Raw genomic sequence first — 487,587 nt, forward strand, 5'->3', positions numbered from 1 at the left:
AGCCCATCTCTGCTTGGGAGAACTATCCATAGATGGTTGCCTGGATTACTCCTTTCTCATTCATCTCATTCTCATTATTCTCATCTCTCACATTTAGGTGTGAAATATGAACTCGCTTTTTTTGATAAACTGCATCTACTAATAATAAGAGTCTATAATAAGGATTTCCTAAGTTTCAGGTGCTGTGTCAATTTTTTTTATATGCGTGATCAAATTTAATCCTTAGAACTACCCTATAAGTTAGACCTTATCTCCACTTTACAAATGGAGAAACGGAGACTTGGTGAAGTGTGCTGACTCACCCAAGTTACAAGCTATTAATAGGCTGCAGACCTGTGTGAACCAAACACTGTCCTAGTTTAGAGTTTTTGTTTTTACTTTTCAAAAAAAATCTTCAATTTGTGTTGTACTTTGTTCAGAACACTCAAGTTCAAGGGAGAGAAGGACTGTGACCTCCCTTCCAGGCACCATACTGGGATGGTAACTTCATTAATATAAGCATTCAGGGACTGCCTTTAAGCAGTTCTCATTAGGGACCTAATTAAGTGTTTGATCAGTCCCTGTAGTTGACAGTGCTGTCCCTTATTCAATAGTGTAATTGATGGTGGCTGGGCTCAGATGAATCAGCCTTCCTCATTGCTCCTACAAGTTTACTATAAGCTCATTAGTGTCCAGTTTCATGTGGGTTTAAACAATGCCTCATCCTCCACTACAATGCCACAGAGAGGAAATGGACTTCAAGGAAGTGTGCCCTTCAGAAGAGTTTTGCAGAGCAGGATGACAACCAGGGCCTCTCTCATGACAGTGTGGAGGTGCACACTCCTTGGTGGCTGCGGGGAAAGCACACTGAATACTTGGCTGTGATCAAAAGAGTGACTTTCAAAGCAGAGAAACAATAAATTTCAGAATGAATTTGTAGGGTGGCAATTAGAGGAGGCCACACTGTGGCCATCAAGTTAGGAAGTACAGAGGTAATATAAAAGTGTAGAGGTAGAAAAGAAAATACTGAAAAAAGGAAAGCCTTTGGTATGCATTAGGATTTAGTCTTGTTTTCAAATCCAAAGAATATGTTTATTTTTGAACACTTAAGTAATGGAAGGAATGGCAAGGATATGAGTAGAATAAGGGTGCTTAGTATAAAGGTTGAGAACGAAAAGTATTTGAAGCAGAATCCTATGGTAAGTAAATGGGTTTTGTCAATAATATCAGACTATAGGACTGGGCTATCTCTAGCATGCAAGATTCTCTCTCAGTCCATCTTTCAGATAAGGAAGGGCAAAAAAATCTTAGCCCCATTTTAAATGGAAAATGAAAAAATGAAGAGACTGGGACTGAGGTGGGGTAGAATGATTTGCCTTAGGTCATATGTCTATTCTTATAATACTTCTTAAGACACTGTGGTTCAGTATTTCATTTTTTCCCCCAAATATCCAAGGAATTTTATTTTCTGTTGCTGTTAATGGAGTCCACCTCCCTTCACCAATGCAAATCCACACAGATAACTGGGAACCTAAACAGAACAAGGAGAGAGTTAAAGTCTGTGATCAAATGTGAAAGCAAAGATTAGCTGGACTGGGAATTTAAATACTCAAAACCCATAATCTAAAGTAACATGCTCAACATAGTTTCTTCCACACTGTGGTGAAATAACATATACAAGTGTCAGCTTGGCTAAATTTGTTTAATACAGGAGGTCATTAACTAGTTCACAAAAATGCCTTTTCGTTTTGTTGTAAAAATGTTAGATTGTAATGAGATTGCAATTCTTTAGGTTTTTCTATGTGGAAGTACAATCTAAAACTTATTAAATAGCACCCCCACCTTTTTTTTTCTCCTGGGCAAGACGTTTTATTGTCCTTTGTATCTTTGGGCATATCCATTAAAGGGGAACAGCAAGCTTCCTTTACAACCTGGCTAGAGATTGTGGCAGTAAGTAGAGTTGGGACAGAGTCAAGTCTAACCAGGGCTCCTCAGGACTCCAACTGGGGAGCCAGGCTTACAGGCAGCCTGTGGAAGTTCAGATGCTCACAGTCATGTTTACCTGCTGTGTACCTCCCTCCCCAAAGGTTTAGTGTGTCCTGTGTCCTAGAGGCTACTGTAGTGAGTAATTCCCAGGTGATATGAATTACTTCAAAGTAAAATGCTGGGCTCTGACAGGACTCTTCTGTCCTCAAAATTGTCTTGAAGTTTCCAGAAGCAAGAAGGGGTATTGAGAGATAAAGAGAGAATGCAGGAGGATCTAGAGGGAGGGACTGAATGGTAGGATTTAGAGCTAAGTCCTGGCCATGAGATGGGGCTGCAATCTGCCTAAGAAACTCTTAACGTGACAACATCTGCCATGCCTTTGGGTAAATGACATCTTTTTTTCCCCTGTTAATGTTGAACTCAAGGCAAGGAAAATAACAAATCAAAGTCTGACTGATATGATATTTCTGGTAGTGCTTATCAATGTTGCCCTGTCTTCACATATTTAAAGGGAATTCATGCAAGCCATTTCCAAAGCAGGAGTGACTCAACTTAACAGAACCTCTAGAAATCTCTGCCTCATCACGGAATGTTTTTTTTTTCCCTACAGAGGACATTACTATTTTGGCTTCATGTCTCTGTCTTAGCATTTTAATTCTGATCCTGATTCCATTTGGCAGGTCCTGAGTCCAGTTCTATGTTCTGTTTTGTGTCCTGAATATGTTTGACACTTGCTGGTGTTGTTATTGTTAATGAAAAACATGATGGAGATGTGTTTGGACAGAGAGTCTCAGCTATCTTCTACCCAGAATCATCCAATTAATGAGCTAAGGAACTGGAGTGCAGGAGATGGTGGGGGTGACAGACACAGTGGTTGAAGGGGAAAATATGTAAATGTGCCTGAGGGGAGGCGAAAGAGCCCTACCTGAGATGTTCCTTATGCAGGCAGTTATAAGAGCAGCCTGGGATTTCGCCAAGTTAGAGCTGGAATTGCTACGGTGTTTTTATTTCAAATTGGAAAATTTTACACGTGCAAGTTCAAAAGTGGTCTATCTGGTTCAGTTTTTTCTTACCAATACAGATGACAGCATTTTAAAATGACAAAAGTGGAAGGGGGTGTTTCATCATCAAGAGCAAGATCTCAGTCCTCTTTAGGTCAGTTAGCTTCTGCGGCAATTGCACGTGATTTTTGTCATGTTGGTTCAAAACACCAACAGATGTGACGAGGTCAGAGATGCTCTACGTGGGTATCTCATTGTCGTGGTTGGAGGTTGCATGGCAGTCTTTCAAGAGCTCTTTGATAACTAAAGTGGCTCTATTCTTGTTTCTTCTTCGTTTGCAATTTCCATTAACCTGAAGCCCTTGTGGAACTGTCCGTGGTCCTGATGAAGGGTTATTTATGCAGAAAGTGCTCAGTGGAGTCCCCTCTTCCCACCCTGTCCCCTCCCCCCACCATCACACACACAGTGAAGGAGTATGTTAAAGGGACATGGAGGCCACCTAAAAAATCTCCCAGTGGTCAAATTGGGAAAATTTGAACAACAACGGAAAGTAGTATTAGAATATATAACCCAAGTATAAAATATCCATGAGTTCATACTGATATCAACAAATGATTGAATAAATAAACAAATAGGGGAGAATAGGCAAAGCTCTCCTGCAGAAGACTTATGAATAATTTATGTACATGCTTTGCCCTCAAGGACATAACTCCCTGCTCCTTAGGTATTGACTCTACAGTCTTCCAAAGAATACAGTGTAGAAAGGGAGAAAAAGAATAAGTCTGCAGTAGAGAAACCTGATAAATACCAGCTTAGCTACATGAACAAGGTTCATATCAACAATAACATGTCATGCTGATAGTATGTTCCCTTGATATGATGTAATGAGAATGGCACTATACTGCTGGGGTCCTGCTTTCAAAAACCCAGTCTAATCATGAGGGAAACATCAGAGAAATCCCAAATGTGGGAAATTATACAAAAGACTGACCAGTACTAATCAAAACTATTAAAGTCATCTAAAATAAGAACTACTAGATGATCCAGCCATTCCATTCCTGGATTAATATCCCAAGAAAATGAAAGCACTAATTCAAAAAGAGACACGCACCCCAATGTTCACAGCAGCATTTTTTTTTTTTTGCAATAGCCAAGATATTGGAAGCATATCCATCAGCAAACAAATGGATAAAGAAGATATGGCATTTAAATATAATAGATTACTTCACAGCCATAGAAGAGAATGAAATTTTTCCATTGCAACAATGTGGATAGGCCTGGAGGTATTCTGCTTGATGAAATAAGTCAGACAGAGAAAGATAAATACTGTTATGTATCACTTATATATGGAATCGGAAAGAAAACAAACAAATGAATACATCATAACAGAAACAGGCTCACAGATATAGAGAACTAATTACTGATTACCAGTGGGAAGAGAGAAAAGGAGAGGAGCAAGATAGAGGTAGGGCATTAAGAGGTACAATAATATACAGGGAATATAGCCAATATTTTACAACAAGTTTTAAAAAGTATATCCATAAAATATTGAATCACTATGTTGTACACCTGAAACTAATAGAATACTGTTAACCAACTATACTCCAATTAAAAAAAAAGTAAAATAAAAAAAAGAAAGTTTCAGTAACTTAGGTGGGCTGCTGTAAATTAAAATATTTTACACAGAGGTGAATTGTTTCATTTTTATTGTCTTATTTCTAAGACACATGGTTTTAAAGGACTCTACAGATAACAACTATTAGAATTAAAAACTATCTATATACCTTCCACATACCTGAAGATAAGAGCAAGTAAATAATAATCCACATAGCAAAAGTGGAAAAGAAAATGACCATCAAGTTTTAAAGAGAGTAACAGAGCGACAACATAACTGTGGAAGTTTAACTATCAGTTATACCAGCTATCACTTGCAACAATGAATGAAAATGATTTTGGTTATGACATAAAAATTTTGAAGTTAATTATTCCAAATGATATCTGAAATACATATACAATAAAAGCAGGAGAAAAACTTCATTTGTGCAGTACGCTCACATTTTATTGTAGTACTCTTTCTCTTTGTTAAAAGATCTCCCACGAAATGTAACCTGGCTAACTGGAGAATAAGACTGTAAGCAATTATTTTCTTTATATTTTCCTATGGTGACTATTTTTATAAATATGAAAGACAACAAGAACTGTGGTGATATTAAATGCACTTCCTTTTTGCAAAGGACAGCACTGTAGCAAATATGGAAATGCATTTTCACATCTGAGATATAAACAATTTCGCCACATAGAAATAGAATTTTTTCTTTTGCATATAAAAAAGAAAGAACTTTCAAATTTGGAATTTAAAGCATTATCAAAATTTGTTTTTCTAGTGTTAAATGTCAGGAAGAACAATTTAGAAAACCCTGCCTCTATAGTTGTGAAAGAACCCAGGAACCTAGCTGCGCTAAATAAGTTACCCTATGTTTGCTATACGTGCTTCTGATTCTCATACCTCCTTCATCTCTTCTTCCCTGTTGGAAGTCAAATACCTTTTTCTAAAAGTACTTTGCCACCACAGCTTCTTATCACAGGAAGAGGTCTGTTTTAAAATGTAGAGTAGCTTCATAGCAGCAAAGAAAGGTAGAGGTCTTCCTGAAATTAAGCAGTAACTCTATTTCATTAAAGGATAGTAGTAGGCAGTTAATTTCTCTTTAGGAATGCACTAAACCCATTAAGAGAGCTTCTCTCATTGTGGGAATTGATTAGAATGCTTTTGAGCATTCTGGATACATTGATAGTCAGAAGGCAGCAGGATAAAGGTTAAATGTGAAGCTGATACACATTTATGCCTATAGCTAAAGGAAAGATGTTCCATGGTCATATTTAAATATTATGATTTTATAGATAGTTATATTAATATCTTAAAGCTCTATTCCCCCCGCATCAACACATTAAGTGTGATAGGAACTTTCCTGTATTAAAGGCAGAAAATTAACTCTACTTTCCTTCTCCTGATGTTTAAAATTATTTACTAACATTCCCCCTTTTGATGTTTCAACTTTTTAAATGTGGTAATAGAAAGAGGGGAAAAGAAAAGAAAGACTTGAACAGAAATGGTACAAAGATCACCAGAGGTTTAAAGTTCAAGATAGCTTGCTTAGAACACTCTTTATCTTCCCAAAAAACTACTAAAATGGCAAAAGGAATATAAGCAATAAAAATAAAATCCTACCATTTCAGAAAGCTAATATAGTGGTACCACTGCCAAACAGATCATAATATTACAAATTGCAGGAAGGTATAACAAAGATAAAGAAAAAAATGATAATGTAAAACCACAGGGCTGGGGAGAAAAGCCCATAACCCGTGTCAAAAGAGAACAACAACAAAAAGAAAAGTTCAGGCATAATCCTAGAGTAAGTACAAGCCCAGAAACATCTGCCCCAAGCACTGTTAACCCACACCTGCAGGAGGACAAGTCACATAAGGGTGCACCAACATCCACTTTTCTCTAATGAATCATCAGGTGAATCTCCCATCACACCTTACATTCCTATCTGCCTCATCACATCCAAAAATCTCCTTTACCCAGGTCGTCCGCTAACTCTAACCCCACACTGCAGCGTCAGTGTCCATGCCCTAAAGGGCTGACTCAACAACAACCTAGAGTCCCTCCAACTTCTCACTGTGTCTCTTGCTGTTCCTGATCTAAAATAAGCAAACTCTCCCATTACCCATGGACACAAAAATGAAAAATATGAAAGAACAGATAACAGAAGATAAATACAGAAATTCCAATAATTATTATCTTTCCATAAGTCAACCACAGGAAAAACAAGGGAAAGAAGTAACATAAGAAAACATCTCTAAGCTAAACTAAAAGTCACATATTCAGATTTAAAGGGACTATTAACAGATATTCGTGAACAATGGAAGGTATGAAAGTTAGAAACACCCCAGCAAAATGTCAGCATTCCAAATATAAAAAGAAGATACTAAACTCACCTAGAGAAAAACTGTTTACCCATACAGGAACAAAAATCAGATTGATGTTAAGTCACGTAAAAATTAATAAACAGAAATATTAATTAAATACAGTCAGGAGACAAGAAATGGAATCTCTTACTTCCTATGATAATAGTAGATCCTGATAGGAAGAAGAGAGTCTCCTTTTCTGTGGCAAGGACTCAGCCAGTGAAAATACATGAACCCTGTGTTTACTACAGCCCTCCCAACTTCTTCTTCCCCGCAATAAAAGTGTTCTCCTTCCCTTTCTGGGGAGGAACTTGCATGTGGTCCACCATGATTGAAGACCCTGAATTGCAATTCTCCCTTGATACTGAATAAACTCATCATTTCTAGAGAAATATATAGCAGTCTATTTGTTTCAGGTCAATAGTCATCTTATTTGGAGAAAAAAAAATGCTGGAAGACAATGAGCCAATGTCTTCCAAATACTGAGATAAAATAGTAGGAGGCAGCCCATAAGATGGCCCCCAATGATCCCCACCTGCTGGTAGGCGTGCCCCTCTGCAATTCCCCTTTCGTTGACTGTGAACTGGACTTAGTGAGTAACTTCAAACACATAGAATACAAAAGTGACAGGATGTCACTTCTAAGATTATGTTAAAGACTTTGCCTTCTGTTTTAGGGATAGACTCTTTCCTTCTCACGTTCCCTAGCTCTTAGAGAAGCCAGCTTTCATGCTAAGAGATGCCCTATGGAAAAGCTCACTTAGCAAGGGGAAAAAGGAGGCCTCCAGCCAAGAGCCAGTACTGAACTGAGTCCTGCCAACAATCACATCATTGAGCTTGGAGTTGGATTGCTTCCTTAGTGATGTCTTTAGATGTAACCACAGCCCAAGCTGCCAGTTTCATTACAGCCTCTTGAGTGACTCTGAGCCAGAGGCAACCAGTAAAATTGCACCCAGATTCCTAACTCACAGAAATTGTGAAAAGCAAACATTTGTGTTTTAAGCCATTAAGTTTAGTGGTGGTTTGTTATGGAACAATAAATAACTAATAAGCATTCAAGTGTATTTGCAAAATGAAAACATTTTAGAAACAAGAATTCAAAACCACAAATCTTTCTGAAAGAATTACTGAGGTTGTGTTCCAGTCAAATAAAAAATTAATCTAAGGAAGACATAAGAAACTAATATATATAATAATGAATATAATAATGAATTTTTAAACAATAAAAGATATATAATTCTAAACAACTGTCTAAAACACAGTTATGAAACCTAATTGTTAAGAAATGATTAAGCAGAAATACATAACAGGAAAAAGATCAATTATATCAGGTATTGCAAGTGATTATAGTAAATGAGTAGTATTCAAAGGCAGTAATTCTTGGATTGGATTTTTTACATTATCTATATGGTTTTTACAAAAAATACCCCAAAGTGATATGAAACAAAAACATCTTTGTGGGTGAGAATGGGTGATGGTCAAAGACGTACCTGTCAAAGGGTAACAAAAATAATCGAGTGGCAATATAAAAAAACAGATATAGTTTGAAGTAAAAAGTCTTTATACAGACAAAAAGGGTTATTTCACACAGATAAAGAAGATGTGCCACTAAACAGTATGCATCTAATAGCATAGCATTGACATACACAAAGCAAAATCTGTTACAAACGCAAAGAGAAATGAAAAATCCACAAGCATAGTGGAAGACTTAAATGAACCTCAATCAATACTACTAAAATTTTGGATTTTCTTGTCTAAAAAACAGAGATTACACATTTTTTTCTAAAATGGTCTTAACATTTACTGAAATTAGCTATGCATTAGTCCAGAAAGAATAACAGTATTTTTCTCACTGCAAAATAAGAATATATTAAATTAACAAAAAAATTGAACACAAAAATCTACCCAATGGGAAACTGAAAGGTGAAATCAGTATAGAAATTATACACTATAGAAAAATTAAAGATAATATGTTATCCATAGGTTAAAATCTAGGTTGCACCTTAGTGCAAAAGAAATTATACAGACAATGTAATTGTTAGAAATTAAGAAAGATCAAAAGTAAATAAAATTTTCAATTAAAAAACCTGGAATATGGACAACTAAATACGTGTTAATAAGTAGAAGGAAGTAACAAAAATAAAAGCAGAAATTGATCATATTCAATGTTGACCAGGGTAGGAAGAAATAGGATTATACAATTTCAAGGCTTCAGATTGTTAGACTTTTGGGAGGCCAACTTAGAAAAATCTATTAAAATTTCCAATTTATATACTTATGATTTTTGGAAATCATCCTATATTCTTAGGCATCTCTGTCCCCACATATATAATGGAAGTCTTCTCATTCCAACATTATTTTTAATAAGAACGTTTAGAAAAGATTAATACCCATCAATAGCAGCCTGATTAAATAAACTGTTATATTCATGTATAAAATATTCTATAACAATCAAAAGAATGATTGCTCTCTGATCTAACAGAAATATCAGGAATTTATTATTAAATGAAAAAAACAAGATTCAACAAAACAGTATTTGCAATATGCTGCCATTTTAAATGTTTTAAATTACATCTCTGATAAGCATTTCAAAGTATCTTCATATAAAAATCTAGACGAATATCTACCAAACTGTAAATAGGTGTTACTCGTGAGATACGGAATTAGGAGACGTACAGGCATACCTCGGAGATACTGAGGGACTGGTTCCAGGACTTTGCAATGAAGTGAATATTACAATAAAGCAAGCCACATAAATTCTGGGTTTCCCAGTGCATATAGAAGCTATGTTGACACTATCCTGTAGTCTATTAACTGCACAATAGCATTATGTCTATAAAAACAATGTACATACCCTAATTTTAAAAAATGATGCTATTAGAAAAATGACACTGATAGACTTGCTTGATGCAGGGTGGCCACAAACCTTCAATTTGTTAAAAACGCAATGTCTGTGAAGCACAATAAAGCAAAACACAATAGGAGAGGTAGGCCTATATTGAAGTAAATGAATCGTTCAACCACAAACTATACTTAGTTTTTATAATTAAAAAAAAAATCATCAGTGTTAGCTCTTTCTTGATATTCAAAAGGTCTGGGCTCCTGTCCCATCTCTACTGATTTCTTAGCATGTAACGTTTAGTGTCTCAAACTCTGAATCTCAAGTTTCTCATTCGTTAAATAGGGATAATGTGAGCTCTCCTATCTACCAAGCAGAGTCATTGGGAAGGATAAATGGAATAACGAATGGTAACATGCTTTCAAAAGCCACAAAACACTGTACAAACTCCAGGAATACAGGACAGTAAAGTAAAAACAGACATGAAATGCCTTCCGAAGAAATGGAAAATACTACAGCATGCCTTCTACAATTTTCTCCTTGGAGATGGAGACACTGATGCTTCTGACAACTGGAAGCATCATAAAGAAATGTCTCAGACAAGAGGTTGAAGAAGCTGTCAACCCTGAGAAGCAGGCTGAAGGAGGAGAAGGCCAGGACGCAGTCTTAGGGAGGCCACCGGGAAGGAGACTGGAGGATTTAACTCCTGCAGAAGTCAACCAATCAACCCTTTTTTAAGAGCCAGTCCCTCTCGAGTAAGAGTACTGTTTTAAGTCACAAAACTACCTTTGCAAGTGTTTGTCTTCACTCTTAAAATGCTTTGGTCTTAAGAGGTTAAAAGAGGACACCAAATAGCAATTCATTGGCCTATTTGATATTTGTTGGTGAGATTAAATTCATTTTTGCAGAGTAATCAGATTCCAGAAAACAACAAAGAAATGAATTGTATAAAGATTACTCAATTTATGTGCAAATTTTCCTTAAAACTTCTACCTTAGAGAAATACTCCACGAGTGTCTCGCTAGCTCACAGCAATACGTACATACAGAAGATAAATATCCTGAGCAAGAGTAAGTAATTTTAAAGCTATATATGTTGATTAATACTTCTGTTTTAAAATGACCTTGTTATACTTGGCTTTAGGGCATTAAACTTTCAGGAACAAAGAGAGACAATAACATTTAATAGAATGCAAGCCTACAAGGCAAAAACTATGATCATTTTCCATTCACTGTATCACCTCCAGGCCAGTGGTGCTAAAGCAATGTTAAATTATTATAAAACTTGGTTTTAAAGGAAAGGCCTGTGAAAGGGAGAATAGATCATCCTGTAACCTTCACAGGAGCATTTACAAGTCTTCTGGTGGTTAGTGCAAGCATTTGAATAAAATGAAAACGCAAAAGCTTCCCTGGTGGTAAGACTGACCCCAGTTCTTGAGCCAAAGTTTTAGATCTCCAGTTGTGGGGGCTATGCCCATGTCTTTATTGTGCCCTGCTGGATCTCCCAGGGCTCGTGTAATATCTGGCACATGACTGGCTCTCAATAAATACTTGTTAAATTAATGTATAAAGAATTCCAAAGGGCATGGATTTTTCCCTCTTCTCACTATTGATATCAGGGTGTGAATTCATTCTCATAGCTTACTAAAACTCTGATCTTTCTTTTTTAACTGATTATTTATTCCCAATGTGAAGGTGACAGCCAGGAAATGAATTAAATGATGGAAAAGATGCATGAAAATTGATAACTGGTTGTTTTCATCTCTGATAATGCCTTGGGATGTTAGTGGTGAGCCATCACTACCTAATATCTTATTTAGATGATAATTTTTACAAGCAAAAGTTTTCAGGTGTTAGACACTGGCTAAGCAGGTCAGAGGAGAATGGGGCATCCAAAGGAAGGAGAACGGAAGTTACGAGAGAGGTGAGGAAGGACCAAACATAGGCTCTGTCACAGAGTTCAACATATCTAAAATGAATTCATCAGTGGTCACTTGTAGTTGAGCAAACTCTTCAGACAACTCCAACTTCATTCCTTCGCTACTTGTCTTCATGTCTCCATTATGTTCCCCTTCACCCTGACTCACTGAGACATCAGCATTATCTTTGACTTTGACTTTCCCTTTCCTTGTGCTTATTCAGTCCTTCATCTTTTGAGCATCTGCCATCAGCCAGGCTTCATGTTGTGTTTTAGAGAGTGCGCAAACATGCCCTGTATGCTCAAAAAACTCACAGTCTAGCCCCCAACATATTCTTCACCTGAAGCCCTAACAATTGCAGTGGTCTCATGGCTATATTTTCTCATTCTGATATATCTGCATCTAACCCATTATTCACCAATAGCAGAGTTATCCTTCCCTTCACAGGATTATGTGCATGTATATACACTTTATATTTCATGATCTAGATATTTATAGCAGGCAGGCAATACTAGATATCCATCCGTTATGCATTATTAATGGAACCTCGACTTTGTTTTCAGCAGCTAGCCTCACACGATTCCTAGCTTTCACTGCAGCTGAAGTAGCCATGGAACACTTTCTGACCAAGGATGTACGAGCAGAAGTGACTGGGTAGGACTTCCATGAGAGCTCTTTAAAAAGGAGAAGACTCTGCTGAAGTACGTGTTTTACCCTTTATCCCTCCTCCATCTTACCATCTGGAATGTGGACCTGATGTTATAGGTATTTCTTGATATAACCATGAGACAAGAAGGCTATGAACTAAACACACGTCCCAGGGATAGCTAAGCAGAAATACAGAACAAGCTTCAGTCCCTGATGGCACTGTGAGGAGGCTACACCAGTCCCAGGCAGCCGATCTCCAGATTCCTCATGCACATGTCTTTACTCTAAACCACTGTTTAGTCAGATTTCTGTTACTCCCAGCCAAACACAATCCTAACTGACACACACATCCTCCTTCCCAACCACCACTTCTGTTTCCCTCCTGCAGTAGCCCCTTCCACTGCCAAGCTCATCTACTTACTGTCACCAGAATGAACCAAGAATTTCATGCCTTTGATTCTTTTTTCCCTCCTACTGGATATAAGCTCTCTCCCCTTCCTTTCTAGACATCCAACTCCTACCCTCTTGCGTAAGGGTAAGGTTACAAGTAGAAAAAACCAGGCTGGCCTAGGTTTAAGTCTTATCTCCCCTGCTAACAAACATGATGATCCTGGATCTTAACCTCCATTCCCCTCAGTCTCTTCCTCTGTAAGATGGAGATGACAATGTTTTGCCTCAGAGGGTAGCTTTGAGCAAGGGTCGGCAAGCCACAGGCTATGTGCCAAATCTGGTCCATGGCCTGTTTCGTAAATAAATTTTTACCTGAATACAGAAATGTCCATTTATTTATGTATTGTCTATAACTACCTTCATGATACAATAGTAGACTTGAATAGTTATAATAGAGACTCTGGCCTGGAGAGCCAACAACATTCACACTCTGACCTTCAGTGTTGAGTTCAAAGGACAAAATAAATATTGAGAGCCTAGCACAGCACTGGATGGAGAGGCATACTCAGTAAATGGCAATGGTGAGGCCATGGATGTGGGGGGCATGTGGCGGGAAAAGTGCTGTCTGGAAGACTGATGGACTATCTCCTGCTAGGTCTTCCAGGAAGTCACTACAAATCGGGAGTCAGGTTCGGAGCTTTCCAGGTCCAGAGACAATTTGGCCAGTGCCTGAAAATAGGATCTTACGGCAGATAAAAAAAAAAAAAACAGCAAAGCTGACAAGAGACTAATGGGTAAAACAGTGTAAACTTACTACAGGAAACACTTGGAATTCTGGGAAAGATTTTTTTTTTTAACCAATTGGAAGTTACTCCACTTAAGAGATAGTAACATATCATTGTTTTTGTTAAGAAGTGAATTTGCACCCCCTGAGTGTACAGAAATGAGATACTCAGCTAGTGAAGAAGCCTACGAAGCACCTGCGCACGTCTCAGCGAGGCGTGCATCCCCCTACTTGCCACCACCTAGTTGGTAAATCCTGGCTTGTAATGCGGTAGAGACTTCATTTCTAAGTGAAAAAAATGTTCCTGCTCCCCTAAAATAAACATAAAAACAAACAGAAACCCCAACTGATCATGCTGAGAAAGAAGTAAAAAGAAAGTGAATGAGAAATCAAGTAAAGGGGGAGTTTCTTAGTCAAAATAAGAAAGTTTTCAGTGACCTGAAGAGTGGAACTTTCTCATATGTGGACTCATCCTACTTTTTCTAGTGGGGAAAACTATAAAGTATACATAAGGGAAAAGTACTATATTTTATAAGAAATAACAATGTGCTATAAGGTTATTTACAAATTTGAGAACTCAGGAAGGGAAGGAAGAGAGAGAAGGGAGGGGGTCAAGGAGGAGGATAAAGAGAGAGTGGTGAGAGCGAGGGGGAGAGAGAAGAAAAGAAGGGGAGAGGAAGGAAGAAAGGAAAGAAGGGTGGCATGGAGGGGAGAGAAAGCAAGAAGGGGGAGGGAGGGAGGGAAGAACTCCTAACAAATACCTGGAGGGCAGGTTCTGGTGAAGTGTCTCCCAAAATCATTTCATTAAATCGTAATCTTAAAATACGGCCCACCAAACACAAACGGACAAACAGAAAGATCTCATGGTCAAATACATTTGGGAAATACTTAATATTCATCCTCTCTTGGAGAATCACCATAAATATCAGCATTTCTAATGCTCTGAAAGGCCTGTAGGAAAAGGAAAACTCACACACTTGATTTGACCTATCATTTTTTCCAAACTTACTTCATGTCAACTGAAAAAAGCTCACACAGCATAAAAGCTGTGAGTTTGTTCAGTGTCTTACCAAGAACCATAGCCTGGAAACAGCCTCTCAGAGGGCTGAGAAACCGTTCCAAAGAGGCGCTGTGGGGGAGGTCTGTACACAGGTATGGGTCTGGTGAAGGGGGAGGCATGCCGCCAAGCACACACCTCAGCAGAAGTTTGCTGCTCGCCACAATACAGTCGCTGCTAGCAGATGTCTCCATTAATGACTTTAGTGCTTTTCTAGGTATGAGAAAAGGCAAGAAATTGGTTTTACAAAATTTTCTCCTGAAAATATCTGACTATCTGAAGGCTGGTTCCAGCAGTTTTTCCCAGAACACAGAGTGCCTCATTCCTGATCTCCACCTGGCATTCCTCACGGGGCATGCTGGAGGTCAGCAGCTGCAGTGACTAGTGACCGGGTCCTTGGCGAGCCTGCAGGCAAGCCACAGTCTTTGGCTGGCTTTCACCACAACGGCCTTTTAAACCAACCAACACCCAAAGCAAGGTTCATCTGAGTGCTTTTAATTAAAATATACCAACAACAGAATCTGAAACAAAATGTATCCAGAATTCCATGTGCTTTTAAAACCTGTGTTCTTGTCCACAAGTGATCAGGCTTGAGTCCCATGAACAGCCAGTGGAGGCTTGAGTTTTGCCATCATCAGCCAATACACTTAACACATCACAACCCAGTCTCAACTAAATAAAGTTTTTAAAACTATGCTTGTCATTTTTGTCTTTCCATTTCTTCTCATTTTTCATGAAGTGGTAAGAACAGATGAAACAAAATAGTCAAACCTTGCTCAAACATTTCTAGGCTGAAACAGTACCATTTCATAAATTGAAATGTTAGCAGTACACATTGGCCTATTTGTTTGTAACTGATGAAAATGTGTCTCTCAAAAGTCAAACATGCCAACATGGAGAACCTCTTATGTAAGGTAAAGGAGGAACTCAATTAAGATGTGGTCAGTGCTTCCTGGATATCAGAAGAGACTCCAGTGAAAAGATACACCTTGGTCTAGTATTGAAAGACAAGCCACTAATTCCCAGAGGAACAGGGAGATGAGAGGAGGGATTGGAGGCAGTACGAATAAAGGCAAGGGTCACAAAGCAGCTGGATGCTTTTAAGAAACTGCTCGATCAGTACAAAGTATAGCTCATATTAATTGTTCCATATTGAGATTATTAAGTTAACACTTGATGTCAGAACATTTGATGGCCCTTATGCACAATTAAAACCTAGCATAGGCAATGTGACATTGTGATTTTGTAACAAAAAAAATAGGAGCTCCCTCCCATTTCTGGCACAGAGCTCCTAAAACCCTTGAAATTTCCTCCGTGATGAAAGCCATAAAATTGTCTTTTGTTATGTTAATGAGGTGACTTTTGAATGGCACCTAAGGATGGGGGCTAGTTGCCAAGGAGTCAACTAGAGGTTGGAACTTTCAGTTTTACCCCCTGACCTCCCAGGAGGGAAGAGGGGCTGGAGGTTGAATCCATATCCAATGACAAATGATTTAACTAATCACGCCTATATAATGAAGCCTCCATAAAAACACAGAAAGGACAGGGTTCGGAGAGCTTCCAGGTGGTGAACACACGGTGGTGCTGGGAGAGTGGCATGTTCAAGAAGACATGGAAAGGTCCTTTCCTCAGACCTTGTCCAGCATCTCTTCCATCTGACTATTTCAGTTATATCCTCCTATAACACACCTGTGATCTAGTAAGTAGAATCTTTCTCTGAGTTCTGTGAGCCCCACTCTAACAAATCAGTTGAACCCAAGGAGGATATTTGGTGACCTCTGACTTATAGCCAGATGGTTAGAAATATAGGTAAGTACCTGGTTTGTGATTGGCATCTTGAGTTGGAGGGGGTTCCTGGTTAGAAGCACAGTTGACAACCTGGGCTTGTGACTGGCATCTGAAATGGGGTTGGGGGGGGCAGTCTTGTAGAACTGAGCCCTTTACCTGTGGAATCTGATGCTACCCCTGGATAGACAGTGTCAGAATTGATTTGAATTGTAGGACACCCAGATGGTGTCTGAAAATTGCTTATTGTACATATGGGGACTCACTTCCCAAAATGTTGAAATTGGGTCCAGGAACCCACATACCAGACATACATTTTGCATCTCAGATAAGTTCACATTCATGTTTCATGCTGAAACTGCCCCTCTCCCAGGCTTTTAAACCCTGAGTCACTGCTGTGTTAGATCTACTCCTAAATCTCCTGAAACGGACTCCATCCCTTCTGGGCACACCGCCCTGCGGCCACCTGCCTTAGAGCTGCTGTCCTAAATGTCCCTGGCTCTCTGCACAGAAGGTTCCCCAAGGCCCAGACTGGTCATCTCATGTGGGAACAGAGCGTTTACATTTTCCAGGTCTTATCATCTGCCCAGTATAACCAGGGTTTCCCAAGTCACTAAGTGGGATAAAAATTAAGAGTATACATAGTCAATACATTTGCTGTAGCTCTGCTTGCAGAACTGTAATTGGACTTTGACTTCCATTCCAAACCTCCACTCACCTTTCCTTATTCCTCAACGAGTGGCTCTTCCCAGTTCTCTAAGGAGCCCCTCCTACTGCCCTGAAACAGTCCCTTCAAATAGCACATGGGATATGCTCTTCCCCCTGTTACCCCATCTCCCCATGGTAAAGCCCATTCCTGGCAAGGCACTAGGAAGGCCGTGTCAAAGTGACTTCCTGCTGCAGACAAAGCACTCACGTCAGTGCCAAAGCCTCTATCTCCAAAGCAGTGCCATTTGCCTGTGTTGGGGAATCTTTCCATATCCAAGAATTCAAACAATATTTTTCTAGGTATTACTGCCCTGATGGTAATACATTAAATTCAGTATCATCCCGTTATTTCCTCCAAATCTGGGGCATTATTCATGAATAGAGTGACCATGCATTCTGGCTTGCCCCAAACAGTTGTTTATGCCTGTTCTTTTTGCTTAATTACACATAGTGGCTCATTCTTAGAAGTGCCTTGGTTTGGGTGAGAAATTACACAGTTACTCTATCTACTCACCAGTCCTGTGCATCTCATTCTCTCACCCTCCTAGCTCCCTCATTTAAATGGGCCCAAGCTAAAGTACTTCTGTATTCTGCATGTAACTTCTATAAATGTACGTCAGGGTGCAAAACTGGGCACCAGTTACATTAATGTTACAGAAACATTACTATTAGCTATTTAAATGCCAGTATTAAATTATTTAATTTATTTAGGCTTATATATTCTTAATTCAAATAATTTGGGTGGTCTAAAAATGGCAATATAAAATAATATTCAACTACGCAGTATGACTGACTTATTTTATTCAAATTTTCAGAGTAGGTAAAGAGTAAAATTCTAGCAATGACACTCGAATGACTGGTTTTCCCATGAGGTTTTCTCAAATCTGCACTCCACTCTTTCACACATCACAGTAGCAGTCATAAAATCGTAATTAAAAGGTAGTAATAATCTAAGATTGTATAAGTATACATGGCTTTGATGGCTGTGTTGACTTCCTATGAAATCAACCACCAATGCAAAACACACATTGAAAATACCTTTGAAATATCCCACTGGATTAAATATGTCTATAGGGTTTAGTGAGATATTTGCCTAAGACATAGTTTCTCAATCTGGGCACTACTGACATTTTGAGCCGGATAATACACTGTTGCTGGAGGCTGTCCTGCACACTCTAGGATATTTACAGCATTCCTGGCCTCTAACAATGTACCAGTCTCACACTTCCCACCACATCCCTGAGTTGTGGCAATCACATATATCTCCAGCTATAGCCAAAAATCTTCTGGAAGACTAAATGGTTCCCAGTTGACGGCCACAGGGATAGGTAGCTGCAGGGCAGAACTGAGCCCTGACTCGTCATTCAAAGAGCTGCAGAATTCTGTTAAATCTATAATATCTCCTTAGGTAAGAATTAATGTATTTCAAATCAGCAGATGTCCACCAAGCACCTATTGTGTACAAGGTGCTTTTCTAATACTGCAAGGGATTAAAAAAAAAAATCTGAAATACGGTTCCTCTCATCAAAAACCTCAAAAGATGAGATACCTCTGAAGGAATCAACATATTTCTATGTTTATTTAAGATCTTTGGCGGAATTTGGCAACATATATACTAAACACCTAAGCCTATCTAGGGAGCAATATGTTAGCAAACACTCTAAACAGAATGATCTGAAAGAACACAGCAACAGCCCAGAAGTGACACACAGCAGTCCATTAGCAAAGACTGGGCGAATGAATAGAGAAACCCATACAAACTACTAAAAGGAAGGCTTCAGAAGTGTTTCAGAGGAGATGAATTTTCTTCTGGGATAAATAAAACACATGGCAGAGAAATGCTGGTCCTCTTCTGGGGATCATGAAAGGGCTTACTGAAAAGCTTGCACTTCGGCTTGGAATTTATGATATTTGTCTTTGGAGCTTGGGATATTAAACTTGCAAAAGTTGGAGAGATCTGACGCAAAGCCTGAGGATAACTATGTGGATTGGTTGAAATCTGGTCTTTGAGCCCAAGGGCCAGAGAAGTACCGTTCTGGGCCCAGCACGGATAACACATCTAACAGAAGAGAACTGGCCCGGAAGGCAGGAGACCTTGGTTCTAAAGTGATACTGAGACTAATCTGCAGTCTGTTTTTTTTTTTTTTTTTTTTAAGGTTATCTGAAATCTAAATGCACCCTCTCTGTATAAAATGAGAATCATTTCTTCTCAGTCTGTCTCAAATTAAATTCTTTAAATAAAAATAGGAACCAAAATTGGCTATATAAGCGGAAGCTGTTAATGATCTATAAAATTGAATGATTGTACTGAATGTCTTCTCAGGTTTTTATTCCAGCTCTAAAAAATCTATAGTGTTACCATACAGCTTGCTCAAATCTCCAAAATATATGTGTATTTATGAAAGAATAACACATAGGTATTAGCTTCCTAAGATTCACTCATCAATTTCCCTAAGCAAATAGACTGAGATCTAAATAAAATTGTCAGATGACTGGTATCTTTTTAAAGGACAAAAGGAACATATATCAGCTGACCCAGGGAAAATCCCCACTTGAATTTCAACATTTAGGAGGAAAATGCATCCCTAAATTTATTTTTACTCTAACTTCTCAACATTAATTGTTTGTAAAGAATCATAAACCCAGACCTCGATGCCCTGAGTTTAGAACGGACCACAAAGTGCATTTCATCTCTTCTAACTAAACTCTACCTTCATCTAATGGAGAAACTTAGATTTTCCCACTGAGATCCAACTAGCCAAAACACTCCAGAGTCTGACTTTCCACTGGTGCTGTCCATGCCCACCAAACATCCCAACATTTCTTCTTCAGGTAGTAAAAGATTTCTTGTTTAGGGAAGAGGAAGCCACTAGTCCTAGGCCTAAATAGAGCAAAGACAGCATATTTACAGAACAAAACGGTCAAGATGTGATTGACTTCACATTCTCAGGAAACATACTAATGGTAGCAATAGTATCACTGTCATCTGTGTCGTAATTTACAGTATCCTGACATACTTCACGTTCATCATCATTTCCAATAAATGATTGAACTCACTTGGAAAAACTGATTTTTACTTAATATATACATTGCTATTCATTAAAAGGAGCCCCTCACCTTTGTGATTTTCTCTTTCAGTTTCTCCTGAGAGAAGACAGTCTACTCAAACAAAAACATCAGAAGCTGGTGAAATATCGATAAGAGACTTTAAAAATTATTCCCAAGGCTGGATTCCATCTCAGTCAAAATCAGTTCCCCATGGCCATCTGTTCTTCAAGATTCATGGGAAGCAGGGATGCCAGTTGGATTAGAAAGTTCTAGTGTAAAATGAAATTTTCTTCCTAAAAACCCAGACTGCGTAGCCTGTCTGCAAACATAAGGTTTAGATATTTTGTGCAAATATTCCCTCAAAATAGCCCGTGCTATGCTGCTTGGGAAATGTTTAAGGAGGCAGAATTCAGTCAGAGAAGTCTGTGATCATGGAAGACAAGATGCTCTTTAGAAGTTTCTGATTTGCCAGACCTCGTTCCCATCACGAGCATTTCCTCTCTCCTTTCCGATGCAGCAGCTCTTTGTGGGGGAGCATCTATATTTAGTATTTCTTTTGTATAAATGGGGAACCTGTAATCTCCTCTTACTTGGCAGGGATGATTCACTTCGTTGTTTTCTTACTGTTGTTGCTAATTGGAGAATCACCTCACTGCAGCTCTGTGCACAAACTGTGCTTCCCCTCCAGGCTGAATTTTCATTAGGTAAGGAAGATGGTAATAAAGACCATTCCAATGCCACAATATTTTAACTCAAAATACTCAATGGTGAAACTCTACCATTTGATGATTTTTATGGAAGTTTTTCAAAACACAATAATGAACAACTAAAGAAAAACATTAAGCCCAAGCTTATTTTTAAGTATGGTTATTATGTGCCCATTTGGGCAGTAATTTTACAGATGGGTGAAAAGCAACACCACCAAATATTTATTGAGTTCCCATTTGCCAAAGAAGTGTTTGCTGGGGGATGAAGTAGTATCTGTCCACAAAGTGCTACCTGGTAATGGAGTGAGTCATACAGCCTGAAGAGTTTAATATAAATGCAAGAATTGAATAGTAAATTAATCAAAATGATTAGAGTGCCTAAAACATTAATTGAGGAATTTCCACAGTTGAGTTCAGGAAAAGATGAATTCATTAGGGCCAAATGTCTGTATGGAACATAGAACAGCTTCATAAAAGATAGATTAAAACCTGAGGCTTAAAGTTGGCTAGACTTTGTCCTGGTAGAGGAGAAAGACAGCCCCATCTGAGAAGGGTTTTCCTATCAGTCTAATTCCAATGAATCAGTACTGTACTCTGTGCCACATCCTCCTTTAGGGCACAGGCCCACAACGATGGGCAGAACAGATATGATCCCTGCCCTGGGGGAGTTGGTCGTCTGGTCCCATAAAGCATAGCCAAGGCAAGAGCTGGGAACAGTGAACAGATCAGCAAAAAAAAGTAGAAAAGTCCTGTAAGGACAGGGTAGGGACTGAAAATTAATGAGTGTAATGGGATGAGATGGGAGAAAGTCTGGTGAAAAAATGTTCCCAAGGGTCATAGGGTCAAGCAAAACTCTATACATGCCAATCCTGCTTTCATCCTGACCCCTCAAGCATGTCACACAGATGAAAGCAAGTGAAAATGAACAAGAACAGGTAAGAAGTTGGGAAGGAATTATAAAAGCGCACTCCAACTGGGGCAGGGAGGTACAGAGTTGGCACAATTTCCAAACTCTGGTTTAAACATCGTTTAACCTCAGCCAGCAGTCCTTTTCTTACTTTTCTTACTTTCTTACTCCCAGCTGTCCTTCCGCTCCACACTGAAGTGGAATCAAGTTGATCACCCTGGAATCCCTGTTCCTACTAGCTGTGTCAACACACTGTGTTCACTGAGCCTCAGTTCCTCCTTTGTAAATTGACATAAAGATACAGCAGTTGAAAGAATGAAATAAGACAATGGATGTAATGAGCACCCGCAGAAGCACAGGGCTCTGTGAGTGTTTGCTCCTCTCCTTCCCCTCCCTCCACCTCTAAGGACGATCTGGCCCCACCATGCTGATGCCAGAATAACTGTCCAGGTTCACAAAGCCCTACAAAATATTCCAGCTCTGACAGCCGAACTGCTGCACTTGAACTACTGCTTTACAGACGAGAGAGAGCAATCACACACTTGTGAGCACAGGTCTGATTTACTTCCCCTCGTTCCCATTTGGGCATTTCTAATATAGCTGTTCCATCAGAGGGTGCAGAGCACAAGGAAGGGATGGTAAAGACAGTTCTGAACCTCCTGAGCCAATCTGTTGGTGTCATGGGTATGAGGTGTAGGCAGTTAAACAGCAGGTCCTACTGTAAAAGTGGGGTCAGAATTCAGAACCACAGTCAACTGGTTTTGAGGCTCCCCGACTCTGCCCACCGCCGATGCCATACCACTTGCTTGAAAACGGATCTCCAAGTATGCCTTAAATCTGTCACTGTCTTACCATTCTCAGACTATCTGCACTTAGGACACTATCTTTAACTATAAAATGAGTTTGTTTGTGAAAAAAAAATTCAAGGGTTATGAGAAATATGGAGGTATTTTTTGATAAGTGAGAGAAACTATACAGAGTCGCCCTGAAGTCAGAGTTTATTTGGGCAAGGGGGTAGTGTGAGCAGGGAGTTCCCGGGCCAAGGGTAACGACTGCCCTGGAGGCACGCCGGAGCATACAGGTTTTGTGTACAACATTCCTGGGAAGTCCGCTCCCCAGTCTCCAGCAGTACTATCCTCAAGCAGTGTAGACCACTGAGAATTGCTGCGGAAAATAACTCCTTATCCTGAATCGATGAAAAGCACATCAGTAGATTAGACAGTAACTGGGGGAAAAAAAAAGCTATCATTTTCATAAAATCTAGTGATAGCTTTTGTTGACTTCAGGTACAACGCACACAAGTGGCCACAAATCTCAAAGTAGCCACCCCTGCTGATCCTGAACTTGGAACAGACCCCAGGGATAAGATAAGCTTGGAATCTTGTCCGTTTTTTCCTTAGAAATCAACCAAAAATGATTAACTAAGTAGTTGTGATACATTTGAAGCATAAAAAAAATACTACAATCTAATGCTATTCTCTATACTTCCTGCTCTTTATTAAGTTTCAACAGACTGTAAGAAATAATCAAGAAATTTCAATGAAGTAGGATCAGGAAAGCAGAAGGGGCAGCTCCCGGCTCTCGTGCCCTGTGGCCAAAGTGGAGCCCAGCTGGAGGAAGACAGACTCCTTTCCTGGTGGCAGAGACTGAGCCAATGAAAAGCCGTGGGCTCTTAGTTTGCCTTAGCCCGCCCAGCTTCCTTCTCCCCGCTGTAAAAGGGTTCTCTCTCCTTGCTGTGTGGGGGACTGCATGTAGCTGGCCAGGGTTACAGACTTCAAGTTGTGATTCTTTGCTGATCCTGAATAAACCCATTTTGCTGGGAGAAATAGCTGACAGTCTGCTTGTTTTAGGTCAACAAGACAATAAGTACTTTTTAAAAATGAAGACATGTACGTATATATTTATTTATTTATCTCAGAATTGTAGGACATAAAGTAAAAAAAAAAAGTTTAAGTAAAAATATAACAGTGCTTCAGATTTTTAAAAATTAAGATATTAATGTCTATTAGTCCTAAACCATGGTTAAAAGAGCCATGTGTAAGTCACAGGCCAGGTACTGTAAAAATTTCTTCTGGGGCACATTTGCATTATGACTTAAACTGTGGTTGTTGTTCATTATCACATCCCAATGGAGGGGAAGGAAGAGGTTCTTTTTTGCCACCCACATAATGAAATTTATTAAAAAAAATTAAAGCTAAAGTAGAGCTAGACTAGTGGTGGTCTTTATGTTAAGACGCTGGCAAAACTGTCTTATGCAGCAAAACTCAACTAAAGACACACAGCCACCCAGCCTGCCGCCAGGGAGCAGCCACTTAATATTACTTGTGAAGTACTTTTGAAGAAGCCCTTGGCCACAAATTATCTGTAGGTTTCAGTGAGGTGGAGGAGGACGGGGGGCAGGGAGCAGAGTGGTGGGAAGAAAAGTACACTGTGGACTCACTGGATCTGGACCAAAGCCCCTATCTGATTGAGTGTCCTATCTGTGTGACCTTGGGTGAGTCATTCAGCTTCTCTGAAACTGGTGTCTCCTCTCTGACATGGGAGGACTGGATAAGAGCTGATGGCCCCCAGAGCTGTGTGAGTCTGTGGGCTTCGGAGGGACAAGGCAGAGAATCCTGCTGACTGGCATGTGGGAGGAGAGGGTACGTACCACCAGGATGCACTTGCTATCGTGCAGGCACCAGGCTCCCCTGTGCTAACTGCCATGGAAGCACCTTGAATCTGACAGGCACGGTCCCCACCATCAGAGAACTCAGTCTAGAAGGGAAGACCCAGAAACATCGGCAGGCAGGATGAACACCAGCAGAAGGGTGTTTTAATCAATGCTGTGGGACACAGAGGTGAAGTACGTATCCTGGGAAATAAAAGCAGACCATTGAGAAGTGACTATGAAGCTGAGCCTGGAGTATGTGTGGTCAAAGGTCCACCAACTTTCAATAAAACAGAATTTCTGGGGGGACAAGTGATCTCTGTATCAAGAGGGTGAGAATTTGTAGTAAGCAGAGCCAACAAACCATATTATAAGAAAATAAGTGTGTTCAGGTTAAAAACAAATATAAAACTTAAAAACAAAATCTAGGCATTCTAGTATTATTTTGGCTTCTCTCCTTTTTTTTATCTTCACTCTCCAGAGTCCCTACGTGGTGGTGGGGATGAGGAGGCAGGGCTTTGAGGGAGGATGGAGGATGGGACACGGGGCAGAGGGATTTGAGGACCACAGCAGATTAGGAGAAAGCCAGCAATGGAATGTCAGTTTCTTACAGATGTGGCTCCTCCTGTTTCAGGTTTGGGAAAGCATCAATTTATCATCAAGGGTTTGAGGGTGTTTAATTAACATTGCTTAGTAATTAATGGGGCTTTTGAATGTACCTTTTCAATGTAGGGACTGCATTTAGAAAGAGTAGAACCTAAAAATCCCCATGCTCCTCAGGAGAGATGTGAAAACGCGGGACAGTATTGTTTTTCCACATGTGAGCAAAGAGGACAGAGGGTGTGATGGAAAGAATGGAAGGAACTGATGGTTTAAGGAGTGTCATGGAGGATGCTTTGCTAATACAGACATACAGAATGGCCCTTAAAGATCACCCCATTCACTGATTTTTTAACCTGTGCTCAAACAAAGGTTTAATAAGAGCCCCCAAATCCAAATCCAATTCAATAAGAAGAGTTGTAGGATGGACCTGGAATTGTCCAAAATCCAACCTCCCACCTCCACCATCCAAGCTTCCCCTGAGACATGACCCCAGAATTCTAGGGCTCAGCAGAATTCAATTTGATAAACAATCACCTCATTTATCTCTCCTTTTGAACAAAGCTCTGTATCACCTTTATTTTTAAATTTAATTTATACACTTCATTTCATTTTTAAGAAGTTGAGCTTTAGTTTTCCTAAAAATCAACTATACTAGTGAAATTTAATATGGCTATAAAAATATCAACATTTCTGAAACAATGAGCACATTGTCAAATTCTTCCTCTTTACCCAGAGAAGTAATCTGACTAAGATAATGAGAGAGACAGGCATGGAATCTAGGTCTCCTGGCTCAGGCCACTCTGCTCTGTTGCTTCTGCCAAGAACATAAACCAACTATGCATTGTACATAGTCTAATCTTTTTTTTCCTACCTTGTAGATTCTTTGAATTGAGAATTAGAGGGTTTCAGGCAAGATTTATTCACCTTTTCTAGTTGCAGTTCAAGACTCAGGGGGGAAAATGAATAAGCAGTAAACAATGACACACTGCTCACATATACTTCTGAGAAGAGAGCTCATTCTCCTGAAAGAAGACAGGGCATTATATCAAGTGGTATCTTTTTCTACTGCATCTGTCAGGAACAGAGACCTCAGATCCCTACAGTTAGAGTTCTTGACTGGTCAGTTTGTGCTTGTATGTAAAAGAAAGAACTCTACTGTCTAAATCTAAAAAAGGTATTTACTAAAAAAAAAGTGGATATAAGATTCAGGATGACCCAGCTTAGAAACAAGCAGGAACCAGAGATAAGTCAAGATGGGGATGTTCACCACTGCTGGATGCTTCCCAAATTCTAGTCTTCCCTAGCCCTTCTCCTTGTGCTACCCACTCAAGATTCATGCTTCCAAGTTAGAAACATCTAATTGGCTAAGCTTCGTGCATATGCCCATCCTTGCCGCCATGAAACAAGGAGAGGTTTCCTGGCCTCTCACTCATAGCTACACAACGGGGGATTCCCCAGAGTCAATAAGGAGATTCAGATGCGAGGCATCCAAGAGAATGGCAATTGTCCACCCTCACATTCTCCAAATGATACAAGTCAAAATTTTGCATTATAGTCATCTAAAGTATAGATGAAGGTAAGAAAGAGGAGTAGAACTTTCATTTCCAGAGTGAAAATTCTCAGACCATAGAGAACAAGAGGAAGGATGTTTTAAGGCTTTAGTACATTCATTCTGTAGAACAATTTTATCCAAAGGGTGCCCTATAAAATACACTCTGTTCCATGAGATATGTATCATGTATCTCCATTTTGGAGACTCAAAATGCCAGCTAGCATATTAAAGATTCTAAAGGCTTATTTCATTTTGCATTTCCCAAACTTCTCCACTGAGCCCTCCGCATTCACAGAATCAGTTTTCCAAGGAGTGCACTTTAAGAAATGCTGCTTCTGATGACCCTTCCATTCTATGAACCATTTAAGGTCATTTCATGAGTGTCAAGACTTTTCTGGCTATGGAGAGGATACTCAGTCCTTGAAATAACTGATGATCATTCTCCAGTCTTTGAAACCATGGACATGATAGCTTCTTGGCCTAAATCAGATTACAGAGCTCTCCCAAATGTAAGGGCAGGTCAGAACTTTGATTCTACTTTGAGGGCCATCTCTAATGGCCAGTGGGTAAGTGGTGACTCTTCTCCCCCAACTCAATTAGCAGAACTTGATAGAACAACAGATGCCCCATTGAAAAGGAGATGGAAATTACAAGGGGGCTTTTGGCTGGATGTGAAAGTCCTATTCTTCATTCCCTTGTCTGTAGGAGCCCTGGGTCCTTCTTTCAATAGCCCACAGCCCATGTGCCCTACATCCAAACAGTTCTGCCAAACTTCATGCCATCTATTTTTTTGTAATCAAGAACATGACAGCTGAGAGCATAAGACACCACTGAAATCACTTCCTTTCATTTTTACCCCCTTTAATTAATTGGAGATGAAAAAAAAAATCCTTAGCAAGGACAGAGTCTGAGAGTAAGGAGTATCAAGTGTTTTATCATCCTACCCTGCCGGCGACTCTGTACTTGGCTTTGTATCCAGGCAGCAGATTATTGCAGCTTACCCGACAAACATGATTAATAACTCAGCCAGAGCTTTTGTACTAGACGCAGTGTTTGCCAAAAATGGCCGAACTCAATGGTGAAGGGGGCACTGCAGTGACAGTTACTTCCCTGCCACATGGCACTTCTTTGTAATTAAAAACCAAACTCAATTATGTAGCAAACGTTCAATGACATAAGTCTTCTCCTCCCTTTAAGGGATGGTTGCTGACGCTGAGATTATTTTCACAGCTCTAAAATAAAGGCAAAGGACACATGATGATCTCTCAAAATGTAGTTTCCACATTCAGTGTTTTCAGTCTCAGAGCCCTGTCAGGCTAGGGACCTTTATCGCTGTGCACGGGAGATGCAGGACTCTAAGTACCTTTGTTGGGAAGCGGAGAAGACGTGAATCTGTGCTCTGTGTCCCCTTTACCTGATACCATTTGAAAACTTGCTGTGGCAGCAGTTAAAGAAAACCCTGAAGTCACGCTAGCCCAGACGCTCTCCAGATGAGGAGGCTTGTCAGAGGCACAGTCCAGGTTCAGTAGCTGTGTCTGCTGCTGAACAGTTTGGCCTGCTGTACCGTTTTTTCCCACTTCGGCGCAGTTTGTTCCTTACTGTTTAGTGTGGTTTCTTCCCTGCTGTGGCGGCTTCCAAACAGCAGCTGGGATGCCACCCCCCAGCATCCCAACAATGTCAACCAACCAAGTAAACAGGTTGTGCGAGCTCACCCCTCCCACACACATGTGCAGGGACATGCTCAGGACATGCCCGAGGATGCAGATTTCAGCCGGAGGATGCGTTGGAGGGAGCAGCAGATCCATAAGAGGGAGGCTAAATCCTGCTTGGTTTGATTTTGAGGGAATAATCACTTTGTTTATAAAGTTCCCCTCCTACCGTTGCCCTGGAAAGCAGTCACAATGGTGACTAGATAAGAACGTTAATTAAGACATCATAAGCCCCCCTGAAGACAGCTTAAGCATAAAAATAAAGGAGGAATTTGCAAAAGTGGGGTTTCAAAAGGGTTGCTTACAGAGAAATAAAACAAAAGAGAGAGAGATACTTGGAGAGCAGAGGGCCTCAATTCCAGAGAAAGCACCAAGGCAACAGCACTGCAGCCCCCAGGATGTCCACCAGCAAGGTGGGAGCTGGAAAAAGAAGCCCAGACTGGTGTTGTATCGCACATGTGACTGTCCTGCTACGCCTGCCGTGTCTCTTGAAAGAGTGAATCAATAGCACATTGACACGGATGGGTCTGAATGCGCCATTATTTCCTCTAAAAGTCAGTTGGATTAACCAGGAGAATCCATTTCATTATTTGCATGACTCTGCGTAAAAAAGAAATTAGTGTCTAATTTACACTCTAAAATCTCAAGCTGTGGTTTTTTAATTCTAAGCTTGTAATCATCCCTTCCATTCTTCAAGGATTGTGGTGATTTCCCAGCAGAAAGATAAAATCAGTCAAATCTATAATGAGGTCTACAGTAGAAAATATTTAATAAAACTATGAATTCATATGTACCTACAAACATATGCAATTTAGTTTTTTCTTGTCCTGACTCATTAATATCAGATCCCTTAAAACATGATCCATTATGTAAGGAAGTGATAAAAAGTAAAACATCCTAGAACAAATTGCCATCCATCACTGCCCCTTAACTTTTACTTCCCTCAAATAAAGCAATGAATCGTGTTTCAAGTTCTTCTGAAAATAAGAAATTATGCCACAATTTTACTTAAGATAGCTACAGATTTTCAGAGTTATTATGCATCGCATCATGCATTGGGGGCAGTTCACCAAGAGTAATGGTTAGAAGAAAAGTAAACAAAAATCTTAATAATGATTTTTATGAATTTGTAGCATACACAGAAAAATGGGCTTCATTAAGACATATGAATGCACAACAGCCTCTTCATATTTGACCTATTCTAGGCACCTATATCTTGGTGCTAATTATCATATTAGAGCTACCTTGTCTATACAAAGAAACTAGAGCGATTTTAACAGGGATTTAATGAGAAATGTAAGGCTAATTATATGCACTTTACATACAGTGACCTAAAACACTTCAGAATAGACTCAAATATCAGAGCGTAGCTCATCTTCACTCAGAGACTGTGGCCAGGGTGACCGTCTCTAAATTGATCCAACTTGTGTGTTTCTCACTATTCTTGTCCCAAGTGAGCTCTGATCTTTGTTGAGACGCCAGTTTCTTATGTTAGAGCACCCATAACTACATGCACATCTCTGCTTATGTGCTGACTTGGTGGACAATCCTGAATGACTGAGTGATTAAGACTGAAAACGCCTGTGTAGAACTGGGCTTGTGCCTTTTGTCTGCAATCCCTCTGCTTGGGTGGAGATCAGCATCTTGTGATTCTGGTGGCTGCCACTGCTCCAAGTGCCCTGCCTGAGAAGGAACTTGGAAGGAAGGAAGAACCTGTGTAGAGGCCTCAGTGAAGAGGTACCCTCTCACTAACCCCACAGGCGTGCCCTTCATGACCATGTTGTGAAAGTGAATCATGACCAGTGTGACCAAGACTGGGTGTGATTAAATGAGAACCATGAGGCTGTTTTTGCTACTACTTAAACAGAGAGGACTTAGTCTTAGAGAAAATAGACCTCAATGAGGCAAACTTGATCAAAGAAAGCAAACCCAAAATGTGGCTCACATTTTTTATTTTTAATTGAAGTATAGTCAGTTTACAATGTTGTATTAATTTGGGGGGTACAGCATAGTGATTTAGTTATGTATATATTCCTTTTTATATTCTTTCATTATTGGCTACTGTAAGGTACTGAATATAGTTCCTTGTGCATACAGTAGGACCTTGCTGTTTAGCCATTTTATATATAGTAGTTAGTATCTGCAAGTTCCAAACTCCCTCATCCCCTTTCCCACCTGGTAACCATGTTTGTTCTCTGTGTCTGTGAGTCTGTGAGTCTGTTTCTATTTTGTAAACAAGTTCACTTGTGTCATTTTTTTTTTTTTCAGATTCCACATATAAGTGATACTATACAGTATTTTCTTTCCCTTTCTGGCCCACTTCGCTTAGTATGACAATCTCCAGGTCCATCCATGTTGCTCCAAATGGCATTATTTCACTCTTTTTATGGCTCACGGTTTTGTATCATGTATATGTGTATTACCAACAAGCAAACAGAAAAGGCATTCATTTATTTAGGATTTCTTTTGGTGGAGAAGGGGCCTGTGATCAACACCCTACATAAAGTTAAAAATTAAGTTCATTCGAAGTTTTCCCCTAATACCTGAATTTACTGACTTCAGAAAAGAAGGTAATTTTTAATATAAAAGCCTAATCTTGTCTTTTTTTAACTTACTGTGATTTCTGCCAATATTCACTATTAGACTCAACAGTGATAGGTTTTATATAAAACTGTGAGGCTAATAACAAAAACTACATCTAAAAATCAACCTCATGATTTTAAATTCATATCTTATTGCAATGGATCATTCTTAGCTACTTGAAAGTTATGGGTTTTATGGATATAAGTATAATATTAATAATATAGTTATGATAATCAGCAAAGAGAATATTGCCTTTTGTAGTACTACTCCAAATCTCATAGATGCAAAAAAAGCTATTTTGAGCTCCTACTCTGTGCTAGCACACTTGCTCAGTGCTGAGAAAACCAGTGAGCAAGACACAGTCCTTTATCTCAAAATACTCACACACTAGTCATAGAACCAAAGAATGAGCAGTGATGAAAAACACAACAATGGGAACATTACTGATCAGAAAGGTATTTGGCAACAAGTAACCTAAAACTCAATTCACAGTGGCTTCAAGAGGAAGGAATTTAGTTGCCAACTTTAACAAGAAATCTGAGAACAGTCAACCCAGGGCTGATTCCGCGGCTTAATCATGGGATAAGGGACCTGGGGTCTTTCTATCTTTTCACAACATCTTCCTTTGGATGTGAGTTTCAATCTCATGGTTATGAAACGGCATAATTAGCACCATACATTATATTCACACTTCAAGAAAAAGAAGGAAGCAACAAAGGACAAAGAGAAGCATACAGTGGATCTGCCCCTTTTATAAAGGTTTCCCAGAAGTTTTACCTAGAAATTTCTACATTTCAGTGGCCAGAAATGGTTCGGTCACATATCAGTGAGACTGTATGGGAAGATAAGTACCTTAGTTGTGCCATGTTTTCTAATAAACGAGGAAGAAGTGCAGAGGTGCCACTGCGGAGACAACTAGCAGTGTCTATCACAGGCACCATGGAAATGCCAAAGGATTGGCTGGCATAGACCAGGGAAGTTTTCCCAAAGGAAAGGACAATTAAGTGTAGTACTGAACTTCTTTCAAGAGCAAGTGAGGGGTGCACACTGAGAGGAAGTCTTGGAAGAAAGGGGCGCGGGGGTAGGAAGGGCATTCCAAGCAAAGGACACAGAGGTATTCCTAGTGCTGCAAGAGGTTCAGTATGACTGGAACACAGAGTTCACGTCGGGGAGTGGACAAAGTGAGACTGGAGGTGCGTAAAAAGACTAGAGACGGCTAGATATGTGCAGCGTTTTAAAGAGCCTTGTGGGCTATGCCATACTAAGCCATTCCGGCTTCAAGGTGAAGTCTTAAAAGATGCCATCACAGCTGCCTTGTAGCTGTTGTCATGAGCCTCACCTCATCTCATCCTGCGGAGGGGCCTCTGGTAGGAAAACATTCCTCGTTCACATTCTCTCTCTCTCTCTCTCTTCTGAGCCAGCCTGCTCCTCCATGTGGCACTTTTACAGAGGCAAGCTCTGCCTTCGTGAAGGAGACCTGAAGTCATCCAGCACTGCCCATGACCAGGACAGTAAATCTAATTCTAAGGCACAGTGAGAGGAAGCTCATTACAGCCTCATATCAAAGCCAACTTCTTCAGTCCTGTTCTACCAGTAGTAGTGGTGATATTTTAGTTTTTTGCTGTCTGATGCTTCTGACAGTTGGTTCTGAAGCTGATCCTCTAAAACCTCAACAGTCAGTGACTTCCTATTTCCCAGCCCAGTGTCTCTCAGTCATGCGAGCTCATACCCTTACTCTAGGGTTTGTCCTCAGCCACTCTGCTCTTCCCCGCCTCAGTGAGCACACAGGTGCAGGGAGACCTGAAACCTCTCCAGCATGATGGATGAATTCTGCAATGCTCTGCCTGATGGTTACATGGCAGGCACTCCTCTGGGGAGCACTTTGTATGCCTGGTTGTTGTTTTTCATTAGAAATAAATTTGGTTGGGAACTCTGTGCCTGGCACTCTCGTCCTGCAGAATTTTGGCCAGAGCTCTCTAATGTTTCCAAAACAAAGCTCTGCCTTAATTGCCTCTGGCAAAATATTTGAAAATAAAATCCAAAAAGCAAGGGAAGTATATTGCTGACACTGACAGTACCCAAATTGACACATTTGCCTGGTTAAAGAACTTACGTCAAAAAATAATGAAAACAGAAATTCAAGCCAACGAGCCTTACCTGGGCATGTTCTCTGGATTTGTGCAGAAAGCTCATTAGTATATTCCCTGTCCTCTCTCGATTGGAAAACACAGGGTACAGCTGTACAAATATTGCTCAAACAGCTTCCAAGAATATCAGCAGAGAATGGCGATGTCAAATAGTAGCTTTAATAAAAGCATTGCTGCTCAGAGATAGGAAACTTGCAAATGTTGGGTATGGGGTAGAAAATCACATAGAGTCACATAGAAGTGAATGCTGAAGAATCAAGACAAAGGTTGAGATGGACCTATTTCACCCCCGGGATAGAAAACAAGTAGAACCACCTCTTCACCTCACCCTGTGCATAAATAAAGAACATATAGATATTCTTGGAAAATTTTCCAACCAATGAATTACAATTTAACTATAAATTATTTTTTAACATCAGAATCATGAGCGTTCCTATTAATTGGAATGATAAATGAGCTTGCAAATCGGCTGCAGCTCTGGTATTCTCATTTGTTCCTTTGTCATGCCATGCAGGCATTTTACTGTCATGATAGACAGCTAGAGAGAAGTATTTCCTCGTCATCTCTGATTCTTATAGAAGACAGGATACATAAGCGGAGGATACTAGAAAAGGAAACCTAATGGAGGTGCCTAATTATTTCTATTGAATTTGCTATGCCATTTGCTCATTCACATGAATACAGTAATCCCCCCCCCCCTTACCCACGGTTTCATGTTCCATGGTTTCAGTTACCTGCAGTCAACTGGGTCCGAAAATATTAAATGGAAAATCTGAGACATAAACAATTCATAAGTTTAAAACTGCACACTGTTCTGAATAGTGTGATGAAATCTTGCACCATCTGGTCAAGATGTGAGTCATCCTTTTGTCCAGTGTATCCTGTCTGTTAGTCACTGAGTAGCCGTCTAGGTTGTCAGATGGACTGTTGCAGTATCACAGCGCTGTGTTCAAGGAACTTTCATTTTACTTAATAATGGCCCCAAAGCACAAGAGTAGTGATGCTGGCAATTTGGATATGCCAAAGAGAAGCCGAAAAGTGCTCCCTGTAAGTCAATAGGTAAAAGTTCTCAGCATAAGAAAAAAAATAAAATATGCTGAGATTGCCAAGATCTATGATAATAACAATTCTATCCATGAAATTATAAAGAAAGAAAGAGAAATTCATGCTAGTTTTGCTGTCACATCTCAAAATGCAAAAGTTGTGGCCACAGTGTGTGACAAGTGCTTAAGCTGGAAAGGCATTCAATTTATACAATAAGATATTGTGAGAGAAAGAGAGGGACCACATTTGCTTAACTTTCATTACAATATATTGTTTTAATTGTTGTATTTTATTAATTATTCATATTATGGTACTTTGTTCACAGTACTTGCATTGTAAACCTTATTTTGTATTGGAATGAAGAAAAGATTAGGCAGAGAAATATTTGGTGGGGGTGAGAAAGTAGGCTATGCTACTTAAATATAAAGCTAAATTAAAATATCAAATAAGACCTATGCTAAACCAATGTTTTGGAGTTTGTGATGAATATAGCTGGGAAAGATTTTCGAAAGGCATGGAGCACATTTTAGGTCCAAGCAATACTCTGTGACTTGACCACCTGCCGGGTTTTCCAGGGTGCCTTAAGATGCCCACAAAGACCACAGTAAATTAGGTCCTATATGTTTATTTTGCTTTATTTATTTTGCCTTGGGAGACAGATTATTTTAAATGTTGCTATGATTTATGTCAAAGAGTGTTCTGCTTACAGCTTCTTCAAGGTTTTATGGTTTCAGGTCTTACATTTAGGTTTTAATCCATTTTGAGTTTATTTTTGTATATGGTGTAAAAAACTTCTAATCTTATTCTTTTACATGGAGAAGTCCAACTTTCCAGCACCTAATTAAACTTAAAAGCTTTTGCACAGCAAATTAAACCATCAACAAAATGAAAAACAACCTACCAAATGGGAGAAAATATTTGCAAATGATATGACCAATGAGGGGTCAGTATGTAAAATTTATAAACAGCTCATACAAGACAGTATCAAAAAAGAACCCAATTTAAAAATGAGTAGAAGACCCAAATAGACACTTTTCCAAACAAGATATACAGACGGCCAACAGGCACATGAAAAGATGCTCAACATCACTAATCAGAGAAATGCAAATTAAAATCACAGTGAGATGTCACCTCATACCAGTCAGAGCAGCTATCATCAAAAAGAACACAAATAACAAATGTTGTCAATGATGTGGAGAAAAGGGAACCCTCATACACTACTGATGGGATTTAAAATTGGTGCAGCTACCATGGAAAACAGTAAGCAGTTTCCTTAAAAAACTAAAAATGAACCATCATATGACCCAGCAATTTCACTCCTGGGCATATATCCTAAGAAAACAAAAATACTAATTAGTAAAGATACATGCACCCCAATGTTCATAGCAGCACTATTTGCAATAGCCAAAACATGGAAACAACATAAATGTCCATTGAAAAATGACTGGATAAAGGAGATGTGGTATACTTATACAATGGAATACTACTCAGCCATAAAGAATAATAAAATAATACCATTTGCAGCAGTAGGCATGGACCTAGAGACTGTCATTCTAAGTGAAATAAGACAGAAATAGAAAGAAAAATACCATATGGTATCACTCATACGTGGAATCTAAAAAAAGAAAGACAAATGAATTTATTTATAAAACAGAAACAGACTCACAGACATAGAAAACAAACTTATGGTTACCAGGCGGGAAGCAGGTAGGAGTGGATAAATTGGGAGTTCAAGATTTGCTGACAATAACTACTATATATAAAATAGATAAACAACAAGTTTCTGTTGTATAGGATTGGGAACTATATTCAATATCTTGTAGTAACTTATGGTGAAAAAGAATATAAAAATGAATATATGTATGTTCACTTATGACTGAAGCATTATACTGTACACCAGAAATTGACACAACATTGTAAACTGACTATACTTCGATAAAAAATATATATATCTATATACAAAAAAAAAGAAATGATAGAAAAAAGGCAAAAACAAAACCAAGCAATAAAAGATATGGTATATACATACAATGGGATTTTAATCACCATAAAAAAGATTGAGCTTCTGCCATTTGCCACAACGCAGGTGGACCTAGAGGATATTATGCTTAGTGAAATAAGTCAGACAGAGAAAGGCAAATACTCTATATTATCACATGCATATACGTGGAATTTAAAAAGTAAAAACAAACAAATGAATATAACGTAACAGACTCACAGATATAGAGAAGAAACTAGCGGTTACCAGTGGGAAGAGGGGAGGGGGTAGGGGAGACAGGAGTATGGGATTAAGAGACACTAAGTACTATGTATAAAACAAATAAGCAACAAGGATAGACTGTATAGCACTGGGAAACATAGCCATTATTTTATAGTAACTTTAAATGGAGTTTAAGCTATAAAAATATTCAATCACTATATTATGCACCTGAAACTAATATAATATTGTACATCAACTGTACTTCAAAAACAAGGCCAGGGTTAAAAGGCAAACATCCCAAAGTCTGGCCACACTTTAGCTGGCTCTAAAGCTGTCAAGTCAGTGTAATACATTTTTCACAATTATTTAAAAGATTTCTTTAAAAAAATTTAAGAAATAATACTTACTGAGACCATCGCCCTGCACACAGTAGGTGCTCAGTAAATGTAGAAGGGAGTCCGTTCTGATTGATGCCTTCCAAGTCAGAAATGAAAACTAAGGGCCTTGGAAAAGAGTCAACACCTTAATGAAAAAGATTTCAGGGATTTTTTTTTTTTAACTAGAAAAATATCATGAACATTGGTTTTTGACTGCAAAAAAAAAAAAAAATTGAGATGTTTAGGTTCTGTAGAAACAGTAAGCTTTGCCTTTGGCAAACTCACAAAATTTCGTAATTCCACCAGAGGCAAAGTGTCAGAGTTTTCCTCATAGGAGCTACATTCCCAGTTGGAAAGGTGAAATCTTAGCTCAGAAAGATATCTGGGCATGTTTTGCAAAGAGCTAAAACTGATTGTCTTATTTTGATTCTGGGTGAGGCCAAACCATCTCATGTGGGTAAGTAATGATGAAGGACGAGGAGGAGATAAGGTCTGGAGTCAGAAGCGGAAGAAGGGATGGGGAATGGAAAGAGCAGGCCAGAGATCCTGAGAAAGATCAGAAAGGACAGGAGATGATGATAGATGTGCTGTAATCTTATAGAATTTAGGAGCTTAGCGAATTGTTTAAAGACCAGGTTCAGTGTATCAAATCCCCTAACCAAGACCCTAAGACCAGGACTTCTTTTCATGGACTCTCTTTCTACCAAGTTCAACCTTTTCTCTCTGTGCTTGCCTTTGGTATTTTCCTTTGATGAAAACGGTGCCAGGTTTTATTATATAATTTCAAAGAGAAAGGATTTTCTATTGTATTTGGACTGAATTTTCAAGATGTAATTTCCTAAAACAAGCTTTGGAGAAGAGCATGAAAGTAAAACTTTAAGATGTTTCACAAACATCTGATCCTTTTCCTAAAGGACTGCAAAGCCTCATAAATCTTCAGCTTTGTTCTGTGGACTCCAGCTCTTTGCCTACAGAATTCTCAATCTATATGGTGTATAAGACACAGAAACTGAACTGGGAAGGGTTGTGAAATGTGGAAATTTAAATATACGGTTTTAACTCCATTAATTAAGTTCTGTTATTGCATGTGGGCTGGAGACCATAAAATAAAGCACAAAAAAAAATGATTTCTTCATTAAATAAGCTAGGTCTTCCACTACCCCTGCAGACCCTTTGTATCTTCATTCATTTTCTAACCCAGCCAGTGTTGTCTATTTCATTCTTCAGACAGAAGACATAATGCAAAGACTTTTAAACATCAGAAGATTCAAAGGTTTACTTTGAGTACGTGTAACCTTTTCTGGCAACAGATCAAAATAAGAACCCACAATAATTACGGCTTCTCTTGTTAGAATTGAACTACCCCTGATATCAGGAAGACTGGGCTCATTCAGTTTACCTCCACCATCAAACGCAAACTACCCATCCTAAACCAATAGGAAGCAAATCTGTGTATATAGGACATATAGTGGCATATGGCATATAGTTCTGGCATGTGGGACATTTCAGGATGCAGAGAGAATGCATGCACATGAAGACAGAAGATCATTCACTCAGAGTCAGGCAATGGGGAAACATTCACCTGGAGGTCAAAAATTAAGACATTGTCCCATCTCACAGTCCCATAAAGCTATCAGATAAATGCTCAACTACTTGGAACAATAAATCATTCAAGAAACACTGATGGTGCAGGTACCATATTCCACATCCTGAATTAGACGAAAAGGAATGAGAACTTAAACAGGAATGTCAAGCTCTGCTCCAGTTTGTAAGTAATTGTTTAAAAAATTCCTCGTAGTGGAGAACCTTGGGTTATTTCTTCCTTAGGAGGCATTTCATTAATGAGGAAGAGTTGACCATAGAGTTTGAGGAAATGGAAACTTTTACATACATGGTATGTAGTAAACGGAAAGGGAGATCCTCACATTATTCAATGTCATTAGCAACACTCAGAGAAATCGAACATGCGGCAAGATAGAGTAACGTGAGACTGGGTGACTAGGAAGTCCTGTAATCCAGAGGGTACTCATCTAAAGGACTTTTTCAAGAGCAACTGAGCACAGATTTACTAGTAAGTCACTGAGGAAATTGGATAAAAGAAAGTGAGCTAATGAGTGAGAAATGCCAGGGACAGATCTACTGAAAACAGGAGACCATGGAGAACTGACAATGAGCAAAGAGAGGTGAGTCTTCTGAAGAACGGGTTCGGTAGATATTAATTCAGCCCTCTGGCCACCTGACATTATCCTCAGTGTTTCTCAAGCTTAATTGCGCATATGAATCACCTGAAGAATCTTGCTAAAATGCAGATTCTGATTCAGGACTTCAGGGGAGATGTCAGAGATTTTGCTTCCAGGCGATGCTGATGCCACTAATCCCTGGACCACACATTGGATATCAAAGTACCTACAGCTGAATCTCACCAGATCAGTGAAATCACCCCCAACCAATATATGTAATACCTGCAGATACTTGAAGATAACGGGACAGCCTGGTCTCTGGAGCATCTGGCTCACTTTCTGTCTACACGACTTGCTTCTCTTCTTGCAGGGTATACAACTGAAAGAGTGTGATGAAGGTGGCATCCAAATTTTCATTTGAACTGCATCCCCTCCATTTTCTTTACTTTCATAGACTTCACAATCTAAGACAAATTGTCTGAGCCTGAGTCCTCTAAAATGGTAATGATTATGCAATCCTCAATCATGCTATTTTAAGGATCAAAAATGAATTATGTAAGTAAAGCATAAAACAAGAACTCAACAAATATCAGTCCTTTCTTATTAGGTTAAATAAAAAGCAGTGCTATTACCACTGATACAGCTGACAATGGACAAAGCACTTTCACTGACACCTCTGTCCTTTCAAAATCCATCAACAAGATCTATATTATCACTAAGATGAGGAAACTGAAGCTTAGAGAGATTTAGTGGAGTAACCAGGAGCCTAAGGTTTCAATTCAGCACACCTCAGCTTACATTCTTAATCTATCTTAGCCTTGATAGAAACCTTATCATTTATAGAGTGGTACCTACCTTAAGTAAAATAATACATGTGAAATGCCTATCAGAACTTCCTGTTAAATACAGGTTTGCTCTGCTCCTTCCTGAAAGGCTACTGTAATGATGGAAAATAATTTGTCATTGCAGTAGCATACTAGCACTGCCATAACCAAGTACCACAGACTAGGGATGCTTAAACAGGAGAAATTATGTCATCTCACAGTTTCAGAGGCTACAAGCCCAAAACGGAGGTGTCACCAGGTTAGCCCCTTTTGATGACTGTGAGTGAAGGGCCCATTCTAGGCTTCTTTCCTTGGCTTGTAGGTGCCGTCTTCTCCCTCTGTGTCTTCATGCTGTACTGCTTGTAAGTGTGTGCCTGTGCCCAGATTTCTTCTTTTTATGAGGACACTAGTCATATTGTCCACCCTGATGACCTCATTTTAAATAATTGCCTCTGATCTCCAAATAAGGTCACATTTTGAGGTACTGGTTTATGACTTCAACATATGAATTTTAGGGAGACACAATTCCACCCATAAATCCAACCCACAAAGACAATCCATTGGAAACAAAAGTCAGAGCTTTGCAAGATGAAAATATGAACAGAAGAATAGAAGATCTAAGAAATCTGAATGCCAAGTGCACATGGGCTAGCGGTGGGGGGCAAGAGATACAAACAAGAAATGAGGCATTTCATAACACTGAACACCAGGAAATCTCTGGAAATGGTGGTAATTCATTCTCCCAAAGCGGGATCAGAAGCAAAGGGTTGAAACAAGATATTTATTTGAAAATGCATATTAGGAGTAGTTATATCCCCAGGTGTTCTCTGGTGCAGAAACAGGAGGTGACTTGGTGGAGAAGTTGAACCATGAATATTCTAACCACAGGGAGAATTGAGGTAGAGGAGGTATCCTATTGAAAATAGGCAGATTAAGTTAAAGTTGGCATACTGAATGACAAAACCTCCGACTCTTCGCTATATCGTGTTGTAGGAATACTGACAGCCAGGCAAATACTGCCTCATGTGGGTAATTAGTAGTTTGTCCTCTGGAATAATTGAATAGATCCAGGAGGGAAAAATGATTAATAAATATTAACATGCAGGGTCCCCTTAGGAAACTTCTAGATCCCTGCCCATTAGATCTTCCGTGAAGGCTACAAGTTGTCCAGTTTTGACAATGAACATATAATTTCCAAATGTTTTGGTTTTTTTTTTTTAGTTCTTCATTCTTTTTTAAAGCTGTTTTCTTGTAAAATATACAGAACGGTGCCTAAAACATAAGTTAAATGTACTCAGTGAAGTATCACATAGTAAACACCTATGTATCCAACAGACAAGCTAAGAAATAAAAACACTTGCAGCAACCTGGAAACCCCCACCCACCCACAGTCTTCCCAAGGACGATTCCTGCCCCTCCTCTCAAAGATAACTACTATTCTGTATTCTAATACCATGGTTTAGTTTGGGAACTTTACCTAAATGGATGTATTTAACACATATATTCTTTTTCTGTCTGGCTTCTTTCCCCCAATATTATGCTTGAGTGATTGATTCATGAATTTGGAAGCATCTAGAATTCGGATTTTTTACTGCCATATAATATTCTTGAATGACAATGCTACAATTTAATATCCATTCTACTCTCATCTCTTATATCCTTTTTCAGCATTCTACTTGTGAAATTTATCCATCTTGTTGCAGTAACTATAGTTCATTATCCATATTGTTGCAGTTAACTAGCCCAGATTTTTCAATGCTGTATAACGTTCCACTGTAAAAACAAAATTTTATCAAGTCTACTAAGAGACATGCCATTTTTTCCCATTTTCTACATATGAAGAATATTGATTCATATCATATCATAAGAATGTCATATTTGGACCCTCTTGCATGTATGTCTTTATGCACATGTTCAAGGATCTCTGTGGGATTTTTTACCTAAGGGTGAAAGCACTGGGTCATAAGGTTTGCATATTTTCAACTTTACGTGGAAGTGATTTTTCCTAGTTATTTTGTATCAATTTACGTACCCCAAAATAGTGTAGTAAACCTCTTGTTCCTTATTCTTACCAACACTTGGCAATTACAATCTTTTGAAATTTAGAGTGTTTTACTCTTAAATCAGAGAGTAGAACCAAGATCAACAGCTATCTGAGGGAAATCTCCAATGACAAAAGATAATGACAGAGAAAAGCAAAAATGAAAACAGAGATTTTAAAATGAATAGACAATAAACAGATAAAAACATTTAAAAAAATTTCAGTAGCCTTTAGAGAGATGAAACACTATTAATTCCATATAAAAATAATTTTTACTGATTTAGAGAATAAGAAAATACTAAAACTCAATAGAAGGATTAAAAGATAAATTTAAGGATTTCTCCCAAAAGAAATGAAAAAAATTTTAAAAACCCCAAGATGTCCCACTACAATTTTACAGGGATTCTAGGAAGAAAATAAAACAAAACAAAAAATCAGAAAACAGATGGGGGGGGAAATTATCAAAGAACAGTTATAGGAAAAATTCGTAGCGCTAAAGAACAGGCGTTTCCAGATTAAAGGGGCTCACCAAGTGCTCAGTACGTGAAATGACACAAACCACACCAAGCCACATTGTCAATTAATTTCAGAACACCAGGGATGAAAGGAGATCCTAAAAGATTCAGAACATAAATCACAGACTGTATACAAAGGAAGTGGAATTTTATAATGTCAGTAGGGCTCCACAAGAACAATATCGGAGTAAGAAGATAATAGCAGAAAAAAACCTTCAAAGTTGGTAGGTGAATGAGCCAGCTATCTAAGCAAAAAGGAAGAGATCAAAAGCTCACACAGTAAAAAGCACATGTGGTTTTATCACACTGATCCACTGAGGTAAAAGTATGTAGGTGGGTGTGTGACTTTAAGAATGTATGTGTGCTTGTGTGTGTGTTATGAAATATGTAATAAAATATTTTAAAATATTCTGAGAATAATTATTTTCAACTGAGAATTTTCTCCTTGGCCAAGAGATTTATTACACATAAAGAGATTTACGTGTGAGGGTAGAACAAAGAGCTTTTCAGATGGCCAGCATCTCAAACGGCGTCCCACGTACACTTTCTCAGGCAGTTACATCAGGAAAGGCTCAAACCAAAGAGGAAGACAGTGAACCCAAGAAACCAAAAAAATGGAGGTCCTGAGAGAATGCATGTGCTCTAGGTCAAGACGACAATCAGTCAAGGATTAAAGAAGACAGAAAATTCTAGAAGTATATTCCTAAGAAGAAAACAAAACCTGATCCATTAGCTGGTTTGTTGATTTTGTAGGGAACATAATTCCATGAGGTTTTACAATTCTGTTAGGGAATTTGTGAAAAATTAATGATAGGTACATAGAAAACAAGGTATACCAACGTAAGAGAGATATACAAAGGAGAGAAAACCACTTTATAGCTTCAGGGGGAAAAGTTGTTAAAAAAAAAAAAAGAAGGCATAATCAGAGTCACCTATTTGAGCAGACAACTATCTGTGTATAGTAATGATATTGATATAATTATCCATGGATAATTGGATAATTATATCAATAACTGGGATAGATCCACATTGGGTGGCAAGGAAGTGCTAGAGGAAGAGAGGAGAGGAGGAAAAGTAGATGCACCAAAATAAAAGTCTCCAACTAATGTATCCAGTGTATAAATCAAATATTTAGACATATAATAATAGAAACCAGAAGAAACAACTTAAGTTGAAAGCTTTTGCCTCTAAGGAGTAGAATGGAGTTTGGTGGGATGCAGGCAAGAGATTTTTGCTGCTGTCGAATGTCTTACTGTATTTTGACTTTTTAAACTACATAAATAAATTACTCGGATAGATTTTTAGTAAAGAGAAGTAAGAATTAAAGTTAAATGCTTAGCACAGTACATCAAACAAAGCAAGCATCGATGATGTCGATAACATCCATCATTAGCCAGATACTGCACCCTATGCATTTCTTGAATTATCTAATTTAATGCTTTCAACATCTTGCCATTTTATAGGTAAGAAAACAGGGCCACTGAAAGGTTTTGTTACTTTACTCAGATGACACATCTAGTAAATGGAAGAACCAAGAGTTCTTAACTGTCAAGCTATAATGCACACAAAAATGACAGTGCCCATCATGGCAGAACTAAAAGTCTTACTAAGAAGTGACACAGTAAAGTCTTCTAATTCTAAATCCTAAGCTCATGCCAGAATACCCTATTTTATTAGGAAGCTCACATTTTATTTTCAAATCAGCTCAAGTCAATTTGGAAATGAAACATATCATTTTCAACAGAAATATTTGCTAGAACCGAGCTAGACACAAAAAATGTTTTGCATTTGACAACTGGAAATTTCTTCTCAGGAAATCCTTACTCGTTTGCTATACCTAGAATGTCTCTGTCAGCTTCCTTCAATCAGAAATCTTCATCACCCAACCGAGATAACTTAGCTGTCCAACGCAGCACCAGACAACCTGCTACTGCTGGTTAGCCTCCCCCTCACCCCCAAAACAGAAAGGGAAAGAGGAGTACTTAGAATGCTGGTACCAGAATTTAAAGCAGGCTTTTTCTCTCGAAGCATCCACTAAGACTGAGCACCATTTAGGAACTGAAGCAGGTAATTAAGCAGGTTGTACAAATAAAAAAAATGAAAAATAATTCAGTCCTTTCAACTACCACAATTTTGACTGACATTATGATTTAAAGGAATTCACTAATTTACAAAGTTCATGTGATCTGGCCTCTGCTACGTCTGCCCTCACCAGATAATGCCCCTCCCCCAGCTTGTTTTTCCTCAGGTGCAGCAGAATGGCTCCCACCTCATAGCCTTCACACTTGACTTTCCTTTTGCCTGGAACACACATCCCTCAGATCCTTGTGTGACTCACTCATCACCCAGTGGTCAGCTCAGATACCACCTCTTCAAGTAAGACTTCCTGGACCATTATCTATCAATGAGACCACTTGAGATCAGTACATGTCTCTCACGGTACCCTGCTCTATTTTCTTCAGAATATTTAACGCTATTTTAAACTTTGTTTCTCTGCTCAGTTTTTCATTGTTTCTGTCCTCCCCTAGAATATAAGGTTCATAATTTTGTCCACCCTGTTCTCTCAAGAATCTGCAGAGCCTGGCATAGAGTAAGTGGTAAATACTTTTATTTGAAGAAAGGAGGAAAGGAACAAGCAGGGAGGGAGGGAAAGGAAGGTATCTACCCTTTTCAGTATTTCCCAAGGCGGGACCCAGCCAGTTCATACCTGAGGGCATTTGCCCATGTCACAGCGAGCACGTTCCAGACCTGCCCTGACATCCATGTGGCCGGAAGTGAGACTTAGACCTGCAAAACACCCAGTGAGAAGAGGGGGCCCAGAGACCTATTAGCAACAGAGAAGCAAATGAAAATGGTGCTCATTATGTGTTGGTACTGAGCACAAAAGATATTTAAAGAAGGAACATCTCGTGTCTTCTAAAACAAATCAAGAGAACTTAGAAAGTAGAAAAATAGTAGTTAGAAACCAGCGACCATTTGGAAACTAGAATTTGAGGCTCAGCTTTCTGATGCTAGTGCCTAGAAATAGAGCTGATGTCTATTTTAAGAAGTAGAACTGTCAGTGAAGGGATCCAGAGCAGTAATTTAATAATAGTAGTTTGGATGAGAGGAGCTATAAAATCACAAATTTCTCTGAAGAATTCCAAGGCTTGATTTATATACGGCACCTTAAAAGGTCTAAGTCCAAATTAGAAAGGCCTACAGTAACTCCTTCCAAAACGAAGGCAAGTTTTCCTAAGTGAAGAAGTTAATTCATTTCAGCCCAGCCGAGAATACTTGGATTCAGCAGAGACCGGCAAAATCCTTTAAACTTCAACTCAAGCACTAAGTGGCAGTGAAATTTGGAGGCAGTCTGTTAAAGGTGGGGCTAGGAGAAGAGTTGCATGTCCCTCAGCTCCTATGACAGGCAGAGGATGCTCTGCCTTCTCACTGTCCCCCAAAGCTCAGTAATATCCCCACTGATGCAAACAAGACCACGTAGACTAAGAACTCTATGAGGACTGTACATAAACTTCCTTCTTCTCTCAGGGGACTGGAAGAGCCAAATGAAAGCTGGGGAAATTAGAAAAAACCAGATGCTAGCATTGGTTAAATCATCCCTCCAAAGTTAAGCTTAATGAATGTCAGTTCTCCCTTCTATGTGCATTTTTGTACTTAAGCTGGAACAGTGCAACATTAGGTAAAATCATCCAATGCAGCAGTACTAAATGGTCCCCGGCAGGGCTAAGTTGGCTTACTTTTAATTTCACATTTTTGGTTTGGTGATATATCCTTTGAGGCCGTGAGCTTTCCCACTCTCCCATGGACATGTTATTAGTCAGTGCAGTGGTTTTTACACAGTGTGGTCCCCATAACAGCAATAACAGTGTCACTAGGAATTTTTTTCAAAGTGAAAATTTTCAAAATCTGCCGCCCCAAGACCTGCAGAACTTCAAACTCTAAATGTGTTTCTTGCAAATAGGATGATACTTATAATTCCATCTAAAACCCTTATTATGTGTCACGAAAATATATTAAGTTGTAAGTGTTTATAATCTTATCACCATCTTCTTTGGTGGGAAAGGAAAATTCTTTGTTTTTGTAATTATCGGACTTTCACTGTCTTGAGTGGGCTGAGAGATGAAGAGGAGAAATAAGGGAGCTAAAAAAGCTAAATTATTCTACCTGAGGGAAAAACAACCTGATACCAGGATGGGGGGGGGGGGGGAATAAAGGTTAGAAGACAGAGGCTGGGGGGCCTGGAAAGGTGACAGTAGAGAGAAGCAAAGAAAGAAGGTGGGGAAAGGGTGAGAGATGTGAGAACAGCCTTAGAGAATGGGATTTGGGGCAGGTTTGAAAGGGTTTACTGGGAAGCATTGCTCTGTGAAACTTAACCTCCATCTTTAGAAAAAAAATCTGTTCAGGAAATATGCATCATTCTTTGGGAGTTTCTTTGAGGTGACTCCTTTTGTTTACTTTTATTAAACTTTATGAAATCACTGCTTTTTTGATAAAAAAAAACGTTTAATCATCAGCAGTTTCATGTGAGCTAATATTTTTAGTTAACTATAATTGTTGCAATTCAATTTCATGGCAAGAGAAAGAGGGTTCCCAATATTTGAGATACATCTAGCACCTAAGAATCTAAGGAAAGCTAGGTGGGAACATGCGTCCTAAGACAAGGGCCCAGAGGTCTTCTCACCCGCCAGCTGAAATCCAAATTCTATCCTATGCCAGGTGCACAGAAGGAACAAACTAGAAATAAGGGTCCTAGGTCGGCTTCAAGAGCCAACATACCCTTGTTCCTCCTGACACACATAAGAGGGACATGGAGAGAGTGTCCCACTATGTTACTCTGGTAACATGGGATAAAGGAAGGAGAAATGAGCATGCTCACGTGCTGTCTAACACCTAGGGGATTCAGTGGAATCTGAGGGAGCAGATGAATGAATTTTTCTTCCATTTGAGGATGTGAACAATGAAGACGCAGCTAGAAGATGGCCTCCTTTGGTGGCCCTGGCCTGCAAATGCTCCTATGCATTGAGCAGAAGTACCAGGCAGTATGCTAAGCACTCTACATATGTCCATTCATTCATGTATCCACTCAGATAATGTTTCGAGCACCCATTTCATAGTATGTTCCACACTCCATCATCACATCTCATCTTCACAAAATCCCTATAAAGAAGGAAGGAATTATTCCCCCATTTATTGACAAAAACCTGGGCCATAGGGCAGTGAGTGAATTGTTCTCAGTTAGTAAGGAGCTTAGTTGGGATCTGAAATTACATCTGCTGTAAACCCCGTTCTCATCACCACAGCAAAGCAGTGCATGTTTTAACGTTTTCCAACTTAAGTCTACGACGTGCCCGCTCCTCTGCCAGCTCGCACTGTGTTCCGCGTCACGGGGTAGCTGGAAGAACGACACCGTGATGGCTGAGATGCTGCCAGAACACACTCGGGAGGAGACACTGCTGTTCTCCCCTCCGAGCCCGTGATGGTTCAAAGCTCCAGGATCTTGCTTCATTAATGCAGAACCACGGGAGTTAACAAATCCCAATTTCTATTCATTGTCCTTCTCTAGCTCCCTAGATTGACACCAGGGGTGGGAATAAGACTGAATAATGAATTTAAATAATAGGTCAGAGGACATCATCTAATCCAAGTCTTCAAGTGGAAGAGAGAGAGCCAAAAACCACAGGAGAGGCAAGGAGGATGAACAGCAAAAACTACACAAGGAGAGATGCTTAACTCTCCCTCCATGGCCTCTTATCCTCCCTAAGGAAGTTTCAAAACCCTCCATTAATAGACCTACAGATCCTTCTAGAAGCGTATCTATCTGGTGAGCAAACCAAAAATAAATAGAGCCTCACAATGAGAGGTATGAAAAATAATAGCATTATTTCTGCAGCTAATCCTTTTATAATAAAGTTTCCCTCATCCCTGTGGCTCTTCCTTAGAGCCTTGGTTGTACAGGAATCTTTCTGCTAGTTTCCAGTCAGTTTTCAGTGAGAATTGGTCTGCATGCAGATGTATTTTTGATGTGTTCATTGGGGGAGGTGAGTTCCACATCCTCTTACTCCACCATCATGATCTTCTATCCTGGACTTCTTTTTTTTTCTTTAAAATGTGTAAGGCCTGCACTATTGGGCAATATTTTGACATGGCAACATCAAATTGGCTGTGGTTCCACAGCAAATGCCCCGTTTCAACGGGACATGGAAATCTAGCTTCACGTAGTCGTCACAGCTCGCCACTGTCTCTCACTCCTGTTACGGGGCTGTGTCCTGAAGCATTTGAGATGATAGCTATTACCTTAGAGATTGGCCTCCAATAAAGGCACATGCAGTTTCAACAGCTAAAGAATCAATCAAAACAAATGATTGTCTAACTTCCCTTCAGGTGCTTGTAATTTAAAACAGATGATATATATACAAGATCTTGTGGTAGCTCACAGCGAAAAACAAAGTGACAATGAATATATGTATGTTCGTGGATAACTGAAAAATTGTGTCCTACACTGGAATTTGACACAACGTTGTAAAATGACTATAATTCAATAAAAAGATGTTAAAAAAAAAAACAAACAGATGAGACTCTCACTGTCTAAATTCACCTATTACTTGCTCCCATCTCATACAACTTCTCCTCAGTACTATACTTAGGGTGATCTTAAATCATCATCCAAACCAAAATATTATGAGCATAAACAGAAACACTATCAATAATTTATTAGGACTACAATTGGACAGTAAGACTGTCCTGCTCAGACCATAACCTATGGTCATGCTGGTTATATCCTTCGACAGGATCCTCATCAGTGAGCTTACAAAACTATCTCTAACTCCATCTTATCACCTAAATTTCCAACTACCTGTAGCTTCTACTCAAAATGTTTATTCACTTATTCTTTTAAGAAGTATTTTGCCCTTGGTTTTATCCTAGTTTCTGATGAGATAGGAAACACAACAAAAAATTCCCTACCCTTATAGAACTTATATCTTGTTTACAGATTTTTTTTAAAAAAAGATGCAATGCAAAGCAATACCATAAGAATAAGATCTATGAATGAAAATGAAAGAAGTTAAAGAATGGAAAGTAATATACGGTTCTATTTTACATAAGGTTGTTAAATAAAACCTTGCTAAGGAGGTGTTACTGGGACAGAGTCCTGAAAAAAAACGGGAAAGTGAAGCCTTCCAATGTCTGGGGGAGCACTTGACATCTTCAAAGAACAGCTAGTAGCCCAGTGAGGCTACCACAGACATCAGGGGGATGAATATTAGAGAATGAGGCCAAAGATACGATGTATCAAATCAAACAAAGAGACCAGAGGAATGGATGTTGGGCTACCTCTGCCATTTGAGCTTCCCCCTGTCTCGACAGAGTAGGAAGACAGCACCAACAGGGCTTACGCTGAAACACTGCTGCCTCCGGACCACGCAGTTCTCTGGGCATTGCTGCCCTAATTCAGGCTTTCTGGGTCTGAATTTTAGACCTCATGTTTCCTCTGGCCTCCTCTGTGCTCCAGGCAACTGACTGGCTCCCAGACCTCTGGCCCTTTCCCAACAACTCGTTACAACAGACTGCCTCCTTGATCTCTAAAATTTAGTCCTCAACCTTCCAGTTCTTAAATGGACCCTATTATCTGGACTTTGCATATGGTTGTGTTTTGTCCTGGTTTCCCAGCTGCTTCGATCTCTGGTTGAAGATGGCCTCCTGTGACTGCTCAGGCTGTTCAGCTTCAGCGTCTTCTCTTTACTACCTGCCTTTCTCAATCCTTAGTTTGACATAACAGCTCCATACCTGCTCTTTGGCCCTGATCCTGATACCGGAGTTCAGTCTCTGGTGCCGTGAACCCCTATCGTATAATTGACTTTATTAAAGTGGATAATTGATTTAAGAACACATAACACTTGAAAGACAACTACTCCCAGGGTCATGCCTGAACTTGATGCCTACTGAGGTCACGCTGGTTTCTTGCCAACAAAAACCACGTATTATACTGTCAATAAAAACAAATAGCACAGAAGATTTTTAAAGTTTCTCTTCACATACAAATGGATAATAATTTTTTTCTTCATAACGTTTTGCTATTCATAAGAAAATGATTCAAGTCAACAGCATGACTTACTCCTATGCCACAAAGGAATGCTTCTCAACCATTCTCACATTTTGGCCCATGTAGGAAATATTTGTAGATTACATTGAGGTGACTGGATGTGACTACATGATGGCCCCAAGAAGTCAACTCCTCAGCACATCTGTTAAGCGTATTTGTATCCAGATCTGCATCCAGAGAGTTATTTTGTGCAGGTGTTTTTTTTTTCTTTTTTCTTCCCCTCAGAATTAGCCTAACTATGTCTAAAATTCAATTAGTCACAGATATTTCTACTTATAATAAACTGATGCCCCCAGCTACATTTCACATACATTCCTAAAAAACTTGAGGCCAAAAAGAGAGTAGAAAACATACTACTCATATTTTAAAACTCCTTTTCACCTACCTGAAACACTTATTTAAGTGAGACTGATATGAATAGTAATATATTTCAGGATCATTTTTTATGAGCTTTGAAAATGTATTATATTCCTATCTGCTTTATTTTTCTCAAATGTTATCTAGTTTAAGCTTTTCATAATGTAAGTTTCCTTCCAGAACACTATCATTTTCAGTTTTATACTTCCAAAATAAGAGTATGCATTTCAGTTTTAGTTTCAATAAACACATGCTTACCACCTATGGCATGCTATGGTCTGTGTTCTGGGGAAGAAGAGAAAGACATAGCACCTTGTCCGGGCTATTCGTGGTCTAGAGGGCATAAACTGAAAAGGAAACATTGGTTCTAGTATGTCTGCTACTTACAGTATCAGATGTGTATGTGTAAAGAGACAGAGTAGTAAATAAGAAGGGATCCACTTTACTCACATGGTAGGAGATAAGGCAAGCGAGGCCTGAGATCCACAGACTGAAAGAGGCAAAACATTGAAGTAAGCTGCCTAGAGTCACTGCAAATTCTATGACTTTCAAAAGTAATGTCAAATCTTTATTGTGCAAAGTACATCAAACTTGGCATTAATAATCCTAGATGTGTTCCTGAATCTACCTTAAACAAGATTATTGTGGTTTTTAAATCTCATTTTTTCCCCCACTATAGAAGGTAATTCTCCATGCAGAATGGATGACACGTGTATCTGTGGCTGTAAAGAAAATGCTGATCATTCTTGTTGTCCTGAGCGGCCAGTTTACCTAAAGGCATTGATGTGCTGTCACGGATGATGGAGCTCTTCTTAATGACTTTATAAGGAGGATGAAGCCAATGCTACTGGGGCACCAGCATCTTTTGAGAAGAACATCCATTACATGCCTGGCCAAAAATGTATTCAAACCTGTCAGGTGGTCTCCTCTGCATTTAACTTACGCCCTTTCCTCACTGCAGGTGTCATGAGTGGGTTTATAGGTAGTCATACTGCCTACCCTGAAGACGCCTAAATTAGTTTGCTGATTTTGCCTCTGCTGAAACTGAAGCTTCATCTAAATCCCTGGAAACAAGAGGAACATTAACACCAGTGGCCTGTAAAATTCCAAACCAGGTAATTCTAATTTAATTTTTGCCTATCAAACATCCCTTAGCAACTTAAACTACTGTATGTAAATTTCTCACTTCATTTCTCTTTCAAACTACTGAGTATGACTGTAAGAGACTGCTAAAAGAGATGCTACATCTGATTCTGATATAAATAATTTTAATACCTATTGTAAATGTTACAATACGTGCAAAGGTTAAATTATCTTAATTCATTTTCTTAATCATTTGTTTATAATTTGGGATATTTTGAATATAGATAATTGCAACACATTCAAATCAATCAGATATAAAAAAATCAACTAGATAATTATTATAAATGAATAGGAAGACAAGTCTGTGTTGGATTTCCTATCCATAATCTTTTCCTCTCTTTATCTTCCATGACCATGATTTCAACCTAAGCCAAGAATTACCTATCCTGGATTTCAGGCCCCTGTATTCTATTCCTTAACAGATATTGTCACCTGTATATCCTGAAGACATCCCAGTCCCCCATTCCAGAAACGGTCTTGTTATCTGTCCTATATTCCTGTATCTTTCTTTCTCCTTCTATTCCCTACACCCATTCAGGCTGCCAAGTCAGAAAGTGTCAGTTATCATAGGCTCATTCTCCTTCCTCTCCATTTCTTCCATATCCAAGAATTTTCAAAATCCTAAGATTTTAATTTTAAGGCTATTTCTTGCATCCGTATCCTCCTTTCCATTCTTACTTCTGTTGCCCTGGTTCTGGAGCAGACTGTGTCTGCCTAGACCACTGGGATGCCTCCCAGCTGAAGTCTTGCACTCTGAGTTTTAGACTGCTTTATTCTCGTGTTTGCAGTGGCCAAGGGATATTCACGTTTAGCAGATGGTCTGAAGTTAGGGGTGTAAGGTGAATTTCAGGACAGATTTTAGAGATTTAGTAATTTGAAATTCTAAGGGTAAATTAGATCCAACCAGCCAATATTTTATGAGAGAAGATGGCCCAGTAAACATTAATATTTAAGAGAGATCGTCAAAACAATAGAAGAAAATAATGACACTGAAAACGTTAGAAAAGCAGACTTTCAATCCCATTAAAGTGTGTGATTACAGTTAGCCCTATTCTGGACAATAAAGAGAGATTTTCTCCCCCAATAAGTACTTGTGTGTACCGGTCCAAGAAAGGTCATCTATCCTTCAAGTTAGCCACATGCTACAAAGCACACCAAAACTCCTTAGGATGGAGTGTGAAGCATTTGACCGTGTGTTCCTAGAAGTCTCTTGTAACTGCCGCCTGCCTTTTGTCAGTTGTTTCATCTGATAATTTAACGTCACAATTCACATTAGACGGACCTTCAACTGAGATGTGGAATGGGAAAAACAGTATAATGCCAGGTACAGGTGTTCACTTGATGAGTATTTGAAAGAGAAACCATCTGTGCTGTGTAGTCTCAAATCTCATGAGAAAACTGTGAAATTGATACTCTTAACATTGTTATAGGGCAAAACAGAAATACAAGTCATTTGAGGTACTTAAGTTAGACATCTTTCTTTTTAAGATCATAGGGAGGGTTGTTAAATGGAACATCCACATTACAGTCTGCAAAGGATCAGAAAAGTGACTGTTGTTACAATCAGTTGAAACAAACTTCTGAGTTCCTTTAGTGTTTATGAGCTACATATTATACTGTACTGTTCCAGCCTTATCACACTTGATTTGGAAAGGTAGTTAAACTGAACAGCAACTCCTAATCGGCATTATTAGGAGTTATAAGAGCGGGACCCTCTCTCATCTCCCTTAGATGATACATACTTTAATAAGAGAAGCCAATAGTGCATGGAACACATTGTTTTGCAAGGAACCTGATACTCCAGGCAGCAATAAGCAATGTGTTGTTTGACTCTAATGCCTGTTCCACAGTAAAGGTGTCTGGCTAAAATGAAAAGCTTATTCAAAACAATCACTTGTAATATTGCTAAACCTTTATCCCTAGATAGATAAAAGAAGAAACGCTTAATGATGTTGAAATGATACAAGGGTGTGGAGAAAGGTGTTCTCCATCCATTTTTCTTTTTTAAAGTCAGTACCAATCTTTGCAATCTTTGCAAAACTCAGTAAGATCTTTGCAATCACATGGACCTAAGCACTTAGGGAAGTCAATTAAATTTTCAGCTAAATGCATGTGTGGAGTTACTGTAAGTCAAAAGTCTTCATATTTGACTTGACTGATTTATTCAAGTTAAAACATTCCTAGAGTTGTGTTGATTGAATTGTTTGACTTACAGGAGTACAAACAATTTTCAAGACAGGTCGACCAACTTCATTTTACAAATCATTTGGTTTTCAAATTATTTCAATAACAGCCACACTAGTACTGTTAGCTTTCATGCTGTGTTTAGCCGCAGTGGTTTCACAACATCCTAGTAAGTTTCGTTAGTACCTAACTGCTTTACTCCTGTTTTAGCTCTATTCATGTAATTTCAATTATAAACCCAAAGGACATTCATTTGGGCCTTGGATATTACTCTCAAAAGGCACAAAGAAGCACAAAGACAACTCTTCAAAATAAGTTTGAAAACAGTTGAACCCTGACTGGTGTCAAATACCAAGATATTTTCCTACCTAAACTGGTACTCATTTGATGTCCTCAGCTTCAGGCGTGACTCGGTATGTGGCTGCTCACACAGACACTGAGATTCCTGTCCTGTTCTCCCTTTTTGGCTTGTGAAGGTTTGTCCCAGCTGATCTCTGTATTCCGAGAGATGCCCGGACGTTTGTTTCGAGGCTGCAGCTAGAGGACTGTCTTACTGCTTCTAGGCCACTGGTCAGCTCCACGAATTTAAGAGAGCCCCCATGCAATAAATAAGGTACCTCAGAAATCCTCAGAGCCACAATTTCACTATCCGCATCTCTTTATTCAAGCGAGAAAGTGCAAGGCGCTTATTGTGAAACCTACGTTTGTAATCCTAACTAGACTTTGGAGTACTTTTGTAAACAGACAAACCTACTTTAAAGTCTGAGTAAATTTTTCAACTGAGGATTTACTCCTTGAAGTACAGAATTGGAAATCCTATGGGGTAGTTCACACAGCTTATTTTCCTTAGATATTGAAGGATACACTACTGACAACAAAATGAACGAACCGCCTATGTTTTAGACATTCAGACTCCTTTTTAGCCCCCTTTAACCTCTAGGAGGATCAGAGACGCTGCTTTAAGACAGTGGCCTTGGGACAGTGTGTTAACACAGGGAGAGACAAGAGACGACACTCTCCGTTAACACACCTCTTCATACCTGCTAGAATCAGGCATTAGTGAGCAGCTAGGCGGCTAGAGATTAAGACAGAGGGGTGCTTTATGAGTTACCCGAAGTGTCCAAAGTATGAAAGAATGAGGTCTATTTTGTGTTGGGTTCAGTCTTTAGGCTATCAGTAAGCAATGCTTTGGCTAGACTGGCCTTCGTGGTTCTTATTATGACTTCAAGATGCACTCTGCAATAACCGCAAGGAAACTTGAAAAAGGAAACAAAAACAGTTTATCACTTACAAGTGCTGGAAATTACACGGCAGTCCTGGGGCCACACAGCAAAGTTGTGCGCCGAGTGAGAGAGAGAGAGTGTTTGGGGCTGGAGGAGGTCCTATTTTTATTGGTTTTATTGGGGTCAAGTGTTGAGGCCTAGGGTTTCACGTGCTCACTCTTTGTTGGTGAATTTAAAACACATGAGTGGGAATTTAAAGCCCAGGAAAAGAACAGGTGGCTCAAATGGTCATTATTGAAATCAACCAAGATACTTAAAGGAGCCTTGGGAGGCAGGGAGGGGTGGCCTGGCTCTTTACCTAGTCCTGTGGCTGTGTTTATTCAGGATAACCATCTTTGAATTACATACTTGGATAATCAAAGCTTAAATAAGACACTTTCATTACCAAAGAAAGAAAAAAAGAGAAAGAAAAGAAAACCCAACTCTCAGGTCTTACACCACAAGGTCAAAGTCAAAGCTAAAACGAGAAGAGTTGAAACTTATAGGGCAAGGCTCAAGAAGAAAGAGTAAATCAAATTTAGACACAGAGGTTCTAGTGCACTAATTCAGAACCCAGAAAGAGAGAGGCAAATCTTCTCAGAATATATTCTGAATCTAACTGAGAATGTTTAATTTAGTTCCAGGCTCATCAAATGCCTCTACCTTCTTTATGAAAGTGATCGTTAAAGGAAGTTGGCCCTGTTTTGACAGCATGCATTTTCATGGAGGTGGGATTATAGGTTCTATTTCAACCGAAATTGTTGGTCTTTGTTCCCATCCATGTCCTAAGAAATCAAAAATGTAAATCAAGAAAGCTCGCGTTATGGGGAGATAGTCTGTCCCACTCACTAGCAGCTCATGTCGTGGGACATTTCTCCTCGTCCTGAACTAGACACCCAGCTAAGACTAGAACCCTGACAATTCCTCTATTAAACATGTATGAAGTAGCCATGTGATGGAAGGTCCACATCTATTGCTCAGAACGTTTCTGTCACTACTTGTCATACCTTGACCTCAGGGGAAGTTAAGTTTGCCTCAGTACAGAACTTCAATGGACAGCCATGGTGAGTACTCAAAGAACATGCCTGGAGGACAGAAAATGGGCAACGCATTGCAAGGAATGTAAATTATAGACGTGCAGGGAGCATTGTGTGCCTAAAGGTTTTCAGCGGCAAATGATTGAGATGTGGAGGAGAGATGCAAGGTGAGTGTCATTATGGGTTGCTCTGACATGTTAAAATTTTGGAAAATAATTGAAACAGCCACCAAAGCACTAGTACAGCCTTGGTCTTGGTGTACAGGCGAGGCACGTCAGTTCTCCTGAATTCACAGTAAGACTAGCCTGCAAGGTAGGCAGACTCTGCTTTCAGACAGAGGCTTACAGATACAGAGGCATCCATCTAGAAGGGACTGCTCCTTTTGAGCAAGGTTTTAAGTGGACTGGGTTTGAAAGTACGCAAGTCATAACAGGCAATGAGTACTGCCAAGAAACAAAGGCATGTGCAAGTCAAATGGGAAGATTGGTAGTAAAATAGAAGGAGAGGAAAAACAAAAGGAGGTATTTGCATCTGCCCTGTTGAGCTGCACCCTGCAGGCCTGCGAGCCCTGTATTTGCCCAGCCTTAAGACCGAAATAAAAACCCAGTCAGCGACAGGGACATCATTGGTATAATAGACAGGGCATCTCACACATCTGAAGCAGGATCCTGGAGTGAGCGACACCCTACCATGTGTGGCAGACAGTCTTCCCTGGGGGAAGAGGGGATTATAGAGGGTACTGACATCAGGCTGGCTTATTGGTTACCAGGGAAACCAGCAGAGGAGCTGGGATAAACTGTTATACTGGAGATAGTTCTGGTCTAATGATTAGAACAATCACTAGCCAGGGTGGGGGCAAGTATATAGGCATCTATGTTAGGCCCAACGATTAAGAGGGAAGGTCAGTCAGGTAAGTGAAGGTGAAGCAGGGACTGGTCCAGCACGGGATGTACACAAAGCAAGACAACAGCCATCTTGCCCCTTTTCCACTTTCTCTTAAGGACCTGACATTTCATTCTCTCCTTAAAGCCTAAAGGCCGTCTTATGACACAGGGACATACTGTTCCTTTTGTTTCCGAGCTAATCACTTCAGAATGAATGCCTCTCTGTGGGTCTGAATTATATGCTCTTAGAGTCAGTTACATGCATGCAAATGTATAGACAAAAGGGAAGAATGTAGGTTTCTCCTTCCTAATATACAAAATTTCAGTGAGTTGGGATTTTAAATTCATGGACTGGGAGACTCAGTAATCTCACCATAGTTTATTTCACAAAGTTATAATTATTAAAGGATGTAAAAGCCCTTAGGGTAGAGAAGTACCAGAAACCGCTTTTGTCTCTTTTGTTATCTAGGTTTCCAAGGTGATAGGAGTTGAGAAAGAATTAGGAAGAGAAAATTTATACTGTGCCTAATCACTTTTGTAAATTTTTTTCAGGCCATTACCCTATACTCACAGCATCAGGAATTTCCTAGCCCAGGCTGTCATCTCTCTTAAATTATGCTATGGCTTTAAAAAAAAATTTAAGAAGATCCAACTGCTTGGAAGATAAATTCTAATACCTGTAACAAAATTGTTAAATAGTAAAACATTCTGGAGGTACAAATTTGACAGTTTTATATCCCAGCTTCTACCACTGTTTGATCCTGGGGAGGTGATATAAGAAATAATTAAGAAATAGATGGAATGATTATAAGGCAAATAACTTTAAAAAAAATGCTTGAAAGTGGGTAACTCTCTTCTTGAGAACTCTGAAGCCAGTATCTTTCCCGTTTCTGTCAAGAACTAGGGAGGATTATGAATTCCTCCCAATGCTTAACTAGAAAAAGAAAAAAGATATATTGTAGCAAGTGAAAGAAAGTCTTGCAACCTGAAGTTGTTGCACTTGTTCAAATCTGTACATTATCAACAGAAACAAATAGACCTTTTAAAATAATTTGTCCTTAGAAAGTCTAAACTGTAAGCACTTGTAACAGAAACTAATCAACCTTAGAACTGATGTCTACTTTCTAATGCAAGGAAGTAATGAATCTGATTTGGACTTCCGTGGATACAGTGAAAGATAAATGGGTAATAGGATAAGGATAATGAGGACAAAAGTAATTTCCCTTATGCAGTCAACACAGGGCTTCATCGGCGCAGCAGGGAAGGGAGATTTGCGGCTCAGTCGGAATTCCCACACTACCTGTTTACTGCAGTTGTATTAGTGTGCCCGTTTACATGCAGATGCAGAAATTTGCTTAAGTTCTCTATGTTTCTACCATGAGTTTAGTTTTTCTTAATAACACATTCTCTTTATAAAGTCCTAAGTTAAAACATAGTCCTTTTAAGTAAAGTCTTAACTGTATAGACCCAAAGAAAATTAGTATTCAAAATTCTATTGCTCAGAATTGACAGACAAAATAAACATGTCCACTTGGAAAGTGATAGAACTCACACACACTCACAGGGAGGGTGTGAGGATTAGCGAGCTAACACTCAGGCACAAAGAATTACCGTGATCCTATGGGAACCTTGAACTGTAATAAAAGCCACAATTCCTCGAGGAACAGCATCACTTCAAGGCATGAACTAAAACAAGTTCCATGTGCTTATAAAATGAACGGGTGGGGTATGTTTACAAAGCATTAGCCTCCATGTACTAGCCTCTCTTTCATATTTCTGTGTTACTTGAGTAAGCTCCTGAGTATGGGATGGGAGGGTATAAATAAATGTAAAAGTTTACACTGTAAAAATCATACATTTATATAGAAAAAAATCTCTTTCTTTACTATGAAACTTACTTAAATCGTGGAAATGAGCAGAAATGCATATTGTTCAACTTTTAGAGCTTTATCTCTCTCTTTTTTTTTTAGCATTTAAATAAGGATGCCCACCGAGGCTTCAATCCTGCTAAGGTCTCTCTCTTAATCTTGCCTGAATATTTTTCCCAGCCCTGATAATCAATCTTTCGGAAAACAAATGCCTGTGTTTTCTTCCAGCAGATCAGTCCTGATATCAGGGCAATGTTTACAGTGACGTGCAGCCTCAAGGCTTATTCTGAGTGATTGTTACTGATAGGTAAGCAGGTACAGTGGAGAGTCATCCAAAACTCACTTTGTATTTTGGGAGACTAGCATATAATAGAAAAACATTAACTATGACTAGATCCAATAGAGAGGCTAAAATCTCTGCATACTGCATCGTGTTTGAGGAAAGACTGAGATTGTGACCTTGAGCAGTGACCTCGGCCAGAGTAGGCACTAAGTCCAGATAGGACTGAAAGTGGAGTCTTGTTGCTCCTTTCGCTCAAGCCTAAAAGCCTGAGCCAGCATCATTCACGCCTTACACTTACTTCTCAGATACCTAAAGGAGAGTGACAGGTCTAATTTTATTATCCTTACTCTAGCAAAATACCCACTGTCATCTTGTAAGGACAAAATGATCAAGTCCCTTGGCTGAAGAATGCATTTCCTCAGCCATAATGTCCCTAAATAAAATGGAAATTCAAACTTTACTTTTAGAAAAAAAAATCACTATGTTGCATTTCTAAAAATAAGTTTTGTTCAGAAAGAGCTCTCTGTAATTCTAGAGGGAGGCATTCTAGCTGACGTTTATAGAATGTGGCAATGGAGTCTCTTAATTGATGTGCAGTCAACAGTCTGGCATTAACTCCAGTCGTGGGTAAAATAAAGGTAAGGGATAGATGATCTGCGACCCAGTGAGGGAAAACAGAGAGCAGCCGTGATGAAGGTTTAAGGGTCTTCTGGGCCAGACTCAAATGCCTTGAGGGACCAGACAGGCAATGCTAGTGTGCAGAGCAGCGGGTGTACTAGAACACGGAATGTTAGAAACTCTCATACAGCAAATGCGTGCCTCTGGGGGCTGGCGCTGGCTTGTGACTTACCAGTTTGTGATCCTCTATTTCCAGTCTGGAGCAAAGTAGTCTCACTTACTGGGATTGTTTCCTTCCCAGAGGATGGACTGGGAACTAGAAAGAGACAAACATTCATATTACAAATCTCGACAATTCTCCTTTTTTTTTTTTTTTTACCTGATGTAATTCCTTAAGTCTTGCTGAGGCAAAGTCAAAGAGTTTTGTAAGTATTTCCCCAATTTTCACCAAAGCAAAGGATCATAATGTTGATGAACAACAGAAGCCTGAGAGGTGGACTGCAATTCATTAACGAGACCCTGACATCTCCTGCTATGTTCTGATCCTCCCTTTGCTTACTCCTTCTGCATATCATACACCAGGAAAACATGTTCCCTAACCACTTGTAAAGAGCAGGGACTAATTACTTAGCCTTTGGAGAATCACTTTTCTTAGCTAAATTGTTTTCTTATCAGTACAATAGGAATAATGATATCTTTTGCTAGCCTCCTTACAAGATTTAGATGGAGAGAAAATTCAGTGTTAAATGAAAATAGGGTTTCTAAAAGGAAAATAATTCCATATTAAAGTGGCATTTACTTATGTTATAATTATGAGATTATAAATGATGATTCCTTACAATGAACTAAATTTTAATTTTAATCAGCCTCTTCCTAAATTGTGAGACCTAAATTGAAAGAATATTTTTGGAGATAAAAGGAATAAATCATGTTGATGGGGCTGTTTTCTGATAAAGTGAAACATCCTCTTCTGCTTGAAACCAAGTTGGAAAAATGTATGATTTTTTTGTATCATTGAACTACTGTCATCATGTGCTTAGGTGAGTAACTCTTTTGGAAGGAATTGGACCATTTTGCTGTAATCACAACATTAGAAAACAGCTGAAAATAATATCTCTTTCTTCATCCCTGGAAACTTAAAGATCAAACTTTACTCAGTTGAAAGCAGCTTTTTTCCTTTCCTTAGAATTGAGAAGAAAGTCCTGTACAATGATTCTTTGAATTGATTTATATCCTTTGATGCTCCAACAAACAATAAAAGACTTTTACACATAGGCTTAACTAACCAATATCCTTCAAGAATTCTTGAGAGAGTCTCAGAAGAATCCTGTTACATTCAACATGAAACATTACCTGGTAATCAGGGCTCACTCTGTGTCAGCTACATCGTTTAATGTCCTAGATTAGAAATGTCCATAACCATAGAGTTTCACTCAGTCATTTATTTACCCAACAAACACCTATTGAATATTTTCTGTATGGCAGTTCTAGGCATGTCTCTGCAAACAACATCCCTGCTCTCTTGGAATCATCCAGTGCAAGAAGCGTGTCAGATAGTGTTATGTGCTATGAAGAAAAATGTAATAAAATCATTAAGGGAGATGACAGGGACTGTGTTGGAGAATGTGCTTTCATATTGGATGGTCAGGGAAGACCCTCTGGTAGGGTGACACTGGAGCCAAGACCAAAGGAAATATGGAGTAAGCCCCCCATCTCAGAGGAGAGCAGGGTAGGCAGAAGGAAGAGTAAGTTACAGTGGTCAGACCTGAAGGCAGGAGTGTGCTATCCACATTTGAAGAAAATAAGGAGGTCATTGTAGATGGAGTAGAGAAAAAGGAAGGATGACAGCCCTTGTAATATTCGGTTAGGCCATATAGTCCCTTGAAGGTCACAGGGAGGACTGTAACTCAGTATGAGTGATCTGGGCAGCACTGCAGCATTTTAAGCAGAGGAGTGACACAATCCAGTTCCCATTTTGAAATTAATACTTTGGAAGCCACATGAAGTCTATACACAGGGATGTGAGCAGAGAGACCAGCAAGGAGACTCTTGCAATAACGCAGGTGAGAGATGATGATGAGTTGAATAGGATGGAAGCAGGTAAAGATAGTGAGAAGATGTAACTGCCTAGATTTGCTGATGGATTAGAAGTGTGAAAAAAGCAGTCAATGATGATGGCAAGACTTTGGCCTAAGCAATCAGAAGAACAGAGTTTCTGTTCACTAAGAAGAAGATGGATCTGAAAGTAACAGGTTCAGGGACTGGGGGGAATTCAGAGTTCAGTTTTGGAAATAATAAGTTTGAGATGCCTTTTCCGTGTGTAAATTTTGAGTGGGCACTTGAGTACTCAAGTTTGGAAGGCTAGAGATATAAATTAGGAGTCTGTGTCCAAAGACAAATAAAACTGTGAGACCTGATAAGATCTCCTGGGGAATGAGTGTAGACAGAGATGGAGATGTCCTAGGATTAAGCCCCAGGCCACTATAACATTTACAGGTTGGGAACATGAGGATGATTCAGCAAAGGAGACTAAGAAGGAGTAACTTGTTAAAAGAAAACCAAGAGAATTGTATCCTGGTTGCCAAGTAAAAAGGCTGTTTCAAAGAAAATCAATAATCAGCTGTTAACTACAGCTGATTGGTTAAGTAAAGTGAAACCTGAAAACTGTTTGATTTTTGCAGCATGCAGCCCATTGGTGACTTTTGATTAGAATACTTTCAGGGAAAAGATGAGGAAGAAAACCCAACAGAGTGAAATCAAGAGAGAATGAGTTTCATTTCCAGCCAAAATGGAAGATTTACTATCCCATTTGAAACAATAAAAGAAGAAAAGAAAAACAGACAAAATATGAGACTCTCTCCTAAGACACTGGCTATCAGGCAATGCAGGACAATGACCCCCAAAACACTGGAAAAAAGAGGTTCTCACTTTAGATGCTCCAGTTTATTGTCTTGAGAGAGTCTGCATGCTGTAGCACCATAGGAAGGAAAACAGATGAGAGCCTGGTCATAGGGTGACCAACTTGTTCCAGTTTGCCTGAGACCTTCCCAATTTTCAGTGTGAAAGTTCTGTATCCCACAATCCCCTTGCACCGAAATCCTGGGATTTCTGGGACAGTTGGTCACTTTACCTAAAGAACCCAAATTGAAATGGAGCTGAGAGTCCAGGAAACTAGGGAAACTACAGTCCACAAAAAAAGACCAAAGAGGAGAGAGCAGCACAGAGAAAGAGCTCCAAAAATCTGCACAAGGTCAGTCCTCAGTTTTTCAGCCTAGAGTCTTGATTAGAATATGCATATGAGGAAATTGCTCGAGGCTGGAGAAGGAATTAACTGAAAGGATTAGAAGGAACAGTATGTGTCACTCATATAGGTCCATGAATAGTGTCTGTTCCCATCTGCCAGATTGGAAAATATCTCACTTCATAGGGTGTTGGGTAAAGTAGTCAGAAGTATCTTGCCTCAGTGCGGGGGACTGATTAGTTCTAGACTAAACAACGCTGTGATTCCAACTTAACAAGTCTTAAAAAGAGAACCTAAAAAGGTCAACATTTTCCCAATAATTTAACTGTATTCCAGAACAAAGCTCAAGAAGATTTATAGGAACATAATAATATGCAACATCCACTGAGGTAAAATCCATAATAAATGTCATCTGATCAAATTACCAGGCATGGGAAAAAAGCACATAAATTCAAACAATATTGAGGAGGAAAATATCAAAACAGATCTAGAACTGATCCCCTAATCACTAAAATTAGCAGATAAAGACATTTTTAAAGACAACATAATTCAATTCTGTATGATTTCAGGAAAGAAACAATGGGTACAAATGATAAGCAGGTTCAAACACAGAATAATGAGAATCTTTTGTTAAGTATCAAAATAGGCTGATTGTAACCAAAACATAGAGATTATGACAAGCTTGTGATCTGGTAAAACTGCTTTTCAGTACTCTCATGGGAGCTTTATTAGACTTACTCAACAAGCTACCGTATTGGCTAATACAAATGACAAATTAGGTCCCGAATCAAGTTCCACTTCCAAGGAAACAGCATCAGCCATCTTGGTTTTGTTGAATACAACAGTTATTTCTGTGGTCACCGCAGTTTTTGAAGCACATTCACTCTTTAGGATAATACTTCTCCATATACGAAGTCCCTTGCTGTCAAAAGCTCCACACCACTTTTGTCTCATGAACTGCACTGCATCTTCATATTTCATTGCACCTTCAGTTAATACCAGGATGACAAGGACTGAAGCTCTGCTAAGACCCTCAATTTAGTAGCAACACAACAACCATGTATATCACAAAATTTAATTTTTTACAAGACTTAACCAGTCATCAACCCTCTGGATAGATGGTGGTGTACCACCATCAAAAGACCACTTGCGAACATGGCTGCCTTCTTTCTCTCCAAGGGCAGTGCTATCCTGTTAAGATAACTCCTTACTTCTTTAATTCCTTTATAAATGTGTTTAAGGTTGCATTGGTTAGATTGGATGTAATAGGCAATCTCATGCCTTTGTGTGTGATTTCCACAGAGTCTGGAAGTTTTATTCAAGCCATGTTAGTTCAGGGTTATAAAATTTTTTTTAAAAGACGAATACAGAAATGATATAAAGTATATTTCTATATACTCCACTTGAAATTCTCAGCGCTCTGAGTATGAAGCTGGAATAATAGGAAATGAACTTCTTAACAAGAAGCAGCCCTCCTTCAACCCAGTAATGCTGAAGCACCAGATAGGAAGCACACTGCGTGTTGTCCCAGATAGGTCAGAACTGCTGGAAAATACTCTGCAGACTTCAATTCAACAGTCTGTGTCCAGGTTAACTGCTCTTATGGGGGCTTCTTTGTGAAATAGTGATGGATTTCTGTATTTCATTTGTCTCCAGAGAGGCTATCCTGTGCCTGGCAGTTATCTCCACATTTCTTTGGAAACTCCATAAACGTGGTCAAGAAAGGGGGTCATGAGGACCATGGTCTACTCATACAGCTGGAGACACTGGTGGTGGCAGGACACCAGGTTCTACCATGCAATGGGTGGCTTTGAGGAGAGCATGGCACCAAGCTGGCCCATAGCAGAGGGAGCCAACATGCATGACCAAATCCAAAGATTAGCTTTTATTCAAAGAAGGAAAAGCTAGGAATTCAAAACCACATTAATGAACTGAACCTATTTAGCCAAGAGAAGAGACTAAATGGATGGAGGCAGGATGTCTATGTATATTTTGCATGGAGAAGCCGTAAGGGTATACATGGGGCTGGGCAGGGGTGTCTCTTGGCTGTTTTTCAGCGTTGCTATAGTCTCTGTTTGCAAGGGGTAAACCAGAACTTCCTGATGGAAACGCTTCACTCATCTCCTTTACTTCAGAATAAAATTCAGAATTTTCATGGTCCCATATATTGTCTGACCACTGTCTACCTTTCCATCTTCAACTACCACTAATCCTCTCCACATTCGCCCTGTGCTCTAGCAATTTAGGTCCCTTGGTATAACTTCAAGATGTGTGCTTCCCACTTCTGTCCCTTTTTAAAAAGGACTAGTAAGAGTTAAAGTCTAGATCCTCACAAAGGTCCAAACTCTTTCTAACACATCTAGCTTCCTTCTTGCGAATTAGAATCCGACTGTAGTATATAGCTAGCTTTAGCGGATATCCTCACAGTGCTGTCCACTTCCTTGTACCATCAGTGCAGAAATACGGGGCATAATATGCCTTTAACTCTGGAGCCATCTGCCTCACCTACCAACTCCCCAGAGAGAGTGTCAGTTCCCATGCTACTGTGTGGCTTTTCCATTCAGTTCCTGCTGATGATTCTGCTCCAAAGGCTGCTTTCAGCAATGCAGAGGGCTCTAGTCGATGGAATCCTTACTTTTAGAAATGCTGCATTCCCTCTGTTCTAAAAATAGTCCCTGACAGTTCTCAACATCTAAAAGCCCCTTGGGTAATATGTACCCAAATATGCATCTTTGAATTTATAGGTCTGACTAGGAAATATTCACATGGGTATAAATTTCCAGGGATTAAAGATAAATGAGATGGCTTATATAATATTTTGAGCTCTGTGGACATAAATTGCAATATACATCTAAGGCACAGTAGAATAATAGTAGGAAAAAAAATAAGGGTAACATAAAATAACTACCCATCAAACAGGAAGGCAAGTCTCTTCACTAACTTTCAGTTACTTTGATAAGGGGCAACTGTGAATTTGATGTTAAAAGACCTGTGATCTGGGTGGATGGTTTCCCAAACTTTTCCCTTTATTTTTCCCATGGACTTTCTGTCCATTTCTCTAGTTCAATTAAGAAAGGAAGAAGGAAAAACATTTGTTTTCTCTATGTGTTAGTGTCATGGCATTTCTTAAACCAACAAGAAAGTCAAGGGGTTGTAAGTATTCCCTCTTCTTGTTTTCTTCCTCCTCATCGTCCTCCTGGTCTCTTCAAGGGACATTGAGATTCACTGGTAGAACTCTAGGGCCCCGCCTTCACTCTCATCCCACCCTAGACACTCTTTCTGCTCGATGGCAGGCAGCTAAGGCGGGAAGGGTTTCAGAAATCCTTCCTTTCCCCTCTGCTTCATGCTAACCTCACAGACATCACACTTACCCTAGTTCTGTGGACTGTACCCCCAACCGCATTACTCTTCTCACTGCTGCTGCTCACACTTTTCTGTTACATTCACACGCTGGCTCTTCAGAGTCTCTGCTGAAGGAGCACCAGCAGGAATGTCCTTCTCTTGCCTTTTCCCACTTGTCCCTCAGGGAGACAGACCAACATCACCTGCTCTCACACCATTTCAAAATGGGGCAGATACACTTTAAGAAACACAGTTACTGTACCATATAAGCCTGAAAGCAAATATATCCCACTTCTCCAGGGAGAGTGTAGCTACCCCATACTCCCTCCAGAGCTGCATCTCCTTTCATCCCTGCATGCCTCTGAGACACTCATCTCATAGCTGTTCCCTCTTTTGCTCAGGAGAAAAAGGTAGATAGATGGGGGTTTTTGAAGTTATTGAGGTTCAAGGATCCTAGTTCTTCACAATTTATAGAGATAAACTCTGGAAACTTTGTTATTAGCCATGGTTCATCAGTCCCTTTGCAACCTTGGATTTCTCTTTTTCAAAAATCTAGCTTATGCAAAAAACAAACAAATAAACAAAACTTCTGCATAACTGTCTCTCATTTCCCAGGATTTTAGTTCTAGTATTCTTGAAATTCAGGACTCTTCTGTTGGGATACTACTTGTAAAAAATCTTAATGTATTTTCTATTAACAACCTCTAAATTACTGTCTCTGAGACCTGGAAACTGAGTCAGTCATTAACATATCCAAATGAGGAAATCAGAAAGAAATGCACTAAGTGTTTGCATGGAGAACTACATGCATTAAAATATATCTATGGTTTGCATATTTCTACAAAGGTACAAAAAGGATTTACAGCATCACACTGAAAAATAGTTTCTGTGAGCAATGTATGATAAAAATAATTGGATGATAATTAGCATTGCTAATTTAAGATATGTGTAATTGGTAGTCTATTAATTAAACAAGCTGTTATTGTGTCGATCTAAATGCCAAGGGCATTTTTCAAAGAACTAGAACAAATCACTTTAAAGTTTCTATGGAAACACAAAAGACCTTCAATAGCCAAAACAATCTTGAGAAAAAGGAATGAAGCTGGAGGAATCACACTCCTTGACTTCAGACTATAATATAAAGCTACAGTCATCAAAACAATATGGTACTAGCACAAAATAGACACATAGATCAATGGAAGAGAAGAGAGAACCCAGAAATAAACCCACACACTTATGGTCAATTTACCCATGACAAAGAGGCAACACTATGCAATGGAGAAAAGATTGTCTCTTCAATAAGTGGTGCTTGGAAAACTGGACAGCTATCTGTAAAAGAATGAAATTAAGTCATACCAAGTGAAGTAAGTCAGAGAAAGAGAGATATCATATGATATATGTGGAATCTAAAAAAATGATACAGATGAACTTATTTACATTACAGAAACAGACACACAGACATTGAAAACAAATCTGTGGTTACCAAAGGGGAAAGGGGGGAAGGGTTGGTTAAATCAGGAGTTTGGAATTAACAGATACACACTACTATATATAAAATAGATTAAGCAACAAGTTCCTACTGTATAGCACAGGGAACTATATTCAATATCTTGTAAAACCTATAATGGAAAAGAATCTAAAAAAGAATATATATATGTGTGCGTGTGTGTGTGTGTATATATATATATAACTGAATCATTTTGCTGTACACCTGAAACTAACACAACATTGTAAATCAAATATACTTCAATTAGAAAAAAACATTCTCTAACACCATATACAGAAATAAACCCAAAATTGATTAAAGACCTAAATGTAAAACCAGAAACCATAAAACTCCTAGAATAAAACATAGACAGAACACTTTGACATAAATTGTAGCAATATTTTTTGGATTTGTCTCCTAAAGCAAAGGAAATAAAAGCAAAAATAAACAAATAAGACATAATTAGACTTAAAAGCTTTTGCACATCAAAGGAAACCATGAGCAAAATAAAAATAGAACCTACTGAATGGTAGAAAATATTTGCAAATGATATGATTGATAAGGGGTTAATACCAAAAATATATAAACAACTCATGTAACTCAACATCAAAAACACTAATTAAAAAATGGACAGAAGAACTTACTAGATATTTTTCCAAAGAAGATATACAGATGTCAATATGCACATGAAAAGATGTTCATCATTAATCATCGGAGAAATGCAAATTAATACCACAATGAGATATCACCTTCCACATGTCAGAGTAGCTATCATCAACAAGAACACAAAAAATGCTGGCCAGGATGTGGAGACAAGGAAATCTTAGTACACTGTTGGTAGGAATATAAATTGGTGCAGCCACTATGGAAAACAGTATGGAGGTTTCTCAAAAATATTAAAAATAGAACTACTACATGACCCAGCATTTCCACTCCTGGGTATATATTCAAAACACAAAAACACTAATTTGAAAAGACACATGCACCCCAATGTTCATAGCAGAATTATTTATAACTGCCAAGGTATGGAAGCATCAACAGATGATTGGACAAAGAAGATGTAATAAATATATAAAACATGCACACATAGTGAAATACTACTCAGCCATAAAAAGAATGAAATTTTGCTGTTTGCAACAACATGGATGGACTTGGAGGGTATTATGCTGAGTGAAATAAGTCAGATAGAGAAAGACAAATACTGTATGATATCACTTATATGTAGAATCTAAAAAATAAAACAAACTAGTGAATATAACCAAAAAGAAACAAACTCACAGATACAGAGAACAAACTAGTGGTTACCAGTGGGGAGAGGGAAAAGGGGAAGGGCAAATTAGGAGTAGGGGATTAAGAGGTATAAACTACTATGTATAAAATAAATAAGCTACAATGATATACTGTACAACACAGGGAATATAGCCAATATTTTATAATAGCTATGAATGGAATACAACCTTTAAATATTATAAATTACTATGTTGTACACCTGAAACTTGTAATAATATTGTATATCAAATATACCTCAATAAAAAATAGGCTGTTACTCTGCATTTAAGGGAACAACAAATAAAAAGGCATTATTTGATCTATCCATGGCCACTCTGGTTGTTTATTGCTGTGTAACAAATCATCCCAAGACTTAGTGGTCCAAAACATCAGCAGTCATGTTGTTATCATCTCTCATGGTTTCTGTGGTTAGAACTTTGGAAGAGACTGGGCAGAGCAGACTTAGCCCGGGGTCTCTTATGACAGCCATCGGACAATGATTGGATCTAGAACAGTGGAGAGCTGGAACATCCAGGACTGGCAAGGTTGCTCTCTCTTTCTCTCACTCTTATCATGTGGTCCCAGAGCTTCTCCATTGTGTCTGGTTGTGTGAGATAATTTCAGCTTCCTCCCAGGTCTGATGAGCTCAAGACAGTTGAACCGTTTATATGGCAGCTCAAGACTCCAGCATGAAACTACTAGAGAATAAGCAGAAGCCTTTTACTAACTCCCCTTGGTAGTCATATAACGTTATTTCTGCCCTAATTATGTGGCTTCCAATATTAAAAGGGAAGGAATACAGACCCCACTTCTCAGCGGGAGGAGTGTCAAATAACATGGGGTCATATTTTAAAATCTCTGCATTCTGCACTGCGGCCCCCAATTTTTTGCATTATCCCCACATTCAAATGCAGTCACTCTCTCCGGGTAGTCTTCACAAGCTTGATCTCATGACAGTGTCGGGCTCAGGCTTAAGGTCCAGCGTCTCATTATAGAGGAGCACGAAGGTCGCTGGGTTAGTTTCCTTGGACACATTTCTTCAGGTGTGCTCTCAATTTTAAGATGCATGAATTAAAACAAAAAGTTATTTTTGCCCTACGCATCCAGTACACAATGACTGGGCAGGCACGGGATGAATGCTACAGGCACAACCATTCAAAAGAGAAGGGGAGGTGGAAGTGGGACACAAAGTTACTGACACACAGCAACTTCGAACTCCAGCCAGACACATGTTTCCAGCTCCTTGATGAGGGGCCAATTCTGCTCTCCGGGACTGATTCTCCAGAGTTCTTGGTTCCATCTTGTGGGATTGTGGTTCTGCTACTTGAGTTATCCTTCCTTTCCTATGAAAATAAGGCTGCATATGCAACTAAGTCACTTTCTTAGGCTGTCTCCTGCCTGTAGAGATTCAAAAATCTAAATGCTGTTTTGCATTCTGGATTGTCTTTGTCCCATTCCGGCTACACTGACACAATTACTTTAAAAATAACACAGGCTTTCCATGTACCAACTTTTATAACTGATTGCATGAGACAGAGACCAAAGCCACAAATTTTTTTGAGGTAAACTCTTTTCTACCTTGAGTTTCCTGTGAGGCTTCTATAGGAAAACACTCCTAAGATTCTTGAGGACCTATTGTTTAAAAACAGCGGTGGGGGGCGGGGCACTGCCAGGGATGCTCTTTAAATATTCAGAAGGCTTTTTTGTCTGTTTGAAAGGATTTATATGACACAAAGTCAAATTTTTCTGAGGCCTAGGAAGAAATCTTATAAGCCCACCCTGGATTTGGTCTTTGCCCTGAAGCTATTTCTTAAATTAAACATTGAATTATTTTATTTATTTTTGCCTTTGGGAGAGACTGGGACTGAGAAATGATTTGCTCTTAAAGTTCAGAAAGCCCGAATGCTTTATATTTCTTCCCAATTTTGCTTGAAACATGAGTAATTCATTTTTGTGGTTTATCTGTCTATACCTGTAACTTATCACACACGGCTAAGAGACCTTACACTTCAAATATTCTGTCCAAAGACCTTAACTAGATACATTAGTTCATGAGATACATTTTCTATTTTTAATATTTACATAATTAAGGGTTTTGCTAAAAAGCCTGTCACTACACAAAGTGAGTCTCCTTTCCCCCAGCTTCAGATAACATTCTTCTCCATTTCCTTTAAGCCCTTGAGGCTGGTCTAGCTTCCGCTTACAGTCTCCTCAAGTCCACTCAACCTGTGCCTGCCACTGGAGTCCAAAGCCAGTGTAAGCTGTTTTGGGTTTGTGCTACAGAAACAGTCCAATTCCAGATTCCAGGTTTTGCTCTGGTTCTCTGTTGCTGTGTGAAAAATTAACTCAAAACTTAATGGCCTAATACAGCAATCCTTTGTTATGTCTCAGTTTCTGCAGGTCAGGAATTTCCAAGGGGCATGGCAGTACAGCTCCGTCCTGGTGCTTGGCATGAGGCTGCGCCCGCATGGGGGCTGGAACTGGAAGAGCTGGGGCTGGAGCAGCTAGCACCGGTGAGTCTCTCTCTCACAGTCTCGGAGATTGTCCCTGTGATTTCTGCATGGCCATGTGGACTGCTCACAGCATAGCCACCTCAGGGCTCTGTTGCACAAGTGCTCCAGTGAGCAAGGCAGTAGCTTCATTTCCTTTTGGGACCAAGCTTAAGAAGTCACGTACCATGATTTCCCTTGTAGTCTCTAGTTCTCCTAAATTCACGGGGGGGGGGGGGGGGCGCTGTGCGGATAGAGATGCACCCCACCTCTCAGTGAACTGAGGCTATGTTTTAAAATTGCCACAATGAATTTGGCTTATTTTATTCATACTCGTTAAATAAGATTTTAAGTTTCTTAACCATGAAGTCTAAGTCTCCTAAAAAGTTCAGGAATCCAGTTCTCACCTTGGGATGAAAGTACCACAGTATTAATTTGAATAGCTATATCATGGGCTTTTAAGCACCAAATAACACAGCACTAGGGTATCTTAACCATCTTGTCTTTGTCTTTTATGCTTTCCTAAAACAACAGTTTGGATCAAACTCTAATGACCCAGCTTCCCTATATGTGGAGTCTACTCTCTGTTCTGCTCAGTAATTCCCTGTTTCTGAACATTGCCTATTAAAACAAGGGATATTTTTAATCAATTACACTAAATGGCACGACCTATGAGTGAAAAACCTGAGAGTCTGCTCTGAAGACTTTTTTCATTATACAATTAACTTCTTTGCCCCGATAAACCACTTGAAATTGAAGGCATTTCATTATATCTATCACTCAATACAAATATCTCATTGGAGTAACGTGTTCATTATAACAGGTAAAAGGGGACATTGTTGTTGCTTAATATTAACAGGCTATAACTGCAATCCTGATGGCTATTCAATTTCCACAATCTTGATCTTACGTCTGCCTAGGGGAATACAAAACATCAACATGCAAATAAAAAGGTTTTAACAGTACTAGGTCATTCAGATTAAATGTTGGAGTTTTTTTCCCTCTAGTCATTTTTAATTGAAAAGCTGACCAGAGTTTCAGTATTATAAAGCCCTTAAGTAGTTAAAGGACTGTTCAGTCCTTAAGAACAGTCTTTAAATGTTATGTCATTATGTAAAACTCATGGGTTACATGTACATTGCAAGCTGATTTCACTGCCCATTGTTCACCACAACTATCTTGATATCACAACAGGAGCACAGAGTACGGATTTAAAGTGAAGACTCTTAATCTATCTTGCCTTAAATTTTGCTCTTTTAATGAGAACACACTTTCATTTCCAGTTGGTGGCCCACTGCGATTGGTCAGCACCAGATCTACCTATATGTTTAATTAAGGGTGACCGAATTCTTCCATGACTCTAACCTTCTCACATTGTATAAAATAAGAAAAAATCAGGTAGTTAGATCAGAGGAATTGGCATTTTGGAAGATCTTTGTCTTTTTCATTCCAGTTACCTGATTCTAAAATACTCTTAGCTCATACTCATGAAACTCTCCAGCTCTTCAGATGTACATGGTTGTGCAGTCTGGACTCCCATTTCATATAATTTTGTATTATCGAACAGAAGCCATTGATGATTCTTAGTAGGTGTAATTAATTACATAAAGAAAAAACCCAAAAGAAAAATACATTCCCATTATCAACTGCTCTTAACCTTATGGCCTACTCTGTTAACCAGGCTACTGTTTGGCACAGTTACCTCTAGTTTCTACCCTAGACCAGGGTAACTGAAGCAAGACTGAAAAGAGGCAAAGCTTCTACCTAGAAAATGAGGGAAGAATTCATCAGAAGTTAGATGCTTTTTCTTCTTCCACAATGTAAGAAGAGACCAATATGTGCAGATTGATCTGATTGATTGATTGATTCATTCATTAATTTATTTACTTAACAAACATGTACAGTAAATCATGAGCCATGCAGAGAGGACCATCTATAGGTGCTCATTCTGACTTTGAACAAGTACAGATATTTCATTTCTTTCATTCAGGGTAGATGAGAATTCAGACCAACTGGATTTTGGTTGTCTTCCAGAAAGTCCTGGAAGAAACACTCAGGAAGAATGGCTGGCTTTTAATGTCAGAAATCAAAACCTGAATACAATTAGTTTGCAGAGTCAAATATGATAGGAAAAGAAAAAAAAATCTTTCAATTGAATACTTTTTTACATTTCCAGATCCTCATTATCTTCCATGATTATCTTCAATATTATTTTGCATGTGTCAAGGAAATTGCCCAGGGCACTTGTTTGGAGGTCTTGAGATTAATTTGAGCCTTTAAAAGCTTTAATTAAGGTAATAATTATGTTATTCCTAGAGAAAGCCAAACTCACCGACAATACATTAATTAGTATATAAAAATGTGTACACGTGTCTGTTCATACACATATATAGTATCTTTCATCTGGATGCTATATACTCTTCAAAATTTTTATTATGATATTTCTCTGTTGAATCTCACAGAATAATTGGGATGAACATAAACTAACTATGTATCCTTATTTTAGAAATTAAGATAAAACTAAGTTTACTTAATAACAGACTATCCCAATCAGGGTTGTATTATGGAAGTAGCACTGCTACGAGTGACGTAGAATGAAGAATTTATTTTTGGAGTTGGATATTATACAATTTGGGGGGCTGTTGGGGTAGCCTTTTTTTTTTTTCTTCTGTGTCTAATGTTGAGCCTTAAGTCGCTACAGGTTAGCTAGAGGGACAGACAGAAAACTTGATGTGAATGAGAACAAGGACAAACCAGAACTTGCAAAGACAGGAGGCAAAGAATGGCAACTGGAACCTATGAAGACAAACTGGAACTCATGTCTGTCTCTTACCATATCCAATGTCAGTGCCATTGGGATTCCAGGAGAAGCTGGTGTCTTCACAGAGTTGCACAGGCATTTGTGCATGAGCCAAATTGCCTGGTGCCCTGCACCAACCTTCCCAACTCCCTCATTTCCATCTTCCAAATTTTGTGCAGTGTCTCCTGTGGACCATGCAAACCCAGAATCATGTAGAAGGGCTGTAGAAAAGCATGGCTTAGCTTAGCTAAGTTGACCTGATGCAGAGCCAGTGTAGAGAGATGTATGATAGAACCTGGGTCCCCTCACTTAAATCTTTCCCCAGTACATTTGCCAAGGCTAATAACCAACAGCAAGCTGATGTCTAGCATTTGGCCATAGAGGAAGTAGAGCCTGGAAGACAAACCACAAGGGAAAAAAAATCCAATTCATCTGAAATGTGATGATTTCTACAATGGTATGGTAAAAGCAACTTGCTTAACAAGGAGGAAGAAGAATCTTGTATGTTGGCACCAGGCACATTTTAAAAGAAAATTAACCTTTGCTTTGATCCTCACTGTCTTTCATCATTTAGGCTAAAGTTTGTGGGTTCCACTGCCACCTGGCTGCAGTACATGGAACCCAGAGGAGCTGTGCAAGACAGAATGTCCTGGGGAAAACAGAAAACCAGTCAGTTTGATGAATCTGAGGGGCGAGAGAGAAAGGGACACAGGCACACAGAAATAAGGCAAAAAACAAGAAGAATCGGGATAAAGGTAGAAATGAACATTATGTGCCAAACCCCTTCAGGCAACCTTTGTTTTCAAATGTGCACAAAGAGAGCCCCAGGACCTTTTGGAAGAATTGTTAGGAAGAAACAAGACTCAAACCCAAGAGAGGACCGCAGGGTACAAATGGTAGTCATTTCCATACAGAGCCTAGAGGTTGGAGTTAAGAAGAGGGAGGGTCAGAATAAAGTGCTGTCGGGACTAAAACAAAGGATCAAAGCCTTGGAGCTTCCCCCAGGACACATAGACATTTTCAGACCTATTTCAGAGTTACCCACCACAACTACACAGAATCTATCCTTCCCAACTGCTACTTGCCAAGATGGAGTTGTTAAAATTATAAAGGACTTCATCAGCACAGGACTTAATCTCTTTAGGCTCTTTTCCATCATGTCTAGGACTACCTGATAAGAGAACAAATGAGCAAGACTGACGACTACACAGGAAGTATTTCCTGGGCAGCAGCGTAGCTTTCCTGCTCGCTGCGGAGGAGTGGAGGAGCAGCGGAGGTGAGCGAGAGGGTGTCAGCACCTGAGCTGGTAGCTGGGGTAGCATTTGCTGTTATAATAATGGCTTTTTTTTTTTTTAATGTAAGAGCTGACCTACTTTTTTTCCTCTTCAATCAGATCCCCAACACCCCAACCCTGGGAAAAAGAGGAGGTAAAAAAAAAACCTTTCACAATTTTATATCTGAACCTCTACAGAATCTCATGAGAGGCGAAAGCATGGAAAATAGAGAGTTCTAGAAAATATTTTCTTTTGAGGAAAGGAAAAGTTAAATTTACTCTAGAATCACCCAGACATTCAGTGGGGATTTCCTCTCATTCATCCACGGTTGGAATTTGCACAGACCTGAACTGGCAGGTGAGCTGACCAAGATCTACTTGCTAGAAGACTGAAAACCCAAAGGGAGCTCATCCCAAGAGAAGGATGATGGGCTGACCCAGGTTCAATTCCTTAACCGACGGAGAAGGCAGTAATAGGTTCCATGTGATGGGTATTCCTTGAATTTCCCATTTTCTTTGTAGCCCCTTGCCTCATGAGGGAGAGAGAATGGCATACGTAGACATTTAAAGAGCTACTTTACTAAATTAGTAATGTTTTAGAACCCCTTTATCTCAGTGTAACACAGAAAGATTTGAGAGGATTACCTCCCTCCTTGATCACAGACCCCCCTGAAAATTTGGCATCTTGTATTCTTCAGTTTTTCAGTGACAGTTCCAGGCAAAGGATGATATGCACAGGGGCCATAAAAAGGTCTACCAGGGGTAGACATTTGTGCATATGTGAGAAACTCCCTAGCGATGCCCAGAAATATAGGGTTTTGATTGCAAGGAGGGGAAGTCTTTTCAAAGGGCCTGGGTATCTTGCATCAGAAACTGTGAGCAAGTCCCAGTTAATTATTACTACACGTGTGACTCTACCTACCCAGATGTTAATGGGGCTTGGGGAATTCTAGTTATAAAAATAATTGGGAAGCATATTAATTTTATAGGGCTTCCATAGCTAATGACTACAGATTGGGTGGCTCAAAGCAACCGAAATCTATTCTCTCGCAGATCTGGAGGCTTGAAGTCTAAAATTAACATGTCAGTAGGATTGGTTTCCTCTGGAGGTTCTGAGGGAGAATTGTCCCAGGCCTCCCTCCCAGCTTCCTGTGGTTGCCAGCAGCTCTTGGTGTTCTTTGGCTTGTGAAGCCACCACTCCAGTCTCTGCCTCAGTCTTCACATGGTGGTCTCCCCCATGTAAATCTCTGTGTCCTCTCTTGTTATTATATGGACACTAATCATTGGATCTAGGGCCCACTCTAATCCTGTGTGACCTCATTTTATCTAACTACTTCTGCCAAAACCCTATTTCCTCATAAGGTTGAATTTGGAGTCAGTCATCTGTGCACTATGGACAATGACTTGCATTTTTTGTCAGAATGTTTTGATATTGAAAGTCCTAACTTAAGCAATAACCACTGAGTCCTCAGAGGAAATAAGTGTCTGCAGAAAGTCACAGTGGAAACAAAAGCCAGCAAAAGGCTTCTCCAGACTTCAGCTACAACATAGATTTATTATAGGAAGTTCTACTTTTAGTCAATTACTTCAAATGACATTCTCCTTGGTGTCCATTCAGAAACTGAGAATACTTTTATGTAAAATTCCACTGTTATTATGCTTAATTTAGAATGACTCCTGAGAAATCAATTCACTAAAATATGAGAAATAAAGGTCACATCAGATTTCAGAAGAAGGGTCAAGGGCTGGGAAGAACAATGGCCAGTGAAAGTCAAACATGACAAAATCAGGTAAAAGGTAACAGTCTGATTCTAAAGCCCGCTTTCGGTTGGTGGAATTTTTCTTTCATCCAATCAGAGAATGAAAGGGAGAAATCTATACGCAAGCAATTTATACTTCCAGCACTTAAAATCATCTTGTTCTCTCTAGCTCTAAAGGAAATGGCAAGAGACCAAAGCTGTCTTTGCTAGCAGTCCCATCTGAAGTCGGAATAATCTGCTCCGTTTCCATCTCCTTGAGTTCCTTTGTATTATTCACGTCTCTGCTTCATACTGTTTTCTATCAATTTCCTTTTGCATAATTGATCAGGAACTAAAATTACCTAGGTTTGTTAGGGGCAAAGGAGAGACTGCTAGCTCCGTTGTAAGTATGCCTTTAACATTTTTTCCTCTCTAGCACAGTCCCATGAATCCTCCCATGAACGTAAAAACAATAGGACAAAGAGAAAAGACTTTCAATGAATGACGGCTGACAAAGTCACTTGGGATACCATAAACATGCATTTCTGCTTTTTTCAAACGTGGTCACCACTTTGCTTTATAGTTAGTGCTACAGGTTTCATCTCCCATAACTGACTAAATTCTTTAGGCTCAAGAATTGTGCCTTCATATGTGAGGCTCAGGTTTGGGACCTAACAAATGTGCCTGACATAGAATAGTACTTCACTGAGGATTGAGCTGAGTTGAAAATCATGTTAAGACCATGTACTATGTTCAAAAACAAGATCTGTCTTTATGTTTTTGTTCCAAGGAGAAAGCTTGGACTATCTCCCAGGCCTCTTCAGGAGAACAAAGGTGGGGAGAAAATGCTCTGAGGAAGGTTTTTCCTCTTTTTTTTCCTGAGTCTCTTTTTTTGTAGTAACCCGCTTTGGGGTCTGGCTCTATCTAATTAAAAGCATCTCACATCATTTACCCTTTAGATGAGGGCTCAGAGATCTGTTCTACAAAGATAGAGAAAGTTTAGGTTTTAAATTCCATCATTCTCATTTTAGTTAGAGCTTTGACATGATTATAAATATAGCTTCTTAGGTTATTTTATTTCTACTGTATTTAGCTTGTATCAATGCTATTGTTATTATATGTTTAAGCACATGGCAGCTTGAAAAAAATCCAGCTGCTTGCCATCATTTAAAGGCTCATCATCAGTTGACTGTCATATCACTAGTTTTAGCACAGGTTGATAGGAACGTGGGTTTGCTGCATAGGAAAGAAGGCTTAAGCTAGTAATTTCCTCGCTTTCATGACAGAAACCTAGAATACATCACTTAACTCACTTTCTGGCATTCAAAACAAAATAAATAAGAAGTGGAAGAAATCCTGTAAACAATGTTCTTCAATTACTGATGAGAAAAACTCTGCCTTTATTCATGCTGAAAACCAAAGTTGGCAGGGGGAGAAACTGAAGCTCCTGGCAGGTGAAGGAAGTGTCAGTTTTAGGACTTAGTGGAGGCTGCTTTTCACGTCTTCCTCTCACAGCCTCCAGCACTTTCTGAAGCCAAGTCTTAGGCTGTGTGCCAGACTAAAATCTTGACATAAAATCTGCTGCTTTAATTTAAATCCTTCTAAGAAACCATGCTCTAACCATAAGAAGTTTACTTGTATATATTAAAAATAAAATGTTATATTTTAGAATGCTTTAGAATTTGCAATATCCCTGGAAGGTCCTTGAGATGACAGCATTTTAAAGCCATAGCATTGCCACTGCAAGTTTCTGTTCAGTTATACTTTGTATATTGCAAACTTGATTCTCCCCAAAGCAAAGTAATAATAATAATAATATAGCTACACCTACAATCTAGTATTTATTACTCATGATTTATCAGATGGTTGGGTTCAGCATGTTAACTATAATGTAACAATTATCAGAGGTTATAGCAGTTTCCATTACAATTATTAGCAGTGTTATAATGTTAGCAGTGCAATAATGGTTCAAGTTAAGCTCATTCTTCTAAAAACTGCATGGTTCATAAGAATGAAGAATTGACTAGAAGCTTCTCTTTTAATGGGAATGTTATGGAAAGTTAAATTTTCAGATCATCTAACACAGTATTATTACCATTAATGAGATCTAGTTCTATGAAAGAACAAAAAAATGTAAAACATAATGAACAAGAAAGAACTTTCAGGGACAGCCCACACTTGCCTTCAACTTGCTAGTGGCACATTCAGAGGGTAAAATTTACTAGTAACACATTTAGAGGGTAAAATTGTGTTTCACGTACCAAATTTTGATAGTTATTTCAAGTATTTACTCATGATTCAGTTTCTGATTGGGACTTGAAGGTGATGTATATTACCAGAGCAGCTAAATGTAATGTCAAGAAATAGATCAGTTCTTGAAATATTTTCCCATGGACTTTATAGTGTGCTATTTAGTCTTAAGTGACACTCTGACAACGGATCTCTGCATTGATGCTTCAGAGTGTAAAAATAATCTGCTGAATTGTATCTAGGGGTGAAGTTGAAATTCTGGTTATCTCAACAAGTATTTTTGAGGATTGGAAACAGAAAAAAATATGCTTAAGAAGCTCCGAGCTAAAATGTCCTTCCTGAGACCATCTAGCCAGTCCCAAAGCAGGAGGTAGCATCGCAGCTAAATAACTGCCCTATTCGAGAGACTGAAGATTCTAATGAGTTCTTTATTATCCCAACAAAGCATTCGATGGCTTTTAGATCTAGGAAATGTTTTCATCTAATCAGTAACCTATAGGCCTAAGTAAAAGTTATTTTTCACTGCTGTTCAGTATAATAAAGAGAGGCTATTACAGATACTAACTACCATATATGAAATAGGTAAACAAGGTCCTACTGTAGAGCACAGGGAACTATATTCAATACCTTGTAATAACCTATAAGGAAAAAGAATATGAAAAGGAATATATGTGTATATGTGTATAATTGAATCACTATTGTAACACTGTAAATTAACTATACTTCAATTTTAAAAAGAAAGAGAGAGAATTTTGACATAGATGGACTGTGAGCAGCATGTGGCTTTTCCATCTCCAAAAGAAAATTAACACATGAAGCATATTTGAAAAAGGCTCTGGAGGAAATAGCTCCTGAGTTCAGGGCTCCTCAGTCTTTCGTTGGACAAACCCACCCTCCATGTCCAATCACTTTTCCTCTTCCAAACTAGGACCGCACTTTCATCAGTATTAGCAACAAAATTGCCAAGTAGATAAGGTGATCTAGTTCAGGATAGAAGGATCATCCACACAAATCTCAGAGGCAAACGCTCGTCTCTCTTAGCATACATCCTTTTAAAAATAGTCACAATTTTCTTCCCAGACCATTTTTGATGGAATGAGATTAACAGACATTTTTCTCATCGAAAGCTTAGTAGCACATTGTCCTTTTGACCTCAGCTTATCTCAAGGAGTTTAAACAGGAACTTCAAACCCATTTTCCTAGCATTTGAAAATTAAATGTTTTAAAATTTAATTCTAGTTTTGTTTTCCTTTGGAAATAAAATTTACATATGGTGAAATGCGACTATCTTAAGTGTAAAAATCTAGGGGTTTTGAAGAAGGCACACGTCAGGGTAACTCTCACCCCCATGTCAAAATATAAAACATTCTCCTTCTCTCAGAAGATTCTTTCATGCACTTCTCATCCGATTTCCCTCATCAAAAGCAACTACTTTTCCAATTTGTTTTGCCTGTTCTAGGGTCTCATATAAATGGAATCACACAGTATACAGTCTTTAGATTTGGCTTGTTTCCTTTGCAATAATGTTTATGACATTCTTGCATGTTGTTGTGTGTATCTTTTAATTGTTGTTAAGCAGTAGTCCATTGCGTGATTAAATGAGAATTTGATTATCTTTACTATTGATACATATTTATATGGTTTCCAGTTTTATTACTACTGTGAATAAAGCTGCTGGAACATTCTTGTACAAGTATCTATGTGGACAGGTTTTTATTTCTCTTGGGTAAATGCCTACGGCTGAAATTATTGGATCATAGAGTAGGAGTATGTTTAACTTTATAAGAACTTTCAAACTCTTTTCCCATTTTCTTTATTACTTTATTCTCCCACTAAAAATACATAGGAGTTTCAGCTGTTATACAATCTCCCCAAAGTCTGGTACCTACAGCCTTTTTAAATTTTAGACATTCTAGTGATTTTAAGTGGCATATTATTATGGTTTTGATATCTGATGTCCTGAAAACTAACAGTGCTAAGAATGCTTGAATGTGCTCATTGGGCATTCATGTATCATCTTTTGTGATGTGTCTATTCAAGTCCTTTGTATGTTTATAAAACTGAGTTGTTATTTATTCCTGAGTTGTAGAGGGGTTCTTAGTATATTCTGCGTATAAATCTTCAGATCTATGTTATGTATATATTTGCTTGTTTATTTTCTTAAAGTTGTATTTTTATGAGTAGAAATTTAAATTCTGATTAAACATACAATAACAGTTTTTCTTTTACAGTTGTGTTCTGTGTCTGCCTAAGAAATGTTTACCTAGCCCCGGGTCATGAAGATATGCTCATGTTTTCTTCCAGAAGGAATACAGCAATAGCTTTTATTTTCAGGTCTATAATATTTCCCCAGTCTTTCTGTATATGGTGAGACATAGGAGTTGAGGTGTACTTTTTTTCATATGTATATTCAGTAATTAAGAACCATATTCAAAACCATTCACTGAAAATGGTTGACTTTGTATTGAGTTGCTCCATTGAATTGGTGTGATTACTGTATCAAATATCAGTTGGGGCAACTGAGAAGCCCTGGACAGGATAACACAGCAAGCAAAGACAGACCAAAAGGTGAAAACAGGAAGTAGACAGCTGAGGCGTCAGGAACTTCGGGAACAACAGTGATAGGTTCCCCGGTTTCCTCACTGGCTTCCATAGCTCTCTGGACAGCAAGAAGCCTTCAGCTCTGAATGCCAACAGGCACAGTTGAAAAAAAAAAAAAAAAAAAAAAAAGGCTTCAGTAAAGCCTTCCCTCTAGCCTAAGGGCCAGCAAAATGGTGTCCCAACAAGAGCAACCTTATTGGCAGCTCCTAACCTGTTCCAATCAAATACCAATGGGAAAAGTTCACTCCCACCCACAGTAATTTCAGGAGGGCCAAGTGGAATCAACCTTTACCCACTCCCCAGTCCAACAAAAGTGGACAGCACGCTAACATCCCTGCCAGGTGTTGTGGTGAGCCACATAGGGAGCTGATGTAAAACCTCAACATGAAGACTGCCTACTAATAAAAGAAGGTAAAAAAAAGAATCCATAGTTGCTTAACATATCATCCAAAATATCCAGGAGACAGTTAAAAAAAAAATCACATGCCAAGACCCAGGAGATGATTTAATTGTTGGAATTATCTGACTAAGTTTCAAAGCTGGCTAGCCATTGTTAAAATGTTTTAATAAGCACTTACACATTCTTTTGAAATAAATTTGAAAAAAGAAAATCTCAGCAAAGAAATAGAAACTATAAAAAAGAATCAATATAATTACTGAAATTATAAATCTTGATAAATTGTGGAATGGGGGTGACAGAGGATACAATCAGTGAACTTAAGCATAGAACAACAGAATTTACCCAATTTGAACAACAGAGAGAAAATGTATTTTCTAAAAATGAACAGAGTCTCAGGGACCTTTGAAACAATAACAAAAGATTTAATGTTCATTTCATTGAATCTAGAAGGAGAAGAGAGAAAGTTGAACTGAAAAATTATTCAAAGAAATAATGGCTGAAAACTTACCAAATTTGGCTAAAGACATAAATCTTCAGAGTCAAGAAGTCAAACTAATTTCAAACAGGATAAACTCAAAGAATCCATACCAAGATAACACCATCATTAAATTTCAGAGAGCTAAAGACAAAGAAAACCAACCTGAAAAAAGCCAACATGATTTATAGGGGAACGCCAATTTAAATGGAGACCAGGAGGAAGTGCCACAACATTTTTAAAGTACTGAAAAAGAAAGAATTACCAATGGCACATTTTATGTCTAGGGAAATAACATTCAGGAAGGAGGGGATAAAGACTTTTTCAGATGAATCCATAGCTCAAGTGTGATCATGATACAAAAATCAGACAAATCTCAATTGAGGGACATTCTGCAAAATACCTAACCAGTACTCCTCAAAGCTATCAAGGTTATCAAAAACAAGGAAATTCTGAGAAATTGTCACAGTCAAGAAGAACCTAAGAGACACATGATCACGAAATGTAATGTGGAAACCTCAAATGGACTTGAAACAGAAAAAAGACTTGAAACAGAAAAAGGACGTTAAGAAAAACTAAGGAAAAAGGAATAAAGTACATACTTTAGTTAATATGTCAGTTCTAAAAGTAAGATGTTAACTAATGGCAGAAGCTAGGTGAGGGATATATGGGAACTCTCCGTATTTTCTTTGCAACTTTTCTGTAAATCCAAAACTATTATAAAGTAATTTTATTTTTTAAACATGTTCTTAAAAGATAGTCTTACAACTGAGAAGACAGCAATCCAAAACAAATGGGCAAAATATCTGAACAGACCTTCTGAAAAAAAAATTGCTGGCAAATAAGTACATAAAAAGATTCCCAACATTATTCACTATTAGGGAAATGTGAATTAAGGAGACAATGAAATATCACTAGACATTCACTAGAATGGCTGTAATCAAAGAGACTGACAATGCCAAGGGTTGGCAAGAATGTTGAACAAATGTTACTGGAGATGCAAAATGGTATAGCTACTTCCCAAAACAATTTGGCAGTTTCTTGTGAAGTTAAATATACACTCATGGGAGCCAGGAATCCCATACCTAGATATTTGCCCAAGAGCAATTAAAACATAGCTCAACCAAAACACTTGTACAAAAAAATTTGAGGCCATTTTATTTGTTTAAAATTGAAAAGGCCCCTAATATCTGTCAATGGGCTAGTGGAAGAGCAAATTGTGGTATATCCAGATTATAGAATACTACTTAGCAGTTGTGATGGCTTAGTAATGTGCCGACTTGACTGTGCTGAACTACATTTCCCAGAATTCCTTTTTCATCTATGTTTCTAGTTAGCATGTGCTACTTTTGATGTTTTTGTTTTCCATTGGTATATTCTCTTGGATAAAGCATCTTTTCAAGCCTTCTACCCATTTGTTAGTTGGATTGTTTTCTTTCTGTTGAGATTTGAGAGTTCTTTATATATTCTTTATATATTCTGGATACACATGTTTTGTTGGATATGTGATTTGCAAATATTTTTCCCAGTCTGCAGCTTGTCTTTTTATTCTCTCAGCAGTATTTTATTGTGTATTCACAGAAGTGTATTCACTAGAAAAGTGTTAATTGTGATGAAGTTCAACTTGACAATCTTCTTTTCTTTGATGGATTGTTCTTTTGAAATCATGTCTGTGCACTTTTAGCCTAAATTCCAGTAATGAAGATTTCCTCCTATGTTAAAAATTGTATTATAGTTTTATGTTTTGAATTTATTTGTATGGTTAATTTTGATCTTTTTGTACAAGGGATGAGGTTTGAGTCAAGATTTATTTTTGCATGTTAAATTATCCCAACACCATTTGTCAAAAAGATGGTCTGTTTTCTACAGAAACTGCATTTGCACCTTTGTCAAAAATCAATTGGCAAATGAACTGAATTCTTCTAAATTATACACTTTAAAAGTGTAAACATGATTAGTTTTATGTGTATTTTACCACAATAAAATATCAGTTAGTCATATTTATGAGGATCTATTTATGGATTCTATGTTCAATGAAACATCTGTCTGCTCTGTTGATATCTGTATCTGCTCACTCACCAGGACCACACTGCCATGATTATTAAGCTTTTTGTAAATGTTCAAATTGGGTAATGTGATTCATTTAACTTTTTCTTTTTCAAAAAAATTTTTTACCTTTCCCTGTAAATTTTAGAATCAACGTGTCTAGTATATATCTACAAAAATTCCTGTTGAGACTTTTCTTCAATCTGTAAGTTAGTCTCGGGAAAATTGACATCTTAACTATTTTTTCAGGTTTATTGAGGTATAATTGACGAAGAAAATTGTAAAATCATCTTAACTATTTTGAGTGTTTGAATCCAAGGCAGTATGCCTTCTAATATACTTAGGTCATCCTTGAATTGTTTCATTAGTGATTTGTGGTATTATGCATAGAGAGCCTGTTCATGTTTTGTTAAATTTATACCTAAAATTTTCAGGTTTTGGTGCTATTGTAAATTATATTATTTTTCAAAATTTTAGTTTCTTGTTGTTCATTGCTAGTTCAGAGAAATAAGATTGGTATTTGTGTGCTGACCTTATGCCCTGCTACCTTCTAAAATGTTTATTAGTTCTAGAAACATATTGGTAGATTCCATGAGCATTTTCACTTAGAATCGTGTAAGCTGTGAATAGGGTCAGTTACATTTCTTTATTTCTGATCTATATGCCTTTTATTTCTTTTGTCTGCTTTATTGCACTGACTATGACTTTTAGTATAACGTTGACTAGTAGTGGGGAGGGTAGATGGTTGGCTTTATTTATGATATTGGAGTGAACACATTCAGTTTCTTACGATTAGCTAATATCTGTGGTAGGTTTTTGTAGCTGTTGTCTATCAGGTTAAGGAAGTACCTTTATATTCCTAGTTTGATTAGTGTTTATGAGGAATGAATTGATGTTGAATTTTGCGAAGTTCTTTTTCTGGATCAATTGATATGATTATGTGTATTTTTCATTATGTTAATATGGTGGATTACATTAACTGACTTTCAAATACTGAATGCACCTTTCACTCCTGGAATAAACATCATTCAGTTATGTTGTGCTATTTTTTCTGTATGTTATTAGATTAGGTCTGATAGTATATTATTGAAGATATTTTGTGTCTGTATTTAAGAGAAATACTTGTCTATGGTCTACTTGTATGTCTTGACAGAAGTTATCAATAATTTGTTACTTTATTATTATTATTGATGTTTTTCAAAGTGAAACTTCTGGGTTTCATTGATTTTCTCTCTTGATATTTTCAAAGATTCATACCTGGGTCACTGATTTTCTGTTTTTTTCTGTTTTCAATTTTATTGATTAGATTCAGTCTTTATTATTTCCTTCTTCTACTTACTCTAGGTTATTTTGTATTTTTCCGTTTTTAAGGTGAAAAAATAGATTAGTCAATTGAGATCCTTCTTCTCTTCTAATATAAGCATTCAAGGGTATAAATTTACCTCTAAGCTCTGCCATAGTTACATCCTACAAACTTCCATTTATTTGGACTTTAATTTTCATTCAGTTCCAAATATTTTCTAATTTCCCTTGTTACTTCCTTTTTAATTGATGTATTATTTAGATATGTTGTTTAATTTTTAGATATTTGAAGAATTTTCTTGATATCTTTCTGTTTTGAGCTCTTTTTGAATTCCATTATGGTCAGAGAACATAATTTGTATGATTTGGTTAATGTTTGGTTTATAATATGGTAGCTTTGTTTTAAGATATAGTTTGTCTATTTTTCTGTATTTTGGTGAATAATCCATAGGATTTGAAAATAACATGTATTCCACTGTTGGGTGGGGGTATTTTCAAAATGCCACATTTGTTAGTTTGTTACTGGTGTTACCTGATTCTTATTCTATATCCTGGTGACTTTCTATGGATTACTGAGAATAGGCTTTTGAATCTCCCAACAATAACTGTGGATTTGTTCATTTTTCCTTTCAGTACTATCACTTTTTGTTTCTTCTAGTTTGAAATTCTATTGGTATGTATTATATGCAAACACTGGATTTAGATTGTTGTGTCTTTTTGCTGACTTGAACTTTTGATTATTAGTATGGTTGACTCTTGAACAACAGGGATTTGAACTGCATGGATCAATTTATATGCATTTTTCCCAATAACTGCATATTCCACAATTCACAGTTGGTTAAATCTGGATATGGGGCCACAGATATGGAGGGCCAACTGTAAAGTTACAGTGGATTTTTGACTGGGTGGGGGTTGGTGTCCCTATTCCCCTGTTGTTCAAGGGTTTACTGCAATTTCCCTCTCTACCTCTGGTAATTTTACTTATCTGACATAATTTTTTTGATAGAATATATCCACTCTAGCTTTCTACTGATTGGTGTATATATGGAATATCTTTTTGCATCCTCTGCCTTAAAAGACATTTTATTGTAGTAAAATACACATAAAATAAAACTTACCATTTTAACCAAGTTAAAGGGTACAATTCAGTGGCATTAAGTACATTCACAGTGTCGTGCAACTATCACCACCATCTATCTCTATAACTTTTTCATTATCCCAGACAGGATCTCTGTACCCATTAAACAATGACTCCATTCTCCCACCCTGCAGCCCCTGGTAACATCTGTTTTACTTTCTGTCTCTAAGAATTTGCCTGTTCTAGGTATCCCATATACATGGAATCATACAATATTTGTCCTTTTGTGTCTGGCCCCATTTCACTTAGCAGAATATTCTCAAGGGTCATCCAAGTTGTAGCATGTATCAGAATTTCATTCCTTTTAAGCTTTGCATTCTAACGTATGCATGTACATTTTGTTTACCCATCAGTCTGTTGTAGATGTTTAGGTTGTCTTCAACCTTTGGGCTATTGTGAATACTGCTGCTATGAACATATGATTGAAGTATCTGTTTGGATAAAGCTTTTAGGTATCTAATGAGGAGTGGAACTGTTGTATCATGTAGTAATTCTGTATTTAGCTTTATGAGGACTAAACTGTTCTGCACAGTGGCTAGCCATTTTATATCCCACCAAGAATGCACAAGATTTCCAATATCTTCAACATCTTCACCCATATTTATTTTCCTGTTTTTTATATTAGCCATCCTAATAGGTGTAAAGTGGCAGATCACTGTGATTTTTTTAAATTTACCTAGTGGCTAATGATGTTGAGATATTTGCATGCGCTCACTGGTCATTTGCATACATTCCTTGGAGAAATGTCTACTCAAGTCCTTATGAATTTTTTAAATTGAATTGTTTATATTTCAGTGATTGCTGAGTTATATATTCTGAATATTAATACCTTATCAGATATATGCTTTACAAATTATTTTCTCATTCAGAGGGGTGCCTTTTCGCTCTCTTGATAGTGTCCTTTAATGGACAAAATTTTTAAATTTTAATGAAGTCCAGTTAATCTACTTTTCTTTTTGTTACTTATACTTTGGTGTCATATTCAAATTACTGACAAATCATGTGTCATTAATATCTTCTTCTAGGTGTTTTTTTTTTTTCCCTAAAACTGTTAGGGTTTTAGTTCTTACATTGAGATTTTTAATCTATTTGGAGTTTATCTTTGTATATGGTCTAAGGTAACAGTATAATTTCATCCTTTTGCATGTAGGTATCTAGTTTTCCCAGCACCTTTGGTGAAAAATTATCCTTTTTCTGTTAACGGTGTTGACACCCTTATCAAAAATCAAATGACCATATATACAATAGTTTATTTCTGGACTCTATTTAATTCCATTTCTCTATGTATCTGTTTCTCATGCTGGTACCACACTGTTTTCTATTGCAGCTTTGTAGCAAGTTCTGAAATCAAGAAGTGTGAGTCCACCAACTTTGTTTATCTTTTCAAGACTGTTTTGGCTATTTGGGGTCCCTTGAAATTACATATGAACTTAATTATTAAGCATATATTTTTCTATCTATGCAAAAAACATCACTGAGATTTTGATAGGAATTACATTGACTCTGTAGATGGCTTTGGGTGTATCACTATCTAAACAATATTAAGTCTTCCAATCCATGTCTTTTTTTATTTATTTTTAGGTTTTCTTTAATATATTACAGGAATGTTTTATAGTTTGCAGTGTATAAGTCTTTTCGACCCTGGTTAAATTTATTTCTAAGTACTTTATTCTTTTTAATGCTATTTTTATGAAACTGTTTTCTTAATTTCCTTGTTGGATTGCTCATTGTTAATGTATAAAAATGCAACTGATTTCTACATGTTGATTTTATGTCCTACAACTTTTCTGAATTTAATTGCTCTAACTTTTTTGTGGTATATTTAGGACTTCTACATAAAAGATCATTTCATCTGTGAACAGAAATCATTTTACATCTTCTTTTCCAATTTGGATAACTTTTATGTCATTCACTTCTCTAATTGCTCTGGCTATAACTTCTAATAGAATGTTGAATTGATATTATATGAAAGGCGAGAAGGTTAGCACTCCCCTTGACAAGGATGGAAGAGGCCCTCAGGCCTGACAACATGCATATGGTTAAGGCATTGCCACCTACTTCTTGGCATCTAACCATTGTTTTTATTTGCAAATGATGTGACTGAAAAAGGCATAATTTCCAGAATATATAAACAGCTGATACAACTTAATAACAAAAAACCAAACAACCCAATCCAAAAATGGGCAGAAGACTTAACAAGCAATTCTCCAATGAAGACATACAGATGGCCAATAGGCACATGAAAAAATGCTCAATATCACTAATTATCAGAGAAATGCAAATCAAAACTACAATGAGGTATCACCTCACACCAGTCAGAATGGCCATCATTCAAAAGTCCACAAATGACAAATGCTGGAGAGGCTGTGGAGAAAAGGCAACCCTCCTACACTGCTGGTGGGAATGCAGTTTGGTGCAGCCACTGTGGAAAACAGTATGGAGATTCTTCAAAAGACTAGGAATAGACTTACCATGTGACCCAGTCATCCTGCTCCAGGGCATATATCCAGAAGGAACCCTACTTCAAAATGACACCTGCACCCCAGTGTTCATAGCAGCAATATTTACAATAGCCAAGACATGGAAACGGCCTAAATGTCCATCAACAGATGACTGGATAAAGAAGCTGTGGTATATTTATACAATGGAATACTATTCAGCCACAAAAAACAACAACATAACACCATTTGCAGCAACATGGATGTTCCTGGAAAATGTCATTCTAAGTGAAGTAAGCCAGAAAGAGAAAGAAAAATACCATAAGAAATCACTCATATGTGGAATCTAAAATAAATAAATACAAAATAGAAATAGACTCATAGACATAGAATACAAACTTGTGGTTGCCAGTGGGACAGAGGGTGGGAAGTGACAGACTGGGATTTCAAAATGTAGAATAGATAAACAAGATTATACTGTATAGCACAGGGAAATATATACAAGATCTTGTGGTAGCTCACAGTGAAAAAAAAATGTGACAATGAATATATGTATGTTCATGTGTAACTGAAAAAATTGTACTTTAAACTGGGATTTGACACAACACTGTAAAATGACTATAACTCAATAAAAAATTTAAAAAAATAAAAAGAAGCAAAGAAAAAAAGTCAACAAATAATAAATGCTGGAGAGGGTGTAGAGAAAAGAGAACCCTCTTACACTGCTGGTGGGAATGTAGTTTGGTGCAGCCACTACGGAAAACAGTATGGAAATTCCTCAAAAAACTAAAAATAGACCTACCATGTGATCCAGCAATCCCACTTCTGGGTATATATCTGGAGGGAACTCCAATCAAAAAGATACGTGCATCCCAATGTTCATAGCAGCACTATATACAACAGCCAAGACATGGAACCAACCTAAATGTTCATCAACAGATGACTGGATAAAGAAGCTGTGGTATATTTATACAATGGAATACTACTTAGCCGTAAAAAGAATAAAATAATGTCATTTGCGGCAACATGGATGGACCTAGAGATCATCATTCTAAGTGAAGTAAGCCAGAAAGTAAAAGAAAAATATCATATGATATCACTCATGTGTGGGATCTAAAAAGAAAAAAGAAAAAAAGGACACAATGAACTCATCTACAAAACAGAAACAGACTTGCAGACATAGTAAACAAACTTATAGTTACTGAGGGAAAGGGGGTGGGAAGGGATAAATTTGAGAGTTTGAGATTTACAAATGTTAGCCACTATCTATAGAAATAGACTTTTAAAAATTTTCTTCTGTATAGCACAGGGAACTATATTCAATATCTTGTAATACCTTTAGTGAAAAGGAATATGAAAATATATGTATATATATGCATGACTGGGACATTATGCTGTATACCAGAAATTGACACATTATAACTGACTGTACTTCAATAGAAAAAAAAAAGAATGTTCAATTGAAGGGAAACCATATTTGACATTAGTGATAATGATTAAGCAGCTCATATACATGTTTCCATTCAATTCTCATTACAATGCTAAAAGATAGATATTATCATCCCCATGTTAGAGATAAAGAGAAAGAAGCAGAGGCTAAATAAATTGCATGAGATCACACATCTAGAACGTGACAGACCTGGAGTTTGAATCAGGTGGGAGCGAGTCAAAAACTATACTGTGCTATACGCTTTGCCTTTATGTCAATTACACAAGCAATGTCATTAGTGCACTTTCCAAATTACGTATTTCTTATTTGCTATGTAATATTCATTTAGGTATCCTTTTTTCCTCACTGATTTCTTTCAAAGGAAATAGAGCTAACAAAAATTCACATTTTGTGGCTATTTGAAATTTTAAGTATTCGCTAGGAGGAAAAAATCTGAGTGTAAAATCTTTAATTAGAGCAGGTACATTCTACATTCTTCAAAAACTGTGATAAAACACATCAAGAGAAGTCATGAGTGACTGCTGGAGTCTGCACCATAAATGGCAATTCAGAACAGAAAATCCAAAAGATTCTTTAAGCTTTATTTGTTTCTTATCTGAATCACTAATTAAAATCAGATTGAGTGCTTCTATTTGTGTGTGTAATGATGCATGAAAAGTGAAGATAAGTAATTTTGCATTTGTCTTTTAACAGCAAATAGACCATTATAGGCAAATGCATAGATTAGCATCCTTCTTGGCATATTCCAAAAATGATCCTATTTATATTAAAGAACTGTAATTGTACAAGATGTACAGAGCATTAGTTTGGCAAAGAGATCAGTCCTGTGCTCTGGTGCATGGCTGTGATGCAATCTTCCTTATTGTTTCCATAGTTTGTAATCACTCTTTCACTTAATATTCTTTTCTGAAACACTTGCTTTTTAAAAATTCTTTTTCAGTACTCCCAAGAAATTATTAACATCAGAAAGGAGCTTGCTTCTAGAAGAATTATTAACTAGCCCAAGAGTTAGCTGATGAAAAAGTCAATAGTAGTAGTCTCAGTCTTGCTTACAGTCAGGTTTCTTAAAGTTTTAAAAAATAAACAGTTCTATTCTACTAGATTCAGTACAAATTTCTAATTAGTATATACATATGTATATATCTGATTATATTATATTATATTATATATACAATATTTAGTATAGACTAAGGATATAGCATGCTTCCTTGCACATCCTATGTAGAGACAGACCCTACAATTAGAAGTTTCTCTATAAGCACTGGGTGATACAATCTTGTACAAGCAATGGAGCCTTCCACCTATAGTTTAAGAGAAGATGAAACATAGAACTAGCTCTGCAACATAAGGGCTATCTGAATAATTCTGAATTCTATAGAAAGAAAAAATTAAACATTTTTTGTCCCACATTGTGAGATGGCTACACAGCACTGTAGCAACTAGTAGGATAAAGTCATCAATAAAGTGAATTAAAAAGTGGCCCAAAGCCAGATAGTTCAGTTAGAGAATTAGGAAAGGCATCGTGAAAAGGGGAGAGAGAACCTGCAAGAGACCTAAAAAGAAAATCAGTTCTTTATATAAGAAGAAAGTTGAGAAAACTGTCTATTAATGAATGAATAAGGAATATTAGAATTGCACCTAACATTGAAAATATGGGGGCTTAAATATTACTAGGGTCATAGGTAGAAATTTTGATCTTTTGACCAAAAATAAGTAATGTAAAACTTTTAAAAAGAGCGTCATCTCTCTGCATCCATCTCACCAGACAAATATTGTGAAGTTTGCAAGTTTAGACCAAGAGATGGAGAGGAGATTGGGTCTCAAAGCAAAAGCTTTTGGCACAACCCAAGAAATGGCTGATAATAAACAAACAGTGGTAATATAAGTTTACTAATATAAATAATAGTGAATTCTATATTACTGAAAGCATTCAAGCAGAACTTAAGTAACTATCGGTCCAGGGTGTTGTAGAGGTGGTTGCTTTTTGAGAGTGAAAAATTAGAATAAGTGGATGACTTTTAAGCTTCATTTCAAATCTGAGATATTATTTTTCTATCATGTTTAATTTCCTTGATTTATATTGCCTTCTGATCCTATTTCTTTTAGTTATAAAAATTTCACTTACTTCCCTTTGTTTGTTGTAAATATTAATTGCAAACTCCATCACTTCCTCTGGATCTACTACTGCATGTTATTTACAGCAGTAAAAATTGTGACCAAGGAAATGAAGAGTGGAAAACATTTTTTCAGGAGATAACATTAAATATGCAACTTATGTAAAAAAAAAAAGTCATGCTATTATAATATTTTTCTTATTATAGAATTAAAATATGTTCATTGTAAAAAAGTTTAGAAGATTCATATGAAATGGACATCATCCTGAGGGCCAAGAAAGGGAAACATTTTTTCTCTCCTCGCTTCCTCCTCTTTCACTTTCTGGAACAGAGGATTAACATTATAGGCTATAAATTCAAAAAGATACATGCACTCCAATGTTCACAGCAGCATTATTTACAACAGCTAAGACATGGAAGCAGCCTAAATGTTCATTGACAGATGACTAGATAAAGAAGATGTGGTATATATATACACAATGAAATATTACTCAGCCATAAAAAAGAATAAAATAATCCCATTTGCAGCAACATGGATAAATCTAGAGATTATCAGACTAAGTGAAGTAAGTCAGACAGAGAAAGACAAATATCATATATCACTTATATGTGGAATGTAAAAAAAAAAGACACAAATGAACTTATCTATAAAACAGAAACAGACTTGCAGACATAGTAAACAAACTTATGGTTACTGAGGGAAAGGTGGTGGAAAGGGTTAAACTTGGGAGTTTGAGATTTACAAATGTTAGCCACTATATATAAAAATAGATTTTAAAAAGTTTTTTCTCTATATAGCACAGGGAACTATGTTCAATATCTTATAATAACCTATGATGAAAAAGAATATGAAAACCAATATATGTATGTATATGCATGACTGGGACATAGTGCTTTACATCCTAAATTGACACTTTGTAACTGATGGTGCTTCAAAAAATTTTTTAAAAAAACAGAAGTGGGGAAAAAATTTTCAAGAGAAAACTGAGGGTCCATGAAGTTTGGAAAACATAAACAATACACACAGAATGTCATAAAGAACATCTCTCTGTAAAGGCATGCATACATAAAAAAACCCATCCCAGTTTCTAGACTTATGTAATCTGATAGAATAATCAACTGACAATGCTGTTTGAGTTTCAGAGTTTAAGCACTTTGTTCAGCATGGGCAGGGAGTCATTCCACAGCACAGCATTGCTCTGTGGCTAATGTGCTGTCCCCTAAGACTGTCACAGGAGAGCTTGAAGTATAACTGTCCCTGGAAATCTATCCTCAGACACTTAGGGCTGACTTTCTAAACTTAAAAGTCCCCACTGTCCCATCTTCTCAGCCTGCCTTCCCTGGTAAAGGTCATCCCAAAGAGTGATAAAGCCAAACATCAGCAGTAACAGGCTTAGTGCAGTGAAATGGTGGGGAAACAGACGGCAGGCTGATTACTCCAATATAGCTCAGATTAATGACAGAGCAGAACCCCATTATCAGGTTAGTTAACGGGGAGGTGAAAGAAAGGTCGAAGGTACAGAATGTCCTTTGGCGAAGTTTTAATTTCTTGATTTCTGTATGATAGCTCCCTTTGACACATCTGTTCTTCTGTGTACCCCACTGTGATTATTCCTAATAACAAAATTTATATGCTAAGATATACTTAAAGCAAAGGTCTGGGCCATCAAATGTTATTTCCCTTAATAAACAGTTTATTTCCAGCTTTCTCTAGGTTAGTTAGCAGTAGGAATGCATGGCATTTAAAAATATCTATTCACTCTAATAAGGATAACCAGTTCATTGCTACCATTGTTGACTGCTCTCTCCAGTAAAATGGGCCTGTTTACTTCTAGCTGCATGTTCAATCTGTATGCCATATACATGGACCATGAGACCATAAACATGGTCTTTGACCTTGAAATATTTACACATTTATTTTTTAGGGAGTACAAGAACATAAAGAGAGTTAACTGGAATGTGTACACAGGGAGAATACCAGGTAAAGATTGGAGTTTGCTGCCACAAGCCACTTTCAGTTTGGGCTTCTGGCCACCAGAACTGTGAGGCAATAATACATTTCTGTTTTCCTTAGCCACCCAGTTTTTGGTACTTTGTAAAAGCAGCCCTATGGAACTAATACAACTATGTTTTCCATCATACTTCTCACCATCTGCAAGTTACCTCATTCGTTTGCCTATTTACATCGTATCTCCACCACAGAATATGTTTCAAGAGAGTGAGGACCACAGCAGCTGGAGATTCACAGATGGATGAACTATAATATTTATCTTTGAGGGACATAGGGAAGTGTTATTAATGAATACATAAAAATCTTTACACACACAAATGTTTAATTTAAGCAGTGTGTGTTTCAGACACTGCTACAAATGCTAAGGTCACAGTTGGGTAACAAGAGCTTATATCCTGCAAGTAAGAAAAGTTAAATAAAAAGGTATAAACAAGATGAAGAATTAAAAAGAATAATATGTTAGAGACTGAAATTGTGAGAGAAATTTAAATGGATATCCAAGAAAGATCAGTCAAATGAGTAGGTCTGTTTAAAGAGCAGGAAGAAGGTGAATGTTTAGGTCAGGTGGATGAAGCACAGGACAGGACAAGTGAGGACAAGGGAGACAGGTGTTTGAACTCACAGGACTTGGTAAGCTATGGTAACAGTATGGGTTTTATTCTAAGTACCATGGAAAGTTATTAGGAGGTTGCAATCCAGAGTTGGCCATGTTCTGAATTATTTTCTAAAAATAGCACTGTGGCTGCTGTGTGGTAAATAGACCACAGGGAGGGAAAACTAGAAGCAGAGATGTTAGTTAGGGGCTCGCTGCAGGAGCCCAGATGAGAGATGGCTGTGGCTTTGTCCAGGGTGGTAGCAGTAGAAGTGACGAGAAGGACACGGGTTATCAATGCCCTTTGGAGGATAGCTAACAGGACATGCTGTTGGATGGAAGATAGAGTTGCTGGAAAAGAAGAAATCAGGACAAATTTCTTAGTTTTTTCCATAATCTTTTACAAAATAAAACCAAGCTATGTTGATTGAATGACAATTCTTCAATTGAGAAAAGCTTACTTACTGTTACAGAGGAGAGGGTAGACAGGTGACTGGGCTAGAGGATCTTTCAGCTCGTGGACAACTTGACTGTCTATGACCCTAATGCTCAGAGCAGAGCGGCTACTCTGCTATTGGTCAATCAGTCCCAGGAAGGGAGGAGCCCGCACAGCAAGAAGCTGGTTGGGACTAGGATGGAGACTTCATCTCTACTGGATGCACACTGTTCATGAACTTTTCCAATCTCATGTCACAACACTTTGATTAATTACAGTCATTATCACTTCTCGCTACCCCTGTGTTCTAGACTTGATGTTAAATGCTTTATGTATGTTACCATATAATGCTCATAAAAATGCCATGCAGTAAGTAAAATTATCCTTCTCTTAAAGATCAAACAACTGATTTTGAGGTGGCAGTAAAATGACCAAGACCTTAAAGTTAGGCAGTGACATAATCAGAGTTTTAACCTAGATCTGTCTGATTTCCAAGACTGTTCTTAACTCCTAGTTGGTAGTGCCTCATCTCTGATTTGTAAAGATCTTCACTGAATAATGAATAAGGGCTGTGAGAAGAATTAAAAATAGGCTGGATCAGATAAATATTTTGTCCTATTTTAATGTGCTATTTGAAATCTGTCTTAATATGAAACAGTGTGAATTTATTTTAGTGTGCGAGTATATACACGCATATATGCCCACCTGTAAAACACACACACATATATATCGACTCTTGATAGGAAAAAAAATCTATTAGTAGTAAAACAGGTAAAATCCATTTGCAATGTGTAACCTGGATTTCAGATCTACCCAAAAGATCAATACTTTGCTTATTGGAGAAGTGTCCTTGAGCCAAAATGAGAGTGGTCTTTAAAAAGAAAAAGTGGGGTACCATTTTTATTGCCTGCTCTAAGTTCCCACTCACTGAGTACTTAGAAAAATAAATCAAAGTGACAATGAGTTGAAATGAAAATCAAGTTTTGCTAGCCTTTTCATTTAAAGAATTCTTCAAAAAGCTGAAAGTGGAGGAAAAAATGAAAGTCATTCTTACTGCTAATGAAATGTTTCCTTGCTGCCAAGCAGTATGTGGCTGGGAGAAAAATGACTTGGACTTAACCAGAAACTCAAAATACGGTGCATTTCCAACCTAGTAATTAAGCAGATGTGAGATGTCACAAACAGTGATGGTTACAATGGACTGGCTCTGAAATGCACAGTCTGGATTAAATGGTACCTGAGTGCTGAGGGCCACTCTGTAGTCTTGGCTAATAATCCATGTGAAATGATGGCATTAGGGAAGTCACTCCTGCTGGCTCCCACTAAAGCCTGTCCCCATGCACCTGCTGGAAAAGCAGGTGGTTTTTTTTCCATAGATCTGATTTTTTAAAATAAGGTTAAAAGATGACAGCTGCGAGAAAATGAAGCCATTCTCTGGAGAGCAGCTGCCCTGTGGGAAAAGGAAAACACTTCTTGGAAGCCAGCCCCACGGCACTTTATAAGTCAGGTGTGAAAGGAGCTGCCTCCTCCAGAACTTGGGGTGAAAGTTTCCTTTTAAGCCTCTCTTAGGCAATGTAATTTTTCACTTTCCAAGAAATAAAGGAAGTGATCCTCCATACCAATATACTCATTTGACATTTGTCCCACAAATATTTATTGAGCAAATCACTAAAATAATATTAATGTAAATGCTAACATGCATCTGAAAAACTGAAGAAATTTGTAAGTTAAGGAAATTTTGATGCCTCATGACCAAAAGGGTTTTAATTTAGCATTGAGCATTTCTACACACATACAGTTACTTAATTACTGTTCATTAAGGTCACATGATTATACTGCTTAGGGATATGAAGATCTTTCCATGAGTAACACTTCAAACCCAAATATATTTACCAAATTCCTAATTTGTGTTTGGAGGAATTTAATGATGAATAAGATATTCTTCTCACTTTAAGGGGGCTGAGGATCTGGTGAAGAAAGCAGACATATAGACAAGTAAAATTCAAGTCACAATTATGCTTATGTGCTGAAAGTGTCCTGTAAGCACAGAACAGGGAAATAAAACCCAAATGGAGCAATTAGGGACCATCTAAAGGGATCATAGTTGAACCTGGATCTGTGTACAAACAATAAGTTAGGGTGGCCAATTCTGGCAGAAGGATTCATAGAAATAATGAAGGTCCAGAGACCATAGCATGTGGGGGATGACCACTAGTATTCTGGTTTGAGGGTAGAAGTGTGGATGGGGGAAGGGGAGATTTTAACAGAAGATAAAAATGAACTGAGTGGCCTCCAGCATCCTGCTAAAGAATGTGGGCTTTATTTTCATAGAAAATCAGGAAACATTAACAGTCTTTGAGCAGGAATGGGTCATGATCACAGTGCTTTAGGAGGATAAAGCTTGTGGCTATATTGGGGATAGAGAGAGAGGGTTTGTTTAAAGGCTGTCACAATACTCCAGGCAAAAAATAGATGCAGCCTCATATGAGTGCCATGTCAGTAGGGATGAGAGAGGAAACAGATGTCAGCAACACCAAAGAAACAGAATTAGTATTGGTTGCTAGTAATTTGAGTTTTAGTTCAGATGTGAAGATATCCTGATAATTGTTGGAAATTCTGATCTCAGGTCAAGAGAAGCCAAGGTTGGTAATGTAGATTTGGGTGTCCTCTGAACCAGATTTAAACATTGGGTTTACAGGAGTGGATGAAGATGTCCAGAGGAAGAAAATACAGCGACCACTAAGGAGAAGACCTTGTGAGATTCTAGTGCTTAACAGTCGGCTTCAGAAGTGGAACCATCAAGGGAGGATGCACAGCGAGGTAGAAGGGTAGAGAGAGGCAGGTGTGGTCCAGGCTGTAGGGAAGCCAAGTCGGATAGATTATAAAAATCAAGAGTTGGTCCTGGTAATTTGTAAGCATTGGTGATCACTGGCAAGCAGATTCAGAGACAGTGTGATGGCCAAACCCAAACCTCTGTGGGCCAGGAGTAAAGAACAAAGAAGGGAGAGGTAATGGGCAGAGATGAGTTTTTGTGACATTAGGAGTTTAGGATGAGAGAGTATATTGAATGGGAATCAGAGTCAAAGGGATGTTTTTAGGCATGTGGAAACAAGAAAATGTCCATGAAAGTCAAGGAAACCTGGAGAAGGAACCTGAAGAATAAAGTTGTGAGAGGGATGATCTAAACAGAGTAAGGGGAGCACATAAGTGGACTGACTATATGGTTTGCCTTGGCAGGTAGAGAGAAGGTTTCAAAATGCAGAAGAGGCCAAGGTGGGTAGAAAGAAAGCCTTCAAAGTTCCTTGGGTGAGTTCAGCAGTTTGAAGTGATGGTTGAGCACAAGCCTAACCCAGGGGGAAGCAGGAAGAAAGGATGGGGGATGAAGCCGAATGAAGTTTACGTGAGGAGACCTGGTTGTTTAGGTCTAAAGATGAGGGTAGGAGCAGATGGGAACAAGAGAAAAATCTAACAACTAAATGGGTGTTTCCATCTGTGATGGTTAATTTTCTGTATCAGCTCGACTGGGCCCTGAGGAGCCCAGATTAAACATGATTTCTGGGTGTGTCTGTGAGGCTGTTTGCCCTCCCCAGTGTGGGTGGGCATCATCCAATCTGTTGAGGGCATGAGTAGAAGAAAAAGCAGAGGAAGTGGGGATTTGTTCCCTTTCTGCCTGTCCACTCGATTTGGGATGTCAGTCTCCACCTGTGTTGGATTAGGGTTTACACCATTGACTCCTCAGGGTCTCAGGTTGTTGGACTTGGACTGGAATCACACCTCCCGCTTTCCTGGGTCTCCAGCGAGCAGGCAGAAGATCAAGAGATTTCTCAGCCTCATTATCTACCTACCTACCTACCTACCTATCTCCTGTCTATCTCCCATTGATTGTTTTTGTTCTCTGGAGAACTTGACTAATACTCTTCTCTACCAGTATACATGTAGTGTGGTTTTGTGTGTACACACATATATACAATACATATACACATATATATATTTTCCACCTATAAAAATGTATTGTTAACTTCTGTCCCTGTTTATTGGTTCAGAAATGAGATTACATTTGAAGAAATGCCTTCAGGTCACTAAAATCAAGTTATAATGAAAATTAATTTTATGGATGAGGGCAAAATTTAAGGCATAAAAATAAAGAGAAATCTCTAAAAGTTCACATGTATGTAGTGGTTTTGCAATAGCCAAAGCCCTTTTACACTCTATATGATCTTCTTTGAGCCAAACAGTTAAACTCTGGAATCACTCTGGCAGGAATCATTTTCCCTATTTTGCCAATGAAGAAACCTGCTTTGACCACAAACATCCTCATTTTTTAATTCCCGATACAGAGCACTTCCTGTTGCAATCCTCACATCATGTTGTCCTTCTGTTCAGATAAAGATTTTAAATAGTTTCACTTTTAAAAGAAGCAAAAATATGGAAGAGATATAATCTTCTCAACGCTCAAGTTTTTTAAATGGTTAAGTTTAATGTCTAATATTTGTACATTAATTCACTGTCTATAAGGAGTTTTAATAAAAGCTCAATATCCATCACATGTTCCCTTGAATTCCAAGGCAAACTTTTACTGCGTGAGTATTAACATTATCAGTGATCACCTTCCAGCTTCCTCAAAGCTGTACGCTGTGAAAAGTGCTTCAGTCTGGCAAAAAATCAGACTTCAGAGGAATTACTGGAGAGAAAGAAAAAACTCACATTTTGAGAGTATTAATTATTTAGTTGAAACTTGCAGTCTGGATAGTCAAGAAGCTTTGACACATCCCACGTTACAGCCTGACACTAGAGAGAGCAGCACACAAAAATGTTCTTGTTGCCTGAGGCAAGCTTTAATTTGGGGCTTAATGATTCAGTCCTATAAAGGGCAACTAAAATACAAACTTTTCTTTTGGAAGTTGTTTGTGGGGACTTTGGGGTTAACATCTCTGAAGAGCGTTAAGTAACATCTGCCGGAGTAGGCTTGTTGTTTTATTTGGTTTAGAATTGTTTATAGGTAGAGAAAGACAAACTTTTATTAAACTTTGACATGTTTTCTTTCTTATTTTATAGGAAAGAAGATTTATCCTAGGCTGGGCAGCAATAAAAACAGCATTCTTCCAGAGAGTATGTTAAAGTCATTAACCTAAAGTTTCATCCTGGCTTCTTTCAGCAGGACCAGTAACAAGGGAGAGTTTCTGTTGAGTCTCACCTGAAATTTATTTTTTTACCAAGTTGTTTAAGATCTGAAAAATGGTGAAGCTGAGTGCCTCAGTGCTTTCTGCAGCTTCAAGGGGCCCATTTTCTGAGGCTGGTTCTTTCCCCACGGTTCTGTCTCAGGCATGTAATTTTAGAAGGCCGCCATATTATTTTGGAGGTTAAGCTGAGAACTTCCTTGGGTAATTGAGGTCACTTTCATGTGGGCAGGAGCTGGTCTGAGGTAATTTCATTTTTAAAAACCTTTCCTTTTCCTTTTCTCTGAAGATATCTTCAGAGATGGCAGTGAAAAAGTCAGAACACAATGCTCTATTTTGTAGCTGGTGGTAAGTTCATGAATATTCAGTTTTTAAATTCTTTGTACCATGTATGTTAAATATCTTTTATATGACAAAATAGTTCTTTTCAAAATTTTTTGAATACTTTTTTAAAAACGTTTTTTAAGTAACACGCTCTTAGAAATTAGATTCTTCCTATACTATATCCCCTGTGTTTTTCTCCCACTTCAGCACTTGTGAGGAGAAAAGCAAAATTAAATAGTCTTCTAAAATCAACTCAAAGCCTAAGAATTATGGACTGGAGAGCTCAGTGGTAGCCAATTAATTACCTTTAACATCTTAGAACTTAAAAGAGCATTTTATATAATTTTTTATGGTTTTTTTCCTCTTTTTTCCCTCTTACTTTCCCTGTGTCGTTGCAGAATTTTTAAGAGTTGCTTTTAAAATGCTGCAGAGCTGTTGCACTGCAGAAACTGGATGTTAAGCACAAGATGACCTAATGTTTAAAGTGAATTTGATTGAAATAAGATGAGAAAATATTTGAGTCTTCCTCCCTGTCCCTCTTGTCTACTAAGACATTATCTCCTTAAATTAAAGTAACCTTCCAAAAATCACAATTTACACAATGACTTCTTATTGTTTCTTTTAGGAGTGAGAAAATAAGAAAATGACCATGAAGAGCAAATAAAACTAGAAAAGGAGAGAATAAAGGTGTGTGACAGGGAAAAAAAGAGCAAGACTAGACATGCAGAAGGAATGTCCATGCAGTAACCAGCTTAGAATGTCTTTGCTGATGTCTGAAGGCTTCTGAGCCATGGGAGGGACGATCCCAGTGAGTAAGGCAAGTGTATTACAAAGAGAAGAATGAGGCATATTCTTCTCTCATTCACTGGATAGATGCAATTTAGGACGATGATCATGATAATGGTGATTTTGTAACATAAGGAAGAGAATGTTAAGGAGAATGGTTTTGACTTAGTGTGTGGAGGGTATACCACAGTCTGTCAGAGAATAAGACCAGTCCTCTGCTAAGAGGGTCTCAAAACAGGGAAGTTGGCTTTTTTTTTTTTTAAAGTCACAATAATCATCTCAAATAAATGCTTATAATGTCATGCAATCCTACTATGCCATCCTGATCAACTCATTGTTTCACTCTCTGCAATGGCACAATTCTCTACTCTTTTCAGAATTATATCCTCCTTCCTCAATCTTGATGGAAAGCTTCAATTCATACTTCACTTGGAACATAGAAGCTAACAACGGAAAGTTCACCAGCTCACTGCCCCCAAACCAACAAACCTACCTACACCTGTACTCATCATCTCTTACTTTCTTCCTGTTTCATCAGATGAGTGTCCCTCCTCCTGTTTAAATCCACTTCTTCCACTGGTGCCTTGGATATGATCTTTTCTGCCCTTCTCAGGAGCTTCACTCCACTATCCCTTCTCACTTTTATATTCATCCTTCTGATGGTTACATTAAACGTGTTCATGTCTCACAGATAAAGCTTCCTTCAACCACAAATCCTTCTCCTATTGCCTCGTTTGCTAATCGTCTCCCCTTCATAGACTCTTTAAAAGAGATAGATGTACATATTTTCTGTCCCATTTTCTCATTTTATACTTATTCCTCAGTCCATCCCCCCACCAATTCACCCAAATCAGTTCTCTTGAAGGTTACTGATGACCTCTGTCTTCCTCAAAAGGTCAGGTTAAAGAGTTACTTATTGGATCCGGTTTGTTAAAAGTACTTGATACAGTTGATTGCTCTCTCCTTTTTGAAATTCTATCTTCCCTTGATTTTAATGATCCCACATTCTCCTAGATTTCCTTCTTTCTTTCACTACTCACCTAGTTTCTTTTGCTGGCTTGTCCTCCTGTACTCAGGCATCAGATGCAGGAGTTCCTCAAGGAAGGGTCTTTGGCTGCCTTCTCCTCTCCCTTGATGCAGTCTTCTTAGGCAGTTTCTCTTAAACCATGATTCCAAGCGCTCCCCTTACACTAATGGCTCCCAAAGTATATCTTTGGCTCAGGACCATATATCTGATATCTACTTAATTTCTCTTATTGGATGTCATATAAGTACTTCAAATTCAAAATACTCAGGGTGGGAGTCTTGATTTTCCTCCACCCCAAATCTAATAAGACCTTTTTTGATGTTATTTGTATTAGTGAAGGGCTCCACCGGTCATCCAAGTGAAAATCAGGACTCTGGATGGCATTTGTAATATTGTTGTCTCCCTCATTGGCTATAGTCCATTTATTCCTAATACTTGTCAAATTTAATCTCCCAACTAGCTCCCAACCCATTCCACTTGGCTCCTTCTACTGCCCCCTAGTTCTGGACATCATCTTCTCTTTCTGCGACTTTTACAGAGCCTAACCCCTAGTATTTTATTTTTCATTTTGATAACCCTCCCCACCATAACGCATTCTCTGAATCACAGCAGGTATGATCTTTTTAAAACAGAAATCAAAATCAGGTTGCATCCACTAACTATTTAAAACATTTCAAGGGCCACCCATTGATCTCAGGACAAAGACCTAAATCCTTAGCAAGGTCAAAATGGTCTGATGGTATAGCTATTGGCTACTTTTCCATCCTGTGCCAGTACTTCTTTACATCTTTTTTCCAACAACCCTGGTCTTTCTCAGTTCCTCAACGAACCATGTTCTCTCCAGCTACAAAGCTTTAATATCTTTTGCTAAAAACTCACCACCCCCCCAGCCTTCACCTAATTAATTCTTCTCAATCCTCAGATCTCACCTATACTCACCTATCTAGTCTCTTATACTACCATGGTCTAAAGCAGGTTGCATGTAATTCAGTGTCATAGAATAATGTCCTTTCCTTTGGACAATCTAAATTTGTAATTATTTATTAGTGAGATTTTATTGTTACTCTCTCTCCCTCTCCCTGCAAGCTCCACAAAAGCATGGATCGAGGATCGAGCTGCTTTTTTGCTCACAATCATGTCTCCAACACTTAATCAAGTGCATGGTGAATAGAAGTATATAACAATTTTTAAATAAATAAAACTCTGGAGAAGATCATCGTTATCTTCTTGTCCCCATGTGAATGTTAAATCCACAGAAATATGAGGTGATAGGGAATAGGTAGGAGATTGAGAAATGAAAGTATTACTGAGCTTGTAACATCTTTGTGAAAGTTTCCCAGGTTGAGGGTGGGCTGAGACCAGTGGTCTCTGACTCCTCTGTATTGTGCTGGGAACCTAAGTACCTCTGACTTCTTGGGGGACAGCTTATAGGACAACAGCAGTCACTTTCTCATGCAGTTCCCCCACTGGATCTTTGTTAGCCTATTTCACAGAATTCAGACACCTCATCCTGGATTGTAAAGGTTTTTTTTTTGGAGCTTGAGTTTATGTACCTCACTAAGGAGAAGCCCTCCGTTGCCTGCTCCTAATCTTTGTTCACTTTGCCTCATATGTTGTCTTTTCCTTTCCACTGTGCGTCACTCCCTCCCTCCCATGAGTTGGTTCCCTTCCGGTATAACTAATCCCAGGGAGACCAGGCGGGGTGAAATCTTTCATTTTAAGTTATTCCTTGCCAGTGGCCTTCTCTATAGCCCCCTTAGCACCAAACCAGGGCAGGGGAGAGAAAAGAAAAATATAAATAAAAAAAAAAATCAATGTCAACCTATTTTCCGGCACAGATTTATATTTACGTACATCGCTGTGAATGTGCTTTGTTGCTCGTTCAGGCACCGTGGCAAGTTTCTACAACATACACCCTATCTTGCAGCAAAAACGCAGAAGTATTGAGAGACATCTTTGAAAACCTTCATCACTTTATGCAACAGGCTTAGGTTTCCCTGAAGACAAAAGCATCCCTTAAGTCAAGTTTTTTGTTTTAAAGCTTTGTGATCAATCGTAATACAGGTAGTAGATGTCATTACGTTGTAGAACATAAGATAGTCTTGGAAGGATGAATTTATAAAGTGAATCAGTAGAGAACCCAGAAATTCTGCCTTCTACAAATTAGTTCCCCCTCTCCTCTTCTCACTTTTAAGTGGGAGAGACGACTATAAACTTCTGAAAGCTTGTTAATGTATTATTCATGAAAGTATCCTAAAAAAGAGTTGTTTGGTGTATGCCTTTGAGGATGAAGGTGCATGTCCTTACATCTAAGAAAGAAAGCAGTGAATAGAAAGACTGTCAATAAGCACAAGGAGATATGTCATTATCAATTTGAGTATTCGCTTCTTTTCTGGAAGGTTGCAAATATATCCTTCTAAAACTGCTGATCCAATAAGGCACTGTTTATAAACTATTTTCACTTGATCCTAAATTCAAGTATTACGGATGATTGCAATATAATGTATAAAATTTAAAAAGGTGTTATCTTATTCAATTATTTCTTATTTTATGATATATGGGCATTGAATTAAAAGAATTTTAGATGAAATGTCTATACCTAAATAAAATCTTTAAGTTACATACATAAATTTGTGCCCTTCTTGTAAAACTCTTCAGAAACTCTGAATTTTTAAAAATGAGCAAATGGAAGTTGATTTTTTCGTCAAATTTATAAAAAGGTATTGTTCTGAACCAGTGGTATTAAGTTTGTGGAAATAAAAATTCTTGCCTAGTGGTACAAAAGCATGCAAGTGAGTGTGAATGCTTTATGGTGCCTTCCTAGCTGCCTTACTCTAGCTCCCCTATGTGGGCTGCCATGCTGCTGCACCAGGTCTCCCCTTGAATTGTGCAATGTAGCAATACTGGTTAATACTTCCCCATACTAGAGAAATGTCTTCCCTGACAGGTGTCCTAACAATTCCCTCAGAACTTAGTTCTTCTTTTGGAATGCAGTTACATTGTCTCATAAAACTTGATCAATAGCATTTCCTCCAATAGTTAATATTAAATGTTCAAGTGTTAAAAAATAGTTTAAAGAATATTAAAGTGCAATCTCACTCCTGGGCATATATCCAGAGGGAACTATAATTTGAAAAGATACACACACCCCAATGTTCATAGCAGCACTATATACAATAGCCAAGACATGGAAGCAACCTAAATGTTTATCAACAGATGCCTGGATAAAGAAGTTGTGATATATGTATATGGAATGGAATACTACTCAGCCATAAAAAAGAATAAAATAATGCCATCTGCAGCAACACTGATGGACCTGGAGATTATCATTCTAAGTGAAGCAAGCCAGAAAGAGAAAGAAAAATACCATATGATATCACTCATATGTGGAATCTGAAAAAAAAAAAGAAAGAAAAAAAGAGGATACTAATAAATTTATCTATAAAACAGCAACAGATTCGCAGACATAGTAAACAATTTTATAGTTACCAGGGGAAAGGGGGTGGGAAGGGATAAATTTGGGAGTTTGAGATTTGCAAATGTTAGCCACCATATATAAAAATAGATTTAAAAAACTCAGATTTCTTCTGTACAGCACAGGGAACTATATTCAATATCTTGTAATAACCTTTAATGAAAAAGAAATATATGTGTGTATATGCATGACTGGGACATTGTGCTGTATACCAGAAATTGACACATTGTAACTGACTATGCTTCAATAAAATTTTTAAAAAAGTATTAATGCCAGTTTACTCAAACTCTTCCGAAGAACTGAGGAGGAGGGAATACTTCCAAACTTTTTAAAAATCAATGCTAGATAGTATTATAAGAAAAGAAAACTGTAAGCCTATATTCCTGATGAATATAGATATACTAATTCTCAACAAAATACTAGCAAACTAATTCAATATGTACTGGAAATCCTAGCCAGATTGATCAGGCAAGAAAAAAAGGCATCCAAACTGAAAAGAAAGAAATAATATAGTCTCTGCTGGTGACATGATCTTGTACATAGAAAATCCTAAACTCCACCAAAAAAAAAAAAATTATTAGAACTAATCAGTAAATTCAGTGAAGTCACAGGATACCAAGTCAACATACAAAAATCATTTGCATTACTATGCACTAATGATGAGCCATCTGAAAAAGAAATTAAGATGTCACTTACAAGGACATCAAAAACAATAAAGTATTTAGGAATAAATTTAACCAAAGAAGTGGAGACTTAGACACTGAAAATTTTAAGACATTGATGAAAGAAACCAAAGAAGACACAAATAAATGGAAAGATAACCCATGTTCATGGGTCAGAAGGGCTAATGTTGCTATAATGTTTATACTACCCAAAGCTATCTATCTATTCAGTGCAATCTCTATGAAAATTCCAATGACATTTTTACAGAAATAGAACAGACAACCCTAAAATTCACACGGAACTGCAAAAGATCCCAAATTGCCAAGCAATGTTGAGGAAGAACAAAGCTGGAAGTACTGTACTTCTTGATTTAAAAGTATATCACAAAGCTATAGATATCAAAACAGTATAGTATTGGCTTAAAAACAGGCCAAGATAACATAATTTAGAGTCTAAAAATAAACACTCAGATATATAATCTACTAATATTTGCCAAGTGAGCCAAGAAATATACAATGGATAAAGGATAATTTCTTCAATAAATGGTGTTGGTAAAACTGGAAATCACATGCAGAAGAATAAAATTGGATCATAATCTTACACTATTTACAAAAAATTAACTCAAAATGGATTAAAAATTTGAAGACAGTCTCTTCAGCAAGTGCTGCTGGGAAAACTGGACAGCAGCTTGTCAATCAATGAAGTTAGAAGACTCCCTCACACCATACATAAAAATAAAGTCAGAATGGCTTAAAGACTCAAACACAAGGCAACACATGATAAACCTCCTAGAAGAAAACACAGGCATTAATTCTTTTTTAAATATTTAGTAGAACTTGCCATCTGGTCCTGGGCTTTTCTTTGTTGGGAAGTATTTGATTGCTGATTCAGTATCCTTACTCTTTACTGATCTGTTAAAATTTTTTATTTCTTTGTGATTTTGTAGTGATTTAGGTTTCTAGGAGTTTATCCATTTCTTCTAGGTTGTCCAATTTGTTGGTATCTCATTATTCATAGTGGTCTCTTTGCACTTTGGTGGTGTCAGTTGTAATGTCTTCTCTTTTATTCCTAATTTTACTTGAGTCCTCACTCTCCTTTTTGGTAAGTCTAGCTAAAGGTTTGTCAGGTTTTGTTTCTCTTTCAAAAACCAACTTTTAGTTTTATTGATCTTTTCTATATTTTTTCCTATTCTCTGTTTTACTTATTTCTCCTCTGAGTCTATGTTATAGCCTTTCTTCTAGCTTTGGATTTAGTTTGTTCTTCTTAGTTCCTCGATATATAAAGTTAGGTTGTTTGAGATTTTTTAATGTGCTTATTTATCACTATCAGCTTCCCTCTTACCACTGCTTTTGCTGTATCCCGTAAGTTTTGGTATTTTGTGTTTCCTTTGTTATTTGTTTCAAGATAATTCTACTTTCCCTTTTGAGTTCATCTTTGACAATTTGGTTGTTCAGAAATGTGTTGTTTAATTTCCACATGGTTGTAAATTTTCTAGTTTTTCTCCTGTTATTGACTTCTATATTTTTCATATATTTGTTTCATATATTTGTGTTTGGAAAAGATATTTGAAATGATTTCAATCTTCTTAAAATTTTTAATGTATTTTTAATTTCTTCTCTTTGTTCTTTCAGTTTTTATGTATATTACATAAATACATGTGCTTTTTGTATTTTAAAGATCTTTGTTTGGTACATAATCATTTAGAATTATTTTCTCTTCTTGGTAAACTGCCAGGTTCAGCCCTGATAATTTTCTTTGCCCTGAAGTCCACTAACCTGATATTAATAAAACTACTGAAGATTGTTTTGACTAGTACTTACGTATTACATTTTTATAATTCTTTCCATTTAACCTATCTGTAGCATTATTTTTAAAGATGAATTTCATGATTAGCAAGGATCTGTTCCACAGTCTCTGAACTCAGTCCCACTGGTGAGAGGGAGGTGCAACTCCTTCTGTAGTGCTTGCCTGTAATAGGTCTGATAGTCAAAAGGATACTGTTCTGTAGGTCAGTCCTATTCTCAGCCCTTCGCTAGAGTGTGGGCTTTCCTTGGGGCTGATTTTGTCTACACCTGTTATTTCTGCATTGCAAGCTGCTTTATTTACCAGGAGAAAAATACAGGTATATCCCAAGGAAATTCACTGAAAGGTCGTCCACTGAGTCTCAGTGTCCCAGCCAATTTGACTCCCTTTTCCCAATTTCAAAGTCTTCTGATAATTTCTGTATTTTTTTTTCAGGATTTTAGTTGCAATTTGTTGAATGAATAGGGTGCATTGTAGTTATTTTATCTTGTCTAACACTAGGTTCCCTGCCTTTTTTATTTATATGTAAGTCAAATTTTTCTGTTCTTTCGCATATTTAGTCATTTTTTTAAATGTGGATACTGAAGACTATGACAGATACATCGTAGAGACTCTGAATTTAGTTATCTTTATCTGAAGATTAGCTCTTATTTTGCCATACAGTTAACTCAGCTAGGCCAAATTTTTAACTCAGATTTCCTGTTTATATCAGCAGTTTAAATCTCTACCCAGTTCCTTCCATTTCAAGTTACTGCTGACCTGCTGTCTCCTCTGTAATTGCACAGTGCAGCCATTGACCAAAGAGTGCAGTGGTATTACATTTTACATGCAGATTTTGGAGCTTCTATCCTTGTGAATTCTTCTTTCCTAGACTCTCTGCCACCTGACTTTTATTTGCTTTACCAGTCTCAAATGTTGTCTTCTGACACATAAAGCCAGCCAAGCTGAAGTTTCTGATACTCTGAACAGATTTCTGATGCCTTGAACCATAGGAAGATTGGGGGATGAGGGTGAGTCACACAAAAAAGCTTTAAATTTACAAATATCACCAGGATCTTATCTTTTCTGTCTCCCAAAGGAAGACTCCCCTCTAGTTTCTGCCTGGTTTTGATCACTATCCAGAGCCTTCATACAGTTGGGTGATTTTATATATTTGTCCTAGATTTTATATCTAGCGTCTCTGTTTCTGCTGTATCTGCTGGAGGTTTAGTCTGGTCATGCCACATTGCTGTTACTGGTATTTGTAAGGCCCCTTCACTGTGTGTGTGTGTGTGTGTGTGTGTGTGTGTAACGTTATTATAGTAAAAGTCAGAGAAACTATCATTCAGGCCATGGATCTGCCTTTTGACATTCTATGCTTAGTTTTGCTAACAAGGATTACAACCCCATCCTCCTCTTTAAAATTGTTGTTTAGTTCCAACTCTTGAGCCAATAAGATTATGTGCCCCAGTCTCACCCTTGAGAGAGGTATTTGCAGATGGAAGCAGCTGGCAGTCTCCAGGGGTGCTGAGATTCCCTTTTTAGGTCAAGATGGGCCACCACTTATGTCAGAGACTCACAAGCGAAAGAGCGCCAGTGTATCTGGACAGAACACACCTCTCTTGCCTTAAAAAAGAATGTAAGAGTGTTTCCTTTAGGGTGTTTGCATAGAATCCTGACCTGTTGAGGAAAATTCTAGTTATCGCCTGACAATATTCCTTTATCAAGTCAAATTAAGACATCCACATTCAAAGCTTCCATTATATCTGCTGGCTTCCTGTCCTACTCTTTTGGGGTGGGGCAGGGGGAATACCTACACTCATCAGTGTTAGTAAAGGAGAGAGAATATAAGAGAGTTATAATGGCCTGATGCTCAAACTGTGACATATGGACCAGCAGCATGAGCATCATCTGGAAACTTTAGAAATGCAGAATACCAGGTCTTACGGATCTACTGAATCAGAACGCTCATTCAGTGAGAACCTCAAGTGATTCTTAACGTGCAGTAAAGTCTGAGAAACACTGAGCTAAAATATAGGCTGCCTTGAGAAGAGCTTCTTAAAGTATCTGTGGACATTTTTAATTGTTTATTTGTTTGTGGTTCTAATCCATTGCAGACCAATACATCTTAGCATACAATAAAATGTATTAATATTAAAATAAAACATACAAAACCCTGATTTTATTATATTCAAGAGACATAAAATGATACTCCAAAAATATAATTAGAACATAAAATATAAAAACTGATATTTGTTCATTGAAAGAGTGCATTTTAGATTACCAGTATTCACATATAGCATAATAAACACCTTCTGTTGACTTTATAATTCAATATTCTTTCTTTCAAATTATTATTTTTGTGTGAATTTAGTTGTAATGGTTTGTTTGAAAATTCCACTTAGGTTTTAATGGTTTCATTGCTTCATTAGCCAGTATATCTCTGCAAATAATACATTGTGGTTTTCTCACTTCATCATCAAATATGTTTACAAACCCAAATTAAATATAATTCAGATAAACTTTTTGTCTTTATTTTTTCAGAATCACTTCCACTTTTATCATTTGTTTCACTACTATTGCCATGTTAGGAAAAAGGGTGTCTTTGCTTGACAAAGAGTAGGATGAAGTCCGTTTAGCCACAATAAATAATTCAAAATTGGTTTCCTTAATTTAGGTAAGAGTTATAAACACTAAATTTAGAAAAAAAATTAACGGATCAAAAATTAAGTATAAAATATTGTTATATAAATATAACATCTCTATTTCGAAAGATTTAAGAATATGAGAAAATATAAGCATTACACTTACATTTTCTCATATTCTTAAATCTTTCGAAATAGAGATGACAGACACCTTAAAATATCACATCTCACATTGTTTTATAAGATATATGCCTAATAAGATTATATGCCGTATAAGGCATACCAGTATGCAGTCTGCAGCACATGAAAATCATACCATGAATTCAATAACTGAACTACTCTAGATCTTTTTCAAAAAGACAAATCCATTGGCCATGCCCTTGGATGTCACAGTAATGTCAAATTACTACAAAGATGTCTGAATGCTTACACTTAGTTACAGTACTTCTCTTTTTGCAGATCTGTAACAGAGCTGGTGGCCATTATCAACTCACAGACTGTACGTTGAGTAGCGCTTGTCTAGATTACTAAGACTGAAGACTAACTGACACAGCGCACCAAGAAAGTGAACGTTTTTCATTTTCAAATCCACCATTTCTTTCATGCAACAATGCTGAATAACAAAATAAACAAGGCATTGTGGATATAGCAACTTCACAATTTATGTCCTATGTCTACCTAACAGGTCTACTTGAAAAATGACAAGTAGGTTGTACCTTCAAAATTCTAAGACATATTGATTGGATTTGCACACTAAAGTTTGGATCAAAAGCCCCCTCTTCCTCTGTTGTTCATCTACTGCACCCAGGTTCTTTACCAAAACCTCACTTCCCATGGTTATGCAGTGCTGTCTGTCCTACAGCAGTGCTTGGCCTGTGCTTGTGGTTTCTTCCATTTTCACTTCACTGCATTACAGAGACTATATATTCCCTCTACGTTGTACCTCGTTAATAATATTTTGTGTTTAAAAATATCTGTATGTATTTGCAGTTTTACTCTACTTCTTAGGTAAAGTTGGCTTTTCTTAAATACTGTTTTACTTACGTGTTTATTTCTAAACACTCTGGCACCTTCTTCAATGTTGTATTTTAACCACCATCAACATCATCATAACAAGATTGAAAATTTTATGAGTTTAGAGCATAGTCTGTTCAGGCATAATTTGGAGATACTGCAGAGTTGGTTCGAGACTACCACAATAAAGTGAATATCACTATAAAGTGAGTCACACACATTTTTTAGCTTTCCAATGTATATAAAAGCTATGCCTACACTATACTGTAGTCTATTAAGATGCAATAGTGTTCTGCCTAAAAAAATGTACATACCTGAATCAAAAAATAATTTTGTGCTAAAAAAGGCTAACCATCATCTGAACCTTCAGTGAGTCAGAATCATTTTGCTGGTGGAGGGTCTGGCCTCAATACTGATGGCTACTGATAGTTCAGGGTGTTGGTTGCTAAAGGCTGGGGTACTTTGGCAATTTCTTAAAATAAGACAACAATGAAGTTGCCATATCAATTGACTCTTCCTTTCAGGAATGATTTCTCTGTAGCATGCAATGGTGTTTAATAGCATTTTTCCCACAGTAGAACTTTTTCTTCAAAATTGGACTCTCACTGCTTTGTCAACTAAGTTCATATAATATTCTAAATCCTTTGTTGTCATTGCAACAATCTTCACAGCATCTTCACCAGTAAATTCCATCTCAAGAAACCACTTTCTTTGCTCATCCATAAGAAGCAACTTCTCATCCATTCAAGTTTTATCATGAGATTGCAGCAATTCAGTCACATTATCAGGCTCCACTTCTAATTCTAATTCTCTTGCTATTTCTACCACATCTGCAAGGACTTCCTCCAGTGAAGTCTCGAACCCCTCAAAGTCATCTGTGAGCATTGGAATCAACTTCTTCCAAACTCTTGTTAATGTTGGTATTTTGACCTCTTTTTATGAATCAGGGATGTTCCTCAAGGCATATAAAATGGTGAAGCCTTTCCAGAAGTTTTTTCAATTTACTTTACCTAGATCCATCAGAGCGATAACTATCTATGGCAGCTATAGTCTTATGAAATGTATTTCTTAAGTAATAGAACTTGAAAGTCAAAATTACTTCTTGATCCATGGGCTATAGAATGGATGTTGTGTTAGCAGGCATGAAAATAACATCAATCTCTTTGTACATCTCCATCAGAGTGCTTGGGTGACAAGGTGGACTACCAATGAGCAGTACTATTTTGAAAGGAATCTTTTTTTTTTTTTCCTGAGCAGTAGTTCTCCACAGTGGGCTTAAAATATTAAACCATTCTGCAAACAAACATGCTATCATCCAGGCTTTGTTATTCTTCTAGAACACAGGAAGAGTAGATTAAGCAAGATCCTTAAGGGCCCTAGGGTTTCAGAATGGTAAATTAACACTGGCTTCAACTTTTAAGTCACTAGCTGCATTAGCCTCTAACACGAGAGTCAGCCTGTTCTTTAAAACTTTGAAGCCAGACATTGACTTCTCCTCTCTAGCTATGAAAGTCCTAGGTAGCATCTTCTTCCAAAACCTTTTTGTCTACATTGAATATCTGTTGTTTAGTGCAGCAACCTTCATTAATTATCTCAGCTAGATCTGTAGGATAGCTTGCTTTAGCTTCTACATAAGCACTTGCTGCTTCACTTTATACTTTTATATTATAAAGATGGCTTCTTTTCTTAAACCGTATGAACCAACCTCTGATAGCTTTGAACTTTTCTCCTGCAGCTTCCTCACTTCTCTCTACCTTCAGAGAATTGAAGACAGTTAGGGCTTTTCTCTGGACTAGGCTTTGGTTTAAGGGAATATTATGGCTGCTTTGATCTTCTATCCAGATTACTAAATCTTTCTCCATGTCAGCAATAAGACTGTTTCCTTTCTTTCTTTCTTATCATTTATGTGATCAATGGAGTAGCACATTTCATTTCCTTCAAGAACTTTTCCTTTGCATTCACAAATTGACTATCAGTTTGACACAAGAATCTTAGCTTTAGGCCTCTCTCAATTTTTGATATACTTTCCTCACTAAGCTTAGTCATTTGTAGATTTTGATTTAAAGTGAGAGACATGTGACTCTTCCTTTCACTTGAACACTTAGAGACCGTGTAGGGTTATTATTTGGCCTAATTTCAATATTGTTGTGTCTCAGAAAATAGAGAGGCTTCAAGGAGAGGGAGAGAGTTGGGGGAATTGCTGGTGGACAGAGTAGTCAGAGCACACACGTTTGTCAGTTAAATTCAGCAACTCATATTAATGCAATTCACTGCACCCCAAAATAATTACCACAGCATCATCAAAGATCATTGATCTCAGATCACAATAACAAATATAATAATTCTGCGAAAGTCTGAAATATTGTGAGAATTACCAAAATGTGACACAAAGACAAAAGTGAGCAAATGCCGCTGGAAAAATGGTACTGTTAGAATTGCTTGATGCAGGGCTGCCACAAACTTTCAATCTGTAAAACAATGCCACATCTATGAAGCACAATAAAGTAAAACCAGGTGTGCCTGTAATCATTAGAAGACAGTTCCATTAAATGAAGACTGGTGGTGGGGAAGAGGATAACCCTAAATATTCACCACTTAAAAATCCACATCAAGACAGATCTCACTGCTGCCTAACTACCAGCACACTTACTGGGGAGCTTAGTTTCCATATCCACTAGGGCGTTGTCTATTTGTTGTTTCTAAGCCTTCAAAATCTTTCAATTGACCAAATGACAAAACATTCCCTGAATGCTAGAGCCATACCATGTACCTTGGAGAAAGGGGAATGGCCTCTCTCTACTATATATCACACACAGTTAAATGGATTCCAAATGACAGTATCTACAACACCCAGTCTCAAAGGATACCTAGTGAAAGGCTGTCACCTCCTTTAACGATTAAGGCATTAGGAGGGTGAATCCTGAAAAAAAGAAATAAACCAGTATGAAAATTAATAGATTGGAAGTAATGCCATTATGATACTTAGGGTTCCAATAAAAAGTAATGGGGCCTGAATTAATGTAATGGGACAAGAAAGGACAGACCAATTTTGAGGGACATTACAGAGACTGATTAGATATAGGATGATAGGGAATGTGTGGATTTCAGAGAGAGAGTGATGTGTAAAGAAGAGTAAATTTATACAATTTTGAGTAAATAAAATCTGAAGAGCCAATGGGATTCAAGTGCAGTCATAAATGTAGAGATCTGTGTGATAAAGTTACCCCCCAAAGATTTAAAATAATAGCAAGTACAAGCATTTAGATAAAACTATAGGTAAATTATAAAAACAGCAATTCTAAGTAATGACTAGATGATGAGTCAAGTAATAAATGGATGTTTGTTATCATGACCAAAGGACACTGAATACAAAATATACTTTTAAAAAAGTACTGTTGGAGGGTTCAGATGTAGGTGGCAGAGGAAGAGGACATGGAGCTCACCTGCCACCACGAACACATCAAAAATACATCTATATGTGGAACAATTCTCACTGAAAACTGGAAACTGTCAGAAGGACTCCTCTGTAACCAAGGCTGTACGAAAGATCCACAGGTAATTGGGTTGGAAGGGAAGAAAAGCAATCCATATGGGACCTGTGCCCCTGGGAGGGGACTCACAGGAAAAGGGAGATTACATGGGTGGACACCTAACCTGGGCAGTAAGGATTCAAGCCACAGATTGGGTGCCCCAATCCTGGGGTCCTGTGTCGGGGAGACAGGGCTCCTTGGCTGGTTGGAGGGCCACTGGGACTAACAGAAGGGATGTGAGAAGCCTGCACTGAACTGGAGCTCACTGGTTTACGCCCAGGAAGGGTGGAGAGAGGTCTGCTCTAGAAGCTGCAGGGTTTCCTGCAACTGCCTCACTGAGCACCCCAGACTGTGCCAAGCGAACAGTCTGACTCTGCTCACTCCACGCCACAATATGGCACTGGATCTGGGGTGGCCATGACTGGGAAAAAGACTTGACCACGGGACGTAGAGGTGACCCAGTTCTGGGGCAGAGCCTGGCTGGGCAGCTGTGGCCACTGTTGGTGCTTATTCAGTCAGTGCCTCTGTAGCAGCCCAGATCTCTGGCATCAGTCACTCTGCCACAGCCTACCCCTCAATACATGCAGAGTCCACGTGGGCCCCACTTGCCCTGCAGAGCAGGTCTGCCACAGGCAGAGGTAGCAGAGGGTGAGGGCGGTGACTGAGCGTGAGGGATGGAGGAGACTCTCGCCAGAGGGCGGTGACTGAGCGTGAGGGATGCAGGAGACTCTCGCCAGAGGCTGCACAGGCAGTGCCTCAGACTTCTGTCTGTGGCTAAGCCCAGCCAGCAGCCCACACAGGCCCCACTGCTCCGGCACTTCCCACCCTCCCCCCGGGGCAAGGGTCCCAGGTCTGGGAGAAGGAAAAACACACACTTAAACGGAACAAAACCAGTTCGGGCCCAACTCTCAGGGCTCCTGCTCCAGCAGCTTGGGGTCAGACCCTACCACCAACAGGGGGGTGATGGCCACTGAGCAGAGGGGAAGTCCTGCCCCACACCAGGTGCCAGCTCTCGCCCCTCCATGTCCAGCCCCACTCCCTACCAAGGCGATAGCCAGTACACTCAGAGCAACAACATACATTTTTCCCCGTACTCCTTTAAACATCTTTGCCTTTCTTTGAACATGCTTATTTATAATAGCTGATTTAAAATCTTTGATCAATGCAACATCTGATTCATAATGGGTCAGCTTCTATTGACTACTGTCTATTTTGTTGACGGTAAATCATAGTTTTTTTTTTCCTAAAAGTCTACTGATATTTTATTTCGCACTGGACATTGTCAATAATACATTTTAGAAGCTCTGAATTCTGCTGCCTTCCCCGGGAAAGTGTTTACTATTGTTCTAGTTCGATTCAGTTCCAGCTGAGCACCATGAACTTGTGTCTGCTCCCGTTTTACATTGTGTTAGAAGCTTGCTACAATTCCCAAGCCCTTCAGGCTTGATAGGACTTGACATTTAAACTCTGTCTTCCCTGTATATGTGGCCAGAGCATGGTTTTAGACTTCATTAGAGCAAATCTAGAGTAGGTCTTTTTGTTGTTGTTTTTGTTGGCTTGTTTTTAATATGGAGGTTTTCCGATGTTTCAGCTGAATGCCCACCACGTTAAAAGAACATTTACAAGTTTCCTACACTCTGGCTGGGCTCAGTTCCACAGCAGCTGCAGTCTGGTGAGCCTAGCGCCGTCTTGCTGGTCCATGCACAGTCCACCCACTGCAAAGAGCCCACTGGGAAACCCTCTGTGCAATTGCCTTATCTCCAGTGTCTTTCCCTATATATTCCAACGCCTTAAGCTGGCAGGAGTTCTTGACATCTGACTCCTCAACTCAGCGTGACTTCCTTGCTCTACTTGGACTCTGGATCACTGTGCTGTGGTTAGACTATCGTCCAGGTAGGTAATTGATCTGATCGTAGATCTCCCCTTCAGTTTCTCAGCTCTCCTGGATTGCACTCTTGAATTGCTTATTGGGCAATGCCTGACTGCTGTTGCTTCATAGATTTTGTTCAGTTTTATGATTATTTATAAGACGAGGACTAGTCTAGTAGAGTTTTTTCTTTATAGCTATTTAGATTTGGTAATAGCATCAATTCACGTTCGTAGGTCAATGCTACCTAACAAAACTTGCTGCAATGATGGAAAAGTTTTACACCCGTGCTACCCAATAAAGGAGCTACTAGCTGCATACAGTTACTGAGCACTTACTATGTGGCTAGTGAAACTGAGTAACTTGACTTTTAAATATTCTTTAAATTATTACACCACTAGTAGTTTCCATACTGGACAATGCAGTTCTAAGTAGTAGGGATAAAAGCACTTAACTTGAGCCAGAACAACTGCCTTATTTGAGTATCTAATCTTGATATTGTTACTTGAGTCTGTTTTCTGGCTAACTTTTTTTTCTTACTTAGAATTTATTTGGTTCTCAGAAAATTGCTCCCCCAGTCACCATGACTCATTCTTTCTAATATGTGTGTTTTTCTGATATTTCTGTTTCTGCATTGTAACTGACGATGCTGGTCTGGACACCCACTCTTCTTACCTTTCCTGATTTAGCCTGTTTCCTTGACTCTGGCCCAGAGTTTTGCTCCAAAATTTCAGTGTAAGTACTAGATCTCTAATAAATAGAAACTGTGTCCCAGTCATATTTAAAATCACAACAGCACAGTGTGCTGTGCCTCAGCATCTGCTTGTCTCTCTGTTTTGATAGTTTGACTCCAAGAGTAAACTGGAGGCTTGCATTTAACAGGAGGTCAGAACTTAGAGAAAGATTGATGGAATCATCTGGATTTATCAATAAATACAGATAATCAGACCAAAGCCTGTTTTACTCCTATTGGCCTAAATTTACACCATTAGAAATACTATGTTAAAATTAGATCACTTTTATTCCTAGCTATTTTTTTTTGAAATCAGAATTCATTGTGCAAATAAAAACATAACTAAGCACATATTTTGATCTACTTGGCCAGCCTAATGTAAAGACAGGGGTATTTGTCCATTAGATTTGAAAATCTGCCTACTGAAAAGTAACAGAAATATAAAGGCATAAAACCTAAATATTGAAGTGCATGGATTATGGGAGAATTAGGTATGTCTATCTAAAAAGATAAAACAGCAGCAAACTTCTCATGGTCACTAGCTCTTGATGTTCTGCTTTCAATTTTGTGTGTGTGTGTGTGTGTGTGTGTGTGTGTTAGCGCACACACAAAAGAGAGAACAATATATAGGGGAACCTGATTGCTTAACTAACAATTTGGTCACATGAAAGAAATACAGATTTGCCATTTACATAGACTATTGACCATCTGTATTTTTGCATTTGTAGTACGCTCATTGTACATCATTAAATATATACGAACTATATTTATCTAATCTTATTTCATTATAGTGCTATTTACAATTCACATTCTTACCCTTCAAAGTTTATTGTTTTGTAACAGTACTTAATGCCTTTAGAAGTTAAAAACGTTAAAGAAAGATGACATGGCTAATTAATGCATTTCAACTGTCTACTATTATTTGTTACCATGGAAATAAACTGATAAACTACATCTATAGATGAAAATAATGAGAATAAAAGTAATGAAGCTATTATCTAAAACACAGGACTGAAAGGAATCATGAAATAGTATTTTCCAATTTCTACAATGAAAGCAGAGCCACAGATACTTTGTTTAAGAAAAAGTCACCATCTTTTGTTCATGTCATACTCCTTATAATCAAACTTACTGGATTAAATTTATGTCCATTTTTTTCTTATTCCATAGTCAGCGGAGATTTATAAAACTTACTATTCAGATAAAAGTCTGTTCTTACTAAAACCATAGGAAATTAGTAGTATTTTGTTTGACATTTTCTTTTATATTGCATTATACCATCTGACTAAATGTCTCCATGTTTCAACTAGATGACTTTTCTTGTCCTCCATGGAACCTAGTTTGGTGTTTTTTATAAAGGCACTCTAGTTAATTGAAATGACACAGACATGCTAGCTCACATATTTAAAAGGTGGAAATCTGGACCTATCTCCCTAACAGCCTGAAACACTATGGGTGCCCCCAACCTATGCTCTATCCCATTACAGATCTGAATGTAAGCTTCTTATGCTTCTTAACCTGCCTGCTAACTATTCCCAAGTGGAGATCCTGGATTACTTCAGATCCCTCTAGTATGATTAGTCAGTACAATAAGGACCAACTATGAAACACTTAAGACAGTAAAAGATTTTGGTTTCTGTGGGTTAGTAGTCCAATTTTCGGTCTTTCCAATGGTGACATGGGTGCTATGCTATTTAACTAGGAACAGACAACATAAGCAAATGTGTTAGATTGGAAAGAAGTGGAGGGAATGGGAAGAGGAGAAGACATGGTGGGAAATCAGCTTGGTGTCCATGGCATTCGAAAGACTTAAAGAACAAAGCAAAGTAGAGAATTAAAAGACTTGAGGAGGTGATTTATGCTTTCTGATTTTTGCTTCAGAATGAAATAAACACTTAATTTATAAACTTAACTTGCTGACATTGTGATAGTCTGTATTTACTTGATTTCATTTAACATAACTTGTCAGGGAAGGAAAATGAGGAAGGGTCATGGACGAGGACATTCAGGATAGAGAGGTGAAGATTTATAGAAAAGACTGAAAGGAGGGACCTTGTTGGCCAGCAGCCAGGCTTCTTGCAGGGAAAACCAGCATCCTAGGCTTGACGAGATTACTCCCAGCAGCTACCTGGTTTATAGCTTCATGCTATGTAGATCGTGTATTTTAACTTCCCTTCTCCACGGAATTAAAGTAAGAAAAAGCAAGTTTCTTTTAATAAACAACATTCCAAATATCTATGTTTATGTTTCAAGGATAATTGTAAGGACTGTTGCTTCCTTACAAACGTATAGTCAACCTGACATATATTTGGCATTGATGCAAGATAGAAAGCCAAATGAGAACATCCTTTAAAACAAAAATAACTCTATAATTTGGATCAATAGAATTAAGGGAGTACATGACTGCCACTCTTTCTAGAATAGCTCAGCACTTGAAAATCCCAAAAAGAAAGAAAGTAACATTTTAGAATTCAGCCATATTGTTTTCACAACAGTGGTGAGAAAATTGTTGAATAAAGGCACCACTTAAACATTGTTTATCATTTTCAAACTTTTGGCTTACAAAAAAACTTATGAAAAATAACATCTTTGTAGATTGGGAATCAGCAATAACTAAGATTGGACAAAAATACATGAGTGCCCTGAGCTGTAATTTGAAGGAAAAACATGTTGACTAAAAGGTATCTTGGATGTATAAAATGCTAGATGATAATGATGATTATCTGAGACATTTTGATGATTTAAGCTCATTACTATGAATCATAAAATGTAACTATCAGTCATACTTAACATAACAGACATTCTTAGACCAATCACCCTAAAGAAACAAAGTCTGTTCTAGTTTATGAGCTTGTGTCTATAGTAGCTCAACTGATTTGATTTAGTGTAAACATCGGCCTGGTGTTAACCATTTATCAGTGTTTTGTTTTTATAATTTAATTTTATGCAAAGCAAACTTTCCATGCTCAATAATTTGGTCCAGGCAATCAAACTCACTTATTGCTTCTATTGTCAAACTTCAAACAATTATTTATGAATAGACTGACTCTAATTTTGTAATTGTATCATATACAAGCAAAATTTTCAGTTCTGCTATTCAATTTTACTTTTAAAAACTTACTCATCAAAGTATAGGCAATTAAATGAAAGTTAATCTGAATTACTGACTCATGATGCAGCAATGCTTGTCAAGGTTAGGTTAAATACTAGCTTCTTTACCTTTGTTTTAAATGGATTCTAATCCTTTCCTAGTGCTAATTAAATATTAAAAGACTTCTCTTTCTGACCAGGACCATGGAATTAGAAATAGCTCAAAGAATGCATAGCTAGGAAATTATAACATAACCCCGGATTTAAGGAGAAAATCTAGGTATTCATAATACTTTGCAATGTGTTGCCCTTTATTTACCAAAATGGTACTTTGGGCAACCAAGAGAGCTTTGTGGTTATTTTCACAATAATGAAGACAATAATCTTCTACACTGAGCTGAGCTGAGCACGAAATCTCTCTCCTGTTGTGACCGTTTTGTCATATTTGCAAGGTGCTTGGCAACAACAGAATGCTGAAATAAACCACAGAACAGTTCATCTGCACTTTTTAATCCCGTATGTTGAATTTACCTTCCCAGTATTTTAATTTCAAAACTCTTTGCTTTGTTTTGTTTTGTTTTCTGATAAGTTCTTTTTCAGATCAGTGAGCTTTTACATTAAGAATGCAGTAACCTTTCAAATACCTCTGAGGAAACCAACTAGAGTTCTTTTTCTTCCTCAGAGTTATCACTAATTTTTTCAGGGGCATTTGTTTTGTTATTACTTCCTATTGGACTCCTTCTGTTTTATTTGTTTACCTCAAATATTTGGTGATCTTTGGTTTTGTATTTATTAATGAAATGTAACTGCATGTGAACCTAATACAAAATATCATTAATAAATAAATAGAACTATATTTATGAGTAGACATAGAAATTACTTCCAGCTTACACAACATGTTTTGCTTTCTTTCATATTTTACCACCCAGTATGAATTAAAAATTAAACACATAGCTTGGGGAAAGAATTTAAAATGGAAACATATAGTAATAAGAGTAATAAGGGGATTTCTGTATGTCTTCTTTGGAAAGATGTCTATTCAAAACTCCTGCCCATTTTTAATTGGGTTGTTTGGTTTTTGTTGTTGAGATGTATGAGTTCTTTATATATTTTGATATCAACCCCTTATCGATTATTTACAAATATTTTATCTCATTCAATAGGCTGCCTTTTCATTTTGATAATGGTTTCCTTCAGTGTGCTGAAACTTTGTAGTTTGATGTGTCCCATTTGTTTTTTTGTTTTTTGTTTTTTTCATTTTTGTTTCCCTTGCCTTCGGAGTCAGATATGCAATAGCATTGCTAACACTGATGTCAATAAGGTTACCAGCTATGTTTTCTTCTAGGAATTTTATGGTTTCAGGTCTTATAGTCAAGGCTCTCATCTATTTTGAGTTAGTTTTTTGTGTATGATATAAGATAGTGGTCTAGTTTTATTCTTTGCAGGTGACTGCCCAGTTTTCCCAACATCATTTATTGAAGAGACTGCCCATTCTCCATTGTATTTTCTTTGCTTATTTGTTCTAAATTGTCCATACATGTGTAGGATTTTTAATTTCTTTTTTTTTTTTTTTTTGTATATACTAACAGTGAACAATTGAAAAAATGGAACGAAAAGAGAAACTAGTTGAAATCCATGTATCTGACAAAGGATATTTTCCCACAATATATAAGGAACTCTTTTACTCAATAAGGAGGCAAATTACTAAGTAAAAAAATGGGTCACAAGAGAACTTACATTTTCCAAGCTGATATGCAAAGACCTTAGAAATTGTCATTTCTATGCCCGCACAGTAAAAACTGAACAAACTGAAGATCAACAACTCTTTTTAGGTCTGTCAGAGGACTGAGGTCACAGGTCAATCTACTGCTCTGAAATTCAAGGAGACAGACGGGTAGATGCAGAGAATCACAGCATGCAGAGAACAGAAGCCTGCAGCGGTAGCCCCTATCAGTGGGGCATTTCAAACTGTAACCGAGGGACTGCTGGAAACTCAATGTAGCCTGAGGGTTAACATTTCCAAGGGCGCCCAGTCTTAAGAGGATCCTCACCCTTTCGTGAGATTTATCTCCAGGAACCCCACCAGGTTCTCACTGTGAAAAATCAGAAAAAGATTCCCTTGTGCTCCCAGAAGGGCTCTTATATAATGGAAGGGGATTCAGCAATAAAAAGAAACAAACTACTCTGCACACAAGAACATGAATCAGGACCAGAAACGTTATGCTGAATAATGAGCTAGAAACAAGACTCCATATAGTAGGATTCCATCTATATGCAACTCTAATCTATAGAGATAGGAAGCAGGTCAGTGGTTGCTTGGGGCCAGGGTAGGAGAATTGCTGCAAAGAAGCATTAGGGAAATGGGTCGGGTAAAGGAAAGGCAGTTATACAGACATCAAAACTTAGCAAAGCTTACTGACATGTTTACTTAAAATGAGTGCAATTTATGTAAGTTATCTTTCAATAAAACTGACTCTAAATAACACTAGCATAAATTTTGTGGGTGGAGAGAGAAGACTGATGAAGTATTTTATATAATTCACATGGAAAAAAATAAGCAAGAATATCCAGAAAAACTCTGAAATATAAGGATAAGAATAACTTGGCAAAGCAGTTGTCTCCAAATTGAAATAAATGGAAGTCTATGCCTTACAATTTTATTATATCATCTTAAACCAAAATTACATTATATTTCTGAGGAAACAGGTTTGATAAAGCTTCAATATAAAATATGTTAAATGAAATACTTAATATATGAATATTCCTCCCATTAAACTATTAGCAGTGTATATCTTCTGCTTGACTTGCCAATATAGCAAAACATTGCAGTAACACAATTACACAAATGTGTTTAAGTTGAATTTGAAACATTTTCCTAGATTATAGAAGGTATGGAAGACAAGTGAATGTAAAAATTCCTGGTCAGCCATGAGTCAAATGAGCAGAAATCTGGAATGATTTTTAAATGAGCTGTAAGCTTAGTGAAGTTCAGAGTTATTAAACTAACAGTTTGAATTAGGTTTTAAAACTCTTACAATGGCTTGTTACAAAGTGTGCCCTAAAATATGTCATATACCTCATTTCACATGGAAATGAGAAAATATCTCAGTCTCAACATAGAATTTGATTGGACTTTCTTTCATTAAGTCTTGGTACAGAATAGATCTGACTGAGCTCTTAGAAAAACTGGAAACTTTTCAGAATAAAAAAGAGAATTCTTCAGGATCTTCCATCCTTTGACTCTCTTGTCCTTGTTTGCTCTCTCTATCATACATACATGCAATCACTTATTTATCAATTTATCTATGAATATATATATACATTCACACATGACTATGTAAAGAATATGCATATAAATTACATATGAATTGCATGTACATATAAAGAAAACCTTCACATCTAGCTAGAAAAACATTTTGTCCCTTACCAAAACATGTTCATTAAAATATGCTCTAGTGGGATTGTTGGGCTGTACCCTGAAGTCCTGCTGCAAACCTTGTAATTGCCGCAAGGCCAAAGAAAGAGCCCGGAGACAGTGACAGAGACACCCATAATTTAATGGATACAGAACCTTACACATCTGAAGGAAAAGTCCAGACCACAGGCAGGACATAGCAGCAATCTTTACTACTATGGTGGGGGGCGGAGAAGGAGGCTACCAATTACAGTGTGAATTGATAGTCAGATTGGCTCATCAGTTACCAGAGAAACAAATGTCTAGGTCCAGGTGCAAGCATGTAGGTAGGTAGTATTGATAAATTCCTATAATTAAAAGGATTGGGTACTCATGTGAGCAGGGTGTAGGTGAAGCAGGGACTGGTCGAGCAGGGAATGTAAAGAGAGAAAGACAAATGCCATTTTGAGTGGCTTGACCATTCAGGATGTTAGTGAGTTCACTGTGAACTCAGTAAATTGCCTATCCTGGAATATCCACATTGATAAATTCATATAGCCAGTAAGAATGAGAAAAGAGACTGTAGTTTGGCTTACTAAATTATTTGAAAGGAAAAAAAATTAAACTAGGACTATTACACTATTTAATAAATATTCTTATGGATAGAGCAGTTGAATTTAACCTGTGAAATATACTAATTGTCAAGAAATATTTAAATTAATGGACACTAAATGCAAAAACACAAACACTGTGTCTTTATTTGGACAAAATTTGTTTCCTAAGGATAATAATTCAGAGGCTTTCAATGCACTTTGGAAGTGCATGATTTCCCAATCATTTCTTAAATAACAGAATTGCAAATCACCAGTTCTCCACTTCGGTGGAATAAAGAATGATTTCTGACCGGTGATTATGGAAGATCTGGGTTTGAATTCTGGTCTCTTCCCCTACCTCTGACCTTCAAGTCACTTACTCCTCCTGCTTCAGGTTCTTCATCTATAAAATGGGGATGGTAACCCTTACCTTGAAAGGGTCGGTAGTGGTGCCACAAAGCAATAAGTATGAAAGAACTTTTCAATGTGATTTTGTTTGAAAATAAGATGATTCTTTTTAACTATATTTTTGCTTTAATTTGAGTTTATTTCTTGGAGGAAGATTTGTAGGTTTCTTTCCTTCTATTTTTCAAGGGCTCACTATTTCATTTTTAATGCATATCTGGACAATGCTGCTTTTTATTATAGGTAAAGTGTATATCAAAGTGTTTATATCCAGAAACAAGTATAAATAAGTACTTTACTTCTTCACAGAATCAGGCAGGAATAATTTATTTTTTAATCAACACTGGGTCTGACCTGAGCGAGGTCACTTTAGGCCCCTCAGCTGCATACAATAAATAGGTGATACCCATAAATTCATCTTGGTGATTGCCATTTTAAAGATGATCGCCAATGCCACTGAAAGTGGGAATATAGGCATCCAATCAAGCGCCAAAGCTGAGAAGCAAAGTAGACTTTTATATTGTCAAAATATCCAAGTTAATTAGAGGAAGAGCATTATAAAAACAGACTCTCAGAAAATCAATTTAAAGGAAAGCTGTAAAAAAAAAAAAAAAAAAAAAACCTAACCTCTGGGGTGATGATGGAAATCTTACTGCTCATGTGGTGCCCATCACCACCCCAGGCACGGCTGAAACAAATCTCAATATCTCCTTTGCAAGGAGTACACTTTTTCAAAGATACATAAAGTTTAAATCCTCCTACATTTTATGTCATCTTAGGATTTCCTCCTCTTAGGCTCCATCTACTCCAACCCCATCACCATCGCAACACATATCTCAAAGCGGTGGAAGCTTTATCCGGGAAGACAGGAGTGAGATGCAATTGTACTCGGATTCCCAAATGGGAGATATTTTTCTTTGGGGCTTTCTTATCATGATGTTTTCATCTAACAGGTACATTTTGATGCCATTTGCACTGGGAAAATGTACAATTCTGGTATGTTTGATTTATGATTTGGGAATGCTGGATATTGGAGGCAATAAATAAACTAAGCAATATCCTTAGAGCCAAGATGTTGACCATCCTTTGTTTACCGCAGTGCCCCGCCGTTAGCAGATATAATATACACTAGATGCTCACCTTTTTCTTACTTCTTTCCCTATTTATTCAGCTTCTTATTTTAGACAAGCTACTCAGAGGACCTTTTCTCTTTCCTCGGCTGATTATTCAAGGTTCTGTCGCAGGCTCTCCTCTCTCTCCATGATCTCATCTCATCTCTATGCTACGATTACACGTTGTACAAGCCAATGACTCTCAGAGTTACATCATTAGTCTAGTGCTCTCTTATGAGCTGTAGTCCACATACCTAAATATTCAACAACCTACTGGGTATCTCCGTTTGAATTTCCCAGACCCTCAAGCTCATCACATAAATAAGAGGACTACTACTATCTACCTCCGCCAAATCTCTCCTTTCACTGTTAACCACTTCAGTCAATGAATGGCGTTATGTTTCTCCCAGGTGCCCAAGACAGAACCCTGAGCATTTTTCTCAACACCTTTTTCCCTGTCACCTCTGCATATAATCACCAGGTTTGCCAGTTCTACCTCCTACATATCTCTCAAATTAGTCCACATATCTCCCTCCTCAACAGCCACTGCCATTTATCAAGTCCCCATCAATTTTTGTCTAGATCATTTCAAAGCCTCTCCATCACACTCTGCCTACAATTTTACTGCCCCTGTAAGTGATCCTCCATAAAGCTATCACAGTGGTCTTTTAACTCTATAAATCCAGTCACATCAGTTTCCTGGTTAAAATGCTTCAATGGTTTTTCAATAGACTTAAGGTTAAAATTGAAACTCATTAGCATGACATTCTCCAAGATCTGGTCCTTGTAGCCTGTCCAGCCCCATGTCTAACTATTCTTTACCACTCACCTTGTCCTGCAGATAGAACAAATTCTGTTCTGCAATTCTAGGACACTGTCCCACTCTCAGTCACTCCCCTTTCTTGCACAAACTTTTCCCACTGCCTAGAATGTTCTTCTTTTCATTGAAGTGTAGCCAGTTTACAATGTTGTGTTCATTTCTGGTGTACAGCACAGTGATTCAGCTATACATATTCTTTTTCATTATAGGCCATTACAAGGTATTGAATATAGTTCCCTGTGCTGTACACTAGGACCTTGTTCTTATCTATTCTGTATGTAGTAGTTAGTATCTGCAAATCTTGAACTCCCAATTTATCCCTTCCTACACTCACTCCCCCAGCAACCATGTTTGTTTTCTGTGTCTGTGAGTCTCTTTCTGTTTTGTAAATAAGTTCATTTCTCTCATTTTTTTAGATTCCACATATAAATAATATCATATGGTATTTTTCTTTCTCTTTCTGGCTTACTTCACTTAGTATGACAATCTCCAGGTCCATCCATGTTGCTTCAAATTGCATTATTTTATTTTTTATGGCTGAGTAGTATTCCATTGTGTGTATATATACCAACTTTTTTATCCAATCATCTGTCACTGGACATTTAGTTTGCTTCCTTGTCTTGGCTATTGTAAATAGTGCTGCTATGAACATTGGGGGTGTGTGTGTTTTTGAATTAGAGATTCCTCCAGATATATGCACAGGAGTGGGATTGCTGGATCATATGGTAAGTCTATTTTCAGTTTTTAAAGGAACCTCCATACTGTTCCTTATAATGGCTACACCAAACTATATTCCCACCAACAATGTAGGAGAGTTCCATTTTCTCCACACCCTCTCCAGCATTGATCATTTGTGGATTTTTGAATGATGGTCATTCTGACTGGTGTGAGGTGATACCCCATTGTAGGTTTTATATTTCATTTCTCCAATAATTAGCGATATTGCACATTAGAATGTTCTTGATCTCTTTCATTGCTTGTTTATCCTCTACTTGTCATTAACAATGCTGTTCAGATGTCACTTCCTCTGGAAAGTTGAATTCCTGGATTATGAAGCTCCACAATTGCATCTCAGTGCTCACCAATTTCAGTATTTGTTAAGAACAGAATGCCTGTGCCAGGCAGTGTGGGCTAAGAGCTAAAGGTACACAAAGAAGAAGGTACACCTCTTTCACGAAGCCCTTGGTCTAGGCTAGCTCCCTTTGCACACACTGCAGTGTTCATTTACATCCTCTTTCTTTATACTCTGAGCTTTTTAGGGCCAGGAAATTTCAGTCTTCAGTGCCTATCACAGTATCTGGCATTCTCCGTGTGCTCAATACACGTGTGAATGAATCACTTCAGCTTTTCCCATGTGTGGAAGATGATTTATGGGCCTTAAAAATCTGTGTAGCATTTAAAAGATAAGCATACTTATCTCCAAGTGAGCAGAGTTACTATCTGCATACCTGTGGTAAAAGTCCTTCCTGACATGCTACTCTATCTCCCATCTCCTCACCTCTGCTCACATTTTGGCAGGAGCCCACGCTGTGTTGGGGCATTATTTATGAAATGCCTCCTTTCAGTACATGCCATGGCTGAGTGTCATGAAAGCCCCAACTTTTCCATTAAATCAGGTCCTTATCTCTGACAGAATACTCAACTTGGTTTTCTTATTTTGCATTTCAGTTGCTTTAATAGACATCCTAGAGCGTTTCTTATTAATCCCCCGCTGGAGTGCCATGACAGCTGTAAACCATTAGTTACCAGGCTTGCCGGGGGCCTATAAAGCACTGTGCCATGATCGGATGATTCATCCAATTCATGCAACAACCATAATTCTGAATTTCTGATGGGTTCTTAATAGGGATTGTTGGGGAAGAATGTATTCCAGAGCTACTAAAATCCATTTTTCCTCCCAATCAATGCCAGAATGAATTGGAGAAAGCATTTTTTTTCACTCTTAACAACCAAAAAGAAAAGAAAATCCATCCTTCTTGCCTGATGAGGTAAATTGGAGATAGTTTCTGGACACGTTTTGCAGGAAACAGCTCTCCAAAATGCATGTCTATCATTAGCTGCATGCATTGTCTGTACATGGAAAAAGGAGAAGTGAGTTGGGCGATGTCCATGCACGCCCCATAAATGGCTCCCAGCTGTTTCTATGCTGGTCTCTCCTCTCACTAAGGGGGTGCATGTTGTTCTTGTACTTATGCAATAGTGTCCCCGAGATTCTGGGGTCTCGTCTAAAAGGACAGTGTTCCCAAAGGATCTCTGAAGACTAAAGCAAAGATTGAACACTTCATTGCTATAATCAGCTTTAGAAATTAAAAAGGAGATTCAAGAAGAAAAAACAAAATACATTTTTCATACATTATCTCAGTCAATAGTAGCTACTCAAATAATTGATTAAATATGAAATAGAGAAAAATACTGTTCCCACAGAACCTTGTATGCGCATCAATTCTTAATTCCCTCTCCTTTGATTCCACTTTTATAGGATGCTGAAATGAAAGGAAATATTCTTACACAAGATGACAGTTACTGTGGTACTACACTTGATTACTAAATTTCCCAAGAATACTTTATCATTCATAAATTGATTCACTAACTTCTTCTTAAGTGATTACTCTGTGACAGATACTTTGGTGCTGAGAACCCAAAAGTGCTAAAAATAGACCTCTTCTATGTCTTCAGTTAACTTTTAATGTAGAATTAGAGACTAGCATTAAACGCCTTTTCATGTGAATAAAAATGGTTATATTTTGTGATAAAGGGACTGAAGTAAAGAGTAGAATGTAAGGACATGAATTATTAAGCAGTCATCTCTTTCGCATCTCCAACCCCCGCTCAGATGTGTAAGAAATGCTCCCAGAAATGGCGAGCTAACAATTTCAGAGCAGCCTACTGCTTTGTATGAGTCGAGATGCATTGGTGTGTTGGCCAGGAACTAGCTGGGGGAGCACCCTGCTCTCTGACAGCGGGTGATGACCCCTGCGCTGGCCCAGAACAGGCTATGATAGGCCACTGCCTGGGAAGGTCTGTCAAAAGAAAATTAGATGTTTGTTGCAAGACAGGAAGGCTTGAAACTTCCGAGACTGCTTCCAGACTGCCCACAGTAACAAAAATAGCATCATTTATATATCCTGTACCAGTTCCCAGCCCATCTATACACATTATGCAGCTTGAACTTCACATCCACCCAGGGAAGCACAATTTAATACTTTCATTTACAAGGAAATCAAGGCCCAGAAAGGATACATGACTTGCCTGAGGTCATGCAGTTTATACATTATGGTTCTGGGCTTGAGACTTAGCTCTCCTGAACCCCAAAACAGGAACTCTTTTCTACCATATCACAGTGTTCACCCCTCCAGGGCATTCATCACTCCAATTCCTGGGATGGTTGTGTAGATCCCCGTTTTAGTTGCCATCTGATTTTTGAGCACCTCAAGAACAATTCCAGTCTTTCTGGAAATCACCTGTGGTGAGCAGAGTGGGAGCCATGTGAAACAGATGTTGCAAAAGTGTCTTTTAGAAGGAGAGGGAAAGTTAAATGGTCAGTATCACTCTCCTTACGAGATAAACATCCAGGCAACTAAGAACTAGAAACTGACAAATAGGATCTTGGATGAAAAATCTATAAGGAGCAATATGTTAAGTGAAAGAGATGAGGAATCTTTCTATTAAGCATGCAGGTCACTGTCCTACTGGCAGATCTCATTTTAGAAAATTAGCAATTAGTCTAAACACTTCAGGAAGTGAGATTATTGTAGTGATGTAAAAAATAAAATCCCAGAGAAAGTCATACTCTTTTGAGAAAAGCAGCAGCTTTTGTTTTGTTTTGTTTTGTTTTGTTTTGTTTTGTTTTGTTTTGTTTTGTTGTTGTTTTGGTAGCTTATACAAGGACCAGAGTTGAGGTATTAAAGCAACAGTCACAGCTGGCTTCTGCTCCTGCCTAACAGGGGACAGAAAGAAAGGCTTTTTGCTAGACCCAAGAAAAGCTGCTTACCAGCAAGTGTGCTTTACCTTAAAATATCCCAGTGCAGCTGGGCTCAGCATTTTTTTTTTTTTTCCTTTCTGGCTTTGCATCAAGTGTACAGATCCATACTTTCTCTAAGGAAGAGAGGTAGTGCTCAAATCAAACCAGTATGCAGTTATGGACTCAGTCTGAAATGCTAGAGTCTAGGAAGCAAGGTGATCTTGGAAAAGCAGAAATTTGTATTTTCACCAGAAGTAGAGTCCATTTCAAGAAACGATTTTCTTTGTTCATCTGTAAGAAGCAACTTCTCATCTGTCAAGTTTTATCATGAGATTATAGCAGTTCAGTCACATCTTCATGCTCCACTTCTAATTCTATTCTAATTCTCTATTTCCACCACATCTGCAATGACTTCCTGCACTGAAGTCTTGAACCCTCAAAGTCATCTGTGAGGGTTTCAATCAACTTCTTCCAAACTCCCATTAGCATTGATATTTTGACTTCTTTCCATGAATCATGAATGTCTTGATGGGATCTAAAATGGTAAATCCTTTTCAGGTTTTCAATTTACTTCACCCAGATCCATCAGAAGAATACCTATCTGTGGCAGCTATAGCCTTACAAAATATTTCTTAAATATGACTTGAAAGTCAAAATTACTCTTTGATCCATGGGTTGTAGAAAGGATGTTGCGTTAGGAGGCATGAAAACATTCATCTTATTGTAGATCTCTATCAGAGCTCTTGGTTGACCAAGTGCATTGTCAGCAACCGATAATATTTTGAAAGGGATATTTTTTTTCTAAGCAGTAGGTCTCCAAAGCAGGTTTAAATTACTCAGTAAACCATGTCATAAACAGACTTGTTATCCAGATTTGTTGTTCCACTTATGGAACAAAGAAAGAGTAGATTTAGCATAATTCTCAAGAGCCTTAGGATTTTCTGAATGGAAAATGAGAATTGGCTTCAAAATTAAGTCACCAGCAGCATCAGCCTCTCACAGAAGACTCAGCCTGTTCTTTGAAGCCAGGTTTTGACTTGTCCTCTCTAGCTATGAAAGTTCTAGGTGACATCTTCTAACAGGAGGTTGTTTGGTCTACATTGAGTACCTGTTTACTGCAGTCACCTTCGTTACTGACCTTGGCCAGATCTTCCGGATGACTTGCTGCAGCTTCTGCATCAGCACTTGCCGCTTCACCTCGCACTTTTTTGTTACAGAGACAGTTTCTTTCCTTAAACCACATGAACCATCCTCTACCTTCTTCAAACTTTTTCCCTGCAGTTTCCTCACCTCTCTCAGCCTTCAGAGAACTGAAGGGAGTTAGCGCCTTGCTCTGGACTAGGCTTTGCTTAGGGGATGTTGTGACTGGTTTGATCTTCAATCCAGACCATTAACACTTTCTCCATATCAGCAGCAAGGCTGCTCTGCTTTCTTATCACTTGCATGTTCGCTGGAGTAGCATTTTTAATTTCCTTTAAGAACTTTCCTTTGCATTTACTGTTTGGCTCACTGTTTGGTGCAAGACGCCTAGCTTTTGACCTATCCTAGCTTTCCACATGCCTTCCTCACTAAGCTTAACTATTTCTAGCTTTTGATTTAAAGTGAGAAACATGCAAGTCTTCTTTTCACTAAACACTTAGAGCTTATTGCAGGGTTATTAACTGGGCTAATTTCAATAGCATTGTGTTTCATAAAGAGATGGAAAGAGATTGGGGAACAGTGGATTGGTCAGTGGAACAGTCAGAAGACACAAAACATTTATCAATTAAGTTCGCCATCTTACTTTGGATGGGGTTTGTGGTTCCCCAAAATAATGACTACAGTACCATCAAACATAACTGATGACAGATCACAGTAACAAATATAATAATAATAAAAAGTTTGAAATATGTGAGAATTACCAAAATGTGACACAGAGACACAAAGTGAGGAAATGCTGTTGGAAAAATGGAGCCAATGATCTTGCTCAATGCAGGATTACCACAAACCTCCCATTTGTAAAACATGCAGTGTCTGTGAAGAGCAGTAAAGAGGAGCACAATAAACTGAGTTCTGCCTGAATTTGGAGATGAGATCTTTAAAAGTGTAACTGAGGTTAACGGAGGTCATTACGGTGGGCCCTAATTCAGTTTGACTGATGTCTCCATCATAAGAGGAAATCAGATACATAGGCAGGAAAGACCAAGGGAAGACACAGGGAGGAAAAGGCTGTCTCCAAGCCAAGAAGAGAGGCCTCAGGAAGAACCAGTCATGACCACAGTTTGATCTTGGACTTCTGATCTCCAGAATCATGAGGAAATAAACTTCTGCTGGGTCCCACCCCACCTGTGGTACCTTGTTACTGCGGCCCTAGCAAACTAATACAGATGTGGCTAAGAAGGCAAGTGAGAGACTGATTAGGCAGGTCCTTCTATGCCATGTTTAGGAGTTTATGCTCTTATTCGGAAGACAATGGGGAGCTACCAAAAGATTTAAATCCAGAAGAGATATAATAAAATTCAGGCTTTAGCAATGTTTAACCTTTGTACTCAGTCATTCTATTTCTATCCCCATCTAGTTCTTTCATGATGAAAGCAAATGGGGCTGAGGGGAAATGGAAAGAATTATTCAGTGACTGGTTCCTAATCTAATCAGGCTTCAGGCTGTATTTTCTGACAATCCCAACTCTGCCTTGTCCTTGTTTTCAACTTTTTTTTTTTTTCCCTAGAGTAATCCCTGAGTCCACAATTCAGACTCTTCTTCCAAGACATGATTGCTGCCTGACTCACCAAATCTCATCCCTACTTGTAACCCAGCACAACATTTAGGGAATAGTGCAAAGACTTCAAAATAATTACAAAATGGAGTATTTGTAATAGAGGCCCAATACTGAGCCTATACTGGGATTCTCACTCATCTAGGCATAGCTGCAAACGTGGGTGATGCCTGTGGAGTGTCACTGGGAATGAATCACCTGGAAGCACCGGTCTCTGCCATCAATCTCTAGTCCACCCCTGTGGATGTGTGCCAGGATAGTGAAAGGGGAAACTGAAGAGATTGGTTTCCTGGGGTTCTAGTGAGAGGTCAAGGGGCTGCACGGGATGGGGTGGTCAGGAAGTAAGTAGGCCATGGAAGAAGAGCCTATAAATACAGGAAGCATCCTCCCCTCCCGCTCTCACTCATGGGCTCGCCCATGACACTCAGGGTAGAGATGGAACAGGGGTAAGTCATATGGGGCAGGTTACCAAGAGCCAATAAGCTAGCGAGGCCCAGGGAAACTCGGCGTTACCAGGTCAAGGGATTTCTCAGGTAATCATTGAGTGTCATTCATCAGTTCCACTTCTGTTCCATCCCTGTTCCTTGTTTAGTGTGTCATTGCTCAGGTGGCATGTCACATATCAAACTACTTCTTCTTCAGCTTCTGGGAGAAAATAAGACATGTGGTATGACTGGCTTTTACCCTCTCTGTATAACATGACTTCCTCATATATTTGCTCCTTAACTTTTCTGCCTGTATAAAATGGTTTGGTGATTAATAATGGCTTTATTTATAAAATTATGACAGAGTGGGAACAAGGTGCTGCTATTTCCTCATAAAAAATTATCTTTGTGACATTTGGTATTATCCCAGTCAAAGAAGGCAGTAAAGATTCACTGCTGTGCTCAGAGACACTTGCTCAGAATACTCAACAGACATGATAAATTGAGTAGAGTGGGCTTTTTTTTTTAATAGTTGAGGAGAGAGTGGATAGTGAGTTGGGAAGAAATTTCTTAAAGCTAAAAATATAGAGGCCTAATATCGTTTCCAAGTTATAAGCATTTAACTCATCTTCTTAGCTTCCTGTAGCTGCATGCACCATGGATCCCACCCATGGGCTTAAGACCACCATACTGCCTGTATCCCAATACATTTTGGCTCTGCTCAATGAGCCTCACTAATAATGTAGCCGATTCTATTTTCCAGAAATGGCCATAGCAGTATCTCCAGCCTCACATGTTTTAGAAACTTGCTACCCTTCACCCAGAGGTAGAGTCTATTCCCTTTGCTCTTGAAACCAGGACAGCCTTTATGGGGTAGATGGAATGCAGTGGGCATAGTCATCCCTCGGTATCTGTGGGGGATTGTTTCCAGGACCCCTGTGGATACCCAACTCTGTGGATGACACAGTATTTTCCCTTGTATAAGATGGCATAGTATTTTCATATAACCCACACATATCCTCTCTGTACTTTACATCACCTCTACGTTACTCATAATACTTACTACAATGTAAATGCTATGTAAATAGTTGCCAGCATGAGAAAAATTCAAGTTTTGCTTCTTGGGATTTTCTGGAATATTTTTTATTTTAAATTTTAAAACAGCCATCACTGTTTTAGGGTGGCTATTCTGCAGCAACAGTAACTAGAACAAATGGGCTTATTGCCAACAAGACATGGTTTCCACTGTACTAGGGATGAGTATTCAGTGTTCTTGTACTGAGGACATAGAGGTGCAGCATTTTGCAGTTATCTTTGAGGCTAAAATTATACAGTAGGAAAGAGCAAAGGCTTTGGGAGCCGAAGAACCTACATTCAGATCCCAGCCCAGCCACCTGCTACCGGCTGGGTGACTTCTGGCTGGTTAGCAAACCTCACTGTAAGAAGGGGACTTCTTTACTCACCTCACTAAGCTGTTGTGGGGACTAATTGAGAGCCTTTAAAACACCTGAACTAGCATACACTCTCTTAGGAACCAAGATCTCTGAATGAGCAGAGCTCAATTTTTAGGGACAGAAAGCAACACTTTGGGCAATGGGTAATTAAAAGTAATAATGGAAGGAACCTCCTCCACTTCATTTACCCTTTGATTCCTGAATGTGTAGCATTTGGGGATTAAAAAGTGCCATACTCTAGTCATTTGTTCATTATGTATATACCACTTCCACTTAATAAGAGTGCTGTTGACCGCAGACTTCATTATGGTTTGGTGGACTGGATTCTATTCAGTCCATGATGGGTAACTCAGGTTGTGTGACCAGCTGGTACTCCATGGTCAGTCATGAAGTCATTTTATCTGGGCTCAGTAGCAAGCAGGAGCCAGAAGGGTTTACACAACATTCCTGTTTGCCATGAACTTCAGCACGATGACATCAGCTGGGTCAAAATTAGTGACAAAGTAGCTTGGGCAGGGGCTTCTGCGGATCTTGCTTTGCTCCAGGCCTCACCCAACTGTCAGTTACTAAGGAAATGAGTGAGAACAGCACCCTCATATTGGTGTATACTGTTTCTAACATTCAAAGAGAGAGTTGTGCCTCTTCCTTAATGGCAGGGAAGTTATCCTTCACTTTGGAAGGAATATCCCAACCAACAAGCCAGCCCCAGATGTCTGAACTCTTAGAAACTTCTCTAAAGAAACAGACCCCTGAATTTTCATGGTGTTCATTCCCCACCCTTTGGACACATTTGTCCTATTTAGGCCTCAAGGATTTCTCTTGTGAACTGCTCCTGAGTTCCAGTCAATATAATGAATGATCTATGGGATGTCAGAAGGGTCAAGATTCTCCACACTCTATTATGACTGAGAGGAGGAGGGTTGATGGGACCCTCTCCCCTCTGGGTTAAACAGATTGCTTCTAGTGGTCCTTGCTGTTAATATGGCAAAAAAGAAATATGATCAAAATGCATATCAGCTGTCAAGGGCTGTTTAATTTGCTTCAGTAAATATACCACATCTAGAATGGCAGCTGTAAAATGAAGTCACCATCTAAATGGACTTATGATACTCCACAGTCATTCTCTACAACCCAACTGCCAAATAGGGCAGTTAAGTGAGGATGTGACAGGAATCCTCAGCCCTGCAACTCTCGAGTCTTTGCTGAGAGCGCTGATCTCTGTAGTACTCCCATATACAAAGCCTTGGCTCTGCTCTACTCACTGAAGAGGAGAGTTCCTGAACCAATGGGATGATTTTGCCATTTGCTGAGTGTGTTTATTCCAGTTCTGTCTTTTGGAACTGCGGAAATAACCACATGATGGTAAGATCTGAGGGCCCACTGTGAGGTAGATTCCAAACTCCATTCAACAGCTGATCTCCATAAACCCTCACTAAGACCTTAGAATCCATTTCAACACATAATTTCCAAGTTTCCACTGTTATAAGTTAATTCTGTTCTATTGTTTAGTTCAAATTCAACTCTGTCATGGTTAGAGGTTTTACATTTCCTTCTAGAACTTCCTGTACTAAGGCTCTAGCTATGGGTCTATGATTAGGAGTAGCAGAATGGGTCTAGCGGAGAACGAGTACCTTCCTGCAAGACACCTGCTCCACAGGATCGCTGAGTGTTCTATTGGCTCCCCGTGCCCTGTTTTCCACAGACATTCTTTCTCCAGTTCAAACAGATGATACTTAAAGTAACTGTGAAAATTAACTATGCCGTGGGATATCAGTAATATATTTTCAACCGGTAGTGAGGTCATCACTTTGTTCAAGTCCAATTGAGTTCTCATTTTTGATTATATTTTCCTGAGATCAAGTATCAGTCATGATCTTCTCAGGAAAACAAAACAAAAAAATAGATTTGTCAAGCAGAGGAAATTAAATACAGGAAAACAGTTCACCTGCATGAAAAAGACTAGAGGACCAAAAAGAAGAAAGCATATTAACCCGAAATCAGGAAACCCCTATCATATCTCTACAACAGAGCCAATTTACACGCACTTTCTAGCATGTGGGGGCTAGAACTTCCAAAGGGAGCTACCCCTGCCAGGGCTGGAGTCTGGGAAGAGCTGGCATGCTGGAATAAGTGCACGGCCATCTGGTCTCCACTACTCTTAAAAACCACCAGCTACTAGAGCAACTGCTGATGCCTTCAGAGCCAGAATCACAATTGTTCTTCTTTCCTCCTGCTTTAAAATCTCCCATCAGTGGCTTCTTTTTGGCAGAATTTAACAAGAAGTCAGTTGCCAAGAGTCTGGGAAATATAGTTTGCAGAGTCCCATTGCCAGTAGTTCAGACCACAGTAGAGAAGAACAGGGATAAAGCTGGTTTAAAAAAAAAAAAAAAAAACATAAATAGCCAAAGAAGACTAGGTAGAAAGACAGACTCTGGGATACTGGTGGCATCGAGGAGTTGCTTTAACAGCCTTGGGCTGTTCTGTTACATGAAAAATAAGATAAATTCCTGTCTTTTAAAGCAGCTATTATTTGTATTCTCTGCTGCATTTGGCTGATTACTATCCCTGCCTTAAACAGAACTTGGTAAGGGGAAGTAAGAGGCTACAATATGGAACTGCCTTAGCAGGACCTTGAGAGGGATGGCACACATACTGTAGACTGGAGAACTGTTGACCTTTGTTATGTGGTGGGGAAATATTTGGCCAATTTTTCACCTGCTGTAACTTGAAACACAAGCCATGTGCCTATTAAGGCTGTAGTGTTAGAGGAAATGGCAGGAAATTCAATTCTTTGGTGTATGCTGATTGTTTCTTGTCATTTTCAGCAAGATTATCTTGATAGAGAAATATGACCTAAACCAGACCTCACCAGTCAGAAAGCTAAGATGGAAAGAAATACGGCACTGCTAAGGGAGCTATTCTCTGCCCCTGCCTACAGTCTAATTGAATGAGAGTCCCATATTTCAGAGCCTAATAGAGTTGAAAAGGTTGAATGCTTTTTGTTTCCCAAACAGAGGAGTTATAAACTATAGCAGCAAATCAGCATCTGTAGTAACAGATGAGGCCGATGTCCAGGTCTTCACCAAGCAAGTCCCTTAAACAAGACGACTGCAGAGAGTTTTTGACCAGGACCCAGATTTTTAAAGTATTGCAACCCAGCACATGCATGTACATAACTAAAGCAAGTGTTTCATGAGGCAATATTCACACATATTGCTTGTGATGCTACCTGGTGCTTTGTATTTTACTCCATCCCATTTCACTCTGTTTGTTCTTAACAGTTTTGACTATTACCCACTAAATTTCCTTCATCATCCAGTTGTAAAGCATTCTTCAAACTACTGGTCTACATTTTCACAAATACTATTATATTTTCATTCATGAATCCCTTGCCTTCACTCCTCTCTTTGCCCAGTTTAGATTATATAGTATATCTTTCTAATCATCCTCTGGCATCCCCTCCACTCTGTTTCTTCTCCTTCTTGCTATTATGTAGTTGCCATGACTGCTCAAATCCAGCTCTTCACTAACTCCAGACCTGCACTCAAGTAGATGAACGTGACAGGAGAAATCACACAACCAAGCTAAACGATCTACGGAGCAAGCTTCAAGTGCTACCTAGATATCTTCCTAAATTCCTCTGTCTATTCATTCCCCTACACTTCTAATAGGTGATCTTATGTTTTCTCCCCTTTTCTATTTCATTTTGGTGATAGTTTCCTTTACTGTGGAAAAGCTTTGTAGTTTGATGTAGTCCCATTTGTTTATTTTTGCTTTTGTTTCCCTTGCATGAAGAGGCATATCCCAAAATATATTTCAAGTCCAGTGTTAAAGAACTTACTATGATTACTTCCAGAAGTTTTATGGTTTCTAGTCTTACATTTAAGTCTTTAATTCATTTTGAATTTATTTTTGTGCATGGCGTGAGAAAGCAGTACAGTTTGATTCTTTTGTATGTGATTGTCCAGTTTTCCCAACACCATTTATTCAAAAAGGCTGTCTTTTCCCTACTGTATCTTCTTGCCTACTTTGTGGTAGGTTAATTACCCATATAAGTGTGGGTTCACTTCTTAGCTCTCTGTTCTGTTTCATTGATCTGTGTGTCTGTTTTTGTACCAGTAAAATACTATTTTGATGACTGTAGTTTTGTAGTTTAATTTGAAATCCAGGAGAATAATGTCTCAAGCTTTGTTCTCTCTCAAGATTGTTCTGGCTATTTGGGGTCTTTTGTGTTTCCATACAAATTTTAAAAGTATTTGTTGCAGTTCTGTGAAAGATGCCTTCGGTATTTTGATAGAGATTGCATTCAATCTGTAGATTGCCTTAGGTAGTATGATCTTTCTAACAAAATTAACTCTTCCAATCCATGAATACAGTATATCTTTCCATTTGTTTGTGCTGTCTTCAGTTACTTTTATCCATGTCTTACAGTTTTCCAAGTACAAGTCTTTCACCTCCTTAGAGTTATTCCTAGGTGTTTTATCCTTCTTGATGTGGTTGTAAATGAGATTGTTTTCTTAATTTCTCTTTCTGATAGTTCATCATTAGTTTATAGAAATGCAACTCATTTCTGTATTTCAATTTTCTATCCTGCAATTTTACCAAATTCATCAATGAGTTCTAGTAGTTTCTTGGTGGCATCTTTAGAATCTGTCCTAAAGTAATTATCATGTCATCTGCACAGAGTGACAGTTTTACTTCTTCCTTTCCAACCTGGAATCCTTTTATTATTTTTCTTGTCTGTTTGCTGTGGCTAGGACTTCCAATACTATGTTAAATGAAAGTGGCAAGAGTGGGCATTCTTGTCTTGTTCCTAATCTTAGAGGAAATGTTTTCAGCTTTTCACCATCGAGTATGATGTTAGCTGTGGGCTTATATATGGTCTTTTTTATGTTAAAGTATGTTCCCTCTATACCTACTTTATTGAGAGTTTTTATCACAAGTGGATATTGAATTTTGTCTAAAGCTTTTTCTGTATCTATTGAGATGATCATATGATCTTTTTCTTCGATTTGTTAATGCCATGTATCACACTGATTTGTAGATATTGAACCATCCTTATCCCTGGGGTAAATCCCACATGATCATTGTCTATGATCTTTGTAATGTATTATGGAATTCAGTTTGCTAATATTTTGTTGAGGATTTTTGCATGTATGTTCATCAGTGATATAGACCTGTAATTTGTGTGTGTGTGTGTGTGTGTGTGTGTGTGATATTTTAGTCTGGTTTTGGTATCAGGGTGATGCTGGCCTTGGGAGCATTCCTTCCTCTGCAATTTTTTGGAATAGTTTGAGATGGATAAGTGTTAACTTTTCTCTAAATTTTTGATAAAATTCAACTGTGATGAATGGCTTTATTCCTCTGTTGAAATCATTAGATATTGGTGAAAAAATAGATACACAAATCAATGGAATAGAACAGTTTCCAGAAATGGACCCACATAGTCAATTAATTTTCTGTAAAGGTGCTAAAACAAGTCAATGGAAAACAGATAATAACTTCAATAAACAGTACTGAAATAACTGGACATCTATACACAACAAAAACAGTAACAACAAATACAAAGTTCAATCTAGACCTCCACTTGATATTAAAATTAACTTAAAATAGATCACAGATTCCCAATGTAAATGTGAAACTATAAAACTTCCAGAAGAAAACATAGAAGAAAAAGTTTGTAGCCTCAGATTAGGCAGAGTTCTTAGACATGACAACAAAAGCATGATCCACAAAAAAAAAAAAAACCAACAGTATTTTTTTTACTTTATCAAAATTTTAAAGTATTGTTATGCAAAAGACACTTCAAGAAAATGAAAAAAATAAGCTACCACAGAGGGAAAATATTTGCAAATCACATATTTTGAGAAAGAATTTGTATCTAGAGAATACAAAGTACTCTTAAAATTTAAGAATACGGTAAAAAAATAATAAAAATGGGCAGATGCGTTTAAAGGGCATTTCCCAAATCTTAACTCTAAATTTTTAACTTTAATCTCTTTGACTGGATCACATGCTCTCATAGCTACAGGGGAATATGGGAAGGAAATGACTTTAATTAATCACCTTGCAACCCTGAAACTGCATAAGATTAGTGTTTTCTTGATGCATAAAACTAGTATTATATTCATAAACAATAGGAATGCCCTTGACCATACTTCCATTTATTCCTGCCTCAAATATAAAAATCATGCTAGAACTGAAGCTGGTATTTTCCAACCTTGATACAAGATCACGTAGACAAAAACATGTTAATCCACTGGACTGTGAGTCATAATGAGTTCATACACATAAAAGTGCTAAGCACACAATAAATACTCAAGAATATTAGTGGTATTATTATTGTTGTTACTACAGTTATTTATCTTTGCATTCTCAGTACCTACAGTCATTCCTGAAATGAACTTGGTATTCAATGAATTCTGGTTGAGTATTCGAATGAATAAATATGTAGTGCTGTTTTGTCATGATGATGACTTTACTGCCACCAGATTGACCTTTCCAGTAACCAGTCTCCTGGTTCTGATCTTGCAACCCCACTTGCTTAGATGGGCCTCTATAACCTAACTAGGCTGCCCTATTGATAAACCACCACCACCACCGTTGCTCTCTATTGAGTGCTTTTTACATGTGCGCTAAACTGTTCTAGATTTTGTTTATTTAGGTATTAGGCTTCAATGGTTGCCAAAGCAGTAAAATACACTTTACACAGCTATGCAGGACCAAGGGAAAGAGTTGGATAATGGATATATAATATATTAAACCTCATCCACTAATTATCTTGTGATTTTGGTTTTAATTCTTAAGATGTTAATCCTGCTTAGAATGTGGTAAGTATACAGATACGGATGATTATGTAGGCAGTATCCCTATATGCTTTTAATGAGTGAAGTATTTCCACATGTCTATGTATTTGTTTTCAAAATCCTCTCTTTATAGCATGAGTTTTTGAAAAGTAATTATTTTCCCATCTATTATTTAATCATCAAATTGATCATTTACCTTGGTAGGTTTTTTCCAAATATATATGTCAGGCAATATGAAACTAACAGCCACTTCTCCTCACAGAAATGATTTTAAAAATTGAAACCTTTACTGTCTAATTTTTTTAAATGCATAATTCTTCTTTAACTTCATAATTATATCAGACATTGTCATGAGATTTCTAACAAACTTCTAAGAAATGCAAAGGATTCTCCTAGTTATTCTTCATCTTATATAAGCATTTTAAAGATTCTGATGAGTTGAAATGTCTTTGTACTTTTTAATTATAAAACTTTACAGACACATATAATTCATAAATAAATTGAGAGATATATTCTTCTATGGGAAATCAAATCTAGTCTTTCACATTAATTTTTACTCAAAATGCTATCCCAATAAAAATCAACTTTTTTGTTATCTCATAAAATTACCCATGCCACCTGATGAGAGGGGATAAATAGGAAAGAATAAACAAAATTTTGGAAAAAAGTGATTTAAAAAACCCCATTAGCCCTACTGTATAGCCCTATTGCTATAATATTATGAAATATTTACAATAACTAAAAGCAGTGCAGGTCTGCTACAGCAGTTGAGAGAGAGCAGTTTAAACAGCACTGATCACAAACAGAAGTACCTGGTAGATGATAAGTTTACTATTTCATACTAGTGAGGAGAGAATGGAACAGTCTTTGTATTTGCAAATTAACCTCATCCATGATACTCCCTGGCTTTAACCCTATTGCTAAAATACATTGTCTGTGAAGTATGTAATAAATGAATTTCACATGTAGTGCTACCTCTGGAGTCTTGTTCTGGAATCCTCATTCCATCAAATAAACTGCTCCATAATGTTTACTTTCACACACTTCTCATTCTTAAAATTATGTTTATTAAATGTGGAAAACATTACTAGTAGCCATCATCATTCAGTTCTCCCCGACTTTCTGGGCACACAGGAAACCATACTTCCCAACATTTTGTCATAAATGGAGCCATCAAATCTAAATCTAGCCAACAGAACATAAGTGGATGTGGCCTGTGTCATCTCCTGCCCAAGGCAATGTAAAGCCCGTGCATGGAGATCCAGCCCTCTCTTTCCTTGCTCCAGTGACCTGGCAGCCTTGTGCTGAGATGATAGAGCACAAAAGTGGAAGCACACTGGACCTCTAGGTCATTGCTTGAAAGACAGCTCCCTTGGGAAGAAGCTATTAGAACCAGAGAAGACCTAGTATAAGCAAGAAATAAACTTTTGATATATTAAGCCCTTGTAATTTTAAGTTAATTTGTTACCAAATTAGACTACAGCCTCTCATGATGAATAAATTAGATAATTCATTTTATGGTGACACTATAATCTCTGGGACATTTTCTTTTAGTGGTTCACAAAGATGCAGTTATTTGTACAGTCATGATTGAAAAAGAATCTTTTAAAAAAGCTGAGAGATATGCTAAAAATACTTTTACCCAACTCTATAATTATTCTCCCACACTGGATAATTTACTCAAATATAGTACTATCTTCTCCGAATCTGCAGGAGCAATGTTTCCCCTCCCCCACATGAGTCTTCCAGTTATGTTTGCTGACAGAGAAATGAATTTTCATTTATCACCATCCATATTATTTTCAATGTATTATTGCAGCCAACTTTGCTGTGACAAAGAAATAAGTGTTTCCCTATTAATGTCTCTCTGTCTTTTCCTATTAGGTGAGAAAACTTCAGGAGAAGGCCCTAAATATTTACCAAATTCACTGAAAAATTTAAAGTAATGGACTGAGAACCACATAAAGTTAAACACTGCTTTAAAAAGCTGAAGAGTTTGCTTTCACATTCTGCATGCTTGGTGTGCGTATGTTTTAAATTCTGAGTGGTTTTTTTAGACAAATCACAATGGTTTCACGCATATGGGATGCCAAGATCCCCAACACACTTTAGGTGAAGTTTATGCATAAGACTTCTGGGCAATTTCAACCTTTTTATGCCTGATTTCTAATCTGATCTGTTTGGATTGTGATCATTTTAGCCATAGAAAGTGTGTGATAATGACCTCATATTGTAGTTTGGGTTTCTTTCATTATTATTAGTGCCTTCATATCATGGTTTCCTTGCAAGAATCACTTTTAAGACACTCATCTTTTACGTGAAGTTTCATTCAGTTATAATTAGATAATATAACCCACCAATCCACCTAAGCAAGAGTATATAAATTTACATACACGACAATACACTGAAATTGAACAAATGAATAAAGACGCCATATCAAGCCCTCCTATTGGTGGAACTCCCACATGTCAAAGAGTGAAGGGCGAGCGTTATTACAAGCTGCTTCTTTCTCAAGCCCTCAGTTTCCTCTAATATAGACACAGTGAACAAAATAAACCAATTTCTAGTCTTTATTAATCTAGAAGTGGCCGTGTGGCACTGTTCTAACCAATCAGATAGAGTCAAAAATCCTCAGAGAGAACATCCCTTCCAAGATAACACCCTGCTGGAAGAAAGACTTTCGCTCTTGGTTTTTCCTTTCCTTTACACTGGGAACATGAAAGCAATGCTCAAAGCAGCAGCAAACACCTTGCCTGAGGATGAGGGGGCCTCAAGTACTAACTAGTACGTGTCATTGTGTGAAGTAAGACCCAGAAATGTCTGATTCCAAAACCGAAACACTCTTAACCTCTTTGGTATACCACCTCACCATAGCTGACAGGAAATGAGCGTCCTGGGAGGGAGAGGTTTCAGAGGAAAGAAGAAAGCAATAGCCATGGGGAGTCAATCATGATAAACTGGGTGGGACAAGAAGATTTTAGGTGAATAAGGAGTTTCCACAACACCAGGCAAAAAATTAACTCATGTCCTCAGAACACTTGTGGAAGCAGGGTATTTTGATGAAGCACATTTAGTATGAAATATGACACATATAAATCAACTTTGTAGCACTGAGTCTAATCGTTGGTGATGTTGTAATAAAAACGGAGATTGTTAAATGCTTCATGTACTGCAGGATTTGTTGAAAGCCCATAGAGCAGGTGAAGAAAAGAGTGGTTAACATATTTCGACATTTTGGAAAGCTTTTTTCTACTTGTTTAAAAGACAAGATTTCACGTGTTCTAGCAGCAGAGGCCTAGATAGGAATCTATTATATATGCTGGGTTTTTTTCTTGAATAAAGCTCAATTTTGTTCTCATTTTTTTCCATTTTATGCAATTTTCTTACATAAAAAATTAACATGATAATACTGCCCATGAAAAATAATTAAAACTATTAGAACTCATTGTATAGAATTTACATGTTCAGAAGGTTTTTTTTCTATTGTACAAGTCTTGTATTTCAGAGAGACTTGTGAGAACAGCCCATTTCTGAAACTTTAATTATATTAGTTTGAATACAGCAGGGGTTCACAGGCAAAATTACTGAGAAATAAATCTTGAAGGTCATTTGGAGTCAGGCTGTGATCTAATGGAATAGATTGTGGAATTAAAGAGGACCATGGAGTTCAGGGTAGGGATTTGATCATTTCAATCTATGGAATTGTAATGGAAAGATGGTAGCCTATTCAACAAATATTTGTTGAAAATCTAGAACTGTGTATAGGACATTTGCAAATTTTATATCAGGAACTAAGCTTAAGTTTCCTGCACTTTACTGTGCATTTTTCAGATATTCCATTTAATAAAATCCTGCTTTTAATAAGTCTGCAACCAACTGCTTATAAAATCCCTCTATGCCTGAGCAATGATGACCAGAAAGTTGAACTTCCGTTCTTCCAAATCAAGGCATAAATGAGGAAAATGGGGAGAATGAGGCTCTCTGTTGGAAATTCCCTGTCATTAGTTTCACGAAGCTGGGTTTGGAGAACTGCTAACAGAAACACCGCTGCCGACGCGAATATCAGACACATGAGTAGGTTTTGAAAGGCATCCAGCCTGAAAAGCTCGTAGGAATTTCTAGCTGGTAGTTAGCACCTGGTGTTACATTCTGACACACACGCGGAGCCTGGTCACCATGCGCTCTCGGCTACATTGACCATTTTGTGTACGCCAGATGCCAAAGTAGAAAATAAACATGGAATCAATGCTTCCATAACCCAATTACGGCAGTTTAAACCAGGTGGACCCAGGTGGATTTTGAACCACAGAAAATTCCAAAAATTCCCTTCCCCTTTGGCTCTGTCTAAAGATTTCTCAGCCTCGGCACTGTTAACATTTGGACTGGGTAATACTTGGCTATGGGGGCTGTCTGTGCATTGCAAGACATTTAGCAGCATTCCTGGCCTCCACTCACTGGAGGCCAGTGGCTTTCTTCCCTAATGATGTCAAAGAAATGTCTGAAGACACTTCCAAATGTCCCCTGAGGACCAAATTTCCCTCCCTTGACCTCTGCCCAGTCGAGAACCACTGCTCTATTTAGAGAGTTGATCTATGCTGAAATATTCCAAATGACTCTGGTCCACAGAACCAAACAGAACACAGGGGTCATACAGAACAAGAACTCAGAGAGGCCATTCTACCTGACAGTGTGGACAGCACAGGGGATGGAAAGACATAATTCTTGCAGAATGAGAGGAATGAAGACTACAGTCAGGGTTTGGGAGAAAGAGAGATGTGATTTTTAAAGTGGAAATTGGCTGCTTTTCTGCAAGTTGGCATGAAGGGAGAGAAGTGGGATGATATTTGGCAGGGCTCAGGGCTCCCTGAAAGGTGTACTGAACAAATAGATATGTGTTTATTTGTTTGTTTAACTTAGGACTTTTTTCCCCTTCAAAGGAGAGACAGCTGAGCAGGTCTGGTGTCAGGAAGTTCACAGAAAAGAGAATGGAGGCAGACATAGAAGAGGAAACAGAAGGTGGAAGCAAGAGCCAAGAGGGAACTGGAGGATGCCCAGAAGGAAGATCAGGACCAAACAGACAGAGTCACACCGCTGGAGGACTTTAGAATCCAGAACTGGGCTGTGTGGCTTTAAATCCTAGGTTCATCATTTATGAGATGTGTGAACTTGAAGATTTTTTTACTTGTTTGAAGTTTCTGTTTCTCATCTGCAAAATGGGGATGATAATAATTCCCAGGCTTGAAGGTTCCTGGGATGTGAAAATGTGATGATGCCTGTAAGGCATATAACACAGGACCTGCCTTAAACAGAAATGCCGTAGAACAGTGCTGAGGGTGTCATGGGGCTCTGAAGACCACACAGGCCCTGCGCATGGTGGCTTCCATAGTGACTGTGAGGGTCCTTTGCAGTCCAGATGCAGTGAAGGTCAACAGCAAGATGTGATCATGGCCCAACAGGCACAGTAGAAATGAGAGGGGAAGATTTAAAAGACCTAGCTGGACTACAGACCCAGACGGGGCCAGTAGGTACCAGCTTTCTTAATGAATATCCGAAATGGGGGAACAGAGGAGGAATGCAGTGGCTAATCTGCCAGGAGCATTGGCAAGCAAGAGAGATGACAGGTAGAGAGCTGCGGGGAGTATGGGGATGCAGACAGCTTATCAGGAGAGCGGGGAGGAGTGTCAGGTGGTCCTGTGGCCTAGTGCTGTTCATACTGCCAGAGCATTCATTCCATATAGGGGTGAGGCTTTGTGCCAAACCCTCAGCCTTTAAAAGAGCATCTCTCCTGTGCAAATGCTCAATAAATATCAGATGAGTGAGCAACAGAATTGAGGAATAGATTAGGGAAGTCAGTAGCTTCTTTTCTGAAAGGGACTCTTCTTTCAAACCTCTTAAATCTTTAGAGCAATTAAATTTTACTCTTTACGATGAGTTACAAATTGTGTTGGTAGATTTTATGTATCACCTTGACTGGGACTTGGAGTGTGCAGATATTTGGTCAAACATTATTTTGGCTGTCTGGGAGGATGTTTTCGGATGAGATTATCATTTGCATCACTAGACTCAGTAGAAGAGATTGTCCTCTTTAATGTGGGAGGCCCTCATCCAATCGGCTGAAGGCCTCAACAGAACCAAAAGGCTGACCCTCCTCCCATGAGTAAGAGGGAATTCCTCCTGCCTGACTGAGCTGGGAGATGGGTTCTTTCCCACTGTTTGAACTTGAACTGAAACATCAGCTCTTCATGGGTCTCGAGCTTGCCATTTTGGACTGGAACTTACACCATCAGCTGTCCTGACTCTCAGGGCTGCGTACTCCAACTGCACCTATACCCCTGACTCTCTCAGGTCTGGCCAGATGCAGATCTCCATGAGCCAGTTCCTTATAATAAATCTCTTTCCATGTACATATGCTGTAGGTTCTGTGCCTCTGGAGAGCTGTGACTAACACACATACTTCTCCTAGTGTCATAATTACTCTGTATTTGTCTTAGTTCTTTCATTAAACCAAAAATTCTTCAAAGTGATGACTCTAAATTCTTTTCTTTATAATTGAAGAATAACCAGTTTACAATGTTGTGTCAATTTCTGGTGTACAGCATAATAGTTGAGTCATACAGATCCTCGTTTTCATATTCTTTTTCATTATAGGTTACTACAAGACATTGAATATAGTTCCCCATGCTATACAGTAGAAACTTGTTATTTATCTATTTTAGATACAGTAGTATCTGCAAATCTTGAACCCCAATTTGTCCTTTCCCATCCCCTTCCCCCCAGTAACCATAAGTTTGTTTTTTATGTCTGTGACAACTCTAACTTCTTAATTTTTATATTCATTGTCTCATTGTACCTTGTTTTCAGTATCCAAGTACTACAGACATTTGCAGAATTAAAATCAATTTGAAGGCAATGATCATGTAGAAAAGACATAAATCTGTGATATCAGATTGGCTGGAAGTACATAACTGTGTGCAGTGTTTCTTCACCCAGAATCCGTGCTTACATTCTCAAGAATTTTTGAGAAAAGGAGTTTTCTTTTAATCTGTAGTTTTCATTTTGATGATCATCTAAATTATTACTCTATCAGTTACAAAGACAAACTTATTTTTGAGGTGAAACGTGCACAATGGAAAGGTATTTCGATAGACTTTGAGCTGTTAAGTCAGTGCTTCTCTGTCAGACTTCCCATTCTTATCTACCATTCAAATTTAAGAAAATCTTGTTGGGGGAAGAATCCTGGTCTGAATATCGGAACAACAGAGCCTAGCCCTGGCTCTCCTAACAACATTTGGCAAATCACTCAAGACGTCAGTTTTGTGATTCATAAAACAAGAATTTTGAATTTTATTGATTTCTAAGTTTCCCCTATGGCTCTAAATTTCTGTTTCTAAGGATATTGAAGTTAGCTGGGGAAGAGGGAGAGAATAAAAATGTGAACATGATTGCACAAATTTAAAGAAAGGTGAAGACAGCACCTATAAAATCATTAAAACAATCATTTATCAAGTATTTACTTTAAAAAAAATTATATTTACCACATAACTACTATGTATCAGGCATGGTTCCAGGCTATTGATATTCATCAGTGTACAAATCGAAACCCCTGCCCTCAGGAAGCTTGCAATGAGGATATACTTCAGTAAATGTGTACGTTGGTGGGATAGAAAAAAAGCAAGTAAACAAATACATGAATTAATATACAGGATAGAAACATTTCTGCTTTAATGGAAAACTGTGCGCTGTTAGGAGGATATCCCTCCAGTTTATCTGGTTTAGCCATTCATCATCTTTGAGCGATTCTTCAGTTCCTTAAGCAGTAGACAACTGAGAGCAAAGCAGAATAATTCTTGTAGAGTTGCAAATTCTGTCCTGTCTAGTAGAGGAACAAGTGGCTTCTGCTTCCCATCTCTCCCCAGTCTTCCCCCACAAAAAGCCAGTTTTGTCTCCATTTGTACATTCACCTCAATATTCCTGATCTACCAGTTTGTCTGACCTACAGATTATCTTTTGAACTGGTTATATCATCTGTATGGATGTTAATGAAGGAATAGAATAGAATCTTTAAAACATTCATTTTTATGTCTGCATGAGGGCTGTGATTTTACCTTTTCCTGAAAGGTACCTTTTAACAATGGCTAAAGTCTATGAAGGAAGTAAGCCAGGTTAATGAGGCAGAGAGGGATGAGGCTGGAGGAGCGGCTGGACAGCTTCAGATCTACTGAGCAGGAAAGACCTGTTGAAGGATGGAGCCATTGAGTTGAGACCCGATTGATGAGGGACCGTTTCTCAAAGGCCTAGAGGATGATCATTCCAGGAAGAGGTGCCAAGAAAGGCAAGGGTCCTGGACTGAGAATTTCTCTGGAGTGTTCAAGCCTCCAGAAGAGGCCAGCACGTGTGGCTGACACAGACCGAGGAAAGGGGACATGTTACAAGATAGGGAGAGATAGGTAGGCAAGTGTCAGATGTTTAGGGCCGAAAAGGCCTTGATTGTGTGTTTAGATTTTATTCTCAGTGCAACTAGGAAGACATAGGAGAGAAGTGATTTGGATTCTGTTTTCCAAGAACTTTCTATGGCCAAGACACTTGACTTGCTGCTTTACGTGTATAACTTCAGTCAGTCCTCACATTAAGTTTACGGAACAGGGATTACTACTTTATTCACTTTACAGATGAGGAAAATGAGGCTCGGAGGGTAAGTGCAGAATTGGTATCTATAAGGTAATGATCGTTACTCATCAATGTAAATCACAGGTGTTTCTACTGTCTACTGTTCGTACAACGACTGGGATAAAGTTGTGAATATGTTCAATCATAATCAACAATACATCTCTGAACAATTACATTGAAATAAGTTTTGCAGATTTACGTCACAGAGTTTCTTATCCTCTCTTTTCAGATTACTTTCTAACTCTGCTTTCTAGAATTATTTGAAAGGCAAATTTTGATTGTGAGTTTGAGTTACTAGCATTGAATCAATGCTGGCTGTGAAGGCCTCGGTAAACTTATCTAGCTTCGACACTGTGTCTATGGGGTTTTATTTGTGCACATAATGAAGCATACAGTAGCTTGCAATATTGTCTTAAACACAGCAGATGATTACTGTAATCACATAATTCACTTAAACTGACATGTTTCTCAGACTTACTATGTCAACAGCCAACAAAAATACAGTAAGTCTCATATTGCGTTTGTGATAGTTTTTAGGTTGCATTTGTAATTTGATCACTATAATAATGACCTGGTCTTTTTTTTTTTTAATTTAGTGAATCTATGAAAAATCTTAATGATTCGCATCGATACTTCACTGTTTAAAGCTTGCAATAGTCTCATTGTTGGAGTAAGGAAACAGCATTTGGGGGAGAAGGATGAGTGAAATGGCGGGTAAAAGCCTGCCGAAGAGTGATGAGACTTGTCAGGATCTGTAATCTCTTTAGCTTGATACCTTAACTTTTCAGTAATTGTAATTCCCTTCTCATGATATTCTCATGCTTTTACCATCATGTTCTGCTTTGCTTTCTTTTCTTAGCTGGACTAGGTTACTGTGTACCCAACTTGGATGCTTTTCTACTTCAAAATACAGATGATTTTGACAAGCAGGACAACAGCAACTTGGACACACACTGAAATGAACCACCAGGGGTTTCTCTGAAGAAGCAGAATTATTATTTTGTGTGGAGAACATTTCTCCCTGAGTCCCCTGAATCATCGAGCTTGGCCGTGTCTCAATTCTTCTTTCAGCAAAAATGGAGAAAAGGAAAAAAACTGGGATGACTAGCTAAGCAAAACACAAGCTGCTTCAAGACTGAAGAAGCACAAAGGATATTTCAGGAGGGGCAGTCAACTGAAAGTTTGGAGTCAAAAGCTGTACAATGAGGGGGATTAAGTTATGAATAAGTTCACTCATAATCAGCAATACTTTTTTGGACCATTACATCGAATTAAGCTTGTTGGATCAGAAAGGTTTGGGAATTTCCAAGAGAAAATAAAATTACACCAGTCTTCCCCTTTGTGTGTGTGTGTGTGTCTCTATGTTGATATGCACACAGTCACTGCTTTTTACCTTTATTTTAAATAGATTTTCCAAGCAGATGGTCATGTTTGAGCAGATACCTTCTACACCCACAGTTGTACTGTGAGAAACAAAAATAAAACACGAAGCATATTAAAATGTGTAAATATTTTCTCCTACTGATTTTGGTAGCTGAGCACCTCAGGTGTGGGCTGCTCCTACGTCAGCCCAGTAGTTCGATTTTCTTGACTCTGCATTTCACTCAGGCTGGGCAGGATGCCTCCGAGGTGAAGACAGCTGATCTCCCCAGATTCACAAGCCGTCCCAGTGAAGGAATGCTTTTATTGCTTGCTCAAGCTTAAAAAAGGCTGCTTGTTAAGCCTCAGAGATCAGAACACTGCCCTAAAAAGCCCTGAAATAGGGTGCCCCACATCACATGTGCTCTGCTAATCTCCCTTGAAGGAAAAAAAAAAAATCAAACTGAATGGTTTTCTTTTCTTGCAAATCAAGCAGAGTACACTTAAGGAAAAAAAGTGACTGCTCTTCGGACCAGACCTTGAAGGCTTTTATCGACTACCTTATTCTACCCATAGGAGTTACTGTAGAAATTGAAGTATCCATATATTAGGGATCACTTTTTAGGAAAAAAGAGCCTACTTGGGATTTAGGTACCATTTGACATTAGAATATAAGAAGTCCCACTTAACACATCCAATAATGGTAGAAAAACATAGACTGAGTCAGAACAGTTGCTCTAACTAGGTTAGCAGTTCACTTTGTAATATCAGATCAATAAATATATTGGTTATTTTCAAGGTGGCAGTAAGAGTTGTAACCGTCATTTCCTTTATATACTGAACAGTTAACATCACTAATTACTACCAGTCCTTTTTAAAGTGTTTAATGCATTGATGAATTGTTAACATATTTTATGTGCTTGTTAATTACTTAATGCATCTTTGTAGGGCCCTGGCATTGCCTGAGGCAGGCACCTGCTATATAGCTTCTGTGAAGGTTAATGGAGCAGAAGGATGGAATTCAATTACATGGAGAGAAATACAATGAAGGGAGAAGAAAGGAGAAATTACTAGCCTTTCAGAAGCACCTACTGGAAAAGCATCTTATGGTCTTTCATCGTTTTGACATATATTTTAAGATTTTCTTTAAAAAAAATCATTAGATTTTCAATCATCATAAGTTACACAACTCTTACCTGTTCCAGGCTTCCAAATATGTTTTACCTGTGACTTTAAATATAGCTTAGAACTACAGTCCAACAATTCACTGAAACTGCTTTTTACCCTAAACTCTGCTACAAATTAATCAGGACCCACACTGGGTAACCAAGCAAAAAACCTGAAGGCAATGAGATGGGACACAAAGACACGTGAGGGTCACATTGCCTTGGGTCCTCTGAATGGCCAGGAAAGCTATCCACGGCTTCTCGCTCTGTTAATGAACCCTGATGGGTCTCTAGGGTGGAAAATCAGGACAATTCCTTACCCTAAAACTACCAATTGTCCACTAAATGGCTTTCTCTGCTTCTCTTCAAAGTGATAAAATGCCCCACTTTAAATTTTAAAAATTAATAATAAAATGACCGTATAAATCCAGCTACTCCACTTTTGGGTATTTATCCAAAGAGTACAAAAACCTTAACTTGAAAAATATATGCATCCCTATGTTCAACACAGCATTATTTACAATAGCTAAGATGTGTAAACAATCTAAGTGTCTATTAACAGATATCTGGATAAAGAAGATGTGGTATATATGTATAATGGAATATTACTCAGCCATAAAAAAGAATGAAATCTTGCCATTTGGAAGAATATGGGTAGATCTTGAGAGTATTATGCTAAGTGAAATAAGTCAGCCAGAGAAAGACAACTACCATACAATTTCACTCATATATAGAACATAAAAAAACAAACAAATAAAAAAAATGAATGAATAAAGAAAGCCAAACCAAATGAATATGTAGTTACAGAGTTCAGAGTGATGGTTTCAGAGGGGAAGGAGTGGAGGGGAAGGTGAAATAGACAAAGGGGATCAAGACTGTGATAATGAACAGAAACTAATTTTTGGTGGTGAGCACACTATAATGTGTACAGAAGTAGAAATATATTGTTGTATACATGAAACTTACATAATGTTATAAGCCAAAGTTACTTCAATAAAAAGATAAAACAAAAGAAGCTACTTAGGCAGCTTCCACAATGCTCTGTTTATAAATCTATTTACTAGCAAAACTCTTGTAGATTGATCAAGTAGAAATATCAAGACTGAACTTAAAAACTCAAACTGCTTACAGTGAGCCAACGGAACTTCGAGCCTATTTTATAAATAACAGGAAGCATCTCTCCTAGAAATGATAGCTTATGTTTACATGGGTTTTGAACTTTTCCAAGTAATTTCACATTTTATTCAACTTGATTCTTATACCTGTCAGGATAGGATAGCTTTCACTGCAATGACAAACCCTCCAGAATATCACTGGCTTAAAACAAGGCATATTTCTCACTCATACAACTTGTTTATCATGAGTCATCTGGGGAGGGAGCCTTGCCCTATATCATCCACACTCAGGTATCCGAGCTAAGGGGCTCTCTGTGCTTCCAAGATTGCGAAGGTGGGAAAGGGGGAGCATGATGACTGGTGTGCTTCCTCTCAAGATGTCTGCTTGAAAGTGACTCACGACACTTCTGCTCATAGTTTATGGGCCAAAGCAAGTCCCACAATCCCTCCTGACTTCAAAGGAAGGGTGAATGCTTACTCTTACTCTGTGTCTAGAAAGAAAAGAAGCTGAATGTTTGAAAGAGACCCATGACTACCATGCTCCTCTTCAAAGCTCTATGAAGAAATAGAGCCAGTAAGGCAAGCCATGGAAACCCGGCAGACATTCTAAAGATAGTATTTAGAGAAAGGATGGAAAGTTACCCACATGTGGCAGTCCTTTTCCTTTATGTTCATACATATCTTCCTCTTAACATACCACCATGCCTAAAATTTCATTCTTTACTTCTTTAGATCGATGACACCTTGCTGAAAAAGCCAACACCTTTCCTCACATCCTGGTGTGCTAGTTCTTTAGAAGTGATGAGAGGATGGTCTTCAAGAGGGACAGGATGCACATTCCTAACATGTGAATCGATTCTGTGCGCGCCCCTGGGCTGATTCCTCCAGCAGGGTTTTCTGGAATACAGCATGGGAGGTGTTGAGGTCTCCTTGATTCTTGCCATATTGTGAGATGAGGAGGATGGGGGTTAGATGCTCTCTTTACTGAAAGACATGACAGTCTATATATATATATTTCCTGGGATAGGAACTCTGTAGACATTTTTACAGATAATACACTATGTGGGAGTTAAGTTATACATCCTCCTGAAGTTATAATATTTCTCAGAACTGTGTAGAACAAACTAAAGACAAAATAAGAATTAAACAGATGATGCATTTAGATTGTGAACTTTATGAAAATGCAAAGAGAGACAGAATTTCCTTGAAATTGCTGTGTTAGTGCTGTCCAAGTAATTGACCTTTCCAGCCAAGGTCATGTGGAACACTGACACTCAGAATTAGAACCATGGAAGAGAAAACTGATGAGATTGGGAGATATACTTCCAAATACACTGAAGTAGCCTTTAGCAGAAAGAACTGGAAGTTGATACCAAAATCATTCTCTGTATTATTTTCTTGACATATGTATGTGCTTTCTCATGTTAACAAAGTGTTTTGCTGTTTTTGATCATGAAATTTTTTTTGAAGCCTTCATGAAGTCTCATATCAACTTCTGATTTTTTTCTTCTAGTGTTCTCATTAAATACTAGCATATATTTAATCCATAGTTTCTATTCATTCCTTTGGCTTAAAAGCTCAAGAGCTCCAATGGAAAGATACAAGTGGCTTTAGGCAAGTCATCTATTATGGTGATAATGTTCTTTGCTTAAACTAAAAAGTACTGGAATATACCATAATTTTAAAATAGTAAGGATTTTGTTCAAGCTTTTCATGAATTGTTGGCTTCAGGCTGATATTTTTACATTTAGGTATTTCAAACAATTGAAATTTTAAATTGTTGGAAACAAATTTAAAAAGTTACCATGAAGTTTTTAAAATATTGACTGCAGTATTGGCTTCTAAAATATATGATAATAAAATGAATGTTTTCTTCCTTGTTTATTTTATTTTTTCCCATTTAAGAATTAAAACTTAAACCGATCTATCTTATTAAAACTTACTGTTCAATTCCTTAACATGAATTCATTATACACCTTTTAGTCATTAAGCTTTTATCTTGATTTCTAGGTCCTAAATTTGCAAAGCATTTTGTAATAAAGTTTGAAAAGAAATTGCCTAACATTATTGTTTTACTATTCATACTGTATTTTTATTTTCAGAAACACTATTTACAAGGATATATTGTATTTACAAGAATGTATTGTAATATGGGAAAGATAGCCACTATTTTATAATAACTGTAAGTGAAAAATAATTTTTAAATTGCATAAAATTTTTTAACTATTTACTATTTTACAAAGTATTTTACAAAAGTTAGACTATATAGAAAGATCCATTGCTGAAATAAACATGTACATTTTTACACTAATAGTGGCCTTACTCTGAATTCTTACGTAAAAATCAGGAGACTCCGTGTACTCTTTTGGCACACTGCTTACTGAAGTCAGAAGACCACCAGTATTCAAGTTTTGGCTTTGCTTCTTACTAGCTGTCAGACTCAAGCCTAACCATTTACCAGCTCAGCAATAACATGCATCAAAAGAAAATAATATCTGCCCTGCCTGTCCTAGTTTTTGGGTGGTGAAGATTAAGTTAGTTTAAAATCATAAAAAAAAAAAAAACACTTTGACAATTGTAAAGTGCTGAAGAAGCTTAAATTATTAATATCACTGTTTAACTATTGGATATGTCTCCTCACCCTTTGGAGTAAAGAATTGACTTTAATTATAATGAAAGAGATTACTAATGAAGATTCAGTTTACTTTTGCGGCAGTTGAAAGCCTTCAAGATTACAAGTGTCAGCATTCTGCATAGATTGCTTGCTATCTTGTTTTTATTACATGTTCTTACTGAGTTTATGACTTAGTTAACTGTGGTAAGGGAAACAAAACCAAATTTCTTCTTTCGTATGCAATTTGGGACCTAAAACTACACATACCTCAATAACAATCTCTTCTCCATCCTAAAGTAAAATTTATTTCTTTATGCGGAGCTAAAGAAATAGCAAGACAAGCTGGCAAAAAGGATACAGAAAGTGCTTTTAAACTGGAATGAGGGAGCCCAGGTGGATTCATACCACTTCTCCAAGACGTCCGGGTGTGACTGGTTCATCCAAACTCTTCAGAAAAATCTAATCCTAAATCTAATCCTGGAAGGAATGTAACTGAATCCGAATAGATACGACAAAAATTTCTCAGGGATCAAAAAGGTAAATTGAATATAAACAAAGAATTTGTTCTCAGACAGACATTTTTAAAATCCAACTCTCAGAAATATATGAAATTCTACATGAACTGATGGGGGATTGATTTAAATTTAAAAGATACTAGACTTTCTCCCTAAATCTTATTATTGGATTAACAGACTCTGCCACTTTAACACTAAATGCCCCCTGGATAATGACGGTGCTCCCAAATGTGGTTTGAGTCTTTGGTTCTTGTTCTGTAAAATAACAATAGTGTTTCTCCTGCCTTTTTCCTCCTATAGTTTCTAGCCTATGGGTAAGGCTTTCTCCTTCACTAAAGCAGCAAAACAATCATGATGTTCTTTATCTGTTGTGGAAAGAAATCAAATTACGGCTCTTTGGTTTCCAGTATCATTAAGAACGTTAGGCTTCCCATTTCAAAGGAAAAGCAGGCTGCACTTTTTTCAAACAGCCTTCTCCATTTCCTGAAAATCTTACTTGGGCCAGTCTAGTAATACAGCCACCATATGGGTACTTCCAGCAAAAAACGGAAAGGTGGAGAGCAGGAGCTGTGTTTACACGAACGTACGGGAGCTATAAGATAAGAGGACCAAACTCTACCTGGGCAGGACGTCCAGAGAAAACTGCGGTAGGTCGTATTGAAAGATGAGGCTTATGATCACACTCAGACTACGAACATATTTAGTGTCAGCTGGACTTGAAAGCAGAATCAGCCTCCCCTCAGACATTCTCATGTCCAGCTGTGATCAGTTCTCTTTGGATTCTTCTTCCTCAGTGATTCCAAGGCCAGTTTCCTCCTTCCCATCTCCAGGTTAGACCTCTGTAAGTCCAAGGTCAGTCCCTTCCCATTTCCCTTGCTCATGCTGTTTCCTTCCTCTAGAATCCCTCTTGGCATATCAGGTCAAATCTTACCTACGTCCCTTTAAGATGTATTTTAAAATTCTCCTGCCCTCCTGCACCACTGACATCCCACATGCTATACCCCCAGCCTCCACCCCCTCACTCAGATGGTAGATATCCCTCTGCTTTACTCAGCTAATGACTTTTTTGGAGCATCCAGCCCAGTACATTCTGACATCACTTCTATTAAATCATTTACCTTACAAGCCTTCTCCACTTTCTATTCCTGAACTACAGGCTTTATATTTCTCTCATTGAGCTACCATCAAGTTACCGTTCCCTTCAACCTGGATTGAAATTTCCAACATTCTTTTAACAAATATTTATTATAAGTATTCCAGCTGCAAAATCTTATGTGATTACTGACTCCCGTGGGAGAGACAGCCGATAAGGTGCCTTACATAGGGGAGGTTCTGTCAAATACTCGGGTATCACTCAAGATGGAAGGGTTACTTGGGGTGTTTCCTTCAGCTCTCACATATTAGTTACAGAGCAGCTTGTCTCTGTATTGCTCTTAGATGACTCTTTATTGCTTTAGATGACTTGACTATGGGGATAAAAACCAGGACAGTGGTTTTAATGGAAGAATAGAGTTTGAGGAATGTGATAGCCAAATTCTGAGTGCCTGGGGTCACAGAAAGCAGATGGCATTAGAAGAAAGCACCAGATAATAGATTGTATGGAAAACAGGGAGGGAAGTGGTTAAGAAGTACCTGCCAAATGAATTGGGAAGGGAGGGGACTGGGCAGGAAAGAAGGCTCTGCATATAAATATGTACTTCTTCACAGTCTGATAAGAATTAACCCTGGTCCTAGGGAGGATATTTAAGAGGAAAGAGACATTATCAGTGACTGATACTAGAGACTACAGCATCGCAGACAGATGTGCAGACAAATTCCATGGGGGTCCTAATGCAAGTGTGTAGGGTGGTGCCAAGGAATCTAAACTTTCAATAAGCTCCCGGAGTGACTCGGATGCATGCAGTCAAAGGCCCATCCTTTGGGAAACACTGAAAAAGACTATAAGGTTTCAATGGCAGAACATGGCTAAGATGCCACCATCTCCTCATTAATTTATGGCCTGGCCTGTCCATGAATCTGGTGTCTGAACAGGAGGAAAATATCTGGATGGCTTCACGCAGATGGCTCACTTTTCTGGTAGCCACCAGAGGTCCAATTTAAGAGAAAGGAAAGAATCTATAGTTTTGACATATTCAAATCTTGAGGCCCCACATCTGCCCCATTTAGTGCTACATGTTTTCAGCTGAGCAGGATGTAGTTTTCCTTTCATACATTTTAAGTTGCTGAAAGTCTAACAGCATGAATGCATAGTTTTCATGAGTCAAGGCTCTACAGATGTCCCAGTGATAATGCATAAAACTTCTCACAAAAGCCAAACATGCAAGTACAAACAATCCTTCAGCTTTTCAACTTTCAAACTATACCCAAAGAGCACAATTAAGTCTCTGTACAGTAATTTTCTCATGAAAAATGGCCAGTAAATGCTTCCCATAGATAATTTATTTTTGCATTATTGATTTTTTTTCCCTCTTAAAAAGCTGTATTAAAACAACAGCCATTAAGGCTTATAGAGCTTTGCAACATCTGGTTATGACTGCAGACAATTGCTCTATTCCTTATTCTTGAGACTGCTTATAATACCACTGAGAACACCTTCATCAGCTGCCGACCATTCCCCTTTCAGACGGCACCTGGGGAAAGGCACGCAAAAGAGACAAAGAAGTATCTGAAGGCAAAGCAATGTTTATTGTCCATAAATTACTTATGTCATTTACCCACAGAGTCTGCTCCCTGGTGTTGTGTTAGAAGAACATTTTGCTTCTGAATTCATTACTTGGGATATCTGTGCCCAATGTATTTAGTGAATTAAACACATCCGTTTTAAATTGGAGGCATATTAGCACATATCCTTCCAGTTAAACAATTTTGCATAAGTAAAATTTGTTAATAGTTATTAAATTTTGTTAGCAGAATGAAACAAAAATTGGCTGGTCAACTGAAGCAGAAGGATTTTTATCAAAAAGTTTGGACTAACTCAGGAAACTCCTCAGAAGTCTAGAGAACGAAGTGAAAATGAGCAGGAACAAGGCCAGGCAGGTGCCAGGCCTGCAGGAACTGTGGTTCTGTGACGATACTGTTTCCTCTGTCCCCAGAGAGGAAACAGACATGGCGGCCGATCCCCAACCTGGGGAATGGGTGTGGCTTCTGCACACATGAATGCAGCCTGCTGTCTCTGATTTCTGTGTTACTCCCTCAAATTTAAAATGCCATTAGGACCTTGGTCTTGTAAGCTAAGCCTAGATTTCATTTATGAGAGAAGCATGAGTGTGAATTATCTGCACTTCCTGGAACTTTGATAGGATTCAGGCCTTGCCACCCACCAAGACATATAGCAGAAACATAGGAAGGGGATTCAGATACTGGGCAGTCAAAAAATCCTTGTGTTCACTATACTTAGTGGTAAAACCCAACATGAAGTTTGAATTATGCTTCCTCCAGAGCCTTTAGATTCAAAATGGCTAATTTTTTAACATGGACTATACATCTGAAAGAGTAAAATTAATTATCAAATCCATATCACAGGATCAGTCACTTTAAGAGGGGGTAAACTGGTAGAGATTCTTCAGAAAATCAGCTTCTAATGCCCCCCAAAAGTTTGTAAACATACAAATATGTAATTGAGTAACATTAAATAAATAGGAAATTTTTCATCATTCATCCATCCCATCTGTCAATAAACAGTGATTTCTATTAACTAGGCTCTCTGTTAGGTATCAGGAGCTCAGAGGTGACTTTAACTTTGTTATTGTCTTTGATGAACATATTATAGTTGAAGAACACACATGTGCAGACAGACAGCGCAGTAGCGTAGCTTGGGTGCTTTATGACACTTCGTACACACACAGTGGAGCAACAAATATGTGAGAAGTCAAATCTGTGTAAGCAGAAGGAAAGACTGCAGGAAGAAAAATTAAAAAGAATGAACTAAGTCTTAGAAAATGAAGGTGTGTTCTCTTGGGAAAGTGGAAGAACGGGTTCCCAAGCCTGAGAAAAGACAGGGAAGCAGCGCATTGGATTTAGAAATGGGTGAGTGCATGTATGTTGGTGGGGGTGGGATGTGAAAGGAGGGAGAGGTGGAGTCATGAAATAAGGCTGGAGAAGTAGACAGAACCAAACTTTGGAGAGCCTGTCCCAAATGGGGAATTTATCAATTTAGGCAACAGAGACTCATTAAAGGTTTTTCATCAGAGGAAAATTATAGTTTACTTTTGTGTTTTATGTTTTATAAACTAGTTTCTGAAGGTTGTTCTGGTGTGAACAATGAGTTAGAGAAGGCAAGAGGAGGCAAAAAGATCTGGTAGCTTGTGATAATATCCCAGGGAAGGGAACAAGAGAGCCACAACTAGTGAAATTGAAGTATTAATGGAAAATGAGAGAAGAAAAGAATTTAAGAAATGAAAAACAAAAAAGAATTGGCAGGGCTTTATGACTCACTGCGTATAGGGAGCAGGTGAAGGATCGTGCTGGGCTAACAGCCAGATTTTGGTTGAGGTACAGGGTGCCAATGGAAGATGAGTTAAAGATTTGGTGGTTTGGTGCAGCCACTATGGAAAACAGTATGGAGATTCCTCAAAAAACTGAAAATAGAACTACCATATGATCCAGCAATCCCACTCCTGGGCATATATCTGGAGGGAACTCTAATTTGAAGATACATGCACTTCAATATTCATAGCAGCACTATATACAATAGCCAAGACATGGAAACAACCTAAATGTCCCTTGACAGAGGACTGGGTAAAAAAGTTGTGGTATGTTTATCCAATGCAATATTCCTCAGCAATAAATAAGAATAAAATAATGCTATTTGCAGCAACATGGACCTGGAGATTGTCACTCTAAGTGAAGTAAGCCAGGAAAAGAAAGAAAAATACCATATGATATAATTCATATGTGGAATCTAAAAACAAAGAAGAAAAACAAACACTAATGAACTCATCTACAAAGCAGAAACAGACTCTCAGACACACAATCTTATGGTTACTAGGGGAAAGGGGATGGGAAGGGAAAAATTTGGGAGTTTGAGATTTGTAAATGTTAATCACTATATATAAAAATAGATTAAAAAATAAATTTCTTCTGTATAGCACAGAGAACTATATTCAATACCTTGTAATAACCTTTAATGAAAAAGAATATGAAAATGAATATATGTACACAATGCATGACTGAGATATGCTGTACACCAGAAATTGACACATCATAACTGACTATACTTCAACAACAAAAAATTTTTTTTAAGATTTGGTGGAAAAAGAAAGGATGCCCAGTAAATCGTATACATACGAGTTTGGAGTGCAAGAAAGATATTTTAGCTAGAAGTACCACTATTAATCACCAGGATGGAGTACGTGAGATCACTGGGAGAATATGTACAGCAAAGAGACAGGAAGACAAAATATGAATCATGGGAGCATACCCACGTTTGAAGAATTAATGGGAAAAGAGGAGCCTGAGGTGGGAACAAAAGAGGAATGATCAGAGAGGTTAGAGGAAACTGGGGACTATTCTCACACAGAATGGTAGAATGGAGAGATACTGAAGAAAAATGGCATGACCAATACCATATTAAACAAATTATTTTCATTGTCTGTAAGGCCCTCAAAAGAAGGGACAGTGACTTTTTAAACCCCTAACTATTCAGCATCTAACAAAATATCTGGCACATGGTAGGTACTTAGAATGCTCTTTGGGTTAAATATAAAACATGCTTGCTGCAGAGAAGGAGTTGGGATACCATTCAAAATTTTCCTCTAAGGGCAACCTACCAATTAGTGAGTTCACAGGAACACCCTGAGCTGAAACAGTCATGGTGATGCCATGATGTTTGTATTTCTACCTTCTATCTAATAAGTGGGAAAAACTGTTCTTGTCCACTGAGTATAATCGAGAAAGTTGTTCTTCTGGCCTAGAGGAGCATCTCTTATCTGCCAACCAGAAAAGAAAATACAGCTACAGAAAACAAGGGTGGAACAAAGAAGCAAGTGGCCAAAGACCTCCAAGAGTTTGGATCAACATTGGTTCCAGTGAGGCACACACAGAGCAGTCATTCCCAGAGTAATCGTGATCAGCGGTGGGCATTTTGCAGAGCATCTTACAGAGATGCTTCATTACGAGTTGATGAAGGTGTGAAAATGAACTTGGAGTATTTGTTGATTTATCAGTTAATACCTAGCAAGGGCCCTGATAGAATTACTGAGCATCTCAGGATAGACTTAAGTGGGACAAACGCAGCATGGAACACTCAGAGAGGATCTGTACAATTTATATAAGAAGAGAAGAAGCTAGACACGGCCAGAAGCAGAGGAGACTCTTGGTTAAAGGTTTTCACTGACTCCTTCATTGGAGTATTAGCTTCTTTAATAAGGAAGCAAACTAATATGAGAAGCCTATTGTGGAAGAGATATCATTTACAGTAGCTAATTATGCTTGTGATCAATGAATAGCAGAATGTGAAGTCTCCTCATTCCACATCATGGGTTCAGTGTGTTCCAATCTTTTGCTTGTGAATCCCTCCCGGTATATAGACAGATACAGACATACAAACATGATATAGAGATAGAGATACAGTTACCGATTCAAATATACTTATTTATAGGTATAGATATATAGATGCAAATGGAGATATACAGGAAGATGCATGTGAATACAGACACAGATACAGATAGGTCATAGGTATGGTTATGACTCTGAGGGTAGAAATAGCTGTTGGATTGGGTAGGTACCTCCTGACTATTGCAGGGCAGATTCCGGTGCCTAGGGCAATTAAAAACAGGCAAGCAGTGCTGTCAGAAAGTTTATTTCACATTATAAATATTTACAACTAAAATGCAATGATTTCTGAGATTTATTCTGAAGCATTAAGGGAGGGAGAAGAGGTGGTGCGTAGGTCAAACAAGACTAGCTATGAGTTGATCCTCTTTGGAGCCAAGCAACTGGATATATAAATGCTTATTTTACTAAACTGTCTGCTTTTGCACTTGTTGAAATGTTTTTTTCCACAACTGAAGGCTTTTAAACAGTGAAAGTTTACTTATGCCTCAGAGTGCTATGTATTAAAATAACTTTAATTAGATACTAAACTGCATGGTAGAGATTATGAAGTCAGAAGATGTTCTGGGGTTGGGGGGTATCAAAGAGGGGATGGGACTGGAAGCCAGATGCAGAAGGGTGGGTACAGTGTGGATAGTCAGAGTTGTTGAGAGGGCATTTTAAGCAAGGGAAAGTGATGGGGGAAGGAAAGAGGGACATGTCATTGAACAATAAAAATACCAGTTTATGAGTAACTGATGAATAATACAGATATTGAATTAGGGAGATGGTTCTGAATTGTGAAAATCTTTGAGTGCTAAAAGGTCCAATTTTGTATCTGCATAGTAAGAAAAAGGAACCCCAGACAGTTTTCAAAAGGAGAAATAATATGAAGAAATTATTTTAAAGAAGATTAAGCTAGTATAAGACAATGAAGAGTGAATAGACTAGTAACAGGAAGTCCTGCTAAAAGTCTTCTGGAAATTTCAGAGATGATGTGATAAAGACCTTCATGGTGCAGGGGTCATAAAAGGAACAGATGGATAAGAGAGAGGACTTGAAGGAAGAATTAAATGATGTAGGCTGTCCAGGGCTGAAGCAAAGGGATGCTCATAGTACCAAAGTAAAGAGAACATTGAAGATAAGTAAATCCAATTTTATTTATACTAAGATAACTTTGGCAAGAACTGGGAGTTGACTTAAGGTTTTAAAAGATGCCATGTCCAGGTATTTTTAAAGATACACATCCATTTAATTTTTCCAAACTGATGTTTTAGAAAGCCTGATTTTCCTTCTCGCTCCATTTTCCTCCAAATAGAAACATCTATAACCAATATTCTGAACGCATGCCGTATGTAGGCAAGCATTCTGAATAATGTAAAAGTAAGAATGCAAGGACAGGGCCACACTATTAAAAGTTGTGGTTTTCCTGTGTAGACAGGAAAAAAAATTTAATGCACATTATAACACACCCACACAATAAGTCAATATTCATGAAATCACATTCTCTACTCATTTCATAAGAACATATAGAATATCTCAATTGTCACTAAATGCAGCTGTGCATCTGAGTTTATTAAGATTGAGCATAAAACCCAGCATAAAAATACCCAAGTGAATTTAGTTCAGTATTTATGGAACTGAGAATATTTTATTCTAATAAGGAGCAGCTTAATGCAATTCAGAGTCTGAACAAACACAATCCTACGCAGAGGATAAAGTGTAAGAGTGACAAGATGCCAACACATTATGACAGCTACTGTGCCACCTGACCTGGAACACTTACACATTTTCTAAAAGTGCATAAAAAACAAATTTCATCATTGCTTCCAGCACATCTCAACCTTAGAGTTTTAGTTTTCATCACCCATAATCCCACGGGTTCTGGTAAAACATCAGACTGAAGTTCATTAGTTAACATTTTAAAAGGGCAGGATTTTAAGATGCTCCCCCAGGTTCCCTGATTCCAGCAATTTTGCTTCCTATGTCAAGTAGCAGACAAATCACTAGTCCTGAAAACAGCCAACATCACTATTATTATCAACAATGAAATCCACTCCCAAATCGAACCAGTGCCAACCAACCACTCTGAAATGCTGACAGCATCACGGGGCTTTCCAACCGTGGGGACGTGGAAAGCAGCTGCGACTCTCCCCAATAAGTGCAGATGGTAAGAAGTTAGACTGTTTCTGCTGAGAAGGATAGATACCAATGGGAAAGCCACTAAGAACTGCCACAGATGCACCCAGTGGAATGTGCGGCATTTAGTTCCAGATATTAGTTACAAACTGATCTTTTCACCTCCTGCCTGCTCCTCTTCCTCCATTTTCTTTCTCAGATCATTGCATTGCAATGTACCCAATGGCCCAAGCTAGAAACCTCCAAATAGGCTTTTTTCTACATTCCCCAACCACCAAAGTCAGGAGAACTCACGTCCACCTCCTTCTGCCTGGCCCCACTGCCACCCTGCCACCCTTCAGGTCCTCTTAATTCCCTCTGGACCATTCCTAGAGGTCTTAATTGGGCTTGTGTTTGGACATAATTAATTGCTTATATAGTATTCTAGCTTTAATAAATGATTAGATAACACATTAGAGATTTGTTGCTAGAAGATTTAGAAACCATTAATTTACAAACTAGAAATAAAATTAGCAATCATTTTCATGTGGTGCTTAAACATGAATTCATTATTCATAGGGATGACAGATGAATTTTTTAATTAGACATTCCAAATATTCTAAAAAATGCTACTTTTTTTTTTTTTTTTTTTTTTTTTTCAGAAAAACAGATACTGAGATACGTAAGTGGCTAAAGTAGGACTTAAAAATTCTGTCCTCCTGCTGTTTAGAGGTTGGTCAAGAATGTGTTTCCCAGATTCTTCACCCCTCCCCCCACTTGTAAATGTTGCAAATCTGAGTTCTTAAGAGACTATTTTTTAGAAAATAATGTATCATCTTTGATATTAAATTTCAACGTTGGTACAGGCAGTGGGCTATTTCCTTTTCTGCCACTGAACTCAATGCTTTGAGGAATTTAGTCACATCTAGACTATGAGTGACAGCTTTGAAGGGGGTTATATTGATTATTCTGTCCCTCTCCACCAAGGCCACTGTTACCAGCCTTGTCAGGGGGCCAGGCCCATTGCTATGTGACAGTCACCTTGGAGACACAGCAAGAGTGGCTTCATCTGGTGCTCTTTTCTTTAGTTCCTCAATTTGAAAGCCACTTACACTTGAATGTATTATTTAACATGGTGAAAAATGCATGCTCTTGCAGACTTTCAGAGCTCAAACAGGTTTAAAAAGCTTTAGAGACCTTTCTAAAACTAAAATAACCCTGTGCCCTTGGAAGAATGATGCATGGTGTCCATATCAGGATTAGTAGCACTGGGCCTGGATGAGTAAAAACAATTAAATGAACAGTTTCATGAAGTTTAGTGATGTTATTCCCCCACTGCCCCTGCTCACTCAAGAAACTTAAAAGGGCTTCATATGTCATAAACCAATTATCCTCCACTGATGCTTGAAAGAAGTACAAAATTGCTGTAGTCAGCCTCAGAGGTAGTGTTAAATCCTAAACACACAATAACCATGGCAAAGAGAAGTGAAATAACTTGATCCAGCTTAAAGAACAAAGACTAAACTACGGTTGACCAGATGTCCAATTTCCTGACAAATGGAATAAACGGACCTTGCTGATTGAATCAGAGCTTGCCAATTCAATTAGGTCATTTAAACAAGACTTAAAGAGTTTACATATGATTTTTTTTTATCATACTTTCTGAGCTATATAGACTTGAAGCACAGATGGGGAAGAAAGGAATTTGGACACTCTGTACTATGCCAGCTTAGCTAAGCTTGAAATACATTTCCTAAAATTCTCTTCTCTGTATGATTCTCGGTGATGGCTGACCACAGGGGAAATCTGTGAAAGGAGTGGACTCTAGAGGTGAATCAGGAGTCTGGTTTAGCTTGGCCGGTCAGTGTAGCGTCAGATGCTACCGCAGCTCATATAGGTTGTTAACATGCTGGGTCACCATGCTGGCTTCTGTCTGATCTGCTCCCTGGGCTTCTCCAATGCCTGAGCCAGGTGCATTTTTAGGATTCTGAAAGAATGTCAGCCTCTCCTGCAGGTTACCTGCCTCATCTAAATTACAGGATAGGAGATGGTGACAGATTAACTCAATGTTCAGCTTATCCTTGTGGGTCCTAGCTTATCCTCCAGGATTATAACTTGTCCTGATTCTTGTCCACTTAACAGCCATCTCTCCTTTTCAAATCCCTGCTCACAGCCATACATAAATTGTTTACCCAGCCCCTATCCTTGCAAAATGTCAAGCCCCTCTAATAAATCCCTTATTCTATCTCATTCCTGATGGTTTTGCTGCTCTGACCAAATCCTGGATGACAGAGAAGGTATGTCAGGGCCTATAACAGGTGCGTTAATTGTCCAATTAAAACCACACGAAGCTTCATTTTTAAGTAAATTGGGGGAAAAAATAGATGAAATTACTGAAGCCACGCAAGTGTCTGTGGCACCAAATTCAAGCTTTATACTATTTTCCCTGTGTCATTTAACTTGATGAAGGCTCCTTCTCCCCATCAAAGCACATTAAACATCAATTTTAGGAGTGTTGATGACAGGGTAAAGAATGCAGAGCAAAGAGCTAGACTAGAATGATAGGGCCAGAGGGAAACTGATTAGAACAGGACAGAGATGAGAAGCAGATGGTCAAGGTAAAATTTAGGGCCAGGAAATATGTTCTCAATCATTGGCTACTAAAGATTCTTCGTAAGATTTTCCAGGGAGATAAACCCTCACAAACATGGAGGAAGCATTAAGATTGGTACAAGTGACACCCTGGGAAAGGACCAGAAGATGCCAAGTCCAGAGGGTAAGCAAATGCAGAAGGGCTTGAGTTTTGGAAACCAGGTGATCAAACATTTTATGAGCACCTACTTTATGTAAAGTAAGTTTGGATGCCATGTAATTCAAAGAACAGTGTAAAGTGAAAAAACAAACTCATATCTGAGAACAAGATCTCAAGGATTGAAGGAGCAAGAAGGGCACTGGACATTCAGAAGGACAAATTCAGGGAATGGTCTTTCTGCCTGGGGGTCTGGGCTTTTTGTTGAGTTAAGAATGCTTCTCACTGGAGTTCGATCTAAGTCCATGTCTGATCTTGAAATTTAGATTACAAGGGAGCAAGATGAAGATCTAGTCAGTCGTGCAGACTCAAGCTTAGAGCCAGATTAGAGGCAAACCAGAATGCCTTGATATTGAACCATAAAGCATTTTCTTGAGATTCTGTCACTCTTGCTGGAATTCAGATTTGGTCTCATCAGTGCTGTGCACTGAGGTCAAGTGATTCCTGCAGCCAAAAAGAGCCAGAGAACCAGAAGAGGTGAGAAGCTGTGAGGCTTGAAAAATAAACTGTATATGAATAGGTGTATAAACTACACATAAATCCTAAAACTCAAAATGTTGATTATTTAGTGACTTATCTGTAATATATATAAATATATTCCATATATATTTGTATATATGATACATGAAGTCCTTAATAGAGAGAGCTCATATACACTCTATTTATGTAAATAAGGTATGCTGACCCCATTTTCATGACCATTATATTTAATAGAGTAATATATATATATATAACTATAAATATATATATGACTGTTTAATAGTTAGCTGAAGTTCCTGAATTCAAAGAATTATGTTTTTCCTAAACTACTTACACAAGAGTAAAATAATTTTACAGCTATTATTTACACAAGTATTATTTTCCTCTTCTGTAATTATGGAGATCCGTTATCCCACATTGTTATGTTTTTCCAGTTTCTCAAGCCTTTTTTTGTCACAAACATGTAGATAACCAATTTTACTAATTAAACTTGGCTTTGGGGTTCTAATACTTCTGGAACTCACAAAATAGGATTTTAAAGTTAATGAGTTCACAGATGTGTATCCTGCCACAACTCCCTCCTTACACACACACACACACACACACACACACACACACACACTTGAAAGAAGTACAAGAAGATTCTAACACAATTATCTGCTATTTATAGCCAGGAGGGAAATGGTGTAAAAGCACGCAGTTATGGCAGCTTTCTGGCTTTTTGGATTATTAGATCCTGTGCTTAACAATAACATTTTCTGTAAATACAGATCTTCAAGACTCAGCAAATAAAAACTCCCACTGCCAAGACATGATAAAGCTTGCAAAAGAAGTCTGTTGGCTTTGGCCCCATTGTGATAATGATTCGTTTTAATATCCTCTGTCTTGCTGAATTATTACACTTACTTTTATTTGCTCACTATGTCCTAACCAGCAAGAAAGCTATTGACATAATATTCACGCATGTTCCTTTCTTTAGAGGTTCTATTTTCTGTTCCCTTTCACTGGAGATAACAGCAGTAAAATGAATATTAGATCATTATACTTTCAATTATGTGTAATTTTAATGCATTTAATTTGGACCAGGAAAATCTGTCCTCTAGTTGAGCTATGAGCAAAGAGAAATTTCTAGGTCTCTTGGTCCTAAAGCTTGGTGTGCATTAGAGAATTGGGATAAGCTGATTTCTAAAGGAAACACAGGGATAGATCACATCATGGTCAGTATTATCTATTACCCTCAGGCTGGCTGTTAGATCAGACAGAACTATAGTTCTCACAGGGAGTTTCAGAAAGAAACATTTATAGTAAAAGTTCTGATCCCATGAAGATCATTTATACTGCTGTCTGAAAGAGAGGTGTGTGGGCAAGAGGGGAGAAAGACAGGCTGCTACACACCAGAAAGTACTCACTTGACCTAGAGTGCTTCCAGTTATGTGGAAGGGCGCAGGGCATGGTCTTTGAACTACTGGGAATCTCCTACAAGCCAATGGTACCAAGGCCAGTGTTGGGAGAGGTCTGTCCTAGTGCAGCAATGAGAGGATAAGGGGATCCTTTGACTCTGCAGAATTGAAAAATAATAATAAAACCAACTAAAAGAAGGTCTACATTTTATTAGCACCATTGGTTGGCAATTCTTAACATCAGTGATAAATATATCTTTCAAAAACTATTTTGTTTATCTAAATTCCAAACAAATTCCTACAGTTAGTGTTGAGTTATATATGTATGTTTTATATATATATATATAAAATTAAATATATAATTTGTTTTTATTTGTGTTTGCAGCTTATGACAGTGAAACAAAGTGTGAAATATGAGTATATTTCTCTTTGTTAAGTGCAAGTTTGGGTTACATAGGTAAAGCATTTTACTGACTTTGAATAGTTTCTTTGAGTTAATTTTTATCTTTCACTTTTTAATTGTTCATTTTTGCTATAAAACTGAAGAATCTGAAAATGACTATTTTTGATTATTACATCTTTACCATAAATATTTTTGTCCTACAGAGGAAGAAGGTGTTAAAAATGCTCTGCTCTAGAAAGTAAACACTCTAAGCACACCACTGTCTAAAATAAGCAAGGCTCTAAACCTACAGTTTACACAGTGTGTCAGGCGCTCACTCCAGAGAAATAAAATTAAACCAACTTGGAAAGGGCCCTGAGGCACAGATGTGATCAGTTCTGCATATGCCATGAGTAAGTTATCATTTTTAGTAGCTAGTCTATCCCCAATGCTCAATAATTTGATTTGTGTATAGGGCAGATCTGAGACTTCTTAAAATAATAGTCTTCATTCCCTGCATTTCGGTGCAGGGAACAAATTAGAACTACACAACTCCTAGAAGCTCTGGCTAGCTTTCTGTATTGAAGGCTGTTTGCACAGCTCCTTTCTGAAAACCGTCCAGTATGGTTCAAAGATACTCTGAATCCAGGCAGAAAAGGTGGAGAGCTGCCGGCTTGCCGAAAGCCTTGTTTGAACACTGACTGTGGGGTACCAAGGGATCCAAATGATTTATGCATCTGTTATTTTCATCTCCATCTCTTTCATCACCAACTTAGCTTGATGTATGTTCACTGTTTTCTGGTATGGTAATATGTACTTAATAAATAATAGGAACTAATCTTTGAAAATCAGCTATTTTCTTTTTTTTAAACATTTTTTATTGAGTAATAGTCATTTTACAATGTTGTGTCAAATTCCAGTGTAGAGCACAATTTTTCAGTTATACATGAACATACATATATTCATTGTCACATTTTTTTTTGCTGTGAGCTACCACAAGATCTCGTATATATTTCCCTGTGCTATATAGTATAATCTTGTTTACCTAGTCTACATTTTAAAATCCCAGTCTGTCTCTTCCCACCCACCACCCCCTTGGCAACCACAAGTTTGTATTCTATGTCTATGAGTCTGTTTCTGTTTTGTATTTATGTTTTTTTTGTTTTTTGTTTTAGATTCCACATATGAGTGATCTCATACGGTATTTTTCTTTCTCTTTCTGGCTTACTTCACTTAGAATGACATTCTCCAGGGACATCCATGTTGCTGCAAATGGCATTATGTTGTTGGTTTTTATGGCTGAATAGTATTCCATTGTATAAATATACCACATCTTCTTTATCCAGTCATCTGTCGATGGACATTTAAGCTGTGAAAATCAGCTATTTTCTTTTGCTAAAAATTAATCACCAGCCTTGAATAAGGAGATAAGGATGTTGGACATACCTGCTACCCAAAGGATACGTAAGTAGAGCAAATGCAGGACATAAGTAGAGCAAATGCAGGATTTGGGAGTTTTTTGTTGTTGCTGTTGATTTATTTAATGATAGGGAATCAGTAAATAGAGCCACTGTCAGTTCCCCCACAGACAAGCATGGCTATTAAGACAATCCAAAAGCATTTCATTCTCTACTTCACATGTGTATTTGTATACAGCTGTGGGTGATACCCTAGGAAAAAAATAAAGTTAAACTGGAAGTCATGATCATAGCTGAGTAAAGCAAAGCTTTCGTTTACTTGTTCTTCTTTCATGTTCTATGCTTTTAATCACCATGCTTTTACATACGAATACAGGAAGTGGAGAGATGATTAAAAGGCGTCTTAAAAAGGATCTTTCTTCATGTCCCATCCAAAGTTCAGAAAGGGTTTCGAGCCAATATTTATAATCTCAAGTTTGGAGTCGCAAGACAATGTTTATAATAAATGCCATCTTTAACCCTCACTTTTTACTAATCAAATAAGTCAATAGGAGGTAAAGCAGTACATCAGCAAAGGTGACACAGCAAAGCCCTGGTGGATATTATGCCATGGAGATCATATTTTCAGATATTAAAAACACAGCAAGGAGAATGACACTTTTGACCCACAGTTAGCATATTTTTTTAATAGTCGCTATTTTTAGAGTAATGTTTCTCTCCTGGTGACAACGGAAAGAGTTTCACATATTAATCTGTCTTTAGACCAAATATGGATAAACAATTCAACTGAAACTTTGTTCGAGTTTCAACCCTGACACACTGAATCATCACATGAGTGAATACTGTCAGAAATTTTGAGATTACTTAAGATTTTTTCCCCTAGAAATGCATTTCTCTATTTCTTCCCATCTCTTGACAGTGTACCAACTCAACAGGACATGCATCCTACTAAGTTATATATGATTCCTTATAAAAGGCTAATGTCATCAATACTAGTGGCATTTGCATGGCAAAAGGACAAATGCAGGGTTTATAGCTTACAATCCATTGTTTTCCTCTGAATAAGCTGAAATAATCCTTCACTCCGCTCCTCCTTTCCTCTCTTCTTACTGCCTTTCCTTGTCTTTGACCTCAGGTGCCTTCTCTCTGCTTCTTCATATAAAACACATCTAAAATACTGCACTTACTTTTAAGGCCCTCTGGTATTTCATAGCTGCCTCTAACATTCTTAACTCTATTTTCTCTTTCTTGAAGACTCATTACTTCAAGATGGCATATCTTGAACAATTAGATTTTAGTAATAACTTACCTAGATTAAATGCAAAAATCATTAATATAACTAATATCCAAAGAAACTTCATCTCTTCTGATACTGAGAAAACAAACCTGTTAAAATAACTTTTAGTATTCAAAATGGAAAGTTTCTTTAAAGTAGGAAGTAAGCCTGGATTATTCTTTCCTCCTTATGAATAATTTGTTGACTATTTATGAATATCCTTGAAGAGGAGATAATAATTAATCTTAATCAGAGAGGTTGTGAAAGGCTCTGAAGTTAGACTGCTTGGGTCAAATTATGACTCTGTCATTGTTCTAGCTAGATAACCTTGGACACTTGACAACATCTCTATGCCTCAGTTTTTTCATCTGTAAAAGTAGAATAAGGTTGTTATAAGCACTAAATGAGTTAATGTTTGTCAATCTCCTAGACTAGCACTACACATACATATGAAGATTGCTGGGATACAGTGTGATTCTAACTCTCATAGAGACACTAGGTAGATAGCAAAGGAAAATGGACTACTTCTTTCAGGGATGATCATGGTTGTGCTCACAGAAGAATGGACTCAGACCAACTGGAAGGAGAGACCATCAGTGTTAATAAGGCCAATTGTATTTAACATTTCATATAAGAGATAATGGTAGTCTGAATCCGAGTAATAGCCATGGGATAAGTTAGGGACAGCTTCAAGAGACAGTGAACAAAGTATCTACACAATGTGGCTACTGGCTGAATAGGTGAAGTGAGGAGGCAAGGAGAATTGAAAGTAACAAGATATTGGCTTCAGCCTCCAGGAGGATGAGTGTCTTTTAAAAGCACAAAGGCACAGAGCACTATGAGGTTTTGGATTGGATAAGGGGACACTGGGACATTTGTCAGCAGATAGCAGGACCACGGCAGTAGCCTGGAGCTTGAGGGCAAGAATGCATGACTGTTAGGAGAGTGGCAAGATCAAGGCAGGGATGAAGGCAGGAGACCAAGTCCAAGACTCACATTTAAGGAATGAGAAAACTGAAACAGGGATGGACCTAGTCTGGGAGCGTGAATTAGGACACAAGGTCAGAGAAGAACCTGAGGTGACCTCCATCTATCTTCCAGGGCATTAAATTAGAGCTTTCCAAATCTCTCTTGCCAAAAGCCAAGGTTTATCCTAGAGACCAGGGAGTCCTCATCATATTATGGGAGTTCAACTAAGGGAGAAAGAAGGATGAAGAGTCCAGAAAATATGAGAAGTTTACCTCCCTACAATTCTGGAGAGGAATTGAGGACTTTAAGAGAAAGAGGTTTCTTCATATTTTGATGCTCCAACATGGGGGGTGGTTTCCAAGTAAAAATGGAAAGTGAGAAGCAAAATTACCAATCACATCTTTTAAAATAACTACTTTGCAGTGTGCAGAGGTCATCAATGAAGGAAATATAGGAAAGGGGTCAGAAGATATTCAGATGTAACTATACTAAGGCACAGAAATTTGGTGAGTTGAATTTAGGCCTCTCAGCTTAAGAAGAAATACAGTAACTCATGTATATCACCAAGACACAGCAACAAATATATAGCTATGGAAAAGTACAGCCTGCTCAAAATACGCATAGTTTTTTCACTTTATTTGGTTTGATTTGGTTTGGTTTAGTTTTCAGAAGGGATATGAAAGATGTTCTCTGTTAAGAAGGCACATGTCTCTGTATAGTGTCAAGAATTTCTGTGTGGAAACTAAGCCTTTGGCTAATGATACCAAAGAGAGGATATGAAGAGGAGAAGGAACTTCTGGGAGAACCAAGGACATAATTTGCTTAATTAAAAGTCATTTCTGGGCTCAGTTCTGGTCAAGAGGCTGCACTGAGCAGACAGAGGTGAGGTATGGCCTTACTTTTGGGCCTCGAGCAAGCCTGTAGGAATTCTGATGGTATGAAATCATGTTGTCAGTAAGAGTGCTTTCTAATGGCCCCACTGCTCAATAAAGTGTAAGGAACATTTAACAACAGACTGTTTTGGTTACAACCTGGCTTCTTCAGCCTAAATATTGAGAACACAGATTCAGAGTAAGAGATATCAGTAGCCCTAAACCACAAAAGCATGTCTGCAATTTATCTGATGCAACATTATAGTGGACAATGGTTTCAACCACAAATCAAAGCTCTGTGCAGCACTGGTGCTGTGTGGTGAGGCTCGCCACTTGGTATCGATCCTCTGAGCCACAGCCTCACACAGATGATAATTCCCATCAGTCGTGCCTACAAAGATCGGACCACAGCATTTCTCTTCCACATGTCACCATGCAGCAAGACAACATCTCTTAGGTTAATTCCACATTTGTAGCTCTGTAACTCAGCCATAAACTATTGTGAGGTAACTAATAATTGTAAAGTCACATTTTAAAATGGGGACTGATGTGTTATCTACTTATCAACGTTATTAGCAGTTTTGCAATCACAATAGTTATTTGAAAATAAAAGAGTATCATTTAAAAAATATTCTATAATTCTGAAAGAGCATTTCCCAAATGAGTCACATTATAGAAGTGGGTATGTGTGTGTCTGTAGCACTGTTAAATTTTTTGGAATAAATTAATCAAAGATAAAACATCACTGAAACAATTTAAAAGCTTTAAGCAAACAACATGAACTTGCCACTAACATAAAAAAAACATGAATTATGCTTTTTTTTAAAAAAAATAGAGGTATATTTCTTTAGTGTTTTAGGAAGTGCGTTTAAATTACCCAGATTCCAACTGTCTCATATACACAAGGAAACAGAAATCCTTTATTTCTTGGTTTCCCACTGCACCAACACTGCCTACACAGAGTAAAGGATCAACAAACATGTATTTGTTGATGAATGAAAACAGCTATGGAAAAAGAACACTCACTGCTAGATTATCATCTACATGTTGTTGAAAATAAAGATTTAGCAACCATCAAGCAAACAAAAACTTCACAAGATTATCACAAGTCTCCATTCGTGAAAGATATCCGTGTCTTTCATCTAAATGGTGATACAGCTATGAATCATTAAAAAAAAAAAAAACAAGAAAGAAAAAAACAAACGCAAAACCTCTGTGTGTACATCCAGGTTCTCTTGTAAAGTGTTTTCCTGGAAAGTCTTGGAAAAAAGCACTAAGGATAATATAACCTCTGAACAAGTGACACTTTTTCCAACAAAAACAAACCAATCAAATACGTTTCTCTCTTCTGCTGTCAGTTTTGGCTACTTAACCACATTCCTTTCCTTTCCTTAAGTACCAACTGTTTTTAAATGAGTAGGATAAATTGACTTGCCTCTACTTTGCCACTGTCTTCTTATCTCTCAACCCCTTGCAGTCTGGATTCTGCCATTACTCCTCTACTGATTCCGCTGTCTCAAAGTTCTACTTTCCAAATCTATTGACATTTCCTCTGTCTTCTTACTCTAGGAAGGTTATGACCCTAGAAACAAGTTTCCTTCTGCTTGTGGACTCCAGGCCATTGGCCCACCTCTGTCGTCCTTCTTTCTCTGTCTTCTCCAGCCTCTTATCTTCTAGACCCCGACAATCACCATGAGAATTACTGACAAATAATGATGGTTATCATTATAGTAATGACTGACACAAATTACTTACCACCAGCCAGGGGCTGGTATCCAATCATTTTACCTTCATATCAACCCAGTGAGGCAGGTGCTATTGTCATGGGCATGATGAATCTGAGACATGATGAGGTTAATTCACTTGTCCATGTTGATACCATCTGTAACTGGCCAAGGAGGACTGTAACCCACAGAGTTTGGCCCTGTAACTATCTGTAAACCTGGTCTGGATTATCATTTCCAGCACCTTTCCTGACCCTCTCATCCAAGTCCTCTTCATTTCTCATCTCTACATTTCTATTAGGGTAACTGTATACTTACTTTCTTTGTCACCATTTCTCATGATCTCTAATTCACTTTATACACTATAGTGAAGTTCATTGTCCTATGACAACTTTAATCATGTCACTCTCTTGCACCTTCAGTGACTATTTTCTTAATGAATTCAGACATTTGCCATTTAACACGGCATGTAAGCCCCTCTTTATTCTAGCCTCCCCAAGCTGTATGTCTTTCTAATAAGCACATGGTATAGTCAAGTCATTCCTCTCAAATCATGCCATCATGTCCTACATCCATAACTTTGTTTATCCTATATCATTTATGTCCTATAGTACCACCCTTCACCATCATAGCCACTGGAATTCTATTTTATTCTAATCTATCCATCACATTCCAGGGTCATGTCTCTTTCCCTTAAGCTCCAAACCTTCTTCGTAGATCCTTTATATCACTACCATATCATTCCTTAAACAATGGTTAGTTATTTTACCCACCATCTCAATAAAAATGGTGAGTATATCTTACTATTACAGCCCTAGAAGCATTAAGCTTAGTATTTCACAAATAATAAACTTGGAAAAAAATTATCTTTGAAATTTAGGGTAGATTTAAGGGGGGGAGTTGACAAAAATTTTTATCTTCTGATCTTTATCTAACAATTTAATGAAGCCCTTCTTTTCTTTGGCACAGTGCTATAAACCCATTAAGTGAATTAACTATGTGTCTTTGTACAGTGAGGAAAAGATGGTTTTACCAAATACTTTCCTAATTGAAGCATTCAGTTATTTCACACACTATTTTGGGATATCAAGTGTAAAGCAGCATCACAAAAATTTTACTAGGAATTCGTGTTGGAAATTATCTCCCAAAATCCATTCTGCTGTTTCTTTTTAGCAAAAGTAACCTAGTATATTTGGCCAACTGAACTGCCACCCTTCTAAAACTCAACAAGTCCCAGTCATTCTTACAGCTAAGTAGGGTTTGTAACTAAGTCTTGGCCAATGAGATGAAATCAGAAGTGTTATGTAGTAGTTCTATGAAATCTCCTTAAAAGTTTGGGGCACCTGTCTTCTCCCTTCTTTCCCCTACATTTACTGCTTGGAATGCAGATGAAATGGGACATGGTAACCATCTTTGATAATGAGAACTAAAGTCCCACCTTGGAATAATGAATCAGAAAACTAAAGGGAACATGAGTCCCTGAAGGCTCTAGAATAGTCATACTAGCCCTGTTTGGGATAAAAGGAAACAAGATGCTTACAAGTGAGAAGACTTGCCTAAAACTGCACCCTCCTTAACAATAGAGCTAGGCCAGCACCCAGAGAGGCTCACCCAGAGTGAGTGAGCAGTCTTAGCCACCAAGCTATGTGATCTTCACAAGTTCTAGCTGACATTTATTATATATTGCATGTAATATTCTAATTGACTAGCTAAAATGATCACAAAAATTAATCTTTTCAGAATATTAGTATTTTTATTAAGATAGAATGGAGACACATCTGGAGTCAGAAAAAGCATTCTTAAAGTCACTTGAAGAAGAAAATAAAAGCACTAAAATTTGGGCCTGGTTAAGCTGCTATGATAAAGTCATACTCTTGGTTCAAATAATGATTTGTAATTCTTCAAGAAATCTGAATATTAAGGAAATGCTTTTTAAGAGCACAAAATATTGATTTTTAACCTCTTGTTTATTTATAAATAAGATGATAATGAACATTCCAAGATACAACTTTGTGTTGATTATTTTGAATCTGATTATCTGTTAATGCATATCTGCAAAACACTATATATATATGAAATTAACACAAAGAAGGACTTTCCATTTATCTTGAAGTTATTTGCAAAAGAGAAACAAGACAACCAGCGAGGTTTCTTTTTCTTTCTTTCTTTCTTTTTTTTTTTACATTAATGAGATTTTCAAGTAAAATAAAATAGTATGCCCAGTGGAGATTACCATCACATTCTTAACAGTATTCTCATGTTCAGCCCATATTTTCAACTATATTGGCTTACTTGTACTCATCAGAATTCATCTCTACAAGAAATAGAATGTAACTTCAAAGTCCTTTCACATATTAGATGTCATCATGTCTTATTCATTATAAATTACCTTTCAATTCAGTAGCACTTAAACAGAAAAATTTGGAGCCTTTTAAACTCATTTTCTCAGGGAAAAAAAAAGTCCTTTCTTTGAAAAGGGAAGTATCACATTTTTAAATTTTTCAAGAATATGGCTGTGATAAAGCAGGGGGCTTTTATTTAGACGTAGTAACTAAGGCTCACCTGTATTCATTGTATCAAACTCTTTTTTAATGTAATTCTACCTATAGAAGCTGAAAATGCTCTTGCAAAACTTGTTGTCATGACAACAAATTCCCCAAAGAAATGATGCAGGTCTGCATGTAAAGGAAGTATTCACATGATTTAACAGAAAGGTGCTTCTTCAACCACCCACTACAATCCCACTTTTCAGCTTGTCTATTGTTTGTTTATATTTTTAAACATTTAACAAAATTTCCACCCTAAGTAGCTCTTTAATAAACATGCTAAAAGTAGCAGTCATTTTCAGCTTTCTTCTGCCAGTTGTGACTTACAGTGAGTAAGAAAGAGGGTACTAAAACTTGTCCATCTTTATACGTTGTTTGAAAATATTTTTCTTGGTCACTTATCCTTGACTTGGTTTGAAGAAGCTCCTTCAAACATCCTCTAATAGATTTCTCTATAACAGAAACATTAGATAACTCTGGGCAAGGAGAATTTATAAGAAGGTAAGAATTTATTGTTTAACAAAGATGAGAATACAAAAAGTGAAAAAAATTAAAACAGTAATTTTAAATAGCAAAGCATGCTTGATTTTGCCTTGAAAAAACACAAAAAATCAAAACCACTGCCAAAAAGAAAACTTTCTGCTATCTTACTTTTTTAAAATCTTAGAATAAACTTGTAAATGGGAATAAAATTCTAATAAATCTCAAAATATAAAATATGGATGATACCTTCCAATTTGAGGGAAAAAAGTAAGAAAAAGGCATTATGAAAAGCTTTAGTGTATAGCATTCATATGCTATGTATCATATTAATTTCTTTATTTCCTTCTTAAATAAGACCCTAGCATTTATTCTGGCATTGGAGTCGTTCTCGTTGCAACTGTAAACCACCTCTCCAGTTCCTTCCTCCACTTCTGTCAAGAATTTAATATAAGAGTATGATAATCTAGATGTACCCTTTGGTCTTACCAAGTTAAACTTCTTGTTGCTCCCTGAAGAAAGTCTTAACCACCCAATGTGTTCCTTCAGCCCTCGTCAACTATTTTAGGCAGTATACAATAAGGCAAGGAAAGGAATAACGGCATTTAGATCACAAAGGAGGAAGTAAAGCTGTCTGTATTTGTAGATGATGTAATAGTCTACATAGAAAATCCCTAGGACATTCTAAAAACACTGGATTAATGAGGATTAATGAGTAAGTTCAGCAAAGTCACAGAATACAAGATAAACATGCAAAAATACATATTTCTGTACAAAGGCAGCAAACTTGTAGAAGCCAAATTAAGAATACTAAATTAACCACACACACACACAAATATTTAGATGTATATCCAATAAAACTTGTACAGGACTTGTAGCCCCAAAACTGCAAAACGCTAATTAAAGATATTCAAAAACAAGTCTAAATAACTAGAGAGATACATACCACAGTGATGGGTTGGGAGTCTCAAAATAGCAAAGATGTTATTTCTCCCCAAGTTTATATACAGGTTTAATGCAATTTTTATAAAAATCTCAATGAAATTTTCTATAGACATAGACAAGATTATTCTATAATTTAAATAGAAAGCAAAGGAACTAGAATAGTTGAAAATAATTTTGAAAAATGAGAATAAATTTGGAGGAACTACTCTACCCAATTTTAAGACTTATGCTACAGCTCCAGTAAGCAAGGTCATGCAGTATTGGCAGAGCAATGGACACATAAGTAAATGGAACAGACGGGTAAGGCCAGCTGATGTTTTACAAAAGTGCAAATACAACTTAATGGAAGAAGAGTAAACTTTTCTACAAACGTTCTAGAATAATTGAATCTCTATAGGCAAAAAAGATGTGAATCTCCCACCTTTTACAAAAACTAACTTGAAAACAAATCATAGATTTTAGTATAAAACATGAAAGTCTACAACTTTCAGAAAATAGCATAGAAGAAAATCTTCAGGACCCAGGATTTGGTGAAGAGTTCTTAGATATCATTTGAAAAGCATTATCTATTAAAAAAAATCTACAAATTGAACTTAATAACAATTAAATACTTCAGCTTTACTAAGAAACTGTTAAAAGGATGAAAAGACATGCTATATAGACTGTGAGAAAATATTTGTAAATCACACATCTGACAAAAGACTCACATTTACAATACATAACTAATTCACAGAACTCAACATTAAAAAAACAAACAATTCCGCTTAAAAAGTGTCAAAAAACCTGAAATGATACTTCCCTGAAAAGGAAATACTGATGGCAAATAAGCACATGAAAAGATGTTCAATATCACTAGCCATTAGGGAAATGCAAAGTAAGGCGATGATAAGATATCATTATACACCCATTAGAACAACGCAAGTAGAAAATAGTAACAATACCAAATTCGGCCAAGGATGGGCAGATGCTGGATCTCTCAGACATTGCCGGTAGCAATGTAAAATGGTACAGTCTCTCCAAAGACATTTTGGTTTTGGCAGTTTCTTAAAGTATTAAACATACACCTACCATACAACCCAACAACTTGCACTCCTGAACATTAATCTCGGACAAACAAAACTAATGTTCTCAAGAAAGCCTATACAATTGTCCAGAGCAGCCTTGTGTGTCATAGGCTAAAACGGAAACAACAAAAAAGACCCTCAATGGTGAAACAAACTATGATGCTCTCATGCTGTGGAACACTCTGCAGAAATGAAAAGGAATAAGCTATTGATACACATAACGAGTTGGGTGGATCTCAAGGGCATTATGCTGAATGAGAAATGCCGGTCTCCTAAGGTCTCCTACTGTAAGATTTTATTTACAAAACATTTGGAAATGACACAGAATAAATATAGAGAGCGAATTAGTGGTTGCCAGGGTTGGGGATGGTAGGAGATGACAGGGTGGAGGTTGTGACTAACAGGAAGAAGTACCACAAGGGAGAGCTTTGTGGTGAGAGCATGGCTCTGTATTCAGTGGTGGTTACACCAAACTACTCAAGTGGTAAAGGACTTAGAACTATAATCACACATTGTGCCAATATCAATACTCAGTTTTGACATTGTACTATAATCAGGTAAGGTGTAACAATTAGGGAAAACTGGGTACACGGGACCTTTCCATACTACCTTACGACTGCCTGTGGATCTATATTTCAAAATTAAAAGTTTAATTAAAAAATAGGAGTGCTAGAATGTATTGTAGAGAATTTAACACGCATATTGAATTGAAAAGGTGTCAGCAGCCTTTGTAGCCCCATGCCCAAAGAGCAGTATGACATGGTGGTGAATTTCATTCACTAACAGACAATAAAGATGGGGGGAGGGTGTCTTCTGCAATACTGGTGAACTGCTGGAACAGCATAACCCTCTTCCAAGTCAGAAAATACAACGTTACATCCTCATTTCTACAGGCCACACATTTTCAATCTGATGTCTAGCCAATAAAATAACTTGGTTTCCATAAACTTCAAATCTCAACTCATAATAGACTCTGGAAAATACTTAGGTAATATGGTAAATTAATACACCTGTGCTCAGAAAACTTACTATGACAGGTCTGTGAGACTGTATAGGTTATTCTCACATCCTTCAGCTCCCTCGAACTGAGGCAAGATGCACTGAGTATTAGATACACCACTGGGACTCAAAAGCAGTGCCTTCTGTCCATCTGCTTTCCTGCTCACAGCCCTGCATCCCTAGAAGTACAAACTAAGGCAGATCCTATCACTGATCAGCATTTTCTCTGCTCCCTTCCCCATTCCTTCAGTCCTTTGTATTATTTGTTTACCTCTGTGCCTCCCTCCTCAATGCTAAGCTTTTTTGAAAGAAGTTCTCTCTCTGAATTATTCCTATAACTCTCTCTTTCTCTGCATGAGTTTTATGTAGTATACGAATCTAATGCATGTTTGTAAAAGAAACTACATTAGCATAATTACAGGAGAATTACAGTGGCACAGTTACGTATTGGCAATTCCATGTGTTCTGTAATGTTGTTAGCACCATATCAGAATACACAATGTTGATTTCTTCATTTTAACCATATTGCACCAAAAGGAACACATTTAAAGAAACCTGAAAACACTGAGCTAGAAGATAGTGTCTCTGGGAGTGAGCCAGTGAGGTGTTGAGATATTCACTCAATATTTCACAGTTTTAACATTTAACAATGTCAAAGTAACATTCAATGTTTGTTTAGTCAACAGATAATTGCTGAATCTATTCTGTATGCATGGCTGTCTGCCAGGTTCTGGAGAAACAAGGGTGGGTGTCCAGGAGACGTGGTCTCAGTCCTTACAGAATCAGGTCACAGAATCAGTCCAATGGAAATGGGATTTATTTTTGTAAATTAGTGGGAACCTAGTCTGCACTTCATAAGCACAGAACAAATATATTTAGAAGTGGCACAGTCTGGGGTCCCAGGATTGTGAAGCAGCTTTCAATGGGCATCTTCCTTCAAAGCTTCACTTGTTGGCTTGAGATGGGGCAGAGAAAAGTGAGCCAAAACCCTTGCTTTGGAGCAATACTGAATCGCTCTAACCACGAGCAAGTCTATTCTGCTCAGAATAGCTCAAGCTCTTTCTCATTAGGTTATTCGGGAAAAATGAACTGTAGCTAACATGTCAAAAGGAAAAAAAAAAACTTTTCTTCATAAATTCTCAGGAATGAGTTTGCACTACAAACAGTATTATAAATAACAATGGTAGGCCAGTAAATTCCGTATTACTGCATTTCATAAGCTTGTGAACTAAAGTAAGACTTTTCTAAACAGAATATTGTTATATAGCCATATCTCCTGGTTTACAGAGCAAGGAGAATCTATTTTTCTTTAACTTAAAAAAAAAAAAAACCAAACCAGACAAATGTACCAATAGAAAGTACAGGCTGCTGAAGAATCTAGTGGATGGAACCAACTAAGTGACTTTCTACAAAATAAAGGATTTGACAAAGCGAGTTTGAAAAGTAAACAGGAGTTGGTTCAGACCCTAAGTTGCTTGCATTGGAAGGAACAGATCTTAACTAGATATGCAACTTTAATTTTTTAATACCTTTATTTTTAGAGCAGTTTTAGGTTCACAGTGCAGGTGAGCAGAAGGCATTGAGGTTTCCCATTACCCACTGCCCCTCACATGCACAGCCTCACCATTATCAACACCCCCACCAGAGTGGTACATTGTTTTCAACTGATGAATCTATATTGAGACATCATTATCACAAAGTCTATAGTTTACATTAGGGTCCACTCTTGGAGTTGTATATTCTGTGGGTTTGGACAAATGTATGACATGTATCCACCATTACAGAATCATACAGAGTAGCTTCATTGCCCTGAAAATTCTCTGTACCCCACCTATTTATCTCTCCCTGCCCCTAACCCCTGATAACCACTGATACTTTTTACTGTCTCTATAATTTTGCCTCTTCCAGAATGTCGTGTAGTTGGAATCATATAGTAGGTAGTCTTTTGAAGCTGACATCTTTCAGGTAGTAATATGCATTTACGTTTTCTCCATGTCATTTTATGGCTAGATAGTTCATTTCTTCTTAGTGCTGAGTAACATTCCACTGTCTGGATCACTCCATCTTTAACTTTTGAAGTGCTTCATCTTTGAGATTTCTTATATTTTAATCTAGAGTCCATTCAGATAAATTCCTTCTGAATTCCTTTTCAAAATGCTCTTTTGAGATAAATAAAATTTTTTGAGATTTAAATCTTTGGCACCATAATTGTTTTATAGAGCCTCTCAGCTGCATTTAGGAAATTGTCTAGGTGGGTTCCTTGAAATATTCAAACATATTAAGCACTAAGATAGCTTTGTAACTTCAAGTTGGTACTTCCCAAAACTGTTAGTGTCTATTACCTCCCCTCAATTCACTTAAATATCTCCAAAGGGTATACTCTTACAGCCCATAAGTTAATTAATTTCATCCTATGAGGCTGGAAAATAGCAGCATTAAGAGACAAAGGAAAAGATAAGAGATTTGAATGTTTTTTTAATGCAATATATTCAAATAGATATTTCACCAAAGAAGGTCTAGGAAGGGTGAATTACAAATGCTTAACATCATTAGTTGTTAGAGAAATATACATTTAAACCACAAAGAGAGACCACTGTAGACACATTAGACTGGCTAGAATCAAAAAAGACTGATCATACTAGGTGTTGGAAAGCATGTGGTGAAACTGGAATCATCATATACCTTGTTGATGGGAATGTAAAATGGTATAGTCACTTTGGAAAATATTTTGGTATTTTCTTAAAAAGTTACATGTACACCTACCGTATAACCCAGTAATTCCACCACTAGGCATTTACCCACAACAAATGAAAGTGTATATCCACATGAAGACTTGCATGCAAATATTTAGAGCAGCATTGTTCATAAAAACCAAAAAACAGAAATAACCCAAATGTCTATAAAGTGGTAAATGGATAAACAAATTGAGTGTACACTGAAATACTACTCAGCAATAAAAATGAACTACTGACACATAGAACAGCATGGATCAACTTGAAAAACATTTTGTCAGTGAAAGAAGTTAGACATAAAAGCCTACGTATTGCATGATTCTATCTAAATAAAATTTCTAATAAAAGCAAATCTATAGAAATGGCAGATCAGTGATTGCCCAAGGCTTGGGATGATAGTAAGGACTGACTATTAAATGGGCACAAAAAATGTTTTTAGGTGGGTGGAAATGTTTTAGATCTGGATTCTGCTTTGTTCAGACAAGTGGGAAGGGATTGTTGGGTGTAGAGATTATATACAGACTGAAAGCGTTCAAAACTTTGGATGGGCTATCCCTAGGCTCCAGCCTTTATTGTGGTGTTTGGGACTATTTTCAAAATATTCTCAAGGGCTGCTTTCTGAATAAACCAATTTCTGACCCCGTCGTGGGTCAAATTATTCACATCATGGTTTTTGCAAGCAACACACCTCATGGTCTAAATCAGGGTTACTCAATAAGATCCCCAATTACTATGTGAGAGGGTGTGTGTGTGTGTGTGTCTTTAGTGGGGTGTGGCTTCTCCACACAGGCAACAATTGTTTGAAACCAGCTGGGCGTCCTACAATTCAGCTCAGTTCTGACGCTGCCCACCCGGGGAGGGCGTCAGAGCCCACGGGTTCCAGCCCAGCCCCACAAGGCTGCCCTCTGCCTCAGGGGCCAACCACAAGTCCTGGCTGTGACTTGTGCTCCTGACTGAAGAACTATGAATTAGAGGTTCCCATGACCTCCTCCTTGAGTTTGATTAGTTTGTTATGATGGCTCACAGAACTCAGAGGAACATTTTACTTCCTCCCCTGCAGGTTTATTATAAAAGGCTGTAACTCTGGAACAGCCAGATGGACGCGTAGGGAAAGGTATGTGGAAATAGTATGCGAGTTCCACACACGCCACTCTCCTCAAACCTCCACGTGTTTGCCAACCCAGAAGCTCTCTGAACCTAGTGCTTTTGGGGTTTTATGCAGGCTTCATTACTTAGGCAGGATTGATTAAATCTTTGTCCATTGCTGATTGAATTCAATCTCCAGCCCCTCTCCCCTCATCAGAAGTCGCTGGGGTAGGACTGAAGGTTCCAACCCTCTAATCACATGGCTGATTCCACTGGCAACCAGACCCCCTTCTTAGATGCTACACCAAAGTCACCTCTTTGATATAACAAAAGACACCTTGATCACTCTCATCACTTAGAAAATGCTGAGTTTTAGGACCTCTGGTGCCATAAATGGGGACAAAGACCAAATATATATTTCTTATTATAAATCACAATATCCCACTCAAGCTCAGCATTATGGATATATTGGGCTGGGTAATGTGCTATGTGGGGGCTATTCTATGCAATGCAGGATGCATTGCAGTATCCGTGGTCTCTACCCAGTAAACACCCACAGCACTCCTGCCCCAGTTAGACAACCAAAAAAAACCCCAAAAAACAAAAAACAGAAACTGATGAATTACCCCAGGAACAAAACTGCCCACAGTTGAGAACTAGCAGTCTAAATGATCAGTCCAAACTCTTTAGAGTAGTCAAAAGATTGCATAAGAAACTTTGAAAAAGTGTAATATCTCACTATCAAACTGTCCAGATAAACTATAAATTTGTCAGTACGTAGAAAATGCAAAGTGAGCGTCTTGGAAAGTGACGACAAGTGAAGACGTTTGCAAAAGGGAAAGTATCATTACTCCTGTTTTCTTGCATCAGCAAACTCCAGCATCAAGAACAGTGAATGAGGAAAACGAATTTGCTCTAAACATTCAAACTACATAAAAAGAGACTGGTTTTTACTACAGGGCTGACCCCCCCAAAACAAATTGTCTTCATTATGAAATATTAGTAACATGTCAAAAGACAAAATCCAAAATTTATACCCAAATTTTATCACCATATTTGACTACAAAGCCCCACCGCATACAGAGATTGTCATTTAATTAAACCATCAAAGTGAAAAGAGACATACTGTGCTTACTTTTTGTGAGCAGTGTTAGTTGATAGACATTAAAATTCTCCTCAGTAAACTGAATTAACACTCTGTACTAGCTGCGTCCTAATCACCCTGCTGATGAGGGAATAAGCTACCATTCAAATGGTACAAGATGGTCAAATGTACAACGCCAAACACAGGACAGATGAAACAGACAGCAGTTTTAGTTACAAATACTCACAGTCTGGAGGAGAAGGACACTGCACACCATGTCGGGCCGCACTGGAGTTGCATCCAGGAACGGAACAAGCTGGCACTGTGGGGGGAAGTCTTTGCAGTAATAAGAGGGTGGGAGTGACCCTTGGCTCCCACGTGAGGATGTGATTGGCTTGTTCGAAAAAAACCTCATGGGCTGACCTGGAAGTAAAATGTGTTTAATTGAGGACTGAGTGAAACTCAGCTGTTCTGGCTGATAGAGAACCAGCATGGGGTAGGGGGCGGGGAGGGAGCTTTTCATGCTAAGTGGGGCTGGGAGGTTTGCACCTGTGGCAAGAACGGGGCACTCATGTTTAGTTCTTTGGAGCCCCACGAGGCGCAAGATATGAAGGCAGCACATAGAACTGCAGGTCTTACAACACATTCTCAGACAGGTGAAGGGGATTTCTGATGCCTAACTTATCTTGAATGCAAAGACAACACCAAGTGACCGGTATATCTTTCCTGCATGAGATAGCTGTGTTAAAGCTTTTCAAAATAAAAGTGAGTCTAAAAAGAGCAGACCTGAACGACTTCCAGCATCCTTTCAGTTAATTGTAGTAACTGCACTGGGTACAGGGCACACTTCTAAGCACTGTGGGAAGCTATAAAGAAAGTAGAAAATATGGATTTTTTTTTTTCTTTAAGTAGCTCCTGTCTACCTCCTGGGAGTGTTCTGCACTGATCTCAGTGCTCCTGAGGGGACTTTCCACATGGATCACCATGCAAAGGAGAAACTAAGGCGGTGCTGTGAATTACAATATTCTACACCTGTGGTTAGGCAGCCCACACACCATGGGGAACTGAAGCATGTCTTCTGCCTTAGGAACTGCACGAGGCCAGACCCTGAAATTCTATCATCACTTAGTAACTTTCTGTGAAGACCACAGACCACTAAGGATCCCTCCCAAAATAACTTTAACATTTATTTCATTTTTACAAGTGCTGACATGAAAACCAGGTATCTAGTGCATATCTGAGAGACACTTTGAGACAAATAAAACTTGATTTGCAGTCAGCTCTGGCTTTGAAAGTTTTCTCTGATACCTTCTAGTTATGTGAGCTTGGAAAAGGCTCTTAATCACCTAAAGTCTGTGGCCTTCACGCTCTAACAGGGTCACTGGGGGCATTAGACGTTGAAAGTAACTAGGACTCTGACAAAGTGGTCGATAATTTTTCTTACCCATCTATCCATCCATTCATCCATATACAACATACAAAACAGTAAGAATCTTAGTTCTGTGTCAAAGTCAAGTAAAACAAAGCAAGAGCAAAAACACAGGAGATGCATCCTGTATAAATCACAGGGACCCTGTCAGGCTACGGGAGGGAGGCTTAGCAGGGAGGACGAAATTGTTGGTACTGAAATTTGACTCCTGTGTCATGTTCAGTATAAACACTTTAAATTGCCAGCTCCAGCATTACTTCCTCACTTGTATCTAAATAAGCTGGATAAGAGTCCTAAATTAACTCGACATCTGGGGGTCTCTCTACTGCTTTAACATGAACTTCAGGATTTTATCTTATAGCTCTGAATCAAAAACCAGAAACAATCCTGAAACGGTGTTTAATTTCCAGTTGGTGTAGCAGAGAGCTCGTATTTTCACTGAAAGTGAAAACTTCAAATAGTATGGCTTTCTTGAGAATTTCGGATTAATTAAGTTAGGACAATTATATATAGCCCGTAAGTTAGTGAGGTTTTTAAAAAATACATTTTCTTTCCTGGAGTGGGAGGTGGGGCAGGAGAGGGTGTGTGAGGTGTGTGTTTGCCTTTATGGTTGATGGGGAAGTAAACTCACTCTCGCTGCTCGCCATGCCTGAACGAACTTTGGTCTTGTCCAATTTTCTCTATAAATAAGTGAAAAAGCCCTGGAACTTCACTAGAAGCTGGCTGTCCATGTAGGTTACTGATGTTTACGGTTCCTTCTCAATAAGTTCTGGAATCTACCCTTGACTATTAGGAAAATTAATGGCAAATAGAAAAACCTCCAAGTTTTGTATAACCCATTATTTTCTTCAAAGCTCTTTCACTGCTACTATCTTATTTGATCCTGTCCCAACCTACTCTAGGCTGTACAAAGAACGAAGTGCCCAGGAGCAGAGGAAAGGAAGAGGAGGGAGGCCCCTGGCCGCTCCACCAGCACAGACGTGTCTCATTTGCTGCTGATGGGACTAAAGGTAGCGCCCCTCCCCGCCCTCCCCGCTCTCCGACTCCCCCATTCAGAGGGTTTAATGGTGATTGTTGGATGTCTTGCTTTCGTCCTCCCTTTTTTCCTTAGGCAGCCAGGGAGTCACAAAGCCTCCAGCTCAAGGTCACCTAAAGAATGATTCTCTTCTCTCCTCCCCCTGCTTGGAGCCCAGTGGAAAACTACAGGGAACAGAAGATAGTATGTGTGGGCAGCAGTGAAAGAACCAGGATTCTGAAAATCTCCTCTCCTCTCTCCTTGCCCGAGTTGTTAAGATTTGGGGTAATGTGAAGAGTGGAGAGCATGGGGATTTAAGAAGGTATAAGAAAGCTGAAATTCTTCCCTCTCCCTAACCTGGGTATTGTTCCCGGCACTCTTGCCAATCAGTCAATTAAATAGCACAAAGTCATTAGCCTGAAGCATTTCAATAGAATCTTCCTGTTGGTGTTAGAACAGGGCATTCACCATCGTGGAAGACAACCAACTCGAAGTTCTGTACTTTGGGTGTAGCTGTGTTTGGTCAGCATAGTCATCACGTCATACATGGGAGCAATGCTTGTCGATGGGCTGAATGAGTCCAGGTGACAAAATGCTAGCACTTCGCCACCAGCCACTGACATATTAAACACTGTTATTCAGAAGCAGTGACATAGATACGTATTTTCTTTTTATTGGAATAGTCCCAGTGAATTTTAAGACCCAAAGAGAATGTCCTCCCCAAACAATGCCCCCACCCTCCACACACACACACATACCTAAAGACTTAAGTTTGGCACCAGAAGACAGTAGAATCACGCAAGGAGGAAAGTAGTGTTTCATGCAGCCGCAGGGACTCACCGGGGACAAGAGACCCAGAAATTCTCGTCTCTCTGCTCCTCATACAGTGATCTGGCCTGGTCAGCATCCAGCCGGTCTTTTCCCAGTCTTCTGGAACTCCTTTCCACCGTGTAGCTTTAGCCAGATACAGAAACTTGATCTATTTAGTTCTGATTCTAAAACTCTTAGGTATACAAAGTATCATGATTGTAGGACCCTAAGTGACATTCAAAATCAGAGGGAGAGTACACCTTTCATGACATACCTGCTTTTAGCATAAGAAAATTGAAATAAAGGGCACACACCTTTTTGTAAATAGCACCGTTGGACAACTGTCCTTTCAGCAACACTCAGGGATGAGACTCGCAACATTTTTAGTAGCATTAGCTGAAATGTGTGTGCGTGTGTGCATTTGTTACGCTGCGGAAAACCCATACAGCAACATAACATAGTGGTCAAAACACTGGACTTTGAATCCAAACAGCTGAATTTTGATCCCAGCTTGTATTTAATCCCAATAACCATACATGCAACTTTGGAGAAGTGCTTACCCTCTCCAACTCTTGGTTTCTTCATTTCTCAAAGTAGGTGTGGTGCCGATTCATCTGCAGAGTTTCTTTCAGCTGTAAACTGTCGGTTCTGGTTTGCTCACATTGGGTACATCTTCATTTCAACTAATTAAAGCACATTATGCTTACTTACCTACATCAAACAAAACGGGTCTGACTTGATATAGGCACACTGGGTGTTTTCAACCATCTTACAGGAAGCAAAACCCTCCTTGCTGGTTGGGAGTAGAAATATATGAACAGATGATTGAGAATTGAAGGTTCACCCAAGTTCCGTTCTTCACCACACTCTCAGGAGAAAGTATCCTATGGGACAGACATTTCTGTCTCGTTCTACTCTTAATCTTAGTATTTAGCACTTGAGACATTCACTCATAAAAATCCATAATGTGTTTTATCATGTTTTGAAAATTGGTATCTTTCTCAACTGAGTTATTACCACTGAACTTACAAGGAAAGATTGTAATATATTGTTGAATGTGTTTATGTGTGTGTGTGTGTGTGTGCTTGTGTGTGTGTGTTTGTAAGGAAAGAAGGAAAAAAGGCGCAAAGAGTGGAGGAGGTATTAATTACTGATAATTTGTGTAGAAGGTATACCACCACTTTGATATTCATTTAGTTCTGTGTGATCATCATATCCTTGACTCCTGTATAAACGAGAGCTGACCCTACTCTCTATCCTCTATAAATACACCCTAATACACCCATAGCAAAGACAAAGCTTTATTTAGTTGTCTCTCAATCAAAATGTTACACTGCACACAAAACAATAGATATGAATAACTCTTCAGTGATGTCCCAAAATACACCTCTTCAACGGGTGTTTCTTCAAATAGAAAAAACTTGCAGATCTCATATAAAAGTATTCCTGTGTTACAGATTCTGCTCTTGCCTTTCAGAGCCTCAAGAGCTACTGGCAAAACCATTTATAAACTCTTCCAAAAAATGAAAGTACTCTACTGTCTCAGGTACATTCTACCTTTAAGCTTCTAAATTTCACAGACCAGGATAGACCCATAATGTTAGGAAAATAATAACATTCTTGATAGATTAATAGAACTAAGAAAGATTCAAGAAATCTCATTTTAAAATAAAATTTTCTCCAAAATTCTATCCAGATTTTATTTTCTATCTTTCATAAGAATTTTCTAATTCTAATTGTATAGCTGGGGTTTAAAATTTCAACTTCAGATACGACTCCACTTTAATCTTGCTACTTATGCCATCAGTACAGTTTATCAGAGAAGTACTACAGGAATTTAAAATAACTCCATCAAAGCTAAAATATCAAAAGACTGTTTTCTCAAAACACATTGCTTCATCTGTTTGTAATAAGGAGATTTTTTCACTTGCTAAACCAAATTCAAAACAATAATTTTCAACAAAGACTCAATTCAAACAAGTTCCATAAAATGCACATTTTTATTCTGTATCATGAAAAAATATTCACATTTAAATAAAGTGTGGGAAAAAAAAAAACCAAAGTTAATCCTCCCTGATGAAATACAGTTTATTGTGCTGAAACCCAGAATTCTTTTGGGTTAGAAACTTCCACCTGCCAATTCACTTTTTAAAATGACTATTTCTTGAAAACAAATCTTAAATAAACTGATAATCACCACAAATTTCCCAGAAGCAATCAAATTTTGATCATAAGTATTCCAGAATTGACCCTAAAGTCACAAAGTTAAAAACATTTTCACACATTTTTCTCAGCAATCAGGTGATAGGTCAATAGTACATACAAAACTTCTATTTTACACACTGCAATGCCTTTGTTTAAGTAGAAAAAAATGGTCTGCTAAACATGAAGCAGATTATGAAAAGAGCAAACTAGTACTGCTTAGCAAAGATATTAAAAACATCACATGAAGTTTCTGCATTATTGTCTTGGACGATACATAAATCTATGGTTTCTGGTGAATTAACCCTTATAGACAGAGGCATTTTTAATACCCCCTGAGTCCCACCAGTATGGTTGCAGTGGCAAAAACACTTACAAATTTGCAAAAATAAATTCCCACAGTACCCTCAATGTTATAATCAGGAATTTGCATTATAGTATACAAAATGCTACAACTAATGTAAACAAAGTCACTAGAACATAGAATAAAAAGAAATCTATGGTTTTCAATGTATCATAAATATGCACATTTTAGTTTGTGTTGTTTGAGTACCAAGCACTTTGAGGAATCATTGCTTTTCCCATAAACTACAGTGGATATTTAGGGTAGAATCGGTTCTAAATTGGTTTCCGATTTCAGTGTGGTAACAATCACATTGTTCCTAATATGAAATGCCTGTTCTGTTTCGCTTTAACTGTGAATGGGATCTAAGGAGGAAGATGACTGCTCAGTGGAAGATGCCAGCACTCTCAACAAGATGTAAGTAATTTATAGCCTCTCTGAAAAAGAATACTGAGAACCACAACATGAAAACATTCCTGCACACATTAAAAACCACTCCTTGTCATTATTTTTCTAAATATGAAATATTTTATAAATCATCTTGATGTTAAATGAAAGTGCATTTGGCTTTTGTATAAACTGACAATGCATGGCTGTGACATAATATGCCAATATTAAAGACTCAGGTCTATCACAATGTCTGATATGAAATGCAAAATGAATCATTTTTATGATTTTGCATAGTTTCCTAACTATTCTTCTTGTTTGCTCAGTCTTGGCCTCATCAGGAATCTCTCCCATCAGACTTCAGTTGGAAAAAAATTGAAGAGCAAAGGACACCAACACCTCTGTGATCTACAGTTATCTTTACGGTGCTTTAGTCACAAAGTTCCACTTCCCTAACTCAGTAGAGAATCTGACCATGGGAGGAAGAGAGTAAACTTCATGCCATCAAAAATGATTTAGTAGAGAAGGAGGATAAAATATTTGACCATAAATTACTTAATTTGGTTACTATGAATACTCAATCTGGTTTAATCAGGCATCGACGTAGATATTTTGGCCTTGATCCTGTGCTGGTCATTCAACAGTCAGTAAATATACATGAAAGAGAGAGTGGTCAGATCCTCTTGGCTTTAATCCGTGAAGATAGAGCCCAACCAGCCAAGTGCTCATGGACCAGGGCTTCCAGGTTAGAACTAGAGATTCTCAACTTGGTCAATTGGGAAGCACTCGTCTATGTACGTATTAAAGCCCCAGCATTTGACAAGCTGTCATATTGCTTCCTAATGTTTTATTAGAGTCTTAACAATGTTTGCGACAATGTGTTATCTCTAAATAAATAAATAAATAAATAAATAAATAAATAAATAAATAAATAAATAAATAAATATTTAAAAGCATCAGACAGGGAAAACACACTTAAGAGGAAGCAACTACTATCCCTACCTGTCTCTATCCTTTTCCTTAGTGATAACTCTGGACCAAAGCTGTACTCTTAGGTCAACTGTTCCTTGAGCAAGTGCATTTAGATGTAGCACAAGTTGTGACCGCATTTAAATAGTACTGCAGTGATGATGTAAAATCCAAGGATGAAAGTGAGCTAACTATAAAAACCTTTATGCAGTGTCACTGAGGTCCTCCCCAGTCGTCATGAAAAAGGTAGAATGGTCTTTTCCATGGTTACCTTTGGCTATGCCATCATCAAAGTGAAAACAAGATGGTTTGGGCTGAGAATCCCAGAGCATAATGTTGTAATACTTTGTTTTTCCTCCTTATCTCAAAACATTAACTTAAAAAAAAAATCTCAAAGGGTAGAACAAATAAATTACATTGAGAAAATTACCATTTTTTTCATTAGAGAAAATTAATTTAAGCTCTCTGAAGTAAATATACATACAAGAGGCTCATTAAATTCAGAAATAACACAAATTGCCATTCTAAACCAAAATAGTTCATTTGGATAATGCATTTAATTGTGGTTTGGCCAAGAAGTCAACATTGGTGTGATAAAAAAAAAAAAAAAAGAGATCTGCATAATCTACTTAAAATTCAGTGGGTCAAAAAATAAATTTTAAAAATAAAATCTTCCCATAGTCTCAACCAAACTCCAACATTAAAAATTAAGAGAGATTAAAGAAAAAATTCTGAATGTCTCTTGCTTTGCTTGACTATCATGCATTATCTCTTTAAGTTAAAATTCAATTGGAAAAGGAAATATTAATACCCGTGACCACAACTTGCCTCTTACTTATAACCACATTTGGCAACTTACCTCTGCAGATGCCTTTCAATTGTTGGTAAAAGTGAAGGAAGATTTCATTATTGGGATGGGGCACCTTGTGCTCCCAACAGTTATGACTTCAACGTTTGTCATTTACTCTAACCTACCATGAAAAATCAAGAATGTACATTTATATTATACAGTGAAATATTAAAAATTATTTTAATTTTAGGAAACTTTAAAAGTACATCTCTTGAGATATTTGAAATTTGTAGTTGGACTAGATAGCCCTTGCAATGTCAGTATTTTATAAGGTGAAGTTTTCTCTCCAGGGTCTGTCTGCCTGTGTTAGAATCTCAATAGCTATGCTATCCTGACAAGTTCTTTTCGTCTATTCCTTCATAGGGTTTTCACAAAAATTAAATCTGATCATCTAAAGGGTTTAGCATAGTATAAATAGAAAGTGAGCACTCAATAAATATAAGCCTAATTAACTTTTTAAACTTCTAAGCCTGAAGGTAAAGAAGCAAATAGATTCCACTCAGCCTTCTCTCAGCCTTTGCCTCCATCATTTTCCTGGTTCCCAGTCCAATTCCTCAATTGTCTTTTCCCTCATAAAGCATGCAAACACACTGGTCTCATCATAAAAATCAAGAGATAGAACATCTCAAGTTAGAATACAGATCGATATTCTTACAACATCTGGCATACAGTAGGCATCAAACAATTCTAACTCATATCCTGCTTCCCTACATAACATGACTCAGAATTCTAATTAGAAGTCAGACCAACTACAAATTCTACTACCGTCTAAACAAGTAAGTCAATGTTGTGTTCATCTATTTTCTCTTACATAATCTTATGTAATTTCTCCACTGAACAAATTCCATCATGCAGTTTAATAAATTTAAATACTCTACAAAGAATGAAAACATTAACTATCCTCCTCTCTGTAGAATAAGCTGATCCTTTTGGTTGTGTGTGTGTGCGTATGCCCCTAAGTGTCTTGAGAGGTGGAGAAAGGAAATAAAGACATGGTGGTGGAACTCCACAATGTTTCATGGTCCTTGGACTTGGGTAAGAGATGTATATTTTCTGCCCTCACTGGATGGCTGAAAATCAATTATTTTACATAAAATGCTTTGAAGATTAAACGTATTAATAATAATTAGTGTGGGTCCTGTTTAACAAATTGATTTGTTTGATATAATTAGAAATTATAATTCTATTAATTACTTCATTAGTGAAGAATTTTTTTTAGCACTTCTCATCTTCATATCTTTATGGCCCCAAACTGAGTTGCAGTATAACATCTGGAAATACCAGTACATATTTTCAAAGTTCTGAGAATTATAAATTGTCTTTATCTTGAAAACCAAAGAAGATAAAATTTGTAATTTTCATAGATGTTTTTCTTCATTATTTCCAATGTAGAAAGGATGAAGAAAATTTTTTATTTTTAAGTCTCTTTTTTAAGTGGTTTTGTGGGAAAAAAAGAATCAAGAATATAAAATAAAACCACTGAAACTAAAAGCAATTTATCCTAATATAAGACAAGCCTATTGATTTTTAAATGTTAAACATACTGAATAGCTCATATTTTCAGAAAGTGAATTACTAGAAAAGTCATTATTTTTAGTATCTAAATCTCTAGTTCTGGAAATATTCTGAATGAGAAAAATTGGATAAAATCCAGAAGAAAAAAAAGACTTGTAATTTGTGAAAAATTAATAGACATCTTTGCTTAAGAAAAAAAAAAGTGAATGGTAATGACAAAAAGAAGTAATACATATGAATATTAATTGATATTAAGGTTATGGGTGATAATTCTGTGAAAATATAGTTTGAGAAAAATATAGAAAATCTGAATTTCACAGGAAAGAAGAATGGAAAGCCTGAACATATTATCTCTTTTCATTGTTAAAACTTCATTTTTCACAATTCATATGGGACTAGAAACATCTGACAGAAGCCCTCTTTTATTTAAGAATGAGAAAACCGATACTGAAGAGTAATATATGCAACATAGATTTATTTGAACTTACTACTTGCTCAAGTCCTAAGATAGCATTAAGTTTAGCCATCTGCATTATTTAACTTTTAAAGTTTTTTTTTTTTTTTTTTTTGGATACTTGGAAATGCATCTGAGTCTGTCCCTTTGTTTTGCCTGGTGATGTGCCAGTGAGAAGAATAAGTTATAACTACAGAATGGATGGGAGGTTTTGTTTCTTTCAAACATCCCTCCCTGTTAGTGTTACCCCAGGTGTTTTTTTTTTTTTTTTTTCTTTTGATGACTAATGGAAGACCCAGACTTAGCCACTCCTTCTCATTGAGAAGGCTGCACATCCTTACGCAGAGAAGTCAATAAAAGTAATGTAAAGCAATGCACACCAGGAAAGCTAAGGGAAGTCAATAGAACAAAAATTCTGCAAAAACTCACCAAAGTTGATCTGATTGCACCGTAAGGACTGCCAACGACCATGCTTCATTCTCTATGCACTAAACAGTGACCTATGTCATGCTCTTCTTTGTATATTCGCTCCAGACATGAAAATGCAAATCCTGATTCGGACTCCTGTGAACTCATGTAGTCTGGCACCACAGTCCTACTTAAAGCCTGACTCTGTTTTTGTTCTGATCGTGTAGTCCCACGTGTATCACCTCTTGGTACATTTTCCTAGTCCAAGATAAGAAGAGTATTTCCTGTAGTGTCAAATTGATCTGTTTCAACCCTCTAAAAAATAATAAATGCCATGTCATAGTTGTAAGAGTTTTTATTATCTAAGCTGCTAACACCATTTAGGCTGTTGAGTACAAAGTTTACACTGAGAGCAAGTTGACTGAAAATAATTTATTTGCATATGCAAATACATATGTAGTGCAGCTGTGAGTTGGAATGCCATGAACCTATCAGTGTGGATAAGAATATAAATGTTACTGACCATTTAGCAAATAAACCATAAAGATTACAATGCATAGTAAAAAGTCATGGTCAATCATGGCCGATCCCCTTAAACTTCCTCTAATACTTCTCAAATGTTTCAGGCATTTATAATGAGTCCTCTTTTAACATGAGAAATTGTGTCTATTTTCAAAATAATGCCTACTCGCTAACTTGTAATAATAGTTTTTAAGTTCTGATTTGATGGAATGATTAGAAACCCCAATGAGACATGTAAATATCTCTTGCAGTGTATAAAAATTTCCTCTTTGTTTCTATACACTCTTGTTATTTTCTTTACCCAAAGGGTCATGGCAAATGTAGTGACTGCAGGTCAGAGAACGTCTCTTAAGATATAAGACTATCTCTGCAGAATGAACAATTGTTAACAGAAAGAATCTCATTTTCAAAAATAATTTTTACATGCTGTAAGTGGCTTTCTTGAGTTATTAGTATTACTAATTACATACAACTTTTCAAAACTAAAATACTCATTAGGATACAATAATATGAGTGATTTTCTAATGTAATTCAAATGGTTTTTGTTTTTTGAAACTATCCTTTTCCCAGTTCAAGATACACACTGAAAAACTAATTGGTCATTGGAAAGGAGTCTTTCACGGTTAAGAATTTTGTTATGTAGAGCCGTTATCTTGAATAAGTCATGATTATTTTCATACAAAAAGTTGAAGATGAACTGCTCTATGCTTTGAATACTCACCAATTTGTGTATTTTCTCATAAAATTGAGAATTTCTGCTGAGCAGTATGATTAAGTAGAATAAGAAAAGTCATAATATATACATGTCTTTTTCTCTTCTTTCTCTTCCCAAAAGTCCTTCATGCTTTCCATGTTTATTTGATTAGTAGTTCTATATTCCCACATAATTTTCAAGTCTTATGCTCACATGCCATTGGCCGTTTAACCACTTATGCCTTTCCCCACCAACCTCTGACCAGAGACGTCTTTTCTAAAACCTAGAAGAATATTTATAGAGTGCATCTTGGTTGGTCTCCTATGAAAGAAAAAAAAAATGATAATTTGTCTTAATGCGATTTCCTTCTGAGAGGAAGATGATTTTCCACTGACATATCACCTTGATATAAGAAGGGAGCCGTTCTTATCTTCATTTTATTATTTATTAGTGGGGAAACTGAAGCCCCAGATACATCAAAAAACAGTTAACTTGCCCAGAGTTACACTGTGATTGTGCAAAGCTAGATGCAGAATCCAAGACAGAGCTCAGATATTCATCCTAGGGGCTGGATCCTAGTTTTCCAAAAAATTATGCCTTCTCCTCTCCCTTTCCAGCAAGACCACAAGAGAAATACTCTTCTATGGAACAAAGTATGAAACACAACATTGACATAATGACAAAATATTCATATTTTAGAGCTATCCATGTATGATATGTACATCCTAGACAAATTTTCTCATTACCTACATAAAATTTTGGAAAAGAGACAAAGTAGCTTAAAAGATAAAAATTATACAAGATAGTAGAATTCATTAGGAATATGACAAATAATTTCACTAGCATCAGCCATTGCACACTTCAAAAACAGTCATTGCTCTGAGGACAAATTAAAAAAAAAAAGTTTCCTAAAAGAATTTAGTTATTTAAAATAGAACAGTAAATGGGTCAGATCTCACAAGTCAACAAAATTTCCTTAAATTTAAGGAAGGAAAGTTGTGGTTTTTTTGAGGGGCTCCAATAAGATTAATTTTCAAAATGGCATGTTAGTTAGTGGTCATAATTAATATTCCCATTAAAGTGCTGGGTACTCCAGGAGCAGACATCTATTCTTAGGAGAAATCAGAACCCCAAACTTTCTAATTCTCTTGCTCTGATCTATATAATTTTTTTAAACTGAATACTTGGGACATTTGTACTTCCATACTTAATGTGAGATGAAACCAGTGTCATAATAAGTTTTCCATTTTAACAATGAGGTATGTGTCTCTTTTCAACGTCTACGCCTGGAACCATTCCAAGGACTATTTATGTCAATGTGGGACACTAGCAGCTTCGGCACTGTCATCTGCCGTTTGCGTTCCTATTTGCTGTTTATCATAAGCTCCTCTGTCTACTAGGTCACATTTCGTGCAATCATGTCCTAACACAGCCTGACGAAACTTGCTGTTGTGATACTCAGCTCACATTTCCGTTTCTGTTTGATTTCTGCTATCGCATTACAACCACCTGTCCAGGGTCCAGCATCTAAACTTACATGTTACCATAGAAACATATCAAAGGTGTGTAAGTTGCTTTGGAAAACGTTCAAATTTTAAACACATATCTATCTACTCCTATTATTACATTGTTCAGAAAGATAATAATAAAAAATTTTATTCTGGATGCACCGGGAGCATCTACACTGTGTAAGAATAAAACATGCAGTCATCTGGTCCCCTCAAAGAGGATCGACTGTCTTTGTGCTGGTTGAGGCAACACAGAATGTGGCTGTATCATTAGTGCACATATTCAAGCAAGTGGCCACCCTTCATTCAAATCTGTGTAAGTTCGACTAGTAAGAGTTGTGGCATCTGGGAACCTAAAAGACTACTCTATATACAGTGTTTGCTGAACACATGCATTCCTGCTGAAAACAGCAGAGTGCATTCAGCACCTCATCATATCATGCACACAGGAACAGAGGTGGCTGGAAAAGAATACTGTGATAACTGCACCATAAACAAGCAAGATACTTTTCCCTCCTTCGTGACAACCGGAAGCAGTTCAAAACCATATGTTCCTTCCCCATATATATGATCAATAACATGGCAGGTCAATTAGATGAAGCTCTGAGTCAATGTCAGAACACAGCAAATATTAGCAACGCTAAAAAGCAAAGGCGTGGATTGCAACTTCAAACTGTCCTGCTGTTTCACGGTCACCCTTAGACCTTCACACCAACTGTTATTTTTGAAGCACGCGGCTAAAGTTAAATAGACCATGTCTGTGCTCAGATTACTTTTACCACTCACTCACTTTTAAAAGCTTAGTCAAGCTTGCTTCATACATGGTTAAATAGAAAATACCCTGAAATTCAATAAATGTCAGAGGTCAAGAGAAAGGTACGATCCTCACTGCAAAAGCAACGGAGTCCCAACTTCAAGGCTGATTCCTTACACCGTGGTTACCTCGTTGCCTTGTGCCTAAGGTAGGTAGATACTGTAGCACAGCACGGAGACTTGCTTCCCTGAAAACTGCCATGACGAGTCACAGGAGTTATGGGCACAAAGAAAGGAAAATGGAACCCGTGGCACATAACATCTGTTCTGAGACTCCTGAATTCAAGAGGCACGTCTTGTGGGCACGTGAAGAAGCGCTAATAGAAATTGTAAAATAGCAACTGTTTTTATAATTCATTCTGTTTTGCACTTCTCCAGTCTGATTGTGGTAACTTGTCTTTCGGTTCTGCTGGCTTTGTTTGGGGATGCTCGGAGATAGTTTAAAAAGCTCATACAAACGGGTACAATACAACAAAGTATCTCCTTTGACTTTCTGTCATCTTGTGTATGTTGTTAACATCTATGTACAGGTGGTCCAATAATATACAAATGGCTGCTATATACTTTCAACTTGATGGAAACATTAACTGCCCTGCTCCCACTATGAAATGTCATGCACGTACCAATTTAAAAGTATGCCTTTCTGATCGACTTCATAAACTTTAGTTAAAAGAAATAAATTTTTTTCTGGGTTCTTACTAATGAATGTGCATTTTATTCTCAATGGATTTAAAGGTCTAGCTATATACAACCTTGTTTACTTTTTTTTTTTTTTTTTAGTTGATAATAGGCACTTTCTAAAAAGAGGATTTGTGGCCCAGAAGACTCTGGAATTCCGTCTTTAGTACCCTCCTTTCACAAGTGGATCTGCCTGAGCTGCAGCAGTCTATTGTCTCAGCCCAGCAGAAGTCCAGCAGTAGAACTGTGTGCAAAAAAGCTTTAGAAAATTGTAACCAGAATAAAAGTACAGAAAAGCGGTTATCTGAGTTGAGCAACTTAACATCTACTTTTTAGTTTTTTTAAACCACATTTCATGTGTTACCTCTATAAGCAGTAAGAATCAGGTGTGAACAATTCCGTACCTGTGTTTCATTCTTTCTAAGTCACAGATACACTATAAGAACTTCTCTGTTTACTTCTGTTTTATTTTACATCATTATAGTTAAATGTTTTAAATGATTACTTAAATTTTTTTTGTTTGCTTGTTTCTTTGCTAAGCGCCTTTCAACTTCACCCTTGAACAAGTCTAAAAAACACAAATTTAGGACATTCATCACCTTTGGAAAATCAGCATCTCTAACATGAATTGTTAAGACGCCCTTTTACCCTGTGGTGCAGTATTTCTATAATAATATACACTACATTAATAGTTCAGTATTTATGGGGTTGATAAAATCAGCTTACAAGATGGTGGCCAGTCTCCAAGACGGAGGGAGTAGGGATATCCTTACAGAAGAGTTAATGATTACTATCTAAGTATAATGTTAAAAAAGGAGAGGTATAGTTGAGCGAAAATGCAATTCATGCACGAACCCCACAGCAATTAGTTCTCAATATCCCACACTGCTATCTGACAGAGGCAACAAAACAGTCCTTTAAATGGAGCACACACTGCCTGTTGGGGAAAATAACCTAACACTAAGTTACGGAAAAATATCCTATGGAAAGAGATCATAAAATGGCACTAACAGTTTAAAAGGTTGAATGCTTCCTTGGCATTAATTTATAATTTTAACTTAACAGAACAGTGAGGAAATGACAGCTCAATATACTCAGCCTGAGATCAGATTTGTCATGGCAACATTGGCAGGTTGGACCCTGATTCTTTAACTATTACATTGCCTTGGTTAACAAAAGTCATACTTTTTAAAATTATAGAATAGAGATTATAAACAAATGTGAAGTGTGCATGCAGTCAACTGCATAATATACAAGCAATATCTAGGTTCTTAATAATTATCTTCTTTGGCAGGCCAGAATCCAGCTGGACATGCAATATTTACATATCAAAATCCATAGTGTTCATCATATTGAAAGCAAGTGAAAATATATATATATATATATGTATATACTGTATATACACACATATGTATATAGATGTATATACCGTTTTTAATATATTAACAAATATATATGTATATATGTATATTAAAAGTGAATTTCATCTTTGTCTGATTCAGGTGACTCAGGCCTTGAAACACTAAAAATATCCTGACATGGTATTTGGGGAGGTACTTGGAGCGGCATTTGGGATTTGGGAGAAGAGGTCTGGGGCATGCTTTTTTCTGAGAGTATTTTTAAAATTTCTGCCACCTGCTTCTCCAGGGCAGTCATTCTGCAGCTGAGCAGCTGGATGTCCTCTTTGAGTTCGTGTTTGACTTCCTGCAGCGTGGTCTGTAAGGCTTGCTCGGGGATGGGATAAAAGGGGTGCTTGGCATCAGCCTGGATGGGGCTGTGCTCCAGCGGGCTTCGCGCCTCTCCAGCCTTATCCAAACGAAGGTCACTTTTTGTAATGCCACTGTCACAAGAGTCCGTTTTCCTCAGCGGGTTTTTGGTCACGCTGTTCTCTGAATCGCTGCCCTTGGGGTCCTCGGACAGCAGCCCCATTGACTCAGCTTTGGTGACGTTATTCCAGTCTTCTTTTTTCTCCTCATGGGCTCCCATGTTATTCTTGAGTCGCAGCCACCCTTTCCCGTTTCCATTCTTCATTCTTATGGGGCTGTTGACTTTGAGACATTTGGGGTCAGCACCGCCACTGGGCTTGAGCTCCATGGCATCGCGGTTGTTTTGCTTGAGGGACTCGCTGGTTTTCACGTAGGCCAGAGATGTCTGAATGGGTGTGATCTGTGACACGGTGACCACACTGGTACCGGTGATGGAGGCTCCGTTCTGTAAAGAGCGGCTCTCCACCTGCAGCTGGTTCCGCTCAGGGTCACTCTGTGTTGACCCCTGATTCCGCAGCTCTTTCTGCTGCTTGAACTTCTGGAAGAGCTTCCTGACCGGGTGGTCCACAGGGATGCTGAGGGTGACCTCATTCTTCTGCCTGAGGCGCTCCTCCTCTTCTTTCTTCACATCACTGATTTTGCGGAAAATGATCTGTGGAGGGGGAGAGAAATTCAAAATGTGATTATAAAAACAGATGACCTTATAATTGTGTGACAGGATTCCAGATGTACTTTGTTTCACAAAGGAAACCCTTGCAGAAGAGTAAGACTGTTTCCAAAGGGAAAAAATACTCCAGTGCCAGTTAACAGATACAATGTCCTTAACGTCCAATGCAGAAATGCTGACAAAGCTTGCCTACTTTACTTGGTTCTACCCTGGTGCGTAGCACAGGGGCTGTGCAGTAAGGAGACAACCGAATAGAGGTATTTACTTTCTTGTTGCTGTTCCCATTTCATAGAAAATATACAAATAGGTAAAGATATACATATGTGTTAGTGTATGTACAGGTGTGTATACATACATGTATAAGAAAACATATTTATCTCTTAAGCAAGGCATCACTATTTTTTATAAGATTTTCTTTTGAATCATATAACTATGATTCAAACCCACTTTTAATGTCATCATCTGTTTAGTGGTCAAATAGTAAGAGTTCTGGGCTATAAAATCACTGAAAAGTTAGACAGTTTACCAACAGAGCACCTGGGTTTGGTGAGAGCAGGGATTAAATTTATTTGTATGACTTCAGAGGGCAGAACAAGGATCTATACACAGAAGTCTCTGGAAGATAAATACCAAGTCAGTACACAAACTTCATTTCAAACTGCTACCTATTAACTGAATAAACTGCCTTGAAAAGTCATGAAACTCATACTACTAAAATATTCAGACCGAAGTAAGCTTGTTGTCTGTGTAATACTTTCACTGGGTAGGAAGCTGGACTTTTCAAATTCCAATATTCTTTGAAATTCAAATATAAAATTAAATACATAGTATATGGAGTGTTAGATGAGGATCCACAAATAAGTAAGCGTCAATTTTACTAAAAATACATTTTGAAAATCGTATTGGGAAAAAGTTACAATTCCATCAAGATAAGTAAGAAAGGTTGACTATGTAAGAAATTACCACTTTTTCGAGTTAGAATTGAATTTGGTAAGCATGAGATTTTTGCTCAGAGTCTCGTTAAGAACAAAATAACTGCAGATACTCAAAAGGGAGTTACATTAATGTGCTTTCAGAATCCAACAATTTTATGATGCTAGTAAAATTACTTACCTCCGTTACCGTTTCTCATTAAGTTGTTGGTTAGATTAGAAGTACAAACAAAGTACATGGCCTTGAGCACATAATAGACACTCAAAATATGTTTGTTGTCTCCCTTGAATTCTCATAAACACTTTTTGTTTGAAAGCATTTCCATCACCTCTTGAAGATTCAGCAGCTTCCAGGGAAAACATATACTCATTGATCTTATACTGGAGACCAATACTGACAGTAATCACTGTTTACACATGTCAGGGAGAAGCAACGCTCCATCAAAGAGCACACTTTCTAAATTGAGATCGATGCACTAAATATTACTTATCAAGTGGTAATAATTTGTATTTTAAAATAAATACTCTCTAAATTCAGCAACTGTCTATAAAGACGAGCATAGTTTTCCTTCTCTACTGGCACATGAAATTGGATCTTTTTAAAAATGTGCTACTAATCTCTAAGGCTGACATCAAAGCTCCAGCAGTTTAATTAGAAGTCTCTCGAAGTGTTGACATGTTTCTTATGCTTCCTAAGTAAATGAGGCTTGTGCTAAACCTTCAAGATATTAACACTCTTTGGGACCAGACAAATCCAAACATGGAAAAAACACAGATACTATCTTCTTATATCATCCCGTTTCATTAGAAAGCCACTTACTTGATTCCAGGAACCCACCTGAGGGGACTGATGTAAATGATTGGCCGCACCCTCCTTCCCACTCAACTGACCTTGTTTGTTTTTTCAAAGGTAGTTACTTAGCCTTGGAAAGATACAGCCTTGAACAAATAACTGAACAAGCAAGTTGAAGCAAGTTGAAGCAAGTTGAACAAACAACCGAAGCTCTGTGCTTGCTGGACAAGTGGAGAATTAACAAATGCCTGCGAGTAGAATCAGGTTCAGATCTTTGACTCACAAATCAAACTGTAAAGAACTCGAATCAGAATCCTTCAGTTGTAATAGAATAATATCCAGTAAGAACTCATTTTCTAGCTGATGACAAAGCAAAGCTTTCTTAATGCGAGGAAAGAGAATATTGGCCCTGAAATTAAAAACAAAGAAACAAAACAAACAAAACAAAATGAAGAGCTGACTTTATCATATTTCCAAGGTTTAAAGGCTAATAATCTACTGAGATGCCATACCTGGCTGGTCTATGTCTTACGTGAAAGCACGACAGCTTTTTGTTCTGTCTTAAGTTAGAGATGCATTATGTAACAAATAAGAAAATAAAGCAACAGGAATGCCTAATGTAAGTAACTCACTGTATTTCAAAAACATTAAATGTAACAAGCCTTCAAGCCTCCTCATAGTCTTGAAGATAACTTTATGACCCTAAACTCTAAGTTTAATAACAATGTATTTTTGTTTTTCTGAGACTACATTTCATCATAAAAATAGCATGAAAATTATTCTACATTACCATTACAAATATAAATATTCTCAAACAAAATATGCTGAATCTTTTCTTCTAAGAAGTGCTTTATAGCTTTAACTTTTTATTCAGGTATAATAAAATGGTTCAACTTAATAAGGACTGGAAAGATTGATACCTTTTACTTAGTTAAGCCTTCAAAAATAGTGTATTTTTATTTTAGTCAAAAAAACCTACATGCTACTTTTTGGCAATTGAAAGAATCTTCAAACAGTAAAAGTTTTCATAATCCAATTGATTCTTATATTGGCAATGTGTCATACAGAAAGTAAAGCATTTTCTGCTAATTCAAAAATTCAATACATAAACTATATAGATTAATTCTACTTAATTATATGACACGGAAATGATGATGATTTCTCTCTCGAAGACAAAGATTAGAAAACAAAATCCCCCCAAAATCACTTTAGAAAATGTTAAAGGATCTGCGTGAAGTTGAAAGAAGATCAACTTATGTGAATTAAACTGTATAAAGGAAAAAAATACAGACCCATGATTATCAACCTGGTGTTAAAAGAAATCAGCTTTTAAGAACGCAACATTTGGTTTTTTCTCAGTGTTAATAATACAGAACCTCTTACACTTGATGCATTCTGGGTCAATCTTTTGCCCAATGGCAAATCAAATCGCTGATGAACACCAAAAAACTAAGGGCATAATTAAAAAAGAAAAATCATGAATCAGGCCATGAGCCCAGCCACACATTTATTGGTAGGATGCCCAATAGCCTGTGCTGTTTCTATCAGCAAAGAGGTTTATTTCACTTAAGCTTTTCTTCTCCTTGCTTCATTATGTACTGTGGAGCCCATGCTGGAAGGTTTAATTTATTTAAATGATAAAAGCTTCTTAAACTTAACAGGGAACATGGCCAACTGAGCTTTCCATTTCAAAAGTAGGACATTTGATCATAAAAGGGATATCAAAATTGAATAATTTGAATGTGTACTGAACTTTGAAATCCAATAAAGGCAAGGGGGAAAAAAAGGGTTAGAATCATTTATTTAATGACATGGATTTAGTGTTATGTAATTTGGAGGCTAGAGGTGCGCGCTCTGAAGCAGCCCATCACTTCCCAGATTTGCGAGCCTACAGAATTGACAAGGAGTTTATAGCTTTATGTGATCAAGCAGCAGCTCGAGTTATCTGACTCTTTAGGATCTAGTTGGTTTGGTTCTTTGGTTCTTTTTACTGTTTTTATAAACTTAGTCACGAATTCTAACTCTAGTCCTTTCAAACCATTCCACACTGAACTAATACAACAAAGCAGTGCTTATTAAACACTACCATGTTTGTATCAGAGGTTATGAACTTCTCTTAACAAAGGCCACAGTGACAGACCTGTGGCAGAGGGCCAGTCAACAAATTTTGATGCATGCCTGAAGGGGAACAAGGAGGCATCACACTCTGTTGCCAGATATGGCTGCCTTGCTTCGTTTCAGCCGCTCAGATCTACAGGCTCTTCAAGGGCAAGGGATGTGTTGTAGGTCTAGTTTAGCCTCTTAGGTCCTAAATAAACTTTGAGGAATTAATAATTGATTAATGTAAAGAAAAAGGAAGGAAGGAAGGTGAGTAGAAAGGAAAAAGGAAGGAAGTGAGAAAAGGAATATCTTTTGACTTTGTTAATGTGTTGGGAGGTGCCTGATGTGAATAAGGGTGCAGATGCAGAATGTTCTAAAATTACTGATACAATTACCAAATTTACTAATGAAATGTTCTAGGCCCCATTTTTCTTTACCATGTAGAAGATCATCCATCTTAATTCTCCTGGCTATCATAAATACAAGTTTTTTTTTCCATAGGGAACAAAACATAGACTGTAAACTCCATTACTGACATTAGTATAACTCTGAAATACAGTTGTTCAATACATGTTTTTATTACTAAAGTTTTTTAATAAAAGAAGGAAATCAAAGTCTTCAAAATCAAGAATATAGCTACTCGAAGGCAAAGCTAGACAGCTAGAAAGCTAGATTCACTGTCTCAAATGCTGCAGTAAGCCATGATTTGTCCTCCCTGCCTCAATTTCTAGCCTCATTTCCCTTCATATCATTCTTTGCTGTTATGTATCAAATGAGAGTGTCCCAGGTTAAAAAAAAAAATCACAGAGGAAAATCAAAGTTCTTTTTTATAAAGTCAGCAAGCCTGCAGTGGTTAGGTTCAACCTGCCTCACCCATCTGTTCCCCTCACTCTCACTTGGCCTTCCCACACCAGCCACACTGAATTTCTCTGGAATCCAGAATCGATCTGTGATACTGTACATGTTGTTCTCTCTCCTCCTCCTCACCTGGTGGGGAGCCCCTACTTATTCTCTAATCCTCGGCTTAACTGTGCTCTTCTTCATGAGGCAGAACCAGCTCCACAATATGCAGGGCCAAATACAACCTAAAAATTCAGGGCCGCTAATAGCATGCTTAATGGTAAAATACTGAAAGCTCTCCCCTGAGTTCAGGAAAGAGACAAGCATGTACCATCTTGCCACTTCTACTCATCACTGTGCTGAAGCATCTAGCCAGGAAAATTATCAAGAAAATGAAATAAAATACATCCAGAATGAAATGGAAGAATTCAAAGTAACTGCATTTGGAGAGGACATGACTAGGTATATAGAAAATCCTAAGGAATCCACACATACACTTGTGCACAAAAAAAAACCTCAGAAAAATAACTATTAGAGCTAATAAAGAAGTTCAGCAAGAATGCAGGATATGGAATCAATATAAAAATCAGTTGTATTTCTATACACTATTAATGAGCCATCTGAAAATAAAACTGAGGAAATAATGACATTAACAGTCATATCAAAGAGAATAGAATACTTTGGAAAAAACTTAACAAGAGACGTGCAGGACTTCTACACAAAACTACAAAATATTGCTGAAATAAATCAAAGAAGACCTAAACAAAATAGAAAGACATTTCATATTTGTGGATTGGAAGACTTAATAGTGTTAACATGACAGCATTCCTCAAATTGATTTGTAGATTTAATTCAATTCCTATCAAAATTCTAACTGCTTATTTTTCAGAAATTGACAAGCAGACCCTAAAATTCAGGTGGAAATGCAAGGGACGTAGAATAGCCAAAACAATATCAAAAAATAAGGATGTAACTGGAGGATTCCTACTTCCCAGTTTTAAAACTTATTATAAAGCTATAGTAATCAAGACACTGTGGTACTGGCATAAGAACAGACACATACAGCAATGGAATCACTCTAAGAGTCCAAAAATAAACCTCTGCATTTAGGGTCAATTTGCTTTATGACAAGGATGCCAAGGGAATTCAGTGAGGAAAGATGGAGCTTTTCAACAAATGGCGCTAGAACAACTGCATGTTCACAAATATAAACACATGTGAGGCCCCTGCGCCCCAGCAGTGGGGTAAGCTCCTCTCTCAGCCTCTCAGCCTGCTGTCTGGGATGAGCTCTCCCATCCATTCCTCTCTGTGGCTCCTGAGTCCATCTCTTTGGAGGTTCTTCTTTGTCCGTATTTCTCATAGTTCAAACCTAATATGGGGATTAGAGAATTTGTCCTGTTTCAGGGCTGTAGAGCTTCCTTGCCTTCTTGTTTGTGCAAATTTGGAGGCTTAAGATTTGGGTTTGGGCTCACATACCAAAGTCATTTTTTTAAGGCCAAGTTTATGGTTTCTTTGGCAATACAATTCTCTAAAAAAAAAAAAAAATTCAGTAAGTTTCTGATCTGTTGATAGTCAATTCCATGCTCCTACAACCTCAAAAAAAAAAAAAAATCTTCCCTAGATATAATTCTCAAGCCTGGTTTCATCCTTTGCTTTCTTGGCACCTTGCCTCTCGGTCTCTGTCTCGTTCTCTCCAGGATGGTAGCAAAACTGAGGGCATCAGGCTTGGTGGGAGGTCACATCTATCATCTGATCTTTGCCACAAAACTCAGCCTCAATAGGTTTTTTTTTTTGGTACAATGACTTTTCAGTCTTATTTCCACTTTTCCTGCTCTCAATTTCTTTCCATATTTGCTTACAGGCCAGCCGAATCTTGCCTGTGATCACCTCTTTCTTCTCATGCCTTGCTAAATGTAACTAGACACAACCCCCAACTCACTACTAATATTCTGCTTTCCAATCTGTTCCAAAAGAGCTACAGCATTGGAAGGCAATCTCAGGTAGCCCACTTTACCAAGTTTTGTCACTGGAAAATATCTGTCTCCATCTTCTCAAGTGTCAAATATCAATGTCCTTACTTATTTTCATTCCTGCTAAGTTAATGCCACATATTTTTAGAATTAATGGTCAGGATCTCACTATTGGTACCAATTTATGCCAATGCCCAGTGGAATGGCAATTGCCATCTATTAGTTAGCATTTGAAAATTCAGAAGAATAAAATTATTTTATTTCTAAGTTCTTAGCATAGAATTGTAGCACACTCAAGTTCAAAGGAAAAAAAAAAAAAAAAGAAAAACCATCACCATTATGCTCTGCTGTGAATATAAGAATCAGCCCCTACTATTTATTGCCCAAGACCCATAAGTGAGCCATTAGACCACACTGTTTTGAGGACAAAATTATTCTGGTCACAGTAGTGACTGATTCCATATGTTTTCACCTTGGAATTACTGCAATAAAAATACCAGGATTAGGGGAATTGTACCAAGTTATTCCCCATGGATTATTTGCTCATTTTAATTTCACAATAATCTATTTTACAGATTAAAAAATGAGGCTTCAAGAGATTTAAAACTCTTCTCCAAGTCTATACAGCTAATGAGTGACAAAGCAGGGTTTCCAACCCGGTTCTATTGGACTCAAAAACTAGACAACTTTGACTTAAGAATGCCTGATCTAAATTTAGGAGAACTACAAAAGATCCAAAGGATTGAAGGCCTGGGGAGAAGGAAATTCCATGATAAAAGGGGCGGAAGCACTTTTATAACAGCATATACCAAAACTCATGACTCTAGGCTGGAAGTTTTAACACACAGAAGGAGATGCATTCATGGGAACGTGTAATGGGACTCTTCAGTACGTAATTAGAAAATAACATTGTTTAGCATTTGTCATATGTGATGCATTTTTTAACACACTTTAGCAAATGTTACCTCGTCTCCCCTCCACCGTTCACAACTCTAAATATCAGGCAGGGCAATTATCATTCCCTATTTAACAGAGGAAGGTCAGAGAAGTTATGTGACTTGCCTAAACTCATGCAGCTAGTAAACGGCCAAGCTGAGACTGAGATCTATCTCCTAACGCCAACTCCAGTGTTCCTGCCACTCTTCCATGCTGAGGTTCCTAATGCTATGCATAGTTTTGTTTAGTAGTTCACAGTGCACTCTCAGCTATATTACCCTGCTAGATCTCATTTGATACGATTCCTTTGTCCCCAGGAACACATCTAATATGTGGCTTTAGCTTTTGCCTTGTAAGATAATTACTGTGCCTCAGGGAGAAAATTACTGAGCAAAGGCAGTTATAATACCTTAAGAAATATTTTCATAATGAAAGAAAATTTCTATGGCTTTTGTCTGGAAAAGCAGCTCTACTAATTTTGTTTAAGTATGTGTTACTTTTTGCATTTGATTTCCAAAAGAAGGATGCAGCTTTCAGTTAATAACACACACATAAACTCTTCACTTTGGGGAAATACAGATTAAATAGGTAAATGATTACCTCTATTGGAATATAACTTTCTAGAAAGATTTACAAATGTGTTTCTAGTCTAGACGATATATTACTGTTTCAATCTTTTACAGTTGGACTCAAATTTACATAAAATAAAATTATTCTTGGGTATTTCTTTGTTTTGTGTAATTTGGCTGCTGAAACTCAGGAGAGTCAAGTGATTAGGTCGGATAGAGGGCCAGTCATTCACAGCTGAATTCAGAACTCACTTTTTCTGGTTTCTAAGTCCACTCTCCATTTCCCCCATTGGCATCTCTTATTTCTAGATTAAGACTGTGCTGCAAAAAATTTTTTTTAAACAATATCTCTGAGAGTCAGGAGGCAAGGGTTCGTGTACTACCTCTGATACTATTTACCTGTACAAACTTGACCAAGACAGTAAGCCCTTCTAAACATCAGATGCGCTTAAAGATCTATTTAAAGTAAAGAATTCTCTATTTTATCAGAATGATGTAGTCATTCAACGTCAAACAGACATCAATTGCTTATGTTAAATCTAACGCATGGCATGAGTATGTCACATGTTCACCCATGTGAATCTAGAATGGAATCTATATAAGTATTTGCTGATTGCAAAACAACCACATTCCGGTGTAATCTCTCCTCTTTCATTTACCCCTTGGATTTCTGAACTTCCCATAAAAGCAAAATTAGATACACAGGAGGTTTGAAGAATTTGTTCAACACATTGAGATAATGCAAAGGAGACAGTCTTTCTCTGCCTTTCACAGAGAGTAGTGTACCATAAACATACACTATTTTATGTTTCATTTAGTCAAAGGCTACTAGGAATAGAATTGGTGATTAATGCCCCCTTCCAACTTGAAAACTTCCTTTGCAGGAGACTTATGTTTAGGGGGTCTAGTGGAAAGAGAAATGATGGAGTCATTTGAAGACTGGAGTTCCAGTCCTAGCCAGGCATCTAATTAGCTATGTGACCTTGTGTGCAAGTCCCATAATCTTTTTGGGCTTTGTTTTTTTATTTAAACAGTGGTGACAGTGTTGGACTTAGTTCTTTTCAGCTTTATCTTCAAATATACGAAATAAAAGATCACTACCTGATGGTAAAACAAACAAACCACTTTGAAATAAGACAAATCTTCGTCCTCTGATGATTCAAACCTGTGCTGCCCTTCTCTTTTCTCCCTCTTCCCACACACTTGCATCAGCAGACTCCTTGTGTGACACCTTGAAGCAACTGAAAACTACGAGTAGACCTGAGCAGACAGACCCACTCTGTGCAGCACTGGCCTTCGCACCCCAGCAAGGGAAACTCTAGGGCAGAATGGCCTCCCCTCCGCACCTTTCCCTTCAGCAAAGCACCGGCCCTCAAGGCTGCTGCCAACTTGCATTCATTCACACCCTTCGGGGATGCTGGCTGAGCCTACTTTCTGAAAGAGGCCTCCTGGTGAGACAGATCTGGGCTCTATGCCAGAAAAGGCACAAAGAAATTAGAATGGTGTCTGGCCCTCATGCCCGAGTGAAGCTTAACTGTCAAGCCAGACTGTCCCAAGAAAACGCACCATCAGAAGACTTTTCATGGTTCTGAAATTACTCTCCTAGTGGACTGTGTTGCTGTTAGTCTTAGTTTCAGTGGCTAAGTCCGGCTTATTATCTCACTGGCATTTAGTAGACTCCACAGTTGATCTTTCACTAAACAAATTTCAGGTTCTCTGTATCTCATGTATTATGTAAGAAAATGGCAAGTAATTGGGAACTCTATCTATGGCACGAAAATAAACACCTGGTGGCTTGATTCTAAAAACAAAAACAAAACAAAACAACAATAACAACAACAACAAAAAACTCTTTAAATTATTCCTAACATAACTTCTTGCTAGAAGATAGCACACTTGCCCCATTCTCGAAGTGTCAAAATTCCTTGCATCAAACCCTGCCCTGAGGAGGCTGCTGTGACCCTCAGAAACAATTAACAGACCTAGGATTCATGCATGTGCTGCTTTTATTTGTGTTATGATTCTGCTTCTTCCGGAGGCAACTGCTCACATGCTGTGCTGAGAGAAGATGAAAATTTGCTGCTAATTGCCAAGGCTTGTGCTTCTAAACATTGCGGGCCAGTAATTGAATCGCAGTGTCTAGAGTTGGGTATTAGCTAATAACTTTGTCCCTACAGTGCTGAACTGTAATTAGTTATTCTAGTCAAAGAGATGTACGAGAAGTTACATGGCTGTTTTTTCAGTGCTGCAATTGTCAGGAGTTGGAACCTACAGTTTTAAAAAGAATAGAGCTGTTTGTTGATTGAATGATTGAGATACGCCAGTACACTGGCCCACCAACATACATGCCTATTAACACACAGCAAAGTCAGCAGAGGCCCGTGGAAGTCTGAGCTGTCATCATTGGAAAGACTGGTTAAAGAGATCTCTACATTACCGGGGTACAAATTGTGAAAAATTATCTATAAGTATTAGACAGCATTAGAATATATGATAACTTCACTTAAAGCTTCCTATATAAATATATTTATATATTGGTACCAAATCTAATATTTGTTAATTAAAGTGTGATTTATTCTGTTTGGAAGTATCTCTACACAGTCAACACAGATCTCTCACTATTATATTCTGTTTATTATTAACTGGTTGTGTTATCCTTTGGTGGAAGACCCTCATATTCCATATATTATTGAGATTGGACATACCATCTCCTACTAACACAGGTAATGTAATGTAGGTAACCTGAGAAGAGTCTGTGCCCTGTTTTCTTAGAAAGCTCAGATTATATAGCCCAGTTGATACTTCAAAGAGTTTTGGATGTGAGTGAAAGATAACCTCTGAGAAGAAAACAGAGTATTTTTAGTTGAGGATCACATGGTATAAAAGGGGAAATTATGAGAGACCATAGTTGATTGAAGATGTAAGAGTGGAAGGAGAGGGTATACGAAAGTTTATATATCGAGGGTCAGCTGAGTTCTAGGCACATACAATACACAGAGAATACAAAACTAAGTGACTTGAATAAATGCAGGGATATATCATGTGTATGATTTGGAACACTGACTATTGTTAAGATGGAAGAAATTCTTCCCTTGATTCACAGATTTATTATAATCCAAATCAAAGTCTTTAGCAGGAGATGTTGAGGAAATTAATAAGCTAATCCTACAATTTATATGGAAATGTAAAATGCACACAATAGCCAGAGCAATATTAATTGAAAGGAAATATACTAGATAACTTATACTGCCCATATTTTCCTATTAAAAACTATAGTAATTAAGAGAGTGTGGTACAGCATATATCTTATTCCGTTCAGGCCTCCATAATAGCATACCATAGACTAGGTGGCTTATAGAAATCAGAAATTTATTTCTCACAGTTCTGAAGGCTGGGAGGTCCAAGATCAAGACGTTGGCAGATTTGGTATCTGGTGAGGGCCCACTTCCTGGTTCATAAGGTCTTTCTTTTCACTGAAGAGGGAAGGAAGCTCTCTGGGGCCTCTTTACGAGGGCTCTTATCCCATTCACAAGGGCCCCACCCACATGACTTAATGACTTTCCAAAGACCTCTCTTTCAAATACCATCATATTGGGGATTAAGTTTCAACATATTAACTTTGAGGGAACACAATTATTCAGTCTATAGCAGCACATGAATAGACAAATGAGCAAATGAAGAGAATAGACTCACACATATTTGGAAACTAAATTATGATGAAGGTAATAGTGCAGTATGCTGGGGAAAATGATCTTTTCAATATGGGTATATGATAGACTGAATATCTGAAAAATATATATCTTTCCCTTTATTTCACATTATACACAAAAATCAACTCAAAATAGATTGCAGATCCAAATGAGGAGAGCAAAAACCATAAAGCTATTAAAATAAAATACAGGAGGAAATCTCTAATATCTTGGGATAAGAAAAGATTTCCTAAACTGGAAACAAAAAGTAGGAATCATAAAGGGCAAAAAAGAATAAGTGAAACTAACTATATTAACATTAAAGCTTTTTGTTCTTTGAGAAATACCATAAAGAGAATCAAAAGACAGAATGAAAGGAGACAAATTCAACACTTACACCCAATAGATGACTCATATGCAGAATATATAAAGAATTGTAACAAATCATTAAGAATAAAGACTGACAACTCCAATAGAAAAATGAGCATTTTATCAAAAAAAGTTACATAAGTGGCTATAAATTATACAGAACAGTGCTCATTTTAAACAGGCATCAAAGCAATGCAATTTAAAACTATAAATTACACACTCACCAGAATGGCTAAAATGAGAAAGAAAATAACAAGTGTTGGTGAGGATGCAGCAAAACTGAATTCTCATAAACTGCTGTTAGGTGTACAAATTCATACAATCATTTGTAAAAATTGCTTGATGACTGTCAACTAAAGCTAAAGATAAACATACTCTAGACTCAGAAATTTCACTCCTAAGTATACCTCTCCAAAAAGAAGTGTATAAATGCAAATAAAAAGGCATGCACAAGGATGGTCACAGCAGTACAGTTCATAATGGTCCCAACTGGAAGCCCAAATGTCCATCAAGACTAAAACTGATAAGTTCAAGTATATCCATTTAGTAGAAAACTCTACAATGAATAGTAATGAGCCACAACTATGGGCAACATGAATGACTTCTACAAAACAATACTGAGTAAAAGAAGCCAGATACAAATGAGTACATGAGGTGTAATTCCACTTATATAACTCTAAAAATCCAAAAGACTTGAAACTAATCTAAAGCGTTAAAAGTCAGAAATCTTGAGATTTAATTTGAAAAGTTACAATTGATACCACAGAAACACAAAGGATCATAAGAAATTACTATGAACAACTATATGACAATAAAGTGGACAATCTAGAAGAAATGGACAAGTTCTTAGAAAGGTACAATCTCCCAAGACTGAACCTGGAAGAAATAAAAAATATTAATAGACCAATTACCAGTAATGAAATTGAATCAGAAATTTAAAAACTCCCAACAAATGAAAGTTCAGGATCAGATGGGTTCACAAGTGAGTTCTACAAAACATTTAGAGAAGAGTTGACACCTATCCTTCTCAAACCATTCCAAAAAATTGCAGAGGAAGAAATGCTTCAGAACTCATGCTATGAGGTCAGTATCACCCTGATACCAAAACCAAAGATATCACAAAAAAAGAAAATTATAGGCCAGTTATCACTGATAAACACAGATGCAAAAATCCACAACAAAATACTAGCAAATTAATCCAATAATACATCAAAAGGATCATACACTATGATCAAGGGGGATTTATCAGAGGGATGCAAGGATTTTTTAAATATCTGCTGAACAATGAATGTGACATGCCACATTAACAAACTGAAGAATAAAAAACACAAGATCATCTCAAGAGATGCAGATAAAGCTTTTGATAAAGTTCAACATTCATTTATGAAAAAAAAAAATCTCCAGAAAGTGGGCATAGGGCTCCACAACATACCTTAACATAATAAAGACCATATATGACAAACCCACAGCTAACATCATACTCAATGGTGAAAAACCAACGGCATTTTGTCTAATCAGGAACAAGACAAGGATGTCCACTCCTGCCATTTTTATTCAATATAGTATTGGAAGTCCTAGCCACAATAATCAGACAAGAAAGAGAAATAAAGGAATCCAAATTGTAAAGAAAGAAGTAAAACTGTCACTGTTTGCAGATGACATGATAGTATACATACAAAAATAGTATACATAGAAAATCCTAAATTTGCCACCAGAAAACTACTAGAGCTGACCAATGAATTCAGTAAAGTTGCAGGATACAAAATTAATGCACATAAATCTGTTGCAACAAACTATCAGAAAGAGAAATTAATGAAACAATCCCATTTACCATAGCATCAGAAAAAATAAAATACCTAGAAATAAACTTACCTAAAGAGGTCAAAGACCTATACTTGGCAAATTATAAGACACTGATGAAAGAAATTGAAATAATACAAACAGATAGAAAGATATATTAAGTTCTTGGATTGGAAGAATTAATATTGTTAAACTGACAATCTACAGACTCAATGCAATCCCTATCAAAATATCAATGGTATTTTTCACAGAACTATAACAAACAATTTTAAAATATATATGGAAACACAGAAGACCCTGAATAGCTGGAACAATCTTGAGAAAGAATAGTAGAGCTGGAGAAATCATGCTCCCTGACCTCAGACTATACTACAAAGCCACAATAATCAAAACAGTATGGTACTGGTACAAAAACAGACACATAGATCAATGAAACAGGATAGACAGCCCAGAAATAAACCCATGCACTTACAGTCAATTAACCTATGACAAAGGAGGCAAGAATATAAAATGGTGAAAAGACAGTCTTTTCTATAAGTTGTGCTGGAAAACTGGACAGCTACATGTAAAAGAATGAATTTAGAACATTCTCTAATACCATATACAAAAATGAACTCAAAATTGATTAAAGAACTGGATACTATAAAACTCCTAGAAGAAAACACAGGCAGCAAGCTCTTTTACATAAATCACAGCAATATTTTTTTTGGATCTGTCTCCTAAAGCAAAGGGAATAAAAGCAAAAATAAACAAATGGGACCTAATTAAACTTAAAAGCTTTTGAATAGCAAAGGAAATCATAAATAAAACAAAAAGACAACTTACTGAATGGGAGAAGATATTTGCAAATGATATGACTGATAAGGGGTTAATATCCAACATATATAAACAGCTCATACAACTCAACACCAAAAAAAAAAAAAAAACTGGTTAAAAATAGGCAGAAGAACTAAATACACATTTTATTAAAGAGGCAAGGCAGATGGCCAACAGGCACATAAAAGATACTCAACGTTGCTAATCATCAGGGAAATGAAAATTAAAACTACATTGAGATATCTCCTCACACCTGTCAGAATGGCTATCATCAAAAAGACTAGAAATAAGAAATGTTGGTGAGGCTGTGTAGTAAAAGGAACCCTTGTGCACTGTTGATGGGAATGTAAGTTTGTGCAGCCATGGTGGAAAACAATGTGGATGTTTCTTAAAAAAACAAAAATTAGAACTACAATATGACCCAGCAATTCCACTTCTAGTATACATCCAAAAAAACCCAAAAACACTAATTTGAAAAGATACATGCACCCCCATGCTCATAGCAGCATTATTTACAATGGGAAGGTTGGAAGTAACCTAAGTGTCCATCAACAGATGAATGGATAAAGATGTTGTGTGTGTGTGTGTGTGTGTGTGTGTGTGTGTGTGTGTGTGTGTGTGTGTGTATACATACACATACATACATATTACATATAATGGAATACTATTTAGCCATAAAAAGAATGAAATTTTGCCACTTGCAGCAACATGGATGGATTGGAGAGAATTATGCCAAGTGAAATAAGTCAGACAGAAAAAGACAAATACTGTATGATATCACTTATATGTAGAATCTAGAAAATACAACAAACCAGTGAATAATGCAAAAAAGAAGCAGACTCATAGATATACAGCACAAGTTAGTGGTTACCAGTGGGGAGAAGGTAGAGAGGAGGGGCAATATAAGGGTAGGGGGAAAAAAGGGGTTATTATGGGACTATAATGAAACCATGTGTGTGAAACTCTTAAAAATTGTAAAGTACTGTAGAATTTAAAGAACATTCATTCAAATAAACAAATTAAGTATTAAAAATCAGGAGAGTAGTTAAATCTTGGGTGGGGTTGTCATGAATGCAATAGACCAAGAAATGTTCTGACAAGTTTCATATTCTGTTTCTCAGGCTATGTGTTGGTTATGTGAATGTGTCCAGTTCGTAAAAATCTACTAAGCCATACACTTAAGGTTTATACATCTATACATTTTTCTATATATGAGTTATTTATTAATTAAAAGTTTACTTGAGTAATAAATAAGAGCTTTGTCCCATCCCCAAGGATTCTCAGTGTAGTAGGAGTAGACGCTTTCATTAGCATGTTACTACAATGCAGCGGGTATCTTATAATTCATCAAAGATTGATAGGAGTCCTTATCATGTGTGTGATAGGCTGGCAGGTGGTGATGATATAATGATGAATAAAATAACCTGGTATGAATCTTGGGAGAAAGGAGTGACTAATGATAGTCAATTCTGTGAAGTCACTAATATTGCTTAGTATGGGGATTTGGGGAAAGCTTCACAAACTTTTGAGGAGGGTCCTGAATCATGAGTAGGAATTCACCAAAGGTATAAGGGATGGAAGGAAGCGTAGGCAGAGAGGCACGGCTGGTAGAACAGTACAGAAAATGAAGATGGTGGTGCATTTAAAGAACATTGGTTCTGTTCCATTGGTCTGTATGTCTGTTTTGGTACCAATACCATGCTGTCTTGATGACTGTAGCTATATAGTATTGTTTGAAGTCTGGGTGAGTTTTTCCTCCAGCCTCTTTCTTTCTCTTTAGTAATGCTTTGAAAATTCTAGGTCTTTGATGGTTCCATATAAATTTTACTATGATTTGTTCTAGTTCTGTGAAATATGTCCTGGGTAATTTGATAGGGATTGCATTAAATCTGTAGATTGTCTTGGGCAGTGTGACCATTTTAACAATATTGATTCTTCCAATCCAAGAGCATGGGATATCTTTCCACTTTTTAAAGTCTTCTTTAATTTCCTTCATCAATGGTTTATAGTTTTCTGTGTATAATTCTTTCACCTCCTCGGTTAGATTTATTCCTAGGTATTTTATTACTTTGGGTGCTATTTTAAAGGGGATTGTTTCTTTACTTTCTTTTTCTGTTGATTCATCGTTAGTGTAAAGAAATGCAACTGATTTTTTAACGTTAATTTTGTAACCTGCTACCTTGCTGAATTCTTCAATCAGCTCTAGTAGCTTTTGTGTGGACCTTTTAGGGTTTTCTATATATAGTAACATGTCGATTGGTACAAAAACAGACATCTAGACCAATGCAACAGAATAGAGAGCCCAGAAATGAACCCACAAACTTTTGGTCAACTCATCTTTGACAAAGGGGGCAAGAATATACAGTGGAATAAAGACACTCTCTTCAGCAAATGGTGTTGGGAAAACTGGACAGCAGCATGCAAATCAGCAAAGCTAGAACACTCCCTTATGCCATACACAAAATAAACTCAAAATGGATCAAAGACTTAAACATAAGACAAGATACAATAAACCTCCTAGAAGAAAATATAGGCAAAACATTATCTGACATACATCTCAAAAATGTTCTCCTAGAACAGTCTAGCCAAGCAAAAGAAATAAAAGCAAGAATAAACAAATGGGACCTAATGAAACTTACAAGCTTCTGCACAGCAAAGGAAACCATAAGTAAAGCAAAAAGACAACCTACGGAATGGAAGAAACTTTTTGCAAATGAAACCAACACAGGCTTCATCTCTAGAATACATAAGCAGCTCATATGACTTAATAAGAAAAAACCAAAAAACCCAATCCAAAAATGGGCAGAAGACCTAAACAAGCAATTCTCCAAAGAAGAAATGCAAATGATCAATAGGCACATGAAAAAATGTTCAATATCACTAATTATCAGAGAAATGCAAATCAAAACTACAATGAGGTATCACCTCACACCAGTCAGAATGGCCATCATGCAAAAATCCACAAATGACAAATGCTGGAGAGGCTGTGGAGAAAAGGGAACCCTCCTCCACTGCTGGTGGGAATGCAGTTTGGTATAGCCACTGTGGAAAACAGTATGGAGATTTCTCAAAAGACTAGGAATAGACTTACCATATGACCCAGGAATCCCACTCCTAGGCATATATCCAGAAGGAACCCTACTCTAAAATGACACCTGCACCCCAATGTTCATAGCAGCACTATTTACAATAGCCAAGACATGGAAACAGTCTACATGTCCATCAATAGATAACTGGATAAAGAAGAGGTGGTATATTTATACAATGGAATACTATTCAGCCATAAGAACCAACAACATAACGCCATCTGCAGCAACATGGGTGCTCCTGGAGAACGTCATTCTACGTGAAGTAAGCCAGAAAGAGAAAGAAAAATACCATATGAGATCGCTCACATGTGGAATCTCAAAAAACAAACAAACAAACAAAACATGAATACAAAACAGAAACAGACTCATAGACATGGAATACAAACTTGTGGTTACCAAGGAGGCAGGGGGTGGGAAGGGACAGACTGGGATTTCAAAATGTAGATTAGATAAACAAGATTATACTGTATAGCACAGGGAAATATACACAAGATCTTATGTTAGCTCACAGAGAAAAAAAATGTGACAATGAATATATATATATATGTTCATGTATAGCTGAAAAATTGCGCTCTACACTGGAATTTGACACAACATTGTAAAATGATTATAAATCAATTTTAAAAAGTTAAAAAAAAAAATAAAGAACAGTGAGTTATTCTATATTCTTGGCATCAAAGTTTCCTGGGACGAAGAGATGAAAGGTTAATCTAGAAATGTAATTTAATTTACTTAGAAAATTTTTCATTCTTTTTCAAAAGACTGTGAGTTCCATGAGAGCAGGCATCATTTCTACTTTTTCTGCAGATTATGTGAACTTCACACTCTCCTGGTTCACTTCCTAGCCACTGGCCAGTGACCAGCCTTAGTCACCTTATCTGGATCCTCCTCTTCTTCCTAATTTCTAAATGTCAGAGTACCTGAGGGTCCTCATTTCAAATGACAGCTATACCCCCCAAAAATAACTAAAACTGTTCTGTAGTCACATTCGGTTCCTTAAACTTCAGGCTTTTATATCCATAGAATGTATCATCTAAACTAAATACATTTTTAGAGAGGAGGTTCAACTAACAGTTATTCCAAGACAACAGGCATAAATCAGGACTGTTCTGTGGAAATGGGGACATATGATACCACATATATCCAGCTACTTACTCAGAAACTCCACTTAGATAGCCAACAGCCACCTCAGCCTTAACATGGCTCAAAACAAACTCTGAACTTTCAAACCTGAGAAAGAGGACTACATATTGCCTGGAGATCCCAAACTTTGAACCAAATACAGGGCCTAGATGAGACTTGCTATGGATAAGACATACAGTCAGTTTCTATGACAGATACTAACTTATCACCAAACTGTTTCCTCTTCTTCCCTTGCACGAGGCTGGATGACATTTTCTTGCCATATGACATATGCAGAAATGATGTGCATCATGTCCAGGCCTAGTCTAGTATAATTTCCCTGCAGCTGGAAGTGCATCTAGAAGATGATGGAGTCAAAAGATGGAGAAATTATGGGTCCCTGAATCACCCAATGGAAGACTGCCCACCAAACATTTCTTTGGATTGTTACATAAAGGACAATTATCATTTTATGAAGATACTGAAATTTGGGAGGTTACTGATTTTAGTAGCTGGCATTTCCTTTACGAAGAAACTAATAGATTTTCTGTGAATTTTCAGTTTTATTTAAATACTGTCACATAAACACTATTTCGTTGAAGTCAAAGAGTAAGTTAAAATAATCTACATTTTACATGCAAACCAGGCTTTTACTTTTTCTTTTCAGACTTTGCAAGAATACAAAGCTATTCTAGGAATCTACTTTTATAGTCTGAAATTAAAATATAGTTTTTGGACTTAATGGATTGCATGCAAGAACAAGAAATATGTGGATAAAGCGCTATCTTCTTATCCTTATTTTATTAAAGCCAAAACAAAAGAACTGCTAGAGTATCATTATTTAATTCCAAGCATTGCCTTAGAATTAGTGATTCCCGCAGATAAGATTATCTTACCTCCTTTGATAGTTACAGGGAAATGGCTGCAAGAGAGCAAAATCAATAACTTTACAGCAGTGATGTCCACCATGGATCAATTACTACAATCAATGGCACGGTAATCAATTTACGTGACACATCCCCCTTCTCTTTTTTTCTTTTGGAAAAAAAGAGAAATCTTTGGATTTCTCTTTTTTTGGAAGGAAATCTCTCCAAGTTGTTTTATCTTGTTTAACACTAACAGCATCAGGAAACATCTTTCCACATCTAATGAAGAACAATAACATGGAAATGTTTATTTGTTAAATGAATCTGAGAATGTAACAGACTCACAGACATCTTAATTTCTACTGGGATGCCATTATATACAATTAAAATCTGTCTTTATTGCTGGGCAGATTTCATCCCTGACACAAGGATACACATATCAAAAGCTGGTAGAGTAAAACTACAAAGGCACATTTTCCCAAGTTGGGTGAAATTAATTACATTCCAAACAATAAGTATAGATATGGGGTGAGGTAGCTGTAGCATGTGACACTTTTCTAACAATACCATTTTTCCATGCTCCAATAGCATGAACTTTTTTTTTTTTTAATTGATTTTTTAACCTCAACTTTTTAGCTCCCTCCCATCCTGGTACAGTGGGGAAAATCTTCACAAAACTCAACCCCTTCCTTTGACTTTGCAGCTACTTTAACTAATATTGTATCTTCTTACTGCTCTACTCAGACCAGTTTTGAACTAAATATATTCCATTTACCCCTCCAGATCCACTCTCCACTCCTCTGTGCACTGCATACTGCCTGTGTGACCACATCAATGGGCCTATTTTCTGCCTTGCTTCCAACTGGGCTTGGCTGATGGGAAGCACTAGAAGGAGATTTAATGAAGGAAGCAGAGTTAGAATTGGGTTTTTTATTACCCCAGCTCCTTCTTGGAGTGTCCCTGTGGCCTGCCTGAATTCCTTGGCTAAAGGTCACAGCTCCTGTCAGGCAGCTTTCTTGAAGAAGTCTCTCTCTCTCTCTCTCTCTCTCCTTTTCTTCTCTCTCCTTTCTCCTTTCTCATTAGGTCAACGGATGGCAATGCGCTGTAACTAGCCCACGGATAGCACTAACCCTTACGTAGAGAAACCATAGTTCAGTCCTGGGCCCAATGCCCTTTTAACATTAAATGTGTTTCCTAAGTTAAGCCCTCCACTGTCAAGACATTAAGGATATCCAACACGATCCAAACCTCGCTATCCACGTGGTAGACACAACTCCCTACCCATTCCGACGTCACTTCTGGGACAGCACAGCCAATACTGTCATCCTTACAGTATGTGCCTCAGAACTGCTCCTACCTCTGTTTCCCTCTAGGTTCATGGCTCTATCTATTCAAAGGACGTCTGAGTCACCCTAGCTGCCTCTCTTCCCTGCTCCCCACCATATCAGCTTCCAGTCACGAGTCATTGAAAATTACTGTTCACCATTCCACCAGAGAGAAATTTCTGACGCGAAAAATCTGACCATGGAACTCCACTGCTTAAAAGCCTTAAATGGGTGTAGCTGGAGCTCTCTAAAGGCAAACAAGCGCCTTCTTCCTGCCCTGACCCTTACTTAGATCCTTAGTCTCGGCAGCTGGAATTATCATGCCTCGTGCTTTATGTGTTATTAATATCAAACTGCTTATAGTTTCTGGTTCAAGTCATACTGTTTTATGTCTCTATGCTTTTTGAAATCTGTCACTCTTGCCAAAGTGCTGTTGACCACGTTGTTTGATGGTGTCAGTGTTTTAGCCTAAGTACCGTTCCTTTCCAGGAAGCCCCTCCTCTTGCCCATATTTACCCAGCCCCTCCTCTACTGGCATTAATTACGCCCTCCCCACTGTCCTCCTGCTGGTAAGTGTCTACAGTTGGGCTGCCAGGACACCATAAAATCTCTCAAGAATTTAAAATAGTATATTGAAATTATCTTTTAGCATCATCTCTCTCTCCCTCATTAAACTTGAAGTGCTCTAAGGCAGGGAACATGACTTGGTCATCTTTTAATACTGGATAGCAGTTATCTAAATTAAAGCAAATGTTTATCATAATTTTTTATAAGTTAAGTCATTATTAATAATAGCAAGCCTTTTGTTACTCCTTAACATCAATATCACTACTTAAGAAATGAATATTGAAACATTTTGGATATCCATGAAGAAATTACTATTCTGATATACTATAGGGAAATTTTTCTGAGTGATAAATTGATGTATTATATGCAGCAGCCACGTACCAGTGTAAGGCCTCCACTGTGTATTCACTCGAAATCAAGACAAGTGCGGACAAGTCCTCGGGGCAGGCCCGGCTGGATTTATATGCCTCAGGACCGAGGAAGGTGTCACACCCACATGTGTGAGAGCTGATATCCAATCCCTACACCTGAGACCCTGTTAGAGCTCTTGCAGGAAACAAAGCTTAATGATGTTCAGTTTGGAAAATGGGAGAAGGATTTTGTAGCACAAAGACTTGTAGGGTCAAAAGAAAGAGTTGATGCAATCAATGTCGGTGATATAAAGAGGTGACAAGAATGATGGAGCTGCAGGCAGTTAGGAAGTGACTTGGGTGGGCTCAGGAATGACAGTGATCCCAATTACAGGGCAGAGCAGGCGGTGACGAACAGTGAGGCAAGACTACTTAGGATCACATGAGCTACCCCAGAGACCCCTTGAACTGAAGAGAGGGACTTGATGCCTGAGGTTCCTCAATTTCACAGACAGTGTTTCCCTCATGCATCAGCTAAGGCTTCTTACCATTCAGACAAGTATTGTTGCTACCGTGATCATAGTAATAATTTAATAACAAAAATAACCGTACATACAATTAGCAATTATAATTATCACTATGCTATTATGTATATAATCTATACATATATGTGTGTGTAGGTATATATTTACATATCTTTCAATTAGTCAGTAATTGAAATATCCATGTATTAATATTTTATATCATCCATCAAAAGTATTTATATATACTTTTGAAACAGGTTTATGGTTATTGAATATATATATATATTTCAATTAGTCAGTAAATATTGCTGCTTATTATTTCTACTGATACCAATACCATTCTAGTCTAAGCCACTGTTACAGGTTGAATTGTGTCACTCAAAAAAGATACATTGAAGCTTTAACCTCTAGTATCTCAGAACGAGACTTCATTTGGAAATAGTCTTTACAGAAACAATCAAGTTAAAATGAGATCATTAGGATGAACTCTAAACCTATATGACTGGTACCCTTATTCTCATTCTCTGTTTCTACACCTTCCCCTCCCCCACCCCAGTAACCTATTCTCAATGTGTAAGGTGGAAGCAAGAGTGAATCTTTTAAAATGTACCTCAGTCATTCTACGCTTCAACTCAAAGTCCTCTGAGGGCTTCCCATCTTATTCAGAGTAGAGCCCAAAGTCCTTACAGTGCACTCCAAAACTCTACGCCTTTGACACCTGCCACTATTCTCTCTTTGGCTCACCACCATCCAGCCTCACTGGCCTCCTTTCTACCCACCAGACATGCTAAGAAAACTCCTGTTTCAGGCCTTTGCACTTGCTGTTTCCTCTGCTTATACCCCCTGGATACCCATAAGCCTCTCTCCTTCATCTTCTGTAGATGTTTGCTCAAGTGTTACTTCTTTTATGAGACCTAATTACTGTCTATACAATTGCAACCCTCTGAAAATGCTCTAACCCCTCTCCCTGATTCATCTTCCTTCATATGAATCGTCACCATCTAATATACTGTGTATTTCACTTATTTTCTCTGTCATTTTTTCCAACATGAATTAATCTCAACCAAGACTTGATATTTGTTTGTTTTGGTCACTGATGTACACTGAGTGCCTACAACATCCAGAATCTGGTACATTAAAAATGTATAAGATGTATCTATTGAGTGAATCAGTAGGTTATCTCCAGTTCCTTACAGGTAGTACAAAGTAATAGAACAAATGCAGACTGCCACTGGAGTTAGAATTTCTGGGTTCTATACCCCATGCAACCACTTACCAGGGGTAAGCGGACTGGTGTAAGTAGTCTCTGAGTCTGCTTATTCATCTGTGAAAATGAGAATAAAATCCACTCTACCTGCTTCACAGTGTTCTGAGGATCAACTTGTATGACACATAAAAGTACATATGTAATGTGTACAGTGTCATATAAATACAAGCCATTATTAAAATAAACCCATTCAGAGCTTTCTAGAATGAAAGTGATTCTGTTAAGACGTAAGTAACAAAAGATGGCACTCTTTAATTATTGAGAAGTCAGGCTTCCTGAAAACAGGTTCTAAAAAAGAAAAAGTAAGAGAAATCCCTGTCAAGCACAATTTAAAGAATTTTTAAAGTGGGAACTGCGAAATGCAATATTCAGTATTAACTGCTATTATTCGCCCACAGTTAGTGAACATACTTAGATATGTAGCAAAAACTTAAGAACTAAGGACATTTAAGCTTTCTTGGTGCCAGAGAGAACTCATTGTGAGTGAATGGGGCTTAGCATTATTGTCTAAAAGTGTATCACTTCACAAAAAAGGAAAGAGAAAATGTTTTAAAATATCACACTGTGGTTTCTTTAATTTACCTTGCCCACTATGATCTGCATATGCTAACATATTCCTGTCATGTAAGTATTCCATGGATAATGTATAGTTTGTGTTCATCTCCCTATCAGATCCCGCAATCATACTTAGGACATCTGGTACCAACTTAACATTCATCCAACCATCCCTCGAGGGCTAGGCATTGTGCCTGATGGAGGGAGCAATGATGAATAAAACATGGTCTCTCTCTTGCAGTCTACTTAGGAATGTACAGCCATATACAACCTTAATACAAATCAATCTATAAAAGGCTCTTTAATAGAAGGAATTCACACACACACACACACACACACACACACACACACGGGCATTATGAAAGAGGGAAACTGACTGTGGTGTTCTGCAAGAGTTCTTAGAGATGGTGCTATTTTAGATGGGTCTTAAAGGACTTCAAAGGAAGAGATGTGAGGAGAATGTAGGGCATGCCAACCAGTGGGAGTAACCCGACCAGGAGGAGTGCCAAGCTTCCAGAAGAATTTAGACAGATTTGTGGTGACTTCATCTGTAAGCAGCTTTTAAGGGCAACATGCATATTTGCCCTTAAAAGCTCGTAGTATGGTGCTACAGTATGGTGCCAGAGTCAAAGACAGTGGTATGTGGCCTGTATTATAAACTAAATCAGAAAAAGCCTTCTATCTCTTGTGAGGTCACATACTTTTATGGGAATCTAATAAAACCTCCCTCAAGAGTACATGTTGCTCAAGACATGAAACATTTTAAATCTTATTTCAAAACTTTAATAGATTTCTCTGAAGCCTGCATTTGGACCCAAGGCTATTCATAAACCTCTAGTCAAAATTATGAGGCTATATGTGAGGAATTTTTGTTTCCTTCTTCATGCCTGAGTATTTAAGAATTCTTAGAGGGGAAATTTTTGAGGGCAGTGCTAAAGTAACACATTATTTGAAAAACAAGAAATTATATGTCAATGTACTGATGGACGTCTAAGATGTCATCTACTAAACATCAACATTTAGCATCTAAACAGAGAGAACTTTTGATAGGGAGTTCTGTGACCCACTGAAGCTATAAATCCCAAAGGACTGCCAGCTTCAATCACACCACCATCCTGGAAGTTGAAATACTTCGATGAGAAAGTTCCGCACCAACATTATAAGTGGACAAAGATTCATGTTCTTATAGACCCAGGGCATGGGATCTGAGTGTTACTTCTTGTCATACAAACCTGCAGGGAGCTGGAAGGACTGAAGGAGGAGTTTGCTGCATACATAGCTCATGGATTGCCAGTAGGACACTATCTTTGATTTGCAATAGCAGTTTAATGGTATTTTATGGATAGACCATAAACATAAAACATAATCAAATGTAAACCTTTAAGCAAAGTAACATGGTGTTTTGGTGGGAATGTTTTAACATCTGAATCGGCCCTGCTAAGAATCCTTTCTTTGGACAAAAAGATCATATAAATAGCTAAGCTGCTTTCCAGTCCTAGAAATCACATATTTAAATAAGTCAGGTCTGGTGAAACCAACAGAAGAAGAAAGACAACCAAGTAGGAGTCAGTCTGTGATAGAATCATTACATGACTAAAATACCAGCGTTATGTCTTTCACACTGCAACATGGCTACAATATACAGAAAGGTGCATATACGGGCATTTGTGAGAATGCATTTGACTACAGAAGACGCATCTCTTGTCATTATCTCCCATTATCTCCCGTCTGCCCATTGCCCATCCTCGGGGGGTGTATGCGTGTATTTGTCTTATCTAATCTAAGTGACCATCATTTGTCTGCCTGGTGGTCAGACAGAGGTGGCCCTGTTCTAGCTACTATTTAATCTACTGCTCTCCGCTGGCTCCCCAGCTCCCTATTCCATTTTGCTCCCCTGTTGATTTTCTAACATTATACCTAAGCTTGGCCCTTGCTTTCATCTCATTCTGAAAAAGTCTTCCCATTCTGTGAATCTAGTTCAGAGAGGAACATGACATTTAAGAGATGAAACCCCAACAGGAAAACATCCCTATGCTTTAATCTCATTCTGATTTTCCTCCTTTGTTTATTTTTATTAAGCATGTCTCGCTATTCATATATTTTGACAAGCTATGCATAAAATAAGACGTATTTAAAATGGTAGTGGAAATGAAATTTAGTCAACTCTACATGACACAGCTGATTGTTCAGTGTCAAGAAATCACTTTTGGATAATCCTTAGTAAGGATGAAATTAATATCCACTAATATAAGCCTTCCCTTTGTCTCTTCAGAGCAATACAGACTGAGTTCTGTGCAGCAATTTAAAACAAAGAATTCACGAGAAGCCTTTAACAGTCTCATTTCTGGTTTCCATTTCTTGTTTAACTAAACTTGATCTGTTAATTTCCAGACATGTCTCATTTTCAAGTAGAAATCACTTAAACATATGCCTTGATCTCATTGAGTATGAAAAAAAAAAAAGGAAAATGCTTATAAACGTACCAGATATCCCCCTCACAACTCCATTGATCACTATGTGAAGAAGGCTCATTGTTATGGAAATGACAGGCCAGCCAAGAAACAAGCACCACTCGGAGGGTTGGAGTACTCAGATGTATTACGCCGGCGGGCTCAGAGGGGCTTCTGCTCCGAAGCTCTGAGCACCTCCAAGACGTGCACATGAGGTTTTATAGGGTAAAGTACAAGCTTGGGGTATTCGGCCAATAGGCATGGAACAGCTTTAGCAGCAGCAGCAGCATCACAAAAGTGGAGGCGGGGAGGCAGCAAACCAACATTCCAAAGCCAGATATGTATCTTTGAAAACCCAGCTGGCTAGCAAAAAAACATGAACAGCAAACCAACACTAATTAACCTAGATTTACAAGTTAGTCTAGCAGAACTCAGATCAGTATTCCAATACTTAGATTTGTGAGTTATCTTGTTAGCCAGCCCAGCCTCTCCTTCACATTCCTATACTTGTGAGTTATCTTGTTAGACCAGCCCGGTTTTTCCTTCACATCATAATGGAATTTTCCCAGCAAAACAAGTGTACTTATTGATGAAGTGGCTTGTACTTATTGATGAAGTGGCTTAAGGAATAGGTATTCCTTAAGAACTTTTCTAAGGTACTTAATGCTTCAGATGTAGGGGAGAAAAGACTGTATTTTTCAGATGAGAGGATGATTGATAATGCCCTGTCAATAGGCTAGGTTGGGATGGGAGAAAAGCACCCAGGGAAAGTTCATGACACTGAGGAGGGGTGGCCTTCCAACTCTGTACTGCAGGCTGTCCAACAGTCATCCAGCAGCACACCATGGCTCATTCCTTTAATGAAATGAACATGCCAGCCCAACCTTCAGTTATGATTGATTGAGTTATCAGGATTTCAGGTGGTGAAAGCTCCTGCATCTCTTCTGGTATCTTGTAGGACCGCTGAGCCCCCTCCCCCGACCTGATGATAACACGAGGCACGGAGAGGAGGATCCACCCACATGAGTGATATTTGCAGCTTACTTAGAATAATTTTTTAAAATGCATTGCCGGAGAGAGAGAAAGAGAATATGAGAAGAAACTTCTGGCTAAAAGAAGTTGATATTATTTTCTCAAAATTCCATTATCTATCTAATCCTTCTTCCTTGGTGATATGCAGCAATATAGTTTTGATTTCTACTTTTATTTTACAAGAGTCCACATTTGTGTTTTAATACAGATCTGTGCAAAAAAAAAATTATGAATTTGGATTTAAATGAAAAGCACTGTAAATTGTTAGTTCTACAAATATCATCCATTATTTTTCTGTAGCTAAAGACAGTTTAGCATAAGAAAAGACCACTAGCATCAAAGTGAGATCCTGGGATTTAAATTGCACCTCTGCTGCTTATCAGGGTTATAACCTTTGGGATCTGCTTTGTTTCAGCCTTTATGGATCTCAATTTTCCAGATCATACATACAATGGAATGGTAATATCTTCCTCAAAGTCCCAATAGGATTAAGTGAAATAACATCTGGAAACCAGTGGTGCATGAAGAGCATACAACGTATTTAGAAACTTTAAGATAGCTAATATCAAAAGTAGCAAAAGAATATAAGGAGCCTATAATATATAACTCAGCTTATCTTAGATTCCTGAAAGATCTTCATTTCTTGTAGGTCTTATTATCAGACTGTAATTAAAATAAGCTAACATAACTGTATTTTAATAAGTAAAAATCTGAAATAAAGTGAATAAAAATAATTGAGTTAAATTTTTTTTACAAAAACTGAAAGCAGAAACTCTTAAAGCTTTTATAGACTGAGTCTATGTCCAAAAGGAGAGAAGCACAGAAAACATCCAATTTTATAGATGAGTGGAAAGGGGAAGAAATTTCTAAATGATTAAGGAAGAAATAGCTACATTCTCCTATCTGAGAAAGTTGATGTTAGATGTTCATTTTGGTGAATTAAAATAGCTAGTCTGGTTCCCAAAAGACAACCAATCAGATTACAAATGCTTGAAGCTCAAAAGTGGTGTTTCTCAAAGTGTTTTCCAAGGAACTTCCAGATTATAATCATTTAGGGTAGATTCCTGGGTCCTACTTCAGATCAGCCAAATCAGGATCTTTGAGGGCAGGCCCCAAGGAATCTAAATTTTAATCACTATCCCTCAAGTGATTCTTGGGCCCAGTTTTAATTTAAATCACTGACCTAAAACTGTGGTTTTCAACTCTGGCTGCACATTAGAATCACTCAGGGGACATAAAAAAGGAAATTAAAAGAAAAAGATATCTATGTCTTGTTCCAAACCAATTTAAACTAGAATCTGCAGGGATGAGGCCCAGCGTCATACTTTTTTTTCCCCAAAGCTCACAGGGTTATCATGACTCTAGAGTGCAGCCTGGGTGGAAAACCACTGCATAAAAGCACTCCAAGATCTCCTGCTTCCTCTGTCAAGGCCAAGGTCAGAAATCTGTATCCGAATATAAACTTGCCTTCATATGCAGACCCCCAGCAGGGCCTCACTGCTGAGGCCAGGATGGTCCTTTCCCACCCAAATCACTATGTTGCTTTTACCCAGGGAGGAGCAAATCTCTGGAAATGTTCTGCTAGACTCCACCCCCAACCTGGTTGGCTGAATTAACCAAATTAATTCCTGGATTAAAACTGATGCTCCAAGGAGTTTTTTTTTTTTTTTTTTTCTTCACTTCATTATTTATAATTCCCTTGTAACATTTTGTCACACAGTAGTCACTCACACAACACATATTTGTTGATTGGATGTGGATCTCTGTCTTGGTCTGTTCAGGCTGTTATAGCAAAAATACCCTAAACTGAATGGCTTATACACAACACAACAGTCGTTTAGTTCTCACAGTTCTGGGGGGCTGAGGAGTCCAAGATCAAGGTGCTGGCAGATTCTGTGTCTAGTGAGGACCTGCTTTCTGTTTCACAGACAGTGCCCTCTCTCTGTGCCTCTACACACATGGCAGCGAGGGAGATTTCTTGGGCCTCTTTTATAAGGGAACTAATCCCATTCATGAGGGCTCCACCCTTATGACCTAATTATCTCCCAAAGGTCCCACCTTGGGAATTAGGATTTCAACATATGCATTTGGTGGGAACACAAACATTCAATCTGTAATAGTCTCTGTCTCTATAAGAGTAGAGGAAGACAGCTCTATGTTCCAATGCAAAGTCACAGAGGCAGCTGAAGCACCACCACACAGCCTAAGGTGAACTTGTAACTTACAAACTTGCTAAGAGTTTTATTTTTCCAAATCTACATAAATAAAATGATGTTGCCCGTGTGTTTACCTGTACAGCATGCAAAAATAATTAGACTAATTTTCCCCAGAACTGGAGGGTATATTTAAGATGTACACTAAGTCTGGGGTATACCTGCAATCCACATGCTGGGGAGCATCATGGAGAGATGCAGCCACCCTCCAGCATAGCCGAGATGAAACGGAAAGCCCAGGAAGAACAGTGCATACGCAGGGTATACACAGTGGGACACTGCAGTCCAAGGAAGCAGAGTGGTTCAAATGTGAGGTCAAAACCAAAGTCAGAAGGGCAGACGCTTTGAACGGCAGAGCTCAATTTGCAAGGAAATTGTTTCCTCACAGTGACCATTCTGCATGGCTTCAGGGGGAGCACTGTGGGGCATTTATTTATCTTAATAATGGCTAGTGTTTCTCCTCAGCACAGGTGTGAAAGGCCCTAGAAATGTGCTGAATGACAAGGGTTTTCAAAGAGAAAGCTCTCTTTATCAGGGAAGAGAAAGCAAGCTGCAGAGTGCTCACTTGTAGTTAGGAGTTGTAGTGCTGAATATCCAATGCAAGAGCCAAGAACAGCCTCAGCCTGGTTTGGAATGGCTAGTCAAGGCAAGAAATAAAAAAAAACCAAGTCTTTAAAACTACCATCCAAAGGCTTGCCTCTATGTTAATTTCTTTATCCCGTATCAGTTTTGAATTCTTCTACTCTCAGGGAACTAAAGAGAAAAGTAAGGACTTTGAAGGGTTTCATTAATAAAACAATCCTGCTTCATTAAATATTAACTTACATTTGTATAACCATTGGTTTTTGTAAAACTTTTTTGCTATATCTCGCTTAACTTCTCCCAATAATTCCTTGGGCTCTGTAGAACACATTCACCTAAGGGAAAAATTAGTAAACTTTCTGAAGACTTGGGTTTTGGTTCCAAGGACTGTTACTTTGCCATTTAATATTGAGGGATCTTGGCAAGTTATGTTGTTCCTGCAGGCCCTGGGTTTCTCATTTATTGAATGGATGTATGATCCCTGAAGGATACTGCATTTTAAGTAGATTTCTAAGCTATAAGAGCTGCAGAAGTGTCAGATATTATAACTATTCCAGTCGTAAAGATAATCAAATTGAGGCACAGGAGCTTAAGGTGGTCATCCAAGGTAAGGAGTAAAAAATGTTACCATGGTTAAAACATATATTTTCCCTTAGTCAATGATTTTTTTTAGAAACTCATTCTTAGTGAATGAGTTTTTTTCCTATATTATCACAAATAGTCTCAGAATATGGCCAAACGGACTTCCTGACGTCAAATCAAGTGAAATATATCTATATCTATTAACCATCTATCTATCTATCAATTGACCGATCTATAGAGAGAGAAAGAAAGAGAATCAGAATCTTAAAAAAAAAAATCAAGTAAAACATCATAGTTTTCAGAACACTTTTGAATCCAAAATCTGGTTTGGAATCCAAGACTTTTAGGCAGGACTCTTCCATGTGATGAATGGGGAAGGGAGGAAATTGGGACAAGTAACCAGGGAGAATGTACAAGGTATGTCCTTCCAAGGACATATCAGCAGACTTACACAATTTAGTCTTCGCCTCTACATTTTGCTTTGACCTGCAGTTTAGCAGTCAAAGTTCTTCACCACTTGCTTCCCTATAAGACACTGACATTACACAAGCTGACAACAAGAGTGAAGATTAAATTCCCAGGCTTTTAATGCACAAAAGTTATCCAGTGTGGCAAATCAGTTCAGTAGCTGGTCACTCAGTTTGTCTATGTAGGTCACAAGCTCACGAGGTGGCAAGTCTCCAAGAGTCATTTGTACCCCCATCTTCAGGCCTGTGTTGCCTCAGACAGAGCAGCAGTCACGCTATAACGTGCTGTCCTCACGCTACAAAAGGCAGTCATCCTAGAAAAGGCAACTTTATCCTAAAATCAATACTGAGCCTGACTTTCCATCAAAAGCAGTATTTCCTTAGAATATCTAACATTGTGTGGAATGTTCAAAAGCATCAAGTTCATCAACTCTCTGAACAAGCCTAATCTTAATACCTACAAGATATATGGTTTAAAACTCTCAGAGAACCAATCACATGTACTTTATTCATCTTTATTTAAATAATCATTTTAAGAGGGACTTTGGTTAGAGGCCAGGGGCCAGAGAGACTCTCAAGATAAGGGCTGAAGGGGGCTGAAGATTGGTGAGCGGGTAGGTAGTCATCACAGAGACCCATAAAGAAAACAGACTGGATACTGGTTGGTGCCCTGCTTCCCACATGGCCCATATGTCCCAGGATGGGTGTCAGTGCCAGAAATCTCTGTGTAGAAAATGCTGCACACTTGGAACTATTCACAGTTCCCTTACAAAGCAGCCATTTCCCTGCTTACCCTTACTGTCAGAAGAGTCTTCATTCGTAATCTAAATAACCACCTCTGCTGTCTCTTTTCAGTGGGGAACAAGGGATCACAAAAGCTGGTCACAATCTTCTCACTACCTTAGGGTCAGGTCAAGCAACTGCCACTTTGGCAATGGCTATCCAACCCCACTGTGCATGTGAATCACCTGGACTGAATCCTTACATCCCCCCATACCTGATAACTACGGTTCAGTGTCTAAATTGGGGCCCAGAAATCTGCAACTTGAATCACTATCCAAATGGATTCTAAAGCAGGCAATCCATGATCCTCACTTTTCTCTACTGTCTGATCTAGGTCATCCCTAAAAATGTTCATGGCCCCAAGGCATCTCCTTCAGGCTGCCTGCAATCCTTTAGGTCATAATCTCTTTGCCTGGAATTCCTCTGGTAGAGGGTAGGTAATCATTTAAAGTGTAAATATATAGAAGTGACATGTCACATATATATCATATTTTAAAAGATATGTGTGTTATATATGGGTATGTGTTATATATGTAATTATTTATTATAAATGTATTTAAATGTTATACATGTTATAAATGTTATATATTTTGTGCATATTATTTTGTACTTGTACGTCACAAATCATTCAGTACTGCGATTCCATTTGATTTCATTAGGGGAGAATACTTGCTCTCCTCTCCTTAGGTATCCAAATGGAAGGACTTCCATAAGCCTAATATTCCTGACATCTTCCTCTTTCACTTTCCTCTCCCCTCTGGAAACTGTCCTTCCTGCAGAGATGAAGCACTTGGGCTTATATACTAAGGGATGGGTTTATCAGGGCAGGTTCTGCCCACATAGGGGAGAGCTGTGGTTACTCAGCCAGATCAGTGCCTGGACGGTCCATCTGCCTGATCCAGGGCTAAGGTACTAGAGAGGCCACCTGATAAAGCCCCAAAGCCATATCCCCCAGTCAGCCTTGTCAGTAACAACACTCGTATTTTAATCTCTCAATGGATTTTAAGTATCGGATAGACATAGGGGTTTTGCACCTGAGACCCCTCTAACCTCTACAACACCCCCAAAAGATGGATGTCATGGGCAACGGAAGAGTGAGCGTCTCTAAGCACCAAAAGGCTGCATGGAGAATAAAGCTGTGGGAGTGGGGACAGAGGAAAACTCGAAGTTCTAGGCGGTGGGAGGGAGGTTGTGAATTCATCAAAGGGAAAACTCACATTCCATTTTTTTTCACAACCTGGTTCTTCTGCTGCAGATTTTTACAGCATTAGCTTCTCTTCAACAGATTTTTTTAAAAAAAATTTAACCTCTTTAACCTTTTCTTAGAGATATTATTTATGTTAGGGGACTACAATTCCATGTAATCATAACTACATTCAATCCTTCTGCAAACAGGAGGCGCTCTAATATTGATTCACACACTTGCCAAGCACTGCTTCAACAATACAGTACAAAATGCTATCGCAGAGGCTATGATTACACTATTCACAATCTTTGACCTCAAGTGGTCTATAATTTTGTGAGAACAATGGACTAAATATAAGTAGTATAATAAAAGATACAAGTAATAAGCTCAAGGAGTTACTTCTCTAGGTTACCAAAGCTTTGATGCAAAAGCATCTCATGCCCAGATGGCACAGGTGCCACCCAGGATGCAGGGTGAGGGTCACCTCCGTGGCCCAGCCTGCCCCCGCTCCTGGAGAGAGAACTTCACTGGGCTGTATTTCTGATGGGAGACTTTCTCTAATTCATGAGCTGCTCTTTTTAAATGACAGTTCTCTTTTCCTGTGCTTCTTTTAATTAATAACCCTGTGGAATGTTTTTCATTAAAAATGAATTTTACCTTTACTATGAAATGTCAGACATGAATAAAATGAGCAACTTTTTCTCACAGGGAATATTATAAAAAAACAAAGATATCAGTTCACCTTTTCTTTGACAAATTTGACTAGTGGAATGAGCTTGCTGGAGCAATGTATCTCTTTCTTCCCATTCCAGTGGCCTCTCTATTATGTTCTTTCACAAGCACATAAATGGATGCAAATAATCTTTAAAAATTAAGTCTTTCAAAGATGCCTTAACAAAAATGTTAAGGGCAGGTGAAATTAACATTTTTATGAAAACGAAATGTAGTTGCCTTTTACTTCCAAAAGTGCAGTTCAGATTTAGCTCCAGGTTCTAAATGAGAGTGCATGTAGCTCTTGGTTTACAAAACTACTGGGTTAATACTTAGCACAGATTGGAAAAACTCTTTTCCATTTTTCCCAATGCTTCCCCAGAGTGTCTCCCATTAAGAGAAACACATTTATTTAATAACCGTTTCTATGTCCACTGGGGCATAGTTAGGAGAGCAGTATTTCAATAGATAGCAGTGTTCAGACAGACTTGATAGATAAAATTCAGGATGAGCTTAGAACCTTTAGTTAAAGTACATGCTTTAGGTCCAGGTAAATTAACTAATGCTAATCTTCACACACACGGCCAAACAGAGCACAGAAATGCATTCATTAACCAGATTAGAGAAATTCAACTCATGGGTTAAAAGCGCCAAGAATTGGACCTGACATCACAACCCTAGCCTCTTCTCTTAATAATCTATCATTAGCCAAATAATTTGATCACATGTTAGGGACCATGGCTAAGATTCTGCCCCTAATTGAGGTCATGCTGAAAGTATGAAGTTTAGAAAAAGGTTTAGAAAAGAGGGAGATATTGTTTTGTGCTAACGGAAGAAAGCAGGCATTTCTTTTGGGAGAAAATCAACATTATTCTGGGCAAGCATAGAAGCATTTATTTCCACAACTCTTAGCATCTTCCATTGCTACATATGGAATTCCTCAACAGTTCATATTCTATTTGGCTTTTAAGAAGGGATTCTGCTTTCTAAGGGGATCAGACCTGGGTGCCTTGCTAACATTGCTCTTACTTTCATGTCACCAGTGACTGACAGACTTCATAGACTCAGTGGTAGACTACTGAGACTGAAGCCTGACCTTCTCTTCCCATTAGACTTTTGGGAGAGCATCCTGGGCACCCGTCTGGCACTGCCACTTACGACACGCATCCTCGTCAGCACCTTCAGCAGCAGCAGCAGCGACGCTAACCTTCACTAAGACCTCGCGTGGGATAGTCTCTGTGCACTTAACAACTCTGTGAGGTGGGTACCGGACCCTAAACCCCGTGAGGACAGGAACCCATCTGTTTTATTCACTCCTAGATATTCTGGATTTAGAAACGTGTATGGTACTTAAGAGGCACTCCATGCATGTTTACTGACGATTATTAATCTCATTTAGCAGATGTATGAACTGAGACATAGCAGGTAAACACATGTGATTAATACTCTTGAGCCTGAAGCTGGCTCTCTAATGCTTGCAAAGAGAGCTCTTGGAACATTCTCTAGGAAAGAGTGTACATGCTCCTTGACTGTGGGTATAAACAAAATTGCTTTTATTTCTGAACTGGGTGGAAATGTTGGTCCACTTCCTCACTGTAGTTGTTTAAAAGAGAAGCAGCCATGTGTTTGGGACATAGTTTCCTCTTTTGTCCTTCACCAAAACATCAGCTCAATTCCATGCCTACTGCTGGCAAAGAAAGAATTCAAGTACCTCCTGGAGAGTCCCAGATATTACCATTTCCCCTTACTATTTTGGGGCAGGTTTTAACCAGTTAAAATATATGTGCTCATAGTAATCCAATAACAAGTCCACAAATTTTCTCTTTAATTTCTCAAGGAATTTTTAAATTCCTCCAAAATGTAACCTTTGCAAATTCTTAAATATACATTCAAAATGATCCCAGTAGTGATCAGAACTTTTAAAAACAATAAATTGGATACTTCTTTTTCTTCTATTTTCACTCCTAGTACTTACTCCCCCATGGATATGGGGTTCTGCTGCCAGAAAGGGAATCAGCACACACTGCTTTAAATGAATGAACTCTGCAATATCACTACTCAGTCATTCAATCAACAAATGTCACTGGAGTGCTGGAGCGCAAAGAACAGTTGGATGCATGGGGTAACAGACATGTCTCTATCTTTGAGAGCTTGACAGGTCAGTGTATGAGGACAGGGCATCTATTCAATACATACAACAATACAAAGCAGCATACAGCAAATACTGACTAGATGATATGGTGGTGGTTGTACAGGAGTACAGAGAAAGGAGAGGTTGTGTGGAGCTGGGGCACAGAGGAGGTGAATGGAGAAGGTGGGACCGAAGCTGAGCCTTGAGGAGGATGCTCACGTCATAGTATAAGGGGATTGGTTGCACTTATAAAATAGCAATTCAAGCAACACATATCTTTTTCCTTGCATTATATTTTTCCCAAGCTAACTTCCGTTTGTCTAAATCTCGATGATTTTGCTGTCCTATATTTTATTTTATTTATTTTATTTTATTTTTATTGATGTATAGTCAATTTACAATGTTGCATTAAATTTCTGGTGTACAGCATTGTAATTCTGTTTTTTATATATATATAAATTACAAGGTATTAACTATAATTCCCTGTGCTCTACAGTAGGATCTTGTTGTTTATCTATTTCATTAATAGTAGTTAATATCTACAAATCCTGAACTCCCAATTTATCCTATACTTTAAAGATGTGGCCTCAAATTTTTAGTTTCGAGAACAAAAGTCTCTTTGTAATTCAATAAAGGAATCCCTTTGCCCTTGTTCTCCACTAAAAATAGCCACATTTTTGGTGTGTGAGTTGTTATTGTTTGTCTTTATTATAACCCTGGTCATTCATTTTAGCTTGACTTTATTTTGGTGAGGTATTAACTGCATTTCTGACATTCTTTAATCAAAATTAATCAGCTGCATCTTTGACAAACTGGAATACATCTGAGTATTGAATATGCTCATTGTCTGAAATCTAGACTAGAGTAGCAGTTTTCTAAATTGGGCATATTTTTCTGAAGAGCATCTGGACAAAATGAGAAAATGCTTGAATAATTTGAAATTCTATGGCACCAATTATGAATTTATTTCTGGGATATGGATATTTGACCATGGAAAATACAGAGGTTCCTGTGCTTCCAGAAAGAGATTGATATGTTTGTTTTATAAAGTTTGCTCAAAAGCTGGGACTCCAAATCTCTTGTATCCTGCTTGGTATCGTAAAGCTGGTTTACCCTCCAAACATCAGATTACACTTTCATATCATTGCACTTGTTGCAAGTCTTTTCTGCTGACAGACTTGCCCTGGTTGATTTTTTGAATTTTTAAAGTCCATTTTCTCTCTCCCTCTACATTGTTTGAACTTCATTGCAATGGCCAACCTCCACAGAATTCCTGGTTCACTATTAAAATACCCCTATTCAAAGGAGCATGCCAAGTAGAATGGCCTAGGAATATGACCACAGAGATTTTTCAGCTTGGCAAAACTACCAAATCCAAATGCACTTTCATCGTTTTCTCAGCAGAGCAAATGTCCACATTAAGCCCTTTTTTGCAAACACTTTGGAGACGTCAACTGCATTACATTGAAGGGGCTGGGGCCCTGTCAGGCAGTTTTCTTTGCTTCCTACCCCCATCCCCACTCCCAACAGCCTACAGAAAAAGTCCTCCTAGTGTGTGATTTCAGTAACAAGCCACTTGGTGACTGCCAGGTGTGGAGATGTTGTTGTTAACAAGCCAGCCGTCAGCCTTATTTTATGGAATCATAAATCCAGCAGGCAGGATCTGGTCTCTAGTGCTCGTTTTTGGCTGGCACAACAGACCCTTCCCTGTGTAAAAAGCACACTCTACAATGGCTAAGTAGGTCATTCTACATCTTGGTTTCTGAATTTCCGAGCATTAGAGACCACTATTTTCTCACTCAAGATGGGGCACATATCTTCCTGTAACGGGAAACCAGCTTTCAAAGCACCTGCATTACACATTACCCATGCAACGTCCTAGAAGTATGATGCAGTCCACTACCATATCTAAAGCAGCTGCTAAGGCACCTGTTCAAAGAGGGAAGCAAATTCCTGGACAGGACCCAATGACCTGCATTCCCTCTCTGTGCCTGCTGCCTTTAGGGATAACTGGCTGCTTTTTACAGGCAGGATCAGCAGTTACAGTTTTTACTCTGCAGTTTCCTTTCGGAGTGTGAGTCTCCTAGGGGACAGAGACTCTGCTGAACTTCTGCAGACGACATCACTCTATAGAGGATAAAACTGCAGATGGAGAGCAAACCCCAGTAAAATCAAATGCCAACTTTGAAAAGCGTTGGGTGAATCAAATAAAACCTGATTCAGAAAGAAGAGGCAGAAAATGAATGACTTTCTCTGGGAGAAATTACTGTAGCCCCACTGCGTCATCGGAGTGTCTCTGGCTATTTAGTAGAATGACTTGATTTGATTCCTTTGGGAAAGGATTACTTGATTGGAACGTCAAGATCTATGAAATGCACCTCCCAGCTGGGGAAAAAATGGACATTCCAGGAAGGCAGATTCTATTTCGGTTATAACAGCCAATTATTAAGAATTAAATCTAACCACAGAGCAGCTGTCTATTTTTTCATTTGCCAAGTGTATATAATGCTTTAAAATGCATTTATTTTATACAAACTGATGTTTTATTACAATATTTACTTTAATTTATTGGCAATAGTCCGAATTCTCAGAATTTACTGAATTCACAATAATACTAAATTCACTATAAGCATCTTGAAACCCTTCCTCTAAATAACCAAATGCTTCTCAGAGTATGTTCTGTTATAAAGTGTTACAAAAAACTATGTCTCAAAATCAGCCTGGAAGACTTTTGAACACATGTCTTTTGAGCTCTGTATTTTCTCAGGCACGTCAGAGGCCAGAAAAGGCTGAGTCAGTGGATTTACTCAAACCGTGAAGGGAAGGAATCCCTACGTTAACAAAGTGCATGATCAAATTTAGGTGTTGCCTTGGGGATTAGGGGGGAGGAACATCTCCCCCATCTCCCAAAAGAACTCTGGCTAAAATCTCATTAAAATACGGATCCAAATCTGATATTTTATATTCAACAACATCTACTGACTTCTTTTTCCAGAAGAGAGAAGGAAAAAGAAACATAAGAAAATAAGTTAGGATAGGAAAAATTGTATGCATTCCAAATTTAAATCAATACCAAAAGGCATTAGGGAATAAAATAATATGTACATTTCAGTCTCAATATTAATAGAAATCTTTGCTTTTTAATTCAAAAGGAATATTTTCCTTTAAATGAAGACGGCATGATTCAGTACTATGCTTTCAGTGGTCCCTCATCAGACATTATGAGAATGAAGAAGAGGGAGACATATTGGAAATGAGCAGTCTGGCAACCAGTTAGAATGCTTCTAGAAAGGCACTCCTGTCAGGCAGAATTCAGCTCTAAGACAAAACAAATGTTTCAAGTGATTGTTGGCTACTTTGAGAATTCCCAAGGAAAATAATTTATAAAATATCTCCCTTCTTAAATTATGTTAGTTGAATGCTCTTCTATTCACAGGCTTATTCATTTCCTTTTTGTTTACTGCTAAAATACATACTTTCTTGCAATCAGAATCAACACTAGTTTTGGGAAAAGCAGTTGTTAAACAGCAGACAGTACAATCTACTGCCGAGTGTGTTGCTGAATGATTGAATCCAGTCCCCGCTCTGAAACCTGCGAAACTCTGCCCTTAAATAACTGCTTTGGAGGCACTATTGAAGAATGAGGATCTGTGAACCTATGTCCTGGTAGCTAAATGTGGAAAAGTGTCTTTTCTGTCTGGAAGCAGACCAACAGAGAGCTCTAAATAGAAGCAGCTTAAGGGCTCAAAAGACTGCATAATTAGGTCTCTGCTTTATCCAAATGCACATGACAAACTTCTGGAATTGCTCAAAGTCTGCTCTTTTTACTGCCATCAGAGAAAAGAGAGCCAGCCTGGAGCTGAGAAAGCAAAGCTGGCGCCTCAGAGCAGCTAACAGCTCTGTGGCCACCAGCAGGTCACCTCATATTCCTTAGCTTACTTCCCTAGGGTGTTGATTTGAAGCTCAAATGAGGTCATGCCGGTGGCGTGCAAACTGCGAGGCAGGGAGCTACGTCGGCTTAGAGGTGGAAGCTCTACAAACCACAACGTGCAAGCGCAGCTGCTGCCAGCAGGGCCAGCGGTTCCCAGTGCACGTGCAGTCCTGACGGCTAACTGGGGTCACGAGGGTTGTAACGACACTGCTCAGAGTCTGCGGTGTGCAGATTCTTCATAAGAAGCTGTGAGAAAAAAGCCTGCTTTTCAAAGTCATTTAGAGTGACATGAAGGTACTATCTTGGTAAACACAGCCTCTGGCATCAGGTGATCTGAATTCACTCAACAGCGATGTCAAAACTGCTGTACAATTCTGAAAGCACCAGCCTTGTGCAGAATCTGCAGACATAAATGGTTAGAAACTGCAGCTGGAAGTTAACTCTAACTGTGATTTAACACTAATTAACAACGGGCATTTTCATAACCCTATTTCATCAGGCTCTTTGCCAAACTTGTCAAGGGTACCCTTCATTTCTCTGGATGACAGTGATTATTCTGTGCTGGGCAGCGTGTCTGATTCACGTTTCATTCCTTCAGGAAAAAAGCAGACACTACAGGCACCATTCTGGTCATTGGCAATAAAGAGATCAAAGAAAATACCCACTTTACAAAGCTCATTGTTCTGTTGAAAAAACAAAAATGTAAACAGGAAACTACCGTACCACAATCAATGCTGGGAGAGAAGTAAGCAAAGATACTGTAGAATACTTCAGAGTTTTACGGAGACCATATATCTTTTGTTCCAACTGTGAACAATGTTTTTGTAATGCCTTTTTCATGGGAAAAACATCATGGATTTGTGCAATGAATGTGCTTCCATATTTTGTTCAGCTGATATAGGGAGTGGGGAAGGGAAGAAAGAAGTAGTGAAGTTGGAACTCCCATTATTGCATTCCTAGACCCTTTCTTCAAAGATGCTGGTAATGACTATTAAAATACATGCAGTCTGCAACACATGCACACTAAGCAAGTACTTGAGGCCTGTTTGATATCCAGTTCCAGTATGTTTCCCATCCACGAAAGGTAACTGCTGTAGAGATGCTTCATTGCTCACAGAAAAAGACATTCTATGCCATCGGGTTCACCGTGATAAGAATGCTTTCAGAAAGAAAAACAGTTACTGATTCTGAGTCTGTGCTGATGCAAGAGTGAGTCTAAATCACTTTCTTACCACTGGAACATGGGTACTACCCTTATCCACAAAACTGCCAGCTGGCTGCAAATGCTCTCTACTCAAAACCAGTGCCATCTGTGGAAAAGGACTCTGGCTTTATGGGGTGGAAAAAAAATGCTACAAATACCTCTATGTTCTGTTTTGCCAGTTTGTAATTTGTATTGATCATTCTTGGAAATTTCTCTAAGTTAAACTGGGAATCCTTTCTTACATCACTACAGGAGTGCACGGACATTTTTGCAAGTATTGATTATTATGCACTGCCCAGAAATTACAGAGATCAACACTGAAGGCTGACAATGCTGCATGCTCCCAGTAACATGGACCTATTTCACTGCAAGCTTTGATTGTAGAATATTTCTAAAAATTACTCCTTTACATTAAATTAAAAAAAAAAACACGATGTTGTTACGAACTGCATATTTGTGTCCTACCTCTCCCCTCTCCCACCCGAAATTCACATCCTGAAACCCTACCCCCTGACGTGGCTATGTTTAAAGGCGAGGCCCCTAAAGAAGCGATTGCGGTTAAATGGAGGCATAAGCGTGGGCCCTGGGTCCAGAAGAATCCTTATAAAAAGAGACACCAGAGAGCTGACCCTCTCTTTCAACACAAGTGAGCACAGAGAAAAGGCCGTGTGAACGCACAGCAAGAAGGCACACCTGCAGCCCAAGGAGAGAACTGTCACCAGACACCAACCCTGCAGCACTGGGTCTTGGACTTCGAGCCTCCAGGCTGTGAGAAGATACATTTCTGCTTAACCACCAGTCTGACTCATACTGTTATGGCTATCTGAGCACACTAACACAATTCATAATTAAATGAATATCATTAAGGTGTCCCAGGGTAGCCTGTGTCTTAAATTAAGGGGTATAGAAATGTATGGTACAAAGGGGTATAAATGAGGAGCAAGACGGGTCTCTGAGGCAACAACAGAGGCATTTCTTTGAGATCACAACTTAGGGGCAAGCATCAGTTTGACATCATTTGGGATCAATGTCCACTGGGCTCCACTCCATGAATAAGTTTCCAAGGGTCCTCTCTCTAATTTCTCCAGCAACAAGTTGAGACAACGCTTGCAAAATGTTGCCACCAGGGATGCTCATCAGGGACTCAGCACCCAGGGGTTTTATTAGAATTTAGTCACATAGGTATCCTCTGTCTGGCACCTGCCAAAATTCCAGACTCCTTGAAGGAGAGTAAATGTTTAGCATAAGCCACTTTGTTTGAATAAATAGTAGGAAAGCAGGCATAGTGAGCCACTCTTATCAGAGTGGTGGGAACCCTCTTGAAATTCAAGTTCTCAGAGGCCAGCCAAGGGCCTACTTTAAAAGCAGGTCTTTCAAAGTCCAGCAGTCATGCCTGCTATGTTAACCCACACAAATGGTAAACATCATTACATAGCTACATATCCAGATGAGCAGAAGCACAATTACTTTAATACAAGTCTGATTAGAATTCTTTAAAATTTAGGTATAACCTGTGCTGGGTGTGCTGAGTGCCTTCTTAGACCTTCTTAGACCTGTCCCTGAGGGCTGGCCTTCAAGTCATTCCAGGAAAGAGTATCTTAAATTGGTAAAGTAAAGAAATCCATAAATAAAATCAGCATGTGAGAAAAACTTCCTCTGTTATTTTCCCATGCCTTTTCTGAATATGTTTAAAATTATTAGGAAGTATGGAATTGTTTTCTTATTATTGAAAAATATTCCCCAACCAGTCCTTTGGCTCAACTTCATTCAGTTTCTGACTCTCATCTGAGGGATCATACTCTCCAGCACTCTGGTAAAGTCTGCAGAACAGACCTCCTTCCAAAAGAGCTGCTCAAACGCACAAAATAAAATACACAGTACTGCAAAGGACACATTTGGTACTGGAATTCAGTTATCAAAATGTTAAAACTAATTCACAAGATAGTGATCTATGTGCTTTTTTATTAACACAGTAGTATTATCTTAGCAACAGGTCTAATAACTGTCATCATTATTAAGGACTGATGAGTGCAAACATTTCAGGGTATCTTCAACAAAAACAGTATGATATGCAAATATCTATCATTTCTCTTGGTACCTCTAATAATATTGCAGTTTGTTGTCAACCTTCATAATTGCAAGAAAACCTAAATTTCACTTTGGAATTAAAGAAAATAACAATGTAATGATTTTTTTCATCCAAATTTACAGGATCCAGGTAAAAACTTTAAGCTTCTGGTATCATGAGATCAGGGATTCACTGACTCATTCCATTCAGTTCACAAACTGTCAACCAAGAACAAGTAGATTTGTTTTGTTTCACTGTAGTGTTTTTTTTAAAAAAGTAATTAGTTACCAAACTAATGTGATTTCACATAAAAATTCATACTTCTGGCTTTTTGGGAAAAACATATATGCAGTCAGCCCAAGCAACACCGGGATGGCATCCAAAGCAATGTTCAATCAGGCTGAGTAGCAGCTGCCCATTTACATATGGTGTGAGCTCTCCGGTCTTCACAGCCACATAAGGCTTGCCTCGCTCATGTGTTACCTACCTGGCTCCTGCAGCCACCTCTTTTTTCGTTTTGTTTTCATTGGGATTTTGTTTTTGTGTGTAGTCACATCTCATAGATGGCATTTTCCATCTCATGAGAACCCTCTGGCTGGCTGGCAATTAGGAGAAATTTGTTTTCTAATAAAGGGAGAGAATTCTCTCTGCATAGCCACTGTCATCCCCATCAAATCTCCAGTCGTCTCCTCTCAGCTACTGACACACTAAGGCCCATTAGAAGCTGCCTGTTTTGTAAATAAAGTTTTATTGAAACACAACTATGCTTATTTATTTATATACAATCTTTAGCTGCTACTATGACTGAACTGTGTCCCTCCCAAATTAATATAAATATATGTAATATAAATACATATATACATGTATTATATCCCAATATGATGCTATTTGAAGAAAGGGTTTGGGGAGATAATTAGGATTAGATGAGGTCATGAGAGTCCTCACAATAAAATTAGTGTCTCTGTAAGAAGAGGCACTGGAGAGATCGCTTCCTCTCTCTCCCACCATGTGAGGGCACAGAGAGAAGACAGATGTCTCCAAACCAGAAAGAAAAGAGCCCTTTTTGGGGAACCAAAGTGGCCAACACCTTGATCTTGGACTTCTTAACCAACCTCCAGAAGTGGCAGAAATGAATTCCTGTTGTTTAAGCCACCCACTGCATGTCTTTTATAATGGCAGCCCAAGTTAAGACAGCTAATATCACACTTCAATGGCAGAGTCAAGGAGTTGAGACAGAAACTGTATGGCTCTCAAATTCTAAAATAACTACTATCTGGTCTTTGCCAGAAAAAGTTTGCCAACCCCTGCTCTAACTGTTGGATGAAATTACCAGTTACAGGTCTAGAAGTTTTATATAGAGGGACTTAAGGATGGTTAGTGGGAGCTGTATTTATACAACATTTATAAATTTATACTTATATAATTTATATATATTATTTTAATGGAGATGGAGGCAGACAGCTAAAGCACTATCTCACTCCTTCCTACTGTAGCCAGAGAACTACACACTCTACAAAACTCTCCACTGAGCCACAGCATGTGCTCATGTGGCCAGAGCTGTCATCTATGATGGCTGAAAACCTGGGTTCCAAATCTGCTCCCCCAACGTAGTAGAAGCATGCCCTTAATTAATGGTTATGATAACTAGGAGAAATCAATGACTAAGGACATAGTCTTGATTCTACGATTCACAACCAAGGTTCATTACAAGAATGCTTAAAATAGTAGCAATAAGAACAAAGTATTTTTTGTTAATAGCTCAATGGGGGAATGAAGTTAAAGTAACTAACTGAATGGAGAAACTCTATATATTGCTGAGAGTGGGTCTGTAAGTTATTGTTGTGGGGGAAAAATGTCCGCTATTTTGACAAACCAAAGCAACATGGTCTAAAGAATATGGGTTTTCGAATTAGACAGAGATGCATTCAAATCCAGGCTCCAGCACATAATTTATTTGGCAACTAGCTGTCTAACTCTCAGAACCTCAACCTCCTCATGGATGAAATGGAGATTATACTGCCTCATTTGTGGGTTGTTGATATTTAATAAGATTAATTATTATATGTAAAAGATGTTGAAGTGCATGCCTGTAAAATAGGCTTTCAAAATGGTAGTTATTCTCATGAATCATTGCAGGATATTTGCTCACAGTTTCTCTTTTTTATAAGAATACTTTTTTTCTGAGAACAAAGTAACTAATTAACAATACCCCTGAACCCACATTCAAGTTATGGAGACCATCCAGCAATTGCAGAAGGGCTGGAAATATTTTTTAAAGGACAAAAATAAAAAATTAATAAAATAAAAACCTGACACACGTTATAGCAAGGAACAAGTTATAAAGGGAAGAGCCCATTTGATACAACTTGCATATGGGCACGAGCAGAGGCAGGCAAACCATCCCAGGGTCCCATTAAAAAAACTCGCAGACATAATGAACAATCTAATGGTTAGTGGGGAAAGGGGGTGGAAGGGATAAATTCGGGAGTTTGAGACTTACAAATCTTATATATAAAAATAGATTTTTAAAATGTTTCTTATGTATGGCACAGGGAACTATGTTCAATATCTTGAAATAACCTTTAATGAAAAAGAACATGTATGTATGTATATGCATGACTGGGACATTGTGCTGTACACCAGAGACTGACACATTGTAAACAACTGAACTTCAATTTTAAAAAAAGCAGCACATGTTTTCTGTCTCTAACTTCCACACCTGTTAGAGATAAGTAGGCTGGTATGTGCACTCAGTTCTCATAACCAATGTGTGCATGTGTGTGCACATGCACACACACGTGTGTGACGTGCATGTGCTCAGATGTGTTAAAGACAAAAGAGATGATAGAGCTTTGTGATGAGCTCATTTTGAAGAACTAAAATTTATTTTCTACTGGTGAGTTGTCTTAATTATCCCTCTTTGAGACTTTGCACTGCAAATACCTCAATTGGTTATTTAATATTAATCCTTCTGGGTCTGAGTTTCCTTATGTGTTTTGTAAGGAAAATAACTGCCCTTTTCACAGGAATATTATAAACATCAGATGAGATCGTGTGTAAACAACATGCTTTGAGGAGGACAGTGACAAATAGTATCTGTTCTGAGGACTATGCAGACAGATTTAGGTTTTGGTAAACTCGCAGTATGTGGGAAGCTCCTAAAACTGGCAAAATATATATTGGAAAGACTTAATAAGATATGAGTTTCAAATATCCACCAGGCAGCCTTGTAGAAGAGGCATTTGTCACTGGAGAAGGTAAACAGACCTAAGGAGATTTATTTCCATGCAGTATTTGATGGGACTCCGAGCTCCCTAATGAATGAGCATGTGCCCTGTTGAGTTCATATTTGGCACCCGCCTTCCACATTGATCACTAACTTGACTTTCAATGTCTTGTTCAAACAGATGTTTCACATATTTGTATTTCATATAATGTTCACACTTGGCTGTCAGCTCCTGGAGCATCAGAACTGTGTATTTAGTCTCTGGCTCTCTATAGCTCTTTACATTTTACCTTGCAGCTTGGTCATGGATGCTCAACAACTATTTGTTAACAAAATATAAACTGAAACTGCTATTCAACTATAAATCAAGTGTTGTGACACTGGTACGCATATGACTCCTGCAGTTTTATCCTCTGTTAGAACCCCGAGCAGAGAAATTACAATGACTTGCTTATGGTCATTTCTGTGTTGCTGCGGTAAAGATGTTAATTTGTCTCTTGGATTGCTTTTTTTTCTCCATGATAACTACCAGGAAGGTTCTATTTAAGGGGTTAATGAAAGGGAAGGCTTGTTATTTCAAAATACTTCATCATAGACAGGCAATCATCTTAGATGAAATTCCTTAAGTGCAGTTATCCAAACATCTATTTCATTCTTGGCAATGAAAGGGCCCTAGCCAATGTCCAATGACCTATAAATCAGAGCTAGGAGAATTCTTCATGCAAATTAAATTCGTGTCACACTCATCAATAAAAACGAAAGCAGCAATGAAGATTAAATTTGCAGCAGCTGTGCAAACTAAAGGATTCCTATATCTGTTTGTAGGATATGTCAGTATGGCTAATTATTTTTTGAGAGAGTGTGCTTTGGAAAAATTAATGGCGAATGAGCTTTATGAATTGGTTATTAAATGAGAGGGGGGTTTAAGGAGAGTCAGGAATATAAACTAAGCCACCAGTTTGATTAACCTCACCAGCTTTAAAAAATCTACATAATAAAGTAAGAGACACCAATATTAATTTTATGGCAGTATTACAAACCCCAAGAATTAACTAATTATATCATAGTAGAGTTTGTTTCTCAAGTCTGGTTTTCATTCTGCACTTAAATGATAAAGATTTAAATGTTTACCCACGTACTCAGGGTTTTTCCCCCCTTTAAAATGTAAACAAAATATTTTTAAAAAAAGGAAAGAAAATCTGTCACTTTACATTGATGGGACTGTTCTACCACAAAGTGAAATCACTTTACCAAGACTCAACTAATAGAGTGTGAAGCATTAACCCTCCAGATGCTAATAAAGGAAGTGGATCCAGACAACATACCCGTTTCCTTAGATTGCAGGTAAGAGTGAGATTCCTTGAGAATGAGTTTGCAAAAGCTGTGTAGAAGTCCAGGACTTTAAGCAAGGCTTCTCGCTTGATGATGTGGAGGTCACAGTATGTCAGTGCACGGACATTGGCACATGCGTGAGCAAGGGTGGTTTCCTTCCAGAAGATGTCTCCGAATACATCCCCTTTCCCTGGAAAATAGCATAAGATACATATTCAAGTATCTACACTAGCTTTTATCCTAATCACTATTTTTCATTCAGTTTCACATATGGTGTTGATCTTGTAGCATAACTTAGAGTCTGAGTATATAAATCCATCTATATACATATAACAATGGACAACACTTTCATATAATACGTAAAGTAATGTCATCCTGAATTTAGCACTTGACGGAAATCTGGAGTGGCATAAAAAAATGGAATCCAACAGAGAAGCCAAAAACTTCATTTTAACAAATAGTTTCTGACTAGAAGGAGCAAAGGTGATGTCTTAGTTTCACCCTTTCTTCTGTTCTCTTCTGGTAGGAATGATAGTAAAATGCAATATACAAGGATCTACTGTAACAGCCTTTATAAACCTGGAATCAATTCAACATATATTAAACATACATTATTCAGCAACTAAGTCTTGTGCTCCAGCAAACTGAAACTCACCATAATTTATTCCCTAAGGATACCCTTTCCTCTCCACTGAGCCAAAGCTTTATGCAGGGCCTCAAAGCCCAGCACGAGCCCCAGCCTGCAATCAGAGGCCAAAGGAGCTAAAATAGGTAAATCCTGGAGCCCCAGATTAGCTCTGCCATCGACAGCTCCATAAAGAGTGAGCCACTGTAGTCAAATGTGGATGCCTTTTTAAAATTCTAGAATTCTAAAACACAGAAGTCAACCATTCACTTCAGAGCAACATCCACTGGCAACCTGAAATCAACAGTTCACCATTCTGAATGAAGAGTACTTAGTGGCCCAAACAAAGAGAAGTGAGGGAGTTTCAGAGATTAAGTGATGAAAGGCTTTTCTGCAGAGGTAGTTCTATGAGTGCCCCTGGCTTCTGAAGGGTCATCTACTGCGTCCTTTGTTCTGTGGGAAAAGGGAAAGTGTTAAAAACAGGGTGCATACCCAGGTGGAGAGGATCTTCCTAGAGCAACTCTACCAAAGACTTACTCCTTCTGCACTCTAACCACAGAGGGGAGCAAATATCTGCTCTCTCCATGAAGATTAAAGTCAGAACTGACTGAAAAAAAGGAAGAAGGTGACTTATAACACTTCAGGCCAGTCAGACAAGCAGAGAAAAGATAGCATGCAATCAGAGAAATGAGAAAGAGGGAGAGAGGGCGAGGGGGAGAGAGAGAGAGAGACAGAGAGAGAGGTGAAGGCTGAGTGAGTGAGATGACAGACTCTTTGCCCACCCCAGGCAGGCAGTTTGGAAGTCCTTAGAGAAGCACGAGGCACTTTGGGATGGGAAGAGACACTGTGCTGTTGAGAAGGTGGTTAAAACCACCATGCGATCAAATGATCAGCATAAAATAACCATAATGGATATTTAATAAATCTTGAGCAGTCTCATTTGTTTCTGGACCCTCCAAAAATTTCTTTTAGTTAGTGATACTGATGAACAACTTAACTGTCTAATGGCCATATATTTGTCCAAGAAAGGATAACTAGGGACCTGAGAGCAAAATAAGGCATCTGGGGTTACACACCATCACGAGTAACTTAAGTTACATCATGAGTGACTTTAATTACAGAAATTTAAAAAATACACTCTGCCTCCACTTACACATGTAAGTTTCAGAAATCTGTAAGTGGCATTCTCTTTAAACTAGTAATTCCAATTACAGTTATTTATTCTAATTGCATTATCAGAAGTACCAAATTTACTTATAAAAATGTTCACTGAAGGGATAGTTAGAATAAACAAAAAAGGTAGAAACAAGATAAACATGAATGAATAAATAAACAAATTAAGGAATATTATGCAGCCACTAAATATCACAAAATTTTAGAAAAGTGACACAGAAACGTTCACATTACGTAAAATAATAAAAGCAGGATATCAAATCACACATACAGCACGATCCCATTTTAGGAACCCTCTCGTCCCAAGAAACATACACACGTGTACACAAAGCAAGCGCATTAAACAGTAGGTCTTCTCTCATTAGGGGCTAATGGATGGGCTTTATTTTGCCTTATGATTTACATGCATTAATTTTTAAACAGACAAGATCGACAGCTGTTATATTATCATAGTCCCTGGTGCCATGGACACAACAGGGCTTTTAAAGGGCTGCTTTGATCCCTTCTCGTTCCTTTTCCTCCATGGTAATTGTTACTCTTCCTGTACTGGAATTTTCCTTGAAGAAATAGAAAAAGGATTACATTTCTTCCTGATTCATTTCTGTAACATTTTCTCAAGTTATTATTTATAATACCACCTCTGACTCATTTATAAGTGCCCACTACTTTTCAACTATTTGATTTTCCTGTATAGTATCTACAATAATCAAGGCCTCTCATTCAGTGATTTAACTTCCGGGAATAAATCAAAAGATTTAGAACCAACATATGTAATATTCATTGGAGTGCTATTAATCATGACTTCAGATTGGTAAAAATAAATAAAATACCCAATGATAACAGAAATCTATGTATACCTCTATATATATCAAGTATCAACTCCTATAGAATTAAAACTAGTTTTAGAAATAACATGCAAAATTGCAAATCTTATAATGTTGAAGGAAAAAATAAATATATGAAGAATAAAATGTTCATTGTTACAGTTGTAACAAAGTACATAAAAATAAAATTGAAACTCTAAGACTAAAAGAATTGTCAACTAAAAGTCTACTATTTATTTTCTTAAAGAAAAATAATCGTGATAGAAATCAAAATATATTACATTTTATATTTTGCGTTATTTATATAATATAGGCTTTTATTAATTTGTCAATTGATAATAAATTGTGTTAAAAACCAAAAGGGATACAACACTAAAAGAAAATGCATTTAACATTTACAGCGATTGCCTTCAATGATGTGTTTATTGTTTTGCTTCTTTTTTTTTCCAAATATTTCTGTAATGAATCTGTCAAACTTTTATTTTAAAAAGGTAAATCATTTTCACAGCTGTCTTTCCTTGTACTTTTTAATAAAACTGAATTAATAATATATGTACATAGATCTATAGAATAGTAAATAAATTTTCATTGATTGATACATGCATTTTTGTAACAGGTAAAAAATATGCAATATATACATAAATTTTCCATTGCCAATATAGACCATTTTTAATTGTGGAGGCATTGAAATGTAGTATTTTATTTTACCTAACTGATGATTTTAAAATTCTCACCATATTTTTATCAACATTTTAAAATTTAATTATTTATCTTTTTTAGTATCTGGGGAAATAAAAAGCTTATGAAGTGATAAAAATTGCATTAAAATAGAATACAAACTCATAAGGGCAGGGAATTTTCTCTCTTTAGTCCACTCCCATCAACCCCAATGCCTAAAACAGTTCACGAGTTCACCAAATACTTACTGAAAAGAAAAAAAAAAAAAAAAAGAATGAGAAAAGGAGAGAAGGAGACCAAAAAACAGAAGAAAAAATTGGGAAATGTGAGATTAAGGGCCAGAAATGAGGCTCTATCACTAACAATGTGGCCTGGATCAAGTTATCAAGCTACCTGAATGACCATCTGGTCCCCTGATTCTGAAAGAAACGTGATGAACAAAACCTAATGTTTAAGGTTTCTTTACATCTATAATCTTACAGTAAATCAACTAAAAAAAGCATCAAATTATATTTTCAAGGTAGTATTTTTTCTGTCTCATTGTCAACAAGAAAAAAAAAAAAAGGAGAGGACTTCAAAATCTAGAGCCTCAACAACTCCAAATCTCATTATGAGATTATAAGGCTGAAAAGTAACAGGAAAGTTAGCTGACTCAGCCAAAGTAAAACCTAGCCTCTGCTCCTCTCCCCAGAAAAGTTTATAGAAGCATAGTAAAATTACTAAATGTGGATAATTTTGCTCCCAATATCAGAACACACATTATATGTAAGCAACACTATTTGTTTTATAACATAGAATTTCCCTTAGGATACACATTACACCAATTAGAGATTAACATAATCTACCACAGCACAGTGTTTTTGCTTTATCCAGTTTTCTGTTATCACCTAATAGGCACTCAATTAATAACAAACTTTTAAGGCACTTCTGGGAAGGTGGTTGTCTTGTGAACCAATTCATTAATTTACAAGCCACAGTAAGGCGGACTAATGTTCTTCTTCGGGAAATACTACGCCCATTTACACTGAGTAATGTGCAGATATCACAGGCTGTGAAGACGTGAGATTATGCATGGACTATCCACCAGAGAAGCACTCTTTTTTTCATCACAAAGATTTTGCACAGTTTCAGGGCTGGGAAATCCTGTTCAACTTTATGACTATAGCATATTTAATGCTAGTTTTTAGGTCAGTTCCCACTGGGTGAAAGTAGTCTTAGCTAGAAACGTCTTAGAGCTTGAGAGAACTAACCTTCCCCCAAAGCCCTAAAATTAGTAGAAAAGCTCACACTCAACATGAAAGTTGTTGTTTGGTCTATTTATATTTTCTCAGCTCTTTGCATCAAATCTTATGCAGTATTTCACTTCTAAAGCACAGGAAACAGGATTGTAAAATAGAAGTAAATGTTAAAGATTCACAGAGTAGAAAACTGAAAAATTTAAAGGTGAAACAGAGACAAAAGAGTTACAACATAATTAAAGGAGTAAAACAGATCACGGTACACTTTGGATATTGTGGTCCCCTGAGATGCTGTTTTATAGACAGACTGTTTCTTTTCTAACGTGAAACACATCATTTGGTGAGTTAATGATATAGATAAAATGATTTCATAAAAATTATTTCAGTTATTCATCAGTAAGAATAGCTATCCAATACAGCCAGTGAATCCAAAAAAATACAGCATTTGAAGCTTACTGAGGTAGTTTCCTGTGAGTGTATGTGGGGGTGTAGGGATAGCTCTATTTAATGATTCTTCTACAGAATGGACTTAATTCATGTATTTACTTTTATTAGTCAGCCTTTCACTATAACTGATTGTTGTAGTTGGCTCATAAACTTTATTATGAATACATATGCACATAAATATTTATTTATAAATGAAAAACAGTATGAGTTTTTAAATTATGTAATTTTAAATTGACTTTGATTATTTACAAACAGCCAGTGTCATAAAGTAATATTTTAAAGGAAAAGAACAGAAAGAGCAAGATGATGACCATTAAAACTTAGAAATTATACAGGTGTAGTGTATTAGAATAGAATCTTTGAAACATTTAGAATTGATGCCTGCCAATCTTCAGTGTTTGATGTCCAAAATCATTTTGTTGAAAAATTATGATGGATACAAGTTTGACACTTTCAGAGAAGCAGATAATTCTTATCTACCAAAAAAATCACTGATTTAGCTTATGAATTTTTATTCACACCCACAAAGAATCAGCTAAATAGCTCTTATTAAGTAGACATTAAAAATCAGAGAGAATCCTGATGGGTAAGTAAGGGACGAGGTAGCAGCTACCTTTGAGGAGGTAGAAGATATAGTAACAGGCAGGATGATAATCCTGAGTTTGGCACTATGAGTGTTAAGAACAAATTTGGTATATATAGAAACCCAAAGATGTGCCCAAATCAAGAAAGTTAGTAGCATACTATAAAAAAAAAAATTCAAAAAAAGACTAAATTGAAAAGCAGTTACATCTTGAAATTCTTGTTTTCTTTTTCTAAGAAAGCATTTAGAGTTGAAAACTAAGTTTTAAAACTTTCACATCTGTCAAATGGGAGCAATGATGGCTGCCCTATTGACCCCATTCAATGAATATATCTAGTATCCTAACTCTAAGCCTAACTCTACACTTAAGCTGGAACATGTGCTTTGTGCCATAGAGGGATAAAGACAGGCAGGAAAAAGAAATCCTGCTCTCAAGAATTTTTAATTTATAATAAGAAAGGACCGCCCAAAAGTGATAAAATAGGAAAAAATAAAATAAGCACTATAGGATCAGGACAGGCTAAGCACACAAGAAAAAAAATTCATTTTGAATTTGAGGGAATTTAGTTACGACCTCACAAGTCAAGTAGCGTTTGAGTTTAATCACAGCTGAGCCTTCAAGAAAAGAGAGTATTTTTTGTCAAAGAGTAGCATGAGCATGATCTTCCCAGAGGGTGATGAGCAGAGTTGGCCCAGGACTGGAAAACCTACAGGCCACAGAGAGAAGGCCAAGTCGAGAGGGAGAACCCTGAATGCCGTGGGACAGTCTGCTTAATCCTATTTCAAGGAGGGAACCACTAAAAGTGTTCCAAGTAAAGACAGCCATGGCCTGTCCTGCACTTTAATAGTATAACTAATGACTGTGTGAAGAGCGGCAAAGGAAGCACTGCTGGAAAACTGTTTACATCACTGTGAAACAATCATATGATATTTCACAGATTACAAATACAGACTTCACCTTGTCTCACAATCACCTCATTAGGAGTGAAGGCAGTGACAACAAGATTAAAGAGGAGAGAAAGATACAAAAGATATGATGGTAGAAAACAAAAGCTCCACGATTTGCCTATTGATTAGAGTGAAGCAGAGGGAGAAATACATTTAAGTGACTCCAAGAAGGAAATGTGAACCAGCAAAACTGGTTTTTAAGAATAAAAGGCACACACTTTATCACCAACAAAAAAGAAGTCAGGGAATATCGTTCCCATGTATTTTTTTCTACTTTTAGTGAGTATCTTTCAGAAAACGAAAACACCCAGAGAGACATTGACAGAAAGACTACACGATGGCTGTGTGCTCTGACAATGGAGAGACAGTACAACTACCAAAAATAATAGTTCGCGCGGGAGAACGGAACAAGCATATGCAAAAACCTGTTTTTGTGTATTTTCAGTAACCATATTGGTGGTGATGGTATTAGTATTGTTATTCTGAGGTTGTTATATTTGTAATGTCCCATAAGGCAATTGAACAATTATGTGAATTTTAATTCTGTCATCCCCAGCATCCTCAATGTGGAAGAAAGTAGTTGAAGATATAATACAGGAGGGGTAAATAAAGTCCTACTGTACTGAATTTTAGTTAAATATATCTGTATGAACTCATAAGAAATTTTATTTGTATATATATATGTGTGTGTGTGTGTGTATACACACATACACAGAGACACAGACACACATACTAGTATTTTTCTCTTCATTTTTATCTGTTAAATGAACCAAGAAACAATGACCAACCTAGTAGCAGTAAATATCTGTGGGACCAAGATTGTGATCTTAAAATATATTTCACAAACTAGAGCTTCCTGGAGAAAAGACTAATGGCTGATTCCAGAGGCAGCATTATACGAGATGAGGTTCTGGTCATACAATGTAGCCAAGACTACTGTATCAAAAGGACACAGGAGCCAACTTGAAGGGGCTCTTATTTGCCAAAGATAGGATAATCTGCACTTCAATAATGGTAAAAACTGCAATGCATTGAAATTTATCATTTGTTTTAAATTCATTAGTACATAAGGATATTTTTTAGAAACTATGTAGGTACGCTCAGAGGATAAGAAACCAATTCATTACCTTAAAAACTGGTAAATAATGGAAAAGTGTCAAGTATGTACGTATGTGAACTGCATACTGGGTAACCGAATAGTAGTTGGGAGGAAGTATCTTCTATGAAAGTATTCTAACTGAAGCACAATAAAATTTGAGTATCTTCATTTTGCAACTCCCAGTGAATTAACGGATCTAGGCACTGTGTCAACAGTTGCTAACACCATAAAAATATGCAAGTAGATAATCATGTGTCACCTGATGAAAGAACACAGATCCTACAGTCCTGCAAAGGGATCGAACCTGAGTCTGATCAAGCCTCTGGATCCAGTTTCTAACTGACAGGAAATGCAGAGGATGGAGTAACATGCTGAACTACAGTGAGTATGCAGCCAGCAGGACCCGGACTGTGGGGACTCTGCAGGATGAAAGGCCCAGGCCCGTCAACAAACAATTCTAAAGAAAAGAATGAGCTAGAGGGGGACTTGTAGATTTAAAAATATTTAAAAGATATACCAAACTGAGAAATAGGCAAATTAAACTTGGAGTTTCAGATAGGCCACATAGTGTGACTTCTTGGGGGCTGAGGTGGGGACAGTATAAAAGTTTTATTTCTTGCCCTGTAAAATGGTTACAGGATCTTTGCATTACAAAGGTTCATTAGGTTATATGTTTATATTGTGATACTTTCTGAATCTGTGTTTTAGTTTGCACATCAAAAAATTGGGGTAATTTTAATGTGCATCTACTCACCAATAACACCTCACCCTCCACATACCAAAAGGAAGACTGAACTCTCAATGGCATCGCTGAGCACATAAGCTAACACCTACAACTGACTAGCTTTGATCTTCTTCTTAGTGACAAAACAAAACCCACCTATTAAACTTGTAGTTAGTTAAGTTTTCAATTCCTTGAAGACAAAGGCATCCTTGATGCTTTTTAAGAAAAGATGGAACAATGGGCTTGACTAGGGGAAGGCAGGGTAGAGAAGGAGAGTGCAAACAGGACAGTGATAACGCGGTAGGTATAAGAAATCTGGGAAAATGCAGGAGAACGTTTTGTATGTGGATACCATGACCTCAGGAAAACACAAGAGCAATGAGGAAAGCAGGCCAAGCAGCCCCACTCTGTCCAGACAGTCGGCACTTAAAGGAAGAGTGGCAGATTCAGCCTCAGAACTGAGACAAGTCATAAGGCCAGTACAGACTCGAGGAGTGGAGAAGCAGACTCCACCTCTTCACAGATGAAACCTACAAAGATCCCTGGCCATCCTTGCAATCCTGAAACGTTCTTAAAAGTTTTTCTTCCACTTTAATACCTACCAACCTGATGGACTCTGAACTCTTCCAATACCCAGATGAAAAACCTGTAAGCAGAACTTAAGGTCCTCCTTGTGTGTTTTGAGGGCTCATGCGACTGACACTCTTGAGCCAGTTCTCCCCAGTCCTAAACACCTGCCTGGTAGGAGACTAGTCACTTAGGGGACAACCATATTTTTAGATATTTAGTAGCTGATTAACCATCTTATACTCAGGTAATGTTTGGTGAAGGATTTCTGTAATATACACTGCTATAGTACTTAACAGTGTTGTTAGAAAAATATTTCTTAATAAAAGGAAACAATTTGGTAAAGTTAATATAGATACGCTGTTTTCTGTCAAGGTTAAGCCAACTAATTATATAATTTCAAAATTCTATTTTTAAATTCCTTTTAAAGAAAGCATCATGTTTGTAATGCGATGTAAAGAGAGTGGACACTGAGTCAGATAAAACTGGGCTCAAGTCCTGTACCCAACACTTGTTTCCTACCTGTGACCCGAGGTGAGTCCCTGATACTGCAGAGCTCGGTTTCCTCACCTGTAAGATGGCTAGAGTAAGTACTTTTCTTCACAGAGTTAATTAAAGAATTTGATGTAATAATGCTTATGAAACAATGAGTGTTTAATAAATATTGGTATTTAAGTCAGACTTTCAAAGAGGTCTGAATTGCATTTTTCAAAAATAGACTTTAAATGTTTTTATAGGAAATCTTAAAATCAAAACATATCTATAGAATTTAAATTTTAGTTAAACACAGAGGGTGCTCAGTTACTAACTACAAATTTGATTTTTCTTTCTCTAAGCCCCTGTTAACCTATAAATGTTTATTTTCTAATAAAATTAATTCTGATTTTTAGAACTACCCATTCCAATTGATGGCGAAAGTAATGTAGCTTTTAGGAATTAAAACAAAATCCCCTTCCACAGATAGAAAGTTTTCCCACCATGGTCAATGGCCAGGGTACAAGTTAGATGGAGAACAAGGAAGCAGTATTTTATTAAAGAATTTTGAGTGGACTGAGGTATTTAAAATGTATCTCTTCATAGTCTCCTTGTTCCAAGTGCTCAATTAACAGTAGGAAAATACTTTCTCAGTCCATACTAGATCTATGCTAAAGCTAGAGTCTCAGGGAAACATATTTTACTAAAAGCACACAGATGAAAGAGAAATAGAGGGTAGTCAATATCTTAAGATAAAACATGAAGAAAATGCAACAGAATACAACGTATTTTTCATGGGTACCCAGAATTAAAACAATTATAAAAATAGCTTAATGGCCAAATAGAGTGCTAGCAAATTTGGCTGATTGAACCTTGACTGAGAACCTATTTAAGAGGTCCTATCACAGATGACAGAGAGACAAAAATGAGCAAGATATTTCAAGTACTCACAACACAGCAGGAGTATAAACAAGAGCTAAAAGCAGGAAGGACTGAGAACCTGGGTAGGCACGCACTGGAAATGCAGAACAGAGGCACCTGATTCAGACTGGGGCAACAAGGGAAAGAGTACAAGAAGATGAAGAAGCAAGAGACAGACAACTAAGAAGAGGAGAAAAGGTGTTCTAAACAAGGAAGCTGCTTATGCAATAGCTCGCCAGTAAGAGAGAACTCAGTGGTGCTCAGGAAACTCGCCGCAATTCAGTATGTTGACAACAGAGTAGGAATAAGGAATGGTACAGATCAGGCTGGAAAGGAGGGCACAGATCGAGACCTAAATGGCCTCATGGGCCATGCTGGAGTGACATTTTACCCACAGTGTCCCCATTTTATCCTTGTTAGCCAACCCTAACGAGGAGACTGACGAGATATTTTATATTTTAGAAAAACGGCTGTAGTGGCAGCGTAACACAGGATCGCAGGTGGAACCGAGGACCGACTGCAAGCAGACAGGCCTTTCAGGTGGCAGCCAAGACCCAGGACCAAAATTTTAAGATAAGTGGTCATGGGAAGGGACCCTAAACTAGGGTAAAAAGACACCAGTGAGATAGAAGAAACAAGACTTGGTTTTGAAGGATGGTAGGGAGAGGGTTTGAAATTGAGTCTGAACTACCAGATTGTAAAGACGTATATTTTATCCACAAATCTACAGGCTGAGGAACTCTAAAGTGTATAACTTAAACCATAGATAAATGATGTTATAATCACTACTTGGAAAGTTTAAAAGAAGACAAGCATGCAATTGTTTTAAAAAGAAAATAATTGCTTTGCTCTTTATAAAAATGTCTAAATTAACTAATTTCATCATCATCATCATATGTAGAGCAAACCTACCTGGTTCATAGCACAGCATCTCAAAACACAGAAATTTGGATGCAAAAGAAAATAATTTTCTGGGGCTTGGGAAAAGCCCTTTTTAGAATTTAAAGCATGAAGCACTTGACCTCTAGTAAGTATATGGGAAGAAATCTTAAATACAACACAAAAATCACAAATTCTCCAAATAGCAAAATATTATTCATTCACATCTCACATTATTTCTTTTTGGAATAAAAATAAGAGGCAGATTTTGAATTTTGGGAACCATAATTTGTTTTCTTTGATAACGCACAAATGTTTATAAGAAATAAACTGATTCTAAGTAGCTGATTCTAATTTTAAAATCTTAACCCAAGTACTAGAAATTGTCTTTTTTATATTATTAAGTTCTTTTAATTCTCTTTTCTTTCCTCATTTACGTCCCCTTCCCCCAAACCTATAACAACATCTAACCCCACCATCCAAACGCTACATAAACAAGCACAGGTCTCCTGGGAATTCAACGTCAGATTGTCTTAGGTAATAATTTCAACTGTGTGATTCCAATAATCAGTGAATACAGAAGAGAAAAGACAAAATGTGAATGCAGCAAAACAAATATCTTAGGAGCTGGGTCTACTGTTAGTAGGGAAATGCCATTTTTATAGTCTCTAAAAGGTACAATATGCTTTGTGGAGAGACTTAGAAATAACCTGACCATTTTAGGCATACCAATAAATCTGCTCACATTAAGTAATTATAGGGTAAAAACTAAAAAGAAAGTAGATATTAAGGAATATAAAATATTCTGTATGCACTATGAACTTAATTTGGAATTCTTTGTGTTTCATAAAAAGTGGGAAGGTCAAAAGAAAAAAAAAAAGGTGGAGGTGTAAGAACTGAAAGAACTTCAAATCAAAAAAAGACACGAGCTGCAATTATCTTCATATGCCCTATTTAGAAAAACATCTTGAAGCCACCTTTCAGTGTTAAAAAAAGAAGGTATTTATTGACTACATTTTTTTTAATGTTTCATTAATTAGTTATGCTTCAGAACCTATTCATTAAACAACCTTAACACTTTTGACACATTAAAGAATTATGTACCTACCAAGAGACTGTATAGAGGCAAGGATCCAAAAGAATGAACTGCACCTATTTTTTTGGATTCAGAGATTTTAATTAATTTTAAAATGACTTCACCTCTCTATCCTTCCACTGGCAAATACATCAGTATAAGAGAGAGCAAGGCCTACTTATTTCTCCTATCAGGCCAACTTAGACAAATTCTCATTCTTCTGAGGTATACTCAAATGGGGGAAGGGATGCTGTTTCTGTCTGACTCTTACAAGGCAAAAATTTTTTAGACATGATGAAAAAGGACATATTTCAATGCTAAAAAACCACAATGCAATTCAAATAAAGTTACAATGGTTATGAATATCTGTGCACCAAATAACACAGCAACAACACTATAGAACACAAACTATAGGAGGTTCAAAGAGGCATAGATAAAACACATTAAAAATAAGGTACTTTAACATGCCACTCTCAGGTCAAGGATAGATAAAGAGAAAAAAATAAGTAAAGATATTGAAGACTCAATCAACTTACCCAACAAGGTAGAAAACCTAAAGATATATGTCAGATGATTTTTGCAACTTTTCATTGTTTTTAATTATTTCAAAATTAGGCTACCAAAAAATGAGAAAATAAGAAGAAAAATAGGAGTAGAAGAGGGATGAACAGTCAGCAAAATGTCAGAATGCTGGTGAGTTACTATTTTCCCCTCTGCCTTTCCTAAAACATTGTTAAGTCATCTTGAGTGTTAAACAAAACATCTTTTTAATTGTAAAAGAACTTATTTTTAGTTTAGAAAAGTCTGAAAACATGTGCCCCCAATGGAAACCACAGCGAGAAGTCACAAAATGGAGCTGATGTGATGATCTACAAGTCAAGAAGCTGGTCTGGTTGAGGAAAGCCCTTCTAGCAGGTTCCATGCCCCTCAGGAGAGGCACAGGTGGCAGCAGGCACCGGGCTTCAGCTGCTTCAAGGGTGGAACCTGTAAACCATATGAACATAAGGGCATATCTGGATCATGGCAGACATACTCTTTGGGGCATGGTGCAGCTGTCTCTCGTGTGTGACATCACACTCCCTCTCCTGCAGAAAGTCACCATGAGTCCACACTCCTAGTCCATAATCTCCTCATATTGCCTTCCTAAAAAACCCAGAAACTGGCAGAAGGCTGAACACCAAAGCAGAATTCCCAAAGCTTTTCGTCACAACTATCTCATCATTGATGACCCAAATCACAGATTCCATGAGGATAGTGTCTTTGCCCAGCATCATGGCACCTAGGTAACCCTTTGGGCCCATTTGCAGCCTCTCCAGCGTCATGCCTCGCCACCTGCCACTCACTCCCAACTTGGGAGATCACTTCCGTGTCCAAACTTTTTCTTTTTTTAAAACAAAAACATTCTGCCTTTTGGCTGAACTAATCTTTGTTAGAGGCCCATGGAATAAAGGAAAGAAAGATTGCCAGAGAGGTGTACATATAATTTGACTCCTTAAACCAAGAGATAAATCCCAAGATTTTTGAGGAGGATAAACAAAAAGCACTCATGCAAAGAAGTAAAATGTGACAGATATATGATGAGACTGGTTCAATACCCAGGGGCCTGTGTTCATTTTTACTGTGTCGCTGGGCAAAACCAGCTACCATTTTATTTTAAAATGAAAAGAAAATGCATTTTGCCTGTCTCACTGAGCAAATGATTCCAGCTTAGCGGACCCAGCCCAGAGGCACTGCACTCAGAGCTTTCTCCATCCATCTTTTTAGAAAAGAAGCTACCAAGGTGAAGCTGCAATGAAGAAAATGGGGCAAAGCAAATGACAACGGGTGCACAGCTGAAGTAATTTATCACGACGGTACTTACTTTACGATAATATATTTGATGTCTGTTCTCCCACCCACCATTGACGTGAACATGCAGGAAAAGAGAATACACCTGTTTGAACCTTGTGTTTTATCCTCTTTAAGCAAACAAGAATGGTTGTAGTGTATATATACTCCATTTTACCACAAAGGATTGTTCTGGCAAAACGTACACTTTTTACAAAGGATTACATAACTCCTTTATACTTCAGGAAACAAAGCAGAACAAGCACTAAACAGCATTAAACACACCCAGAGTGCTGACTATAAGTGCTATATGAATTTTCTTGCAAAAAAAAAAAGTTTCTTAAAGAAATGTGTGAATAAATATATTATTTCTGAACAGTTAAGGAAAGGTTTACAAACAATAGTGTTCAGTCATTTGCAACCCTGATCCATTTTCTGTAACTCTTACGAATTTTATTGAACCTGTTTTCCTATGAAAATGGTCATTGTTTCTCAGTTCTCAGTTCTGTCTTTTTCAAATAATTGTGCTTTTTGAAATTGGTCCTTCATTTTGGGGCTGGATTTTGCTTTTGCAGTTTCTAAAATACATCAGTCAATTTTTTACTTTGGAGAATAAGTGGCATTCAAGCTATGGTAGGTTGACCTCGGTAGCTAAAAAAATCCAATTGTTTAAAAATTGAGCTCATTTTTCATGAGACACAAGCCATGAACAGTGTGATCAAATGGGGGTTGACGTCCTGCAATTCTAACGTATTTTACTTGAAAAAACACAAGGCATGGTTCTCCTCTGACCTCATTATTGTTTTTTTTCTTATCTATGTGGACTTCATGCTGTAGATATTTGAGCAGAAAATGATCTAAAATAACAATTATCAATTTTTAATCAGGAAATATATGTTACACTATCCCCAAGCATGTAATTTTTAAAAATTTTATCACTCACATGTACTGTTACTGCCTTTTTTTGTTAGTACAGCTATCCACCAGAACTCTGAATTGTAGAACAAATTTATTATTAGCTAAATAATTTTCCTGGTTCATAAATACTGATGGGTAGAACCAGCTTTACAAATCTAAATTTACTTGGATTGTGATTACTCCAATGTAACGGGTCAAATGCACTTACCCCCTCATCACTTTCAGCTCTGCTTAGGTCCACTGTGAGGAGGCAGAGAGTGTGAAAATAAGATGCTCTGTAGCCAAGGCCCTAACTCATTCACTAACCAGCTGGGTCAGTTACTAAACTTTTCTGAGTCTTCATTTACACATCACTAAAGGGAAGTGTTAAACTGCACAGGTTCTGTTGTCCCTCTGAGACTAACACTCCAGCTTACTAACCTGCCAATCATTTCACAGACCATTTTCAGTCATACCAATATGGCAGTATGGCCACCTTAGGCTATGATCACCTCTGGTCTAAAAGGCACTGTCCTACTGTTGCCAAAGAAAGTTTAATCAAACCCTCATGCAGCCCATTAAGCTGTGACCAGTACTAATGTTCTTTGCTGAAACAGCATTACTAGTTTTCACTAAGATCCATCATCTCATTAGTGACCCAATTTCCAAAGTCACCAAGCAAAGGAAATTTCTCTTAAGAAACCTGAGAAGTAAAATCTCTAAAACTGTTACGCGTTTGCTACTACATTAGGAAAGTTCACAGTACCTAAAATAGCCACCACCTCATCATCCTGGATGACTTCCAAGGATCCCGACACCACAAAGCAGAGGGCATCCACACTTTCCCCAGCGTGGTAAATGAGGTCCCCGGGAGCACAGTGAATAGTCTGGAACTCTACCGCCAAGGCGCGCAGACAACCATCGCTGGCCAATCGAAAAGCAGGATGCTCATTAAAAACCTTCCGGTTTAGATGAACACAGATATCAGCTCTCATGTCCTTGGGACAGATGGAGAGGACCTGAAGAAAGTGAGAGATGAGTAAGTGAGAAGAAAAGAGAAAGGGACTATTTCAGAAAAAAAGTCATCCAACAAATATTTATTGACTATGACATAGTCTGCAAAACACTGTACTGAGGAAGAAGGTAACAAAATACAGCTCTGCTCTGAAAGAGCTAATAAAGCAGTGGGATGGACTGATGAGCACATGGACTATTACAATACAGCACCATGCAGTAAAGCTTCGAGGAGGGTATGGATCTCACCATAGTAAGGACACAGTAAAGATGGCCAGGAACAGTCTCAGAAAAAAATTTAATATAATGTCATCCAAAGGAAACTAAAATAAGTCATTGACATTCGTTTTAGACTAGTTGCTGTTTTAGAATTTTTCATAACTAAAGCAAAATTCAGGATAATGGACTTTACTACACATTGGAGGTGGCTTCATGTTAACAATTTATAAGACAAAAGAATCAACAAAAGTACCCTTGCAACTTGACATGCAACTTGACATGGCTGATATAACTCGACATGTTTTCTTCACTCTGAAATGTTTTCATTTTACTAATGAATTCATGTTCAGGGAGTAAACAGGGTATTCACCAGCCTTCTGTAGGGCTTGGGCAACTAGCAATGTCAACGCTGGGAAGGTGGGCACATCACGTTGCATGGCAGTCCTTGCTCATTCCAGTCTTTGACTCCTAAAGCCTACTGAGAGCAACAGCAGAATTCAAGCTCTAAGCATCCCTCAGAGGAGGGAACACACGGCAGAGTCACACTTAGAGAGACAGGGGTGGAGAGCTTTTATTCCCTGTAGCTTTCAGACAGGGTAACTAAAGACCCAAATTAAAATGCACATTATCAGCACATTACCATCAGAACATCATCAAGCGAGATATGATTATAGAACTTAGAACTGTCCATTTTAAAGATTCATGTGTAAACTCACTTAGAATCCCCTCTCAATCCCCTTGGTAAACCATTCCTTATAATCAAAAATGCATTTCTTTGATAGAAATTCAATCCCTCAAGCTAAAGTCTAAGTTGATTTTTCCTTGTTAAGTTATACTGATAGTATTTTAATATAACATAGTTTTCTTTCCTCTACCAATTGCATTTTAACCTTTAAAAAGTTACCTAAGGCTTGGAATACCCCCGGACTATTTTATTTGGGGCTCACTATCAATGAAAAGCTGGTCGCTTTCGTGTATAGAAGACAAGCCCATCATAAATGTAAAGACCATTCATTAAATTATGCTCTCAGTATTTGTTCCCTTAACCTTTCCTAGTACTATGATACTACCTCACATCACTTGAGCATCTCTGGGGTTTTTCGTTTTTTGTTTTTTCCATACTCTTTCGAATTCTTACAGGCAGTAGTGACAAGCTATCCTTCTGAAAAATTTCATCTTTGAGGAGGGAATTCCTCACAGGGCTATAAGAAGCAATTGGCACTTTCTAGATCAGTTATTTTCCGTAATGATATTACGTTCTCTTTACTATATTCCCCTTTAGTGACTTCTGACAATATCAGCCATTCAGTAGGCGCTTATTGAGCTTCCACTATGGGGCATGCCACTGCATTAAATTCCTGCAAATAAAAGGGTAAATCAGATGCTGCCTTTGTTTTGGGGGGGCTATCCATGAAGTAGGGTGAGGTAGGCACGTAAAGAGACAATTATAGTACAGTGAGAAAAGTGCTATGACAGGGGCATGGCCAGGGTGACATGGGAGCATGTGCTGCCTAGAAGTCATTTACTACTTAGAGGTACCATGAAAGGTCAGCCTCAAGAGGACATAGGTCAGGGTGAACATCTATCACGTACTACCTCTGTAACCTAAGGGAAGTTATTTAATCTCTCTAAATCTCATCTGTGAAATGGGATGACAGTGTTTATTTCATAGGCTCATTGTAGGAATTAAATGAAAGGACTTGAGTTTAGCCCAATTTAGCCTCACATAATGCAAAGGCTAAAGAAAACTAGCTTTTATTCTCTCTACTGAACATGACTATTCCTACAAAGTTTACTGTTTGTTCAGCCCTCTAAAGATGCAGTTTTTTTCCTTTCCATTTTCCACTACTGCCTGAATTCTGCATCTTGGCTGTTTGATGAGTTTCCAGGCAGAATTAAGTAAGCATTTCAGCATGATCCTGAATATATTTCAAGCTCTAGCTAATGTTAATATTTTTCTCAGGTTGGAAATGAAATTGGTGCTAGGAAAGCAAAAAACATAAAAAAAATTTAAAAATACATACACACGTGTAAACATTATACTGAATAGTTTAACGGGAAAATGGGTCATTCTATTTCTATTCCATTTACCTTACGGAATTTTCATTGTTTTAAATTCATTTTGGTAAAAATAGTCATTTTAAGCCCTTTTAATAATTTCTTTCAAGATTCATACTGCAAATGAAATCTTCTAGTGTTAGCAATATACTCTGTTTAGTGATATATCAAAAGAGGATTTTTATTACATTTTAAGAACACTTTTCCTTTTCTTCACTTTTCTTATGACATTGACTCATTTATTATTTTGATTCATGTTATATACTAAAGTCCAGATGTCATAAAGTGACAAATTAAAACTAAGTGTTAAAATAGACCAAAGTCACGCTTAGTGGCAAACTCCTTCCCAATTTCTAAATAGAGCATTTGCTCTCTCACAATGTGTCTGTCATCGAAATACGAGTATAGTGTTATATTCTTCTGTTAATGAAAGCCCTAATTAAGTGTCTTAGGCAAGGCAAAATTTAGTGTTAAGTGATAAAATTACCATTTGAGATGATTCTCACACCTGGCCAATTGGTCCCAATTTCAATGCACTCTGCCTTGAATATCATATCCAATCTCTTGTGGGTATGTTCCCTAATGGGTATCTCATAGTTATAAACAAATAAAATTACATTTCAGTAGAATATATTCAGTTAAAAGTGACTTCTTTTATTCATCTCCAGAGTTGATTATTTAACCACTCTACATGTCAGGATAGTAATAAAGTAGATTCTTAATTAAGACAATTAAGTTTTCTCTTTGGAAGAACTATGGCTGTACATAAGGGATCATTTTTAGAATTCTGCAAACCAAGTGTGAAAAAAAAAAGAAAGAAAAAAAATGCCATGGTCTGAAAAAGAAAACTTTTTTGAGTATATGTGATAGCAGCTCCATTAAACCCACGATCAAGAGGTGTCTTAACAGATATCCCTTAGGCTCCAAAGATCTAGCTTCAACATTCAGACTAGAGAACTCTTAGTAGAACACAAATACAGTCATATTATCTCACTTTCTTAAAAAACTAAAGGCTTGCTCCCCCACCAGATTAATCTCAAGTTCGAAGTAAGCATACAAGGCTCTTTATGATGGGAGCCTCCTGCAGCCACACCCCTTACTACCTTCCTTCAACCCTGCACTCCAGTCTCATGAGATTTCTCTAAAGTTGCCCTGCTCTCTCCTGGATATTTGCCTTTGCATGTGTTGTTCCCTTTGACTAGCATATTCCATCATCTCCTTCTCTGCCTACTTATTCAGCCATCAAAACAGACCAACCTCCCCCCTCAGTCTCTCTCTCTGCCATAAATGCAATTTATGGCAACAGCCCTATCATCAAATTTGGTACTGTACAGTAAAGGGAAATGAGAGTCAGAGGTGTTGTGTTCTGTATTTTTTAAATAATAGCACACAATAGTAACATTACATTATCGCAGAGTTGAAAGGACTCTACTCTAAAGATTTCAAGCTTTTATTCACAGCAATAAAATGACCTTTACTTTTTTAATGAAATCTTGCCTTATGCCCAATATGGACAGTAGATACAAGCAGGTTATGCTGGGTGAGACTCTGATGGGAAGGAAGACTCCTAGGCAGGGGTCCAAAGGACACACTTAGTCATTCCTTTAACTCACGCTCTAGTTATGGGCTAGCTACTTGCTGGCTTCTACACAGGCCCTCCAGCTCCACGAGCAAAATCTCTCATGGTGCCGGTCTCCCTGGAGATTCCAGTCAGGAACACTTTGAAAAATCACCGTTCCTAGTTGGCTAGAGTCAGACGAAAAAGGTTTATCCTCTCTCTTATTCATGCTTTGAATATACTTTATTTTTTATTTTTTTAACGGAGGTGCTGGGGATTGAACCCAGGACCTCATACATGCTAAGCATGTTCGCTACCACTGAGCTATACCCACGCCCCCGAATATACTTTAAAATGTCTTTTAAGACTCATTATATAAAGCATGGGAAATCAAAAAACCATAAAAAAGAAAATAAAACTTCTTCATTATTTACACATGTTTATATAAGTACATATACCATTTTCACAAAACCTGAATCTCTAAAGTTTTCACAGTATAATCACCCACTGTCATATTGCTATCATTTCCCATGCCACGAAATACTGATTTCAAAATGTAATTTGAATCAATGCATAATATTCCCTAATATAATTATAACACAATTAACTTAACCATTGCATTATAACTGGATGTTGAGATTTTTGAATTTCCCTTTCATAAATCAAGTCATAACAAATAACTTGTATATATATAAGACTGTCTAAGGATAGAGGTTTTAGAAGTAAAATTAGTGAGCAAAGTATAAAAAAAAAATTTTTAAGGCTCTTGCCAAATTGCTTCCCAGAAAATCTGTACCAAGTTATATTTTGACTGGCAGTGTATGAGAATATCTTACATGATTTTAAAAATCTCTCTCTGAAATCTCCCACTTGCATTTGAAAGAGAAACAAACGGCAGTTTCACCTGAAACAGAAGAACTGTGTAGTGTAATGAGACAGAGGCTGGAGAGCTGCAGTCTTAGTGGAGGCAGTCTCCTACCACTGCTCCCTAGTCCAGTGACCACTAGATCACTGATCTAGACTGATCACTTCTGGGGGGATGTAGCTCAAGTGATAGAGTGCATGCTTGGCATGCACAAGGTCCTGGGTTCAATCCCCAGTATCTCCCCTGAAAATAAATAATAAATCTAATTGCCTCCCCCCACCTCCCAAAAATCCCTAACAGACTGATCACTTCTAATCAATCTATAACACATTTCTAATGTGAAATGGGGTTAATGGGGACTATTTTAAGTGTCTGAAGGTAGTGAACTACAGAAGGCTCTCTCTTGAGGTTTCTTACTGCTCTAAAATAAATTATTTTACTGATTACCTACAAAATCCTCTACCAGGAATAATATAGTATCGGCTATGTTTAATAATAATTGATAAGTGAAGATGATCCCCCAGTTTTCTCTCAGGACAATGGAATAAATGCACCGATGACATTTTGATAGGCACTGAAGTCATCGTTCGCATTCTTCAAAATTCCTGTTTTCTTTGATGCAATTAAGTTATGCACTACTAATTAACCTCGACTTGCCAATCCAATCGAATTGGTATTATGTTAGTGAAAATCAGTGGGAAAAGTCAGGCAGATGGCATTAGCACATAGAACGTTTTTACAATCCTTCCTGGGAATGAGGAGCTCAGGACTGCCAACAAATGAAGGAGAGTACTCCACAGGAATTCAGTTCTCATTCATTTTATGGGAAGAAAAGAAAGCTCACCTTATTACAGATTTTTTTAAAGTATAGACAGACAGCCAAGGTAGAGCTGCTGTCTGGATGTTAACTCTGCCAATTACTGGGGGTATCAAAACCTCTAGAGAATTAACTCAGGAACAATGCAATGAAATAAAACCAAAGCAAATTAACTTCCATTATTTAAAAGTAAAAGGTCACATTTAGCAACAGAAGACTGCTATAACTAGTGAGAGATTATAGGCTAAAATTCATAGCTTTCATTTTACACATAGATTTCCTATGACTAGACTTCATATATAAAAGTGAGACCTAAGTTGTTTGTTAAAAAAAAAATACAGAAAACCAATTCTACCAAGTTTTCATGGTCTTGCTTTTCTAGTAAAGTGAGCAGTGAAAAGAAACAAATAGCAATTTTTACCAATCTTTTAACTTGTTAAAGCTGCTGTTTGGGGCTACTAACTTTCCACAGGTAGGACTCTGATGAAATTTAGAGCTTCTACTATTCTCCATTCTCTGTCTCATGTCTGCACTTTTATATGTGCATATATTTGACTAACTAAGAATACTTTTATGTATGTGAAAATATTTTCAAAAAGTTTATTTTTAATGTAATTTGATTAATTATCCAGAAAAGTGTAAACCATCTTATAAGCAATCTGGTCATGATCTTTTGATAGTCATCCATGGCAAACGATGTTCCTAGTGTCTTTAAAAGAATGAGTTCCTCTCATATACTGTGGGTGGAAGTGAATCAATACTTCCATTACCTGGCTATATTGGCAAAAGCTGAATATATATACTATGTGTGTGTATATATATTAAGACCCAACAATTAAACATCTAGGTATACACCCAACAGAAATATGTACATACCAAACCACACAAACAAGAGTGTAGCAGCATTATTCACAATAGCTCCAAACTAAAAATTGCCCAATGATCCATAAACATCAAAATAGATAAATACATTATGGCCATTCACACAATGGACTGTTATTCAGCAATAAGAATGAAAGAAGAAACACCAACAAATAACATAGATAAATCTCAACAATATAACATTGGTTGAAAAAGAGCCTGACACACAAGAGTATTCTCTACCCTAATTTCACTTATAAAGTTCAACAATTGGCAAAATCAGTACATGAAGTTCTTGAAGCCAAGATACAGGTTACTTTGGAGGGGCAAAGTTGATTAACACCTGGAAAGAACATGGGAGGGTTTCTGGTAATGGGGTTTGGGGTACTGGCAAGACACGTGTTCATTTTGTGAAAATTTATCAAGCTGTCCACTTATAATTCTCTCATTTTTCAATACATGTTTTATTACAGTTTTAAAAGTTTACTTTAAAACCACACACGCGCACAAACAGTAACTATGTGAGAATAACAGATATGTTAATTAGCTGGGCTGTAGTAATAATTTTACTATGTGTATGTAATCAAATCATCATGATGTGTACCTTAAATATATACAATTTTAATTTTTTTAAAAAGTTACTTTCAAACAGATAGGTACTATCCAAAGAAAATAAATGGAACAGAAATTGGAGCTGCCAAATTAGTAGTAACAATTATTCCCAGAATGATTGTGATTATGAAAGCTTATGTCTCCACCTACTATTCTTCCAACAGACAGAGCACACTAAAACTCCTAAAGATATGCATCAGGTCTTTTTAAAATTATTTGTGTTATTTATTTATGCAATTAAATATAAACTATAGAAAGTAAAGGTAGTCAAAAGAAGTCATGGAGTAGTAAATGAAATAAAAGATATGTGGGTTGGCTATTTATATTGCTTCTGATTGCAAAAAGAATTTACCTTATAATTTGATTGTATAAGAGACTATATATACATATGTGTGCCAATATATGTGTATATACCTATATATGTGTATATATACACTATTGTATATGTATATATACATATATGTGTGCATGTGTGTATACAGATAGATAAAATCAAGCATATGTAAGATAGCATCTAGAAAGTTGTCTTGAAAAGATTGGGAAATTATTAAGCAGAATAATTAAATGAAATAAAATGCCAACATTTGAACAATTGAGATCACACTGAAATATTTTTTCACAACTCTAACACTCACATATAGATTATAGATACAGTGTATATCTCAGTGTATAGATATATGTAAGATGACTATGTACTTAAACCAGAAACCTTTCAAGGAACACTAAGCTCTTTCACTCACTCTCTCAATATGCTGACATTTATCAGACTAGACCCTGATCAGTATGTTCTTACTGAGTAAAGCCTGTTGTGTTATTATTTATAGTTGAAATAGGATAGCAGTATTAGACAGAGCTTCCTCATAAATTAGACCCTTCACTACAGTAAAGCATCTCAGGAATTCAGCTCTTCTGGACCAGTGGAACAGAAAAAGTGTATAGTTATTTGAGTATTTATATGCTTAAGTATTTTTCCTAGATATGCTATGGAAGTATTTCATGTATAAGTAAATTATAAGAAACAACATATAGACTATAATAAATGTAATTTAAGAAACATGTATAATAAAAATAATTTTAAAAGTTAAGAAAATGAAATGTAAGCCTTAGAGTGAAAGAAGATATTTGTAACATATGTATCTTACAAAGAAGTCACATTCAAGACACATGAAAAACTTCTGCAAATCAATAGGGAAAAGGTAGGCAACCTAATTTAAAAAAAAAATAAAGCTTAGACAATTTACAAAAAAAGATTAAATGGTTTTATGATTTTTAAAGGTGTTAAAACTTTAAGTACAGGGAAATATACATTAAACCCATGATTAGATACCAATACACACACAACACAATAGCTAACTGCAAAAGGCTGACAATACACCAGATCCTCAAGAACACAGGGAGCAATAGGCACTATCATATATTCTAGTGGGAACGTCAAAGAGTACAACCATTTTTCAAGACTTTGACAACTTCCAATAAAACTAAACTCCTACCAATACTACAACACAACAATTTCATTCCTATGAACATACACTAGAGACATGTGTAAATACGTTTGTTAAAAGACACATACAAGAATTTCATGGCATCTTTATTCATAGTAGCCAAACTGTAGAAGCAACCCTAATGTCCATGAGCCACAGAATGAATGGATAACTTTTGGTATATCCATATAATTGAAAACTCTGTATATACTATATAATTCCACTTATATGAAGTTTTCCATCAAAATAGTGGTTACAGGAAACAACTCAAATGCCCATCAACTGATGAATGGATGAACAAATGTGGTAAATTCATACAACAGAATATTATTCAGTCCTTAAAAAGAAATGAAATATTGATACATGCTAAACATGGATGAACCTTGAAAACATGCTAAGCAAAAGAAACTAGTCACAAAAGACCACATATCACATGATTCCACTTATATGAAATGTCCAGTGTTAGCAACTGTATAGATACAGACAGTAGATTAGTCCTCTCCAAGGGCTGGGGGGAGAGGAGAGCAGGAAGTTACTGATGATGGGGATGAAGTTTCTCTTTCGGGTAATAAAAATGTTCTGGAGAATGGTGATGGTTACACGATCTTGTGAATCTGCTAAAAACTACTGAATTGTACATTTTAAAATGATGAAGTTTATGACATGTGAATTATATCTCAGCTCTTAGAACAGTGCTTACTTCAGAGCTGGGGGCAGCAATTGCCTGGACATGGCATGGGATGAGCCTTCTGGGGTGATAAAAAATGTTTTTATCTTGATCTAGGTAGCAGTTACATGGTATGTACATATATAAAAATGTATTGATCTTTGCCTAAGATTTGTATATGTTATGTATATGTACGTGTGTGTGTGTGTGTGTGGGTGGGGAGTATCCTTCTATGATACAATAGTGCATGGACAATCATTACTATCACCATTTTACAATCACTAAAAATATTAGCATTAGGCATATTTGGTTAGAATTAAGTTGCTCTACCTATGAAAGAGAACAGGAGACAGAGCCACCAAATTTCATTCAATAATTACATAGTACTAATATGGAGTGTCTTTTATATGTAAAACATATATAGGAGGTAGCATTAATAGTTACAGTTTTGGCATGCAGCTTGCTTGCCTACCTAACCAGGAAAATAAGACAAACTTAGCAGTCAGTCAGAGTTACAGGGAAAGGCTAGCATGTTGCAAAAAAGGAAGCCAACTTTTGGAGAAATAATGGGCAGCAGCTCAGAGGAGGGTATAATTAAGGAATGCTGGGAGAAAGGTGAGCTGGTTCACACAGGCCAAGCCAAAGTGAGAATTTGGCCATTTTATAATTAATCAACTTTATGATTGCAAAACCTCTTTTTTCACTTCATGTAGTTGAAACAGCTTTTCTTAAATGACTGGTACATTACAGTGAATTTCTATCATTAAATGTAGTGTCTATTATCTTAATTAAGTTTGTATCCATGCTGTTGATAAGACCTGAAAACACAACAATGAATACTGCTAGCTATTTCATTGTTTACTTAATAGTATACATGTTGTCATGGTGACTGAACTAGTTCAATGTTTTTAGGACCAAAAATAAACAAACTTTTCTTATTTGCCCATTTAGAAGCACAGGGGAAATACACATTTTTTTTAAGTTTCAGAAATTCCTTCAAAACTCATTAGTATTCTACAATATCCTGGACCAAATTATCATCTTTTTGATATAGCATGTTATATTATATTAAAGGGACTCTGGGGAAGTAAACCCTAAATGAGTTTTGGTTTATGTATTACTTACATTGATACTTGTCACCAATGTCTTAATTGCTGAGAAACTAGACACGTCAGTAATCAAACATGTTGCAATTTTCATTATCCAGAAAAACAGCCATGAATACAAAAGTAGATAAAACTGTCCATGAATAGAAAAGACTGTCACAAGCATGTGAGGTCTACATGTCACAGAAGCCCTCAGACGTCACTTGATCCCTCAATGACCCCTCCCAGAGTCCCAGATACTGCAAACATGATCTAGTTTCTGCCCATGGCAGATCAAAGACAGCAGATTGTTGGAAATTTTGCTGGAGGTGAGTGAGCTGACTGTGAGGAAAAGCAATAGATGAGAGCCTAGTGCCAAAGAAATATTCAAAAAACTAAAACATATGCTGAACGTATGGAAATTAAAATTTAAAAACATAATATCATTTTTAATTTATAAAATAAAATAAGTGTAAATCTAACAAAACACAGACAGGATTTGCATCCTGAAAATTACAAAATGCTGATGAAAGAAAATAAGTAACACTTAAATTAATGGAGAGAGATACCATATTAGTGAATTGGAAGATCCAACATAGGAAATATGTCAGTTCTCCCCAAATTGATTTATAAGTTTAATGCAATTTCTAACAAAGTTCCAGCAAGGTTTTTTTTTTGTAGACATAGACAAGCTTATTCTAAAATTTCGATGGACAGGTGTAAGATCTAGAATAGGTAAGGGCACTGAAAAAAGAACAAAGTAGTAGGAATCACTCTATTCAATGTTATAACATACTATCTAGTTATAATAATCAAGACAGTATGATTTGGCAGAGGAAAGACAGTCTTTTCAACAAATGGTACTGGAAAAACTGGACATCCATTGGCAAAAAAATTTTTAAAGCCAAGCTTCAACATAAATCTTACATCTTATATAAAAATTAACTCAAGATGCATCATGGACTTAAATATAAAATGTAAGACTACAAAACTTGACGAGAATGAAAAGACAAACTATAAAGTGGGGAAAAAACACTTGCAAATCACATATCCAGCAAGGGACAAACATCTAAAATATGACAGTCTCAAAATTCAACATTTAAAAAAGAAGACAATTAGAAAACAGGCAAGAGACATGAAAAAAATGTCTTTTTGAAGAGAATATACAAGTGGAAAATATGTTCCACATTATTAGCCATAAATTAAACCCACAATGTGATTATCACTGCCCACTTAAATAAAAAATAGTGATAACCCCAAATGACGCGAGGATACAGAGAAACTAGGTTGTTCATATACTGCCGGGGAGTATACAAAATTGTATGCTCACCATTACCATATGACCCAGCAATTACACTCTTGGGCCTTCATCCCAGAGAAATGAAAATTAATGTCCACACAAAACCCTGTTCATGAATGTTTATAGCAGTTCTATTTGTAACAGCCCCAAATGGAAACAAAACAAATTTTCTTCAATGGGTGAACAGTTGAACAAACTGTAGTACGTCAATGCCACAGAATAACATTCAGCAATAAAAAGAACAAACTAGTGATACATGCAATAATTTGGATGGCTCTCAAGGGAGTCACGCTCAATGAAAAAAGCTAATCTCAAAAGTTTACGTGGTTCTATTTGTATAGCATTCTTGAAACGATAATGTTAAAGAGCTAGAGAATAGATTAGTGGTTGCCTGGATTTAGGAGGGAGGTGGCTGCAGCAGTGAAAGCTTAACACAAGGGATCCTGGAGACGGAACTGTTCTGTACTTGACTGTGGTGGTGGTTACATGAACCTATGCTTGTGATAGAATTTTTTGGTGTAGAACCAAATGCACACATACACACACAGAGAACTTGGCGTGTGTAAAACTGAGCAAGGTCAATGATTCATATCAATGTCAATTTCCTAGTTATGAGGGAAACAGGGTGAAAGGTAGATAGAACCTCTCTGTTATTTCTTACAACTGCATATGAATCTACAACTATCTCAAAATCAAAAGTATTTTTAAAAAGAATGCTAAAAGTTTTGGATTAGCTAAAACTAAAAGTTCTTGCCCTCCTTTTTGAGGAAGGGACAAATATTCCTCCAAACAACCAGAGCCCCTAGAACATCAACTAACAGAGCACTGCGTTCAGTGCTATGAACACACTTCTGTTAAGTGTTACTTTTCATAAATCCAAAAATACTTGAGAACACACCTCAGTAAGAGAACTATCTGTATGCTCTGGATTTACATGCCACTGCTTAGCTGGAAAATTAGCTTAAACTCATCAAGACAACTAAAGTTTGTCCCTCTGCTTCAGGGTAAACTGAATGCCAAACCTCTGACCTGAGGCATTAGCCTCTGGCACAAAGCCAAAGGCTTTCGCCCAAAAAATTTTGCTCTGGGAAATCAACTTGTAATCTTGTAATTTATAACACAGCTTTCTATAAAAATATTCCACTTTAATCTTCTTAAACGCTTAGACACTTCAAAACTGTATTGAAAAATCTCATTTTAACAGTTGGTCCTTGGTTTAAACCTGAACAAAATCTTTATGCTATTATTTTTTTTTCATTTAATGAATCCTTTAATGATATGAGCTTTGCAAATTGTAACTAATCTAATAAACTGAGAAAGCAGTATCCAAGACAAGGGAATAACTCCATCCTTGCCTAAATTCACAGAGGTTTTCAGAGTACTCTAAAACAGTTCTATCTGTGCTTGCTATTCATTTGCTCATTGACTGACGGTCCCTATGAATCCCAGAAACATGCTGTGTCTTTCAGGTACAGACAAAAAAATATATATACATAGCCACTACCTCCAGAAGCTTCTAGTCTACTGGTTGAGTAACAATTTTAACAACAACTACACTCCTTTATCAGCGAGATACGAGCAACATTCTGGGAAGGCCCAAATACCTGAGTGACTTAAAAGTTATCTTGCCTTGGATGGTCAGCAGCCTGATGCCTATTTGTGAACACAGTATCTAATATTTCAGAGGAGCAGCAAACCAAATATCCTTCTCCTAGGGTTCAAACACCACTAGGCAGGGATTTCAATGTTGTTTTCTTAGATTTAACTGGTTCAGACTTTGAAATAGAAAATGACACCAACATTTAAATCCTTATGAAAATTATACAATGCAAGGCTTATTATTTCCATTGTATAAAGGTCAGTAACAGATTCATGGTCTGGTACCTTGAAAGACCTCTTGCTCTTTCTATAACAGAGTTTTTATATTCCTGTTGGCCGTTTGTATGTCTTTGTGCAGAAATATCTATTTGAGTCCTTTGCCCATTTTTTAATTGGGTTATTTGGTTTTTTACTATTAAGCTGTGTGAGTTCCTTATATATTTTGGATATAAACCCCTCATCAGATATGGGGTTTGCAAATATTTTCTCCCATTCTGTAAGTTGCCTTTTCATTGTTAATTGCTTTCTTTGCCATGCAGAGGCTTTTTAGTTTGATGTAGTCCACTTGGTCTATTTTTGCTTTTGATGCTTGTGCTTTTGGTGTCATATCCAAGAAATCAGTGCAAAGACTTAAACATAAGACCCGAAACTCTAAATCTTCTAAAAGAAAACACAGAGGAAAGCTTCTTGACATTGGTCTTGGCAATGTCTTAATTCATTTTGAGTTGATTTTTGTGTATGGTGTAAGATAAATTTTCATTCTTTTGTTTGTGAATGTTCAGTTTTCCCAGCTCCATCTGTTGAAGAGACTACCCTCTCCCCATTGTGAATTCTTGACAGTCTTGTCAAAGATCAGTTGATGACATATGTGTGAGTTTAATTCTGGGCTCTCTATTCTATTCCATGGTTTATGCCTGTCTTTACACCTGTCCCATACTATTATAATTACTTCAGATTTGTATTCTGTAATCGGGAAGTGTGATGTCTCCAGTTCTGCTCTTTCTCAAGATTGTTTTGGCTATTTGAGGTCCTTTGTGGTTCCATATGCATTTTAAGATATATATTTTTCTATTTATGTAAAAAGTGACACATATTTAAGTAAAAGCTTTCTCATATTTTAAGTCTTAAAGGCCAAAATTGATTGATACGGTGGGAAGGAGAGATCAAATTGAACTTTTTCCCCATTGATCCCAATATCATTCAGTGGATGGCCTTGCCTTTCCCACTGATGTGTATTTGCCTATCTCTGTCATATATAATGTCTTCCCATATGCTTGGGGCTATTTTTAGATTCATTAACTTGTGCCATTACCATATGTTAATTTGATTATTCCTGTGCCAAAATCACACTCGTAATTACTACACATTACTCCTCCTCCCTCCAATGTTGCATCTGTTTCCACTACACTATCAAGTCTACCAATATGCTCTGTGTTGAAAAATCCAAGTGGGATTTCTCACATTTTATTTTATTTATTTTTTAGAAGACTTCAAGATAATCATTCATTTTCTCTCTTGAGTTCCATAAAAAAGGAAAAGAATATTTTATGACATATAAAAATATCTGAAATTCAAATTAATGTGTCTATAAATAAGCTCTCATTGGGATACAGCAATGTTCATTATTTTCATGTTGTCTCTGGCTCTCTTCATGCTATAATGGCAAAGCTGGCAAAGTTGGCAAAGTCCAAATTATGTACTATCTGATCCTTCATACTAAAAATTTGCTGATTCCTGATCTTAAGCAATACACTCTACTGCTTGCAAACTAAAAGACTTCCACGACAAAGTCCTTTTTGGATTTAACACCAAAAGAACATATATAAGAACATATATAAGTTTTTTCCTTTAATAGACATTTCTCTTTTTAATTCAGCTGCCAGGAAAATCAAAAGTTCAATATCACCAAGTTCAGTAAAAATGGCACTCCAGGTGGCTGGACACTTCTGCTGCATTCAACCCTTTACTTGTATGTGTATGTGGAAGTGTTCATGCATGTCTGTTGTACTGCCCTGTTTTATATCAATTTTAATTTTATGAGAAGTCTATAGTTTTTTGTAAAAGTCAATATGAATATGATGAACATAAGGATAAATTATATTTAGCATATAGTTAGCACATATATAGCATATTTGGTATGCTATTTTAAGAAGTTATCCTTAAAACTGTAATAACCAAACTGCCTTTCTCTATTGTGGGATTTGGAATTATGGGATTAAACAAGTAAATGTCTAAATTTGTGTAGGAGGAGGTATAAAGCTCCTTGTGATGAAAGTATTTTCCTAATTTATGTAATAAATGTTCTTACACATACTTTAAGGAAAATACTATATTTTGAAAGTCTTTTCTAAAGATTCTTCTTAAATAATTGTCCAGGAAAGTAAAAGCCTCAGTCAACTGGAAAATTTACTTCAGTAAAATAACTCATGCTTTGACACTAACATTCTTACATACTGTGGCCAATAGAGAAAGGAGGTATATTAAGATTAAGTGATAATATCAGGTCACATATTTTATTAGTTAGTAAGTAAAGGTCATGACATTAAGATTTTGGTTTTTCTCTCAGCTGTTTTGAATCTTCTATAAAATACTTTGTCAAAAAGAACCAATTAGACTGGAGTTTTTGGTTTGTTTGCTTGTTTGTTTTGGTTTTGAATATTTTGTTTTGTCTTACTTTTGAACCATTTACAATAGCCCTCAGAAAGCCAAATAAATGAAACTCTCCCTTTGTAGGTTTGTAGGGAGATTTCATTACAAGAACTTTCTTAAAACCAGTTAAAGATAAATTTAATGTCAAGAATATTAGCTCTAGTATTCCACCAAATTTTGATTACAGAATTAGGCCTTTTTCTTTTGACAGTCGTAAGTTTGATGGCAGCACCACTATTGACATATTCATTCAGTAATTTCTTATAGTGGTGCTGGGTATTTGTTGGCTTAAGAACTGATGGCTTTCTAACATTTGCTCATTAAAATATTAAGTTCTTAAGAGAACTTTAGTTCTTAAAGGAATTTAAGAAAATAAAATTTAAATATATTTTGAAAGGTTACATACTAAACACTTGCACAAATGAAAGCAACTTTTCTTAACCCCCAATACCTGTAAAGAGTATAGAAACTTTTTTTAAATAGTGAAAAACCCTAACATTAATCTAATATTCATCCCAAGTTAGGCAGCATAAGTTTACTAAAATTCCAATTTTTATTGTCCACGGGTATAATTATACCGAATTCAATTTAGAAAAATTACATACCGCTTATTGATTACTAGAAACAAAAACAATTTTCATAACCATGTCATTATTTGGCTTCAGAGTATTTACAAGGTAGTAATCAAAGATCACATCACTGTAACATGTTCATAAGGATTCAGAAATGTCAATATATCACAGTGCACAGTAGGTTTAGGAATAGTGCACTTAACCATTCTCAATGCAGGTAGAACCATCCTTCTCTACATTAAGAAAGAATACCAAAGTTAAAAAAAAAATCTCTTGTACCTTGAATGCTAACACGTCATAATTATTTAGATTCTTATTAGGAAATTAGAAAATATTAATTATTCATGCAATTATTTTTCTCTTTCTCCCCCACTAAATTGTACGTTTCATGAGACAAAGACCTTGCCAATTTTGTTCGCAGTGTCATCTCCAGTGTCTGGCATAGTGTCTGCAACACAACAGGTTCAGATTAAATGATGCAGGGCAAAGAGCATGGACTTTGGAGTCTGAACCCTAGCAACCAGAATCAGACCCTGACTCTGCCATTACATTCACTAAATGTGTGTTCTGTTACCCCCTGATTCTTGGTCTCCATTCTTTCAGGTGCCCCAGGCCTGAAGGCCAAGGGCCTCTTGATGTAATTACAAAACATCAGCAGCTGATCAAAGAAAGTGGAAATTGATTTGATCACTCTGCTTCTTGGAGTCCTGTGGGGCAGGCACCATTCACCATTGTCACTCCAGAGACCAGAACAATGTCTGGAATGTAGATACGGGGTTAATCAACATTCATTATTAAATACTGGAACAAGAAACACACCTTTTAACACCAACCAATACATCAATATGCCTCTAAATATTTATGAATTCTTGACTAAACTTCCTCTCAGGACTTCGCTTTCATCATAGAGAATTTCATCTCCATTTAAAAAGAATTTTCCGTTTTTCCTCTAACCGTACAATATTTTATTACAAAGTTAATAAGCCATTATTAAATCAAAATCCTTCTAACAGAACATTTAAATGACAATGAAGTGTTATTATGAAGAATAAAGAGGATTTTGGGGTTGGGGATTTGGTTTTATTTGCTTCCTTACCCTACGGAAGGATGGTTCTTAACGGTCTTGAGGATGGCTGGATAAATTACTTCTAATCATACTGAGCTATGTGATTTATTGAAGTATATGAATCATTGAAAATACACTAAAATTATGTAATCATTGATTTTATTACTCTACAAGGCACTCTGAAGCCAAGTAATAATGGTCAGATTAAATGGGGAAAGTCTCCTTGGAGATACTGGCATTTTAAATTGTACCATTAGACCAGAGGGATCCTAACTGAAACAACGGGTGTAACTTGGTGTCTGGGCTGGGTTGTCTCTTTTCTGACAGTGACAGGTTTCCCCTAAGAAGGCTGGTTCCCATTAATCTCATTTACTGTCAAGCTAAAGTTTGATACAAGGGTTATAATAGTAAACAGTTAATTTTAGACTTCTGATTTCTCCTATGTGATAAAAGGAAATTACTAATATTTCTCACAAAATCTTCCCAAATATACATTTAAATTTTAATCTTAGAAATGGAAAGATCACTAAACATAATACCCTCCAAGTCTATCCACGTTGTTGCAAATATGTGGAATCTAAAATATAAAACAAACTAGTGAATACAACAGAAAAGAAACAGACAGAGAACATACTAATGGTGATAAGTGGGGAGAGGGAAGAAGGGGCAAGACACGGATAGAGAATTAAGAGGCACAAACTATTATGTATAAAATAAATAAGAACATTTGTACAGCACAAGGATTATAGCCAATATTTTATAATAACTACAAATGGAATATAACCTTTAAAAATTGTGAATTAGTATACTGTACATCTGAAACGTATATAATGTTGTACATCAACTATACCTAAATTTTAAAAAAAAATTTTAAAGAAATGGGAAGCTCGTGAAAGAATATATATTCTGAGACCAAGTGAGTTTAACTGACTGGCCATCCAGCTGGAATACGGCGACTAGACAGGGAGCCTAGCTGACTAGAACTCAAGTCTTCTTACTGCTGCTGATCTAGCATTTTGCTCCTCATAGTCACCTACACTACCTCCAGTTTGCACTCCAACTGTGGAAACTCTGATCTTCACATTGGCTTCTAGGGATAGACTCCTAACTCTGCATTAGAAGACCTATATCCAAGATCTTTAATTCTCATGATACCATCATATCTCATCTGAGCAACCTATACAAGTTTTCAGATGGCCTCTGCTGTACAGCTTAATTCTGAGATGAGGACAGTGCAATTCAATCCAAAACTAATGAGATTTATCTGGGGGGTAAGGGAAGATGATAAGTGGGAAGGGTAGGGAGACTTTATTTGGAAAAATAAACACATGAAAAAATAGGAACAATTAAGATGTGATAAGGAGATAGTTGTCTACTAGGTAATAAAACGCAACCAGAGGCAAAGTGGCTAAAAGCATTGCCTCTGTAACATAGTTCTGCGCAGAATCTAAGTTTCATTACGTGTGACCTAAGGCAAGTCATTTAATCTCAAGATTGTTTTGGCTATTCAGGGTCTTTTGTGTTTTCATACAAATGTTTAATTTTTTTTTGTTCTAGTTCTGTGGAAAATGCCCTTGATATTTTAACACGGACTGCACTGAATCTGTAGCTTGCCCTGGATAGTATGGTCATTTCAGTAAAATTAATTCCTCCAGCCCTCCCACTCCTGGACTATAGCTAGCAAATGATTCCTTAGTCTCTTCCTCAGTGGCTAGTGACAGAGTGGTGTGAAAATGAAATACAAATTAGCCCACTCTAACGCAGTAAACTAATTATAACACAGTGCATAAAAAGAATGCACTTATAATTATTTCTAGATAAGAGGTTTGAGTCATTCAGGTTTTAACTTAGTTATACAATGTCTCCCTATCCTTACTGGAGAAAAGTAATACTGCCTGCTACCCGACACACAAAGTTTACTGGCAATTGTATTAGCTAACAATAATGTAAAGCTTGCGTTGGAGCACTTTAAACCATGCCAAAAGCCAGGATATACTATATATACAACAGATGCTCCAAATTGCTATCACAGAAAATACTACTTAAAATTCTATCTACTTATAATGTTTGTAATAAATCCTTGAGTGTTATTTTATTTCTGAAACATGCAGGGAAAAATATAATTGAGGTTTCAGATAATGCCTGCAGGTCAGCTAGAAAAGAGAAATGTCAGTAAGTCTGAATGCCTACCCTGTAATTTTTCAGTAGGTAACAACTGAGAAGCACATGTGGACATGAATAGCTAAGTTTTCTCACCATAGCTAGAAAAGCCAGTTTTCAGATATTTAGGACACGATGCTTCCACACAACAGGCTGAAGAAGAGTTTCCTATAATAAAAGACTAGCCATGGTCTCTTTTGCTCAACAAGCCGTTTCCTTAAAGACCACATAAAAAACATGCCAGTTGTCCCATGGCCTGGCCTGGCCCAGCCCCATCAGGGGTTCTGAGTCCTCATAATATTTTTAGGATGGTATTCGTTCTGTTACCTTGGAAAAACCAGTTAGTTTTATGTGTAAAACTACACAGTACTTAGATGTACGAATAAAAAATTAGGAGGAAATAATTATTGAATCATTACTGAATTTCATTCTACAATTTTAATACAGTATCTCTCGAATATATATGTCTGAATTGTAAACAAGTTATGATACATAACAGTACTCTAAATCATTCAGGTGCAGTTATGTAATTTTAGTGCCAGGACCTGTCACTTCATTTGGTATTACATTCTGTCTGTATCCTTTTCTGGCAGGGAGTTAACTTCCCCCTGAAGCAGACAGATCGCTGCTTTTTTAAATATTTCAAATACTTCAGTTAATCTGTCATACCTCTCCTCAAAGTCTTCAATTAGCCAAATTAAATATTCATATTTCCTTTAACTGTTCATTTTATAACAAGATTTCCAGAACTTTATGCCGTCATGATTTTCTTCTGGTAAGTGTGCTGCCATTTGATAATATTTCTTTTAAAATATCCAGCTGGAAGCTGAACATAATATATTATCTATGATCTGATTAACATGGACTATATTGGGAAGATTATTACCTCTCCTGATACTCAAAGACAAAAGTTCTATTAATACATTCTAAGACTGATTCAGTTTCATTTCACTATTTGCAGGGTATGTACTTACATGGCATATTTAACCATGTGGAGCTCTTCCTGGAAGGCTATTGCCTTCACTCTTGGGTTCAGCTGTACATTGCCATAGGAACTTCTTGAAATATTTAAATATTGAACCAAGATAATGATGCCATGAATGTATAAGGACGTCATCCCTTGTTTTTCACATTTAGGAATACAAAGAAATATTTAGACAGGCTTTTCTAAATTAATAAAAGATATGTATAAAAGTAAACTGATTCAAAGAAAGTTACTTTAACTCGTAGGAAAAATATATATTGCCTACTATATTTCGAAGAAGTACAGTGCTTCTGTGATAGGTTTGGTTTAAAAATAATCAATTTCTTTACATTCTAAATGCATAATTCTGCCTGAATGCTTTGCATAATTCTGCCAGAACTTTTCATATAATGGGAATCTATCTACTGATATTGTATGTTTATTAAAAAACACATAAAAAAAGAAATGAAGACCAAAGAGCTCTTTCTACTGAGTTTTTTCAAAGAACATGTTAGAAAAAAAGTTAGTGTAAAATAAAAAATGTTATGGTTTTAAACTTCATTCTACAGAACATGCTGAAAACAAATCTAGTATTATGAGAAATATGTGGTCCGCACATTATACAAGTTATATATTTTTCATAGGTCCTAAAGCTGAAAATAAAGTTCCCAGCCATTTACTTCATTGGAATTATTTCTCAGTAAAGTCATTTCAAACTATAGAATAGGATTTTTTGAGCTTTAACTATCATCCTTTCTATTTTTTTCACATAGTCTGCTCTTTCCCTCTTAAATCCTTGCTCATTCCATCCATTTCTCTTACCGTTTACGTGCACAGAATGTCAGCAAGTAGCAAAGCCCAGGGGACGGATTTTGGTTATTAAATTTTAAAAGAATCTAAAGCAACTATAGTAATTAGTAGTCAATAAAATACTTTCAAACAAATAAAATTAATCTGGGTACTGTTCTATATTTTAAATTTGCCTGAGGCAGGCTTTCATGGTAAAAATGCTACAATCTCCACATCAGTACCGATTTTAATGCCAAAATTTGCATTAGAAAAAGCATTATTCACAAAAAAAAAAAAAAACAACAAACCAAGTTAAGACCGAAATAAAACACAGTGATTAATTTGCTTGCGGGTTAAAGCTGAATTCAAAAAATCTATAAAACTAAATATGTGGAAGTGACAGAATGAAATTTCAGTAATTGGGGCAAAGGTTTTCCCTAATTAGTTGCAATGCATCATTAAATTCCATTGCACCAGCAGCTGAAAAAAATATAGCTGTTTCAGAACATGAGAAGCATCTTTTTGGGTATATATTCATAGTTAAATCTGATGACAGCCACCATTAATAAAATATTTGAAAGAAACAATAAAATGTGAGATGAGAAACACAGAATAAGACAAATATTTGGCTCATTGAGGAACAAGTGTAATAGAGGTCTCTAATAATCAAATATGGGATAACTTAAAAATCAGATACTGTTTACTAAAGTTATCCTCAAGTAAATCCATATTTCTAAGGTTGTGGCTATAATTACAGAATTTATGTGATTACTGTTATCAAACTTTGATTTTTTTCTACCCTTGTATTTTATCAGGCTCAATAAATTTCATTCTTATTATCAAAAAAAGCCCACAGTAAAGAAGAATATGTAATAGGAAGTTAGATACATGGATGGATGGATGGATGGATGGATGGATGATGGGTGGATAGATTAGATAAATAAAATAGATAACTAGAAATGTGAGATAAGAGAGTGAGGGAGAAGAAGGGAAGGGAAAGGAAAGGAAGGGAAGGGAAGGAAAAGGAAGGGGAGGGGAGGGGAGAAGAGGGGAGAGGAGAGGAGAAAAGAGAAGAGAAGAGAAGAGATAGAAAGCTTTATTATGAAAACCATATAAGCTCTTAGCTGCTGTGCTGAGGCTAACCTATAAATGGATAAGGGGTGGAAGCACAGAACAATCAGTTGGCTACAAAATACTGCAGGTAGGACAGGATGGTGAACTTGGACCAGGTGACAGTAACAGAGGTAGTGAGAAATAGAGGTGGAGCCAATAGGCTTTAGTGGAAGTTTTAATGTTGGGGGTTTGTCGCAAGCAACTGAGGGGTTTCAGTTAACTGCACTGGGGAAGAATGTCAGTAGAGCAGGTTTATGGGAGATGATTAGGAGCTCAGTTCTGGACAACTTCATTGGATACGAGTAGGCAGTTGGGTAGGAGAATCTGTGGTTCAGGGAATAGGTCCAGGATGAGTATGCATACTAGGGTGACATCAGCATGTATTTATTAAGTCATGGGATTGTATGGTATCACTGAGAGAGAGAATACAGACAGAAAAGGGAAGAGGCATAAGGACTGAGGTCTAGAATATCCCCAAATTTAGGATGTTATCTTGGTAAAACTGCTTCCAAGAACTGCCCTACCAAATCACATACAGCCCAGAAGTACAGGATTGCGTCAGTCACTACAGACTTCACTAAGACTGGGCATGATTTTTGATGCTCTCTTACTCTTTCAGTATTTATTCATTACAAGTTAAAATAAGTTTTTTTTGTATGTTTATTAGTAATTTGCATTTTTGTCTTCTCTAAATTATTTGTGTATTCAGCTCATTTTTCCTCACATATTCTAATTCCGCTTATGATCTGTAAAATCTCTTTACGTGACACTTTAAATTACAATGGTAATTAATCTTTCACTTGTGATATTTGCTGCAAATGCTTTATCTTATTTCCATGGATTTGGTGTGAGAGGTTTTACATATTCTAACCAAATTTATTTGTTACTTAATTTGTCATGTATTCCACTGCATTAATACAAACAAAGATAAATGAAATATACTCACACATATTCTTCTAACAGTTTTTTTTATTTTTTACATTTAATTCTCAGTCCTTCTTATACTCATGTTAGTCATATGGGAAGACTCTCATTAAACATCTTCTTATAATATTAAGCAATATATCAATCCCATATTTTGATGTGTCTCTGATTTTCAGTTCTTACCTATAATAAAGTCTAGATCTAAGATATGTGTTCCCTCTGTTTGTTTTGGCTACCAATTCTTGTGTCTATACTTCAATACTTTCTTACCATGTTTTTAAGTTATATGTTATGTATACTACTGATTTGTCAAATAATTGCCTAACAGACATGTGAGTCTTCTGCTCTTGTTGTCTGGTTCTCTACTAAACCAGAGAGCTGGATGCCAAGTTTTGTTTTCTTCTTGCTCAATACAGCATATGGTATGTAGACTAAGAACGCAGTTTTAAATTCAGCCGCACTGACTAGGCAGTTAGTGGGACTCTCCTACACTCCCTTCTCAGACCCAGACTTCGGCACGTCTCTTTACTTACAGTGCTGCTACTGCTAGTTCTTATGGATCTGAGTGAGGATCTTCCTCACAGGCTGGGAGCAATCAATACAGGCATGGGGTTTGTTGAGGGTTTGCTGCCACATTAAATTCAACTTTAGATATGTTTTACAGATGCCTAGCAAAACTTTCATGTTTGCCAGAGTTCTTTAAATCTGCTCCTCCTACTAGTCAAAAACTACTCAAAGGATTTCCCATTCAGTTAGAAGGCATGTCCATGTTTTTTTCTAAGAGCTAGTTTATTTTAATATTTTTACTTATTTCTTTAAAAATCTTTTTATGTGAATTAAAATCTTATTTCACCCTTAACATTAGCCTCCTCATCTTTTTTTCCCCTATTACTCCATTTTCCATGGATATTCTGCCAATCAGAAGCACATTTCCGTGACCACAGATGATAAATAGCAATCAAAAAATGTCAATGAGAAGAATGAATGGTGCACGCCCTTCTGTACACGCAATGCCAGTGTATTACACCCCAACTGCATCATGAAGTGGGCGGTTGCGCAGGTCCTACAGGGGAAGCTTGCGAGAATCTGTTGACCATTCTTGAACCAACCCAGCATCTGGGAATTTAGAGAAATAAATTCAGAAATCAGCCATGTACCAGATCTGTGGCATCGGCTCTGGGTCAGGCATTCTTCTAAAGTAAAAGGCTATTATTCCATTATTTCACTGATGTTTTCTGTCAGCTACCCTGTGATTCCACTGAACTTTCTAGAAAGAAAAGCTTCTGACTGAGACGGTGATTGACAAGGTAGACGGCTACCTCTCAATCTCAGTTTTATTGAACGTGGACTTCAAAGAACCTCCTGCATTTGGCGATTTAAACACTGACTCTCACATGCACCCCTGAGGAAGATTCTGTCCCTTCTCTGCATTCCTTTCCTACTGACCTGATACCAGTTCATGTACACATTAATCAAATTTCACAGACATGCAACTTGTCCTTCCCCTCTGTGGTCACACATTCCAGTTTAAGGGGCCATTTAACTGCATCTTGTAAAATGTTAAAAGAGGAGCAAATCTCAAATCTCACCCTCTTTCATGAATTCTTCCACATAGCTGGCCTCAAGTACCTTGTATTCTCTCTGAAGGCTTCCCTCCCTTGACTCTCACTTTTCAAGTTCATTCCCTTCACCTCTCCTCAATCCTCTGCTCCTAACAACACCTGCTCTGGCTTAAAACTACCTACTTACTGTTCCATGAAATTCCCCTAACTTAAACATCGACTTTGCTCATTTCACTTTGACACTGAAAGGGGTTTGTTGAGCAGGTCTGGAAGAAAGACTACAAGTCAACTTCATATGATTAAAAAACAATTAAATTTGTGGGAAAAGCAAGAAAGGTCATGTGCTGTCTGATTATCACATACCAAAAATCAGTACCTAAAAATAGTCTCCACTGATGCTAATAAAATGAAATAGCTCAAGATCCGTTTTCTCTAAAACGTGTGTGCAAGCCCTCTTTGCCAGCCCCTACATTTGATGTGAATCGGCTGGGTGTAGGAAGTGAGTTGTTGTTTTTTTTTTTTTAATTTGGTTTTGCTTACTGTAAGGAGGACTTTGGTTTCATCTTTCGCCCCTAATATGAGTTAGATTGGAAAAATTTAAAGAGATTCCATGAAAAGACAAGCAAGAAATTAGAGATGTTTGGTGGATTAGGAGGCTGGTATCCATGTTATAGATCTGTGTGGGGAAAAAGGGAAAACAAAGAATTGTAAGTTGCTTTATGAAGCACATGAGAGAGGAGAAATTTAAAGAGAAGGTAGCATAGAAGACATGTAATTTTTTAGTTGTAAGCAAGGATGTTTGTTTTTCAATTTTAAACTGGCAAACCATCAAAATAGAAATTAAGAATAAAATCTAGCAGGAGAAGTGGCAGCACAGTTAGCATTTTAGAGGAATACCGCAAATTACTCTGAGTGGTAATGAGAGTGTTTTAGGGAAATGGAGTAATTAGTTGTTTTCGGGAGCCACAATTCCTAAATTGAGCGTGATGACTAGTACTAATTGATAATTAATAGCTGAGTGCTTTCCACCTCCTAAGCACTCCATAATATGATTGACGGATATGTTGCTTACAAAACACAGAGTCACATTTATAAAACATTTATACAAATAGTATGTGTGGGAAAGCTTCAGGCATCTGAATACCCTATTGTAATAGAAAATAAATAAGAACAACAATAATAAGAACCCATACCTTCTCTGTGTCAATGCCTTTTGACATGGACCATGTTGAGACAATATAATCCATGACTCGTTCACTAAGGCCTTTGGGGACCTGATAGAGTTTCAGGAAGTCCCGAACATTATTCAGCATCTCGTGGTACCGGTTGGTGTTGGCATACATTTGCTGGAAAATTGTGGTAACATTTCCAAAAATAGTTGCATAAAGGAGAGCTGAAAGAGAAGAAGTGATGAAAATAAAACAAATATCCCAAGTGGAAAAAAAGGTAAGAATATTGGCCCAATCAATGAATCATCTGACAGAGACGCCTTCATAGACTTTTCGGGATTATGCATGGTAACTTTTCCAGAAGCGTGCCTGGAATTTGGTATTCACTCAGTAAATGTTATTTGTAGTATAAGAAACATGATTTTATGAGTGAGCACCACTCTAATCATTGTGGCAAAACATGAGAATGGCTGATAGATTTCATGAAGAAATAGATGATCCAAGGTTATAAATTGCCTGACACGCTTAGCTTTGTAACTGAAGTCACTCTCCAGCCTTGTCCTCCAGAATGAAGCCTAATCAATTTAAATTTTCAAGGGAATGATGATCCAGTTTAGAAATGTATATGCTCTTTCTCATTGCTTGCTTCTTCTGGCTTCTGGAATATTTCTCTGCTTACACATATTATTGACAGAACATCAGAAATATAGGGAGTGTAAACAATGTATTCCATTTCTAGAAGGTTCTAGAGAGAAACAGGGTTGGAATTAGCAGCTAAAATAAAGCTTTGGGAGTGCCTGAAAATTCTAGTTATTAAACTCATGTCAGTATCCCAGCATTGTAAGTTTTTTTATTTCATTATTTAATTAAGAGTTCAGCCAACTTGCAAACCACTGTTATTTATCTATAATGGCTAGAAAAGGAATAGGATTTCTTAATGCTCCTAACTGCTACTCCCTCCCTCAACCTATAATTTACCAAGTCTTCTCTCTTCTGATCTGGTCAGGCTACTAATGTTGACCTGATCTTGTTAAAGCTTTCAAAAGCAAACTCAACACACATCCAATCACACACCATTCCCAGCCTATCCCGTCCCTTTGGTTTTATTCCCTTAGTTAACAGAGGGCTCTTCTGAAAAGACAGCAGCACTTTATTCCCCTTAATATTCAATAAGCAAAATGGTTAGTAACCATACACATTCCATAAGCATTTCACAAATAAGTGGAATGTCAGACAATGATCACTTCCATTCTAATTCCTCTGAGCATTTAAAAAAGGCCTTCTCTAAACAAAAACTATGGACTGTTTTCATTTTTCAGTGTTATCAACCAAATCCCATTTGATGTAAGTAGTATAAAATCCATCTAGTGAAGCAATTTAAGATCCTCAATCTATTTTTTTTAAAGAATAGTTGCTTTTTGAGTACAACAAATTATAATTTCATAATAAGAAGCTATGATTTTACAAGCATTACTCACTTTTTTTTTTTAACTGTTATTTAGGGATCTTGGTGCCAGTGCAGAACAATTTTTAAGATAGACAGTATTTTGTTAAAACTGAGTAGGCAAAATATAGTGCTGACACTTCTCAACTGGGTCTTTAAATCTTTGAATCCTTATATTTAAAAACAACAAAAAAGTATAGGTAATCACAACTTAAAGCTCTATTTCATCATTGTTGATATTAAGAAAGACAAAGACACACAACACTGTAAAATGATTATAAATCAATAAAAAATGTTAAAAAAAAAAAAGGAAAATCTCTTTGCATTAGAAAAAAAAAAGAAACACAGAAATAATGCAAACAAACTAAAGGTAGAAGAATCATGTGACAGATACGAACTTTTGCATTTCCAGAAAAGAGAATTTGTTTTTACAATAATGATCTTTTTAGAGGTTGATGAAATAACACTACAATCATGCTTTTGAATAGTGCCCAGCTGTTTTAAATTGTCAATAAATATCACAGAACTATTATTCTGACATGTTCAACTCATTTGGCTCCCTAAGATGCTTGTAATATGCGACATGTGCCAAAGTGTCTTACTACTGCCTTTTAGTTTAACAAATTACCACACATTTCATCTTTGGGGTACATTAAACATGCACATATCCTGCTCATATGAAAAGCTTAAGCATTAAAATATGAATAAAACTGCCAATGTATTTAAAGTTTTCAGCATTAATAAATGAAGACTAATAACATTCCATTAAGTTTGGTATATTACAAAGATATCCACTTCTGCCTCCCATTTTCATGTGAGTGTGGTGTCCTACAGTGGGTAGGACTAAACAAGGTCATAATTTAAGGTGAGACATTCAATTATACATATAATTATATGTGTATAATCCTATATATATAACATGTACTTACACATACAATTTTTTAACTTTGAAATGTTATAAAATCATGCAGAAAGTTCACATGTACCCACAGTATAGAACTATAGTAATTTATCAAAACCAGGAAATTGACAATGGCACAATACAATTAACCAGCCTACAGACATTATTCATAGTTCACTAGTTTGTCACATGCTGTCTTTTTTTGTATAAAATTTTATCACATGTACAGATTCATGTAATATGCATATATTTCAAAAAAGAGAAACCACTTCTTCCTTAAAAACATTTTCAACATTTAGGACTAGTACACATTTCAAAAAATATAATGAGAGCAAGTGTGACATTCCACAGCAAGCACAATATTGCTCACCACCACAGTCAGTGTTCCCAGGATAAATGGGTACATCTTTAATGAGAGTGGCCCTAGGACATGACACACAATAATGAAGAAAATTGATCTCAGTAGAAACTATCTCTACACTGCTAACTCCCAAAGCAATACCTCTCCCTTGAATTACAGACACACAAATCTTCTTGCTTGTCTAATAGCCATTCAAATCTAACATGTCTAAAAGAGAACTCTTAATTTACAGCACCTTCTCATCAACAAACAAAGGCACTTTTCATCCCAGTAAATTGCAAAGCCACACCTAGTTGCTCAGACCAATATATGGAGTCATTCTTCAATTGACTCTTTGATTCATCTCCTACATCTAATCTGTCAAAAATTCCTGTTGGCTCTACCTTCAAAATATAGCCTCAGTTCAATCACTTCTCATCACCTCTACCAGCATCCTGCATAGTCTTTACGAGTACATGCTTTTCCACTTCCTAGCTATGTGTATTTGGGCCACTGACTAACTCGCTAGGATTCTATTTCCTCTCTTATAACTTTACAATCACCGTAGAATCTTTACAAAGGAACTGTGTTAAATGAGATAACTCATATAATAACAGTTTTCAAAGAGAGTTCAATAGGAAGTAAGCATCCAGGAAACGTTATGTATTGTCACCATCATCATCACGGAAATAGCTTCCAAAGAGTTTTTCACACAGCGGCATGAACATCCTCTTCCTTCAGTATCACCCCACCCTCTTCCTATGCCCATGTCCTCAATCCTATTTATCTCTAATTTAATTTATGTATTTATTTATTTCTTTCTTTATACCTATATTCCCTATTAGAAATGCAAAATCCGTAAGTACAGGCATGGGCCCTGTCCTTTGTGCTCACTGCTGTATTTCCAGAACACAGACCAGTTCTTGGAACATAGTAGGTATTCAGTATTTTTTCCAGTAAATTCACACATTAAAATCCCAGGAAACAGTTTTTCAGAAAACATCCTTTTTTTTCAACTCAAAGTTTCACTACTGGTGAATACAAAAACATGGAAGGAACACAAATTATTAATGTATATAGGAGAATAAAATATTTAGAAGCTAAGGTGATACATGCCTTGGCCATACTAAGAAAATAAATAAATTGGCAAGGTCTATTGTCATTCATCAAACATGCATGATCATGCTTGGCCTAGCCAGTTTTGTACAGGACTATTAAATAATTTTTCCCTTTGAATGGGATGCCATATACGTTAATTTGCCTACTTTACTAGTAAGAATTAGACTAACCTATTAAAATTTGATAAACTTCGTTTTATAAATGCCTCTGTAGCCTTTTAAGCTTAAGACAATCTAAGACAAACTAATTTTATAAGTCTATCATATTTAAAGACTTGATAATTCTGGCATATACAACAGTAAATGTCTTATCTAAAAAGTCTTCTACTTTTCTTATTTACCATAAGGGGATTATTGTAGAGATAATTATGTTAGAATAAAGATAGATGCAGATTCTCTGACACCCCTCCCACTGAGAGGCAGGGTCTAAATCCCTTTTGCCTGAATCTAGGCATGCTCTGTGCTGTTTTACCAATACAAGATGGTAGCTCTAATCATATACCAGTATCGGGCCCAGGCCTTAGGAAACCAGAAACTTCCAGCTCCCCACTGTTAGAATACCTGCTCTTGGAAAATAGTTTCTGTGTGGTGAGGAAGCCCAAACTTCTTCTAGAAAGGTCCACATGGAGAGGAATCAAGGCCCCTGGCCAAAACTCTTGGCTGAGCTCCAGCTAAGCACTGGCCTTAGGCTGAGCAATTTAAAATGCTGATATGAGAAGATGTTTCTGGTAATACAGAAGGCTACACAGGTCCTTCAACCATCACTCCCTTTTCTATTTAAATCCATACTTAATAATAACAGTTTAGATAGGAAGGAAAGTGCCCTAACAGTCTGACTGTGTATGCAGCACATAGCTTGATAACATCAGTTTACCAGCCACGTATGTGGCTGAGCCCATTGGAAGTGAATTTTTCAAACCCATTCAAACCATCCCAGCTGATACCACAAGGGCCAGAAATAAAGCATGCCCTCCTAGCCCTGTAGAAATTGTAGGTTCATGAGTGAAATAAATGGCTTATTTTTAATAAATTGTTTTAAGCCACTAAGTTTGATTAACCATGCAACTCTAATATTCTAATAAACAGTTTTATTAATGGCTTAATAAAACAGATTGATTCTCAGCTGATTAGGGGACCTGGGAGAGGAAGGTAAGAGCTCCTTATGATGCATATCAGAACCTAATAGTATATTTTAGAAAATTCTTTTTTGAATATTTAATATATTTTATATCTTAATACTGAAAAACAACTATTATTTTTATAATATAAACATTAAAGTAATGAATGAATGTTTGTTTTCAAAAAGAGACAAAGGTTAAAAGATTGAGTAATGCCATGTAACTGTCACAGATTTCACTATTCATTCAAGTATTGCTTAATTCAGTGATCTTTATTGAACATCTATTAAATGCAGCCCCTACAATAGCCACTAAGGAACTAAGGATACGACCACAATCCCTGCTCTCAAGTAGTATCCACTACTTCCTACAGAAAAGTATTCATCTTTAATTCTCCCAAGTCACATTCTTTGAAGTAAATCTAATGACCATTTCCTTTTCACAGTTTACAAAAATTCACAAACTTATAGTCATTCCAAGTATATAAACTAAATATCATTTATTTCTCATGGTTAAACAATTTGTAGTCAAACAAAAATCTATGTTCAGCTAATTAACTGTAACTCCGCCTCCACTTAAGAGTTTCTCAGGATAGCACATAAAATTACCATACCCAGTTCTCTGAATAAATTAGGATCTCCAGTTACTTCATCTTGTTTGCTCCTCAGATCAAGCTGCATCCATCCCTCTTTTTATTAATGATTTATATTTTCTAGACTTTTTGTGCCCATTCACAATGATCCACATTTACTTTTCCTAATTATCTTCCTTTTATAAATTCTGGCAAGTAATCATTGGCCTTAGACTGAGCAATTTAAAATACTAATATGCAAATGCATTTCTGGTAACCCTTAAAGCCACATAGGTGGTTCAATCATCATTTCTCTTTCTATTCACTAAAGTCCACCTTTAATAATGATATTTAAGACATGGAAGGAAAATGTTCCATCAATCTGATTGTATATGTATCACACAGCCTGTTAAAACATTTGAAATGACTCCAGTTGGCCTCAGAACAAAGTGAAGAAGCTGATCATCAGACTTCCAACTTTAGTTTTATTCTCTTTCCAACTCCCTCATAATGGCTCCTAGTTTCCTTGGATGCTCTTTTGCAATAATCCACATATGTAAGCACACAGTAGGCATCCACTTATGAGCCAGATATTTTTCTTTCACAGTCTTCACTTGATACATGCCCCATTCCATCCGGCATCTGAACCATGTCAACTATTCTGTTAGAAATTAATCTCATTAATTACTTTCTATTAAGTGTTAAATTTATTGAAAACTATTTAATATATTATCCCTCTTAGGGATGCTGGAATTTTGAAGGAGATTTCCAGGTAACACAAGGAGCTGATTGAATCTTTATTTAAATTAACTCAACTTGTAAGATAAGTTGGGACACAGAAGGGACCATTTTTAGAATTTATCAAATTAGCGTAATATTGGACAGATTTCACCAGATTATCACTTATCCCACGATTACAATAAAAACTGACTACATTAAAATAGTTTCAATAATTACATGGCAATGATTATTATTCTTTTATTAAAGTGTAGTTGATTTACAATATCTTATTAGTTTCAGATGTACAACATAGTGATCGAGTATTTTACAGATTATACTCCATTAAAAACTATTACAAAATAATGGCTGTAATTCCCTTGCTGTGCAATGTATCCTTTTTGCTTATCTATTTTATACATAGTAGTTTGTATTTCTTAATCCTTTATTCCTAATGTGCCCTTCTCCCCAGTGGTAACCACTAGTTTGTTTTATTTATCTCTGAGTCTGTTTCTATTTAGCTCTATACATTTGTTTTATTTTTTAGATTCCATATATAAGTGATACCATGCAGTCTTTGCCTTTCTCTGTCTGACATATTTTACTAAGCATAATATTCTCTAAGTCCATCAATGTTGCTGCAATTGGCAGAATTTTATTCTTTTTTATGGCTGAGTAACATTCCACTGTACCTATTCTTTTTATCCATTTGCCTGTTGATGGACACTTGTGTTGCTTCCATATCTTGGGTATTGTAAATAGTGCTGCTTTAAACATTGAGGTTCATGTATCTTTTCAAATTAGTGTTTTCATTTTTTTCCAGATATATACCCAGAGGCGAAGTTGCTGGATCATGTGGTAGTTTTATTTTTACTTTTTGAGGAACCTCCAGATTGTTTTCCACAGTGGCTGCATCAACTTACAATCCCATCAACAGTTTACAAAGATTCTTTTTTTCCCACAGCCTTGCCAGCATTTGTTATTTGTAGGCTTTTGGATGATAGCCATTCTGACAGGTGTGAGGTGATACCTCATTGTGGTTTGGATTTGCATTTCTCTAATAATTAGTGATGTTGTACCTCTTTTCAAGTGCCAGTTAGCCATCTGTATCTCTTCTTTGGAAAAATGTCTGTTCAGGTCTTCTACAAAATTTTTATTGGGTTATTTGTTTTTTATATTGAGTTGTATCATACATTTTGGATATTAACCCCTTGCCATTCATAATGTTTTCAAATATTTTTATAGTTGTTCTGTGTTTATACTGTACTAGATAGACATTTTAACTGTTTTCCAGAAATCTTTGTTTTTCATTAATGATACCTGCAAGTCATTTTTCTAATCCTTAGCACCAGAATATGAAAAGAAGTAATAAATAGAGGATAATATTAGATCAGTTATTCTTTCTATATATCTATAAAGTGAGTGTTACTATTATACTTACATTAACATGAGAGCACTAGACACCATACTTGAAATAATATTAAATATCTGTCTTTACCAAAACACAACTATTGATCCAAGACCCAAAGAGTGAAATGGCACTGCCACCAACTGAAATAAACTATCAAGGTTCCTAAGAACACTATTTGTAGAATAGCCAAGAGCTTCTTGTATATTCTGAAAAGTAATGCCATAACCTATCTTCTCGTGAGCCTCCATACAATTTATTCTTGATTCCAAATCTTTGTTCATGAAGTTTCTTTGTGGTGGATTTCAAAATATGTCCACAAATTTTTTCTATCTTGGTATGCACATCTCTTTGCAATGAGACTTTATTGCTTCTCCCACCAAAAGCTGGAATTTACTTCCTTTAATCTGTGCTAGCTTTGTGACTTCCATTAGAATAAGGCAGAGATGATATTACACAATTTCCAAAGCTAGACCTTAAGGGGACTTGCATGTTTTGCTTTCACTCTCTTGGAATGCTGTCTTGAGACCATCATTCCTGAAGAAGCCTGGATTGTACTGACAAGACAGCAAGAAAGCAAGGATGGAGAGGTCTAGTTATCTGGTAGTCCCAGCTGAACCAAGTCCCTAGCCAAGGTGCCAGCTAAATGGAGCTGAGTGCGCCCAAGCAAAATTAACAGATGAACCAATTGTCTGGTCAACAATATGGTCATAAAAAATAATGAATCCTTGTGATACAAAGTCGCTATGTCTTGGTGTCATCTCTTACACAGCAACAGATAACTCTTTCATCTTCCCTAAATCCCAGACACTCTTCAGGGCTTATTATTTCCTCCATAAAATCTTTGATTATCCCAGACTGAGGAATGTCTCCTATTCTTCTACAGAACTTATCAATATCTCACTTAAAACAGTAATTATATGCCTTGGTTTATATTTTCATATTACTCTATATGTGTTAACATATCTTGCTATAAATATAATGGCATTCTTGAAAGCGATTACGTTTTAAACTTCCTTATAGCTGTCTATTGAAAGCATAGTTCTAAACAAGAACACAAGAAAAATAGAAGTTAAATTAACTTTAAAGGATTTTCTTCATATAGCAAAACAAAACAGCAAGTACATAAGAATCATTCCCAGTCAAATCTGACTGAGAATATCATTAAAGTATTCTGAATATCCAGAGGGATCCTTAATTCAAAAAGATACATGCACCCCAATGTTCACAGCAGCACTATTTACAATAGCCAAGACATGGAAACAACTTAAATGTCCATCGACAAATGACTGGATAAAGAAGTTGTGGTATATTTATACAATAGAACACTACCCAGCCATAAAAAAAAGAATAAAATAATGCCATTTGCAGCAACATGGATGGACCTGGAGATCGTCATCCTAAGTGAAGTTAAGCCAGAAAGAGAAATATCATATGGTATCACTTATATGGGGAATCTAAAAGAAAAAAAAAAAGACAAACTTATTTACAAAACAGAAACAGACTCACAGACATAGAAAACAAACTTATGACTACCAGGGAAGGAAGGAGATGGGAAGGGATAAATTAGGTGCTCAAGGTTTGCAGATACTAACTAATATATATAAAATAGATAAAGAACAAGTTCATACTCATAGCACAGGGAACTATACTCAAAATCTCCTAGTAACTTACGGTGAAAAAGAATACAAAAGCGAATATATATAGACTCATGTATGACTGGGGCATTATCCTCTACACCAGAAATTTACACAACATTGTAAAGTGACTATATACTTCAATTAAAAATATATACAAAAAAAAGTATTAAAAGGCAGATAGCAAAACAAAACAACCATTAAGAGGTATAAATCACAAAAGCTATTGCTATAGTGAAAATTAAGTGCTAATATTCTAATACCAAGAATATTACAAACTGGGGACATAAATTAGTGGAACTTAGTAGTTTATGAAAAATAAATATATTCTAAGTCATAGTATAATATTTTAGATAAAGATTTCATCAGAAATTAATCAGAAAGTTATGCCTGTACTAAGCATGGGTTAAAAGTTTAAATGGACATACTGTTTGAACCAACTATTCCATTTCTTGGAAGTTATATTATGGCATATAAAATGAGTGCACAAAAATGATCGCTGAAATGTTGTTTATAATATGAGAAAAAATAAAGATTGAGTGATACAAATAATGACGCAACACAATTGAAAACTCAGAAACCATTAAGATGCTGATGGGGATCTCTGGGGATAGATCTGAAAAGATTAACAGCATATTTTTGTTAGAAAAGGCAGATTCCTTAATTTCATTCTTTATAACATTATATGTATCTGTGAATGTGTGGGGGGGAGTGATTTATGGGTATACATAGAATAGTGATTAAAGGATGTTTACAAAATGTTACCAGTTCTTATAATTGGACAACAGAATTTGTGCTGATTTTTATGTTCTTTAAACTTTGGCATTCCTTGATATTTGCAATAAGCACAAAGAAGTGACAAAATTTGCAAAAAGAGTAAATTACTTATATTTTTTAGAAAGGTAGAAGCTATAAATCTTTTTAAAGAGCAATTAAGTCAATTCCCAGGATATTCATAAAAGATCATCAAGAAACCCAAGATGCTACATACATTATCTCATCAAATTCACACAATCACCCTAACTTACTATTTTATCCTCATTGTAAATATAAGGAAATATATTCAGGAAATTAATCTGCATGAAGTTAGATCAGAGTTTCCATCTCAACATCTACACAACCTAACACCCTTCGGCTTTAACACTTGATATTGCAAATAATAATTATTCCACCTCATAGCAAACATCTTGCAGCCAATGTTAGTTGCTTACTAATCACAGATCTGACCAAAAGTTCTTCAGTATGAACAGCAGATCTCAAGTAATTAAGTACCTCCAGGGGCTAGATTATAGACCAAGTAGAAACTGGGTGCATGCCTTATATGATATATATGATATATACCAAAAGATGTTCTAGGCCCATCACTAAACAAAAAGCCCTTAAATCTGCTATGGTTGCCACGTTACCCAAATAGCACTGAATGCTGTAGAAAAGAAATGTTACTGACTAATACCTCTGTAACATAAAAGGACACTTTTAGTTTACTTTGCTTATGCTTATTCACTGGGATGCATCATAATACACTGTGATATACATCAACATGAAACAGGAGTTTATTTTAAGAGAAATAAAAATTCAAGAAAATTGGATATATACTTGGTAATGGAATGGAATTTCTAATTTGTGAATCTTAGAAGGCAAAATACCTAACATAAGTAATGAAAATCTAACATTTATCATCTCCTGATCATTATCCTCAAATTGAGCACACTTAGGTCAGTGCTGCATCCACTGGTTCTCCATCCCAATCTAGTGCAGGTGCTCTGTCATCACCCTGTAATGATGTAACAACCTTCAGTGGGGCCTCTCCTTCTATTTGCTCCAATATTAGGGTCGGCCCACTGAACTCAGGAACAAATAACTGTCTTTTAACAGCAACGTTTGAACACTTTCTTTAAAGCCCTGGGCAAAGTAACTTGCCCAGGTCCAGGGATCTGCGTGCCTGTCACTGTTCTCCTAAGTATAGGAGAATACTTCGTTCTAATTTGGAAATTACATTAAACATCAAAAGTCTCCAAACTAGATAAACAGTATTTTGGGTAGTGGAACACAAGTTTTCATTTTGGAGCTGGAAAAAGAGATAGTATAAATTTCATTCCATGAGCATGTCTTCAATGTACATAATCCACAGACCCTCTACATAGTGGAAATGCACACAAAGTCACAACCTTTCAAAGATGGAATTCTGAATAGTATTATCTGGCAGACATTTTGGTCAAAAGCACCATTGCTCTTCTCAGATCCAGTGCTGGCTCCAAACTCTAGATGCCCCCTTCATGAAATCGACTACCAAGAGTTTTTCATTCTGCCTTCAGAATATCTCAAACTCATGGCCTCCTTCCCATTAACATCTCAGAATCCAGTCTTTTCATCATATGGTTACAACAACAACTTCCTAACCATTTTCCCTATCTCCAGTCTCTGGTACAATAGTCAGCACATGGCCGCCTGACAAAGTTTCCTAAAATACTAAAATTCTGTGATTTTATTTTCCTTCTTAAAAAAAGCGTAGTGCATACACACAGTCTTTAAGATAAAGGCACTCTGAGAGAACCCATGGGATCTACAGAGTGGGAAAAAGTTTCTATCTGCAAGACTCAGTACTTTGTGCTTTTTCCATAAGCTAATTTATCACCTCTCTACCTATTGGAAAGAAGAAAGTACATCCTTAACTTCTTTTCCAACCCAGTCAGAGTTCTGCCCAGTGAATGAATTTTAAAAAGTTGGTTTCGCCTGGCTATAAATAAAGGGATGGGAAGCTGGCTTTGTCTGACTATGTAGCTCTCCAGCGGCCTGTGCGGTGCACGAATGATCTTGCTACCTATTAAAAGTTTCATGTAATGCACAGCAAAACAACTCACCAAAGAAAGGGCAACATAATCCTTAAATAAATGTATTCTTTAAGCTCTTTAAGGCAGAGCCAGCATCATCTATTTCCTTCATGATCCCCAAGAATAACCAGAATGTTCTTCAACGAAGTGGGTTACTGACAAAAGTGGCCAATTAACATGAAAAAAATTACAACAGCTAATCCAGACTCTGTCCCTTGTTTGGTGAAATGATAAAACTAGTTTGTGCCTGCATAGAAGACATTCAATTGTACGCACACTGTCAAAACTTCTAGGAAGGGATTTTAGCTGTTTTACAACAATATTTAGGCCTTTTGTGCATTGGCAAATAATCATGGTATGTATCAACATATAAAGCACACATTTACTAAGTGCTTACTGGGTGTAAACACAATGCTAAGCACTATGGGAGATACAGGAATTGCAATTTCATACACTTATTCTTATTTTTTAATTAATACTTGAAGCAATTTGGTTGTAAGAATTCTGTGCTCAAAATGATTATGAATTTTGTCATATTCTTTAAAAATCTTCTAAGTGATGTATCAGAAATCTGACAAAGTATCAACACAATAAGAAGGCTGATCATTAGCTATGAATACATTTGGCAAAGTGCCCTGAAAAAGTCAACAGGGTCAAAACTAAACAGGCTGACCTTACTTTCCTGCTGAAACTGTTCTACATTAAAATCTCAGGTCAGCCTCATCATCACTGACTTAATGTTGCCCTTGACAACTTTCCTTACTCTTTTCTTTTTAAGCAGTGCTTATCTCCGTCATGTTTAGTACACACTGCTCCTTGACTGGCTCTTGTCCCTTCCCTTATCTAAATTGCCTGTATCACTAATCAGTCAAACCAATACTTCTCTGAGAGTGAAAGAGGGCCATCTTAGTAGTTATTCTGGGGCAACAGGGGTAAGGAGGGTTCTCCTGGGTTAACCTGGGGCACCATGGGTGACTCCTCCTTTATTCCAGTTCCTCTTGCTATGGCCCCATCCCTCATTACAAGAGACAAGGTCTGTGGGTTTCTGACGATCATCTGCATCAGAGCTCACTGCCTGAGGAAGTCTGTCCATTCATGAGATCTCAACTAATATCTAAGCTCAGATGTCTTCCCTGTTTACATGCTCTACCATCTCATGTTGCAAGGGCCTCCACAGTCACTTCATTTGGGTGATTATCTCTCACACTGTCAGATGTGATGCCTAGAAGGAATCCTGTCATTTCCTCCTAGCCTAGAATATTACTCTTCCCCTAATTCCTTTTGATATTCATCTGAATGGGCATAAAATATAAAATCAAGGCTCTAGAGGCTGAAACTACTATGTTCTTTTCTTGCTAAAACTGTATAAGGACTAATATAACTGACCTCGAGGGTTTAAAATAAACAATGAATTTTTTAAAATATATGCATAAGATGAGGAAATTATTTTCTAGAGAAGACAAGATGAGCTGGTCAAGCTGTAAGGAATCTGATTTGATGGTGCAGTCCCAAATCTGCAAACAGTATTCCTTTAGAACATTATAATACTCTCTGATGGTAACAGATGTTTGTCTTTAAAAAAACGTTTCTGGATCAAATAAGTTTCATATTAGTTCTACCTCTTGGAGAGTCCCGGTTCCCATTAGCATATCACAATGCAGATTAGCATATCAAAAGCTTGCAATAAAGACACCATTTTTCATACTTGTTTGCTCTTGGAACACTTTTTGTTCATTAAAAACCTACGAACACTTTGTAGATCTCCATGAAAAACCATTTTACAATCACTGCAGTAGGCAGGAAGCAGCAGGCGCGGACACTACACTGGAGCATAGGAGAAACTGTTGCCATAATACCAGGATGCTAATGCAGGCCAGCAACTGAGGAACCCATTTTAACAAATCTAAAAATTGGTGGCGCTACATCGACCAGTGTCACAGACAGATGTAGAGAAGGAACTAGTCATGAGAGGTAATGGTTACCTGTAGGAAAAGCAAGAGTAGGAGTGCCGGGTGGTGAAGTCAAACGTGAATTAGATCAAGAAATATTCTAGGCAGTGGCAGAGAGCAAGGTGAAGAACAGTATATGTGACTTGGAAGGGCTCCTTGCTTTCTCTAGTCTAGGCTTGTTGCGTTTTTGGTATAGACTCCCTGCCCAGCCACTACGCTTTGTGGGTCTTAAAGTGGCATTCCCTAATTGACTCTTGAGTCAATGTTTGATGAATGAGGGATAAAAGGCTATTTGAAAAAGCATACTCTTATCGTTTTAGACAAGCTGTACTGGAGTGGGAAAGAGACTAAAGACAGATAAACAAGCTACCAGGTTGGTGGCTTCACTGAGCCACCTCAATGAAGAGGGAAATGATGAGGATCTAGAAGATAAACCAAAAGGCATGAGGAAGCAGCAGCAAGACAGAGCAACTGAACTTACTAAGTCAGTGGACTCTAACACAGTTATACTCTTGCAGTCTTGGAGACCCTGGGAAGGGTCAGCTATATCTCGGCACACTGCATATTCAATCTGTTTTATTTTTGATCTGTACCTTCCCAATTCTTTTTTGTAAAGCACTTCAGTTGTATGCCTTTAGCATCTCTGCGTAAAGTGTAAATTCCTAGGAGAATCTTGCTCACTGCTTACAGCAATAAATTTGAAGTTAAGCATGCATTGTAAGCATATATTTTATATAGGGCACTTCACTGACTACTTTTAAAGATAATGTCCCATCCTGTGTTTAAACAGGATTGGATCTTTTAATGAGTAATCACCAAGAGATTATCATGTGTAAGACAATTACACCATCATCAAATTAGAAGAACAAATCCATGTGATGATATATTGAGACATGAAAGAAATCCATCATCTAGAAACTTAAAAAGCAGAATATATTACTTGACTTACAATCCCTGGGAATTATGATTCATAGAAACTTTGAGCATTCTGGCTACAGAAACGCAAACTACTCATTAGGAGCTGGCTAAAAAGTAACTGAGTTAACTGCCTATAATGACTGGAGTCAATACTAACCCATTAGGTAAACAGAAATGGCATTGATTTAATAGGTTTTAAAGGTTCTTAATTCTTGATTCTATAAAGTCATCCTCATCTTTCTAATTTTCAAGACAATGTACCTCATGAAACACTACGTATACCATAAAACAGTGCATGATATATTACTAAATTTCTTCTCTATTTCCCACATTACTAGGTTTCATTCTTTTCTAATAACACTTGGTACCAAATGTTCACCTTTTCAATAAATCATTCCTGCCAAAGTCTGACATGTATGGAATAAAGCCATACCAAATTCATTCTACTGGGCACATCACTGTGGCAGAAATGTCAACTATAATAAGCATGTGATGAAAAAGATCTTCAGGGCTCCTATCAGGTAGTACATAACCTGACAGTAGGTTAAAACTGAATATTTACATGAAAAGGCTGGGTGACTAAGGCTGACAGCTGTCATTAACACAACAAATAAGAAGAAATATGCCACCTAAGATTTTTCAGCTTCCACAGTTTACATGTGCTTTCACAGTCCCATTTAACCCTTCTAACATATATGGGATTGGGCATTATTCCCCACTTACAAGTGAGAAATCTGTCCCTCCTCCCCACCCATACTACCACTGTCCTGGTTAAGGCACTTACTACTTCTCAGCTGAATTACTGCAACAGCCTCCTGGCTGACATCCTTGCCAAAGATCACGTTCCAACTGTAAAAACTGAATAATATTAGGCTTTTCTAGGGGAACACAAGAACCTGAAAACTCAGTTGCTTAACAATAACCAATTTTTGCTTGTAATTTACAACTACAGGGTGGATGTGGATCACACAGTTCTTTATGGTGTTACCAATTTATAGGCCTATAATGTGGCTCTTTCTGAGTGAAATAAATGGCTTTTGTAACTGTTTCAGTCATTAGGCAAATCTGTATGATTTATCTGATAATGAGAATTATACACAAATCATAGATTCAAGCACGTATCAATATGTTATACATCCTCGGGCACTTGATAAAAATGAATCGTCCAACTGGTTAAATCATAGACATTACATTTGGGAAGGATGGTTGTCTAATGTTCCAACACTTTAAATGTCATTAACTATTGTTTGGAGGCATTTAAGAAATCAAACACTTATTTTTACTTTGCTGAGATTTGGAGTAGAAGAAGATAATAAAATTTTGTACCTATTTATCATAAATGCCAAAAATCCTCCTCCATGTTTTCCCCCAATTGAAAGGATCAGGTGGTTGGGTACAGAAGTAGTGTAAATGAGAGAGAGGAGCCCTTAGACTCTGCAAAGCACACGTTGTGACTGTTACCAGTCGGCCTCTGACTGACACAGAGTGGTGTCTGTATAAGCATCCATCAACTGACGGTTCATGCTCCAAGGGCTGATCTGGTCCTCGCTTTCTATTTTTAATTATAAACCCAGGTTCCTAACATGACCAGGTATTTTAGGGGGTTCAATAGCTACTAACTCTTAAGCATACAGGAGGCCTGAAACTCCTGAGGCTAACGATGGAAATAACTTGTATTTAAAACAAACTAAAAAAGTCCTTCCATAGAAGAAGGAACAGAGCACAGACTAGAGTTTGTCTCCTAGAACTTCATTCCTGAAGACATGAGGTCTTTTCCTGGAGACTCTGCTTGTGTGTTTGTTATCACAGAAGACTTGAACTTCCCAAAGAAGCTAGTAATAAAGAAGCTGAGCATCTTATGTATAAACATGCTTCTTTCCTTTTAAATGGCTGGTGAGATTAAGAGTATGGGATTTCTGGATCAGAGGAATCTGGATTCCAGTACCAAAAGTACCACAGACTAGTTTGTAATCTTGTAAAAGTTATTTAATTTTCTGAGTTTATGTTTACTCAGATAAAAAAATTAGTAATAGTTATAATAATATGTTTTGCCTATATGGTTTGGGGAGGGAACTGAATGACATGATGCATATAAAACAGTTTTCACAGAGGCTGCCACATATGAACACTCAAGAAAATTAACCGATAGTTCTAAAATAAGAAAGAGTAAAATTTTGTCAACTCTTTGTACCTTGTTATATGAGAAAATGTAAATCTGACTTCAATATCATATTGGCATATACAAAGATTTTGGAAGTCAGACAAATACTTCCTAAGCATTTTCATGACAAGAACTTGACTGCAGGTGATCAGCAAAATCCCAAATTCCAAAACTTTAGCAAGATTTGCTTGCTATCTTAAACAGTTTCTGGATTTCTTATGCACTATTCTTAAATAGTAGACTATTGTATTAAAAACTTTATAAAGCAAATAACCGTAAGATGACAAAGTATCAAATCTGCTTTTAAAAATATCACTACATGAAAAGCTAAGAAGGCTAATCTGGACTAGAAACGTTTACTTCTTGTGATTCTTGTTTTCCATTAAGTTCATCTCAGAACAAATTGAAATTATGGTAGATACGTTTCAGGGAACACTAAGTGACTTCCTAAAAATAAAATCTGGATTTCTTCTTCCAATCATGACATAGTAATTGATAAGAGACATGTCCTCTGATTATAAATAATGAGAGAACTGAACAAAATATATGAAAAAACAATTTTTAGAAGTTGGGCAGCAAACAGAACATAACTATCATCCTGAGGGACAGGAAATAAGCAAGATGAGCCCAACAATTGCCCTGGATATCTTTCTGGAGATCACAGAATAGGGCTGGGGGAGTAAAGAGGAAAGGGAATTCAAGTTGATGCAAGTGATCAGGATGAGTTAATGAGATTGGGATTAGAACTTGGGAAAGGCCAAAAAAACTAAAATTTTTGTGACCAAGTATCAGAAATGAATATGCTAAGCAAAGGAAAAAGCTCCGAGATCTAAATATGTCCCCCACCTGCCTTGAGTCTTTGTCTGAATACTACACTGTGTATTGAAATGGAGAAACTCCTAGAGACCAAACAAAAATAGCTGGTAAATCTGTAAACTGAATCCAGATATCATAAAGGGATGTTATAGATTTGCCTTCCAACCAGCCAGAGTGAAGAGATGTCATTGGATATATGGGACATTTACCAGAGAACCCAGAACAGTTACATCTTAGGAGTGAGTTAAACTAGTAAAACAGTAAAGGATGTTTTAGACTCATCCTTTAGACAAAGTTTTAAAAACAATCCTTAAAAGGATCAAGCTACTCTACAAATTACCAAACCACATATCAAAATAATAAAACACTTTAAGGAAGGGCAATAAAATCCAATCAAAAACGTAACATTGGCAATGTCCAGTATCTGTTCAAAAATTATTAGGTATGTGAAGAAGAAAATGTGATCCATAGGTAGGAAGAAAAATCCGTCACATAAACAGATCAAGAACTAAAAGAGATGACAGAATTAGCACATGAGAACTTTAAGATGGTTTTTGTAAACATGCTTAAGAATTTAAATAAAAATATGATCACAGAAGATGGCGGAGTAGAAGGACGCTCGCAGGTCACCCTCTCCCACAAATACACCAAGACCCACATCTACAGACCCACTCAGCCAACCAGAGCACCTGTGGAACTCCGACAGAACATCGCCCTCTTCAAAAGATAAAGACGCCAAAAATCTGGTAGGAGAAAAGAAAAAAAGAAAGAACAAAAGGCAAAGCAGCGCAGGACGGGTCCCACAGGGAGGGAGCGGCAAAGGAGGACTGGCGCTCGCTCGCTGGGTCTCCCCTCTCCAACTGAGAGGCCAGCGGGACGGAGGGGGAGCCTCCGAGGCTCGGATCTGTACAGAGCAGCCCTTGACTAACAGAACTAAGTTAAAGGGGCACAGAGCGTCCCCCCGACACCCAGCCTGAGACCCGGGCTGGCAGCCGCGGGCAAGGCCAGGCTGCACAAGCCGGGCGGAGGACGGAAGTGGCTGCACGGAGGCAGCCCCGGGGAAGGGACTGCGCGCCGCGGCTCTGGATGCACAGGGCAGAACAACCTGGGCCCTCCATAAAACAGCAAGGTTGATGTGCTCTCGGGGGAAGGGTGCACACCCCCATCTCTGAAAACCCGCGGTAAGTTTTCGGGGGAAGAGAGGCGGGGCTGAGGCACAGCTGCCATATCCTCCGCGCTGAGCACTCAGGCGGGGGCGGGGGCGAAACCTGCATCCGCACCGAAGGGCTTAGCAGCTGCAAAGGCCAGACTGAGACTGGCCTGCACCCCGGGGCAGATAGGAGCCTTCCATCCTGGTCCCTCAGAGAACTTGCCCCACAAAGACAAACAAGGAGCTGGGTTTTGGCTCGGAGCAGGGACAGAGCTGTCCCTCGGTCTTCCCCGAGCCCACCGGCGGAGCGCCGACCAGGGCGGAGCGCCGACCAGGGCGGAGCGCCGACCAGGGCGGAGCGCCGACCAGGGCGGAGCGCCGACCAGGGCGGAGCGCGCAGCCGCACAGAGCAGCGGAGCTACCGGCGGTGGCGCAGGTAGAGCGAGAGCGGCCCCCCGCCTTTCGGGCAGGAACACAGCCCCTGACCGAGGTGCTGGGAGGGGGCACGACCCGCCCTCCTACCCGGCCAGTCTGCAACATCTGACTGCGGCATCCAGAGGGGCAGCGACCCGCTCGCCCACAGCAGAGAGCTGCACCTGACCCAGTGTTCGGAGGAGGCGCGATCGGCTTGCCGACAGGTGCTGGGAGCAGCACAGAAGAGGGCGCCAACGGAGGGCCTCTGAAAACAGCAAGCTGAGCTTCCGAAACAGGACGAAGACAGAAAGACTTCACATTAAAAGCACACAGACTCCAGGAGAACACCGACAAACCCCCCCCCCCTTTTTTTTTTTAAATCTGTTTTTACCTGTTCTATTTTCTATTACTCTCTTAATCTTTACTTCTTAATTCATTTCTATTTCTCTTGGGTTTTGATGTCCTGCTATTGATTAGACACAGGTTTCAAATACATCTATTCATCTCCCCCCCCCTTTTTTTGTAAAGGTTTCAAAAGGACGTCTCAACCCGATTAATACTCTGCTTCAACTCACTCTTCTATTATTCATTATACACTGTTTTCAAACCCTCTTTCTCCCTTCTTTTAAAATTCTTTCTCTCTCTCTTATTTTTTTTTTTTCTTTTTTTCCTAAGTTCTATTCCTAAATAGGCATCAGATAGATAAAATCCTTAAGGACCAAAATAAACAACTGATACTCCAAAAACCACAGTGCCAAAGAGGTATGAGCAAGATGAAGAAGCAGAAAAACCTTTCTCAATTAAAAGAACAAGAGAAATCCCCTGAAAGAAAGATCAACGAAATAGACATCGATAGCCTACTAGATCAAGATTTCAAAAAAGGAGTGATCGAATTGCTGAAGGAATTAAAAGAGATAGTGTTTAGAGATATAAAATATGTCAAAAATGAAATTGAAGCTATAAAGAAGAGCCAAGTAGAATGGGTAACTCATTGACAGAGATGAGGAATGATCTAATAGCTGTGCAAAGCCGACTAGATAATGCAGAGGAACGAATTAGTGATCTAGAAGACAGGGCAATAGAAAGCACCCATTCAGAAGAACTACAAGAGAAGCAAATAAAAAATAATGAAAATAGCATAAGGGACCTATGGGATAATATAAAGCGTCCCAATCTTCGCATAATAGGGGTCCCAGAAGGAGAAGAAAGATCAAAGGGGATTGAAAAGGTTTTTGAAGAAATCATGACTGAAAACTCCCAAACTTAAAGAAGGAATCAGATATCCAAGTACAGGAAGCTCAGAGGGTCCCAAACAGGAAGAACCCAAATAGACCCACACCAAGACATATCATAATCAAGATGGCCAGAGTCAAGGATAAAGAAATGATTCTAAAGGCAGCAAGAGAAAAGCAAAGAGTAAGTTACAAGGGAACCCCCATAAGGCTCTCAGCTGATTTCTCTACACAAACACTACAGGCCAGAAGGGAGTGGCAAGATATATTCAAAGCCCTGAATGAAAAAAAGATGCAGCCTAGGATCCTTTATCCAGCAAGGCTATCCTTGAGGATAGAAGGAGAAATAAAGAGTTTCACAGACAAAAAAAAGCTGCAGGAGTTTAGCAACACTAAACCCATGCTAAAAGAAATATTGAAAGGGCTCTTCTAAATAGAAAAGCAGCAGGATGCTACAGAAATGAGAAACACACAACTGGAAAGGTGATAACTCATGAATTACAAATAAAGTAAACATGAAATTATAAAAGAAGACATACAAATCACTGAGAGTGGGAGAGGGAGGCAGGGAAATACAGAATATTTTTTTCTTTCTTTTTTAAATTTTTTTAACAGTAGGATGGGTTTGAGATCATGTTACTATCAGTTTAATAAAAACAGTTATAGTAATGGGTTGATAGATTTACAAAAAAGGGTAACCACAAGCCAAAAATTTACAAAGGAGTCACAAAAATTAAATAAAATCCATGATAATACAAAGGAAAATTACCAAACCACAAAAGGAACAAGAAAGGAACAAAGAGGATATACCAATTCAACTGCAAAGGTAAGTTCAAAATGGCAATAAACACACATCTATCATTAACTACTGTAAATGTTAATGGACTAAATGCTCCAGTCAAAAGACACAGAGTGGCAGACTGGATAATAAAGCAAGAACCTTCAATATGCTGCATACAAGAGATCCACTTTAGGGAGAAGGACACATATAGATTGAGAGTGAAAGGATGGAAAAGGATATTCCATGCAAATGGAAAAGCCAAAAAAGCAGGTGTTGCAGTACTGATTTCAGACAAAATAGACTTTAAAATTAAAAAATACCTTGAGACAAATGATAATGAAAGCACAACCACTCAAAACCTATGGGACACAGCAAAGGCAATGCTGAGAGGGAAGTTTATAGCGATACAGGCCTTCCTCAAAAAAGAAGAACAATCTCAAATAAACAATTTAACCCACCACCTGAATGAATTAGAAAAAGAAGAACAAAAAGCCCCAAAAAGCAGCAGAAGGAAGGAAATAATAAAGATCAGACAGGAATTAAATACAATAGAGATTAACAAGACCATAGAAAAAATCAACCAAACCAAAAGCTGGTTTTTTGAAAAAGTAAATAAAATCGACAAACCTCTGGCCAAACTCACAAAGAAGAAAAAAGAGAGAGCACAAATTAGCAAAATAAGAAAGGAAAATGGAGAAATTACAACAAACAAAATAGAAATACAGAATATCATACGAGAATATTATGAAAAACTATATGGAACCAAACTGGATAACCTAGAGGAGATGGACAAGTTTCTGGAAACATACTGTCCACCAAAACTGAATCAAGAAGAATCTGAACACTTGAACAATCCGATCACTAGAAAGGAAATAGAAATAGCAATTAAAAACCTCCCTACAAATAAAAGTCCAGGACCGGATGGCTTCACCGGGGAATTTTACCAAACATACAAAGAAGAACTCATACCAGTCCTTCTCAAACTCTTCCAGACGATTGAAAAGGAGGGAATACTCCCAAACTCATTCTATGAAGCCACCATCACCATGATACCAAAACCAGGCAAAGACACTACAAAAAAAGAGAATTATAGGCCAATATCACTGATGAACATAGACGCCAAAATCCTCACCAAAATTTTAGCAAATAGAATCCAACAACACATAAAAAAGATTATACATCATGACCAAGTGGGGTTCATCCCAGGGACACAAGGCTGGTTCAACATACGCAAATCAATCAGTGTAATACATCACATCAACAAGAGAAAGGACAAAAACCACATGATCATCTCCATCAATGCAGAAAAAGCATTTGATAAAATTCAACACCCATTTATGATAAAAACTCTCGCCAAAGTGGGTATAGAGGGAACATATCTCAACATAATAAAAGCTATATATGACAAACCTACAGCCAGCATAGTACTCAACGGTGAAAAACTCAAAAGCTTCCCACTAAAATCTGGGACAAGACAAGGATGCCCACTATCACCACTCCTATTCAACATAGTCCTGGAAGTCCTAGCCACAGCAGTCAGGCAAGAGAAAGAAATAAAAGGGATCCAAATTGGAAAAGAAGAGGTAAAAGTGTCATTATATGCTGATGACATGTTACTATATATAGAAAACCCTAAAAGGTCCACACAAAAGCTACTAGAGCTGATTGAAGAATTCAGCAAGGTAGCAGGTTACAAAATTAACGTTAAAAAATCAGTTGCATTTCTTTACACTAACGATAAATCAACAGAAGAAGAAAGTAAAGAAACAATCCCCTTTAAAATAGCACCCAAAGTAATAAAATATCTGGGAATAAATCTAACCAAGGAGGTGAAAGAATTATACACAGAAAACTATAAACCACTGATGAAGTAAATTAAAGAAGACTTTAAAAAATGGAAAGATATTCCATGCTCTTGGATTGGAAGAATCAATATTGTTAAAATGGTCACACTGTCCAAGGCAGTCTACAGATTTAATGCAATCCCTATCAAATTACCCAGGACATATTTCACAGAACTAGAAAAAATCATAATAAAATTCATATGGAACCATCAAAGACCTAGAATTGCCAAAGCATTACTGAAGAGAAAGAAAGAGGCTGGAGGAATAACTCTCCCAGACTTCAGACAATACTATAGAGCTACAGTCATCAAGACAGCATGGTATTGGTACCAAAACAGACATATAGACCAATGGAACAGAATAAAGAGCCCAGAAATGAACCCACAAACTTTTGGTCAACTCATCTTTGACAAAGGAGGCAAGAATATACATTGGAATAAAGACAGTCTCTTCAGCAAATGGTGTTGGGAAAACTGGACAGCAGCATGTAAAACAATGAAGCTAGAGCACTCCCTTACACCATATACAAAAATCAACTCAAAATGGATTAAAGACTTAAACATAAGACAAGATACAATAAACCTCCTAGAGGAAAACATAGGCAAAACATTATCTGACATACATTTAAAAAATTTTCTCCTAGAAGAAATAAAAGCAAGAATAAACAAATGGGACCTAATGAAACTTACAAGCTTCTGCACAGCAAAGGAAACCAGAAATAAAACAAGAAGAAAACCTACGGAATGGGAGAAAATTTTTGCAAGTGAAACCGACAAAGGCTTGATCTCCAGAATATATAAGCAGCTCATACGACTCAATAAGAAAAAAATAAACAACCCAATCCAAAAATGGGCAGAAGACCTAAACAAGCAATTCTCCAAGGAAGACATACAAATGATCAAAAAGCACATGAAAAAATGCTCAATATCACTAATTATCAGAGAAATGCAAATCAAAACTACAATGAGGTATCACCTCACACCAGTCAGAATGGCCGTCATTCAAAAATCCACAAATGACAAATGCTGGAGAGTCTGTGGAGAAAGGGGAACCCTCCTACACTGCTGGTGGGAATGCAGTTTGGTGCAGCCACTATGGAAAACAGTGTGGAGATTCCTCAAAAGACTAGGAATAGACTTACCATATGACCCAGGAATCCCACTCCTGGGCTTGTATCCAGAAGGAAATCTACTTCAGGATGACACCTGCACCCCAATGTTCATAGCAGCACTATTTACAATAGCCAAAACATGGAAACAGCCTAAATGTCCATCAACAGGTGACTGGATAAAGAAGAGGTGGTATATTTCTACAATGGAATACTACTCAGCCATAAAAACCGACAACATAATGCCATTTGCAGCAACATGGATGCTCCTGGAGAATGTCATTCTAAGTGAAGTAAGCCAGAAAGAGAAAGAAAAATACCATATGAGATCGCTCATATGTGGAATCTAAAAAACAAAAACAAAAACAAACAAACAAACAAAAACAAAGCAACAAACAAAAACAAAGCGTAAATAAAGGACAGAAATAGACTCACAGACAGAGAATACAGACTTGTGGTTACCAGGGGGGTGGAGGGTGGGAAGGGACAGACTGGGATTTCAAAATTGTAGAATAGACTACACTGTATAGCACAGGGAAATATACACAAAATGTTATGATAACTCACAGAGAAAAAAATGTGACAATGAGTGTGTATATGCCCATGAATAACTGAAAAATTGTGCTGAACACTGGAATTTGACACAACATTGTAAAATGATTATAAATCAATAAAAAATGTTAAAAAAATATGATCATAAAGTGGAGAGAAAAGGAAGATATAAAAATAAGCAATGGAACTTCTAGAGATAGAATACACAAATTCTAGAATGAAAAAATGCACTGGATAGGACTTAACAACCGATTACTCTTTCAGAAGAAAGGATGCTTGAATACTTGAAGACATAGCAATAGAAACTATCCAAACTAAAGGAAGAGAGAAAAGACCTAAAAATATGAACAGAATATTAGTAACCTGTGGACAATGCCAAATACTATAACATACATGTAATTAGAGTCCCAGAAAGACAATAAAGATGGAGAAATATATTTAAGGAAAGAGAGATGAAATGTTCCCAAATTTAATGAAAAATCAAAAGCCAAATACTGAAGAAGCTCAATAAACCCCAAGCAAGATAAAACAGAAAAACAAAAAGCACATCAAATTGAAAAATCATTGATGAAAGAAAAGTCTGTCAATCTATAATTCTATATCCCATAAAAATGTTCTTGAAAAATAAAGACAAAAAGATCTTCATAAAAATTAAAATGGAGTAACTCATCACTAGAAAACCTGCACTATAAGAAATATTAAAGAAAGTTCTTCAGGCTGAAGGAAAATAACTCTAGATGAAAAAAAAAGATCTACATAAAAGAATGAACACTAGAAAGAATTTTTTAAAGTCTTAAAATAAATGAAGCAAAACTTGTAAGAACTAAAAGTGGAAATAGTCAACACCACAAATAGAGTTGGAGACTTTGTCTCCTCTCTCAAGAATTCATTGAACAAGTACCAGAAAATCAATAAGAATATGCAAAACCTTCTTGAGCTAACTGACTATAGAGCACTATTCCTAGCGATGGCATAAAATACATAATTTCCAGGTGTATATGGAACATTCAATGGAACATTCATCTGGACAGACCATATAACATACAATGAACTTTTACAAATAAACCTTAAAAAGAATTGAAGTTCTACATACCAAAATGAAGAATGAGGAGGAGGAGGAAGCGAAGGAGGAGAAGAAAGAGAAGGAGAAGGAAAAATTTGAATAAATAACCAATTATTATCTGGAAAAATTAGCAAATATTTGGAAATTAAATAACATTTTTTAATTTGTTACAGATTAAGGGAAAAATAAAAAAGACAACTAGAAAATATTTAAACTAAGTGAGAGCAAAAATATTAAAATTTTCTGTATGAAATGAAAGCAGGGTTTAATTAGAAATCTGTAACTTTAAACATTTATATTAAAAAAGAAAGACAGGAATAGTGATTGAAAGATGCAGCCTAAGAATCTAGAAAAAGAAGTCTAAACTTAAGTAAGTAGAAGGAAGGAAATAAAGAGAGAAAAGCAGAAGTCAATAAAATTTAAAGTTAAAAAAACAAAAACCAATGAAATACAAATATGATTATTTTTATAGAAGCAATAGAACTGATAAATCTCTAGATTGATTAAGGATAAAAGATAAAAATTATCAATATCAGGAATGAAAATGGACTTCCATTAATAATAAAAAATACTATAAATAATACTTAATGTCAATCATTTAGATGACTTAGGTAAAATGAGTAAGTTCATGAATGACATAATTTAATCACAATGCCACAAAAATAGAAAACTCGAATAGCACAAATTATATTAAAGACATGAAATCTGAAATTAAATGCCTTCCCACAAACAAAACTCTACCCAGATGGCTTTACTGGGGAATTTCTCAAACACTTAAGAAAAAAATGTTTGGTATCATAAGCAAGTTTTTTCAGAAAATAGATTTTCAAAAAATACTTTCCACTTTATTTGATGGAGGTAGCATTACTCTGATATTAAAACTGGTCAATTTTAGTAGAATACTAATACTACAGAACACAATAAACTGATAACTCTCAGAAATGTTAGTACAAAAATGCTTAATGGATAAATGGATCAATAAAATGTGGATATATATAAGATAGAATATTATTCAGCCATAAAATGTTGTAAAATGTTGCCAGCTGTGAAAACATAGATAGACTTGGAGGACATTATGCTAAATAAGGCATACAGAGAAAGACAAAACACCATATGATTCTCTCTTACATATGGAATCTAAAGAAAACAAATAAAAATTTTAAAAAGCTTACAGATACAGAGAACAGATTGGTGATTGCCAGAAGTGGGGAGGTAGAGGGTAGGGAAAAAAAATGATCAATAAGAACAAAAACAATTCTCAAAACTATTAATGATCAGGCTAATACAAATTAAAAATCACAGTGAGATATTACTACATGCCCACCAGAAGGGCTAAAATTATAAAGACTAATTATAGAATATGTTGGAAAGGATATAGAATAACCAAACTCTCATACATAGGGGAATGCAAAGTGGTACAACCACTATGAAAAAGTTTGGCAGTCTTTTGTGAAATTACTCATATTTGCCATATGATCAACAACCCAATGTGATCTCTGTGAATATACTCTATTATTTTAATCTATAATTAGTATCAAATCATGAACATGTCATCTGTTCCCAGCAATGTCCCCAGAGACTACAACAGTGTGTTGCACATGAGTATAGACAAAATAGTTATTAAATGAATGAACTTATTTAACCAGTTCATTATTATTGAACATGAGTTTATTTCCAATGTAAGGGTAAACCTTTACCTTCAACCATATTTCTTATAATTTAGGCACATTTTAAGCTCCCTGAAGCACATTCTGTTATTTTCTCCAGAAAACTTGTAATAATTTATATTCCTATCTGTAGTGATACATTTATCTCATTCTGCTCTCTTCCCAGTATCAGGCATTAAAATTTACTGCACCTTTACCAATCTGATTTGGAATTTACTTTCTAGCCTGCATTTCATTAATTATCAGAGTTGTTGATATTTTCCATATAAGATAACATGTGTTTCTTCTTTGTGCATTTTGAAAAGTCTATTTTTATAGTTCTGCTTTTAGTGCTAGTCAAAAGCAAATATCATTTGTGTCTTCTGATCATAATATAGTCCATATAATAATTTTTTAATTCAGAGAGTCAGGGCAGAACTTCGTGTCCTCTTTCGAACATTTTTATTACAGAATATTGCATTAAGTATACTAAGCAACGTGTTTATTACACAGCTGCTTTACAACAAGCTGCATTAATTTTTTTTCTAACAGAAGTGTATTGCTCTAGATTTATACTTTATGAAGTTTTTGGTGATGATTTTACATAAGAAACACTGAACTAAATTTTATCTCAATTCCTACTCATGCTTTCACAATCAAGGGTAGTGCAACAGTTTACTCAGATATCATTCTACATGTGATTATATTTCTGTGGACTAGATTGTGGCACACAAAAAACAGTTCATTAATAGTGTGATTATGTATTAGAGCTACATCCTTTTTTAAAATGCACATACATGCATACTCCTTCATTTAACACGCACCACTCCGAATTCCCAAAATTAAAGGGGAAAAAAAAAAAACCTCAAAAGAAATTATGAGAAAAGCTTTCAAAAAAGAAAACCCAACACTGAGTTTTAAAAATCCTTACCCAATGTAAAAAAGTAGAAAGCAGGATCTGATTTACACTGTTGGTGCAATGAGAAACTAATCTAGTTGAGCACACCAGTTAGGGTATTGCAACATTCCACAGCCAGAAGGAAGTCCTCACTCAAAAAAAAAAAAATTATTTAGTATCAATTATGGCCCAGAAATTACAAACAATCATAAATTTCTAGAAAGATATTAAAATAATGATGCATAGATTTTCCTGGAGACGCGAGCAAGAGATAAAAGAAGATGGATTATAGACAAGCAGAGAAGAAAAGGATCGTGAAGAATTCCATTAACATTAGCTGCAGCTTTAACACTGTGCCCAATTTTCACTTATTCCTTCTTTCTTTAATAACAAACAGCCACTATAAATTTAGTGTAGTATTTGGCTATTTAAAAACATCTGAGAAACGTGGACCTATTTTTTTAGAAGAAGATGAAAAATAAGTCCTGGATGTGTTTGTTGCCAAGTAGAACTAGGAACTAACAAAGGATCTGCATACAGTGCCAGCCAGCCACTGATCCATGGCTCAGTCCTTCCTTTCCCTGACACAAAGTGGGAAAAGATACTGGGAAACTGCAGCCATTTTGTAAGAGTTGAACTTATCTATATCTGCCACTTTTCAATTAGTTGAATTGGCATTACCTAGATACACCATTAAGGTTTCAATAAAATGCATATGCTTTAGGGGACATTTAGAGCACATTTCTCTACCCAGATCTGACATTAGAGGTAGCCAATGGTACACTGACATGGTGCTTAGCTTCCAAGAGCTTAGATTTTAAAATAAGCAATAATGAGGTACATGGGAGCACAAAGAGACTAAATATGCATCACTTGTCTAAAGACTTCCATGGAAGATACAAGTAATTTTACCAACTATAAATCCTCAGGACAAGAATGTCTCACTTCTGAAATCCTTCATACTGTAATAAACAAAAAATAGTTTATTATCACTATATACATTGCTAGTAAGAATACCATTCAATAAGCACTTTTATCACAATATTCTGTGAGGCTGATATAAGCATCTATATTTTATAGATCCAGATGAAGAAGAATACTCAGTAGATTAGATTAAATAATTTCCCAAAGTCACATGGCTAGTGAGCAATGAAGACTACATTCAAATTTCAGGCTACTTTCAAAGCCCTGCCTCCTGATCAGATTTATATACAGTTTCCTAAAATAATTCTGTTGGTCTGCTATATTTCTATCACCCTCAGAAACTTTTATTTTAAACACTTAATGATCTTCTAAGGACCATCTGGAATCCACTGAAAACTCTTCAGTGTCATTCTCCTGGTCATCCTGGGAGGACCACAGGTTAAAAATCTCTTTCAGCAAAATAATAATTCCCTCTAAGGAAAGAGAATGTGAATTAAAGAATCACCACTGAGCTGCACGCTGTAATTTCTACGCTCCATGACATGCACAACCATGGGACTGCAGCCAAACCTCACAAGCAATGTGCTCCACACTCAGAAATCAGACTCATACTTAACAGGTGACACTAATAATTTGACAGTGTCCGCAATACAGCCCTAGACTACAGAGGAGAGCCACAAGCCTGTGTGGCTGTGACCTACAGTGTACTACGTGCCCTGGAGTAATAATAGTGCCACTATTCTGATTCCCACAGCAGTCACTTCAAAACTGAGTTTGGAATGTTCATTCTCTTGCCTTTTCTTTCTTCATGCACTTTGTTAAATTTGTTTTACCATTATAATACATGCTGAACATGTTTCCTGGGCTGATTTTAATGGCACATCATAACTCTTCAGGATTAGACACAGATGCAAATTCACAACCAATCAAGGCTCTTATTAATAAAACACGCAACTTTAGCTCAGATTGGTCAACTCAATTAGCGTTCGGGAAACTAAGCTAAAAAAAAAAAATGTTACGTACCTTCTGCACCACAAGCGCCTTTAGCTTTATATTACTTCCTTTCTACTATATGGCCTAAGAATTTTTTTCTAACGTCCCTGAAAGTTTTATCAATAGCTTACAATGATAAGCTTCCACAGTTAGGTTTTAAGTCTCTGAACATCAGATTAGCCTGAAATTACATTGGGGAATCACAGTGGGAACTGTTTAATGAGTTAACTGGTACTCACTAATCTGGAATATAAACAGCAGATGCTTGCTTTCTGCTCTCTGAAGTATGGCTCTTCTCCCGCATCCTCACTGTCCATTTAACTACTTGATCCAATCAGGACAACTTTTGGAGTCAGAACTGGATATAATTCCAAGCTCAGTAGAACTCATTTACCTAGGATGTGTCTAGGAAAATTTAGCTTCCCTGTTTAGAAAGCTAGTAAACAAGTCAGTCCCTAGATACACCAGGAAATGAAGTGTAGAAGTATTTCTCAGTGTGGTGTATTGATTAATTAACTAATGAGGGACTGCTTCTAACTTCAGGAGAGTGATAACTCTGCTGCTACTTGTTAAAATCAAAAACAAAAGGAGACCAATCTTGAAATTTTTCTGAGTAGACGAAACCAGTTTAGACATACAAGCAAAGCTTAATTTAGCTTATTCTGCAAGAATAACTTAACCTGGGTTATTCCTTGCTCATGCCTCTAGAAATTATAAGCAAACTTAAACTGTTCCCAAGGTTGATATGAGGTAACTACCAGCAAATTCCCCATCATTTAAGAAACTTCTAATATGGTAACCAATCACTGTGAAGGATTGTCAATGCTTTCTCACTAAACTATTCTATAATAAAATACCCCTGACCCTCCTTCCATGTTTTGGCTTGAGTGCTCCTTGTTTGCAAACTGTCTTTTATGTGTGTGCACAACAAATTTTTACTAATTACTACTTCAGCAATTCATTGGTTTTACCTCTGGTATTTCTAAACTTTTGATATTTCATGGCATCAGAAATGGGATCCAAAGAAGGTGCCCAGTGACTCCAAGACTAGTGAGCTAACAAGTGTTAATACCCACAGAGCTCACTGAGTTAACTGCTTTCTCACTGACCCTTAAGAATTTAAGGTAAGTCTTGGATGCAAGCTCTCCGTTCTCTTTGTGTTTTGAGCTCTTAGACTTTGCATCCCTATATTTTGTTTATTGAAGCTTCTTCATAAATCATCCTATTCTGTTCAAAAAGGGAGAAAACATGTGATTCCTCATGTTTTGGAACAGCTATTGGAAAACAGGGCCCCTCATAGTTAAGATGTCTCAGAAAATCTAAAGGCAAAGATGGATTCCACCTGGTCTATGGACCATGCTCTTGTGTCTTTTGGGGAAACAAATGAACTTTTGGAACTGTAGTAGCCACTTTGGGGAAACTTTAACTTAGGTAAATCCACCTTAAGGAGCACCCTTAAAAGAGAGGATTCCACACCTTTCATTGACAATGGAATGCATTCTTTGGTTGGTATGCAGAAGCTTCTAAAACACAAAATGACTCCAAAAACAGCTCTGAAAGGATCCTTACGGCATACAAATAAAAAATCTTTAGTGAAAAACTTTGGCCCTTTGAGCAGGTTACTTTAACTTAGTGTGTCTGCCAGAAACACAATTTGAATCCAACGATTGTTTTGAATTTTATACCTGAGACGTGTCTAGAATATTTAAAACAAAAGCTGTATGATCTCTGTTTGTGTCCATCTGTATACTTACATAAATCTATGTGCTGATGTTTAAATATTTAATATTCTTCTACCTTCCAATGGTATTGCCAAGATTAATTTCAAAAGAGGTCTATTTAATCGGCTTAAAGAAAAGTGTTTATATAAATTCTGTATTCCTAAAATACTCAGCAATATAGAAATTAGCCTAAATATTTTTCAAGGTCATATGATCTGGAATAATCTTTGATAAATAAAAGCTAGTTTAAGTTTGTTGGTTTAATGAAAGCAGGCATATCTTCAAAATTTGTCAACAAGAGAAGTAATTTATGATGATAATTGTTTAATGTATAATCCAAGCATAATTGTTAAAAATAAGTAATTTAAATGTGTGAATAAGATAAAAGTTTATACTACATTAAATTAACTACTGTATATTCATTGACTATCAAATCATTTCCAAATAAGATAAAACACTGAAACAATTATTGGACATAAGTTTATCCACCTTGGCTTCTTAATTTTTATAGGGAGACAAAGGATATTTGAGTCTATTAATAAATGTGTCTTGTCACATTTAAAAATTATACTGTAAAAGGTCTGCAAAAAATGTTTTTATAATTACATATTTATGAATTTGTTAATGCACTACAGGAGGCTGACATATGGCAATTCACAGCTGCCTGCTTCCTAGTTTTCACTGGAAAGCAAAGGTTAAAAAATAGTTAAAATTTATAAACAATATGTAAAAATGAAAGACTGGAAACAATAAGAGTAAAAGAAAACAACAGTATATAAAAAGTAATAAGAAAAATAGAAATGTGTTTTTTGGATAAGAAAAGGTATGAAGAAGGACAAGGGCTGGGGTTTGTTTGTTTTGGTAAAGGAAAAAAGGTGGTAATTTTGTCCTAAACTAAAATGATTATTCCAGAATAAGAAAGGAAAAAGACAGAACAAAATCTAAATGAATATAGAAAGTTGCAGAAGGTTTATGGAAAAGGAATCTTGAAAAAGTAATCTGCTATGTGGTCAAGCTGACTAAAATTGGAATGAATTTATTTAAGTTAAAGAGGAGAGAGTTAAGAGTATGGGACTAAGAGATACAAACTACTATGTATTGAATAAATAAGCAAAAAAGATATATTGTACAACAAAGGGAAACATGGCCATTATTTTGTAGTAACTTTAAATGGAGTATAAGCTATAAAAATATTGAATCACTATGTCACACACTTGAAATTAATAATATTATAATGTAACTATATTTCAACTTTAAAAAGAGAGTTTTAATATTAAAAGTATACTGGTGCAAAATTAGGATTTGATTTTCTCTCTTTTAAATCACAGAAACTTTTCATTGTTAATCTGCTCTCAAGAAATTGCAAACAGAAGTTTTTCTTTACCTGTAATCTGTCTAGGAAACAAAAATTCTATATCTTCTGAAAAGAGCTTCCTGCGCTTCACCTTGCTTTTATCAGATCTTTGATTACTTAGGAAAAAAACACATTTTTTCCAATATTAAAAGAATTAAGGTTTTTTTTTTTTTCAAGTATGAAACTTCCTGTATTTACCTTTGAAATCTTTTTACTGTAACTTTAATTAAATGGATAACTAAGTATTGTTCCCCAGTGACCTATTTCCTATTTGGTAAAGTGTTTTAAATCTTTTGGTATTTTTAAGAAACTTCCCCAAATCAAATTCTGAATGAAGTATAAAAAGAACTGTTATTTCATTTAGGTTTGATATATTAAATTGCGTGGGAAATATTGTCCAGTAAAAAGTAATGTTTAGCCTTCTTAGATCACATTTATATGGGATAGATATTAAAATAAGTAATTCAAAATTATACAAAATTCTTAAAAACCTGATATGTTTTGGTATAATATGTCATAATTCCATCTTAAACTTTGAACTTTATCTTACAATGTTGTGTATCACAAAAATAACCAAATTTCCTTGACAGTTGTATTACTATTAACTCTCACCAGATCTTTAATCATGGCTATTCTTAGGTCTGTTGTCACTCACAGTTTTTTTTTTATTGATTTATAATCATTTTACAATGTTGTGTCAAATTCCAGTGTAGAGCACAATTTTTCAGTTATACATGAACATGTATATATTCATTGTCACATTTTTTTTCTCTGTGAGCTACTGTAAGATCTTGTGTATATTTCCCTGTACTTTACAGTATAATCTTGTTTATCTATTCTACAATTTTGAAATCCCATCTATCCCTTCCCACCCTCCACCCCCTTGGCAACCACAAGTTTGTATTCTATGTCTATGAGTCTATTTGTTTTTTATTTATACTTTGTTTTTTTGTTTTTGCTTTTTAGATTCCACATATGAGCAATCTCATACGGTATTTTTCTTTCTCTTTCTGGCTTACTTCACTTAGAATGACATTCTCCAGGAGCATCCATGTTGCTGCAAATGGCGTTATGTTGTCGGTTCACAGTTTTACTTTGATGCTTTTGAAAAGTCTTCCACAAAAGTGCTTCATCTTCAAAGAGATCCACAGAAAAGACTCTGACAAATACTCTAAAATGCCAAGTTTCTGATAACCTTAAGATCATAATATTGAACTGGGGAAGAATTTCTAAAAATGTTAAAGGTTTTAATGATTCATAAAGCTGTTAACCCCAAGGTAAAGCAAAACAGTAATTAATTATATAAGACTGAATGAACTGATAAAGATGATTATGATTTTTATGACTTCGTTTAAAACATTGTTAGTCATTTAATGTTTTGTTTTCCAGCTTTAAACAACCCTTTTTCTCTGTTCTTTTAAGCTTTCTAGAGCTTACAATTTGGTAAAGTATACGTTTGCAACTAGAGTTGAAATGTGTATCTTTTTCCCCCTACCTGATCCTTCCAGATTCTGAAACTCTTATTAAATATTCTTATTGTTCATGACAACATAGATACTTACATAAATTCAGTAAGAATTTATTCTCATTGTAGTAGAGCACAGTTGGACAAGTCCTTAGCTAGCTTCTTAGCCTAAAGAGAATTTAAAGGTCTAATCTGGGTTTCTCATTACCAGGCAATTCTAGAAAAAAATACACACACCTATGGTCAATTAATTTTTTATGAAGGAAACAGGAATATACAATAGAGAAAAGACAGTCTCTTAGGTAAATGGTGGGAAAGCTGGACAGCTGCATGTAAATCAATGAAGTTAGAACACTCCCTCACACAATACACAAAAATAAACTCGAAATGGCTTAAAGACTTAAACATAAGACAGGACACTATAAAACTCTTAGAAGAGAACATAGGCAAAACATACTCTGATGTAAATCATAGCAACATGTTCTTAGTTCAGTTTCACAAGGCAATAGAAATAAAAGCAAAAATAACCAGATGGGACCTAATCAAACTTATAAGCTCTGCACAGCAAAGGAAACCATAAACAAAACAAAAAGACAGCCTACAGACTGGAAAAAAATATTTGCAAATGAGCTTGATTTCCAAAATAAACAAACAAAACTCATACAACTCAGTAACAAAAGACCAAAAATACCAATCAATAACTGGGCAGAAGACCTAAATAGACGTTTCTCCAAAGATATACAGATGGCCAACAGACACATAAAAAGATGCTCAACATCACCAATTACTAGAGAAATGCAAATCAAAACTACAATGAGATATCACCTCACACCAGTCAGAATGGCCATCATTTAAAAGTCTATAAATAATAAATGCTGGAGAGGGTGTGGAAAAAAGGGAACCCTCCTACACTATTGGTGGGAATGTAAATAGATGCAGCCACTATGGAAAACAGCATGGACGTTCCTTAAAAAATAAAAAACAGAGTTACCAAATGATCCAGCAATACCACTCCTCAGCATATATATCCAGAGAAAACTCCCCTTTGAAAAGATACATGTACCCCAATGTTCATAGCAGCACGATTTACGATAGCTAAGACATGGAAGCAACCTAAATGTCCATCGAGAGATGAATAGATAAAGAAGATGTGGTATATATACATACAATAGAATATTACTCAGCCATAGAAAAGAATAAATGTCATTTGTAGCAACATGGATGGACCTATACGTTATTACATTAAGTGAAGTAAGTAAGACAGACAAAGACATATATCATGTGATATCAATTATATGTGGAATCTAAAATATGATACAAATGAACTTATTTACAAAACAGAGACAGACTCACAGACATAGAAAACAAACTTATGGTTACCAGTGGTGAAAGAGTATGGGAAGGGATAAATTAGAAGTTTGAGATTAGCAGATACACACTACTATATATAAAATAGAGAAACAACAAGGTCCTACTGTATAGCACAGGGAACTATACTCAATATCTTGTAATAAACTATAATGGAAAATAATAAAGTAAGAATATATATATATATATATATATATATATATATATATATATATGCAACTGAATCATTTAGCTGTACACCAGAAACTAACACAACATTGAAAATCAACTATACTTCAATTTTTAAAATGTTAAAAAGATTGTGTACTACACGGTGAAATATTATGCAGCTGTTAAAATAATATTTATAAAATGCTTTAATATAATAAGGCTAAGTAAAAAAAGAACGTGAAACAGTATGTTTTCAAATATGTAAAAAACACAAAGGAAAAGTACTAGGAGGGATATATTACACATTATTAACAGAGTTATTCCAGGTGGTGGGATTTCAGTGATTGTTTTCCAGTCTTCTATGATCTTTCTACACATCTCAATTTTTTTCTTTCTTTTTTTTAATTACAAGTTTGCATTATTTTTACAAGAAAAAATTTTTAGATGTCAAAAAAGTACTTGTTAATTAAAATTATAATAAAACTGGACAATAACTCAAAAAACCCCATTTAACCTGTAATGCATCTGTAATATGATACTAATACCACTCAGTATGTATATAACCCACACTTAAAAATCTGATATCCCTGAGTATGTGATTTGCATTTCAAACAACTGACTTAGAAATAAAAATTACTATTCTAGGCTTGCCTTTTACACAGCTTTGAGGTATGTATACATATGGGATATAAATATGCCATGAATATGCCAGCTGTTTTTTTTTTTTTTAAAAAAAAGGCAAATAACAAACACAGAGGAATACTGGCTAGATGATAATTCAGTAAGTAGAAAATATTGATGATATAAACCTTAAAAAATCTAAGCCTGAATTAGTGCAAGTCCAAAGTCCAGAAAATTTTCATCTGCATTCTGTAACACAAAATTATATCAATTCCAATATGAAGTAAATAAATTTAGACAAAAAGTACATGCTTTAGAAAAGCACTTTAAAAGGGAGTAATGAATTTATGAATTATTTGTATATAACTTTGTATGATGCCAGTATACACAGAACAAAGATGATCTCAAATCCTTAAAAAAAAAAAGTATTCTACTTTAATGAATAAAAGTAAAGGCCAGATCTTGAAGAATGTATTGGATATGATAGTAATTGTATTTCCACACTTGATCTTAGTGCTCCAGAAAAGATTCTTGAAATACCACCAAATTAAAAATATACATAATCAAACAACCCACAGTTGAAATGAAAACCTACCAGTATGGTACGAGACAAGTCATGTCATCTCTCTGGACCTTAATTATCTTTCCGTTGGATTACATGATATCTAAAGTTCTTTTAAACTCTAAGACAACTATGTTAATTATATTTATTATCATATTCCACATCCTGAGAATATAGTAAGAATATAGTATTATACAAGAATGTAAAAGGGAAAAGAATTTTCTAGAACTGTGAAGAAAAGATAAAGTTTTATAACTAAGAGTTTCAGTTTCTATCATTGACCAAGCTCACAAATAATAATTTAAAAAATCATACTTAAAAATATGTCAGACAGTAGGGAGAAAATAACAAAATGATACGGCCTGTGCTCGCAGGGGTGCTAGATTCCAGGAGAGGTAGCTGGCAGTTAAATAAGTAAGTATTTTAAAATATTATGGGTCTAAGGAGAGAAGTTTATTGAGAGGATGGTGAAGATCATTACCAAAGTATCCTTTTGTGTTTTAGGGTTATTATCACCACACAGTGGATAGGAGAAGCACAATTAAATACAAAGTTAGACGGAGGAAGTATACTATATAGTGTTTTTATATAAATAAGTAAAATGTTGAAATTCCAAAGAAAGAATGTTAGAAGAAAGGGCCAGGCCTGTGAGGAAAAAATGAAGCCCTGAATCCCAAAGCACTTGTCTAATGTAATCATTTCTGCTTTGGATTCTGTGCTGCCAACACTTGTCTGTTTGCAAATAAACATCTCACAATTACTAGTCATGTTTGCTCAAGCTGAACATTTCTCTCCTTGAAAATTCAGCACCTGCAGAGAAACACACACACACAGACACATATGTAAGATTATCACCCTTCTGGGCATCCTCAGGCTGAGACTTTGGTACAGATATACCAGAACATCTCTAACTGCACAGCTGGTTTCCTCCGGGGCCCAGCAATCCAAACGATAACATCCAAGCATGAAGCAGTTTGGTCACAAACTGCAGTACGTGTAGCATGTAAAACTTCGTGCTTTGATTTTTCTATTTTGCCATGTGGTCTGCACTTAAAACTAACAAAACGAAACACACAAAAAACAGAATCCTGCTGGGTGCAGGTTTTCAAAAACACAACCAGCCACATGCGCTCCAGAATGTCAATGCTGCACCAAAGCTGTGGCCCAGCAGGGCTTCCCACGGCTTTAACTGGGACTTGGGTGTGGGTGTATTTGGAAGCTCACAGTGATTGTGATACCAGTAGTACATTTTAAAAGAATATTTTGCCATGTGCTACATGATATTCTTCAAGCTGTCAAACTTGAGCTGAACCTTGAAGCAAACTGGTCATATGCTCTTTGTCTGCAAAACTGGCTTCTTCAATCTTGCTTTTCAGGAAAAATATAGTTCCTGTCAACATGAGCATTATGCTAATAATCACACATGGTTGGATGTGTGTTTCCTTCCAAAGACTCAGCTATAGGACATAATAGCTTTATGGAGTTTATGGAGCATTTTGAAAAAGGCACAAAATGGGTAAATTACTACATCTTTGTATTTTTTAAAAAAACCCTACATGAGGATCTAATATTAGAAGAGCAAAGACTGTTAAATGAGGTAGTTAAATAACATAACATTTAGATAGGAGTAGAATTGGTAGTGTCATGATATGGGATGTTGTACTTTTCAGGAGTTCAAAGTAATATTTCTAGACATAAGAAAATACCAAACAAAATGCCACATTTGGCTTACCTAATCCTCGATCTCTGACAGTAATAGTGCATTTTAAGGGAGAAAACGTGATAAGCCCCTTTGCTCCTAATTTTCCTGCTATTAATTGCTGTTATGCTATCTTATTTAAACGAGATGTTTATTTTACTATTATCACTGCACAAATTTGACAAAATACAGGTTTGATCATTTCCACATAACCTGGGATTCAGGTAGACTTCAGAACTATACCACTTAGCTGGTGTGGTCTTTTTGGCAATAGCAGGAAAGCAATACAAGCCAAACCAGTGCTTAGTTGAGGTAAGAGCTAAACAGCATTAGTTAGATATTCTGGTGCTGCTACAGACTATACCTACAAACAAGGACTGCCCAAGATTCCAGGTCTGAAATTGGGGGGCTCATGCAACTCAATGGTAGTCATTTTGAAGCTATATGGTGAATATTTTCAAATGCAGGAAGACAAAACACAGAATATAAGCAAAGAGCAACAAAAACTTGCCTCCTACCAATGCCTCAAAAGCCATTTAGGTATATTCAAAATAGAAGCTGTGGGAATAAACTTTCACCTTAAACCACAGTGCTGAACACACCAGATAAAATACTGCTAAGCATGATACAAGGTTTGAGGGTCATCAAAGGGGACTCACTTCATTAAAATGGAAGCAGCTTTGGCCCTGGGGTCAGAACCAGTCTGTTCTCTTGTTGGCTTTGCCACTGGGTAGTCCAGCATGAAACTTTTGGGGCTCCATTGCTTTTTCTTTAATTGTGGTCAAATATAGAACTTTATTGCTTTTTAGGACCCGGTTCTTCCTCCTTATAATAAAAAGTTGTAAATGAGATGGATTTTAGTCTTAGTTACCTCTGAAATTTTACAAAATCTTTCTACTAATTGTAATGCATGCTTCTAACAGCATTTCGCACTTCCTTTACGTAAGAACAATGAAAATGTTGGCATGAAAATTCTCAAGCACGAGTCTGAGGCTCTGCATATAACTTTGGGGGCCTGCTATGTTTTATTAGACTTGCTGTGCTTTGTCTTACCAAGAGCATAGGCCTTCTGCTTGAAAAAATGGCAAAACTTTTGATTTTATACTCTAATGCCATTCAGCTGAAACTATGCAGACTCAAAAGTCTTGCACACATTATAAGAAGATGTGCTTACGGGATTTCAGAAGCTTTCTATGAAAGGAAAATTTAAACAGGAATTATAAGAACATATATTCCCTTTTGGACTATAACTCAATAGGTGAAATTTATTTTCTTTCAAAGCTTTGCTATTTCATATTTCACCCTTGGCAGGAAAGTCATTCGACCTCTTTGGGTCTCAGATGGATGCTTTGTGTGAAATTCGAATTATATCTAACCTGCCTGTAGGCAGGCATCTGAAATAGATGACCTCTTAAGGTGGCTTTTCGCTCTCAGATCTATATTTCTGTGATTTTAAGTTGGAAAATAATTTGATGTACATTCCTATAAGACTTGGTCTTATAGAATTCTAAGGTTCCCCTCAGAGAACTGTATTAGATTAATTCTCGGTGGCAGAAACAGAGCCACTAGCTATTAGAAACAAGTGTCTGTGTATATCTTGACCTACACATTAATAGCATTATTACTCGTAGACTTCCTAAGATTGCAGGATGCCTGTCATTCATCTGCATAATCCATTTGGATACGTGTCTTTCTTCCCAAAGATTATTTTTCATGCCACAGAAAAGCTCACTGATCCCAACCCAATTATATAGTACACCAAAATAATTCCACTTATCTAAGAATTTCCTGAAATTGCTCTTTGATAAAACCGAAGAACTTCTTAGTCATGAAAATAATTTGGGAGAGGCCAAAGTCATTTGGAGACTAATTGATTCTTCAGTGCCAGCCGCAACATATTTTAATAGGTGATAATACCTTATAATATTAACATCTTTGATTACACCCTACACTGGACTGCCATGGGCTAGAAGTGGCTTGATGTGCATGAGCTGTCTAAGAAAGAAGGGGTTTCATCTGGAGTCCCTTGTCACTCCTTAGGCAACACAAGTTCAATACCTGATGACAAAGGCTATTCATGAAAACACAAAGGTAAGAGAGTTAAGAGGAAAACAAAATAGTAGAGACAAAAGTAAGTAAATTTCATTCAATACGTATTTATTAATTGAGAGCCTTTCACCTGCCAGGCACTGTTCTAGACACTGAGGATATAACACTCAACAAAATAAACAAACACCTTCCCTTTGTGGAGCTTACATTCCAGCAGAAGAACATCACATGGGGACCTAGCCTGGGAAGGCAGAGGGCACCGAAGGAAGCTCAGTTGTAGGAGAGCAGAATGTCAGGAATAGCACAGCCAGGTGACAGACAGCAAAGGGAAAGGCAAGAGCTAAGAGCCAGATACCCAGAATCAGGGGGAAAGATGATGCAGTCATCTAGAGAGCAGCCAGGGATCTCATTAAGTGACAGGGCTGGGCTGGGCTTTTAAGGCAGCTGGCCCAGTTCCCATTGCTCTGCCTCTCTGATCCTTGAGAATCAAATCTCCACAAGGTGAGAGGCCAGGGCACTCAAGACTATTTCAGTACCTACAACGCTTTGGATGTCAGTTTGGCTCATTAAGTACCAAACTCTGCACATTAACAATTCTGTACGGTAATAAATTATCCTGCATAGTGCTTGTGTATTTCAACTGAGTATATAACTTCATAGGCGATAAGCTGGTTATTTACAAGTGTTGAAGAAAGTTGCTCAAAGAGGCATTAGAAGGCTAAGTAGGAAAACCAGAAGTTGAAGGGCATAAAAATGTCATGGATCAACCAGTCATCAAATCAACATGAGTCATCAAGATCTGAAACTAACCATTATGCCCCCGAATTCTGTAACCCTGTAATCAGAACACACACAGACACACGAACACACCACAAAACACACATACACACAGAGTCTAAGTATTAAAGAGAGGAGATCTATATCTCCGAAGTGTGGGAGTGAAAGGGAAGAACTCAGGCTGGTAAGTAATGAAAGTTGTCACCAGCTAAGGGGGTTTAAGTCACTTTATTGTTCTCTTGTGTGTTTGTAAATACATTTGTATTCAGCCACCTCATATAAATTTCCTCCATCTCAAGTAGCAACAACACTGAATCAACCCCAGCTTCTTATTCCAGCAAATTATTGTCTTTACTTTTGTCAGTATACTTAAACTGAATGTTCAAATTGCATCCCTCAGAAAACCCAAAAGTGAAGGTTACTAATGCTTTCCACTCTATTATAACAAAAACTGACATCCAGCCAATTCTAGATAGTTTTTGTCTGATCATTTGCTAAATTAGAAGCCAAAGGTTAATTGTAAGTCATTCTCTACTCTTGCCTTAAATCTCTGCACAGAAACTTCCTCCATCTGATGGCCTTAACTAAATGAATCCACCTTTGATTTTCATTAAATGCACTGAAATTAAACTCACCAAGGCACAATAAACTTTTCAGATACATCAAAAGATAACTCTTCTTAATTTACTTTCTAAAACACTGAGTGGAATACATTCCCCGCATCTTCTACAGCTGAGAATCTATAGATAACCAAGCTTATCATCTACTCTAATGATAACTCAGAAACAGAGCAAAAGACCTTAAATTCATAATAGTGAACTTAATAATGGAATAAAACTTGACATTCAGCCTTTCTGTAGTCTCAGACTCAGCTAATAAAATTACAAACAATATGTAATTCCTATGTGTGCAATTAAATCTTAAATAAGCCATTAAGTTCAAAAATGTGAGACGTTTCCTTCCTATCTCTATTTTGATATTAATATTAGGTATAAATGCCATTGGCTGTTTTATTTACTTCAGGCTCCCAGGAAATTAGAGGAAGATTCTGATAACCTAGTGCCCCACAGATTTAACTCTCATGCTATCAACACAGATTAAGAAACTCATTAGTCAACATTAACTCATTCAGCATAATGATTTGAATAAAGGAAATCATTTCCTGAACCAGGCTAGGAGCAAAGCACAAATTAAAATGCGCCACATGCAGCAGCGTTTATGGTCACAGTCTTCTTAATTCAGAGATGCGACAATACTTTGAAATTTAAGACAATCAGAGGACTCACGGCTTTTTCTCATAAAAATCTACAGATAGAACTTATATTCCAAAGACATGTCTTGTAAAGGTCTATCAGCATCACTGAGGAATGCCTCCTTTTAGTATGCATGGATAGCCAACATTGAACCCTCCTTTCTATGAATTCCTGTAGCAGGTGGAACCCTAATTCCATTTAGGTAAAGACTTCATTCACTCTCATAGCAGGGAAAATGATGACCAAGGATGGGGTTACAGAAAGAAGAAATTGCTTTTACACCATTAGCTTTGCCTGTAGGAAGAAATGATGGCAGTCTCTGCTGTGTCTTCAATCCAATAGTCCACAGGTTTTCCCAGAAACAGGGAACCTACGGCAACAATCTCAAGAATATTGCTTTCCCTGATGGCAATACTCTTAGACTAGGAGGGGAAAGGCAAAAGTCATAGTAGTTAGTGGTGCCAAGCAAATCCTTTTCATTTGAAATGTCAGTAGGTCACTGCAGCTATAAGCTAGGAATCAACCACAATTACATTCTGTTTCGACTGCATAAGGACCTCTTTAGCAATACAGTGAAACAGTTCGATTTACTTCTGTCGGAAAATAGTAGATAACTGACATAAAAATGTTTTGGGGGTCAGGAGAGAGCTCGAGATGGAGGCCTACTATTGGTATAGCGGCTTCGTTTCCTCATTTTGCACTGCCAGCAAATACTGGGAATTGCGAGGACTCTCCCTCCCACCTTCCTACAATGGGGAGTATCCTTAAAAGAAAAGTAAAAAGGAGATTGATCCATATGTTTTCAAAAGTCTTTCTGAGGTAGACTGAGTTTAATTTTATGATCCATATAGCATATGTTGTCCAGTTATCAACAGAATTTACACAAGAAACTGCCGCTTAACTTACAGACCATGAAATGAATTCCAGTTTCTTTTTTAAGCATTCTGATCAGAATCCAAAGATTTTTCTGAAACGAAGATCTTCACGAGGCCATAGGAAGCCCTCTTTTGATCCTTTTGGGTCCTAGTAACTATATGTAACAACACAGTAAATAATCTCAATGAAAGATTTAAAACTTTTTGAGGAATGTACAAATAATATCACATGAACACATATGAGGAATATTCATAAAAAATAGTAGTATGCCTCTCTCTTCAGAAGAAAACAATTATTGAAAGTTAGTAATTCCAAATTACTCTTCAGCAACTGAGCAAGGCAACAAAAGGTCACTTTGAGGCAGTGGTTAGAACTGATAAATTCTGATCACTAACTTGCTTTATCATGGTGATTCCCTGTCCCCCATTAACAACCGGTGTTTTAAATTTTACTACTACTTTACTAACATCACAAGCAAAGTGAAAATGACTAAAGGCACTGCATGAGTCTTTTGAGCAAGCAGTCTGAGAAATAAATAGCAATAACTCCTGATTAGCATGAATTTTAGCCAGAGGTTATAAATAATGAGTAACAGATGTCTGATCAGGAGTCCTTTATTACATTATCTTAAGTGAAGTTCAGATTTATTTTTAAGCTTTTCTTGGATCAGATATTATAAGGCAAGAAAAGTTTTTAGTGGGAAATGTTTTTCTCGACAAACCAAGTGGAAAAGATAAGGCTGAAGAATTAACAAGGGTGTTTATCACATACTCAAGAAAGAATCTTTTTATCTGAAAGATGCTGGAATACTGAAAAAGAACAACACAGATAAGAAGAGATACATGAATTTTATCTTGGATCTACCGTGGCCTTGTTTGCCCCAAAACAAGGCCAAGGCATAAAATTTATCACTGCCTCATCTATAGCATGGGAACATGATGAGAACTCAATAGATGTCAATAACTGAAAAAGGGAAGAATATAGTTAGGTAGAAGAACAGCAAGTGAAAAATGGAACCATATTAGTTTCACTGTTTTTCACATTGTTACAAAACGCAACAATATTTTTGCAACCCCCATTGTTTCTCTATCTCTCTTTCCACCCACTACTTCCCAAACCATCTTGGCATGGTAATTGAAACTTTCAGCTGAATCAGTCCCATGGAAATGGAGCTTTAAAAACCAATACTAACCATAGCAGAAAAAAAGAAAACAAACAAACAACAAAAAAAACCCACCTCAATGTTTTAACTTGGATGTTAAATTTTCTCAGTTAATGAAAACTCATGAGTGTAATTGGAAGCTAAGTCAATGAGCCAGGTAGTTATTAAGTACCTGCTAAGTACATGATGGCATTGTCTCAAGCACTGTGGATTAATAAAAAATAAATAAAACTAGATACTTGCTCTTAAGGAGCACAGAATATGTTAGGAACACAGACTGGAGAATATAATGTAATACATTATATCTCATAATAAAGAATTAAATTCTAAGATTACATTTTAGAAAGTAAGAGAAAAAATAGTCAGTACTACATATATTTTAGTCACTATGAAACCTTATTTCTGGCATTAAAAACTAAATGGGAGTAAAAGACTAGAACAATGGTAAAAAGTTCAGAAGGGAATGAGTGAAGTTGATTTTAAATCCCTTATACTGCACTGAAAGAAAATGAAGATATTCATTAACATTAGACTGTGTTAAACACACACATTAAGATATCTAGAGAAATCACTGAAAAAATAGACATGAAGATTATACCTCCCAAAATAGGAGAGGAGGGAAAAACTCAATCCAAAAGATAACAGAAAATAAGGAAAAGAAACAGAAAAATTAAAAGCTGAAAGCACAAAGTAAGATTATATATACGAATTTAAAAGTATTAGTAATTAAAACTAATGTAAATAAACTAAAACTTTTTGTTAAAGACTGTTAAAGTAAATTTAAAAAAATACAACTATGAACTGTTTACAAGAGTATAAGAAAATTGAAAGGCTGAACATTAAAGGCTAAAAAATATATGCCAGACAAATAATAATCAAAATGAGTATGGTATTAATAGCAGATGAAATAAGACCTCTATCGAAATTATTATTGTTAGAGAGAAATGCAAATACTGCTAGAGATCTAGTAACTTAAAAATTATTGGTAGAGATATAATGGATGCATAATAGACATTAGATGTATATAGTGATATGCAGAGTAGTACATATTGATCAAAATTTCAGTTGCCTGGGAAGACATAATTTTAAATTAGTATGATTTTGTAACATATTTTCCAAATACAGAAAGCAGAAATTGCCAATGTATAAGGAGATTTTGAAAACTTTACGAAGATAATTGGAGCTATTAACACATGTCTCTTAAAAACTGATTTATCAAGCAGATAAAAATCATTTAAGATACTGAATAACATAATTCATAAGCCACAAAAACTAGAGAATTTAATTCACCTCAAATATACGAGGAATTTTAACAAAAAGTGATCACATCAAAGCCATAAAGTAAGTCTTGACAAATTTCAAAAACACTGGAACAATGCAGAATACATTTTTGAATAAAAACACAATTAAGTTAGCAGTCAACAGCAAAAATAAAACAAAACACTTATGCATTTAGAAATGTTAAAATAATCTTTTAAATAACATACTGACCAAAGAAGAAAGAACGTATCAAAATAAAAATTAGAAAATACTTACCATGTATGACTGAAGCATTGTGCTGCACACCAGAAACTGACATAACATTGTAAACTGACTATACCTCAATTAAAAAGAAGAAAAGAAAATACTTAGATCTGGGCACTATCTTGTACCTAATCTAAGGCATGCAGTTTTTCATATTTTAATTATTTCTGGAATCAGAATGTATCTTATAACCAGTGATGATTTTCAATTATAGTTGACCAGATGACATAATTGCATTACCTGCATATATTTGATTGTTATTCCTGGTGACTGATCAAGAATATTGTACCCTCCATATTTCAGTATGCAAAACATTTAGGGACATTTGAGGAAGAAATACAAATCCTGTTTGTTGACCCAAAATGATCCAATGACATTATTTCTGGTAAGATCAAGAAAGCATCAAAATTCACAGAATAGCTGTCAGCATTTTGGAAGAAAATCCCAGGGTATATAGTAAAGCACTCTTTAAGAAAAGCACTTGATAGCACAGAGGATGACATAATGTGGACAAAAACAAGAGTCCATGACTGAATCGACAAGTGATTCAGAAGAGTTGGATTCTGGATGTGAAGAAGTTTATTAAATATCTTAATCTAATTTTATATACTCTTTCATAGGTATGCACAAGAGCAATATATGGCATATTTATATGTTTTAAATGTTTAAAGAAACTTTCAAGAAGTATAAAATAAAAATCAGAAATGATGAGAAATTATTATGTTATAATTGTATTTTTTCTAAGTGTTACATAAAACAGTGCTTATAATAGGTGATGAACTATGGTATCACAAATAAAAACTGTGTGACAAAGCTAAGAGAACGTACTGAATACTTATAATAAAGAGATGAAAAGCTGAAAATAAATGATCTCAGCATCCAAATGAAGAAGTTGTTAAAAAAAAAAAAAAGAAATTTAATGAGGGAAATAGCTAACTTCAAAAACTAATAAAGATGAAAACCAAAAGCTGATGAAGAGAGTGAACAAACCAAAAGTTGTTTCTTTGGAAAAAAGAATAAAAGTACCTAGCAATGTTGATCAAAGAAAAAAAGAAAATAAATTTTGAAGAATAAGAAAAAACATAATAAACAAGAGTGCAGCAGACATTAATAACTTTTTGTCAGAGATAAAAAATTATATACTAATAAATTTGAAAATTTATGTGAAATAAACAAATTTCTACAGAAGGTAATTTAGCAAAACTTAACATAGCAAAAGTGGCTCAAAAAGAAAAAGAAAATCTTTTTTTGCTACTATACAATTATAAATGGTACTGTAAATACTGAAAAAATGAATCAGAATTCAAATCTTAGCACAAACTATATCACCAGGTATAGATAGTTTTTCAGTAATGTTCAATGAAACATCCAAGAAACAGATAAATTCATTCTAACATAAACTCCTTCAGAATCTGGAAAAGTTAGGAAAAGTCCTACTCTTTTATGAGGCTAGTTTACCTTGATATCAAATTAGACAAAAACAATATGTAAGAAAAAAACCACTTCTACTCTCACTTATGAACACAGATGTAAAATTCTCAATATTGGCAAAAATTAACAATCTATTAAAAAGTTATGCATCCATATGAAAATTATGCATAATGACCAAACAAGTCCATTCCAGAGATGCAAGACTGAGTCATCATTATAAACTTGCTTAAAATTGCTTAAAATTCACTATGTTAACAGATTAAAAGAGGAAAAAAATGATCTCAATAAAGCAGAAAAGTGATAATATTAAACTATTCGTTACAAAATTATCAGCAGACTAGAATAAAGGGACCCTTGTTTAACATGACAAAGGGTATTTTTAAAAACCCTACAGCAAACATCACTCTTGCTGGTGAAACAGTAATGTATTTCTTCTGAAATCAAGAACAAGGTAAAAATATTCACTTTCATCACTTTCTGCTTATCACTGAATTAGAGATTCTGGCTGGTTCCAATAAGATGAGAAGATGAATCAAAGTATTAGGACTGAAAGACAAATCATGTTGTATCTCATCATATACAAAACGCAAAAGAGTCTTCAGACAAATTTTTAGAAACAATAGAAGTTTGTCATTGTAATTAGCTATAAGTTTAATAAAGAAACATTAATGGCTTTCCTATTCAATATCTAGAAGTGGTTAGAAAACACAATTTTAAAATATACTATTATAATTTATTAATTTAATAAATATTTATTAAGTGGCCATTATGTTTCATGTACTGGTCCTTGTACTAGGACTTTATAAGTTAAAAATAAGTAAATAAAAGACAAAATTTTCTTTCTGTCCTTGTGAAGCCCACAAACTAAGTAAATAAGTAAACATACAACATATATTTTATACATGATTTTTTTAGAAATAAATAACAACAGACATGTTTCTTTATGGAGAAAATTATAAACACATGGAAAGACAGACCATTTTCAATATCATGAGATCCCAGTTCTCTACCAATTGATCTATAATTTCAATGTAAAATCGAAATAGCAATAGTTTGTAGGTATTTGTGTGCGTGTGTGTGTGTGTGTGTGTGTAAGTTTACTTACTGATTCTAAAAGTTATATGGAAGAGAAAAATACCAAGTACGGTCACAACACTCTGATACAAGCAGCACTAGACTGGATGATTTGCCTTACTTTATACTAGTATTAATCATCAACCTCTAGTACTAAGAGGAAACAAATAACTATTGGAGAGGCACCACAGTGTTCAGAGCCAGGCTGCCTGTGTTGAGACCCTGCGTCTGCCACGTCCTGGATGAGTGACCTTGCATAATTTAACCCTTTGTGCCTCAGTTACCACATCTATAAAATGAGGATAACAAAAGTAGCGTCCTGATAAAGATTAAATGTTATCTTAGAACAGTGTGTGGCACGTGGTAAACACATACAGATATTTGATAAATTGTGTGGTTTATCACAACTAAATTATATGGAAAGACAGGTAACTCCACCAACTCCATGCAAAGCATAACATATGAAATAGGTAGATGAGTGTGGGAAATGAAAAATTCAATAAATGGTGCTGGAGTAACTGACCATTCAGATGTAGGAAAGTGAAAAGAAATCCCTACCTCACTTCCTAATAAAAAATACCTAAATAAATAAATAAATTACAGATTTGTCTAGAATTTAAAAGAATGTGGAAATTTTTTTAATATTCGGAAGCAAATATAGGAGAATATTTCTATGAACTCAAACAAGATGGCAAATGCACAAGCTATGAAAGATTGACTTGACCATGTTAAATGAAGATCTATTCATAAGAAGACATGATCATGAAAATGAAAAGTTATGTGACATACTGTGAGAAGATATTTCCAACACAAATACAGACAGCCAACAAAGGATATACTCAGAATATAGAAAGAACTTTTAATGAATCAGTTAAAAAGACAACTCAAGGAAAATAAACAGAAGACTTGCAAAGGTCTATTACAGAGTAGGAGACAGAGAAATAATCCCCATATATTTAAAATTCTTATTATCAGAGAAATGTAACTTGAAAACACAATTATCACATTCCCAGCAATCTGGTGGTAATGGAATAAAATTTCACATCATCTTGTAAAACTGAGCAAGTGCACAACAATTCCACTTCCAGGTGCATATGTATTTAGTGCACATGTACACTGGGAGATGTGTACAAAAATAGAACTAGAGATAATCATAACATCTACCACAAGTTAGGCTGGTTAACCAAGAACTGCGGCAGTACAATGGAGTACTATTCAGCAGTGGGGAGAAAAACCAACTACAGTCTCACGTATCAGGATGAGTGAATCTGAAACACATAATATTGAGGCAAATAAGCGAGTCACAGAAGAATGCAGAGAGTATAGGAATCCATTTACACTAAGTACAAAAACTAGCAATAGTAAACAATATATTGTTTTGGGGGACACATTCCTTGCTATGGAAGCAAAACCAGGATAGTGGTCTCTAAGGCAGAGAGAAGGGTGTTGGATTACAAAGGACCATGATGACATCTAAAGCATTTGTAGAGTTTTTCCCTTTTTTCTTTAAGCTGTGTGGTAAGTACATTTTACTACTTTGATAACATATATATTTGACAACCACTCTTTAGATGTATGATGAATCACATGATAAAAATTATTTCAACAAATAAAAAGTACTTATAATTCCTGCCTCAACAAAATGCATAATACTTTTAAAAATATATGTAAACAGATGTTTATTTTATAATCCATAATACAATTTTTTAATTTTATTGTAGTAAAAACATGTAATAGGAGATCTACCCTCAATAGATTTTTAAGTGCACAACACATTAATGCCACCTGTTGGCAAGTTGTACAGGTCTATAGAATTTATTCATTTTACATAACTGAATCTCGCTAACCAATGGGTAAAAGGCTTCACACCCGCTTTTTTATTTGCATATTTATCTCCCCACTCTTGGAAACTGTGACTTAATTACCTCTGTAAAACCAGCATAGGTTGAGTCTGACAGAGGCAGTATAATCTATTTTTTAAGAGCTCAACTTTGTAGTTGGAGAAATCTGGCTTAGATCCTGGCTTTGCCACCAGTTAGCTTTAGGACTTTAGACAAATCACTTAATTTTTTTTGCTTCAATTTTCTCATCTGAAAAAAAATGTGGACAATAATATTGATTTCAAAAGACTTATAAATACATTCATGTTTTTTTCATAAACTATAAAAATTAAAAAGTGTCAGGGCCATCATTAGGGCATAATAAATAGTTGTGGATAACAGAGGAGTGCTACAGTCCTTCAGTTAATGTTTTCCAAGTGAAAATATAGACCTCCCTTCTTCCCCTTCACTCCATCCTTGTGTTTCTGTCAAACATGGGATCCTCAAACCACTGCAGCCACCACCACTGCTGTGACCACCACCACACGCACACACTCTTAGACTACCAAATCTCAGTCTATTCCTGGTTTTCATTTGGCTAAAAGTTTTCTGAGGGTGAGAATAGATGAAATGTTTATTATGGAAATTAGGTTCCTCCCAGAGAGGGAAGGAACAGGACCCCACTCAGAGTCTACCCTTTAGAAATAAGGAGGAACCACTCTTCTGAGGTTGAAAGGAAAGATGGACTGGAAAGACAGACAGTTAAAAGGAACACCGAAGGAATCTGAGTATCACCAATCTTATCGCTTTGTACCTCTGGACCTCAGTTTCATTGAAAAGTTTGGTCAGACAACTATGGTTCTCTTCAGTTCTAGCAATCTATTAGCTCATGAAGAACGCTGAGTCACTGTGAGCTCAGAAAACAAATCTAGAAGTGGCAAGGAATGTGCCAGGGTTTCTGTGATAAATAAATAAAAAGACTGTTTCACAATGACAAAGATGAAACTAGACTGCATCATATATATGGCCCAAGGAAGTAGCTAGAAAAATAATGAATGGATAGATGGATGGATGACTGGCCCCATTTGGGGGCTGTCAATAGAATGTATGATCACTAAAGCTATTACAGTAGTTTAATACTAAAAAAGTTGATCAGATGCCATACATTAAAATGTTCATTATATTGTAAATCGTATTTGTTTACTTTTCAGAAAATACTGAGGAAATCATAGCCATTTTTCCAATGAAAAATATTCTTATATTAGTTTCTTAAGGAATTGTAACATTTATGTACAATTAAGAGAGTAGGGTTTTCCAGCATGTCAGAAATAGTGGCATTCCTATAAAAGTACTCGAAGCCTACACTGACGAATTTGTTATAAATGCAACCTCCTTCGAAATGCACGTCATCTTCATTAACAATGCAAGTAAGTCAAAAAGTAATTGTTTCCATAATCACATATAAATACTTTTAGTCTAAGCAAGCTCTTTATACATCAAGAATGAAACTACCAGAATATTTTCTCTGAATCACCATACATGTTTTTCCTTCATTGGCATGAATCTGTTGTTTTACACAAATGAAGGGTCTCCACCATGCTGAATTCAGGCACACTTTTATGCTATTATTACAGAAGTAAAAGCAGAAGTTAATTAGACGTTAATTTTGTTAATTAGACTGGAGGGTTTGTTATATTGGATTTCTGGCATCCAACCCGAGATCCTCTTATCTTCAGCAAAATCTCACCCATACACATTACTGCACCCTGATCCCCCATGGTCCTCAACGGTTTCCTCATAAACTATACGTGCTCTGATTTGGAGAAGCTGCCTTGGGTCACCTCACACAGGCACATACACACACATACACACTCCACAGAAATTAAGCCCTCATCAAGGTAGGAAAACAGTGTTCTTTTTAGACATGCTTATCATTTCTCAAATTTTTCACAGATGTATCATCTTAATGATCTTAACCACTGTAATCATAATTATCTTAAGCTGAGACTTAAGTGACTGCAGGAGATAACCTCTAGCCCAGACTTTGAATAAAAAGCACTGAATTCCAGCTTGGGTTGCATTTCTCCATTCATTCCTCCGCCACGACCACAAGCCAAATGGAGGACTACGTCTCAAATTTGATTATATATGAATTCCACAAACCCTACCACCAGTAATGCTTATTAGTTCATGTGTCCAAGTTTTGCTTTTCAGATAAAAGAAAGTTTAAAAGAAAATGGAACTCACTTAGATTACAATGTAAAGGACATTCATTTATAAAATTCAAAATTGTCCCCACCACTGGTCTAGATGCCCTTCTACGTATCAGTTTCTTTAGCATCATTCACAAAGTCAAAGGGCTTAGGGAGCCGTCGTTGAAAAGTCACCAAGTGAGTCATCTCGGTTCAGGTGGAATTGTACCATACTAGACTTAGAAAAGAAAATACCTCCTTCTAACGACGTCCAAGTAAAGAGCCACAACTTCCCTTCTTATCCTATCTCCAAATCTCAAAACTTCACTGGTTCATCAGATCCTTTGGATTACAATTAAGTCTCTTTTGTTTTGTTTTAGTTTCCAGTGAAAGGGAAAACACTTGGTAGCATTTGTATTATAACCCTAACACCAAAAATTATTAATGAACATGGAGAATAATAAGTCACAGAGAAAAGGCTGTAGGAGGTGAGAATCATGCATGTTTGCCCCAAAAGCCACCATCACCTTAGTCCTGATTTCATGATGACTACAAGATGAAAGCTTGGATTCTTTCTGTCTTATTCTTCCCTTCCTTGCTAAGATCTCTTTTGCTCCCTTCTCCTTAACTCCAGGAGAGAAAATTAAAAAAAAGATAGATGTAAAACACGAGTCCTAGACTTTTCCAACAAAGAGGAAGCCATGAAATCATGAAGTCGCCAAAAGTTAGAAAATTACTCTCCTAAATGTGTTCAATTGCTGTGAAAATCGCTGCTACCTTTCTGGCTCTCCAGTAAATCAATCTCAACCTTCTGCTCAGTGAACCACTGTCAGTGGAGGGGAGTGAAAGAGTGTGACTGCAGTGAGGCTTTTGGGGTGAGCCAACAACGTCTAGTTCTCTCCTGGCTTTGATCACTCTCACTTGCTAAATCAGAAGGACCAATAGAGTGCTTTCAAAGAGGCTTCAATTGCACGATGCAAGAGAAACATGCTCAGTAACAGTTAATGAAACTGGGCCGAGACTGAAGCAGGAACAAGTCTCACTTCATATCCATCTGCCGCCCACCCAGAACGTGGCAGCGTTGTCTCCTACCCACCACTCTGTCTCCTGCACACGTTTGGAAAATCGCTATCCTTACTCAAAAGGTAGCACGCCTACTGTAAAACTTGTTACGTGAAAACTCCTTTCATGGGCAATGACCACATTTTTACTCATCCTCATCGTTCAGGGAGTTTTTTAAAAAGTACTTTAATATCTAGACTATATTCATGTATTCACTGTCTCATTCATTTACTGAGAGTCTAGCAGGTGTCAGATGCTAGGCTTCAGTTAGAAGACACTGAGCCAGAACTTGCACATTCCCTATGTTCAGAGGAGCTTACTGTCTATCTAGTGGGGAAGATTCAATTAAAAAGTCACAAATATGACCTTTCTATGCAGATGTGTGTCACACACAGACAGATATACATATTTGGGGCTGTAAATTTATCAAAGGCTGAGCTGACCTAATCCAGGAGGGCAGAGAAGAGTTCACTAAAGAAATAGTGATCGAGCTGAGAGGTAAAGGAAACACAGAAGGTCATTCTGTAACAAAACCACTTTTCTCTCTTTTACACAAATCCATATTTCAGTTGGGTCAATGCTGTTCACAGTTTCCACTAAGAGTGAGAATAATTCATCTTCCCCTTTAAAAAAAAAAAAAGGTTGATTATTGAAATAAAACCCATTCATCTCTCTGTTGAACAAGATACAGAACACAGCTGGGCTTTTCCCCTTTGCTTTCCAATTGATATTGTTAAATTCATAAAGAGTAAATGAATAGACCACCCTTCCTACGTCAAAGTCATGACCCTCACAAAACTTTTTTTCTCGTCTCATTTTCTGGTGACATCCATATTCCTTCTCATTCCACTTTCCCCATGAAAGTACATATGTGTAAAGACACTTCCCTGGATTGAAGATGGGATCAGAATCCAACCTACTTCAAGGCATCCTCAAATACCTTATCTAAGGTTTTTCAAAAACAAAAATTGCATCCTTCACTGAAAATTCAACAGCACTGTCTCAGTTCTTCCTGGATTCTTTTCTAAGATACAGCTTGCATCCTCAAGTCCCAGTGTGTTTTCTAAACCACACAGTCTCAACCCCTTCCTGTAATTCTGACTAATTACCCATATGTAGGAAGCCACTTGTGGTCTTTTTCAGGTAGACAGAGTTCTTTTAATTATTTATTTAACTCTGCTGCCCTGATTTTTATTAGCACAACTTATTCAGCATATCGGCTTGGATGCAGACTCTCAGGGAAACTGGACAGATTAATCAGGCCCAGTGACAAAAATCCTGTTTCTCAACTATACGGAAACATAAAATATGGCCCATCGTACCCGGAGTGTTTCAAGAGTAATTACAGGGAAGCAACATAGATCTTGTCCATTACTCCCCCTTGTTTATGAGACCTGTCACTCTATCAGAGAAGAAAATGAAGTAAGTCTGCAGTGATTTGTCTTCGCAGAGCCAAACTGACTGTCTCCTGGTCGGTCGTGCATTTGTATTCTCTCCCACGTGATGTCTCATTGACAATTGCACACAAGCCTTGAAGTAAAGAGCAACTGCCAAGGTCAGTATATAACAAGAGGCCTGGAATCCAAGGAGGTCAGTATCTAGGACCGGAAACAAAGTACCTGCAGTCCAGAAATGCCTGCAGAATCAGGAAACCGAGAGTTGATACCTAGACAAGGAGTTTGAGTAATAAGTGTAAGTAATGAAAAGCCAGTAGGATCTCAAAGCTGAGTCACATCTTTTTGTCATAACCTGCTGATTCATATACTTTCTGTAAAGCAGAGAGCAGTTCACAAGCTCCAGTTGCTTGTTGGAGTGGAAAGTGATGCGCCCAAAGTAGAGCAGCATCTGAAACTTGCTCCTGACCCCTGCCCTACATCCACAGCATCATAAATAACTCAGCGATCAACCAACAGTCAGTGCCCTCCCGCTGCTAGATCCTCCTGAATGCATCATGCAAGATGAGGGTCATCGACCACAATGCTGTCCTCAAAATACTGGGGATACATTCCTAGACTTCTCAACGGTATCCTCTATCAATATATCACCAAAAACCTTCTTTAAACGGTTTTCAAACATAGTTATGTATACAAAGTAAACAAAAACTCTTGGGAGTAATAGATTCCACATGCTTACAGCTTAGTTTGTATAAAAGTGTCATGTTTCATTTTATTTGACCTAAAAAGAGAAAGAGAAAAGAAACCAATATTTATTAAGCATCAAATATGTGGTATTAAAAGCCTATTTGTCATTCTTCAACTCATTTCATCTTCACAAGACCGCTATGATGTCCATTTTACAGGTTAGGAAACTGAAGCTCAATGAAGTTGACTACTTTGCTAGCAGTCAGGGGAGCAGAGATGAGCAGATATATGACAGACATCTGACTTCCAAATGTCTGCCTGCCTCCCATTCACACACCTGCCTCCTATTCACACAAAAAGTGCTTCCTGAGATGTTGGTCAAGACGACAGCCTTAGAGCACGCTATGGTCTCTCTTCCCTACTCCAAATTCCTAGAAATTACAAAATAGCTTGTTGAAACTTAGATGAGGAACCCTCAGCAAATTTCAGATTCAGGGAAACTATTGGGAATCCCTGCAAGATGTTTGCATCTAAACAAAGGAAGAAAACAAAACTGTAACATCCAGAGGAATGGATGTTAAAAATAAATATAAAGACATATTTAACAGGGCTCAGAATTGATATGTTGTATGTAAATACACATATTTTATATAAATCAAATATATGTGTTTGAAATATATAATTTTATACATTCCAAACAGATGTATTTGAAATACGTCAAAATATAAAATTTTACATTTTTTCATTGATGTTTTCCTTTTTAATTTTTAAAAAATTTTGAAATTGAACTATAGTTGATTTACAATGTTATGTTAGATTCTGGTGTTCACCAGTGATTCAGTCATACATATATATATATATATATATACACACACACATACTCCTTTTTATATTCTTTTTAATTATAGATTATTACAAGATATTGAATATAGTTCCTTGTGCTATACAGTAGGACCTTGTTGTTTATCTATTTTATATATATATACATATATGTACACACAAACCAGTATCTGCAAATCATGAACTCCCAGTTTAATCCCTCCCCACCCTTTTTCCCTCCAATAATCATAAATTTGTTTTCTATGTCTGTGAGTCTGTTTCAGTTTTGTAAGTTTATTTATGTCCTTTTTTAAAATTCCACATATAAGCGATATCATATAGTATTTTTCTTTCTCTTTCAGCTTACTTCACTTAGTATGATCATCTCCAGGTCCATCCATGTTGCTGTAAATGGCATTATTTTATTTTTTATGGCTGAGTATTATTCCATTGTATAAATATACCACTTCTGCTTTATCTGAACGTCTTGTCAGTGGACATTTGATAGCTTCCATGTCTCGGCTATTGTAAACAGTGCTGCTATGAACGCTGGGGTGCATGCATCTTCGAATTAGAGTTTCCTCTGGATGTATGCCCAGGAGTGGGATTGCTGGATCATATAGTAAGCCTATTTTTAGTTTTTTTAAAGAATCTTGATACTGTTTTCCATGGTGTCTACAACAAACTACACTCCCACCAGAGAGTGTAAGAGTTTAAGAGGGTTCCCTTTTCTCCACACCCTCTCCAGTATTTATTATTTGTAGATTTTTTAATAATAGCCATTCTGACTGGTAGGAGTTTTGATTTTCATTCTCTAATAATTAGTGATATTGAGCATTTTTTCATGCACCTATTGGCCATCTGTATGTTTTCATTGGAGAAATGTTTGTTTAAGTCTTCTGCCCATTTTTTGATTGGATTGTCTGGTTTTTTGTTGCTGTTGTTATTGAGTTGTATGAGCTATTTGTATATTCTGGAACTTAAGCCTTTATCAGTCACATCATTTGCAAATATTTTCTCCCATTCTATAGGTTATCTTTTTGTTTTGCTTATAGTTTCCTTTGCTCTACAAAAGCTTATAAGTTTAATTAGGTCCCATTTGTTTATTTTTGCTTTTATTTCTATTGCTTGGGTAGACTGTCCTAGAAGAACATTGCTAAGATTTATGTCAGATAATGTTTTGCCTATGTTTTCTTCTAAGAGGTTTACAGTGTTTTGTCTTATGGTTAAGTCTTTAAGCCATTTTGAGTTTATTTTTGTGTACGGTGTGAGGGAGTATTCAAACTTCATTGATTTACATGCTGCTGTCCAGTTTTCCCAACACCGTTTGCTGAAGAGACTGTCTTTTCTTCATTGTATATTCTTGCCTCCTTTGTCAAAGATTAATTGGCCATAAGTGTGTGGGTTTATTTCTGGGCTCTCTTTTCTGTTCCATTGATTCATATGTCTGTTTTTGTGTCAATACCATGCTGTTTAGGCTACTGTAGCTCTGTAGTATTGTCTGAAGTCTAGGAGGGTTATTCCTCCAGCCGTGTTCTTTTCTTCAGTAATGCTTTGGTAATTCTGGGTCTTTTGTGATTCCATATAAATTTTAGAATTATTCATTCCATTTCTGTGAAAAATGTCCTGGTTACTTTGATAGGGATTGCATTAAATCTGTAGATTGCTTTGGGTGGTATGGCCATTTTAACAATATTAATTATTCCAATCCAAGAGCATAGGATATCTTTCCATTTTTTTAAACCATCTTTAATTTCCTTAATCAATGTTTTGTAGTTCTCTGCATATAAATCTTTCACCTCCTTGGTCAGGTTTATTCCTAAGTGTGTGTGTGTTTTTTTTTTAATGTGATTTTAAAAGAGACTTTTTTTTTTAACTTTTGTTTGTTCATGTTTCATTGTTACTGTAAAGAAATGCCACTGATTTCTGTATGTTAATCTTGAATCCTGCTACCTTGCTGAATTCTTTTATCAGCTCTACTAGTCTTTTTGTGGAGACGCTAGGGTTTTTCTATATATAGTATCATGTCATCTGCATATAGTGACAATTTTACCTCTTCTCTTCCAATTTGGATCCCTTTTACTTCTTTTTATCATCTGATTGCTATGGCTAGGACTTCCAATACTACATTGAATAGAATTGGTGAGAGTGGGCATCCTTGTCCTACTCCAGATTTTAGTGGAAAGGCTTTCAACTTTTTACCACTCAGTATTATGTTGGCTGTGGGTTTGTCATAAATAGGTTTTATTATTTGAGATGTATCCCTCTAAACCTACTTTGGTAAGAGTTTTTATCATGAATGGATGTTGAATTTTATCAAATGCTTTTTCTGCATCCATTAACATTTTACATTTTAAATGTATGTAGCTTACTGCTATTATATTATGTATTATTATTACATGTCAAGTATGTGCATTAAAAATTTAGAATGCCAACCAAAGAAACTTTCAAATAATTAAAAGGGATGTAAATTTCTTTAAAACTACAACAACAAACACAAACAGCTGGAAAGAAGGTGGGGAAAGAACTAAAAAAACATGATAAGCATAAAATAATTCCTACCGGGCAAAATTCAAATTAAACAGAATTATATTAAACATAGTTTTTGAACTACAAGTTTTCATTAATGCTGTTGAAAGGAAATATACCTAAAGCAAAATATCACACAAATATAGAAATTAGAGGGGGGAAAAGACATATCAAAAAAAAGTTAACAAAGTTATATCCAAACATAAAAAAGAACTTTGCAATGGTGCAAAAAAAGAGGAGGAGGAAGAGAACTAGTGGCGGGCGGTGTTGCAGAGTAGGAGAAGCAGCAATATGAAAACCAAGAACAAGAAGAAACAAAAGGAATATTTAAAATTGATAACAGCAACAATCAACAAAGAAAACCTTGATAAAGCAAGCAACATAATTTTTTTAAAGTAATAAAAATACAAGAAGAAATTCATAAATCCACAAATATACTGAGATTTCAATGCAACTCTCTAGCTAAAAAATCAAAATATTTAAACAGGATATAGAAGATTTGGTTAATAAGTTAATTAATAGAAATATATAATTGATCCAAGAGTTGGATATATGTACACAACAGAGGATGTGCATCATTTTCAAACATACAAGAAACAGCCTCAAAAGTTGACCATGAGGTAGAAAGATTTATCATATTCCAAAAGAACTTATTTCAGGAGACCCACAATCACTAGGCAGGATGAAATAGAATTATAACTATATGACATCAAAAAGGAGAGCCAAAATTTAAATTTAGGTATAAAGTAATTTTAAATAACTGACATATTAAGAAAGAAATTTAAAGACAAATTAGAAGTAAGAAATTTTAAAATAATGAGAGGATTACATATCAAAACCTGTGGTTTGTATACAAAGAGATTCTCAAAGGAAGTTTTTCATATTAGATATGCTTAATATAAAATAAAAATACAAACAAAAAGTTTTCAATTAAAGATAAAAACAAAATAAACTCAATGAAAATGCAAAGGTAAAAATTTAATGGAATCAAGAATAAAATGATCAACTAAATGAAATGTCACTTTAAAATAATCAGAGAGATGGCAAATAAGCACATAAAAAGATATTCAACATCATGAGCCACCAGAAAAACAAAAATTAAAACCAAGATATCACCACACACCTATCAGAATGAATGAAATAAAAAACACTGTTAGCACCAAATGCTGATAAGGAGAAACTTCATCACTCATATGCTGCTGACAGGAATTTAAATGGTACAACCTGTCTGGAAAACAGTCTGGCAGTTTCTTATAAACTAAGCACACAATAATCGTAAGACCCAGCCATTGCACTCTTGGGCATTTATCCCAGAGAAAAGAATATGTATCTTCACACAAAAACTCGTCAACAAGTGCTCACAGCTCAGTTTTATTCATAACAGCCAGATGTCTATTTCTATACACCCTGGAATACCATTAAACAATAAAAAGGAGCGAATTATTGATACAACAATTTGGATGAATCTCCACGGAATTATGTTGAGTGAAAAACATCACAATTTTGAAATGAAAATTCTTAGACATGGAAATCAGATAAGTAATTGCCAGGGGTTAAGGATCGGGGAGGGTGTGTGTGCAGGAGGGAGGTGGGTGTGCTTATAAAAGGGCGACAGTAGAGACTAATGTGGTGGTGGAACTGCTCAGTATCTTGATCACAAAGGTATAAAAAAAATGATAAAATTGTATAGAGCAAACGAGTTCAAGTAAAACTAGAGAAACTTGCCTAAGATGAATGGACTGCATCGATGTCAGTACACTGGCCGTGATACTACACGGTAACTCTGCCAAATGTGACCACTGGGGACCTGAGTAAAAGGCGTATGGGATCTCTGTATTATTTTTTACAACTTCATATTAATCTACAATTAATCTCCATTTTAAAAAATTGAAAGAGACAAACTTTTAGCCAGTACAATTCAGAAAAGTGAGAGAAGGCACAAATTATTAGAAATTTAAAAAGGGAGCAAAACCTGGAAAATAATATCCAAGTTATATGACAATACTATGAACAACTGTCAATAAATTTAAAACCTAGTTAAAATGACAAGTTTTGGAGGGGGAAATACCCAAATTATCTCATGAAGAAGTTAAAAAATCTAAATCGATCAATAAATACAGAAGACACTGAAACAATGATCTACATTCTAGCTCTGTAACACCCAATTCCTCTGGGCAGAAAAGTGTCACCATAGCAGGCCTGTGACTGCTCTCCTTAGAAAGTTCAGTTTGCCGTACATAATATTCATTGGGTATTTTCTGTGTGTCAATATTATTCTAAGTGGTTTATATTCACTATATGGTTTAACTCTATGAGATAGTTAATAGTACTGTTATCCCCATTTCCTAGATAGGAAAATTATCCTAAAAGCAGATGAGCACTTGTATTCTTGGGAAACAAAGAAAACACAGTGAACACACTTCGTCAAAGGGATAGGAAACCACTGTATGTACAATGTATGTGCACAGTACCATGATTTACAAACACAGTTCAAAGATAAATGATCTAAATCACCAAAAAAGGGCAGGTGTGATGCAATATATTTAAATATTTTGATCTAAATTATCTTTAATTCAATACTTAAATGAATAAACTTCAATTTTCTAAAAAAAAAAAAAAGTCAGTTTGCAAGGTTGGTCCTTGGTGGTGTCCCAGAACTTGACTGGTAAAGTTCCCAACACCGGCATAAAACTTTCTCTAAATGAGTGGCTCACTGTGCCTACACTATTTATGTAAACAGTACGATTTATGTTAAACACCTGCTTTCTTTCTGGGAGTCTGGAATTTGGGTGCCTGCTGAACAGAGGCTACTTACGTAACCAGCCACCAAGAAAACCCCTGGGCACTGAGCCTAGTGAGCGTCCCTACAGACCTTACACGTGTTCACCTTGTTGCTGGTGGAGAAAGTGTAGCCAGTGTAACTCCACCGGGACAGGACTCTGGGTTCCTCCAGACTTGGCCCTATACCACGTGCCTTTGCTCTCTGTTGACTCTGCTTTGTACCCTTTTGCTAGAATAAATCTTAGCCACGAGTACGACTAAATACTGAATCCTTGTGAGCCCTTCCAGCAAATCGCCAGACTTGGGGGTGGTCTTAGACATCCCTGACACATCTCTCTGCTACCACAAAAAACAGCAAAGTTCCAAATGACTTTTTGAGCAGGCTTAACCAAAATTTTAGGTAAAAGAAAACTCATTTTATACAAACCTCTCCTAGACATACAAAAAACTACACTGATGCATTTTGAAGAACTAATACAACCAGACAAAGCTTACGGAAGAGCAGACAATCCTAGCATAATTTTGAGTATCACTGCCAAAGCCCTAAGTCAATTAATTATTAGCAAATCAAATCTAACTGTTTACTAAAAGAAAGGTCATGACCAGGTTACTCAGGCCAAAAACCTTAACCTCTCTCTTCCTCTCACACTATATGCACTTGAAAATCCAGAAAACCCAATTAGCTCTACTTCAAAATAGAAGTAGATCTTCATCACCTCCACTGTCATCTTCCAGTTCCGTCCCCAACATCTTCCTCTTTTTACTACAATGGGCTCTTCACATGTCTCCTTCTCTCCCTTGCTCATTACCACCACGTGGTCTATTAGTCCAGAGTGAGCCTGCAGAGCTGCAAGGCAGGTCATGCCGCCATGCTCAGAACCCATGATGTCTGCCCACTCAAATCAGAGGACAAACCCATTCTTCACCTCTGATCCCCCTTGCCTGCTCTGCTATCTCTACTTTATGTTGCACTTATCTCTTCCAACTAAAAATATAATTTTCTCATTTATTATATTTATTGTTTATTTTCTGCTTTCCATCGTTAGTATGTAAGCCCCATGAAGTCAGGACTCTGGGGGCATTTTGTTCACTGATGTGCCTAGAACATTGCTTGTACCTGTAGACACAATGTTTTTTAATCAATGTACATCCAAGAATTGAAAAATAGCTCTATATAAGGATACAATTCACTACACTAACGTTTTATGCACACGCACGCACGCGCACACACACACAGCCATATGAGCTTCATAATGATGCTGAAAAGCTTTTACTTTAAAAATGTGTCTTACCAAATTATAAATAGGAGAAAAATGCCCCTGCTTCATTAAAGAAGGACATAGTAAACATCACATTTTATTGTGAAATTAGAAGCATTTAATTAAAATTAGAGCAAGGAAAAAAAGATGCTCACTTTCATAGCTACTGATACATATTTTACTGAGCATCTTAGGAATGTAGTAAGGGAAAGAAAAAATAAATAATACACGTAGGTTAGGATGGAAGAGATAGCCCTTACGCAGTATTGCCACTTAATAAAAAACCAAGTGGAATCAACTGTTAAAATACTAGGACTAATTTCAGTAATGTGGAAGGATGTAAAACCAACATACAAGAATCTGTAGTTCTCCTATACTCCAGCACTGATCAATTAAAAAAGTAATTTTAGAAAGAACATTAAAAAGATATTCAGAGCAAGACCGTAAAATACCTGGGAATAAACCTAACAAGAAATATTCAAGATCTTTATGGAGATAACTACAAAAAGTTCCTACCTCTCTCTACTCTAACGATGCTGGGCTCTGTTATTTGTCTTTTTGTTTTATTGTTTTTCCAGCACATCAGGCCTCCTAACTCACAGATTTGCATCTGTTGTTCCCTCTGGAGAGCAGGTCTTTCTCAAGATGTACACATGGCTCACTTCCTCTCCTGATTCAAGTCTGTTGCTTTATCAGTAAAAATTTCCCTAACCAAAGAGGGTTGCATGCATGTGCAGACACACACACACACACACACACACACACACACACACACACACACACACACACTTACTTCTATTGTTCCCTCTCCCTATACACTATTTTTCTTCTGGTGTTTATCACAACAAAACATACTATATATTTGAATCTTATTTGTTTATTTTCTCTCTTCCTCCACTAGAATATAAGCTACTTAAGAATGGGGATATTTTAATCAATGTTATATCCCCAACACTCCTAAAAATAGTTTGTGCTGAACAAATATTGAGTGAAGGACATACAAGAATACTTGAATAAATTGAGATATATCATGTGCATGGGAGGGTTGACACTCTAACTATGTTATTGATCCCAATTTTACCTATAAATTCAATATAATCTTAATCAAGAGTCCAGTAGAATGTTTTTATGGAACTTGATAAGATAGTTCTGAAATTCATACAGAAGAGTTAGTGCTCAGGAATAACCAAAGCTTGGAATTATACCCTACCAGATAGCAGAACAGATTACAAAGATACATAAATTGATAAAACATGATATTGGTTCAGAAATTGACATCTTGATCAATAAAATAGAAAATAGAGAAGTGAGCTCATTACATGTGAAAAATTTTGCATATGAGAAAAATCAGCATCTCAGGTTAGTGGATAAAGGCTTTTAACTAGTTGCTTTTTAAAAATTCAAGAAATATAAAGTGTTTTACGTATTCCCCTATTTCACAACATATACAAATTTCAATTCATCACATAGCATACATTATATTTACCCAATATTATATGTCTATATCTCAAAGAAACTAGGGAGAAAAATACACTGAAAAAATATATATATGCCTAAAGGTTACTTTTACCTAAGTTGGCCTGCCTACCTCTTAGGGTTGTCGTGAGAATTAAATGAAATAGTACATGTAAAAGAACAATAAAATGTATTTAAATGGCCCTAACATAATAAATACTTTGTAAGTTAAGTATTAATAAGTATTTTACAATCCTATAATGATAAATCGAAAATTGAATGATGACAACTATCAAATCTTATTCCTGTCTTTAAGTCCTTAGAATGTTCACTGAATTAAATCAGATTCTTGTCTTCTATTTTCTTACCCTGCTCTATTATCTTTTAGTTTCTCATATCTTTTTTTAATTGAAGTACAGTTGATTTACAATGTTGTGTTAGTTTCTAGCGTACAGCATAGTGATTCAGTTACACATTTTTATATATTCTTTTTCAGATTCTCTTCCATTATAGGTTATTATAACTTATTGAATATAGTTTCCTGTACTATACAGTAGGACCTTGTATCTATTCTGTACATAGTAGTTTGTATCTGCTAATCCCAAACTCCCAGTTTTTCCCTCTCAGTTGTCGCCTTTCGTAACCATAAATTTATTTTCTGTATCTGTGAGTCTCTTTCTGTTTTGTAAATAAGTTCATTTGTGTCATTTTTTTTAGATTCCACATATAAGTGATATCTTGATTTATTTTAATAATTAGCTCAAAATGCAATCTTCCATGCACAAGTACAATATAGTTAAATATAAGATCAATCATTCTTATAAGCCATTTTAAGTGTGAAAATAAGAGGGAATAGAAAGCTTCAACTGTTGGGTTTTTTTTAAACACTGAAGTAATTTACACATAGCAAGGTATGTTTCTCTTCAAGTTTTATGGATTGGTACACCTATCTACTTAAGTCTAAACCCCTGCTGGGAACATAAATTGCTATAGAGAGCAAGAAGTGTTAAGTTTTTCTTCCTCTAAACTGTGTAGAATTATGCAACAAATATATTTATTTTTTCTAATAACATCTATCTGAAAATGACTTCTAAACTGGTACTTGGTTAAAATTTTCTTCCCAAGAAATAAAAATGTAAGTGGGGAGAGACTGGGGCAGTGATTTGTCAAGACAAATGAAGCCACAGAATAAATCAAATGCATCTTCTTGGCCTAGGACATAAAATAAGTCATTGAATAATCAATAGTGACATAAATCAAGAACAGACCACATGTTAAAATAAGTATGAAACTTCTATATTTGCCACGTAGTGGTGGGCAACTAACTGATTCAGAATTGTAGGTAATATAGCAATGGTTTGTCTAATTAAAAAAGACTCTCTAAATTCAATTTATATAACCACCTAGAAAATTACAGTGCTCAGAAGAAGTTAAAGAGCATGAACACTATAAAATCCAAGGCAAAATGGTTCTCGTGCATACTGGGAAAAGCTTTGGTTTCTTAATGATTCATAATCATCACCTAAAATAACATAGTTTGTCAAAGAATTTTACTCATCTTTCAAGCAACTGTAGAGCAATGATACATCCCTGAAGTTTAAAAAAAAAATTGCTCTTGGCTTTCTTCCTGTAATATGCTCAAGGAGTCTTGGAGAGAGAAGTAACAATTTTAGCCTCAAACCTACCCAACTGAAATCCCTCACCCTGTGTATAAAAATCAAGAATTAATTCTCACTTCATCCTCAAGTCTGAGAGAGTATCAACAAAAGAGCACATTCACAGAAGGTCTGGTGATGAATACAAGCAGAGTGAAAATGGCTAAACTTTTAGGATTAGATGAACGCTACTAATTTGTTTTTTTAAAATAAGAAAATCTATCAGGAGTTACTATAAAAAATTAAATTTGCTAATGATGTATAAAGAGCTCTCAGATGTTAACCACATTCCTTCTACAAAAATAGAAATCACTAATCACCATCTCAGTTGAGTTACTCATGATTAGTCATCATTTATGTTGGCCTAATGTGGCCTGGGATAGTCTCACTTACATTTATATTTTCTGGAGTCCCTCAAATCACGCCTTTAAAATGGAAGAGACACAGTGAGGGGATAGAGGTAAAGAATGGGATAGGGAATCCCACATCACCATAGAACTCCAGTCTAGGAGTTATCCAGAACCTACTGAATAAATTAAGTAAAATTGGTCTCTGACAGAGAAACAGTTGAAAACAGATCATTAAAATCATAATTTTATATAAAACTTCATAAAAAGGGTGGTTACAATATGGCTGTATAATATAATAAGTGACCAGGACTGTTCTTTTCCTAGGAATTTTCTGCTGGAAGAAAAGGGAATCATCTCATTTCCCTCTCCTCACATGTACATGTAATCTACATATACATAAAACATGTTACACGTACATGTACACGTGTAACAAGTACATGTTTCTATGAAGATACATAAGGGACATGCAGAGTATTAGTAGGAGAGAAATCTGACAGTGCCCAACTGTTGGCAATAGAAACCAGAGACTTGGTTAGATCATATTGCCGTGATAACCAAACAGTTTGGGGTGAAGTCCTAGCCTCTTTTTGTTGAAAGAAAGAAATAACAAAATTTAGGCTAATCTGCATGCACTGTCTACATCCTATCTATTCCTTAAGTTACATCTCATATACCACTGATTCCACAGAAACAGTTTGATGCCTACCTCAGACCATCTGGCCTCCTGCTGTAGTAATATAGTTGAATAGTGCCTTTTATTTGTCAGACACAGTGTGGGGCACATTGCATGTGTATATTTCTCCCTCTTACCCCTTACACTACTGTAGCCACATTGTTTCCTCCTCATTATTCCTCAGCGTTAACACAGCAGCCACAATCCCACCAAAGGGTTTTCCATCAGCTGTTCCTTCTGCCTGGAAGGCATTTCCACAAGATATGCACAGGGTGACTCACCACTTTCAAGTCTTTCCTCAAACATCACCTTCTCAATGAACATGCCTCTCCCTGGTATCCACACTCCCAAACACCCAGGTCCTGCTCTACACAGCCTTTTTCTGTCTGCTAATTATCATCATCTGCTAATACACCATATTTACTATGTCAATATTCATCGTCTGTCTCCCCCTTCTAGAATATCAGCTCCATGAGAAGAGGAATCCTTGTTTAGCTCACTCTTGTATTCCAAGGGCCCATAACAGTACCTGACACAGAGTGGGTGCTCAATAAAAATTTGGCAAATAAACAAATGAACATGTCTCTAACCTTCACAATGGCCATAAGATCTTGACCATTCAAGATAACAAACAAACCTTATAAAGATCAATACGCGATCCAAGGCAACACGACCAGAAGTACAGAATTAGTACCGCATGGTATTAGGGCACCAACGTTATTATACCTACTACTTTGACCTCAAAAGTAACATTAGCTCTATGCATGCCTCATCATTTTCCCCACAAGTGCAGTGTCTGGTGTCATTAAGTGCTCGGTACACCTAAGAGAGAAAGGAAGAAGAAGGAACAAGTCAAAACTATTATCCATTATCAGCAGTTCTGATTTTCGGAAAGTAAGCCATGAGTGGGAATAAGAGTAGTGCAAACTAACAGTCCATTTTCCAGCGCCAGCAACCTTAAGAAAGTCAAACAGAAGAAGAACCCATCTGTCACGATAAGAGCATCCTACACATTCCCAGCTCCCATAATTCTTTAGAAGAATGTCTTATTTTCTTATTCCAATCTGTGGGTATTATGCTAGAAAATGACTTGAAATTAATAATGTAACAGTTTTAAAGTTTGACAGTCTAGGAATCAATGACATGTTTTTACCTAACCTTTCTTTATTTGTGTCATTTTTCAGCTTGAGTGTGAAGTATGATTGCCCTGAAAAAGTCATTTATTAGAAATTATCATGAAGCTACTTACTTTAATATTTTCTTTATGTTCCCTTCTCTTACTTTTTAAGGAATTAGGAGCAATTTTATATTATATTTGGATACCCAGTCACTATATTAATACACTGCTTCTAAACATAGTAGTGTTTATTTGTAGAAATACACACATGCCCTTCATAATCTGGCAATTACCTCTGTGCAATATCACCATATGAGCTGCTACAAAGAGTGAACGCTTCAATAAAATACACATGAGAATATTCACATTTCACACATGCATACCTTGCCATCGGAGCAGTGAGAAAAAGACAGGAAGTGAATTCTCAAGCATGAAGTAGCAGGAAAATTCCTATTAGATTTTGGATTGTACATTCCTTGAGAACAGGCTCTATGTCTCATTCACCTTTGCATTTTTAGAGCTGAGCCAGTGCCTGGCACAGAACAAACATCCAATAAATGTTGATGGAACCAGATCAATACACCACAGGTCTCAACCAGAGACCTCCTTGCACCAATTAAGCAGTGTACAAAGAATAACAATCTTTATGTCAAATTGGTTCTGTGACTTTGTAACTGGCCAAAACTCTTAAGAAGTTCCCACCAATTATTTGGGTAGAACTAATTGTGCTTTTGTATTTTTCCCTGCATTGAATTAATACCATCAACTTACTACATAAATTTGCATATTCTTCTAACTTGTTCTCTCTGTATTTCTTGAAAGTGGGGACTGACTGTATGTTCCGATGTGCACTGCGTTGAATAGAATACTTAGTTTCAGAACTACAGTTGTTTGTAGAAGAAATTTGATAAAGAAACATCAAAGCCAGAAACGGAATTCTTAGGGGTGCAGGCTTATACTCTTTCCTAGGAGACTTTTTAAGGGTCACAAATCCCATGAAAATTTACACACAATATTTAGACAAGTGAAGGCAGTAAAAGTACAAGTGGGGTGATCCCCGGAGCTCCCAAGCTCCCAAGAGTGGCGTGTTATTCTGCCTTTTACTCCAATGTTGGACACACAGCAGGTCCTCAACTGATGCTGAAGTGAAAGTAAATGGGGGAAAATGTTATTGTAAAAGTCATTTATAAAAGTTAGCTGTTTATGGAAGTACCAACAGTTTGGTAACAATTAGTACTAAATTGTAGTAATAAATCCTTTTTTATTGAACATTTATTAGATGTTAGGTGCTGTGAAAGTATTTGTGTATATTATTTCATTTAACCTTAAAATGCAACTTTAATGAGAGAAAAGCATTATAATGCCCACTTGACAAATGAGGAAACTGTGGTTTGGAAATAAGCAGCTTGCCCAAAGCCACTCACGTAGTAACTGGCAAAGCCAGGATTTGAACCCAGATGTGGCTGACGTCCATGTTCTTAACCACAACCAGGCCTGGAATAACTGATTGAAGGGGGAACACAGCAGAAAGGAAGACGCACCTAAAAAGAAGGTGAATCAACTTCTTGAGCATCCAAATTCCTTACTGTTATTTTTGTATGTCAAAAAATTGGCTTTTTTCTTAATGTCACTGCTTTATTTTATTAGAAAAAATAACCCTGATGTGAGAAGTAATTAACTTCAGAGGAACGCCCCTGGTTCAATGAAGCCTTTCTTATTAAAACTCTAAAACAATTAAGTTTGTTGTACCACTGAGGTGCCTTTTCTGCTTTTCTGATGAGAAAAAAAAAAATCTTTCCACACTGCCATACAAACGCTGGATTTTGTTCTGAAAACCTCCGAGCCAGAAAACACAACTAATGGGATTTGGGAAAACAGAGCAGCTCTGGAACTGAAAGGCGTGATTAGAGAGGAGGGCAGCCCAACTCAGCGGAGGGTCACAGCGTCGGCGTTCAGGGCAGCACAGCGGCAAACAAATGATGAGCCTAGAAAACAGTCTGCTCACCCTCCAGGTTCTCAGTCCTGACAAATGACCGACTTAACTCCACCGCGGGGGAGGAAGTCCAGGCGAAGGTAAAAATAACTAAGAACCCACACACTGTACAGCAAGGCAATTTCTTACCAACTCAGTCACTGAGAAGAATCCAGAGAGATCCCGAAGCAGTTCACATGGGAGGTGATGCGGTTCATTATCCAGAAATTCAAGAAATTAGGGTTTGAGGATTAACACCAATAAAATAGGAATATAGACTAGCATTAAAAACTGGAGCTTACCCTATGATTTCAAATACATTTAACTGCCTTGAAAGAGGTTACACGTTGTTTTGCCGTAGTCAGCGTAAGATCTGCTTTACCCCGTCTCATAGCTTCACCTTGTTATATAGCTGCTTCTGTTCTGCACTGAATGTCCTAATACGTTTGATGAGATTGAGCTCTGTTCACCTCACTGCAAGACCAGAAATCATACACTTACTTCACCGTACTCAAATTTATCCTTAGAGGGGAACAAGGGGGAAAAATGACTTGACTTTTCGCATTGTCTCAGGAACGGTGCTTGCTGAAAACACCAGTGCATTCACACAAGTGCTCATAGTTAAGGATATGATATCAACTGAAATCCACATACTTCTTTATTCTAACAGTAAATTCTGACCTGAAGACTGAAAATGTTCTGTGAATGAGAAATTTATCTGCATCAAAATCCAGTATAAGACTAGGCATAAAATCCTTTCTAATTGTACATGTAAAATCCTGCTTAATACTTGCTCTGACTATTTACTAGAAATGAGATGAGGGAAGAATTTGCTCAATATGCCTGCCTGAAAATGGACCAAACATTCTGATGCAGTGATGTCTCATTGACCCATTTTCACAAATTCACTTAGCTACTTGGACGTCATCCTCTTAATTCTTAAAACCCAAAGTATACCCCACATTATTCTTAATCCTAACATTCCTGGCTCTTTTAATGTCTAATTGCTTTTCCACTGAAATTCCTTCCAAAGACTCAACTGGAAGCCGATTATCACAAGAAGCAACATATTAACAGACAAGGATTCAATTCCTAATCTTTCTATCAAAAGAGGGGAATGCTTTTGAGCATGAGGCAGGCCATTTAACCTTCCTACTCCTCTGCCTTCCCATCTAGGTAAGGGAGCACAGTGCGGTGCCATGGCTGACAGCATGGCTTTGGCATCAGACTAACCTACATTATAATCCTTACTAGATGAATGATTTGGGGTGAGTCATTTATCTCCTTCATCTGATTTCCCTCATCTGAGAAATGTTAAAAAAAAAAGTATGAACTGAATTAAGTAAGTGTTTGTGAAAGCTTAGTAAACTTAAAGGTGATTGACACATAAGTGACAGTTACATGGCTGGGTTCTGTGTTCTGTTAAAAGGAAGTCGTTTCTACAACGTTGGGGTAAAGAAAGTTTTGTTAAGAATGCCTCAAAATCCAGTAGAATCCATAAAAAAAGATTTGTTTGATCACATAAAAATGTTAAAATTTGTATGGCAAATAATAAATAGGTAAATCACAAATAAACTACTAAATAAGGCCGAAGAAGTAACCCCCAACTGGAAAAAATATATTTGCAACACATAGGATAAAGAGAAGACTTATACCCTTAGTATGTTGAAAAAAATAATAAAAATCAATAGAAAAGAAACCACACACTAAGAAAAACAATGGATAGACGACATTAATAGATACTAGGGGGTTGGGGCAGAGCATGTAGTTAGCATCCACAAGGTCCTGGGTTCAATTCCCAGTACCTTCACATAATTTGCAAAACACACACGCTTACACACACACACACACACACACACACACACACATAAATGGTCAATAAGCATAATAAATACACTCAACCCCACTAATCACTGACATATCAGAAATAAGAACGAAAAATTTTTTCAACTATCAGACAGGCAAAGATATTTTAAAATTAACAAACAACACTGGAGAGAAATAAAGAAATGGGCACACTCAAATTATACTGGTCGAGTGTTAAGCAGTTACAAACTTTCAGGTTTGGCACTGTATACCCAAATAAAAAATATTAACATCCTTTGTATCAACAATCCCACTTCCAGGAATTTGCTCCCAAATAGGCAATTGTCCACAGATCAAAAGATTTGTGGAAATCATGTTTATCATAACACTGTTTAGAATGTAAATATTCGAAGCCATTTAAATGTTCATCACTATGGGACTGCTCAAATAAAGTATGAGATAGCCATACAAAGCAGCACCACATAGCCATTCTACAACGTGACATATGCTTATAGTCACTGCCACAGAAAAGACATCCCCAACACATTGTGAGCATAGGAATAAGTTACAAAACACTGTAGTGTATAGTCTTACTTATAAAAAAAAAAGCTATAAGCACACGTGCATAGAGAAATTTCAGAAAGCATAATTACCCAAATGCCTCTAGGTAGTGAGACTTCAGGTGATTATGATCTCTCATTTGGATTTTCTGTATTGTTTCAATTGTCTTAAAAAGTATGTATTATTTTTATAATCAGGAAAAAATGAAGCTATTTTCATTTTATTAGGAAACAAATATTATAGCTCCCTCCCTAGAGATGATATCTTAATAATAATGTAACTGCTCTAGGGCTTTTTTTCTGTATGTTTTATAAGGTTAGAAAAGCATTCTGGGATCCACAGGGATAAAAAAGAAAAACATAAAAGGAAATTACAGTGTTGCTGAGATGATTAAACTGAGAGCATTTCACATCCTAGACTTGAGTAAGACTGCCTAACCAAGTCCCATGTCTTACTAGCTGGGCAGCTTTCAACAAGTAATTTAATCTGTGCATGCTCAATTTTCTCTCCTTTGTAAAATATGGATAATAATATCACTTAACCCAGAAGGTTATTATGAGGATGAAATGAGTCTAATTAGGTAAAGCACTTAGATTCATACCTGAAATCCTAAAAAAAGAAAAGTCAGCTGTTCACTGTAAAATGAGATACTGTATAGTATCATCCTTCCCCATCACGAAAGTACATTAAATATTTACTATTGTTATCATCCACCTGCTCATCGTGCGTCACCTAAGGACACTGTGAGAGGATCAATCATTTTCTCTGTCTCAGAATACCAAGGGTCAAACAGTGTATTGAACATGGTTAAATTTAAATACAACATCTCCAAACCAAGGGTAGAAAGAGAGGCCAATGAAGGCTTAGGAAAGCAGACCAGACAGCCAAGGTCCCAGCACACCTGAGGCTCTCCAGTCTTGGCAAGGTGATATCAATTACTTTGACAAATCAATAAACTCCTATATAAAACTATTACTGATACCTTGCACTTACACAGCACATGACAGTTTTCAGGGAGCTTGCCCATCTCCATAATGGGTTTGCAGCATCTCTGATCACTGTGCCAGGTTTTTCCATGGGTAAACAGAGACTGGTACTTGACCAGCACTTTAGAACACTGACTCCCACTGGAGCAAATGGTACAGGGGAGTGGAGGTCTAGGGAGAATGGTGGAGAGAAATGGGGAAGACAAAGCAGATGATGGGAAGAGGAGCCAGGATACTGGTGTGTGTGAGTAGCAGCAATAGTGCAGGACCCCTCAGAGGATACTTTACATCATCTCTGGAACTCCTCTAGTGAACTCTGGAAAACTTACCTCTAGTGCAATAAAGAAAACAGGAAGAACTGAGCCTCTTGAGTTAAAGCAGGGATGGAGGGGTGGGAGGTCAATTTGTTCATTCATTTATTCCAATGTGCAGAGCATTCTAAGTGCCAGATACACAGTGAGGTACAAAACCCCTCATGGAGTACACAGTGCAGTGTCTTGTCTGCTCAGCCCCCATTACCCCTCCTCCAGTTTCATGGTGACCCCTCAGAAATCTCCAACCCTCTAATGCAACTTAAAGGCCACTAGACTCAGTGTTGTTCGGTGTTAAAAAAAAAAAAAAACCCTCACAGTAAACTTATTTAGGTTACGTTCCCAAGAAATAAAAATTACAATCTTGAAAATAAGATTAATTAAACATGAACTCTGAAATACCAATACATTATTCAAAACTGTTAGTTTCTTGAAAAGAATTTCACTTTCCTTCCCTCCCCTAACAATGTATAATAATTTATCTCATTAGGAACTCAGTTCTGAATGTATATAATAAGAAAGAAAAATACTGTAAAAATTTTAAAAACAGAGATACATTATCAAAACTCCCTAAATCAGAGGTTATGCATTCATTTATAAATTTATAAACATTCTCATTACACTACAGAAATCATGCAAACTGCAAAAGAGCTTTTTGTTTCAATAAAGCAATTAAGTGCATTAATTGTTCGGTATTATCACTTAAAGGCAGCACAATTAATTTGTCATTGTACCAATGAATGCCTGTATGCTTTTGTGTGGCTCTCTATCTTTAGCTATCTCCAAGTGCTTTCCCAAACATTTATTTTATTTGTATCGTTTGTTATAGAGCTGCAAAATACGTTCTGCCGCAGATTAGAAAGGCTGGCATTAGTTCAGAAACAAAAAATGGTCAAATGTGGCTCGGCATGTTCTGTAATTAAACACGGTTGCAAGGACATTGGGCTCCGTTTTCACTCTCCTGCTACCAAAAATCTACTCATTAATCCAAAGCAAAGCAAAAAATAGGACTCTAAAAACCTGTCACTTCTTTGAATAATTGGAAGATAAACTAAGCTTGTTTTTTAAAACACAGGAAAGTATGATCTGTGTTTTCATGACTTTGTGGATAGAATCTCAAAACTCTGATACGTAGTGTCTGACAGACTATTGTATTAGTAAGGAGAAGAAAATTCTTTGGCTCAGACCCAGAAATTGAATGTGGCGGGAAAGGGTATGGAAACTTCTGCCTGGTCTGACCAAGTTTTGAGTCATCAATATCGCGGGAAATCGCCACAAAGCCACATAATTTTTCATGAGCATAAATGACTCTCTTCATTTGGACACAGGTCTGGACATAGCAAGAGCAGACAACCACCCGGAGGGAAGTGCAACACCAGAGAACTGCATGGAAACTCTGCACCCATCTCATGGGCTGCACTTGTGGCCTCCGGTGAATCAGGACTGACCGGTCTCTCAGGGTCCACTAGACTGGTTATGACCTGATTTCAGGATGGGCAAGAACAGGTCCTTTCACCTGTCAGCCTTCTGGGCCAAGATAAACAAATAAACACATTCTGATTTGCCTCATTTGGACAAGGACAAACATATACGGGCTGGATTTTGAGTGTTCTGAGAATATCAGAAATAATTTGGGGGCTAAAAAATTTAAAACAAAACATGATTATTAGCAGTTCTTTCATCTGACCTCATAGCAACTCTATGATATATATAGGACTGTATGATTACATCCATCCAAAACCAAGACTCTTTTTCTGATTTATTCCAAGAGACAATGATGCAGAAGACATGCATTCTTGGATTCCACCTTATATAAGTGCACCCAGGTACCTAAACTTTACTTCTTCCAGATACAGCTTCATAAGGCAGTGTCACTTTGATATCCCTGAGGTTTGGAGAGCAGGAAACAGATTTTACTTCCTTTTCTATCACTAGGCTCAGATATCTACATTTATATCTATACTTATCTCAGATAGATAGAGATAAACAGATAGCTAGAGAGAGAGAGAGACAGACAGATAAATAAAAAGATAGTCAGGCAGAGGTACATAAAGGCACTGGGGACACACATAAATTTGTATTACACAGTAGACATACATAATAAAAAATGTCAAATAAGTGTTTGATTAATAGATGAATGAAGACCTAGAAATTCCTTCTGTTCAGTTAAGCAAAGCATAATAAGAAGGGAAAAAAACATATTCTCAGCATAGTAAGGACAGGCTGGCCTGAGTCCTCGTGGACCATATCTTTTTGGTTAGCTGGAACTCAGACCTAGCACCAGGAATAAGGGAGAGAATACCACATAAATTACTCTGTGTTTAACTAAAAAAGCATATGCTTCCCTATCCCACTTCAAAACTAATTAAAGCACATATTCATTTTAAATGGAAAATAAACCACAAAAGGTTTAAAACAAACCAGTGCACGACATTAAACCATATGGGCTTTCCTTTGTGTAATCGTAGCCTGCATATTTGAATGTTCATTTAAATGTTTCCTCCTGCTCTGAAAATTCCCCACAAGTACACTTATTTTTCCCCTTGAGTACCATAATGGATACCCTTCAACATTAGATTTGTGTCAGCCTAAAATATATATTTACATGTAACAAGATACATAATGCTACACAGAGATACAGGCAGAGATACAGATAACATAGAGACTACATATTCATTCTGCATCTCACAGATAGAGGGTAGAGAAATTAAAGTATTAACCAACCCCTTCCTCTGCCCCGGGCACATATGCCTGGTGTCTTTAAACTATTAAATTCCCAATTAGTAGCCATTCTCTTTTGTGCTTATCTATATTACAGGGATGGTCCACAGTCTGGATCACACAGCCAAAACACAGCCCATAATCAACCCTTGTAGACATTATCTAGAATCTGAAGTTAGATTTCCAATTACGGATTTCCAGACTACAAATAACAGTGATGTTTTAGTGCTTTCTGATGCAATATTAAAGAAGAAAGGAATGCCCCTATTAAGAAAAATAAAATCTGTAACAATCAGAGAAAAGACTTCACAGGTACTGGCGTTTTCTTTTATTAATGCATAAAAGAGAGGAACAGATAAGCTTTTCTTCTTGCCACTATAGGCTTGCACAGGCTTTAAAAATTACAAAGGCTACATATTGATCAATGCTGGATGAATGTTTCAATATCCTGGAATACCATACAGAAAACATTTCAAAATGTTTCAGGCACGAAACATTGCAAGTGATGAGTATAGAAGGAAAATAAGAGGGCGAGAGGAAAGAAAAGGATGCAAGGAAGGCAGTCTTGCATCAGTAACCCAACCTTTACCTCTAGGAAATTAAAGTAATTCAATGCAAAGGAGACTGATAAGCTAGGAGTGCATCTTCATAGCTGCTCTGATAAATTTATAAAACTTTTAGATGCTCTTTAGCACAAAGTATTATATGTTGGATGCAGTTAAAGAAGCTGCCAGTATTTCAAAGGCTAAATGAGGAGCTATTGCTATGCAGACAGTTACCTGGATTGTTAGGAGATTTAAGTCCCCAAAGAACCAATGTTTGAAAAACAAAATGCTGAGGAAAACAAATAGTAAAAAGAAAGCAGAGCCTCGCTGTCTTAGTCAGTCTGTGTTGCCATAACGATATACCATAGACTGGGTGGCTTACATAACAAAAATTCATTTTCTCATAGTACTGGAGGTTGGCAGTGGGGTTCCCAGCGTGGGGTTCTGGTGAGCGCTTTCTTCCCGGCTACCAGCAGGCAGGCCACCTTCTTGCTGTGTCCTCACGTGGGGGACAGAGAGCCCTGTTGTCCCTTCCTCTTCTTGTAAGGGCATCAGCTCCAACAGATCAGGGCTTCATGCTATGATATCATTTAACTTCATATTTAGCCTTAGTCATCTCTTTAAAGGCCTTATCTCCACAATAGTTACATGGGGGTTAGGGCTTCAACACATGTATTTTGGGAAGAAATAATTCAATCCATAGCACCTGCTTCTTGGGTTGGAGGTCAATACTGACTGATGATGCAAAGGATACACAGGTCCTTGTCCCCTGCTTGGCCAGTCCTCTACATCAAGCGGAATGATATTCAGACCAGAGTATAGATTATAAAGAGCATTGCTGAGAGGACATAAGCCTGACAGGAGACAAATTGATTAAAAGAGAAAACAAAACATCAGTAGCTCTACAACAGTCCATATGTGCTGACCCCATTAGGTTTCATCCCAAGACATGCTGGAGAACCTACCAAAGAGAAGACAGTGCCTCCGCCACCTATGTTTGAAGAGAGAAAGTTGCAGAAAAAACTAGAACTAAGACAAACTCAATTGTAATTTTCAAATAAGAATAGCAAAATAGGTGAATTCCAACAGAAAACTGGTGAATTAGGCATTATCTTTGGGCAAGATTTAGAATGGATAAGCACCCAGAGACAAGACGAGTGATCTCCAAGACCCAGCATTTACTCCTGAGAAAGTCATGTTGTGAAAATGACATTTTTTGCTTGAAAGAGTTTCCACACTGCGCAGATTTACCTAGATATTGGTGAGACACTAGACAAAGTCCCAGTGACAGCCTGGTGGGGAGGTATATAGACTGGGTGCTTATTTAGTTAAATGGATTCTTAATCAGTTACATTACATCCCCAAAGGATCATGATTGACAATTAATGTCCACCTCAATAAAGGTTTCTAGAAACAACAAAAATAAATACTTATTTATCATTTACAATGTGCTAGGCACTATTCTGAGTACTTTATGTAAACCAAATTAGTTTCAACAACAACCCCGTGAAGTAAATGATATTACTACATTTTACAGATGAGAAACTGAAGTCTTAAAGAAGTTAGCAGGATATTTTGCCCCTGAGATTCCATCAAGATCACCAGTGACCTCCAGACCAAAAAATCCAGTGATCAACTCCCAGGTCTCATCCTGCTTGACCAGTAAGTGGCACTTCCCACAGATGCTCATTCATCCCTCCTTTCCCCCAGGACACTTTCCTTAGATTTCTTCCTACCTCCAAAGCACTCTTTCTCAATCTCTTTGCTAGTTCACCTTGTTTTACTGACCACTAAATATTAGAATGTCCCAGGACTTAGTTCTGAGACCTCTTCTCCATTCACATTCAGTACTATACAGAGTTCAACTAGACTTCAAATATTAGCTTTATCTCAGCAATTCTCAAATGTATCTATTTCCAGCCAGATTTTCTCTCCTGAAATCCAGACTTCTCTATCTAACTGCCTATTAGACAACTGCACTTATATGTCTAACAAGTGTCTCAAATTTAACATGACTTATCAAAATGTAACTCCTAATTCTACATTTCCCTCAGAAAGAATCCTACTTTCCCCATTATCACCTCCATCCCTAGAGATGTATAGAACCAAAAAAATAAAAAATAAATAACTTGGAATCTTCTTTAATCTTTCTCTTCCTTTAACACACTGCATCAACAGATGAACAGATAAAGTAGATAGAGACAGACAGACAGACAGACAGAGATACATACAATGGACTATTACTCAGCCATAAAAAAGAATGAAATTCTGCCATTTGCAGCAACATGGGGGGACCTAAGAATATTCTGCTTAGTGAAATAAGTCAGACAGAGAAAGAAATAGTGTCTTTATAAGTGATATCATACTTGTATGTGGAATCTAAAAAATAATAAAAATGAATATCTATGTGAAACAGAAACAGACTCACAGACATAGAAAAAAACTACTGATTATCAGAAGGGAGAGGGAAGGTAAGAGGAACAAATTAGGGTATGGAATTAAGAGATACAAACTACTATGTACAAAACAGGTAAGTAACAAGGATATACTATATAGCACAGGGACTTATAGCCATTATCTTGTAATAACTTTTAATGAATTATAATCTGCAAAAATAATGAATCACTATGCTGTACACCTAAAACTAATACAATATTGTAAATCAACTATAATTCAATTAAGAAAAAAAAACCCACTTCTTATCTTCAGCAATCCTGTCTGTTCTATCTTCAAGATATAACTAGAGGTTAACCACTGTCTGTATCTCCACTGCTATGGCCTTAATCCAAGCCACCATCACCTCTCAGTAAGATTCCTGCAAGAGCCTTCCTGAACTGTCTCTTCCCTCTCTTGTCACCTGGAGTTTACCTTCAACGCATCGCCAGAATGGCTCTGTTAAAATGCCAAATCATGGCATTGTCTGCTCAGAACCCTCTAGAGGCTCCTATGCACAGAATAACATGAATGGGCAGGTCCCATTACCCATACGACCTCACCCCACACCACTTTCTCCCTTCTGTATTCCAGAAGTTCTGGCTACTTGATTTATAATGAGGACACAGCCGTTAATTGTTAACACTTTTAAAGCTTACTTTTCACCACTAACCATGGTGATTTTATTAGTCAGCCTTGCCTTGATTTAAATTTACACGTGCAAATTCTATCAGACAACAAAGAACTTCCACACATCACAGCAGTGTGTCACATTTCATTCTTACTCCTGCTCAGCTGGTAGGTCTGTACTCTATAAACCTGTTTAGGACCTCAGGCTCAAGCCAAGGATTTTAAAGGCAGCGCTTATATAACGATGTTCACGAGACACAGCTTCACAGGAATCCCAGTGGTTTTCACTGCAAAGCAGCCTTCATCAAAGGCACATATGTTCTCATCCAGCACTGACTGCCTCAGTGAAGTGTTCCAGCTGCCAGGACTTCAGAGCAAACACAAACTGAGAAACACCTATAACAGGTTTATCAGCAAAATCCAAACATCACTGTGCTGAGTTCACCGTGGACTACAGAATGCTTTTTATTATAAGATGATAGAACAGGTATTTTAGTCTTGATTGACTTAAAATTAGCCCACAGCACTGAGAGTGGTTTTTCCTTTCACTCCTTTATTACTGACCATTTCTAGTCCTAAGAGGGTAACAGAATCCTGACTTAAAGAAATTGAATATATTTAGGTCTGGCTTCATTCATGATAGTGGTAAATTGTATGCCTTCCTTTAAAGTATAAACCTACATGAAAAGAGGAGACACCCTCCCCCTGACTCATTCTAGCTAATGACACAGTATTTGATCATTTTTACAGTGTTAATCTATATATTTAAAGGGATGGGGAAAGATGCTCTGTTGTGGGCTTCAGGACTGATGCAGTATAAGAGAACACTTGGCTCTAACGAATACAGAGGGAAAGAATGCCAAAGAGAATGACTGAGCAGAGACTGTCATAACAGTATAGGACTTCCAAAGATCAGGGACCACACAGCACATAGCTGAGAAGCCAAGCAGACTTACAGGTTAAGTATACAGATGTTATAGCAATGGATCTCAGATGGGTTTACCAAGAATGGGACATTCCCTACTAACCAAGTAGCTTGAGACAAACGGTAAACAGTGGGAATTTTTAGATCAAGAGCTGTATAAATCTGGATAATAAACAAAGGAAAGTGAAGTAAGTATCAACAGAACTGACAGAACCATGCAAAGAAACAGAAAGTCTCAGCCAATGTGGTCAATATGGTCAGTACATAGGACTGACCACATGTATGTGCCTCGGCCTCCTCTTAAAACTCCACAAAATAATGGTAAATGGATTTTTTTAAACCATGATGCCACAAGGACAAAGAAAATAGGAGAACACACAACAACAACAAAAATTTGAAAGCTAGAAAGCATAGGACAGGTAGTAACTGACCTAGCAGATCCAAGAAAGCTAAATGTTAAACCAGCAGAGGGAAAGCCAAGAACCAACCTGATCTGCACTATAGAACCTCCAAAAATCCCAGGAATTGCTACCACCAGATACCTGGAGCAGAAACTGGAGCAACTGTTGAAAGTCTGTTCAAAAAGTAGATGGATATCCATCTCCCAGATGCCTCCTATAATTCTACAGAGCTGGGCAATTTCCCATTTCATACCTCAACTAAAGACACAAGAAGGTAACCGGACTGGGAAAACAGCAAAAGTTGGGGTAGCATACTGAAATCAGAGGCATTACTTGAAAGTGTACACATAATGTCAAACCCCCAGCTCTATTTCCCCACTCAGCTTCCAGAAAGCTGGAAGCAAGGAATATACTATCCAGACTAAAAATTGGAAAATTCCTCTCTGGGGAAATTGGCAACCCAAAAGAAATGAAGTAAAAATAGTGACGTTGAGTACTCCCCACAAAATAACCCAATCATATCTCCCTATATTAAAGCCACAGTCACAAATCAAGGCATAAAATGAATGCCAGGATTCCTAGATGTCTTCATAAAAAGCCTCCAACATGAGAAACAGACTAAAACCAACAAACCAAAAATCAAATAAAAGGAAACAGAGACTATGTGAGGATATGAAAACTGTATATAAACTGTCTTACATCCTCAGAGAGAAAAGAGATTTTGAGCCCATGAAGCAGAAACAGGATGTTGTAAGAAGAAACACGGAGAGAGCTCAAGAGCTCCTAGAAATTAATATAACCCAGAAGAAATAAAATTCAGTAGAAGGATTAGAAAATGAACTTGAGGAAAGCTTCCAGACCACAGTGAAAAAAGACAAAATTATAGAAAATTGTAGAAAGAGGATAAGAAAATTAGAAAATCAATCCAGAGGGTCCAACTTCCAAATAATAGGAGTTTCAATAAGGAAAATAAAAAGAGGAACTATCAAGAAAATAACCCAAGAAAATTTCCCAGGAGAAAAGAAGAGGTATTTCCAAATGATGAAACATGTCCCTTTATCTTCTAGATTCTTGGTATCTAGAAAAGTGGATGAAAACAGAACCACAGAAAATGACATCACCATAGTATTTCATAATATTGGGACCAAAAGAGATTCTAAAGGTTTCCAGAAAGTTAAAAGAGAGAAAAACATATTATCACAAGCTTCAAGACTTGAATCATCTGACATTAAAAGCCAAAGCAATAAAATCAAAAATAAAGTGGGGCTATATCAAAATAAGAAGCTTCTGCACAGAAAAGGGAACCATCAACAAAATGAAAGGCAACCTATTAAGTGGGAGAAAATATTTGCAATTCATATATCTTTTAAGGAATTAATATTCAAAATATAAAAGAACTCATACAACTCAGTTGCAAAAAAAAATCTGATTTAAAAATGAGCAGAAGATCTGAATAGACAGTTTTCCAAAGAAGACATACAAATGGCCAACAGTTACATGAAAAGATGATCAACATCACTAATGATCAGGGAAATGCAAATTAAAACTACAGTGAGATGTCACCTCACACCAGTTAGAATGGCAAGTACCAGGAACACAAGAAATAACAAATGTTAAAGAGAACGTGGAGAAAAGGGAACCATTGTGCACTATTGATGGGTGTACAATGTAAGTTGGTGCAGCCACTATGGAAAACAGTACAGAGATTTCTCAAAAAAATAAAAATAGAAGTACCAGATTATCCAGCCATTCCACTTCTTGGTATTTAGTTGAAGAAAACAAAAACACTAACTCGGAAAGATACATGCCCCCATATTCATTATAGTAGTTTTTACAATAGGCAAGATGTACAAACAACCTTAGTGTCCACCAATGGACAAATGGAGAAAGAAAATGTAGTATACACATGCAATGGAGTATTATTCAACCATAAAAAGTGAAATCCTGCCACTTGTGACATCATGGCTAGACCTGGAGTGCATCATGCTAAGTGAAATAAGTCAGGCAGAGAAAGACAAATACTGTGTGATCTCACTTATGTGTAGAATCTTAAAAACAAAAACAAAAACAAAAACAGAAACAAGAAAAAAAATCCAAGCTCCAAGCTCATAGGTAGACATAACATATTGGTTGGTGGTTATGAGAGGCAGAGGGCAGTGGCTGGGAGAACTGGGTGAAGGAAATCAAAAGGTACAAATTTCTAATTATAAAATAATTGTCATGGGGATGTAATGTACAGCAAGATGACTACAGTTAATAATACTGTACTGCATATTTGAAAGTTCCTAAGAGAGTAGGTCTTAAAATTTCTCATCACAAGAAATAAAATTTTTTGTAACTAGGTAGGGTGATGGATGTTACCTAGACTTACCATGACGATCATTTTGCAATGTATGCATATATCGAATCATTATGTTGTACACCTGAAACTAATAAAATGTTATATGCCATCATACCTCAGTTTTTAAAATAAAAATTAAAAGACTTGAATCAGTTTCCTGAATAGTTCCACTCAAAACTCAAAGGAGAAATGCCCCAAAATTCTGTCATAAAATCATTTCTAACCTTTAAATCTCTACCTAAATGAACTATCAATTAAGTGTAAGGATAAACAAAAGACATGAACAATCTCAAAAAAAAAAAAGAAAAGAAAACCTTTTGCCCATTCTTTCTCTGGAGGCTACTATTGCAAGAGTTGTTTCTTGAGAACAAATATAGGACACAGGGAGTCCATGAAAGAGGAAAGCAGAGGGGATCCTGAAGCTCACAGGTGAAGCAAGGTGTCAGGGTGAGAGCTGTGGGACAAGGCTCTAGAGACAAGGTCAAAATGATCAGAAGGCTCCAAGAAAGGTGCCACCAAAGACAAGATTTTTGTTTATTTGGTTGTTTTTTGCTTTTTTAAAAAGAGTATTAATATATGAAATTGGCCTTTTATTTTTTTATTGAAGTAGAGTAGTTACAATTTTATGTCAATTTCTGGTGTACAGCATAATGTTTCAGTCATACATACACATACATATATCTGTTCTCATACTCTTTTTCATTATAGGATGTTGATCACTGCCTAACAGGAGCATACTGAGATAAGAGTTACACAACAGAGGAGAGTTTGGAGATGAAATAAAGAGAAGCATGTGGAAAACTAAGGGGAAACAAATTAACAACCATAATTACCCTAAGGAAAACCAAATGTTGCACAGCAAAATAATGATAGATTACTACACAACTCAGACATAGTGTTTGCATAGTCATAATAGTGAAGACAGACTGTTGATTCAATCAAAACCATGATCTAAATATACTGAAAAGACAGAAAATTAGAAACGTATATATGTTATGATATGGTGGTTAAGGGACATGGGGCATTTTCCAAAGATAGAAGTCAATAGGTAATGACTAAAACTGAAAATCCTCTCCAATAATCATGTTGCTTAGAGAAAAAAAAGATAAATATCACCCTCAAAAAAATTTTAAAGTAGTCTCTGGGAAATGGAAAAAGGCATGTAGAAAAGTAAACTACCATTTTTCAAGATAAACCTTAAAGTACTATTTGGCTCTTTATGTGTATGTATTACTTTGATCTAAAAATTAAATTAAAAAAAAAAAACAGGCAGATAATCTGAATTACCTTACAAATTAAATTTAAAAGATGCCAGGAAAACCAGAGGTTCAGAAAATATTCAGGATTTTCTTCCCTTCCTCTGTGAGCCTCGGGTCCTTTCCTGTTTATGTCAGCTGTCTGGTCTGGTACTGTCATATTAGCCAAATCCCATTAGTCACCTTTTTTCTGTCCTCTGGAAATTTCTCTCTAGTGACTAAATTAACAGTTGGAGTCACATTGCTATAGGAAGACTTTCATCAAACATTAAAAGTTACTGAAATTTCTCTTTGGGTGAATGGAAACACTTGTTTCAAGATGCATATTTCTCTAAAATACACTTACATGATTTTGCTTTGTTAGCAAACAAAAACCAAAAAAAAGAATGTTTCTGCTTCTGACCTAATTTGAAACAGTTGTACCCTTATGTTGCCTCTAAGGAATAGAATACTCATCAAATTCTGTCTATGATACAAACATTTATTTCCAAAACATTTAAATTCCCAGGTGATTCTCTTCTACAGGCAATGAAAAGAGAGAGAGAGACTGGGAGTTAGGCAAACTCACACTTATGCCTGAACCCACTCATGACTGAGGACAAGGAGTGTGTGAGGTTTCAGCTGGACGCACGCACACGTATACACACACAGCATTTTTGTCCCTCCAGTTCCTTGTTCTTCCTCATGGTCCCTCTGCTGTCCTCCCACTGAAACAGTGGCAGTCCCTTTTCAAGAGGAATGCAAACACAGCTAAGAACAAAGAAAGCAGCATAGCTTTGAGTTTCAAACTGGACCTTTTTTAAGCCCACAGCCAACACAATAATCTTGAAAGCATAGATTTCCTTTGCAAGCTCCAGGCCCCTGAGACATCAAGTAGCTTTTTCTGTTGTTAGTCTTATTGTACCTTGTTTTTCTTGTTAAATCTTAGCTCTTTTCCCAGAAAACATGGGGTCAGGGGAAGGGGCAGTGAAACACAGGTGGGCAGAATAGAAAAAAATACAGGTGTGGAAAAAAAAAAAACTAAAATAGGTTAAGGGGAAATCTGAAAAAAATAGAGAAGTGTATTATTTTTCCCATCCAGAATTCTGGGACGTGACAGACTTAGAGCGACAGGTACAACTACAGAACAGAAACAGCATCAAAGGGAGCTTTGAATAGTGGAAAAGAGTGAAGTGGGAAGTCACAAACTAAGCGAGCTCTGTTATAGAAAACTGGAGTCAGCCACATCTTCAGATATCTATCTATATCTTCATATATCTATTTAAACCCACCACTAAAAACAGGTCTGGAGAACCAGTGTGGTTTTTCTCTGCTCTGAATTTACATTTCATATATCAAGTACCAAAATCCATTTGTTTGTTTCTAAATTTATTGAGCACCTGTTACGCCCAAGTTATATCAGGGATACAGAGTTGAATCAGATACACAAGCTCCCTGCCTTCCTGGCTCCTGTTTCAGCTGGAGAGAGAAGAAGCAAACATATAAAGAAAGAACTAAAGAATATAATTACAGACCATAACAAAGGGATAATGAGATATAACAGAGAATGGGGATCCTTTAGACAGACTTTGGAAGAAAATTCTCGCAGCAGGAAACAACAGGAAAGGAGCATGAATTATCAACCCTGATTATCTTCCCACCATAGAGCTAGGAAGAAAAAGTATCCTTCTTGAAGTGTCTCTTCCCTCTTGGCATCATCATCTCAGCTACTTCCTGCCCCTGCCTGCCAAACTAAGCGAGCTTAGTTTTTTCTCCAATGTTTTCTCCACTCTCCTCTGACATCTCAGCATCTCTTTTCTCTTCATTGTGACAGTGAGCTAGCTTGAAACTCAGTCTGTGCTGACATGCTGACAGGGGCTAGAGACACACCTTACAGAGAACAAAACAGCATTTTCACAGGGGCCTTCTGGAGGGAAGGACATGCAGAGGGCTCATCAGGCAAAGTGATCAGGGAGGTATCTGAAAGTTGGCTGGCTCCCCATAAATCACTCTGTGTAGGGAGACACTGCTCAGCCTATCAGGAGAGCTGCCTTTGATCTTTCGATAATTTGTTCCCGGTATCACAGTGTTCAATATTTAAGAGACAGACAAAGTATAATGATCCAGCAAAGCAAACAGAGAATAAATAGCCAGAGCAGTGGGAGGGGAACCAGGGAGAGATAAACATCAAAGAAGCTGTGAAAGATGACATTAGTGGAGCCATCTCAAATAGAGCCAGAGCAGCCATTGCAGAGGAGCAGCCTTGCATGTCGGATTTTCTGTACCATTCTAAGAAGTCAGCAAGAGAAACCAGAATATCCTGTCTGTTGAAAAGATAGACATATGAACATTAACCTAGTGCCCACTTCACTGACCAATCACTGAAGTACAAATCTAGCTTTACATCATCTTTTACCAATAAACTCTTCTTAAAAAAGAACTAACCTCGTCTTCCTCTCTTTCGTCTAAGAAAAAATTCAGAGCTCCTCTCCTATAATCAGAACACTATCTGGGTTTCTACCTATATCTGTATACCCCCAATTGTAATTCTTTGATCCCAAATAAACACTTTCGCCTCTTGAACTAGACTACTGATTTTTAGGTTGACAAAGCTGAGGGAGATGTTTCCATATGGTTGAAAGGCGTCTGTGAAATCCAGCAGATGCGCTTTGAGAGGTGGTACAGGAGAAGTCCACTTTCGACAGGTAGTCAATGGACGTAGTAAACAACCTTATGGTTACCAGGGATAGGAGGTGTGAAGGGATTAACTTAGGAATTTGAGATTTACAAAAGTTAGCCACTATATATAAAAATAGATTTTTTAAAAGTTTCTTCTGTACAGCACAGGGAACTATGTTCAATATCTTGTAATAACCTTTTATGAAAATGAATATGTGTATGTATGTGCATGATGGGACATTGTGCTGTACACCAGAAATTGATACATTGTAACTGACTGTACTTTAAAAAAAAATAGGTAGTCAATGGAGATAATAAAGTAAATATACACGCTTTAGGAAGCCTGCTTAAAAAGAGAAGAATTGGTAGATAGTCAATAGTTAAAGAGAGTGCAAAGTTGAGTGTTTTGTTCACATATGTGTATTTTTTTAGGATTGAAGAGACATGAGCATGTTTATGCACTGATGAGAAAGAACAAGTAGAAAGACAGAGAGATGGACAAGATGGAAGAAAGAAGGACAAAAAATTGGAGGAAATAAAACATCAAGAGACAAAACAAACCTACCCACACCCTGGACCACTTCCCAGAACTCTGCGTTCATACACGTAACTGCCCACTTGACATGACAAATAACCATGCACAATTTAGCTTCACAGTTGCTTGCACCAAGAGCCCAAAAGTAAACCCTGACCTCCACTTTCTCTCAAACCCTCATATTCTGTTGGTTCTGACAATTTGTCCAGAATCTAACCAATTCTAACTACCACCACCATCATCTCTCACTTTGACTATTAACCCATCTGCCCTCTTCCATCCTTGTCCCCTAATAGTTCATCTTCCTCACAGCCATTAGATTGATCTTTATAAAACATAAGACAAATCATGCCACTCTTTGGTCCCAAACCTTCAAAAAGTCTTCCCATCTGACTCAGAAGAAGAGTCACTTCTTTGGCCTGCAAGGTTGTGTGTGTTCTACCCACCCCCTCCCTCTCAGCCCCATCATTCCTCTAGCCTGCCTTCTTCAGAGAAGGGTCAGGAACAAAAGGAGTGTGTGTTTGCCATAGTTGCCCTTTCTATTTTGGAGAAATAAAAGCAGGGCCATCTGCTGAGATGAAGGGTGGTCATAGGTTTAGAGAAGTGGGAAGAAGACATATGGAGAGTTGCATAAGAATAGCTGCACAGCAAATGTGAGAGAGAGATGACCTAAAATAAGTAAAGATTCATAAGGTTGTGAACCATGCATTTCAGTGGCAGCTGTTCAAATGGCCATTGCAGCTGGTGCTCAGCAATCCTGAAACAGGAGCAAAAGAGGCAGGTAGATCCAGACTGGGAGTGTTCTAGGGATGATGGGATCTGAAGTGTCAGTGTGTGTAATGATGGGGAGAGGTGTAGGTTATTCTCTGCGTAGGCCCTCCTACGGGGAGGGATTTGGGGGAACACACCTAGTATGAAGGTCCTTTAAGGCCTTTTCTAAGAAAGCTGACAAGAAAACACATAAGCAGCTCAGCATAAGAAAAGTTTCTGAGTCTTGGCTTCCACCCTAAATTCTCATTAAAAGAGTCAGTGCTAGAACTACCTCCTTTGCTAAAGTCTAACTAGAGGCCTGAGTTTAAGTTTCCTTCCCTTACATTCTTTTTAAATCCGTAAGGCTCCCAAATTAGACTTTCACAGATTAAGACTTTTGGGGGTTGTTAAACATAAATTCAGTTTAAAGAAGATAGGATCTAAAAGGGTAGTTCCAGAGCTAGCTTCAGAGAGAATTTCTAAAAGCCTCCAGTATTTCCTGAAAGTCAACTTGGATATAGTTCTCATTCCACAGAAATCTTCTTACCTACACACATAGCCCAAAGGCAGGACCGTGTGCCTGCCACCTGAACTCCAAGGGAGGCCTACCTCAGTGATCACAATTTTTATAAATATTAAATAAATAAGTAGGAAGTAGTCACTGGGTAACCAGTTGGTTTAGAAAGTGTCCCACAGAAAATCCTCTCTTGGAGCATTCCAAAACATTCTTGAATCCATGCATAAAAAAAGGTCTTTGGGGACATTTTTTTAACATGTTCTAAATATATTCATCTACGGATCTGTTAGTCTTCCAACCTGTGAAAAAAATCTAAGTATTTTATCTCCTGCAAAATTTAAATCCTATGTCAACTGATCCTTGATACCTCATATGCAAGGACTCTGAAAGTCCCCAGTGTTTCTCTACATCAGAGCACCACTTCTCCTGCAAAGTAACAGCCTGTCCCAGGCAATATACACATTCATAGAAATCAAAGCTAAATTTACTCTAAGGTCCCAAATCATCCTGTAGTCCTCAGTAAGTGAAATTCTCCCCTGGCTAAAACACCTGTTCTAAGAAAGTGGAATTTCATAAAAACTTCTCTCAAAGTCAATTTTTTGTTTTCTACTTTGTAACATGAAAAGAAACTCCAAGCATATGTAATATGCCTAATAATCCAAATTAAATGTATTTTATTGAACTTGAAAGTTGATTTAGATAAAAGCAACACTGGCAGTGAAAAATACTAAGTATAGCCTACCTGCACTAGGTTAATGGCTGCTGATAAAATTATTTTCCTTCACAAAGAAAAAAAAAAGTTTAGATCTCATAAAGACAAATGCCCCTATGGTTCCCTCCTTTAAACTATCCGATGAAAGTAGTCACAGAAGGTCACCAATGACCTCCTAATGCCAACCAGATCTCCCCTGGCTTGATGTCCATTGTCCTACGGTGCCTCCTTCCTTCTTGAAGTTCTCTCATATGTTATTAGCAACAAATTCTTCTTCTGGAATCATGATTCTTTTTTACCCCTCTGGGTTCTCTTCTTAATTTATCTGGCTCTCCTTCCTCTGGTGTCCACCCTTGGCCAGATTCATTCTGACTTCACCCTGCACACTCTTGACATCAATTACTTTCTCTACAGTATCTCTCAGTGCCTCTTATCTCTGGAACCCAAAGCCATACTTCTGACATCTAACACTTCTAACCTAATGGTTGTCTCCAACAAATGACCTGCAGGACCCTCAAACTCAACGTGTCCAAAGAAAAACAACCCTTTTGCCCCAGTAATACCTGCTCCTTCTTTCTTATCTTAGAAAAGAGCTTTGTCATTCACTTGGCTACACAATTAACCAGAATTAGCCAGAAATCTACAAGTCCTTCCAAACTCTTCCTTCTACCATGTCCCACTCATTTATGTCATCACCATAATAACTTAAAAAAATGTTTCAGGAACTTTATGTACAATCTCTGATTGACTATTTCAAATAACTCTGTGATGTAGGGACTACTATCTCTATTTTATAGTTGACAGTTTAGATATTGGATATAAATTCTTAATAAGTGATTAAAAAAAGACATTGAACCTAGATTTGTCTGACTCCAAAGTCCGTGGTCTTGTCAGAAACTATAGTGTCTATGTGAGGCCATGGGAAATTATGGGCCATGTGTCAAATCTGGCCTGCCACCTGTTTCAAGTTGTATTGGAACACAGCCATTCTCATTCGTTCTTGCGCCATCTATGGCTGCTTTAGCACTACAGAGATGAGTAGTTGCAACAGAGACATTATGGCCTGTGAAGCCTAAGACAGTTACAATCTAGCCCTTTATAGGAAAAAACAAAAGGTGTTGCCAATTCTAAGCGGTACCATCCTCCATCTCCCTACCACCTCAGTTTATGTCTTCCTGGATTACTGCAACAGCCTCCTAACTGGTTTCTCTGCCCACAGCCTCTATCTGTCCCAATCTATCTTCCACACTGAAGAATAAAATTCTTATTTATATCACAACCTTTAGGATAAAAGACAAACTCCTTATCAAGCTATACAAGGCCTTTTGACATCTTGGTTCCTTTCTTCCTCTCTAGCCACAGCTACTTTCCCTTCAAGCCAAAATGCAATACACAGGGTACAGTACGAAGGTCAACCCAGTTCATGCCTATGTTTTTTCACATGGGTTTTCTTTACCCAGAATATACTCAAGGTCTGTCTCGTTTACCTAACTGAGTTCTCTGAGCTCGAGTCACTTCCTCCTAGAAACCGTCCTGGATGCCTCAGGCTGAGCTAGATGAACTTTATTTATTTATTCATTTATTCAACATATGTTTAATGAGCACAACCAACAACTAGACACAATACTTAGTGATAAGCATACGGTGAACAGAACAAACACAGACCCTGTTCTTACAGCTTTACTCTTCCACTCAAGTTCTTTATTGACCTGTTCAAAGCCTTAGTTCTTAGTTCACAGTCTAAAAAGAGATGAGATAAAGATGGAGATGGGGATGGGGATGGAGATGGAGATGAAGATGGAGACAGGGATGGAGATAGAGATGGGGTTAGAGATGAGGATGGGGATGGAGATGGGGACAGGGACATGGATGGGTTTGGAAAGAACTGGAGGGGAGAGACAGAGAGGATTCAGTGATTTTTTTGTCTGACACTCACCATACCACTAACTTATTGAGGGCTGGGAAGTATCTAATTTATCTCCCTAATGCCAGTAACTGCAAGAACACCTGGCACAATGCTGAATGAATTCAATAATTTTGAGTGACACAGGGACACAAGGTAGTTACAGAGAGCAAATCCTTGCAAAGAGGCCAGGCTAGTTAACAGGCAACTGAGAAAATTTCTTGTCATCTGGGAAAACTCGAACTTTATAGAATCTGAGAAGGTTTGTGAAAATGTGACTAGGCATAAAAAGAATCCTGAGTATAAAACAACATTCCTGCAAAAGATACAAGTTCTTTTTGAATAAGAAACAGGGAATAAAGTCCACATCACATTGTCTTTTTCAAACTACTGGACTGCATATCTGAAACTACTACACCATGAAAAAAGGTGCCTATAACCCCGAACTTTGAGCTCCACAAAATGTTTTTCTTCATAGGATACTCAGCTCATTAAAGAAAAGAGAATAAAAGAAAAAGTCTTTTCTACAAGCAAGGGTAAAGCAAATACAAAGAACTGACCCAGTTTCCAAAATAAACCTTAAGCTTAAAGCTCTCTCCATCTGGCCAAAACTAAAACCAGAAATGAAAATCAACATCTTCACACTCCATCTCCTACCTACACCACGGCAAGGGCAAGAAAAAAATCAGCATATAACTTAATCCTGTATCTGTGTCACTAAAGTCTCACATTAAGATTTGTAGAGGAATTTTTTTAACTATTGGAAAAATGTAACAACTCATTTTTAACCCTGCTTAGCTATCTGTGCAGGCCAAACATCCTTCAGAGTCCCCGCCGGGCACTCTCCCTGGGACCCATTCCTATGCCCTGAGGTAAATGCCCTTCAGTCTTCCCAGCTGCCTAACTTTCATCCAGAAAAACACTGCTCCTTCCAAAAGCATTACTTCTTTTCTCTGTAATATTTCCTGGCAGTCTTCCCTCTCAACTCTTTACTGACTATATTCCTACAAGACACATCTTACTATCCATAAAACAAGGTAGGTACCACATATGAAAAGCCCTAAAACTTTTAAGTGACACCTCTTCTTTTTTCATATAAACCTCATCTCCAATAACCAGCCCAATTCTGTGGACAGTGGCAAAACTGAATTAGCAGAATCTTAGATATACATAATGTTAGTACTGGAAGGAACTTTAAAAGTCATTTATTTCAACTCCTGCACTTCACAAATGAAAAAAACTAAAACCTGAAGAGATCCAAAAACCATCCAAGGTTACACAAGCCTTTGTTCCCACCTCATTGTATATTCTCCCAATCTCTTGAGTCTTACCATCTTGTATTTATTTCCTTTTCCTATGGAGAGGGGTAAGGGCAATGCCTCTAATTTCAGCTTGGCTTTTATGTGAACTCCACCGAGGGTGCTAAATGAGCCCATCAACTGGGGAATGTGATATGTGGCGTCAGTCTCCCTTGCACGATGTTGAGTGACCAGTGTGTAACTAAGTGTTCCTCGGTGTCTCTTAACCACCCACATGAAGATTCAAATTTCCCATCAGACATTCCACTGGCAGATGGTCCTCCTGTTGTTCTAAATCTGCTAACCCATTTGCCTGATGCATAATAAAGCATACCAGTCAATTACACAAAGTTCATAGACTGGGCTATCAATCACATCTTATTTACAAATTGTACATTGGCATTATTATGACTGGGCTTCCTTTCTACAAATTAAACTTCAGCAATTTTCATATTTATAGTATTTAGTTTTGCTCTGTTTTACTTTTAAGACTTAGTTTGCATGGCATCCTGCTGGGACAGATTCTGGCTGTCATATACCACCTGAGTCAGGCTGCCTCAACTTAGCAACTAAGCAGGCTACAACGGACAGAGTGAAAAGTGTTTCTAAACAAAATAAATATCTAAATTTCAATCTTACAGTCCTTTGAAATATGCTGTCTACATGTTTACTAATGTCTTTAATATTTTATAGTATATTAAAATAAATCAAAGCAAACAAAACAAATTTATGGTGGACATAAATTATACATGGCAAAGAGTTATTGATAACATTTTTATGTGTCTTTTTTTATAAAATTGTAATAAAAGATGCAAATGTATAGTTTCTTATAATGACTGGATTAAATTAAAATACAATTTATGTGATTATTTAATAATGAAGAAAGAGCTAAGTAAGCACTTGCTTTCTTGATAAATCTTCAAGAGAGGATTCATAAAAATACATTAAGACAAAGAGGATAATTATATCAGAAAATTCCATACACATATTCCTGCTTTATAGCCATCAAACCAAATCATCAGTGTACTAAAGTGCTTTCTGCATAGAGACAAAATTAGTCAACCTGCTAATCTTTGAAACAAAGAAAGCAATAATAAGATTATATGAAAGAAATGGATTAGAAAACATTTCAGGAAGGCATCATTAAGTATTTACTGAGCAAATTAGCAGAGATTACCCACATCTTGGTATTTTTTAAAGAGGTATGGTATTTTCTACAACTGCTGCAGAACTAAACTTCAAAAATACCCTCTTTTACAAAAGCCCTTTAGTGTGAATTTAGTGACTATCGGCAGAGTAGTCAGGTTCATTCATGAATGAAAAGACACAGAGGAATGAGGAGGAGCTGACCGTCCTGGGATAATTATGGCTGCTACAAGAACCATGAAGTTCACTCGAGGCACAGAGCACAACGAAACTGAGAAAAGACAAGTCTGAGGTCGAGAACACATGCTGGTAGACCTACGTGGGAAAGATCCAAACAACCCTTTCAGTTTTGGAATCTGAGCAGGAGGAATCCCCACCTTGAGCAAATGTAGGGACAAAGGATATAAGCCTAGGAAATCCTAAGGCAGCCGGTAAGAGAAACACCCTGGGGTCCTACTGACATAGAAGGGGTGAGGAGGAAACAGAAGACGACTGGGACTGAAGGCAGGACATTGTCATACACCTTGTTTGAAGATTTGCCTGATACCAATAAGGAGAAGTTTAAGACTGTTCCAGGACAGAGTCTACATGCAATTGAGCATCAGGGAGAAAGAACCCAGGAGTCTGAGAGGAAAAGCTATTAGGGAAAGAAGAGAACTCAGGAAAGATCTAGGAACTGGAATTGTTGCTGCTGAAATTTTCAAATTTTGCTAGAAGGCACAAAAATTTCAGATTACTTTCTCCAGAAAAAAATAAGCTATAATTTACAAGTTGTGACTATTTTTCTCAACAGAAAAGAGGAAGTTGGTGTCTCTCTTAAATCTGTGACAAAACATCTTTCTCAGTTCTTGAGTTACTAGGTTATCATTGCTGTTTCTCAAACAGCCAGCACAGAATGACAAGAACACTAGCACAACTGAAAGCATGAAACTGTTTTCGATCTCCCTCTTCCCTTATTCTCCTTTTCCATCACACACACACACACACACACACAATTAAATCCCTGATTAGGTCTATAGCTGAAAACATATATTGGGTTCTGGGAACACTGGTGGTTTGTTTTTGTTTGTTTTCCTTGGTGTGATAGCAGGAAAAAAATGATACCAAGATTACAAACAGCTGCAATAGCCAAATTTGGCTGATATTTGTGCATGTGTGTCTAATAAGTTTTGGAATTGTGAGAAGTTACTGTAACACTTCATGGGTCCTAACAGTTTTCTACCATCTTCTTGAGTTGTTATGAAGGAAACATGCCATGAAATTACTAAAGACCCAAGGACTAAGAAGAAAATCAAAAGGCATCTCCTTGGAACACTGGCTGTAGAAGCTACATTTGTTCAGAGGCATAAAAAGAAAACCAAAGTCAACAGGTAAAAAGATGTCAGAAATTGCTTTATAACAGAAAACAACTATTCAGGTATTGAAAGGAGATGGCAGAAACTCAGTAAGGAAAGGGATCGACTTTAAGACCAGATCTTCATCTGGAAACCAAAACAGGAACTGAAGAAGAGAGGAGAAAGACATTTTGATGTAGCAATATAATTGGTCATACCTGAAGCAGAGAAGAATGGGGCCAACTCTGAACTAAAAAACTCAACTGAATCTATGTGAAAATGTCCAGTGTAAGTAGAGTCAGGTAAAAAGTGGTGGGAGAAAGTGTTGTTGGTGCTTCTACTGACTAGCCCCTCAGAACTTGTTATCCAGCCCTGTGAGAGGGTTAAAGTTGGGGCAGTCCAGCTAAGGGAGCTACTACACTATCAAAGACAGACAGGACAGGTGAGCTCACCCCAGGTTCCTCTCACAAAGGAACCAAGGCTACAATTTGAAGAGTGTGCACTTTTCTGGCGTATTTTCATCAAAGACATAACTGGAATAGATTCAAGGACAGGAGATCCTCATTATGATCATCAGAGACATCTCCAGCTTCATTCATTCATATGACAAATTGATATTGAGCATGGTGTTAAGAATTGTTTAGAAGTTGGGTATATAAAAGCAAAAAAGACAGAGAACGGCCTCCAAACTGTCATGGAGTTTACATTCTGAAGAAAAGAAAAACAGAGTAAACATGGCTTCAGGTCTTGGTAGATACAAGGAAGAAAAAGGTTAAAGGGCAGAGAATAAGGGTGAGTGGCATTGGGGTGGCTTTTTATAGTAGGGTAGCATTGGGAAGAATTTCCAAAGAAGTGATTTGAGTGGAGACCTTCATGAATTCAGGGCATGAGTCAGGGGACGGTGTTATAAGCAGTGGGAAAAGCAAGTACAAGAAACCCGAGACAGAACTGCTTTTGTACAGAGCATTCTGTTTGTACTGGATGGAGTAGAGTATGTGGCAATGGTAGGAAGTGAAGTGGGTTAAGGCAGGCAAGGGTCAGACCATTTAGGCTTTGATTAAAGGGGCAGGGTATCTGGATTTTATTTTACGTGCAGTATAAAACATCAGAAGGCTTTGAGAAGAAGAATGGTGTGATCTTAGTACCTTCTGGATAGAGACTGTGGGGCGAGAGTGACAACAAAAGGAGCATATAGGAGACTACTGCAAGTCCGGGCCAGTGATGGTGCTGAGCTGGTCTTGGGTGGTAAACTACGGAAGTGCAGAGAAATAATCAAATGCATTTTGAAGGTAAAGCCAACAAGACTTGTTACAAATAAATGTAATACATGAGAAAAACAAGAATCTTGGGTAATTCCCAGGTTTGGGGCCTGAGAAACAAAGTGAATAATGGTGTCCTTTAACTCCACATAGATTTTATTTTTCCATTATTCTTTTGTTGAAAAAATCAAACTATGCTAGTATGTTCACTCTGAAAACAATTAGACAATTTCTTAAAAAAAAAAAAAAAAAACAGTTACTACATGTTCCAGAAATCTCCTTCCTGGGTATTTATCCCAGAGAACTGAAATCTTATGTCCAGAAACAAACAAAAAAAAACTATACACAAATGTCCATGGCAGGCTTACTGTAACAGTCAAAACCTGGAAATAATCAAAATGCCCTTTAATAGATGAATGGTTAAATAGAAGTATATTCAAACTGTGAAATACTACTCAACAATAAACAGGAACAAAGTATCATTACACTTAACAACTTGGATGGATTTCAAGGGAATTATGCTAAGTGGAAAAGGCCAGTCTCAAAAGGTCACATTTTGCACCATTCCATCTATACAATATTCTCAAAGTCAAAAAATTATATAGGTGAAGAATAGATCAGTAGTTGCCAGGGTGAGGGAGGCTTAGGGGAAGGAGCAAGTAAAGAGGTATAACACGAGGGAGATCTCTTTGGTGATGAAACAATTCTGTATCTTGATTTCAGTGGTAGTTACAAAATCTACACACGTGATAAAACAGCACAGAACTATACATGCACATTGTACCAATGCCAACGTTGTTCTGATACTAGTTATAGAAGATAAGACTATTGGAGGAAACTAGGGGAAGGACACATCCTCATATACTAACCTTGCAACTTCCAGTGAACCTATAATTACTTCAGAATAATTTTTTAACCTAACTATGCTCAAGTATAAGGCAAAATGCATTATATAAATATTAAAAGTAGTACGGTAGTAAATACTGCATCTGACAAAATGTTGTCTTCTGAATTTACAAAGCACCTTTTTTGCCAATGTATCTTACCACTTTTGGTGTGTAGGCAGCAGTTTAATTCAGAGCGCATCAGGATCTCTTTGTATGTAAGAACATTTTCCTCCTAAAAGCCTCTGGAGCAAACAGCACTTGGAATTCATTCTCTCTGTTACCTCTAAACAGCAAAGAGAGCCTGTGTGTTCTTGTTTCTGTACCTGTACAAAGGAGTACAGAGGTAGGAAGGAGTAGGGAGGGAGGAAGGCTGACCAACTGTTAACATCGGTGCTTCAACAGCTTGCAAACTTCAGGACTCTGGTTATTACCTTGCTCAGGCCCAGGACATTGACCTTTCACGGGCCAGCTGACACTCTTGGACTCTTAACATTTTTCCCACTGGTGTAAAAATATAAAAATTATCTGACGTTGAATCTCAAAAAGGATGGCTCAGACCAAAAACCAGTGACCAGGACCCTGAGGCTTAACAGGTGCTAACAGCACTAATCACATCTCCCATATGATGGTCTTAAGGTTACTCTGGGTATCAGAACTAGGCTTGGATAAATCATCTAAGTCAACATAAAGGTGTGGAATGCAGTGAAGTCCCCCTCAAAATCTTTTAAAACAACTTCTTTGGCATGTTTTTCCTTAATGTTCTGGTCTTCTGCATCATCTAGCCTCAGTCTGAGTGTACAACACAGTCTTTCACTCATTTAGGGAGCGTTCTACTCCCAGGAACACCATCAAGACACCTATACTCAGGTATACAGCTACATCCTAGACACTTCCGTCATTGCTGAATGAGCTTATATTTACTAATCCTTTCATTCTCTAGGACTAGCATATATATTCAACCTAGAATTTTATAATGGAGACTAGATACTTAAACCTCTTACTAGTCCTAATTGTAAAAACCCACAGAAAACTGTATCCTGAGATCAACTTTAATTCAGGAATTCAATTGTTAACTCAAACATTTCCTAAACAGGGTATCTCATGTCAGATCCTGTCTGCTTTTTCAGAATTCAATGGATTGCCAACAAAACCTATAGAACATGCTAGGTGCTGCCTTTCTAGATGTTGGTCTCCTTTTGGAAATAGCTCTGTCAAGTACAATGCTATGAACAGAATTAAAGAGTTCTTATTCTGATTTTCGTATCACTCTATCCACACTGTTTTACACGTGTTAATATGTTCAAAAAAGTAAAATATATTATTTCACATTTTCATTTTCTGAGGCTGGATAAAAATTAAACCAATGTAAATAATGTGGATTAAACACCTTTTTGAAGACAAAATAGTTTCATTTCACTCCTGTCAGAAACTGGAACCTGGAGAACCGCCAGCAACAATAATTTTAAAATATTATAAAAGATACTTACAGCCAACCATCATCATGGCCACCGAAAACATCTTCTCCACATCTGTAGTAGGAGCTATATTTCCAAATCCTATGGTTGTAAGGCTTGTCATGGTAAAGTAGAGAGAGGACACGTATAGTGAATCCTTGCTGGGTCCTCCTTCCCATATCCCTGCACTGGCATTGTATCGATACGGAGTCCCAATGCTCAAGGCCAGCTGGTAGAGCCAACTGTCTATCTGGATGGTGTTGGTGACTTCATCAATGACCTCGTAGTCCCCAATGCTGTACCATATGCAGGCCAGCCAGTGAGCAACTAGTCCAAACACACAAACCAGCAGCACAAGGACCGCTGCTCCATACTCTAGGTAATGGTCCAATTTCCTAGCCACACGGCCCAGTCGCAAGAGACGCACCACTTTTAAAGAACTGAAGAGACTGCTGATACCCTGAATGAAAGAAAAGAAATGACAGAACACTTTCAGAAAAGAGAAGGCTGGGGAAACAAGACAATGGCTCACCTTCATGAATTCAATCACCATTTATACACTAAGCACACACACATAATACAGTTCTGACTTTAAGTCAATTTAAAAAAAAAAGCTGAAGTGATAAAGAAACTTTTTAAAATGCAGATTCCTTCCCACCAACAAATAAGACATTTGTGAATTATTAGATTAAAAACTTTTCATTAGCTAAGGAAGACCCAGTTTATGTTCGTAAGTGCAGTATAAATAGCACCAAAGGAGAAAATGGCTCAAATGCAAATTACACAGAGTTTAGAAAAGGGGTGATGAATTCAGACTTTTTATTTCTGTTTTCTATAAGACTTTTCCTCTACCCTAAAAGATTTAATTTTATTTCTTACTTTATAAAAGCTATGAGCAACAAAACTTCTGGAAAAGGAATCCTAGTTTTACTGTGAAGCAAACAGGGGATATTCTGTACATAGAAGGAGAAAAAGCAAATGTCATTGCTGGCTCCCCACCTCCTGCCACAGTTATGATAAGCATTAAATTTGTAAAGCTGTGGAAATGTGAAGAGTTGGACCTAGAATGGTTACATACCTACAAAGTCCTATCATCCTCCAGGAACAGTCACAGAAAAGAATACGATAAGGGAACAGCAGCAAGAAAATTCACATTTTGTTGAGAAGCTTAAAACACCAAATATAGCATTACCCAAATGGAAACATAGCATAGACTTTATTCAATCAACAAAGGCCCCACAGTTACTTTCTTGGAAGCATGTAATAAGCCACCCAGGGAGAGAGGATAAAGGCATCCCTGATGCAGGAGGGGAAGACAGGCAGTGATCCAGGACGCCTCTCATCTGATCATCACCTCCTGGAGTCCATGACTTCCTTCCTTACCGCTAACTGTCTCCCAGCGGGGAGACAAGGAATCCAACGTAACTTACTCTGAGCTTAATTGTGATCAAACTGGAGGAACTGGGAGGTATAGTGAAACAGATATACCATTAATGAGACTCTAATTATGGCACTGTAAAGTCGTTCACAGTTCCAGTGAAATAGGTTACAAATGCATTTGGTGACACTGTATATGGTAGTATATAGCTGAAATTTTGCAAAATAAAAATTTGAAATAGAGAGAGAAAACAAAGAGAAGTAGAAACAAGAGGTCTTGTGGAAGTAAAAGAGGAGCAGGAGCATTCTGACAGTTTTCTGCCTCAGCCTCGGTATCCTGGCTATTTTGATTCCTGCTCTCAAACAGTGCAGCAGGCGTGCAGCCTTCAATCGATTTTCGTTTCACTTGAACACTTGGAGAGGTGGGGAGCAATACTGAACTTCAGACAGTTCAAAAGAGTGGCATTAATAAAATTCAGAAAATGAACTGGCACAATTCAATGACATGAGATGTTGAGAAGAAGATTCAAGGCAGTTTGGAAGTTCTCAAAAAAGGAACTATGTAATCATGAACAAGAAAGACAAAAATAAGTATTTATTGAACGTGTCTATACAGCAGGCTCTGAGTTCGGCACTAGGGACATTAAGACAAATACGCCTTGCTTCTGCTCTAAAGAAATCCATAATCAAAATGCATTAGAAACTCAAATAGGGTTAAATTTAAAAAAGAAAACAGCATTGCTGTAGGTGTTGTTTTCCACTTAGCTCCAATTTTTAAAGGAACTGTGGTACTTCTGTTTAAATACCGCAGAGAAAAATTATTTCTACCTAAATTGTTTTCTCTAAAAACAACTAGAAACAAAGAAGAGAAAACAGAGGAAAACTTTATCTCTATCCAAACTAAAAAATAGTCACAACCCTCAACCAAAATGCAGAGAATCAAGACTTACTAGAATTAGGCCCAACTAGAGGGAGGAAACACTCCCCTGACCTCTGATGTAGGCAGGTTTCTCCAAAAGGAGGTGTTCCACCTTGAGGGGCACCTGCTCTGACCGCTACTTAATCACCATTTTCTACAGCCATGTCTAACATTATTCAAATGTTACAAAATATTTTATAAGCATTCTAAACTCTGTTTGTTATGGGTTCTGTAACAACACTTTCTCCTAGATTTTAGCCAACTCCCCAACTGACATCTCTTTTAAAATCATTGTCTGGGGCTAACCTTATCCATGCTTCTATTACATGCTGGGATTGTCATCAGGATTACCGTCAGTCTCTTTAGTTGATTTACTGTGTGTCCAGGTTTCAACTGACTTCTGTATACAGAGGATTCACAGGTCTACTTCTTAGCACAAAGCCCTTTCCTGAGTTCCTGTTACAGAAGCCAAATACCTGCTGTCCATTTCCATTTAGATAACCCATGAGTGTTCAAAGGTAAGACGTCCCAAAGGGAATCCCTCGTGTCTCCTGAGTCAGTTCTCCATCTCCTACTCTCAAGAACAACGTCATTATGAACCCGGTCTCTCAGACCTGGGGCTGAGCCCCCTCTTCCTGCCACGTCCACCCAGTTATCAAGCCCTGAGGCTCTCATCATTCAAAGTGCCCAAGTAAGTTTTTAATCTGAATAAATTTCTCAAAAATTTCCCTTCTTTCCTCTTCCCAAGGCCACACCTTGGTCACGACTTCATGTTTTTTTCTCACTTGCGTGGCAGCAATAGCCTCTCCGTCAGCCTCTCTACCCTATTCTCACTCCCTGTAATTTGCTGATCACACTGTATAAGCTACCAGTCTGGTATTTTTTTTCTTTACATCATGTATGTCTAATCATGTCCCTCTCATCTAAAGTCTCTAATGTTAGCTCATTACCTATAGGATTAGGTATTCACTCCCTACTATGACGTGAAAAGCCCTTCAAAACCCAGTATCCGCCTGTCTGGTCAGGATCACTCGCTCCCACCAATTCCTCCTCGTGGTCTCTACGCTCCAGCCACACACAGCTCCCAGAGTGCCCATGCTGTTTCATGCCACAATACAGGTTGTCCCCTCTGCTTAAAGCACTTTTCCCTCTCACTCTCTGAAGGGCTAGGCTCTTACTTATAGTTTATGACAAACACTCTCTTCTCCTGTGCAGTTCCTTATCTTCCCCTCCCCCACCATCTTCATTGCCATCCCCTCACCCTCTTCCCCCACTGTGAAAGTTAGGTGTCCTTCCTATCTCTAGGGTTATCACACACTCTTTGTCCATCTCTTTTACAACAATTATCATAATAACACTTTATTACAAGTCTCTGTTTGCATGCATGGCATCCCAGGAAACTAAACCCCCGGAGGAATATACCTAGTAAGTTACAAAGCTTGGCATACAGTAATATGTTAAGCTGTCAATACAGTCAACAAATGAATGAAAAAATCTTTTACAACACAAGTAAATGTAAGTGGGGTGAATCTGTGTGTGGGGTGATGGGGAGGGCAGGGAGCGCAGTTAATAATCCTATGTGGTAAATATCATTATTAAAGCATAGCCTAGGAAAATTAGGTAATTTAACTCAGTTCACGCAGCTGGTTAAGAGGAGGAGCTGATTCACATACAGGTAGTCTAGTTCCACACTCCTTGCGCCTAACCACTTCACCACCTGACCTCACTCTGAGCCTCATTATATCTGGAGCACAATGTGTAATCTAACTGATCACATCAGTACCTGCAATGCTGGCTTAAGCACAGGCATTCACTGGCTGAAACACTGACCAAAGGAGATTAAACACCTCGCCTCCCTCTGATTTCCGCCTACGCACAACGGTGGCGCACTTGGGGGTCCCTGGAGAGTCTGCAGCTCTCTGGCATGACCAACATCCTCACAACACCAGGACGCCTGTGTCCACCGTTCACAGGAGGACCCTGAAACAATTTAAACTAATGATTTCTTCTGCATCATATGATTTTGAGGGGAGGGAGAGTCACATTCAACTCTGTATCTAAAATAAGAGATTTTACTTACTTTATACCTCACCCTCATAACCTTTACATTGGCTTCAAATTATACTTAATCTCTTGTTGGGAATTTTAATTTAACCCATATAATACTGGATACCTGGGTGGGCCAATCCTCAATAAAACGACTACCTTCTGTACCACCACCTTTTTTGCAACAACCTCTTGAGTCTATATTTTCCACAGGTTTTATCTGCTTATTCCTGTTCTGCTTGATTTCACTCCACACTTTCCAATCTTTCTGTGCCTTTCTCTGCACTCCAGTGGCATTCTGCCTCTATCCTAACATCTGAGCTCTGAGATCACAAATCCCTGGGGTCACTGGTGGAAGAGAATATCAAACACATAAAATGCATAATAGAACACAGCGGGATTAACGGAGAACTTTCAGTCATCATCTTTCCACCTTTCTAGCCAATTTCCTTACTTGACAAGCACCTCAGGCCATAGGAGCATAAAGAACAACATCCAGGAGACGTCTCTGTGTTATTAACTCTTCAAGACTTTTCTGTGGATTCCCACATCAAAGAGATATGGGATGTTAGCGTAAAAATGTCTTGCAATGATAAGGACATTTAAATTACAAGTCAGTTCTCTCATGTGATCATCTCTAAGGACAGTAGGCAGATAGCTCAGCTGGTATTCTGTCCTACCTTCTTCCTCCCTTGCTTTATAAACAGAAAAGAAATGATCAAAGAACTTTCTTGTCTAAGGACACATGACAATTAAGTGGGGGTGATAGAGCAGGAGTACAGACTTGTAATATCCAGTTTGCTCAGTCTGCATTCTTGCACACAGGATGTGTAGTAGACTGTTTGAAAAAAAAAAAAAGTAGCTGTGGTCATTTCCTTCTGTATCCATACCCCTTGGCAACGTGACTTTGCATCCTCTCCCATCAAAAGGTAGGTCTATTTCCCCAACTTGCTTAAGTCTAGTGTTACGATTTTGGCCAATAGCATGTGGTGTAAGTGACACCATGCCAGTTCCAAGCCTAGACCTCAAGAGGCAGAGCCTCCACTCATTGTCTTGGAATCCAGCCCAGCTGCCATATGATGAATATCTCATAGGCTTTAGGAGAATGAGAGACCATAGGAACACCCTCTGAGTCCTCTCAGATCAGATAGCCACCAGCCATCCGAGCGGCCTACCACTAACACATGAGTGAACATAGTTGAAATAAGCCCAACCGAGCTAAAGTCATCAGAATCACTCGTTAAACCAGACAAATGAGTGAAACAAATGGTGATAGTCATTATCCACCAAGTTTTAGAGTAGTTTGTTATGTGGGAAAAAAAAAATACTAACCGATACAAATGTGGGGAAAGCACATCTGTGTTTATGTGCATAGTATTTCATAATTGTTTACAATTTTTAGATATTATTTACCTCTTGTATTGGGAAACATGTCACTGTTTTGTTTTGCATGAACTTATGTGAGTAAATATTTCATGAGAACAGAGAACTCAAAGTTATTACTTCATATAGCTCCTAAATAGTTATTAAATCCAACTTCACCTAAAGCTTGCTGTCACCCCCTGTAACTTCAGTTTCCATGTGGATGACTGTGCCAATAACCCGGACTTACAATTTATTCACCAATTCACCTGTGACAACCTTTTCACTTTCCCTCAGACACCCACTCCCATGGTCATAATCTGAACTTTGTCATAGCCTAAAACTTCTTCCAACTCTAAAATCCTGAATTGAACCATCCTGCTCTCTGACCATATCCTCTTCTGTGTTGAGCTAAATGGTCCAATTATACTTATTGAGTTCAACCTTATTGAGTTTCCAGTCCATTGCTTTTTCTCAATAGATTAACGCTCTCCATTCTCCACCTTCTTCCTTATGTGGCCTCATAATTTCAACACAACCACATTCCTGAATTCCTTAGCTTCTCTGTCTCTTCATTATAACCTGTATCAAAATTTGAATTCTAACTCAATTATCAGCTTTCTTCAGGCCTGTGTTTAAGAACTGCTCAAGAAATTCACACAATAGGGCAGACTGATTCCACTATAAATTCATTATTATCAATCTGAAAGCATCTCCTAACCACCTAGCAATTTTACTATTTTTCTTATAAATTCATCTACTCACTATATTTCCAACTTTTCTACTCTGCTCAAAAATCCAACCACTCCCCCTTCAACTACATCCTTCCCATAGACATTTAAACACGTCATGTCTCTCCCATTAAAAAGAAAAATTGTCACTACTCCCCTTCACCTTCCCATTCCAGACCTTTCTCCTGGTTCTTTTCTAATATCTAAGCAAAGGTAAGCACTACCCATTTGATTACACAAACCAGAAACCAAGAAGTATTCATGTCACCCCGCTCTCTGACATCTCCCATATCCAATTTATCTTAAAGCCCTATTCATTTTAACTCCTAAATATCTTTCAAATTTATTCACAGCTCTCCATCAGCACCATCACTACCTTAGACCATGCTATTAGCATCTCTCCTAGCCCTCCTACTGAAGTGATCTAATAAATTTTAAGCCCTTCATTTGACCCCTTCTAAACTATTCTGAACGCCACAGAAGAATTACCTTTTTGAAGTCACTCCTAGTTTAAAATTATATGATAGCTTCCACTGTTCTAAAATCTATTTTGGTTTACCTAGACTTGCATGGTCTAGCCCCTCTAATCTAATACTTCAACACTCACGCTCACTCCCCATCCAACTTGCAAACATTTGAATATGCCATGCTCCCTCAAACACAGGGCCTATACACTTGCTAGTCTTTCTAAATGGAGTGTTGTTCTACAGCTCTTTCACACCCCTGTCCTTCTCCTGACATTTGTGTCTTTCTGATTGTGTACTCATATCTTGTTCTGTTCATTCTTTTTTCCCTAGCACACTCTCTAGAACTTCCTGGCACACTGTAAGCACCAAATACTTATTGAGAAAATAAATACAGTATTAAAGAATTAACTAATACAGAAATCTCTCATAATAATTTCTGACTCCTCTAGCACTCATAATTAATAATTAATATTTATTTAATCTTCGTGGGAAGCACTGTATCAGGCAACTGGATAGAAACCGCTCTGTTTCATAAACATTGGGTTCTTATTCCAAGCAGATTTTATACATAAATGACTACCTAGCCCATTTCCATTTCCTTTTGTAGAGCACAATTTAAAAACTAAGAGAAAACTAAATAAACTAGAAAATGTAGCAAACTACATTGGTTATCTGCATCTCTAATCCAGATAACAAGTTCTATTGCCTCCATCCTATTTGGAACTCACTTCTTCAGCTTATGCTACCAAGAGATCCATGGGGAAATAATCCTAATTACCCCTCACATTAGTTAACATGCTTTAGGAGAAACTCTCAGTTTAAACAGCTTACACGTATCACCTCTTTTAGCCTATTTATATTCTTATTAATACACAGTGGCATAGATAGATAAAGAGATAGATAGACAGACAGATAGACAGACAGATGAAAAACAAATATCTACTTTCTGCAATGTCCATAATACACTAATGGTAAATGCTTCTTGCTGTGGAAAAAATGTTCTCATTAATATCCATTAGGTCCACAGTGACTATAAAGCTTGATCAAAATGTGCACCCCAAAAAGAGGTATACTAAGTCTCAATTTTTTTTCAAATATCATGCTATGTGTACAAGTAAACCAGATTCGGAGATGCTTTAAATCCCTCAGTGAAATTGCTGCCTTTACAATAATCCAGACTCCTTAAAACAACCTAAACCCACCTACCTCTACAGTTCACCTTGTGCATCTCTGTCTTCTGCTCTCCAGTTACAGAAAAATTCTTTCCTTTCTTCAAAAAATTTTATATTCTCTCTCACCTGGGAAGTCTCCAAATATGAATTTTAAAAACACTCTCTCTAACCCACCGACCACTCCTTTTGTCTGGTTAACCCTACTTATCTTTCAGGTCTGGGCTTAAATGTCACCTCTCCAGAGACCTCCCCTGACTATCCCCATCTTCAAATAGGTTAAGATCCTTGTTCTATGGTACAAATAACTAGCTCATGAAACAGTGAAGAAATGATGCAGCAGCCAGTAAGTGCTGAAGCAGAGACAGGCGGAAGTGGCCACGATGGAGCCTAACTTTAGTAACACCGATTAGCAAACATAGATGCCCTAGTCACATTGACCAACCTCCTGGCCTTTTGTTTCAGCAGAGTTGAGTTCAATCTCTCTCCTTTATTGCAATAATCTTGAACAAAGTCTCCCTTGCCATTTTTAACAAGTGTCCAGTGCAATTTCTTTTTTGATAGCTCCATGAAGATCAGGGAGGATTTGTGTGTTGGTTCACTGCTAGATTCCCAGTGTTTAGAATGAAGGAGTGGCTCAGTATAGATTTGTTGAGTGAATGGATGAACAAAATCAAGTAAGGTATTTTTTTGCATTTAAATGTCTTTGACAGAAAAATAAATCCCTTTGGGACAATTCCTATATATTTCTGAATATACTACTACATCTCAACAGTCAATCTAAGTACATGGCTTATTAATCACACTAAAGGGCAGAAATGATCAGTCCTAGCGATATAACTTTATTATAGACACTGAGAGGCCTCTGCAAGTGGAAATTGTATTTTCTAAATATGATTACTTTTTTTGCCAATATAGGTGAAACTACCACTAAATAGATGAGCTATTTTAAACTTAATTGTTAGATTTCAATATCAAACACAAGAAGAACAATTTGTTCTAAAACTCTAGGAGAATCATATTTGAGTAAAAAAATTCTACCGGTCTAACAATTTGTAATTATTATAAAACAATTGTTGCACAAGCTCCTGTCATCTAGGTCTCTTAACTCACTGTGGCCAAAGCAATGACAACACCTGCAAAAGCTCAAACAAAAGCTGTTTGAGGATGACCACTCCTAACTCAGTGTAATTCTGTGTATTAGTGTGAATGTCGCTGAAGATGGTTGATTTTTACTGACACAATGACTTAAACATAAGCAAATCACAGTGAAAACTAGCATCTTCCGGAAAAATGCACGCCAGCCCTTTGACTGTAAAGTCCATACTTGTGTCTGCAATGATAACCAAGTAAACAGTCATACCACAACACTATCTTGGACCATGCTTGTTCTCAGTAGAGTCAAAAGGACAGAGGGCAGAAACCACTGCTTATGAGTGCAGCAGCATCAGGTACCTACTTCCACAGGATTTGACCTCATAGCAGTCTGGGTAGCAGCCTGTAGAGCTATGCTCCTTGTGCCCTTTTCCCCAGGGGACAACTCAGAAGTGAGCAAGTGAGACTCAAATGGCAGGTACTGGACCCATCTTAACTTAAAAGCCTAAAGAGCTGAAATTGTCTAACTCCATACTCAGCTTGGACACCAATATAAACATGTTCCTTGTGAGTTAGCATGAGTTACGTAAAAGCAGAGAAAAAAACCATGGCATAAAATGAAGTAATAAAAAGACCAAGTGGAGTAGGGATAGAGGTTTAGAACTTCCTTCAAACAAGAGTGAGGAAATGATATATTCTAAGACATAGTGATAGTCATTGTGCAGAAAGACAATAAAGAGCAATTTCTATGCAAGTATCCACAGTTAGTTAAGGCAAAAATTTTAAGGGCTATATTAGACATACTGCAATATATTTCAACCTTCTTTGCCTCTATATCAGAATCATTGCTTAATGCTTAACAATAGGAAGCATTCATCATGGTGAAGATCAGTACAGATAAAAATTTCTATTCCTGTAAGCAACAAAATCAAATAAAGGAATCTTATTGCTGTCCTTATTGCTTGTAACTTCCTATCCTTCCAAAGCTAATTCCCTTAGCTAGGCAGACAGCTTTGCCTCTGTGGAAAATTCATGCAAAAGAATACATTCCTGGAACATTATCACATTTTTCAAATATAAGAAAGAAAGCAATCTTTAAATCTGTTTGCCACCCAACCTTGATAACATTTCGTACCATCAACCCCCACTTGGAGTAGAAATTAAAAGCTCAGCCTATTGCCACTATGCTCCAACTTGGAACCTGTGGCTGACTCTTACCCATTCTCCAAATCCTTTCCAAGTCTCCTCCTTCACAATCAATGACCCTTCTTTGGTTTACACTTTTGAATAATTTGTGATAAAGTTTTTCTCTAAAGCTAGAAGGTAGGTATTTGAGTAAAGTGACTATGCTTTGTACATCTTTGTACTCATTTGTCCACAATGCTTTGCACTCCTAGTGGGAGATCCCAGCTTGGGAACCTAAACCCTAAAATAATCCCTAAACATGCATGGAAACCTGGCAGGGTAGGTCACCTGACCAGAAGATTATTTACATGAGAATATTCATGGAAAGGAACTTATAAACAGAGGGCATAGTGGCCAAAGGATAATGCCCCATTATCTGCAAGGAGAAGTTTACGGCACAGTTAGGGTTACGCTACAAAGACTGCCCTTTGGCCCTACTTTTTCCATTACTAGCAAGAAACAGGTATATTTAGGAAACGTGATAAGTTTCAATGTCTCATTCACTCCAATAGACATATATATAGTATGGCAATTATATGTCTGGCACTGCAAATCCAGGATATTAGCAAGACAGAAACTTAGCATTAAGGAAGAATAAGGTCTATTTTTGATTCCTCCAGAAATGAGCAAGTGCTTAACTCTTAGTTTTCTAAAGATCTTTACTGGATTTGAATTCTTCACTTAAGGTAGAATTGAAGGATGCAAAATAGGGTCACCCATAAACGTTCCCCTGAGCACACAGATGAAAGACAAGCGTTGGTAAACCACTAATCCAATCCTCAACAAAAATATAAATATTTTTTATTGTTATTAGAAGCACTAGTGTTATTAAGGTGCTTTCTTAAGCAGAGAAGAACTGGAGGTATATAAGACTTAAAATTGCAGCTAAAAGTTTTTAAAATAGGCTACTAAGAAACTAAGAACACTTACACTAAGAAAGTTCCACATAGAAGGTAAAGTTATCCTAGAGATAGTATGTTTCATCACAGTAAAAGTTTCATACTCTTCAGAGCAAATAAATTTACCAGGAATAAAGAGGAGTACTACATAAAGGCAAAAGTGTAAATTCTCAAGAAGACATAATTCTTATACGTATGTACCTAACAAAATCATCAAAATATGTGAAGCAAAAACTAATAGAACTGTTAGGAGAAATAAGATGAATCCACTATTGCAGTTATTGACTTCACTGTCCCTCTGTCAGAAATGGTCAGATCTAGCAGGCAGAAAATCAGTAAAGACACAGTAGAACTCAATAGCACCATCAATCAACTAGCTATTATTGACATCTTTGACTACAACAACAGCAAAAAGCAAAAACAAACAAACAAAAATCACAATCTTCTCAAGCTCATGTGAAGCAGTCACCAAAATAGATCCCATCCTGGGCTATAAAACACATCTCAACAAGTTTAAAACAATAGAAATCATGCATTATCTGCTTCTGGACCATAATGAAGTTAAATTAGAAATCGGTAACAAAAACATAACTGAAAATCCAAAATAGTGTGGCAATTAAACAACACACTTATAAATAAGATATGGATCAAAGAAGAAACCTCAAGAAAAATTTAATATTTCTTTTGAATTAAATAACACTGTAAATACAATTTACCAAAATTTGTGGGATGCAGCAAAGCAGTTCTTAGAGGACAATTTATAGTTTAGTCTGCATATATTACAAAGAAACAAAGAACTAAAATCAATAGTCTAAATTTCTACCTTAGCAAACTAGAAAAAGAACAGCAAATTAAACCTAAGTAAGAAGAAACAACATACTAAAATTAGAGTAAAAATCAATGAAGTCAAAGTAGGAAACCAGGGGAGAAAATCAACAAAATTTTCTTTGAAAATATCAATAAAATTGATAAGCCTCTAGTGATACTAACCAAGAAAAAAAAAAGAGGACACAATTACTAACATGAGAAATGAAAGAGAGGACATCATTACAGATGCCATAGACATTAAAAGGATTGCAATAGTAATAATAACAATAATGGAATAATATGAATGACTCTATGTCCATAAATTTGATAATCTAGATGAAATGGACCAATTCTTTAAAAGACACAATCTATCAAAACTCATACACCAAGAAGTAGATTATTTAAGGTGAACTGTATTTATTAAATTGATTCAATAATTAATAATCTTCCAAAACCAATAGCACTAGACCCAGATGGGCTCAGTAGTGAATTCTTCCAAATATTTAAGGAAGAAGTTATACCCATTCTCTACAATCCTTTTCATAAAGTAGAAGCAGAAATAATACTTCCTAACCCAGTTTTATGAGGCCAGCACTACCTTAATATCAAAACCAGACAAAGACAATATGAGAAAAGAAAACTACAGATGAGTATCTCTCCTGTACATAGATTCAAAAACCCTCAACAAAATATTAGCAAATCAAATCCAACAATATATAAAATTAATTATACAGTATGACCAAGTAAGATTTATACTAGGTATGCACATTTGGTTCAACACTCAAAAATCAATTAATATAATCCATAACATCATAGACCAAAGAAGAAAAATCACATTCACATCAATAGATACACATAGATTAAGAAATAGAAAAAGCATTCATTGAATTACATTTACTCATGAGAAAAACTCCCAGAAAACTAGGAACAGAGAGGAACTTCCTCAACTTGAAAAATAACATCTACAAAACCCTACTGCTTATATCAAATTACATTATATTTAATGGTAAGAAACTAGAAGCTTTCCCACTAAGATTAGGAACAAGGAAAGAATGTCTATTCTCACTACTCTTATTCAACATTATACTGGAAGTCCTAGCTAATGCAATAAGAAAATAAAACAAAATAAAGGGTATACATATGGGGAAGAAAAAATAAACGTCTTTGCAGATGACATGATTGTCTATGCAGAAAATCCAAACAAACTGACCAGTGTGGGGAAAAAACCAATAACCTGGAACTAATTAACAATTAGAACAATTGCAGGATATAAGGTCAATATACAAAAGCCAGTCACTTTCCTGTACACCAACAATGAACAATTCAAATTTAAAATTAAAAACACAGTATCATGTACATTAGCACAAAAAAAAATGAAAAACTTAGATATAAATCTAACAAAGTATGTGTAAGATGTATATGAGGAAAACTATGAAATATTGATGAAAGAAGTCAAAGAAAAACTAAATAAATGGAGCACTATTCCATGTTTACAGACAGAAAAACTCAATATTGTCAAGATTCCAGTTATTCTTGACTTGATCTATAGCTACCAATGTAATCTCAATCAAAATCCCAGCAAGTTACTTTGTGGATATCAATAAACTTAGTCTGAAGTTTATATGGAGGGATAAAAATTGTACAGAATAGCCAACATAATATTGAAGAAAAAGAACAGTTAGAGGACAGTCACTCAACTTTAACACTTGCTATAAAGCTATAGTAATTAACACAATGTGATATTGGCAAAAAATAAATAAATAGATTAATGGAACAGAATAGAGAGCCCAGAAATAGACTCACATAAATATAGTCAACTTATCTTTGACAAAGGAGCAAAAGCAATACAATAAAGAAAAGAAAGGTTTTTTTCAACAGATGGTGCTAGAACAACTGGACATTCAATGCAAAAAAAAAAAAAAAAAAAAAGGAATCTAGTCACAGACCTTACACCTTTCACAAAAATTAACTCGAAACAGATCATAGACCTAAATGTAAAATGCAAAACTATAAAACTTTAAGAAGATAACATGGGAGAAAATCTAGGTGACCTTGGGTATAGTGATAATTTTTCAGATATAACACCAAAAGGCACAATTCATGAAAGAAATAATTAATAAACTGGACTTCATCAAAATTAAAACCCTGTTCAGTGAAAGATACTGTCAAGAGAATAAGACAAGCTACAGACTGGGAGAAAATATTTGCAAAAGATATCTGATAAAGGACTATTATCCAAAATATACAAAGAACCCTTAAAACTCAACAATAAAAAAATCAACAACCCCATTAAAAGTGAGCAAAAGATCTGACAGACACCTGACCAAGGGAGATACTCAGTTGGGAAATAAGCATATGAAAAGATGTTCAACTTCATATATCATTAGAAAATTGCAAATTAAAACAACAACAAGATACCACTACATATCTACTAGAATGTTAAAATCCAAAACACTGATGATACAAAATGCTGATGAGAATGTGGGTCAACAGGAATCCTCATTCATTGCTGGTGGAAATGTAAAATGGTACAACCACTCTGAAAGATAGTTTGACAGCATTTTACAAAACTGAACATATTCTTATATGATACACCAGCCGTGCTTCTTGATATTTACCCAAATGAGCTGTTAACTTATGCCTCCACAAAAACCTACACCCAAAAGTTTATAGCAGCTTTATTCATATTTGCCAAAACTTGGAAGCAATCAAGATATTCTTCAGTAGGTGAATGGATAAACAAACTGTGGTACATCCAGACAATAGAATATTGCTTGGCACTAAAAAAAATGAGCTATCAGCCATGAGAAGACATGGAAGAATCTTAAACGCATGTTACTAAGTGAATGAAGCCAATCTGAAAAGGCTATCTACCATGTGACTCCAACTATATGACATTCTGGAAAAAGAAAAACTGTACTAAAAGGATCAGTGGTTGCTAGTAGTTAGGAGGTAAGAAGGGATGAATAGGCAGAGCACAGAGTTTTAGGACAGTGAAACTACTCTGTTTGATACTACAATATGTCATTATGCATTTGTCAAAACTCATAAAATGTGTAACACCAAGAGTAATCCCTAACACAAACGATGAACTTTGGGAAATATGACGTGTCAGTACAGTTTCATCAGTTACAATATATGTATCTCTGTGGTTGGTGGTGTTGATCATGGGGGAGGTGGGGGAAATCTCTGTATGGAAAGTCTCCCTACCTTCCTCTCAATTTTGCTGTGAACCTAAAACCACTATTTAAGAAAAGTTTATTATCAGCTGGGCAAATATATTGATAAGAAAAATCAAACAATTCCAAGGTAGACTTGGCAGTGTTTCCATGAATTCAGTAAGATTAAAACTAGGAAAACAAAAAAATTATGTTTTTTTTTTTTTACCTATACCACTCAAACATTATTTTCAATTATCTACATACAGCCTTGAATGAAAAAGTAATGGCAATCAGATTGCACTAAATGACAATTTCTAACATGCTATTTATTCTTAGGAGAGGGTCTGAAATTCAACAAAAGCGACAAAAAGCCCCTAAAATCTATGTATATAACTAGCTTCTTTGATTTCCAATTCTTGTTTTGATGACCAGATAAGAGGTAAAAATTTTCTATGTAAACAGATATGCTAAGACAAGGTAATGCATGTGGCCATTTGATAGGCATAATTCAAGAAAAATTATAATTTAGAAAATTATTTTCCATAAACTTTTCTGGAAATTAGGAATATTTATACACTTCCACTTAGTAGTCACTGGCCCGTTCATTTTGCCTCCTGAAACAAAGCATAAGTGATCATCTTCCAAATTTCAATTTGTTCTGACCTAGTTTGTCATGTTTACCACTTACTAATATCACTCACTGTCCCCTGAATTCCCCGTGTATCACATTTCCTAAGTCCACTTAGGCTACCAAACTGTGTGTTATCTGCAGCAGCCCCATCTTTCTATGACATCTTATAATTCAGTCCCCCCAACCTGCCAGAAATCAAGCTCTCTGGACCTCCCAGAGCTGTATTCAAATTCATGCTACAAAGGAGTTTGTTTCTATTCCTTGGATTCTCAGTGATAACATCTTTTACCCCCATTATGATTTCTAGGAAATTTATAGTACTTATTTCCAAACAGAATGCTTTCCTTTAATGGACTCTGGCTTCCCTGCCTCAAAATTCTCTTAAAGAATCACATATACAGTTTGTGAATTCCTCATAAATCAAATTACCTCCAGAGAGCATGTCGATTGAGACAATCTTGAATATAAAAAGTGTTATTAAGTCCTCTAGGTCATTCTGCACCCGTATCATGTTAAAGGATTAAACTGTGATTTTCAGATTCATACTCTGCTATTCCAACACTAGCTCAATTCCTCATTTTTTAGTTCTATTTTGTTTTTATGTCATTGTACAATCTACTAAAACCTTGCTAACATTTCATTGCTTCAGGTCAGTGAGTCACTAATATGCACTAAGCAACGAAGGACTACCAAGGAGATGGAACACATTCTTCACCATCACAGGGCTTGTAACTAAGCTGAGGAACAGATACATACAAATGAAATAATAATATCCCCTCAGATATGCACAATTCTACAAGCAAACATGATTCATGGCTGCTTTCCCATTTATTCCTTAAAACCCATCTTGTGAAGCAAGGAAGTCAGGCATTCCTTCTCTTTTTTTTTTTTCTTACAGATATGGAAATGGAGATCCATCCCAAAGGTTCACAATAAATATGTCCTAGAGAAGGCATCTGATAGTTAAAAAGAGAAAATTGAAAGTAACGTGGAACCAAAATACAAGACAATACTAGTTTGAAAGATGAGAAGGCAAACAGAGGTCCTTGATTTATTTGGAAGGGCAAAGATAATAAAAAGTCAAATATTGATGCTAAAAATGTTGAGTAATCAATTAACAGAAAAACTTCCCATCCAGTAGAGAGAATCCAGGAGATTCTTAAAATTCAATCACTCCAAAAGACAGTAGAAAACAAGAAAAATGAAGCGAAAACAAGAAAAATGAAGTAAAAACAGAGAAAAGTGAAGAAAAAGTATTTTAAAATGGAAAATAAGATGCTCTAAGTAAATCAAAAAGTAATTAATTACAATAAATGTAAACAAACTAAACTTAACAGTTAGATCCTCAGAATGTACACAGACTATTGATAAAAGATACAACTAGAGTATAATAATCTAGAGTGATAAAAAGTTAAATGATAGGAATATATATATACCAATATACAAATGCTAATTTAGATTTATTAGTATCAAGCCAAATAGATTTTAAGCAAAAAAAAAAAAATGTTAAGGCATTATTAGTGACAAGAAATGTTAGAAAATAATGTTGAGAAAATCTCCAGGAAGTATAGCAAAAAGATAAAAGATTGGAAAGTAAGGGAAGAAAAAAAAAGGGATTAGAGGACCAGTCCAGTAGGTACAATATTTGAACAAAAGGAGTTCCAGCAAGAGAGAAAACAGAAAATAGGGGAAAGGGATGGAGAAAAGTATCATAAGAAAAAATCAAAACAGAAGACATGCTTTTCCAGATTGAAAAAGGTGACCCAGTCCGTGACCAGCAAAGCTGATGAAAATCAACCCACACTAAGGCATACCACTGGAGAGATTCAGAACTCTGTACAGAGAAGATATATTAAATTTCCAGGAGAAAAAATGGCTTAAAGTTTCTTAACAGAATTAGAAAGTAGACTGTAATGGCACTATGAGTTTCAAAAGTCTAAGGAGAAATTATCTCTAGCCTAGAACATTGTAGCTAGCCAAACTGTCAATCAGCTAGGAGGGTAGAGTAAAGAGATTTGTTTAAGAAAATGAGGTTAATGGAATATTGCTTGATCGATGTAATGAGGGCAGATTTAGACAACTGGCATAGAGCTTAGTGGCTGAGTTAGTGATAAGAACAAGTAAAACTAAGCAAATGGTAAAACCAGGTAATTATCAACTCTGGAAAACGGAAAGTGCAGAAAAGGAAAGGTCATCACAGCATGTTGAAGTTTCAGCTATAAATAGATATTTGCAGTCATAATGATTAAAAAACACTTAATATTTATGGAACCAAAAGGATGATATACCTATATTGTGAGAATGAGATGATAGAAAGAGTGCATGTATATAGTGAGGGCAGGGGGAAAGAGGCTAAAACCTCAAATTTCACCACAGTAAGAAGTCCAAGTCCTAAAACTGAAAAACCAAGAAGTAGATTCACAAGCTTGTTGTTTGCTGATGGAGGCAAATAAAAGAATCCCACAATTTGAAAGTGGTTACCTCTAGGGTCTTCTCTGTTTCAAAATGAGATACTGCCAATTATTCTTCATAGAGATTTTACCAGTTAATACTCCCTTAAGCAATGTATGAGAGACCTCACCCCATCACTTTATCAGTTCAGGTCCCCTACAGAGTGGTGCCAAGTCAGGGTTAGATATGCAAGAATTTTACTGAGATAAGTGCCTAGGAAGGACAAGGGGAGGAAGGAGGAACCTTCACACCACAATGCAGGTCTGAAACCTATGAAGAGGGAAGGAAGAATTGTGTTCAAAGTACCTCAACCACAGCAAGGGAAATGGGGAATCCCAGAGCAAAGCTGCTGGATAGAGGAGTTCTTCATTGGGCAGGAGTAGGCTAATCATTATACTACCACCACTCCTAGTCACTGCCTGGGTGCTGCCTTGAGGAACACGGCCTCAGCGTGTGAACGGCAGCGGATCAGAAAACCACAGCCGGTGTCGGTCAACTGTGTTCACTGGTGTACTAGTAAACCATTAGCAATTAATTCTACATAAAGTTTTTTAAAAAGTTTTTATTCATAGCATTTATGACTTTCTGGGTGTAAATACTCCCACCGTGGCCAGTTTCAAGCTACCAGTATACCACAATAGTGTGATATCACTGAATGCTGAGTTTGGAAGAGATACTAAGGATTGGCTTGACTGGCTTTCCCAAACCAGGAGCCTTTAACTTCCAGGGAGCCTTTAAACTGTGCTCCATGCAGCAGGTTTTCATGAAAGGACATCTGAGTAGTGTGCATCCTTAGCCACGTTACTCACCAACCTAGTGTATGAAATAACTGATGGTAAGTGTAGTCTATAGTTTTACTTTGCATTTTCTTTAGTATGAGTAAGTCTGAGGATCTTTTCATATATTTTTGTAGTATATTAAATGCATTTATCTTATGTAATATATTTAATGTATTTTCTTTTTTATGAATTAACCCTATTTTTATTATTTTTAATTAAAATCTTTATACCTATGTTCTTAAAAATGGAAATCTTAATTCATTTATCTGAATATATTAAACCATTTAGTAAGTGAACATATAAATACTACTTATTATTTTCTTATCATATGATTAGCATTTTCAAAATTAACCCCTCTCAACCCTTCCAGAAGGTAAATAGGAAATAAATGTACCATAAAAAACTTGATGTAGGTAGAATCTAAAATTAAAAAACAAATTACTAGGATTTCTTTTTTTTTCCCAATTTTTTAAAGTAATAATTACATGTAGAACATCAAAATACAATGTCTATAATTAACTTTCAGGGAAATATTTTTTAATATCATTAAAGTTGATTGAATGCAGAAATTTTATGGAAAAAGTTACTGAAGAAAAGTTTTAATCTACTTCCCAACACACAGAATGACAACAACATAGTGAAGAATTTTCCATCTGAGCAGTCTGCAAGGACAGAGTAGAATCTTTAGGGAAATTAAGTTTGTAATTATTAGGCACACATTTTAATAATAGATACATTCTATATTGACTCATTTATATGCATCCTTGGTGTAGCAAGTTGAAAATCATCCACTACTAAGTGAGAAGCTAAGAAGCTCTGGATGAAATGGTCTTTTAAGATATTACACATGTTTTAAGTATTTCTAGTCATGCAGGTAACAGTGAAAAAGCAGAATCTTGAACTAAACCAGCCATCAGAAGTCGTCCAATACAATCTCTAACCACAAATGTACTTGGACAAAATTTAAAGCAAAAACTATTTTTAAAAAAAGAAATCCAAAAAAGGCATAAATTCAAGAATTGCTCTTTCATAAAAGTTTTCTATCTTTTTGTTAACTCAAGGACTGTTACCATATGTATCTGGAGGGAAGGAGGTAAAAGATCTATGGATACACAGAGTTTTAAAATGCTACAGTTTTCCCAGGAAAGTACACCTATTTCATCATCTTTCAATCAATTATCTAGTTCATGATCCATGTTTGACTCCAAATGCTGTGGTTTTTCTTCTGTTCCTCCTCCTTTAACCAAAACATCAACCACAGCCATTTTCCCAGTAATTAGTATTTTCAACCAGAAATCAATAAAAAGAAGCAGATGAATATCAATTTAAGGTAATCAATTATGAAAATTTATAGCAAGTGTTTAGTATGGTGAAGGTTGAAAGTGGTAGCTAAAAAGAAGTTTGGATTATCTGTAAAATTCTCTGATCATAATTTTCTCAAAACACTGATTCAAGTACTAAAAAAAAGAAAGAAACTTACCTCATCTACATTTTCAAAGGCATTGATGATGTCGTAAGGTAAACAAGACAACAGATCAATCACAAACCAAGTTTTCAGATAGTTCATCCTTATCAACTTGGGGTCAGAAATGACCTCTCCACCAGGTCCCACAAAGGTCGTATGAAAATTTAAAACAATGTCAACCAGGAAAATAACGTCCACCACACTGTCCAGCACCAGCCAGGCTATGTTGTTCTGCTTCGTTTTGAAGGAAACATTGTAAGGAACCATAATGGCGGTGTAGAAGGTAAGAATTAAAATCACCCAATCCCAAGTTGTTTTAAAAGCACAATAGTGTAAAATAATGTGTGGTGGCGTCTTTGGCGCTTCTTGCTTATACTGAGGAAGGATATCTGATCCCAGCTGAAGAACCTAAAAGAGAGAAAATGTATACATAAGTGACCTGGACATCTCTGCACAGTTAGGAATGAATTCAAATTTACTGGCAGTCAAACTACAGCCTATTTATCATGACTCCTGGTATCAAGCCCTGTCATGCTCTGCAGTTTCATCTCCATCTTCTGAGTTGTATCAAAGTTTGTTTAAAATCATTCCAAGTCCAATCACTCTGCTGAAGTTGATCTGTTTGCCATTCCCTCTGGCTTTCTCTCCAGTGGCCAACTGCTGGTTCAAAAACTGGCCCCCATACACAGAAGTCAGGAAGAGACCAAAGAAAGAGGCAGACCGCTCCTGATTGGTAGGTGGCAGTTTTAATAAGCAAAGGAACTTACGAGGCCTTTACTGAGCAGAACAAGACCAGTAGATCTCTGAACCCACCGACCACATCTTAAAAGATTATACAGAGGTTTTAACAGGATTCAGTCACATATTCAGTCCAGATGGCCTCAACAGCACCATACTCTCTCAAAGTAGCATCCTTAAAAATGGTTCCCACTGGGAGAACATAACATTCCCAGGACAGGGGAGGTGGGGAGGAGCCTGCAATTGCCTGGGTCCAGCTCAAGGGTCAACCGGCAGTCACATCCTGTCAATGACCTCCTCCAACACCGACACTGACCCACAGCACTGCTGGACATCCACTTCTGGGCGTGCCTTTTGCACGCTCACTGGGCAAGCTTTCCTAGAACCACACATCTCTCACTGATTTGTCTAGCTGTCATTTGCATGACTCACCATTGTCCATTCTTCACCTATTTGGCATCTTAAGAGCATAACTGACTCTAATGCTTGGTTGGTGCTGTTGAGTGGGACCTAGCCAAGACCCTAATGGCTGGCACAATGGTATCAGGGTTGTGTATGTTGTAGCCTGCTTTTCCCTTTTACCTTTTCAATCAGGACTTAAAGAATATTGGATTTCATGCCCAGATGCAAATTCCCTTTAGGAAAAAAAAATACTAAATACTCAAGTTTGCTTCTCCATACCTTTGTGACAAGTGGAGAAATTTCAATGTAAGGTTAGATGAACCTTGACTTACTGTAATTAGATCTCATTAAAGAGACAATAAGGAAAGCAAATGACAAAGCAAGAGCTGAGACCTGGGCAATGGTAACAAACATAGGACTTAACACTTCCTTCCAGAACCTGGAACCTGGAAATTGTGAAAAGGAGTTGAAGAAGCAGGTCAGAGACCTCAGCTCCTTGCCACCAATGAAGCTAGAGCTGAGAAAACCTATGTATTAAGAAGTCTGTAAATGGGACTTTGATAAATACTGTTTCCAGCAGCTTGGCCCTCTTATGCATCCAATTATTCAGTGTCTCTGGGACTAATGGGACCCAGAAAGTAGGAGTCAAGTTCACATTATAAAATTATAAATGCACTAAACGTGTGAATGTGAAAACAAATACAGCATTTAAGTCGTATGCCACAAAGCAAAACAAGTATATCAGCATTTTTTTGAAACTTGGGAGAGACTTATCCTGAAAAGTTTCTTTTACACATAGAACTTACATAACTGAAAACTAAGCATATAACACCCATTATTACTACTTTGAAATGTGAAAAACATCACTGATATTCTCTTTAGCCATGCATTATAATTATTGTTTTAAGTTTGGGAGTTGTAAGTACTGTTTGTAAAGATTTTTACATGTTTATCCTCATCATCAGTCGCCCAGCCATACTTTTCCTGTAAAGTCTTAAATTACTCAGCAACAAATTATCCTACAAGAAGGTACGCTTCATGTTGGGACGGAGCATTAAGTACATAGAATCATACAGAATCCTGGTCTCTCTCTCACTTTTCAACCACCAGTCCAACCGTACCAATTTCACTGTGTTAAACATGAAAATTTCCTCCATAACCAATAGTTTACCATCTGTATTCACACAGTCTGTAGTTTGAGTACAGAGAAATCACACTTAGAAAATAACTCAGTGCCAGGGTGCATTAGGACCTTCAAGGGTCTGAGACATTTCTGTAAATACTAAAATAAAAATTATATTTTACAACTGCATTGTTACAAAGATGAAAAAATTAGTGTCATATATTCAAAAATTTTACCTAAACATTTATTTTTTACCTTCTACTGTTAACAGAAATTCAAACATCCTGTGGACCTCTGAAAGTGCCATGGGCTGCACACACAGTGCTAATAGACAAGTCAGCCTTGCTCACCGCCCCGGAATAATGTAAGGTGTCTCCTCTAGAGCTTTAGGTTTATTTTTATTCAAAAAGTTACTGTCTCAAGACATAAATACAAATTAGAAAACAGTGCAATTAGGACAACAGAATGTATAGGACAACAGGTTACAGTAACATATAAAATATTTTTTGCTGGTTGAAAACAAAGCTGTAAGAACTGCTTTCACAAAGAAGTACTCCTTTCAAGAGTGAGGACAAAAAAAAAAATCAACTTAGGTTTACAATTGTATATACTGTCCTCTCAGCAGTTCTAGTAAATGCAGTGGTGTGAAAAACAACATAGGCAACACTTTCACACATAACAGTTTCTGTTGTTGGAACATCTGTTAGACAAGTCTGATTCCATTTAATACTAACCATGATGGAATAAAATAATTGTATTGTATCGTGACCTATGGTTTTTGGCTACGACAGCCCAATGCTTGTTGATTTCTGACTTAAGAACTGGAAGCCTTTTGGTATTCACCCATCTAAAGATATTCTTGTATTGCAAGCATATTAAGGCATGGGATGATTACAATAATACACCCCAAGAACTGAGAGATGACTGACAAAAGATAGACGCACATGTACTATAAGTTAATATTTTGTTTTAAATGATGTCTAGCTGCCCAAGCCTCGCAAAATGAGTTGATGTCAAAATGGCAAGTAGCCACTTTCTGTTTTAAACTAATTTATTTGTGAAAGGACATAAAATGAAGTTTAAAGCTTAGCTTTCAAAGCATACTATGGGTTATGAATTCTATTTCTTAAATCTGGCTACAAACTGGGTTCATCTGGAGAAGTTTAAAAAAAAATACAGTATATTCATGTATACTGACCCCACACCAGGAAATAATTAAATTCATTTCTGTCGGCTCTCAGAGAATCTATAGTTTCATCATCTTTCCAGGTGGTTATAATGCATAGTTCAAGATAAAACCTCTGTCTTCTATTTCTTCAGACATTCATAACCCAGTTCTCAGACAGTGACTTGCGTTTGTAAAGCAATCCCAAAAAAATGCTACAAGGGAAAGAGGAGGGGAGCAGAAGAGGAGGCAGAAGGGGAAAAGAATGGCAAGGACAACAAAGAAAGGGACACAGGGGCTTCAGCTCCGACCTTTCTCACAGGCAGAGCACCACATTAACCTCAGCCCCAGCACCGGGGCTCCTTCACAAAGCAGTGAGGAACAGCCCTCCACTTTGTTTCCTCTGTACTTTCACGAGCAGTGAGCCCTAGGTGGAGGAGGGGATGAAATCACATTTTCTGATGTATTATTGTACTGCCACAGACACATTCCTTCCCTCTGAATATCTAAGCGCACTGACGCTGAAGGATTCAGGACCTCGGACGTGATGGTGGTGGGGATGTTTACCTTCCCGCAGTACGATAGTGACAAGCAGAAGCCAATCAGCGGGATGTCAGTGCAGGTGGAAAAACAGATGAACTGCCTACACGGAGATCAGGGTCTTTGAAACTGGCGATCAGCTCCAAATTTAGAGGACCCAGTGGAATTAAGATAAAATTTTTATGTGTTGGAAAAAGTGAAAGAGCCTGAAATTCAAAAGCAAATCCAAATAATACTCAGGTTGTGTAAATTATATGACTCTGAGTACAACTGGAAAAAATTCTCTCTCTCTGCTAACTCAGTGCTTCTTCTAGGTCAGTCTTTGAAGATCTAAGAGCACACACAGACCACATCTCTTTTGAAAACCTTGTTATTCCTACATGTTCTCTGAAATCAAGCCTAAGACAGAAAGCAGTTTTGTATCTGAATCAGGCTTGTGAATTAGGGAAAAGAAACTGACAATAATCAAAAAGCAAAGCAAAAAAAGAAAAAAAAGTCAGATGGGAAGGAAAAGGAATGAAAGTTCCTCAAAAAATTAAAGTAAAAATGATGAGCTGTCAAGGGGAAAGGAACTTTCCTTTTAATGCAGAGGGGGGAAAATCCAATCTTGAGTGATTCAGGGAACTAAGGTAGAAATTTTCCTCTATGGCCTCTTTCCTCTTGTTCTTGCCCATTTGTGTTAACAAAGAAAGAAAAACTGAATAGGGTGTAGTTAAGGGCCAGAAGGAATCAAGACTGTAAAAGTCAGCGGCCACGGAGACAAGCTCCTACACTTCGCCTTGATTTGTAGAAAGAAACTGGGCAACGGAAGGCAGAAAAGAAAGTAGCTTCAAAATCAAGCAGTGCTTAATAACAAGCACTACTGAGAAAAAGAAGCTGTACCTAATTGCTTTAATTCTTGTGCTAACTGCATATCATCTTTTAAAATACTGTGATTGCTGTGATTAGTTAACATTCAGATATGCTAATGTCTTACTTAGGCCCTTAAGACATGTCTGCACATCGAAGTATTACTCTTTCCCCAAGCTAACAGTGCTGTTTAGAGCAGAAAGTCATACAAGTCTCTCTGTTAGCAACGGTCCAAGAAAAACTCCAGAGCCTTCCAGAAAGAATGTCTGTTACTTTCTAACTCTCTCCAAACTAAATTTAATATCTGCAACTAGTTTAGAAAGTTACTCTGGAGCACATGAACTCACTTTTATCCAGCAGAGCAAACCGATGGACACAGACATTTAATTTTGTCTTTCTCTTCTGTGGTAAGTTACGTCAGAATATTTTGTGAGTGCCTACTTAGTGATCAGCATAGTTCTGGTATTTTGATTAGCTTTTTGGCATCTTTCATACAGTAAGGCACATAATGATTACAGAAGACATGTGATCATCAGAGCTTCTGGCTGCCTTGAAGTTCTGCCCTCATTCCTTTTCCCTCTGGTTTCAATACACTCTCTCTAGGTATTATCACCTGGTCCTATGGTTTTAACAGCCATGTCTGTGAGGTGACACCAAGGACTGTGACTCAAACCTAGATATCCCTCCAGAGCCAGACCCATGAACCCCTCTGCTTTTAGGGACCTCCACTTGAATTTCCTGTCAGGCACTTCAAACTTAGTAAGCTCAAAACTGAACTTATTATCAGTGCCCCCAAACCTTCTCTTCTTTCTCTTCTATTTGATATTTTATTAACCAACAGCAGCACTATCTACCTAGTTGTTCAAGCCAAAAACACAGCGTTGTCCTTGACTCATCCCCTTTTCCATAATCATTCTAATCTCTCAACAAATGCGTTGACTCTAATCTTGCTACATCTGCAATCTGCCCACTTCTGCTGCTGGTTCCCTTGCTTAAGGCCATGGTCATCCTAGCTGAATTACCACCAGAACTTCTTACCTTGTTTCCCTACCTACCATTTCAACACGGAGCCACCAGGTCAAGCAAGGGGTCTTAATTAGAATAAATATTGTAATTAAGGCTTAAAAATTACAATAAATATTGTAATTAAGGTTAAAAAATGGACCTCTTTTGCAATCTGGTGACATCCATGGGCTCCTTTTTAGAATAATGTTTTCAAATTAGTACAATGAAAATACGGGATATCAAAGGAGACCCTTGGGGCCCATCTCTCTTTGAGAAGTTTTGTGAAACACAAACGTGATCATGTCATTTCCCACATGGACACTAGCCGACACTGTTCACTGTATACCACCTTAGCGCTTCCTTTCCTACCTGACTTCACCCACATTGAATTCACACTCAAAAGGCATCATATTGTCTCATCTCTGAGTCTGCACATGCTGGACTCCCTGGTATAAATGACTTTCAGCCCTTCTTCACCTGCCTCTTATATTTTTCCTTCAAGATTCACTCAGCCCAGGTATAGCATCTCACTCAGGAAACCTTTCCAAAAGCCCCAAGTCTGGGTAAACACTCCTCCATGTGCTCCCACTGCACCCTGTCACAATGTTTATCACGTTTTGTTGTCAGTTTCCTGTGCTGGACTTTAACTCCTTGATGATAGGACCCATTGCTTACTCACCCTTACATCCTCTGCAGAGAACCAAGCATGGAGCAAACCCTCAATAAGTGTTTGCTGCACACATAAGTGAATGAATGGGTGGACTTCCTATCTCATTTGCTCAGAGGAAACCTCCTACTCTGCAGACATCACCTGGGATGTCATAAATCACTTTCCCATTTCCAAAGTAGAAGAGCATAAAAATAAATCTATGAAATTTCTATAATTCTGCAAGGGAAAAAATCAATCAGCAGGTAAGTATTTGTAAAATAACAGCCAGAAATATCTATATTGAAACATTTTGGGGGAAAAATGTACAACCACTACCACTTTGGGAAGCAAAGTTAGTCTCACACTTACTTCAGCTAATCTTGAATGTTTGTGGACCACCTCTGTTTTATTCATTGGCGTAAGCTGCTGTAAAACACTTCGGCTATTTGTCAAAGCCCGTGTCAATCGGGCAAATTTTGTCCAACCTTAAAAATAAGGAAAGAAAGTCTCAGTTTTTTCACACATGAAGAATACAGAAGCCAACATTCTTGCTAATATTCAAGGGATCTCAGAAAGAGCATAACATGCAGAATTAATGAAAAGTATCCATCTAAAGCATTGTATTGCTACATAGACATCATTATATATTTCAAGTGTAGCTATAAAATAATAAGTAATTTTTATGTGTGACCTTTGTGTTTTGCTCACATCTATTATTTAGTCCCTATAGCCAGGCAGCTAGTTGTCCATAAAATCTGACCTCCCCTTTACATTGTATAGTTTTGTTACTGGGAAACAGCTGCCCAGTCTGGAATACATCTCCCAGCATCCCCTGCATCGAGATGTAGCCATGTCCCTAGTTTTCATCAATGGAATGAAAGCAAAAATGACATGTGTCACATCCACGTATGCAACAACTTAAGAAGCAAGTGAAACTTCTCCGCACTTTCTCCCTCCTTCTGCTAGCTGTAGGCAAATGACAACAAGTCCCCAAGGGGATGTTGATAACCATGTCAGTCACTCTCACTAAATTGTGGTTCATCTCTCCATCCTCAACACTTGGTACAGGGCCTGGCATAAAATAGGTCATTAACTGATTGATTAACTAATTACTAAAAGTTACATATAACTTTAAAAATAACTCCATTTTTACTATCATGAACATTAACATGAAATATTATCGTGTCTTATTATCATTGGGTTTGGGTTTGGTTTTTGCTTTACTGGGTTAAAATGGTGAGGATGTCTTCAGATGGCAATAACTACATTGGCAATAGGTCTATTAAAATATTTCCTGTTGATCATTTCTCTTCTTACATCAAATGAATATTATAATTGTGCTGAATATTTCTAGAAACTTCCAAGTCAATCTTATACTTACTGAAGGTTCATATTTCTAAGGTAGGTAATGTTGCAACTCTTAGTACATCTGATTATTGGATTAAAAGAGAAGCCTACTTTTACTCCCTCTGTGCAATAAGGTTTGGAAAATATTTTTAAAAAATAAAAGGAGATATTGAAGGAATAAATTCATTAACACATGGAAGAATACAAACCATCAAATGCCATGTGTTCTTTCTCCCTAGGATCATACAAGAAAGTAAATATGTGAGGAAAGAGAAACATGATGATAAAAGCTTATCATCATCCTCTGATTTTCTATTTCAAGCATCATGACCATGCACGACTTTTTTAATGAGGAAGCAGCACTTCCTAATTTAAATACAAAACAGCGCTTCTTCAAATATGTCTCTGTATGTGTATCTCATTTTACACATGAAGTCAATATAATCAAGAAATATTTCAGCCCTTTACCTTATTTCAATTTCCTGAAGGAAGAAAAAATGTTAAACTGTGAAAATAAAACACATGCACTTTTTCCTATGGGAAAAATATAACTATCATTGATTAAATAGCAGAAAGAAACTGAAAGAAAAATGCAATGCTCATTCTTCGTTCTGAAAATTTACCCACAGTGTATTCTAAGAGAGACCACCTTCAAACATAGATGAAAAGGGAGCTTACTGCCTGATGTGACTTTTAGACGCCAAATCTCAATCTTTCTATCTCTGGTTGTCTAGTACTGTAAGTGGCATACGGTGTTGAATGAATGAATGAGAACATTAATTTTTAAAAAGTTAAATAGGAACTGATACAGCATCCATATTATATGCAGTTAAAGTCAGAATACAAGAAGGAAATATGTTCAGCTCTTGGCAGATACTAGCATGACTCATTTGTATCTGAAGGGAGGGCTTGGGCTTGGAGAAGGTAGAAAGGGCTTGGTAGAGGGCTTGGGAGGAAGCGTGGAAGATTATAACTCTGCCCTTGGAAAGAGAATTGGGGAGCTGCTAACAGGACAAAAAAGGTGGTGGCAATTGTCAAAATGACTCAGACTTACTGGAAGAGAGAAATTTAGGAGGAAATACTTAGGAAAGATTCCTTCTTCCTAAAGAAAGCAAAGCCAAAGGCAGTTGTCTAATTGAGTAACCATTTATGAGCTTTGCTATCAAAATTCCCTGGGAGCTGGAAAACCAATGCAAAGTCAAGGAGTGTTTTGTTTCAAATTTTAATCAAAGGGAGCACTCAGAAATGAGCTCCCTGAACTGCTCAGTGATCTCTTTATTTGTCTCTGGTTAGGGCTTTCTTGTAGTCCTCAGTTCTAAACAGTTAGCATTTTTCTCAAGACCCCTAACCACCCCTCTCCTCACTCTCAGCAGATTACCTTATCAAATATGTTATAGGCAGGAAAAGAAGACATAAGAAACACAACAGCCTTCAACTTCCCCTCTGTCCCCTCCACCTCTAGACCCACCCACAGTGGCATCCGATTCTTGCCTGTACCTTTATGAACTAGGAGAATTAGGCATTTGCTCTTTCCAGATCATGCACATATTCATGGACATGTAAATGGTTTCTAGACTTTTCACTATCACTAACAATTTCACAGTGAATTTCCTTATGCCTATCCCTCTGTGCTCTTGCACACATCTGGAATTGCCCATGTTATTAGCTAAATTAGTTCATTTGATCTGTCACAAACCCCCACTGTACCGTCAAACTTTGAAAAAGTTGAGCAGCCACACCAACTAGGTCAGAGAAAAAAGACAGATCAGCAGTTCTAACTTTTCTCAGCGATACATTTTCTGATCTCACCTTTACAGAGACCTAACTGGCGTGACTGATTATTCAGCACAGTTCGCCGATGCTACTTAGATGTGGTCGATACGGGGTAATGTGAACAGACAGCCGAATATGAAGAGCCTAATACTTGCTCTATGAGTTGTTCATGGCATTATGAGAACATTTGTTCTCCTAAAAGCTCAGGATGCCAACTCCTTCTTAATAAAACATTAGTTTAGCTCTATTGGGTTGCAATTAACCTCTCTGTCATGGACTGCCTATTCTTAAAAATAAAAGGAAGTTGCAGCGGCAGTTAAATCAATCTACTAGACTGCAACACAAGACTCTAATCTACAAGAAAAAAGCTTAGGTAAACAATTATACTCTTGGCCAAAGAGACTACATGGTATAATTACTCATATTTCATCTGCTGTTTCCTCTCTAAAGAAAACCATTGGCTTCCCACAAGGGAAAGGTTGCTATTTTTGCTGTTATTCTCATTCCTAAGGAATTTTTTTTCTCTCAATTATTGGCATGAAGATGCCATAACTATTGGGAACACACTGTAAGTGTCTCGGCAGTTTTGCAATCTGTTTGAAAATACTGTACAGTATAAATGGGCAGAGATTTGGGCCACGTCTTTTAGAACACATATGGATAACCAACAGAATGGATTTCTTGGCTGTAATTTTTCCCTTTTGTATTATTACAAATGATGTATCAGGCACCATTGACTGATAATCTGACCAACAGTTCCAAGACCTCAATACCAGGAATGAAAGATAGGGAAAACACTTTCCCCCTCCCTTGAATTACTATCAGCAAATTCTATTGTTTCAAAACAGTACAATCCTGTCAGAATCAGAGTGTTCTCAACCTGTGCTTCATTTTTATACGGAAAAAGGAGAGCAGGGGATTAGGGAGGCCAAGCCCCAAAAGTACGTCTCCACTGAAAGGATGAGGCAGCATGCTGCAGTACGGAGAACACTGGATCACAAACCAATCAGACTCTGAGTGTCGAGATCTTCAACAGAAAAATGGAGATGATGATACTAATTTTCAGAATTACAGGAGTGAGCAATAAAGAATACAAAGCTTCTGACACATATTAACTCCTCTATCAAAACTGGTTTTCTTCCCCTGCAACGGTTTTTGCTACCATCCATCACGGTATAAGCCAAAGGTATTGATGACGTCACTCACTGTCATTTAAGTTAGAGGCAAAAATTAATCTAGAGTGAAGTTTTGGTGATCATAGGATTCATTATGAGGAAGAGCTACACTCAAGTTAGTTGTCTGTCGTCACGTTATAGTTACTACCCCAGATACAATTTAGAAATAAAATTCACAATTAGCCAGTTTACACAAGTCCTTCAGCCACATGTCTGAGTTTCCTGGTAAATATACCACTACAAGTAGGAGATTGACATCGCTTCCAAACACTCTGTCAAATCCTCAAAGGATGTGGGCCTTTGTCACTGGCCCCTTTTCACAATAAGAAGATAAAATGCCCTTGTTCTGTGATGAAAAAAGTTATATTCTGGCTTTACGGTGTGTAATTTCCCTTGTCTGTTCTGCATCCTAAAACACTATTTCCTATATCCTAGACCAAGGTTTAATTACCTAAGTAGTTGTTGAAAATTTTGGAAACACCCTCAACCCACTCCCTTGCAAGCATCCTCAACTCCCTGACCCTTCTCCCTGATTCTTGAGTTTCTTGATTCCTGCTCATCTGACCAAATCCCAACTCTGGTTAAATCCAACCCACCTACTTTGGCACCTAGACACCTCTGACTAAATATGGGTGAACTAAACGCATAATCATGCTCGTAGACACTAATGAAATGTATGACCACGAGCCTCACATGGGCCTTAGTGTTGCCCAGCAAATCTGCTGAATTTAACCTTGGCCACTCCATTCTCTACACAACCATTTCATACCTCCTCTTCCTTCTTATCCTTTCAACACCCTCTCACCTCCTCACCATTCTTATTCTCAGTTGATAACTGCATTTCCTCTTTTATACTGAGGAAATAAGAGAAATCAGCAGAAAGCTTCTATTATATATTTACTTGTTTGTGACCACCCCCCCCCCCATTAGATTGTAAGGGAAGGAACTTTGTTTCTCCAAGACCTAGAATAGGGCCTGCACAATCCCGTGCGTTCAGTCAGCATTTCTGGTTGGGGAAAACAGATAAAATAAACAAAAGGAATTAATATTCCTAGAAGAGTCATGAAAAGGTTCACTTTAAGTAACTCTGGTGCCCAAGGCTGAATTAAAAGTAAGGGTATTGTCTCCAAATACCCTTAACACTCTAGACTCAAATTACTTTGATACTATGCTGTTATCATGAAATCTCATCTGCCCTTTCCCAAAAGTTCCACGTTCCCCTTTGTTCAACTTAAAAAGTTGAAAGATGCATTTTGGTGCCAAGTTTTCAGAGCATAATTTCCTATACTGCTAGTTTCATAGGGATAGTAGGATGATTGCTTAATGGCATAAATACTTTATTTCTATTGAATTTTTCATATTAAATTTACAACTCATGAATAATAGAAAGTAGCTTGTATACACCATTCATAGTTACATTGTGCAATACTTCTTTAGAAATCTGTTGTGTAATTTGAAAGGTGTGGAGGAGTCTCAAAATAAAAGTCTACTTAAAATAAGCTCTTCCACTACAAATTCTGGCACTGAAAAGAGATATTTTGCTCTAATGCTTTTCACAATGGAGTTTGATTTTGCCTGTAAATTCTAATTTACATGTCTATTGAACACACAGTTCAGAAATCAAGTGGTCTGAGTTGTCTGGAGTTTATTCAAATGTCATATTTTGTAAGAATAAATTACACATTTAAGAGAGAAAGAGCTCTATGATTCTGAAGGGACGATGCAGAGAGATAGGGGTGGTGGCAGATAAATGGAGAGATATTAATTTGAGAAATAAAAGTCAGTCCTTCAACATTAGCACACTCTCCCCAACCTCACTGTAAAATGCTACCAACGTTCAGTTTCCATAAATAGTCACCACCATTATTGTTTCAGCAGGTCAAAACTATGAGAAAGTATTGTGCTTTTCTTCGCCAACTTTATCTGTGGCATGAAATCATTTAAAGTAAATGAAAAAAAAACAATAATCATCAAATATAAATGAAAATTTAAGTATAAATATTTAGGGGAGAAATTCTGTGACATTAAAGCTTCTTACTCAGTCAGGGTGTCATTCATGTAAGAAGGCAAGAGAAATTCAGTTGAGAAATATGTTAGGCCACAAATCATGTGCCAATCAGCTATCTTTTATTTTAAAATTTATCACTTTAGGGTACATTCAGCTGTTAGCTGTAGGTTTTTCATAGACATTCCTTATCAAGTTGAGGAAGTTCCCCTCTAGTCCTACTTTGCGGAGAGTTTTCATCATGAATGAGTGCTGGGGATTGTGAAATGCTTTTTCTGTGCCAACTGATACGATCATATGAGTTTTCTTCTTTAGCCTGTTGTGGATTACAGTGATTGATTTTTGAATTTTGAACCAGCTTTGCATATGTGGAATAAATCCCACTTGGGTATGTGTGTAATTCTTCTAATACATTATTGGGATCTATTTTTGTTGAGGATTTTTACAACTACATTCATGAGAAACATTGACTGGTCTGTAATTTTCCTTTCTTGTAATGCCTTTTTCTGGGTTTGGTATGATGGTACACCTGGCCTCATAGAATGAGTTAGGAGAGTTCTCTGTACTACTATTTTCGGGAAAAGACTGTGTTTTCACCAATGAAACCATCTGCACTTCTAATTTTGGAAATTTATTCATTATTAACTTATTTAATAGATATAGGACAATTCAGGTTATCTATTTCTCCTAGGGTGAGTTCTAGTAGTTTGTACCTTTTAAGGAGTTGGTCCACTTTAACTAATTTTCAATTCAGTGACTACAGAATCATTCAAGGTTTTTTGTGTTTGTTTGTTTTTCGCATGCTTTCATGTCCATGGGATGTGCTGTGATAGCCCTTGTTTAATTTCTGACATTGGTAATTTATGTCTTCTCCTTTTTTCTTGGTTAGCCTGGCTAGAGGTTTGTTAACTTCAATATTCTTTTCAAAGAGTAAGCTCTGGGTTGTAGTCATTCTCTCTAATGTTTTGTTCTATTTTCTACTTCATTGATTTCTACCCTAAGGTTCATTACTTCTTGTCTTCAGCTTTCTTTGGCTTAAATTGCTCTTCTTTGTCTAGCTTCCTAAGGTGGAAGCTCAGGTTATAAATTTTATATCTTTCTTCATTTCAAAAATATGCATTTAATGATATACATTTCTCTCTAAGCACTGCTTTTGCTGCATCTCAAATATTTGATAAGTTGTATTTCCATTTAGTTCAAAGTATTTTTCTAATTAAAGGCTTTTTTTTTTTTTTGGACCCATGGGCTATAAAGAAATGTGTTAGTTCCCAAATATTTAGGGATTTTCTAGTTGTCTTTCATCGTTTTCTAGTTTAATTCCATTACAGTCTAAGAACATACCTGGTAAGATTTTTTACTCTTTTAAATTTGTCAAGGTGTATTTCATGGCTAGAATGTGAGCTAGTCAGTGACTGTTCCTTGTTAAGTTTGAGAAGAATATGTATTCTGCTGCTACTACATGGAGCACCATGAATTTTAAAACAAAGGAGCATTAAACCTAAGTACTATTAGAAGATTATTCTATTAAAAACAGTATTTATTTTTTCTACTTTAAACTTCCTAGACACTGGGTCTATGAGTAAAGGCAGAGGAACAGGTAGTATGGGTCCAAAAATAAATACTTTATTCAATCTTACAGGAGATGATTTAATTCACACATTTGCAGAAACACTCACAAATGAAGTGTTCTCTGTTATACTTTAAATGGTCTGCATATCACAATATTTTCCTCTTGTAATTTGATGCTAACCAGAGACTGAGCAGGTATTACACATATAATAACATATACATATATAATATATATAATTCATATATTATATGAATTTATATCCAGGGAATAAACCTAATAAAATTTTTCTATAATTATGGTTACAGCTGAAATGATTAAAACTTCTGTGTCAGTTTTTTTAAGAGGTAAGAAAAGGCAATGTTCACTAAATGTAACAAAAATATTTGATTTTTAGTCTCCTAAGAGATTATTAAAAATAACATTTCATAAAAACTTCTTCCAAGGGTATTTGAAATTCTTCATTTATATGACACCAGTTGCTAATTTAAACATAACTGGAGAGAATAAAATGAGAGTAAATTACACAGAAAAGTGGGTAAAAGCTCATGCCACTGACTAATGTTTCCTACAGCAGTCTCTGAGTATTACAGTCAATAAGACTCCAATCAGAACGTTTGCATTTTGCCAGCCACTCTCTGGATGACAGAACTTTTCTTTACATAATTTAGCAACATCTACTCAAGAGAATCTACAACAACCAAATAAAGGGAGAAACATAACCTGCAAAAGTCAACTAATCAAACTCTAATCAATGTAACAAAATTTAATCAACTAATCAACTGTGTTCTAACAGAACTTCACCCAAACAATCCCACAAGCTGTTTTACTTTCTATTTCTAAAGCTCAGCATGATAGAAGTTGTTGAAACTCCTATTATATTGATTTGAAACTAACAATGCTTTATGAAATCTCTTCCTTGTATCTTAACGTCAATTCTCTTATTATAATTTAAGTTAACCAACTATTATTTCAACATTCTACTTCCATTCAAATAATATGATTGAATAAAACATTCTGGACAGTTACTCGAATGAATATAAAGCAAAAGAAGGGTCACAAAGTAAAAATTTGTTTTCCAGTTCAACTAGTGGATTTTGTTAAAATAATAAAATAATAATAGTAATAATAATAATAATAATAAATTTAAGTGATAGGCTAATTCTTAAATATGGTAATTCCTTTGAAAATTACCTTTTGTTGAATCATCCTCTATTGGCTGTTTGAACAATGTAATATCCTTGAAAGTGCATAGAAACAAAACCACCTTCTCATGTTCATTTCTTATTGGTGCAATTTGCATATAAAACCAAACAGGGGTTCCTGTTAAAGAGAGAAAAGACAGTGGAGTGTGACATAGCCACCACAATGATTTGGCCTCCTGCTTTCCTTCTTCTTTCAGCTGCCAACTGCTATGCCAGGAATCAGCACCAAAACAACAGTATTTTAATTGCTGAAAAGGATTTTTTAAAAAAACTTTAATTTTTTATCAACTACCAGTTGATTTTGATACAACTACCAAAAATTAATAAATACATTTTTCAACCCAAAATATCAAAATGGCGGTTTCACTATTTAAGCAATGCCAGCATTACCGTTAGATCGGAGTCCCTACACCACTCTTACCAACTCCTTTTGATAGTCTCGCCAAGTGTGAGCATTCCTACATGCTTCTCCTTGTCACTTTGACAAGTGTTTCCATTTGACTTCAAAAATCAATACCTGATGTTCTGATAAGTATTCTTTCTGGAGGAACATCTGAAATGCTTTTCTATCTCAAGTCTCTCTCATCAGTCAGATAAACTTACAAGATAACTCTATAGGTCTGACTGCATCCCCACATCAGAGAAAGAGAACTTTAGCAACCGTTGAGCCCTGATATACACAGAACTATACCAGACGCCTTTAAAGTCATGTTAAAGGGAAAAAAAATGTCCCTAGTCCTTGAAAGTCTCAGGCATCTTCATGATACACTGCTCCCACCTCTCTCACTCAAAGCATGAGGTTGGACCTTGTCATCATGTTTTTGAAACAATGGCTCCTGCAGACTTCAGAAGACACAGAGTTTCAAAGCATTCAAGGCTTAGGATTTGGACAAATCAGAAACTGGAATTATGTCAAATAATAAATATTTGAAGACACAAGAAATGCCTACAAAGGAATAATTACCCATTAAATGATAAAGCACTGAGGGAACATTCCATCAGAATCAAAAAGACACATTTTCCATTACAGTCTTTCCAAGCCACAGTGCAATAAAGCCACTCCAAACACTCTGTCTTAAAGACATTCATTCTTGTCAGGTTTGGGATATGGGGAGTGAACTGTACAGCTGTTAATAGTCTCTAGGTAAGAGTTGATGGCCTGTTAGTGAGATCTCCAAAGAAAACCAATAAGAAGCACCTCCATATCTCTGGCCAAAAATTACCAGGTAATATCACCACAAAGGGGAATTTCCCATTTACATGAGAATAGGTGACTTAACTACTGGGTGCTAGAAGTCAGAGAATTAGAGAGGAGATTTCTATAAATATTCAGTTTCTGACAACCCGGTCCTTTGCAACCTGAGGGGGCCTACGGAAAGACATGGCCTTTTCCAAAATGATTACAGGATGAGACAGGGATCTCAAAAACAATCACACCATCGCCCAGAAAGGCTTGCTCTTTGTTTTCTGCTTCTTATTTTACACAGTGTGTCCAGGAACTGTGAGTGATGTGCACAGTTTGACAAATCACCAGACCCAGATGCTGGCAGATACATGGCCTGTGGCTGTACCAACACAGTGAGCTTGAGGCAGCACGGTCATAAACAGAGAAAAAGGGGCATTAAAAATAAGTCGTTTTCCAAGGTCTGTTAGAAATCCAAACAGAAAGAGATGATGTTACAGTTCAGACCTTCCTATGAAAACTTTTCAAATTTTGGCATAGATTCAGGGCTGTTTTTAAAATTGCTTTCAGATATCACGGTAGAGTTTTTTCAAGTTGAGTTACAGAGTTAGACTTCCCTAAGTAGGCTGAGTTTTTGCTGAGTGGCTAATCCATATTCTGGATTTGGGGTTCAAGGTGATGGGAATTCTGGGAGGGTTAGGCAAAGAGGTCTGTAGCTGCTGGGAACTCAAGGCAATGCCCTGGCACAGATTATCTGGAGTTGCCCCAGCTATGACAGTTCTGCCTTTGTGTAAACACAAAGATCCATTTTCAGTCATTATCCCAGAGCCACTGCTTCCTTTCCAACAGTAGAAGAAGCTCCATCAATCAGAGCAATGGATCTAAAGAAGAGAGGCTGCAAACTGAAATGTCAATCGTGACACATATTATTAAATCAGATACCTCAATCTCTCCGTTGGCAAATGGTGTTTAGCCTAATTATTCAACGGAAGTGTTGGGAGGACTTGGCATTCAGGCATCCCCAAAACAGTTTTCTACAGACATGTGAACTTTTCTAACATTAAAAAATGTCCTAAACATACTTTTTTCAGTTGACTTTCAAAAGCCTTTAGCTAACTATTTACAAGATTATTTAAAGCTGCTTTTAAAGTACAGTAGAACTCCATTGCAATACATGGGTAATTTCTACTCTTCATATTAAAGGAAAAAAAAACTCAATGCAGATACTATCCGGAAGAGTTTTAATCTATAGTGCTGTGGGCTATAATTCCTACTGGCACTAAGCAGACAGCTACATGTATATAGATAGTTATCTGAAAAGAATCAGACAGGCCTGAACAAAGGCCAGATAATTATTTCAAGCCATCAAACTAAAGCAAACCATCCAAACTACCTTGGAAGGAAACTTTTGGGAATGAAAAATTCAAGTTACTGCTAACATGATTTAAGAGATATAAACAAAACAAAATTTTCATGAAGCTATTTTTGAGAAAAATCAGAAACTATGGACTTGTCTTTGAAGCTTTAAAATCAGAAAAAAAATTGGTTATTCTGCTTAAATGCCAGGGTGAACTGATTTTAGTAATATGGAATACTTTTAAATTATTTGCTAAACTCCAGGCACATATCTAAGTCATTCAAGGAATAACAGCCCTACATGAAAATGAAAGGGAGGGGTCGGGGGAAAACTCAAGTGGTAGAGTACATGCTTAGCATGCACAAGGTTTTGGGTTCATTCCCCAGTATCTCCATTAAGATAAATAAATAAAAAACCTAATTACCTCCCCACCAAAAAAATTAAAATTAAAAAAAAAATTTTTTAACAAAAGGGAGTTTAGGCATACAGGTCTTCTACAAATAATTATCAGTATTTGGACCTGGTGAAAAAGACCCAGAAAGCACTAGAGCTCAGCTTTTCTCTTGCAGAAGACAGAGCTGATCATTCAGAATGGATTGCTTTCTTTTTTCTTTTTAAATTTTTAAATTTAATTTATTGGGGGGGTGGTAATTAGATTTATTTATTTTAATGGAGGTACTGGGGATTGAACCCAGAACCTCACACACGCTAGGCACGCACTCTACCACTGAGCTACTACCCTCTCCCCCTTAGAATGGATTGTTTTCTAGCTGACAAGCCAACAGACATTTGGCTATGATGTCAAAGAGAAATACCTTTTCAGCCTTGATTCTAAAATGAAGGATAAGATGAAAGGACATTCCATAGGTAAAACCACTGAGGACAAATGTTCCTGTTACCAGGTGCACTGCTGTGAAGCAGTGCCTATGGGTGTTGTTACCCCTATGATAGTCTATTAATAAAAAGAGAAACCCAAATTCAATTCTAAATATTCCATAGAGAACAAATGTTTAAGGTACAATGGAGAGGATAAATTATGCTCCACAAAACCCAACCAGCATAAATATGGTACAAGTGTTTCCTGTTGAAGCTAGAATGATTCCTGAACTGGGGAAGAATTTACCATCAATTTCCACTTAAGATAAAAACTGGCTTTGCAATCATTTATCATTAACACTAAATAAATTAACTCATCCCATGCAGGGACTGTTCATTTAAAAAAAATAAAGAGGTCAGTTTAGGAATACAGCAAAAAGAAATAAATTAAGTGACTATTCAAAGAAAACATTAGAAAAGAGACTGGTTGATGAGTGTACTAGTTGCTTTTTCATTTGGCTGTTTTTTTTTCCCTCCAAGCCCAATAGAGAGTCTTATCAGACTCTCCCGTAAGTATTTAAGACCATATCATGCCGTCTTATGTGATTACATAATGGACAACTGACCATTCACAAATCCCATCATCGAGAACAGCACACGACAGTCAACACAAAGTTACTGGATGTGAATGACCCATTCTGAAAGTAATAATTACTTTCATGAGCCTTCCACACAAAACAGTCTAAGTCTAAAAAAAAGGTCCTACTGGTAAAGATTCACATTATATACCATGTATTCACATGTCATCTATGTATGTGTAGAAAGGTAATCACACATACCCATTGACACCAATCAACTTTCCCTTTAATCATAAGAAGAAATGAATGCATTTCTCTGACATTTTTAGTTGCTGTCACATAACTATAGGATCTTTACCATGGGTATTAATCACAAAACATTTTGCCATCTGACACAAAAAAGTCACGTTCAAAATGCACTGTATTGTTCTTTCATTTCTCAAAAGGTTGCTTTTTATAAGTATTATTTATTAATTTTGCTATCTAATTTTACCAGTACCTCCTGCCAAAAGAAGCAATAAAAGTTTTATATTCTCCCTACCCTATAACTACCACTTACTGAAACATAATATTAATCGAGTTGACATGTCTTACTGGTAATTTAGATACCTACTGTTTTTCTTGTACAAAAGAACTTCAAAGCAGTTTGACTCGTAGTTGTCAAAAGTCTGCCTGACTTTCTCAATGGTTTTCTTGTCAGTCAATTCCCCATACATAAAACTGGAGAGAGGAAAAAGAAATCCATTTCAGTTTCATGTTGCTTTTCAGTGCTACATAAAATCATCTATTTGTCTTTTTCAAATTAGGTATTCAGAATTAGTTACAAAATATAATGTTGCTCCCACAAAATGAATTAAAATATTGAAACTATGTTCTAATCATGATTGTTAAACTGCTTGCTAAAAGCTAGCTTTAGAAATTATTTTGAACATAAAGAGAGAGAAAGACGCAGTCCTCACTTTACACAGGTCCAATATGCACCGATTTTAGTTAACATGCTTTAGTTAAATAATACCAGTTTCCCAACAGCACAGTCCAAACTTCAGTTTCCACAATACATTAACTGTGAATGATTGCATAAAGTATAAGATTTGCTGCTAGCTTATCGGTCTACATGTCACTAGTAAATAACAAGGACACATTACAATCAGTGACCAATGCCACCACTTCTTTCAGAGCCTGTCAGTATTACTGTGCATCTACTACTAAGTTCCTGCACAGACAGCAAAGCATGTAGCTGTGTTGTCTTTTTGTCTCTCTGTGGTAAACTCACGTGACGTTTTACAAAAATAGATAATCAAAGGCAAGAATTCTCAATCAAAGATGAAAGTCTATCAAAGAAATGAAAAATGATAATGCTGGAAGTGAAATTCAAATTAAACATAAATGAAGTATCTTCTTCTATAAGAATAGCAGGAATGTTAATACTGTTGTCATTTGAGAGACTCTAGATACGCACCCAGAAAAACTTAGTGACAACAAACCTATCAACATAAATCAGGAAAATTGTGATAAAAAGAATCACGGTTTCCCAAGGGAAATAATGCTAGGGTCAAAAAAAAAAAAAAAAACCAACAAAAAAACTTCACATTAAACGAGCCCTAAGAGGTAGTTCACAATACTGAAAGTCATAGGATAAAAGAGTTGAAGTGGATTCAGACTCAAAAAGGAGTATGATTGCTAACAGATATGAAAAAATACCCTCTTAATATTATATTACAAGAGTGCAGGTATGTTCAAATAACTCATGGTAGCTTTTTACAAACAAATGAAACATTTTAATTCTCAATGTCTCTAATGTTCTAAGGCTCAATGTACTAAATAAATACCAGTTTTACTATTATTTTCATTTCCGTGCAGTTATAACCAACAGAATTTTTTTAATATTTTGACAATTTTAAAGGTCACAGAACAATCACAATTTTTTTCATTGAGTACTAAGACCACATTACATGGTTTCAGCTTGCACGGTCTTTTTTATGCTCCCAAACTACAATGAAATGTGAAGACTCCATATTACACATAAACTGCATCAGCTTTCTCATTATTTATGAGGATTTTTTTTTTTTGAGATATGCACAAGTGTAGCTAATGGGAGGAAAATAAAGGAAACAAATTGAAGGAGACACATGCTATTACTACAGCTAGAAGAACTCACAAAGACAGATTAAAGAGTGAGCATCCACATCCCACAAACAGTTCTTAATTTTTGAAATTATCTATTTTCCTAAGAGAATCTCACCAAGAGTCTGCGAATCTATAAAACAGGACACAGTCAAAGACTAAGCCTCTAAAACTCTGTTCACAATCATCAAGTGTGCATCTGGTTTTAGATACCTAGTTCTACTAGTTGCTATAATATTCCAGACCATGTCTTCCACCAGGAAAAAAATAGGTGGCACTTGACTAAGTTTTTGAAGGCTCAAGTATATTTTTGCTATTGCTTTTCTTCCAGTTTTCAACAAGTTAGCTTATTGGCCAGAGGTAGATCCAAGTGTGGTGGAGCCTGAAGCAATTTTAGGGGCCCTCTTCAAGGAAGGGAATACAAAATTATAAAACAAAATCAGGTAGAGAGCCTTGAATGGCACGCACTCAAGTGAAAACCCCTGAAGGTTAAGATTTATCATCTTTATGGGAAATCTGCTCCTGAATGTCTCAACCCGGAACATTTACAGCATGAAAAGCACAGTTTGTTAGCAAGTTGTAGCAAAACTAGCAGCATTCAACAGTGATGCCACATCACAACTAGACATTACAGAGTCATGACCATCTTATGGTAACACTAACCAAGCAACTAGAATTCTAGAAACCAAGAAAGTAGATGAGGTCAACCAAAGATCGTCCAATCTGCATCCCGCATTGTCAATGATAATATTTCTATCTTTTATAAAAAAAGAAATTTAGTTGTCATTATAATTGTAAAATAAGCTCTTGCTTATTCTCTTACATCTCAGAATAGAATGACAGACTCTAACTCCGTAACCCTACAGCCAGACTAACATACGAAGCTTCAGACAGCATTGAAAAGCCACCATTCCCGTCAAAGCCAGAATTTCAACTCATCCAAGTTTTATGAAAATCTCTTGAGGGCGTTAAATTAAATTAGAATTCCTTGGTTAAAGAGCACAAATTCACCTTCCTTCCCTCCCCCAAAATAAAACACTAGTTTAGTACTGTTAATATTTTTTACAGACAGGTAAACTTTTGTATTGACTGTTATTTTTAATCTAAAGGCTCTAATAAAGAGAAAACTTTAAGACACACATACAAAAAAAGAGAGGACTTAAATTAACTAAATGTTTGTGGTTTTAAAGAAAAGAAACACCACTCAGAGTTCTATGGTTCAATAAACGAAGACAATAATCACAACTGGCCAACATACAAACATAAAAAAGAAAGCGTCTATAACAAGTAACTAGGATAAAAATTGTGGAAAATTAACTCTAAAAAGATTAAAAAATAAGTTAACTCAAATTTTAAAAAAAAGAAACTGTCTCAGAAATTAATGCAATAATACCACTTAAGAAGAATTACAAGTTGGATTCAGCTAAAATTCTGAAAAGGTGAAAACAAGCAATTTTTCAAAAAAAAAAAAACTCTGAAAATTCTGTAACATATTCTTCTTTAGCCCTCACCATGCAGAAATAGCCTGTCCTAAGAAAGTAGACATTTTAAGGAAGAATCCCCGGTTATTACAATCTGAATAATTTTTCAAAAATAGTCTTTTATTTCTTACATTGTTTTTCTCATACTTCTTATTTTAAACTTATTAAACCACATATTTCCAGTGACAGAACACATATTGGAAGTGGTCAAATGGAGAAGTTAAATAATAAAACGTTATTTCAAAACGAGCTATAAAGAATGACTGAAATGTATTCTCCATCCTTCCAAGGCAAGCGTTTTGGAGGTTAATTCAAACTATGAAAGTATTTCCACCCAAAGTTGTCCACACCATACTGACTAAATCAATGCTTCTGCATACTCTGAGGGTATGACACATTTGCTCATTTGCTAAAGTTTTTTTTAATGTGTAAATGTTGAATATATCTTTACCCAAGGTTTCCTGCATCCTAACTCCAGATGGCTAAAGCTCAGTGCAGTTTTGAATGGTTAATGGAATTTGAACCGAACCAAGACTTAGAAATGATAATCAACAAGCTTTAGAAACTGTATATCTATATAATAATTTTACAGTTTTTATTTCTCTTATTGAATATCCTCCAGCAATACATAATAGGAATATTTTTTAAATTACAGAACTTCAAATTACTCTCTAAGACAGATCGCCAAGCTCCCCGTCAGTAATTATAAATGACTTCTAAAACGGCACTGTTATTTTATTGGAAGAAAAATAAAATTAGATGCACAGAAGCTATCTATCCTTGCTATATATGGAGCAGCCGTGATATAACAGAGGACCGCTGCACTTAGAGGACTACTTACAAACTGGATAATTCATGGACAAGTTGTATAACTTCTCTCACTCAGTTTCCTCATCAGTAAAATGACGATAATGTTAATATAACTCAGAGGGTGAGGATTAAAAGGATAATGCACATGAAGTTGCAAATTATAATGTACTGTACAATGGCAGAATTATTACTGGAATGCTTCTTATGGGTGAGGTTAGAAGGCCCTCCCAGCCCCAACCCTTCTCCCTTGCTCCTCTACAAGTCTAGGGTAAGGGCTGGGCCATGCTTGCTAACAGGCAGGGTCATTGTGTCTTAAAGGGATATGCACATCATTTTGTGTGTCTTCTTTGTGAACCCATGAGGTTGAAGTATAAACTCACCCAGTGCCTTCTCCTGGATAATCTGGCCACGTATCTTGCCATACAACTAACTAGTGGGAAGATTTGGTCTTGGGAGTAAGGGAGAAGATTTCCTATGGCTTAGGCCATATCTGCTCGCCTGAGCATTTGGCAATACCTTTTTCATGTATATCCAACTCAGAAAACGTCTAGAGACAGGTGGCTTTGGTTTCTAGCAGGATTTACTTATTCTTGGATCCCTCAATCTCTCAAACAGGCCTCTTTATGGTAACTAACAATAAGGATGACTAGAATGTTGACAGACTTCCAAGGGACAAAGGAACCTTACAAACTGAAAAATACATAATCTAATCATGAGTGCTGCCAATAACCTGTCTTTATCTGCTAATGGCAGCAATGTCCCTGGACTAAGCGCACAACATTCCGTCCCACGGGCAACGGGAAATATTACGCATAGGCTGCAGCTCACAGCCTAGCAAATGCTCCGTCACAGAAATCACACGTGCTGACTTAACAATACGTGGTCTCCAACTCAGCATCAGCCACACGAGTAAAGTCATCACAAAAGTTAATGACAGGATGGGCTGACGTCTGCAATCAAAGGATCAAAAAACAAGAAGCCTGAGAGTGAGGCATAAGCCTGAGAGGAGAGTGAGTTTAGAAACAAACAAGAACATGGTTTTCAAAATCTGAAAGAGGTAATTTTATAATAAATCAAAGCATTACATACTTTATACAGTGGATTACAGTCTAAAGGTTTTACCACCCATTAATTTACAGGAGCTTAAAAGGATTTAGGTAGAGTCCTAAGTGGTAGATCCATGACATGTAATTAAGGAAAACCAGGAACAGAACCGGACCGCTCTAACCTTTGGAGTGGGACATCACTGCGGCACCTCAGCCCTCCAGCACGTCCCTCAGGGCCACTGTGTGAAGCAGAGCCCTCGGCCAGATGGAACCAGACTGACCGACACCCACCATGCGTAATGTTCTCTTGTTGACTGAGAGAATCCTGTGTTAGTAAAACTACCTGTGAAATACATCCAATAAAGTGTCTCAATATCTCTGCTTCACTGTTGAATTTGATAGCTTGTTAAGGATTATTAATGGGAAAAAATGTATTTTAAAGCATCAATCTACTCCAATTCTCCTTACGTATATGATTGCTCTTCACATCCCTCTGTCTTAAAAAAAAAGAAAAAAAAGCAGAATGGGCTTTTAAAAGGCTCAAGTTAGTCAAAGGTAAGTTGCGAAAGTGGTTTCTACTAACCTATTACAGTATGTTTCAAATGTCAGGGCTTTCTAAGGATTATGGAATAAGATCAGATGTTTTTAAATGCCATTCCCCTAAAACCTACATATAATCTTTAAACACACAATATGTTTTATGTCCTTCAGTAAAGAGCAACAGCCCAAGGGCTTAGAAATGCAATTATTAGACAATGAAAAAAACTATATTTGAAATTCCTAGGAATCCTGACATTTTATAAAAATATTTTTGGAAATTTTATCTAAAACAAAAATAAGACAGTATATGCACACATCAGTTTGGTGTTTTTTACTTTAATAGAAATGTAGCTACTATTAAGAAGTACAAGGTTGTAGGAAAACTGTAACCCACCATCACGGCTCCTGAGAGTGGAAATAGAAAGCCATTCTGGACAGCAATCTGACAGCAGTTAATTTACAAATTCTGCATATATTCTACTCTCCAGCAGTCCTACTTCTCAGTAGAGACAGACAACTTCTCACATGGGGCCACAGGAAAATGTGTATGAGGATGTTTACCTCCCAGTTGTTGGAGGTAACAAAGTGTCAGAAGTTGGAGTTCATGACTAGTAAAATGGATAAGTAACATGAAGGCTGTGAAGACACTGGAGCTACAACACAGTGCTCAGACATTATGAAATATTTTACCATATTGAAAATTAAAAAAACCTCGAACATAAGTTTGAGTGAAAAGAGTAAGAAACTATAAATCTTACTGCATAGTATGAATTATGTAGGCCTTAAAAATAAACATACACCAAGCAACATCATTTCAAGAGTACATACATTTAATAAACAAATGGAAGATGGATTAGAAAGACACAAAATAGACCAACAAAATGAGTAAATAATGGAAGATGAAGAGGGATGGAATGAAGGGGAAAAGAAAAAAAAATAAAAGAAGAAAAAACAACATTAAATTAAATAAGTAAAATTAAATAAATAGAGATTTGCCCCAAGAGATCACCAGATAATATTGGGACAAACGGAGGAGGATGTTTAATTGGATTATATGCGCCTGGTCTAATAGGAGAAGGATTGGGAAGGACAAAGAAGGGAAAACTGAAAAAAGCAGAAGTTAATTTTAGCCTCTTGATACTGCAAAATCACAAATTAATATTTTTTCATTTTCTGATAAACAGCTCATATTTGAATATTTAAAAAATAGGACATGTAATCTTTAAGCAGTTAACACTTTAATCCTATTGATTTTAATCCATCTAATGCAAATTGTATATAAAGAAGATTCTCTTTCAGCATATAAAGTATTTATATTTTTTCCTCACAAACTGATGCTCACCAATTTGTAGATTCTCATTCTGCTGTGTGCCTAAAACTTGTCACTAGTATAATTCTTTGAATTTCTTGTAAGGCTATCCTCAGTGTCAACTTATTTATCTCCATATTTAGTTGGAATTCAGTGTTTCCAAAACTCTATAACATTTGGCTTTAATACTGGATTTCTAAATGTGTATATAGTTTTCTTCTTTTTTCCCTCTGTTTCCTTGTGCATCATATTCAAAGGCTTTTATAGTTTTATACAAGAAATGGAAAACAACCGTATATTTTAGAAAAGGGATCATGATGCATATAGTGTTTTGTAAACTGTTTGTGGTTTGTTTATTCGATTGGTTGATTTTTTTTATTTAATAATATACAGTTAGCTTCTTTCAGTACCATTATCCTTTCAATATATGAATTAGGAAGTTAGGGCTATACCATGATATTTTTTAATATATATGCTACTGGACATTTTGATTATTCCCAGGTCTTCATCCTTCTAAAAAGAGCTGCAGTGAATATAAGATGGGTATAGTTTAGTTTTCAAAAGGGATGTGGAAATTTGAAAGAAGAGTGTATTCAAATGAACTATACCTTAAGAAAACCTGACAGGGGTCAAATCATTTGTTCGTATATCAGATGCTAGTCCTCGTTGATCTGTGAGGGCATTCAGCTGGTTGCCATTTTTATATTAGCAGAACACGTTGGGCATTTTATGCAATCAGGCAATAATTGTTTGTGTTAAGAATATTGTTATTTTTAACTAATGGTTACCAGTGAGGAGAGGAAAGTGGGGATGGGGCAAGATAGGGGTAGAGGATTAAGAGGAACAATCTACTATGTATAAAATAAATAAGCTACAAGGATGTAGTTAGTGTACAGCACAGGGAATATAGCCAGTATTTTATTATAACTTTAAGTGGAATATAATCTATAAAAGTTTTGAATCCCTATTTTGTATAACAGAAATTAATATTGTATTGTTTATCAACTATACCTCAGTAAAATTTTTTAAAGAGTATTATTATTTTGAAAATACTGTTTCTAACAATAGTGAAGAAGAGCTGGAGGAAGATTTGCATACTTCTTCCTGCATGAAAAAACATAACATAATTTGAAGCTCTCCACTCTCTCATCCACCTCAAATACCATAACCCTTGGGATGAAATACAGTAAATAAAAGCATGTTTATACAGAACCATGTGAGACCAAGGTTGGGGTTTATTGCAAAATAAGCCAATCCAATTAAACAAATACTGACACGAAACACCAAGCTGTGTCCTGTGGTGCCTAGAAAAGTGAACAAGATGGACTCCTAACCTTCAAGGCATTTATTATCTGGCACTGGTGGTAGGAGGGAAAAGCAACTCTTCAAGGGGAGAGACTATATAATTCTAACATGCCGGCATTTTTTTAGTGACCCTATTATAGGAAAAAATGCACATATCAAAGAAAATATGCTGGGGGTTGGGACAGATACATGGGAAGCAAGAAGAGACGGGAGCAGGACTTCACAATACAAGCAGATATGAAGAGCAATACTTCACACACACACACAAAGCAGCAATAGCAATGAAAACCCAAGGGATAAGAATAAGTAGTTTAAGGCTAGATGATGATGCCAAATGATGGACTACAGGGAGTCAGAGGAGGAAAAGCACATCTGGTTGAGCAAACCATAAACACCTTCAGGTGGAAGTTGGCATCTGAAACGGACATGGATGATGATGGGACATCTGCAGTCTACGAAGAGGAAATGGGTATCGGAGCATCTACATTTCCTGGAATTCTCTACAGAGCCTGCTCCACGAGTCAGGTCTACCATAAAACTAACCTTTACCTGACCTAAACCCTGCTCAGAAATAAGGGAGTAGAACCTCCCAGAACTTAGAACACACACCTCAGCGACAGTGCCAGCCCAAAAGCTAATAGCCACCCAGCAGGCAAAAAGACACAAGAGACATCAGTGCTACCAAAAGGAGTTTCTCAGGGAGCACAGTCTTTCACCAGACCTGGAAGTGAAGAGTGAAGGTGAGAATGACCTTAGCAGAGAGCAAATGAGGACCACTGGGAGAGGACAAGTGAAAGAAGAAGATGTTTGAACAGATGATTTCTCAAACCTGGCTAAGCATCAGAATCAGCTGAGCTGCTCATTAAACGTGCTGATTCCTGCCCCGACTTACCCACCTGGAGTGATTTCAATTCAACAGGTTTAAGGTGAGGTCTGTTTTGCAAAATCTCTCTAAATGACTCCTATGTATAGTCAGGCTTAGACTCACTGGTATAATATGAAATTCCTGCCCTCCATGATGATATAGAACATATATATATATACAGCACATAATGTTTCTCACCATAAATGGGTAGAAAAAAGGCATATCAGTCACCATTTCCCTGGGCAAATACCTTAACCTAACTCTAGCTCAGTTTTCTTTTCTGAAAAACAAAGAATATGGAGTAGAAAATAATTCAGATTCCTTGTAATTATAAAATAACATAATTTTGGTACTTACTTAAGTGTGAGCTTTAAAGAAAAATTAACTCAAGGGAAAAAAATCCCATCTGGCCTTACTGAAATATTGTGAAGTTTTCAGGTCTAAATTGGTTCCTTATATAGAGTTCCCTTTTCTTTTTTATGATCTTTTTTGGTAATATACTCTTTAAGCTCACAGATATGGCATATTATAAAAGAATTGTTATAAATAATATAAATGCCAGATTCTGTTTTACATAAGTCAAACAAAATAGCAATGGTACAATGTACCAACATGACAAAGTACGTGTGATTTACACAGGTTGTAAGAACTTTATTTTTATTCCTTTAAATGTTCATGAAGCAAGTCCTACTTGGTTGAGGGTTGTTGCCGCTACTTCATATGACAGTTTCAGCAACTAAAGTCGTGCTGACATCAGTGGTTCTCTGATACAGGATGCTCCTTTGATCACTTGGCACCTAAAATAGTTCCTGGCCCATAAAGGGTGATCAAAAAGTACTTACTTAATAAATTAATAAATTAACAGACATGCAAAAATATTCCTCTTTGCAAAAATTCTCACCAGTGGCTCTTAAACTATATATTTCCACGAACAATTTAGTCTCCTTAATATTCTAATATAATTTTTACTGTGCAGTTTTCATGTAAGTAAATAGGTTCTGGCACCAATTCCAATCCGTGGGGGTTTGGGGAGGTTCCCCACAACAACAAGCAATTCTAGGAACATTAGGTGAGTGTCCTATGATTCAACTCAATTCTGACACTAACTACATGGAGATAGCATCAGATTCCAAAAGGTTAAACATTAAGGCTTCGGTCCTACAAGAGTGACCGCCCCCCCGGACTTCAGGTGCCAGTCCCAAGCCTAGGTTGTCGACTGTGCCTCTGACCCACCTAGCACAGACTGGAGGTTCCCAGGATCCCCTCCTTAAGACTTCAGACACTAGTTACAAGCACAAGTTGTTACGTGTACTTTTGACAACCAGCTGTAAACCAGAGGTTCACACAACCTCTTCCTTTGGTGCAATTAATTTGCTAGAGCAATTTACAGAACTTGGAGAAACATTTTATTTACTAGATTACCAGTTTATTATAAAAGGATATAACTCAGGAACAGCCAGATGGAAGAGATGCATACAGCAAGGTATGAAAAAAGGACTCGGAGCTTCCACGCCCTCACCAGGCACACCACGCTCTCAGCACTTCCACATGTTGCCCAAAATGGAAGGTCTCCAAATCCTGTCTTTTGAGTTTTTATGGATGCTTCATACACAGTTACAAATGATTAAATCATTGCCCATTGGCTATTGCTTCAACCTCCAGTCTCTCTCCAGGAGATTGGGGAGACGAGGTGATACTAATCACATGACTGGTTCCCCTGGCAGTCAACCCCATCCTTAGGTTATCCAAGGGTTTCCAAAAGTCACTTCATCAACACAACATATCACAAGAAATTCCAAGGGTTTTGGGAGCTTTGTGCCAGGAACTAGGTGGAAGACCAAATATACATTTCTGATTTTAAATGACATCACAGTGAGTCTAAGTACATTTAAGCCTTTTAACCACATTCAGTATTTAGTTAAACTTCTGAAAAGATTCCTAAGCTGTTCTGTTACCTACCTGCAAGTGCTGCTTTTCTGCATGACGTCAGCTCGATGATACCCAGAGAGTTTGCAAAAACCGTCATTACTATAAACTACAGGCCAATCCACAATCTGGGCATTTCCCAGTAAGAAACTTGATTCTAAAGAAGAAAGAAGAAAAGGGAAGTTTTTTAGCTTCATTTAACAATGTACTTCTTTCAAGTAATCAAAAAGACAAATTCATAAAGGTACACAAATTCATAAAGGTAGACAAATGCAACTATGGTTTGTTATGGTACAAATAATAAAACTGACATCAAGTTTAGCAGATCATCAAATGAGAACTGCAGTAAGTACAAGATTTGCATATAAAGTAAAAATTCCACTAAAAGAAGCCAGTTTACATTACCCTTTGCCCCTATGCATTCAAATAAACACTATACTATGAAAACAAAGTATTGTTGGGGATGGGAGTTATAGCTCAGTGGTAGAGCACATGCTTAGCATGCACTAGGTCCTGGGTTTAATCCCCAGTACCTCCACTAACCAAAAAAAAAGGAAAGAAAGAAAGAAAACAAAGTACTGTTAATGTTAAATAAGTATCAGTGACTATAATAATTATATCTAAAAACAGTTTAATTTATTAAAATTAGGGCTACCAGCCACTTCTCCACAAATTGAGAATATTAAACTTAATAACAGAGGCAAATGGATGATCCTTCCAAAAATTCTATTAAGGTAATTTTGACATGATGGGACAAATTCTCTGTCCATTAGATTGATCTAGAGAAGTCTAATTTAAAATAGCACGGAAGAGTCCTTTTCAAAATGAAATTATTCAAAGATGGTATTTTCAACCACGTGCTACACAGAATTTGGAAGCTATCACTATTCTAAATAAAAGAAATATCTCTATTCTATTTTACATAGAGAAATGGTTTTCCTTTAGATATAAAAATTAATATAAAAAATAATATCTTGTGGCATGTACCTTGATTGAAAATCCAACAATGTTAAGCAGTAACTTTAACAATTTTATATATCAGATGATAGATATGTCCACTTTAAAGTGAATTAAAATTAAAATAACATTAAAATGAAAAACTATTTTTAAAATAAGTATTTTAAGAGTAGATTTTTAAGGGAATACTATGCTTCAAAATATCTACCTAAAAAATCTCCTTTGAACTCATATTCAGAGTAGTGTACTAAAAAGAGAAATTAACTTATGACTTTAAGCTTAAATCCTGACTTACAGTTGGACTTCATATAAATAACAATGCAATTCATTTACTAAGTAGCTGCTAAGTAAAAGGAACTACTCTGGGTCGGACAATGGGATAAAATAAAGACCAATAAAACATACCCTTTACTTTCAAAAAATTATGTATTAAGGAAAATAAATATATAACCAATTACAATTTACCAGAACAAATCAAAAAGCGTAGGATAACATATGGGGAAAAAAATCTGTTTCAAGGCACTAAAAAACAACAAAAGTGGACAGAAACTGGAAAAGGCAAACCCTTGAAAAAAGGAAGATACATTAGGTGAGATATTAATTTAACTGTCCATTCCCCTGAAAGCACTTCCCAGTTTATACAGTTCCTGGGTGAGAGAGCTCAAGCATTAAAGTATTATGGGCCTAAAGGGTCACAGGTCACGATTCGGGACTGTCAACGCAGCCTGAAGTTGAGGGGGAGATCCTTTAACATATACAGCCATAAACCTGTACATAAATCCACCTCAAATCCTTCCCTGTGACCTAAACTGCATGCACAGGATGAGACTACAAGGAACTCATCTAGTCTAGCAATGACTAGAAGGCTGAAGAGGTAGGCAGAAATTTCACCAGTGCCCCAAGGCTACAGGACAAATTTTGGAGTTCAAGTCTTATCAAGTTAGAGAAGCTTGATAAATACCTTGAGCTTTCCATTTATTCCACAGAAGGCCATGCTTCAGGAACAAAAAACAAGTCCCAGGACAAAGGACTGTGAGCTGGGACTAAAATCAAAACGTAGAAAATAGACTCACCAAAAAAAAAAAAAAAAAAAGAAAGAAAGAAAAGTAAAAAAAATCATGATTAAAGTGACCCACCAGTAATTAAACCATCTGCTAAAATAAAATGGAACCCTCTTCAGAGGGAAATAATGAAATCCAAAAATCTCTATAATGTATCGACACAATGTCCAATATAAAATTAAAAATTATTAGGCATGTAAAGAAACAGAAAACTGTGACAATAACCAAGGGAAAAAATAGGCAATAGAAAGAAAGGTTGATACGGGAACCAAGAAATAAACAATATAATCTCTGAAATTAAAAATTCATTGAATAGGTTTAATAATATATTGGACACTAAAAAGGAGGACAATTTAAAAACATATCAATGCAAATTATTGCAAACTGAAGCAAAAAGAAAGACTGAAAAGATGTCCTATGGTACAACATCAAGTAATCTAAAATATAGGTAGTTGAGTCTGGAAAAAAGAAAAAGATGGAATAGAGCACAAATGTTATTTGGATAAGTGATGACTAAAATTTTCAAATAGCTTGAAAAATAACAACCCATAGATCTTAGCTTAGTAAACCTCAAACAAGATAAACACAAAGAAAGCCCCTGTAGGAAGATGACAGTAAAATTACTTTAAAAAAAAAAAAAGGAAGGAAAAAATTTAAACACCTAAAAAAAAGACACATTTTTACATGTATTTTATGTTGAGGAGGGATGTAATAATTAGAGTATACAAATCACGAAAAATAAAGAAGGCCAGAAAGCAATGGAACGATATCTTTACAAAATACTGAGAGAAAAATATTTATCAGCCTAACCTAGATTTTTATAGAGAGCAAAGGTATCCTTAAACATTCTAGGCAAAATAAAGACATATTTAGAAATAAAAGCTGAGAAAATTTATTGCCTGCAGAATTATACTAAAACAAATGGAACAGGTATTTTAGCTGAAAAAAATTAATAATAATGGTAGTCACAACCTCTACAAAAAAAGTCAAGGGAAAAACAGACAAGAGATAGGACAAATGGAAAATAAACCACAAGACGGTGGCCCTAAATCCAACTATATCAAGCATTACATTAAATGTAAGTGGAATAATTGAAAATTTTTCAGATAGGATTTTTTTAAAAAAAGAAAAATAACTGATAGTCTACTGTTTTAAGAGAGCCATTTAAAGTATAAAGAGATAGACAAGTTGAAGTGTTTTACAGAAACTACTTAAACACTAAACATAAGAAAGTTAAGTGTGGCCATATTAATACAAAATAAAGTAGTAGAAGACAAGGGGTAATAGAGACAAAGAGGAGCACTTAACAGTAATAAAAGAGTTAATTCATTAAGAAGACATAACACTCCCAAATGTATATGAAAATAATGAAAGACCTTCAAAATGCATGAAGAAAAAAAAAAAAGCCATAACAAGTAGGATAACTAGACAACTTTACAATAATAATGAGAGGTTTTTAACCCTTCTCCCTTAACTGGCAGAACAAGTAGATGAAGAAATAATTGAAGATAGAGTATTTGAACAACACCAACACCATCGACTAATTCAAGCTCACTGACATTTATAGAACACCCCATACTACACTGCAGAATACACATTCTTTCTCAGTGCATGTGGAACTTTCACCAGGATAAAACTGACTTTGAGCCAGAAAAATTGTCAATAAATTTTAAAATACTGAAATTATATAGAGTATATTCTCTAACCTCAAAGTAATTAAATTAGAAATCAGTTTTCTAAAATTGTCTAGAAAAATCTATAAAGTTTGGATATTACCCAATTCATTTCTAAACCACTGAATCAAAGAAGAAATTTAGAAGATATTTTTAACTGGATGACGATGAAATAACATATCAAAGTTTGTGGTATACAGTTAAAGCAGTGCTTAGGGAGAAATTTCTCATTTTAATTGAAAGGTTTAAAATCGATGATCTAAGGTTTTATTTGAAGAAACTAGAAAAATAATAGTTATTAAACCCAAATTAAATAAGAGGAAATAAATAAAGGTCAGAATGTAGTTCAATGAAATAGGAAACATTCAAAGAAGACTGAACCTCAACAAAGTCAAAAGTTGGTTGTTTGGAAAGATTAATAAAAACAATAAACCCCTAGTAAGGCTGACAATGAAAAAAAGAGAGTGAAAACATGAGTTACCATCACCAAGAAGGAAAAAGGAGAAACATTGGATATATTATGCATAGCAAATGTTAATAAAGGTACAGTGTAAGTAATTTTTTGCCAATGAATTCTAAAACTTTGATGAAATGAACAAAATTTCTAAAACAGAAAGTTAGAAAAACTGGCACAAAAAGAAATGGAAAATCTGAATAGCATATATCTGTTAATGAAAACTAAGTGCCCAAATGGCTACAGTCTCAGTGAATTATTTCAAATATTTAAATAAGACAAAATACAAATATTACACAAACTCTCAGAAAAAGATGAGAAAACACTTCTTGTTTTATGAGATTAGCATTATTATGATACCAAAAATCTGACAAGGGCTGTTGAAAAAGAATTACTGACCAATAGATCTTATGAATGTAAGAAAACATTGGCAAACAGAATCCAGTAATATATGAAAGAGAAAATAGATCATGACCAAGAAGGGTTTATCTCACAAATGTAAGATCGACTTGTCATTATAAAATCAACCAATGTAATCCATCACATCAACAGAAAAAGAAAAAAGCCACATGATTATATCTCAATAGGTGCAGAAAAAAGCATCTGACAAAATTCACACTCATTCATGATTAAAATCTCTGAGCAAAGTAAGAATAAAGAAAACTTCTTCAAACTGATAAGAGGATATCTACTTTAAAAGATCTATAGATTATTTTTAAAGGTAGAATATTGAATATATTCCCCCGAGATTAAGAAAAAGTCAATGATGCATACTCTTAACGCTTATACTCAATATTTTATTGGAGGTCCAATTAGTGAAATAAAGAAAAGAAAAAGAAAGAAATAAACAGGAAAAATGCAAAAAATATAAATATGGAAAAGGAAAATGTAATTTTTTTCCATTTTCAGGTGACATGATTGTTTACATAGAAAATCCTAAGGAATACTCAAAGGAACATCTAAAACTATTGAATGAATTTAGAAAGGTTGCAGTATATAAAGTCAATATAAAAGTCTATTTTGTTTCTGTTAACTAGCATTAAACAATTGGAAAATGAAAAACAATTTCACTTAGAATGATATCAAAAAATGTAAAATGCTTAAGAATTTAACAAAATATATGCAAAACCTCTAGAGTCAATACTAAAAAAGGCTGCTTAGTTTAAAAACACCTAAACAGATGGAGAGTTCTGCCATGCAAATAAATTGAAAGACGGGGTATTTTATGACATTACTTCTCTGCAAATTGGTCTGTAGAGTTCAAAGAATCCCAATGAAAATACCAACAGGCTTTTTCAAAGTAATGGACAAAATAATTATAAAATGTTTGTGAAAATATAAATTACCTAGAATAACCCAAAATAAAATCTGAAAAAGAACCAAGTTGGAGAAATATACAACTATAGTCATTAATATAGAATGAAATTCAAGTGGGAACAAATAGATCAACAAAATAGATTAAAGAGTTCAGAACTAGACCCTCACATAAATGGTCAAAGGATTTTTTTTGCAAAGATGCCAAGGCAGTTTCATGAATAAAGACAAGTCTTCAATGGACTGTGCTAAAACAACTGGCAACCATGTAAGCAAAAATTGAACCATGACCCCTATCTCACACCACACACACAAAAATAATTTTAAATGGGTTACAGACTTAAATACAAAAGTGAAAACTAAAAAGAAAACATAGAAAGGAAATCTTTGCAACTTTGAAGACAAAAATTTCTTAGATAAGGCTCATATAGTAATCACCATAAAAGAAAATACTGATATGTAAGTTAGACATTATCAAAATTAAAATCAACTGCTCAGTCAAGGGCACTGTCAAGAAAATGAAAAGGAAATCCACAGATTGAGAGAAAATATTCCCAATGCAGATTCCTGAAAAAGAATTCCTACCCAAAATATGCCCAAAACTCCTGACAAAGGGCAAATGACCCAATTACACAGTGGGCAAATGACCCGAACAGACATTGCACAGAAGAAGATATACAATGGCCAATAAGCACAAGAATAAGATGCTCACCACCGTCGGGCACTACGGAAATACAAACTAAAAGCACTGCTTTAGTCTGATACATCACTGCTCAACCATTAGAGTGGCTATAAAGGCTAACACTACAAAATGTTAATGAAAATGTGGAACAACTCAAACTCTTATAAAATGCTAGTCAGACTATAAAATGGTATAATCATTTTGGGAAACAGTTTCAAGTAAAGTTAAATATTCAACTATGACCCAGAAATGTCACTCCTAGGCATTTACTCAAATGAAACGAAAACACATGTTAACAAAAAAGACTTGTAGAAAAGTGTTCACATCAGATTTATCCATAGTAGCCAAAAGCTGAAAACAATGCAAATGTCCATCAACAAGAGAATGGATTAAAAATTGTGGCATACTCATACAAGGCATAGTGTACTCAGCTCTAAAATGGAACAAACTATCGACATACTGCAGCAACACAACTTAATCTGAAAAACACTATAATGATTGAAAGAAGCTAGAAACTACGATTTCATTCATATGAAGTTTAAATATAGGCAAGGTCAATCTATGGTGATAGACTGAATCAGAACAACAGTTTCTGAAGGGGATGATACGGGGACTGACAGGAAAGAGGAGTTTCTGGGGAAGGTCATTGTTTTTTTATCTTTACAGAGATAGAAGTTACAGAGGTGTATACATTGGTCAAAATTAATTGAACTGCACACTTAAGATCTGTGTTTTACTTCATATAAAGTATACCTCAAGCTTAAAAGAAAGCACAAGGAGGACCAAGGGCTAGAGAGTTTTAGGAAACCAGTGGCATTTGAGCTGCACTATAGCTGTAAGAATGGCAATCCTACTTTTCCTTGGTACATATGGTGATTAGACATTAAAATGTGTTTATTCCTGTAAAAATGCTTCATAAAATATAAACTCTCCTATAAATATATAACATTTTCATTTATATATAGTATCAATTATAAATATTTATAATACGATCATCAAAAATTAACTTCTTTCCTAGCCCAGGCCAGGTGCTAGTCAGCTTACTCCCCATGTCATGACTAGGTAACCGTGGCAGTGCAGACAGCTAGCTACACGGTCTCCCTGCCTTAACTCATCCTGATTGTCAGTCTGATCTTCAGACTAACATTCAATCGTCCCCCTGAAATCCTGCCTCCATTCTACCACTCTTCATCCAGATCAAGTCTCCCAACTGCTTACACTGCTGAATCTTCTCCCAGACTTACAAAGCCCTCTGAAATCCAGCCTCAGCCTCTCTACCTATACAAACATGTTTCTCATTACTCCTACAGTTCATACTACTGAGTTAAGTCAGTTTCCCCATTACGTCCCCAAAAGATACTCATGATGCCCATCATCCACTTGAAATACTTTTTCTCCATTCCTCTGCCTATCAAAACTTTTCAGAACTCATTCAACTCTACCTTCTCTCTGATACATTCAGTGGGTACCACTCAACCCAAATCTCCTGGCTATCATCATATCTGTGTCCAACCCTTCACAGGACAAATTTTCCATAAAAGTTGTCTATTCTCATTGGCTCCATCTTCTCAGCTCCTAGTCACTCAACTCACTCCTATCTGGCTTATGTCCTCACCACTCCAAGATAACCGAGAACACCAATAACCTCTTCACATCACCAAATCCAAAGGACATTTTTCTCTCTTTTCACCTAACAGTTCAGAAGCATTGGTAACCACTCCCTCCTTAAAACTTTCTCAATCCTTACCTTTACTAGAGCAACATTTCCCTGATTCTCTGGACACTCCTCTATTGCCTTTACAGGCTCAACATTGTTTATCCGGTGAGTGTATGTTAGAGTTCCTCCATGTCTGTTCCTCTTACACTTTCGCCTACCTCCATAGATTCAATAACTCATAATTTTATATCTCCAAACAGACCTCTTCTATAAACTACAGATCTTTATACCCAAGTTGACTTCTAGATAGCTTAAATGAATCTCAGTAGAACCCATCCACAACCTGTCATTCCCCCAAATCAGATGTTTTTTCCAATGTTTACTATCTTAGAGAATGAGATCACCATCCATGCAATTATGTAAGCCAGAAATCTGGAAGCCATCTTTCAATAGCCTTCTGATTACTCTTACATCTAGTTCATTGCCAAATCTTATTAACTTTATCTCCTAAAACTCTTTCAAATCTCTCCATTTCTCTAGATCCTCACCATTATCTCCCAACTCCCAGCTTCCAACATCTCTTCCCTAGACCACGCCAACAGTTACCGAACCTACCCAGGCCCTCTCCAAGATTCCTTCAATTGATTATCCATACTGAGGCCAGGCAGGTCCTTTCAAAATTCAAATTGGGTCTTGTCCCCTCCTTGCCTTAACACACATCAATAGCTTATCATGGCTCTCAGAATGCCCCAACCTTTCCAGAGCCTATAATTACCTCAAAGTCTGTCAAGCCTCAACTCTCGCCATTCTGCACCTTGTGCTGAGTATGAGAACCACACTGATTTTTCTTTATTCTCGTAACTTTCAAGTCTTCTCCCACAATAGAAGGAACTTTTAACTTGATATTCTCTCTGCCTGAACACCATTCATTTCCCCCCTCCTCTGGTTGACACATTTATTTAGATCTTAACTCAATTGTCATGACCCTAGTGACTCCTTCTCTGACCTGACAAGGTCATGCCTAATAATTTTAGACATGATGTACCTCTCCCTCAGAGCCCTTTTCAAAGTCGCAATTTTATACCTATTTGTTTCATGACATGATTGATGTATATCTGCCCCTTGAGCTGTAAGTCTTCTGTTTGATCCTCCAGCGCCTAACACAGTGCCTGCCACATAATACATGCTTGCTAACTGGCTGACTATATCAATAAACAAATGCATTAATAGATTCTTGCAAAGATCTCTCTTTATATAATGATACTGTGAAATCTAATATGAACTGCCTCTCTAAATGCTTCATGTATGCTTTCATATATGCTATTTTGTCTTCTCAAACAGATGATATAGTCCTCAGAATTATAACTTTAATGCTTACTGTGCGTTTAAGAGTTGAAACATAGTAATCACTTTTTGATTAAAGGAACTGCCAGTATCCCAGGAAAGAGAATCACACAGTTCTGAAACAGAAGAACCAAAAACATTAAAGGGCCTACTGAGGAGGCTTCCTTTCCCCAGAAACTATCCAAACCAATGTTTTTCAAACATTTTTTTTATTTGAAGCTCATAGTAAGAAACAATCTTACACAGTGACTCAGTGTGTGTTTACACACATGTAAACACAACTGAAAAAATTTCTCAGGTAACACTTTTTCTTACTACACGAGATGCACTCTATTCTATTTCAAAGTTTTAGTGAGCTAGTGAAAACCCATTAAATCAATCTGCGTCCTATGAGGGGTTGTATCTCATGGTTTTAAAACCATGCTTCACATTATCCCCAAAGGCTTTGCAGACAGTCTTGTTTTCAAGACATTTGTTAGGATTTAGATCAGGAGCTATAACTGTTTCTAGTTAACTCTATTAAAGATTTACCATCATACCATTTTCAATAGCTCTCCAATGGGGAAATCAAGACTCCAGCTCAGCAGGGCCCAGCTGTCACTATTTGCTGTTAATACAGTATTTCACTTCTATCCTAGCAATTCTGCGTAATAACAAAATTAATAACAAAAGCGACCATTAGCAGAGCCCTTACTCTGTGCTAGCCATCGGGCCAGGTGTCACACGTGCAACTCCATCCCACAATGAGTCAAAGAGACTCACCAAGCCCTGCATGCCCGGGGTCAGAAGCAGAAACTGGCACACTGGTTCCTTAAATTCTAATTCTTGACTGAGATATTTGCAAAGTCAAACTTTTTCTAGGGGAAATTGTGCCTCTTTTTTTTTTTGCTTTATACGGAAAAGCAGAAAGTTGGGACTGAAAGGTAAGTCCTACAACAACTCAAGGTAGGGGGGACTAATCCCCATATTGGCTTAGAGGCAGAGTGGTTTGGTGGAAAGAACACAGAAATAAGTGAGATATTGAGATACTGCCTTACCTCAATCTTATTTTTCAAAATACATACTTGATTTTAACAAATAACACAGAATATGGACAATTCAAATATTTGCCAGGTACACACTAGCGTATTTGCTTGCATAGTCAGTCAGACATAGCAACTCAGTTTTTTAATTTAAAGTTAAAAAAAAAAGTCAAGGAAATATGGTCTCCATTTATCTTTATGCTTCAAGTTTCAGACCAACAGAGAGTGAAGTGACTGGACTGTGTGTTCACCAGCCCTTACCTCCAGGTCTTAACGATTACATGTCAGCCCTATGTGCTCCAGGTTTAGGAAGACAAACCTAAGAACTGCTTCTATCATTTCTAATGTTTTATAAAACCAGAATTGAGAAAATTGGCCACAGTGCTAGGTCCTTCATATAAATAAGTCATCAGCTAGTAAATATTCATAACAATCATATCACTAAAAGTCCTTTCCCCAGATTTTCTGCCAGCACTTAGATCCTGTCTCAATACTACCAAGGGAGCTACTGTGAAAACCCTGGGGAGTTTTAATTAGGTTATTGGTTTCCTCATAACGATACCTACCACCCTGGGTAGCTTATGGAGATTAGAATAATGTGAGCAAAACGTTAATAAACTAACCATTGGAGTAAAAAGTCTTTATAAACTATTAACTGTTATTGTGTATTATGCAGAAGATTCTTTTACAACTGTACTAGATACGCAGAGAGAGCTTTCTAGGCATGAGTTCTCTGTGTGTGTGTATAAACAAAGAACCTAGAAAAAAATAAATGTTTAAATGTTGACCCTACAAATCAAAACCTATAAAACTATACTGAGAGCTAAACTACAAAATATAATATTAGGAGAAACGGAGAAAGAAAGAAGAGGGGAGACATATTTTTTAATGTTAAAGGCTAAATCAGATGGAAATTTAAATAGATGATCCAGGAGCTTCTTTTGGAAATTTGTTAGTTGACACACAATATGTCTATATGAAATATTCACACAACCATTCCATTTCCCTATAGTCATGAAAATTGCTTTGATGAATGTGAAATCTGGTATGATAATCAATATTAAGAACAGGATAGCAGAGTAATTAAAATTGCTTCCTAGAAAATTTTAATTTCCTTTGGCTCTAAAACATGGCAGGGAAAAGCAATCTGATTACTGAAAGATAACTTCTCGGGAAAGGAGATAGCTGCAAATGTAGAAAATGAGACCAGCTCAGAAGTTTTAGAAACATAAAGCCATTAAAGAAATTGCCCAGAATTCTTAGTGACCATCACCACCGTCATTGCTATGGACCAAATTTGTGTGTCCTCCCAAAATTGATGTGCTGAAACAGAACCCCTCACGTGATGGTACTAGGAGATGGGACCTTTGGGATTTGATTGGGGTTAGATAAGGTCATGTGGATGGAGCCCCTAGTGACTGGGACTAGGGTCCTTATAATGATGAGAGAGCTTGTTTCCTCTGCTCTGCTTTTCATCATGTGAGGATATACTGAGAAGTCAGCAATCTGCAACCAGGAAGAGGGTTCTCAACAGAACCCAACCATGCTGGCACCCTGACCTTGGACCTGCAGACCCCAGAACTATAAGAAATAAATTTCTGTTGATTATAAGCCACCCGATTTAAGGTATTTTGTTATAGCAGCACAAATACACAGACATTCATCAAGCAATCTTAGGGAAACCAGTTCTGATTTGTCTGCACAGCTCTCAGCACACCGAGTCACAAATTTTGAAGAAATGAATCTTCCTTGGGATCCAGACTATTTCAGTTCTTGAAGGTGTTGATACACATTTCATGTCCAAATGTTTTAAGTACACATGTTCCTGTATAAGGGTCCTAAGAATCGGGTAATTATCCCTACCAGGTGGTTGTGGTCCAATGAAACATTTCAGAAGCAATAATCTCACACATGGCAGGTTCTCGAGTGGATCTCTGCAAGAGACTGAGGCTTGAAAACATCATTATATTCTTTCAAGACCATCCAGTATCCTCTCAGAGATGGACATGAAATGCAACAAGCACCTTTTTTCTCAAAGGTTGGAAGATCAAAAACTAAATCACAAGCCCCTAATTCAAAATTCTCACTAGGATCATTCTGAGTGTTTCTCAGTTTTGACTACATATTCGATTGGGATGGAGATCGAGGAAAATTGGAGGAGCCACAGGAGTTACTCATTCCAGGCCCCATGTCTCAAAGTGTTTGTTTTAATTGGTCTGGGGTAAGATCCAGGCATCAGTATTTGTTTTTGTTTTTGTTTTTGTTTTTGTTTTTGTTTTTTTATTGAAGTATAGTCAGTTTACAATATTGTGTCAATTTCTGGCGTACAACATAATAGTTCAGTCATATACATATACATACATTCGTTTTCATATTCTTTCTCATTATATTGAATATAGTTCCCTGTGCTATACAGTATAATCTTGATGTTTATCTATTTTATATATAGTAGTTAGCATCAGCAAATCTCAAACTCCCTATCTACCCCTTCCCATTCTCTTTCCCCCCTGGTAACCATAAGCTTGTTTTCTATGTCTGTGAGTCTGTTTCTGTTTTATAAGAACATTCATTTGTCTTTTTTTTTTTTTTAGATTCGTTTTTAAATCTTCTCAAACAGTCTAATATGCACTTCTCCAGCCAGGGTGGAGAAGCACTGATTTACTGCAATAACCCTAAATGCTGGCAGCTGCAAAAGAATCCTGTTATCACTATCAAAAATTCAGATAGCTAAATTCTATTGCAGACACACTGAATTGGCTCCCTGGGGTTAGAACACAAAAATACAGCCATGGAGGTCAGTCTCATGCTTAGCAGAGTTAGGAAACTTTGCTCTAGTACCTTGCTACTCATAGTGTGGACCAGTATCACCTACGAGTCTATTAGCCATGCAGAATCTGGGACCCACTTCAGACCTGATGAATCAGAACCTGCATTTCAGTGAGATCATCAGGTGATTCCCCAGACTCATGAATATACTCATTTCGTGCATCCTTTCGTTCTTTTTAAGGGCTGGAGATCAGGCCAGGGAAACTAAAGGACTCAGCAAACATAGGGAAAGGGCATCTACCGGGGGAGAAAGACAGAATTAGGCCTTACTGTTTAAGACCTCCTATTCTATTACTATTATTTCTGAACTGCAGTTTAAGCTTTTGTTCTCACTGAATATAAAAGAAGCACTTCCTCTTTACAGTGGTATTTCTTCAGACAACAAGGAAAATAACTACACTCAATTTACTACCATTACAAATTAATCTCATTCCTAAAGGAGACCATATACAAACCATGAGGTCAGTAATTCTGCTGATATAAGTTTCTGGAAGAAGAAAAGTTACATTCAGTCAACGAAAACAATACAAATGTCTGTGAGATGTTTCTTCCTTTCTATAGCAATTGCAGAAAAAGAATGTTTTCCTCTGAGGTGCTCCAACATTACCTTATCTGCATGATTAGAAAGTTATTTAGGCTTTTTTGTTTTATTTTGTTCTGTTTTTAAGAAAACTATACCCTTCTCTGATCCAGAAATTCCATGGACATTAACAAGGGTGGAATACCTTTTGCGGGATTGAACCTCTCTCTTCCTCTCATCTTTTCTTTTTATGCAAATTTATGAGAGAGAAGTATTTGAAAGCACCAGTACAGAAACATTTTCAGGTATTTTAAGAAGTGAAAAGACACAAAAGAATTCTAAAGTACTGAGGGAGAAAACATGGAGTGGAGGTAAGAAGGGAGAGGACTTCACTAAAATAAGCCAGGAACACTGAGTAAAACAGTCACTAATTTATAGTTTTTCCAAGGTCTTGTGCTGCTTCTCAGGAAAGTCAACTGGATTTTCCCCCGATTATATTTATTTAGTCCTAACTTTGGAGAAGCACACCACACAGAAATCACTGCTCTTATTCTGAAAGCCCTAAAACCTTGGCAACAGAGCTCTTCCAGCAGAGGTGAAGCAGGCAGGAACCCCGCAAAGTGAGCTAAGGGCTATTTGCAGCCACTCTCCCAGATCGCCAGGGCCTCCGCGAGGGAAGGAGCTGAGTGCAGGTACTCACAGCTCCAAGTACCCCCCCCTCCACAATCCTCTGATTCCAAGAGCTAAAGAATTCATGTTCCAAAAATCAGTGGCCAAGAAGGGAAATGTGGAGCTTAAAAGCAATACAATAAAATTCATACAAAGCAATCATCTAAAGGGGACTAGGGAGGGTATTTCAACCTTGCTGGTTGTCAACTATTCATTATAAATTTAGATCTGGTTTAGGATCTGGGTTTTATTCGTAAATTAACTTTGTGTGGATATAGAGAACAAACCAGCGGTTACCAAAGTGGGGAGAGGGAGGGAGGAGGGGCAACATAGGGGTAAGAGATTAAGAGATACAAACTACTATGTATAAAATAAATAAGCTACAAGGATGTATTGTACAGCACAGGGAATACAGCCATTTTACAGTAACTACAACCAGAGTATAATCTGTAAAAATTTTGAATCACTATGTTGTGCACCTGGAACTAATACAATATGATAAATCAACTGTACCTCAATTTTAAAAATCCACTTCAGAAACATAAACACATATACATACCCCCTCCAATAAAGTTTACTTTGTTGCTCACCTGAACCAGCCCCTGTTAAAACCTGAAGCTACATGTTTCTAATCCCCAAGAGCCGTCACATTGACCATGCTCATAATCTGGCCTCTGATCGCCTCTGCACACAGTCACACTGAACTAAGCTCTCTTTGGCTCATTCTTATTTACTTCAAGGGAATGAAGAGGGAGTGAGATGATAAAGTGATAATGCAGTGATCTCTAGAGCTGGGAAACCTGGCAACCTTCCAGTTTTCTCCATCTCTGTTTTATCCATCTCCATCCCTACTTGTATCTATACCCAGATGCTTGAGCCAAAACCCTGATTGTCACCCTTCACACCTCTTCGTTCACGCCTCCCATTTATCACCAAAACCCTAATAATTCTACCAACAGAGGCATGCACTTCTCTTCACCTCTGCTGCTGCCATCCCAGGCCAATCCAGCATCATCCCTTGCCTGGACTATTACAGCAGTCTCCTAGCTCGCCCCCTACTGTTGCTGTTCCTCCCTCCAGCCCAACTTGCTGTTACACAGCAAGTGACCCTCCGTGGCCAGGTTTTGTCCACTGCGCTTGGAATACAATCAAAAGCCTTAGTCTGAACAGCCAGGACCCTGTCTCTCCACCCTGTTTCCTGTCTTTCTCTTTTTTCGCTCACTGCAATCCAACTACACTGATCTTCAAGCTTCACAAACTTAGCCACTCATTTTCTCTTTCCTTAGGACTGTTCACATGTTTTCTCTTTGCCTGAAATGTTCTTCTGCCCATTCATCATCTAGTTACCTCTTACTTTAGGCCTCAATTTAATACTAGTTCCTTAGAAAGATCTTCCCTGACACTATCTCCCAATCAAAACTACTCTCTGTTACACTTGATCACAGCACCCTCCCCTTTTCCTTCAAAATGATTACCACAATTTGTAATTTATATTTGGTGTGGGTTTGTTGAATGCCTGTCTCCTCATCAGACTCCAAGTTCCAAGAGGTCAGGGACCATGTCTATCGATTCATTGCTGTACATCCACAAATGTTTGTTGAATGGTCAAATCAAATATAAAAATTCTTACTCCTATTTAAAGTCATGCAGTCAATAAATAATTACTAGAGCAATGCTAGACATTGTCAAGAATGTATAAGGATCATGCTAGGTGTTTCTCCTCAAAAAACTGACAATTCTGTATGTAAAAAAGAAAAAAAATTTAGGTGTTCCAACGCAGATTCCCCTCAACTCAGGAAACTTGTGAATTTAAATCATGGAGCCTATATCATTTTTTTTTCAAGCCTGTCTTCTGGGTGAGTGATATCTCTAGACATGTTTAAGTTTCAGAGAAGAGTAACAGCAGAACAATCCCTGAAGCACATACAGCACCTTTTATTTGGGTTGGATAAAATCCTGGCGCAGGTGGCTAAAGAAAAGAGCAAGTAATTTATATGTTATGCCCACGTCCACAATGTTGATTTCTGGTAGGTGCATCATCCACTTCTATTATGTCAATAATAAGACTATAAAAGGGTGATATGTTTCATGTCCTCACAAACGCACCTTTATCCTAAAGCTCTCTAGCAAGGAAATTTGTGTGTGTGCGTGTGTGTGGACACATATACTTTGTACCTTCCACAATGAGACTAATTATTCTATAATAATATTGGCAACATTAAGCAGACTATCACTATGGGAGTTTGAAATATGCAAAAAATATCTGTTAATTTATTCAACTTTGTTCAGCTGTCATCAAAGATAAAAATGTGCCTCCACTTTTCATCTCCTTCAAGATCAAAGGTACATTTTTCAGTCTCTGTGCTTCTTTGATGGCATTAACGTCGTCATTTTTCCATCTAGCCACAGTGGCTCACAATTCATGAGATATTTTAACATATATTCCTGAAATTCTAATGGTAGGAATAACGGCAATTTTGTTATAGAAAATACTTCTATGCGCGCACACACACACACACACACACACAAGAATGTTCAATAATTTAAAGTTCCTACTTTTAATAGTTGATGTTTTGTCCATGAGAAGATAGGATTCTAAAAAGTACACTGGTCAGAATCATTAAAAGCAGAAGATAACTGTGATAATGGCCTATATGATTCACAGTCTCCTAGTACAGCAGGAAACCTTTACCCTGATACAGATAAGAATGAATTTTTACTGGACTTTATTACAATGATATTTCTTAAAGTACCTAAAGATGTAAGACATTCACAGTTACACAATCTTGGGTAAAAGCTAAATCAGTCAAGATGTATTTATCAGGGAGAAAATGTATTACGTATTTAATGTTTAAGCATCATTTTTCAATCCTGCAAATAAACAGATCTTGTTTTTGCAGCTGTTCTGAAGGGATTATATTTTCTTTGAAGTTAACCTTTTAAGGCAATCAAACACTAATGGCAAGATAATGAAGAATTTCAATTAAAAGACTACTCTAACTTCTGCACCTGGTAGGAAAACAGAAGCGAGGCTTTTATGAATGCATTTACAATCCAATTAATTTTCTTAAGCTTTCTCCTATTTTTTTTTTAATTTCAACTATCTATGAAATAGGAGCTAATTGTTCAAGAGAAAGATATATATCACAAATTCAATCCTTTGGCTGGATTTCACTGAGCCAGTTACCAAAAGGCGAATTTCCGCCTTCTACAGTTTCTTCAAGCACTGCCAACTACTGCGGTAAAAAGAACTGATGGTTCTTTTGCTCTAAGTGGAGTTTTTTGTTGGTGGGGGAAGAATGGTGTTTGTTTTGGTTTGAGTTTTTTCTCCAAATAAATAAGCCCTAGTAAAGTGAATCCAAATGCTTTTAAGCTCAGATCCACCCAAGACTTAGGGAAGTCTCAACTATTTAATACTTTGCTTTCTTCAGGTCAAAAAGAAAATCTCCCCTATTTTACCTTAACTAGAGAAAACAGGAAAAGGTGAATATTTATTAAGCCTTTGCTATGATGAAGCACAGTGCAAGATTTGCTACATTTATGGGTTTGGGGACTCTTTCCAGCAACCCTGCAAGTTAGTTACTATAATCCTGTAGAGCCCGAGGCTATCACCGAGAGTAAGTAATGGCAACAGCCAGGACAGGAGACTGTGTCATCAAGACAGAAACACCTTTGCTCTGTTGAAAGCACTGTTCTCTGAGGCTTGGAAATGTCCCAAAGAGTCCCAGAAAAATGACCGGTTACCCTGACTGTGGTTCCTCTGGTAGAGAGACTGCCTCAGGATGAGAAAGGAGAAACATCACGCCTCTCACTCCTCACTCTCAGAGGAGAGCTTTCGTTTCTGGGCCCAGTAACAAGGCAACTCTTCTTTTAACCTCAAATTCCTTCCTTGGTCTGTTATATTTATATACACGGGGTGCACACAATGTCACTTATGGACAAATTTCATGCCCTGAGATGAGTCAGTACAGCGAACGGGCATGAATTCACTTCCTCTGCACACAGCACTTACAGGGGGTACAAAAGAAGTACACAGCAAAATTCTTACCCCAGGGATTAGAAATCTGGTCAGGAAGTAAGGCTCATGTCACACTGAGTGGGAAGCTAAAAGTGTCCCTAAGATTTCTAGACTAAAAGATTCAAATATTAAAGACACTTTTGACAGAAGGGGAAATACCAAAGGAAGTAAGTTTGTTTGAAGCTAAAACCAATGACAAATTTAATTCTCTGGCCACCCTGAGTTTTAGATAACTGTGAGAAGTACAGGAGAAATTCTGTAAGTCCCTGGAAACACAGGACTGGAGCACAGAGAGGATAAAGTTTAAATTATGACAGAGGACAAGCTTGCTCAAAAAAGGAGGGTGAAGATATATAAGAAAGATAGTCGAAGGCTGCAAGGACTATTCATCCTTCAGGAGGATGGAGAGGAGGACAGAGGAGAGAAGGGGAGGGGACAGGAGAGAAAGGGAAAGGAAAAGGAATAGAAAGGGAATAGAAAAAGAAAGAAAACAGGCAGGAGAAAGTGCAAAGTCATGAAAGCCAAAACATGAACTTGTGTGGGGAGGAGAAGGAGCACAGTCTTAAATCCTGCAAAGCTGGAAAAATACAGACAAATAAAAGGTTTCTGGATTCACAGGAATGCTCACCTGTAACCTTCTAGGAAGTTTCAACATTACGTTTGACACAGGAAAGCGCTGAAAAGAGGTGCAAAAGGAAATGGTGGCCAAGAATTAAAGGCTTCAACTACAGATGGTGCACTCAAAGATTTAAATATCTAAATAATAATAATAACTAACCACATGAACTAACCACAATGGTATTGTTATGTGCCAGACACTTTGCATGTGTTATCTCATTTAATCCTTACTCTGGCACCATAAGCTAGGTACTACTATTACTTGCACTTTACAGGGGAGAAAATTAGGTACAGATAAGCATCAGAGCCAAGACTCTAATGAAAGCCTCCAGAACCTATGTGCACATTGCCCCTCATAGAAAAAAAGGAGAAACATTATTTTCATCATTGTGTTCACTGTGCATCCCCAGTGCTTAGATCAGTGCTAGCACGTAGTGGGCACTCAACAAATTTTTGTCACAATAATGAATAATTAACTAGAAAGAATATGAGAGTGAAGTAAAAGGATGAGAGTTGTTTTTAGGGGAGTTTATTCTGGGACTATTTAACCCTCAATGAAAAATTCCCCTATGAAAATAAACTAATTGTACTTCAATTTGTCCCAAGTCAAAACTATGCCAGCAGACAGAAAAGGCTTACAGAAAAGTCCAGGATAAAGATGAACTTTTGCCCTCAGTCTAAGTGAGCTGTTTGATTTTCAGTTAAATTTGGTGATCTGAGGCCAGCCCTGCAGACTCTAAAAAGCCAAAATCTATTGGCCCTCTTCCTCTGGATACCGCACAGGACTGCTTGTGCTCCTCAAGGCAAAACTCACCGAGAAGATGCATGAACTGGTTCAGATCGAATCTCAAGGATAAAACTTAACCATTCGTAACTCCTAACTGCAAAATGGTTTTTAAAAAATAATTTGATTAGGATCAATAAGTTTCTAAACAATTATTTCTTATATAAAATTGTCCAGCTTTTAAGCCCTTGGAAACCAGAACAAAAGTGACAGAAAACGTTTCAGCTGTACCTCAGCGGGAGTGACGAAAGTGAGGTCACTTCCACGTTCGCCTCTCAGGGTCCCCTGAGCAGCACTGGATTGGTCCTACACGATGCGATTTCCATTTTCAGCTTTACACACTGGTTAACCAAATATTTTATATTATGCAATCACTGATACAAGCTTACTTAATAGATTTGATCAGCACTGTTTTGGAAAGACTCAATTCTAGACTTGGTTAATTTAGGAGACAAAAATCAAAAAACATCTACTCAACGAGTACTTAGTGCTATGTGCTCTTCACAGTAGGGGATATTAAAATATGCATAAAGTATAAGCTGTATCTTCAAGAAGCTTAGTCCACATATCAACATTCCCATGATTTCCCAGTTATTAACTCATTACCTCTAGATACTGCTGACTGAGCACCTCAGCTCAGATCTCAAATCATAAGTCTCATGAAATCAACAGGACTTGTACTTTGTACTTATGTTTCCCTGATGGGACCAGATCCAAGAAAGAAAGAAAGAAATCCATTTCAATAAAATTGCAAATGGCTTTTCAACCACTCTTCCTTTCTAAATTATTTCACTTCTTGTTTAATTTTCCTATCTTTTCCCATGTGAAACTTAATATATCACAAAACTACTATCTAGAATGCACACAAATATTTCTCTTTGTTAGTGATGGTATCTACAAACAACCAAATAATAAAATAATGTCTAAACTACACACTGATATATGTGACAATATTGTTATTACCCTCATTCAACCAAATGAGGGTAATTTTCAATCGAGACCAAGACCAAGTCTTTTCAATCTTAAAACTTCTATATTATATACAATGAGAATATTTAAATTATTCTTTTTAGTCATTCTTCAATGATGAAAAGGAGTCATATCAACAAATGAACTTACTTACAAAACAGAAACAGACTCATAGACATAGAAGAAAAACTTATGGTTACCAAGAGGGAAAAGGGGTGGGAAAGGATAAAATGGGAGTTTGAGATTTGCAGATACTAAATTCTGCATATAAAACAGATATACAACAAGTTTAAACTGTATAGCACAGGAAACTATATTAAATATCTTGTAATAACCTATAATGAAAAAGAATATGAAAACAAATATATGTATGTGTATGTATGACTGCAACAGCATGCTGTACACCAGAAATTGACACATTGTAAACTGACTATACTTCAATTAAAAAAAGAAAAAAGACAGGGAGTCATATCATACATTATTAAGCTAGGATATTCAGTGGAACATACTGAGGATCTTTTTTCAGCCGCATTGAGGTATAATTGACAAAAAAATTATACATATTTAAAGTGTACAACTTGATGGTTTATTTTATATATATATATATATATATATGGTAAAATGATTACCACAATCAAGCTAATTAACATATCCATCATCTCATAATAGTTTCTTTGTGTGTGTGTGTGTGTGTGTGTGTGTAGGGAACAGTAAGACTGGAGTTCTTTAAATTCTAAAATGGACATGTTTTATAAAATGTCCCTTTCTTAGAGCACATCAAGACTACTTTCTTTGTGGGGAGGGTACAACTCCGTGGCAGAGTGCATGCCTAGCATCCACGAGGTCCTCAGTTTAATCCCCAGCACTGCCATTAAAAATAATAAATAAATAAACCTTATTAACTACCCCCCCAAAAAAGTGAATGGCATTAAAAAAAAAAAAAAAGACTACTTTCTTTGACCTCAATTTCCACAATAATCACCACTGGTTTTGTGACTTGTTAGTTATTTTATCTGATTTCACAATGTATCTCTGTTATTCATAAAAATGCTGTATGGTATATTTTAATTTTTCCCATTAAAACTAATTTTGTTTGAGACATTTCAGAGCCTCTCTCAAAAATATGATTTCTAACCCTATCAAAAAGAAAAAAATCCCTAAAACCAAGATTCAGACTTGATGATCGGCAGAAGACAAAACCTCTTAAAGTAAAATATCTCTAATCGTATTTTTGAGAATTTAATAAGTTTGGGGAAATTTGAAGAATATTTACTTTAGCTCTGTATTTTATTTTTAAAGTTTGGATAACATCAAAGTACTAGAATCACATAATACCCTAGGTAAGTAACTGTAAATCTGTAAACTATATTTTAATAAAATCAAAGCACTATCATGAATCTACTTCACCAGTTTAATCTAAATTATATCAAGACATCTGATAAGGAAAAGATTTTGGAAATAAAAAATATATATTCATCCTTCCAGTTTGACTATTACTTATGTATCATTACTCTGCACAACTTTATATTTCACATATATTATCACCATACTGAAAAAATGTATTACAATAAAATTAAGTTCATATGCTAAAGTAAATGCTCTACTAGTCTAAAATTTATTTAAATTTATTTCCTTACATAAATGTTTTTTTGCTAATATAACTTTCATTTAGTCACAAAATACTAGTCACCATCAACTAGAACAAGATTGTAATAATTTAAAGAAATAAGTACCTTCTTCATCTCACTTGTCTATATGTCTTATGTTTTAGATATTTGCTGCCAAGAGTAACAACTGATTACACTGACTTCAACCCCCAATCAAACTTGAGGAAAAAGGACAGAAGAGAGAAACAGAAACATATTAACAACTTGGTTCACCTGTGGCAGGACCTATAGCGACCTCTTGTGGTGAATCCTAACTACAGCACTCTGGAGAACAGTACCAGCTTTTCCTAGGCTAGACACTGGAGAATGTGGAAGCATTGTTCCTCCATGCTAGCAAACAGCTGCTATTAACAATGAAAGCAAAAGATAAATATTGACTAAATTAAAGGATTTCTTTATAGAAATCTACTCAGTCACTGTCAATTAGAACAATCATAGCTACTCCCTTTTATTAAAAAATAGAGTTTTACAAGGTTCTTTTAGTAGGGCTGTTAACAGAGGGCCAGGCACATGGATTTCTTATACACTCTGGACTTAAGCAAAAGATAGGCACCAGAGCAATTTCTAGTGAACACAAGAGTGTCCTGGGATAAGCAACTGTCTAGCAAACAAAGTACTGCTTTCATTATTTAAGGCAGTGTGGACTCTAAAGCAAGGGACAATATTCTGGCTTACTTTTACATGTAATTTAGGAAGTGGTCAGTATAATTTCAATGTCTATGCTATTTTAAAAGAAAAAATGATACATTATAAGACCTAGGTAAACCAAAGCTTCAAAAACACTAACTGGTTTTATCAACCTTTCCTGAATAGCAGTTAAGATCCTTCAAGAAAAAAATATCAAGAACTCTATGCCAAAAAAAAAAAAAAAAACCATTTGTTTTTCACCATTGCTTTTAAATTGGATGCTTATGAGTTATTATTCCTTTTTGTTTTGTTTTTAAATCACTAGTTCTCTATTTCCTCTCCCATAGGTTCTCATTTAAGATCTCAGTTTTGACAAATATTAATCACAGCATAAAAATGATTTTGAATTTTCCTATCAGGAAGACAGAACCAAGCAGAGAAAGTGCTTGTGCAACCAGGTATTTCAAGCAAAATGGAAAACAGTATATTGAGCTTCTCTGGAAGGTTAAGCAATTCATAAAATACTGCCTTTTCTGTTTTCTTCTTTCCTGGACCCCTTTTTCCTCAAAGAGAAAAACATTTCTAGCTTTTCCTAATGTCTAAAATATTAAAGCACAAAAATAAATTTAAAATAAAATATTAAAGACTAAATAAATGTTAAAAACTATTAACAACAGTTAAATTCTAATTTAAAAGACATTATTTTTATAGTTATAAATTTTCAAAATAGCAACCTAGTTTACTGTCACCCAAACTAATCATTTCTGCCTATTTGTTAAGGATTCAGAAACAACATACACATAAAACGTACTGCCCAAAGACATAATAATTGAAGTCCTGAGAAATGTTTTGCTTTTTGGAATATAAAATTCCTCCTGAAAGTCTTAAGAAACTGTTGCTTGCTTTCAGGTACTTACCCCCTACCCGCAAGTGTAGGTACACTCCCTACAGCCCAAAATACACTGATGAAGAGTTTACATAAATGTTAAAATTTAAATGAGGGAAGATAGCCTAATAATGTTCCAGACACAGATTCCGGTCAGTAAGCACTTTGGACAGGGGCCTTCTATGAAGACATTGCACGCATGTAATGAACTCACCATAGTTCCCAAACTTTCCCTTCCTAGCAAACTATTTTGATCCTACTAGCCAAAAATAGATCTAACTCTTGCTTTTGCATTTATGCTTTTGACCTTTACAACTTCTTGAAATAACAATGTACACTCTATATTTACTAGAATCACATGTTAAGATTGACTATAATTCCTTTTATTTGTCTAAAAATTATCTTATCTTGTCTTTTATCTTGAAACTAAAAAGAGGAATCCCCTAATTCTACAATTTTGGGATTTGGCTATAAAGTATGTTTATATCCATCCTACTCAATGGCCCTCATTATTCTATTTTATAGACTGTGAATCACCAGTAACAATTTGAAATGCTTTCCCATAACAGACTGAGTCAACTAAATAAGGAAAATAAAAATCCAATCTCAAGAGGTGTAAAATAACAGTAAATAGACTACAGTGCTACCCTAGGGCAAAGAATACAGCACTGTTATTCTGGGAAACTGCAGCTGAGGAGTTTGGAACTTTATTAGGAAATCCTCAAGTTTAAAAGCCATATCCAAATACACCACACTTCTTGCTGTTTTGTTCTGCATCAAGAAGTTGTCTGATGGATTTCTAATTGGTTGAGACGTCTGCTCATTAGTGATATCCGGGGACAAGGAAATGCCTGATGTTTTCTCTTGGTGTCCACTGCCTTTCATACCTAAGAGTGCTGCTTTCTCTTCTTTCTTTTCCACTAAAGCTCTGCCAGTACTTCACTTTCAATGTCGTTAAGTTAGTGAATAATGAAACCTTCACTGTGACAGACTCCATCCGCCTATGAGAATCCCAAAGGGAATTTTCTCTGTTCGCCTCAATTAGAAAAATTTATTCTGAGAAATTGTTTATTTCTCTGCCAAATCACATAGAAATGATAACAACTGTGGGATACTCCCACATAAACGTGTACAGAAATTTAATACTGTAATTCTCAATTTCTGAGGTTCTTCCTGTGCAAGTGGCACTGAGACTTTCCAGTATTGATTACATACACATGTACATATACTTACCTCAACTATCTAACACATCTCAAAGCTTAGAGGTTTTGAGTAGTGGTATGAAAAGTCAGCCATAAACAATTAGAGGTGATATTTAAAATGCCAGAATAGATAAATTTTCATTTGTACTTGGTGTCATCCATGGAAAGAAACATTAAACCAATGAAGTAATTACGACCATAAAGTGTAAAAAAGATAAAGCATTCATTAATTTGGATGGTAGATGTAAATGGGAAGTAATAAAAGCAGACGTTTCTAAGTCACATTAGGTAAGTCTTAATTTCATGGTATATCAGAAATAAAAGATATTCTAAAAACTTGGCTCCTAGTTCCAGTCTGTATAAGTAAAGTTTCAACCAAAGATGCTACATTAATAAACTTCAACCAAGGAATTCTCATCTACTTTGTGATTACCATGCAGAGCAACAGAGAGCCTACGATTTTATTTTTTAAGGCCCTCTCTGAAAAGTCTTCTCACAGAACAAACTGCACGGAGTTGAAATAACCCAAGAGGATGAGAAAGCTGAAATAAAAGTGATTTATCTTAAATTGCTAATTCCAATAACCTTCACATTTCCTAAACTGGTTGTTTTAATAATAATTTCCCATTCTACTTAAGGATTTTGTATAATTTTAGTACAATAAGTAATAATAGTAACAAATAAATTGCCTACCTTTATGAATTTATATTTCTATTACATAAAAAATCAAAAACATACTTGGTATGACACTAGAATGGCTATAAATATTATAGTTATTAAAAAAAAAAACCAAGACCAGGCCTATTAGCTATTTTTTCAACTCAAAAAGTCTGTTCAAGACTTATATAGTATCAGGCATTGATCAAATTGGAAGAAATAAAGTCACAAGCCTCAAATTAAAACCAAATAACATGTCCAAGATTGATGGGGCAATTGATGGGAAAAATACCCTGGGACATTGAAAACATATAGTCCCCAAATCAGGGGAAATGTTTGCAAGCCTAGTTTTAGAAGAGATCATAACCTAAGAATTAATATAACCTAATCTACCAAATCAGGAAAAGCATAATTGTATTTAATCATGTATTATTATTTGAGTGTCCTCTGTCTTGCCCACTAAGCAGGGAGCTTCTTGAGAGCAGAAGTGTTTTAATCATTTTTTTATCCAAAAGACCCCACGGAGTGTCTGTAGTACAGGGTACCCAAATAAATATTGTTTCAATGAATGAATGAGTGAACAAACAATGATTATGAAATTGCATGGAGCATTTCCATTGCTTTGGTCCAAACTCTACTATAATCAATATGCAGAAATGTCTTTCTTATAATTCTCCAAGCAAGGGATTTCAAAATAAAATAATATGCCTCTGAAGGAAAAAAAAAATTTAAAGGATACTTCACATATCTTGCTATTAAAATTGAAAATTATATAAAAGAATTAAAAACAAGTATAAGATGTAGATTTCATTAAAATGAAGTTTGTAAGGTCCTAAAGTGTGAACTATATAATCATACCCATTCAGAGTATCTTGGAGGAAATGAATGCTTAAGTGGATGGCATTTTAAAGACACTTTAAGGCAAGAAAACCTTAATATCAGTAACATGGCAGAATGGCATTTTTAAAAATTCTTTGTCCAGTTATTTCAAAAGCACAGTAACTACTACTTCCCTTCTACGTTTCTCCTGTTTTTTTAAGTCAAACCAAATATATCACATAAATCAATATAGACCAATGCACAATGAAAAAAAGAAACTTCAACCCAAATCTGACCATAATAATACAAATTTGACCACAATAAATGCCTTCCCATTTTTCAAGAACTGACTCTCCTTATTAGGTTCAACTCCAAATACTCTCTCTAACACAAGGCTCCTTTCAGCGGTGCCCATTGGGCCTGAAAGCTATTCCAGGGACTTAAATCTTATTAAGTAGCCACTTTCACAGCCATTCCCAACTTGAGGGAAACACTTCCACTGAGATTAACTCTAAGAATTTGATCAGTTTCTGCAGCTTACTTGGAAGAAAACGTGGGGGAAAGATGAACAAGAAGATATTCCTCAACAAAGCGAAACTCAACTCTGTTCTCCAGATGTACCTACACCCTACCCGCTGCTCCTCCTTGGCTTCCTCCTGTTCCGGGCTCTGGACAGGTGGGAGGAGGTTGGGAGTGTCGTGGGGAGGGGATGCAACTAACTTTCCTTCGCCACCCCATTCCCACCCCCACCCAAAATTAGGTCCAGCTGGAAACTGAAGCCACCAGGTAGGGCTGTCTGCATCTCCCTTCCCCCTTGGGAGAAGGATAGGATGGGGAGGATGGGGGGCGCGCGTGGGCAGGATGGAGGTGAGGGGGGATGTTCTGACTGCAACTCTTCTTACCACTGGAGCGCCTGACGATGTTCTCCAAAAATGTGTTCTGCGGTGCCACCAGCCCTCTCTTGCCCCCCGGCATCCTGGGTCTGGAAAGCAGCGGCCAGGATCCGCGGCGGGGGAGGGGGGGATGCAGGAAGAGAAGGTGGAGGAAGAGGAGGAAAAGGTGGAAGAGAAGATCGAGCCGAAAGAAGAGGGGGCGCGGCGGCGGCGACGGGGTCCCCTGACTGTGTCTCCAGCCCGACCCGGATGAGCAGCTCTGGGGAGGAGGACCAGGCAGTTCATGGTAGAAGCGCTCCCCCGGCCGCCGCTGCCCAGACTGTGGCGGTGCCGCACACGGGGCTCGGGAACTGCAGGCTCCGCGGGGCACAGTGCGCCTGCGCCGCCCCCGCTGTCGCTGTCCCGCCGGTGCTGCTGCTGAAGCTGCTGCCGCGGCGGCAGTCGCCTAGGCGCGAGATCAGCATTTCCCCCTCCTGCCCCGAGCCCCGGGGCCGGGGGAGCAGGAAAAGCCCACTCAAACCCCTATCTCCCGAACCCTTTACTGCGCCTTCCTCTCCCCCTGACCTAGCCCACCCCTCTGGCGCAGCTGGATCAGGGCTGCCCGGCTGAACCTAACTTCTGCCGGCTGTGCGCCTGCTGGCCGCTCCTCTCTCCCTGGAGACCGAGGCAAACGCTCGCTGTCCAGTGGGGCCGTGGAGTGGGAGAAGTGGAAGAAGCAGGCTGGATGCCAAAGAGGGCAATGGGAAGTCGGAAGGGTCACATCTCAGTTTCTCCTGCCAAGGTCCCGAGTCCTAGGTGCTTCTGGGGACGCGGCTGCCGAGGCGGAGGTGTTGATCAGCTCCCGCTCCAGCCCAGGCTGAGGGTGGAGCAGGGACTCACTGCGCGGTGCACCGGGACGCAGAGCAGCCACCTGACGCTGCTACCGCCCCCCTCCGGGTTTCAGCGCCCGAAGCTCAACAGAGGAGCGTTTAGCACCCGCCCTAGCCCACGCCTAGGAGCCTAAGCCAGATGAGGTCCGAGCGCAGAGCAGGCGCGGAAACTGCCCCTGCGCCCCAGGCTGGGACTGATGCGCGGGGAGCGTGGCAGTACCAACACACAGGAGCTTCCAAAGGCTGCGGAGCGCAGAGGCGAGCCGCGATGCCGGCCACCGCTAAGTTGCAGAAAAGGTTGCATTTAGTGCAAGGAGTAGGGGAAGAGGGTGAACAATTCACACCGGAGAGAGGGAGAGTGCAGCGGACAGCGTTTGCAGTGGAAACACAGTGAAGGCGGTGGGAACGAAGCTGCGCAGGACCGTGGAGTGCGGTCAGGAATCGTCTCTAACAAGGCTCAAAACCGGCAATAGGAGTGGAACCGTTAGAAACAGAGTCCAAAAGCCAGAATCTACGACGGAAAAATGAAAATGGCTTAAGTGCGAAGGGAGCGGGGAGAGATTGAAAGAAATGGGGGAGCTCAAGCCGTGGCACTGGCACCTTCTTTTATCTAAGGTAGTAGTTCTCAGAGTGGTCCAGGACTGGTTCTCAAAGTGGTCCCGCATCTCCTAAGAACTTGTTAGACATGCAAATTATCAGGCTCTACCCCAGAGCTAGGAAACAGGAATTCTAGGGCCGTGGGCCAACAATCTGTTTTAACAAGCTCTCCAGGTAAATATGATGCTCGCTTATTTAAGGAACATTGATCTAAGGCTTCCCTCCAGAGGCTTCACCTGGGCCTGTCTAGAAAGGACGACAGCATAAACAGGATCAAAGAGTGACGACAAAAAGTGCGCTGTGGCACGACCAGAGGTTGGTGACGAGGCAAAGCTTTAAGTAGAAAGGTGAAAGGAGAGTTGGATGGGGTCGGTGTCTGCAAGATAACCCAAGGCTTGGTCGCCAGAAAGCATCAGTGATTCCCACCACCACCACCTCCCCGGCAGGAGTCAGAGGAAACAAGTCCTGCTAGACCCCAGACCTGGGCAGGGAGGAAGGCCGATGAGAGGGCACTGTGTCTAACTTTGGAAACAATTACCAATCATGGCTCTCCAGAGACCATCACTCCCTCTCCAGAGCAGCAGGTGTAAGTAAAGGCCTTGCCTGTAGCTGAGAGACACATAAATGCACAACCAGAATCCAGACTTCAGCTTAGGGTCATTTTTTTCCTCTCTTTGAAATTTCCACCCGTTCACCCAGAGCTTGGATGGCTGGGCAAACCCAGAAGACTGACATGAGGTGAAGAGCAGTCCGCTCTGCTAGGACTTTTTCTGCAAAAAACCAAGAGTCTCTGTGGAATAACACTAGGCTATTCTTGCTTTCTACCCCAAGCACTGCTGGTGCAAGTTTATTTCCCTGTAGCCAGGAAGTTTTCTAAATGCATTGGACTGTCTTCAATTAAATAACAAGGGCCTTGGGCACAGACTGGGTCCATGTGGTTCGCCTGTCATTAGCAGGAGTCAGAGATGTGGCTGAGTTTACAGGTCCTTGTGAGTAAGTGGGAGGGGAACTAGAAACATGAGCTTAGACACACAATTGGATTTTCCCCCTCTGGTGGGTCTTGTGTGACCTGTATTTATGGCTACTGGGCTTGTAAATAGACGGTGACTAATCAGCCATTCACAGACCAGAGTGGAAAACAAGCAAGCTAATCTTTATATATATAAAATATCTTTATATATATAAAATATCTTTTTATATTATATAAAATATCTTTATATATATAAAATATCTTTATCTTTATATATATACATAGATATATATATAGATAGATATCATAGATTGCTATCCTGGACTTCTAACATATAATAAATCCATCATCATCATCATTAACGGGAAATACTTCAAATCTGTATGTTCTTTTGCACATCATCAGGTGCCCACATCTCACCTCTGGGTATTGATATAAAATCTCAGCTTCCCAGCATTTCCCATCTAGTATAAATATCCCTGTCCCTAATCACTCCTCTGTGGGTGTATTAGCTCACACTTCCCAAAGAGGAAACTCTTTTGGACTCCATTAAGACATAGTCTCACAATTACTTGTAGAACTTCCCCATTTATTTCCATCTGCAGATTTAATTAAAGTGACATTTATCCTTTCTTCTTTGTCCTTAGTAACTGCATAGCATTATAATGTTGGAATTATTTTAATTATTGGGAAAAAAAGATTGGTAGTTATAAAGTGTCAAATCTTTGTTTACACACTTTTCTTAACCGTCTAGCTTAAATTTTCATTTTACAGATACAAAACTAAGACCCAGAGAGATGAAGTGCCTAGTCCAAGATGACATGGTGCTTTAGAGGCTGCTTTGAGACTAGAATCAGTCTCCTAATCCTGCAGTGAAAGCTCCTTGTAAATAACAGAATAATCTGATGTTGGCATAGTATGGTATCAACCAGCACCATCCAGTAACCTCTATTGCCATCACTGGTTTTGCAGCACTACAGAGAAAAGAAACCTCTGGCAATCACTTCCAACAGCTTCTAATCAACACAGAGTTAAGGAAAATGGAGCAGCACTGGCACCGTATGGACTGACTGGCCCTAAGGAATGAGCTGGCAGATTGCAGCAGGTGCCAATACAGCATTTTTAAAGTGTTTTGCAGCCAGAGTCCATATGTTGTAACCAAGCCACAGCATGTACAGGTGAGAGAGACAGGAATCAAAAAGCTTCAATGTCACACAAAGGGCTTCTTTTTGTTTGTTTCATTGCAAAGATTCTGTTTTAAAGCAGAATCATTTGTCTATTTCTTCTGTCTTAGGATATTGTAATCAGAGAGGCGTTGTCTGTAAGAACCAAGAGTTCCTCTACCCAGAGGTGTTCGCTGACTCCCAAGTCGCAGCTATAAAATGAAGGAAAGCTAGCGGAGCTGCAGGCGTGTTCCAGTTTATCAGCAACCAATACAAGAATGAAGACTTAGAAAACTGATATACTAGGAAGCGATGACTTGTTAATTACTACTGGTTTGCTGAAGGATTCTTTTATCAAGCACATTCTCCTTTGAGGATTTAAAATATAGTTTATTTGATAGTAGCTGTCATTATATGTAAAGCCTCAGAAATGCACAAGAAATAGGTCCAGTCTGACAATGTTTGATCTCTTATGCAAAAATGGCCCACCCACTACTCTCTAGAGGGATGATTTTTCTCTCCATTCCTTCCCTCTGTTTCTGAGCCAACCTCAGCAGAGGTCTAAGGTGCAATTTGCAGATGCTAAATGGGTGGCTCTGATGGAGGAATGGGAGGAAGGCAGAAAGAAAAAAGCCAGAAGTTGGTCTCCATCCTGGTCTGCAGGGTTGGTGTCATTAGCAGCACTATCAGTCCAAACATTTCCTTCTTCCCAATCCATTTTCTAAGTCTTACTCTCTGCCTTCCCAGAGCCCTACCCCTGCTCTAGCAGTGAAATTTCCAAATTATTATTTGATCCCTTTGCATGCACAGAGTCCCACACTTGCATTTATAATCTTCTTTCCTCCTTCTCCCTCTCCCCCCAGAATCTAAGTTAAGAGGAAGCAGAATAGAGAGGTTGTATTGTATATAAGTTCAGTGCTTGGACTCTGGGCCCAGACTGCCTGGAATTTAATCTTGCTTCTGCCACTTACTAGCTATGTGACATATGACCTAGGGCAAGTTATTTAGCCTCAATTTCCCCTGCTGTAAAATGGGGATTAAAATGACCTATATAATAGGGCATTTGTGAGGACTAAATGAGATCCTATTTGAAAGCTCTTAAAATAATGTCTGGCATATAACAAGCATCATATAAGGGTTTATAAAGTAAATAAGCCTTTTCACCCCCTTCTACTTTCATTTACAGTAGAAGTTCTAGGCAGCAGTCACTACTAAGGTTCACCAATAACCAGTTGCCTTCTCCACTTCCTTGAATTTAGCCATAAACTAGTTCTGGTCAATGAAATGTGAACGGAGGGGATATGTATTACTTTCCTATGAAAGCAGAGAAGAGCCAGGACTCAGTTCTTGATGCTCCTCTTCCTCTGTCTCAGTGACTGTGGAATGCTGAGCAACACAATAAGAGCTACAAGAATTACCTAGACCTGTGGCAGACATTGAACAAGCAGGGAAAAACTTTTGTTGTGTTAAAACACTGAGATTCTGGCACTGTTTGTCACTGTATCATACCCTAGTCTATTCTGACTGATACAGACTATGAACTTGCTTTAGGTATAAGAAATCAGGGGAACAACAAATTCCCTGGCTGCACACTAGAATCACCTGGGGAGTTTATAAAAATCCCAATGTCCAAGCCATGACCCCCAGATCAGGTACATCAGAATTTCTGGGCATCAGACTCAAACATCAGCAGTTTTTAAACTTCCCCAGGTGATTTCAGTGTGCATCAAAGTTAAGAACCATTGTCCTAGAGCAATGCTTCACTCTATGGGAATCTCTGGGATTTTAGATATTGTGCCAAGAACTTCAACTCCCAAGGATCAGACCTATGGTTACACCCACCCAGCAAAGACTCAACCCTAATACATCCAACTGTGAGTTTCTCCATACTTGTAACTGCTGAGCATCTCAGGAGAGAATCACAAAATCTCCAAGACTGATGCACCATAAATTCAAGGTCTCCATAATCAACCTCCCTCCCAGTGGAGCCCCATCCTTCCACATATTCCTAGTCAATCATCCTGTCTATTCTCAACAATAGCTTTCTCAAAGCTTCTCCTCTCTTTTCCCACCTCAGATGTCACTGTCTCACCTCTCGGTCTCAGAAGGTGACTCACAGAGAACAGGTTATGTTGTCAATCTTTAGACTTCCCACCTTAGCTCTCTCTTCCTTTCCTTCTTTCAATTCTAGGAAGCAATTCCCTCATCATCTCTCTACCAGCAGTCTGGATCTCTCCACCTGTGCCTCTGGAGGGACTTCACTTTACTGACTGTCCCCTCGTTCCTCTCTCTTCAACATATAATATGCTTCAAGAATGCTGTCTTAACTTGCCATTCTGTCCAGCCTTTGCTCCATGTCTCCCATCCCTGCGTGTCAATGTCTCAGAGGAGTTGTCTGTAGGAGTCTCCACTTCCTTGTCTCCTATCTACTCCTTAACCCACCACTGATTGGTCTCCACCCCACTACTTCCCTGAAACTGCCTTCCCAAAGTCCACTTTCTAATTGCCAAACCCAGTGAGGCAATTTCTTTCTTAATTTAACTTTACCTGCCTATGACAGTTGACCCCATTCTGACTCCTGTCTGCTTGAAACATTCTCTGGCCTTAGATGGCCTGGTTGTGAAAACTAACTGTGGAACCTCAGCATTTTAATTAACCTATTTGTGCCTGAGTTTGTTTATTAGTAAAAAGAGAATAGTAATAGTCCTTGCCTCATTCAGTTGATGTAAGAATTAAATGAGCTAGTACAGGTGGGCGGTCTTACATCCACATTTCTGAAAGTGAAAACTCTGAAGTCCTAGACTTTTTTTTTCATAAATTTGTCATGAGAAGTCTGACCTGAATTGTCATGAAGCTATTTGTACTCTTTCTTTATTCCACCTGCTGTGAATATTGACATGTCTTGCTGTATAGATATTAATGTGTTTGATAACAGGGATTGCTGTCCCTAATCCTGATAAGGGAGATACAAACATACAGAAATCCACACATTTCTGGGTTCCAAAATACAGATCTCTTTCCTGTAACTCTCAACATGCCTACCTATGTGCTGACTGGTTCTCTTTACATGGCAATTGCATGGGGATCCCAAATTCAACATATCCAAAACAAACGTTATCATTTTGCAGCCTGCCCAAGCATCCTCTCCCTCCAATGTGTGCCACCTCCGTCCACCCGGTTGTCAAGTCAATAACTTCAACGCTTCTCTATCCCTACCCCTGCCATCCAGTCCCGCTCATCCTATCACCTAGATATCTCTTAAAAGAACCCACTTGCTAATATCACTGTTGGCACTGCTCCAGGTCAGAGCCCCTACTGTGCAGTCAGCGTTGACAATTATTGTTGCCCTAATTTCCTGTACCTAAAGCATGTTCATAATCTGTAAGTCAGGACAGACCACATTATGATACAGTAACAAACAGTGCAGAATCTAATCTTAGCCACTCAGATTACTGCAAAACTCCTCTAAACTCATCTCCCTGCTTACTGTATTTCCCTGTCATACTCCTCTCCATCTCCACCTCCAAGCTCCACCCAGTTCATTCTTCACCCTGCACTAGCTAAAGCTCTGAAAGCATAAATCTATTTATGTCTCCCTTCTAAGTTCCTTTTTGTCCTCAGGTCCAAAGGCCTTAGCTCGCCTTTTTCTATCCTTCTCTATCTCGCTTACCCATTCAGTCTTCACTTCCACCATTCCTCACTGCAACCCACATCCTCATACTTCCTTGCTTCCTACACTCCTTTTTATTCCCTGTACTTATCATGCTTTCTCTTCCTTCCCCTATGTCCTATATCAGCAGGCATATTCCTTCAGATCAGAGATTAGATATCATTTCTTCCAAAGGCTTTCTTTGACTCTCCAAGACTTAGTAAAGAGCCCTTCCTGTGTCTTCTTAGTGCTACCATATGCTTTTTCTACTGCAGTATTTGCCTCACTGTTGCAAAGAAAAGATTAGAAATACAGTTGAAACCCTAGGTATCTTCTCACCAGCGCTGCCACTGGCTACTTTGGCATCTCTGTGAGAATTAAGAAGTCTTCTTTGGAGAGTCACAGGACCAAGGTAAGGACATCAATTGGTGAGATGACCGTGGGCTGAATTTCAGCCTCTATTTTCCCCCTTAATGGGTACTCTCAGTGGGAAGAAGAAGGGAGGCTTTTTAGGTGAGAGAAGTAGAAAAAGGGGAAATCCTAAGAAGAGGAAAGCTTAAGATATGTAACAAAAAATGAGTAATTCAGACTTGGAGACAAACGGGAGGCAGAACTGGCAACACAGGGACTCATCATTAAGGAGTTTGGGCTTAATCTGTAGGCAATGAAAGACATGTTTTGAGTAAAAAGTAACATGGTATTTTAGGAGAAAGAATCTGTATGTTGTAGATGTGTAAGATGTTTTGGAGATTAATCACAAAAAAATTTTTTGTAACTATGTATGGTGACAGATGTTAACTAGACTTATTGTGGTGATCATTTCACAATATATACAAATATAAAATCACTATGTTGCACGTCTAAAACTGATAAAATGTTAATTATACACTGAATCACTGTGGAGAAACAAAGAACAGAATAGGAGAAATAAAATAAGAGGGCCCTGCATATGAAGAGATTATATTTTTGAAACATGAATAACTGCTCCCCCTCAATTCCCATATTTACTGTCACTCTCTTGCTGTCATTGCACCATTTCTCCTCACCACAGCTCACCTCTTCCTGGCTTTTGAATTTCAAAAGCCTAGGCATTGGAATAGAAATTCAGTAAGAAAAATCTTATAATAAGGGCTATGTATATTCCTTACTGGGTTCTAGATACTGTTCTAAGTACTTAACATGCATTTGCTCATTTAATCTCATTCAATTTTAATAGAATAAAACTGAATTTCATTCAATTCAACAAATATTTATTGAGCATTTATGTGCCAGGCACTATAGGTGTTTAAAATAATTCCCATTCAACCAAAAATGAAACTGAGGCATAGAGAAGTTAAGTAATTCACACAAGGTCACAAAACTAGTATGTAATGTAGCCAGGATTATGTACTGAGGTATTCTGTCTTCAGAGCCCAAATCCTTAACTATTCTGTTTAACCACTGCACTATACTACTTCCCAACAGGTTTGGGAAATTACAAATAAGAACCAGCTATCTCAGATGCTCCCACTTCCAGCCTAGATGGGAAAAACCTTCCCTGTGTTAAAGGAAGGGAGACAAGCAGGAATGCAAGCAAAGAGTAAGAACATCCTGTCTCTGCTGAAAAGTGGGCAGAGCCCTGGATTTCCAAGGAAAATAACAAAAACTCCAATAAGGTTATGGGAGTCAAGACAAAGCTCTGCCCCTTCTACTGGGAAGAATCCTAGGGAGGTAACAAGGCAATAGAGAAGAAATGGCTGGAGAGATGGGGCCTTAATTAGCAAAGAGACATTCCCTAGACTTTGGCGGGCAAGTGGACACAATATGGAAGGATTCTTGCATACTCGAGGGATCACCTAGGAAGCAGAGAAAGAGAAACCTAGTGAAATTATATCACAGATGCTTCTGGTTTTACCCACCTGTCTCCCTCACTATACTATGAACTCTTTGAAGTCAGAGATCCAGTCTTCTGCATATTTCTTTAGCTCTTATTCAGTGCCTGGAACATGCAAGCCACAAAGTAAATTTGATTTGTTAATTATTCAATACTGTTGAGAAAATCTTAGTGTAGAATTAAAGATTTTAATTGCCACCCACAGTTTACACCATATACCACAATAAATTCCAAATATACTACTGACATTTTAAAATTCTTAAAAATAGGTTTTTAAGTTATTTCTGAAGCATTGGAAATTATAAATAACAAAGTAAGCAAGTTTGATTACATCAAACTATCAACTGCATACACATAAAAAGCATAATGGAGATGAAGAGGAATTTGAAAGAATGAAAAAATATTCATAATTAATGTGAGTGGTAATAAACATTTTTTTCTTCAAAATCTTCTTGGAATAAATACAAATCTACAATGAACAAATAGCCCAAGGAATTAATGGATAACA

General features: G+C 37.2%; 1 protein-coding gene, 2 long non-coding RNA genes, 1 other non-coding gene and 1 pseudogene across 5 annotated transcripts; 3 read left to right on the top strand and 2 right to left on the bottom strand.

Moving 5' to 3' along the window:
* Positions 1–63,942: 63,942 nt before the first annotated feature.
* On the bottom strand, positions 63,943–64,455 carry LOC116153381 (protein tyrosine phosphatase type IVA 1-like; annotated as a pseudogene).
* A 7,180-nt stretch (positions 64,456–71,635) lies between these two features.
* On the top strand, positions 71,636–108,184 carry LOC135321408 (uncharacterized). Of its 2 annotated transcripts, none has more exons than XR_010381152.1 (4): positions 71,636–71,738; positions 101,835–101,888; positions 102,906–102,967; positions 105,932–108,184. It is a non-coding gene; the product is annotated as an uncharacterized LOC135321408 (long non-coding RNA). The 2 variants fall into 2 exon arrangements; XR_010381153.1 differs by lacking the exon at positions 71,636–71,738 and adding an exon at positions 99,909–100,052.
* Positions 89,697–89,822, top strand: LOC116153753 (U6atac minor spliceosomal RNA). The gene has a single exon (XR_004137635.1). It is a non-coding gene; the product is annotated as a U6atac minor spliceosomal RNA (small nuclear RNA).
* A 10,625-nt stretch (positions 108,185–118,809) lies between the features above and the next one.
* Positions 118,810–154,624, top strand: LOC135321409 (uncharacterized). The gene is made up of 2 exons (XR_010381154.1): positions 118,810–119,095; positions 154,144–154,624. It is a non-coding gene; the product is annotated as an uncharacterized LOC135321409 (long non-coding RNA).
* A 52,411-nt stretch (positions 154,625–207,035) lies between these two features.
* On the bottom strand, positions 207,036–478,253 carry KCNH5 (potassium voltage-gated channel subfamily H member 5). Its single transcript, XM_010976670.3, has 11 exons — positions 477,968–478,253; positions 450,673–450,796; positions 439,847–439,953; positions 435,289–435,417; positions 426,597–426,712; positions 419,772–420,164; positions 399,246–399,672; positions 298,483–298,682; positions 272,121–272,373; positions 256,369–256,565; positions 207,036–207,983 (listed from the first exon to the last, which is right to left on the bottom strand). Exons 1-11 carry the CDS (start codon positions 478,038–478,040, stop codon positions 207,036–207,038), a joined length of 2,967 nt encoding a protein of 988 aa, XP_010974972.1. The 5' UTR covers positions 478,041–478,253.
* Positions 478,254–487,587: the final 9,334 nt, after the last annotated feature.

The sequence above is a fragment of the Camelus dromedarius genome, chromosome 5 (genome assembly GCF_036321535.1).
Source record: "Camelus dromedarius isolate mCamDro1 chromosome 5, mCamDro1.pat, whole genome shotgun sequence".
In the NCBI taxonomy this organism is placed as follows: Eukaryota; Metazoa; Chordata; class Mammalia; order Artiodactyla; family Camelidae; genus Camelus; species Camelus dromedarius.

Excerpts from the sequence above, each read along its gene's own strand:
- KCNH5 (XM_010976670.3), bottom strand. The coding sequence starts at position 478,040 with ATGCCGGGGGGCAAGAGAGGGCTGGTGGCACCGCAGAACACATTTTTG. Across the intron at positions 426,713-435,288 it reads AGAGGATGATTCAACAAAAG|GTTGGACAAAATTTGCCCGA; the intron begins GTAATTTTCAAA and ends CTTATTTTTAAG. Across the intron at positions 399,673-419,771 it reads CCTTTGAAAATGTAGATGAG|GGTATCAGCAGTCTCTTCAG; the intron begins GTAAGTTTCTTT and ends TCTTTCATTCAG.